Source organism: Lissotriton helveticus, chromosome 3_2 (assembly GCF_964261635.1).
Source record: "Lissotriton helveticus chromosome 3_2, aLisHel1.1, whole genome shotgun sequence".
Lineage (NCBI taxonomy): Eukaryota > Metazoa > Chordata > Amphibia > Caudata > Salamandridae > Lissotriton > Lissotriton helveticus.
Genome location: NC_136062.1, coordinates 128,172,339 through 128,579,512, shown reverse-complemented (window position 1 = coordinate 128,579,512; position 407,174 = coordinate 128,172,339). Strand labels below are relative to the sequence as shown.

General features: G+C 46.3%; 1 protein-coding gene across 1 annotated transcript; it reads left to right on the top strand.

Annotated features, from left to right (window-relative positions):
- Positions 1–105,146: 105,146 nt before the first annotated feature.
- On the top strand, positions 105,147–339,998 carry FAN1 (FANCD2 and FANCI associated nuclease 1). Its single transcript, XM_078684916.1, has 14 exons — positions 105,147–105,275; positions 153,328–154,787; positions 157,069–157,209; positions 171,771–171,972; positions 200,156–200,389; positions 220,255–220,386; positions 235,194–235,302; positions 246,618–246,737; positions 263,437–263,601; positions 276,160–276,328; positions 279,543–279,646; positions 304,528–304,722; positions 320,869–320,997; positions 339,406–339,998. Exons 2-14 carry the CDS (start codon positions 153,455–153,457, stop codon positions 339,541–339,543), a joined length of 3,171 nt encoding a protein of 1,056 aa, XP_078541042.1. The 5' UTR covers positions 105,147–105,275; positions 153,328–153,454; the 3' UTR covers positions 339,544–339,998.
- Positions 339,999–407,174: the final 67,176 nt, after the last annotated feature.

The following is a 407,174-nucleotide window of genomic DNA, read 5'->3' as shown; positions in this document are numbered from 1 at the left end:
TTGCTGAACCCCCTACTGAATTCTTCACTGTCAACGGGAGTGGTCCCGCAGGCATGGAAACATGCTCTGATCCTGCCATTGATCAAGAAGCCTACCTTGGACCCCCTCATCCATGCCAACTATAGGCCTATTTCCCTTCTCCCTGCTCTGGCGAAAGTGGCCGAGAGATTTGCACATCGGACGATTTCCAATTTCATCGAAGGAAACGACCTGTTGCATGACACGCAATCTGGGTTCCGTGCAAATTTTAGCACGGAGTCGGCTCTTCTCGAGGTCACGGATGCCATCAGTGAAGTACTTGACTCTGGGGGTAGGGCCATGTTGGTTATGTTAGATTTGTCGGCGGCTTTCGACACCGTTCCTCACGATCGCCTCCTTGTAAGACTCTGGGAGAGCGGCATCCGGGGAACGGTGTGGAAATGGCTTAAATCTTTTCTGGCCGACCGCCGGCAAATTATCTGGGCGCCCCCTTTCTCCGCTGATATGGCTCCGCTAGAGGTAGGGGTTCCGCAAGGTTCCATTCTTAGCCCCATGCTATTTAACATCTTTATGGCCCCTCTGGCGGTAGTCGCGGAGTCTTTTGGCGCCCAGATCGTATCTTACGCCGATGACACCCAGCTCCTATTCACTTGTGATAGGGGCGGGTCATTCGACGGCGTACAGATCAGGGATTGCCTTGGCGCGGTCTTTGAGTGGTTCAGGTGTAATGGATTAAAGTGCAATTCCGATAAGTCGGAGCTGCTCTTTTTTGGATGCACCAGTGAACCTGACTGGAAAGCTTGGTGGCCACAAGACTTGTTTCCTCCTGACAATGTGTCTCTCAAGGCTAAAAACTTGGGAGTGATTGTGGACAGTGAATTGTCCTTTGGGCCACATATTTCGTGCCTTTCAGGTAAATGCTTTGGCATTTTACGGATGCTGAGGAAGTTTCTTCCTCTAGTGTCTTTTCAGCATAGGAAGGTTATCGTCCAGGCCTTGATCGGATCTCGACTGGACTATGCAAACGCTCTTTTCTTGGGTCTACCAAAATATCTTTTGACCCGTTTGCAAGTAGTCCAGAACTCTGCAGCCCGTGCTATTTACGGGCTCCCGAGAAGAACAGGTGCCACGGTGTTACTGAATTCTTTACACTGGCTAACGATCGCCAAAAGAATTCTTTTCAAGTGCCTGACTTTTGCCTTTAAAGCTTTACAAGGATCAGGCCCTAAGTACATAAGGAAACGCCTTTCCCGATATGTACCCAGTAGGCTACTGAGATCATCCTGCTTATCCAAAATGACAGTCCCGGCTATCAGGCGTGCAAGGATGGGAGGTCGTTCGTTCCGCTACTTAGCCCCGAAGGAATGGAATGAACTACCACTTTCTCTCAGACAGGCTCCCAGTCTCCTTTCTTTTAGAAAAGAGCTTAAAACGTGGCTTTTTAATAAATAAATTTGATCCGTCTCTTCTGTCTGCTTTTTAGTTGTTATGTGGTTGTTTTACTTGCTGATTTTCTTCACCAAAGCGCCGGGATGCTCCCTGGAGTAGCCGAGCGCTAAAGAAGAAATAAATTAACATAACATAACATAACAATAGTACCATAATGGGCCTGAGAGAGGGATCTCCTAATATTGTTTTTCTATGTGAGGAGGTTACTCTTGCCATTAGAGAGAGCCCTTCTGGCAAGGCCCCCGGCCCAGACGCCATTCCAGTGGATGTCTTCAAGGCCGAAATAGACTTTTGGGCCCGTTATTAACTTCTGCCTTGAACTGCGCAAATGCTTATGGTCAAATTCCAACTTGGGCAGAGGCCATTGTGGTACCCATATATAAAAAAGGAGATAGGCATGTACCCTCTTGTTACCGTCCTATCTCCTTGCTTGATGCGCTAATGAAAGTCGCGGGTTGTATCATCTTAAAACGTATCCAAAGCTGGACAGAGGAGGCGGATGTACTTACTAGATTTCAATATGACTTTCGAACTGGTAGGGGCACAGTCGAACAGAGTTTGAATTTATACTTTCTAATGTCAAAATACGTGGAGGCTAAAAATGGTAACCTCTTTGTAACATTTATAGATTTGAGCTCTGCGTTCGACTGTGTCGACCATGACCAGTTATGGAGTGTTCTTAAGCAACTGGGGTTGAACTTATCCATCCTTAACTTTATCATGGACTTGTATAGAGATGCGGGGGCCAGGGTGCGGTATGGACAGAGAGGGGAATGCTCCCCTAGATTCACCATTGCTAGAGGTGTGAGGCAGGGGTGCATATTAGACCCCTGCTCTTCTCTCTTTACATAAACGCTGTTGGTGACCATATGCGGAGGGTTGAATGTGACTACCCTAAGGTGGAGGGTCATGCCGTCCCAATCTTGTTATATGCCGATGACGCGGCTATATTGTCTCAAACAAGGTTGGGGCTGCAAAGGGCTGTTACGAAATTCACTCACTTCATGCAAGAAAAGGGTCTGAAAGTAAATATCGGTAAGACCTTTTCCCTGGCTTGCAGTAAGGGTACCAAGAAAATCCGATGTCCGCAGAACAATTTCCTTATTTGGGTATCTATTTTCATAGAAAGGTGACCTGGCAGTCTGCTGTAAAAGCCAGGACGCTTGCCTTTACTAGAGCGACTGGGGCTTTGCGAGACTTTGCTAGCAAAATAGGGGGAGACCTGTCAAGCAGCTTATTACCATCTATAAAGCAAAATGTGTAGCAACGGCAATCTACGGGGCTGGCATCTGGGGAATTGACACTATAACATCTATTCAGAAAGTTGAAAACCAGTTCCTAAGGTACTTGCTAGGGATCCCGAAGTCAACATCTACTTATATAGATATATATATGGAGTAGTGTGGCTCACTGGTTAGAGGCAGCAGACCCGAGAGCAGAAGTTGGCCCGGGACCAGGGTTCCATTCCCGACGCGGCAGGGTTGTGGACCTGGGTCAGCGGACTCGATAATTCTCGCTTCGGTGCTTACTCTAATCAGGGGTTCCACTCGGCAACTCTGGGCATTAGCTTGCCTAATCTCCACAACGGCCCCATCAATTCCGGGGATGCCTGGCTCCACCTTGGGGACTCCCAGCAGGGACCATCCCACAGGGAAAGCCAGGACGGGTTCCCCAGAGTTATACAGCGCCAGGAAACCTATGGACGGGTAGCAGGGCGCTTTACAAGCTCAAATACATTTACATTTACATATGATCCATATAGAGCTGGGGCTACCGTTTATTTCTGACGTAATTAAGACTGAGCCCTTTCTCTTATGGCACAAGATTTGGACCACCACAGAGACAGCTTTTAACCGAGAAATAATTGTTGACAGCCAAAAACTAGATGGGGCTAAACATATAAAATGGTTGTCATACGTCAAAAGGTTTTGCTTTGAAATTGGTCGCCCAGAGTATTTCACTGACCCTCTGAGCTTGGAGCATATTACCCGGAAAGCTTTGAGAAAGCTCCTAATGGATCACCTAGAGGCTAAAAGATGGACTATTCAAAAATCTCATAAAACTGTCTTGGATTTTCAATGGATTACCTTGTCCCAGGGTCTACAATTATACCTTTTTTCTGACATCACTTGCTTCTCAAGAATGCTCCTCTCTAGACTCAGACTGGGCTCCTTTTTTCGGCTTATTACTTTCCCCTCCTGCAATGACTGGTCCCGAAATTTGCCCCCTTGCCCATGCGATGACATTTCACCCCAATCCAATATCCATTTTATATTGTTTTGTAAATATTACCTAGTCCCTAGAAAATCCTTATTGAGACCATTATTGAAGACCTGGGGTCTGCGGTCTTGTAAAGATGCTTTTGACCGATTACAACAACTGGAGAACAGGGACGTGATATTTACTATGGGAAAATTTTTGAAATTGCTGCTAAAATTCAGAAATTCGTTAATTTAGGAATCTGTTACGATGGGACATATGGATTTGCATAATTATTTACCGTTCTTTTATCGTTTTTATGGAAAATGTAACCCCTCTGTTCCTTGAAACTCATGTTTCTTTTATGGATTTACATTTGCTTTTTAAACTTTTAATTATAAATTGATTAATGTAATGTACGCTTTTATGATATCCTTGTGATAATCGAATAAAGCTTATTTTGATTTGATTTGATTTGAAAGCCTTCTATTGTGGCAAGATATGTTTCTCGTACTTTGGCCTGTATGGGGAGCAGCAACATCACCCTGTAGTTCGAAACCAGAACCAGGCAGAGTTATAAATGAGACGTCTTTAACAATGGCTTGGCAGTACCTTCCTTCCAGGTCTAAGGCCTCTTTCCTAAATTCTGAGTCTTAGTTAAAGCAAAATCACCACCTGCACTAATTTATGCCAGACTTTGGGGTGGAATAAGCCATTCAGAGATCCAGATTTTATTAACAAAAGTAGATTCATCTACAGCCAGTATATTCCCAAAAATAGGAGTACATAATTCCTGTGCCACTGAAGCAAATTGTGCATACTGTAGCATGCCTATTTACAGTCTCTCCCAACCACCTCGGGTATATTTACCAAGATTTTATGTGTGTTTGTGTCACAAAAGGGACGCAAATCGGTGCAAAATCTTTTTTTTACCTATTTACTTTCCAGCGCTAAACTTGTTAGTGCTGGAAAATCCCTTGAAAGTAAAGCTAAACAGCACATAGCGCTGCTTTGCATTACTTAGCGCAAAGGGGACGTACCAGAGGACCTTCCATACATGTATTCCAGCTATTGCCTGGTCCATGAATCACCAATGTTTTTTCGAAAAGACTCTTTCCCATTACACCATAAACTGAAGTTGTGCTGTACGGTATATAAATTAGCTGTTTCTGCTTGCTGAGTCTCTCCACTACCAGCCTGTACGTAAGCTGTTTCTTCATGCCTAGCCTCTTTCCATCCCTTATGTATTTGTTAATTTCAAGCTGTAGGGAGTTTTGGGGGTATTAACGGAAGGGATTGGAAATGGAACAAGATCTGAGGTAGGTTTGTCAGCTTTATTACCACAGACTCTGCCCAGCAAGGAGAGACCGTTGTGACGCCATTTTGTGAGTTCGGAACGCACTTGGGTGAGAAGAGAGTGGGAGTTGATCTCAGCGGTCTAAGATGCGAAGGGGGCTAGGTTCACCCACAGGTAGGGAATGTGCGTGTCTGTCCATGTGATAGGAAATTTGGCGTCAAGCTCTGTTTTGTGGTACTGAGTGAAGATCTGTGACATTTAGAGATTAACTTTAAACCCTGAGATTGTTCCAAAATGGTGAAGTTCTGTTACTAGCGAAGGTAATGAGGACATAGGCCACAATCACATCATCTGCTGATAGTATGCATTGTCGCCCAATATGGACCCCAACAATATTAGGGGAATGAAGAAGCGTGGCGATAGTGGGAACCACTGTTGCATTCCTCTCCGTATGGGGAATAGTTCTGAGGAGACCCTGTTCACTCTCACTCAGGCCTGGACAGGGTGGGGGGGTACAGTATATATTCTGAATCCAGCACGAAATTAAATACGGACTGTGGACTCTAAAGAATGCTTTTTCTGCATCTATTGCTAGTAAAAGTGCCTCCCTCTTGGATTGGTGAATTTTGTTGATAATGTGTAGTATACATTTGGGGTTGTCCTTGATTTGTCTATCTGGGATGAAGCGTGATTGGTCAGATAGGCCAGGCATGTGCACGTCGAGGATAGAATGCTTGTGAAAAGTTCTACATCAACGTTAACTAGGGAGATTGAGCTGCACATTAGTTTATCCTGGGCTTAGGAAGGACCGTAATGGATGCTTCAATCATGGGTGTGGTCAGTGTCCCAAATCTGCAAAGGTATTTTAACAGTCTAGTGATGACTGGGGCTAGGATGTGCAGATGATTTTCTAAAATAGTGGTGTGAAGCCGTCTGGACCTGGGGATTTGAACAGTTTCAACGTGGCTATGGCTGAAATCTCTTCTTCTATTCTAATTGGCTGTTCTAGAATTCCTGCCTGTGCTGCGGTGAGTCTGGTTACTTAAGCCCTCTCCAAGTATGTAAGGATGTTATCCTTGTTTAGTTTCTGGTCGGAGTACAGAGTTTGACAGAAGACCTGGAAGAGAGCTGCTACCTGTCTATCTCGTGTCCCCTCACAGCACGTGCATTATCCTGCTGTAGCTTGGAGTGGAGGTATTGTGCCAGTAACTCCCTTCATTGTTTACCCCCTATGTTTAATTTGTGCTTAAGGCGCAATCTGGGGTATTGTGCCCTATCCAAGTCATGACATTTGAGCGGTGTGCGTCTAATCTAACTTGTGTCACACCCCGGGGACGTCTGTATGTTAATGGATGGTCTCTAGTTCCTTTACTGTCTCTTCTAAGTGTTTCTGATTTTCTCTCCTCAAACTATTATATACGGCTAACCAGGCAATTAGCCCCACCACCTAATAGAATGGCCGCATAAAAGGGCTAGGCTTCCTTAATTAAATGTTCATGCTGTTAATTGGGAGCATAAATAGGACTATCATGACCATCTGTACACAATTTGTCAATAGGTGGCCTTTGATTTTGGCACTGTTGCTAATCACTTCTCCCTTGATGCCCCAGGATATCAGTATTGCAACCCCTCCCTTTCTTAACCACCCGAGAAGACCAGAACGGCTGGGGAAACCAAGGGGGTTCCATCCTGGTTACATCCTTTGCCACTAGAGGCATCTCCCAGAGCATGCAGATAGCACTCCAGTTGTGCTCCAGAAGGGGAAGAAAGCTGCCTGCTTAGTTGGATGCTTCATACCTCTGACATTGAGGATATAAGTATTTTAACTTCTATGGTGACTGATTAAAGGGAGGAGGTAGTTGAGATGAACTTTGGGAAAAGTGTTGCGCAGGGGCGTTCCTTGCTCATGTGTTAGGTGGGCTGTTGCAACCCCAACCTTTTTGCTGACTGGTACTAACTGACTCTGGCTGACCACTGGGCTCTGTCTAACTAGGCCCAGGGCTAGTGCTATGCTGAAAACACTTAGAATATAGTGAAAACACCTACATACACTATGCGTTAGGGTACCCCTATGATTGGCATGACCGCCCCTATAAGCCTTTAGTACATAACAGGGCAGGGGGATTGACACTTCCTTAAAGTCCCTAGTATATAATAAGGTATGACAGTTTGGAGGCCAGCAGCATCTTCTGCAATGGCTTGTGGGCACTGCTGAAACCTAAGGTCAATTTAAATGCAGTCCTGCATTGCAGGACTGCTTTTAAAATGCAAATTGTGTCCAAACTCGACTTTGGTGTTTGGGGCACTTACAAATTGTTAAACTACAATGTTTCAGTATTTTAGGTACCCACAGGGTCTCCCCATGGTGTTCCAGGGTTAGGGGTTTAGATATTTATGAGGAGGACCCTTATAAAATGAGTTTTATATACCCTGGGTTTAATGAAATTGTACTTTCACTCCCCACATTGTTATAAAGTGCTTGCCAAAATCTACTTTTGTACAAGGAGCACTATGAAATGAGAAACTGCAAATTTTTTATATATTCAGGACCCCTAAAGTCTCCCCTAGGTATCCCAAGTGTGTGGGGTCCTGTAGATATAGGCAGGGTCCTTACAAAAGATGTTTTATAAGCCCTGGTGTTGGAAAAATGTCCCAAGCTATTTTCCCCATTGCAAATTTACTGCCACATAGGTTAACATGGCAAGAAGTTATTAACTAATAATTCCCGCTAGGAGAATCATAGAAATGCCATTCAAAGACTCCCTAGAATGGTATTGATAATTCCAACAATTTGGTATTATTGAATTTCTCCAAAGTTGTACAGACCAGAAGTTATAAGACTTTGTCTGTATGCTAAAATTCAGCCTTCCAGTGGTCTGTCCTGATTGGTCAGAGTTACGTGGATTAGCCACACTCCTTTGATGTGATAAATAGCTCCTGGGGTTAGCCATCTCGTCTGGGAGGGCAGGGTTCGGCTACATAGGAATGCCAGAGCAGGCGGAGGAGACGTAAACCATATTCTTCAATGGAAGGAAGAGACAGGCAGGAGAAGTTTGTTTCTCTTTACACCGCTTTTCTTTGAACCCAGCTAAATGGTTGGATTAAGGAAGGAATGAGCGGAGGCAATGGGAAGAGACTATGGAGGCTAACCATCCTGGGGTGTGTTTAGCCAGCTCTTCTCTCCCTGCTGAAAAAAACAGTTGTTATTAATTTTGGAGAAATGGTTCTCTGTGGGACAAAATAGTGCCACACTTTGGAGGATGTGGTCATACCCTGAGGTGTAACCCTGCATCTCATTGGAGAGGAGTGCCTCCGGCTTGACCCAGAAAACTTGGAATAAGTATCTGAGAGGGGCAGAGGCTCTCAGGCTGATGCTTGAAACTTAAGAGAGAAGTAATCCTACGCATTCTACCCATGACCCCTGGAACTGAATCCCTCAGGACACCACGCTCTAAAACACTCCTTTGGGGACATGACCAGGCTGACCCTCGACAGCCGAGACCGGCACTCTGTGACATGCCCCAGGGCCACCGTCCTCCTTTTGCGTCATTTCTCGCCACAACACAGGGACATGCTCTGTTCCCTGGACCTGATCTCGAACATCCATTACGACGCGGTGTTTACACCGCACTACCATTACAACGCTGGTTTTACAACGCAAGTTGTTACCACGACTTGCGCTGGAGGGCGCTCTAGGCTAAGGAATAGTAGATTTACTATTCCAACACCTTCCCTACTGTACGTAGGCTGGTGTTGGAATAGTAAATCTTACTATTTATAAGTCCAGCACCCTACAGCGCAAGTCGTGGTAACGACTTGCGTTGTAAAACCAGCGTTGTAATGGTAGTTTGGTGTAAACACCGCGTTGTATTGACATACAACCGTTTAGATCTCTCCTACATATCTTCATTGTTATTAGGCTTACGCCCTACCCTTTTCTTGTCTTTCTCTATCCTTCTCTGCCATTAATCTCCCCCCCTTCTATCCAACCCTACTTACATGCACTTTAACTACATGTTCTGATCTCTCCCCCATGAAATCCTGCCCTTACTATCTCATTTTTACTTGTTCTTCCCCTATGTGCTCTCTTTTTCCTCAAACTTTTTCATTGTTACTTAAATTAAATCTGCATGAACCTTAAATTCAATGTATTGATTCTATGACCTATAAACTATTGTTTCTTTCCTTTCCCTCACTGTCATTCAACTCACCTTCACTGTCTAATCTGATCCATAGACATATGCACTATAATCTACCTGTAATGGTCCTATGCCCTACTCAATTCTATGGCTTTCTTATCTTTTTGTGTTTCTCACAAATCACACTCATCCCCTCTTTGCCATTTGGCCATTTCATCAGGCCATGTCTGTGTCATAAACTGCCTGTTTTGATCTTATGCTTTCTACAATTGTTGATGTTTGCATCACCTGCATTTCCACACACCTCCCTATTTATTCTATTACTCCTCTCTCCAATCTGCTAAACTGTGTAACCCCCATACTTCACTCACAGAGGAACAATACTGCCTATTCGAACTCTGAATCTGACCTCATGTTATGTTATGTTACTATAGTTTTGTATAGGGCAAATCACCACTGGCCTCTAAGCGCTTTTAAAGAGAAAAAAACCAAAACAAAAACCTCCTGAATACCTCCTCTTAACCCAGACCCTTACCCACTGCTCCCCCTATCTCATTACCATCTAGCCCCATATTGGGCACCTCTGCCTTTATCCGCTCTCTATTTGTAGCCGTCCCAATCTGAATATCCCCCCGCCCACCTCTATCTTGCCCAAAATTTCCAATCCCTCACCAACCCCGCCAATCCTCGCCGTTCTTACCCCCCAGATTTGCTGCTGTGATAACGAAAATTAACCCTACCCTCCTACCCCTACCCTCTCGCTCCTCGCTCCTCGCTCCTCGCTCTTACCCAAACCTCCTTTTTCAAAACTTCTCCCCCTTCTCTTTTCTTGCTCCTTCAATCTCCCCCAGCTAAACTTCACTGTCATGTCCCACCTCAATCCCATCCACATACCACGCCCTGTTCCTGCCCTAACCGACAAACACCCTGCCCTCACCAAACATGGACCCAACTCTTGGACCATTCTATACCCTCCCAATGTTTCAAAAAATGCCAAAAAGAATTTTAAACCTACATTACTAATCCGGCATCCTGAAACCCTAATTGAAGATAACTACCACAGCCTTATGTCCCCCCTTAAAACGAACTATATTTTCTACACCAAACGCCCCTCCAAATGAAAGACCACCATTTTGCGCCACCTCCCAGTATCTAGCGTAATCAAAATCCCCTACAGTTTCAAACTTTCCACTACTTCAACCTCATTTTTCCCTGGTGAAATAGTCATTTTCATCTACAAAACTGGAAACATCCTGATTCAAGCCTCAGAGCAGCACCTTACAATTTTCGAACTCCTTTTCAGCACTCTATCCGATCAGCTGTCCCTACCTACTTCTCCCTCAACACCTACACAATCCCAAAACCCCTCCTGGTTCCCCACAGCTGCCCCAATACCAAACCCTCTCCTTAACAACACTCTCCGTACAACAACCTCTACTCTGACACCCTCTCTTGAACTCTCCAATGTCTCAATCCTTTCCCCTTCCCCACACCCGCTCCCACGCCTGCCCAGCTCCCCCCCGCCTCCCAGAGACAAACTCCACACCCCCATGACATACCTACCCTTAAAAACACATCCCTCTCCTTGACATCTATTCTACCACCCTCTCTGGAACCCACCACCCCAACTCCTCTAATGCACTCCCCCAAATTCCCATGTCCTCTAATGACCGTCCCCCTCCAACACCCTATCGCCTCCCTAGCCTCCCTCCACCACCTCTTAACCGTTCCATAACGACCATAACCCCTCATGTACCTCTTCCTCCCTCCACAAACTACACTTCCACCCATTACATTGTTACCACTTCTCCTCTTACCCCTCACACTCTCCCCTCACCTCTCTCCCTTTCCCCCTCACTCACCACCAGGCCATCCTGCGTCACGTCCATCCCTCCCTCTCAACACCGGCCCACACCTCCCTCCCCTGTCCTTCCCCACTCCTGCAATCCCAGAACTACCCATGTCTGCCCCTCCTGGTGGCCTGCCCTCTATAAGCTATAAACCTTCTCACCCATGCCACTCTGTCCCTAACTCCTTCTCCACTCCAGCCCCAACCACTTCCCTCCTAACTAGCCTCAACCAGACACTTCGTAACTTAGACTACAATTTCTCCACCCTGGTTACTGAACTTACCCAACTCAGAGAAGATTTCAATCGGTTCAAATCCTACAAACCCAGAACCTGCCCCTCTTGGCCCGCTGCTCCATGTTCTAACCCTCGAAAATGCACGTATCCCAAGCTTTGGTTAACAAAGCCTCTCCTCACCTGTTCTCACAGACCCCATCGAACCTCGAGTCTCTACTCCGCCCCGACCTCTCTGACCTCTGCAACTCCTACTTTAACAGCCCCCCACTTAAAGATCTTTCCTCCCCTCACTCCAACATCCCTGTTATCATGGGGACTAGCAGAATCCACTGCTCTTCTAGCTCCCCCAGAAACCCCCTCAACTCACCGCCATTCAACTATGCCCTGCCCCTAACACCAACACTAAACCCCTTACCTGTATGCTTGTGAACTGCCGCTCGGCTGTCCGGCATGCGAACAAAATTTCAGAAACCATCCTTTACGAAGATACTGACATCGCCTTCCTCATGGAAATCTGGCTCAAAGACCACTCTACAGCCATCCTTGACCTTCTTGCCCCCCCCCCCCGGCTATTCTATTCTCAGAAAAGTCAGACCTGAAAAAATAGCGGGTGGTCTAGCAATCCATTTTAAAAAAGAACTACAACTTTCCCCAATCAGTAACACTGACTAAACAACCTTCGAATACTTAGGAGCCGAACTTAAAATGAAAAGCTCTCCCCAAATATGACTTCATAACATCTACCACCCTCCTGGTGAAGCCTTTTCCTTTGCTGAAGAACTATAGGACCTTTTAACTAAATCGTTACTTTCCAACTCCAAAAATCTCTTCCTAGGAGATCTTAACCTGCACAGGAATGAACCTGATGATCCTACAATCAACCTTCTCAATAATCTTTTTTAGATTAGCGACCTCAAGCAACTTTGCCACTCCCCTACTCACAGCAAAGGAGCTATTCTAGACGCCATCATCTCCAACCCTGATTTGGAATCCCTATCCAACATCATCCCTATCGACTGGTCTGACCACGATCTCCCCTCCAGCCCCATCCGCCCCTGTGAAAAACAATAAAACCACGATTGTGACCAGAAATCTTAGTCAAATCCCCAGGGTGCACTGGAACATAAACTCCAAACCCAACTCCGTCTCACCCCCCCCCCCTTAAAATGCGAATTAACTCACTGAGCACTTTAACAAAACTGTCTCTGAGGTTTTGGATCAACTTGCCCCTCCAAAAATTAAAACGCTAAAAAATGTCCCTCTAAATCATCGTTTACCTTTGACCTTAACAAGGAAAGACGCTCACTTAAGACTGGCTGAAAGAACATGGAGACAATACCCTTCCCCCTCCCATCTTGCTCTTCTTAGAATCGCAAGATCCTCATACAAAAAAAAATATATTTTCGGAAAAAGCTTTTTTCTTTCGTCTGCAACTCTCCTGTTCCAAAAACAGGCCTAGAGAACTGTTCAACATTTTTAGAAATCAAACCTCCCCTGTACCCCTCAAATCGGTGGCCTCCACTAAATGTGAAGAAGAAATTGCCAAAATTGATCGTGCTTTCCTTGGAACTCAACCCTCGCTCACCCCTCAATATCCCCTGGATACTACACCTTTACCACCCTACCCCTTGAAACCACCACTGACCCCCTCACCCCTCCTCCCATCGCATACTCTTCCTGAACCCTACCTCACTATCCCACCGCTTAAAAACAATGCCTCATGGCATAATTTCCACTCCCAAGGATCTATCCTCTCTCCCGCTCTTTTCAACCTCTTTATGGAGCCCCTTACCCTCATACTTAAACAAGCCAGAATCAACTATCACCTGTACGCTGACGACACCCACCTATACTATAAAATAGAATCCCATTCTGATATCCTGAGCCTTAACACTGCACTAACCAAGATACAATCCTGGTTCCACAAAAACCATCTCAAACGCAACCCTAACAAAACTGAGATCATCCTCTTCTCACCCAAAAACAACCCTCCCCCCATTCAAACTTGGGTCGCTGACCTTAATGCCCTAAACTGCCCTAAACTGCTCTCTCACCCTCACCGAATCTGTCAAATCACTCGGCATCACCATCAACAATAAACTCACGCTAAATTCCCATATAAAGAACTCAGCAAAATGTGCACTTTTCACACTCTGGCATCTAAAAAAAAAATCAAACCTTTTATCCCAGCTGAAGACTTCAAATTTGTTATCCAATCTCTTGTCCTATCAAAAATAGACTACAGAAATGCCCTTGTCTCTGGTACTCCCAAAATCCACCTTGTCCACATCAAATCCGTCCTCAACCTTGCAGCCAGACTAACAACAAACTGTAAACGTTTTGACCACATCTCACCTGCCCTCACGGACCTCAAATGGCTCCCCATCGAAGGCAGATCCTCCTATAAAATTGCCTGTATTACGCACAAAACCATCTATGAAAAGACTCCAATCTACCTCTCAACTAAACTCAATGAAGCTGGCTGTGCCCGAACGTTGAGAAGCACCAACTTTCTTCTTCTCATACCCCCAGTACTAAAAAATAAAATGCCTCCCAATGCCGCTCCTTCTCTGGCAAGGCCCCAAACATCTGGAACGCCCTCCTCAAAGACCTTCGATGTAACCCCTCCTATACCAGCTTCAAAAGAGACCTTAAAGTACACTTTCTCACTTAATATTGGGGAAATTAATTAATTCCTTGCTCTCCGTTCTGACTACTTTTCTTTCTCCTTCCTTAGGCAACTCCGCCTACCACGCTCTAAAACACTCCTTTGGGGACATGACCAGGCTGACCCTCGACAGCCGAGACCGGCACTCTGTGACATGCCCCAGGGCCACCGTCCTCCTTTTGCGTCATTTCTCGCCACAACACAGGGGCATGCTCTGTTCCCTGGACCTGATCTCGAACATCCATTACGACGCGGTGTTTACACCGCACTACCATTACAACGCTGGTTTTACAACGCAAGTTGTTACCACGACTTGCGCTGGAGGGCGCTCTAGGCTAAGGAATAGTAGATTTACTATTCCAACACCTTCCCTACTGTACGTAGGCTGGTGTTGGAATAGTAAATCTTACTATTTATAAGTCCAGCACCCTACAGAGCAAGTCGTGGTAACGACTTGCGTTGTAAAACCAGCGTTGTAATGGTAGTTTGGTGTAAACACCGCGTTGTATTGACATACAACCGTTTAGATCTCTCCTACATATCTTCATTGTTATTAGGCTTACGCCCTACCCTTTTCTTGTCTTTCTCTATCCTTCTCTGCCATTACTCTCCCCCCCTTCTATCCAACCCTACTTACATGCACTTTAACTACATGTTCTGATCTCTCCCCCATGAAATCCTGCCCTTACTATCTCATTTTTACTTGTTCTTCCCCTATGTGCTCTCTTTTTCCTCAAACTTTTTCATTGTTACTTAAATTAAATCTGCATGAACCTTAAATTCAATGTATTGATTCTATGACCTATAAACTATTGTTTCTTTCCTTTCCCTCACTGTCATTCAAATCACCTTCACTGTCTAATCTGATCCATAGACATATGCACTATAATCTACCTGTAATGGTCCTATGCCCTACTCAATTCTATGGCTTTCTTATCTTTTTGTGTTTCTCACAAATCACACTCATCCCCTCTTTGCCATTTGGCCATTTCATCAGGCCATGTCTGTGTCATAAACTGCCTGTTTTGATCTTATGCTTTCTACAATTGTTGATGTTTGCATCACCTGCATTTCCACACACCTCCCTATTCATTCTATTACTCCTCTCTCCAATCTGCTAAACTGTGTAACCCCCATACTTCACTCACAGAGGAACAATACTGCCTATTCGAACTCTGAATCTGACCTCATGTTATGTTATGTTACTATAGTTTTGTATAGGGCAAATCACCACTGGCCTCTAAGGGCTTTTAAAGAGAAAAAAACCAAAACAAAAACCTCCTGAATACCTCCTCTTAACCCAGACCCTTACCCACTGCTCCCCCTATCTCATTACCATCTAGCCCCATATTGGGCACCTCTGCCTTTATCCGCTCTCTATTTGTAGCCGTCCCAATCTGAATATCCCCCAGCCCACCTCTATCTTGCCCAAAATTTCCAATCCCTCACCAACCCCGCCAATCCTCGCCGTTCTTACCCCCCAGATTTGCTGCTGTGATAATGAAAATTAACCCTACCCTCCTACCCCTACCCTCTCGCTCCTCGCTCCTCGCTCCTCGCTCTTACCCAAACCTCCTTTTTCAAAACTTCTCCCCCTTCTCTTTTCTTGCTCCTTCAATCTCCCCCAGCTAAACTTCACTGTCATGTCCCACCTCAATCCCATCCACATACCACGCCCTGTTCCTGCCCTAACCGACAAACACCCTGCCCTCACCAAACATGGACCATTCTATACCCTCCCAATGTTTCAAAAAATGCCAAAAAGAATTTTAAACCTACATTACTAATCCGGCATCCTGAAACCCTAATTGAAGATAACTACCACAGCCTTATGTCCCCCATTAAAACGAACTATATTTTCTACACCAAACGCCCCTCCAAATGGAAGAGCACCATTTTGCGCCACCTCCCAGTATCTAGCGTAATCAAAATCCCCTACAGTTTCAAACTTTCCACTACTTCAACCTCATTTTTCCCTGGTGAAATAGTCATTTTCATCTACAAAACTGGAAACATCCTGATTTAAGCCTCAGAGCAGCACCTTACAATTTTCGAACTCCTTTTCAGCACTCTATCCGATCAGCTGTCCCTACCTACTTCTCCCTCAACACCTACACAATCCCAAAACCCCTCCTGGTTCCCCACAGCTGCCCCAATACCAAACCCTCTCCTTAACAACACTCTCCGTACAACAACCTCTACTCTGACACCCTCTCTTGAACTCTCCAATGTCTCAATCCTTTCCCCTTCCCCACACCCGCTCCCACGCCTGCCCAGCTCCCCCCCGCCTCCCAGAGACAAACTCCACACCCCCATGACATACCTACCCTTAAAAACACATCCCTCTCATTGACATCTATTCTACCACCCTCTCTGGAACCCACCACCCCAACTCCTCTAATGCACTCCCCCAAATTCCCATGTCCTCTAATGACCGTCCCCCTCCAACACCCTATCGCCTCCCTAGCCCCCCTCCACCACCTCTTAACCGTTCCATAACGACCATAACCCCTCATGTACCTCTTCCTCCCTCCACAAACTACACTTCCACCCATTACATTGTTACCACTTCTCCTCTTACCCCTCACACTCTCCCCTCACCTCTCTCCCTTTCCCCCTCACTCACCACCAGGCCATCCTGCGTCACGTCCATCCCTCCCTCTCAACACCGGCCCACACCTCCCTCCCCTGTCCTTCCCCACTCCTGCAATCCCAGAACTACCCATGTCTGCCCCTCCTGGTGGCCTGCCCTCTATAAGCTATAAACCTTCTCACCCATGCCACTCTGTCCCTAACTCCTTCTCCACTCCAGCCCCAACCACTTCCCTCCTAACTAGCCTCAACCAGACACTTCGTAACTTAGACTACAATTTCTCCACCCTGGTTACTGAACTTACCCAACTCAGAGAAGATTTCAATCGGTTCAAATCCTACAAACCCAGAACCTGCCCCTCTTGGCCCGCTGCTCCATGTTCTAACCCTCGAAAATGCACGTATCCCAAGCTTTGGTTAACAAAGCCTCTCCTCACCTGTTCTCACAGACCCCATCGAACCTCGAGTCTCTACTCCGCCCGACCTCTCTGACCTCTGCAACTCCTACTTTAACAGCCCCCCACTTAAAGATCTTTCCTCCCCTCACTCCAACATCCCTGTTATCATGGGGACTAGCAGAATCCACTGCTCTTCTAGCTCCCCCAGAAACCCCCTCAACTCACCGCCATTCAACTATGCCCTGCCCCTAACACCAACACTAAACCCCTTACCTGTATGCTTGTGAACTGCCGCTCGGCTGTCCGGCATGCGAACAAAATTTCAGAAACCATCCTTTACGAAGATACTGACATCGCCTTCCTCATGGAAATCTGGCTCAAAGACCACTCTACAGCCATCCTTGACCTTCTTGCCCCCCCCCCCCCCGGCTATTCTATTCTCAGAAAAGTCAGACCTGAAAAAATAGGGGGTGGTCTAGCAATCAATTTTAAAAAAGAACTACAACTTTCCCCAATCAGTAACACTGACTAAACAACCTTCGAATACTTATGAGCCGAACTTAAAATGAAAAGCTCTCCCCAAATATGACTTCATAACATCTACCACCCTCCTGGTGAACCCTTTTCCTTTGCTGAAGAACTATAGGACCTTTTAACTAAATCGTTACTTTCCAACTCCAAAAATCTCTTCCTAGGAGATCTTAACCTGCACAGGAATGAACCTGATGATCCTACAATCAACCTTCTCAATAATCTTTTTTAGATTAGCGACCTCAAGCAACTTTGCCACTCCCCTACTCACAGCAAAGGAGCTATTCTAGACGCCATCATCTCCAACCCTGATTTGGAATCCCTATCCAACATCATCCCTATCGACTGGTCTGACCACGATCTCCCCTCCAGCCCCATCCGCCCCTGTGAAAAACAATAAAACCACGATTGTGACCAGAAATCTTAGTCAAATCCCCAGGGTGCACTGGAACATAAACTCCAAACCCAACTCCGTCTCACCCCCCCCCCCTTAAAATGCGAATTAACTCACTGAGCACTTTAACAAAACTGTCTCTGAGGTTTTGGATCAACTTGCCCCTCCAAAAATTAAAACGCTAAAAAATGTCCCTCTAAATCATGGTTTACCTTTGACCTTAACAAGGAAAGACGCTCACTTAAGACTGGCTGAAAGAACATGGAGACAATACCCTTCCCCCTCCCATCTTGCTCTTCTTAGAATCGCAAGATCCTCATACAAAAAAAAATATATTTTCGGAAAAAGCTTTTTTCTTTCGTCTGCAACTCTCCTGTTCCAAAAACAGGCCTAGAGAACTGTTCAACATTTTTAGAAATCAAACCTCCCCTGTACCCCTCAAATCGGTGGCCTCCACTAAATGTGAAGAAGAAATTGCCAAAATTGATCGTGCTTTCCTTGGAACTCAACCCTCGCTCACCCCTCAATATCCCCTGGATACTACACCTTTACCACCCTACCCCTTGAAACCACCACTGACCCCCTCACCCCTCCTCCCATCGCATACTCTTCCTGAACCCTACCTCACTATCCCACCGCTTAAAAACAATGCCTCATGGCATAATTTCCACTCCCAAGGATCTATTCTCTCTCCCGCTCTTTTCAACCTCTTTATGGAGCCCCTTACCCTCATACTTACACAAGCCAGAATCAACTATCACCTGTACGCTGACGACACCCACCTATACTATAAAATAGAATCCCATTCTGATATCCTGCGCCTTAACACTGCACTAACCAAGATACAATCCTGGTTCCACAAAAACCATCTCAAACGCAACCCTAACAAAACTGAGATCATCCTCTTCTCTCCCAAAAACAACCCTCTCCCCATTCAAACTTGGGTCGCTGACCTTAATGCCCTAAACTGCCCTAAACTGCTCTCTCACCCTCGCCGAATCTGTCAAATCACTCGGCATCACCATCAACAATAAACTCACGCTAAATTCCCATATAAAGAACTCAGCAAAATGTGCACTTTTCACACTCTGGCATCTAAAAAAAAAATCAAACCTTTTATCCCAGCTGAAGACTTCAAATTTGTTATCCAATCTCTTGTCCTATCAAAAATAGACTACAGAAATGCCCTTGTCTCTGGTACTCCCAAAATCCACCTTGTCCACATCAAATCCGTCCTCAACCTTGCAGCCAGACTAACAACAAACTGTAAACGTTTTGACCACATCTCACCTGCCCTCACGGACCTCAAATGGCTCCCCATCGAAGGCAGATCCTCCTATAAAATTGCCTGTATTACGCACAAAACCATCTATGAAAAGACTCCAATCTACCTCTCAACTAAACTCAATGAAGCTGGCTGTGCCCGAACGTTGAGAAGCACCAACTTTCTTCTTCTCATACCCCCAGTACTAAAAAATAAAATGCCTCCCAATGCCGCTCCTTCTCTGGCAAGGCCCCAAACATCTGGAACGCCCTCCTCAAAGACCTTCGATGTAACCCCTCCTATACCAGCTTCAAAAGAGACCTTAAAGTACACTTTCTCACTTAATATTGGGGAAATTAATTAATTCCTTGCTCTCCGTTCTGACTACTTTTCTTTCTCCTTCCTTAGGCAACTCCGCCTACCTCTCGCACTCACACACACCCCTCCTGACACCCTCCAAAACCCTCTCTCCTCCCTTACCAGCCCATTCTTTTATCAATCTCTCCACTCTTCACCTTCCTATGTTCCCCCACAACCTACTGTGTATGCCGAGCCCTCCTTGATATACTGTAAAATTGTTATCAATAACAACATTCTTGTTCTTTTAATTAGTTTTTGTTTATCTTCTACTCCCTCATCTCACTACGTACTCTAAATTTTTCTTTTTACTCTGTCACAACACCTTGTATAATTTGTTTTGCTCATAACAATTGTTGCTTTCTTGTTTATAACCATGCAAATGTAAAGCGCTCTGATACCCTCGGGTGGAGCTGGCGTTATATAAAACATTAAAAATAAATAAAATAAAGAAGGGTCCATGCTGAGGAGTTTGATTGGCACCAACCGGGCCCGGCACCCTGAAGTCTGCGCCTGCTGAAAAATTTGTACTACAGTCCTGTGGGTCTACCTTGCTTCAAAAGGATTAAAGAGTGCACTCCCTGCACGCTACAGGTTAACAGATCTCACCTGGAACATCACCACCAAGAATCATCAGTTGGAGTACTACCAGTGGATTTGTAAGGGTTTTGTCCAAGTGGATTGTGGGAACTGAAGTCCCAAACTTTCTAGGACCATCTTGGAGCTACCAGACAATTGGAGTAAGTTTTGGACACTTTGGGGAACTTCAGAAAGAAGTTCCAGAAGTTTGGAGCAACTTTGGAAAAAGCTCCATAAGTGGACCGACTCAACTTGGCACGCTAATTTGGCGACCCTCAAATACGAGCCGGCCTCCCGTCCAGGTTTGTCCCGCTGAAAAGCTCCAGACATCAGACTTCCAGAGTTTGACTGGGAGTAGGCGGAAACTCAAGACTGCGAGCCCTCACCGAATCCGGCCGGGTGAAGAGTATTGAGGGACCCCGCAAGGAAAAGCTCAGTAAAACGTTCTAAGTCCGAACGTAGAAAAGGTGACGAAGACCAAAGGTGAGAGCCAAGCCGCCCACCTTCAACCACAACCCGGCCTGGATCCCTGGTTCGTCCCGCTGCAAAGCTCCAGAGGTTGGACTTCCATAAGTTTGATGGGGAGTTTGTCACAAGGCAAGCTGGCGATCCCTCCCCAAATCCGGACTGGCTGAGCGCTTCGAGGGACCTGGGGAAGAAAAGCTCCAGAAAAGTCAGAAGGTGAAAACTTTGACCGAGACCTACCACGAGGAGTAGCCGCGCAGGGCTCCACACGACCAGATGTCCAGATGGGCTCTATGGGTTTCTATGTGCTTTGTAGTGAAAAATCTTTAAAAATTCACATCTCTGGTTTCCTACATTGATGTTTCTTTCTGTTTTCGTATCATTTTAAAGATAAAAATATTTTCCTATTTTTATTGTGAGTTATGTCTTCTTTACTGAATTGGTGTTTTTAAATGCTTTACATACCGGTCTTTGAAGTTGAGCCTGCCTGCTCGCAGCCAAGCTACCAAGGGTTGAGCATGGGAATAATTTTCGAAGACCTATACTGAGCCCTATATTGAGTTAGGGACCTTATTACCAGTGGCACATATACATTACCACTACTAATAACCCACTGTCCAACATTTTGGTGTTCAGCTGTGTGGATGAGGACTTGTCCTTAAAAAGTACACTTTTCAGTAAAATGAATTAAGATTTTAAAAATCCTCTCAATTGTCTTCGAACAATACGTTTGAGTTTTATTCTTGGAATGTGGACTAAAACTGTTTTTAATCCATTGTTTTGATTTTTCCAATTTGTTCTAAGTCTATGTGCCTAGTTGTTGTGACCCAAAACTATGGATCCATGGAGCTGGACCTGGCTAAACTATCCCAGTCGAGGCTAGCTGATCTTAAGGTAAAGTGTAGGCTTAGGGGCTGCCTGCTTCCAACAAGATTTGTAGTGTAGTTCCTATATTCCCAATAGGCTCTGCGCATTGGAATAATATATACTGCAGCTTAGACGTAGGACTACGGTCAACTAGGTCTCTGCCGAATATATTAGACTTAATTATGTGTGTGTCAGCTAGCTCAGAGGTCACTAGAAACTTTCTCGAAAGTACAAGAAGGGATTAGTTTCTGACAATCCTATAACATGATGACTTTGTTTCCCAAGAATAAGAAATCAATCTTCAGAGTCGTGGAAACAATAGATAACTATTTTACTCAGTCAATCGTGCATACTTAGTTTCACCAGAGTTGCTGAGAAATTAGAGAGATGGGCGTTTTCAATAAAAGGTATTTATTGAACAGTCTTCTATCTCAAGCATGAGAAATGTAAAATAGTAATGCTTGTTATAAAGTACAAGGCATATAATACAAACAGTATTATAAAGTAGTACTGTAAAAGCATGATATGGTTTCTAAGCCATAAGTTGCTTTAAATAGATAAAATGCATAAAATACATACAATGATAAAAGAGATGGCTAAAAGTACTCAACTGGTGCTTTTAAAATACGCCTACCCCGATGTACCTGACCTAAGCCTAGCACAAGGGAAGAAATAAGTTTAGGAGTAGTAAGTTTAGTATTCTTTGCCTAGAATCTGCCAAGAGTCTAATCAAGAATTCTCTAAGGGTCTAATCAGCTCCGTACCTTGGTTTCGAATGAAGGAGGTCTTGTATCTCTCTCTCAGGACTTGATCTCCCAGATACCTGCAAGGGTAAGCTGGAAACACTGGAGCTGGATTTCTCGGCAAGAGAAGAAACAGCGTCTCTCAGAGCGTCTGCTGGAGGGACGGCTTCCATCGGCACTTGCTGCTGCAGGGCGTCGGGCAAGTAGTTAGTCGATCTGCTCCAAGAACCACTGTGTGTTAGTTTGGGCAAATGTAGGCATATTTATACCATGAAGGTGCCGAGTTTGACGCATGATTGGACTTAATAACGTCACTCAAAGGTTCAATTCCCAGAAAACTCCAGGATTTCTTGGATAATTTAATATTCAAGCAGGGGGAAGATCCTAGCTGCTGAAGGCAGGTTTTTCCAAGAAATCGTTGTGAATTCTCGGAACTTAGTGGAAGTAGCCTTGCTGTATTTGGGCTGTAAGGCTCAGGTCAAATATGGTAATGATTTCTATGCCTATATAAGGATAGGGTAAAGTATACCTATATTAGGGTATGAATCGGGAAAAGTTACACTAGGGTCCTAGATTCGTTTACAACACCCACTCCACGATCTTAAGTTCAATAAGATTAAACCTATAAGCACTGATCAAATCTAAAGTAAGTGTTCACAATCCCACCCAAAATTCAAATTTGCATTTGAAAAGGCTTGTTTACATGAAAAAACAAAAGTGAAAGTACACTGTATGAGCTAAGAAGAAAGCATACCTTCAAATATTTACAAAGTAAAACGAAAATATACATTCATGAAATGTCTGACGTCTGCACAGAAAAGAAAAATTAAATCGAGACCATTCCATAGCATAATATTTGAAACCATTGTGTTATGATGGCTAGGCCAAAATATTGTCAGTAGGAAGTTCTATAAAGAAATCTTGTACTCTATGAATAGTTCTACTTTAAGCAGAATACTCTATGCCAAAAAAAAAAAATCTTTCTAATTTTGGAGAAAGTTCAAAAGTTGCATTTGTAGAAAAGTTTGTAAGCCGGAGGGTTTGTTTTGAAAAATGAAGGACGAATTGCAGAGTTCAGGGAACGCCGTGTCAATATTATCAAAAGTTATTTTCAGAGTTAGGAGAAAACATCAGATCATCGAGCCTGGCAAAGAAGCCATCTACCGTAGTAGGCGAAAGTGGAACTACTTGATCAAGCAGATCAAATGCGCATAGGTGTGGATCATTGCCGTCAACATAGGAAGCATTAGCAACATCAGCAGTCGATGTTACCTGTGTGCCTGTAGTTTCTCGTATCTCACCCGCAGTTAAACTTGCCGGTGAGACCTCAATGAATGCCGTCATCAGAATTGGCAGCCGTTGGGGACAACACGATGCATGAGCCGTTACAGGACCTAGCAAAGCGTTAACATCCGATGGCAGTACTAATGGAAGTGTAAGACCGATGTCTAACACGCATTCTTCTCCGCAAAGCAGGCATCGCAGAACAGGTAAGATGCAATCTTGCCAGATTGGTCTGAACGAAAGAAACCATGTGGTGTTCAGGTCTCTTAAATGAGCCAAGCCGAGAATCTGTGTTATCCGCTCACGATACCTCATTGCACGAAGGCTTCTTCCATGGATATCTGGGTATCGTTGTTTGCCGGACTTGCCATATCGAAGCAGGAGAAATAAAAATATTATTCCAGCTACGAGTCCCAAGATGAGAGGTAGCCCGCCGAACACAGAGTGTACGAAATTTGGATAATTGCCGAGGACTGCTTCAAAAGGTGCTAACAGTACCGAAAAAATTGTTTTAAATACATGTGCGATTCCGCTGGTATCAGACATGTTTAAGATTTGGCTCAACATTTCTACAAAATGCATAGGACAATTTGTTGATAATAGGGCATGTATCTCTGCCGAAGTCATTGCGACTTGCAGATCATACATTTCTCTAGACGAGGTCAGTGACACAGTTTTTTTGCAAAAGAATGGCTTTCATTCTGCTTAAAGTATCAATCCGTATAGAAGAGATATTCAGTGAAGGCCATAACGCCGTCCCTCTGTCTGACTTGCTCCTCGGATACAATACTTGCATACAACAAGTAACCCTGGAGGACACACTAACGAGATAAAGTTTTCCTGGCAACATGTCACAGCAGCTGTGATCATTCAGTGAAATGTAGCTGCCATTGGATAGCTGTCTGAAAATTGGTTCTATTACTCTGGAGGGAGTTCTGTGCAGGTGGCATGAGAGGTTATTTGCAGAACCATCGCAGGCTCCATGTAAATTAATACCTTGGCACAAAAGTGTACCACTTAGTGAATTTTTACAATTATTACCACTAAGGAATACCTCTGTTCCCCTATTCCAACATTTGTGTGTGTAAGGGAAAGTCCAGGTTGACTTAATGTATTCTTTACCCAACCGTTCATACAGGCCCGCTGGTATATGCTGTAGACAATACTGAAATTGGAAAATCGTCACCGGTATTGTTATGGTGCCATGAATTATCCATTCAGTGACAGGTTTCTCAGAAACTGTCAATGGCAACCTTTCCAGTTTTTCAATGTTCAGCACCGTATAGTCTGCTCCTTTTTGTGCCAAAGAGATTCGTTTATCTGTAAGGTTAAATACCGAAAACTATGACGTTGTGTTGATTAGACGCTAAGGCACGTAGCCTGAACGCAGATTTTGCAACGTCCAGCCTAACTGCATGATAGAATGTAATTGGGACTGGCCATGTTGTAGCATTAGCAAGTCCTGCTCTATTATGTCAATGGCAGAAGATACAATGTTGTCCAAAGAATAAATTCTGTAGGACAGAGTCGTTAACCCATTGTCCACTACAGAGAGACTTTTCTCTAAATTAATACGATCAATTTCTCGTATCTTTTCTGTAGTTTCCATTTGCGATACTTTCCAAGCTTCGTTGTACCCAGCGTATATACCGGCGTATATGAAATGTTTTTGACGTGGTTTGCGAGGTCCCAGTAAGAAATCTCGCAAATCATTGCCTTCTTTAAGTAAAGATAAGTGTTGTTTAATCTCCGAGAGTGTAGATGTCTGTAGCCATTCAAGACATAGCTTCCTTACACTATAAGTAGTTACTGTCCCTGGATGTTGTCTCTGGGAGTATCTTGGATCTGGCCTGTTCATTTTGAAACCTTGTGTTTTGTTCAGGAATCTATCTCGACAGTTAATAGTGTCTGTGGGCCAGATTAACCATTTTTTCCAGTCAGGATCAGTTCTGTTTTGTTTTAAAATGTGGGATACGTCTTAAGTCCTTATCAGTGTTGTTATTACTGTCAGGTATGGGATTAGGTATAGACGGTTTGTTTAAATCTTTTATCTTAGCAATGCCAAGACAAGATGTTTGTTGAACAGTGTCATTCAAGAACATTATTTGTTCTGGTACTATGCAGGCTCTGAATAACGCTTCTAAACCTTGCACCTGCCAATCTTTTGTACCCCAGATGGTCTTCGTCTCAATGTTGTTGTTCCAAAAGTCAAAACCCAATGTAGACGTTTGAACATAAAAGTTTGCAGAATAAATGTGTTTAGTGTTGGTGAACATTGTTTTCATTCCTGTCTTATTTTCATTTCTAAAATAAAACGTTTCTGGATTGGTAACATTATACCCTGAGGGGGAAACATGGCGGCAGCCTGCTGAGCTGCCGCAGTGCTCCGTACCTGGGTTCCCGTCCGTGCTATCTTTCTTGATGATGCCGGATTGAAATTTAGCGATGCGACCTGAGAAGCTGCCGTCTGTTGTTGTCTGGCTGAGCCGAGAGCTGTTTGAGCCTTCCTTGAGCGATTTGGGATACTTTCTTTTTCCGCGGCATATCAGCGTTTACAAGCCGCAGCCGTCTTCATTACGCCCCAGGGGTTTGGAAGGGGCGTATTCTTCGACAGAAACTGCTGCGGCCGGCTCGGTGCTTTTTCCTGTGAGCCCGAGCCTGAGTTCACCTGAGTTAGTGCCGCTGCAGGCATTGAGCTTGCAGGTTTGGAGGCTTGCCGCCTTGGAGCTCCGGCGAGGGCGTAGGACCCGTAGTCTCCTCCCGGGTCGCCGTGGTGCCGCCGTCGTGAATCTCAGCATCAACGTGGACGAAACACCGAAGGAAGGAGAGCTAATTGCTGTCTGTTGCGGTCTTCGTACTGGTGAAGGTAGTGGCTTCAAAGGCAGTGGGGGTTCGACACTAGCTGGGGGGGCCAGCAACCCAGGTGAGACCTGTCCTTTAGTATCGGGCTGTGGCTCATTGGAGGCCGAAATAGGGGGGGGCGGCACACACAAGAAAAGATAAATGTAAGAGGCCAAAAAAGGGGTCAAAAAATAATAAAAGTTCACAAGCCCTCGTACAAGCCCCTGTATCCACTACATCTACTGACTTCAACTCAGACCCCAGGTTATATTTAGAGGGGGCCGAGTCAGTTGTGCCTATTATCGCTGGTAACGCGAAAAAGAAAGTTTCTTCCTTCCTGACAGGGCAGGTTAAGGCTAAGCGAGCCTACACATGTAAAACAGCTAGGGGCTCTAAAGATTCTAAGTCCAAACCTACTAGCTCTACCAGTTCTGGGTCTAAGATAACTCCATCGCTTAGATCTTACTTTAAAGCGGTTCCACAAGTGTTACTACTGTCGGATAAGCTTTCGTCTGATCTTTCCCCCAAGGGCTCTTCAGGAAAGTCATTAACTGAGGTTCTGGGCCCCGAGGAGGCGGTGAATATTGGGGTCTCGTCAAGCAGTATTTCGATCGGTATGGCAATGGATAGAGTGGTGGGGTTAGATAAGGCTTTGGATATGAGCGCTGTGAGGGCGACGACTAATATGGATGTTAACATGGATGCTACTACGGATGCTACTATGGATGCAGAAGTATCTCCTGCAATAGCTGTATCAACTATATCAACTAAAGACAGGGACAGAGAGGATGAGATTGCTGGCGCACTTCCTGAAGTAAGCGAGAGCCTGGTTCCTTTACTAGAAACCTCTAGGCCCTCTGGTCGTCCTCCGCCTCTCGCCCTGGTTTTGGCTCCGCCACTTGTGTTGGCTCCTCCATTCCTGACATCGGGTCCCCTTGATGGGGGTTTGTTGCAAGGAGATAGTATCCAAGATGGGGCATCTGGGGCCAGCAGCCGATGGCAGTGGACGCAGCCTAGCGAGGCTCCCGTCCCTCCGCCCGGTTATCTGCTGATTAATCCTGCCCAAGACTCGGGATCCCTGCTCCACCTGGGTGGATCCCGAGTACTGCGTCCACACCTGCTCCGCTGGGACGCCCGAGCCGGTGGGTCTGCTGCAGAGGCGGTGGCGAGCCTGGGGAGGACCGAGCTGACGGCGGCCAAGATGGCGGCTCCTGAGTGATCGGGCGCCTCGAGTCTCTGGAGGCACCCCCGCAGGCGACCACTGACGGAGCGAGTGGCCGGCGGGCCCTGACTAAGGGTTCTGGCGTTTCCCGTGGGTCGGCCGACCCCCGCCCGAGGGCCGAGGTGAGGCGAGGAACGGCCAGCGGAGGAGCCCGGAGAGGCCCCGCCCCCCGCCCGGGGCTGCTGTAACTCCAGGCCCCAGCTTTGGGGCCTGTGGAGCGGCCGCCGGCGGCCCATCCGGGCGAGAGAGAGAGGAGAACCGGTGAGGCCTGTGGCGGCGGGACCCGGGGAGAGGAGGGGGGCGAGCCGCCTTGGTGCCAGGCCCTGGAGAGAGACAACGGAGCTCCGCCCCCGCAGAGGACCGAACTAGAGGCCCCGGCTCCGAGGCCTGCCCCATGGATCTTGGCGGCGCCGCTGCGGACAAGACACTTGGACCGAGAGCAGGGGGTCTAGCATAGAGAGAGGACCCTGCCGGGAGCCCTATCGGCCCGCCGGGTCTGCTGTGGTGCCACGGGAGAGAGAAGCTCGGCAGCGTACTCGCCCTGCCTGATCCGGGGAGCACCTGGGTCCTTGGTCACCCTGTGTGGAGGTCGTCCTCCCCACCACCGGCCCTGAGCTGAGAGGCGCGACCCCCCCCAGATCCCGCACCGAACGCTGGGGGGTCGACCGACAACTCCCTCCTGCGCTGGAACCGGGAATTCCCCAGTAAAAGACGCAGAGACATTACCTTGGAGGGGACCTGCGACGCTCCTCCCGGTGGGGCCCCGGTGGGAGTGGGCTGCTCCCGGCTGCACCCCGTGTCCTGCCCGCCGAGGATCGGCCTTCTTTGGGGATCCTGAGCGTACCCTGCACTAGGGCACTGGCACCGCAACTGGGGACCCGAGGGGCTGCTTTCTCGGCCCGGAGCTGAGCCACGAGGACTGCCTCAACACAGGGGTTTTCCCCCCGCCGCGGATCCCCGGGGGTTCGGCCCGCCGACACGGGTGCGATATGGGTAAGCCGAAGGGCCCCAAAGGGGATGGGCCCCCCACTACGGACGCATCGGAGGACCCCGTGCAACCTGCGACGGATCTACAGCAAATGCAGGACAGGATCCTGGAAGCCATAGCAGCCACGAAAGACGCCCTGCACCACAATATAGCGCAGGTGTCGGAGGGGTTGGGGCTCCTGCGGGCTGACCACGCGAAACTATCGGACAGGGTCAAGGAGGCGGAGACCACCCTGAAGGACCTGGCGCCAGCACAGAAGGTGATAGATGGGAAACTAGCAGACGCGCTCGACCGGATTCAAGCGCTTGAGAGGAGAGCAGAGGACGCTGAAAATCGCAGTCGCCGGAACAACGTGCGCCTCGTGGGCCTTCCGGAAAAAACAGAAGGGACAGACATGGTGAGCTACCTACAGGAATGGCTGCAAACTGTGGTGGCCCCGGAGGGGCTATCCCCGTTCTTCACGCTAGAGAGGGCGCACCGGGTGCCGGCGAGACCTCCGAAGCCGGGACTCCCCCCGCGACCTGTGATCATAAAACTGCTCCACTACAAAGACAGAGACTTGCTACTGCAGCGGGCGAGAGAGAAGGGCCCATTCCAGGTCGACAACAGCAAGGTGACACTATTCCCGGACTACACATTCGAAACCCAAAGACAACGCGCCTCTTTCCTTTCTCTGAAACGGGAGCTCAGAACGGAAGGCATACAGTACTCACTACTATTCCCGGCCAGACTCCGGGTGCTGAATGACGAGAACACCCTGTTCTTCCCGACGCCTTCGGAGGCTTGGGCCTGGTGGGACACCTACAAGGCTGGCACAGATGGGGCCCGGTTCCGGGCGGAGGAGGAGCGCCAGGGACAATCGCTTCGGCGGTCGAGGCGCCACAGAGGGCGTGGAAGAGGCTTGAAGGGGCCGACGAACTCTCAAACGGTGGGTGAACGGAAGGCGGCGCTGCAAGCGGTGAAAGAAGTATCGGGGGCGGCGATGGCCCATTCGGAGAAAGGAACGGGCTCGGAGGACCAGGGCACGGGCTCGGACACTGATTTATCTGAACTGGGAGGAGCCAGGGGCCCGAAGATCACGCCACAGACATCGGGGGAAATCGTAGAGGGTTGAACTTCTGGACAAGGTACCGAATGGGACTGAGGGGGGCTTGTTGAGATCATTATTGCCCTTGGAGCAGAAGGTTATGTGACTTAATTGTTTTTGGGACTTACTATGTGTGAATGGGCGGGGGGTCAGGGAACAGCGCTTGATAGACCCAGCGGCTTGTTGGCGCACCCCGCGGCCCATAAGGCCAACACAGCGCTGACTGTGTATTAGTCACTACGCGAGCACGTTGCTCGATTGTTTGGATGGGAACGATTCCTCTGAGATTGGATCCCGTTCTGGGGGAGGGTGGGCCTGGAGAGGTTGGGGTTGCTCTGGGGTTGACTTGGGGTTGGGCAGTTAGGGGTTACTTGGGGAAGAGTGGGGGTGGGGTCGAGTCAGTGATCAGGATGCTGCAAACCAGTAATTCTCCTTTTCTCCATCGGGACAATGGCTAATGTGGGATTGTTGAAATGTGTATCATGGAATGTACGGGGCTTGCACACTATGGCGAAAAGACACAAGATCCATTCATACCTGGTTCGTAGAGGGGTGCATATAGCATTTCTGCAAGAGACCCACTTGACCAAAAAGGAGGGGGTGGCGCTCCAGCGCAGGTGGAGAGGCCATTTGTTTTACACTGTGTACTCTGCGTTTGCTAGGGGGGTGCTCATTTGGATTAAGGCGGGAATCCCACTTCAGGTGACTAGGCACACGGTGGATCCCAATGGGAGGTATGTGGCTGTTGAGGGACTGCTGAGAGGACGACACATAGTGCTCTGTAGCGTTTACGCACCGAATACGGAACAAGCGACTTTCTTTACAGGTCTTTCCGGGGGGCTTGCCAGCTATCTTACTGGACCAGTGCTGATGGGAGGGGACTACAATACCGTGGAAGATGTTACACTAGATAGATCACACCCACCACTCCGCACCTCCCCTGTACATCGGTTAGCGAGATGCAGGACTGACTGGCAGAAAACATGGGCCCTGACGGACTGTTGGCGCTCACAGCACCCCATTGAGCGCGATTATTCATTCTACTCCAGTATACATGACCTACACGTGCGACTAGATTCTTTCCTATGCTCCCCCCTGGTGCTTGCCGCAGTGACCCGCACGGAATACTTGACACACACATTGTCTGACCACAACCCACTTCTCCTGACACTGGACTGGGTCACTGAACCCCCCAAGGTTTCGACATGGCAGTTACGACCCGACACGCTAGATGATCCACCGTTCAGGGCTGAACTCGAGGAGCGGATTGCCCGGTATTTTGCGGAAAATGAGGGTACGGCTTCCTCCAGGGCGGTAGAGTGGGATGCCTTTAAGATAGTGGTGAGGGGACACTGCATCGGGAAATATGCGGGAGTACGCAAGACATTAATAGATGACTTAGACAAGGCTGAGCGTATTCTTCGAGAGGTTGAACTAGATCGACCGAATCGTCCTGAGCTACAGGAGACGATGAGTGGAGCACGGGAAGCGGTAGCGGTGGAGATGGAACGCCTCCGTAGTTTCGAACATAAGGTATACCTAACGAGGACACTAGCTGACGGGGACAAGACAGGGACACTCCTTGCTTGGTTGGCAAACCCCAATAGGCGCAGCCAACCTTACGGGACAGTGGGTACCACACCCTTACCACACAATCGGACATACTGGGCTGTTTTAGGGCGTACTATGAGAAATTATACGGAGCGGAGCCGAGTGATCGCGCTGCAGAGTTGGAGGTTTTCCTGAGCGACCTGCAGCTACCGCGCCTAGAGCGGGAACAAGCGGATGCTCTGGGGGGCCTAATCGCCCTGTCTGAAATACGGGGGGCGGTGAAACGAATGGCGCGCAATAAAACACCAGGGATCGACGGATTACCCGTAGAGTTCTACGGGAGATACTTAGATCAACTAGCTCCGAGACTCCAGACGGTGTATAATGAGGCCAAGGAAGCAGGCAGACTCCCCCGGTCGATGAGCGAAGCCATAATGATCCCCTTGCTGAAGCCTCGTAGGGAGAGCACAGACCCGGCGTCCTACAGACCGCTGTCAATGCTCACAACAGATTACAAAATACTGAGCACGGTGCTGGCCACCAGGCTCTTAACTCATATACAGGAGCTGGTCCATAAAGACCAATCTGGCTTTATTCCCACGAGGAACACAACACACAACATTCGCAGGTTACTGCGATTAGTGGACGCTCCGCCGCCTGCGGCGCGGTCCCCGGTGGTGTTGGCGGTCGACATTGAAAAGGCCTTTGATAGCCTTGAATGGCACTACCTATATACGGTGATGCACAACTTCGGCCTAGGGGAGGGATACATACAGTGGACAAGGGTACTCTACGCCTCGGCGAGAGCGAGAGTGAAAGTGGGATCGATGGTATCAGACCAATACGAGATACACCGAGGTACCAGACAAGGATGTGCGTTGTCCCCGCTGCTGTTTGCGCTCGCGATGGAACCGCTTGCGGCTCAGGCTCGGAAGGGGGCTTATTACGCTGGGCTGGCGCAGGGGGGGAACTCCATTATATCTCCCTATACGCGGACGACCTCCTCCTCTTTCTAGACAACACCGAAGAGGCAGTAGCGGGCGCTGAGAGTCTGCTGGAGCACTTTGGTAATATGTCAGGGCTGAGGGTGAACTGGCCGAAACCCTGCCTCTTCCCGCTGCGGAGGGAGGAGACGTGCCCCTCACTCCGCCAGACACTGCGATGGGAACCTCAATGTCTGGGCTACCTCGGAGTGCACATTTACCACGACCCGAAAGACCTTCTGGACGGTAACGTGGGCCGCTGTATCCGCTCACTGAAGGGTTGTATGTCCTTCTGGGCCACCTTGCCACTCTCAACGGCAGGCCGTGTTGCTCTTCTGAAGATGATCGCTCTGCCGCGTCTCCTATATTTTTTCCGATCCCTCCCGGTATGGATCCCCGGCATGATTTTCAAACAACTGAAATCTGCGGTGGTGTCCTTCTTATGGGGTGCTGGCAGACGTAGAGTGGCTCTGACGACGCTAACCCGCCCAAAGGACGAGGGGGGCCTCGAGGTCCCGGACTTTCGAGCTCTATTATTTAGCGGCTCAGTTACAATTCTTCACGCAGGAGGTCGCGAGGGTGTATCGCGGCCCGGAACAGGGGAGAGAGTTCGGCACACCCCGTCATGTCCTTGCATACATCACTCTTCAGCAGAAACTGCTTCTGCGAGAGCTCTCCCTGGAGGAGCGGACCCTTCGCCAATGCTGGAACAGATCGCAGAGGCGGACCGGTACTGGGCACCCGTATGCTCCGGAAATTCCTCTGGGCATGGTGACGGCGCTCCCGCATGGCGGCGCTTGGTCGAGACTTCGCTTGTGGGAAGAGGCGGGGCTGCAGATGATAGGTGACCTCTATGAGGATGGGGAACTATCCCCATACCAGTCGCTGCAAGAACGGTATGACCTCCCGAGGGGGGACTACCTACTGCATGCAGCAGTGGTGAGAGCCATACAGGCACATTGGGGTGAGGGACTGATAGAACCTACTACATCACTAGCGTGCCAGTATACCATGATGGCGGCGGGAACGGTTAACGCTGTTACGTGCCTTTATCGCCGAATGCATACGGACGTCCTACATCCACTCACGACACTTAAAACTAAGTGGGAAGCTGACCTCCAATTAGAGATCCCAGACACTACATGGACACAATTAGTATGGCGAGTCAAGAAAGGCACTAGAAATGCGCGCTTCCAATTGATTCACCTATTTATACTCCACCGTGCGTACCTCACACCATGCAAGATCGCAGAGTATTTTCATGTAACAGATGCAGCGTGTCCCAGATGTACTCTTGTAGGGGCTGACCTGGTCCACATGTTACGGGGCTGTCCGGGGTTGCAGGTATATTGAACGGGAATTGAGGAGACCCTGAACACAGTCACTGACAGACAGTTACAATATAATAGCGCAGTGTCCATCTTACATTGGTTCCCCCACACAAAGAAGAATAAGCTGACGAGTAAATTTATAGATATGGGACTATTGAAGCCAAAAGGGAGCTGACCAGAGGGTGGAAATCGAAAGTGGCACCGACACATAGAAGATGGGTGAATGAATTCCTGAAATGGGCGACTGCGGAGGGCACGATACTTTACCAGCTGGCCCGCCGTAGCTCAAATGACAAGGCGCAGGAAGTTGCAATGTTATGGGAAACGCTAGTGCAGGCGCTGAGAGATAGTCTGGCAGAGGAAGAGGAGGGGGAGGAGACTCTAGACGAGACGCCCCGACCGGATTAGACACGCCGATGGCTAATTCACCAGATGCACACAGCCAATAAGAAGCATTGACTCAGTTTTTCCTTTTCCCACAATATGGGTACTACGATTGCACCGATCACTGACGCAGACACAGGGTTGGGGGGGGGGGGGGGGGGGGGTTCTACGATCAGGGTTTCTAGAGTGGGTTACATACATCACGATCAACCCAATAGGGTGATGTCACACTATATAACTAAAAGCAGAGTAAGGAGTTCCTGTTGAGCTTACAATAAGATCGTTCTCGATCCACACGGTGTTCAGTTTGGAGAAATGACGCCGCCCTGCCTCCGGGATGTGGGCTGAATGGCTGTGTATCATGGAACTGGGAAACGAATATGACAGATTGCCACTGAACTGTATGGTGCTCACTGTATAATCCAATGTCTTGCCTATCCCTGCAATAAAAACAGTTTTACAAAAAAAAAAAAATCCAAGATGGGGCATCTGTTCACCTCTCCAGCGCCTTGCCTGACAATTGCGATAATACAACCCTGGCCACCTCTTTCCAAGCTTCCCTACAGTTAATGTTTACATCTCTGTCTGCAGATGTAAAAAAAGGGTTTGAAACCTCTGCAACTAATCAGGCCGACATTAGGTGTTTTTGCGAGTCTCTTGACAATAAGATCAGTGCTCTTACTCTAAGAACAGAAACATTAGAAGATACGGTAACTGGCATGTCTTTATACCTGGACGAAGCGAAGACGGATATCATTAAGCTCAGGAAAGAAGATCAAGCATTGGCAGAGAGGATGGAGACGCTCGAAAATAATGCCCGACGGAATAATCTCCGCATCTTGAACATCCCGGAGGATAAAGAGGGCTCAGATATTAAGCAATATGTCATCTTGCTATTGAAGGAAGCATTACGATTGGATCAATCTGTGGAAGAACTAGCTCTAGATATTCAACGTATTCATAGAGAGCCCTTCAAAAAGAACCCTCAAAGGACTAAGCCCTGAAATATCTTGGTCAACTTCCACACGTATTCTCTTAAGGAAGCTATTCTTAATCTGGCCCTTAAGCAGAAATCTATGAGTGGTAAGGGATTTAACTTTCAGGTCCGATCCGACCTGTCTAGGGCCACCCTTGACAAGTAGTGGGAGTTTGGGAGGAGGCTTGAGGCTTTTAGAAGCTATGGTGCGGTAGCTCAATTAGTTTCTCCTGCTACACTGCGAGTAATATATAAAAACAGCATGCATAATATCAGGTCGGTGCAAGCAGCGGATGAGCTATTGTTGACTATGGGGAAAGATAAAGGAGCGTCAGGTTAGGTAAGGTTTGGTAAGGTTTTTGTAGACCAACATATCTGCTATTTAGGAAGCCACCCAGGAAGGTACTCGAAGTATAGTGAAGAAACCTCTAGTAAATCTGAAGAAAAAAATGGAAAATAATGTTAGTTCAATATGAAAAAAAAATGAAAAAAAAGGGTGTATTAGATATAAGTACTGCTTTTTAGTACTGTAGTTTAGGTAGTATAGGGGCAAGGGTGTGTAGGTTTAATGTCTTGAGTTGGTTTCTTCTTTATTTTTTCTTACCGGTTATGGATGGGGCGGGAGCCCAGGAAGGGGTGCTATCTTCTGGTTTCACCAGATAGATAGAGCAAGGGTTTCCCAGGGGGGTGGAAGGGTAGATTAGCGCACGGGGGGGGGATTGGGGTTGCAAGGGAAAAACTCAAAAAATGTCCTCATTTTCGTCTCAGTTTGGCTTTGAGTTTGTTGCTGTTGCTCGAGGGACATGTGGCTACTTTTCCTTATTGGCTGTATGTATACGGGTGGTTTTGCCTCTACAACTTTTGCACTTTTGCACTTTGGTTACAGGTGTTATTGGGCGGAGGGCGATAGTAAGGGTCATGGTGGGTGGTGTCTATCGCAATGAGTAAGTTAGTGATCCTCTCCTGGAATATTAATGGCTTGCGCACTAGTCCTAGAAAGAATAATTAATGCAACATCTTCGAGACACAGATGCGCAGATTATAGTACTCCAGGAGACCCACCTTGCCGAATCTGAGATGCTCTCGGTGGTTAAAAAGAACAGGTGGATTGATCTATGCATAATGACATCGCAATTTACACACATTAGAGGTGTGGCAATAATTTTCAAAAAATCAATAAAGGCGGGATTGGTGTCTAAGTTGGTTGATCCTGGCGGCAGGTGTGCAATCGTATCAGTGATCATAGCTGGGTCTCCAATCACTACAATAGGATACTATGGTCCAAACCAGGATGACCCGTTAGCCTTGAAGACCCTTTTTTCCCACCTGTACTTATTTCCCGAGCCGGTTATTCTTGCAGGAGACTTTAATATGGTTCTGGATCCGCTTTTGGATAAGTCCCCTTCTAACAGATCTAAGATCTTATCTAAAACTAGGTCTTTTCTGCTCGAGAGTATGAAACAGCTAGGGTATATTGATATTTGGAGAGCAAAATATGGGCAACACAGAGGTGTTACATTTCGTAACTACAGGTACCATCATCAGTCAAGAATTGATTTTATTTTGATCAGTCAAAAATTAGTTCATCTGGTGAAATCTGTTTCCCACCTTCCGTTTCATTTATCTGATCATGCGGCCATTCATTTAGAACTGGAGGGGGTTTCCTAACCCGTTTGAGAAACTGGTCATTTGATCGTTCATTGCTCTCTTCATTGGATGTTACTAATGCTCTTAATGTGAAGGTTCAGCATTTTATGGAGAGTAATATTGGTACAGCTTCCCATGGGTGTGTATGGGACTCATTCAAGGCCTTTTTAAGGGGCCTCATAACAAATAAGGCCACATATAAGAACAAGATCTATAGGGAAGCTGTGGCTTCCTTGGAATTGGAGATGGCCAGAGTGCAAGTAGAAATAGCCACGCACCCGGATGTCCCTGTTATCTTGGTACAGGAGTGGCAAAATAAACTAGCTACTCTAAAAGGGGAACTGGGCTCAGTTTTGAATGCTCGGGTTCTAGAGAGGTGGGAAGCAAGCAAATTAGCTAATTTTGAGTATGGTGAGGGGGCTGGAAAGCTGTTAGCCTGGAAGACAAAGGTCGATCAGGTTAGAAACAATATCGATTCCATCATTTCCGGCGGTATAACATACTCGGCCGATGACGATATTAGGGGGGCCTTTCAGGAATTTGTTTCTGAAATATACCGCGAGGATAAAAATATTGAAATTAAACAAGTTGAAGACTGGTTGGCGGGAATTTCTCTTCCTGCATTGTCATTGGAACAATGTGTTGCCTTGGAATAACCTATCACCCAGGAAGAAGTCAGACTGGCGATTTCTAGCAGTAAAAAGGGCAGGGCAACCGGTCCAGATGGTTTGCCGTCTGAAATATATAAGATCTTGGACTCAACAATTCTTCCTTTCTTGACTCAGCTTTTTAATCAGATTCTCCAAGAGGGAATGCCCCCTCCTATCACTTGGAATAGTGCCTCGATAACGTTGATATTGAAACCAGGAAAACCGGCAACCTGTTGTGGGTCTTACAGACCAATTTCCATCTTAAATTCGGACTACAAGATCTTTACTTCAGTTTTAGCAAACAGGTTGGCGGCAGTTGCTACAAGTATCTTGCATGTAGACCAGAAGGGGTTCGTAAGGGGTCGCCAGCTTTATGAGTTGACTTATGACCTTATAGGTGCCATTGATATGGCATCTGTGGAGTCACTTCCCCTGGCTGTTCTCACATTGGATGCCACCAAGGCCTTCGATAGGGTCAATTGGACATACCTATCGGGGTCATGGAGAAATTCAATATCGGTGAGAAATTTAGGCGTGCCGTGAGGCTTCTGTGTCAGAATCCATCTGCCTCTTTACTTGTAAACGGGGAACTATCAAACCCATTTAACATCACGCGTGGTACTCGTCAGGGTTGCCCTCTTTCTCCCCTCCTTTTCGACCTATATTTTGAGCCCTTTGCTCAACGGTTAAGGGATGATTGCAACATCAAGCCCTTTATTTATGAAGGGTGGGAGAAGAAGGTAGCCATGTACGCGGAGGATGTCCTCGTCTTTTCCTCTGAACTTCAGTCGGCTTTCCCAGCAGTAATTGCTCTTGCTCATGATTTTGGCAATGTGTCTGGTTATGAAATGAATCCCACTAAGACGGATATCATGGTCTGGAATGATCCTGAGCCGGTGGCAGGGACTCAGTTGAATTCTATCCTACGGTATCTGGTCCTTAACATATATAAGGACATTAACGAAATAGTTCCATCTAATTTTTCACTTGTAGCCAAGGAATATCGTAGACTGATGAGATCTTGGTCTTCGCTTCCTTTATCTTTATTGGGTAGAGCAAATTTGATAAAAATGTCCATACTCCCAAAAGTTTCTTTTTTGTTTAACTCCATCCCTCTTTTTTTTAACCCTCTATGATAGCCAACCTTCAAAGTGATATAAGTTCCTTTATTTGGAATGACCACACTCCTAGAATAGCCTGGAAAAAACGTAGGCGCCGCAGAGAAAAGGGTGGTTTGGTGGCTCCTGATCTACAGCTATACGCGTGGGCTTTTCAATTCTCCCATGCCAGGATGTTACTAAAATCGCCCACAAACTCTGGATGCGGGTGTATGTTTGCAGCATTGCTTAAATGGAAAAAAATAGCTGAGCATGCGTTTTTGTTTAAATTTGGTGACCCCAAATTTAAAAAAAAAGTAAAATTGAAGGTGTTGCGGGATTTAGCTAAAACATGGGTGAAACTGAGGCGTTCTATAAAAATCGATTACTTCACAAGCAGGTCACCACTGTGGAATTCACCAGGGACCCCGAGTTGGCTTCTAGATAGTCTCGCAATACCACTGAGAGAGGCAGGTATGGAGGTTTGGGAAGACCTTTTTGTGGAGGGGCGCCTGCTTCCGTGGGAGGCTTTACTCTCTAAAATAGGGGCGTGACTTTCTAGGCTTAAATACCTCCAAATTAAAAGCTGGGCGCACTCACAGATTTCTGCTAAGCGTAGATTTCCGATAGGGGGTGATAGTAATATAGTGTCCCTCTTACTGGATAAACCATCAACCAGGAAGGAGGTTTCACTCTGGTATAATCTACTATTGGAAGAGGTCGAGGGTGAGTTTAATCTCCCAGAGCTGCTATGGGCATCGCATATTACCAATCACAATGTGGAGAACCTGTGGTTTGAGTCCTTTCATTTCCTGTGGAACATAGTGAAACCCTCTTGGTTGCGCAGGAACCATCTTTTCACCTTACATAGGGCCTACTATTCGCCACAGAGACTTTCAACATTCTCAAATAATTCATCAGTGGCATGCCCTAAATGTGGTTTGTTGGCTGCCTCAGACCTGCATATGTTCCTCGAGTGCCCACTGTTAGTGTCTTTTTGGAATGCGGTATGTTTAACACTCACGACCGCTTTGGGCTCCCAAGTCTCGATATGTCCTGCTCTTATAATTTTTGGGGTTTCACCAGAGTTTCAGGGTCCGGCTAAAAATCTACTTTTTTATAGTATCTTGCTTGCCAGACGAGAAATTTGTAGAAAATGGAAAGACCCGTTACCCCCTACCTTGTTGGACTGGCGCACTTCGGTGCTACAAACCTCTAAAGTGGATTTATTAAGATCTGGTAACCCGGTCAAGAGAAACTTCTGGTTTTTATTACATTGGTTTTAATTGAGTACATGACCATGTGTCACCGGGTCACGAATACGCCACTATCGTCCCCCGTGACTGACTTGCCCTCTCCCCTGCAGGACTGGTCCTGTCCCTTTAAGGGAAGCCTGGATTTCCCTGGTTCGGAGGACAACCCACTGACATCAGAGGACGCCAACCTATCCCCTGAGCCCGGCGTCGGAGAAAAGGAGGACCCGGAAGACGCTGAGTTGCTGTAGTGCCGTGGAGAGTTGGATACCTGGACGAGAAGCAGACGTGGAGCAGGAGCGACGGAGGACGCAGAAGCAGACTGGAGACTTCGCGGACTCGAGACCAAGCCACCCGAAAACGGAACACCGAAGCGAGAAGGGAATTCGGAAGCCCCGCCGAGGGAGAAGCCAGGAGGCCACCGAACCCATGATTCGCCCAGCCATGCGAAGGAAGACGCGTGGCTCACGCAGGTACGGGGTCGTCTACATAACCTGCTACGCTTTAATAAGGGGGGGACAGGGTAGCTGAAGGAGCGGGAGGGACCGGGGCACCTTTACTTTTGAGCACCTCATATTCACAGTGGTCTTCTTAATTGCTCGTGCAAGTGCTGGTGACGGAATCTCTGTGTTCTCCTCCTCACTATAAGTTACCCTCACTCCCTCCCCTGTAGATCGTTTAAAAACCCGGCAGTGAAGTAATTGCCACCTTTTCTTTTTTTTATTGTGGACCCGGGCTCGACGGAGAGAGCAGAACAAGGAAGACCTCCGACGTCCCCAAAACGGAAACCACCCGGAACGTCCTAGAACCATAATTGTTGTTGAAACCTTAAATAAAACTGAGTTAAGAAACATCACAAGTGGCTCCTTGACTCCTTGTACACCACAAAGGTTACAAGTGGCAAGCCAGATAGGAGCCTTCCGTCTGAACAGATGGAGACCATACTTACCCAGATGAGGGAAGGACAGGCCAAATTGGAATGGGCCGTGGGACAGTCTACAGAGCAAGCTGACCAGGACAGAGCCACGTTTACAACCGCTATACAACAGCAGGCCGATAACCTTACTAAATTAGCTGAGGGACAAAACCAACTCCTAGCAGCCCTAGGTCAAACAAGAGCCGCTGCTCCTCCAGGAGCTGTGGTACCTCTTCAAAAATACGTGCCGGGTGATGATCCCCTGTCATTCTTTTTAAATTTTGAAAGGGCCGCTAGGGCCAGCGCGTGGCCTGGAGAAAGATGGCCCTTCTATCTTGCCCCCCTTCTTACCGGCGAAGCTCAGGCCGCATACCAGTTGGCCAATAAGGACGGCACAGCGGCCTATGGACACGTAAAACAAATCATATTAGACAGGCTAGGAATTGACGATGAGAGTCATAGGTTACGGTTCCGGCAGGAAAAAGGACTACCAAATGATACACCCAAGGCGTTATTTTATAAACTCAAAGAGGCTGCCGACAGATGGTTACAACCCCAGAGCGCAACCATGGACGATGTGATGAGCAAGATATATTTAGAGCAGTTCCTTGAGGCCTTGCCATACGGGACTCAAAGATGGCTACGACAGCATGCCGGATTGACTTTGGAGCATGCTATAGAAATGGCTACTTCTTATGTCCTAGCTCAAAATCGACCTCCAATTCGTGAAGGAGATAGAAATCCCGTCAATAAAGCACCCATCAGGATAGAAAAGAAAACGGTCAAGGCTCCTGCAGAGCCTCTATTCAAGCCCCGACCCCAAAGACTTGAAACACCTGTCATGACCAGTCCCCAATGTTACGAATGCGGTGAATGGGGGCATATTGCAAGATACTGTCGAAAAAAGAAAGAGAAGGACGAAGAACCAATGGAAGTGGGATATCTACCCCGCGCTATCATGTATGCGCAAGAAACCGGCCCCACTTTTTATGTAAGTCTTTTTCTAAACGAACGAAGGACCAAAGCCTTATTAGACTCAGGGTGTCGCCATTCCGTAGCTAGAAAGAATTTGATTGACAAACCTTTCCTTTTGCCAGGTCGTACAGTCAGAATAAAATGTGTGCATGGGGACGTCCGTACCTATCCCTTAGCGAGAGTAAGTCTGACCACTGAAGAAGGGGCCCGAGTACAATGTGATGTAGGAGTTCTCCCTGAATTACCTGAGCCCCTTATCATAGGTACAGATAACGAAAGCTTCTCCACATTAATGACCGAAGCATTACAAAAGAGTAAGCACTTAAACACAAGCAAAACAGGGTATTAGTGTCAGAGCCCTGGGCAACCGATTCTAATTTTCGAACGGCCCAATTGAATGATGCCTCCTTATCTCAAGCATGGCAGAATGCCCAGGACAATAAGGCCAAAACCAAATTGATATACCCTGCTTTTATAGAACAAAAAGGGCTCCTATATAGACTGGGTTCTGCCCTAGCCTCTCCACAACTAATTGTGCCCATAGACTTCCGGGACCAGGTTATGTTTTATGCTCATGCCCATCTTTTAGCAGGGCATTCCGGAGCGGAAAAGACCACTGACTCGATAGTCCAACATTTCTTTTGGCCTGGTATTTACGCGCAAGTGAAGCGGTACTGCCAAGAGTGTCACATCTGCCAGAAGCGCAATGCTTACATACCGCCTAAAGTACCCCTAGTACCCCTCCCGATCATAGGGAAACCCTTTGATAGGATCGGAGTGGATATAGTGGGACCCCTTCCTAAGACCACCGGGGGTTACCAATACGTAATGGTTATTGTGGATTACGCCACCCGTTATCCAGAGGCCTTTCCGTTAAGAGCCGCCACCACGACAGCTATCTCCCAAAAACTGGTAGAGCTGTTTGCGAGAATGGGTTTCCCCAAGGAAATGGTCACCGACCAAGGAACCACTTTCGTTTCTCGCCTCATGAAACAAGTCTGCGCCCTTTTAAAAATCAAACACCTTCGCACATCGGTCTACCATCCGCAGACCGATGGGTTGGTTGAGCGCTACAATGGGCTCCTGAAAACCACTCTAAAGAAGATCCTAACAGGGGACGGGAAACGATGGGACCAATTGCTTCCACTGGCACTGTTTGTTCTAAGAAGCCAGACCCAGAGTAGTCTGGGGGCATCCCCCTTTGAATTACTTTTTGGGAGAAAACCCCGCACTCTGTTAGAGATCACACGAGACAGCTGGGAAAGAGCAGGAACCCAGGATGCCCAAGAACTCCTCGATTATTCAGAACAACTAAAAACACGCTTGCATAAACTAAGAACCTTCTCATATGACACCCTTGAGAAAGCACAAACCAAGCAGAAAACCTTTTACGATAAAGGAAAGAAATGGAGGGAACTAGCCATAGGTGACTGGGCACTTGTTCTCTTGCCCACCTCCACTCATAAAATACGAAAGGAGTGGCAAGGACCTTTCTCCGTGGTCCGGAAGATAGGGAAGACGACATATGTACTGAAATTGTCACCTTCAAAAACCCAGATCTACCACATTAACATCTTAAAAAAGTGGTTGGGTCCCCCTCCTCGAACGAGTCACTCAGTGTCCATCACTATGTCCCCCACACACACGGTAGATCAAACAGTTTTGAATCCTGATCTTAGCGAATGTATGGTCAAAGAACTACGGAATGTACTGATGAGACACCATTCCATTTTTTCAGATCAGCCTGGTAGAACCACCTTGGCGACGCACTCCATTCCCACCCTTGCTGGAGTGACAGTGAAACAAAAACCGTACCGTGTCCCTGAGGCCAGAAGATCGTTGATAAAAGCCGAAGTGCAGAAGATGCTAGAAGCAGGCATTATAGTCCCCTCCAAAAGTAACTGGTCGTCCCCAATAGTTTTGGTCCCGAAACCGGATGGGAGCACAAGATTTTGTATTGACTTCAGGGCTGTCAACAAAGTCTCTAAACAGGACGGTTATCCCCTCCCCCTTGGTGAGGCACAATACATAACAACTATTGACCTCACCAAAGGGCTATTGGCAGGTGCCCCTTCTCCCCGAAGATCAGGAGAAAACTGCTTTTTCTACACCTGATGGGCTATTCCAATTTACAGTACTACCTTTTGGCCTCCATGGGGCTCCAGCGACGTGCCAACGTCTGATGGATACCCTATTAGCCCCATCTACCCAGTTCGCGGCTGCCTACTTGGACGACATAGTCATTCATAGCCCCAGCTGGGATGCTCATCTACAACATCTGGCACAAATCCTAGGGGCCTTACAAAAAGCGGGGCTACACATTAATTTAAAGAAGTCTAGAATGGCATACACCCAAGTCAATTACCTAGGGTACGTGTTAGGGGAAGGTCACATATTCCCACAACAAGAAAAGGTGAGGGCCATCCAACAACAGGTCTTCCCTACCACCAGAAGGGACCTTAGGGCTTTTCTAGGCCTGGTCGGCTACTATCACCGTTTTATTCCCCATTTTGCTTCAGTCTCTGCCCCTTTAATGGATATGCTGAAAAAGACCGCTACGTCTCAGCACTTCACAACTCCCTCCTCTCAAGCTGTCACCGCCTTCCAGTGCCTCAAGGACATCCTATCATCTGCCCCGGTCTTAAGGACCCCAGACTTTCAAAAAGCCTTCACCTTACAGACAGATGCCTCTGGTGTAGGTCTCGGGGCAGTGTTGTCCCAAACCGACAACGAAGGCAGGGAAAAACCCATCCTGTATCTGAGTCGTAAATTGTTTCCTCGAGAGGCCGCATATTCGACTATTGAAAAAGAGTGCCTGGCGGTTAAGTGGAGCATAGACAAGCTCCGCTACTATTTGGAGGGTCGACATTTCGTTTTATTTACCGATCATGCCCCATTAACTTGGTTACAGCAAAACAAGGGTAGGAACCCTCACATTCTGCGTTGGTTTCTCTCCCTCCAGCCATATGACTTTGATGTTCGCCATAGAAAAGGAGTGCTCCAGACTAACGCTGACTTTCTGTCCCGTTATCCACTTTCCCCCCGAACGGGAAAAGCCAGGGGGGGCGATTTGTCACCGGGTCACGAATACGCCACTATCGTCCCCCGTGACTGACTTGCCGTCTCCCCTGCAGGACTGGTCCTGTCCCTTTAAGGGAAGCCTGGATTTCCCTGGTTCGGAGGACAACCCACTGACGTCAGAGGACGCCAACCTATCCCCTGAGCCCGGCGTCAGAGAAAAGGAGGACCCGGAAGACGCTGAGTTGCTGTTGTGCCGTGGAGAGTTGGATACCTGGATGAGAAGCAGACGTGGAGCAGGAGCGACGGAGGACGCCGAAGCAGACTGGAGACTTCGCGGACTCGAGACCAAGCCACCTGAAAACGGAACACCGAAGCGAGAAGGGAATTCGGAAGCCCCGCCGAGGGAGAAGCCAGGAGGCCACCGAACCCACGATTCGCCCAGCCACACGAAGGAAGACGCGTGGCTCACGCAGGTACGGGGTCGTCTACATAACCTGCTACGCTTTAATAAGGGGGGGACAGGGTAGCTGAAGGAGCGAGAGGGACCGGGGCACCTTTACTTTTGAGCACCTCACATTCACAGTGGTCTTCTTAATTGCTCGTGCAAGTGCTGGTGACGGAATCTCTGTGTTCTCCTCCTCACTATAAGTTACCCTCTCTCCCTCCTCTGTAGATCGTTTAAAAACCCGGCAGTGAAGTAATTGCCACCTTTTCTTTTTTTTATTGTGGACCCGGGCTCGACGGAGAGAGCAGAACAAGGAAGACCTCCGACGTCCCCAAAACGGAAACCACCCGGAACGTCCTGGAACCATAATTATTGTTGAAACCTTAAATAAAACTGAGTTAAGAAACATCACAAGTGGCTCCTTCCCTCCTTGTACACCTCCAAGGTTACACCATGGTTTTTTTTTTCCACCCAAGGTCCAATGATTAAGCTGCTTGGTATTTTTTCCATGCTTGGTATACCCAACAGGGCGTCATCGGTATAAGAATGGGTATTTGACTGCAGCAAACTACCCTCCTGGCTGTCCTAGTGTGGTGCTTTTGGAGACTGTACTGAGGGGTGATCTATTTCGTATCGGTCAGTCCCCCTACCAGGTTATCTGCGACAGTACGTCCCTCTCCATGCACTGTTACTTGGTCACCAAGGGCGAAAATGAGGACAGAAAAAAAAAATATTATACCCTGAGAAGTATTGAAATTTCACATAAAATGTTTTCCAGCTGCCTTTTGCTGGCGTTCCGATTGGGTACCCATTGATTGTAAGTGAAAACATTTCTAGGGTTAGCAGATGTATGCAAATAATGATGACCATAGTGATTAAAACAATACATTTGTTCATAATCTGATAACTCTTGTAAGTATTCATGTTCTGTGAATTTTGCTGGCATTTCTAAATCAGACATCATGTTATTAACAGCTTCAAAGTCCCAATCATCACTGAATGTGCTGGGTGATGCAAAGTCACTTAAAGAAACCTTAAATTGGTGTAGAATCTTCAGCAGTTCCACCGGGCCATAAATGTCATAGTCAGTAGTGTCCCATGCTATACCACCAGGTATAGGTACGGCTGTGATTTTCACTGATGATGAGTTTCTTTTTTCACGATGAGATGATTTGTGAGGTGTCGGGACCAGGTTGATTTTCTGACTTGCTGTGTCCATAGAACTATATTTTCCATCTATCATCCTTCCCAAGCTTAACACAAGTGTGAGCTTTGTTTGTTTTTATTTTTCCAGGTGTTTCTTCAATTTCACTGGGATCTTCTGAAAAGGTATCAAAGTTTATGAAATAGCCAGAAGCAGTTCTGTCAATTGTAGGGATAGCTTCAGGATTATTCAAAGTCACTGGAGCCTTTTCTCTTTTTACCATATCTATGTAGTCAGATGTCACATCATTGTAGATAGGTGTGTCTTGACGAACTGTTATTTGGGTATCCAGAGGCATAACTTTCATCGCTTTGTTGCATAGTCCTTCTTTTCTTACTAAAGGTTTATCAAATGTGATAAGTCTTTCAGTTTGAACCTCTTGGATTGTAGCAAGATTTGGACGCCTGCTACTTCTCGGGAGTCCACTGGGCCTACTACTTATTATTGGCCACATGATTGTGGTTTGACCAGGTCAATTGACACAACTCTGTTCTCCCTTTTACCAGCATGGGGCGGTAGTACTACTGATCTTGTTCCGTGGATTGCCAAGACAGGTACGGCTTTTCTAAAAGAAGGCCCAAATTCCTTCTTTATTGACTAGATCCCCAATCTTTGGAATCCAGACAGGTCTTGCTGGGACAGGTGTTTTGTCTTCAGCAGTCGTTTGTTTCTGTATTGTATTACTCAGACTTCTTCTTGTTTCATTTAAGCCCTTGTGGCGGTATGGATGAAGGGGCACGGAGACTACTGCGAGGTAAGTAAGGTTTTATTTTGACAAATGTCTTTTTCTTCCTCAGGGATTGTCTCTCTCGGGCAGGGGCAGCTGGATCTATGATGGCTTGAAGGGAGCGGGGTCTTCTGGGGCTGGTCAGTCTCGGTCCGGGCTCTGCAGGGACCCCTTCACTTCCTCTCGTTGTGTCCCAGCGCCACATGCGGAGGAGAAAAGAACTCTTTAGTTAAGTGTTCTGTTTTATGCTTTCCCAATGGGGAACCCGGGAAGTGAGGGCACCGGTGTAGGTGTATTTATACAACAGGTTCAGTGATATATACGTGAGGGGTTGACGTGAGGGACAGTAGGTAAGGGGAAGGGAAAATGGGGTTATGTGCACTATTTACACGGAGTTGCCTCGCCTCCCCAGCCAGCCCGATACGCGCTGACGTACCTGGCTGAGCCACACTCCTCCGTGAGTGTGGCTGGGCGCTTCGCGGTGTTGTTGGCCTCCAGGCACAGCTTCCTCTGTTCTCCTCTCCTCAGGTACCGTCCTCCTTTTCACTCCGTCCTCCGCGTCCTCGGCTCGCTCTTTCCTCTTCTCTCCACCCTCCTCGGTGTCAGGACACCCGCAGCCTTCCTCTTCCGGCTTTTTGACGAATCCACAGTACAGCGCGTCATAGGGGGGCGTGTCCCCGTCGTCGGCCCAGTTAAAGGAGCCTGCCTCGTTTTCTCTCGTATTCTGGTTCCACCATTCTTTGGACTCGGTGTCCCAGTGAGCCTGAGACGGTGGAAGAGAGGGGGTTGAACTCAGGTCAGCTGTCCACCAATCAATTGCCTCTTCATGACCCGTCCCACGGCTACAGCCCTGTAAAACAGCCAAACGATCTTTGATATCAAAGGGTTTTTGTTCTACCACTGAAGTCTGACCATCGAGGTCCCCGATAATCATTCTAGTACCAGACATTAGTTCATACGGAGTGACTCCACCCAGAGAATTTCTTGGCAGATTATTAAGACTACGTTGGACACTTATTAGATGTTTGACCCACCCGTCACCCGAACCTAATACCTTGGCTGTTATGGATTGCTTTATGTCACGGTTTTTTCTTTCCACTACCGCATTACCCTCGGGATGGAAGGGACTAGGATACCGCAATGCAACGCCCAAGCTGACCATGGACTCCCTGTAAGCCCTATAGCTAAATGCAGGACCCTGGTCAGAATGTAGCGTGCCAATTGTGTGTGTGCCGATAAAGACTCGCAAATCCTTTATAACAGTTCTGGCGTCAGCCGAGCGCTGGGCCACATCCAAATGAATCTTGTTCAGGAGTACACCGCGACCATAATATATTTATAGTTGCCATCCCTAGTTAAGGGACCACAGTGGTGCAGATAAACACATGCTAGTGGTTTGTCTGAAATCAGAAGGGGTGTCTGTGCAGCTACAAAGCCGTTTGAACAGCTACCTTCGCGGCTTCATAAGCCAATGAATTCCCTGCAACGTGAACGCCATCACGTTGATGACTCAGTGTATGAATCACGTGAGTCTTTTGTAGTTCTTTCTGTAAAAGAACTATTTGTTCCCACCTTTAGCGTCTTTGAAATCGTTCTGAACCCAGTTCTGCAGATACTCATTGCAAGATTGCACGCAGTAATACGAATCACACACTATTAGTGTGGGGAATTCGCGAGCGGTATTTTCAAGCGCCATCTTGAAAGCCTGTGGTTCAGCTCGATGAGCTTTACAGTCCCCGAGTGATTAAGTTTTAGTGACCATAGGTCTGAATTTGCCTTTACGCCAGCGACCTTTAACAATCGCGCACGCAGCACTATAGGCTTGTTTACCCCCAATAGCGGGCTGTGCTGATCCGTCTGTATAGATTATACATCCGTAATGTTCCAGAGGCAGAATCTCGGTCGGCAGAGGGCATTCATATTCATATTGGAGAAATTCTTGTGTCTTTAAATTAGTGTCAAAATGGTATTCAACGTCTGTTGCAGCAAGAGCGTTAACCCATTGAATCCATCTCGGATGTAAAGCTTTTGCAGTGGGAATTCTAGCTCTTGTCACTGCTTCTAAGGCAGGTACAGGTGTAACGATCATTATACGTTTACCCTGTGCGAGAGCTCTCTCTTTTGCTACTGCAGTTTGAACCGCTGTCAGAATTTTTTATGTTGATGAGAATTTCATTTCAGCTTGTGTGTACAAGTGTGATTTGTAAGCGATTGGTACCTTTTCACCTTCATTAAAGGTCAGGTATGTGAATCCACATTTTCCTGGGATGACACGGATCACTAGATTGCGAACGTTTTCGCGTGTCTGTAACTGTTTTTTAGCTAACATGTCTGTTTGGACTGAACGCAGAATTTCTGTGTGTGCTTGAGTCCAATTAGTTGGTTTGAAATCTGGTTTGATTAGTTCATAGAGAGGTTTAACCCTCTCAGCGTAATTCAAAACGTAAGTTCTACAGAATTTCGGGAAACCTAGAATTGACTGTAGGTTTTTCAGTGTTTTTGGAGGTTGAAGCAGCGCACACTTCTCAAGAAAGTTTGCTGCCAGGGTTTTGCCTTCACTTGATAACTCGTACCCTAAAAATAGGACATTGAGGTGGGCAATTCGTGATTTCTTAAAATTGAATTTATACCCTTCAGAAGCAAACCCAAGTATTATGGTGTTCACTCTTTTCAAGTGTACATCCAAATCGTCATCTGTAAGATAGATGTCATCGACATAAGATAATGCCTCATCGTCGTACATTTGTAGTAACTCTGTTACTCTGGCTGAAAATAACCCTGGACTATTCTTGAATCTCTGGGGGAGACGGCAAAATTGTCGCTGTGTCCCCAAGATTGAGAAAGCTGCTTTCTGGTGCAATGTTTTGACAGAATAACCCATTTGAAATGTCCAACGTGGTTGTATATTTTTTGCGCACGATGTTATTCATCAGTGCAGCACTATGTGCATTTTGTACTGCAAATGTTTTACAACAGGAGTTTAGGTGTCTGTAATCCAAAACTAGACGATATGAATTGTCTGGTTTGGAGACAGGAAACAAAGGATTGTTCATAGATGAGGTGCATGTTTCAATCACCCCTTGATATTCAAGTTGATTTAAAATCTCCCTGACTTGTTTTTTAGCTTCCTGTTTAACAGGGTACTGTCTCTGAGCAGTAGGTTGATTTTTAACTGTATTTTGTAGTGAGGAGAGTCCTCATCCCATCCTACGTGATTTTTATATAATGCTGGAGCTTGAGCTACAGCCCATTTCCTTGCATATGTATATTTTTATGAATTGGAATGTGATTTGAGAAGGCTCGCATAATCATTTCTTCGCCGTGCGGGCACTCCCTAACAACAACAGGTGGCCAGTCTTTTTCAGCTAGAAGTATGTCATAACCCTTGGAAAGCTTGTCCCAAAAGAGAACTTTTATTTTTCTAGTTATGTCCCTCTCCATCCGGAGTGTTATTTCATATAACTTGTGGGGTGTACTAATCCTGGTGTCGGCAGTTTCAACTTGAATGTATTCATTCAAGTCCACTGTCTCCAGATGATCCATCAGGATCTTGCGAGCTATGGTCACTTCTGCTGTGATGTCTAGCATTGTCTGAGCTTATTCCCCGTTCTTGAGTTGTGTCCTCAGAATCCTCGGCATGTTTAATTTTTATACTTGCTACCTTCTTCTTTGAAAATTGAGCTTTTTTACTTTGGTGAACGGGTTCTTTGTCTTTGGACTTGACGCGTTCTGCTTTGTGTTCTGACCGTCCTCTTCTTTCTGATTTCTGCGAAGAAGTCTGAAAAGATCTAGAGGGACGTGTGTCATTATCTTGATATCTATCAGGTTTTCTTAAAGTATCCCTATTTCTAAGGTTATATCTTTTTTCAGAGGGCTCCTGTTGGGGAGATCTTCCTCCCCATTCAGGAGATCTAACTCTCGTTGGGGAGACCTTCCTCTGGACTGAGAACGCTTCTCTCTAGGAAGTGTCTGTTTATTATTTTCCCACTTCTTTCTACGAGTAGTGAGATTGTTTTTAATAAAAACTTTTTCAGGATTTTCCGTTAATTGTGGTTTTAGTGGTTTCCCACCCAAACTATCTCTACCTAATTCTTCATAGGATTTTTCAATGATTCTGGAAAGCTCATATGATTGCTCAGTAATGTCTGTTTCTTTTAATTTCTGGCGGATTGCCACTGATGCTGCTTCACCTCTAATGTTGGCTAGTAGTATAGCCGATACCTGTTTGAAATCTTTCAGTAATTTCATACCTAGATTTAAAGCTGGTTCTGGACCGTATTCATTTTGAATCTGCCTTAAAACATCTGGTATTACCGCCTTGGACGGGACACCATGTGTTTTTGTGTAGATTGAAGCAAAGACTGTGCCCCAAGTGTCACAATCCTCTACGTGTGGTGCAATCCCCATAGGTAAACAGATTGTCAGAATCCTGTGTTTCTCATGAGGTATACTATCAGGAAATACTGCCTCTATTTGAGTAATGTTTTGTGCTAACCAAAACGGAATTTGTTCCCTTTTGGCAGGCAACTTTCCAATGACCGATTGTATAGTCTGTGGTGTTATTTTATTTGTGTTCCCCTGGTGAGGGGTGTACTGTGGAATTTTTACAGCTGGTTGGACTGTTAATGTCCGCATGACATATTGGACCAATTGTCTTTGTATTTTAATTAACTGTTTTAGCTGTGTTAACAATTCTACATCTGACATCCTTTCAATGTCTGGATGTGGTGTATAGCTGGCTAGTACCGGCCATGTAGCTCCAGGTCTACCTAGTGGACCGAGCCTGGTTATGTGATTTTCATGTTTTAGGGACCCTTTAAACCAGAGCTGATGCTCTTGGTAAGTTAATGGAATTTCAATGTCCTCGAAAGGAACGTATTCCGTTGGAGGTTCCTCTGCTTTGTAGTAGTGGAACTCTCTGAATCCATGAATAGAATACCTCTGTCTGCCGATATTCATGTGCCTCTATGACAAAGAATACTCTGCCTCCTCTTGCTGATACTCCATTATTTATCAGTTTGTAAGTTATACTTTTCCTTACATTTACAGAGAGCAGTATAGCATCTGAATCATTCTCTAGGACAGCAGCGTCATCTAAAGCCGCTTGGGCTGCCATAGTTAATTCTTCGTCACTAGTCACCATTATGTCGACTGAGTGTTTTGCAGAATAAGCTTCAAGGAAACAAAGATTAGGTGCACAATATTTTGGAACACTGTATCCTTCAACGTTGAACAAACCAAAAACTAATACATAGGATTTTTCGTCCTACTCAGTTTCGGCGGATATTATCCTTTCAACCACTCCAGATGACTTTTGGAGTTTTTACGGGAGAAAGGGGTCTGTGTGAAAAGCACGACTGAGTTACTCTAGTAGCGAGCGTTAAAATATTGCCTTACCAAGCGTTGGGCGCCATGTAGTGTAGTTCCTATATTCCCAATAGGCGCTGCGCAATGTAATAATATATACTGCAGCTTAGACATAGGACTAAGGTCAACTAGGTCTCTGCCGAATATATTAGACTTAATTATGTGTGTGCCAGCTAGCTCAGAGGTCACTAGAAACTTTCTCGAAAGTACAAGAAGGGATTAGTTTCTGGCAACCATATAACATGACAACTTTGTTTCCCAAGGATAAGAAATCAATCTTCAGAGTCGTGGAAACAATAGATAACTATTTTACTCAGTCAATCGTGTATACTTAGTTTCACCAGAGTTGCTGAGAAATTAGAGAGATGGGAGTTTTCAATAAAAGGTATTTATTGAACAGTCTTCTATCTCAAGCATGAGAAATGTACTGCTACAATAGTAATGCTGGTTATAAAGTACAAGGCATATAATACAAACAGTATTATAAAGTAGTACTGTAAAAGCATGATATGGTTTCTAAGCCATAAGTTGCTTTAAATAGATAAAATGCATAAAATACATACAATGATAAAAGAGATGGCTAAAAGTACTCAACTGGTGCTTCTAAAATACGCCTACCCTGATATACCTGACCTAAGCCTAGCACAAGGGGAGAAATAAGTTTAGGAGTTGTTTTAAGTTTAGTATTCTTTGCCTAGAATCTGCCAAGAGTCTAATCAAGAATTCTCTACGGGTCTAATCAGCTCCGTACCTTGGTTTAGAATGAAGGAGGTCTTGTATCTCTCTCTCAGGACTCGATCTCCCAGATACCCGCAAGGGTAAGCTGGAAACACTGGAGCTGGATTTCTCGGCAAGAGAAGAAACAGCATCTCTCAGTGCGTCTGCTGGAGGGTCGGCTTCCTTCGGCACTTGCTGCTGCAGGGCGTCGGACAAGTAGTTAGTCGATCTGCTTCAAGAACCACCGTGTGTTAGTTTGGGCAAATGTAGGCATATTTATACCATGAAGGTGCCGAGTTTGACGTATGATTGGACTTAATAACGTCACTCAAAGGTTCAATTCCCAGAAAACTCCAGGATTTCCTGGATAACTTAATATTCAAGCAGGGGGAAGATCCTAGCTGCTGAAGGTGGGTTTTTCCAAGAAATCGTTGTGAATTCTCGGAACTTAGTGGAAGTAGCCTTGCCGTATTTGGGCTTTAAGGCTCAGGCCAAATATGGTAATGATTTCTATGCCTATATAAAGATAGGGTACAGTATACCTATACAGGGGCATGAATCGGGAAAAGTTACACTAGGGTCCTAGATTCGTTTACAACAGATTAGGAAGGAAGAATTGCTTAAGTCCTTAAAGGCCTGAGCTGGGGTAGCTGAGGAGATCCAAGGGGGCATGAAGGGTGTTTCCCACAGCCTCACCCAGGAGGGGGTTGAGGAATGGGCCTCTTCCATTTTTTCAAGTGTTAGCCATGTGCTGCCAGACAGTGGGAAGGGGTACGGTCCCCTACTCAGGAACCACCATTGTCCTGGGCAGAGAGACAGCTTGAGGCCCAATTAGCTTTGATAGCTTTAGAGCAGAGGAAACTGGAATTGGCTAAAAAGAAATGGAAAGGGAGGAGTCTGCAAAAAGAGATGGTGGCAGTGAAAATGATGACTACTGATATATCTAGAGGTGATGGATTTGATCACAAACTTCCCAAGGGTATAGTACCCATGTATCTAGAGGGGGATGACACTGCCAAATGGTTGACTGCATTTTAAAAGGCCCATGAAATGTGGGGGGTCCACACCAAGCATTGGGGTTCACTCTTGTGGGAACTGATTCCAGTGGCTGGACAGGATAGGCTCCTGACCCTGCAGGTAGAGGAGGTGAAGTCCGATACTCATATGGGGCAATGCTTAGTTGAGGAATTTGGCTTAACCCTAGAGCAGTACAGGGTGGCGTTTAGAGACACCTAGAAAGTGAGTTCAAAGTCATTGGTAGACTTTTTGGACACCTCAAAGAAACCACTGGAAGGCTGGATTATTGGTAGGCTTTCCTGTTTTCAGTTTCTATTTTTGGTCAATTCTGGTGTTTTTTTTCCCAGTGATTTCAGTACCTTAAAAAACAGTTGTTATCAGTGGTTACACATTTGCGCGCCACTAAAAACAACAAAAAAAGTATTTTTCCGGTGTTTATGGACGTTTTGCTTTTATTGCTTGCTTTCTGCACTGATAGAACATGGTATATAGACAGTGTATGTATAGTGTTTATGAGGTCCAAATAGATTCTTGCAAATTAAACGTATCGTAGTACACCATACAACACTACTTCAGTGAGTCTTTGGGCATGTATGCTCGCTCTTTCCTTCCCATGTAAACTTCTGTGAAAAAGCCCTCTCAACATTGCCAATTGAGATGGGCAACGCCAAAACAGCCAGTACACAATTTGTTAACTCTGGCCACTGACATAGCTTTCCATGCCAATACTGGTGCACTTGAACATTGAGATTCTCATGGCAGGTTCTGCAACATTTGCATTGAGCTGGCGCTTATGCCATCAGAGTTATTGAATCAGTCAAAAATGAAGCAGCACTATTGAAACTACGGAGGAAATTCCCCTTTACTGATGGGATCTAGAACTTGTACAGAGTACCACAGTGAGATTTCATTGACTTCAAATGCCATTTGTGTGAAGGGACATTTCTATGCATCATTGCAAGCCATTTCTCATACATTGTAAAATAAACGTTCCTGAATTGCTCTTCAACATTGCTTTGCTTACCAAGTGGCAAGCACTTTAACATGGAACATGTTGCAGTGCCAAAGTCACTAAAGGTGTCGCCCAGCCTACTCTCCAGGAGATGTTTCACATCTAAACCAATTATACTGAACACTTGGCAGACAAGGGTTTTTTCAGACTCTAGCGTTTTATCATGTCCACTACAGCAGTTATGTTTTCCTGTAAAAATCTAATAATGCAGTAGAGTGTACTTTTTTCACATCACTATCAATATGCGACCAAAGATCCTCCCATTTCTTGCCTTTGGCATCATCACTCAGCAAACGTTTTGTAAACGGTTGCCACATGGATAATGTAGCATTCATAGCCCTTTGAACTGATAACAATCAGCTAAAGGACACAGTTGGGATGACTCTTTCTTTGATGTCCCACAAAGCAAGAAATGATAAATATTTGCATTTTAGTTCCTGTGCATAAGAAAACAGTGTTCCAGAATGGACTAAAAAGTAAACAGCATCCCTCATTAACTCAGAAGAATGTAAAGATGCTTTCATCATACCATCTAACAAGTGGCAAGGATCTCCTACAGGGAATTAGTTCAGCTCGGGTATCAATTTTGACATGTCATCACACAACCTTTCCATATACGTAGCTGAATCACTGCAAATACAAACAATATCACTCCAATCTTTGCTGAACTTGGAAAGAACCTTTTATTGCAGAGCATTCTAAGTGACACAGTGTTCCATGTTTTCCAAAAGTCTAGTGTCATGTTTTAACCACTATCCCAGATGCTTCGTGATAGCGCTCTTTATACATATACTTGTCACTATACCTTGCATTGAATGTTTAAAGCCTGAGGTGTTGGCAATTCACCTACTATCAATACTGACCCACTAGAAACTTTGAGCTGATGCATTATGGGTTTTTACCCATTCTCTGTGGGTAAATGTGATGACACATATTAGGAAAGATTCTTATGAAACCAGCCATTTTACTTATCAGTGAAAGAATCAAACGCAGCCAAAATATGAAATATGATTTTGATATTTCCAGATGCTCAACAGTTTATAAAATAATTAAACGAGACGTAAAACATGCTTCTAAACCCTTTATCTTTAGACCAAAGACAACAAAAACTGAAACAAGCAAAAGGAACTAGAAACAACATTTTAGTGGCCTCCTCTAAACATCAAAAATCAAGCAGAATAATGTTAGCCCAGTCTTTCTTACTGCTTATTTTATTTATTTATTTGAAAGTTTTATAAAGCGCGAACAAGATCCTAGCGGATATCAGAGCGCTATAGAAACTTTAAAGTTACAAATACAAGCAGTAATAGTAGATCCACACAGAAGTACAAAGAATATAGTAAAGAAGGACAATATAGTTATATTTAGCATTACTGAGTGTCTTGTGGTTAAGAGCTTAGCTGCCTTTCACCACCTTGATTCAACAGACCATACTCAACTGTATTTAGCCATGAGGATGGATTTAACATAATTTTTAAAAGCAGTAGTGGGAGGGTTAAGTCTGATTTCTGGGGGTAAGGCATTCCAAATTCTGGGTGCCATCCCAGAGAAGGATCTGTTATAGGTTTTTTTCTTATGGAACTTTTGTGTTTTCAGTAGTAATTTTTCAGCATTTCTTGAGGATCTGGTCCCACCAGAAATTGTCAGTTTCTCCGCCAGGTAGCTGGGGGTCTTTTGATGTAAGGCTCTGTGCTTCATGCACGCAATTTTCAGATGAATTCTCGCCTCTAAGGGTAGCCAGTTCAAGGATTGAAGGTCTGGGGTGATGTGGGAGCCATGTTTGGAACCAGTTATGAGTCTTGCTGCTGCGTTGATTGAAGCTCTAAGGGGTGCAGTTGATGCTTTTGGCAGACCACAAAGGGTAACACAACCATATTCCACTCTGGGTATAACCAAAGCTTGTACTGCCTGCTTAAAGTCATTGTGTGGTAGAAAGGGTTTTAGTTTCCTCAGTGTGTTTATCTGAAGGTTGACTCCCTTTGTCGCATTGCTAATATGTTTTTGCATGTTGAGGTTACTGTCTAAGGTTATTCCAAGTGACTTCGCTGAGTCCACAATGGTCGGTTGTACGTTGAACGCCGTGATATGTTTGATTCAATCTTGCATTTTCGGGATGTGAGCTGGCGGAGCAATTAGGAGAAATTCAGTCTTTAGGGCATTCAGTTTAAGATGATTTTCTGCCAGCCAAGTTTGGGTGTTCTTCAGAGCTGTGCTAAGTAGTTTGATGTCCTCTAGGGAATGTATCTTGAGGTATAGCTGTGTATCATCTGCATATATGTGGTATTGCACGTTAGAGGTTTGTAGAATTTCAGTTAGAGGTTCCAGGAAGAGATTGAACAGTGTTGGAGATAGTGCTGATCCTTGCGGTACCCCCAGGGTCACTGGGACGGGTTTGGACAGGGCGTTCTTAATTTTGAATTGTTGCGTCCGATTTTGGAGAAATGAAGTGAACCAGCTTAACACTGCCCCAGATAGGCCCATTCTGTGTTTCAGGAGATCTAAGAGGTTCTCGTGTTTAACCGTATCAAAGGCTGAAGATAGGTCAAGTAGGATGAGCAAACAGGATCCATTTTGGTCAAGTATTTGCAGCGCATCATCAATGATGTGTGTCATGGTTGATTCTGTGCTGTAACCAGCCCGGAACCCTGATTGGTGCTTGTTGAGTAGGTCAAAATGATCAATATGTTTTGTTAGCTGTAGATGTACACATTTTTCCAGCAGCTTGGCTAGGGATATTGGAGACTGGGCGATAGTTGTTAGGTACGAGGGGTCAGCTGTGGGCTTTTTTAGAATAGGTGAGACCTGCCCTACTTTGAGGATGTCTGGGATGCATCCTTGTTGGAGGGAACTATTTATGATCTTAGACCAGAGAGGTAGAAGCAGTGGTGTAAGGTCTTTGACTGCGATTGCCGGAAGCGGGTCAGCGGAGTGGTTGGATGGGTTCAATGTGCTAAGAATTTTGCCTAGGGCAGCTTCGGAGTAGGAGGAAAATGATGACCAGCTTGCGTTATTTTTAGGAATAGGCTTTGATGAGGGTTGGCCTGACGTGGTACTGGGAGCAGGAGAGGTAAGTGTATCCGGTCTCGCGTATAGGGTTAGGTCCTTTAGGAGGTCTTTTTTGATGGTGTCGGTCTTCAGGGAGAAGAAGGTGGAGAATTCTTCACAGTGGAGTAGTGTGGCTCACTGGTTAGAGGCGGCAGGTCTGAGAGCAGAAGTCAGCCCGGGACCAGGGTTCAATTCCCGACGCGGCAGGGTTGTGGACCGTGGTCAGCGGACTTGATAATTCTCGCTTCAGTGCTTACTCTAATCAGGGGTTCCACTCGGCAACTCTGGGCATTAGCTTGCCTAATCTCCACAACGGCCCCACCAATTCCGGGGATGCCTGGCTCCACCTTGGGGACTCCCAGCAGGGACCATCCCACAGGGAAAGCCAGGACGGGTTCCCCAGAGTTATACAGCGCCGGGACGCCCCGTTGCTGGGGCAGCTGTGCGCTTTACAAGTATACTACATTTACTACATTTACATTTAGCTGCGAACCTTCAACATCTTGTGGTCGGTGCGGTGCTTCCTTAGATTGGGTTTTGATCAACTCAAAGAGTTTTTTGGGACGGTTCCTTGCCTGGTCAAGTTGGAGGCAGAAATAATCGGCTTTGGTGCGCTTGATCTTGCGGAAGTATGCGTTTCTCTTTGACCTGAGAATCAGAAGGTGGTTGGTAGATGGTGTTGACCTCCAGGCCCTTTCTGCCGTTCTGAGAGAGTGCCTATCCTCGTTGAGTATACCGTTATACCAAGGTTGTATAGCTTGTATAACAAAGTTACATTGTATTGGCCCCTTCAGGAAGAAATAAAATGACTCACTCTCTTTTTCCTTTCTTTGAATGGCATTTAGTTTGTGGTTGTGCAGGTGTTTTTTCAGTGTTTATATGTTTTCACTGGTGAGGGCTATTTCTCTTTCAAGTGGGGATTTATCAGTTATTATAGGTTTAAACCTAAAACCCCACAGCCTAATTATTGGTAACAAAGTAGACACATATGAGGGATTGTATAATTTGTTTTTGAAAGAACATATTTTGACCCATTGTGCTGAAGAGAAGTTACGCCAGTAGCTAGTGGACTCAAAGATCTCTAGTCCTAGAGACTTCGTCAAGGAAGCGGATGAGTGGGAGAGAACCCGGGTTTCCACTCAGCACCAGGGGGGTGACCAGAAAAAAAGAAGGATAGGTCCATCCCCAGTGGAAATTACAGGGGAAAGAAGGTCAAAAACCTAAGGGGTGCTCCAAAGACCCACAAAAACCTAAGCCAACACAGCATGACCGACTCCATATGGATGAACAGACTGCCTTCCGCAGGCAGCTCTCTTTCATGGGTGTGATGGGGTCATAAATGTACTCTACAGCACTCTGTGTCCACATACTCTGCAGGAGTTGATGAGAACAGCGTTTCAGGCCTGGAGATCAACTTATTGCTGGATGCAATGGGAAGAGAGAATCACACTGTGGCAAGGACACAGGCTGGGAGGGGTGGCAAGTTTAGAGGGATTTGCAGGCTGGGACCTTAATTGCATTAAAACACAGGGAAATATGTGATGGGACTCTTCTATGAAAACATTTAAAGACCTGCCGGATAAATTCTGTCTCTGAAAGACGCAATTATTTCGATATTTGAGGTTATGCCATGATATAACTACTGATGGAACCTCCTTGAAAGAGATCCCTGATTTCAGCCCTATGGAAGCAAAACTCCTTCTGGGAATTCCTGGGGAAAAGAGGTATTCCCCAGATTTTTAGATCCTTGAGTCTTAATGAACCTGATCAATCCAAGCTCCTAAAACCAAAATAGGATAGATAGCTATGGTCCCTTGGAGGGGCCCCGAAGAATACTTACCATTTCATCCTGTTTACGTATCATACAAAAACCTTATTTACACATCGCCGACTTGTCACCTTTGAGGCTATGGAAGGTTGGGAAAATAGTAACTCCTGTGTGTTTCCGTTGCCTTGCTGCAATGGGAGAATTCTATCCCATGGTGTAGTCCTTCCCGATAATCATGGTCTACTGGACAGCTGAATTGAATACCCTATTCCAAATATTGGAGCTGAGTATTTAACCCACACCTCGTGTTGCACTACTGGGTCTCCTTGAAGATCTAGTGGGACAGCGGGAGATAGACCTCTGGAGGGTCTATGCACATTGATAGCTTAAAGGGATACAGCATGCCATTGGACCTCTCCTAGTCCTCCTTTGTTAGCAGCATGTTGTAAGTCCGCAGACTAGTGTGCAAAGATTGAGGAATCAGTATATAAAGCCTGGGGATGCCCTAAAAACATACCAAAGTATGGGCTGCTGCAATGATCATTCCTGCTGGGAATTTTGAGTGTGCTTCTGTTATTAAGGTCTGGTATCAGTATAGTGCCTAACTTCTACTGTACTGTCAGTTGTAAAAGTTGAAAACCCAATGGATTTGTTTTATGTAAAAAATACTAACAAATACTAGGTAGTAAAATGTTTTAACTCTAGTATAAATCAGTTGCCAACATTAAAATAACTAAGATAATACAGTTACATGATGACATACTGCCAATGCCCATATTGAGCATTTCTGTTTCATCATTGGTACCTCGTTTATACACCTATGCCGCTTTTAGCTTGTTTTAAACCTGGTTTATTTCTAGCTTTAAGTTGCTTCTGAAAAATGCAGGACATTGTATGTGACACACTAATATCAAAGACCAATTACAAAGAGTAATAACTAATAAGATAATTATACAACCTTAGTCCCCTAGGTCAACAAGGATCTGTAAAACAAGGAGAATAGTTAACCTTTCAATATCACAAACTGTTCGAAAGAATTGTTGCCATGAGGATTAAACATTATCAGTATTACAGTAAGAACATGAGACAGCGAAACATTGGATTAGGATCAGAGGGCACAAACAGACTGCAATTGTTGCTTGATACTCAAGTGTCCATGTCTGTTTCATGCACGGTAGTAAGAATGGTTTTCAGCTCTATTGATTTTTGTGAGATGTAAGACTTTCCTGATGGGTACAGTCTCCTAGGCATAATGCTGTGATATGCAAATTTTGACTCTTTTGCCTGATATCTATTTGACTTTCTGCATGTGTTGCAATATCCGCTCAGCATATAGCTATCTCAATGTTCTAAGTGTCTTAGGCTTTGTTAGTCCATGTTTTTGAGTTTTTGTAATCGTATCCAGTGTGGATGCTCTATTATGATTCCCCTGAAGATAGGCCTAATCTGTGTGATGCAGGCTTGTTGAAACTCCATTTATTGACACAAAGAGAGAGCGAGAGAGAACATACCTAGATGCATTCTCCCAAACAATACCCCATACACAAAAGGGCAACTAGGCGAAAAAGACCAAACAAAGGGAAACCAGTTGAAAGTTCTACTAAGCTATCCAAAGATTTTAGAATAGATACATCACTCATTGAATAGTGGCATGTTTCATTGGCGCCTAACCACACCCTGGCAGGGTTGTACCACCAGGATGGGAGTTCTTATATAAAGTATTTCTCTGGATAAAGTAGGGATCCAGATAGGTAAAATATGTTAAAATGCCTCATGGTATACCTAAAAATAATTCATTTTTCTTCATAGTGTATCATGGGCATAATGTAAAACAGATACAGGGTCTTAGTTGAGCGTTCGTTTCTCAATTGCCCCTGGTTTTTATCAACATGGTTTGGCCCTCGCTAAGCCCATTTGGGTCCGAGGCCTCTGTCGGGGCTGTGTGTATATCCCTGCATACCTATATATGCACTTTGTGCACATTTATGAGGCATAAGGCTCTCACCTTAAATGGAACCTTCTAAGTCAGAGATACCTACGCATAAAGAAAAGGAAAAGAGCTTTTTTTTTTTTAGAAAGAATTAAATACAGAGCTGAATTTAAGGATTTAAATTGGAAGTGTTTTTTGGGGGGTCCAAAACGTGTGGTTCAAGGAGGGACGTTTAAAAAACCCACTGATAGCCAGGTTTTGAGCTAAACCGATGGAAAAGCATATCCTCAACATAGCCAACCTAATTCTTACTTGTGCAAGCAGTCATTTTGTCCAATCATGAAGAATAATGTAGTTACACGGTCAATGAAACATTGAGGAATTTGAAGGATAACTCCAGTTATAGAAGTACAAAATAAATCTAATGTTTTTAACACTGTAAGAGGTGCTCATATGACGTGAAGTTTAACATGTTAATTTATCAAACACATGCGTGCGCATGCAGAGGTTCATCATGACTTGTGTTTCCAAACACTCACACATCTTACCCTATTTGTTAGATGTTCCATTGTTCATACGTGTTTTAGCGAAGGGAACCATCCTACCTTCAGGAAAGTTAATGTACATAATCCATATCGTACAGAGGAATTAAGGACAATGCCATATGTGATTCAATCAACATGTTTTTACATAATCCCTTCAGAAGTGCTGTAGACCACCTTTTTCCTATGTGGCGCTAGAGTTGATTAACTGGCACGCTCGTTGTCAACTTTCCGGTGCGTGGTACTGCAGTCATGTTCCTCCCTAGAAATAAGTGGGCTCAGTACTCAACAACCACGTCTCAGTTCATTTTAAATTGTTAAAGCTCCTGTCAGAAATCATGTTTTAAAGGATTGTCAGAGGGGATCAACTTGTGTACGCAAGACAAACAGGCCCCCTCAATTACACTCCCAACACAGTATTTACAGCCTCGTGGTGGTATCTGTGATCCCAGAGGTAAAGACTTATTTGTTTAAATGTTTAAATCTCCTACCAAGGGCCATGTATATATAAAAAAACATTTTGCAAGTGTTTGACTATAGGACGTCAAGGGTCTCTTACCATACATATACTGAGGTCAACTTATGCCCGGCTCTAGGTCAAGGACCCTCGACGAAAGTGAGACTACAGGGCCAACCTGCCTCCGCTCCCCGTGGGGCCTATAATAGAACGCCTCTGGATACCTCTAATTAGGCAAGTATTTACTGCCTACTACATGCCTGATAAACTCACAGTGCATGCCTGATTGATTATTTTAAGAAACACATCAGTGGGGGAGCATTAGAAAGGCAATCCTGCCTTGAAGAATGCCTCGGACCGTGTTCGGCCAGTAGACTAGGCAGAAACATGTTGGCACCATAAGGGTCATAGGATCATTAAATCCCAATTGTCACTTAACATAGTCTTTTTTGGGTTTCGCCTGCCGAAGGCTGCGCTCTGCGCAGCTCTTCAGCGCAGGTGAAATCCTATGTCGTCAATAAGGACTCCTGGAACGTCCCCCGGCTCTCATTGGCTAGCTCCATAAATGGAGGCTAGCCATTGAGTGCCGGATCTGTCCATCAAGGCTGGACCAGATTCGGGGGCGTTCCGGAGATTTTTTCCCAGGGCGGAGTTACGTTTTTTCCCGTTCCCTCCCCTTTCACTGAAAGTGAATTCAGAAGCGCTGTCCTCTCCCGCCCCCTCCCGCCGTCCGTCCCGCTCCCTCCCTGTGCCTTTCCGCCCCCCCTCGCTGTCCTGGCAATGTTTCCGGCCGTTTCCGGCCGTCCGTGTCCTCTCCCGCCCCCTCCCTGTGCCTTTCCGCCCCCCCTCGCTGTCCTGGCAATGTTTCCGGCCGTTTCCGGCCGTCCGTGTCCTCTCCCGCCTCCTCCCTGTGCCTTTCCGCCCCCCCTCGCTGTCCTGGCAATGTTTCCGGCCGTTTCCGGCCGTCCGTGTCCTCTCCCGCCCCCTCCCTGTGCCTTTCCGCCCCCCCTCGCTGTCCTGGCAATGTTTCCGGCCGTTTCCGGCCGTCCGTGTCCTCTCCCGCCCCCTCCCTGTGCCTTTCCGCCCCCCCTCGCTGTCCTGGCAATGTTTCCGGCCGTTTCCGGCCGTCCGTGTCCTCTCCCGCCCCCTCCCTGTGCCTTTCCGCCCCCCCAGTACAGCTCAGAGTCCTGGCTGGTTCCGGTGCACATTGGCTTGAAGCGCCAAGGCAGGGTGAGAGCAGCGAATTCGCACTGCAAGTGGGACTGAAGCAGTGTAGCCACCTGCCGTCACTGCCTGTGTTCACTTCATGACTCTTAACACAAGACTTTTTTGTGTGCGCGAGAGTGTGTGAGAGGCAAGGGGGCGGACGGTCTGGCAGCTCGTTTCAGTGGGGGATGATTTATCTGGAGGAACATTGAGGAGGAAGAAAGGACGGCGACGCCAAGGAACGGACACCCCCCTTGTCAAGCCCCCCGACACTCAGCCGCCGCCTGGGGGCCGCAGTAGGGAGCATGCTGATCTTGCTCTTCTGGATTTTGACTCTCTCGGACACTCTGTCTCAAGGTAGGACCCGAACTTCTGCCATCTTTTGTGCGGGGCTGTGCTTTGTGCTCGAGTCTGGGCGACGTCCCCGCTGCCCGGCTGGGGGTAGAAAAGGCAGTGGGTGCCCCCGGTAAAGGGGGGGGTATGGAGTGTGGGGAGAGAGCCTGTGGTCTCTGAGTTCCTGTGTTTCCACTAGAAGTGCCCCGCATCATGTGCTCGGTGTTAGATACGAGCTGAGACAGCCACAGAAGTTCACACCGATGTCTGGGCGCACATCGCTTGGGGCCGCCTTCAGTGCGCTGAGAGTGTGTTTAGAGCCTAGAGGAGGGGGTAGGAGCAGCAACGTGTCTGACACCCAAGTCACTTATTTACAGATCTGTTGTTGGGGGAATTGTATCCGGGCTTAGGGGGGTATATATGGATTGGGGAGGTCAGAATGTTCCTAAAATGCAGCCTTTCTGCTGTTAAGTTGTTTGATGGAGGGAGTGATGTTCCACTTCCAGGAGACTTCAGTGTGTGCCCAGAATGATCGTCTCTGTGCGTTAGATCCGTTTGGTGGCGGGGGGTCACTCGGACCAATGGAACTCGAGAAAGGGGCATGTTGTGCCAGTTTTCAAGATTTCGTGCTTCCCTTATTGTGCGGGTGCCAGGCTCGGGCGGGCTCCCTAGAAGAGGCCCCATGAGGGTCCAGCGGTCAGTCCTGGTTCTCCGAGGCAGTTCGGGTCTTTGATATTGTCTCCCCGCTTCCTGTGTCTTTTGGGTGGGAGGAGGCGAGGTGGCAGGCCACGACAGGGTCTGAAACAGAGCGGTGTTGCCTTTACACGTGAAACTTTGCATCTCTTTTGCACGGCGATCACTGATGGGATAGGAGATGGAGTCAACGTTTGCTTTTGTAATTTGTTCACTTGTAATTTTCTCCTCATGTATCACTACTGTTGCTATTGTGAAGCGCTCGGACACCTTCGGGTAAAGTCCGCGCTATATAAAAACGCATAAAAAAAGGAAATAAAAAAACCCAGAAAAAAACACTGCTGATATTCCCCCACCGGTGTCGCCGGCACAGGTGTGGCGTCCTGCATGCGGCCTGCAAGGAGGAACGCTAGAAGCCAGCTGCGCTGCATTAAAGGTACATGCAGATCGGAGACCTCAGTCCGGCCTACTCCCTGGGTGCAGGCCGCTCCAGGTCCGTGCCCAAGCTGCACCCAGTCAGGAAGTGGCAACTGCCCCAGAGCAGCAAGCGGCCCCTCCCCTACCTAAAGGAGTGAGCAATCCCAGGAGTCTGGAGCAACTGCGGGAACAAGGTGTGGGAGAGTATCCTTAGCGTCCAGGGAGAGGTAGTGAATTTACCCACCGGAGTGCGCACAGCCCCCGGATACAAGCAGTTGCATATAGCCTTCCGCGCCCGGTAGGGGCACCTGCATCCCCAGCCAGCGCAGCCAAGGCGTCCGAAGCAGCAGTGGCCATAAACCGCAGCTTCAGCAGGTCGCAGAACCTGCGCTTCCTGGAGAGTAACAGCACCGTGGAGGTGAAGAGTAAGGTGAGTGGGTTCAGCTCTCAATTGCACTGAGGTACTGGTACTCTCTTTCCGTGCAGCTCCTGCAGTCTGGAGACTGGAGGCTGCGGTGTAAATTATACCTGGGAATCCCTGGAATGTCAGGTGCCGGGGCATCTAGTACCAGCTCTCTTTCCCCACTTTGGACCTAACCCCTTCCATATGCGCCTCTGTGACAGGACACAGCAGAGCTGGAGACTAAGATCTCAACATTCTGTATGTTTCTACATTGTTATTTGCAAAGTATCAGTTTGCTTGATAAAGTTCATTGAATAGTGGGGTCTGGCCATATTTGTTACTTGCTTGTGTTCCTGGAGTACACGGTTTCTCAATTTCATTTTGCACAACATAGGCTGTTGCTCAAACATGGAACAGAAGATTGATTGGTGGATATACTTGCCTTTTGTCCACAACCCATTTCTTTGTTAGTAGCTCCGGCCGCTTTACTAAGTCACTTTTTTTGGGTATACTAAGTCTACAGATTTACAATTCACTGTTGTTGCTGTAGGAGGAGCGTGTGGGTGGCGGTGGTGTTACCAGTCTCAGTTCGCAAGTCACTGCTGTCTGTGCATCCTCTGCACTGTGAAACATTTGCATCGCTGTACTTGCATGTATGGGAATCTGCTGTTTGGTTCAGGTTTAAGTCTTATGTCCCTCACACAAAATTACCACAAACACAATCCATTTAAGATGGAATCGATCCTGTATTCTAACTTTTTTCACCGCCTCTCACGGCCCACATCAGTGTTAGTTTTCACACGCTGTATTCTTATGGCTCTGGCTATTACTTTCCCAAACAAATTTAATGCAATACTAGTGCATTGCCCGCCTTGTGTAACATGCTGGTGCATTGCAGGAAGGTGTCATATGTTCTCCATTCAGAGTAGGCACGTTTAATGTTTACTTTAGGGACGTCTGGTAGATGCACTTGTGTGTGTGTGTGTGTGACCCCGTGTGTGAGAAGGCTATGCACAAGGTATTGGATGGCATGGATACTTGTGGCATTGTCCCTTGTTTAGTGTGTGTATATGTGAGGGTGCGCACATGGCACCTGACTGTGTGAGTAGGACGTGCAAAGGGTTATGAGGGTTGCATCTGTTGTGTGCTATGTGAGAGGGTGTGCACATGGCACTAGACGGTGTGAGGAAGCGTGCAAAGTGTTGTTGGGGTTGTATCACTTATTTGATGTATTAGAGGATGTTTCACACAGCACTGGTTGGAGTGAGTAGGACATGCAGCTGGTTCTGGAGGCTCTATACCCAGTGCTTAATTTGATCCAGTGGTTTCCAGTGCTTGACATGGGCACTTAATTTATCAACACCGGCACATCTGACAGTCTGCAACATGGCAGCGCTCATTGTCTAATTTAGAGATGAGCACACGTTGTTTCTTATTTCAATAGAGCAGACCTTAGAAATAACTAATACCTGCCACCCAAGCCACTCTTACAGTTGTGGAGACCCGGAATAGTCCTAATTGTCTCACTTGTAAGAGCGTGGTGGTTAGTAATTGCGTTGGTACTGTCACTGAAAGAGCAGGCAGGGGCAATGGGAGGTGCAAGCTGCAGTGGCCTCCTGATGAAGGCCCTGGCACTTACTTATTTAACAAATTTAGCACCGTCTATCCCTCATCTGGCGCGTGAGAGGGTGTGCACAGGGTGCCCTATGGTGAGTTTTTGAGGCTTTGCCCCTCGTCTGGTGTGTGTGTGCGCAGGTCACTAGATGGAGTAGGTCAATGAAAGGGTTATGAGGGCTGTACCCCAGGTCTAGTGTGCGCGCAAAGTGCACTGGCTATTGTGAACTGGGCACGTATGGGGTTTTGAAGGCTGTATCCCTTGTTGGGTATGTAAGAGGGTGTGCACAGGGTACTGGAAGATGTGAGGGGCTGTACACAAGCTTCTGGGGGGCTGTACTCCTCCTCTGGTGATGGGGAGGGTGTGCACATGGCTTTAGATGGTGTGAGGAGGCTTTGCAGAGAGTTCTGGATGGCGTGTTGCTCACCTGTTGATTTGATTTGGGTATTAAGGTGGTACTGGGTGGTGTGAAGGCATGCATTGCAGACACATCTGGAGGATGTACGTAGAGCGTATCCATTGTGTAGGCTGCGAGAGTAAGCTATTGGCATTGTAAATGACAAAATGCCATTTATTTATCTGTTTTCAAAACCAACTCAAATAAAAATGTTGTCATTAACAATGCCAATAGCTCAGAAAGGGCAGAAAGGGGGCGGCAGGGCAGTGCAGGGGAGGGAAAGAAGGAAGGAGGAGGGCAGAAAGAAGGGGAGAGGAGGAGGCCACGAGAGGGAGACAGACAGGGGAGGTTGGAATGAATTGCTCGTCTTGCCAGCTGGAAGGCTCGGCTCCCTGAAAGTTTTCATGGTGTCCTTTCGCTTGTCTTCTATCGGAGCGGACCCTCAAGGTGACTTCTGGCCCGCCCCACCGGCTCCGCGGCAGTGCACACGCCCCTTAGCCCCGGCACCGACCTGCCAGTCGGGCTCCCCGGATGTGGCTCGAGCGCTGTGCCCGGCTTCCCACCTGCTCTCCCGGGTCCGAAGGCGCCTCAAAGCCTTGTTCATCTAGGCTGCATCACATTGTTGCCAGGCTTCAAACCTCCGATTGCCACAAGTCTTACTGTATTTAACCAGCTTGTCTTGCTTTTGCCCAGTTCTTCTCTTAGATACTTTATTCTCTGCGTGGGTTTATTTCGGGTGACGCGCGCTGCTGCGTATCTCCCCTCGTAGCTTGGACCAGCCCGTGGGTTGCAGGTTATATATTTTTTAATAGAATTTCTATTCTGACTGCCACCGACCCTCCGTTTTCTTTAAACTGGATTTATTTCAAAGATTTCCGGTGGAATGCACGTTCGCTAATCGCCACCCTCAGCCCCTGGCACGGAGCGTCCCAGGGAGTGCCCGGACCTCCTCGTCGCTTCAGTGGCTATCAGTCTGGGGCGGGAAGGCTGGCTGCAGTGCTATGGAGTGCTAGAGAGTGCCTAGGGAGTGCTAGAGAGTGCAGAGTGCCTAGGGAGTGCTAGAGAGTGCAGAGTGACTAGGGAGTGCTAGAGAGTGCAGAGTGACTAGTGAGTGCTAGGGAGTGCTAGAGAGTGCAGAGTGACTAGGGAGTGCTAGAGAGTGCAGAGTGACTAGGGAGTGCTAGGGAGTGCTAGAGAATGCAGAGTGACTAGTGAGTGCTAGGGAGTGCTAGGGACTGCAGAGAGACTGCTAGGGAGTGCTAGGGAGTGCAGAGTGACTGCAGAATGCTAGGGAGTGCAGAGTGGCTGCCGAGATTAACCTAATGGCAATGTAAATGACAATGCCATTTATTTATCTGTTTTCAAAACCAACACATAAATACAAATTTTGTCATTTACAATGCCAATAGATCTAACTTTTCCAAAGGCGAAACCATTGCATTGTAAATGCTTGTTTAACCATTCCCATCCACCCCCCTAATAAAGGGAAACCCCGGGTGTGGATGAAGAATTTTTGAAAGTTAGTTCTCCTGTGTAGTCGGCCATCCGGCCACTATACTACTTTGTTGCAAATTACACCTTCGAAGCTGGACTCGGTCCCGAAGGGATAAATAAAGGTGCCTATGTCGCTTGTGGGATAGTGCACATAACATCCTAACTGAGTCTGTGTCACAGAAAGCCCTAGCACCGAACCTTGGTTGTTGGTAAGCATGGACTTCTGCAGCTTTCAGGATGGTCCCCATACACTGGTGGTGGTAGACAGCAACACCAAGTTTCCAGCTGTGGAGCTTGTTCGAACCACTGCCTTTCAATATGTTAAACCTGCCTTGGGCAAGGTCTTTGCCATGCTATGGTTACCGGACCAAGTCAAGACTGACAATGTTCCTCATTTTCAGGGCCAAGAGTTTAGCGACTACCTCCATCACCTCAACATCAAGTACTGATGAATAACTCCCCAATGGACTCATGCCATCGGGGAAGCTGAAAGGTTCATGAGGACACAACACAGCACGTCAGATTAGGGTTGATCAAGGGGTGGAGCTTGAAGGATGCCTTCATCAATTTTTTAGGGAATACAGGCAAACGCCACATAGCACCACAGGATGTTCGCCAAGTGAACTTATTCTGAGATGACCAGTTAGAGATCTAGTGCCCGTGAGTCCAAAGTGAGAAACAGGGAGTGCTGGATGTAGTCGCTGCCCAAGTCAAGAGCAGAATGAACAATGACGAGGCCAGTCAATGGAGGAAAGCCCAGGAAGTGGAAATCTGCCAGGCAGATCATGTTGTAATCAAAAAACGACAAACTGGCTGGAACTTTAAAACTTCTTTTGAAAAAGAGATATGGGAAGTATTCAGAGTGCGAGGCACGATGGTCACCACGAAGAGGGGAGATATGGTAGTCTACCAAAATATTTCCTGGTTCAAGAAAACACCACAAGATCAGAGTCCGGATGATGGGGAAGGTTGACCAGATGCTACCAACAGATGGCGTGCCATGGACGAAGACCTGGAGGTGTCTAGCCCGGGAGTGAACAGTGGAAATGGTGGTTCTCAAGGGGTCTGGAGAGAGGACCATGACTCCATCAGCCAGCCCAACGGACCGGGGTGGAACGCCCACCACTCAGCGAGGGCATCCTTATCGGCTGCAGGAGAAACCCAGACTCAGCCAGATACTTAAGGACTTTGTGTGTTGAGGAACATGGAAGGTTATTAAAGACAGTAGTCCCGAAGCAAGGCATACTTAATTTATGTTGCACCAATGTATTATTTTCCTATTAAATGTTATGAGGAATGCAGTCAGTCATCCAGCCACTATAGTACATTACAACCAAGGGGCCCGGCTTAGCCCCTGATGGGATAAATAAAGGTGCCTACGCCGCTCATGGGGTAGTACACGCTACAGCCCAACCGATTCCTGTGTCTTACCTCTAGTGCTGGTAGCCTGGGCATCACTGCATTGAAATGCATTGTCACGCATTTATAGCACCACATCTGTGTCCTGGGAGCTTCTATTTATTCACGCTGGAGGGCTCATTGAAGGTAATGAAAACTTTAAAATCTGGTTCCCCTTCAGACCCCTGCCCCGCAAAAATACTGGCATCCATTGCAGAGGTGATTAATCCGGCGGTCAACAGGGTCTTGAACCTCTCTTTGTCAGAAGGGTTGATGCCGGACAGTTGGAAGCTTGGGGAAATCCTCCCACTTCTAAAAAAACCTTCAGCCAACACTTCTGTAGCCAGCAACTATAGACCAATTTCGCTGCTGCCTTTCTTCTCCAAGGTCTTGGAGAAATATGTAAACCAGGTTGTCACGGACTTTGTCGAGACTAATCGCGTATTACATCCCAGTCATTCAGGGTTCTGTACCAATTTCAGTACTGAAACAGCCCTGCTGGAAATCTCAGAATCTATTAGAACCACACTTGATAGTGGAGGCAGGGCCATTTTAATACTGTTGGACCTCTCCGCTGCTTTCGATACTGTGCCCCATGCCCTCCTGTTGGACAGACACCAAGGATGTGGTATTGGGGGCACTGTCCTCCAGTGGTTCACCTCTTACCTGGATAATCGCAGGCAAACCGTTTGGTCTCCTCCTTTTGTGGCCCCTATTTTGCCACTCAATGTAGGTGTACCACAGGAATCTATCTTGAGTCCTACTCTTTTCAATGTGTTCATGGCCCCCTTAGCACTATTAGCAGAACAATTTGGCGCTATTGTGATATCTTACGCCGATGATACACAGTTGTTGTTCACGTGCGGTAAGAACGAGGCCCTGTATGGAAATAGGATCAACTCCTGCCTGTCAGCAGTATTTGAGTGGTTAAAACAGAATCAACTACTGTGTAATTTTGAAAAATCAGAAATCATCTTTTTTTGGTCATACTCCGGGAGAAGAGTGGCGCGAATGGTGGCCACATAATATGTCTCCCCCTGCAAACCTAGCCACAACTGTCAAGAATCTCAGGTGAAAAAAATTGACACCAACATGTCCATGAAGTCCCAGGTCCAGGCGGTGGCAGGCACTTCCTTTGGCCTACTGAAAATGTTGAGACATTTTCTCCCATTACTCCCAGTTTTCCACAGGAAAACAGTGGTTCAGGCTCTGATTCTGTCCCGACTTGATTATGTGAATGTTCTCTATGTGGGCCTTCCTGATTATCTTCTTAACCGTCTACAAGTAGTGCAAAATGCCGCGGCTAGAACCATACTCATGGTGGACCTCAGGATACACTGACCCCCAATCTGAGGTCCTTGCACTGGCTTTCGGTACGGAAGAAGACACATTTTAAAACCATGGTTCTGGCTGATAAGGCCTTTCACAATATGAGGGCCTTATATTTGTGAAACAGATGCAAACACTATGTTCCATCCAGAAGCTTGAGATCCTCGAACCAGCTGCTTTTGCAGACTCCCAGGTTCACCCGCTCTCGCCAGGGCGGGCGCTCCTTTCAGGTGGTAGCTTCTCGGCTCTGGAAAAACCTGCCGCCAGCCCTTCGTCAAGCCCAGGACCTTATCAGCTTGAGACGGTGATTAAAAACTTGGCTTTTCTCTCAATAAGTCAATTGCCCTGGGTCGGACTGCTCTGCTCTGCTGGTGGTTCTCTTTTTTTTCCAGCGCCGGGACACTCCAGGGAGTAGCTGTGCGCTTATAAGTACTCAGTAACATAGTAACATAGTAACATTTAGCACCTTCACCGACTGCGTAAAGCTCTTAGCTGCACAGCAGGCTTGGGGCTGGCTTAGCTCACGGCTGGTAGTGGCTACAATGTTTACATTTTAGTTACGACGTCATGTCGCAAGAGTCGTCATGCTCATAATTAAATCTACGCAATGATCACAGCGTGGCATAATCATTATTTGGACAACGCCGGACAGTGGGGCCACTTGACTCAGCAGTCTGGCCACCCTGCACTAGTTGATGAAGCGATGCAGTGCGAGTCAGAGTGTGTCCTGGACTGTGGAGCTGCCGGCCCTAGACAGGCCAGGACTGTGCCGGGTGGAGTCGTCGTGGCTGGCCCGGGTGGAGTCGTCGTGGCTGGCCCCGCCCGGTACAATCATGGCAATCGCTGACACAGAGTAAATATCACTCACTGTGCTAATCTCCTTGTCTTTTCTAATTGAATTTACTTTTAGTAGCGCCTCACCCTATAGTCCTAGCTAGAGCTCTGCATTCATGGAAAAATAGTTCAGCCCTTTAAAGCGGAAGATCAATTTCTGCGACCCACCCGCCGCGGTGGCTGAGTCTTGCCATGCATATTAAAAGAGATAATCCCGCTGCTGCTGCAAGTGTCACAGGCCGAGGTCTGCTCTGGTGTTCAAAGGGCGTGCATCTGTTTGCCGTTGTAGCTTTAGGTCTGCAGTGAGAGTGACACTTGTGTTGCTTTGGGGATTACGCCTCTGAGTACACTGGAGTCTGGTCCACCTTTAGAGCTGACTTCTTGGCACAGTAAATAAATGTGTAAGAACTAGGGAGAATGGGAGCATGGCTACAGCATGGCCTGGTAGCTGTGTCGATCAGAAGCTCCTGCAGCCCAAAGGAAATCCTGAACAAAATCCTGCCTTTCGAAAGTCTTCCAAAGAATACAAAGGGCATTCTATGTCCCCAGATTCATAACGGCTGTAGTGGAAGTACTGAGTGGCGACCCCAGGCATGGGAGTGGCTCCGGACAAAGGTTGGGCGAAAACAAAACGAGACAGCCCAAGATGGCGGTGGCCTAAAGTGACGAGTGCTGACGATCGGAGTGAGCGCCAAAGGAGCCGAAAAGAGGAGGATCGCAGGCATTGGCTCCCTAGACCACAACACCACCTGAACTGACATAGCCAGTCCACCCGTAACTACCGCCGGGGCCGTGGAGGACTGGAAGGCTGGAGGACGAGAGCCCTATCAGCTGGGTGACCCTGTGAGTACTGGCGGGGAAGGCGTGGCAGCGGCGACCGGGAGAGGTGGTAGGACAGGCTGGGGCCTCTGGCTGCAGGAGGGAGGTCAATACATCATGGCTGCATCGGCAGGCCCTGACCGCAAACCTCCGCCTGAGTGAGGATTGCCCTGAAGAGAGTGATATAAACCCCCAGGCGGCACGCAGGTGAGAGGAACAGCACGGCCACGGGAACCCAGACGGAGAGAACGCAGTGAAGGGGCTGAGAGATTGCAAGGTGCCCACCTGCCCCTACTGCAAATGAAGTCCCTGCAGGAGTGAAGAGGGAAAACTGCGAGTAGCGGAGAGTACAGGCAGCAAAAAGTGCTGGGACGGGAGAGATTGGGAGGCGTTGGGGGCACCCTCTCCCCTTCACCTTTAAAAACTGGAAAGTTTGGAAGATGTGAATCCATGGGAAGCAGATGCACAGAGCGAGAAGGGAGAAAACTACTACGGCCCTTACGGCGATCCTACTAAGAAGCAATAGAGCGGTCCCTGCGGACATAGAGACGGACCCCTGCCCTACTACAATGATAAGAGAGGGCGGGCCAAGATGATACTAGTGGACCAAGATACACCACATGAGGCGGGACCCTCCCCGGCGGTGGTCGGAGGTGAACACATAGTGAAAGACGGGCCGAGACCTCTCCCGCGCCACAGACTCCCCCTGAGTAAAAACTGGGGAACAGAGAAACAGCGGTGAACGTGTCAGGGGGAGGTGTGTCAGTCACCATGAGCCACCTCAACAAAGAACAATACAAACAGACACAGTGCATTAGCCATACAGAGGTGGCCTTCTAGAGGGGTCCGAAAGGCAGGCCCAGCACCACTATCTAAAGACACAAGTTCCATTCCACAAGATGGCAAGGGATAAAGATCCCACACCGAAGAACCAGGGAAAGATGATCAGATATGCAAAAGTGGTACCCCCGATATCTGGAGAGGGAGGAGAGGCTGCTGCCCTGCCTGATAGCGCGGACATACTGCAAGCAATACATGCCTCCACAGAAGCTCTGGAGGGGAAATGGTGCGCATGGAGGTGTCCCTGGTGCAACAAGACCTACACCAGGTCTCGGAGACAATGACCCAAGCCGAAAACCGTATTTCTGAAGTAGAAGACATCTCTCACGCCATATATTAAGAAGTCACAGGACTAGCCGCCTCAATGAAAGAGGTAGCCTGGAAGGATGATGCTAAAAACAGGACCCGAAGGAACAACTTAAGCTTCATTGGATTTCCGGAGGGACCAGAAGGAACAGACCTAGGATATTTTTTGATGACTTAGCTCAGAGATTTCCTCCTGACTGTGCAGATTTCAACCTGCTTTATAATTGAAAGGGCCCACAAGATACCAAGTTTTCGGCCGCCGCCTGGGGCCTCCCCCGAGACCTTTGATTGCCTGCTTCCTTAACTTTCTGGATCATGACCTAATCCTCCTGGAACTGAGACAAAAGGGGGAAATCAAACATGCTAATGCCAGAATAATGGTGTTTCCTGATTACTCTCGCGAAGTGCAAAAACAACAGCGGAACTTTGACTCAGTCAAGACAAAACTGAGAACTCTTAAGATCCAATACATTCTATTATTTCCGGCGAAACATAAGGTAATCTTCCAGGGCACCTTGCAGTTCTTCTAGACACCAGAGGAGGCATGGGCCTGGATTGAGGAGCGTTCTCCCCTAAGACTTCGACTGGATTATGTCGACTTGACTCAACGGGGACCTCTCGCACAGGTCTGACAGAAGGCTCAGGCTCTAGGAGGCAAAAAGGGAAAAAGATTTGTTGTTCGGCCGAGGCACAAAGGGCTTTCTTGGGAACACCATTCCGCTCCAAACGGTCTACAGACTGGAGGACACAGATCTCAGAATCGAAAGAAGAAACTTCACGAGGGAAAAGAAGACTGAAACAACGCAGAACCCGAGATCAAACCACCTCCGACCCACTGGACAGGACCTACTCAGCTGATGCGGACAGCGACCACCCACTTCTCCAAAACAGTCATCAGATAGAAGATCCAGGCCCAGAGCCTGCCGTCTTAGAGACTCCACAGCAGCAGCTAGCCAAAAGTGGCATAGAAGGTTGAGATGCTGGGTCTGAACGGACACCAAGTGCCCCCTAGACACTATAACGTTAAGCCCAATAGGCTACAGGAATAATAGTGAACTTATAATAATTTGTTAGTAAAAGTTTGAGACTGGGGGAGACAGACCTTTCAAGCTCCACCTGCACTGCAATTGTCATGTTGATCATTTGGGGGGAGGAGGTGGTGTGGGTAGTGGGGGAGAGTGGGGAGGGGGGGACAGGTTGAGGGATGAGAGACACCAGGAAATAAGTTGGAAGATTGTTTTATTTTTAGAAAACTATAAAAGGGATACAGAGATCGGGGACAGTGAGAGATGCGGCCGGTGCTGAGGTGAGGCACACCAGAACAGTTATGAAAAAAGTAGATAGGCACACCGGGTGAGGGAAACTACTCAGTGATGATGTGGAACGTCAACTAGCTAAGAAATAAAATAAAAAGGGGGCTGGTAACCAGGTACTTTAAAAGGCTCAAGCCTGACATCGTCCTCCTATAGGAGTCGCACCTGATGGAAACACACTGTGCCTTTCTGGGGAGGGAAGCATAGAACACACTTGCGCACGCGGGATTTTCCTCTGGATCAAGGGGAGTTGCCGAACTAATAAAAAAAGTCACCCCGTTTCTGCGCCACCAAAACATGGGCAGATCCAAATGTCACATTTGTTGCGGTGCAGGGGACGTGGGGACGGAAAGCGCTCACGTTGATTAGCGTTTATGCACCCCCACAATTGCAATATCAGCCACTAAATAAAGTAGCAGGGATACTTCTAGAGTTGGGATCTTCCACACACATTATAGGTGGCGATTTAAACTATGTCATAAACCTACATGTGGATCGCATGGAAGCGAGCTTGGGACATTTGGTCCTTCCCCTATGGCCCAATTTCTGGAAACACTTGGTCTGACCGACCACTGGCGTCGACACCACACCACTGATTGCACTTACTCATATTTTTCAGGAACCATAGAGTCTTTTTGAGGTTGGACTACCTCTTTTCCCCGGCAGAACAAGTGGAGACAGTGGCAATATTTGGCAAGGGGCATATCTGATCATTGACTTCTCTGGCTGACAGTGGGAGGGGCAACACGTTGGGACAGACAGGAATGGAGGCTAATTGCTTGGGATTTAAAAGATAGGGAGATTGCTAACAAATTCCAAACTGACTCAGAGCTGTATTTTTATGAGAACGAGGGCTCAGTTTCCTCGGCGGTTACCTTATGGAAAGCGTACAAGACTGTGTTACGAGATGGGGCGCAAAACATAATAGAAGACAGGAGACTGGTGAGATTGAAACCTTGGTACACATGCTGTTAGAACTGGAAAGACACATGGGCCCCAGCGACGACCAGTATACACTCCGCCAGATAGAGGTAACATGTGGGGAATATAGGACACTGGTGAACCGGAAGTGAAGTCCCAACTACAGGCCACACAACACCGCCTATATAAGACGTGTGTTAGAGCGGGAAAATTATTGGCCTGGATGAGAAGAAAAGAGAGAGAGGCGGGATGGGTAACCTCTACACACGAAAAGGACGAGATCCACACTACCGATCAAAGCATAGCTGGTGCCTACGCCCGCTACTTCACAGAATGATACAGAGCTAGGCCGCTAGCAGATAGTACTTAAATTGACAGTTACCTGGGAGCAACTCTACCACTCTGCCCCAAGAAGATTGACAGATACTAGAGAAAGATCTGACCCTAGAGAAAGTAATGGATGCTATTAGTAGACAGAAATCTAGGAAGAGCACAGTCCCAAATGGACTACCCGCAGAATTCTTAAAGCGTTACGTTAGCCTACTAGGCCCACACCTCCTGAACATGTTCTTAATCGCCCAAAAAAAGAAGACACTTCCACCTGATCTTCGTAATGCCACAGTGGTAGTGATTCATAAACTAGGAAACCCCTCAACGCACTGTGGGTCCTATCGACTCAGCGGGGCAGTAACAGGCTGTGACCCTCCTGCTGCGAACACTTACTGCTACTTGGTCTTGGTCTAGGTTTTAAACTTTGCTGGTGATGCAGCCATTGCTCCTTTGCCCTGAGGCGGTGCGCCAAGTGGACGCCCTTGGGTAACACTGTGTTTAATATGGACGCTAAGGCTCCGTTAATTCACCAGAGGGTCTCTAGTTTTAATATCAAGGCATGTCTACTATACTGCAGATCCCTCCCCAAACACTGCGATAATATCTGGCTTTCTTTGAAGGCTAACTCTGGCACCTCATGTTTTTAACTGAAACTTGGTTAAAGGAAAGTTATAATCCTGATATAAGGTTGGCTGTTCCAGAGGGTTTTCGGATTTCTGTGGCCAACCGGACAGGCCACAAGAGTGGGGGTGGGCTGGCCATCATTATGAGGGAGGGCTGGGAGTTTTCTTGCAGGAGACTTGCAGGCCTGGGGTCGATAGAGGCACTTTTCTACTGCATAAGGACCTCCCCTGCACTTTCAGTGCCTGGCATTCTGGTTTATAGACCCCATGACACTCCTGCCGGCCACCTGCTTGCACTTTATGACGCTACTGCAGATCTCTTCTTGAAGCATGCCAATTTTCTTGCCCTTGGAGATTATAATGTTCACATGGACAATGCCAAATGTCCCAATGGCTGCACAATTAGCAGACACACTGAAGGGTCTAAATTTAATGCAAATGTTGTGTGCCCCAACTCATGTAGCGGGACATATGCTAGATCATATATTCACTAATATCCCTAGTTTGGAAGTAGAGATTCCACTACTGCTAACCTGGTCAGACCACTTGTTAGTCCCTTTCTGCATGATAAGCGGTCCTTCTGACTTTAGTGTTAGTTCGATAGTCATTGCAAGCAGAAGGTGGTTAAAAGTTTCCCCGGATTCTGTTCGCTCTGAGCTACTAAACAATACACCTCAACTGAGGCAGACCCCACCAATGATGTGGCTATCTTTAATCGCTGGGCCACCCTCGCCCTTGAGAGACTTGCCCACCTTTGACGGCTAAGTCATCCAGAAAAAAAAACTCTGGCCCCTGGTTTGCTATGGAACTTCAAGTGGAAAAAAGCCTGTGCAAGTAGCTCGAACGGGTTTGGCACAAATCATATAATCCCATGGCCAAGTGCGTTTACAGAGCGGCATTCAAAAAACCTCATAGGCTGAAGCGTAATGCCATTAGGGACTTCTTTGCAAATCAAATCAGTTCATCTGATACCTTAGCCAAAGAGGTCTTTAAGATCGTCCAAGGTTTTCTCAGGCCTAAAGCTCTGGACAGCACTATTGCCCCTTCAGCTACCATGTGTGAAGATCTATCAACCTTCTTCCAGGAGAAAATACAGCTTATTTACTCCTCTTTCACTCCGGTTGAGCTTCCTGCTCTACTAGACCCCCTTTCAGATCCGCGCAGCATATGGTCCGAATTTCACATGCTTTGGTAGCCTCTCGGATAGAGCTAGATAAGTATAAATCAGGTTCTCCAGGGGACCTATGCCCGGCGTAATTCTTTAAAGCACTGGCCCCTTGGTTGAACCCTCTCTAAATCTAATCTGAAACTCTTTCTAGACTACGGGTATCTATCCCGCTCCCTAGAAATCGGCTCAGGTACTGCCCATCCTGAGGAAACCTAATGCCGATCCAGCTGAACTAAGGAATTTTAGGCCGATCCCCCTACTATCTGTTCCTGCCAAAATTCTGGAGAAAGAAGTCCACAAACAACTCTCCAACTTCTTGGAATTCAACAATTGCCTGCATGACTCCCAATCTGGCTTTCGATCCGGATATAGCACGGAGACAGCACTGTTGGAAGTTGCGGACACTGTACGGGTAGCATTAGACCAGGGCAACTCGCAATGCTCATGCAGCGTGGAGAAGCAGCGTGGAGAAGCGTGGCTCAGTGGTTAGAGGCGGCAGACCCGGAAGCTGAGATCAGCCGTGGACCAGGGTTCGATTCCCCGCCTCGGCGGGTCTCGGGCTCAAAAATTCCACGGACTCGACAATTCTCGCTCCGGTGCCTACTCGACTCACGGGGTCACACTCTGCGACTCTGGGCAATAGCTTGCTTAATCTCCACTACGGCCCCTCGCGGCGGGATGCCTGGCTTTCACCTTGTGAATACCCTGCCGGGGTATCTCACAGGGGAATACCAGGACGGGTTCCCTAAGCAAGCGCCTTGAGACCCCTGGGTGATTAGTGCGCTATATAAATCGAAACACATTTACATTTACATTTACATGCTGTTAGACTTATTTGCAGCTTTCAACACAGTGTCTCATCGGATTCTGCTGGAGAGACTTATGCAATTGGGAGTTAGGGGTACCACACAGGCCTGGTTCCAGTAATTTTTGGAGGGCAGATCTCAGCAGATCCTTCTTCGGCCTTACCTCTCCTCAGCAAAACCCCTTGCCTGTGGGGTTCCCCAGGGGTCGGCTCTGAGTCCAATGTTATTCAATGTCTATCTGGGCCCCATGCGAAGGTAGTTGAGCAATGGGGTGATAAAGTGGTATCCTACGCTGATGGTACCCAACTGGTGTTTTCCTTTAGAGAACAGTCGGAGGCAGCCTTTGTCAAGTTTAAGCTCTGCCTGACTAATATTGCGACTTGGATGACAAATAGCTGCTTGAAATGAAATGCTGACAAGACGGAGGTATTGTTTTTCAATCAATCTGCTCCTCTATCTTCTGAGATATGCTGGCCGCAAGAGCTCACCCCTCCACCAATTCCTGTAGATTCTGTCAGGAACTTGGGTTTCAAATTTGATACGACCTTGTCATTTAAAGCCCAGATCGGTCAAGTCTCCTCAGCCTGTTTTTGGAGGCTGAGAGCCCTGTGGAGATTTCTCCATCTCCTACCTATGAATTGCTGTAAGACGGTGGTCCATGCGCTGGTTTAGTCTCAGCTCGACTACTCTAACAGTCTTTATATCGGTCGTCCGGCTCATTTGATCCATAGATTACAGATTATCCAGAACGCTGCTGCTAGACTTATTAGGAATGTTCCTTTCTGGCATCACATTTCCCCTCACCAGCGAAGCCTCCATTGGCTACTTGTTAGAAGGAGAATCGAGTTTAAGGCTCTGTCGATTGCCTTTAGAGCCGTTAGAAATCGAGGACTTGAAACACAGACTGCAGCACTATCACCTTGACAGGGCGCTTAGATCCAATCATCAGAATCTGCTCAAGATTCCCCGGTTCTCTAGGGCTAGGCTGGCTGGATGTGCTTTTTCAGTGCGAAACACCGGTCTCTGGAACTCCATGCCTCTTCATCTTTGCTTGCTGGAGTCATAGCCGACCTTCAGGAAGGCACTGAAAACTTGGCTGTTTAGCCTTCCGTATCCTTTCCCCTCCTCCCCCGCTGCCAGTCTGCCCAGCGCTGGGACACCTCCGTTGGAGGTAGCTGTGCGCTCTACAAGTTTCCTGTTATTATTGTTACTTTACGTAGAGACAAAGATCCTAGCCACTATTTGGGCTGCATGCCTCATGCTGGTGATCACATCCCTCATACATTGGGACCAATCTGGCTTTATGCCAAAACAAGCCATACGTCTTAACCTTCGCTGACTAGCTAAATGGCTAAATGGCTAAATAAGGTAAAAAAACTGGCCCAGCGCACGTGTATTCCTCTCCAGAGACGCCGAGAAGGCATTTGATACAGTCCACTGCCCATTCCTGCAACAAACCATGTTGAGGTTCGGATTTGGCCCAGTCTTTATAGCCTGTGTAGAGCTATTATACACCAACCCTGAAGCCAGACTTCGAGTTAATGGGGCGACCTCAATGAGATTTCTGGCACGAAGGGGTACCAGGCAGGGCTATCCCTTATCCCCCTTGCTATTTGCCCTAGTATTAGAGCCGCTTGCCTGCGTAGTCAGAACACACCTGGAAATGAGTGGCTCTAAGGATGACAGAGAGGTCTTCGACGACGAGCGAATATTGCTCTACGCAGACGACATCCTGCTATATGTCACTAACCCTGATAGGACACTTCTAGTGGTCTTACAAATCTTCCAAGAATATGGTTGGCATGCAGGATACAATATTAAGTGGGACAAATCTAGCCTCTATCCGTAGGGGGGACCCATGGACACTCGGGAACTCTCTGTTTGTTTCTAGGTGGCCAAAGAGGCTTCCGCTATTTAGGTCTTTTTTTCACCACCAATGACGCGGTAAATTTAAACCAGAATATTAGACGGGTTCTAACGGGCCTCCACGAGGATTTAGGAAGATGGAGGCAGCTCCCGTTAATGATAATGGGCAGAGCTACCATGTACAAAATGATTACACTTCCGAAATTGCCTTACATATTACAAAATACATATATCCAGATACCTGAGGCTATCTTCTCAACAATAAACAATGAATTATGTACACTGCTGTGGAATGGGGCTCACCCGAGAGTTGCACTACAGACACTCCCGCGTAATCCGTATAATGGGGTAATTGCACTACCCGACAAAGATCCTACTATAGGGCGGCCCACGAATGGGGGGGGCACCACAGGGGACCACCCCAAGAACGGCTCCAATTCAGACACCCCACACATCTTCATTACCTATATAGGGGAAAGGGGACCCGCCAATGTTGACAGCTACCATGAGGACGATAGAAGCCTGGAGAGGAGCTGAGAGGCAAATGAAATGGGTCAGAAGACTCACGAAAGAGACTCCTCTCAGGGAGGGTTCGAGACTGCCAGAGATCGGTAAACTCAAGGGCTTCAGTTAGTGGGACATAATTGGGATTTCCAAACTGGGGGACATGCTAGAAGGAGATATACTGGCCTCCTTTGCCACACTACAGAACACATATGAACTAAACAACACCCAAAGATACTCCTATCTCAGGCTGCAACATGCATGGAGGGCGGAGGGGATAGACACCACAGTTATCCACGAATTTGCGCCCGTAGAAGGCAGACTATTGCAGGAAGAAATCCCCACCAAAGCTATTTCATGGACATACAAAACCTTGATTAACAACATTCCTATAAGTTGGGACCCCTTAGGGCCAAATGGGAAAAAAACACTGGCCTGCTGGAAGATATTAATTGGGAAGCGGCCGTGAGGCTCCGGAGAGGTGGCAATTAAACTGAGCTACGCTTAATGTAATTAAGGATTCGCCACAGAGTGTATTTTGACAGAGAACGCCTGCACAATATGGGAAGAGCAAAAACACCTTATTGCTTATGTTGTAAGAGGTCACATGGAACATACATGCATACACTCTGGGAATGCAGCTGTATTAAATCATACTGAGCCTAGATAGTGGGGGAACTGAATGGAATACTTGGGGCACAATTCGAAAATACAGGCCAAATACATTTTGTTAGGTATCCCCACTGAAATAGATTTACCACGCAGTAAACATTTATTAAGTAACTTACGTCTGGTAGTGGCCAAGAGGGACATAGACAAATATTGGGGTGACCCAGACCCTCCCACACTCACCAAATGAAAGGCGAGCATGGACCGATATATGATAGCAGAAAGGGTAACGTATTAGGTTAGAGAGTGCCCGCAAAAAATTCAGAAAGATTTGGAACCCCTGGATGAAATATAATAGGCTGGAGGTGGGGGAGGAGAACACACCCAACCCAACTCGGCGAGACTGGGCGAAATAGAGATCCTAGATCAAGTTTCCCCCTTATTTCCTTTTTCTCCCCCACCATGAAAATGTGACCAACATTGAATGTGGCCCTATGATGGCCAAACTGGTTGTAACCTCAATATGTGCTGTTGCAGCTCTGTTCAGCTGTTCATGTATCTTCACAATGTCTTACATCTTTTCATGCAACTCGTGTATACAAAGTATTTGCTCAAGTGTTAATAAAACCAGTTTTTTTTAAAACTAGGGAGGATAATAGAAATCTGCATTCGGATCTTAGCCTTTTTTTTGTCAACTCTTTTTATTGGCATTTCTATGTCATTTTCAACAACTCGGTTCTTGCATCATGTACATCAAACACATTATCATCAGTGTTCTGCTATCAGTACTCTGACAACACCTTTTGCTATTAAGACGCTGATATAGTGTGACATACACGTCAGGCGACTGAGTCCCGGGCCTTCGTACATGGCCATATCCCGTGCGAGTCTTTGCGTCTCAGTTCCGCCTGGAGTGCCAGTTCATATATACAGAACTCAGTTACAACCACAACATTTGCAAGCAACAGTAATAACAAGATACAGCTTTATCACCAGTGTTCAATACAAACCATTCCCCCATTCCCCTCCCCGAGGTCCCCCTCCTTCGGTCAGTAAATGTGCGTTTATTCCCTCATCTTATCTAACAGGCCTCCCGCACCCCCCGCTCCCGTCTCCTCACTCTCGACCCATGTCTACTGCACCCTCACAGCATTCCGACCATGAGCCCCCGCCTGCGCGGTAGCGTCAGTATTACTGCTGTCATTGCTGTTATTATTGGTGTTCGCCATGCGCCCCTCCCCATGGCTATCTAGTCCGCCCTCCGTGTCCCCCGTCCCTTCCTCAGCCGTGTCAGTCCCTGCTGCCTGTAGTGTGTTGAGCATGCCCTCCCAGCATTCCGCCATGGGCTCTCTGCGGAGTCCCACTGTTTCCTCTCTCCTAATGGCGGTCCACTCCGCACCGCCCCACGACAGGAGAGACAGGGTCCACGCCTGCACACTGGGTGGGTCCCTCCCCTTCCATCTTTTTGTTAGGAGTCTCACTGCCGTGACCATTCCCAGGTCCAGGAATCGGGACGACGCCTTGGTAGGTGGCGACCGCTTGAAGTGGTGTAAGAGGAATTCAGGCCAGTCACAGGGGATTATGCGGCCAGTGCATTGCACAAGCCGGGCATGGATCTCCCTCCAATAAGTGCTAAGTCGTGTACAGCGCCACAAAAGGTGAAGGAGGTCCGCATCCAGCTCATCGCATCGGGGGAAGATGCATCTGCTCTATTAAAATACTTATTGATTAAAGCTGGGGTGAGGTAGGCCCTGTGGACTATATATACCTGGATCTGGCGAAAGCGCATGTTTCTGGGGATGCGCACCGGACTTTTGAGCATCCATTCCAGTTCTTTATCCGCCAGTGGTCTTCCCATATCCTGTTCCCACTTCCCGCGGAGGGGGGCCAAGTCCAGCTCTGTGTGCAACCGTAGGGACGCGGCAAACCATTTAATGAGATGCCTGCCCCTGCCCATGACATGGAGGTACTGTATTGTTAGATGCTGCGCCGGCTCCTCCGTTATGTCGCCCCACCCCATCGCCATCCGGGCTGTGAGTGACCTATGCATTAGGACTCATGCCATCGGGGAAGCTGAAAGGTTCATGAGGACACAACACAGCATGTCAGATTAGGGTTGATCAAGGGGTGGAGCTTGAAGGATGCCTTCATCAATTTTTTAGGGAATACAGGCAAACGCCACATAGCACCACAGGATGTTCGCCAAGTGAACTCATTCTGAGATGACCAGTTAGAGATCTAGTGCCCGTGAGTCCAAAGTGAGAAACAGGGAGTGCTGGATGTAGTCGCTGCCCAAGTCAAGAGCAGAATGAACAATGACGAGGCCAGTCAATGGAGGAAAGCCCAGGAAGTGGAAATCTGCCAGGCAGATCATGTTGTAATCAAAAAACGACAAACTGGCTGGAACTTTAAAACTTCTTTTGAAAAAGAGATATGGGAAGTATTCAGAGTGCGAGGCACGATGGTCACCACGAAGAGGGGAGATATGGTAGTCTACCAAAATATTTCCTGGTTCAAGAAAACACCACAAGATCAGAGTCCGGATGATGGGGAAGGTTGACCAGATGCTACCAACAGATGGCGTGCCATGGACGAAGACCTGGAGGTGTCTAGCCCGGGAGTGAACAGTGGAAATGGTGGTTCTCAAGGGGTCTGGAGAGAGGACCATGACTCCATCAGCCAGCCCAACGGACCGGGGTGGAACGCCCACCACTCAGCGAGGGCATCCTTATCGGCTGCAGGAGAAAGCCAGACTCAGCCAGATACTTAAGGACTTTGTGTGTTGAGGAACATGGAAGGTTATTAAAGACAGTAGTCCCGAAGCAAGGCATACTTAATTTATGTTGCACCAATGTATTATTTTCCTATTAAATGTTATGAGGAATGCAGTCAGTCATCCAGCCACTATAGTACATTACAACCAAGGGGCCCGGCTTAGCCCCTGATGGGATAAATAAAGGTGCCTACGCCGCTCATGGGGTAGTACACGCTACAGCCCAACCGATTCCTGTGTCTTACCTCTAGTGCTGGTAGCCTGGGCATCACTGCATTGAAATGCATTGTCACGCATTTATAGCACCACATCTGTGTCCTGGGAGCTTCTATTTATTCACGCTGGAGGGCTCATTGAAGGTAATGAAAACTTTAAAATCTGGTTCCCCTTCAGACCCCTGCCCCGCAAAAATACTGGCATCCATTGCAGAGGTGATTAATCCGGCGGTCAACAGGGTCTTGAACCTCTCTTTGTCAGAAGGGTTGATGCCGGACAGTTGGAAGCTTGGGGAAATCCTCCCACTTCTAAAAAAACCTTCAGCCAACACTTCTGTAGCCAGCAACTATAGACCAATTTCGCTGCTGCCTTTCTTCTCCAAGGTCTTGGAGAAATATGTAAACCAGGTTGTCACGGACTTTGTCGAGACTAATCGCGTATTACATCCCAGTCATTCAGGGTTCTGTACCAATTTCAGTACTGAAACAGCCCTGCTGGAAATCTCAGAATCTATTAGAACCACACTTGATAGTGGAGGCAGGGCCATTTTAATACTGTTGGACCTCTCCGCTGCTTTCGATACTGTGCCCCATGCCCTCCTGTTGGACAGACACCAAGGATGTGGTATTGGGGGCACTGTCCTCCAGTGGTTCACCTCTTACCTGGATAATCGCAGGCAAACCGTTTGGTCTCCTCCTTTTGTGGCCCCTATTTTGCCACTCACTGTAGGTGTACCACAGGAATCTATCTTGAGTCCTACTCTTTTCAATGTGTTCATGGCCCCCTTAGCACTATTAGCAGAACAATTTGGCGCTATTGTGATATCTTACGCCGATGATACACAGTTGTTGTTCACGTGCGGTAAGAACGAGGCCCTGTATGGAAATAGGATCAACTCCTGCCTGTCAGCAGTATTTGAGTGGTTAAAACAGAATCCACTACTGTGTAATTTTGAAAAATCAGAAATCATCTTTTTTTGGTCATACTCCGGGAGAAGAGTGGCGCGAATGGTGGCCACATAATATGTCTCCCCCTGCAAACCTAGCCACAACTGTCAAGAATCTCAGGTGAAAAAAATTGACACCAACATGTCCATGAAGTCCCAGGTCCAGGCGGTGGCAGGCACTTCCTTTGGCCTACTGAAAATGTTGAGACATTTTCTCCCATTACTCCCAGTTTTCCACAGGAAAACAGTGGTTCAGGCTCTGATTCTGTCCCGACTTGATTATGTGAATGTTCTCTATGTGGGCCTTCCTGATTATCTTCTTAACCGTCTACAAGTAGTGCAAAATGCCGCGGCTAGAGCCATACTCATGGTGGACCTCAGGATACACTGACCCCCAATCTGAGGTCCTTGCACTGGCTTTCGGTACGGAAGAAGACACATTTTAAAACCATGGTTCTGGCTGATAAGGCCTTTCACAATATGAGGGCCTTATATTTGTGAAACAGATGCAAACACTATGTTCCATCCAGAAGCTTGAGATCCTCGAACCAGCTGCTTTTGCAGACTCCCAGGTTCACCCGCTCTCGCCAGGGCGGGCGCTCCTTTCAGGTGGTAGCTTCTCGGCTCTGGAAAAACCTGCCGCCAGCCCTTCGTCAAGCCCAGGACCTTATCAGCTTGAGACGGTGATTAAAAACTTGGCTTTTCTCTCAATAAGTCAATTGCCCTGGGTCGGACTGCTCTGCTCTGCTGGTGGTTCTCTTTTTTTTCCAGCGCCGGGACACTCCAGGGAGTAGCTGTGCGCTTATAAGTACTCAGTAACATAGTAACATAGTAACATTTAGCACCTTCACCGACTGCGTAAAGCTCTTAGCTGCACAGCAGGCTTGGGGCTGGCTTAGCTCACGGCTGGTAGTGGCTACAATGTTTACATTTTAGTTACGACGTCATGTCGCAAGAGTCGTCATGCTCATAATTAAATCTACGCAATGATCACAGCGTGGCATAATCATTATTTGGACAACGCCGGACAGTGGGGCCACTTGACTCAGCAGTCTGGCCACCCTGCACTAGTTGATGAAGCGATGCAGTGCGAGTCAGAGTGTGTCCTGGACTGTGGAGCTGCCGGCCCTAGACAGGCCAGGACTGTGCCGGGTGGAGTCGTCGTGGCAGGCCCGGGTGGAGTCGTCGTGGCTGGCCCCGCCCGGTACAATCATGGCAATCGCTGACACAGAGTAAATATCACTCACTGTGCTAATCTCCTTGTCTTTTCTAATTGAATTTACTTTTAGTAGCGCCTCACCCTATAGTCCTAGCTAGAGCTCTGCATTCATGGAAAAATAGTTCAGCCCTTTAAAGCGGAAGATCAATTTCTGCGACCCACCCGCCGCGGTGGCTGAGTCTTGCCATGCATATTAAAAGAGATAATCCCGCTGCTGCTGCAAGTGTCACAGGCCGAGGTCTGCTCTGGTGTTCAAAGGGCGTGCATCTGTTTGCCGTTGTAGCTTTAGGTCTGCAGTGAGAGTAACACTTGTGTTGCTTTGGGGATTACGCCTCTGAGTACACTGGAGTCTGGTCCACCTTTAGAGCTGACTTCTTGGCACAGTAAATAAATGTGTAAGAACTAGGGAGAATGGGAGCATGGCTACAGCATGGCCTGGTAGCTGTGTCGATCAGAAGCTCCTGCAGCCCAAAGGAAATCCTGAACAAAATCCTGCCTTTCGAAAGTCTTCCAAAGAATACAAAGGGCATTCTATGTCCCCAGATTCATAACGGCTGTAGTGGAAGTACTGAGTGGCGACCCCAGGCATGGGAGTGGCTCCGGACAAAGGTTGGGCGAAAACAAAACGAGACAGCCCAAGATGGCGGTGGCCTAAAGTGACAAGTGCTGACGATCGGAGTGAGCGCCAAAGGAGCCGAAAAGAGGAGGATCGCAGGCATTGGCTCCCTAGACCACAACACCACCTGAACTGACATAGCCAGTCCACCCGTAACTACCGCCGGGGCCGTGGAGGACTGGAAGGCTGGAGGACGAGAGCCCTATCAGCTGGGTGACCCTGTGAGTACTGGCGGGGAAGGCGTGGCAGCGGCGACCGGGAGAGGTGGTAGGACAGGCTGGGGCCTCTGGCTGCAGGAGGGAGGTCAATACATCATGGCTGCATCGGCAGGCCCTGACCGCAAACCTCCGCCTGAGTGAGGATTGCCCTGAAGAGAGTGATATAAACCCCCAGGCGGCACGCAGGTGAGAGGAACAGCACGGCCACGGGAACCCAGACGGAGAGAACGCAGTGAAGGGGCTGAGAGATTGCATGGTGCCCACCTGCCCCTACTGCAAATGAAGTCCCTGCAGGAGTGAAGAGGGAAAACTGCGAGTAGCGGAGAGTACAGGCAGCAAAAAGTGCTGGGACGGGAGAGATTGGGAGGCGTTGGGGGCACCCTCTCCCCTTCACCTTTAAAAACTGGAAAGTTTGGAAGATGTGAATCCATGGGAAGCAGATGCACAGAGCGAGAAGGGAGAAAACTACTACGGCCCTTACGGCGATCCTACTAAGAAGCAATAGAGCGGTCCCTGCGGACATAGAGACGGACCCCTGCCCTACTACAATGATAAGAGAGGGCGGGCCAAGATGATACTAGTGGACCAAGATACACCACATGAGGCGGGACCCTCCCCGGCGGTGGTCGGAGGTGAACACATAGTGAAAGACGGGCCGAGACCTCTCCCGCGCCACAGACTCCCCCTGAGTAAAAACTGGGGAACAGAGAAACAGCGGTGAACGTGTCAGGGGGAGGTGTGTCAGTCACCATGAGCCACCTCAACAAAGAACAATACAAACAGACACAGTGCATTAGCCATACAGAGGTGGCCTTCTAGAGGGGTCCGAAAGGCAGGCCCAGCACCACTATCTAAAGACACAAGTTCCATTCCACAAGATGGCAAGGGATAAAGACCCCACACCGAAGAACCAGGGAAAGATGATCAGATATGCAAAAGTGGTACCCCCGATATCTGGAGAGGGAGGAGAGGCTGCTGCCCTGCCTGATAGCGCGGACATACTGCAAGCAATACATGCCTCCACAGAAGCTCTGGAAGGGAAATGGTGCGCATGGAGGTGTCCCTGGTGCAACAAGACCTACACCAGGTCTCGGAGACAATGACCCAAGCCGAAAACCGTATTTCTGAAGTAGAAGACATCTCTCACGCCATATATTAAGAAGTCACAGGACTAGCCGCCTCAATGAAAGAGGTAGCCTGGAAGGATGATGCTAAAAACAGGACCCGAAGGAACAACTTAAGCTTCATTGGATTTCCGGAGGGACCAGAAGGAACAGACCTAGGATATTTTTTGATGACTTAGCTCAGAGATTTCCTCCTGACTGTGCAGATTTCAACCTGCTTTATAATTGAAAGGGCCCACAAGATACCAGGTTTTCGGCCGCCGCCTGGGGCCTCCCCCGAGACCTTTGATTGCCTGCTTCCTTAACTTTCTGGATCATGACCTAATCCTCCTGGAACTGAGACAAAAGGGGGAAATCAAACATGCTAATGCCAGAATAATGGTGTTTCCTGATTACTCTCGCGAAGTGCAAAAACAACAGCGGAACTTTGACTCAGTCAAGACAAAACTGAGAACTCTTAAGATCCAATACATTCTATTATTTCCGGCGAAACATAAGGTAATCTTCCAGGGCACCTTGCAGTTCTTCTAGACACCAGAGGAGGCATGGGCCTGGATTGAGGAGCGTTCTCCCCTAAGACTTCGACTGGATTATGTCGACTTGACTCAACGGGGACCTCTCGCACAGGTCTGACAGAAGGCTCAGGCTCTAGGAGGCAAAAAGGGAAAAAGATTTGTTGTTCGGCCGAGGCACATAGGGCTTTCTTGGGAACACCATTCCGCTCCAAACGGTCTACAGACTGGAGGACACAGATCTCAGAATCGAAAGAAGAAACTTCACGAGGGAAAAGAAGACTGAAACAACGCAGAACCCGAGATCAAACCACCTCCGACCCACTGGACAGGACCTACTCAGCTGATGCGGACAGCGACCACCCACTTCTCCAAAACAGTCATCAGATAGAAGATCCAGGCCCAGAGCCCGCCGTCTTAGAGACTCCACAGCAGCAGCTAGCCAAAAGTGGCATAGAAGGTTGAGATGCTGGGTCTGAACGGACACCAAGTGCCCCCTAGACACTATAACGTTAAGCCCAATAGGCTACAGGAATAATAGTGAACTTATAATAATTTGTTAGTAAAAGTTTGAGGCTGGGGGAGACAGACCTTTCAAGCTCCACCTGCACTGCAATTGTCATGTTGATCATTTGGGGGGAGGAGGTGGTGTGGGTAGTGGGGGAGAGTGGGGAGGGGGGGACAGGTTGAGGGATGAGAGACACCAGGAAATAAGTTGGAAGATTGTTTTATTTTTAGAAAACTATAAAAGGGATACAGAGATCGGGGACAGTGAGAGATGCGGCCGGTGCTGAGGTGAGGCACACCAGAACAGTTATGAAAAAAGTAGATAGGCACACCGGGTGAGGGAAACTACTCAGTGATGATGTGGAACGTCAACTAGCTAAGAAATAAAATAAAAAGGGGGCTGGTAACCAGGTACTTTAAAAGGCTCAAGCCTGACATCGTCCTCCTATAGGAGTCGCACCTGATGGAAACACACTGTGCCTTTCTGGGGAGGGAAGCATAGAACACACTTGCGCACGCGGGATTTTCCTCTGGATCAAGGGGAGTTGCCGAACTAATAAAAAAAGTCACCCCGTTTCTGCGCCACCAAAACATGGGCAGATCCAAATGTCACATTTGTTGCGGTGCAGGGGACGTGGGGACGGAAAGCGCTCACGTTGATTAGCGTTTATGCACCCCCACAATTGCAATATCAGCCACTAAATAAAGTAGCAGGGATACTTCTAGAGTTGGGATCTTCCACACACATTATAGGTGGCGATTTAAACGATGTCATAAACCTACATGTGGATCGCATGGAAGCGAGCTTGGGACATTTGGTCCTTCCCCTATGGCCCAATTTCTGGAAACACTTGGTCTGACCGACCACTGGCGTCGACACCACACCACTGATTGCACTTACTCATATTTTTCAGGAACCATAGAGTCTTTTTGAGGTTGGACTACCTCTTTTCCCCGGCAGAACAAGTGGAGACAGTGGCAATATTTGGCAAGGGGCATATCTGATCATTGACTTCTCTGGCTGACAGTGGGAGGGGCAACACGTTGGGACAGACAGGAATGGAGGCTAATTGCTTGGGATTTAAAAGATAGGGAGATTGCTAACAAATTCCAAACTGACTCAGAGCTGTATTTTTATGAGAACGAGGGCTCAGTTTCCTCGGCGGTTACCTTATGGAAAGCGTACAAGACTGTGTTACGAGATGGGGCGCAAAACATAATAGAAGACAGGAGACTGGTGAGATTGAAACCTTGGTACACATGCTGTTAGAACTGGAAAGACACATGGGCCCCAGCGACGACCAGTATACACTCCGCCAGATAGAGGTAACATGTGGGGAATATAGGACACTGGTGAACCGGAAGTGAAGTCCCAACTACAGGCCACACAACACCGCCTATATAAGACGTGTGTTAGAGCGGGAAAATTATTGGCCTGGATGAGAAGAAAAGAGAGAGAGGCGGGATGGGTAACCTCTACACACGAAAAGGACGAGATCCACACTACCGATCAAAGCATAGCTGGTGCCTACGCCCGCTACTTCACAGAATGATACAGAGCTAGGCCGCTAGCAGATAGTACTTAAATTGACAGTTACCTGGGAGCAACTCTACCACTCTGCCCCAAGAAGATTGACAGATACTAGAGAAAGATCTGACCCTAGAGAAAGTAATGGATGCTATTAGTAGACAGAAATCTAGGAAGAGCACAGTCCCAAATGGACTACCCGCAGAATTCTTAAAGCGTTACGTTAGCCTACTAGGCCCACACCTCCTGAACATGTTCTTAATCGCCCAAAAAAAGAAGACACTTCCACCTGATCTTCGTAATGCCACAGTGGTAGTGATTCATAAACTAGGAAACCCCTCAACGCACTGTGGGTCCTATCGACTCAGCGGGGCAGTAACAGGCTGTGACCCTCCTGCTGCGAACACTTACTGCTACTTGGTCTTGGTCTAGGTTTTAAACTTTGCTGGTGATGCAGCCATTGCTCCTTTGCCCTGAGGCGGTGCGCCAAGTGGACGCCCTTGGGTAACACTGTGTTTAATATGGACGCTAAGGCTCCGTTAATTCACCAGAGGGTCTCTAGTTTTAATATCAAGGCATGTCTACTATACTGCAGATCCCTCCCCAAACACTGCGATAATATCTGGCTTTCTTTGAAGGCTAACTCTGGCACCTCATGTTTTTAACTGAAACTTGGTTAAAGGAAAGTTATAATCCTGATATAAGGTTGGCTGTTCCAGAGAGTTTTCGGATTTCTGTGGCCAACCGGACAGGCCACAAGAGTGGGGGTGGGCTGGCCATCATTATGAGGGAGGGCTGGGAGTTTTCTTGCAGGAGACTTGCAGGCCTGGGGTCGATAGAGGCACTTTTCTACTGCATAAGGACCTCCCCTGCACTTTCAGTGCCTGGCATTCTGGTTTATAGACCCCATGACACTCCTGCCGGCCACCTGCTTGCACTTTATGACGCTACTGCAGATCTCTTCTTGAAGCATGCCAATTTTCTTGCCCTTGGAGATTATAATGTTCACATGGACAATGCCAAATGTCCCAATGGCTGCACAATTAGCAGACACACTGAAGGGTCTAAATTTAATGCAAATGTTGTGTGCCCCAACTCATGTAGCGGGACATATGCTAGATCATATATTCACTAATATCCCTAGTTTGGAAGTAGAGATTCCACTACTGCTAACCTGGTCAGACCACTTGTTAGTCCCTTTCTGCATGATAAGCGGTCCTTCTGACTTTAGTGTTAGTTCGATAGTCATTGCAAGCAGAAGGTGGTTAAAAGTTTCCCCGGATTCTGTTCGCTCTGAGCTACTAAACAATACACCTCAACTGAGGCAGACCCCACCAATGATGTGGCTATCTTTAATCGCTGGGCCACCCTCGCCCTTGAGAGACTTGCCCACCTTTGACGGCTAAGTCATCCAGAAAAAAAAACTCTGGCCCCTGGTTTGCTATGGAACTTCAAGTGGAAAAAAGCCTGTGCAAGTAGCTCGAACGGGTTTGGCACAAATCATATAATCCCATGGCCAAGTGCGTTTACAGAGCGGCATTCAAAAAACCTCATAGGCTGAAGCGTAATGCCATTAGGGACTTCTTTGCAAATCAAATCAGTTCATCTGATACCTTAGCCAAAGAGGTCTTTAAGATCGTCCAAGGTTTTCTCAGGCCTAAAGCTCTGGACAGCACTATTGCCCCTTCAGCTACCATGTGTGAAGATCTATCAACCTTCTTCCAGGAGAAAATACAGCTTATTTACTCCTCTTTCACTCCGGTTGAGCTTCCTGCTCTACTAGACCCCCTTTCAGATCCGCGCAGCATATGGTCCGAATTTCACATGCTTTGGTAGCCTCTCGGATAGAGCTAGATAAGTATAAATCAGGTTCTCCAGGGGACCTATGCCCGGCGTAATTCTTTAAAGCACTGGCCCCTTGGTTGAACCCTCTCTAAATCTAATCTGAAACTCTTTCTAGACTACGGGTATCTATCCCGCTCCCTAGAAATCGGCTCAGGTACTGCCCATCCTGAGGAAACCTAATGCCGATCCAGCTGAACTAAGGAATTTTAGGCCGATCCCCCTACTATCTGTTCCTGCCAAAATTCTGGAGAAAGAAGTCCACAAACAACTCTCCAACTTCTTGGAATTCAACAATTGCCTGCATGACTCCCAATCTGGCTTTCGATCCGGATATAGCACGGAGACAGCACTGTTGGAAGTTGCGGACACTGTACGGGTAGCATTAGACCAGGGCAACTCGCAATGCTCATGCAGCGTGGAGAAGCAGCGTGGAGAAGCGTGGCTCAGTGGTTAGAGGCGGCAGACCCGGAAGCTGAGATCAGCCGTGGACCAGGGTTCGATTCCCCGCCTCGGCGGGTCTCGGGCTCAAAAATTCCACGGACTCGACAATTCTCGCTCCGGTGCCTACTCGACTCACGGGGTCACACTCTGCGACTCTGGGCAATAGCTTGCTTAATCTCCACTACGGCCCCTCGCGGCGGGATGCCTGGCTTTCACCTTGTGAATACCCTGCCGGGGTATCTCACAGGGGAATACCAGGACGGGTTCCCTAAGCAAGCGCCTTGAGACCCCTGGGTGATTAGTGCGCTATATAAATCGAAACACATTTACATTTACATTTACATGCTGTTAGACTTATTTGCAGCTTTCAACACAGTGTCTCATCGGATTCTGCTGGAGAGACTTATGCAATTGGGAGTTAGGGGTACCACACAGGCCTGGTTCCAGTAATTTTTGGAGGGCAGATCTCAGCAGATCCTTCTTCGGCCTTACCTCTCCTCAGCAAAACCCCTTGCCTGTGGGGTTCCCCAGGGGTCGGCTCTGAGTCCAATGTTATTCAATGTCTATCTGGGCCCCATGCGAAGGTAGTTGAGCAATGGGGTGATAAAGTGGTATCCTACGCTGATGGTACCCAACTGGTGTTTTCCTTTAGAGAACAGTCGGAGGCAGCCTTTGTCAAGTTTAAGCTCTGCCTGACTCATATTGCGACTTGGATGACAAATAGCTGCTTGAAATGAAATGCTGACAAGACGGAGGTATTGTTTTTCAATCAATCTGCTCCTCTATCTTCTGAGATATGCTGGCCGCAAGAGCTCACCCCTCCACCAATTCCTGTAGATTCTGTCAGGAACTTGGGTTTCAAATTTGATACGACCTTGTCATTTAAAGCCCAGATCGGTCAAGTCTCCTCAGCCTGTTTTTGGAGGCTGAGAGCCCTGTGGAGATTTCTCCATCTCCTACCTATGAATTGCTGTAAGACGGTGGTCCATGCGCTGGTTTAGTCTCAGCTCGACTACTCTAACAGTCTTTATATCGGTCGTCCGGCTCATTTGATCCATAGATTACAGATTATCCAGAACGCTGCTGCTAGACTTATTAGGAATGTTCCTTTCTGGCATCACATTTCCCCTCACCAGCGAAGCCTCCATTGGCTACTTGTTAGAAGGAGAATCGAGTTTAAGGCTCTGTCGATTGCCTTTAGAGCCGTTAGAAATCGAGGACTTGAAACACAGACTGCAGCACTATCACCTTGACAGGGCGCTTAGATCCAATCATCAGAATCTGCTCAAGATTCCCCGGTTCTCTAGGGCTAGGCTGGCTGGATGTGCTTTTTCAGTGCGAAACACCGGTCTCTGGAACTCCATGCCTCTTCATCTTTGCTTGCTGGAGTCATAGCCGACCTTCAGGAAGGCACTGAAAACTTGGCTGTTTAGCCTTCCGTATCCTTTCCCCTCCTCCCCCGCTGCCAGTCTGCCCAGCGCTGGGACACCTCCGTTGGAGGTAGCTGTGCGCTCTACAAGTTTCCTGTTATTATTGTTACTTTACGTAGAGACAAAGATCCTAGCCACTATTTGGGCTACATGCCTCATGCTGGTGATCACATCCCTCATACATTGGGACCAATCTGGCTTTATGCCAAAACAAGCCATACGTCTTAACCTTCGCTGACTAGCTAAATGGCTAAATGGCTAAATAAGGTAAAAAAACTGGCCCAGCGCACGTGTATTCCTCTCCAGAGACGCCGAGAAGGCATTTGATACAGTCCACTGCCCATTCCTGCAACAAACCATGTTGAGGTTCGGATTTGGCCCAGTCTTTATAGCCTGTGTAGAGCTATTATACACCAACCCTGAAGCCAGACTTCGAGTTAATGGGGCGACCTCAATGAGATTTCTGGCACGAAGGGGTACCAGGCAGGGCTATCCCTTATCCCCCTTGCTATTTGCCCTAGTATTAGAGCCGCTTGCCTGCGTAGTCAGAACACACCTGGAAATGAGTGGCTCTAAGGATGACAGAGAGGTCTTCGACGACGAGCGAATATTGCTCTACGCAGACGACATCCTGCTATATGTCACTAACCCTGATAGGACACTTCTAGTGGTCTTACAAATCTTCCAAGAATATGGTTGGCATGCAGGATACAATATTAAGTGGGACAAATCTAGCCTCTATCCGTAGGGGGGACCCATGGACACTCGGGAACTCTCTGTTTGTTTCTAGGTGGCCAAAGAGGCTTCCGCTATTTAGGTCTTTTTTTCACCACCAATGACGCGGTAAATTTAAACCAGAATATTAGACGGGTTCTAACGGGCCTCCACGAGGATTTAGGAAGATGGAGGCAGCTCCCGTTAATGATAATGGGCAGAGCTACCATGTACAAAATGATTACACTTCCGAAATTGCCTTACATATTACAAAATACATATATCCAGATACCTGAGGCTATCTTCTCAACAATAAACAATGAATTATGTACACTGCTGTGGAATGGGGCTCACCCGAGAGTTGCACTACAGACACTCCCGCGTAATCCGTATAATGGGGTAATTGCACTACCCGACAAAGATCCTACTATAGGGCGGCCCACGAATGGGGGGGGCACCACAGGGGACCACCCCAAGAACGGCTCCAATTCAGACACCCCACACATCTTCATTACCTATATAGGGGAAAGGGGACACGCCAATGTTGACAGCTACCATGAGGACGATAGAAGCCTGGAGAGGAGCTGAGAGGCAAATGAAATGGGTCAGAAGACTCACGAAAGAGACTCCTCTCAGGGAGGGTTCGAGACTGCCAGAGATCGGTAAACTCAAGGGCTTCAGTTAGTGGGACATAATTGGGATTTCCAAACTGGGGGACATGCTAGAAGGAGATATACTGGCCTCCTTTGCCACACTACAGAACACATATGAACTAAACAACACCCAAAGATACTCCTATCTCAGGCTGCAACATGCATGGAGGGCGGAGGGGATAGACACCACAGTTATCCACGAATTTGCGCCCGTAGAAGGCAGACTATTGCAGGAAGAAATCCCCACCAAAGCTATTTCATGGACATACAAAACCTTGATTAACAACATTCCTATAAGTTGGGACCCCTTAGGGCCAAATGGGAAAAAAACACTGGCCTGCTGGAAGATATTAATTGGGAAGCGGCCGTGAGGCTCCGGAGAGGTGGCAATTAAACTGAGCTACGCTTAATGTAATTAAGGATTCGCCACAGAGTGTATTTTGACAGAGAACGCCTGCACAATATGGGAAGAGCAAAAACACCTTATTGCTTATGTTGTAAGAGGTCACATGGAACATACATGCATACACTCTGGGAATGCAGCTGTATTAAATCATACTGAGCCTAGATAGTGGGGGAACTGAATGGAATACTTGGGGCACAATTCGAAAATACAGGCCAAATACATTTTGTTAGGTATCCCCACTGAAATAGATTTACCACGCAGTAAACATTTATTAAGTAACTTACGTCTGGTAGTGGCCAAGAGGGACATAGACAAATATTGGGGTGACCCAGACCCTCCCACACTCACCAAATGAAAGGCGAGCATGGACCGATATATGATAGCAGAAAGGGTAACGTATTAGGTTAGAGAGTGCCCGCAAAAAATTCAGAAAGATTTGGAACCCCTGGATGAAATATAATAGGCTGGAGGTGGGGGAGGAGAACACACCCAACCCAACTCGGCGAGACTGGGCGAAATAGAGATCCTAGATCAAGTTTCCCCCTTATTTCCTTTTTCTCCCCCACCATGAAAATGTGACCAACATTGAATGTGGCCCTATGATGGCCAAACTGGTTGTAACCTCAATATGTGCTGTTGCAGCTCTGTTCAGCTGTTCATGTATCTTCACAATGTCTTACATCTTTTCATGCAACTCGTGTATCCAAAGTATTTGCTCAAGTGTTAATAAAACCAGTTTTTTTTAAAACTAGGGAGGATAATAGAAATCTGCATTCGGATCTTAGCCTTTTTTTTGTCAACTCTTTTTATTGGCATTTCTATGTCATTTTCAACAACTCGGTTCTTGCATCATGTACATCAAACACATTATCATCAGTGTTCTGCTATCAGTACTCTGACAACACCTTTTGCTATTAAGACGCTGATATAGTGTGACATACACGTCAGGCGACTGAGTCCCGGGCCTTCGTACATGGCCATATCCCGTGCGAGTCTTTGCGTCTCAGTTCCGCCTGGAGTGCCAGTTCATATATACAGAACTCAGTTACAACCACAACATTTGCAAGCAACAGTAATAACAAGATACAGCTTTATCACCAGTGTTCAATACAAACCATTCCCCCATTCCCCTCCCCGAGGTCCCCCTCCTTCGGTCAGTAAATGTGCGTTTATTCCCTCATCTTATCTAACAGGCCTCCCGCACCCCCCGCTCCCGTCTCCTCACTCTCGACCCATGTCTACTGCACCCTCACAGCATTCCGACCATGAGCCCCCGCCTGCGCGGTAGCGTCAGTATTACTGCTGTCATTGCTGTTATTATTGGTGTTCGCCATGCGCCCCTCCCCATGGCTATCCAGTCCGCCCTCCGTGTCCCCCGTCCCTTCCTCAGCCGTGTCAGTCCCTGCTGCCTGTAGTGTGTTGAGCATGCCCTCCCAGCATTCCGCCATGGGCTCTCTGCGGAGTCCCACTGTTTCCTCTCTCCTAATGGCGGTCCACTCCGCACCGCCCCACGACAGGAGAGACAGGGTCCACGCCTGCACACTGGGTGGGTCCCTCCCCTTCCATCTTTTTGTTAGGAGTCTCACTGCCGTGACCATTCCCAGGTCCAGGAATCGGGACGACGCCTTGGTAGGTGGCGACCGCTTGAAGTGGTGTAAGAGGAATTCAGGCCAGTCACAGGGGATTATGCGGCCAGTGCATTGCACAAGCCGGGCATGGATCTCCCTCCAATAAGTGCTAAGTCGTGTACAGCGCCACAAAAGGTGAAGGAGGTCCGCATCCAGCTCATCGCATCGGGGGCAGATGCATCTGCTCTATTAAAATACTTATTGATTAAAGCTGGGGTGAGGTAGGCCCTGTGGACTATATATACCTGGATCTGGCGAAAGCGCATGTTTCTGGGGATGCGCACCGGACTTTTGAGCATCCATTCCAGTTCTTTATCCGCCAGTGGTCTTCCCATATCCTGTTCCCACTTCCCGCGGAGGGGGGCCAAGTCCAGCTCTGTGTGCAACCGTAGGGACGCGGCAAACCATTTAATGAGATGCCTGCCCCTGCCCATGACATGGAGGTACTGTATTGTTAGATGCTGCGCCGGCTCCTCCGTTATGTCGCCCCACCCCATCGCCATCCGGGCTGTGAGTGACCTATGCATTAGGAATCCCCCAGGGGGGAGCCCAACCTCTGCAACCAACGTCTCGAAGGGGATCAGGGCTCCATCCTGGTAGAGGTCGCCCAGCGTCTGCACCTCCGCCTCCTGCCACTGCTCGAGCATGCGGCGTGTGAGAACACCCTCGCCTCCCAGAGAGCCGTCCAACGGCACCGCGGGCGCGTATGGAAGCACTTTCCTCGTGCCTGCCTCGCAGGAGCGGGGCAGGTCTGGCCCTGGCTACCAAAAACACAGTTGATGGACAGAATGTAGAACAATGTCCTACATTCACTCCAGTGCAAGGATCTGGGCCTAAATGCATCGTTTTTTTGCACTCCACACCACCCTGGGTTAGGCACTGGCTATATGCAAATCAGCTCTGACCCTGTGCCTCATGGGAACAGTCCAGTCCGAACTACCAAGCCATGTCTTTCCCAGACCGGAATCAAACATCCAAAGACCGGTTTCTGGCTATCAGCCTTCTTCAGCCTGGATACCTTGACTCCAGTGGTGTGGAGAGCCTGGGACTCACGTCTGAGCATACCCAGCCCACTCGGGGTGAAAATTGCAAAAAACACAGTTGATGGACAGAATGTAGAACAATGTCATACATTCACCCCAGTACAAGGATCTGGGCCTAAATCCATCGTTTTTTTGCACTCCACACCACCCTGGGTTAGACACTGGCTATATGCAAATCAGCTCTGACCCTGTGCCTCATGGGAACAGTCCAGTCCGAACTACCAAGCCATGTCTTTCCCAGACCGGAATCAAGCATCGAAGGACCGATTTCTGGCTATCAGCCTTCATCAGCCTGGATAGCTTGACTCCAGTGGTGTGGAGAGCCTGGGATTTTTGTACCGCTTTTGACCGCCATAAGTGTGGCAGGGTATGCTCAGACGTGAGTCCCTTGCTCACTTTGCCACTGGATTCAAGCAAGCCGGGCTGAAGACGGCTGTAATGCCAGAAACCGGTCCTTTGAAGCTTGTTTCCGGTCCAGGGAAGGCATGGCTTGGCAGTTCGGGCTGGACTGTTCCCATGAGGCACAGGGTCAGACTGATTTGCATATAGCCATGTCTGAACTGGGTTGGCAGAGTGGGATAAAGAACGGTGATGGATTAAACCCAGATCTGTTGACTGGGTGTGAGTGTTTGATTGGTTCAGATGCTCCGTCCATCACCACCCCCTTTTGTACCGCTTTTGACCGCCATAAGTGTGGCAGGGTATGCTCAGATGTGACTCCCTTGCTCACTTTGCCACTGGATTCAAGCAAGCCGGGCTGAAGACGGCTGTAATGCCAGAAACCGGTCCTCGGAAGCTTTTTTCCGGTCCAGGGAAGGCATGGCTTGGCAGTTCGGGCTGGACTGTTCCCATGAGGCACAGGGTCAGACTGATTTGCATATAGCCATGTCTGAACTGGGGTGGCAGAGTGGGCTAAAGAACCGTGATGGATTAAATCCAGATCTGTTGACTGGGTGTGAGTGTTTGATTGGTTCAGATGCTCCGTCCATCACCACCCCCTTTTGTATCGCTTTTGACCGCCATAAGTGTGACAGGGTATGCTCAGACGTGAGTCCCTTGCTCACTTTGCCACTGGATTCAAGCAAGCCGGGCTGAAGACGGCTTTTGGCCCTGGCTGCCAGTGGATGAAACAGCGCAGTGATCCTTTCCATGGTATAGGGCGGCTCGCTTGTGGCGGTGTCCTCCCTACCCCTGTCCGCCATCCAGCGGGCAATCCATTGGAGCTGCGCTGCCAGATAGTAGTGCTCAAAGCAGGGGGCGGCCAGGCCACTTTTGTCTGTGGGGAGAAAGAGCTTCCCTAGGGCCAGTCGGTGTCGAGACGCGCCCCATACAAAATCACGTAGGATACCGTTGAGCTTGGAGAAGAAAGTTGCAGGCACGAACAGAGGCAGATTCGTAAAATAGTATAGAAGGCGAGGAAGCATCACCATTTTGGTCAAAGCGACCCTGCCCGTGGGCGTCAGGGGGAGCGTGGACCAAAAGCCTATCTGCGCCCTGAGCGCTGTAACCGCTCTACCAAAGTTCCCGTCCATCAGGTCCACTGGCTTCCGGTAGATCTGGATCCCCAGGTATTTAAACGTGTCCGCGCACCTCTGCACTCTCGTGCCCTGTATGGATCTTAGCCTTTTTTTGGGGACCAGAAAGCGAAGAGTGACAAGGCTGATACATGCATGAATGTGTCAGCATGTTTAATCCACAACCCTGAATGAAGAGTAGTGACAGAGTTTGAGGTTCTCTGCAGCGGGATGTAGTGGAATCCAGTTAGACTCCAGGCGTCGGACATGGTCGGCAAGATTGAAAGGATATTCTTCTGTGAGCAGGATGTGGAGTAGGGGAAAGGCGAAAGCTGATCAGAGTTTGAACTCTTTCATTGTGATTGGGCCCAGAACTATTCACAAATCTCTGCCCTCGGTGCATTCCACCACTGACTACTTTGGTTGCTATTAGAGCCGGCGATATGCAGGATCTACCGCCCTGCGGTCCAAGGTTGCACAAACATTTTTGCACACACTTTTCAAGCTCTGGCGTTTGCTACACTAATTTCATATACGTTATTATATTTTTCTGTCATTCCTTACTGCACTCATTCTTTCATTTCCTGCTGTCTCATTCCATTGTATTTCTTTTTCCTGTCTCTACTGTCTGCTCCTTTGGAACTTGGTCTGTCAGTGATTTGTCACTGCTGTTAGTGGTGTACGGTACAGCAGTTCTTGAATTAAAGAGAAAACAAACTTGACCAGGAGTGCCACAAAAGAAGCTTGGAAAGTCACAGCAGAATGATAGCTGGCTCAGTGCAAGTCACCCATAGTGACATCACTATCCACACTCTTGAGATTTCCGGGTTTGCTCTTCATACACAGTAGAGACGCCCAGGAGACCATAGTTGGGGTCCGACTTCTGCAGCTGCTCTTTTAGTTCAATATACCAGTAATTTGGCATTCTCTGACCCCTATGAAGCCCTCCTGCGAAGTTAATGCCCTTTTGTTTCTGGTGTTCTGCAGCAGTTGTTGGATGATCTTACAGTTTCTCATTGCTCAAATGGTTGTCCTTTCTGATATTTATATGTTTCCCTCCTCTTCATTGCTTGATTTTGCGTGCGAGAAAGTGACACACATAAATACACTGAAATTATGAAAATGTCACACAAGCAATCTGAAACATTGGCAGTTATGCACCAGGAAGACTGCTGGGGTCTTCCCAACAGCCCCTGCGACACCCCGACTATTTCTACACAAAGCGCGCCATGGAATCCGGCCCAGTAGACCATGACCTTTAGAAGTCAGGATTAACCCGATGATGAGGCATGTCACTGCTTGAGTGTGAGGCTTGTAAATTAAAAAGGATTATTTTTCCCACTTTCCTTTGAAGTGGCATAAAGTCGTGGCACACACTCCGCCGTATCTTCTCTCGTGTGGCAGCGGAATACTCTATGTTTTTAATCGAGACTGTACAATAACCTATACAAAAGAAAGAACAACAGCAAAACCTCGTTGGGATGTTCTTAACAGGATAATTTAAATTGTTCCCAATTTCTTGGTTTCTGTTATGGTTCTATTCTCTTCCGTATTAAAACAGCCTAATTCACTCTAAGGCCTTGGTTTTTTCCTCGCTTGCTGCGCACTTCTCTTCTACTTCCCGCTCTTTGGATATCCCTCTTTGGTATATAAAAAATTTTAAGATTAACAATCGCGCCTTATTTAGGAAGGAGTGGATTGATAAAGGCATCATCACCCCCCCGCATTTCCAGAAAGACGATACTTTCTTACCCTTTTCTGAACTTCAATCTCTATATGACATCTCCTCATATCATTCCTCTCACTATAGTTTTCTCAAAGATGCTCTCACTTCTTATTATTACCCTGTAAATCCTAGTTCCACTCCTCTTCCCATTCACCCATCTCCCTCCCCTACCCCCATTAACTTCTCCACTCAATTTAAAGCAGCTACCATTTATAAGTTGTTATCCCATACCCCATCTATTAGAATTAAGTCCTCTTTGGAACGTCTATGGGAAAAGGACTCAGGCCTTGATCTTCCTATAGATACCTGGGATCTCCTTTGGTCCAAGATTCACACCACTTCCCGCTCTGCCAGCACAACACAGACCCTATACTACTTCTATAATAGGTTATTTCTTACCCCCAGTGACCTTCATAGATTTAAGTTGCTTGACTCTCCCACGTGCTGGCCCTGCCCCCATGTTTTGGGAGATCCTCTTCACATGTTCTTTCAATGTCCCCTAATAGATAACCTATGGTCTAATATATGGTCCAAGTTAAATGATATTCTTTCGTCTGACATTCCTTTTCATATTAAACATGTCTTTCTTGGCAATCTCTCCCCTGTATTTGATAATCATGGAGATGCTGGCAATTTTATCAATTTATTTGTAGCTATTACTTTTCAGATTATTACCTCTAATTGGAAAGACACCTCAAAAATCTCTTTTCAAGCATGGTGGAACTTATTATGTCACCATCATTTAATGGACAGAGCCTACGCCACTTCTACTCCTTTGATGATTAAAAGAGACTTGTTATGGTTACCTTTAACTAAATTTCTAACTAGAAAGTCAACCTAACTCTCATTGTTACTATTTTTGCAATGTTATTTAATGTTCCTTAATTTTTGGTCCTTACTATGTTTATCGCTCCATATCATTTTCTTTCTTTAGACTCTTTTCTTTTTGTTCTCTTTCTTTTTTCTTTTTCTCCTTTTCTCTCTCTTTTTTTTCCTTTTTCTCTTCACGGAAATTTTTTCTAAAGATGCATGCATTTCACTTAGTATAGCTATATTTCATAAGGATATTGAATAATATTGTTATTTTGCTCATGATCCACGTTATTATGCTTCCTGCTTCTCTAGACCTTGTAATGATGTTTTACTTTTTTTCATTGCCTCAATAAAGTATTTTAAACAGAAAAAAACGCCTAATATCATAAAACACGTAACAACATTTGCAATTATGTATTAAAGTGAACTTTACGACTCAAATCACTAAGCACAAAAGATTCTTTCCCTCAGACGACTGGACAGCACGACACTCACATACTCCATTTCCATAGCATACCAATGGATGTACAACGTGCATTTCGTTTTGACTGGCTGTAGGGACAGACCGAGGACGCGACGTGTTTATCACGTGATGATGTGTTGTAGCGTCAGTGCCAAGGGTTTTTCCTCTAATAGGAAGGAGTTACCTCGATTCAGTCATCGAACTTGGTTACAGACAGCGGAAGGCAAAATCCAAAGTAAATTTTGTAAGAACTTCCTTTTGGGCGGTGGTGAGGTAAGGTTCGTGTTCAGAATCTCCCGCCAATTCAGTATCTCTATGGTTCCTCCGGCACGGAATCCTGGGCTTTTCCAGTGCTAGTGACATATTGCAATGGAATCGATTACAAAGGCCGACTACACTATTGCACAACCCCTGCCACTATGCAAGTGTGCGTGAAGTACATTGTAACCCAAGATCAATAACTAACGCAAAGGATGCCAGAGCGCCTCAACTACACCATACACGCCAAACCCCATCCAGGCTGCAGACTCCCTGTTGTTTTACCAAAATGGCATTAGTTTTGTTGTTACCCGTCTTATCTTGTCTCTGCTGCAATAGAAGACAATGGGAGAAATCCAATTTCCCCGATTTTTGTTTTTTAAATCTCTTTCTTTTTCTAAAATGCTGCCATGTATGCCTCAGGGAATTGAATATGGATGGTAGCATACATGCCGATAGTTGGACACAACAAGAGGGACATTAAGAGCCACATATTGGGGTGGAGGTGGATGTATTTGCCCTTTCAGCCTGCCTGACAGTTGTGGAATTGTTTGAGCGGAAGAACCTTACAAAAAAAATAGCCTGTTTCACATAAAAAGTGAGTCTCTTCTGTATGTGAGGTATTGCCATGTATGAGGGTATTCGTGTAGTGCTCCGGAGGTGTGGAAGGAAGTAATACGTAGTAATAATGGGGTAAAACGTGTTACGGTAACCAGGTGACCCCATGTCTAGCCAAACACCAGATTCCAGTAGTTATGTGCATTATTTGTATAACAAACAAAGCAACAGTTTTAGAACTGAAAAGTAGGAGATTTTGAAAAAAAATATCGAGGCAATATATTTTTTCCACTTCTATTAAATCAGAGGCAATTTCAGATGGGAGACATGTAAAATGAAGCCATTATGGCTTTACAAATCCAGTCTCCCACCTGAATATGGGAGGGTATCCTGGCGCAGGAGCTATATAGGCCGAGTCGCGGTCAGGCTCAGGGATAGGTGAAGAGACAGGTCTTCTTCAGTTTCTTGAGAAAATTCAAGACCTGAGGAGGAGGCTCTGATGTGCAAGGGCAGGTCGTTCCAGGTTTTAGCAGCGAAGTAGACAGTAGGAGAAGGCCCGACGGTAGGAGCTGTTTCTGTGTATGTGGGAGGGAGGTGAATGTAGGAGTCTGGCTGAGCTGAAGTGTCTGTTAGGTTTGTGAAAGTTTGAGGGTTTTGAGTAACCTGGGGCCAATGTTGTGTAAGGCTTTGTATATGTGTGTGAGGAGTTTGAGGAGTTCCCTTTTGTGGATTGTGTGCCAGTGGATTTCATTGAAGCGCTGGGTAATGTGAGGGTGCGGTGGGAGGTTTAGGGTGAGTATGGCCACAGTTCTGTATGTCTGAAGGCCTCCTGGTCAGTTGAGGGTTGATTCCAGCATAGAGTGCTGTTGTACAGTGCTTGTCTCTTCTTAGGCTAACAATCTAGATTACTGTGGGGCTCCTAGTTCTAGAGTTCTGACTTGCTTGTTTGGCAGTTGGAGCTCTGGTCAGATGGGGAATGGTCCTACTTGCTCTGTGCTGCAATAAAGCTTGTTATTATAAGTACATATCCTCTGGACTGCATTTGTACTTACATCATTTGGCGACTTGGACGTGTGATACGACTTCTGACCAAAGCTAAACTTTAGGAGTCTGCAGCTGGAGATAATAACAGAGAAGTAGCGCATCCATTGCCCCACGAACCCTGTGCAGCGTGCTCCGTGAGGCGGATCCATGTGCTGAAGCAACAATTTCAGCGGAAAGGTGATTTCCATAGACTCGACTTTCCGTCCTCATAAAAAAAAAAAAAAAAAAAAGTGACGTCGGATCTTCAACCTACCCAACAGCTTCGTGGCGGAGGTGACGTCAGCACAGAAACCCTGGTAACGTATCAACCAGAGAACTCTCCCAGTATCCTAGCGACGGTGAAACGCACTGTTGGAACGCATCCAGTGCGTGTCTCACCGCGTTGCAACCCTGGTGTCAAGCGTACGTGCGTTTTGACGTAGGACGCTGACAGCCATGTTGGATTTGCGGTCCGTTGACTGCTGAAGTTACCGGAGAGAGGTACCTCACTCGAGTTCTCGTTCTTAATATTGTTAAGGGTGTCAGAGGTCGGGCAGAAAACACACGGAGGTGACTTTTAAATTTAATTTATTTTTAGCGCATGCATTCTGAGTCACGTTCAATATATAAAGACTGTGCTCTTAACATTGTCGCATCAGACTCAAAATAAATCATACTCCGTAGCGCTGTGACTAACATTGGCGTGTGTTCTTCCTTGGTATTCACGTAACCTCAGTGAACGAGTCATACGACAAGGATGGCACAATCAATTAACGTTGCACTTCCTCCGCAATTCTTGACTGAACCAGGGAATCCGTCCATGGCATGGGAGGATTGGATAGTTATGTTCCACAACTACATAGAAGCCCTTGATGGAGAGGAATTTTCACCGAAAAGGAAAAAGGCTCTGTTAATGACCACATTAGGTAAAGAAGGTCAGCGCTTGTTTAAGTTTTTGCCGCCAGCTTTGCCTTCTGGGTCCACGTCTCAGGTTGACGAGTTCAAAGAGGCAATATAGAGACTAGGTTTGGAAAAGAAGAAAATTTGGTCTTACAGAGATATACATTTTATAAGAACAAACAATTAGAAAGTGAAAGCATTGACGATTTCGTTGCACGTTTACGTGAACTTTCGGTGAAATGCAGCTTTGGACAGATGGCCGACGAACTAATTAGGGATCAACTTATTGTACAAGCTAATAATAGGAAAGTTCAAGAACGTTTGTGGGCGGCAAAGAATCCAACCTTAAAAGTAGCCATAGAATTAGCCAAAGTTGTGGAAGAAAGCGAAAAGTGCATGAAAGAACTACAGAAGAGTGGGTTAGAACCTAGAATTGCAGAAATATCTAATAAGATAGTGAATAGTGACGAGGAAGCAGCAGCTATTGCTATTGTCAGAAAAAAAGGATATATTCTCCAGAAGAAGAATGTACAATCTAGCAATAAGAGTAGTTCTAAAATGTGCTCAAAGTGTGGGAGTTATTCACATACATCAGATGCTAAGTTCTGTTTTGCAAACAACAAAGAGTGTTTACGGTGTGGGAAGATAGGACACTTCGCCAAAATGTGCAAAAACAAAAATAGCTCAAGAGTGACTGTAGTCAGTGAGTATGGTGAATTGAAACGTGATGTGAACAAAATTTTAGTTTTATGTGACACAATATGCACGTGTGAAGAACAAAGAGGGAGAATTATAAAAGCGGACTTTACCATCGATGGAAGGTCTGTCAATTTAATGGTCGACACAGGTTCAAAGTGGACCATTATTCCTCTATGCTTAATGAAGAGTGTGTGGGGTAAAAGAATTTTGAAGGAGTGTGACATTTTTCCCTCTGGCTATCAGGGGGAGAAAATTGATCTTCTAGGCTACTTCGAGAGCAAGATTGAGTTTAAAAATAGGTCAGCAGTGGGTAAAGTGTACATATCAAGTGATGGGCCGGCCATCTTAGGACGTTATCAGCAATATGATTTGCATATTGTGGTCAATCCCAGAGCTGATGATCCGGTCTCATTGGTTGACACTTCTTCGTTGGATGAAATTCTAGAGGGGTTCAAAAATGTTTTTAGGAATCAATTGGGGGAACTCATAGGTTACTCTCATCATATCATTATCAAGGAGGGTAGTTGTCCTGTACAACATAAGGTGAGGAGAGTTCCTTTTGCTTTGAGGAAGGAAGTAAAAGCCACGTTGGAGGAAATGCTTCAAGGAGGCATCATCGAACCCATTGAGGCATCCCCGTGGGTTTCACCCGTTGTAATTTCGCAGAAACCTGACAATAAGATTAGGTTCTGTGTGGACCTACGTTCACTAAATAAATGTGTGGTAGCTGATGTGTTCCCGCTACCAAATATTGGGGAGCTAGTATCGACACTCAAAGGAGCCAGGTTTTTTAGTAAATTGGATTTAAAGCATGCCTACCATCAAATTTGTTTAGATGATGTTTCCAAGCCCTTGACCGCATTTATCACCAGTGAAGGAACCTTCCAGTTCACGAGGTTGCCATTTGGTCTTGTCTCTGCGGCGAGTGTGTTTCAGAGATTGGTCTCAGAAGTCTTTAAAGGTTTAGACAAAGTGTTGTATTTTCAAGACGATATCTTGATTTATGGAGACACATTAGAGGAACACAATGGTATTCTGCAAAGCGTGTTACGTAGGATAGACGATGCAGGTCTTACTTTAAGGAGGGAGAAGTGTGCGTTCCTTTTGAGAGAGATAGAGTACTTAGGCTTTTCTCTATCCGAGGAAGGCATAAAACCAAAGAAGAACTTGCTGGAGGCCATTGAGTTAGCTCCCTCACCCGTTGATAAGGAGCAACTTCGATCTTTCATGGGCTTAATCGAATTTTATTCTAAATTTGTGAAGGATTTTTCATCTAAAACTGCCCCTTTGAGATATTTACTGAAGAAGGGCGTTAGGTTTAATTGGGCTGTTGAACACGAGTCTTGCTTCAGTTCAATTAAAAAGGAACTTAAGTCTGCTGGTGTCCTTACCCCTTTCGATACGAGTCGTTCCTCTGTCTTGATGGTTGATACGAGTGGTGTGGGTCTTGGTGCGGTGCTATTGCAGAAGCATGGTGGGGTGGAAAAGACCATCGCCTTTGCCTCTAGGCCCTTATCTGTCTCTGAATCCAATTACTCAGTCATAGAGCGTGAAGCCCTTGCAGCTGCTTGGGGCACGAACTATTTTAGGACATATTTGTCGGGGTACAAGTTTGTTCTTCGTACCGATCACAAACCACTTGTTAATGTGTTAGCTCCAGGTGGAACGGGGAAGGGGTCTCCCAGACTGGCGAGACTGGCTTCTCGTCTACAAGACTACCAATACGTAGTGGAGTTTGTTCATGGCTGGAAGAACATTCAAGCAGATTGCTTGTCTCGCCTTCCTGTGCACTCTGGTGATTGTGCTGATTTTTCTGACAGAGTCTTAGATGACTTCGCAGTTGCAGTCGTAATGGGTGATGTTTTGTCTTTAGGAGGTGGGTCCTTTTCTCGTGATGACTGGTCTAAGGGTATGGAGGAGGATCAAGTCTTAAAGACAGTTATCGATCTCATTTCCAAAGGTGCGAGAAGAGAAAGCACGGTTGTGCCTGAAGTCAGACCCTTTTTGAGGATCTTAGATGAACTTTCTTTAGAAGGAAAGGATCTGCTGATGCGAGGTGATCGTTTCATTCCTCCTAGTTCTTTGAGAAGCAGAATCCTTAGTTTAGCTCATGAGGGTCACTTGGGCCAAACCCTCACCCAGCGTCGTGTTAAGGAGAACTTTTGGTGGCCTACGGTCGATAGCGATGCTGTGGATTGTGTTGTGAGATGTAGTCTTTGTAAAGAGGGAGAGAAGCGTTTAAAAATAGTGGGGTCACACTCACCACAGAAGATTGGCTTTGAGAATATTCCGTGGCACAGCATCTGCTTAGATTTCATAGGCCCTATGAGTGAACTACCCATGAATCAACGTTTTGCAATAGTTGTCATTGATTGTTACACGAAATGGCTTAGTGTGCAATTTGTGAAAGAGATTGACACTGACACTACTATTAACTTCTTGAAGGGTGTCTTCTTGAATGAGGGATATCCATCTGTCCTTATCTCCGATAATGGCACCCAATTGACGTCACTAAAGATGGCTTCGTTTATACGTGAGTGTGGCATCAGACATCAAAAGACCAGTCTTTACAATCCACAAGGGAATGGTCTCTGTGAGAGGGTGAATCGTCTGGTGAAGGGGGTGATTCAAATGTTTGTTGAGGGTGGCTGTTTTTCACATGAGCGTGTGCAAGAACTCGTATGGGCTTACCGGTCAACACCTCATAGGAATGGGGAGAAATCTCCTTTTGAACTTATGCGTGGTCGTGCACCTGTTTCGAGATTGACTCCTGCATGGTTGAGGTGTTTGGATGGAGAGGTGCTGCCCTCCAGTGTTGATTCTGTACCCATCTCGGTCGGTGATCTAGTTAAAGTGAAGCCGGGTAGGTTTTCTAAAGGTCTTAGCAAATTTAGGGGTCCCTTTAGGGTCAAGAAAGCTTTTCCACACTTTGTCATTTTGGAGAATGGAGAGACTTGGAATTATAGGAGGGTGGCTTTGTTTCAAAGAAGGAAGGATGGCCCTTCTGATGTGTTAGCGGGTGGTAGTCCTGGGGTGTGTAATGGATATTTGTTGGCTTCTGGGGATAGTTCCTCCCCTCAATCTGTTGGATGGGAGGAGGTGGGTGGTGGTGATGCTCCTGCCTGTTCGCATGGTAATGTCCCAGTTAATTCTGTTCCTACTTTCTCTGATTCTACCCCTACTTCTTCTTTTACGTCTTCCTCTGATGAGTTCAGGTCGAGGAGTTCTCGTCCCCGACGCCCACCCACTTATCTTAATGACTATGTACATTGATTCTGTTGTTTATCATCATATTTGTTTTTTCCTTAATAAGGGGGGGAGATATGTTGTACAGTGCTTGTCTCTTCTTAGGCTAACAATCTAGATTACTGTGGGGCTCCTGGTTCTAGAGTTCTGACTTGCTTGTTTGGCAGTTGGAGCTCTGGTCAGATGGGGAATGGTCCTACTTGATCTGTGCTGCAATAAAGCTTGTTATTATAAGTACATATCCTCTGGACTGCATTTGTACTTACATCAAGTGCATTTCCGCAGTCCAACTTGCTGGTGATGAGAGCTTGGTCGACGGTTCTGCAAGTTTTGGTGGAGAGCCATTTGAAGATCTTCAAGAAGATGTTTAATTAAACCTAAAGGAGAGCAAATGCAACATCTCATTCACCGGGCCTCTACCAGTACACATTGTGTGTTTGGCTGTATTTGTTTGAGGAGTAGTGGAGCAAAGCCTAAATGTGTGATATTTTGAAATTTTTGCTCTTACCTGCTGCCCATGTTCACCATGTGATGAATGATGACTAAGTCTGTGTCTGCTGATAAGGTTGTGGATTTTAAAGCAGTATCTAGTTATATTGAACTTTTGCAGCACAGGTACTTGGGTGATTGGTTGATTGTAGAGGGGTTTAGTTTTCTCTTTTTTCCGCATGTCAGTTGAATTTTAAAGTTGATATGGATGAATATGCATAGATGTGGGAGCTTCGAGGAGGCCTGATGCATTGACTGTAATTAGTCCTGTTAGTGGACTGCAGCTCGGTGGTTCCCATGTCAGTGTGCAGTAGTATTTTATGCTGATAATGCAGATAGAGGTCTGAAAGCAGTGAGGTCAAAACGGGTAGCTGGGGGGCAACACCAGATGGAGCTAAATTTTGGGTGGTAAATAGGCAGGATATGCAAGACCTGCTAGTATGACAGAAGTCTTTAGTTGACAATTGCTGTGACAGGGTCTGTGAGCAGCTGTATTCTGAGTCCTGTGTAACCACGCTCCAATAAAAAGCAGAATTCCGATCCATTGGAGCACTGAAGGTCAATATCATTAGGCATTACATTACAAACTATAATTCAGCATAGCAGCCAGCTCACTCTCAGAAATGTTTTAGGTTGCTGTGCAGGGCAAGTCAGAAAGTGCGACCACATGCCACGTTTGATGAAGCAGACCGGTCGGCCAGATGGATAATGTTCCCAAGAACCTGGAAAGATAATATTTGTCCTCCTCTTGTGTTTGGGTACTTCTAGGCCATGGGTACTCACAAACTTTCTCTTGGGGGGCCAAATTTACAGTGTGGTTTGTGGCCGAGGGCCGCACCGGTGGGGCGGGGCAGTGGGGGAGGGGGCGGTTCTAGAGCAAAAAAAACTGTGATTATGAGGTTGAACACAGGTCCCTGCAGCGGATGCCTTCGTCCACTGAGCCACCAGACCAGACCCGACCTGACACACACACACACCTCTCTCTGTCACCCTCACTCTGACTGTCTTCTTGTCTGTCTGTCTCCCTCCCTCTGTCTCCCTCCCTCTGTCTCCCTCCGTTTAACTCCCTCTCTCTGTCACCCTCTTTCAACCTCCCTCTGTCTCTCTCCCTCTCCCTCTGTCTCTCTCCCTCTCCCTCTGTCTCTCTCCCTCTCCCTCTGTCTCTCTCCCTCTCCCTCTGTCTCCCTCCCCCTTCCCCTTCCCCTACCTCCCCCAGTCTCCTTCCCTCTCCGTCTCCCTCACCCTCCCTCCTCCTCCCTCCCCCAGTCTCCCTCGCCTCCCCATTCTCCCCCCCCTCTGCCAGTCTCCCTTCCCTCCCTCTGTTTCCCTCTCCCTCTGTTTCCCTCTCCCTCTGTTTCCCTCTCCCTCTGTTTCCCTCTCCCTCTGTTTCTCTCTCCCTCTGTTTCCCTCTCCCTCTGTTTCCCTCTCCCTCTGTTTCCCTCTCCCTCTGTTTCCCTCTCCCTCTGTTTCCCTCTGTCTCCCTCTCCCTCTGTCTCCCTCTCCCTCTGTCTCCCTCTCCCTCTGTCTCCCTCCGCCTCCCTCCGCCAGTCTCCCTCCGCCAGTCTCCCTCCGCCAGTCTCCCTCTCCCTGTCTCCCTCCCTCTTTCTCCCTCCCTCTTTCTCCCTCCCTCTTTCTGCTTCCCTCTGTCTTTCTCCGTCTTTCTCCCTCCCTGTCACCTTCCCTCTGTCCTCCATCACCATCCTCCCTCTCTGTCTCCCTCCCTCTCTCTGTCTCCCTCCCTCTCTCTGCCTCCCTCCCTCTCTCTGTCTCCCTCCCTCTCTGTCTCCCTCCCTGTGTCTGCCTCTCTCTCCCTTCCCCCCCTCGGCCTCCCTCTCCCTCTGTCACCTCACCTGGCGTACGTGTGTGTCAGCTGGCTGAGACTGCTTCCTGGCAGCACCCGAGTACTTCACAGGTCTTTAATAGACCACACATGTTAATGAGGCTTTGTTCACCTCTTCTTAGCGCCCCTGCAGCTCCACTCTGTCCTTCGCTGGAATCGCCCGGCCCCCATAGAGCGCTGCAACCGGCAGTGTTTGCGGACACGGGACACTCTTTAAATAAAAAAAAAAAACACAGGTTGGATGTCTGCAAGGTCCGCGGGCCGCCAAGGAAGGCTTGCCGGGCCGCCGCCGGCCCGCGGGCTGTACTATGAGTACCGCTGTTCTAGGCTGTAGGGGAGGCACTGTGATTCTGTCCCACCATTTGGGGAGCCAGGTCCAGATTAATAATTGTTTTCAGCTTCTAATCAAGAAGGATAAATCTGTGCAGACCTAGTTTGAAGGAAGCTCTTGGCGGCCACCTGCTGTGCGGGGTATTTGTGAACTTAATCTGACCATGCTAGCACAGATTTTATAAGGGATGTAATGTTGAGGAAATCCGTTTGCTTAACACTCCAGATATGAAGCTGAGGGACAGGGGAATCCTGCATTCCTTCATTTGCTTAAAACTCAAGTGAATGGCTGGAGGTTAGCCTAAATTATAATGGAAGAACCAGTTTGTTGGCTGTGTCTTCACATACAGATTGAAATAGTGTAATTTGCAGATATGGAAGAGCTCCACCCCATCATCTATAACTGCACCTCATTAAAAAAAGAAATGGTTGAGAAGTCCTAAAACCCATTTACTCCCCAGTAAGTACTGCTGTGCTCAATTTCTCCCTAACCTGTGTTCTGTAGCCATTGAGATTTATTTGGTACACATATATTAATGCCCAGGCACCTCACAATAATGTACTCTAGAACGTAAGATGTTGACTAATTGAAACAACAGCAAATACATACAACATTTACACTGTAGTTGTATCCTATTTTTCAATCCTTGTGGGCTGAATGTGTTCCAGTAATTGAAATCATAATTAATTTTCGCTGACACACTGGGTCAGTCTTCTTTCTTGTTGACTTCTGCCAACTAAGCCATAGGATGTTGATGACCTCACTTACAATTTTCTGATACAGCTCTTAAAACACACAGGACGTGGATTCTAGTATTCCATGTCTGAAAGATTTTTTGGCAAATGTTTGGCAAGGGAAGAAATGTGGGATAAGTAGTTTTATTTTATTTTACTTAGTTCATCTTTTAGTGCAGTACAAATTTCCTTGCCGAGCAAGTTTCTTATACTGAATTAGCGATTTCTATATTTTGAATTGAAATTGCTGTTTTATTGCAAACTGTGGTTTCAGAACTGTTTTAATTGAAAAATTGGATTGAAACTCCATGCTTCTTTTGCAAAATTATAATGTTAATATTGTTTAGTAGTAATACCTTGATGTATAATCATACCTTTTACTGTACCATTTACATAAACCTTTTGGTTTAATCGCAACCCATAGCACAACCCAAGTGTTCTTCTGGAACCTAAACTTGACCCTAACAATTATTCTACTGTAAACCCACACTTGACCCTTATTTTTACTCTGACACTGATTTTAATCTTTACAGACAGCCTCTGTTAGTAAAGCGGTCAGACACATACATGGAGATTCTATTACGGGACCGGAGACTTTGTATTATGCTTTCTCTTTCATTTAGTGCTACAAACAGCAGCCAATGAAATCTTTGTATAACATATCAAAAACTACATTTCCCATGATGCAAAATCTACATCACTTCCTGTTATAGCCCATAAGAGCCAGTCAATACCGGATATCCTCCTCTTTTCTTTGCTGCTCACGCAGCCAGTTAAGTGATTTTACTTATTGCTCAGCTATTATATGCTAACTGTGATTGAGGTTTTGTTATTATATATGTGTCGCTTCAGCGCTTTGTTCTATGCGTTATCGCGTTTCTAATTCTGTGCCTGGTAGTGCTTTGACTCGTAGCGAGTCTTTAATTTAGCTGCGACACCCCTCTGTCACCGGGGCTGCGCGCTGCTCTTCAGTACGTTCCTACGGGGACGAAGGCATTCAGGTAGCGTGACCTTCGCGCGCAAGTGTATGTGCTTACAGCGCCTCTCCCAATAGCAGGGAGGTGCGCGCTGTCTTCTGGACCCGGCGGGGCATTCTGCATTTACCCGCGCGGCGGGTCCCGTCAATGCAGCGCTTGCTGCAAAGTAATCGAATGTGTCACCGGTAATGGCCCGCCGTCTGCTGGCTTCATTAGCATATATTGAAGCGAGGAGGCCCCCCTAATCGGCCGAAAGCGCTGGGGCATTTAGTTTGACTTAGTTTCAGTTTATTCCTACGTTTCGATGTGCATAGCCCAATTGGGCTACTTTTTGGTAGGATTGGGCTACGCACATCGCTACTGCCCGGTTTTTGGTAGTTTTTTCCCCATCCCAGCTAGGATTTTATTTAGAGCAGGACTCCTACGCCTGACTGGCTGCAAAAACGCTAAGGGCCTGGAGGGAGCACACCTCCTTTATATATTTTGACTGCTTTTGCCCCATCTACGCCCCTGAGGGCTGCAAGAACTTCTCTACAGCATTGCTGAGGAGCTAGGTACCGATGATTGGTTTGTGCTGTAGTTTGGCTCCCCCCTTTACTCCCCTCAATATATTTATGTTACCTCATGAACAGGTCCATTTATAAACTTGGCGCCACCATGGAGGATTGGGTTAAGTATGAGGAGGATGAAGCTGTTTATGAAGAGGACGTGCCTAATCCTTCCCTTGAGGATAATATTGTTGAGGCCCTGGACACCTCTCTCCAGGATTCCGTCAACAAGGCCCTGGAGAAGACAGTTCCGGGAACTGTACAGCTAACGCTGGCGACTGTGTTAAAGCCTATAACTAAGCAGTTAAAAAAGTTTGCTAAGCGCCATGGTTTATCTAAACCATGCAGTCCCTAAGGACGGGGCTTCTTCTGGTTCTCACACTGTATCTTGGCCTCACTCCTATACCTTGTCCTTTCTGCCTGCTCCTGTCCCCCACAAGTCCAAGGATCTGGACACTGATACCGACACTGATACTACGTCCACTGATGCCCCTGACGAGTCTCCTCCTAGGAAGAAGACTAAGAAGTCCAAGAATGTTGAGCCTGCTGCTCCTGTGTCCACTCCATATACCTTCAATTCGGCTGACATTGTTCATCCGAGATCGTCCGATTGGCTCCCAGCGCCGGAGGTTGACGCTTATTTACATGACAACCTCCGTAAAAGTGTTGATAAGGAGGTGAGAAATAGACTCCGGTCAGAGTGCCCTAGACCAGACATCTCCGACAAAGTCGCAGAAACTCCTGACATTGACTCTAGCATGCTGACCTTCTTAAAAAAGTTCACCAAAGACCCAAAGAAGGCATTGATCGGGCCTGGAGGGGGTGCCAGGACAAACTCCTGGACGTTGTGGGACCCCTAGCAAAGAGCTTAGAGATGGCCTTGGAGGCGCAGGAAACAGGTGCCACGATGGATCCGCATGTTCTGGCAGGTTGGACCCAGAGGGCGATATGCCTCTTGGGCAATGCTAATTGTGCAATTTCCACGGAGCGACTTAAGTCTCGCCTTATGAGGATGGACTCTAACCTCACCCAGTTAGCATTGGCAGAACCTGGCCCTCTGGCGGACGGCAATCTATTAGATGAGCGTTTTGTGAAGGACGTGGCTAAGTACGTGGGTACCTTCACAACTCTCAACAAAGCCCAGTCAGGAATAAAGAGAATCTTTCAGGCTGGTGTTTTTAACAGGGCCGGACGAGGCCGGGGACGCTCGTTTGGCCGCCAATCTTTCCAAGGCCCCCAGAGAGGCGACTTTGGCAGAGGCAGAGGTGACTGGGACTCCACCCGTGGGGGAACGTTCTACCCTACCAGGCAGCATTTCAACAAAAGACACTTCAACAAGGGAACCTACCGTGGTGGTTTCCAGGCCTCAGAATCTTCAGGTGAGCGCTCCGCATTCTTCCACGCTTCCTTTGGGGGTTCGTATTCGATATTTCTTTCACAATTGGGCTCAATTGTCTCGGTTTGATCAGCTTCATTTAAATCGTGTGCTGCTCGCTTTGTTGTGACTCATTTAAATCGCATTGCATTGTACTGCTGGCTTGCTCGGCTGCATTGAATTCGATCTGGTGCCTGCGTGCTCGCATTGCCTCTCTAGTTGCATCTGCCTTTGTACCACTCGCTTTGATCAGCTTCATTTAAATCGCATTGCCTGTGTAATAATTTTAGTCATTGTGGTATTAGCCCGCTTTGCCTTCAGAGTGTGTAGCCTGATTGTGCCAGTGCCCCTGCCCACAGCGTAACCCTGTCTGTGCCCCAACCTGTTCCGGTTTCGCTTTTCCAGCCATTTTGTTGTTGTTGTGCCTCGCAGCCAGTCCCCTCCACCACGATCCCGCCTCCCAGCTGCTCCTCCCTCGCCCCTCCCCCTCCCCTATCCACATATGACAGGAGCTTTTGCACGCAGCGTTCACGCGCAGCGGTCGCGCTCCATGCGCGCCGAAGGCGCGCCAAAGGTAAGCCCGTCTATGCCCGTCCTCACCTGGAACGCGCCCAGCGCCAGACCCCCTGGTCCTCGCAAAACCCACCCCACCCGCATAATGTATGACGCCGCTACCCTCTTTGCCCATAACCCCGCACGCACACCTCAATGCTGCGTAGCCGCCCCAGGACACACCCATGGACCCTTCACCTGCCACTCCTGCAAGTTCTCCTGCATCAGGACCCACACCAAATCCACTTCCTCCAAACACAGCTCCGACACTAACCACCTGAAGTGCATCCTGCTGAACACCCGCTCGGTCCACAGACACGCCACGGAACTCTGGGACCTACTCGACACTACATCACCGGACGTCGCCTTCCTTACAGAAACCTGGATGAACACCTCCTCAGTGCCCGACATCGTCATAGCCATCCCGGACGGCTACAAGATCATCCGAAAGGACCGCATCAAACAAACAGGAGGAGGCATCGCCATCGTCCATAAGAACATCATCCGAATCACGACCAGCTCCGACGATAACCTCACGACCGCCGAACACCTTCACTTCCAGATCCACACCGGCCCTAGGACCACACTTAGAGGCACCCTCATCTACAGACCACCAGAAACCCGCATACAATTCAACGAAGACATCACTGACTTCATCAGCCCACATGCCCTCACATCCGATAACTACATTCTACTGGGAGACCTCAACTTCCACATGGAAAAGAAAAACGACAGCAACACCAACACCCGCTTAGACAACCTGACCAACCTCGGACTCAAACAACTTGTTGACACCCCCACCCACCTAGCCGGACACACGCTCGACCCTATCTTCACCTCCAGCAAACACATCTCCTTCGACCACACCACAGCTCTCCATTGGACGGACCACAGCTGCGTCCACTTCAGCTACAAAAAGACCACGACCCACAACAACCCCCCAGAACCTATTCCTCGAAGAAACTGGAACAAAATTACCACCGACCAACTCTTCACATCGCTTAACCAAAACCCTCCTGCCATATCATCGGACCCTAAACCAAGCTGCCACCAAACTCACACAATGGATCACCCACAGCGCTGACGAATTAGCACCCTTGAAAAATCACCAGACCAAACAAGGCAAAAAAAAGGCCCCCTGGTTCAACGATGACCTTAAGAAATCCAAGAAGTTATGTCGTACCCTCGAGAAAACCTGGAGAAAAAATCCAACCACTGACAACCTGACCACTTTCAAAGACGCCACCCGCAAACACCATCAATTGATCCGATCCACCAAGAAATCAGCATTCAAGGATCGTCTCGACAACAACGCCCACAGCAGCAAGAACTATTCAACATCGTCAAAGAATTTACCAACCCCACCGCAGGCACCAACGACATCACTCCCTCCCAAGACCTCTGCGACTCTTTATCATCTTTCTTCCACAACAAAATCGCCGACATACATAACAGCTTTGAAAACCAGTCCGAAGAACAGACCACTCCACCCACCCCGTACCAAAACAGCACTCTCACAACCTTTGCGCCTGGAGCCCAATCACTACTGAAGACACCATCCGCCTGATGAACTCCATCCACTCAGGTTCACCAACCGACCCATGTCCCCACCACATCTTCAACAAAGCGGAATCCATCATCGCACCCCATCTCCGCAAAGTCATCAACTGTTCCTTCAACTCCGCTACCTTCCCGGAAAGCTGGAAACATGCCGAAGTCAGCGCCCTTCTGAAAAAACCCACAGCAGACCCCTCTGAACTTAAGAACTACCGCCCCATCTCACTCCTCCCTTTCCCTGCTAAAGTCATTGAGAAAGCCGTCAATAGTCAGCTCGCTGCCTTCCTTGAATCCAACAACTCCCTCGACCCCTCACAGTCCGGCTTCCGAGCCAAACACAGCACCGAAACCGCCCTCATCGCTGCTACGGACGACATCCGAACACTACTGGACAACGGAGAAACAGTCGCCCTAATCCTACTTGACCTCTCAGCCGCCTTCGACACAGTCTGTCATAGCACCCTCACACAACACCTCAGCAACGTCGGAATACAAGGAAAAGCTTTGGACTGGATCGTCTCGTTCCTCGCCGGAAGAACCCAGAGAGTCCGCATCCCCCCATTCAAATCAGAGGCCACCGAAGTCATCTGCGGCGTACCACAAGGATCATCACTCGTTCCCACCCTCTTCAACGTTTACATGAGTCCCCTCGCATCCATCGCACGACCACACAACCTTAACATCATCTCCTACGCAGACGACACCCAGCTGATCCTCTCCCTCACCAAAGACCCAAACACCGCCAAAAACAACCTACACGAAGGGATGAAAGAAGTAGCCGAGTGGATGAAGAACAGCCGTTTAAAACTAAACTCGGACAAAACAGAAGTCCTCATCTTAGGATCATCCCCCTCTGCCTGGGACGACTCTTGGTGGCCACCGGCCCTGGGCACAGCACCCATACCTACAGATCACGCACGTAACCTGGGCTTCATCCTAGACTCCTCCCTCTCGATGACCAGACAAGTCAACGCCGTTTCATCTTCATGCTTCAACATCCTACGCATGCTCAAAAAAAATCTTCCGTTGGATCCCCACCGAAACAAGAAAGACGGTCACCCATGCACTGGTCACTAGCAGACTGCACTACGGAAACACCTTTTACGCCGGAACCACAGCCAAACTACAGAAAAAACTCCAGCGCATCCAAAACGCCTCAGCCAGACTCATACTGGACATCCCCCGTCAAGCTCACATTTCTGGTCACCTGAAAGACTTCCACTGGCTCCCCGTCAACAAGAGAATAACGTTCCGCCTCCTCACCCACGCACACAAGGCCCTCCACGACCTAGGACCCGAATGCCTCAACACACGACTGTCCTTCTACACACCCACCCGCCAACTACGATCATCCAATCAAGCCCTCGCCGCAATTCCGCGCATCCACAGATCCACCATGGGAGGAAGATCCTTCTCCTACTTAGCAGCCAAAACCTGGAATTCTCTCCCCACTCACCTTCGCCTTACTCAGAACCACCTCTCCTTCAGAAAGCAGCTAAAAACCTGGCTTTTCGATAAGTAATGCACCCATCCTCCCTCAAGCGCCTTGAGACCCTCTCGGTGAGTAGTGCGCTATACAAATTCCCGAACTTGAACTTGAAGATGCTTGGATTTTAGAAACAGTTCAGGGTTTTCAAATCCATTTTTTTTTCAGGTCCCCTCTCAGTACAATCGGCCCAGGCAGCTGTCTTTTTCACAAACAGAATGCGTGTTTATAGATTCAGAAATCGAAGAATTGCTGCAGAAATATGCGATAGCACGTTGCGACGAGGGCCCTCACGGTTTCTGCAGCAATATTTTTCTGGTTCAGAAGAAAGGCGGAGGTTACAGGTTGGTACTCAATTTGAAAGATTTCAATCAATATATGGTCTACAAACATTTCAGGATGGAGGGTATCCATCTCTTAGCGGATCTTCTGAAACGGGGATTGGATGGTCCGTCTGGATCTGAAGGATGCCTACCTATCCGTCCCAATTTTTCCTCCTCATCGGATGTTTCTGCAATTCCAGTGGTACGAATATTTGGTCCTTCCTTTCGGTCATTCCTCAGCTCCATGGTGTTTCACCAAGGTGTTGAAGCCCGTGGTAGCCTACCTCAGAGATTTAGACGATATACTGTTCATGGCGCAGACGCAGGAGATGGCAGACAAACATCTGCGCATGACCAGTGCTACGCTGCAAAATCTCGGGTTTGTGGTCAACGATACCAAATCCGTACTGTGCCCATCGCAAAAAATAGATTTTCTGGGTTTTGTCATAGATTCTCGAGCGGCTCAGTTGAGCCTTCCCCGTTCCAAATTGCGCGACATACAGAAGGAACTCCGCTCTCTGTTGTTCAAACAGTCCGTCTCGCTGAGAGCCATAGCCAGGACAGTGGGCTCCTGGCGTCATCTATTCAGGCGATCTTCCCAGGACCCCTTCATTATCGGGCCCTTCAGAGATTGAAGATTCAGCACCTACAGAAAGGTCTCATATACACGTACCTGGTTCCTCTGTCATCTAGAGGTACGCCAGGAGCTTCAGTGGTGGCTCAGCCACGTGGAAGCATGGAACGGTCGGGCCATTTTCGGCTCCCTTCCAGAAGTTGTCATAGAGTCCGACGCCAGCCGTTGGGGCTGGGGTCGCGTTGCGGAAATATTTCCACAGGAGGACGTTGGTCCCCCCAAGAGTTAGACCTCCATATCAATTACCTAGAGCTGCTCGCCGACTCATTCGCGATCAAGACTCTGTCGCCCAAGAAAGTTTCATGTTGCATCCTTTTAAGGATGGACAACATTTCGGCAGTTGGCTACATCAACAAACTGGGAGGTACAAGATCCTCCATGTTAATAGAGATAGGGAAGGACTTCTGGCACTATTGCCTAAGTCACCAGATAGCAGTCATAGCCGAATATATTCCGCGACAGTCGAACGTGGTGGCAGACTGGCACTCATGCCACCTCAAGGACTACAGCGACTGGCAGCTCCAATCGCAGGTAGTTCATTGGTTGCAGGCGATCTGGGGTCCATGCCAGATCGACCTCTTTGCGTCCAGGTTGAATCGGCAGATGTCTCAGTTCTTCAGCTGGAGACCGGATCCGTTAGCTCTGGCAACGGATGCTTTCACTCAGGACTGGTCTCAGTCTCTGAATTATGCCTTTCCCCCGTTCATATTGATCCCTCGAGTGTATACACAGATAATGCGCCAGTGGGCGGAGGTGATCTTAGTGACTCCCCTCTGGAAGTCGCAGCCTTGTTCCCCGAGTTTTCTGGAGGTGAGTTGCGACTTCCCCAGGAAGATTCCGGAGTACCCGACGATGCTCCAGGGCCCTCATGGAGAGACGCATCCAATGGTAATGTCGGGAATCTGTCCCTGATGGCCTGGAGACTTTACGGCAACGTTGGCAAATGCCAGGGTATTCGGAGCAAGCTTCAGCCTTTATCAATCAAGCTTGGGCTCCTTCCACCAGAAAGAGATACTCTTCAGCCTGGAAATGCTGGGTTCGTTGGTGCGTGGAACAACACGTTGATCCGGTGGGGGCGGGATTATCCTGCATTGTGAACGTCCTTTCCCTGAAAGCTTCGGAGGGTTTAGCATATCGCTCCGTCAACAATTTCCGTTCCGCGACTTCGGCGGGTCATTCTCAAATTGAAGGTAAACCTGTAGGTATGCATCCGCTTGTTTGTAAGCTTCTGAAAGGTATTAGAGTAGCAAATCCACCTAAACCTAAATGTACTTCCTTATGGGACGTCTCTCTAGTTCTTTCCCTGGTCAATCTTTGACCCCCAAATGACATGTTAACAAGGAAACAACTCTCAGCCAAGTTGGCTATGCTGTTATATCTTGCGGCATGTAGACGGTCATCAGATGTCAAGGCCTTGGACATTACAGGTAGAGTATTTACTCCGGAAGGAGTCTCTTTTAATATTACTGCCAGAACCAAGACTATGTCTGGAAGTGTTGATTATCATGCTTTTCCAAGTAATGTCAAGCTTAGTGTGGTGCAATGCCTTAAGGCCTATGAGGAGTGTACGAGGTCTTTTCGGCCTACAGGTGTAACGCAATTATTGATTGCTCTGCAGAAGCCATTCAAACCTGTTACTGCGGCTACTATAGCCAGATGGCTCAAATATGTGATGCAGGAGGCAGGCATTGATACCCAGGTTTTTGGGGCGCACTCTGTTCGTGGCGCCATGGCCTCTAAGAGTTTTATGTTAGGATCTACTGTCCAGGACATTATGCATTCGACTGATTGGTCCTCAGAATCTACTTTCAATTAGTTTTATTACAAACCAGTGGGTGATATTTCCTCTGTAGTGTTTCAAGAGTGTTAAACAAGCATAATACGAAGCCTCCGGTCCTGTAATAGAATAAAAAATTAGCTAGCTATCGCCCCAAAATTTTTCAATTCTATTAAGGACACGGGGGCGAGGATTATCCCACCTGGTTATATTACATGCATTGTAATACTTGGCCCACCCATGATTTTATAATCTGTTTATGCAGAATTTAAGGGCGTTCTTTCTCATTCTTCCAGGTTCTGAGAAGAAGATGGACTAAATATGCTTCCTGTTGAAAAGGAGCGCTTTCCAGTTGGCTGTTCTTCCACGTTGGAGGATGTTTATGTTGGACTTAAGTTATTTTATGGACTTACTGTTCGAAGCAAAGCAAGAGGAGGATATCCAGTATTGGCTGGCTCTTATGGGCTATAACAGGAAGTGCTGTAGTGTTTGCATCATGGAAAATGTTGTTTTTGATATGTTATACAAAGATTTCATTGGCTGCTGTCTGTAGCATTAAATGAAAGAGAAAGCATAATCCTCGCCTCTGTGTCCTTAATAGAATTGAAAATTCTTGGCGCGATAGCAAGCTAATTTTGTATTCAGCTGTGTCTGTAACCACCAACAAGGGAGACTCGCCTGGAGGATTCCATTGTTGTTATGAAGCAATCTCTCTCAGGGATGCCTGCTCCCTTTGTGGGGCAATTGCTTACAAGGGCATACACTACTTACCGAATTCTGGGCGTCCTTCTGCAGGGAGGAACAGCTGGAAGCCTGACAGCATGTATGTTGAACACCAAAGCAGACTCTTTCCCCACACACTGAAATGATGCAAAGAAGGGCTGGAGTTTGCTCTTAAGTTGGAGTCAAAGTCGTGATGCTACCCCACTTCAGCCACATCCAATCGCATCACACAATACTGAAATGGGGGTTGTTACACAGAGGTGCCCAGTAGCTCTGAGGGGTACGGGGAGGAGTCTGGAGGGGCCTGAAAAGTGGAATCCCTATTTAAGTGACCTTTTTTCCTCGGTCAGGGCGTGGTACCAGTTCAGATGAGTCGCTCTGACACCACCTTCATATTTTTCCCCCCCAGGAAAGTGAAAGGTCTCTTTTATGGAAAAAGGTGGGTCTGTAGTTTGTGGAAAGAACTGGGACTGACAGGAGTGGTTCTGACACTTCCCTCCACTTTTTTTTGCAGTGCTACGAGGAGAACCGTGACTCTAAGGGAAATTGCATAGGAAACGCAGGCATTTTCTTGATTTCTGGGGTATACACAGCCTACTAAGGAGGAAATTAGGACAATCTTCCTGCCCATGCGCTGGGATGGCTGAGGGAGCAAGTCTGGCTTCCACGAGTGGCATGTGACAGCTCATGACAGAACGGCATTCACGCTTTCAAGCACAGTGCGAAGGCACAAGTAAATTAAAAAAGGCCAGCACTATGCTTTTAAGCCAGAACGCTCATCTCGAGAGATGAGAGGTTGGTTATTAGGAAGCAAATAAGCATTAGACTGCTACTTTAGGGCAGTCAGTTGCAGTCTGCAGAAACTAAAAGCAGGAAGAGCACTGAGTAACACTATTACACAGCTTCATATGCAGAGGTGTCAGAAGTTCTAACTATAACAAGGACTGAGTTGGAGCATTGATGACAGAAGTTGTGAGTTTTGCTGAAGTGTGCCTCAGTGTTTTTTTAAAAAACACAGTATTTGCACGATTATGAACTAGATCTATAGACCTGTCCCAAAGTAAAGTATGTGCAGGGAGCAAGGCCTCAAAAACTTTTAAAACATGTTAAATATGGGATTTCAGAGTAGGCCTGGAGATCAGGAAGATTATTTTAATACATAGTAGAGTGCCTCTACAGCTACCATTACATGCACAAAAAAAAGAACATTTTGAAAGAATGGAAGGATGTTGATACGTCTAGCCTTCCTAGATTTCTAGAAAAGACAACCTCTGGACAAAAATTGAAGGGTTATTTTCGAAGACTCCAAAGGTGATCTCACTCTGATCTGGTATGGTCTTATTCTCCTCACCGACCTCTGTAGAGTCACTTTTGCCAGATATGGCAGATAGATAGGTGCAAGCAGCTTTTAAAAGCAGCATATGCAACTAAAAGCCCTTTGCTCCTTGACTGCTTACAGGAAGGGGCTGATCTGACCCCAGTCCTGGGTAATATGGAACTCCTAGGTCACATTTTGTCAGATACCACCTTAACCTATTGTGGCCAGTGCCAGCAACGCTGGTGTATCTGTAGCAGGAACACAACTGCTGTAGTTGAACCTTTGGAAACTGGATGTAGCATAAATGCTCTTCCTTTTCTCGGACCTAAGCATTTGGTCAATTACTTAATAAACAAATACAGAAATTAGCAGCAGGAAAGAAAATTATTACTTTTCTTTAAGGGTCAGCTTAGAGAACATCTTTCATACAACAACAGCTTAGTGAGGGACCACAATAGGGAAACATCCCTTCCAAGTCCAAGCCCAGGATTGCTTTGCCCGACAAATCTAGGCTACAGCCAAACCAGTCTTATGTAAAACCACCAAAAGCATTACTATATGAGCCAGGAAGTTGGAGGATAGTTAATGAACTTTTATACACAATTGAGCCTTGCCGTTCAAGACAAGCAGGTTCTAGCTGTCATCCAAGATGCTTGTTCCACTGAGTTTCTTATGCTACACTCAGGAAGGCATAGGGGTGGTGCCTAAATATGATTGGAGATTTCTGCCAGTGCTATAGATGAAGACTAAACAAATATGTCCTCTACAAATCGTACAGGATAGTGGCTTTGCAGTAGATAATTCCTCCAATATCAGAGGGAGAGAAGATGGCGTTACCTTGGTTTGCAGTAGAAGACCAGCATTTAATGTTCGAAGTTGTACTGTTCGGTCGTTCATTGTCTCCACCAAAGTATAGGTTCCATGTTGGCAGCTCTTGAGTTAGAATGGGGCTCACATTTTCCCCTGTCTTGATGACTGTCTAGTTTCTGCTCCTGTAGTGTAGTTCCTATATTCCCAATAGGCTCTGATCATTGGAATAATATATCCTATAGATTTGACGTAGGACTTATGTCGACTAGGTCGCTATCGAATATATTAAACTTAATTGCGAGTGCCAGCTAGCTCAGAGGTCACTAGTAACTTTCTCGAATTCACAAGAAGGGATTTGTTTCTGACAACCGCATAAACATGACAACTTTGTTTCCCAAGAATAAACGTATCTTCAGAGTCGTGGAAACAATAGATAGATATTTTACTCAATCGTGCATGCTTCATTTCTACAGAGTTGCAGAGAAATAGAGAGACGGGCGTTTTCAATAAAAGGATTTATTGAACAGTCTTCTTTCTCATGCAAAAGAAATGAACTGCTACAATCGTAATACAGGCTGGAAAGTATAATGCGTACAGCGAGAAGAGTATTAAAAAATAATACTGTAAAAGCATGGTATGGTTTCCAAACCGTAAGAATACATACATAAATAACAATGGCTAAAAGTACTCCTTCCCCAATGTACCTAACCTAAGTCTAGTACGAGGGAAGAAGTAAGTGTGGTGTTGCATAGGTTTAGTTTCTTTGCCAAGATTCTATCCAAGATTTGTCTTAGGGTCTGATCCGCTCCATACCTTAGTTGGAATGAAGGAGGTCTGGTATCTCGGTCTCGGACTCGATTTCCCAACACCCCGCAAGGGGAGCTTGGAAACAAAGGAGCTGGATTCTCAGCGAGAGAAAGGCAGTCTCTTGACAGTGCATCAGCTGGAGGGTCGGCTCCCCTCGGCACTTGCTGTAGCGAACTGCTCGGGCAAGTAGATAGTGGAACTGCTCCAAACCATCGTGTGTTTGCTAGGGCAAGTGAAGGCATATTTATACCTTGAAGGCGCCTGGTTTGACGTAAAGTCGGGCATAATAATGTCAGTAAAGAACCCTAATGGAATGGTAGTTCTTTGAAAACTCCAGGAGTTCTTGGACAAATAAATATCCAAGCAAGAGGATGTCCCTGACTGCTTAAGCTGATTTTCCAAGAAATCGTTGTGACTTTTTAGTACGGGTGGAAGTAGCCATGCCTGTATTTGGACTGCATGGGCTATGTCTAAATATGGGTATGATTTCTATGCCTATATTAGGGCAATGTGAATTGTACCTATATAAGGGCATGAATCGGGAAAATTTCACTCGGGTCCTAAAACGCCATAGAACACTCCTTCTTTTTTGAATGCCAAAGCCAGTGTGGAAACCGTTTGCAGCTCTCTGGTGATGCTTGGTGTTATCCTAAACTATCAAAGTCGCAACTCCAGATCAGCATAGACATTTTTCAACACGGATACTGGTTCAGTCTGTCTTTCAGATTCAGGAAGGGTTGTTCTACAAGCCTAGCCTGCAAATATTTTGAGGCTTCCACCAGTATCAGTCATGACTTAGTTGAAAATTCAGGGGTTAATAGCAGTAACGACCAAAGTAATGCAATGGGCATGTCCTCATTTGAAACAGCTGTTACATCACTTGTTGGATCACTAGTCCCCAGTATCTCAAAATTATGAGGAAGCGATTCCATTATCAGCAGAAGTGGACAGGAGCTTCAGTGGTGACTAGTCCTAGAGAATCTATAAAGGGAATTCCCTTTCAATACCCACTTCACCTAGTATTACCACAAGAACTAATGAATGACATCCAGAGAGTTCACCGCGATCCTTATAGGCGAAATACAGTGAAAGAACGCCCAAGAAAAATCTTGGTCAATTTTCTTACTTATTGCATCAAGGAGAGGATTTTGTCGTTGGCACTTAAGGCTGGCTCTATAAAATCAGTGTCCCTTTCAAAGCCATTTTCCTTTACAATTCGATCTGATGTGTCACATATTACAGCATTAAGGCAGTGGGAAATGGGCAAGAGGCTGGCAATCTTTAACTCTCTAGGGGCACGCGCTCAGCTGAAATTTCCCGCTTCACTTCGGGTAATGTGTAATAACCAAATGCTTTTCATTCGACACGTGGAGGAAGCGGACAGCCTGATTGAGAAAATAAGAACAGATAATAAAGGGTCAAGCGGAAAGGAGGTTCAGGTAGCCGGGCAGCAGGAAAGGGGTGAGAGATACAGCTGCAGGAATATAGGGAGAATTTAGTCGGGCAACTAATAGTTAGATCCATATGTTATGTTATGTTATTTATTACTTGTAAAGCGCGCATACGCCCGAGGGCTTCTTGGCGCTGAGGAGAGAATCAAAACATAACAATGCACAAAAAAAATAAAATCACTATTTCAAATAGGCCTGAGTAAAAAGAAAAGTTTTAAATGCCTTTCTAAAGGCGAGAAGATCCCTGCTATGTCGCAGAGTCCATAGTGTGTTTCACATTTATTCCAGGTTAACTTGATTTCATATAATTCTTCTTCACATTTTTTTCTTAGAAACATGCACGGGGTGGGGGGAGGATTCGTCTAAGAGCGGAATGCTCAGGAAGAAAAGGACGGCTCCAAGGGGAGGTAGAGAGGGTTGCGAATGGGGGGGAGGGGGGGGAGGGAGCAGGGGGAAAAAGAAAAAAAATATGTCCTCATCTCATGGACACTCACATAGATCCTTAATTAAACAGGATTGTGTAGAGGCCTATATCATCATTAAGACAGTGGGGAGGAGATGTAGACTCCCTTATGACTTACAATAGTACTGATTTTATATCCTGGAATGTTAATGGTCTTCTTTGTACAAGAAGACGCAGGATGATTTTAAAGTATTTGGAACAATCTACCTCGAAATTAATCCTACTTCCAGAAACCCACTTGAGCTCTTGTGAGAGTAAAGAGGTATTTGGAAGACTTAAATGGATTGGAGCCTTCTGTTGTTCGGAGCAGTCGACAGTAAATAAGGGCGTAGCAATTTTAATTAAGGCTGGCTCTGGAGGCTCTATAAGGTCATCTATATCAGACCAGTCAGGAAGATGGGTCCAAGCGTTAATTGATTTCAGAGGAAACGCCATGACTGTCGTCTCTTATTATGGGCCAAATATAGATGACCCTGCCTGCTTGCAGAAGGTACAATTCAATTTGGCAGAAGTGCGCTCCCCGACGATCATCGGGGGTGATTTTAACATACTTCTTGTTCCTCTGCAAGATCGTTCAAATTACCATCGGGCGATTACCACTCCGAGATCTCGCCGTGCCATGACGAATATGATACACAAGCTTGGCTTAATTGACACCAGGAGAGCCAAGAAAGGCTCGGCGTCCGGCTTCACATATTTCAGCAAAAAACATGGGCATGCATCAAGACTGGACTATATCTTGACTGATAGAGTTTGCTTAGAGGCCCTGATAGACATTAAAATTCTGCCCAGTATTCTGTCTGATCATGCCCCTATATCCTTCTCAATTAATATGGGAAGGGCTAGGACTTCAATAGGATGTAGATGGACCCTAAAAAGAGCAGCTCTGAATGATCAAGCCATTGTTACAGCAGTCGGCGCTTCTTCCACCAACTTTTTTTTGGATAACATATGTTCCGCCGCGCTCGAATTTGTTTGGGACGCCTATAAGGCCCATTTCCGAGGTCAGTTTCTTAATTTCAGCCTTAGTAACAAAAAAGAGGCAGCTAAATTTAGGATAATAGAAAAGAAAATTTCATCCTTGGAGGCTCGGAGACTAGTTGCGCAAGAGGATGTCTTGGCACAGGTCCTCGCTGAAATAGAATCTCTATGCCTAGAATACCGAGGTTTATTGGACCAAAAAGTGAAAGCTCAGTGGGCTGTATATTCAATGGAAAATTATGAGTTTGGTGAGAAGGCCGGTGCTGTATTGGCAGGAAAGATAAGAGCAGACCGGGTTAGGAACAACGTTAACAGGTTAATAATTGATTGCCAGGGAACTATATCCTACCTTCAGGAAGATATGGAAAAAATTTTTTTTTCCCTCTTCTCAGAACTATATCAAGAAGAGACCTCTTCAGATTCCATTGAGACCTTACGGTGGTTGGAAAGTAAGGCCCTTCCAGGCCTATGCTTAATAGCCGTTTCACAGAAGAAGAAATAAAACTATGTATTAAAAAATCACATCAAAAATAATAAAGCAGCAGGGCCGGATGCTCTCCCCGGTGAAGTTTATAAAACATTCCAGGATCCTCTGGTACCGAAACTTTGTGAGCTGTTTAATTATATATATATATATATATATATATATATATATATATATATATATATATATATATATATATATATATATATATATATATATCTATATATATATATCTATATATATATATCTATATATATATATATATCTATATCTCCCAAGGTAGAATTCCGCCGTCTTGGAAAGAATCTACCATTGTGTTAATCTTAAAACCGGGAAAAGACCCCCTCAGGGCGGACTCTTACAAACCAATCTCCCTGCTGAGCGCAGATTATAAGATCTTTACTAGTGTTTTGGCAGGGAGATTGGCCAAGCCGGTCCCGCTCTTGATTAATCCGGAGCAGAAGGGTTTCATCCCGGGGAGACATATCCACGAACTAACCTTACAGTTGATCGGTAATATAGATCTTGCCGTGACACGGTCGGAGCCTTTAGCGGTGGCAGCTTATGATGCGGCGAAGGCGTTCGACCGTGTTAACTGGTGTTTTTTGTGGGATGTTCTTACCATTATGGGATTCGGAGAAACCTTTATTCAAACTATAAGGGGATGCTACGAGGGTGCCTCGGCGGCGATTTTATTGAATGGTTCTTTATCACCACGTTTTAATATCATGAGGGGCACAAGGCAGTGGTGTCCCATCTCACCCCTCTTGTTCGATCTCTATATCGAGCCTCTAGCACAAGCATTGAGGCTAGATGATCAAATTACACCCTTCAGAATAAAGGACTATTCTTGTCAGCTGGCCTTATATGCAGACGACCTATTGCTTTATACTAGTAATCCGACAGAGGTCTTTCCCAGAGCTGAGGAGATCATGGCAGAATATGGTCAATACTCTGGTTATCTAATTAATAACACAAAAACAGAAATAATGTGCTGGGGAGTCGACCAGTGGGAGAGAGCAACAACTAGCCAGTTTAGTTAGTTAGGTATATTTATTACATCTGACCTGGACAACATTGTGAAAGTAAATCTGAAAAAGGTGGCTAAAGTCATTGATCATCTATTTTCGAGGTGGCAGAACCTTCCGTTAACAATATATGGCCGCGTTAACCTAGTTGAAATGGTCATCTTGCCTAAGCTAACCTATCTTTTCAACACGATACCCTTAACATTCCATGATAAAATCTTGAGGAAGATACAGGGGAAGATAGGCAGTTTTATATGGGCAAATAAGAACGCCCGGATGTCTTGGAAAAAACTGAGAAGGAGACTGATAAAGGGGAGGCTGGCACTCCCTGATGTTGTGTGGTATGCTTTTGCTTTCCAGTTAAAAAATATCCGTACCCTGCTAGGCAGTCCAGACAATTCTCACTGGGGGCAAATTTTGAGTACAATGTTAGATCAGGAAGGGGGTGGTCCTGGTTTTTTGTATAAATTTGGTGCACCAAGATTTTACAAAAAGGTTCGCCTAAAGGTTTTAAAATCTGCCTTGATTCTTTAGAATAGAGCTAAGGGATGTTGGGGTATAAAATATTACTCTGATTTTGCCCCTATATGGGACTCCCCAGGTACTCCATTATGTCTCCAGGAAAGCCTGTCTCTATCAGTTAGAAGAGCCGGAATAACAATATGGTCAGATTTAGTATCTTCGGATGGGGTACTTCCTTGGGAGGTCTTACGGTCTAGGATTGGGGACTCCCTATCAAGATTTAAATACATCCAACTCTGTTCGTGGTATCGAACTGAGAAAAATAACATCGGTGGAAACTGGGACATAGAGTCGGCGCTTTTGGCCCCGACCTATAGGAAGAAGGAAGTGGGTTTTCTATATAGGGAAGTGATCGAGGCGAATGAAATTTTAGCTCCACCGTTATATTCTGTTTGGAGACTCTCTGTTTTGGAGGCATCTTCAGCTGATCTTTATAATCTATCCCTTTATTATCTATATAAATTTGTTAAATCTGCTTCACTTAAAAAGAATCATTACTACGTCAAAAACAGGCTTTATTACACCCCCAAAAACATCGCAAAATTTGTCAGCCCACCTCCTGCATGCCCTAGATCTGACATGCTAGAGGCCGATGACATCCATGTCTTCTATGACTGCCCTATGATCGCCCCCTTTTGGACCAATATTGAGAGGACATTGGAGAGTGTATTTAAGATGAAACTTAATCTTAATGTTGTGAGGGTTTTTTTTGGCCTACACACTGAGCTCATCTCTGGGCTAATGGGGACACAGGTGGCCTTATTTTTTACTTTAGTTCTTATTGCACGTAGGGAAATATGTAAAGTTTGGAAGGATGTTACCCCTCCCCTACATGAAATATGGCTTCAATCTGTGCTCAGAACTGTATGTTTTGAAATGGGTACACCACATAATAGGAATAGTATGGTTTGGCAACCTTTGTTGGAATGGGCTAAGGAAATGAGGCTGGTAACTAATCTAACAAATCCAGAAATAGTCCAATGATTACACCTGGCCCCGGAATAAAGGGGTAGCCAGGCCAGCTCTGGGTACAGCAGAACTTCAACCCGGGGCGCCCACGATGGATCAGGGTTGCGAGTGTTCAATTGCACGTGCCAAGGTGAGATGAGGACAAAAAAAAAAGAATTACCACAAGATGCGAGTCATAGGGGTTGAGGAGCAATATAAGAGTGTAAGGGACAAAATAACTTCTGGTCGCAGTTCGACAAGATGCAACCCTCCAATTGGAAAGAATAGACAGTAATCATTAATGTTCTTCAGTTTTCCTCAACATTAGGAAGGGAGGCCTGAAGTTGTCAGAACAGACAATCAGGTTGTGAGGAGTTATGTCAAGCACCATGTGGTCACAAAGAACATGGTAAAAAAGCTCACTCCATTCGCTGTTGGGCAGAGAGACATTTGTATTGTATTAATTTATCTCTCAGGGAAGCAAACGCTCATGCAGATAGCCTTAGTCGTAACATGCCATCTTCAGTTTCATTTCACCTAGCACAGTCAACATTTCAATTAACTTTTTCCTCTCCTATTGAGTCCTCCTTCTCTGAAACATCCAGTATTATTTCCGAAAAAACTTCAACGTTTGCTTTTCATTGCGTGGAAGGTGAAATACTTGGCCTCCAACAGTTAGGTTACTCCAGAGAGGTAACTGTAGATATCGAAACTTCTAGAGTAATTGGAAAAATATGGAACATTTGTGTTTAGAAAAGAAAGCTGTTTCCTGAGAACCTTTTCAGGGTTTCGAATTTTTAAGATGTAGATTTCGAAAAAGTCTGCACCTACATTATCAATGAAAAAGGCAGCCATTAGTGGTTTAATGAGTCTTGGGAAGATAGTTTAAAAAAACATTGGTGTATAATCTTCTACTTAAAATCTTTCAGTATTTTTAAGAGTGCTCCAGGAGAAGTCCTTGGAATCAGCCTATATTTTATGGCTGTTGGCTGATGTGACTTTTGTTTTTAGAGGCAGTTACTTCTGCTGAAATGCTAGAGCAATTAGAATCTTTGGCTATTTCCTATCCTATAGAGCCACTGGAATTATTCAATTGCGCGGCTGCTGCGTTTTTTATTTTTTTGTATAGGCGATTTATTATTGGGTTTATGAAATGGTAACAACAGTTACATAAACAATAGCCATCCCCAGTTAGTCACAGAGAGGTACGGTCTGTAGAGCTCATATCAAACAATACCACAGCAACAGTATGCCCAAATCCAAGTAGGCATATTCATAATCCTAATACAGTTCAGCCATCTTCTGAGTCAGTGGAGCTCCAGCCTCTATTGAGGGCTGTACCCCTGGCCAGAAGTTCTGCCCAAGTACTTTACAGCCTTCTCCTCATGTTTACCATGCTTCAGTTGCAGCTGTTCAACCGCCGCCCACTCAGCCATTCATCTTTACACACTAAAACCTATTGAACGCATCAAGGTAATTGCAATTCACTGCTTAGGCAGTAACGGTACTAGATGCACAAACCCCAACTCCATTTTCCATCTTTACAGTCGTCAAACATCGCCCAAGAGGCAAACCGTAGGGACAGGCGTGTTTGTACCAAAGCTTTTACACGCTCCACCACAGTCGGGAAGAATGCAGGTACCGCCAGGCAGCTCCATGCCAAATGTAGAAAAGTGGCCACTGAGACCTGGCATTTGGGGCAAATACACGATTTACTAGGATCCATTTTATGTAACAGCACTGGTGTTATATAAGTGTGATGCAGAAAACAAAAAATGTATACATTTAAAATGTGGCATTGCACGATACAGACTGCACCAATGCACGCATTCTTGTCCACTGTGCATCCTCGAGATGTTTCCCCAGATCACCATCCCAGGCCACCCGAGTAGGAAACTGAACCTGCTCAGTCCACCATTATGGCTCTGTACAGGTGATAGACCAAATGGCAGTCCCCTCCCAAATCTAACAATCCCTGAAAAGTAAGCGATGTGCATGGGGTCGCAGGGAAGGTGGGCCAAATATCCCTAACTATGGCTGTTATACTGGCATGGTATAAGAATTGACTAGGCCTTACCCTTATGCATTCCCATGATGCATCGAACGCTAGGAACTCTTCATTGAGATGTAGGTCTCCCCGCATCTCACAAAGCGCCTCTCGCCAGTCACGTCTACCGATTCAGCCAGGGTCCTGAATGCTGGTGAACCCCAGAAAACAAAGACCCTTTCAAAGGTTACCTTCCCCAATACCACCTTGACCATCGGTTCCCACAAAGACGCTGTGCATCAGAAGCTTCGAGAGAGAGTATTCCTCCCCACTCCTCATCCTGTAAAAGTGATTTCTCCAAGTTAACCCCCTCTGCAAGCCAGTGTGCAGCATGCTGGATCTAAGAGGCTAAGTAATATAGCTCCAGATTTGGTACTGCTGACCCCCAGCTCCCCTCCCTCATCCAACGGCCGAAATACGAAATCTTTTGCCAATCTGCACTTATTCCCAGCCCATATCAATGTAGTAATGGGGGACTAAAATTTCCAAAACACATTGCGAAAAAGAGTATCGGACGAGTGTCGCATAGAGTACAGGCAGCACAGGAGAATCACCATCTTGTAATCTGTGTGCCCCCTCCCACATTCCATGGCCCTGCTCATAACCTACCTACTCTCACCTTTACTTTGGGACCGGTATATAAGGATGCACCCTAGCACGGAAATGTACACCAAACCCCATCTTCTCCAGCACTCTCATAAGGTAGTGCTAGTTGACTGTGTCTATTGCTTTAACAATATCAATGGAGACAACTGCCAGCTCCTCGTCTGTACCTTCTACCTTTTGGAACACATGCATTAACCTCCGTAGGTGCATAGTGGTACTACACCAGGGTATGAAACAGCATTGGTCAACATGGATTAATTGTGTAATCACCAGGCATAACCTGAGGACGAGTGCTCTGCAAAGCTCCTTCGTACCAGTGTTGATTATTGTAAGTGGTCGATAGGTGGACTTTGTCCGAGGCATCGGAACACGGTATTAAAATTCTAGAGACTCAACGGTCCCGCATGGACTGAGTGGGCACCCCAGAATCTGTGGCCTCCAAGTATACCTCCAACAATCGTTACACAAGTATGTGGGCAAAGACCTGATAACATTCAGTGGGGAAACCATCACTGACCGGGCCTTCCCTTGGGTTAGGTGGACAAGGGGCATCAGGATTTCTTCCAAGGTGAGATCTGTATCCAAATTCTGATCAGCAGATTTCCCGGGTCGCGGAACGGGCAGGTCAGTCAAAAAGGGAGCAATGCACTCCGGTCGTGGGGGAGGGGCTGCAGACTATGGTACACCTGTTCCAGATGGGACTTAAGGATGTCTATGATGCCCCGTTGCATGTAAACTTGCCGCCCTTATGAGGTACTAGAGTGAAGAATGGGGTGGCGACTCACCCCTCGCCAAAGGATCCTGGCTAACTACCGACCAGAGCTATCCCCTTCTCTATGGAGAAGCTGAAGATAATATTTCCACGTGTACTTTCCAGCCTATCCCTGGCAGACACAATGTGCCGCTGAAAAGATACTACCCCTCGCTGCCCCTCCACTTCATCTGGAGGGAATCCTTAAATATGTGATAGCTCGTTCTTCCTCTGAATGAATTCAGCCTGCCAAGCTTGCCGCACCCCACAAGAGAAGCTTATACGCCGCCCCTGATTCACAGCCTTCAATGCCTCCCAAGCCCCACACATTCCAGGAGTAGAATTTACAAGATCCACGCTTGCTCATTATTATTTTAACATGTGTAGATAGAACAGTGCGCCCCACCTTGTGACATGACTGCAACCAACCCGTAAGGTAAGAATATAAGCACATGTTCTAAAAGAGCGTACAAATCCCCCCCACCACAGGCAAGTAGGACTAAACTACACCATTGTACATGCTCTAAGATATCGACGTATCAGGACATACACCATAGCCACCCACTTCCCAAGGAAAACTCAACACGGAGAAGATCATCCTCCCCCCCCCCCCCCCGCCACTCTTAATAGGCACAAAAACTCATGCACACACAAAAAAAAGGATCATCTCTATACAAACACTGGTGCCACAGACAGTCACACCCATAGAACACTCACGCTTCCCAGGAAGGGCGGTTCATGCCAATGCCTACAATCATCCTCTATGTTAGCATGTTTAATACTGCTTCCAGTCCCCATCAGTGGTACCGTCCGGAACAACTATCCGTCCCTCCATCAAGCATAGCCGGTCAAGTACCCCACACCCTCGGTACAAGTAGAAACAGCCAACATGGCTTTTCCCCGCAAAAAACTAACACAAAACCGTTCAAGGTGGCACATTATCAGAAGCAACCTCACTGTTTTGAGAAAGGTCATCTGAGTTTTCGCCCTCCTGCAAGGTCCCACTCATCATTGTCTCCGGCACCTGCAGAGCCTCAACCACCATGAGGTCCATGGTGCCATTGTACAGAATCACAATACGTCCAGAACCTCCTGTTGCTGGCATTTCGCCATCCCTGGGGATAGGCCATCTGCACCCACACAGTCCACTGCGTTTATGGAAGGACTCTGCCTTACTCAAATCTGCCATGTCCAACCAGGACTACACGTCCTCAGGGCACTGAAAGAAATAAGACTATCCAGCTGCAATGACATAGCTGAGTAGAGGTGACATAGCTGAGTAGAGGAGCATATATTTGAGTCCCATAACTCGCAACCTCTTCTTGACATCTAGGAATTTGTGCAGCTACTGCACCCTTCTAGTATAGTCAGGATAAATTACAATATTTCAGTTCTCAGATTGAGGAAAAGAGGCCTCCATTCTCAGAATCTCCTCTCTATCCCTGCAATTCAGTATTCTAGCTACGAGGGGCACCAGAGTGAGTGACCGGCACCAATGCCTTATATGCTCTATCCACCACTAAAAAGTCAGACAAGGCCATAGAATTCAGTGTGTGCCAGAGCCAATGTTTCAGGAAGTGGTCTGTAGATTGGCCCTTCACTTTCTCCGGAAAGCCCAGTAGGCGCACATCGTTCCTCTGTGAACGACCCTCACCATCCTCCACTTTCACCTCCAAGGTGCTGCAGATCTCCGTCAATCAGGACACCTGTTGTTTGAGCTGTCCCACCTCCATCTGCAGGGTAGCAATGTTGGATTCCGCATTCTCCACTTTATCTACTACCTTGCGGAGGTCCGCTTTCAGTAGATTCACTTCAATGGACCCCCCCAATTTGACCTCAAGAGTCACTCTGGAGCCCTGTATCACCTCCAGGAGGGCAGCCCGCATCTGCTCACCCTGGCGCTCCGGGATGCCCTGGCATTCCTGCGAGTGATACTGTGGGTGTTAAGGCGAGAGGTGGTATATTGGGTATTTGTATTCTGCTGCTGTCTCTGGGGCCAAGGACCACAATTTTGGGAGTGCAATCAGTAAGTTTCAATCACCCAACCCAGTCCAGGAGGGCAATGTCCCCTGTTGCCCACTCAGTCAGGCAGCAGCCACCATGCAGTGGGGTTCAGCTCGAGCCTATGTGGCCAAGTATACCAGATCTTCCCAAGTGAAATTGATCAAAGCAGCATGTGTGCAGGGACTAAGCCCAAGTCTATAGTAGGCTAGCGCAGCGACCACCCGGACATCACAATCCCACAGGGGTTGTAGAGCGGTCCAGGTGATGACTACTCAACAGACTCTGAGCAGAGCTGCAGACCAGGTGCACACCTTAATACTCAAAAGATATGGGCGTATCAGGAAGGCGGGCCTGTGGCCACAAGTTCGCTCTGGGCCCCATCGCCTCCTGCACCTGTCAAAAGTCCAGGGGTCCTAAGTGTTCAGTAGGGTTCTGGCAGGCAGGGGCCCAATGTCCCCTCATGCAGCACAGATATCCAGGCCAGTCCAGGGCACACTCACCACCAGGGCACCCCTGCTACTGTCACCCTGTAGTGAACAACTTATATAGCCTGTGCATCCCGCATGCATGCAATCTCCACCATGTTCTGGCTGGTTCAGGGTCAGTGCTTTATATGGGAAGGTACTGTCCGGTACTGAGTAATAGCACTTTTTATGTCTCGCCTGAGCCAGCGCATTCGCTGCTCTGGCAAGCCATTTAGTAAGTTGGCTTTAAATATCCGACCACATGCTTTTGCTTGTGGCCTAAAGCTTGCGGTTACGCACACAGGCGCCATCTGGCTTTCCTTCATGGTTCATTAAGCGCATTGCTCGTGGCACCCTTATAGCGCACGATCATTTTCACTTACACGGCCGCGCGGCTAATGCTTTTTTTCTCGCTTGCCTACCTCTTTCCTTTTGACGAACATTTTGGTGACTAAGCAGCTTTACCTGGCAAATCTATCCCCTCCAATTAACTCTTAATGTGCTTCCTCTCCATTAAAGTCTACAAATTAAAATAAACCTTAAGAAGGAGACCGAAACTCTTCTTTTTTTTTTATATAGCGCGAACTAGAACCAAATCGAATCCGTTATCAGAGCGCTTTACATAGCACCAGTTACGTTACATGGGGACACACTTAAAAATTTTGTGAAAGTTTTTTTTTTCATCTTCTGCCATGAAAATATTCCGTTCTCAGTATTGTGTGTTATATCAGCACGTGTGTGCCCCCTCCCTTCCCAGCACGGCTGATTCTTGTCAGACACACTGCCGATACAAAGAAGGTGAATCGTCCGATTAGTGCGTCATGATTCCTGCCTTCATGCCTGTGGCTATTAACCACCCACCTACCTGAAGTGCAGAGACCCGAGTTCAGCTCCCGCCTCCCCCGAAAATGCAGTTTCGAAGTCCATAATGAAAGCATTATGAGTCTAATTCTTTGATTGTATTTTCCATTCCCTGGCAGTCTGAATTGCTGCATTGAATAATTGCTGTGTTTTTTGTGAGTCGCTGTGTTTATAATCAGAAGTATGTGACAGCGTTCTCCGCCGCTTGGATTGCTTTTTCACCCTGGATTTATTGTGCTAATAGTCACAATAAAATGTATCTTGTGTTTGCCGCGTAGCTGTGGCTTGATTTCTTGTTTTCCTGCCATATGGTAGCACTGTATGTTCACTTAGAAGTAATAGCTGCATGTGCTAGCTATACTGCCTTGACCCACATACAGCCTATATACACTTGTTTTTAGAAATACAATTTAGATCCTTATTATTTTTACTTTGTTCCTTCGCCGTTTTAATGGATCCTTCGAGTTCACACCAGCCATGCCCTCTTCTGATGGCACTTCCTGTTTCAGAGATTGGAGATAGGGCATACGATGAAACGCAGCAGAAGTATGGTTAGTGCTTTTGATTGAGGGAATCCACCAGAAGTGAAATCCTAAATAGTATGGGACATATGGTATTATTAAGTGTATTATCACCTATAATGCTTTGTCTAGCTACCTCGAAGTGATGTGGTTGATTTCCCAACTTTTCTTGGGCCACTTTATAGAAATGATGAATAGTAGCATTAATGAGCACCTTACTGTTGACGGGCAGTTACATCTTCTAAACCCATCTCCAGTGCATCCATTGTCTTTTGGCCTGGTGCCTCTGAAACTGCGCCCCAGATAGAGCTGATTTTCTTAGGAGGTTCGTTCTTTGCCAATGGTCTGGAGCCCAGTGTTTTGATAGTGCGTAATTTCTGTTGTTAGGGTGCCCTGCCTCCTTGGCTATAAAAGCATGCTCAGGAACATTGAGAGTGTGGTTCTGCGAGAGCAGACATGCTATCTATTCACATGAAGAGTATCAATCTATGCACCCATGTACAATTCACTAAACCATTGAACTGTATAACATATTGGTATATTCAGTGCTTGAAATGGAAAAAAAGAAGTGCTGTGCCAGAGTACCTGCTTGTTTCTGAGAACATGGGACATTATAAGTCTTTAGCCATGCAACAGTTGACGTTGCACCAAGGATATTGTGCTACATAATCAAATACTTATAGGGTCCCAAAGACGAGACCTATTGGCTATGCCAATGCTTGTTTATTTTGTGAGGGAGAGTACAGACACTTTTCAAGAGTGACATAATACGTTTAATTGGAGAGTACCGGCACTTCTTAGAAACAAGCAGTACTCTGGTTCAGAGTACATGTACTTCTACTTTCCCATTTCAAGCACTGGTCAGGGTTCTCCCCGTCGTTCGCAGCAGGATCCACACTGGCCGAGTCCTTCTCCAGGTGGCATGGCACCCCCAGGATCAGGAGTGTTGGTCCTCTGAGGTGAGTGCAGCACGCTTCTGGCCTCTGCTAGAGCAGCAGCTCGCCACTGTTATGCCAGGTCCCAGGGCCCGATGCATGCGACCCAGGCTCTGGCCCCACACGACCCTGAGCCTAGGGCTTTGAGTGGGCCGGGTGTAGCTGGTGCTCAGCACTGGCAGTGCTGAAAAGCAGGTGCCGAAACTGGTCTCTATCAGGCTATCCATTTTTGCCCTCACCCTCGGGGTAAACAAAAAAATCTTAACTGCAGCAGGGCCACCCTTCACCTTTTATATGCAACAAGTCCATAGTTGTTGCTTATTTATCTTATGCAACTATCAACCATTGACAAGCCAATAGTCCTGGCTTGTTGTAGGTAATCTTCCTTATTGTATCATCTGGATTCAATCAAAGCAGCAAAATGCCTGTCAGGCGGCACACTATGCTAAGCACAGATTTTTAGCTTCCGTGTTTTAAGCCACGCCCTTAACTGTATCGGCCACGCCCTTTGAGAGACCCCCCCACCAGCTTTTTATTGCCACTTAAAGCCCTGCCTGAGCCACACAGTCTGCTGCATCCACTCTGCCTCCTGGCGAACTCCTCCAGTGCGGTCTTAAATTCACCGATTCTCTCCTCACACAAAGAGCAGATGTGGGGAAGAGGAATCATTTCATGGCTGGGCAGATTTTATGTGTAGTACGGCAGGATGGCAAATAATTCAGTGGCGGGGAGACAGCTCCCAAGAGGCACTTCCTGCCAGGCATCTTAGTTGGCCACACCCCGGCGGTTTTAGCATAATTCTAGATTTGCCACATAATCCATCATCTGCTGTATAATGTACAGGTTTTAACAAGAAAAAATGTTTCTAACTCAAACGGTTGAAAAGTTACTATAAACACAGAGAAGCATGTTGCTCCAGAGTGGAAGGCACTTACTTTGCAAACGTCTCCTGGTCACCTTTCTGTTGCTTATTGCTATATTTGGGTGTTAAACTGGTACTAATGGTACTGATGAGTTGCAACAAATGCCCAGACAGTGTAATTAAGTTAAAAAGTTACAGAAAATTAAGTAACGGTATCACAAAATGCATCGCATTACGCCTCATAATTAGTCATTTCTTGTCCTATAATTTATTCACCACTGCCGCATAATTGGCCTTACCTTGCCACATAATTCCAGTGGCCGTGTCAATAGGTCCGTTGTTTCAAACCAGGGTAGGTCCATGCCCAGATCCAAAGTTCAAACCTAAGGCATAATGACATTTCTACTTATTACAAGGCGTTTTATTGCCCGTTTTAAGTCAGTCTGTCAATCAAGTTCCTTTGTCTACGACTGTTAGATGAGTCCTTAAATGTAAAATGAGCCCTTAAGCTTATTGTACTATAAATTCACTGCCTGTATTATATTTCCTACCAGGAAAGGCAAAAAGATAACCGCTACTTTAAGAAGGCAGGTGCTTCAAGCTATCGCTTGGAAAACTTGAAAGGTTGTTCAGCTAGATCAGTTTCTGCTTCTTGGTTGGATGCATGTCGTGTGTCATTGCAATTAATTTGCATGACAGCCACATGGTCAACGCTGCATACTTTTGTTTCTCATTAAAGACTAGATTTTTATAACGAAGATTCTGTTAATTTTGGTTGTGGTGCGTTAAAATCAGCAATGAAGTACTTGCTTTTGTAATAATATCAGTTCCAGTTCAAAAACCTTTATTTCGGTCATTAAGACCATAAAAGTATGTATACAATAAATTCAAAATCTTGACAATATAAAATAAAAAAAAACAACACATCCATCGTTCATATAAAAGTCAATGTGCCTCATCTTTGCGTGACAAGGACATTAGCTTCACTGGCCTATAGGCAGGGCCAGTGGGTTCAAGAAAGTGCAAGTGCATTAATGACGAGAGAAGAAAATCACAACCTGGGTCCAATAAAGAACCGATCGATTGCATGGACCAAACAGTACACAACGGAGAACATGAAATCTATAGATCCAGTGAAATCAGTACAAATAAAAGTATACATACAAAGGATTACACATGTGGTGTCCAAGTTAAAAATAATCATCTTCATTAATAAAAATGTAAAACAATAAAAAGATTGGGACCAGTTTTTCTCTCTTTTTTTTTGTTCCTGCACAACTGTATGAGCCAGCGCTGTCTTGCAGATTTGTAGCCTGGACAAAAAAATAAAACATGGAGCTCTGACTCCTCCTGATGATTACAGGCTGGGCTCCCACATTGGGCAATTCCAGACCATTTGCAAGTGAAGGCTTGCAGTGGAAGGGTACTAAATCTAAAATGAAAATATAATTTTCTTGCTGGGAAAGGTAAAATGTCATCCAGGAAGGGTTCACATTTATACTCATCTTTTACAGTAAGGAAGTCAGCTGTCAGATGGCCTGGATCCGGATTTCCATGAATGACTGCCAATTTATATGTTCGATAAAGTGAGACTGAAGAACATGCTTCTTCAGGGTTACTCCAGAGGTTTGGTTTGCCTATCCTACTGCACTCTTCCCTTATGTGTACAAACCAAGTAATTGTTTCTACCCTGGGAGATCTAGTAACTCTTTTGTTTCTGTCCGATATTCTGCCAGTTCCGGGGTCACCCACAATCTACGCCAGAAAGTTAGGGGTCTTGGGCCAATCTCATCTCCAATCGGACCTATACCTAAATCTAGCCGCAGGGGGGTTAACTGGGTGCTGGAAGGGAGACCCAAAATCTGTCTTAAGAAGCTGTTCTCAACTTTGCTTACATGACTGCAAGAACAATGTCCCCAGAGTTCAGCCCCATACATTGTAGCACCCCTAGCTTGTGCTTTGTAAATTTCAATGATAGGCTCAGTAGGTTTATAGGAGGAATCCCTAAGTAATTTAGCAATTCCTCCAGTAGTCTGTGCTAACTTGAGCTTGGCTTTGGCAATTTGTGGCCCCCACTCCATATTTTCTGTGAGGGTGACACCCAAATAGTCAAATACAGAGACCCTTTCCAGGACAGTGTCATCTAACAGGCGATTATGGCGTGTTTTCTTAGCTGAGTTGAAGACCATAAACTTGGTCTTCAAGGTATTTATCTCCAGGCCCCTATTATTGCAAAAGATGACAAAACTGTCCAGTACCCTCTGTATTCCCATCGGCGACTTGGACATTAAAAGGGTGTCATCCGCAAACATCAACGCCGGTACCTTTGAGTTTACTAACTTTGGGGCATCATTACCCTTACCTCAGTGAGATGGGCAATCAATGCGTTGACAAAGAGGCAGAACAGGGTTGGTGCAAGCACACACCCCTGACTCACTCCTCTGTCAACTGGGAGTCGTGGGGCTAGTTCTTCCCCTTTCCCACATGTAACTTGGGCGTAGTTGTCATCATGCAGCTTGATAAGCATTCTTAGGAGGTAGGAAGGGATCCCCATATCTCTTAGTACCCCCCATAGTTTGCCTCTAGGCACCAGGTCCAAAGCTGTTTTCAGGTCCATGAAAATTAGATGGAGGCTGCCACCTTCCATTCTCACCGTTTTCCAAAATATAAGTTTGAGCTATATATTTGATCAACGGTGGAGGTGTTCTTCGTGAATCCGGCTTGGTATGGGCTTAAAATTTCATTATATTCCATCCACCCTGAATGCGGTCTAGAAGTACCCGTGGAAACAATTTTTGTGTGACATTGATCAAACTGATCGGTCTGTAGTTTGGAGGGAGTAGGGGAGAACCCTTTTTAAAAACGGGGCCAATTTCTGCAACAGCCCAACTGTCGTGGATCGGCATACCATTCATTATAGCATTGAATAGTACCCACAGATAAGGGCCCCATATTGTTGGTTCTTCTCTAAAAAGATCCCCTGGAAGCTTTTATAATCCCGGTGCTTTGCCTGCGGGAAGTTTCTTGATTGCATTTGAAACTTCGAGAAGGGTGATCCTAACAACTTCATTGGTGTACCTTGGTGAGGAAGTAGTTACCTCAGCTACCAGGCCGGTGTCTGCACACGAGACCCGTTGGGTAGCAGTGTGGCTATCATTGTGGGGGCCAGATGCTAGCTACATTGTGTATAGCGCCTGAAAATGGTCTGCCCACTATTCTGCTGTTATTTTTGGCTCTATGGCTGGATTACCTTCCCTGCTACCTATTCTGAATATGGCCCAGAATTCCTTCATATCTCTATTCAGTAGGGCGGTTTTATGTCCTCCCATTTATTTAATTCCCAGGACTGCTTTGCTTGGAAAATAGCCTCTTTGTATAGAGCCCGCTTTCATCTTGTTAATAGCTTGTTTTTTGCTTTGATGGCAGATATCAGGGCCCGTTTCGCCTCTCAACAGTTATCATTAAACCACGACTGAGTAGCCGATATTTTTTTTTTCTTAAGGTGCATTTTTGGATAAAATATATCGGCCAGTTTGGATGCCAAGCTTGTATGGAGTTCTGTGACTTTATTGTTAGGAGCTAGATTGCCCCCTTCAGCAGGAGCACCGCTAAGTTCTAAAAAGGACTGGGACTACAACTGCATATAGTGCACTCATCTTCTTAGGCGATTGCTTTATTGCCTCTATTTTATTCTTCTCCTATTATTGGTAAGTGTTAGCCTGTTCTCGGAGGGGGGACTACTAGCCGGGGCAATACCTGTGTCCGACACCTTCAGTACCAGTGCCAAAGCGTGATGGTCACTATCGTGCCGCGGTACAACGGCAAAATCAAGAACCCTGGGCCATGATCTAGTCTCCACTAAGATGTAGTCCAAGAGAGAAGCGTGGCTGATTCTATTAAATGTTGGTTTCCCTGGCATATCTAAGATTGTGTGGCCATTACACGCTCTCAGTGAGTGGGTTAGCAGAATGGCATTAATTTGGAGTGCCAAGGGGGACCAGACCTTGATTGGCTGAATTTGCGGGTCAGGAATTGACCATTGGGAGTCCTCTTCGTTGGAGATTGAATCGGAAATGCCAGGGAGGGGCTCAAATTGACAGTTAAAATCACCCCCAACAATCAACCTCATGTCGGGGGGCACGGGGGACGGTAGAAATAAAGGAGTTTAGTACATCAAGGTTTGACAATTCCTTATTCAAACTTACAGGTCGAGAATAGACATTAATAAGAGCAAGCTTCAGCTTAGTTGGAAAGGTAAGCATTACACATTGAATGTCACTGGACGAAGTGTTCAGGGGACTAGCTGTACAGCCCCCTTGTGAGCCAACCCAAATAGATAAACCCCCAGACGCTCTGCCCCTCTCTCTTGTCGTGGCTAGTATATTAAATGACGCAAATCCCACCCTTGTGCCGTTGTCCCTTGCCCATGTTTCTTGGAACATGCAGATGTCATAATGGTCCACAAAAAGCCCCCATTCAGGGCAAGACAGTTTACTTTTGAGGCCAGCAATGTTCCAATGTACTTCAGCTTACTTCCTGTATATAGCATTTCTCTGGAGGCATCAGGGCGGTGTGCGTCAGGGGTGGAAGTGCCATCTGGTTGAATCAAGATGGGTCCACCAGATGTTAAGATGGGTGGGTTTATCCTAAGAGTAATTATATTGGGAGAGGCAGAAGGATTGAAAAGTATGGGTCCGGGGAGATCTCGTGGACCTTCAGTCCCCTTGGTCACCTGCTAGGTAGCTACGGCCTGGGCCTTTGTTTCTGGCCCTGCCCCTGGGTAGGAAGGCTGGGTTAGGTACCCGTTGCCAGGCTCCACTCGTCCTCCTGGGGCATCAGTGTGTTCTTTCCTTGACCCAGTCCCACTATCCCTAGTTGTCAGTCCACTTCTTCCAGAACCCCATACAGGAAGATGATAGAATAGAGGTCTCGTGAAAGGGTACCTGTAGCCAGTGTTCTGATGTTCTATAGACTGCCTGTGATAATCTGAGATTGCATTTGCCCTACCGGAGTTGTGGCAGTGGGAATGGAAATGGTCAAGCAGAAGGGCTCTCATCTCTGTGGGGCTCTAGGGGGCTACATTTCTGGGGTAGTAGCCTGCGTACAGTCTGGGGATTTTTAAAATTGATGACCACACAATCCCCTTGGATTGTTTTTTTGCTGGATCTCAATCAAGAGACTCTCCGGACCATTAACATTTCCCCAGCCCTTTCATAGGGAAACTGCCAATGCCTTGCCAGCCAAAACAAACTTTTATTCCTCAAGTCTAATTGTGACTCCCTCTGGGTATTATTGAGTATTGGTACCCCTGCCAAGATGATCACGTAGGGAGATGAGGCTGGTGGAAGGTTTATAATTGACTTGGTGACTTCTTCCAACCTACCCACTGGGCTCTCGTCCCTCCCCGACTCTTCTCTACTTGTGCTGGGCCCTGATGCACTATTAGTACTTTGATGGATACTCCGCATGGTATGGGTTGAAGCATCATTCCCTGCCTCGCAATGAGGTTTCCTCAAATTTAAATGCACTGTCCTATCTGGCCCCTGTTGCACACCAGAGCACTGGGGGTTGTGACTGGTGTCTTGGCTAGTGATCATGTGGATAATGGGGTCTTGAGTCCTAGATGTCACTTGATTGTCTAGGGGAGCCCGACTGGCAAGATCTACCTGGCAACTGGAATCACCCCCCCAGTGCAGTTTGTATTGTGTTAGCACTGGAGTACCTTTGCCTTGGATCCCCCATGGTTGTCAGGTTATCTATTCGATCAACTAAAGAGGCAACTTCTTCCTTAACGATAACTCTGAATTGGGTCAGCATGTTTGCTAGTAGGGTCTGAGCCCAGGATGGATAATTTGAATCTGTACCGATGTTAACAGTGGATTCTGCTATTGCATTTGGCTTGGGCGTATGTTCTGCACTTGCCTCGGGCCCCCTTTCGCTTTCCTGCTTTTAGGTGCCCCCCGACTTGCTTGCTTACGTTTTCCATTCTTGCGAGTACCTACAACATTGTCCCCCTTTCGAGTTACAATTGTCAACGCATTTGCTTGTTGCGGTGGGGACGGGGGAACAGGGGTAATATTAAGAGTAGGTGATACTGTTATGGGGAGAGAGAGATCTGGAGTTATTGACAGACACCTTTCAGTGCGTTTTATTTCTGTTGTGACAGCGCCTATAGCCCTTTGTAGCATTCTGTCAATAGAAGTTGGGAGGAAGGGTTTACTTGGACCGGGACTCTTTAGTAACACAAGTACGTTTCACCATTGTTCAACTTAAAACCGCCCTTAATGCAAGTTGAACAGTCCAATAGACAATAGACAAGCACAAGAGCCTATAAGCAATATAATTGATAGATGACCCAAAAAGATTGGTTAGGCCCGTATGTGAAGGTGACCATTAATCCCCTCCCCTTGAGCACCCACAGTCATGCAACGATTAATGTTATGATGGTAAGGGGGGCACCAAGGAGAACCCAGTCTACTTGTAGTGGGAAAGTGCTTGTCGAACTGGTCCTGTGCTGTAAAATGAGGAACGGCACTGACATATACTCTGGAGCATATGTTCTTCCTCAAGCACAGTTCTTCAAACTCCACTATAGGATGACCAGTTAACAGCGACTACCGGATATTTGGTGGTAGGCAAGCTGGATAGCCTCAGTGCGACAAAGGAAGTCTTACCCTTGGTCTACGTCGAAGGTTGGAATCAGGGGGGGGTGGCCATACCTTGCTTCTTCCTGGCAATGACAGGCCCACCCCTGGCCCGGGCGCAGCCCGTGCGCATTCCGCTCCGCGGGTGTTCCCGGCGCGTGGTGTTTTGGCGCTCCTCCCTCCTGGGAGAGCACAAATCCCTGGGACTTGGAGTCCCCAAAACCGGCAAACACAGCAGTGTACCACGCCGCGGGTGGTCCCGGCGCTTATTGTAGCGCGTGGGTGCTTTGGCACTCCTCCTTCCTGGGAGAGCACAGATCCCTGGGACTTGGAGCCCTCAAAACCGGCAAACACAGCAGCGTTTATCTTGTTGTTGATCCCTTCAGTATTGAAGCTTGTGCATATCCTCTTATTATAAGGACAGGGGCAAGGAGGATGGGCGAAGGGGTAATTAAGCTATTACCATTAATCATTACCCTGAGTCAAAGTAGTCCCTGTCTCAGTCCTGGAGCCTTCCTCCTTCTGAGGCATTCCTTTAGCACCTCCAATAATTCTTTACGCCGGTAAATTGTAGGCTACTCCTGGGAGGAAGACAGCTTTTACACCTACGTCATGATTAATACAACAAATTAAATACCACATGTTAAGCATGCATGTCTCAGAGGTTCGGGCTACCTCATTCTAAGGAGTGGAACGAGGCGGACTATGATTCGGGGTAATGAAGGTAACTGGTAAGTAATAGGTTACCAATTATGAAAGAAGGCATTTCGGTATGTAGTAAGGTACTGTGCATGATGGAATGTATCCAGGCCTTTTCCTTTGCATCACAGAAGAGAGGCGATAAATTACCTAAAATATGTGAGTGAGCATGTTTCATTTATAGGCCAACAGTAATCTTTGTCACTCTATCTGCCATTAACCCTAATTTGTCCATAGCCACTATCCCCACTCTAAATCACACCCTATGCATGTCCCTAATCCCGAGCCTACAGCTTACCTTATTGTCCTTATTTCCATCTTATGTTTTAATGACATTGTTTTAATTGGCATGCCTTACTGTTTAAAACATGGGTTTAGATGACAAGATGCAATCATTGCTTTTTTGGGGCTAGGTACATCTTTTATTTAATTCTGTTAGCAAGTCCCTATTTGTCGATTTGGCTTGTAGATAAAAAACTTGCTGAGATCGTTTCTAATAAAGAGAAGCATTTGGCAGCGAAGGTTAGTGATCAACGCCTCTCTTTTGTTCCAAAAAATACTGCACACCAGATAACCATTTCCAGAAATAATGGACTCTTTTGTAGGTCAGTCTACATTTTTAACTGCAAGTTTTTCTCCCTTTCATCAAAACACAAATCATTAAGCTCTAATCTTATTTGTTGATATCTAGTGCTGCTGGGCAAATGCCATTGCCTAATGAAGCAAGAAGAGCTTTTAAAAGATATTGCTATAAGTAAACAGGATTGTCTAGAACATTTCTTTTGATTAGGGCCTTTTGAATGGTTGTGGCAAATACATCATTCTTTTGATTTCAGATTTAAACCTATGTCATTTGCAGAAAGACTCTGTAAAAGCAGAATTGTGGTCAACAATACCTGACTAATACGCCTGCCATACCCATTTGTGTAAATCTGATTTGTGCCATAGGCAAAATACCCACACATGGGAGTAGTATCTTCTATTTCTGAATTTAATCTTTTACGTTATGGGCTCGTGTGAGCACCTTTGAACATTCATTAGTATGAAATGAATACGTTTAGAGCGCAATGCAAAATTGAGATCTGAATCGGTCAATGTTTGGCTTTACTTCGCAAAACAAAAAAGAGCATGTAGTAACCTAGTTAACATATGATTTTGCACATGTATTCCAATACGATCACTGCTAGCCTTTTTTGGTGTGCAACCCCTTTTTTTCCCTTTCTGTGATGTAGTTTTTCCTCATATCAAAGATGTGAACCTATCAACCAGATCTGTCACTGCTGAGCGTTACTACTCGATTTTGAGTTGTGCTGAAAACTGGGGGAGTGTGTGACATTGATCCACATTCAGTCCATCACTTGTTGTTTTTGAAAAAACGAGGAGCATGTGGTAACCTAGTTAATACATGCTTTCGCACATGTATTCCAAAACAATCACTGCAACCACTTTTTTATTTTCTGTGCTTTGGTATTTCCCACACTAAAGAGGCGGTTAAACAGCATCTTTCAAAATGTACACAAACTGTATTATGTGTTATAAGAGTAACAGCACATGTTTACTTTTTGGTAAGATTCTACTATATAGTGGTCATTATTTAAGTTAGAAGTTTTATCTCTGCCTATGGACAAGGTTTTTTCTTTTTTTAAATAAGCAAAATGAGGGGCTTATTGTTATCAATGTATGTATTTCTCTAAGAAAGGTTTTTTCTTTTATGCCAGGCTGGCAATGCATTTACCTCTTGCATCTATCCACATTCTGTATTGCACTGTCTTATCATCTCAATAATTATGAAAACGCTGGGTGTTAAGTAAATACTAGTTGTAACGATTTGCTCTTCTAGATTTATAACCCTTTCAATGCAATGTAGACCCATTATTAAACCCCATCTTGAAAAAAGTGAGTGTGCCTAATGAGCTTTGCTAGGCGACATCCTCTATGTTAACATTTACCAGGCATCTCTACCTGGAACTCCCATCTATGTGTTTATACTGGTTAAGTTATTACACTTTGACTAGATCAGACACCCATTTTTGGGAAAGCTCTCTACAACAATCTCATAGAAATGTAATTATTTTTCTCAGCATCACACTTTCCTTAATTGTGCGTGCTGCCTTGTATATGGTAGTATGCACATTTTTCACATGAATTCTTATTGCTGAAATCTTTAGTGTTCAGCAACGTTCAGCTGCTTTGGACCCTCAACGAGTAACTTTCTCATGGAATAATACGTTATTGATGATTTTTAATGTTTGTATGGTATTGTTCTGTTCACTAGATTCACATAGTTTACACGTGTTTCCCTGAGTAAGAATGCAGAGTGTTACCACCTCTATTAGTCTCCAGAGAGATTGTTTCTATATAAAAATATTGTTTGAAGACTGGAAGTTTCATAGACCACTTTGGCTTCCTCAGGTTGATTTATTGCTCTAGGATGCTTCGACTGGTGAACTAGCCAAGCAAGTACTTGACTGTGTCATGTACATGTGGAGCACCAGTAATATAGAAGAAATATTAGTAAAGTACGCTGTGCCTATTTTTTATTTATTTTTATAAATGTGTTTATATTTTAGGATATTCATAACTTACAGTACGCCAAAGGAATACCTAAAAAGCATCCTTTTTAAATGGAGAAACGTTGGATGGTACAATCATATTCTTTTTCTAAGATTAATTTCTATGTAATTTGAAATGATATCTCATTTTAAAACACTGAATTCATACCTACTGGCAGTAACGTGCTGTCTACATTGTAAACAGTGTAATTCATCTTTCTAATTGTTTAGGTAGTCTTGTAATTTGTCATTTATGTAATAAGCAAGAGTGTTCATAAACACAGTGCTCATAACATTGCTAGATTTCCATCTTCTTCATGAAAGTGTTCCGCACCATATCTAATCAATATTTTTTATTGTATTTTGTATTAGTAAGAAAGTAAAGCATACTGCAGGCGTACCAGGCATAGAAAAGATGAAACTGCAGTTATTAAAAACAATACAGAGAAAGATTACTGTAGAATAATGTTGACTTTTTCATGTTGCCGTTCATGATAAGTGGATTTTCAATCTTACATATTTTGTCTTTCTTTATAGGAAATGAAAAGATATTTTTGAAGATATGATGAACATAATGAAAGTTCAACAGCCAATATATTAAATAGAAGAAGCTGTTATTCATTCTGACACTGCAAAGACGTTCTCTTACTGCCATGCTTCAGTGATGTCAGAAAGTAAGTCTCCAGAAAAGAAAAGAAAATACAAACGCCTTTCAATTAGTAAAACAAAACAAAATGCCTCCGAGAAAGCTAAACCGTCTAATCCTTCCTCTATTCTTGCATTTTTTAATAATGCACCACCTACAAAATTTGCCTGCCCTATCTGTGGTGAACTGGTGCCGCGATACGGGCTGAACAAGCACCTTGATGAATTATGCCAAAAAGACCAAAATCTACATGGAAATGATGTCATTTTGGTGGAGCCTTCGAATGTCCCAACATTGAAATCAGGACTTTCCCCTACGACTACAAAACACCACACTGGACCTCCCCCCGCAAAGAAAGCAAGAGATCCAGGGATGATTATGAGTCCCAGCAGGATCACTTGTGAGGTCACTAAGGCAAATGTGGTAGAGCAGTCAAGCCCTTACTTCAAACAAGATGTTTTGAATTGTAGTCAGAACGGAGGTATGGATGCCCAAGATGTAAATACAGTAGTAAGCCTGTCATCCAAACTGTCCAGGAGTCACCAGAGTCTAAAAAAGTGTGGAGATGCAAATAATTCAGCTTTATCACAGATTGAATCGGTTTATTGTGAAACTGATAACTCTATAAATTGTGGAGTAGTTAATGTTTCTCAAAAGGAAAACCTGTTGAAAGAGAAGACAAAGCAGGATATAGGTGCTACGACAGAAACAACTGCCAAAGAAAAAACTACAGCTATGTTTCTGGCTAATGATTCTGATAATGCCAAAGGTGGACATGGATGTGATACACCTACATCTGCATCCTGCTCCGATAAAACGTTTGAAATGGCGTCACCATCTAGGAAAAAAGGCATTTCTAAAGTATCAAAGTCTCTTGGGAAACAATCGAGGGCTCAAAGGAAGTCTGCAGCAAAAATTCCTAAACCAGGAGGCAAAGCAATATCAAGTCCTGAAAAGGATATGAATGCAGAATTGAGTGATAGTTCTTCAGCGTATGTTCCATTGTTGACAACGGATGGTATGGTAGCAGTTTCAGACAGCAAGTATATGTACCAAAAAGGTTCTTGCATTCCTGAAAGTGGAGTGGAAGAACTTTCTGTAGATGATCCTAATAACTTGGGAGCTGACATACTTTGTGGAGTTTTCGAACCATTTGAAGAGAAGGACCCTTTGCGTGAAACCTCTGAAAAAGAAGGTAGTGCTGAAACTCCTCTGCTACATCAATCCGGGCAGCCATATTACCTTCGAAACTTTCTGATGGTTGTGCAGACTATCATGGATAATGAAGATGATATGAGCCTTTTTAATGACCAAGATACAATCATTCTTTCCAGATTCCTTCAACTTTCAGGTATGTTTTTTTAATGGTGGAGACAGAAATCTGAGCTAATGATACTTGTTAAAAATGGATGGCTTGTGCTGGTTTATCACGTTTCATTTTTAAATCTATGACAATGGTAAAATATGTAGTTGTCTTGCACATTACAAAACTGTCATTTTGTTCCCGTTTGAACATTCTGTTCTGCAATTATAATATAATTGTTTGTTTTTAAGCATCTGGATATAAAGAATCTGAAATGTGGCGAAGTGAGAGGTCTGAGGACTTTAGTGCAGTGTAAACTGTAAAATCAATTTGTTTTTATACATTGACATAAGTGTTTCTCTCTTTATGAAACTTAATCTGTTGCTCTTGTTTCTTCAAACCTCTGCTACAAGGTAGTAGTGCAGCCACCCACTGTCTTACATGATGTCTTTACTAAACCAGGGGGCTGAAAGCATACATTGTGCTTCTACGGATCCTTCTACTTATCTTTCTCTGTTGCCTTTAATGTGTGTTCTCATGTAGGCTTGGGTAGTCCTATCCATGCAACACCATAGGCTGCCTTCTGATTTTTAGAACTATATTATAATAGAAAATGTGTTATATTTTCTAGTTGATGACCACTCTGATTTTTATAAGTATTGCTAGACCAAAGCTCGTCAGTCCTAGTGAGCCGAATGGTATATCCATGTTAAAACATAAACTTTATGCATAAGTGAAATTGCGCTCTGGCCCAAACTATTGTCTGTTGTCCCAATAGAAATATGACTCGTACCCTACCAGGAAAGCTCTGTAAACGTTGTAATTGGGGTCACCTTACTCCACATTTGTTCTTTTTGTTTTCATAGAGGTGCCCTTGAAGTCACTCTTTATATTTTTGGGTTCTCAGATCCATCCAAATATATATATGTAAAATATATTTAGTATGTTTTCATGCAAATTCATTGTACATATCATGAAACCTGGCCTGGATGTTCCAGTGGTCAGTAAGCACAGCATTAATGTATTCACAGCATTTATAAAATCCACGTTTTCTGTAACCGTGGGCGTAGTTCGCGTAGTATCGCCAGATGTAGCTACGCGAAGTGCACTTTGCACTACGCGAGCTACGCAGTGCACTATGCAAAATGCTGTACACACTGATTGCACAGTGCCAGATGCTTGTCCGCACTGTGCAATCAGTACAAACCGCATCTTGCACAGTGCAACCGGTCGTTTTCTTCCGCTCGAGATTTCTACCCTGGCGGCAACTTTCTCAACACAGACTGGTAGTTTCTCATTGCGAGCATATGCGACCACTCGCAATGAGAAACCTGACCTCCCCACGTTGAGAATCTCACAGGGATGTTTATTTTCCACACTCACGATCTGCAACTTGATGTTGCTGATCGCGAACGAGGAAAAAGTCTCGCCGGGATGTCATTTTGCTCGCTCGCGGTTGCCAACTTGATGTTGAATACCGCGAGCAAGCAAAAAATTACCGATATGCGTGTTTGCACTGTGCTACGTGCAATTCGAGTAGTGCTAAGTAGCGCAAATTATGCGAGCGTAGCGTAGTCCTTCGCCCAGGGTTAGTTTTCTGTAACTCTCTGTAAAACTCCATCACAAATGACATAAATATTAATTGTATGTTTAGATTTTGGACTGGTTATAATTAAAATAGAATATGTTTGTATATTTTTAATCTACGAAATATCCCCAAAACAACTGGTGTAGTTAGTTTAATTTAATGCACTTGGGTTGAATTGTAACTCTGTTTCTTCCCATTGCTTATTTTAACTTGTTCCAGCCATATTTTCTTTGTAATGTTCACTTGCCCTCATGTACCATACTCCCCTCCCCCCTCCCCACCCGCTCTCTCCCACCAGTGGGTTTCAAACATTTAAGTGACCTTATCCTATTTTCACACTTACTATCTACTCGAAATGTGCACCTACACGTCACAAAGGTAACTATAGAAAGCTTTCTGATGGCCCTGCCCAACCCTCACCTGTCCACAGTGCCATTGATGGTCTAACCCACCGCTTTTTTTAAACCTTTATGTTTCGCCATCATGTGGATGCTATGTTGGTGTGTAATTAAATTGTAACCTTGTATTTCATGTCCCCGAAACATCAGCCAAGCTTCACAGATAAATTATTCATGTGTGCCTGTAGTTATCTGGCAAGCTAAAATTGTGTTAGTTCTGTTTGTATTGCGCATCATACAATGTTTGTGTCTATATTGCAACATTGTAAAATATTTGTGCCCCAAGTAAGTAATATATTCTATGGTTGATTTCTTTTGTTTTAATAAAATCTAACAACTGAAGCTGGTAGCCAGAAGCTTTATGTGAGACTCTTTCAACGCAAGCTGAATTGGATAAAAGTGAACAAGATTGAGTATGCAGAGATTGGGGCTGATTTATCACCTGTAATTGAAGAATTAGTACACCGTGGCTTCCTTCAGACAGGTATGGCTTGTAATTGGCACTGTGATGTTACAATATCGGTGCGTTCCTCCATGCAGATAACACTCGTATGTGTAGCAAGGACACTCACGGTGAACATAAAATGGTGATAGACCACAAGAATATTTATTCCTTTATCTATATTTTGAAACAGGCCACATCACTGAACCTCTGTCAAATACTGCGTTCCTCCAAATTTGGATTGTTCACTTAAATGGAGAATGACAACAGTGTAATGTTGGAGTGATCGAAATATGAAAAAAAACCATTGTATTACTATTTTGAAGATTACATGTATAGAAAAATATTAAATGCCAATGTTGCTTTGTTAAGAAATAGAATTATGTAGTTATATTTGCCATCTGCATCGCTGCAGATTATATGCTGGTTTTAAAATGGAGCCCGTTCAATATATAAGGATATTTATTATAGTCTGAAGGGTTTGACTTGTTACACGAACAGTCACTTTTGTGGCAGGGTATGCTCAGACGTGAGTCCCTTGCTCACTTTGCCACTGGATTCAAGCAAGCCGGGCTGAAGACGCCTGTAATGCCAGAAACCGGTCCTCGGAAGCTTGTTTCCGGTCCAGGGAAGGCATGGCTTGGCAGTTCGGGCTGGACTGTTCCCATGAGGCACAGGGTCAGACTGATTTGCATATAGCCATGTCTGAACTGGGGTGGCAGAGAGGGCTAAAGAACGGTGATGGATCAAACCCAGATCTTTTGACTTGGTGTGAGTGTTTGATTGGTTCAGATGCTCCGTCCATCACCACCCCCTTTTGTACCGCAGTCACTAAACCTAGCATTGGCCCAGAGGCTGCTGGACCTTAGGAGTGAGGGGAACATGACCTGGCAGTTTGAAACATCAATGCCACTACTCCCAAGTAGTTGTTCTGCAGCAGTGGGTAACTGGGATCCAAAATCAGACCTATTCGTATAGTATATAGAGAAGGGATTTTGAGCATACCAAACGCATCTCATCAAATAAACCTTCCAATTGACCAGAAAGGCCTGCTTATCGCTGTTGGTGTGGATCTGGAAATGCAGATTTCTTGAACATGTTATGGGTTTCACTGGTATTTCATTGCCATTGCAATGCATTGTGAGTTTACAGGAGAACCTAGTATGTGTGATGTATTCATTGTGTCTCATACCATATAGAAAATATAGTAGAATGCAATAGAAGTGTACCTCCTGTCTTTATTGCTGTATAACTATCTATACATATCTATTGGCTTATAAAAAGTATTCCTAATCGGATTTATTGTAAAGAGAGCTCATTAAATAGATCAGTGTGAGAAAAATTAATTTGTAAATGAGAAACTTGAGTGGAACAACCATGAACCAGCGGTGTGAAAATTATTGTAAAAAAACCTACTTGTCCACGGGACTACAAAGATAACCACATGTCCCACCTACTCCCTAATCACTTAGACCGTTCTGCAAAGAATGTACCCATGGTTTTAAATAGTGTATACATTTTTCAGACATCGGAGAAACTTCCAACTGGGAGATGGGTGTCTATTCCGAATTTACATGATGTGCATTGCACAGACAGAGCAATTTTACATATTTACCTGATATATGTTTTGGCATAAGTTATTCTCTAAGAAAATAAAACACATTTACGAACCCCAACCTGAACCATGCTGGTATCTACAAATACTTGGACCCAAGGTGGGAATCAAAGATGGATATGAAAGTTATGTGTGCATACAGACTAATAGGGATGGATTTGTATGCTGAAAATAGGAAGTTTAAAAGCAAGTCATTGTCTTTTTCTCCCAATGAGTAACTTGATCCCAGCACACCCTTACACGCAAACATGGAACACCTCTTCATAATATGAGCGACAACCCCGAAGACACTTGGAGACATTCACAGCAGACCTAGGAAGAAGAGCTGTGTTAAATAAGAACTAGCGATGTAAGGGGTCTTGCACAAGAAGCCTGTAATGTCTGAGAAGTTGCACAGAGCTTACGATTGTTTGGGGGTAGTGGGCATTACACAAAGAGCCATGGCTCGAGAAGAATAATTTAGAGGTTAGATGAGGAGTTAGTGAGGGAAATAATTAAACGAGACGTATGACAGAGGATTTGCATAGAGAGGAAAAAAAGGTAGGGGTACGTATGAGGGTTCTGGTGGAATAGTGAAGAAGTTACACTTGGAGCTGGAGACAAGCATGAGTTGAGGGTTAGGCTGAGCTAAACAAAATGTACGTTTTAGACCTAAATGGGGTGTGTTAGGCAGAGTCGGTACCTTTGTTATTTCTGAACCAAGATAACAGTCGTAGCAGCCCTTAACATAAATGCACCCTTGCTTTGTTATTTGTCTGCTATTCTACTCAATGATTCTCCAGAGATGTTTGCTGTGTTGGCTCTTCCTTATTTTAGTAGCTTTTAAAACTACCTTTGCAAGTAATATCTTTCGAATGGAAGAAAAGTTTGTTTTGCAGGCCTCGGGTGAAAACCTGCACTCTGTGGTCCATATAAAAAGGTGTTGCAAATACAAGGATGTAGTGTTTATAGTGTATTTGAAACACTGGGTAGTGAGAAGGCAAATCCAATGCAAAGGACGGGCTCTGCGACCAAGAGAGTGGTTTGGCGCCTGAAACCAATGCACATCCAAACATGACTGATGTGAGGGAACACCAGGGCTGTAACACTCTAACCTCTCAAAGCAACAAGGAAAGCAGGGTTTTTTCAGACCTTTGAAACTCCATATGCAACTCTGGCTAGTTTCCCATTTTCATTTTTGAGTAACACCTTTCTTAATGCTGTATTAATACGCATGCAACCAGCAAAGTGTACACTTGTAACTATTCACCTTTACCAGTGGTCACCTTTCTAGATTTTTGCCTAGTGCTGGTGCACAATGCACCAGGCTCTTGTGGAGATCTGGCCCGGTGTGTAAATTAGGGCTTGTCAAAGAGTGATGCAAAACTACTAATCCCCAATTTATTTAACCACAATGTTGTAATCTTGGACAATTGTTCATTAGATAAAACCTAACCCATTGTATTTTGCACTATGTAAAATGAATGGATATTTACATAATGAGATTCTATTGTTGATTAACAGCGCAACATTATTGGGTTAATCAGGATGTAAACGGTGTTCCCTCGGAGTCCGTCAGAAACGCTCTATTCCTTATTAGAACTAGCAGGTATTATCCCAACTGATTTCTCATGCCCTCCAACTCTTCAAGAAATCACACTGTCTAAACTTCCACAAAGGCAGGCTTAGCACTACACAGCATTTTACCTACCTCCTTGTGTTTTCCTACTCGTTCACAGGTTTTGGTGTAGTCACAGTTAAAGTAGAATCCATCATTTTGTTTTCTCGTAGTTATGAGTATGGTAAACATTTGGTAAAAAATGCATGCAAGCACCAAGCCCGCAAGGGCCTGGAGAAGGTGTGAGGGGCAAAGAGCTTAATCTAGAATCCTGGTCACGTATGAAAGGCCCACATAAAGAAAGCACCATGGAGAAGGGGCTAATGGGCAGAATTAAGATGAGTCTGCAAGGTCCAGTAGAAGGGCCCGCAATGCAGCAGTGAGATGACCAAGAGAGAAGCAAAGAGTTTAAAATGAGGCGCACTGATAAACATGGCTCTGACAGGCTGCTAAGGGGCCCATTACCACCCTACAGCCTTTAACATGGCAGTGCTGGAAGATTGCTGAATGGCGCCCCGTTGTCATGCTCCATTGTGTGCGACTCCAGATATTTGGAAAAGTCAAGACAGGCTGGGTTGCCTTTTCTGCAGTCACCGTCTTGCAACAAACAGCAGTCCAATATGTGCAACTAAACTATACTCGCCTCTGGGTTTGCATCATCAATTGTAAGCATAGTTTTACCTGGGTGTTGATATCAGGATCCCCGCGGCCAATTACAGTATTGAGTGCAGGTATGATCTTTTAACGAATCACAGACCATCACACACATCAAAAACTATCTGATTGGCTCTGAACCCAGAATGAAAGTGGGCACACAGCCCATAATAGTAATTTCATGTCAAGTTCGGACAACAAAACAGACATTAAAACTTCTTGCCTCTAAATAAAAGCTAGAGGTCTCGGGCGTCAGGCGATGCAAATTCAACATCCCTGAATGAACATTTGTCTAATTGCCTGAAAATGCTGCAGAGTCTGTAGTCGTCACTTGATGGATACTGGACTGATCCACTATAGTATGTATTGGATGTTGATCATCCTGAAGTGTAAATGTACAGTCGTAGGCTGTGTTAAGTTCCTTGACCAATGGATCTAGACCTGTAGCATGCCCTCCAAATAAAGTTTTGGGATGCCGTTAAGTTAAATGTATAATTGCAGAATATGGCTATTTGAAATATATTGTCGCCACAGTTCTGTGCTGTGATGATCGAATGCTCAGATATCTGGTAATTTGATGATTTTTCTGGAACTTTTCACTAATTCATGCTTGTTTCTGCAGTTTGATGGTGCTTGAGTCAAATTGACTCCATTAATTTCTTAAGGCTACAGTCACTGCACCTTTCTTTTAATGCTACTATGAGAAAGTGGATTAATATTTCGGTGAATGGTAGTCTACCACAAGTACCAATGCCACTATTTTTGTTAAGCCCAGTAAAAGTTTCAGTAATTTAAACCTGAGCTCTACCCCTGGCAGCAATGCCACAGGTTAGAAAGGCTTAATTTAAGGTAGTGTGTTAAACATTTAGATGTACCAAAACAGTTAAAAAGTCTAAAACACAACACAATGAAAATTCCACTCCAATTTGTTTTTAAAATAGAGAGTAATTTAAAGAACGAATTGACACCAAATGACAAAAATCCAATAAGGAGAACTGGAGATATGATTTTTTTAAATGTCAAATAAAAATAGTGTCGAAAAGCTTTAACGCTCGCAACGCGGGAAACTGGTGGTGCTAGACTGGGTAAGCGTACAGTTTTATGCCAAATACAGTGGGTTGAATACAGAGGCAGGATTTGTCCAAGACGGAAAATACTTTCATACTTGGAATATTTAAGAGAAGGGAGAGTCTTTATTGGGCAAGGCTGCCAGCTGGATCCTAGATGGGCTCATTGATAACAGATTAATTAAGGAGGCGATCTTGATGAGACCGCTGACGAAGGTGGGGAAAGTTCACAGCGGGAAAAGTCCATTGTTTGCACCCAGTTAATCGCAATGTCGATGGGATGCTGCTCAATTCAAAAAGAACAATTGATGGATAGAATGTTGAACAATGCCAAACATTTTCAATCCACCAGATGCAAACTAGCCTGGCTGATGAGGGGTAAACCCCGAAACCGGTCCCAGGATGCTTGTTTCTGGTCCAGGGAGGGCCTGGCAGTTCGGGGTGGACTGTTCCCATGGGGAGTAGGGTGAAGACTGGTTTGCATATGGCTGGATCTAAATTGGAAGGGCGTGGCGTGCACAAAAACGATGGGTGTATCTCAGCTCTGTGACTGGGGGTGAATGTTTGATTAGTTCACCATTCCGTCCATTATCTGTTATTTTTGTATTTGTCACCCTAAGTGGGAAGGATATGCCCAAACGTGGGTCCTGTGCTCGCTATGCCACCAGATTCAAGCTAGCCTGGCTGATGAGGGGTAAAACCCTGACAACCGTTCCCAGGATGCTTCTTTCTTGTCAAGGGAAGACCTGACCTGGCAGTTCAGGCTGGACTTGTGCCCATGGGAGCAGGGTCAAGACTGATTTGCAAATGGCTAGGTCTAAACTGGGAAGGTGTGGCATGTAATTGTAATTGTTTTTGAGCTTGTAAAGAGCACTGCTACCCGTCCATAGGTCTCCTGGCGCTGTATAACTCTGGGGAACCCGTCCTGGCTTTCCCTGTGGGATGGTCCCTTGCTGGGAGTCCCCAAGGTGGAGCCAGGCATCCCCGGAATTGGTGGGGCCGTTGTGGAGATTAGGCAAGCTAATGCCCAGAGTTGCTGAGTGGAACCCCTGATTAGAGTAAGCACCAAAGCGAGAATTATCAAGTCCGCTGACCAAGGTCCACGACCCTGCCGCGTCGGGAATTGAACCCTGGTCCCGGGTCGACTTCTGCTCTCGTGCCTGCCGCCTCTAACCAGGGAGCCACACTACTCCACTCCACATGCAAAAAAGTGATGGATTTAACCCAGATCTGTGACTGGGGTTGAATGTTTGATTAGTTCAGCATTCCGTCCATAATCTGTTCTTTTTGCAGATGGGATGCTACTTTGCATCGTGATAGGTGGACCTTTCTATCTTTGGACTTAGACTCTTTCCTGTAGTTGAGATTTTCTCAGCGGGGCAAGGCTGTAAGCCAAGGCAGGTTCAACGTTGTCGGATGCCGGTCAGCGTCTGGCCCACTGAAACAGATTTGCTGCTACTGAGAAGAACTTAGCAGAATTTTCAGCAAAGTCAAGCCCACTGGTGATACACCCTCAGCATATTGTCTGGCAGGTTGGACCTGGTCCATGGGACAGTTCTCCAGGTAAAAAGTTAGCAAACAGTTTGTAAATACCAGGCTTTTACGTGTAGGCAAGAGGAGCACACAATGGCACCAGGCAAGGGGTTCAGAGCCACAGGAACAGAAGTTTGGGGGTCAGGACTCACTCCAACAGACACTACCAGCAGTATCCAGGGCAGGTGCAGTTGAAACTGGCCAGCTAGGCTCTTGTTGGAAAGTGGGCATCTTGCAGCCCATCAAGTTCTCTGAATAGATCTCAAGAACAGGGTCAGTCGTCCTTCGGTCTTTCACTGGTTCAGTAGTGTTCTGTAGAGGGTGCCCAGTGGTGCCACATTAATGCTTGGAGCTAGCCTTCTGGGTGAGGCTGACTCCTGGTCCGTCCCTAACAAATAGGCAAAATATTTCCCAGGGATAACCCTACCAACTTTTGCAACAGTTCCTGTGAGCCCTACTACAAACCACCACACAATGCTCCTCTCTATCTAAATCCAGCATGGCAAAATCTTTCTTCATTTGTGTAGAGCTCCTGTGCTCACCCTAGAAGTGTGACCATGGAAATGAGCAATCCCTCCTCTGTTGTCACCTAAAACTGTTCTGGGGCAGTTCCTCTCCCACTTGGATTAGTGCTTGGCTGGCTCGAGGGACAAAAGATGGGACCGGTCCAGGTGTAAGCTACATCTGCCTGTGACAGATACGGCCTCTTTGAAGTTAATTTGGTTCCTGGGCACTGCCCAGATCGTCATCTTCTCAGAGGAACAGAGCACCTCTCCACGCCCTCTCAGAGGAATAGAACACCTCTCCACACCCAAGGCCTTTCTCAGCTCTCTGAGCAAGTTTACACCTTACCAATGAGCTATTCAGCTCCTATGTGACAGTTGGAAGCTCATGCAAATGGCCTTCTAGAGGCTTTAGGCAGATAAAAGGTGACTTTTTAGAAGCAGTTTTTGTAAAATATTTAATACAAATCCAACTTTATGATTGAATTGAGTTTGTAATAAATATTAAAAAAATTCCAAGGACACCTTTTTTAGTTGGGTCCTAGGCAGAGATAACATTATTTAATTTGAATATTATTCCCCTATGGAACATCTAACCCTGCTACAGTTGAACATAGCTTTTATGGCCTTGTCAATGTAAGGGTATGTTTTACATTACACATTTACTTGTCCTACCAACTACCCTTCCTTATTTGGGCATTAAGACCAGATTAGGGATGATTTATTAATATTTAAAAGGAGGCTTTAAGCCTGTCAACAGTGTTTATTTAGACAGGTTGAATGTGTAGTTTATGCCTGCAAATTCAGGCCTGCAGTCATCATGTTTTGCACTGTCTCTATAGTGGTAGCACAATGTGTGCTTCAGTTTACTAGTGTAATTTTATGTACAGGCCCTGGATACGATTCTTATCTTATTCTAGGGACTTACAGGTAAGTTAAATACACCAATTAGAAGCATAGCCAATTTCGATATGTTATCCAGTATTTGGGTGTCTTTCATAGATTCACATGCCTGAATCATTCCCCGTCGTCGAGACGGGAGCCTCCGGTAAATAAAAAAGTAATGTCCTATAGACATACATAGAGAAAATAGGCCCAAGGGTCTCCCCTTAGTGGCCTTTCCTTGTCCTTATGTAAAAAGGACCAAACTCTTACAGTCAGCCAATCAGCTCCGACCTCCCTCTAGGACCTCCCTGGGAGGAGCCCCAGTCCCTCAGATTTTCTACCGCACGGTGTGCTAGGGAGTCTCCAGCTTGAGCTCTGCTCAAGATTCCTTTATAACCATCTAACTTTCTTCAAAAGTGATTCTTCACTCTCAACCCTTCAAGGATTCTTCACTACACTGGTTTGCAGTAAGTGGTTTCTTTCCACAAACTTCTTCCATGTCTGAGTCACAGAAGAAAGCCCTGTTCAGGGCCTGCTCTTCCTGTGGGAAGAAGAGGATCCACGTGGATGATAAGCATGAGCTATGCTTGTACTGCCTTTACCCGGATCATGTCTTGGACAAGTGCAGGATTTGTAGGTCTTTCCCTAAAAAGACTGTGAGAGACAGAGAAGGTCGCCTTCTCATCTGGCTGGACAGGCTGAAGGACAGAGACAATCTAGAATCTTCTGAGGGCAGTGTTTCCAAAAGCTCAGAAGTCTCTCAAAAGAGGCCTAGGGTAACTTCCCCGGGCCCCTCAGACACTCCTCCTAAGAAGGCAAAAAAGTCTTCAGAGGCAAGATCTACGTCATCTTTAGTGTCTGTTCAGGCTGATCAAACCTTCAAAAGGCCTGCTCCATCGTCTACCAGACAGACCCACAGGACAACCTCTGTCACAACCACTGTGTCGACGACATCAGCGTCATCGCCTTCAGCGTTCACGACGACGACTACTTCCTCGACATCATCAGGTAGACCTGTTTCCTCTATTATATTACTGCAATCGTCGTCGACGACGAAGACCCTGTCGACGACGAGAACCACACCATCGACGACGGCATCGTCATTAACGAGCCCACCGTCATCGAAGAACTCACAGGCGTCATCGAAGACGTCGACGACGACGACGAAGACACCGTCGACGGCGGGCTCGCCGTCGACGAAGGTACCGACGACGACAACATCGTCATCAAAGTCGTCGACGACCAAGGTACAGTCGTCCACACAGTCGACGACGACACCGTCGACGACGACACCGTCGACGAAGGCACCGTCGACGAAGGCACCGTCGACGAAGGCACCGTCGACGAAGGTGCCGTCGACGACGCCGACGACGACGGAAGACTCGTCGTCGGAGATGGCATCGGAACCATGGAAAAAATCCAAACTGGTGGAGATGCCGACCCTCATGCTGCCGCCGTCGACGACGCCCTCGACGTCGACAGGAACAAATGCTGCGTCTAGCAAGTCTAGCAAAACGCAAATTACCCCGGAAACCACGTCTCCAAGCAAAGTGGAGATGCAACCACCTCACGACATCTTCCAAAGTGAAGAATCCGAAGAGGATGACCGCATGGGTCAAGCTACCTCTATCTCGGACCTCAACGTCAAGTGCCAAAGCACTGATGAGGAGCAGGAGGAGCAAACTTATCAGGAACACTCCATCCACACTAGTGTCCGCACGGATGTCACCCCCATGATCTGCCTACCGGCGACTCTGGTCAATGACCTGCGGTTCCTTGTACAGGACTACAAACAAAGATTCCCGGATGCGGACAGTGGTCATCAGACACCGGTGGACCATACACCAGCGCCTGCCCCAAAACGATCTCAAACTCTCCCTCAAACCCACCGTGACCAGACCCAGCCTCAGGTGATGGACTCCTCGGACGACGACGAGGAGGAGGAAGAATTGGAGGAAGGAGAGGTCCAGGAAGTCCACTCGGACCACTCGGACCAGGATGGAGATAACGAGTATGTAGCGTCATCCCCGGCTTCACCTGAACCGCGACATGCGGATTCGCCGCCTGTGGACATAGCAGGCTTCCACAAACTTGTGGAACGGGCAGCGAAGAGATTCCATATGGTAGTGGAATCAACGGAAACTGACTGCTTCCTGCACGACTTCAAAGAGCAGACACAAAAGGCAACCAAATCTATTCCAATCATAGAGTTCTTGTGGGAACAGGGCAAGAAATTAATGCTGACACCCGCTTCTGTACCTGCGGTTGTTCCGCGCCTGGACAAGAAATATAAAGCCCCACTTGCAGCGGCGGCTTGCCTCAACGGGCACCCCAAACCTGACTCGGTGGTCACGCAGGCGGCCCAAAAACACTCCCGCAACCCTTCCTCCCCACTGTCCGCTCCTCCGGACAAGGAAGGCAGGAAGCTGGACACGATAGGAAAGAGATTCACGTCCACGTCGGCCATGACCATCAAGGTGGCCAACTCCATTGCCTTGTTGGGGCGCTACAATCGCCAACTCTGGGAGGACATAGCCCCATACCTGAAGGAACTGCCTGATGCCGTAAGGGGGGAGTTCAAGGCTCTCCTGTCGGAAGGTCAATCTTCAGCGGCGGAAATAATTGACTGCGCTATAGATGCAGCCATGACTGGCTTCCGTCAGCTAGCCGGAGCCGCGGTGCTACGCCGTCAAGGATGGCTGAAGGCGACGTCGTTCCGCCAGGAGGTACAATTGAAGGTGCTGGACATGCCCTTCGACGGCCAGCATCTCTTTGGGGACAAGATCGACGAGGCACTGCAAACTATCAAGAAGGACACCGACACTGCAAGGGCACTAGGCACGTTACAGTCACGGAACCAGTCCTTTCGAGGAAACAGATCAAGAGGTCAGTCCTCTTATCGCGGTTCCTACCAGAACCGGTCCTCGTATTCCTCTACCAACAAAAATCAATACCAGCACAAACAACAACAAGCCCGTCAATCTTCATACGGACGATCTACCTTCAGGGGCAGGAATTCCAAAAGGGGCGCCGGCGGACGCCAGTGACCGATTACTCCAGCCAGTCCCACCACCCTCTACATCCTTTCAAATTGGAGGAAAACTGACCCATTTCCTCAACAATTGGCAACATATCACCACGGACCGATGGGTCCTCCAAATTATAAGATCCGGACACTCTCTCGAGTTCACATCCCTCCCTCCCAACACGCCTCCCACAAGACGGACGCACAAACATCTACGGCTACTTACCCTAGAACTCGCTATAATGCTACAAAAAAGAGCAATCGAACGAGTTCCAGCATCCCAGAAGGGAAAGGGGTTTTATTCCCACTTCTTTCTTGTGAGACAGAAAGAGAACAAGTGGAGGCCCATTCTAGACCTTCGGGCACTCAATGCCTTCCTACGGAGCCAATCGTTCAGGATGGTGACGATTCAAGAAATCCTGGGCACTCTCGAACAAGGGGATTTCATGACATCCTTAGATCTCCAGGATGCCTACTACCACATCCCCATCCTCAAGCGTCACAGAAAGTTCCTGCGGTTCGAGGTGGCGGGCCGACATTATCAGTTCAGAGTCCTACCATTCGGCCTCAAGTCCGCGCCGCGGATTTTCACGAAGTGCCTAGCACCGGTGGCGGCTTTTCTGCGTCAGTTGGGTCACCAAGTCTTCCCTTACCTAGACGACTGGCTGGTGAAAGCACCCTCAGCCGAGGGCGCGGCAGCATCCTCCTGCGCCTGCACAAATCTTTTTCAGAGGCTAGGATTAACCATCAATCTCAAAAAATCCTGCATCACCCCTACAACAAGGATCACCTTCCTAGGGGCTATCCTGGACACGGACTGCATGAAGGCCTTTCCCTCGAAGGAGAGGGCGGACAAGATACTGTCTCTGGCCAGGGCTGTGGCGACAAAAACACACGTCAAAGTGCGCACTTACACATCCCTCATGGGAATGATGTCTTCGTGCATACTCCTCATCCCTCACTGCAGACTCAGGATGCGCCCATTGCAGGAAGCTCTCGCGGCCCAATGGACCCAAAGCACTGGCTCTTTCGAGGACATTGTGCAAATCACACCAAAAATGTCCAGAAGCCTAGCTTGGTGGAGGAATCGAAAAAATCTGAATATAGGATTACCGTTTCTCCTTCCGGCGACGCCTCTGGTGATCACCACGGACGCCTCCTTGGAAGGATGGGGCGCTGTTCTACAAGATCTTCGAATCAGCGGCAAGTGGGACTCTCAGGAAAAACTGCTCCATATAAACCTCTTGGAGCTGAGGGCGGTATATCTTGCTCTACAGGCATTCCTGCCACGCATCCAGAACTCCCCAGTGCTCGTCAAAACAGACAACACCACGACGATGCACTACCTCAACAAACAGGGGGGAACGCGTTCGCTCTCTCTATCACGAGAATCGCAGAAAATCTGGAACTGGCTAGTGTTACACGGGATCCCACTCAAGGCGGACTATGTCCCCGGAAAAGACAATACTATCGCGGATGCCCTGAGCAGGCAACGATCCCTCTCCCACGAGTGGGAGCTGAGCGACAACGCCCTGGAACACGTCTTCTCTCAATGGGGAGTCCCAAACATCGACCTGTTTGCCACCAAAGAAAACACCAAATGCCCACACTACGCAAGCTGGCATCCCCAACAAGGGTCTCTGGGAAATGCATTCTCCATCGGATGGTCCAGCGCATTTGCGTACGCCTTTCCTCCGTTTCCAATGATCCCGAGGCTCCTCAGGAAGATGAAGGCGGAGCCATGTACCCTAATCCTGATTGCCCCGTTCTGGCCGAGACAACACTGGTTCTCGGATCTACTTCGACTTTCCATCAGGTCACCGATCCGTCTGAGGCAACACCCGAACCTCTTAACAATGTCCAACGGACAGGTGCAACACCCGAACCTCCAATCGCTCAAGTTGTCGGCCTGGCTCCTGAGCACAGGGAGTTCAGTGGCCTAAATATCCCGCAGGACTGCAGGGATATCCTGTCGAAAGCGAGAGCGGATAGTACAAACAAAACCTACACTCTCAAGTGGAAACGCTTCTGCATGTGGTGTGTGGATCGGGGTCTACGACCACTCTCAGTCACCCCTGAACAAATACTGCCATACCTGCTGCATTTAGCACAGTCAGGCCTGGCACATGCATCCATAAAGGTTCACCTAGCAGCTATCTCCAGATTCACCAGGACTTTCACAGGACCTTCTCTGTGGTCCAGTAGACTTGTCAAACAATTCCTGAAGGGGCTCTACAGATCCTTTCCGAGGCCTCGGAAAGTCCCTCCAACGTGGCAACTGAATCTGGTGCTCAACCAACTCATGAAAAGTCCGTTTGAACCCATCCATCGAGCATCCATCAAACACATCTCCTGGAAAACAGCACTCTTGCTCGCTCTAACATCAGCCAGGAGAGTTAGCGAGCTGCAAGCTTTGTCCATTCAGGAACCATATATGCAATTCAGACAAGACAGGGTAGTACTGAGACCAAACCCTAAATTCATACCTAAAGTCCCTTCGGACTTTCATCTCAACGAGCCAATTGTCCTCAGGTCCTTCTTTGCAAATCCGTCCACAACAGCGGAAAGAGCGCTGCATTCTCTGGACCTTCAGAGGTGCCTAAAATTCTACCTGGACAAAACTAAGGCTCTCAGGAAATCTTCACAGCTGTTTGTGGCATACAGCAGACCAAGAGTGGGCCTGCCTCTCACGAAGCAAAGCATCTCCAGGTGGATCTCCTCAGCGATTGCATTCTGCCACGACAAGGCCGGACGGCCTTTAACTGAGCATGTTACTGCTCACTCCACCAGGGCGATGTCCACGTCCGCAGCACTATTCGCTGGGGTACCAATCTTGGACATTTGCAGAGCGGCGACTTGGAAGTCACCGCACACTTTCTCCAGACATTACTGCCTGGATATCGAACTTCAGAAGGATGCGGCAGTGGGCCAGGCAGTGCTTCGCCATCTCTTTCAGTGATGTGAGCCTTCCTACAACCCGCCATCCAGGTATGCACGTTCCTTGCTATTGTGATGTTACTGTTATGCTGTCCACATGTTGTATGACGACACATGCATTGTCTACTGTGACTACAGAGCATTTCCATCACGCAGGTGCATATCTGATTGCTAGCTATTCTGATTCAGGCATGTGAATCTATGAAAGACACCCAAATACTGGATAAGAAATGCGTTACTTACCTGTAACAGCAGTTATCCAGTATTGGTGTCTTTCATAGATTCACATGCAACCCTCCCGCCTCCCCTGGAAGGTCTCACATCCCTCTCTAACAATATTACGCCAACCTAGTTGGGTGCGTACGAAAATCTGAGGGACTGGGGCTCCTCCCAGGGAGGTCCTAGAGGGAGGTCGGAGCTGATTGGCTGACTGTAAGAGTTTGGTCCTTTTTACATAAGGACAAGGAAAGGCCACTAAGGGGAGACCCTTGGGCCTATTTTCTCTATGTATGTCTATAGGACATTACTTTTTTATTTACCGGAGGCTCCCGTCTCGACGACGGGGAATGATTCAGGCATGTGAATCTATGAAAGACACCAATACTGGATAACTGCTGTTACAGGTAAGTAACGCATTTCTTGTAGGGATCAGAGCACCTGCACTGGTCAGCAATTACACAGTGTGCAAAAAACAGTAATAACATTTAGCATAAAGTAGGGGTGACCACACAAAAAGTGGCATTTTCCTGCAGGCACATTAACCTATATTTTCAATATAATCTTGCAGAATCTGAATTAATAGAAGTTTCTGAAGTGCTGGATTTGCTCCCAGCTCCTGAGCTTAAAACCTTGGCTAAGACCTTTCATCTGGATAACATAAATGGTCAAAAGCAGCAGCTAATTGAAAGTTTTCTACGACTTGCAAAGCAACGATCGATCTTCAGCTTTGGCCAGCACCAGTCTGGCATTGGAGGAGTTATCCTAAAAAGGTACATTTTCATTGTGAACGGTTTGGAAGAACAATATTAAAGTTGGCATGATGGTATTAATATTTTGCTATTGATCTACATCTGTTGTTCTCCCCTTGAGAAGTTGTATTTATTTGTTATCAGTGTTTAAAGCATCACAGTCAAATGATGGCAAAGCGCTTTATGTCGTAGCAGTTTCCTTCATTGGAAAATATAATATTTTACAGGAAGACATCTATTAAAATAATATCAAATGTGTGTAAGCGTTTACAAATACAGTTGCCCTTTCAACTGTAGCAAAGAGAAGGTGGTCATCTTATAGTTTTTTTATAATCATTATACATTACAGTTTTATCAATATACTCCTCGCACAGCTGCTCCAAATATCAGCAGTGGAATAAAATGGAATCATATATTCGTTTTTTTTGCTTTGTGGCACACAGTAACAAATAAAAAAGGGGACTTCAATACATTTCAATGCCTTTATTCTCCTATTGCATGCACAATTTACTTTCATTAACATACATTGCCTCATAACTATGACATCATCATGTTGCCTTCACCCCTGTCTACCACTATTATTATTTTATATCTACACATCTCATATTCTGATTGTTCTTGCTTTAATCCGACCTCAAGGGGAGTCTGCTGCTATTTTTTCTTTTACAGTGGCCTACAATCTGGTTCCTCTAACACATTTTCCTATTGCTCTTTCATTTGTCCTTACAGCCGCCATCCTTAGTTCCTCAGTCAAGGTCCATTTTAAATGCATTTGTAGAATACTTTTCCAAAGCTTCCTCTGCTGGGCACCTGGGGAGGAACCAGCGAATAGCTATGCATCATTTTGGTATCAGCAATTTCAGTGCTGTGCACTTATGTTGAATTCCTAACTCTTTAGGTTTTGGTGTATTACCTAATGAACAGCGTTCAGTCGTTACCCTTATTGTTAACTATTTCCAATATGTACTCGGGGCTCTACAGGTCTGTCATCTATATCTATATCTATATATATATATATATTCACTGAAAAAACCATAGGTTATAGACCATATATAGTTAGGAATTAGCATTTACAAAACCTTGAAAATTCACTGAAAAAACCATAGGTTATAGACCATATATAGTTAGGAATTAGCATTTAAAAAACCTTATTTTACTCACACAAAACCATTGAAATTCCATATATAGTTAGTTGCACTAACTATATATCGCGCACCTGCAATCCACTGCTGATGATGTCACATATTACATCATTCATGACATGGTCAGTGACATCACTGATGACATCACTGATGACATCTCAAATGACATCACTGATGACATCACTGATGACATCTCATTTGACATCAATGACCACATCACTGATGATATCATTCATGTGACAATACAATGCATCTCCTCACATTTTAATATAACCTCTGTTTCACCCAGTGTTAAATACAGAATATAATTTTTGAAACCATTGACACACCAATACTAGTTACTACATACGCACTCACTGATTCCTACGTCTACACACACCTTCACTCATTCACCCATACTATCATTCATACATACAATCACTCATCTTTACAACACTATCATATGCACTCATACACCTATACAGACACTCACAGTCTGCCACTCATCCATGGAGTTACTCACACACCTAGTCAGTCCTGTAAAGAATCAATGACACTTCCATTTTCTTGTCTATACAGTTAAACATAGAGCACCTTACATTTTCAAACATATACTAACACATACTTACCTTGTTATACAATCATTGATACAAGTACACATTGATCTGCACAGAGTCACACACCTCCCAGCCAGCCACACACACACTCAGTCTCCCATACAAATACTTGGACAATCAATCAGTAACCCATATAGTTAATCATATAGCTACTGATCAAAACATGCAGCAGTTTACAGAACAACAGACATAATGATGCACAAATTAAGACACTTTAGTCACTAACCCATGCACTCAGTGAGACACATTTAATCACTCACTCATGCATTCAGTCATGCACCTACTAAATCCTTTGTCCAGACACTTATACTTCCACTCATTCTTCAATATGTAAGACACATTTTAACTTTACAGAAACATACAGTCACTGGATGTTGTCATCAGTGATGTCATCAGTGATGTCATTTGAGATGTCATCAGTGATGTCATCAGTGATGTCACTGACCATGTCATGAATGATGTAATATGTGACATCATCAGCAGTGGATTGCAGGTGCGCGATATATAGTTAGTGCAACTAACTATATATGGAATTTCAATGGTTTTGTGTGAGTAAAATAAGGTTTTTTAAATGCTAATTCCTAACTATATATGGTCTATAACCTATGGTTTTTTCAGTGAATTTTCAAGGTTTTGTAAATGCTAATTCCTAACTATATATGGTCTATAACCTATGGTTTTTTCAGTGAATTTCAATGGTTTTTTAATAGCAAATATCATAAGCTGTCGAATGTCAAGTACGTGGTAAGTGAAAACATTTTCGTGTTTATGCACACTGATCTGCTTTGAATGGTGCCCCCCCCCCCTCATTTCTATTAGGAGTACTCTCTCTTTGCAGATAGTGAAAGGTAGTTAACGCAGGTCTTTGCCCCCATTGTAATCCGTCGTGCCTGCTTCTCTCTCCATTTGATTCATTGTTATCCAAGTATTTACTGTTTTAGAATTAGTTCTCTTTGGTTCATTCTCTATTTACAAACAAACACAGAGTCGCAATACTCTGTTTAGTCTTTGCAGATAACGAAAAATCGTGTAAAAAAAAAAGAAAAGGAATCGAGCAAAATCAGTAGGCCACTAATGGGATCTCTTTTTGACCTCGCTAAAATAGAAACATTAGGAACAACCCCTCATGACAAATACAAAACTAGTGAGATGAACTGAACTCCACACAATGATGGCTGCAAAACAGCTCTGCTCCGCCACCCACCCCGCCCAAAATAACGATAAAGAACGGCTGCCATGATTGGTTGCGGAATGACCACGACGGAGCTACGAAATGGTGCTGCTCTCATGCTAACCCCAGCTTCAGTCTGAAACATCCAGAAACACTGTAGACTACCAATTCGATCAGTTCCGGTAGCGCCCCAATGTAACCCGGTAGAGAAGAACTAGCCCTCCCCTCTTTGACTGATGGTTCTTGTTGCCTGTCCCTTCTGTTGTCATTTAACAGAACTATTTAGCCTGCTGAAAGGGGTTGTGTTCCGACCGCTGGTTGGTGGAGACATTTTGACTATATTCTGTACCTGCGTTGTCGCGTAATGCGTCATATGACGCGCCGCGTTAGCGCATCCGGAAGTCATCCGGGGCCCGCAGCGCGTAACGTAAGCATAACAAGTCATGTGACTTGTTAATAAAACTTTTCATTGGTTCATTTTACTTTTCTTATTGTAATGATGAAAGGCTTGATCATATGACCTAAAAATTACGCTTTTCATTACTTCCGAACATTATTTTTTCTTAAATATATGTTATAATGTTCCAGGCTAATGTACTTTCCCGGAAATTTTACAACTGTCCTGCAAGTAAAATATATTCTTTTTTCGAGAAAAAGAGCGTTTCTTCGTCCCATGACGGAGCCGTTGAGCAAAAGAGGGTCGACCTGCTGTCTTAGTCGCCGATACGCCTGAATATGAGATTCTTATCGATCACTTTATGTTGCAGGAATAGAAAACACAACAGCCCTTGACCATTTATCTTTACTGCGTTCCTTCGTATTATACCTTTTACCCTTCATGTAATTGGTCTGCTTTATTTCACTTGCCTTTTAATGATTCTAAAACAGTGACTATTATTAAAAACTTTACCAATGTATATACTACTACCATGTTTTCTTTTAAAAACCTTTATTGTGAAAATTTCATTATACAAATACGAGCCTATAACCACGTGGGCCGGCCACGGAGCAAACTGTAATCGTATATGATAAATAGACATTTACACTGTAGAGGAACGTAACGGGCGGGCCATTAGGTTGCAAGAACTAAGGTGTCTAACAGTTACGGAATCGGTGGACGTACATTTTATAATTAAAATACGACAGGGCCAGTTACAATAAAATTATCTAGATATACATTTGCGGGCAAGTACCATGGGTGACGTTAATTCGAACTTTCAACAGTACAGTAATCAATAACACATCAGAACTTAATATCAATAGGGATGTCGAAATATTCAATCAATTCTCGTCCCCGCCCGCCATGTGCTTCAAAACTGCATACGTATCTCGTGATTTCAAGGTTCTGCAACCAGTACACAACAAGGAGTTACGAGTCCCATTTATTCTGGCGCCATTTTGGGCGAGGACGGGCAGGTCCAGGATATAGTCAAAATGTCTCTACCAACCATCGACTATGATGATGTTCATATGCTGTATTTATTAGAGTAACACTCAGATGTCCACATGAAATAAATTTGCCACAATCTAAACATGTCATTTTAATCTTTCCAAATTTCTTCTAAATATTTGGGACCGTTTCCCTTGCCTCTGAAGCTCTCAGTGCCACTTCTTTGATGAATGTACTAGCAGGTCAGGGGTTCTCCTCCAAATCTCTCTTTTATGCAGCACTATAATTAATTGTTGCCACCTCTCCATATGACGATGCATGGTATAGTTACCACAACTATATTTTTTTTCGGTTCCTCTAGAGAGTTCATCGTGGCAGATGAAGCGTGTAACGTACCGGGCATTTACCTTTTTTTGCATGTACAGGAAAGGAAAAAAAAATCGAGCGTCCGAGTTCTAAGGTGTCCCAGGGCCATTTTAGTGGACCAGGCCCAAATCCAAAGAACAGGCCGCCATTTTGAGAGTCCTGTTGCAGCCGCCTGTCGCTGTAGCATCAAGAGCAGCCGAAACTCAGCTGAATGGCAACTGAAACGGTAAAGGGGCGCCCCACTACAGCAGACGAGCCAGGCCCAAATCCAAAGAACTGCTGTCTCACAAGCTAATGGGGCGACCCACGCCGAGTTTCAGCATTGTAGGATGACCACACAAGTACAGCAACTTGCTAGACATCACCTCGGTGCCATCCGGATCTCGGCGCCCCACTGCAGATGAAGTGCCTCTCAACTATGAAACCACCACGGTGACATCCGGATCTTGGCGCGTTGTGCTGCCTTCGGCCTATTCGCACATCGGTCCGCTACTGACGCCATCTCACAGGCTAATGGGGCGACCCACGCCGAGTTTCAGCATTGTAGGATGACCACACCAGTACAGCAACTTGCTAGACATCACCTCGGTGCCATCCGGATCTCGGCGCCCCACTGCAGATGAAGTGCCTCTCAACTATGAAACCACCACGGTGACATCCGGATCTTGGCGCGTTGTGCTGCCTTCGGCCTATTCGCACATCGGTCCGCTACTGACGCCATCTCACAGGCTAATGGGGCGACCCACGCCGAGTTTCAGCATTGTAGGATGACCACACCAGTACAGCAACTTGCTAGACATCACCTCGGTGCCATCCGGATCTCGGCGCCCCACTGCAGATGAAGTGCCTCTCAACTATGAAACCACCACGGTGACATCCGGATCTTGGCGCGTTGTGCTGCCTTCGGCCTATTCGCACATCGGTCCGCTACTGACGCCATCTCACAGGCTAATGGGGTGACCCACGCCGAGTTTCAGCATTGTAGGATGACCACACCAACTTGCTAGACATCACCTCAGTGCCATCCGAATCTTGGCATCTCAACGCCTAGTGGTATCTTCCATACAAAAAATATTGTTACGCTGCCTTTGGCCCCATTCGCACATCAGTCCGCAACTTAGACATCACCTCGGTGCCATCCGGATCTTGGCATCTCAGCGCCTTGTGGTGTCAGTCAGAAAATATTGTTGTGCTGCCTTCGGCCTATTCGCACATCGGTCCGCTACTGACGCCATCTCACAGGCCAACGGGGCGCCCCACGCCGACTTTCAGCATTGTAGGATGGCCACACCAGTACCACAACTTGCAAGACACCACCTCGGTGCCATCCGGATCTTGGCATCTCAGCGCCTTGTGGTCTCTTCTACACCGGAAATATAGTAGAAAATATTGTTGCGCTGCCTTTGGCCCCATTCACACATCAGTCCGCTACTGACACCATCTCACAGGCCAACGGGGCGCCCCACGCCGACTTTCAACATTGTAGGATGGCCACAGAAGTGCGACAACTTACTAGACACCACCTCGGTGCCATCCGGATCTTGGCGCGTTGTGCTGCCTTCGGCCTATTCGCACATCGGTCCGCTACTGACGCAAACTCACAGGCCAACGGGGCGCCCCACGCCGACTTTCAGCATTGTAGGATGGCCACACCAGTGCGGCAACTTCCTACACACCACCTCGGTGCCATCCGGATCTTGGCGCGTAGTGAAGCTGCAGCAGCTGCAAATAAGCTTCAGACAGTGTTACAACCGCTGCTCAGAACTCTCAACTATGACACCACCTCGATGCCATCCGGATCTTGGCGCGTTGTATTGCCTTCGGCCTATTCGCACATCGGTCCGCTACTGACGCCGCCTCACGTGCCAACGTATTTTCTCCGCATTTTATACCCTATGCCGCATAACAGGTCATGTGACTTGTTTATAAAACTTTTCATTGGTTCATTTTACTTTTGGTTTCCTAATGATGGAAGGCTTGATCATATGACCTAAAAACAACACTTTTCATTGGATGAAAACTTTTTTTTTCCCCCAAACGATGAAAGCCCCACCTTGTTTCTGGATGTTTCAGACTGAAGCTGGCGTCACCATGAGAGCACCACCATCTCGTAGCTCCGTCGTGGTCATTCCGCGAGCAATCATGGCAGCCGCTCCCCACCAGAAGCCTGCAGGAGTCGGGGCCCCCAAAACTTTTGATGAATTCTCAAGGCGGAGGGGACGCTTTCGAGAATGGGGTCCAAGACCTAGCAGACAAGCGTCCGATTTCCAAGGTGTCCCAGGGCCATTTCAGTGGACCAGGCCCAAAAAGGAAACAGCCTGCCGCCATTTTGAGAGTCCTGTGACAGCCGCCTATCGCTGCACCGCAAGAGTGGGCGCAACTCAGCTGAATGGCGGATTTTGACACAGTGGACCAAAAGCGGACGGAATGGCAACTGAAACGGTAAAGGGGCGCCCCACTACAACAGACGAGACTCCACCTGGAGAGGCCCGTTCACGCCGCCTCCCCCGGGGCGCTCCACGCCGTTATTCGGAGCAGCATTGTAGGATACCAAAACCAGTGCGGCAACTTACTGGACATCACCTTGGTGCCATCGTTCTGCTGCCTTGGAACTATTCGCACAACAGTTTGCTACTGATGACCCACCCCCCGCGACGCCCCACGCCGTTATTTGCTGGGTGGCAACTTACTAGACATCACTTTTGTGTCATCTAGATTTCGGCGCGTTCTGCTGCCTTGGAACTATTCGCACAACAGTTTGCTACTGATCACCCACCCCCCGCGACGCCCCACGCCGGAAATCTGGACGTTGTGCTGCGTTGGGACTATTCGCACAGCCGACCGCTACTTCGTTGTTTTTCTCTAAAAATGTTTATATGTTATTACTATTTTTGTTTTCTTGTATATATTTATAAATTATTAAAGTTTTATAATCTTACTACTTTGTCGGAGTGCTATATATTTTTAATGTGACACATAATTGTAAAAACTTTGATGTACAAAGAGTCATCCCTGGAATCTTCCGCTTCACGCTCGGTCCCCTCCCCAATCACAATACAGAATGGTTTTCAGATAATAGCAACGCTTCTGCTGTGACGGATCTCATCGAGTGTGGGCCTTGATCTACTATAACTCCTTTGAAGACGGGTGATTCTTTACAGCTGTGGCCATAAACTACATCTGCAGGGCTAGCTGATAGCCTAGGACCGGCCTGGACAATCGGACACAGAGGAAAAGGAGTGTCAGAGGGTGCGGTAGTGAATAGGGCGAAAGGGAGGTGTCGGGCGGGCACAGGGTGTGATTCTCAGGGAAGAACAGCGCAGATGGGGGGAGGTTTATTACCCATGCATAAAACAGAGAGCGGGGGTGACCACTGCCTGGGGGAGATGCTTGCGAGGGTGGGGAGCCATGCTAAGGATCGACAGCGTTCACAGAGTGGATCTGGTCAAGGCATCTAAAATGGCTGCCGTGCACGACAAAAGTGTGGCATTTGAAAAAAGACAAGATGGCGCACACAATGTTTTTCAACAATTCCTGATTTCCTTCGAATCGAACGTTAACAGACGTTGGGGCATATTACCAAAGTTAAGCGATATTTATCCCTAACGATGCATTGCAAAGATTTTTTTACCGTCAGAAATTATCGCAGATAAACCTTGCTATTATCAAGGTTTATCGCAAATACGATAAAAAACGAGCGCAATGCATTAATGTCGCTGAAAACTCCGCGATATTCATGCATTACCGAGCTAATGCTCTTAGCCATGTTATCCACCTCCCATTGGATAACATGGCTAAGAACTGCTCAGGGCAGCTGTTACTTTTTGGAGATATTCGCGCTTATCTCGAATATTTCCAAAAGTTGATAATAGGAGATAGCGATGTTAGCGACTGTTTCCAGTCGCTAACATCTTGGCATGCCCACTTTGCATGTCATTAGTGATAAATATCACTCACATGCAAAGTGGGACCCAAGATGGTCGCTATCTCCTACTAGCCGTCGCTAACTGGTGTTAGCAACAGCTAGGTAATACACATATAATTTTATCTCCGCGAAGCGGAGCGCTGTTACAGATATATATCTTGTTTTTGAACGTTAATTTCTCAAAATGCACTGAAGCACATATATTGAGACATAGCAAAGGCACATCGGGCTACCAGTCCCTAATATTTTACCAAGTTTCGTGCAAATCCATTCAGCCGTTCGATTATTATTATTATTATTTTTTTTTGCCCCGCGGGGCCCTTTTAAAACCTCCACATCAAACCTAGGGGGTCAGCGAGGATCTACTATGCCCCCTTATGGTCATCAGCCGTTCGATTATTATTATTATTTTTTTTTTTGCCCCGCGGGGCCCTTTTAAAACCTCCACATCAAACCTAGGGGGTCAGCGAGGATCTACTATGCCCCCTTATGGTCATTTGCCCCTTCGCTTTGGCCTCCTCTTGTCTCTCGATCCTACCGAGAGACAAGATGGCGGCCGCTACGTACTGTTTGGAATGTTTACAGACACCGGAGAGCCAATCAGCTTCGCTTCGCAAAGCTCCGTAACGCGAAAAGTACGCGAAGCGGTGCGCTGTTACAGATATATATCTTTTTTTGAACGTTAATTTCTCAAAATCCACTGAAGCACATATATTGAGACCTAGCAAAGGCACATCGGGCTACCAGTCCCTACAATTTTGCCAAGTTTCGTGCAAATCCATTCAGCCGTTCGATTATTATTATTATTATTTTTTTTTGCCCCGCGGGGCCCTTTTAAAACCTCCACATCAAACCTAGGGGGTCAGCGAGGATCTACTATGCCCCCTTATAGTTATTTCCCCCTTTGTTTTGACCTCCTCTTGTCTCTCGATCCTACCGAGAGACAAGATGGCGGCCGCTACGGACTGTTTGGAATGTTGACAGACGCCGGAGAACCAATCAGCTTCGCTTCACAAAGCTCCGTTGCGCGAAAAGTCCGCGAACCAGAGCGCTAACCGGTCCGCTGTTACAGATATATATCTTTTTTTAAACGTTAATTTCTCAAAATCCACTGGAGCACATATATTGAGACCTACAAAAGGCACATCGGGCTACCAGTCCCTACAATTTTGCCAAGTTTCGTGCAAATCCATTCAGCCGTTCGGGCTAAAAGTGAGGCCAACCGCCCTATGGAAAACTCAATGTTAAAAACACGTTTTGGGACCCCCCTTTTTTCTCGGCCCCCACTGGACGAACCCCCCCCAAATTTTCAAGGGCTGCTCAGAAACAAAATGTGCCATTTTCCTGAAAATTTCAGCCGATTCCGTCCACAAACGCCAAAGTTATTAGACATAGAATTTTCAAAAAACCCATAGAGAAAAAATCCTAACTATATATACCTACTGGCGACCGCCAGTAGGTAATATATATATATATATATCTACATATATATATATATATATATGTAGATATATATATATATATCTTTGTCATGCAGAGTATCTATTAGGGTAAATACTCCTTTGAATCTTGATTGCTACATATCTCCTATACTTAGAGACATACTTTCCCCCCCATTCTTCGGCTGTTAATTGTGTCTGTAGGTCTTCATCCCACATCTGCTGTGCTTTTAGTGGCATTTATCTTCTTTCTTTTTTATTGGCCATAAAAAATATGTGACACCAGTCTTTAGCCCTAACCCATCTCTAACATTTCTTCTAGTGTTGAATAGATGGTCAGGGTGTTGAGGAATTCTACCCATTTTTCTCTTGCTCTCCTAGCATATTAGAGGAACTGCAATCTCAGTGGCTGAGATTAATTCAAGCTACTGTAGAGGAAATAAACTCTTCACCTGGATACAGGTGTTGCATCTGCCCCTCTGCCACAGACGTTTTAACATATCTTCATTTATGTGCCTAAATGGTTGTAGCTACCAATTCTTCAAACACCAGGAGAAAGGGTAATGGGTGGGATGAGGGGTGTGATTTCAAGACCCTTTTAATGGTTGACTCCCGGGAAGAAGCAGCCTGCTGTACTAAATACGGATATTGTGTGGTTATGCTTGCACCCTCTCATAGGGAGTACGGGTAGAGAATCTTCACCCAAGGCCTCACTGACCAATCTTTTCCCCAGTTATCTTCCTCCAATCACTTTGCAGCGTGTAGCAGCTGTACAGCCATATAATACAGCCCCAAGTCAGGCAAGCAATTGTCTCCATTCTCTCTGTCCATCTTAAAATGTCCACCAGGTTCCTACTTATTTTGCCTGCCCATACTGATGAGATCAACTGACTATCTAGCTCTCTGAAGGTTGCCTAAGAAATTGGGCACAAGATACTTTGAAGGATATATAGGCACCATCTTTGCAATTGCTGTTCTTTTCATAATAGTTGGGGCAGTGTATTCCAGAACCCCAGTGATACGCGATCCCCCCTTATATTATAAGAGTATTGCTTTTGGTCAGAATGTGCTATCTGCATTCCTCAATATCTTAAAACGTGTTCATTTCCCATTGTAGATCATTTCCTGGGAGATCATCATGAGTGCTCCCTGTTAGTCTCACCAAGGGAAATAGTAAGATCTTGTCACTGTTGATGCGCAAGCCTGTGACTTTGACAAACCTTTCCAATTCCTGGAACAGTATAGGGACCAATCTCTGGGGATGGCTAAGGTGCACCAGTGTATCATTGGCAGTCATCGATATTGTGCACATCATTATCAACCATCCTTATTTTCCATTTGCCCAGAGCATCCTCCGGCCTGAATGCCAATGTTTTGACTGCTAGGGCAAAAAGTAATGACGATACGGAACATCCCTCCCTGGTGTTCCTCTCTGTAGTCCAGTTATCCAATACCATGCCTCTGGACCTTTAGTAAGCAACAGTGTCAGAATATAACAGCCAAAATAATTTGTTCCAAACCTTACCTTCTCCTGTACAGACAGCATATAGTTCCAGTCATTGGTATTGAACTTCAGTTTCTAGCACTGCCAGTGCGCCACCAATCTCCAATTGTTTTTGGTGTGTAGCACATGGTATAATATTCTGAGATGTAGGAGCATGCTATGCTTCGGGATGATGCTGCATTTGTGATTGTGTACCAGGAACCCTATAAATGGAAGTAGCCAATTTGCTCAGATTTTGGCCCATAATTATGTGTCTGCATTCATCATTAAAAGGGGCCTGCATGACCCTGATAGTTTTGGGCATTTGTTTATCATCATTATGATTATTAGGGCTTCCATCATGGTGTTTGACTAGTTGCTTAGTCAAATTGTAGACCTCTAGAGGTTTTTCAGGGTGTCACGCAGTAAAATAGTAATAGAATTCTGGGGCAAGACCATCGTCCCTCAACACTGTAACTCTGGGCATACCATGTATAAACTTTATTGATTTTTTCTTTTGTAGGTCTATTTACAGATTGGCCATGGGTTCATCCGTGAGCCTCAGGAATTGTAAATCCTCCCAGAAATTTCCAACTGAGACCTCCCAGTATGACCTGGCTGTGTTTACAGATGTGTTACTTGCTGGTGTAGGGTTTCATTGCTGCTAATCTGGGTCACCGTTCTGGTTGATTCAGAGTCAGTATCAGGAGGGGATGGCCCCTCCCTTTTGAAGAGCAATACCAGAAATCTCTCAAATGTATTCCTCTCCCTTTGCAATCTTCATCTATAATCTCTTAGGTTGAATCCATCTAGAGTGTCCCAGGTTTTGCCAACATTGCTTCTGGCTTCGAATCGTTCCTTTTTGTCAGATAATCCAAGACATTCTGCAGTTAGGTCACCCTCACATCTAGGTCCTATTATAGTTGAAACTGGGGGTAAAATAGCAGCCTTTTAAGTTCTAATTGAAAAGAAAAAAAACCCTTCTAGGATAGACATGGCAGGTTGGATGAAGTTCTTAACCTGATTGTGGGTGAAAGGCTGTGATTGCCACCTTTCCAATAAGTGTTCTAATTGAAAATCTGGCATCTACATACTTCTTTCACAAGTACCACATGTCGCTGTATGAATTTTTCCAGTGTCTGCTGAAAGACTAAACGTGCTGCTCACTACTGTTTCCTGTAAAGAAGTATGCCTGAGAAGTATGTGCATTATGTCTTTTGTTGTGAAAAGTCTGTAGTGCTGTTGCTCCTCTATTGATAGCTTACACATTTGACTGAACTCTTTTGGTGACATTTCTTGCCTTCTTAATTGGAGCATAAATTGCAACATAACTTATTTTATTGAATGTTTGATTAGATAACTCAGGCTGGAATGCAACAACCACACAATTATAATTCCGCACCGGACTGTCGCATACCACAGACAATACCATACAAAGTGAATTTTCTTCACTAAATGGGCTTGTAATTCACTGTTCTGTAGCTAAGCCTGCTTCTCCTCACACACATGAATATCACTAATTGTAGACGTAGTTTAGTGTCACAGTCTCCCAATTGTACACTTTGCTCTCATAATAGTCTGACCCATTCTTATAGAAGGGATGGACACTCAGATCTCATCATTATGTCAACCAATGTTTTATTTATTTTGTTTATCTTTTCCATATTGAGCTTTACTTTGAAATCATTTAAACTTTACCCCACAATACATTGTCCTTTTTCCTCTAAATGCACCTGCCGCATTCCTTTGTAACATAAATTGATATTTGAGTGCCACTTGAAATTGGTGCGACACACTGAAAAATATCAAATAAATTGGATGGATTGCTTGAATTAATCTCAGCCACTGGTAATTACTCAGGCTGCTTTCCAGTACATTGTTATTGTTGTCCATTATGCCAACTTAGATTAGATCCAGCCAGTTGCAGATCAGCCTTGATAGAGCAGTCCAGTCTGAGCTGCCAAGCCAGGTTATCTCTGAACTGGAACACAAGCAACCAAAGACCAATTTGGTTTCTTTAGGCCCCTTCAGTTGGCTGCAACTTGATTCTAGTGGAAACAGAAGATAATTTCCAGTGTCCTCTTCCTCTCAAAACACATTTGAAAACATGGTTGCATTCTGCAGTGGTGCGAGAATCTGTGCGGAAAGGAGATGGTGATAAACAAGAGACTGACTCTGATGTGGTTAGGTTTTTACTCCTTGAAGTTAAGCGTATCGCCCTTACTAATTCTCAATCGGTTAGATGGTCACAGGAATTTGGCAGCTCTTTGCCAGAACCTGTAGTCTTCAATATAGAGAATACAATATACTGGGTTCCCATGAAGTTATATCTTCTAATATTTCAGTCTACAATTGTCAGTGACACTTTTTGTCAATCTTTTTATTGGGTTTTTATAACAATGCAATATAACTGAGTCATAACCCAGTGAATTATGAAACAAGCAAAAGTCACAATAACACAGCTGCTGTCAGTCGTCATCAGTCATGCTCACTTTCTGCATTTACAAACAACAAGACCTAAAAGGAGTAGTAAGCTCAACCCCCAACCCAAACACTCTATGAAGTGAAAAGAAAAAGATTAAGAAGGAGAAAAACCAAGAGACGACTACAGTAGAGAGGGTCCGAATGCTGTGAGATTCATTGAAAGCAAGTGTCTGAGGCCTATCAGTTGTCCATGTTGTCCTTAAAAAGGGGGTATGTGGGCATCACTTTAACATTATCTCGGAAGGCAAGTTTCTGCGGCTAGAGACTTGTAAGTCCCATTTGGTCGTGTTAAGAGGATGTCCTTATTAGTAAAGGGGAAGGATGCATAAATATATAAAATGGCCCCACATGGGAGGAGGCACAAGGAAAAGGGTGGGAGAGGTCTGGGTGTATTCCATGGGGCTCAGTCAAAAAGTTATAGTGCCCTGACCCTTCGTGGTGTGAAGCATTCATGTACCAGTTAGGATATGTAATCTATGAGAAGCTGCTATTTGTAGGTAAAGTTCTTATCAGTGTAAGCAATCATGGGTTATTTGCTCCATGGCTAATACATACCTCATCCTATGGAACCATATAGTGCTAGTTCTGTTTCTTCTAGTAGAGAGCTATCATCTGTTTAACTGCCCCTCACATATGTTGGATGGGCATCCAATCAGAGCCTGACAAGCCTTCCAGGTCTCAGTCCCAGGATTAGAATGCTAGGGTCTGATAGAAGTGGGTAACAGTATCTCCTTCCAGAACATTTGGATAAGTGCGCTGGACCACCAGACACGGAGCACCAACATAAAGCTTGCAAAGAATGGTACGTTTGGCGTAATCTTAATAGGGGTTAAATATCATTAGTACATCACTGATGTATGCTGATTCCCTCTCAGGGATGCTTCTGAGCAATTTAAGTATGTCTTTCCACAATTGTTCCCAGGTCTTACTTGATAGTTCCCTTCTCAAATACACCACACATGGCATTTGATAAAGGTGAGTAACAACAGGTTATTGGAGAGAAGTTGGCCTAATGGCTACGGCGGTTGACCTCAAATCTGGGGAACTGGGTTCGAGTCTCGGCAAGGATGCCAACATCGTATGATTCTGGGCAAATCACTTAATCTTCACATGCCTTACAAAAAAGAATGTGTTCTCATGTAAACGCAACTGGTGCTCGTGTAAAGCGCTCTTAAACCCAATACCTTCTGGTCAAGTTTGCACAATATAAAACTCTGTAAAAAGAAAAATAGATCATGAATATCCCAATAGATCCTAGAGATCAAGCCCTTAGTTCCTGGAACGTGCAAATAAATTGCACATGTGTGTATGGCCTCGTGGCTGCTACATGATTTGATGGGTGTAAAATCCAGTGCCTGAACTAGCAGTATTGGAGACATGCCTTTTCTGAAATGTGGAATTCTTCCTTACACTTTTGAAAAGACTTGATTGTCATCCCCTTTGAAAAGATCTAGCAGGGTTCTGCAGTCTCCTTTCACCCATTCAAGCTGATGATCTATGATCTTTTTCGACCAAGTGAGTGAGGCAGATAATGTAATGTGCTCCCCGTCTTGGTCAGGATCAATTTGTCGGGGTAGTAGGGGTCCAGGCGCATTGCTAGCATTTTTGTATAGAGTTTTGCATCTGTATTTAGGAGGGCAATAGGGAGAAACAACGCCAATTGGATACATTTTTGCCCAGTTTTGGGATGAGCGCTAAATCTGCTTTGCACATGGTGGAAGTTCGACTAGAGCTCTGCAAAAAGGAGTTGACTAAAGGTAGCAACTGTTTCCGTAGAGGACTGGAAAAGATTTTATAGAACTTCAGTGGAAGGCTGTCTGGGTCAGAAGATTAACTTGTACAGCTTGGCCGCATCTATAATCAGGAGGAGTAGACGGCCATCGCGGTGGCTGAAATATTTCTAAATATTCTTGGGGGTTCTCATTGACTTGTTTATAAAGAGTTTGATCAAATTTACGGACCACATCACATTTTTTTCCTCTCCCCACCTGCTCAGTCTCCCTTTTTGACATGCAAAACTAATGATTTGGTCCTTTGTACTATAAGCTTGCGGGCCAGTAAAGTGCCCATCTTACCCTCTATGCCAGTAAATTGTTGGCCTAGTGTGAGCACGGTTAGTTTTGTGTCTTTCATTGTCTCCACCTTATGGACAATTTGCCCCGAGTATGTCTAGAAGCATCTTTTGTCTATGGTTGCTAATGCCTTAATCTCAGAGGTGAGGGATTGCTCTAGGATACACGCTTCTCTATCCCTGTCTATCTCGATTTGAATGTGTGTGGAAAGTTCAGGGGAGGTACTGAAAGTAAAGTATTTGTGTATCTATCAATGATGCTCTGTTCACCGGGTCACTCAATCGCTATCATAGCTTCCTTCTCCTCAAAGCAGTGTACATGTGAGAACATCTGGGGCAGTTCCTGTGTTGGCTGAGCTGGGAAAGACCCAGCATGCTCAATTGAGTCTAGGTGGAGGCACTGCTGGATAGTCTCTAATCACCTGTAGGTGCTCCTTGGCGAAGTTCATGATATCGTCTCTGTTGGTGCCCCCCACAGATATCTCGATTGCATATGTTGTTACTTCGGCTTTAGTTTTGGAGTTCTCCCTGTTTTATGTGTAGATCATCATCTTGTTCCTTGAACACAGCACAATTGTCCCCTGTTCAATTGTGTGTTCCAGGTCATTTACTCTGTTCCACAGTTCTCTGACCTTTGCTCACTTCCGGCAAGCACATTTTGAAATCCGTCTTCAGCGAGCCTATTTCAGATCAAATTTTGTTCAGGAACAGATCCACATATTCTTTGGTGATGGGCGTTATCAATGTCCCACTGTTCCTCGATGGGGGGTAATTTTGCCTGCAGGTCCCTTTACCTGCTGTACTGTATGTCCACATACCGCCCACAAAAGCTCTCCTTCATTTGTTTGCCCTTGACTATGGCGTCATCCGGCATGCGGACATGCAGGGATAGTGCGAAAGTCGTAGAGAGAGTCTAGGTGGTGCTATGCCAGGTGAGATTAAGTTGAAGGGAAATAATCCTTGTGGCCCCTAGCAGTAGCAGTACTTGGGATCTTTCTAAAAGCATGAGTGTCTCTAGCAATGTTGACGGTGGGAAAGAATACTGTTGTCTCAGGAGTTACCTCTGCAGTAAGGTCATCAGAGTTGTAATACAAGGAGCTCAGCCCACTAGGGAGCACTTTTACCTGATCCTCCTTCAGTAGCACTCTCCCTGGGAGGAACTTTATTATTGCGCCAGAACCGCAGGCAGCAGTGTTGGTACTCCATGTTAGATTGCCAGCCAAGGACGCCCGGCCAGCACAGCGGAAGTTTCCAGTCGTGCAGTGGCCTCTACAACAGGAGCAGCGCTCAACTCTATTCCAAGTTGGGCACCTTCAGGAAGAATTGATGCAGGTGTGGCGGCGGAATGTTAATCACCAAGTTTGTGTACTATGGGTTCTACGTGAATTATCTACACAGAAATAATTTGACTACATTAAGGCGTGGATGTCAGCTCACTATGAGTGCAGTTAAGCCACTTTGCTTGTTTCAGGTACCTGTAGGTAAGCCCATATTTCCTTTTTTCAAGAGTTCTTTTTAAGTGGGGTATTATTAATTTATGTATCACACACATCTGTAGTAAAGTTCAGAATGTTTATTTAGATCAGGGGTTTTACCTGAGATGTTAGGTTCATGGTCAGCTTAATTGTGAGTGTGTGGGCAACAGCTGCACAGACGAGCAGATATGCTGGAGGGTGCTACGAATCAGCCAGGCAGGCCGCTTCCTTCTCTTTGCACAGAGGCTAGTGCTGGGGCAAGGGGAGCTTAGAATGTTAGCTCTGAGTGGGCAGGCCCCAGAGATTGGTTTCTGTCCTCTTGTCCATGGTACAGGTTTCCCGTCTCAGTGCACAGAAAGTAGAGGTCCATTACCCTCATCGGGTGGCAGTCCCGGGAGTGGGCATGCTGTGGGGATCATGGAGCTGGTTTCTGTCACGTTGCTTACATGTAGAAACACTTGAGGCTGAGAGACCTTCCTCGAGCAGTAAGCTCCTTGGGGGCCATACACACTCCCCCCCCCCCCCTTCAGAAGCAGAGCTACAGCTCTTCCAGCAGGATGCACTTACTTTAGGTCATAATCCCACAATTCTGGGAGACTGGTGGTTTGGCAGGCACTAGCTCTGGATCTCAGCAGTTCTTTGAGTACTCTGTGGACAACTCCCTTTTCAAGATCTTGAATAAGATGGAACTGGGACCAAATGGGTTAGATGGATCCCCTTTTATACACACTTGCCACTGCCAGTGCCCAGAAACCGATTTTGGAAGGTTCCCTTTCAAATACATCATGAGCCACATGTATCAAAGTTAAATTTTGTATTCCCTAAATAGAGAATTTTAGGTAATCGCTATTTAGGGAATGCAAAATGGTATTTGAGAAAATAGCGATTCACTAATAGCTATTCCTACAGAGTCGCAATTGCAATTAGAGAACCTCTATTAGGAAATGCTACTCCATTTGTTGAAAATTAGTACAGTTTGGTGAACATTATCTGCGCCATCTTGCCTCTTCCCCTGATGCCACACTTTTGTCGTGCGCGCCCGCCATTTTAAGATGCCCCGATCAGAACAAACCCTTTTGCATGCCGCTGGCCCCTGACATGGCCCTTTGCCTTCGCTAAGCCTGCACGCTGACCACCCCCTGCTTGCACCTGCCTTGAGTCATAAACCCCTCTTCGGCGCTGCTCTGCCCCAGGCCCTCATCCTGTTCCCAGCGCGACACCTCCCTGCTTTCCTTTCATGATCTCCGGCCCTTAGATGCAAACCCCCTTTTTTCCCGTGTGCCCGTTTTGTCCTCCCCGTTCCCAAGCCGACACCCAGCTCTGCCGATACCATCCTTGCCCCTCCCCGTACAATAGAAAGCTTCCCCCATCAAAGAATCCCCGGGTTGATCAAAGCCCCCACCCCATGAGACCCGATCAAACCCCCCACATTCCGTGAATCGGCGGATTATCCAGCTGCGCGATGCTCATCACCTGTTGTGACTAGGGTGGGGACTTCAACTGTAAATGTGTATGGGAACGGGCCCAAAGGGGAGTTCCGAGAATGTCTTTTCCGTACATCAAAGCTTTAACATGTATGTGTAATCTACAATAAAGTCATAAATGTGTGTATAAGAGGCCAGGCCTCAGGAATACAGTTAGAGCACCTCAGAACGATACCTTCTGTCCGTTTCGTTGTGTTCTCCTCCGGAGAGAATAAAAACCTTGTTTCCTGCTTTCCAGTCTCCAGCGCCTGCCTCTTCATTGATTTAAATAACTAGAGGGTCACAGAGGCAATACCGCCGGGCAACTATCGATTGTCCCCGACCCGATTGAACTTTTTACAATTGGCGTCCCAAGCGTGGGGCCCATCAGCGACTCGTGGATCCAGTGGGAGAGGTCCCGACGACAGAGTGAACGACTGCAACGATCGGGAGAGCTCTTGCCCAATAGACCCTCGTCTGGCAGCCGATCATCCGAACTTCACTAGTTCCGAACAGACCTCTCTCGAGTGATCTACGGTCCTGACTGGGAACCATCAGGAGTGCCGTGAGAAATACGAGAAAAAGAGGACGATCGGGCGCTGGATTCGGAAGACAAGAAACTGTCCACATGGTCCGGGTAAGGTCGTGTTGCCACGACAAGTTGCGAAAAAATTTGTTTGATTGCTTGATTGTTCAAAAATACTAGTATTGCTCGTTTTATTTTTATTTTTTTTATTTTGGAGATTCACTGTCTGCAAACGGAGAAACAACAGGCTCTCTCTCTTTGCAAGCAGTGGAGGATAGGTAGGGTAGCAGCCGTGCTTGTTTTCTTTCTCCCCCACTTAATAATTGCTTGAAACTGAACTGTTGTTCGCAAAAATATTGTTTCCTGGAGATTCCCTGTCTGCAAACAGGGAAGTGACCACCCTTTTTGCAGATAGTGAAAAGGGTAGGTAACACAGATCTTTGCGGACCTACTCATTCTCCCCATTGTTATTTATTGGTCTTTTGGTTTTTGATCCATGAGGTATTCACTACCTGCAAACAACGTAGAATAGAAATATTCTGTCTAGTCTTTGCACCTAGTGATAAGATAGGCAGTGCTGACTTTTTTTAGTCCCTCGTTACGAGCCGTCATGTCTGTCTTCTCCCCACTGATAAATAGCCTGTTTAGCCCGGACCGGGTGTTAGAGGTGGACCATATAGCTCCACTAGAAGGCACCCCTAATAAGGACATGTTCATAAACTATGGGTTAGTCACCATAGCTTATAATAAATTATGGCACAGGTATACCGAAGATAGCCAAGACAAACAGTGGCCACTGGCAGGATCCTTTGACCTTGATAAAATAGAAACGTTAGAAATAGCCCTTCGAAATAATAAGACAACGCCAATTATGCTCGACAGTCTCGGTATGTGGCGCAGAGAGGCTATGCAACGACTGAGAAAAGACGAGGACAAACAAAGTAGAGAAATATACCGACAGGACAACCCCAGGACACCGCTACCCACGACTTATCCCCCGACACTATGCAAAGGACGACCAGACTTAGGGTCAAACCAATGCGCTTTTTGTAGGTATGTCGGACACTGGAAAGCCCAATGCCCGACTCTACTGAGCGTGAGTAAAGGCAAAGGGCCGACAAGAACGACAGACCGACAGTACGAGAAAAAGCGCGAGACAAAGAAGAACCCGACTTACATAGACAGACCAGACAGAACTACCACGTTTGATTATGCCCGATGGCACAGATTTCGCCAGGAAAATCTCAGCGGCATGCTCAAGTTCTCCTAGGTCGGGCAATGTCAAGACGGGAACCCAGCCTCGTTTAAAATTCACAGACGGAAAGAGATAATTATGACCAATAACTGTTTTTATATTTGTCTTGGGTCTTTGTATGTCGTACTTGTACTGTCCCCCGTCTGAGTTTGTGTGTATGTAATGTACAAATCTGCGTCATCCCTCTACACGTGTTTCCGTGTTACTCGACCTCTGTTAGCAGAAACTTAGCATAAAAGCAACCTGGAAAGAAAGAAATGGTAAAACAAAATCCGTAGACCATTAATGAACTTGAACTTTTAATTTAACACAACAAACAAGGAATAATAACGATAAACTGTAGAAAATGAAAGTCAAACAGAACATTCGCCCCCCCCCATTCTGGAACCTTCCAAAGTAGGGCAGGGTTACGGCTACGCCCAACCAACGGCAACCCATATAAGGCGAGCCCGGCCGCCAACTCTTGGTCAGGAAATCTTAACGTATGGGGGAGCCGGAGGAGAGGCAGGAGCCCGCAGCCTGGGCATTTGCAGGTAGTCCCGCCACATGTCTCCTTGGCCGGCCGCAACGGGCCTGGAAAGACTAAGGTAGTCCCGCCACATGTCCAGAGGAGAACGAGGCACCTCTTCCTTTTCTCTTCCGTCACAGCCGCAGCAGTCCTGGACGGCGGGATGTCCTGCACGTACCTCCACAACAATTTGTCCAAGTTGGGCTGGGAGGGAGAGGCGACGCGGACGAGCCTCTCCCACCTCCACCGATAGGAGGTTTCCCAGCCCCCGGCCCGACGCCGAATACCCCCAGTCAGGCGATGGTGCCAATACTTCCACAGCACCGAACGTACAATGGTGGCACCCCAGTACTTGCGCAGCACCGAACGTACAATGGTGGCACCCCAGTACTTGCGCAGCACCGAACGTACAATGGTGGCACTTGGGGAACACCGGATGTGGAGAGACCTTCATGCGGGGCGATGAAAAGGAGCGGCATGGAGTGCACCGGGAGAAGGAGACGATGTGAACGAGTCTCCCTCGCCCCCCCAGGTGGGGGCATCACAGCTGCACCCCAGCTGAACGTCCCGCTTACACAAAACAGGGACCTCTTCCTTTCACTCCGAAGGATCTCTTCCATTCTTGCAAACTCGACGAGAGTGGCCCCTGTAGGGCCTCAAAATGGCGTCTGGATCCGCTGGAAGGCGGGCCCCGGCCACTAGAGTAACTTTGGCCAGCCATATAACTCGAACATTTGTCCCATGGAGCACGAGCCCCCATCTCCGACAGCATCTCCGCAGCCTTGAAGATCATACAAAGGTCCCCGGCGGAACCTTCGGCCTTTACAGGTTTCCGGTAAGGGACGGCTGCCTTGATCGCCAACGAAACAAACATGACATTGCCACACCTTCTGTTAGCGTGAATTCTAGAACTGCCGAAAAGGACTCTGGTCCAAACTGCCAGTAATGGAAACATTTCCCCCTGGTGCTGCTTCCGGACTGTGCCGGCCCCGCCCAAAATGGCGCTGGTATCAATCGGAACTTACGAACACCTCGTGGTGTTCCTTCGCACTAATATAAACTTGATGTTCTGAGATTTTATATGATCCTTTGTACACTTGGCTAGAAAAGACAAGGAGAACTCACACGACGAACAGTATGAAAGGATCCCCGTTACAAATGTTGATTACAAATGTACAATGTATTATATTTTTATAACTGATGTAAACCTCATTTACGACGCTCGCGTACGGTATGCATATAGGAAAATAAATACCCCCGAACCCCCAACCAATTAATAGACGTTTTAGTTACTTACAAATGAACGAGTAAAACTTTCCGATGTTTTTATTGCTGCAAGCGAAACCCCCCACTGTATGCACTTTAGCCATTGCCACGACCGGCCAAATACGACCGCACCCTCATAATCCATATGCTGAAATGATTTTGCAAAATAAAGTCTTTGAAACTATGGACGGGTATTGCATGCTTTATTTTAAAAAAATGTGGGATCGGTGGGAAAGTTTTTTTTCTGTGCACCCTACTCTGCTCTCTCTTTAAGGTTAAAGGAAGATGGTTACCCAGCCCTGAAGGACGGATCGGATCAACAACACGACACTCCGCCTTCAAAGTACGCAACTGACCCATGAACTCTCGCGTAGAGGAAGACCTTGACTTCCAAGGATGGGTAAAACGAACGGTGTAAATGAGGGAATGTAAAAGGAGGGAGAAATAAAATAATGTAAATATTATAAAGTACCACGTTCCAAAGTATCAGGGGCCCAAGAACCGAAGAACCTTAGAACGCCACAGCGTTGAAAGAGGTTTAAGGACCCCGATAGTGAGATACATCCTTTTGACTAGATACCTCGCACTAGGCACCTCTGGTTTCCTTTTTACGTTTCCCCGCACACGACCTATATGAACACACTACCCCCCCCTCGACTCCAGAAACCATATCCCCAGGGACCCTGCCCCGAGGAGGAAAGACGAGTAAGAGGTAAGTAAAGGACTTATGAATCCATGTATTTGAATGTGTGCGAATGCTGTCTCCCACCCCCCCCCCTTTTTTTCCTCCCTCTGCAGGTTACATCAGAGATTACAGCCGAGGTGTGGCGAAGATCCGAAACCTTGCCATGTCTAATGCACGAAACGGACTAGCGCCGCAAGGTGGCGTCTAAGCATGCCTGCAGACTACTCACGTACCGAACAAACCCGAAAAATTAGCACAACCCTGATACAAAGTGATCACCCTTAAACCAGACCGGACGAATGAACCCATGTCACGTATGATGCGAAACTATGAGGGAATGTGTGTGTGTGACTGAGGCGTCGACCCAACTGGTCGAAGGACCGAGAATGCGAGAAGTGCGACAAAATGGTACCTCCTTTCTTCTTTCCTTCTTCTCAAGGCGCGTCCCCTCTACCCTGTCTAATGCTCAAACTGCATGATTACAAGATCCTAACGCAGACCCGCGAATGCCCTTTACTGTGTAATGCACTAAATAGCCTTTCTTGAATACACTGCCACCCTCTCTGTTGCACGTGTACTATTTAGCCTGCCGTTGCACTCTCTCTCTCTCTCTCTCTCTCACTCTCTCTCTCTCTCTCTCTCTCTCTCTCTCTCTATTTCTGCACTCCCACTCTTCCGAGTGGTTAGCCCCGAAATTGGCAGACTGCCACCCCTAGCACCCCACCTAATTGGCTTCAAATACCGTCAGTATTTGCACAAAAACTTGTCTTTAATACAATCACCCTGAGACCGCGTCGTTACCTCTCCTTTTCCGCTAGAAGTCAATGAACCCAGGTGGGGCCGTAAGGGAAAGGACAGGTAAGACGACAGAGGTTCCCTAATCTGACCCGAAATAAGGGAACTACATGTCAACGGCTCCTATAGTATAAAACAAGGACCTCAGAATACGCGACCCTCCCCTCCCCGAATTGTCGCAATACCCAAGCCGAAAAAAAAATGATCACCCCCGTTACCTCCCCTGTATATGTCCCTGGTTGTTTCCCATAAAACTCCTGTCCTTCCTGATTAAGTAATCGGGCTGTAAAAGGTTACGTAGGATCCAGAATGATGTTTTACAAGGTTAACAGATTAGCCCAAGGTAAAGAAATAACCGAAATGAACCCCGTAGTAGTTTAAAAGCAGGATGCATCTATAGAAAGGAGATGTTTTAGTCATGTTCGCCTCTCAGCAAAATACCTGTGTAGTACCATGTTGATGACTCACAGTACCCTTTGTAAATGTAAAACTCTAGAGAACAGCATATCTTCGCCAGGTTCGTCTCACGAAGGTGGGTCACCATCAGATGAACTGTCGTGAACTAATTGTGAAGGAAAGTCATAAGTAAATCTAACAGGCCCGTCACCGGTCATTTCATATGCCAGTTGTGAGAACGAGCATTTTCATTCTTTGCCTGGAGCTGGGAGAGAAATAGACTTTTTGATTATCTCCATCTGCAAATTTTCTAAAGACTGTCTTTTCAAACTTGTTTAAGGGTACTGCTGTTGGAGGAGAGAAGGACCGGATGTGGGAGCACGAGGCCTGACTGCAGACTAAGGAACACCTGCGACATTAGCCAAGGCGAGACCACGACAGAAAAGAGCTGCAGGACGAGGCACTGTTTTCGACAACATGAGAAGAAAGGGTCGACCTGATGCCCCTGCTTGGTGTCCAGTGCCTGTCGACAAGTCCCCGCTCTCTGAATTCGGTCACATGCTCGCCTATTTGAAGTCTCTCGTTCCCCTAGTTTGTTCCTAATTTGGCCTTGCTCCATCCCCCTTTCCCTCTGACCTACCCTATGGACTGTTTTGTACGCTCTTCTTCCATCTGAACTTTCTGACTATCACCTCAAAGGACACAGGGCGAAAAGGACCTCCCCGGCCAGAAAACGCGAGGAAAGGGTCGTGCCCTGCAACACAGAACTTAGAACAGAGCTGGACTCGTAGCTCCACCGCCGGTGCTCAACAGCGCCAACGAAAGACCACAAAGAACAATGAGAACTCGTAAAACTTCGAACATTTGACATCCACAATCACCGTTTTTGCTATGCCTCATTTCTCTCCCAGCCGCCATTGTATTGATCCTGCTCCAATCCGAATCTGAAATATGTAATAACCTGCCAGTTCACGTTATGATATGTACTTGCTGCTCGCTACAGAACCGTTTTTTGTATTACATTCCTATGACTTTCCTGCTGAACAAATTTATCAAAGTTTATCAAATAGGTGCACCTCCTAAAAACTAGAAATCTCAAAATGTATTGTTTACAACTCTTTCATCTAGGGTTCCTACCGTTTCCTTTCTCATGCCCACCCCAGTAGAACCGAATAGAAAACACCCAGCAAGATGTCTTGAATATGTTAAAGGGAGGACTGTTGAAAATTAGTACAGTTTGGTGAACATTATCTGCGCCATCTTGCCTCTTCCCCTGATGCCACACTTTTGTCGTGCGCGCCCGCCATTTTAAGATGCCCCGATCAGAACAAACCCTTTTGCATGCCGCTGGCCCCTGACATGGCCCTTTGCCTTCGCTAAGCCTGCACGCTGACCACCCCCTGCTTGCACCTGCCTTGAGTCATAAACCCCTCTTCGGCGCTGCTCTGCCCCAGGCCCTCATCCTGTTCCCAGCGCGACACCTCCCTGCTTTCCTTTCATGATCTCCGGCCCTTAGATGCAAACCCCCTTTTTTCCCGTGTGCCCGTTTTGTCCTCCCCGTTCCCAAGCCGACACCCAGCTCTGCCGATACCATCCTTGCCCCTCCCCGTACAATAGAAAGCTTCCCCCATCAAAGAATCCCCGGGTTGATCAAAGCCCCCACCCCATGAGACCCGATCAAACCCCCCACATTCCGTGAATCGGCGGATTATCCAGCTGCGCGATGCTCATCACCTGTTGTGACTAGGGTGGGGACTTCAACTGTAAATGTGTATGGGAACGGGCCCAAAGGGGAGTTCCGAGAATGTCTTTTCCGTACATCAAAGCTTTAACATGTATGTGTAATCTACAATAAAGTCATAAATGTGTGTATAAGAGGCCAGGCCTCAGGAATACAGTTAGAGCACCTCAGAACGATACCTTCTGTCCGTTTCGTTGTGTTCTCCTCCGGAGAGAATAAAAACCTTGTTTCCTGCTTTCCAGTCTCCAGCGCCTGCCTCTTCATTGATTTAAATAACTAGAGGGTCACAGAGGCAATACCGCCGGGCAACTATCGATTGTCCCCGACCCGATTGAACTTTTTACACATTCGCTTCTACAGGCGCGAATGGTTTTGCCTTACCTGATTTGTAATTACCTAATTGGTTATCGCAAATTAGGAAATCCAAAACCAAGGTTGCCTGGGGCTCTTAGGGCCACCTGAAGCACCCCTCCCCCCCCCCCCCCATAAAACGTGCATATGTAGAGTGCATGTGCGCAACATGGCACTTTGATAAATGCATTGTTGTGAATTTTAAAAAAATTGCCCATGGTTACCATGGACTTGGAGTCGATGGTAATGGCATTTCCTACATGCCCAGTTTGCATTTAAGAAATGCTTGATAAATGTGCTTAGGGAATTTGTGATTCCCCATTTGGAGTCGCAATTTAAGGTAATTGAAAAAATGTGATTATCTAAAATGCCCTCCCAAAGCCTTTCATACATCTTGAAAGGCTATTTTGCATAAGGGTCAAATTTAGCAATTCGCACCATTTGCGAATGCAAAATAGGTTGACACATTTGGCCACATCTTCTTTCTGCAGTACATAAACATGGTGACAATGCTGGCTGCAGACAGGAGTACCCAAAGCATGAGCACAATGACTTGTGCAACCACTGCACCTGGCTGTCATTAGCTTTTCTGAAGTAGTACTCGGGGAGATACAAAGGGAGCAGTAGCTGCCTATATACTTCCCTCCCTCTAATAATAGAATCTGCTGAGTCACTCTCATTGCTCAACCCTTAACCTGTATGACAGTTCCCCCATAGGACTAATCGGCAATCCCTTGCTAAAACATCACTATCAAATTTCTGAAGTCAGCCCTGTCTCCATCATCTCACACATCAGTGTTTAGGGTGACGCCCTTCAGCCCAGGAATTGGGCAATACATTTCTACTCTGGAAAGGCTGTGCTACAACCTATATCTTTTGCCTTATAAATCTAAAATTGATTCTGCTGATTTCAGCAATCTTAATGCTCATATCCTCATGGAGAAATCCTGTGCAGACGCAGACTTTGTAAAAGGTGCTGGCTGTCACAGCAGTTAGCGACGATGTTGGCTCCTGGCAGAGTACTTGAAACATGAGCACAGTGACCTTTGTAACCTCTGCATCTACCTGTCACTGACCTTCCTGAAGTAGTTCTCAGGGAGGTACAAAAGGAACAGCCATTGCCTGCAAGCTTTCCTCTCTATAATAACAGAGTCTGCAAAGTCGGTCTCATTCACTCATCATTAACCTAAATGACAGTGCTCAGGAAGGAATTATCAGCAATCTTCTGCTAAAATGATCACCATCCACTTTCTGAAGCCAGCCTGGCTACATTCTGCCACACCTCAGTCTTCAGTGTTCACTCTTCAGTTCAGGAATTCAGTCAATACAAGTCCACTCTTTAGCAGACTGTACCACAACCACCAGCTTGTGCCTTGTAAATCCACAGTTGATTCTGCTGATCTCAGTCGTCTTACACTCCTATCCGCACAGAAATTTTCCACCATGCACATGTTACACGTTACTTGAAAGTGCTTATTAAACCATTGCTATGCATTGTAAAAATTGTTTTTAGCTGTAAGTAAACTAGTTTGGAAATTATCAAGGGTGCTACTGGTGACCCCTTGACTTACACAATTCTCCATTTTACACTTACCTACATGAAAGTTGTATCGTTTTCATAAAAGTGGAGTTTCATGGTGTTGTAACATCTACTGGATACCTGTTTTCTCCCCTAGGGCTAAGGAACTTGCCGGCAAATGTGTCCGTGTCTGCCGCGCCCCACGTGCTGTATTCTCTCGTGTCCTGCTGCTGTTTTCTTTGACCGATTCCATGGAGGTGGAGGAGGCTGCAAGTGGTGGTCAAACACAGCTTTCAACGGTTCTCATGGTCAACATGGGGCGTACGATATTCCCAAACTACACTGTGAATAGGAAAACAAAAATATTTCAGGACAGAGAGGACCTCCTACGGTAAATACTTCGAAATGGTGCATCTGTGGTTGACTTAGCTGCTTCTTTGTAACTAGCAGTGACTGAATGACTGCCTGGAATGTAACATTTGTACAATACATTTCTCCAAACTTGGTGTCGTTCTTGTCTGTTCAATTTCTGCTTTCCATTTGCAAGTTAAAAGTAAGGATTTCTGTTGTAATAACTCGTTGAAATATGTGAGTATTACGCAGTAGGGCATAGGTGATTGTCTCAGTAGTAGTTCTCACTGCTGGCTGGTGTTGTAGGAGGTGAAGCAATGTCCTGAATTGCACTGTGCCACTAAGCATAAATGAGTCTGACCACTGAAAGAGGGTTTTGAGGTAAGGGCAGGAGTGAGGCTGCTCCCTCTTAAGACAATGTGCAAAAAGGCAAATAACATGTACCGCTCTGGCCATACAAATCTGTTAGTATACTTCTTGAAGCATTACTCATACAATAGGTGACACATTTACAGAAAAGAGCCCCCTACCAAGCAAATTTTTGTATAGGCAGCAAGAGTCCTTCCCAATTCAGAATGAGCTATACTGAACAATTAATGTGACCTATTTTTTAAAAAGGGTTCATAGTTTCTTCTTTCGATAAATGAAATTATGTTGTCAACAGGTAACAGGTTTGCATTTCTCATAGAAGCAGAACAATTGTTTCCAAGTAATTATCAAATGTAATCCTGAAATATTTAGAAAATGTTCAAATTCTGCCTCAACTGTATTTTTTCTGGAAGCAATAGGGGAAGTTTTACCTGAAAACACTGGAGAGAACCAGTAAGTGAAGCAACAGTGATGGCTTTAAGAAGGAAAGCAGGAATATAGAATGAAATCTGAAAAAAAATATCCAAAGACGGAGTGAGACACAGAAGGAACTTTCAGGCACATGCATCATTGTTGGCTTTTGCAAATTCTTAATTGCGATTTTTAAGGAATCGCAATTAAGGAATCGCAAAACCCTATGCATATAGAAATCGCTTAAAAAATAGAGATTTCTAAACATTCCTTAATTGCGACTCGCAATTTGCGAATCGCAATTAAGGAATACCTCCCCATTCATTCCTATGAGACCATAACTAACATTAAAGGAACAGGTTGATGTTTGCAGCACGGAGGGCGAGGGAAGGGGTGATGGTGTCTCAGGCGAGGCATGGGGTAGAGCACTCTCTTCTGCCTGGACTCAGACAGCGCAGCGGGTTGAGGTCTGAGTGGTAATCTTAAGCAAAACCGGAGCTTCCGGGGTCTAAAGCAAGTGAACTCTATGCACATAAGGTATTGAATTAAAGGTTTCCATAAGCGTTGGAACTTTTTCTCAGTTTTTGCCAAGTTGTGTGATATCCGTTCCTGGCAGTATGAGCCATAGTCCACAAATCTGAGGTTCTAATGCTCAAAATAAACTGAGGTATGAGGACGGGAGCAGGTAACCTATGACATCCTGAATGTGGCCCAGTATCTCTTTCCAGTACGTCGTTAATACTTTATATGGCCACCAAATATGTCGAAATTCTCCCTCTCCACAGCGCCAGCAAAGAGAGGTTGGTCCCGAGTAGATTACGGAGAGTTCCGTAAGCGAGAGACTGTGGTATGTTTTGGGTATATATCACCACAGTTTCTCACAGTGCTTGGGTGATATATCTACCTGCGCGGTGGCTTGCCATGTTCACAGGTAGGTATGGGTGCTTGTTGGTGTAGAGTGTTGGAGCACCTGATAAGTGTTGGATATGAGGCCCTTAGAGCCAGTATAAGTGCGAACATACATCTTGAAGAGGGTGAATGGCCGCAAGATATACCGATGGGTGTGGGGCACAATGCTGGAAGCGGCAATACTGTAGCAGTTAGGTGTCCGTGAGCTGGTAATCCACTTTACTCTGATCGAAGATCTTCATGCTGTCCCCCGCAAATACATCACGGAATATCCGACATTCCCCATGACTCCAGTAGCGAAATGAAAGAGGAGAGAGCACTGGGGGGGGGGGGTGGAGTCGGAGATGCGTGCTATCAGTGTGTGGTGGGAAGGGAAGGTAGTCAGGCCCTTTTTAATAGCCACTTTATCCCAGATACTAAGTACCATTCGGGTCGGGTGGCGATGTATGCACTATGCGGCCATGCGTGTTCAGGCAGCCATGCCAAGTCCCACAGTGGTCTGTATGCGATTGCTCGATCCATATGGAACCAGTGCTTCTCACTCTCTCGACCACCCGCACAGAGATAAAACACAAGTGGGCGGCCTAGTAATACTCCGTTAGGGCCAGCCAGACCGCCTCTATCCCTTGGGAGAATCAACAAGCATCCTGGGACCGGTTTCGGATTCACAATCCTCATCAGCCAGGCTATCTTGAATCCAGTGGCCAAGTGAGCAAGGGACTCACGTCTGAGCATACCCTGCCAACTTAGGGCGAACAAAGCGATACAAAAGGGAAAGATGGACGGAGCGTTTTTTGACTGGGTGTGAGTGTTTGGTTGGTTCAGATGCTCCGTCCATCACCACACCCTTTTATACCACTTTGTTCACCATAAGTTGGCAGGGTATGCTCAGACGTGAGTTCCTTGCTTACTTTGCCACTGGATTCAAGCAAGCCGGGCTGAAGACGGCTGAAATGCCAGCAACCGGTCCTCGGAAGCTCGTTTCCGGTCCAGGGAAGGCATGGCTTGGCAGTTTGGGCTGGCCTTTTCCCATGACTGATTTGCATATGGCCATGTCTGAACTGGGGTGGCAGAGTGGGCTAAAGAACGGTGATAGATCAAACCCAGATCTGCTGACTGGGTGTGAGTGTTTGATTGGTTCAGATGCTCCGTCCATCACCACCCCCTTTTGTACCATGCTGATCCAAAACCCGATACTATCTTGCAGACCTGGAGGCAATTCACAATCCGTGGGAAGGAGAAGACTGAGAAAGTGTAAGGAGTAGGTTGGGCTGGCCCCCAAAATAAATACCTCTCACCGCATCCCTGTTGAAAATCGTAATAGCTAGGGGCTCGACCACCAATGCAAACAGTAAGGGCGATAGCGGGCACCCCTATTGTGTGCCATGCAAGATAGTAACGGGTTTTATGAGCTGCCCATAGACCCTGGCTACCAGTGCTGGATACAAGCCCAATCATTTGGAGAGCCCCAACCCAATCCTTTCCAGACTAGCACGGAGGAAGGACCAATTTATCCTATCAAAGGCCTTTTCCGTGTCCAGTGAGAGGAGGCATGCGGGCATGTTACTGTGGTATGCCTTCTCCACTAAGTGAGATATGCCAGTGGGGTATAAAGCCGACTTGATGGGGGTCGATAAGGCCGGGAAGGTAGGGTTCCAGCCGCTGGGCCAATATTTTGTTAAACCACTTTGCGTCAGTTTTGAGCAGGGCTGTAGGACGGTAAGAGGAGCACAGCGCGGGGTCTTTTCGGCCAAAGCCAACATAGGTGTGAGTGCCGACCTATATGAGGAGGAGTTACCACTAGGTGGTCTTGTAGATCCGGTAGGAAGTGCCAGTAAAATGAGATTGGGATGCCATTAGGCCCCGGAGTTTTACTCAGGGGAAGGGCTCTGACTGCTACCTGGAGCTCCTCTAGAGTAATTGGGTCATCAAGTAGATCTGCATGATGTAGGTGCAAAGGCTCCCATATACAGGCATCATGGTAGGATTTAATCAACTCCGGGGTTGGCTCTTCAGAGAGTATAACATTGTATAGTAATTGTGGATAATCTGGAGTTTGTCTCATTTTTACGTTGCCCAACTTCCGTCATCTGACCGCAGTTTGGCAATATGAGTCTTAGCACGCGCCTTGGGGAGCCTACGGGCTAGGAGTCTACCCACCTTGTCATTCCCCTCATAGTGGCGTTGCTTCAATGCTAGGAGTGCCCACACAGCACTTCCCGTTCTATGGGGGCGTAGTTTACCCTGCAGTACTGCAAGCTGTCGTTTAGTGCGGCGTGAGGATCTTGCTTTGTTCTGTTGTTCCAATTGTTTCATTTCCTTTGTGAGATTGGATTCCACTACCTTCGACTCCAAAAATCCACTCTAAATTCCCTTTTATTGTCTTTTGAATTAGAAGACAGGTATTTTTGATCAGAGGCACTAAAGACAATTTGTTATTTCCTGTTACTGTTTCACCTCTTGGTAGTTCAAGGTTAGTTTCTATGTTGTTCTGTGTTTCACTTTCTGTTATATCTCCCCCAAAAATGATCACAGAATGCACTTGTAGAATTCCAACATTTCACGTTGGAATCTGAACGTCGTAAACTGATATAAGGCAACCTATTGCTAATATACACTCGGAATTTCACTAATATCAGAATTGCAAGGTGAAATAGGTATGTTCTTCCTTTAAGCTGTGAGCTGAGTTCGTTCTTGTTATAATTGCCTTTTCGAAACTTGTCAAGGAGGCAAAAGCCAAGAGAATAAAATTAGCCTCTGCAAGGGAGCAAAGAATGTTGCGAGGAGAAAGACTAGAGGCAATTAAGTGATATGTAGAGCTTTATTGTGATTACGAATATTTCATAATCGGAAGGAGTTGCTCATACATGCTGTATGAGCCACTTCAAAAAGGTAAAGGTGTCTCAAAATCCCAAACTTTTTATTTTGTGAGCAGCTGTGGAGAGTTAACTTAAGGCATAAAGTGAAGATGAAATGTGATGGTACATTACCTCGTGAAATATATAGTTAAGATGAATACATTTTGTGTGTTGTATGCTTTTGAGATCGTGGTTAAATCCTGATTAGTATTTAAAAAAATATAAAATACCCTAGGCTATCAACAGCGTAGAATAAACGTGATTGTGATAAGACCTAGTTGATATTGATAGAAACTGCAGAATCAGAATTCTCTGTCGCACTACTCATTTCTGCATTCTTATTAGAAAGCAGCAAAGCCAGTTCTCTAATGGCTGGATGTTCTGTTGCTATTTATTTAGGGGTGCTCAGTGTTAAACCTTTAACTTTTTGCTATAGACCGTTTTTCTTAATCTATAAGGAATATGTGCTTAGCATTTAACCTTTTGCTCTAGACTGTTGTTCTTAATCAGTAATTTATTACAGGAACTATTTCAGTTGTTTGCCATTCATGCCTATTTTAACTGGATTTTTCATCAAGGTAAGGTGCAAACCTCAAAATTCATGTTGACATTTTGCGAAGGTTAAAGTCTGAGGAGAAAAGAACAGTTTCCTCAGATGAGGAGGCGCAACAACAGCTGCCATACTGTTTCATTAATCCTCTTCATCACTGGTCTAACTTAGTGATTCATTCATCTCTGTCTTCGCATACAATAACAACTTTGGTATCTGATAGAGACATCAAGCCGCAGATTCCTTACCTTCGATCTTCCGGGCGTCAGGCTGTATTCAGAAGGTTTTTCGGTCATCTCTGTGTGATCTTGTTGTCGTGACGTCTACGTCGTCCATATAATCGCCACGTCTCTTCTTTTATTCCGCCTTTTTGTGTGCTAGGGATGTCTAGCAAGAACACCTCAGGGTTTAAGCCATGCAGCACCTGTCACTGCGCCATGTTGGTCACAGACCCCCACTTAGTTTTTCTCTGGAGAGCGACCACGACACAAAGTCATGCTCCAGGGCGCCAAAAGCTTCGAGGGAGCGGTCCCTAAAGCTAATCGCCGCAAGGCGTTCGCAGCCTTGGAGGTCTTCCTGTCAGTCTCGGTCGAGAGGAAGTCTCGAGCACCGCTCCGGGGAATCAAAGTCCTCTTCTTTAAAATCGTCAGATAAGCTGCGTCACAAGAAGTCGAAGCGTGCTTTGACTTCACCACGTTCGTTCTATGACGAGATGGAGGAACTTCGGCGCTTGAGGCCTCGCTCCGTGGAGCCGGTGCCTGGGTCAACTCCACGTTTTCCTCCCTTTCTGGGGCCGGAAGTGACCCCCGCCCAACTGAAGGAGTTCTATGACCCCTTGTGCAACATATCTGGGTGGCCTGACCCTGCCGGCGTGCCTTCAGGCCCTGCAGGATCGGATGATGGAGGCCCCATGGGTTCTGCGCCTTCAGCTCCCGCCCTAGCGCCACGACCTCTTGGGCTGGTCCCTGGGTCGGACCAGCGCCATTCACATCTCCATCGCGACCTTCCTCTGCGCCGCGTCCGCAGCTCAGGTCCTCGGTGTCCCCTCCCCAATCCTCGTTCCCGACGATATGGAACTGGTCGGGCGTTCACCGACGCCAAGACTGGCACCAACGGAGTCATACGGCTCCATGCCGTTTAACTTGCCCGGTTCTGAAGGGTTGAGAATGGATGAGGAGGATTTGGAGGGGAATAGGACCCCTTAGAAATCCCGCATCCCCAGGGCATGGACTGGTATGAGGAACTGGGTGATGCTAGTGGCCTGGACACCTCTCCAGATTCTGGCATGGTGTCTCCCCATAACCTGGATACGGAGGAGATGGCATCATTCGCCTCTGGTGGTGAAAGGGCTGTGGAGATCTTGGACATCCAGCTCCCTTCAGTGGCAGTTAAGACTAATGTCTTGACGGAGGTCCTGCAGCCTAGTTTTTCCAGCTCATAACCCTTGCTGCCTTTCAATGATACACTAACGGGCGTTCTTCCGGGCACCTGGTCCTGGCCCAGCACAGGGTTCCTGTGAATAGAACGTTTGCCCGCCGCCATCACTCTGCACTGGGCGACCCAGTTTTCCTCACCACCCGCCCCACCCCACCCCACCCCACCCCACAAAGCTTAGTAGTTCAAGCTTCCACTTCCCTTGGCTCGTTTCCTTCCGCACCGCCAGACAGGGAATCCAAGACACTGGAAAGCTTTGGGAAGAAAAGGTTTTCTTCCGCCATTCTAGCATTGCTGTTGGTTAACACTGCATGCCTTTTGGGCTGTTGTTCCCATTCGATATGGGACACAGTTGTGCAGGTGCTGCCCAGAGTCTCAGAGGAGGACCTGATTCTACTCTCCCTAGCCATTTCAGACAGGAGGGATGCAGCGAAGTTCACCATCCGATGTATCTTGGACACGACGGACTCACTGGGCGTGGCGATTTCCACATCGCCACGCCTGGCTGAGGACGTCTCGTTTTTCGGGGAATGTCCTAGCTAATCTTATGTATATACCATTTGATGGCTCCCATCTCTTCGGAGACAAAGCAGTTACTGCCCTAGAGTGTTTCAAGGACTCGTGGGCTACTGGCAACTCCTTGGGCCTCACCACAATATCCCGGGCTGTGTCGGCTTTTTGCTGCTTTTGTGGCTATGGAAGAGGCTACCAACCGCAACAACCCTATTCCAGTCACACGGCCCTGCTAGTTCAGCAACCTCTGCTGGGCCATGGCGCAGTTTACCCCGACCACATGAGTCAGAAAGCCAGAAGTCCAGCCAAGCCACGATCCCCTCCCCATCGCAAAACCCTCCTAGTTAGATACCCACGGATCATTCACGCCAGTTGTTCACAGAATACGCCATCATCTCCACCACTGGCAAAACATCGCCTCAGACTGGTGGGTGTTGCAAATAGTCAGAAGGGGCTACTCACTTCCCTTTGAGACTACCCATCCATCCAGTGTAGGAGCGGCTGACAGAGGATCACCTTACCCTACTCTGCGAGAAAGTCAAAACTCTCTTAGCCAAGGGAGCTATAGAGTGGGTTCCTGGACTAGAAATAGGCTGTGGCTGTTATTCCCGCTATTTTCTGGTACCAAAGAAGGTCGAAGGCCTTTGTCCTATCTTCCTCAAAAAGGAAAAGTTCAGTATTCTCACCATAGCTCAGGTCTTGCCTGCCCTTGACCCGGGAGACTGGATGGTAGCGGTGGACTTGCAGGATGCCTATTTTTCTATGAAATGAAATGAAATGAAATGAAAAATTACATTTGTATAGCGCATAACTGCCCTGAGGCCTCGCTATCCCCGTCCTGCCTGCCCATCGTCGCTACCTGTGGGGTACGGTGGGCCACAAAAACTTTCATTCCCGTGCTCCCCTTTGGCCTCACCTGTGCCCCTCGGGTGTGCACAAAAGTGATGGCGGTGGTCGTAGCCCATCTGTGGAGATCAGGGGTTCCAGTCTTCGCCTATCTCGCCGACTGGTTGTTGAAGGCGGGCTTGTCCCAAGCAGTCGTCTCCCACCTCTAGACTACAGCGAACCTTTCATTCACTGGGGTTCAATATCAACATGCCGAAGTCACACCTGACTCCCTCTCAGACAGCCCTTTTCATTGGAGCGGTTCTGGACACAGTGCAGTATCAGGCCTATCCTCACACCGATGTTTCAGCCTCTATCCTGGATTTCGGTGAGCATGATTATGAGGCTGTCCGGCCTCATGGCCTCCTGCATCCTGCTGGTGGACGATGCACAGTGGCGCACGTGGGCTCTGCAGTGGGACCTAAAGTTCCAGTGGGCACAGCATTGAGGAAGTCTCACTGATCTGGTTCAGATATCGGAGGGCACTGCAAAAGTCCTGCAGTGAATGCTGACAAACCGCAATTGTATCAGAGGCAGACCCCTCTGCCTTCCTCACCCAGATCTCACAGTGGTGACAGATGCTTCTCTTCTGGGATGGGGTGGCCATCTGGCGGAGGTTGAGATCAGAGGACTCTGGTCTCCGGCAGAAGCCAAGCTCCATATCAACCTGTTGTAGCTTCTTGAGATCCGACGGGGCACTGACAGCCTTTTTACCATCCATCAAGAGAAGGCTAGTTCAGGTGTTCACAGACAACACTACAGCCATTGGGTACTGCAACAAACAGGGCGGAGTGGGGTCATGGGCTCTCTGTCAAGAGGTCCTGCAACTCTGGACTTGGCGGGAATAACAAGACATTTCCCTGGTGATTCACCATCAGGCCCGTTCTCTGAACTCCAGGGCAGACAAACTCAGCCGAATTTGCCTTGCAGATTACGAGTGGCATCTCCATTCGGAGGTGGTACAAAGCCTCTTTCAGTGGTAGGGAGAGCCTTGGTTAGATCTGTTCACCTCCAAAGAGAACGCACGTCAGCATTTTTGCGCATTATAATTTCCAAGGCGCATCTCGCTCTACAACGCTTTTCATCACGAGTGGAGCTCAGGCCTCCTATACGCCTTTCCGCCCATACCACGCCTGCCCAGAGTGCTCAAGAAGATCCGGAACGACCGAGATTAGGTCATTCTTGTGACTCTGGATTGGGCACAAGGAGTTTGGTATCCCGAGCTTCTGGATATGAGCATCAATCCTCCGATCAGGCCATCTCTTCACGAAGATCTTCTGTCGCAGCAGCAGGGGAGGGACTCCACCTCCTTGCATGGAGATTGAGCGGTGACAGTTGATCGCTTTTGACCTTCCTACCGAAATCTGCAAAGTTATTCTGGCAACCAGGCACCCCTCCATGAAATTGGTATACGCCTGCTGATGGAACTCATTTTGTAGATATTGTACAGAACGGTCTATCGACCTCCTTATCACTTCTTTAGCAGATATTCTCTTGTTTATCCTTTCCTTGGTCCAGCAGGGCTCTGCTTTGGACACTTTGAAGGGCTACCTTTCGGCCCTCTCTGCTTTTCTTTGGCTGCCAGGTCAGCCTTCGCTTTTCAGAGGTTTTTTAATGGGTTAACTAACTTGTTTCCCCCTTCTCCTTTTCTTATGCCACTATGGGACTTTAATTTGGTCCTAACTTCCTTGATGTGTGCACCGTTTGAGCCGCTGCACAGCTCACTATCAAAACAGCCTTTTTGATGGCAATTACCCCTGCCAGGAGGGAGAGCGAACAGGAGGCACTGTCATCACAGCCTCATTACCTGACCGTCTTTCCGGAAAAAGTGATGCTAAGAACTAGGGCATCTTTTTTTAGACAAGGTTGTAACTCCATTCCATCTGGGACAGTCTGTTATTCTGCCCCCTTTCTATGCACCTCCGCACACTTCCAAAGAAGAGGAGCGTCTCCATCGTCTGGACCCAAAAAGAGCGTTATCGTTCTACCTTGACCATATCACGCTAGGTTATCCTCTGTATCAAAATCTGTTACACCTTAGCAAAGAAACAGCCTCATGAAGGCCCCAGGGCCCATTCCACCAGGGCGAAGGCTGCCACCACGACCTTCCAGTGTGGTGTTCCAGTTGCTAACATCTGCCAAGTGGCCACGTGGGCATCTCTGCAAACGTTCTACAGACACAATTGCCTTGATTCTCAGGTTCGCAAAGAGGGTCTTTTTGGCCGCTCTGTCTTGCAGGATTTCCTGGGTATCTGTTCAAAGTTAAGGAATCTGCGGCTAGATGTCTCTATCAGATGGACTAGTTACTTACTTTTGATAACGTCTTATCTGGTAGAGACATGATCTAGCTGCAGATTCCTTGCTGACCCACCCATACTCCCTGTACTGCCAAATTGTTGTTAGTGTTAGGGCTGTTCCCCTTCAGGGCCCTAGCTTCTTTTTTAACACACCGTGGTCAGTCACTTTATGGGTCTGCGCTTCTGATGTGGAAAGTTGTAAAATGTACTGACGTCAGCGTGCTGGAGTGGCGGTTAGTTTGATGACTCTGAAGTCACGATGAAGACAACACCATGCAGAATCAACTGACACCACCTACCGCCACGCAGGGGTACTGCTAAGAAAAATCATCCAGATCCAGCCCGATGCCTGGAAGTTCAAAGGTAATTTATCTGCGGCTAGATTATGTCTCTACCAGATAAGGCATTACCAAAGATAAGTAACTTGGGGTGTCTAAAAAAACAAGAGAGGATAAGTTACATCAAGAATGAAGATATTTGAAAAAAGCTCAATGACAGACCACACTTGAACATAAATGCATTAACGCTGGAAATTGAATTGATCTCAAGAAAATTGTTTATCTAGACCAACACTTTTAGTTTTGATATTAAGTTTTCCTTTGAAGTGCGCGCACACCTCATCCCCTGTGCAGTTTTGTAGTATGTAACACCCAAAGTATAAATTAACAAAGTAACATGTCTCAATTTTGAATCCAGCTTTGACTTCTACTCCTTGAATTTCTCCATTGTCAGTTTGTTGAAAGATTTGTATTTTGGATATTCAGATTACAAAGAGTTTCATAAGCTTACAATGTCTCCTAGAATCACACTGAGGATCACAATGTCCATTCTTTTTTATGAGAGGAAGAGCAAGGGGTCAGAAGACATAGCTTAGAATGTATAATGTATAGGAAGATGGATGGACACAATATAAAATGATAACAAGGGGCTGTGGTGTTCCATGTCCAGATAGCATTTTCAATGTATTCTGAATTAAGCAAAGATCTTCTTGGCATCACATTTCTTTAGCAAGAAAACTGTAGAGTGAGAGGATTGATCTAGAGATAAAGATCAAATGTGTTATTTTAATTCCGGACTAATAGATCTTTGGTCTGTAACTGTAATGTTTCCTCAGTTGTCTGAAACAGATGACTTTGTAAATTAAATAGGCCAGTTTATATTTGAATTTGACTTCAATGGGAAGCCAATACTGTTCTTTCAGGATCGGGGTGATGTGGTCAAATTTTGTAGTGCCTGATACTGAACTTGCTGCTATATTTATATGATCACAGTGAGTGTTGACAACGTGGATTTAGGAGCTGCTTTAAAGTGACGTGTCCATAATCAGCATGGGAGATTATAAGAGCTGGGACCACCAAGTGAAAGTTAAAATGTAAAAAGGGCCTCTTGCCGTTGTACATTGATAGTGATGGGGAAGGGGACAATTTAATTAAATTAATTTGAAAGGGAAGGATTGAAACCTCTAATTGTAACTGATCAGCCGTGCCAAGAACAATATCAGTTTTTTGTGGTCAAGTCTGAGAAAATTTAATGATATCCACTCTGAATTTTTGAAGTCCATCCTAAAAGAGATGAATATCTTGGGAGGAAAAGTTGATTCTTCACGTATTGGTGAACGTTTGACCCCTATAATCATATTTTTCAGCAGGTCCATTTACAATTTGAACAAAATAAGAACAAGTATTGCACACTGAAGTTCTTTAGGTGATGGGTAAGAGAATAAAATTTAACATTTTTGGGTTTGGTAAGGAATGAGGTAAACCACTTCAGTACATTTCTTGTGAATCACAACAGGTCCTCATGGGGTCCTCAAAGGATGAGGAGGCATGTGTCACTTCTGTCCAACATGCCATGAAAGTTCTCAAGCATTTTTAAGTTCGCATTCTGTCCTCTAGCTCTGAAAAAAATCATATTGGAGTGGGGCTAGAAGTTCCTTTTTGGTGATGTAGGATGACCATTGTTCTTCCATTTGCTTCTCTAGACCTTTATCCAGCGGAACAGTTCTGATGCTTGCTAGATGACAGAAGATATTTTTGTGACATATTTTATTGAGTTTTAGAAGAAGTTGCAAACCCATATCACGACATCTCATCAGGCTCAATTAAAGGGTGTTACACTCCAATGAAGCTTTATAGAAATCTCAATGAGCAGTAGCCTAATGCACCAGGTGTTCATATACCGTTTTAGGTTTCTTCCCGTTCTGAAGCAATACTTTCTTAACTGGGCTAAGGCTTGGTCATAAGGGTGGTAGGCAGTGCTTAATTTGAGTTGGTGGTTACTTGTGCTCGGCACCTGCACTTAATTGTAAACACCGGCGCTTGAAACAGTCTGCCACAGGTAATTACGAATTAAAAATGACAATTACCGGGGGCGTGGTTTGGACGCCGGAGAATATGGCAGCTTGAATTCTTCTCTCCTCCGTGGCGCCGAACTAATATACGATTCCGGTGTTTTCCTGCAACCGCCCGCTGACATCGGAGGAACGGTGATACAGCGGAACATATATGGCACCTGACGATAATATTTAGATGCCTCAGACACGCTCCTGAAAGCTGTTCGAATCGGTTGTTGGCTGCGGCTGCATGTAACCTTGCGCATGTGACCCTATGCGAGGCCCCGAGTCCCCGTACTGGACTCGCCCGATCCACCCGACCAGCCAACCAAGCCTCACCTGTGCGCAATGTCCAGAGCCCGTTTCACCTAACCTGCTCGCCAGAACCAGCACACGCCATGCTCGCGGGATGGTCCTCTCCATGCTTCAGGTACCGCGTGCTCTAACCTGTAAGATGGCGGCCACCCGCATCTAAGCCAGCCCGATCCTCATGCGCGACCGCTCCTACATGTTTCCGCCTGCCGATTACTCCAGCACAACGGAGCAGTGACTGGTTCTTTGTAATTATATGTGCAATTTTGAATTGAGAGCCGGATTTAATGTGCTGAAAATGTGAGCCAGACCTAATGAGCCTACATGGTGGAATGAAAAAGGAACCTAAATGCACCTGAGATAGCGCGTTTAATAGATAACTCCTTGGTCACTCTTCTTACCTAATACGCGCTCCACAATCTGCCTGTTTTATGCTGGATACACCCATGAGGTGGTTGCTGATGCCTGACTTTAACAGGGATGTCGAATGTAGATCCTTCACCATCACCATCCTTGCCTGACCTCAAGATGGCCGACGCCATGGACATTTCTTGCAGCCATTAACATGCAGTAGCACTGAGGCTGGTGCTTGCTGAATGACTGTTTGATTGAATAACTGAATAAATGACCCGACCTGGATAACTGTATAAATCAATAGCTGCTTGCAGCCATTAACATGAAGTAGCACTGGGGCTGGTGCTAACTGAATATCTGAACTTTACTCGTCACCTGAAGAACGAAGAGCGAACTCCAGCCTTCCTACGCTATCTATGCCCTACAATCTACGAATACCTGGCTGAATACAGCGCCCAGCAATAGTGTTGGTCCAAAGCTTACTATTGTGCTGCTGCTGTACTGCACCTTATCAAGTGTGAACTGACGTCACAGCGACTGTCCATTCCTTCACCATGGGAGAGAAAGAGGCCAAGAATCTTAAGAGGCTGAAAGCTGACCCGCCTAAACCAGAATCGCCGACCAAAGGGAAGCGTGATATCAACGCGACTTTGGACACAATATTGCTCAAACTCGCCGAGGTCCATGACATAGCCAAGTCAACCAAAGATGAGATATCTGATCTCAGGCAGGACATCAAGGACATAAACGTCAGGCTTTCTGAGACGGAATGTAGAATTAGCCAACTGGAAGACTCCGAGGTGAAGGGGGGCAAATCTCTCAAGGAGCTCTCAATTTCAACAGTCTCCATCACTAGACGTCTGGCTGAGTTGGAAGACAGGCACCGCAGAGGGAACCTGCGTATCTTCGGCATTCCAGAAGGCGCGCAGGATAAGGACGGCTCATGCATATCTTTCCTGGAGTCCTGGTTTACGCAGGCCACCAACCTCTCCTTCAGCAATCCGTTGGAATTCGCCGGGCCCATAGGGTTCCAGGTCGCATCACATCAGGTTAAAGGGGTTCCAGGCCGATTGTTTGTAAACCAGGCCGATTGTTTGTAAACCTCTCAGGTACCAGCATGTGGAGCAAATCCTGTCTTTCATGCGCCAACATAATCACATACTATGGAAGTCCAACAAAATATTCATCTCCCAAGACTATTGCAAAGAGACGGTGGACGTAAGCAAAAACTTCCTAGCTCTCCGGCAGTATGGCTTTGTGGGCCCGGCGAGATTCAGAGTCCTGATACAAGGTGTACTGCAAATATTTACAGACCCGACGCATCTGAAGAAATTTCTCGATGGCCCGGAAGAGTCTTCAGTAGACGCCGCTACTTCGAGTGCCTCTGGTGCTAGCACTTAGTACTTGTTGTCAATATAATGGCTCACTAGCAAGTCTGTTAACAATCCTTCTTGTGCAGTTAAATACTTCATGGTCGTTCTTATGACGATTATAAGTCGCAGTTACACTATGTTCCAGGATATGTTCCGTGGTGTGGTAAGACGCTCTTTTAGAAGTGGTATGGCTGAACCAGACGTTATGACCATTCTCTAGAGTAGTATATGTATACTGCTTCTGATTAATGCTTGTTAACCTTCATGTGATGTCCCCATGATATGCTTATGGTCCTCATTGCATCTGTAGTTCCGAACTTAACAGCGATTAAGCAGGATGATCCCTGTAGTTGTCATCGACCCACTCACAGTTCTTTTGGCGTTTTTAAGTCGCAGTTGCACTATGTTCCATAATGTGTTTTGCACTGTGGTAAGATGCACTTTTAGAGGTAGCATGATTGAATCAGATGTTTCTACATTCTTTAATGTGAAAAAGGTATACTACTTCCAATTACTGTTCGTTAACCTACATGTGATATTCCCAGGATATGCACAGGGTACTTATTAGCTTTAGTAGTTCTAAATTATATAGTGATCGTTGTTGCTTTTTTCTCCCTGGTCGCCATGTCCTTGGAATACTTTTGGGGTGGGGAGGGTGGGAACGGGGAGGTTTGGGAAGGGTGGTTTGGGAAGGGGTCTTGTTTTTATGGTTATTTGTCCCTCTTTTGTTCTTATTTTTCATTTGACTTTGTGCTTAAGTAGCTACTCTTTATAAATCAGTTACAGTGCCCGACTTGTATTTGTATTTGTATGGCGTTTTTGTAAAGCGCATGGTTACCAGAGGGCATCCGAGCGCTAAGATAGAGTGAGACTCAGGGGGGGGGGGGAGCGTGAGAGGGAGGGGGAATCATTTGGGAAAGAGGAGAGTTTTCAAAGATTTCCGAAAACGGAGGAGGCCGGGTTCCGCACGAAGTTGCAATGGGAGGGAATTCCAATGGGAAGCCACGTTGACCAAGAAGCGGCGGCCTCCGGTACGAGTTTTCTTGATTCTAGGCACCGTAGCCAGGAACCCATTGTCAGAACGCAGGGGTCTGTTGGGTTTATAGGGGGTGACCAGGCTTCTCATAATCGGGGGTCCTTTACCTTGGAGGATTTTGTGGGCAGTGCATAGTGATTTGAAAATAATCCTCTCTCGAACGGGGAGCCAGTGAAGCGCTTTGAGAGCAGGCTTAGCTGATGACCTAAGGGGGATACCCATTAAAAGCCTGGCAGCTGCATTTTGGGTTTGTTGTAGTTTGTTGATAGTAGCTTCCGGGGCTCCCAGGAAGATTGCATTGCTGAAGTCTAGTCTAGAAAGAACTAGACCTTGTATCAAAAGCCTCCTAGAGTGCTGCGGGAGGAGGTGGAGGATTTTGCGAGCGGAACGAAGTAGGCCGAAGCAGGTACCTGCTGTCTTTTTTGCCTGAGTCTTAAGCGAAAGGTCCTGTTCCAGCCAAACGCCCAGACTTTTGATTTCCTTTCTCGGGGTGGGTGGGACCCCTAGACAGGTCGGCCATATGGAAGGGGGCAAAAGGGCCGACTTGTGACCTAACATCATGATTTCCGTTTTTTCTCCATTAAGCTTGAGTGAGGAGTCACACATCCAGGCATGGATCTTAGTCAAGCAGTGATGGAGATTGTCAAAGCATTGACTAGGCTGTGAAAGTGAAACGACCAGTTGGGTATCATCGGCATAGCTTATTATTTTAATCCCGAAAGGGGCGACCACCTCCTCCAGGGGGGCCATGTACACATTAAACAATGTGGGGCTCAAAGATGAGCCCTGCGGCACACCACACTGGAGGGGAATTAAGGCAGATTGTGAGTTGCCTTCCCAAACTTGGAAGGTGCGATTCGAAAGAAAGGATGCTAGCCAGGTCAGAGCAGACCCTCGTATTCCGACTTCAGCCAGACGGTGGATCAAGATACGGTAATTCACCGTATCGAAGGCCGCACTCGGGTCCAGGAGGATCACTGCCACTGACCCTCCTGAATCCAGAATACGCCTGGCCTCCTCGATGACAGTGAGGAGAGCGGTGTCAGTGCCTTGGCCTGGGCGGAAACCGGTTTGGGAATCGCGTAACCGATCATTGGTCTCCAAAAAGTGGGAAAGTTGGTGGTTCACCACTTTTTCGGTGATCTTACTAATCCCTGGGAGAAGGGAGATCGGTCTGAAATTGGCAAGCTCTAGAGGGGCGAGACTTGTGACTTGCAACAAAGCAGAGATGGGTATTCTCCACAATTAACGCAGTTGGCGTTCAAAAGAATTTTTTTTCAATCGTGTTTTTTTCTGGTATCAATCGTTTTTTGAAACGAAAAACAATTCAGTCCGATGTCCGAATTATCGCGATAATTCAGACATCGGACTTTGTTGCAAGCATGATTTCACAAAGTGATAGAAACGAGATTCACAAATTATTGGATTTTCCTTTGAGAAATAGATCATCAGAAAAGTACAAATACAGGATTACCAACAAAGCCCTGAAGAAGTCTCATGGAGACGAAACGCGCCGCGTCGGCAATGATCATGTATTTTGTTCTAATGATTGAATGAAAATCTCATCTATCAAATAAAGAAAGACGACAAAAATAATTTTGGATTAAACAAAGTCTCCAGCAAAGTTATTGGGTTCTGGGAGTTTACTTAGTATGATTGAATTTTGATAATTGAGTATTCTTTTTACATTTGATTACTATATTCATTAATTCTCTTAAACACCTTGGTATGTGCTGAACAATTCATTGTCTACAGTATTGATTTTGGTTTTCCAAAATATAAAGGGAGCTAGGGAGGTCAGGTTCCCAGTTCGCGCACTACCGTCTTTTTGCTTACATCTTCTAGAACATTAGTCAAACCAGTGCAGGTTTAGAGTGCCTTGAACTTTTTTCTTGTGTTTAGTAAAAATGACAATTACCAGCAACCCAAGCCATTCTTATGGCTACGAAGGCTTGAAATAGTCCGAATTGGGACACTTGTAGGAGTGTGGTGGTTAGTAGTTGTGTTTTTACTATAATTTGCAACATGGCGGGGCAATATGTGGTGCAAGCTCCAGAGGCCTCCTGACGGCAGCCATGGCACTTATTTCTTTTACAAATTAAGTACTGGTGGTAGGAAACTGTAGTGTTCAATGAGTTGTTCATATACTCCATATAATCTCATCATATTAATGGTATTCAGTTAGTTGGCATATTCAATACATCTTTGCAGCCATACATGCTGTTCTTGTATGCATAGTTAATCTACGAAAAATCAGTACTTGAACAGCAAGCCATACCAAGTAGCAACAAAGGGCATCCAGTTAACAAGGGGTTGTTCTAGACTTGTGTATACTCTGGACACAGTTGTTATCCGACATCTAAGTTGGTGGAGCACTGTGGGTTATAAGTACCACTAAGAGCAAAGTAGTCAGAGTCTGCTACAATAGGGAGAGGGCAGGGGTGCAAGCTCATGCACTAGAGAGGATGGGTCCTCCTGGGTCTCCACTTGTTCTCGAACGACGTATAGAATTTCTTCTCATGCTTTTACCATTTTGATTTGATTTTAAATTTTATATAGCGCTCGAATGCCCTGAGGCCTCTTGGCGCTGCTTCTAATATTGGTATGATAAAGGATGCTAACTCTACATATTGAAAAGCCAGGTTTTTAGAGATTTAGAGATTGAAGAGCCTTAGTTTGGGGCTAGTTGTTAGTGTTAAAGGGAGCGAATTCCACAGTTTAGTATTGCTGCGATGAAGCTTCTCCCACCCCAGAAAGCTCTTTTGGTTTTGGGGATCACTAAAAACTCGGCAGCAGATGATCTTACATTTCTTGATAGAGTATACCATGTAAAGCGGCCTCTCAGATTGTCTGGGCACACATTATGGAGCGCCTTGTAGGCTATGCATTATGATTTAAATGTGATTCTATTTTCAGCAGTTTGGCGAATCCCTGCAACACTGCTTGCTATTTCGAGATGCCCAAGAGCGGTCTTGCTGATGCATTTCGCAGCATCTGTAATTTCCGCATAAGGCTTTTTTGAATATTTAGAAATTGAGCATTTCCATGATCCAATCTGGATACAGCTAGTGCTTTCATGACAGTCTTCCGAAAACTGGATGGGATGAATGGGCAAATCCTTCTAATCTTTAAGATGAAAAAGCCTGACAAGATTATGGCGTTGATCTGATCTTCAAAGATCATTTTACCATCAAAGATGATGCCCAAATTACTCACCTTTCTCACGGGCGATGGTAATGATCCTCTATCCTTTGGCCACCAGTTGGTTGACCAAATGGAAGTATTCTTGCCCAGGAGGAGAACCTCTGTTTTCGCAAAGTTAAGTTTTGGTAGCACTATTTGGCTTCCTGATAAAGTGCCAGGCTTTCGTATTCCGCCCATTTTACTACATCACTTTTACATTGTGAAATCTTGGGACCCCTTGGTGACTTCCATCTGGTTGCTATCCATCATTTGCCTAATAGCAACATCAAATCAAATAATGGGCATATTTTCTTTTTTTATATAAAATATTTTTTATTGAGTTTCTTGAACAGAAAATAAAATAAAACCAACAAGTAGTGTCATATCACCACAGGCACATAGCAGAAAAACATACTTTAGTCCTAAACACACAGCATATATGGCAGCATCTGGAAACAATAAATATCAATGTTTTTTAACCTGGTTGGAGGTCATTCATCACCAGAGATGTCTCCGCCTCGATCACTCCCTCCCCCTTCCTGTGTCCCCCAAGCATTGGCTTGTTATCTTTTGCTCCTTGGGGGTCGGGTACATAACCCCTAGGAGACCAAAGAAGATAAATATATGTTGTGGACGAAACCAGAAAACTGCCACCAGTTATCTCTAGACTATGGAGCAACTGGCTAATGTTGTTGCATACTTTAGAATCATTCATCTAGCTGTAATGTGCAGAGTAGTGTTATGGTGCATGGTGCCGCCTGCTTTTCATGGTCCCCTTTTGTGGAATTTGATGCTCACAAAGCTAGCCAAGCAAGACCTGTCTTGCTGTGTAGTCAGTTTATCTACAATACCTTCAGCTCTGTTGTACTTGCTCTACAGGATTCTGCTTGTTACTCAATGCAAAACTTGAAGATTGTAGGAGGCTGGAACAGTATATGGTGCACACTTATTTAAGTGAAGCACCCTGCACTAATCTAGACAACCCTTATGGTGAATCTATGAAACTGATACACATATCAAATCTGTATCATAGATGTGTAACATATATAACAGTTTAATCTCCTTGCATTTATGCTTTGGTTTTCCTAGGTATGAAACAGCTATGCACAGTTTGATTGATATCGCAGCTGCCACTTCTAATGGAAAGTGGGAAGAAGCTAATCAGTTATATCAGTGTGCAAAGGAATCCTGGAAGGAATTGAAAGATCACCCAAATCTAAGGTAATCTTGTAGAAATATCATGCATATGACGTTCCATGACCTATATGTTGTTTAAGGTGGCAATTCTAGTGTCTGATCCTAATCGACAGGTAGTCAAACCCATTCAAAAATAGTGGGATCTGTGAAAAAGTACAGTGAAATAAAAGTACCTCATACCCCAGACGGGTGCTATGTTATTAAATCTGGGATAGGGTTAAGGTTAAAAAGGGTGAGATGTGTTGAGGATGGGTTATATATCCTTATCATCGACAAAAGTAGTCAGCATGTTTCAGCCTACTTGCGCCTGAAAAGGTTGTCTGCTTTCTTCAGGAGAAAGAAGAAGAAAGCTGACAACCGTTTCAGGTGCAAGTAGGCTGAAGCATGTCAACCACTTTTGTAAATGTTAAGGATATACAACTCATCCTTCACATTGTTGTGACTTTTCCTAATACCCAAATAAGCACAACTCAGATCGGTTTCTACTAGGAGAATAGTGATAATATGACTGTATATCTTTTCACTCTGTAACTATGAGGGTAACTCTGGACACTATACTCTTAGAACTAGACGAACAACCATAATATTTAATTGACATATTTATTCACTACCCATGTCTCATAGGAGGTCTACATATTGTTTGTAATACCATTCGATACTCCACTCAAATGAGTAAAAAGATGCTTTAGCTCTCCATCTTCTTTGACATAATTCCAGGCAGCAATCCATTCAGACTCTTATTTCTCCCACATCTCGCTCTCCAGTTTAAAACACACAGGGGTTTATAAATAAATTCCAGTCTACACCTCTGTTTTAAATTAACATCTACAGAAACATGATTTGCTCAGGTGTTATTAAATTTGGATGTCATGAAATCTGATATAAGGTGGGTGCCAGAGAGCCGGCAACGAAGATGACTGCATAATAAGTGGGCTCTAGTGATCTGAGCATACAACAGGTGCATCCTTGCCGAATTAGAGTAACTTGACATATCACACGGCCAACATTTTACTGTGTGATGCAGTTGCTATCAGAATTTTGTTCCAGAGCGATGGCTAGCATTTGGAGACTGCCAGATGCAGCCCTGATACTCGCGTCTCTGATTCTGCCTCCTGTATGGCCTGTTGGGTTTTGAGCGGTGTGCCTGGCTCTCTTGACTTTCTAGCTTTGCTGCTCCGGCCCCCAGTCCATCCTGGAATTGTGTCACAGGAAATGAAGGCTAGTCTTCAGGCTAACAATTATAAAATTAACTCTCTCACCGTGCACCTTGACAAATTCCAGGAGCGGGCGGACAGCCAGGACTTCAGACTCACTTAGGTGGAGACTCGCATATCTGACATGGAGGATATGCAAAGTTGGACTGGTGATTTTGTGATTGCATTGCAGCACGAGTATAAAATGACTTGGAGGGACGATCACGGCACAATAATATTGGTATCCTGGATGTTCCAGAATCAGCTATGCTCAACAATATGGAGATTTTTGTGAAGGAACTTTTAGACTCACTGTTTGGCCCCCCCATGAGTTTTCTAATGTATTCATAGTGGAGAGAGCATACCGATCTCTGACCCCAGTTCCAAAACACTGACAACGCCCCAGACCTATAATAGCACGACTTCTGAATTGTAGCGATAGGGATCTTGTACTGAAACTGAATCATTCCTCCCCTGACCTCCTCTGTCGCAGATCTCATTCTATCCTGGCTTCACCCTTGCTTTTCAGGAGGCCTGGTGGTCATTTGTGAAAGTCAAGAAAATTCTCTGTAATAAAGGCTTTAAATACACACTTTTTCCAGCAACTGGGAGCTGCCACGGACTTCATTGAATATGTCCCAGCGAAAGGTAGTGCAGCGGGATTTGCAGGTGGCAGTTGGAGGAACACTTGATAAGAATGAGGGTTAACCTTGCTCCATACGCTGTTCTGTACCAATGGCAGCTCTGTAGTCTCATATTTCCTTGTTCTGATCCTACTCACTGGTTTCTTGTGTTGAGCCGTTTGTAAGTTTGCTTTAGATCGCTCTGTGGGGCAACTACCTGACCACAGTGTAACATAGATCATCTTATAACCACAAAGTCACATGCTGTTTGTTATGCCATTGTCTGTTTTTATCCCTTTACAGTCTGGCGATGACAAAATGATTTAAAGAACTGTAATGCTCTCCGATAACTTGATATGAAGCCTCTGGGGCACGAGGTGTGTTTGCGATATTACTAACGGATTTTGGCGAAGAGGCAGTAAGATAGATTCATTATTTCATCTGTCGGGCTTGGGTGCGATGCTTTCGTGAAGATGTTTGCCCCAGTTGGATGCTGGTGTGGATCACTCGGAGTTTGACGCCCTCTGAACTCATTGTTGCTACATACACGGACAGTGTTACTACTGACCAAGTTGAAATCATTGCAGTTTTCCGCCAGTATTATGAAACTATATATACAGGCTCCCCTACCCATAGTGTATCTGATGCTTCCCACTATCTTGATCTTGTTGCTTTGTCTTGGTTGGAATCCAATATCGGGGGACGGTTTAACACTCCGATCTTCCTGGCGGACATCAAGGTGGCTATTATGAGCCTTCCCAGTGAAAAGGCACCGGGTGGATCTGGTCTCCCGGTGGATTTCTACAAAGCTTACATTGACCTATTGGCACCCTGCCTTCTTGACATATATATGGCGGCCATTCGCGTGGGAAGGCTCCCTCCCTCCACTATGGAGGTGGTCATTACAGTTCTGTTGGAGCCTAATAGAAACTCTGTATCCTGCTCTTCTTATAGATCTCTGTCCCTCTTGAATACCAGCATTAAGATTCTTGCAAAGACCTTGACACAGCGTCTAAGTCCTTCATGCAGTTTCTGGTGTTGCTGGATCAATCTGGCTTCATTCTTCAGAGGTCCACGGCTTATAACCAAGGCTCCCTGTTTTCCATTTTTACAGATAAATAAAGACCGAAAATCATTTATTTTCCTGTCTTTATTTATTTGTAATCATGGATAAAAACGGAGATTGGATTCTTTGTCTGTTTCTAAATGCCGTCAGTCATGACTGCTTGGTCAATAACTGTGCGGATTGACAGGCGAAGGGTTAACAAAAAGAAAGACGTTTTTAGTAAAGAGGCTTAAACAATAGTAGATCAGCACAACCTTGATACTAAAATGTTCATATTTTCATGTAGGTGCTTTTATTTAGCATCTCTGGGTATTCATATTATCGAAACCTATCGGGCGTTTAAGCATGAAAGCATATTTATCGGTTACATAAATGTGGAAATATACTAGTTTCAACTTCATTTTTTCACAAAACCCAAAATAAATATGGATAAGTACAGATAAAATTAGCAAAAAATAAATATGGATAAATACAGATGGAAATAAAAAAAAAAAAATACCATAACATCGGGAGCCCTACTTATAACCTACACACTTTGATGGTCATCCTGCAATGTATGCACCCTATGCTCCCTTTGGTTGTGGTCCTGCTCGATGCCGAAAAATGCTTTGATACATAGGACTAGCCATACATGATGGAGGTACTTCGACGCCTTGAGCTGGGGTTCTATTTCCTGTCGCTTGTCTCTCTGCTGTACACCGCTCCCTTGTCAGGCGTTAGGGTGCAGGGGCTATATTCGGAGGCATTTGCCATACTTGTGGCACCCTGCAGGGATATCCATTGTCCCCTCTGATATTTCCTTGGCAATAGAATCGTTTGCATGCTATGCAAGGAAATTCCATGCTCTGCGAGGCTTGAAGTTTGGGTCTGGCTGTCTTGTCATTTCTCTGTAGGCTGATGATGTAATCCTTTATGGCCAGACACCAGAGGAGCATCTATCACCGGTCATCTGTGAAATAGTTCAATTTGGAGGCCTCTCCGGGCTCCACATTAATTGGGCTAAGTCTGAACTGTTCCCTCTTACTGAATTCTCATTGATTCATTTTACAGAATACCGGCTACAGTGGAGTCCACAGGGGGTCATATATTTGGGTCACACGATTTCATGCTGACCTCACTAGAGAGAGCTTTGTGTTAGACAAATTACAAGCGCAGGTGGACAGATGGCTTTGATTACCCCTCTGACAGGCTGCATTCCAGCGGTGACAATGGTTGTATTGCCAAGGTTTCTCTACTAATTTGCTAACATCCCTGTGGAACTCCCGCAGGTTTTCTTCAAAACAGCTGCGTCAGATGTTCCTCCTTTTCATGTGGGGTGCGCAACCGCCCAGATTTTGTTGGGAGGTACTAGTGCGGCCCCTACAACGGGGAGCTCTTGTGGTTCCGGACTATTATGCATATTACCTAGTTGTGCAGACCCATTATGTGCGCTGTTAGGCGCAGTATCCCTGCTCTGAGGCGCACCTCGGGGTGGAAAGGACACCCTAGCTACACTTTCTGTTATGCCGCGCGTTGCTAGGGAGGATGTGGATGTTACAGCCTCTACGTGTCAGTCATGGCGGTGCTTGGCGATCCTGGGGGTCCTTGAGATTCCTTACTCACCGCTCAGTCCCCTAATGGAAGACAACCCGCTGCTCCCCCCAACGTGCGAACGTCCTATAAAATCCTTATTGAAGAAATCTAATTTGTATGTATTGGGCGATCTTTTCGTCGATGGTGCTTTTGTGACACTTTCTAGCTTTCTGAAGAGATGTGGCCAGTCCCCCCTTACAGTTCTAGCCCATCATAGATGTCGCTGTATGGCCATAGCTGGCTTCCCAGCCTTCCCGCAGAGCCTTATTTCTTTTCTGTATCCCCTGTTCTCGAGGTTTGAACTGACCCACTTGTTGAGGCCACCAGAGATGGGAGATGGCATTGGGATTCACGCTTGCTCATAAAACATGGGAGTACTGCTGTGCACAGGCAAAAGACACGCCGGTCAGCTACAGGCATAAGTTGATACCTTTTGAAGTTTCTTCATCAGTATTATTATACTCCTGCTCGGGTAGCCAGATTTGGAGAGACGGACCAAGTGAGTTGTAAAAGATGTGGTTTGGAGCGTGCTGATTTCTTGCATTTTGCTTGGGGTTGTTTGAAGATTTAACAGTACAGGCATGAGGTCTGCCGTGTGGTATGTGACGTGATCGCGATTGCGGTTGAACCTTCTCCCCCGCTGGCGCTGCTGGGTGACAGAGTCCCTCCTCCTTACAGGCGCCGGTCTTGGCTGAAAGGCGGGTTGCCGTGGTCTGGGTGCATACTGCATACTGGATGGCCCACTGCTGCGCGGAGGCTCCGAGATGTTGCGGGAGGCCCGCGGTCCCTGCAGGGGACCCCATAGGAGGGCAAACCCCGTAGTAGGGCGTAGGAAACCGCAGGCCAGCCAGGGGGAGGGAGGGGGGGGCGGGGCCGGACAAGGGTAGGCCACCCCCCCCCTTTTTTCTGGGATGTTATGGGGAGCCCTGCCTTCCGGGCGCTCTCTTTGCTGCTGCCCCCTCTCACTGTCGGTCGCTCCAGGCTGTTCCCGCCAGCCTCAGACGTTAGGCCCCTAGCCCCCACGACGCCGGACGCGAGGCCCGCAATTTCGCTCTCTCTCGTCGAGCACCGTCGACCATCGGGATCGAGGTAAGCGGTGTCACTCCTCACCTCCCCCTGGGCCCCGTCCTTGGGCAAATCCCAAGTTAAACAGGGCTTTGTGGTCGGAGACCACGGGTGGGGGGGGTGGGGGTGTCCGTGGAGAGGTCATGTGGCATTGAGATCGGGCAGGGGGCGGCATTAGAGAAGCTCCAAACCTCAAGGCAGAGGGTTGGCTAGGTAGGGCCTCTAGCCGACGGGCTACGGGGCACTGCTCAAGTGAGGAGGAAGTCGAGCCCCGAGGGCCCTGTCGTGTGTCTGTGGGGAAGTGCTGTGAAAGCTTTCAGCGAGCGGCACAGTGCGCATCCTTAATTTTGATCAGATTGGAGATGCAGCTCTGAGGTAGAGTGCTGGCTTCGCATATATGAAGCCTCGTGTTCTATTCCCGGTAACTACGGTTAGCAGAGCAGTGATTGCACCGGCCTGCCGCCCTGGGGCATCTTGGCGCGCCGAATTTCAAGGTGGGGAGCCGGTTTCGAGCAGGGCGGGAGGCTGAAGCAAATTGTCATTCTGGGCAAATCACCTCGTCACTCACTGCAAAAAAAACCAAAAAAAAAACTAGGGCCCACAACAAACCGGGTATTGCGTTAGTTTATTCTTCGCCCTCTCCGGGACTAATGCAAAATTCTAGGCGCGCCGGGCGGCTAGGAATGTGTGGAGCTGCTCCAGCATTGAAGTCGCTTTAACGCGAGATTAGGTTGAGGCCCGGCTTCGCGCACCCCCCCTCACAAAAGCGACAATGATCCCGCTGGCGGAAGGGCCACTCAGGGCAGCGGGTATGCTTGGGCTGCGTGGGAGCCATTTCGGGACTGAAAGGCAAAGCCACTTTGGTTAAAAAACAAAGAGAGAGGGATTGTAGGGGCGCGCAGCTCATTTAGCATGGGCAGGGTACAGTAACCGTCACAGACAAGTGTTCGATTCCCCTCTGGGAACACCAAATACTTATTGTTAATGCAAGCTCATGCTTACGTTCTGTCGCATGTTGGTCATAGACTACTATTTCCACTGCACGAATTTGTGCGCGACCTCGTGGTCACCGCTTTGAATCTCGGCAAGTCTAATACACCTTTCATCCTTCTGAGGTCGATAAACCGACCACAATTCCTTGGTTAACAATACACAGTCAGCTATTCAGCGTCAAGACGCCTCAAGCAGTGGACGTGCGCTTTTGCCTGGCACAAGCTAGACTACTGGAGGTCGTGTGTGTTGGAGGTAGGGGAGCAGAACAAGGGTGGGGGAGGTCAAGGTTTAGGACCGCAGGCAGTACAGCTGCTTCTCGTCCTGACAGGCATTGAGCCTGCAATCCTAGGCATCCACGCCGCAGCTCTTCCTCGTTGGTTCGGCGTCCACCACCCTCCCACCTTCCCGGCGGGCTCAGGATCCATGCTTCCTTGAAGGCCCCTGCCTCGCATTTTAAGATGGGGCCTCTTTTGTGCCTACCCCGCGCTGTCCTTGCTGCGACTGTCTCGGGGGGGGGGGCTAGGCCTCCTCCACCGTCTTAGCCTCGGAATAGTTCAGGCCGTGGCACCCTTCGGGGGCAAAACACATGTAAACTTAGCCTCGGAATAGTTCAGGCCGTTGCACCCTTCGGGGGCAAAACACATGTAAACTTTACGTGGTGGTCACCACACACCACGGTATGGGGATATATACACATATTGTGCTTTCTTTGCTGATGGTATTTGCTCATAGGTTCCACACAATGTTTTCTGTTCCTATGGCCTGCCCCTTTGTGTTGGCAATTTTGTGAGCAATAACTTAGCAAAAACGACCTCCCTGTATGATGGTCTCTTCTTGCTTTCTTTGATAATTCTCCAGTATTTCTCATGCCAGACAGTCAGGTGGGAGCACGTGCTTCATAACACACTTCACCACTCCCCCCCACAAATATATATGTCCTTATACCTCTGTTCATTACTTTCGAGTTTCACTCATACTGATGGAAGGACATTCTAACTAGACCTCTGCTGCTCCAAAATGGTTGGAAAATTCAACACCACATTAAGGGCTACTGAAATTACGGTATTTAGGAGCTATGGCTTTTATTCGCTTTTCATATGAATACTGATTTGCCACTATTGCCACAAAATCCATCATCTGCTGCATACTTTACAGATTTTAGGAAATGACAAAATAATGAAGTAATGCTGCCACAAAATGTATTGCATAAGCATTGCAAAAGTTCACTTTCTTTGCGGCAATTTTAGTCAGGCTGCCACATATTTCGGTCCTCTCCTGTTGCCTAATTCCAGCGGCCCTGAGTATATTACAATTAAGAAATGATTGGACCTGTTGGGCTCAATTGGCTTTGAGGTTTTTCCTGCTATCAATGTCCACGTTTCCAAGAGCCTATTGAAAGCAGTCAATTGAAATGGATATGAAACAGATGTTGTGCAAGATCACCGGATAAAGTGATGTAAAAAGCAAAATGCTCTTGATGTTCATGGCAAACATGCGATCAAAAACGCCGATTTTCTCTTGCAGAGGCATCAATTGCAGGCCCCAGTAACTTCACACGAGAATTTAAGGGGAATAATTTTCAGTCGGCTTAATTATCAGCCTCGGTGGCGCGATCTGCAACGCGTCAGCTACTAACCGATGGGTTGGTGGTTCGAGCCCAGCCAACTCCAGTTGGTAAATTCATGCTCAAATGTTGGTGCACTACTAATTAATCCACTACGCCTTATCTTGTATCACACGTGGCCTGATGGGTAGGCGTCTGATTTCGAAACAGAAGATTGAGGGTTACGGTCCATTCGTGGTCGGATATCTGTAAGGAAATTACTTTTAATGATTTTAAACTTTTTAGGTCGTTTTGTATCTTCCATTAGCAGTGCAATGGCATAACTTTTCCACGTCAGTAGCCAGAGAATGCCGAGGGAGACGGTTGTAACGAGCTCCTCAAATCAAATACTTTTATTTTGAGGCCCGTCAGAGTAAGAATCTACACTGGAGTTTCCTAACTATAAAGATGGTATTTAATTATACTCGCACATCCCGCCCACACACAAGATTGAATATCATTACAGATTAAATGAACTCAAATTTATCTACAGTAGATTAGACGTGTCCTCAGATGACCACATGGTGATGAGAACTTTGATTTGAATCGTGAGTTATGATAAACTGAATACAAATGGATGTTGAAAGGATACGGAAGTTACATTAGTTTTACTAAGGAATTATACATTAGATCTAAACACAATAGGCGCTCCCTCCCTGGCCAGGCGCGTTACGCGCACACGATACAGCCGTACAACTGTTGCAATGGCCTTTCTGAGGTGCGTCCATTTGTATCGGAATTTCTCTGACTTATTGCGTGTCTTGCTCACAACAGCGGAAACACTGAGCGGTGTTTGATTCTCACTGTGCACGAGGCCTACTGCTTGAATCACAGGCATCAATTCAGAGAACCCCCGAGTTAGATGTACGTACTTTAGGAAGTGCACTCGCCCAAAAAACAGTGGTACAGAACCGCCCAGGCAGATTATATATCCGTGTTTCGACACAAGGTCGTCATCAAGAGGGCTACGGTAAACAGATAAAATGCGGTAATCTAATGACCACATATTTATTCCAATCTTCAAATATCATAAATTAAAACAGGCTGGAAAGGAACCGGTTAGTTCGGGGTGCCTTATGTGTTTCAATGCACATTTGCTGTTTAAAGTAATATTGGCACGTCACAATTGCCATTGCCACCTCACATTTCCATAAACTGAAAATGTGTCCAATTTATCCCCCATACTGCAGTGATGCGGATGCACCTATGATGATCCCTAGTTGCAACGTCACGTGCAATTGCCATTGCCACATTTCCATACACGGAAAATGTGTCCAATTTATCCCCCAAACTGCAGTGATGCGGATGCACTTATTTCGATCCCTAGTGCAACGTCACATGCTTTGTTGACACAAGTAATGTGTGGACTGTAGATGGGTGTGGGGGCTGGCTCAGGGGGCATTGAAAGAGTTGAGCATAGCTCCATCAGAGTTCACAATATATTGATTCTTACGTGGAATACTGCATGGTCGGAATACTTATGTACTATGCCATCCATTGATGACCAATATAAAGCATCATAACTTACAACTGATAGTGGAAGCACCATTTTATATAACTTAGCCAAAGCAAGTGTAGTATTAAACACAGCATAAAAGAAATGATTACTATTCTAAAATAGACTGTTATAAAGCACGCCCTGTGTCACATTGTACCACTGCACAGCACTACAACTAACAGATATCACTAATGGACAGCTCAATGGAACTCTGGCTATCAGCCTCGCAAGGATAAAGGTACACGCGGGTGCTGCAGGGGTTTCAAATTGTGACTGCAATGCAGCATACATGGTAGCAGAAGACGCTTATTATGTGATCTATCTTACTGACTGCAATCGAGACAAACTAACGTGCCGCAGGAAAGAAAGTTCTGTAGTGTGTCAATTACTTAATTCATTAGAAAGAAAACAAAAGGCAATGTGCACGTGCAAATGACACGGCAGCTCTAAGTACACTAATAGGACCAGGGAGGTAAGCTCACACTGCGTGTCCGAGCACCGAAACACGGTGCTCAGCCCAAGCGAAACGGTGGACTGTAGCATTGCGGGTTGGTTATGGGGAGCCTGGTGCTTCCTGTTAGGGCTAGGTCAGACGACAGAAGCAGACGCGGGGAAGACGCGGCAATCAGGCTAGTTTTGTGTTCACAACAGGGTAAGGAGTGCATGGGCAAGCCCCTTTGGAGCGAGAGTAGAGGGCCATCGGAAAGTATCAACATTAGTAGGTAGTTTCTACCGAGTAATCAGCACTTGAAATCGTCACCTCAAATGACAGGGCCTTGGAAATGGGCATTTCCGCTTAAGGTGTGGGCTGCTGAGGCCGCAGGTTAACCTGACATGAAACTGGTAGTATAGCTCCATTTTAAGAATGTATGAATGACTGCCTCACAAGTAGGCAGACCCAAGATTTGCTCCAACACAGCCCTGCTGAGGTGCAGGGAGCTGCTGTGTTGAGCTGCTGGATCCTAGAAGAAATTAAGGCAATTTCAACAATGATGTCTGGAAACGAAAAGATAGGAAATGTATCTTTTGGTTCATTGTGTCCTGGTATTGCTTCTGTTAACAAAGAGCAATGCAGTCTATCAGCCTACCATCTTCCCAGCAGGCATGATAGATTTTACAGGCACACCTTATGGTGCCCTGATTGCAAATAATACAGACCAGAAGACATCTACATGAATTTGGGGGGTAAACCTCCGTGAAAGCTAAAGCAACACAATAGCAAGAACAGATTTAGTTTTCTTTACTAATGTCGCCCAGAAAGGACCTATCAATTAGCTTACTGACCGTATAAATAGATTTATTATCAGATTTTATTCAGAATTTTGGAGGCAGGAAAGGTACTGTGTCACACCTTAACTAATTGATCATGGCGAAACAAGACAGAAGCAGAATAGTCACACCACACCAGAGCAAATAAACTAGTAAAAGTAACGCAACACACATGTGTGGCTAGGAACTACAGAGCAAGGACCTCTAGGTCAGCACATTGGCTCCACCAAACAGACTTCCATGAATACAATAGAAATTATATCCACCAGTCCACATTGAGCCATTCCAGCATCCCCAGACAGCTCCCGTACAATAAGAAAGTACTATTTTGGCAATGCAGTGCTGTATATTAGGTTGTGTTGAATTACCTCCAGCTCAAGTCATTCATGGGTTTCATAGCTACGCTCCCCACACAATAGTTTGCCTGCGGGCTAATTGGTGAATTTACCGACAATTTACATTAGCTCTTTCTGAAAGCTTAGGTAACCATTAAACAAGTTAAAAACTATAGGATGTTGGAAGCCCAACAGACAAGTGCCTTATAAGCAAGCCCTGAATATAGTAGTCAATGCTCCCGGTCCCCGGCGTATGGTTCATATCATACATAGGCCTAGGGTGTCCACAGCCGCTGGCCAGTTTAAGGAAATAAAACGGTTTGCATTGATCTTGGAGCTCGCCATTGATGTAGGCGGTTGAGCCTCTTTTCATAGAAAACCTGCAACCAAGGGGAACTAGAGGATGATTTTGATATCTAATTTCATTAGGGCTCTTTTCACAGATGGTTATCCTTAGCAGATGTGAGATGATCAGAAGGGCCCCATGCAACTTGGAGAGTTGTTTTCCTGATATGGGGCATCAGCATTTCAGTAGGCCGTCTGGTCATCCCTTAAGGGCTTTGGGTTAGGAAGCATAACAAAAGGCTAGTTATAACTTGGCATGTGGGGCGTCCCCCCCCCAATGCCCTTGCTGTTATTTCAGCCCCATTCATATTTGAAGTTGAGTTTCACTGGGATTCATAATGCCCGTAGCTACCCGTGGGGTCCTAGTGCAGTGACTTGCCAGACTAGAATCAGACGGGGTACATCTGTCCAAAGTTGGCATGGCGATTTTCCTATTAGACTTGGGGGAGGCGCTAGAAACAGCCGGGTGTAGATAAGAGCGAACTAAAGCCTAGGTAGTGGGGGCTCTGGGCGCAGCGGGTGCCACGCCCAGGGCTGTGGAAAAAGTACAAGGCGACCCGCATGCAGGACAGGCGCAGGAACAGGACCTGAAGCCACAGTGCGAGATGCACAGTACTGAGTCATACATAAGCCGAGGGGCCCTTCTTGGGGACTTGGTTCAACGGCACCCCGTTAGTCCTTAGGGCGGTTGTAAGCCTGAGCAACCGGGGGTTTGCTAATAACGCCCCTCCTGGCTGGGCAAGGTGTGAGTTGACTCTCCCTGGTCCAGAAGGGGGGGCAGGTGGACGGTAGGTCCACCGGTGGGAGGTTTTGCCTCCCAGGTTCGACACCTGGCCAGGGCCACTGGTGTCTGCTTCCTTGGCTCAACTTCAGGCGCCCTGCAACAAGGGGTTGCGGGGTATAGGGGGTCGCCTGTCAGTTAACCCACTCTGTTATTTGTATCACAAATAAACCTGCAACTTCTTATTCCCAACATACTTGTCTGTGTATCATTTGGGTGGTGAGGGTCGTGGGACAAGGGTACCGATGCCACTACTATGCGGGAGGCCCGCGGTCCCTGCAGGGGACCCCATAGGAGGGCAAACCCCGTAGTAGGGCGTAGGAAACCGCAGGCCAGCCAGGGGGAGGGAGGGGGGGCGGGGCCGGACAAGGGTAGGCCACCCCCCCCTTTTTTCTGGGATGTTATGGGGAGCCCTGCCTTCCGGGCGCTCTCTTTGCTGCTGCCCCCTCTCACTGTCGGTCGCTCCAGGCTGTTCCCGCCAGCCTCAGACGTTAGGCCCCTAGCCCCCACGACGCCGGACGCGAGGCCCGCAATTTCGCTCCCCTCCCTACCGCTCACCCGCTGAAAGGGGAGAAGTGGGGAGGGGGGAATATTAATGATGTTTTTGTTTTCCAGGTTGCAGGAGGAGTTACAAGGCGACCCCCATGCAGGACAGGCGCAGGAACAGGACCTGAAGCCACAGTGCGAGATGCACAGTACTGAGTCATACATAAGCCGAGGGGCCCTTCTTGGGGACTTGGTTCAACGGCACCCCGTTAGTCCTTAGGGCGGTTGTAAGCCTGAGCAACCGGGGGTTTGCTAATAACGCCCCTCCTGGCTGGGCAAGGTGTGAGTTGACTCTCCCTGGTCCAGAAGGGGGGGCAGGTGGACGGTAGGTCCACCGGTGGGAGGTTTTGCCTCCCAGGTTCGACACCTGGCCAGGGCCACTGGTGTCTGCTTCCTTGGCTCAACTTCAGGCGCCCTGCAACAAGGGGTTGCGGGGTATAGGGGGTCGCCTGTCAGTTAACCCACTCTGTTATTTGTATCACAAATAAACCTGCAACTTCTTATTCCCAACATACTTGTCTGTGTATCATTTGGGTGGTGAGGGTCGTGGGACAAGGGTACCGATGCCACTACTATGCGCATGTGACGGAGCAATATGCTGAGGAGCGGAACCTTACATCACACCCTAGAGATATTTGGGAGCCCTGCAGAAAACCCCTTTTCTGCTTTAACTCGCCCCCAGTCAGTTCCCCACCGCGGTTGCTAACTGGTGCTCTCCCCTGCCCCTCTTTGTGCAGTTGTCGTCTTCTATGCGCTCTATGTCTGTTGCTTGCCTGCTGGTCTCTAGTGGTACCTCAGTACCTGTCATTTATATTGCTTCATTCAATATATACTGTCTGTCTGTGGAAATTAATAGACTTCTGTTTGTATCGATTAAAACTAATACATTCAAATATCCCCCAAAAATCTGATCCAAGCACTACATTTGTGTGCATCTAAAAGTGCATGTTTTCCTCTCGGACTGACCGCGACCTCATGCGCTCATCCATCAGTCCTAGGCTAATCCAAACTAGAAAGAATGAACGAACATTACCTCTCCTGTGCCGGTCAACTCTACAGTAATAACCCTTCACACCGGAATAACGTAATAAATTGAAACGCATCCAGATCCTTGTAATGCTCTTGTTGCGCGCATCTTGAGAACGTTAAAATGTTCGTATAATTTCCACGCTCTCGCAATTCAATTAACCTTGGGTGGCAGCCAATGCAATTCGCTAATATTAACACACTTGTCTGAATTAACTTTCTTTCTAATATTGAACAACATTAACATCATGTTAACATGGTTGGGTAATGCATTCATAACACACCAGTGTTGCATTTTAAAATTGTATGCATCAATGAAACATAAAATTATATGTTAACGCTGTGTTAGCTTCCTCATGATAATTAAAATTAAAAAAAACTTGCAGCATATGTCTTTTAGTGCGTAGCCTCTATCAGTAAATGTAGAACATTTTTTTTCCATGCTAGCCACATATCCAGTCATGCAAATTAATAATTGTCCAGAACTGGAATTTCCAGAACAGTACAGTTAAACATACATTTTCAAAATGTCACTTTTGCTAAACTGATTCAGTGGAGGGATGCAGACCTATCAAAGGGCTGTGGAGCAGCCGCAGCTCATATTCCCATTTTATTGCGTGCAACCTGTGGAAGGTTTTACATTAGCGTTTGCTACTTGCAGTAGCTGTTTGTGCTTGTAATCGGTAACTGCTTATTTACATGCTTCAATAAAGTACAATAGCCTGTCATCAGAATGAAAGGGTTGTGTGATGTGATGTGATGTAATGAGATGTAATTTTATTAAACGGTCAGGTTGATGGACTGACACCTGGGTAATCCCTTTGATTGAATTGAAATGAGGCCACTGGTATGTTACATTATTTGAAAGTCATGATTAGCATTGTGAAAGTGACTTTTATTTACTCATTATCTTTAGCCACCATGAAAAGTTACCTGTTTACTTGCGCTGTTTTTCTGTTGGTTGGGTTTACACCCGAATTCGTTCTCGAGGGGTTGAGATTTTACAGAGACTTCATTTGTATGCGGTAAGTGAACGGAAGGTAAAGTTACATTGTGTTATTTACAAACTTTGCATTTCTCATGGGAAAGATACATTTCTTTCTGGCGCAACCAATTTTTCTTGTGTTATACATTTCCTAATTGTATATTTTATTGTTGATAGTTACAAGTTCCCTTTCTTTTGTTTTTCTGTTTAAGTTTTTTGCTTAAGTGATCAAGTGCAAATATCTGGGATGTACACTCGCACAATTCTAATTAAAAGGGCTTGCTACACTGTGCTTAACACTTCCGTTTTGTACAGGGTAGTTACTATCTTTGATGTTGGCATTTATATTATTCTATGGACTTCGTTTTTGGGTGTTTCTCAACTTTTGTTTAAGCTGTTGCTCAGGTTTGGATGAACTCTTGCATAATGTGGATACCAAATCTTACTGTGTTGACAATTGGATTCACTGTCTACTTTCAGGCTAATCATCCAGTATAGTTCCGGATTTGTCCTATCACAATTATAGGGGATATGTAATGCTTTCCGCAATATAACAATTCTTTTCTAAAGTGCATTAATGTCCAGTCGTTCTATTGCACATATCACTTAATTTTGTCTAAAAGATACCTTAGGGCCAAAAGGTGTCTTGGGTATCAATACCAGCACATTTTATTTTTTGATGTATTGATTTCAGGAATGGAAGATAATAATTATTACATATAATCATAATATTGTTTCTCTGCTCTTTTGCCAATGTTTTGTGACCTGTTTTCGAGAATCTTCTTCATCAGGACTATCCAATCATTCAAATTGGCCATTCTGATTATAGGAAATTCCATCTCAATCTATAATAAATGAGTAGTCACAGTTTAGACATACATGTGGCACCTAGAAGAATCCAACAATTGTATGTGCAAAGAATGCAAATAGTGCTAACAGACCTTTCCCCCATGCTAACCATGATACAGATTACATTTATTCAGGATTATTTGCCAATAAGCTGTGTGTTTACCACTGTATAATTGTATATAGCACGTTTTTGTCTGTTTTTCTTTGTTATAACACATGAATCAAGGTGCCATACTATATTGAGATTGAAGGACATATCGGGGTTAACTTTATCTTTGAAAAATATGACTAACCATATTAAACAATTTTATACAAAGAGAATTGTTTTCATAAAAAATGGCAAGTATTTCCACTTTCTTCAATACAGTTAATATTATATATTTATTTTGACAAAATTAGATCATCTTTAATATTTCCTCACAAATGTATTTCAGTTTTCAATTCCCATGCTAAATTAACCATTTTATGAAACATGTCGGAGATTTCAATACACTCCTTCATTCTTTCTAGATTCTTACAGATACACATATGCATTCTCAAAATATGTTCTTGTTCCATAAGCACATTTGGAAAAATTCAGTGCCTGATGTTTAGTTTATGATTACAAGGACATCATACTCATGTGTGTGTGCAGTTACCCCAGTCATGTTCTTCATTAAATACCTTCTCATTGTTGATTTTAAAAATCCAACATACCTCCTGGTTAGTCATTCTACCATTTGTATCAGCAGTTCTTGAAGTTGTTATTATTCTTTGAATAAAAAAAACATTGTAGATCCTCTTCTCTATGATCGCTGTCTAAATAGTGGAACACCATAGGGGCGGATAGTTATTTTCTTCCTAATACACAACCTCTGTTAATCCTGCATCTAGCAAACCTTCTGGGCTGTCCTATATGTGGGCGGCCACTCTCGCAGATTACAAGATATATAATGTTCTGTGTGGAGTTAATGTGGCCCATCAGTTTTATGCTGATATTGTTCACATTAAGTTCTTGTTTATTTGCAGTGAATTTATAAACCCTACAATTTCCACTATGGAAATGTCCCTGTATTTCTTTTCATACCCATAATATCGGAGTTCCAGTATTGTGCTATACTGGGAGAGCAGTGTATACCTAGGAGTCTCTGAAACTCCACCTTCTATCTTAAACAATCAATGATGCTTTTAGGGCTTGTTTGTTAGTCACACTGAATATTGGCAAGTTACATTTGATAACATTTACTACTGCTAGGCAAGTTCGATTTGATGCGATACACAGACATTCCTTTGGTCTCCCCGGGCTTGTCACCCGGCTCCTACCATCTGCCGCCAAACCTTTGGCCTTGTCACTTGAGCCTCAAAGGAACACCCCTCCCAGGGTGCACTGAACACCCCTCCCAGGGTGCACTGTCCTCCTCAAGTTGCAGAGATGTCACTCTGAATACCACCCTTTGACCGAAGGCAATGCTGAATGTGACGTATCATCCCTTCCACCGAGTACTTCTCCTCCTCCGCACAAGCACTTTGTACGGCCCATACAGTCCGAATTACCCATAATAAAGTTTCTTCTGTGGAGCAGCACCAAGAGGTCCCTTGGGGTGGTGGTAAGTGCTTTATAGAAACTGCCACTCACTCCGTCACTTAGATGTTCGGTGCAGTGCCCCTCATATTGTGAGACCCAAAGAAACTTATAACACGATTAGCAAAGTGTTTCCCATGCGTGACTTATATCCGGAAAATAATGCAATCCACGCGCATTAGGGACATCCAATAAGTAACATCCCACATGCAGGTGTGCATTCACCATGTTTATTAGTTAACCACCCAGAGGTGTGTGCACTAGCGCGTGAACTGTGCCTCTCGCCCCCATCTCTGTCATTGTGTCTGTCTGTGTCTCACTCTGTGTGTGTGTGTGTCTGTGTGTGTGTCTGTCTGTGTGTCTGTGTGTCTCTGCCTGTGTGTCTCTATGTCTCTGTCTGTGTGTCTCTATGTCTCTGTCTGTGTGTCTCTGTCAGTCTGTGTGTCTCTGTCTGTGTGTCTCCTTCTGTGTCTGTGTGTCTCCTTCTGTGTGTCCATCTGTCTTTGTGTCTGTGTGTCTCTATCTGTGTGTCTCTGTGTTTCTCTCACTATGTGTCTCTGTCTGTGGGTCTCTGTCTGTGGGTCTCTGTCTGTGGGTCTCTGTCTGTGGGTCTCTGTCTGTGGGTCTCTGTCTGTGGGTCTCTGTGTGTCTGTCAATGTGTCTCTGCCTGTGTGTCTCTGTCTGTGTGCCTCTGTCTTTGTCTGTCTGTCTGTTTGTCTCTGCCTGTTTCTCTCTGTCTGTTTGTCTCTGCCTGTTTGTCTCACTGTGTGTGTCTGTGTTTCTCACTCTGTGTGTGCCTCTGACTGTGTGTCTCTGTCTTTGTGTCAAACTTTAATAATGTGAGACCTATTGCATTGCAAAATGCTTGTTTGGAATCGTTATAGGCTACCATTATTTTTTTTTTTTTAATTTTATTGAAATTAAAACATAACAAGCAACACAATACACTTCACAAGGCAGAAAGTCATTTTCGGGAAGCATGTAGGGACGGGGAGCAAGTCCAGTACTTATGCATACAGGATTTCAGTTATCAATTCCATTGTGAGGTGGGGGGCAGCAAGGAAACCATGCAATACATACATTTAAAGTGCGAGAACCAGGAATGTCATTTAGGGAGACAATGGGATATTAAGGGCAAAATCCTGAGGGGGAGTACATATATTCCCACGATAGGCATTCCATTGAGACCAAATTCTGCTCCACTTCTTAGGTCTGCCCCGGGACAAGTACACCGACTTTTCTCTGAACATGCACCAGTCCATATTTTCCTTCCATTCAGATATAGTGGGCAGTCTGTGGTAACCCCATAATTGCGCAATGTCCCTTTTTGCAATCATATTACCGAGGGTTGCCCAACAGATCTGTGCAGTATTATAATCATTCGGTTCCCATACATTAAGGAGACAGCGTCTGGCTTCAGGCAGGAGTGTAACCCCCGTAACCCTTTCCATGGTGGTATGTACTCGGGACCAAAACCTAGCCACCTCAGGGCATTCCCACAGTATATGAAGGAAGGTGCCACTCATACCACATCCACGTTTACACAGACCATCCACCGAGTGCCCCATACGAACCAGACTCGGACCAGTGACATACACTCGATGTAGGATCTTGAGCTGGACGAACCGAAGGCGAGCAGGGATGGCCACCTCCTTAGGGGAGGACACGGCCATTTGCCAGTCCTCATCGTCCAGCTCCAACCCATCAGCAGTCCACAAGGCCCTAAGGCGCACAAGCAAGTCGACTCTGTTGTTAATGAGCTTTTTTATAAATCAGCGAAATTGTGCTGTCAGGTACGTAGCCATCAAGGATACGGTCCTCCAGAGGCGAGGACTCGGGGATCTCCGTCCCCTTGGGGAAGGCAGACAACAAGGCATGCCGTACCTGGACATACCGAAAGAACTCCTTATCGTCAAGCTCATATTCAATCTTTAGTGCCTCAAAAGTCTTAACATTCCCTTTGGACCAAAGATCATCAATCTTGCTTATACCTATCATGTCCCATTTAACAAAACCTTTCGACCTCCACAAATTGCCCAAACCATCCGAGTCATACAGCGGAGTTGCACGGGACAACCTATCCCTCCAACCCAGAGCAGCATTTGCATCAGGCCACACTCGCACAGCAATTTTAGTGGGCCCGGCCAAAGTCTTATAGGGTTCTTTAGAGTACAGCGCCCTGTTGAAATTTCCACCAGGCAAAAGACACTTATCCATTGCAAAGGCTGGCGTCAAGCCGGGGTCATAGGTGGCATGGTTAATAGCACTCAGTTGAGAGGCCCAGTAATAACGTCTGATGTCCGGGAGGGCAATACCGCCATCGTACCATGGAAGAGTGAGTTTGGAGAGGGCAATGCACGCACGCCCATCCCAAATCAGCCGCCTCTGAAGGCCCTCCACTTCTCGAAAATAGCCTGGGGGAATAGGATCGTAAGAGTTCTGGAGGGCATATAAAAATCTGGGTAGCGACATCATCTTGAAGAGAGCCGCACATCCCAAGAGTGACAGAGGGAGCCAGCGCCATCGAACAACATCAAGCTGGAGCCACTGAAGGGGGGCTCGAAGGTTACGGTCGTACCAAAAGGCGGGATCCAAGGAAATGTAAATCCCCAAATACTTGAAGCCGGACATAGCTAACTGGATCGGGAATCTACTGGGCAACGGAGGAAGCTCTCCGGCCAAAACATAAACACAGGATTTGTTCCAATTGATGACAAGGCCCGAGTTCTTCCCGAAAGAGGTAAGGACATCAAAACGCACATTAAGGGACTTCCGAGGGGACGTGAGGTAAAGGAGGATATCATCCGCATAGAGTGAAATGGGGTCCTCAAAGTCAGGAGTCCACCGAATGCCCTTCAGCGAGGGCTCCCAGCGAAGCCACTCAGCTAACGGTTCCAAAGCAAGGGCAAAAAGCAGTGGGGACCATGGACAGCCCTGCCTGGTACCTCGGCCAAGCGTGAAAGGGCCAGAGACCCTCCCGTTAACAACCACCTGGGCCAGCGGCCTCTCGTACAGAAGCTTGACCCAGGCGATGAATGTCGGACCGAACCCAAACTTAGCGAGAGTAGCCCAAAGATACGGCCATTCGATGGTGTCAAAAGCCATAGTGGCATCAAGGGAGGCCAAAATGGCCGGCTCAGTCAGAGTCCCAGCTCTCGCGAGGACTCCATGGAGCCTCCGGAGGTTAAGGGCGGTGTTCCGGTGCGGAATAAAACCGGATTGGTCCGGATGAATCAAATCACCAATCACCCTAATCAAACGAGTGGCCAACAATTTAGCAAGTATTTTGGGTTCGGCATTAAGCAACGAAATAGACCTATACGAAGCAGAACGATCACGTGGTTTACCCTCCTTGTGAATCACAACTATAGTGGCCAGACGCTGATCGACGGGGAGGACACCAGAATCAAGGGCCTCAAGGAACATGCTCCTTAAGTGAGGCGCCATTTTGTCTGGCCGCAGCTTATAGAGCTCAATGGGCAAGCCGTTGGGGCCCATGGCCTTACCCGACCGGAGGGGACGGATGTAGATTGCGACCTCGTCCACCGTGATAGGAGCATCCATTAAGACCCTATCCTCATCAGAGAGGCAGGGCAAGGCAATATCGCGCAGCAAGAGCTGAGAGTCACGTTCATCCCTGTCACTGACCGAGACATACACCGTCTGGAAGTGGGCCACAAAACACCCAACAATACCCACCGGGTCAGAAACGCACTCACCAGTCAACTTCTCAATCACAGGCACGACCCGATTCATTCTCTCTTTCTTATCCAACCATGCAATCAATTTACCCGCTTTGTCACCCACATCATAAATTCTACCTTGTTGCTCTCTATTCATGACTTTCGCAGCGTCAGTCACAAGGGCTCTATAGTCTGCCTGCTTCAAACTAAGGGAGTGCAATATAGCAGGGGAGACATCACCATCGAGATCGCTCTCAAGCACAGTAATTTCAGATTCGATGCGTGCAAGTTCTTCACATTTAGCCTTTTTAACAGCAGCAATCAATGACAATGAATGCCCATGAACCACAGTCTTGAAAGCCTCCCACAATGAGATAGAGGAAGAAACAGACCCCACATTTTCAGTAAACAGTCAATAGCTTTCACCAGGGCGGAGCGGGTCGCAGGATTCCGAAGATACCACGGATTAATAGGATCAACTCTACCTGCAGTACCCACCCCAGCCTCAACACTGCACCAAAGGGGGGAATGATCAGAGATGCCCCTGGGAAGATGGCGGATCTCCCTAATGGGGAACGATTGCGATGCAGGCATGAGGAAATAATCAAGTCTGGAAAGGCTACCATGAGCCCCGGAATGGAACGTATATTGTAACTGTGCAGGATGCATGAGTCTCCAACCATCCGTTAACCCAAAGGTCTCAAGCAGTTCACTGAGCCACATTTGGGACCTAGGCAAGTCCCGGGGGCGGGGGTAACGATCAGAAGTGCCGGAAACCACAGAGTTAAAGTCCCCGCCGAGAATCAGAAAACCTTCAGGCAGCCCCAGGAGAAGCCGCCCCAGGTCTGCAAAAGTAGTGGCCTGTAGGCCTGGAGGGACATATTCGGTGACTACAGAAAGCGTCTTACCCTCCCATCTCCCAGAAAGCGCAGCATAGCGACCTCTATCATCAAGCATTATGTAGTCGATTTCGAGGGGAAGAGAGGACCTAATCAGAACCCCCACCCCTCTGGAGCCAGAGGTGAATCCGGCATGTGCGACTAACCGATACCCACGTCTATTCAACGCTTGGCAAGCATTCCCAATTAAGTGCATTTCTTGCAGTAGGACAATATCAGGGGAGTGGCGTCGAAGGAACTGCAGCACCACCCCTCGTTTTATTCTGTCTCCCAAACCATTGACATTCCAGGATAGCAGTCTCAACTCACTACCCCCCATCCCAAGAAAGAACCAGCGCCCCACCCCCACGAAGTCCCGCAGAAGAAGGAGCTAAGCAAACAATACGGTGCCTTGTGAAGGAAACAAAGGAACAAACATACCCAACCCCCACCCCCCTACAAAAACCCGTTACAACACCCCCCACCCTGCACCCCTGCATACGAACTAGAAACCACCCCAACTTGCAGTGTGCCTGTCGCCCAATCATTAAACTAGTCTACACAAAGAACCCCAGGAGGAGGAAAAGTCCACTACACCCACGTTACCCCTGGACCCATCAAAAACAATAATAAAAGAACAAATAGCAAAACTCAGGTGAAAAACGATAAGGAACAGACGTCGGGAATCGATAAAAGTTCACGGTGTTATTGTCGAACTTCAAGGGGCCATGCTCCCCGAGATGCTTGGAGAATAGCGTCTCTATCCCGAAAATGGAAAAGCCTAGCAACAATTGGTCTCGGGGGGGGCACCAGGCTTCACCTCCCGCCCGGGAAACGGTATGCACGCTCAACCGCAAAGAACTTGCTGAGTCCGGCGGGAGCTAGATGATTCAGGACCAGGTCCTCCACAAGGAGATCGACAGCAGAGTTATCGGGATTTTCCGGCACGCCAATGATGCGCACGTTATTGCGCCTGGCCCTGTTGTCATGTTCCTCGAGTCGACGGGCCATCAAGTCGTGTGACGATCTCAGGTTGCCGATCTCAGTCTGTACGTCCGTGACATCAGCGATCAGGCTGGAGGTCTTTAAATCCAACTCTTTCACCCTCTCATTAGTTTTAGCCATGTCCGCTCTAATCAGCGTGACATCCACCGCCACAGTGTCGATTTTAGAAGCAAGAGCCTCATATTGCTGTCCCATAGAGGCCTGCATGCTTGTAATGGCAGTCATGACTTCACGAAGAGAGACATCTGCAGGCGCGGTCGGGTCAGCCCTGGGGTCGTCAAGCATACGACCGGTGCCACCGGGGGTTCCCATCGGTTGGGTGTATCTATCCATGACGTTGGTCTGGGTATGTCCCCCGCGGACCGGCGTCTTTGTCTTGCGCTTCTCCAGCTCTGGTTTGGTGGCCATATTGGAAGCTGTGCCCCGAAGGGGCCCCCTAGACCTGGTGAAAATGGCCGAACCTGGTGGGGCCAGTAAAGACAAGAAATGAGCCAAAAGATGATTAAACGGCAGCAGGGCAGGGGGGCCAAAACCCTCAGGAGAGGCAGAGGCCGACAGCAAGGCAAAGCCACGCCAAGTCCGGAAAAGGTCTTCGAGAGTGTCAGTAACTCGGAGATCGTCGTGAAAAACGAAACCAAAAGTGGGGATGGGGCCGACCGGGGAGGATCCCTCCAGCCGTTGTTGTTCAACTACTCCCCGGCCAGTAAAACAGAGCACCCCGGCCACGTCCGGGGCAGGCCGGAAAAATGGAAGTCGATGTAAAAACAGCTCCCGACGTCCAAATTCAATTTTGAAAAGGATGTTGAGGTCCACAAGAGTTCGTCTTCAAAGGCCCATGTTCAAAATAAGGATATGATAAGGATGTTTGCAGAAGGGCGGCACGGGTCTCGGGAGCCCTCTGCTCACGCGACCATCTTGGATGCCCGCGTAGCTCCTCCCCCTAGGCTACCATTATTGCCTCCACACATTCAGGTCAGCTCTAAAGTAGCTGACATTTTAAAAGTCAACTTTATTATATAGAACCCATACTTGATTCAATTTACACATGTTTTTTCACCTGCTTTGGTAAGCAACAGCCCTGAGCTGTCATGGTTTGTTCAAACCAAGAGAAACCTCTTTGCATTCAATGAAGTAATTTGGTCTCTAGTTCACCCATTTAAATGCATGCATTATTTATGCAAATTAAAATAAATATAGTTTGTGGTGGAATGCCTCCTGACAGAGTATGTGTTGGGGCAAAGTAGTGCTCCCAGTTGATACTGATTATAGGCTACCTAGACGTCTGTAATTTGCATCCCTATCTCTCATCTGGTGCCTTTGTAAGGGTCTAAACTAAGAGGACCTTTGTCAAAGATAGATTCTGGCAGGAATCAGCACAGACCCAGAGAGGCATGGTTGGTGCTTTTTTACTGGATCTTCGGTGGCATGCCCAAATCTGGGCTTTGATTGGGGTGGGGGGATTCAGATGGCACTAAATATGGTTATTTCAAAGATTATTCATACCATCTAGAATCCTAGTCCTAATCAATTAAAATGGCAGTTCTCATGGATCTTCTTTCAAAAAGGCAGCACCATGCCATGTCTTACACTTTTAAGGAGCATATTTGAGCCACAAGCGTGCATTTGTTTATTCCCTCCGTGAGTTCGAGAATTCTGTTACCCCACTTCAACTCCTGGATAGTTGCATTTCCCACTTACTCCCCGTCACCCCTAAACACTCTTTTGTTGCTTCCAGTCTCCTGCAGGTCTTGGTTACGGTCTTTGTCCTAAAGCCTAGGTCCCATTAGACCTGCCCAGATATCAGATTACTATGGTGCTCAATAACAATAGCTGCTCAAGTATTAGCTGTAATATTTAAGTACAAGTACGGTGTACCCAGTTTCGGATCCACAAAGCTGCACAACCAGGTACTGGATTAAATCCAATGAATCAAATTTGTTTAATTCTTCTTTACTGTAAAACTTGCATTTTCACCATACTTTTTTTTTTTATTCGAATCATTTTATTCAATCTGTTATTTCCGTATTCCAAAAAGCACTCAGAAGCATGGGGTTCATTCCATGTCACGATTTATTGCCTATAGTCCAATGCATTTCGGGATGAACCCTCCCTTCGTCAGGGACATCTACAAGTATAAACAAATACATATCTTTGAGCGCTATATGCCAGTGTAATTTACCGTCATGGTAATACAATCAAAATCAAAAAGTTGCATAAAAACACATCCACGTGAACATCTAATTCAATGACATTTATTGCACTTTCGTGGTTAGACACGTTAAAACAGCGTGCAGGGTTCACTATTTAAAAAAAGAAAAAAAATGCTATTCCGGTACACCTTAAGAAAATCCACTAGATACCTTGATAGAAATCCCAATTTTAATTCAATTCACAGAGTATGAAATGCACACCAATGTAATGCATGTTTCCATTTTTTTCATTTTATTTGTTTATACTTGTAGATGTCCCTGACGAAGGGAGGGTGCCTCCCAAAATGCATTGGACTATTGGCAATAAATCGAGACTTGGAATGAACCCCATGCTTCTGAGTGCTTTTTGGAATATGGAAATAACACATTGAATAAAATTAATCGAATCAAAAGAAAAAAGTATGGTGAAAATGCAAGGAGTACAGTTTTACAGTAAAGAAGAATGAAACAAATTTGATTCATTGGATTTAATCCAATACCTGGCTGTGCAGCTTTGTGGATCCGAAACTGGGTCCACCGTACTTGTAGTTATTGTTGCAGCGCAACGAGACAAGCGCGGAGAGAGTTTTGCACGCCAAAAACGTTGAAAGTGCTTGAAAAAACCAATGAGAAAAATGGATTACATTGGTGTGCATCTCATACTCTGTGAATTCACTGTAATATTTAAGGCCATTCCATCAATTTCAAGTATCTCCAGCAATGGACCTTTGGTGTTACCTACTTGTATCCACAAGCTGTGTCAGGTTATTGTTGCTGCTGTGAAGAAAGCCTGAATATTGCACGTGGTAGACAATTAGCATGTACCTTCCAACGTAAATGTATTGTTAACCTGTAAATACAACGTATTTTTCCTTCGTAGAGTCAGTAACCATTTTTAATTTCCTCAGTCACCGAGTTGAGAATTTACTGTTCGGTTCCAGTTTTTTAAGTCAACCAAGACATTGGTTTAAAAAAATCTATTTTATTTCTATACTTTTCGATGCAAAGAGTGCTTCTGTACCTGGGCAGCTCATTGCATTAATTCCAAGAGTATGTGTAATGAAATCTTGGAATGCTTCTCTGCTGTAATGTAAATTGTCATTTGTTACCTGGAAATCCAATCATACATTTAAATCTCTGAAAAGCAGGAGCGTTTCACAGTGTTGATTTAATCTTTGTATTTTCTCTAGGAGGCTGTGGATGAACTGGAAAGTCTTTTATCTCAGACAGTTTACTGTCCAGATAGTAGAGGACGATGGTGGGACCGTCTGGCTCTCAATTTGCATCAACATTTGAAACGCACAGAGAAGGTAATTTTTTGTTTGTATTGGACGAATGGACTAATCTACGTGGATACATACTTATGCAAACCTGCCTTTGATATGTGTATTCAGTAAGATAAAAGCTTAAGCTGCTTTGATGGTTGATATTTAAAGCGTCATTGATGATCTCTCTGTGGGTAGCTATCCTGAGCAAAGTGGTGTCTTTGTTTTGCACTTGTTACGTCCTACATGATGATGCTCTTTTGTAATGTCATGTGGTGAGGGTTACACAGCTGTAACATATTGTTTGAAGAAAGTCTTGAGTCTTTAGCTAATGTGGAGAGAGTTAAAATTTGGTAGATTTTGACTGGAACAGTATTGCGTACACTTTGTGCATAGCTTTAGAATACATAGCTTCATGTTTTCTCTTTCATGCATATGTTGGCTTCGTGTCTAATGATACTTCTGATAACATGCCTTATGTAGTCCTCTTGAGGTCTTGTGGATGCTGGGTAGTGGGAATTAGAACATTTCTTAAGACAATACTAAAATTCTATTAAAGCCAGACATTGTGAAAGGAAAATTCTTTGGTGATGGTATATTAATGCCTGTAAAAGAAACTCCATACATTACAACAGTATTGTTTTTTATGTGTAAATGTATTTTATTGATTTCATTGAAATTCACAGGCATGACAAAGCAACATAGAATCCACCATAATGATTGATAAGCAGTCTGGGCGACCATGTCTGATATGCTAAACACATACCCTGTGGAGTGCCTATGCCCCTGGGTGGTAGCGAGAAGTGGAAAGCTATCCCATAGCCTGCTTAATAAAACAACCTTAAAAAGAAAACCCAAACATGCCCCCCATCCCCAAACCTCCCCCCTCCCAAACCAGTGTGTCGATTTCTCGGAGTGCAAATTGGTATATGCTCATTTCTCTCATCGTGTGTCGTCAGCGGGCCTATGAGGGTCAGGTTTGGCATCTGTCAGGCGCAGCAGGCGGAGGTATGTAGGGCAGGTGATTTTTTTTAATTCTTTGGAAAGAAGTGTAACCAGAGGCTGCCAGACTGTTCGGAATGATGCCACTGATTGTGTAAAGTGGCTTGAATGCATTCCATTCTCAATGTGAACCATAGTCTGTGCAGCCACCCTGTGTGAGTGGTTCGGGTGGTCGTTCCCCAAAGGGACAAGATGTGTTGAGAGGCGACGTGTATCGCAGTGCCCATCTGGCGTCCTCGCAGTGATTTCAGAGGGAAGGTGAGTGTGTTTGGAAGACCAAGAAGGGTGTATGCCGGGAATCTTGGGATCTCAGTGTCAAATGAGCTATCTATGTCATTGAGTACCACTGTCCAGTATTCCCTAACTTCTACGCAGTCCCATAATAAGTGAGTCAGGGTGCCCTTTTCCCCGCAACCCCTCCAGCAGGATGCGCTGCGTGTCGGGTTGCCTCTGTGAAGCCTCACAGGGGTAAGGTATCAATATGTAGCCAGTTTCACCGCCATTTCCCTGCCCACAGCATTCCTTGCAGTGTGGTTGGCCCTGTAGTAAATTGAACTCCATTCCCGATGTGACAATGACCTCCCTAACTCCTCCTCCCAGCGCCTCTGTCCCGCCGTGTGGTGTGTCTCAGGAGGGGGAGTAAGCATCTTATATAATTCTGTGATGAGACCCTTATCCGATTCTTTCGTTATCAGCCATTTTTCAAAGCCAGTCATGTACCTACTAACCAATGGGGCCTGTTCGGGTTGTGTGAGCCAGTGTCGGAGCTGGAAGTACTGGAAGAGCTGTAGTGAGAGACAATATCATATCCCCGGGTCAGCTCCGAAAGGGGAAGAAAGCCTTGGAGATCGAAAAGGTGTCCAGCTGATCTACAGCTAGATCCCCGCCACTGTGAAAATGCATGAGGGTCAGTGCCAGGTGGGAACTCAGGTTTATCCAGTAGAGTGGTGAGCGGGGAAGGGAAGGTAGTAAGGGCCCGTTTAGCAGCAACTGTGTCCCATACTCTCAGGATTGTGCGGGTAATAGGAGATTTCTGAAGATATCGCGGCCTGTGAGAGCGGTGGAGGAACGGTATTTTCCAGAGAGACGTCTGGGCCATGGCCCTGTCTTGAAATAGCCACCTCTTCTCCGATTCTGGCCTATACCACTCTACTAGATAGCGCAATTGTGCCGCTTGATAGTATTGTTGGAGATTGGGGATCCCCAGACCACCCTCATCCATCTCTCTGTATGCCAGTTGCTTATGTAAGCGTGGTCTCTTTCCCCCCCATATGAAATGTTGGAGGGCTGTTTGTAGGCTCGCTATAGTCCCAGCCGGTGGGGATATTGGAATAGTTTGAAAGATGTATAGAATCTTGGGATGGGCCGACATTTTCACCGCCGCAATCCTTCCCAATAAGAAAAGCGGCTGCTTGGTCCAGCGCGCCAGATCGGCATGAATTTGCAACGCAAGGCTGGTGTAGTTGAGGGCAACCGTTTTCTCTGTGGACGGAGTAAGGGTGATACCTAGATATGGAAGTTTTGACTGCACCAGTAAGCCCCCCTTGTATCCTAGTGTGTCAGGGGCAGCACGTGCATTCTTGCCCAGGGGCAGAATCAGTGATTTCCCTTTATTCATCCGGAAACCAGACACTTTTCCGAATGTTTCCACCTCGTCCAGGAATGCGGGCACAGAACTCTCTGGATGATCGAGAGCTGCTAAGATGTCGTTGGCGTAGTGGCCTATAGAGTGCGGCTCCCTGCCAAACGTAATCCCCTTTATGCGCGGGTTATCCCTCACCTTCTGTGCCAATGGTTCGACATAAAGTGCGAACAAGAGAGGGGAGAGGGGGCACCTCTGCTGTGTACCGCGCTGGATTATAAGGGACTGGAACAGAGGCCACCCAGGCGAACCCGCGCCTGGGGGTGATGATAACAACTCGCAATCCATGCCTGGAAGCGTTCACCCACTCCGAAATGCGTCGGGACCCTCTGCAAGAAACCCCAATTCACACGGTCAAATGCTTTTTTAGCTTGATAGCTAGCAGGACCGAGTCTGATTGCTGGAAGTGGGTTTTGTCAATCAGGTGCAGAAATCTTTTAGTATTGTCGCTGCATTGCCACCCCGGGACAAAGCCGATTGATCCGGGTCAATAATCCCGGGAAAACAAGAACCATGGCGTGCGGCCAGCACCCCCGTAAACAATTTAAGGTCTAAGTTTAAGCAGGGAAAAGGGTCGAAATGCCGAGTATTGTGTAGTGTCCTTACCCGTTTTGGGCAGCACCACGATCTCTGCCTCCAGCATGCCCGGCGGGATTGAACCCGGGCCGTGGAATGAGTTAAAAAGCTTAGTGAGTGTTGTGGGCAGCAGTGGGCAGAAGGTTTTATAAAAACCGGAGGAGAAGCCGTCCGGACTGGGCGATTTTAGAGGTCAAAGGCGGGATATGGCCGCCACAACCTCGTCAATTCTGATGGGAGCGGCTAATACGTTTGCGGTCGCTGGGGTCAGCGCCGTGGTGGCGGCGTCTCACAGATAAGCGTCAATATCCGCTCCCGTGCTAGTGTCAGCGCATCCCCATTCCCGTCTCGCAAGGTCTGGATTTTTGAGCGATGGATCTTTGCCTTCGATGCACTGGCAAGGAGGCGACCAGTCTTGTTCCCCCCACATAATAAGTATGGGGCAGGCGGAGGGCCACATACTCGGCCCTATCGATGTCTAAGCCTGCCAGTTGGGCCCTGGCCGCTTTCAGTTGCTTCCAGATTCTGGGAGCTCCAGTTCGGTTATGGACCCGCTCCATTTCTGCAACCTGGGCCGTTAAGGCCTCGCGTTTTCTTTTACGGTCCTTAGATTCCGCTGCTGCCAATGCAATAAGTTCACCGTGCACCACCGACTTCAGGGCCCCCCACAGTGCTGACGCTGGCGTTTCGGGATTATCATTGATCGCTAAATACTCGGTAATGCACTTGTGGAGTTGCTGGGCCACAACGGCGCATTGCAGGAGGGGTTCTCGGAGCCTCCACCCACCCGGGGGCCGCCGTGCCATGGGGATTTTGAGTGTAAGCTCCACCGCGTCATGATCAGAGATAGCTGCTGGGGTAATCCACACGTCTACCACCCGAGCCTCCAGCTCCGAAGAACCTATGAAGTGGTCCAATCTGGCATAGGTGCGGTGTACATGAGAGTAAAAGGTGTACTGTGACAGGTTTGGGTGCTTAGCTCTCCACAAGTCCACCAGCCCTCTTTGCTGAAGCCAGTATTTGCCTGCTCTGGAAATAGCGCCTGCGCTGCAATACCTGTGCACGGACCTATCTTTGTCAGTATCCATTACTAGATAAAGGTCCCCTCCTATTCAGAAGGGGGTCTGAGGAGCGTAGAACCTCCGAGAGGGCGTTTCGTAGGAATGGCTCTTTCCCCGTATTCGGTGTCTATAGAGATCCTATTGTCATCTGCTGGCCACCTACCAGTATACTGTGAGCTAACAATCTGCCTTTGATCTCACCCACCTTTTCCTTGACCTGCCCTCAAAAGTGTCTAGACACCAGAATTGCAACACCTGCCTTCTTCTACGGCGTAGAAGAAAAGAATTGGTGGGGAAATGCCCGGGATCTTAATCTATGCCAGTCCTTCGAAAGCAGGTGAGTTTCTTGGATCAAACAAATTTCGGCACCTGAATTTTCCAGATATGAAAGCACCGCCCTCCGCTTAATGGGGTTGTTTAGTCCCTTCACATTTAGAGTCAAAAGCCTTAAGGTAGTGTCTGACAAGATGAAGTCAATGGATTGTGCGCGCTAAGTTAGTCTAGTGACCAACCATCCTGCCGCAGGTTGAAGCCCTGCCTTTCCCGACACACTGGTTCCACCCCGACACACTGGTTCCCCCCCTACCCCGTCCCATCCCCGGAAACCCCCTTGTCCGAGCCCCAACCCTCCCACCCCAAGCAACAGTTCACTCACAAGGTTCCAAAATCCCAACGACTTGTCCTACCCCCCCTCCTCCCCTAACCCCCAACATGGCTGACCCCACAACCCTGCACAACCCCCCAGCCCCCCACCTTCCTCCCTTACCCCAACAAGGAACTTCCCATTGCAAATAATAGTCCCAGGCCTATCGACACACAGTTCAGGCCTGTGGTAACCTTACGTTGAGGTGCGTGTGGCTGAGGCGACCCTGACGGCCCCCCGCCCGAACCCCCATCGGACCCACGCGGTACCAATGCAAAGTCATAACCCCCTACAGTGCTGCATCAGTTCAGTAACGCTGTGTCTTTGGACTCCTCCTGGACAGACCAAGCTTGTTCCTGCACCATTGTTGCTGGGTCCGGTTTGAGATGGGTCTTGGTTGAAGGTCTGCGACCCACTCGCTGCCAACCGTCGCGGGAGGGTCGCGGTGTTTTCTCCTGTGAAGATCTTAGAGGTGCCTCCTGCGTCAGTGCGTCCTCGCCGAGGTCGATGCCCAGCAGGGCACATGTGTCCTGCAGTGACCGGAGTTGGTGTAAGGCTCCATTCCATTTAAAAATCAGCCGAAAGGGATGACCCCAGGAATAAGGGATCCCTTTGTTGCGCAGTAACGAGGTAACTACCCTGAAGGTTTTCCTCTTGTGCAGGGTGACAGCTGAGAGGTCCTGGTATAATGCCACGCGGTAACCACGATGTTGGGGAGGTTGTTTCTGGCAAGCCTCTCTCAGGATCTGCTCTTTCAGGGGAAAGTCAGGTAGGAAGGCCAGGATGTCAGGCAGGGGGCAGGTGCGCGGCGCGCCAAGCCTACCCTGTGCGCCCTGTATATGCGAATTTCAAAGTCATCTGCTTCCCCCCAAAATTCCCGGAACATTCCGTGTAGGAAGCTGGTGATATTGTCTCCCTCTGCTTTGGGTGGCACACCTCGGACCCGTATGTTGTTCCTCCGAGAGCGATTTTGAGGTCCTCCGCGTGTGCCTGAAGGTCCACCTGCTGTTCACGAAGACGGATGACCTCTTGCTGCAATTGTTCTACTTCCTCGTTCCGATTGTGTTCCGTGTCTTCTATCGCCGCTAATCGTTCCCCCAGGCTATCCACGTCTCGGCGCAATTCACGGTACTCCCCGGCCATATCTTGTTTAAGCATCAGGAAGTCCTTGCGCAGGGAGTTAAATAGGGTTTCCAAAAAGGCTTTAGTGATAGGGGCCCCTCCGTCGTCTTACCTTGTGGTTTCCCTCGCCGCTACCGGAGAATGAGGACCCTTCTCCCCCTTAGGGGTGCCCTTGACCAACATGTCCGTGATAGTGCGTCCGCCCCTGCGCCCCACATTGGCCATGGTGCGCTGTCAGTTCTGACACAGGGGGCCCCGAAGGGGGGGGGGGATTGCTTTCTGATGGTTGCGGGTCCACTGAGAATTCAGAGGCCACAACAGTATTGTTTTTTAAATGATTAATGGTGACATACCGTGGTGGCTTTGGAATCTTGATTAACTCCTTTACAGGAGAGATCCATTTGATTGGGCAGTAATTTTAGGATGTTGCCCATGGACAGAGGGATGTTTAGGACGACCTAGCCACGGCTTTAACTGCCTCCAAGACCTCATGTGAACAAAAACAGGACTACTGATAGGAGCTTTACCTCTGCTCCCTCACCACAGCTTCTACATCATAAGGAACCACAGCTGCCACCAGGTCATGGAGCAGAGAAGGGACCACTTCTGCAACCAGGGCAAAGTACAGTAGGGACAACATCAGCATGTGCTGGAGAACACGTTTTTTGTGAAAGAAGTACAGTCTGGAGGAGAGGGCACAAAGGGATTAGAAGCAGTCTGTTGTAATCATCTCTCTATTGAAGTAGAAATGAGAGACCCTCCCAAGCCCTGAACATTGGTGAAATGGAGGGGAGGAGTCAGAGGTTTTGAGGCAGGAGACCAGCATTGGAAGATGTCTTGACCTGTAGATTCTGCTGTTGTGGGGTTGGTATCCCTTAGATCAATCCCTCCACCAAAAACAGTGGCATGCCAGGGTGTTTGGATCATCTGTGAAGGCTGGTGCTGCCAGGACTGTTGTGGCATGGTGTAGCTATCAAGCATCAGCTGTACCGCTGGGGGAGATTTTGTTTTTGCGCTAGGGAGGCTAGGCCCAGTGAGTGCACCATGGCTTTGCTGCTTGCTGGGACATTGTGGATGCTGTTGAAGTGCCCTAGAGGTGGGTAAGCCTTCTCTGCAAAAAGCTGCTCACCATGAAAGCGCATGTCTATGAGAGTCTTCAGGAAATCTCCTGAGATGTCCGAGAAATGTACCTAAGCATGGCAACATAGAGGAGAGCCTTGCCCATGGATTAAGCAACTCCTGTAACAGGATCTGTTTGGAAGCATTCGGAAAAAAGTTTTTTTCAAGTGGTCAGGCAGACTAATAGCTATCAACTTAGCTAACTTGAAAAAGCGGCTCAGCAGGAACAGTATGTTCACTGTGCAGAAATTGAAACTACCAGAGGCAGACACTTTTCCGCCCATATAGTTAATCTTTGGACTCTTGGCCTTCGAGGCACTGTAGTAAAGGCATTTGGATTCATCTTGGCGTAGGAGGCTTGAACCACTAAACATTCTAATTATAGATGTAATGACAATAATTTTGATTTGCACGGAGCAGGTCTGTGTCATCAAGCAATTTGCATGTGGGCTCCCCCTGTTTGTCACTGGTATCAGTAAAGGCTCAGCCTTTCTTGGTCACTCAGCCTTTCTTGTCAAAATGGATGGTGGAATCAAAGATCGCTTGTTCATCTTTCTGATTCTCAAGCTGATTTTTTTATTAAGCTTTCCAGACAAGAATGAGATGATTCTGATTGGATTCATTTTATTCATGATTCAGTTGCTAATTTTGGAAGTCAATCTTCCACTTTGGTTTCCATTTCTCAATCCAGTCCAGAATTTATGTCTGATACCAGTTCAGTTGCAACAAATCTTGATGCAGGTTCTTCATCGCCAGAATTGAAGGCTCATTGTAGAAAGTTGCCTTCAAAATTTAATGACTGTTATGTCTTCAAATATGGTTCATTTATTTTCTGAGATTCGTTTGTTTACTTTGATTGTTTTGTTTTCAAGTGTTGTTTATCATTTGTTATTGTTTTTTTACATTTACTTTCCTGTGAGGAGGGAGAAGTTGTAGTATTAATTATTATTGGCATCCTCGTGCTGCCTCGAGGATGCCTACTGTTCTTGTGTATCTTTTAAAGAGTGTTCCATGATCTGCTGCTGAACGCGGCATGACAGAGCGTGTGTTTAGCATGGAAAAGCCCTTACTAAAAACCTCCCAAAGCAGCGCTCAGGCGAGACCTAAAAAGGAGTCGAGGTCAGGAGGATTGCACAATTGCGTCATATTATAAAGCTAGGTGTAAAAAGAGAGCATTTCCTCCTGCCCTGGCTCATTCTCAACAGTGCTGAGTTCGGAAATGTAATCATTAACCCAGCCTTGAGACACTTTGAACAGTTGATCTTATTGTGTTGCTTGGTAACAGCTGCACTTTTCCTGTGCCAGGTCACAGGGCTTAGCTCTTCGAGACTTTCTTAATTACCTATGTTCTTTTTCTTAGCCACTTTGTTTCAGTGCATAATTTCTCTTTCTTCGATGAGATTTGTTCTTGAACAGTACAGTATATGCGCCTGTGGCTGATACTTCCAAATCCTCTAGGTCCAGCTTGAAGGGCCCTTGTTAGGAGATCCCATCTGCTAGGTGGCTGGGATTTGTTTTTCCAGATATCTCTAATCTTGGAGGCTGGATGATGCATTGTCTACTGCTGCACTTCGGCTCTTTTTTTTACGAATTCTATTGAGTTTGTGGAGGTCAAAACAGGATATTCCATAAGATGATGAACTTGTAGATGATTACATTTGTATATTGGAGAAAATTGCAGCCCACATCTTATCCAACATCGTAGGATTACACACATTAAACAAAAAATAACTGCATTACACTAAACCCAATTCTCCATCTAGTCACTTCAATGCATCTAATGTTTACTTGTGTGACTGTCACAGGTGTATGGTGACAGTGTAAACCCTCAGCCTTTTTTGGCATATTACAACTTCATTCATTAATTGATGATCTTCTGTAGAGTGCATCTCCGTTGGTATGTTCCTATATGTGGCCCACTGCTTCCATATTTTAGTGTGCTTGTGTGGACATCCACGAGCAATGAATACTGGTCGTTCTAACTCCATAGCATAATCCATGCTTCCCTTCCATGTCGATACACAAGGGGGGATGTCAGCCTTCTAATGTTTGACAATATCTTGTTTTGCAAGTGTCCGGCCCAAGAATAATAAATGTCTTTTATAATGTGATTGCCCCCAATTTAATTTGTGCAATGCAGGAGTGTGAGTTTTGGAGCTCGAGGAATACACATTTTAATACTGCGGATCAGCTTTGTAGGACCCCCCACCAAAAGCAATTGAGAGTTGTGCATGCCAAACTGTATGTAGGAATTTGTCGTCTTCGGAGTGCAGCGAAGACACCGGGGAGAGGGGATCAATTCAGCCCGTCATAATCTTTTTCGAGTGTAGTCTGCACTTTGGGGTTTGACTTTATTTTGTTCTGTAATTTCATTCACACCTTTTTTTAGAGTCTGCCTTGATCTTAGCTTAGCACTTTTTGACTCCATTCTCTTATTAGTATGCAGTGAGCATTTGTTCCCTTTTTTCCTGGTTATGGAATTGTTGGTTCTTGCTTATCTGTATATTGGAACTGGTAATCCAACATGTCCTGTTGTTTGTATATGTTAAGTGGCCAGATACCAAATTGGTTGGTCTACAACTTTGTAGTGGCTTGGCATAATCTCTTTAACTAAGGATTGTGAAAAGAAAGAGGACTAAAAGGTTTATACTTTGATTTCTTAGCAGCAATATATGTTCTACTCCTTTTTAGGTTTTGCCTACGCAATGCGTACGAAGTACGCATGCGCTAGCAAAATCTAATGATATCTCTATGTGGGGTCGGGTATCCGCCCCCTCCTCCCATTGGCTAGCTCCATAAATGGAGGCTAGCCATTGGGAGAAGGCTCTGTCCGTCAATCTCGGACCAGATTCGGGGGCGTTCCCGAGAATTTTTCCACTTTGGCTACGTCACGCTACGTCAGCCAAAAGCCGGGAACGCCCCCGAATGTGGTCCGCCATTGAAGGCACCCGGAAGAAGTCCAGGTGAGTGCTTGCTTTATTTTGTTGCTTTTTACCGCTGCCTCGGCTCCCGTTCCCGCCCCCCTACCACTGCCTCGCTCTCCGTGTCTCCCCGGCCCCGTTCCCGCCCCCCTACCGCTGCCTCGGCTCCCGTTCCCGCCCCCCTACCGCTGCCTCGCTCTCCGTGTCTCCTCGGCCCCGTTCCCGCCCCCCTACCGCTGCCTCGCCTCCCGTTCCCGCCCCCCTACCGCTGCCTTTATATATTGTTTCAAGCTTCCAACAGCAGTGATTGCTTAGACCGAATCCCGGTTTCTAATAGTAATTCAATGCAGTCCAGAGAAGTCAGTCTCCGTTGTTGTAAAGTTCCGTTGCCATCTAAACCACATAAAATGTTTTATGGCGAAGTAAGCTTGCTTCTCTATTTTTGATTGGTGAAAGATCCAGGCACGTCACAATCCCTTCGCAGACGTATAAGCAGCTGTTGCTGCCCAATTTTTCGGAGAGTGTCGACGTCTGAAGTAGAGAGTGGAGCCGGAGACATGGAGCTGGTTCCCCGACGCGTAGGCCCCTTGTTACCCCTTCAGTACGCCGAGTGCGGCAGTACGCCCAGTCTGCTATTCAGAGAGTCTGGGGGAGACCAGTATTTCAGGGCTAGGGAGCAGGTAAGGTCCCGAAGGGGTTTTGCTTATATGAGTTAAACTGACGTGTGTGGGGAGGGGGGGGGGGGGAGAGAGGGGGTGTGGCTTTGACAAGTTTAACTGAGGATCAGCACCGTCCCACGCCCGAGCTGCGCCCAAAAGTAAATCCGCGGGGAGAGTCCTGGACTATAAGCATAGAGCGACCATCCCCCCCTACCCCGTCAATTTAACTGGAACAGCACCCAGGCAAAGTCCCTCAAGGTCTGGACTGCACCCCTTTACCGCCACCATCCGGGTTAACAATTTCCGCATCTTGAAAAGCGTGAATGGCTAGTAACACCCCTCCCCCTATAGAGTAAGGCCCAGGGCTAATTATCTTCCTTCGGTGGGGGAACAAGACTACCCCTCCCCCCGCTTGATTTGGACACAAAACCTCGAAGCCTTTCTGAGCCACATACTGTACTCCGGTTAGCCCAATCCTACATTTGAGCAGCCCTGCTCTGCATAATCTTAGAAGCAACACATTTGACTCCCTTTCTTTGCTCCCGTTTACAATTGCTCCCCCGCAACCCTCATCGATCTCCAGTGATCCGGACCCTTAGGGCAACTATCACCTGCATATCAATAAGTGGCCTTAACATTAGCCCCAGGTTTATAGGTGAGACCCCATGTTACCCTTGAAATAAAACGAATCGGGTGTACCCCAAAACTGGCGGTGATGTATAGAGGTGTTTTGAGCAGAGACGGATTGGGAACATTATTGTTACGCTCTCAGTAACTTTGAGCATTTGGGTTTGCCTTTGGACATTCTGTTCTTGGGGCTGCCCTGTGAACGGGGGCCATAAAATGGGCGTGGTAGATTTGCGGACCACGGTGCATTGGCTAATCTGTGAAGTGTTAATTAAGCCGGTCCACTGGAAGCATGCAGTGAGTGCATCATCGTATATAGGTATAACTGAGGGAACAGTATTTATGTACAGATATACCTAGCATATCTTCACCCTTTCGGTTATGTCTGCAGCAGATCAGAGACATAATTTCTCTGCTGAATATATGCCTTTACTTTGGTGCGTCCAAGTCTTCCTAGGTCGTGTTTTTTTTTTTTTTGCTAGTGGGTATTCCAGAAACTTCTTCAGCGTCACTGACCCGCAAGGACATGCCCAGGCAGCCCCTAGGCACCAAGGGAGCCTGGCTTGTGGGGGCGCAGACACTGGTATGACCCCGCCCATTCGTGGCTGGAAAGGTGACTACAGGACAGAAGGCAGCAGCCGAAGAGCAGTACTGGTCTCTTTGTGTGTCATGGGAGCGGCGTTTGTGTTGGACGAACACAACCAGTGAATGCCCTCTTTGCTGGTGATAGTCTGGGGAATAAGGAAGTGACCGCCAGGAACATGAAACGTCTATCAATAAACCGTTATGATTTATATCGGCCTGGTGATTGGCAGACTTTAAGTTTCACTATAAAACCTTGGCAACAGACGTCAACACGCATAGTAGTATTTAATATTCGGGGTTCCTAAATGTGTGCGTCTGTCTTTGGGATCTTCACATTTAAGTGCTTCCCCTTCCTTTGTTTAAATCAGCCTACTTTTCATTTACGATATTTTTCTTTTGGAACATTTCAAGCTACGTGGTGTGTTAATTCTGAGTTGCCGGTCAACGGATAAGCTGGGGATAGTCACAAGATGTCCATTTCATGCTTGTACATTAGTGTCGTTATTATGTTGCTTGGGAGGGCCAACCCGTGTGGCAGTTGAGTAAATTCTGCTTCTAGAAAAGACCACCTATGTGACGCAATGCAGCACATTTTGTGATAGTATTACTTCATTATTTTGTCATTTTTACACTTCTTAACACTGTCTAGGCATTGGTTGCACTTAACTGGTACCAGTTTAACATTTAACCATTGACAGCCAATGTGGGCTGCAACCCTGTAACGACAAAGCCTTGATGACTATTTTATAAAAAAACAACAATAAAAACTATATTGTGATTAAAAATAGCAATAAGCAACGGGTTCCCAGTTAAGCTTTGCAAAGGGCCTTCCACTGCACATAAATGTGCATCACTGCTTTTATTAACTTCTGAACGGTTTGAACCAAAATCAAATTAATTACAATCTTCAAATTATACAGCAGATGACGGATTATGTGGTAAATCTACAAGTCAGTACCCTAGTTAAGGGATGGACTAACCTGCAAGCTCCGCTTTGTATCGGGCTTCGTCCCCAGTCAGCATAAAAGAAAGGAACAGTAACTGGCGTCTGCATGGTGCTGCTTACCCTTTTCAAACAGACCAGTCATCGTTATTTAGAGCAACTATACTGTTGCCTGCTTGTGCCTCCGTGTGCCCCTGTTGCCTGCTTGTGCCTCTGTGTGCCCCTGTTGCCTGCTTGTGCCTCCGTGTGCCCCTGTTGTCTGCTTGTGCCTCCGTGTGCCCCTGTTGCCTGCTTGTGCCTCCGTGTGCCCCTGTTGCCTGCTTGTGCCTCCGTGTGCCCCTGTTGCCTGCTTGTGCCTCCGTGTGCCCCTGTTGCCTGCTTGTGCCTCCGTGTGCCCCTGTTGCCTGCTTGTGCCTCCGTGTGCCCCTGTTGCCTGCTTGTGCCTCCGTGTGCCCCTGTTGCCTGCTTGTGCTGTGTGGGTGTGTGTGGAGGGCTGTGTGGCTGTGTGTGTGGGAAGCTTTGTGTGGCTGTGTGTGTGGGAAGCTTTGTGTGGCTGTGTGTGTAGGAAGCTTTGTGTGGCTGTGTGTGGGGGGGGCTTTGTGTGGCTGTGTGTGTGGGGGGCTCTGTGTGGCTGTGTGTGTGGGGGGCTCTGTGTGTGTGTGGGGGGGGCTCTGTGTGTTTGTGTGTCATTTGCGAGAGATAAAGCTAGTGGCATTGTAAATGACAATGCCATTTATTTATGTTAAAAAAAACTGTGTGTGGGGGGCTCTGTGTGGGGGGGGCTCTGTGTGTTTGTGTGTGTCATTTGCGAGAGATAAAGCTAGTGGCATTGTAAATGACAATGCCATTTATTTATGTTTAAAAAAACATAAATAAAAATAATGTCAAGCGCAATGCCAATAGCTCTAACTTTAACAAAGGCAAAACCATTGCATTGTAAATGCTTGTTCTTTCTTGGCACAATACTGCATTCCCAACTTTCCTGCCTGACCTTTGTCTTTGATTGGTAAGTACTTGCTTGGGTATCTGCAACAAGAATTGCCAGCCGAGAGTACAGGTATACCTATCATCAGGTTAAACAGGGGGGAGGCACTTGAAATTTCCTAAAACATCAAGAATGATGGTATGCCTAACATTCTGTTGTGAGGAAAGGCAGGACTCAGTATAATAAAGATACATGGTAGCTAATTAAAGATTCCTTTACTGCACTGGCCACGAGTAATGTGAGGTAGTGGGGGGGCGGTCACTCACACATACACTCACACCCATCCAAAAACAACTGCACACAGATAGACCTGCCATTCAACAAGCACATACATACATGCATATCCATTCACTGCACACACTTGCACATACACTTACACAGCGGCGGTTTCTGCATGAGGGCGGGTAAGAGTCGCCCCACCCTCTGCGGCCGTGCTAAACATGAAAAATAAAATGGCAATTTAATTATCTCATTGTCATTTTATTTTTCACGGGCCAAGCCACAGCCCCCAGCCGGGAGAGATGGGTGCGTGTCCTCCTCTCCTGCTGATTGGCAGCAAAGAGGACTGAAGGAGCTAGCTGGACGCTCCAAAGTATGCATGTCAGTTTGGCCATCTCTCTTGCACCCACCAAATGACATGCGCACTCTGCAGCTCTCCACCCAGCTGTCTTAGACAACTGGGTGGAGACTAAGTACAGGCCTACAGGGCCTGGAGGAGCGCGCAGCTAGATTGCTCCATCCAATCCTGACGCTTCTCTCATGCTGGTTATCAGTACGAGAGTAGCACCAGGATTGATTAATGGAATTGGTTGGAGCAGGAGCACTCTGAGCTGAGGGACCAGATTGATGAGGACATCAGACGTGCAACAAGCAAGGTAAGTGACTTAATTTTATTTTTTATTCATAGCCACTCGCCTTGCCTGCATTCATGCACCCACCCACCACCCATTTGCCCTCCCTTCTTATATAGCTACTTGTCAAACGCCCCTGCACATACATTCATACAAGCATGAATGTACCCAAACAATTTTTAAAAAGCACTTGTGTAAAGAAAGCAAAAGGTACCGGAAGGAACTGAATGCTTCTGGTAGGGAAGGGAAAACCCAATGATCCTGCCTTCTCATCTCATTGGCTGACCTTGTTTTGGGTTAACCAATGAGAGGAGGACCTGCACAACCTTTTCACAGAGTGGGATAGGAAGAGTGAGAATTACTAACCCCACCACACTCTGTGATGTGGCGTCCATGATAGACACTCAGCCCTAGGCACTTCAGGGCTTAAAACTGAAATACCCATATCTGAGGATATCAGTGATGATCCCCTCGTCACGAGGGGAAGGACCTTGCAGTGCTTTGCTAGCCTGAGCAGGGCTGTGGAATCGTTAGCCGGGCACAGCTTGGCTCAGGCTGCCAGATACCTGGGCATTTAGCACATGTACAGCGCCTGTCTGCCTGACCCGACCATGACGACTGTCTGTCAGGCTGACCTTCTGCTCAGCCTGACAGACACTCATTGTACATGAGTGGGGGGAGCGTCGCCCTTAATGATGGGCCACCTCTGTTTAAACAGCATCTTGATAGCGATTAAGCAAATTAATATTAGAGCCCTCAGTTTGTCTATGGTGGTAATCCATTCTGTGGGAAATTACTCCATGATTTTACTACATTAATGTATAATGACAACTGAAAAAGGAAATGCGCGCATAAGTATATTTGGAGGCTGGATGCTGATGTTGACATTCACTTGTATTTGTGTGTATTTGCTCAGTGAAGCTGTTCTAGCCATTGGCTGGCTTACTTCCTCCCTGTGCTCCTGTGCAGTCCTACCCTCTAGGCTGGGTTAACGGTGGACTATTCTTGAGCATCCTTAGGTTGCAGAAATAGATGTGCTCTGCCAACTTCTGTCGCAGGGCATTCCTTTGTAAGCAGGCGGGGATGAGGGGGATTGAGCATCATCAGCACTGGCGTTTTATAGAGTTTGGGTGTCTTTCCACAGAAACACCCATACGAGTTTGTCATATTACTTCTTGACTTCATCGGAGAGCATATTCAGCTCTGCAGCTATGCACTTGTGATGATTTTTTTTGCGCTTGTTTTTCGAGGGTGGGTGTAAAAAGGATCCTGTTGCCTGCAGTTTTGTGACCCGGGGACCGTCCTGCTTTCCAGGGAAGCAGAGCAGTATCCTAGTCCTTGGATGTAGTTGGGCAGTAGGCTTGTGTTGATTTTGTTGATGCTGCTTGAAGGGATAGGAGGATTGTGACTGTGCTGCTCACAAATGAAGATTTTCCCTGTGCAATAAATTTGCCTCATTTCGGTACTACCCTTACTTTACCACATGTAACAAAGGTGGTAACAGTCTTTCAGTTTTTCTTTTTTGACAGCAATTTTAGTATTAGATTATAAATAAGACCCTGTCCACAGTACTGCATTGAAAAACTAGTCGTATGCAAGTGTGAATATGTGCATTCTTCAGTGGACACCTGTCCCAGCTCTTCTTCCTTTCTAAAGTCATCAACTATCACTCCTATTCATATTCTCCGTTTCACACTCTTGGATGAATTTGTAATAATAAATATTATTGTTGCCGTTTTTGTTATCATTACGGTTATTATTGTTGTTATTACTATTAATGTCTACTATGTGATTGATGTGCTACACTACCAATAAAGAATGGTGTGGATACATATATGTGCAGTATTCTGCATATCTTGACATGTTAGTTTTCTTTTGCGAAATCATAAAAAATTCTTTACCAATCTTGATATTGACCATACAGAAGTTGCTGCACCAGAGAAAGCAAATCTTTATTGACATAGGCCTAGTTAGCAGACTCCTCATCATTTCTGCATCTTTTTTCCAGGCCGTTGGTTATGTGTTGGAGGGGTTAACAGACCCATTTGTCCGAACAGGCCATCGCCTTGCTCTGTACCAGCGTGCATTGCGTATTCGAGAATCAGCCAGCTGTAAGAAGTTGCGACACCTGTTCCAAAATATGCCTGTGATTGAAGTAGAAGATGTCACCCATGTGAGTAAAATCAGTAATTGTTTAAACACTAAGTTTGAGTTGGAGAACCCCACTTGTCCTTCCAGGCCACCGCCTTATTATTTATAATGGCACAATGCATATATGAGAATCCCTCCGCTGCACAAAATTATGAAACCTGTTCGAAAATAGACCTTTGCTCGCAGTGGAAGGTGTCACCCCTGTGAGTAAAGTAAGTAATTGGTCTTCACACTTAAGATTATTTGGCAAATCGTACACTGTAGCATTACTTTCCACTTTTTGTACTGGATAGCCTGCTCCTTTCATAAGGAATTGGTTAAGCAGACAGTAGTGTTATAAACATATATATTTTGTTTAGTGCTAGCAGTGTTCAGGAATTGACAATTGGAGTAGTCATTATAGAATTATTTCTAACACATCCAGAATACCATACAGTAAAACAACATTGTAGGAAAAAGATTTAGCAGTTTCACTTGCAGCAGTACCATGTTGACCTACCTTGTTTGTTTTTCTTAATTGTACATATTTTATAAGCTGATACCTCCTGATAACATGCAGTTCTGGCCTGAATCAGAGATCATAATTTATACCTGCTCTTATATTCACCGGATGGTGGTCCTTCAGACATCCAGATGGAGTGATAAAGAGCAAATGCAGAGCCACGAACTTGGAAGATGAAGGTATCCCTGGCCCAAAGACCCGTGCAACATACGTGATAACCTAAGGTGCCTGGTCACCCGTTTTCTCCTGTGACAATCAAGTTAGTCCTCTCGACCTGCACTATGAGTTGAGCAGAGCACAGGTTGAGGAATCTGTTGTGGGGGTAAGGATCGCGCTGTCCGGTGTGAAGACATTGCCTGGCCTGATCAAATGGATGATTTTGGGTGTACACATCCTACACACTATGTCCACTGTAAAGGAAATGTATGTTTGTGGAATGTGTAGGTGTAGATGTATCTGCTTTGCATACTCCTGCCATCTCGTGCTTTGCTCGCACGTGCCCAACTTCTTTTTCGTCCAAGTCTCAAGATATTGTGGCTCCTCTTATGACTGGTAATGCTCATGGGCATCAACTCCATTGTTAGCCGCGGGATGATCCACAAGATGATTATGATGCGGTTACACTGACTTGTATTTATATTAAGTCAAGCCCTTCTCTCCAGAGGTCATTCACAGGGAGGCCACCTTCCACAAGGTAGATCTCCACACAGTCCCTAAGGAGAAAGACTTCCTAATTGAGATGCTTTCAGACACCCAGCGTTCAGTTCAATACCTCTGCATGGTCAAGTGCATGTTAAAAAGCGCCACAGACCCTTTAAGGACCCGGTGAAGGCTAGGGTGGTAACTCTCAGGCTGAAAAAGATATACAAGCCCTCTACTTCAGTCCCTCGCTGTATCGGAGGTCAGCTCCCACCAGGCTCATTTGTGGTGCATACTGCATGCAAACGGGCTAATGCACAGGGGACCGGGGATGTGCCACTTCCAGAAAAGGAGATTAAGAAGATTGATGCATCATGTTGACATGTGACTATACTGACTAATGTCTTCTGGTTTATTGTTTGATGTATAAAATCAATAAAATATGTTATAAAAAAAAGAAGATTGATGCAGCAGGTAAGAGGGTGGCCACTTCCTCTGCCACTCACTGGGGTATCACCAACCGAGTTGGCTTACTCTCCAGGGATGATAGGGCCCAGTGGGATGAGATGGGAGACTTGTTACAAGTTCTCCTGGATCTGTATAAGCAGCGGGCCCAGGAATTAGTTGCAGAAGGGTAGACTATTTCCAAGACTAGGATTTGGTGTGCTATAGACACTACTGACAACGCTGTCAGGGGCATTAATTCCAGCGCTATGCCTGGCTCTGTGTCTCTTGCTTCAAACTGAGGTCCAGCAAAGTACTCCGGAACCCAGTAGGTGGGTTGTACAACATTCACACATATTTCCCTTTGCAATGGTTATCATACATTATTATAGTAAAATCATGGAGTGCAAAGTCTCTTGCAGTGGTAGCCGCTCAACTTTGGAGGAGTGACTTCCATGTCTACCCTTACCTCGAAGACTGGCTGATCAAGAGCGCAACACAGCTCCAGTGCTTGGCTAAAACCCAACTCACCATAGACCTACTACACAGTCTAGAGTTGACAATCAATACTACAAAGTCTCTTTTCAAGCCCCTACAAATCCAACCCTTTTTAGGGGCAAGTGCCGTGGTTGGGAAAGCATTCCCCAGCCCCGCACAAGTTCAGGCCTTTCAGAGATTGCTCCCTCTCTTTCAGGCAGATCTCCAGTAACCGGACATTCATGCTTCTCCTCTGTATGATGGCCTCTTAGATTGCCATTGTCCCCAACACACAGTTTCTCATGCACCTGCCGCAGGAATGCCTTGCAGCACAATCATCACAAGCGGACAGTCACTAGAAAGGTCTAGAGTTGATATTGGGTCCATACTAATTGCTCTCTGCAGTGGTGGAGCGCCAGCAACCTGTTGCAGGGTTGGGCTTTTCTAGAACTAGTTCCACAACTGACCATCACCATGGCTGCATCCCTCACAAGGTGCGGGGTACACTTGCAAGGTATCACTGTCCGAGGCTTGGGGGCACCCCATCAGCAGGGTCTCCGCATCAACAGCCTTGAGCTGTTGTCCACCTAGCTAGATCTCAAAGCCTTCCTTTGTCACGTTCACAACCATACTGTCATAATGCATACTGTCTCTTATTGTTAGTTCTACTGTAGAGTCTCCAAGATGTAAAGCTCTGTGCCATGATAGGGGTTTATACAACTGCCAAATACATACTGTAGAACTATCACACTTAAAGATATCTTCTAGTGATTGGGCAAGGAACATTTACATCCGTAAACTTTGCTTAGTGTGTTCTGTGATTGTTACTACTTCTTGCACTGGACCTTTAACTAAATTTTGAGCACAGAGTAATGACATCTAGCTAACCTTTGGGTTGTTTCTGTGGCCAACAGCTAGAGCCTACAGTCTTTTGAACTTCACCTTTAAAATTTGTTTTGCAACATGTGGCCCACAGTGGTGGTTGGCAGAGTGAATCCTGTTTGTGTGGGGGTATTTGATATATAAGTCAGTTGGAGCTGAAAGGGTAGAGGCGCTGTGAGATTGTGAGCCTCTACATACAGTGGGTAACGGGCAGATCTTCCTTTGCCAGGGTTCGGTGCATGCAACCATGCAATCATAATCACTGCCTTTTGTGGTAGTTTCCGAACTGTCCATGCTGTTGTCTATATCTTCATAGAGAAAAATATACTTATTATTTTATACTTTAGACAGCGGTGTGGCCAAAGAGAGGCAGACAAAAAGATGTACTAGGTACTTGGTGTATGGTTCTTTAATCTATTTTCTGGCACCACCTTAGACTTTTGCTCCCAATACATTGAAGCTAATAAGGCCACTCTGCTTACAGGCATGTTTGCTTGAGAGTGAACTCAGTACAGCATTCTTGAATGAACATACCCAAGCATATGGTGTCCCTTTGTATAGCTTAAAACAGTTTTTATAAACACCAGGCACTAGAGATCATTGATTTGATCATATTTTGATTTGAAGTGAAAGAAACACCCCAAGTTTTGACAGATAAGGGACTGAAAAGAAGAGAAGAGATAACATGACCCTTTCATCAACCACATATTTATTTCCAATGTTTAATAAAGCACCAAACCAGGTTGGATTCTGGCATGAATCTGGAGAGGTGATGTACTTGTTCAATACCGTACATGTAGATTCTGATACCACCACAATTTCTAATGCAGTTGGAGTCTTCAAAGAACTAGCCGGCTTTTTATGATTATGTATTGCTGCCTTGATGATTTTAGAGTTTTATAATGCTCCTCAAAAATGTTGATACTTGTTCTAATGAGTCTCTTCTAGTTTTGCTCAGTCTGTTGGAAGGCATCTTTAACACCGCCTGCATAGATGGTTTTTTTCATTAATTTACCTTTATTGTATAAAACCTTGTAGAAGTGTGGTTGAGAAGTACCAGGAAAAAGAATGAAGTGTACAAGCTAAACGTTTTGCTATTGACAAAACATGTAAAGTTCTGCAAAATAGGATTTCGGTAGCCCAGCTCATTCAGCTGCCTACATGTTTAGGTCAGGCCTAGTGCTAGTAGCTTTAACTTACTGCAAGCCTCTTGTAGTCACAAACATATAACACACAATATAATAATAATACATTATAGTAGGAAGGTGAGAGTAGTCCTCACTGTGTATACTAGCTGGTGTACCGCAAGTGCATTGCCTGACGCTCTTTGTTAATTTTGGGACCAAATCCGGCATTTTCAGCCAGTAGCCTGTTTTTAAAACTCGATATTGTTTTTAAAAAGTAGCTGTGTATTATTTTTAACGTGCTAATCCCCGCACCTGTGTTTTAACTTTTTTTGCACAAGTCTTTGTTTACTTACATTTGCATTGTTACCCAGCCTGCCTCCGCTTCCCCGGTCCAACGCCAGCCTCCTACCGGTTTGATTGGAGGGAAGCGGACACACCTCCCACCCGTCCTGACTCAATCTCAACTTGGGTAACTTCCGGTAGGGAGACCGGAACCTAGGACCCTCCCGTGCCCGGCCAGCTATTTAGTTCCATGCTGGGCCAGACGCGTGCAGCGGACGCGCCGCTGGCGCGCCAAAGGCAAGCCCGCCTGCGCCCGTCCACGCCAAGAAGGCGACAAGGGCAGGGAATGCTGTTCGACCTCAACCAGAGTTGGTATATAGTGCTGAGGCCCTGAAGCTACTTAATCCCAAGGGACATTGCAAATGCCAAGTTGCACCTGAAAGAATATGGGGCGCATGCTCCTGCCATAAGTGCAGATCGGTCTTTTCCTCAGGCCCTTCCACATTAATAGATAGGATAAGCCTACCCACTACAACACACAAAGCCGAAATCAAAGGAGGCTTAATCAATACGAGATCACTTAGCAAACACTGCCAGGATGTTAGGGATTGAATCCTAGATCAGCAACTTGATTTTTTATTTATCACTGAATCTTGGCTGAAGGATTGGTGTAACCCGGATGTAGCAATAGCACTTCCACCCAGTTATAAAATTTGCAGGAAGGATAGATCAGGTGGCAGAGGTGGTGGGCTGGCCATTATCTTTCGCGATTCATTGCATTGCTCTAGCTTCGACCTTGATGCTATCAGGTGCCCTGATTTATCGGCCTCCAGGGCAAAGCTCCACCTTCATAGATTCACTTGGAGACTCCCTAAGTCATCTACTTCTTAGATATGCTAATTAAACGCTGCTTGGTGACTTTAATCTTCACTTGGAATCGAGACTTGCACCAGGAACGGATAATTTCCTCCAAAGTATAGAGCTCCTTACACTAAATCAACTAGTGGAGCATCCAACTCATCAGGCGGGGCATATCCTTGATGGGGTCTGTTCCAACTTCACAGCCCTATCAGTGGACATTCCTGTTCCGCTGATTTGGTCAGACCATTTTTTGGTACTATTGACAATTGGGATGCCACAGAAAAGGGGCTCTGATTTACCAGCCTCTGACCCCCAACCTAGACGTAAATGAGCACAACTAGCTGACAACCCAAAGCTGATCACACATGACAGGAAACCCAGGGGGGGACGCTTGCCGTCTCCACTCCTGGCTTACGACAGTTTGTAATGAGCTATTGCCACTAGAGAAACACGACAAGATCAAGAAATCAAAAACTCAAAAGGCCCCCTGGTTCATGCCCGATTTAGCATCAAATCATTCCAACTGTAAGCAACATGAACGTAAATGGAGAAGGTTGTACAATAGTGCAGACAGAATAGCTTACAAAAAGAGCAGGAAACTCTATCACAACCACATTAAAATTGCGAAAAAAGAGTATTATTCAAAGAAAATAATGGAGGCCAATTTAGATCAAAAAGCGATCTTCACGATCGTAAAATCTTTCACTAACCCCAATGTATTGCAGAAGGAATTACCTCCTTCACAAACTCTGTGTAATGAGATTGCGAAGAAAAGATTCTTAATATTCAAAAGAATTTCCCAATTGGCCCCAGTAAAAATAGGGATGGTCCTACTGAACCAGCTCCCAGCCCCAGTGAACATTGCATTAAAACCTTTAAACTGGTAGCACTAGAATCGACTTACGAGGCCATCAGGGCATGCAAATCAGGTTCTCCCTTAGATGCATGTCCTCCCCTGATCACAACCATTTGAAATATAATACCGATAAAACAGAAATTTTGCCCATTGGGAGGGATGTAACTTTCCTTCCGGATGTGTAGTGGTGAGAGGGAACTACGCCCCCACCAGACATGGTTAAAGTTGCAAAAAATCTAGGGGTACAGTTTGATACCGGGTTGTCCATTCTGGCGCATGCGTCAGCCACAGCAGGGACCTGCTTTAGCCTAATAAGATCATTAAAGAAATTCTTTGATCTGATTCCGCTTCCTACAAGGAAATCAGTAGCAGTGGCCCTAATTCGCTCGCGCTTGGACTACTGCAACAGCCTCCTTGCAGGAGCAAATAAAACCACGATAAAAAAAGACAAGTGGTCCCAAATGCTGCAGCATGCCTTGTTCTGAGGCTTCCACGCAGAGCGTCCGCATCAGCGGCGCTTAAAGTTCTGCTTTGGCTTCCGATTCATAAAATAATTCTTTTTTTAATTCTTTTAATCACTTATAGTGCCATGCTTACACTGGGACCTAAGTATCTCTCAGCACAGTTCTCCCCATATGCCACTACCAGGACTCTTAGGTCATCCACAGCCAACCTCCTGAAACCTCCCTCTTTCAGACGGATCACTAAAGGAGGAAAAACTGTCGCCGTCCTAGAGTCTAAAGCATGGAATGCCCTTCCAACCAACTTAAGACTACAGAAAACTGAATCTCAATTTAGGAAGGCATTGAAGGCATGGATATACAACATTTCTGATGTCCGCTGCCTTGCACTAATCTTGTCGGAACATAAGCTGGTATGTTATAGGACCCGCGCTCATCGTCTATTCCTCAGCGCCAGGATACTCCTTGCAGAGTGACAGCTTGCAGTTAAGAAATGCTAACTTACATTATATTACATGGAAATAAAAGGGCTTTGAGTCTGCCTCCTTCAACCATTGCTCACTCGGATGAAGTGTGAAACAGTGTTGCATCCCTTATTGCTATCTTTCTCCTACTCCTCATTAATGTAGTTGCATGTCCATCCTCACATAAGATCCACAGCACATAAACAAGCTAGAGAGCACTTTATTTCCCATGGTGGCAGCAGAGACTGCAGAGCTCCATCAGTGATTACTGCCTTTTCTGCTTGCTGTTGGTAATTTTCACATTTGTAGTAGGTTCTGGCTAGCATTTCCGGTTTTTAGTTAATACCAATTATAACCAACAGAACACCACCAAAAGGAATATTTACTTTTCAGTAGAAACCGGACAGAAACTGGAATTTACTGTATATTTAGTGCTTCGGTGTATGGTGGTGTCAAAGAGTATAAATGCAGCCTCTGTCTTTAAGCTTTTTTCTGTGAAGGATGCTCCTACTATGACCCTTTTGGCCCGTGGTGAGCCACTTAATGTGGCCTTTGGTCATCCACAAGTTTCCTGGACCAACTTTCTGTTCCTTTTTGGTAGCATGGCGGATGTTCTATGCTTCATCTTTCTGCTCCCTGCACATTGCTGTGTACTGGATAGCACGTTGCAGCTGAATTACGAGCAGGATCTCTGTCCAGCAAAAGAGACCTCACCATGATGTCATCCTTCTTCACTGAATGTGGGACAGAGCTTTACTCTCTTAAAGCTTGTTAGAACTGGGGGTCTCTAGTTGGCAGAGGTAGGTACCACTGTCCAAATAGGGACCCTTGCTTCTAGTCAGGGTAAGGAGGAAACCCTCTGAGATAACCCCTGCTCACCCCCCTGGTAGCTTGGCACGAGAAGTCAAGGCTTATCAAAGGCAATGTGTAAAGTATTTGTAGCAACACTCACAGTAACACAGTGAAAACACCACAAACTGACTCCACAACAGTTTAGAAAAATAAAGTTATTTAATTTAAACTACACAAGACCAAAACGACAAAAATCCAACATACACAGTTCAAGGATATGGTTTCACAAGTGTTCTTAAGGTTGTGATAAAATAATCCACAGTTGCGTGAAAAGTTCACAGTTGCGTCACGTTTAGCCAACAGTACTTTTACATGCGACAAAGTTCCAAAACTGGTGCGGTGGAAAACAAGCGATGCATCACTCCTGAGACCCTGGGGAGGCGATGCAACAGCCCCGCTGGATGTAGCGGGCGTGATGCGGTGACTCCGATCTGAATGGGGAGGGATGCGATACCTTGTATGGATTCTGGTGCGGAGGTTCCGTAGTGAAAGAAGCTTGCAAAGGCACGATGCAATGATCTTTGGAGTTGCAACGATCTCTGGGGCGACAATGCGCGGAGCAGCGGTGATCTTCCTCTCGCAGCTCCTCGATGCGCTGGCTCTGCGACGACACTTGCAGCGACGTGATGCAATCCGCAAGCAAGCGGTGCGACGATCTCACCCAGCGACGACACTCGCAGTGATGGTAATCTTCCCGCACCGTTCTGGTGCGTCCCGCAAACGAAGGATGCGAAGACTCTGGCAGCGGCAACAGGCACTGCGTCGATCTCGGCCATCGTAGTGGCAGGAATTTCCTCGCACTGTCGGGTATGCACTCCGCAAGCGAGCGATGCGACAAAACTTGTAGAAAGGCTTTAAAAGCTTGGTTTCCAGCTTCCCAAGACAGGTACAACTTCCAGAGGCACCACAACTGGCCCAAGCACTCTAGGAAGGACAGAACTCTCTCAGCAGAGTTCAGGGAAGCTGGGGGTGAAGTCCTTTTGTCCCTGAGACTTCTTAAAAGGGAGCCAGCTCTTCTCGGGCCCTTGGAGATTTCTTCAAGCAGGAGGACACAGCACCAAAAGCAAAGTCCTTCCCCTCTCCTTGGCAGCACAGCAACAGCCGGTCAGTCCAGCAGAGCAACAGCAGGACAGTCTTCCTTCTTCAGTTTCAGCTTTCTCCTTGGCAGAGGTTCCTTCTTGATTCCAGGATGATCTAATCTTCTGTAGTCAGGGGTCCTGTACTTATACCCCTAAAAGTCTTTGATCCCTTTGTGCAGGAAGGCTCTGAGCCCGGTCTGAACCAGTTCTGGGTGTTCCTTGAGCACTTTGGTCTCCTGGCCTCTCCTTTCCTTTCAGGTAGAGGGGCAGGGTCGTCAGCCGCCCAGCAGGAAGTGGAGCCAGCATTGTGGAAGGCAGGCACAGCCCTATTCAGGCCCAGGTGCTATCCCCTCCCACCACTCAAGATGCAGTCATTCAGCCTAGGGCTGACTCAGCCAGTCTCCTGGGGGCTCCCAGCCTCTGTCACTCTCAAACCAGACAGCCAATTCAAAACAGGCCTAGGCGCACAGGAAGGTCAGACAAGAGAACAGCAACTTTCTAAAAGTGCTGTTCTCAAATACAGGATTTAAAAACAACCTTTCCTAAAGGATGTGTTATTAAATTCTGAGTTCAGGGATACCATACTTTTATGTCCTATCTTGCTGCTATGGGAATATATGCTGGTGGCCACTGTAGCCAGCATTCCCCATGATAGCCTATGGGGCAAGATAGCCTTACAATAGTGAAAAACGAAAATGGCTGTAATTCACTACCTGAGCATGTCACCTGCACAAGTACATGCTCTACCTTTCACATACACTGCACTCTGCCCAAGGGGGTACCTTGGGCCTTCCATAGGGGTGACCAATGTGTACAGAAAGGGAAGGGTTAGGACTGGCTAGTGGGGACACTGACCAAGAGGACATGGCAGTTCACAGACTGCACACAGGCACTGCGGTGGCAGGCCTGAGACACCATTTTAGGGCTACTCATGTGGGTGGCACAATCAGTGCTGCATGCCCACTAGTAGCATTTGTTATCACCAGCCCTGGCACACTCAGTGCACTTTACTAGGGACTTCTTGGTGACACAAATATGCCAATCATGGATAATCAATCATAATAACAATTTACACATGGAGCACTTGCACTTTGACACTGAACAGCAGTGGCAAAGTGCCCAAAGCATCTAAAACAGCAAAAACGAAATCCAGCACAGCATCAAAAATACAGGAGGTAGAGGCAAAAAGATAGGGGGAAACCACGCCAAAGATGCCAGGTTTAACAAAGCTATATTGTCAAGTTGTGAAAACAAGGTTGATAATGCACAAGGACGCCTCCAAAATAAATAGCCTCCTGTGAAGCACTGTTTCCAACGCTTCTGTCATTAATTTCATGTTGTGAAAGTCTCAAAAGCACCCCTAAGGAGCCACATTCAGAAGGACCAGGGCCATATTATAAAAATCTTCCCCAGTCATGACCAGGCCCGTAAGGGGTCCTTGCTGAAAGAGGGGTGCCTGCAGCGCATACATTAACTCAGAAAATCTACCAGTTACTGCATGAGATGCTGACCGTGCTGCTCGGTAACATAAATAAGCAGGCAATGCTCTTTTACCTAGTATGTGCTGCAGACACAACAGTTTGAGCAAAATCAGGTGCATCGACCCGTTCTGAGTCTGCACACCAAAGTGGAACATATCCATGATACAGCCCCAGGGTTACCAAGATCAACTTTCATCCCTACTGTCTCCTTGTGAGAATGAAGCTTGGAATTTAATGTGCTGAAACTAGGCTTGACATTCTTCAAAATCACCTGTACAAACCATGGTGGCCGTGTTTAATCAAGAACGATTGAGCTGTGTTTGTTCTTTCTTCACCTCTGATGGACATCTTTTTATAAAGGTACACGCTGCACAGAAGACCAACATAAAGTTAATTGTACAACTCACACAAGCGCCCGCCTGCCAAAAAATTGGCTAGAATAGTGAACACTGCAGAGAACACAAAGGTGAAGTGCCTTGCGCAGTCATGCATTGTTTCAAATAAACACATGCCCACATGCATGACACAATCCATGCTTAGCTGTCATCGCACAAGCTTTCAAATAAACGCATAATCAAATATGCATAGCCCAAGAAAAATAAACATCAGTCGCAGTGTGACCAGCAACTGCAAATAACTCAAAGCATCTTGCGGGTCATGAACTTTCTTTAGTAACTCAGCTGCTTCTTTATGTAGGAGCACAGATGACTGTCACCAAAGACCCTGTAGCTAGCAGTGCTCATGTTCATTTCTTAGCAGACTTCCCCACTATAAAAGGAACAGCAGGAATATGTCTGGTCCCATTTATTATCTCAGCCCTTTCTAGGTACCTCAACACAAAGAGCAGGGCTGTGTGACACTGTCTTGTTACAGACACAGAGCACCCCTCATGTCTTAAATTGAAAGACTTCAGTCGATCTGTGTCATTTGTCTGGCGTATAGAGCAGCAGGAAGATATGTTAAGTGCAAATAACGTTCTGTCGACTGCAGTCACATCTTAATGGGGAGTAAGCATACCACCATCCATGCACCTCCTGGCATGGGGTGTTAATAATGGTTTGCTTGAAAGAGGGGTTGGAGTGGTGGAAACTAAGGCAGGTACGGTGGTGAGGAAAAGTTACATGAAAAAGACAAAACAAGTGAAAGAGACAGAAGAAAAAACATGAAAGGGAGAATTGACAATAAAAATGAAGGAAGGAAGGAAATAAGACAAATTGTACTGGAAAGACACCATCTCCTTGATTTTTTTATGGAGCAAAAAAGAGTTAACACGAATAACTACTGATTTTATTGTTTCAGTTTTTCTTGTGTTTGAGTGTATGGTGCTCCCTTTGTGTATGTTTTCTTTGAATGCACACCTTCCTTATTAAAAGACCAGCGGCCACATGCATCATTGTTGCCGTTTGCGATTTCTTAATTGCGAAAATTAAGGAATCACAATTAAGAAACCGCAAAAGGCTATGCATTAAGAAATCGCAATTTTTTGGCGATTTCTTAAAATTCCTTAATTGCGATTCACAATTTGCGAATCGCAATTAAGGAATCCCTTCCCATTGATTCCTATGAGCATAGAGGCCCATAGGAATGAATGGGAAGTCATTTTCAATTTGCGATTCGCGATTTGCGAATCGCAAATTGAAAATGCAATTTCAAGGGTGCAGGGGGGTCCAAAGGACCCCTCCCTGCACCCCAAGGGCATGTGTATGTGTAAAATGAAACTTTCATAAATGCACTTTTGTGCATTTTTGAAAGTTTTCGCAAATTACCATGAAAGTCAACTTCATGGTAATTTACCTCTCCCTATTTGCCAATTCGCAAATTTTAAATGTTCATGCATTGCATTTAAGAAATCTTAAATTGCGATTTCTTAAATGCAATGGCAATTTTAGAAATCCCAATATGATTGCGATTTCTAAGTTTGCAAAAAACATGATGCATCCCAATTTTGTCAATTGCATTCGCAAACGGCCGAAAATTGTGATTCGCACCGTTTGCGAATGCAATTAACAATGATGCATGTGCCCGCAGATCTTTTGGGCCTCTATACGAAATACATCATGGTACCACCAACTCAGAAGAGTTGCCTGTTTCCAGGAAGGAGCTGATGCATTTCATTTGACATCTATAACCATCTGATAGTCTGAAAAAATAATTCCGTTATATTTTTTTGCAGGTTACCATCAAAGGGAAGATGTTTCCTCACACCGGGATGGGGAAGTCTATTTTTCTACATGAGGAGGTGTGTGATGAGGAGAGTGGCGAAGGATCAATGCGTTCTACGGTCATGTGTTCCGTTGAAGAGCTGGCATTGGCCCACTACAGGCAGCAGGGCTATGATCAGGGTAAAGTCCGCTCTGTATCATGCTTTTGTGTCACAAGCAATGGCAAAATGGCACCAGAAAATATATTTTGGGAAAGGAGAGGTTGCTAAGGGGAGACTTCATTCATGTTGATCACATTTCTCTACTGGAACATCACCCCTCTACAAATATAATTGCATCAAATTTGATTTATGAGCTCCTCAGACATGTTTGTTAGCTTCATTAGTGTTTGCTTCGGTTTATTTTGCAGTAGTTGTTCTATTCTAGGAGCATTCTTGATCATTTTGTGGCATAAGCTACTGTGAGGATTCAAGAGATCCTTTAATTTTAAAATTGCATTTTAAAAGCATTTGTATCTCTTTCTGGGCAACATACCCCAAGGCATAGAAAAATGATTCTGCCCGATTGGTGACATTATGCCTTAGTAGCATATGGAGGCTGCTGGGGTAAATGTAAGTTTAAAGGAGGAAGTACCACATGCGATTTATGAATCACTTTTCACATGTCATTGGAAAGTTTAATTTGTACTCTGTCCCTCTTTTGAAAGAAGGTATGTGCTCATTAGCATGCTGACTGAAGTATCACCCTGTCTTGCAAGATCAGAAGAGGCCCCACGTTTCACCTTTTATATAATGACAGAGGGGTTTTTAAGTTTCGCTATTGCCCATAGTACTGGTATTGTATGGATAGCAGCAGTGTAAACTTTAAACACACACACGGCAGCCCGTATAACTGGTGCACAAGCCTCACTACCACACAAACAGGCATAGTACTGACAGCCGTTGTACAGTTTCACCCTCTCTCAAGCTTCGGTACATGCTCAGAACATGTGCAGATCAAACAGCAGCACAGCAGCCTTCATTGAGAGACACTGAATAAATAGAGCATAGGCTGCAGTAGTGCAGTAGTTCAAGTATTCTTATGTGCATAAAAGAAGTTCTATTTGTCAACGGAAGGGCACGCTTGCGAACACACAGACACTGCAGCAAAAGCAGTAACCGTTCGAGCTAACCACGCACTCAGAATAGAAAGAGCTCGGATAACATTGGTGCTGCACAGTCAACAGCACTGAAAGGTTCCATCAGACTCAAAGGAAAGTGCAGCACAGACAATACCAGTGCAGTCTACCCTCACATGAGGGTACTTCATGCATAGCCCTAGTCTCTCCAACACACAATGCAACCAAAGCACAAACACCAACAAGGCATGCCCCCTACACACTTGGGAAGGTGACACAGAAGGAAGGGCTCGGACAGCATACCTGTAGTCACTATTAAGTCAGCAAATGTATATACAATCAATGGGTATAAATATCACCCACTATAACCCAGTAGAGGTAGCACTAATAACAATAATGATCAACAAAATATAAGGATCCAAAGCATGTAGTAGTCTTGATATTCTTTATTCCAAAATTTCTTTAAAAACTTCCCAGCACACGACCTGCCGACACGTGTTTCATCTCAAAGAGACTTTTTCAAGGCACTAGTAGCAGTCAGAAACACTAAGCGTATAAATTGATCCAAATATGGACTCTCATTCATATATGGCCACCCTGCGTACAGTCGATATTATCAAGCGATCAACACTTAAAACACTGCAGGAGCCCCCAGATATGATTACTGTCCTAGCAGAGGGTATTCCATGTATTCATTTAACTGGTCGGATCAATAGGTGATAAGAGTCCCTTCTTTTAATATTGTCCGATCAACCACAGTTACTATCAAAGAGTCATATGTCCAAATAATCCTGTCCTGTAAAGTGTATAGGGTCTTATCCAATTGACTGCAGCATAAAGGGGAAGTCAGGAACCTTAATAAGTTCCGACCACAGTGACGCTCGCTCCCGCAAACACGGTATGTCCAAACGGTTAATATAGTGAGGTCAATGAATGTGCAGACGTTTCTCTATTTAGAGAACACTACTACCCGTTCTTTTTTAAAACACTTGGGAAGGTGATTTGTCTGACCAGTGCCCTAGCTCTGTCCAAGCAATTTCGATATGGCTTCCTGGCCTGTTCTTAAATTACTGGAACTTCTGTGCTGTTTATGACCAAGCTTGCTGATGTGGGCCTAAGTGATGGAAACATCTATTCTGCCCGCGTCCATTGTGTCTCTGAGGACATGACAATAGGAGGAATATTATAAACAAACACACACATCACCATTGTCTACACTCCTGAAACATAAACAGCTTCTTTCCCTTGGTTATATCTCTACAGAGGGAGTGAGTGGTAGAAAATGAAGAATACACCCACATACCGCTAGCAGACCCCATTCTCTTTCCAGAAAAATCTGCTAAGAAGGGCAGACAGAATCACGGAGGCCAATGGTAGCTCTGTTTCTCATGTATTCCCTTTCAGCCTGTGTCACTGTGAGACTTGTTATTATCCCCAATGCCCACCTTAAGGGTGCTTAAAATAAGCTCATATCTTCCAATACGGTTAACTCCATGCCAGTAAATAATACCACTGTAGTGTTTTTCTCAACAGCAAATCAAAAATGAACAGATTCTCTCACGCTTTATTTTCAAGAACTTTGCAATTTCCTGATACGACAGTGCCGTCTTTTGCAGTCTGTATGTAAGTTAACACGTCACAAATTATATTTAAGTAGAAAACCAGCCACTTACAACGAGTCAACAATACTTTGCATGCAAGAGGGTCACAGTGCCACATGTGCACCTTTATCCATTTCAGCATGAGGGACCCTTTGAACTAATAATGGTAAAATAATTTCTTTCTAACAGACACAATAAAACCTGGCAGTAGCAAATGAGACCAAAAGTAGATGTGAGGTACTGATCCTGCTGTCCTCCTTATTAAATGTTTGCCTCTCTTGCTGCTATAGCAGGCACAGGTCTGTTTCCTTCAAGTCCCCTTTCAATTTAGAGTCTCCGAAAAATAAGGAAGACTTGTGGAACACAGCTCGATACTGGAAAAGGAAGCATCAGCTCGCGACTTTGGTGTCAACAAAATATGGTGTACTATGTTCAGTGGCATAAACAAAGAAACTATAAGTACAGGTCAATTGGAGAGAGAGAATCAAACAAGGATAGAGGTACACATGAACTTGAGATTCACCCAGCAAAGAAAAGGGTATCAAAACTATTTGAAAAAATTGAATAGTTGTGAAAATATAATCAAGGGGATCCTTAATATCCTGTACATCTCTGTTAAATATTTATCTTTTGGAGGCTTCATGTTTTCAGAACTTGTTTATCTGATTTACTCTAGGTATTCATGGTGAAGGATCCACATTTAGCACACTGTTTAGCTTGCTTATGTGGGACATAATCTTTATGGAAGGTGTGCCAGATGTCTTCAGAAATTTATATCAGGTATTTTCAAATATTTGTTTTGATGAGTTAAAATGATGCTAATACATTAAGAAAGTCTAAGAACGAGTTCTCTTTAGAAAAATTAATAAGGTTTTTGAGGCACACTTTGAAATGCAGAAACTTAAACGTGTGAAAATGTTCCAGGCGTTAGACTGAATCCAGCCACTTTAAAGTAGTACTCCTGCGCTCTAGAAGGTGGCGTCATGAGGCTCTGTGTCAATGTCATTCCACTATGGATGTGATGAGCAGAGCCATATACAAGTTATGTTATGTTGTTATGTTACAGATTGTTTATATAGTGCCTATCACCGCCGGTCTCTAAGCGCTTAACAGAAGTACATAACACACTGTTACCCCAAACGCTCAGCTATCCCTCAATTAAGCTCATTGCCTTTCTGAATAGGTGAACAAGTCCCACCCATGCTCACTGATATCAGTTTCTTTCTTTCCTCACTTTCAGATGTGAATGCAGAGGTTCTCCTTGGTCTCTTCTAGACCAAACTATTGTAAACATTTTACCAGTGTGCAAGGGAAATTGTGACCCCAAAACAGTGCTTGAAACTGTTTAGTGACTGTCGCAAGCAGATGCCTATGATAAACGCTCACAAAGTGCATCATTGGTTCCTTGGGTTGGAGCATAACTCAACGCCATATGAGGACACTACCCAGATGAACCTAATTGCCATACGAGACTGCAAGGCCAATCTTTTTTAATAAACACAAGAAGATTGCATGACGTGACCAGTCGAAGTCAAACTGAAGGTATTGTTCCCGTGACATATCATCATCACAGATTGAAGGATTTGAGTTAGTCCAAGAAGAAGCATAAGAAGTCAAAGCAGGAATTGGCCTTTTCTATCCACTCTCAAACTCCATAGTAAGTGTGTCCACCTATCTTCTGGTCTCCTCGCAATCTTCATCGAAGCCAATTCCAAGTCTTGTCTCAGAGCACCATGAATTTCTGCGTCTTTTCGGTGACGTTGCAGCAAGCTAAGGCCTTCAGAGCGAAAATTTCTGGCTCTTTATCAACTCACTCAGGCACATCTTTGGACCCCAAGATCTCCAGTCAGACGTCTGCTGGCCGTTCATGCCTTGGCATCATGTGTGCCCCTTTGAACCTGCATCAGATTCAGCACTGACTCCGGGCCTGGGTTCAGTTCCTGTGCCACACCCTCACCAGTTTCCTTCACATCGATGCTGCCGGGGGACTATTAAGGTATTTCATCCAGGTCAGGCTTCTGCAGAGTGAGTACTGCCATTTAATAAGGCCCTCACGGATACTGTTTTGGGCACTTGGGCGAAACCATGTTCAGGTCCACCTCTTAATAGGCAGGTTGCCTGTCACCATCATCCTGCACCAGGCGACCCAGCCTGTCTTATGGAACATCCTGTGCCAGAGAGTTTGGTGCTACAGGCATCCACCAGCAAAATCAATCCCCACACTTTCTCTACCTCTCCGCCTGATTGTGAGTAGAATAGAGACATTTGACTTGTGGATTTTATCCTCTATGTACCTTGCTCTAAATTCAGGGAAGGCCAGCTGTCTACTCTGCTGCTACTCACAAGCCCTTTGGGACACAGTGACACAGTTTTTACCGACTGTTCAGATGGCCTTCGGGATTTCCTTACTCAAGTTATTCGGGATGTTCTCAATGCAGTTAAATTTGTAATATGTTCTGTTTGGTAACCGGTGAATGCGTGGATCAAGCATGGGACACCATCATGAAACTTTGACATTACGCCTGGATGAAGTTCTCTGGGGGAGGTCCACGCATCCCTGAAAGTACATGCCGTTTGATGGCTCCTCGCTTTTTGACCAAAAAGTGGATTCAGCCTTGGAACGGTTTAAGGAGAGTAGGGAACAGCATGTTTTCACCAGATATTTCCACTAACAATTTGCCTTCGCTGTAGCTACAGTCAGGTGACTCATTTTCGCCAATGCTAAGTGCCTCCACCAGCCCTTTTCTGGCTGAGGCCACTGTTCTCAAAGAGAATTAGGACAGCAGGGACAAAGTGCAGGTTCTTTCCCCTGCCTCAATAGCATCCGCAGCTGCAAAACTGATTTAGTGTGTCCTTGCTGGCACATAACCAACCTGCCGGAGGCACAATCCAAAATATCATCCAGGGGTTTCACGAGTATTTCAGGCAGTTGCCTCCTCCATACTGTACATCCAGGCTACACCCTCCCCTTTCTTTCTACCTTTCTGCAGTATCAATCACGATCAGGGCAGCTGAAGGAGGACCCTCTGTCTGTCTTGCAGCAGGAAGTGCAGGTTCTTTTGGCCAAAGGGGCCATAAAGTGGGCCCCCGGCCTTGGAAAAATTCAGGATGCTTACGCTAGCCGAGGTCCTGTCTGGCTTAGACACTGGAGAGTGAATAGGGTAATTTGACCAGCTGGACGTTTATTTCCAGATCCCTGACCTACGAGCCCACATGTTTTACTTGTGGTTCACAGTGGACAGGAACATTTTTAGTTAACATTGCTCCCCTTTGGCCTCACCAGTGCCCCTCGTTTGTTTACGAAAGTGATGGTGGAGAGTGCATCACATCTTCTGAGGTCCAGGGTTACCAGTCTTTCCCTACCTCGACGGCTGGGTGCTGAAGACAAGATTGCCAACTACTGTCTCGACCGTAGGGTCTGCCGAGAGGGAAATTTTACTTGCTTGGTCTGAGTCAGTTCACAGACCATCACCTGGGGAGGTACTGTTGTGGTATCTATTCACAAGGTGAGGAATCTGTGGCTAGAAGTATCCATCAGAAGAAGAAATTACTTTCCTTCGGTAATGATCTTCTGGTGGAGGCTCTACCTGCAGATTTCTCACCAACTCGCCCACCTCCCCATTCCGTGAACTGGACTTTTTCCAAATAAAAAGATCGCAATTTAGGGATCTGCTCATGGGTCATACCAATCTGATGATAGGCTCTGCGTTTGAGAACACGGACAGCCTAGGAAAGCAACTGATGTCAGCTCGCATGGGTGGCGTTACATGTGCCTCTGCTCGTCACCTCCGGAACCGAACGATGTTGGTTGTAGCCGTACGCCACCTACTCGCACCCAGGAGTTTCCAGATCCATTTTCACACCTGCGAAATAATTGTGAGGTGAGGAATCTCCCTTTATTTGTCCTTTCCTTTACAATTTATAATTTGTCAGATTACTCCGCCACTGCTAAAGAGTCTTTTACCGTATTTTTAAATGAGTTTTTAGGTATTCACTTTTCATTTTATTTGCCATTGTTATTATCTTCTATTGAAGAGTTCGAGGTTTCATTATTGCACTTCAGAGATATGATGTGTAATGATGGCAGATAACTAGCAAAATAAATATAAAATTTGTCTGGGCATGGCCCATGACCTACGCGTATTCCCTCCTGCTTCCCCCCCCCCCTAAAAAAAAAAACTATTTGCTACACCATATCATACAGAGAAGGCTGTTGGTGTCAAGTGCCAAAAGAGCCGAAGGACTTCGAGGAAGATTCTGTGCTGATGCTGGAACATCAGTTTACTCTGTTAGCTCCAATCTTAGAATGTTCGGGGAAATGTAACCTTTATTAAAACGTTCAAAGAGGGTGACATACTGTTGCAATACCGGTCTAAGTAAATCTATGTGTAAAGTTTAACTTTGCATTTAAACATTGTAATTTATCTTCTCTGCTCTAACACTGCATCTGCTGCTCTAAACTGACTGTTAAAAGCTAGGAATACTGTTACGTGTTGAACAATCATGTTGACAGAGTTTTTCTAATTAAAGTGAGTTACAAAGAGAAAATGCCACCATTGTGGTAACTTATTCATCTGTGGTGAGCTTTCAGAAGTACGAAGCCACAAGAGATATTTATAGGAACACAGGGTAAATGAGACAGCTTACATATGGAATTTGCATGAGGAGTTGAGAGTGCATAGCCCATGGTGGAACATTAATACTTGGAATTTTTAGTTTTATTGCCAATGAAGGGCGAAATTGAGACCATATGCATTAGCCTTCTGCACTCTAAAGTTATGTAATCAAACAAAAGAAGAACGCGCTTTAGAACCATTTACACAATATAAACGTTTTTAGAGCCTGGCACTTTCCAGATAGGAGAGGCAAGCCATGCACCAATATTACCACAAAGTGGCTCTATTGCATTACTTTACTGCGCCCTGGGTTATGTTACAGACTGCCAATTAACCTCAACTCTTTCGGAATCAATTTCAGTCTCTTTTTGATATTTGAACTCTCACATGCTGCTATTGTACAATCCTAATGCTTAATACCGTTTACCTTCTGATCACTTTTAGCATTCACATTATTTAAAGTCACTCGTTTGACCCAGCCATTGACCAGATGACTAAACAGCCTATCTTTACAGGCAGTTCAGACAGTTGGCTTTCTGTGCACATGTGGCCCACGTCTCCCTAGAGAGTCTTATGTAGGCAATGCTATTGACTGGCAAACAAGAGAGTACCCCATAATATAATGTTCCAATGCCACATCCAAGGCTTAAGGCCCCTGGCCCTAGATGTACACTGTCATCAGTGCCCACATTAAAACATGCTCTGTGCAAACTAGTAAAAACCAGCAGCATAGTGTAGCATGAAGAGCATAAATTGTTTTATGTAAGTGGTGGGCATACAATAATACAAGGTTCCAACTCCCAATTCAGGGCTCAACGCCCCCAGTCTCAGACGAACACTCGTTCCTCCGTGCCCGCTACAGGAGTGCTTATTCCAAACTAATTAAGCATCATACAAAATTAACCAGGTGGAGCAGTCTAAAGCAGCGTAGAGCGTCTTATATAGGCAGTGAGGATGGGCTTAGAAATAATGGAGTACAAGATAAAATTGTGTTCGAGTGTCATGTCCATGGCTCAAGGCTTCCCAGTCTGAAACATAGAGTAGTTCCTCTGTGACCACTCCTAAAGTGCTTTATGCAAACACATTAAAACAAGCAGTGTAGCTCCCTCTAAAGTTCATTAGGTAGAGACAACCGAAAGGAAGAAGATGGGCATAAGTGAAGATTGTTATAGCAGTCTGTTTCGGAGACTTTTTCCGTGTTAATTATGCCTTCTATGTGTGGAGCTGCTAAGAAAGCGAGAGTTATCTACATAAACAGTAGGTGGAAGTAGCTGCTCTTTACCTGTCTCCTGATTGGGGTTCTAGTTATTCTGGATGCCTAGATTAGTCACTAATGAGGGAGAGCATCAGCACCCCATGACAGCTGTCTGCCTTGCCAACGATTATCAGAATGTTAAAAATAAAGAGCTCAGTTTTGGTGCAATCTGCAGCAATGTATATGACAAGCAGCTGTGTGACGGGTCTATTTGCTCTCTGCCTTTTTTCGTCCTTCCAGAGTAACTAAAACTTGATGAAAGTGTGTGAATGCCAAACGGCGGCGTGGCGCTAGCATCCTAGAAAAAAACATAGGAAAGAAGCCTATTTAGAAAAAAATTAAAAGAGACTGGTTTTTAACATTTTCCTGAAATATGTCAGGTTAGATTGAGATCTTAAGCAGAGGGGCATGGTGTTACAGAGCTTTCAGGCAAAAAAGAAAATATTCTGCCTCTTCATCCTGCTTTGTTGAGTCTCAGGATAGCCAATAGTTTACCTGAGCTTGACCTAAGATCATGGCTGGGGATATGCCAGATGAAATGTTTTAGAAAAACTATAAAGGGCCAGTCTTATGAAGTGCCTTAGGAACCAGGCAAAGAGACTTTGACCCTCTTGCAGACAGCCAGCCAAAGAAGGCTAAAGATGTTCTGAGAGACAGAGCTGAATTTTTGGATTTTCAAAAACAGCCAAGCTGCAGCATTTTGCATAGAATGGAGCATCACCATTTTGCAGAGAATGAAGCTTCACCAGCAAGTGCCTCTGTATGCCCAGAAACAGTGCAATGCAATAATCGATTTTTGGAAAGGACAAGAACCACAATGACCATGACCTGAGTAGATAGAAATATGAGGAGGTGACATTACTTACTTTCTCAGAAAAGCAAAGCTTACGATCAAACAATACTGCTAAGTACTTAACTTTCTGAACTAGTATTGAACAGGGCCATGGTTAGAGGGCCACCAGAAAATATTCCAGAATGCAGCGGTGTTTATGAAAAGGAGCACCTCAGCCTTGTCGGAGTTCAATTCGAGACAGTTTTCCTGCATCCAAGTTACAATATGTGGCAGACACTTATTAAACTTATTGGCAACCTCTTTGCGACTAGATGAAAATGACACAACTACTTGACTGTCATAGGCGTAGGAGACAACCGCAAAGCCATGGTACTAAATGAGTTTAGCCGGAGGGGTGACATAGATGTTGAAAAGCGTGGGGCTTAAGGATGATCCCTGTGCTACCCACACAGGAGGGAGAAAGCTGTAGAAGTGAAATCACCAAAAGCAACCACCTGTTCTTTTAGACTGAAAGAAGCTCAAGTTCGGGAGGGCTGCACCTCTAATGCTGATTCTTTCTAGCCGGATATTAAACAAAGAATGGTTAACTGTATCAAACTCGGCCAAGAGATCGCAGAGAATCGGCACAGCCCTTCCTCAGGGCCGGACTGGCCATAGCGGGCACCGGGCATTACCCTGGTGGGCCGCCAGGTTGGGTGCCGGTTTGGGGCCCCTTGGCTGCCTTTCTTTTTACCAGGGTTGTCAATATCGGCCCCCTGTAACAAAATATGCTGAAACCGGTCCTAGAAACAGCTCTGCCACACACTCCCCTGACCCCATTAGGGCTGGCCGAGCAGTTTGTCGGCCGATTTCGGTTCCTAGTCAGGCCCTGCCCTCCCTCCCCTATCTACCAACATTCTGATCTCCTCTGTAGAAGCAACTAAGGCTGACTCTATGCAATGGTGTGGTCTAAATCTATATTGCGATGGATCCAGGTGATTATTGTCCTCAAGAAAGGAAATAATATCCTCATTGATAGCCTTTTCCAGTATCATAGCAGGCAAAGGTTGGCAGAAAATGGGACTTTAGTCTTTGTCTCACCTGGGTTAAGGGAATGTTTTCATAAAGAGGAAGCACTGACGCCTTGTTCCAGGCTACCAGAAAGTGGCCAGAGGTAATGATGTTGTTCAATAACTCAGTAAGATGAACTGAGACCGTGCAAGAGACCAGCTGTAACTGCTGAGCCTATCTAATTAATAAGATTGGTGGTTGCAGCTTTTATGGTATTACCTAGTTCAGGACTGTTGTTTTTAAGTTCTTTATCGAGCACTGATTTGTAAGTTTTATGCAAAGGGTGGAACTTAAACGAGTTGGAAGAATTAAGTTGGCATTACTTGTTGGCAGGAAATGTACGTTTATAAAAGACAGCTCTATGGCAAAGCTTAGGTCAGGATTTTTTGTAAATACCCCATTCAGCGTAGAACTATGTTATAAGCTAAGGGAAGGAGTACTTCATTTGGAGTTAGTCTATTGGGGATCCATTGGAGTGGGGTTACCCCATGTCCCCGTTGGGGCGGTATAAGGCCCATACTCCCCATAGGAGAGAGGTGTGGCACCACAGCCAGGGCGACTGATGCTGAGTATCACAGTGGGGTTGGAGGGGGAAGGAATGAGATTGATTAGTTTTGTTGATTGTGCTGTGTCATACTTTTTTATACATATGGTCTTCATGCCTTGCGACACGCCATGCCCTACAGTCATCGTATATATTTCGCTCTATGACAGACCCCCTTGGTAGGCTCTGGGTAGTTAGTTGGAACATACGAGGAGTACTGGATAAGATTAAAAGAGGGACTGTTCCGCGGCAGGCCAAATGCGCCTCGGCGGATGTTCTATTACTGCAGGAAATGCACCTAATGGGTTCCCAGACGCTGTGTCATTCCCTCTTTGGATATATACAGATTTATCATGTAGGGTTCACCAGAGGTTCACGTGGGTTGGCAGTGCTAACTCATCGCAGAGTTCCCCTTGTTCATGCTAAAACATGATCAGATCCGCAGGGTAGGTATATTATTGTGACTGGCTCTCTATACAGGGAGCCGTTACACTGGGCTCTATCTATGCACCCCTTCCGCTATCTGAGTCATTTGTCGAAAGCCTGACGAGGACGATACTGGAGATGCCAACAGACTGGAATGACCTAGTGAATGTGGCCCAGGATAGATGGAGACCGCATGGCGGGCAGTTAACACTCAGGGACTCATGTCTACAGACACTGATGCGGGACATAGTATAGTAGTATAGTATAAACCATTTTGTAGCGCGCTCCGTTACTGGAGAGTATCCTGGCGCGGGAGAAAGAAAGAAGCAGACAGCAGAACACAGGAAAGAATCTTAGATTACACTTTTAAACAAATGTGTTTTCAAATGTTTTTTAAAAGCAGCTACTGTAGGTGTGGAGCGCAGATGGAGAGGGAGAGCGTTCCACGCGCGAGCCACAACCACCGAGATCGACTGGCCGCCAAGTCTGGCACGTTTAAAACGGGGAAGAAACAGTTTAAACAAAGTGGAGGATCTCAGGGAACGTGCAGGGGCATAGCTGGTAAATCTTTTTCTCAAATACTGGGGACCCTGATTATGGGTAGCACGAAACGCCAGTACCAAAGATTTAAACAGGATGCGCTGTGCAACGGGAAGCCAGTGGAGTGTGCGCATCTCAGCACGAACGCTCTTCCATCTGGGAATATTAAATAGTAGACGGACAGCCGCGTTCTGGATAATTTGCAGGCGTTTTACTAGATAAGAAGGGATACCACTGAACAATGCATTTGCATAGTCCAGCCTGGCCAGTATGAGCGCCCGAGCAACAGACTCCCTGGCATCTCTTGGGAGCAGGGGAAAGAATTTGCGGAGCATTTTTAAAGTGGCAAAACAGGAGGCAGTAAGTTTTTTAATATGGTGTTCGAATCTTAAGTCCTCTGCGAACCAGATGCCAAGGTTTTTCGCAGGTCTCCCCATCTCTTTCGGGCTGGGAATGTCAGGAGGCCATAGAGTACTCATGAACGAGGGGGGAAAGGAACCATAAAAAAGCACTTCAGATTTGTCCTCGTTGCACTTCAACTGGGCCTTCGCTAGCCAGCGAAATACAGAGGACAAACACAGATGGACTATAGAAGTGTCCAGGTTATCATCTGGCCAAGTGAACAGCAGTTGGGTATCATCTGCATACCCTATAGTCTTAGCCCTGAACTGTTCCGCTAGATAAACCAGGGGGGTGATATAAACATTGAACAGTAAGGGGCTGAGAGTAGATCCCTGCGGGACACCTGTAAGCAGAGGTTTAGGCTCGGAGGCATGGGGAGGCAGCCAGACCTGCTGAGTCCTGTCAGAAAGAAAGGAAGACAGCCAGTCTAGCACAACCCCCCCAATGCCTATGTCAACCAGCCGGCCAAGGAGAAGCTCATGTGGGACGGTATCGAACGCGGCAGAGAGGTCCAATAAAATTAAGACCGCTCTGCCACCTCCGTCCAAGCAGTCCCGAATGGCCTCACTCATCTCCACCAGGGCCGTCTCGGTGCTGTAAGCAGCCCTAAAGCCCGATTGAGCAGGGTGGAGGGCGTTGGAGGTTTCAACAAAGCTCTCTAATTGTTGAAATGCCACCTTCTCACAGATTTTCGTGAGTGCCGGTAGGAGGGAAATTGGTCGATAATTCCCAGGAGCCGTCGGGTCCAGTCCTGGCTTCTTCAGAAGCGGCAGAAGCTTGGCCTGCTTCCAAACAGGAGGAACCTCGCCCGTAGCCAGGGAGAGGTTCACTATCTCCGTGATCTCCGTGCAGACCAATTCTGCTACCTCCGAAAGCACCCGGGCTGGACACGGATCGGCAGGAGAACCAGATTTCAAGGACTGGAGAAGAGGGAGAATAGCATCCTCCGCAATTTCCTCAAAATTCGTAAACTGTTGTCCGGAACTAGGACATAGGGGGGGACACGGACCAACTGCTGAACTGTCGGCGGGAAGAGCTGCCAAAAGGTCTTGCTGGATCCGCGTTATTTTGGTAATAAAAAAGGAGGACAGCTCCTCACACCATTGCATCGAGGGTGAGTGGGGGACGTTCTCAGCGACGGGTGCCACAAAGCTTTTAACAATAGCAAAGATCTCTTTGCTGTTGTTGTCTGCCTTGGCAATGCGCCCAGCATAGTAGTTCCCTTTAGCAGCCTTGATAGCTGTATAATAATCTTTTTGAGCAAGCCGTAAAGTGGATTTAGCCTCAGGGCTATAAACCCGTCTCCACGCTCGTTCAAGCTTTTTACACCCCAATTTCATTTCCCTTAATTCTGGGGAGAACCAAGGTTGGGAAGGGGAGCGTCTGGATCTTGTCAGCATGGTCTGCTTAGTGGAGGCGGTAGCCGCCTGCTGTACCCACTCATTAAATTTGCAGACTGCATCTACCAGAGGCGTCTTAGTTTTTGGGCGAGTTGTAGCCAAAGCCTGTCTAAACGCAGGCAAATTAATCTTTTGGGAGTGACAGATGGAAGGCGGGAGACAAAGCTCCGCAATCTCCCACTTGAATCTGACCAAATAATGGTCGGACCAGGTAGTTTTTTCAACAGCCACGGACTGGATGGGGAAATTAGAGCATACCAGGTCCAACAGATGGCCACCCGTATGCGTCGGAGCGGTCACCCATTGCTTGAGCTGAGCCAGCTCCAGAATTTCACCAAGCCTATGGGCTTCGGGGGAGTCAGGAACATCCATATGAATATTTAGGTCGCCGACCAGTAAAAACTTAGGAAAACCTAGGGCCCGCGGAACCAAATATTCTTCAAGGGAGTCCAAAAAGTGGGTAGCCAGACCCGGGGGTCTATAAATCAAGGAACCTCCTAAGGTAAAATGGGGAGAAGTTTTAATGGAGAAATGGAGAACCTCACCCCCAACATCCGCTATCGGAGGCTCAGAAGTAAAGCTCCATTCTTCTTTAAAAACAACAGCTAGTCCACCCCCTCTACCCAGGGGTCGATCCACCCTGACGATCTTGAACCCCCTGGGGACAGCAAGTTCTACGCTAGGTGCGGAGGTGCTGGTCATCCATGTCTCCGTAAGGAGCAGCACCTCCAGCTGACCATCCACCAGTAGTTCAAAAATCTCAGCGGCATGCTTAACCACAGATCTAGCGTTAATCAAACCCGCTCGAATGTTAGTAACAGAGGCGTTGACAACTGACCGGGGGGGGGATGGTTGGGGCAGAAAACCACAGGTGGGGCATTTGGACATATCACAGCTCAAATCCGCCCGCGTGCAAGGCACACTATTAGCGGGGGGAGCGAGTCTCCGGAGGTCATGGCATGAGTACCTGCGTGTCTCCGATTTGGCCATTCCCATAGAACTCCGAGCAGAAAGGCTGGCCCTGGGCCCGTCCGAGGCACGGACGGGCACAGACGGGCCCTCCTTTGGCGCTCCTTCGGCGCGCAGACGGCGCGCCCGCTGCGCGCGACCGCTGCGCGCTCTATGGTGTATCATTATTTATCGCCCAAGCCCCTCCCCGAGCTGGACCGCTAACTTCCGACCAGCCGGGTACCGGGACTCACCAAAGATGGCGCCGCCCGACCTGGCCCTCCACAACAAACGGCACAGGTAAGCCGCGGTGGACCGGGGCCCAGGGGAACCGGGAAACAGCACAGAAGGTTATTAGACACAATGCAGTTTAAAAAACATACAACACAATTCGTTTTCAATTGAGTGTAGATTAAAATTAATTGTTTAAAAAATGCGCTAGTAAATCAGTGCTGCGGGGAGTAAGTAGGCAGAAGAGGAACCCTCGCAGTCTGCCCGTCTTTCCCCAGCGAGGTCTCAGAGTGCTGCCACCACCTAGATCAGTCGCGAGGAATCAGAGCATTCAGGATCTATTTATCGCCCAAGCCCCTCCCCGAGCTGGACCGCTAACTTCCGACCAGCCGGGTACCGGGACTCACCAAAGATGGCGCCGCCCGACCTGGCCCTCCACAACAAACGGCACAGGTAAGCCGCGGTGGACCGGGGCCCAGGGGAACCGGGAAACAGCACAGAAGGTTATTAGACACAATGCAGTTTAAAAAACATACAACACAATTCGTTTTCAATTGAGTGTAGATTAAAATTAATTGTTTAAAAAATGCGCTAGTAAATCAGTGCTGCGGAGAGTAAGTAGGCAGAAGAGGAACCCTCGCAGTCTGCCCGTCTTTCCCCAGCGAGGTCTCAGAGTGCTGCCACCACCTAGATCAGTCGCGAGGAATCAGAGCATTCAGGATCTATTTATCGCCCAAGCCCCTCCCCGAGCTGGACCGCTAACTTCCGACCAGCCGGGTACCGGGACTCACCAAAGATGGCGCCGCCCGACCTGGCCCTCCACAACAAACGGCACAGGTAAGCCGCGGTGGACCGGGGCCCAGGGGAACCGGGAAACAGCACAGAAGGTTATTAGACACAATGCAGTTTAAAAAACATACAACACAATTCGTTTTCAATTGAGTGTAGATTAAAATTGTTTAAAAAATGCGCTAGTAAATCAGTGCTGCGGAGAGTAAGTAGGTAGAAGAGGAACCCTCGCAGTCTGCCCGTCTTTCCCCAGCGAGGTCTCAGAGTGCTGCCACCACCTAGATCAGTCGCCCATGGGACATGGGGTGGACGGATACATGGAGGCATTTGCATCCGACCATACATGTTATACCTAGTACTCTGTGGTACACGACTCCTTCTCCCGATTGTATTATATATTTATACCAGCCACTTATTACTATCGAATCGCAGTGACGGAAATACTGCCCAGGGGCCTCTCTGATCATTCCCCAGTGGTGTTGACTTTGCGTTTAGGGGTAGGTGGTCCTCCTTTCTGGTGGCATTTTTCAACGTGAGACCTTCAGGACCCGAAATATAAAACACACATGCATCAGGTAATTAAGGACTATTTCGCACATAACCTAGGCACGGTAGATTCCGCAGAGATTATTTGTGAGGCTATGAAACCAACCATTAAGGTTTACGGATATATCATATTGCGCCCCTCAGCGGAAACAACGCCAGGAGGCATTTCTCTGGACCGAGTCTCAGCTGATAGAATAGGAGTGGGGGGGTAGATGATGGTCCAATTCGCCTCCAATTTCTTCTTCTGCAATAAACATATGCTGATACATTGCGTGAGGAGGCCAGACAGGCCTGTTTGGCCTCGTATGGCAGAATATACCAGTGGGGGGATAAATCGAGTTCTCTTCTACATCGGTTATGTCAACAAGCACTCCACCCGCTAGCAATACCCAGTATTCTTGGCGACAATGGCTAAACGCTCACTGACCCTTCTTAAATTGCATCCAGCTTCGGGACCTACTACGCGTATTTACATGTCCCCAATGGCGCTCTGCCAGAATCTTTGATCCATCAATATCTTGAGGATCTACCCCCAAGGCCGTTTTGGACGAGGCAAGACCTGAACTAGATGCCCCCTTGACAGTCAAAGAACTGAGCGCTACCCTTGCCGACTTGCACACAGGCAAGTCTCCGGGCCCAAACGGCTTCCCGTGTGAGTTCTATAAGCTGTGACCTTACACATTATCTAGCAGCGGTACATGTGGCCCTTGAGGAGGGGAAGCTCCTGCCAGATTAGCAACATGCTGGAATAGCGGTATTTCCCAAGCCCGGCCGACACCCAGAGTAACATTCATCATATCGCCCCATATCATTGCTGAATGTGGAGGCCAAAGTATTAACCAAAGCTCTGGCTAATCACATCCTTCCCTATATGTCGGACTTGGTTCACTCGGACCAGACAGGCTTTATGCCTCATCGAGTGACTCGCCACAATATCCGACGGGCTCACTATGCTGTAGCGGCGATTGACCATTTAGAAGGCCCAGCAGCGCTGCTACTAGCTGACCTAGATACTTGTTTTCTCTCCTACAACACCTAAATCTAGGACCGCGATTCATGTCCTATATTCGACTGCTATGTACCAACCTCACAGCATCGGTTAGAGTGGCTGGTTCAGTTTCTGATCCCTTCTCCATAGGACGTGGTACCCGACGGGTGCCCTCTATCACCCTATTTATTGGCGTTAGCAATGGAACCACTGGCCTCATGGGTCCGAATCGATGCCCAGGTAGAGGGCTTTGAATGGCCAGGAAGGTTTTCAAATCGGATCGCCCTATATGCAGACTATGTTCTTTTCTTTCTAACTGAACCACATCGGATGTGACCTCGGATACTCCGCATTATGCAGATATTTGGTCAACACTCGGGCCTATTTATGAATGCTATAAAGTCAATATTGTGTCCTCTTCGCTAAAAGGCTTGGAAATGGGTACATGGGTGGGAGAGGTAACGCTAGCCACAGCCGGGTTCAAGTACCTCGGAGTCTACATCTCGCCCTCTCAATCGGTGTCGTGGAATAGAAACCTCACCCCCATTTGGACGCGTACACAGGCTGAGATGGAGCCCAGGGCGCGTATGCCCTTATCCATATTAGGAAGGTTGGTGATATTTAAGATGGTATTCCTCCTGCGTCTTCTCTATCAGCTTCAGAATCATCCCTTTCAGATATCAGTCTCCTGGTTCCGTCAGCTCAATTCACGACTATGCCGCTTCCTATGGAATGCTCAAACTGCTAGAGTTGCGCTTAAAACTTTCTTCCAGTCAGCATACTGCGGAGATATAGCGACCCCTGATATTCAATTATATCAAATATTAAAGAAAAGAGAGAGGAACCCCAAGACACCAAAGGGGTAGGGTACCAATAGCCAAAGTTAGACAGCAATCCCCTTGGGAGCAAATATATAGCCAACAACACTATTCGTCACACATACCCTCAAGAATTCTCATTCATCAAGATGGACCAACCCAAGGAAGCACATACTATGAATTAAAGAGTCAGTTCAGTGCAAAAATAACAGTAATTATTAATAATTCTTACAGTTTATTACGTACATCAATACATATAGTACTTAATCACAGAGTTAAAAATCATACATTTCAAAGACAAATTTGAAATTCAAATATGTCATTCAGATTTAAAAACAAATGATCACAGTAATCAATACAGATTAAAAACACAACGACCAAGTGGGGCAAAAAAAGCAGCAAGAAAAATTATTTCAAATCAAGAAAATATCACGATGGTCAGACAGATAAATAAAATATAGATGCACACAACTTGAACAGAATAATTACTGTTAAATATCAATAATCAAGTGTTGCATTCTTCATTAATCCGTGGTGTATTCTAATACAAAGCATCGACGCGTTTCGGTGGGTTCAACATATTTCCCCCACCTTCTTCAGGAAAGAAAACTTCTACCCACCTCGTATCAATAGTTCTAAATAAAAATAAAATATTATAAACAAATATACACACATATAAACAACTTATGTTTGAACTGACTTGATTCGAAAGTCCACAGTAGCCTTCTACACCAATACACACCTAATACAAACCCAGCATTCCATCTCCTGGTACTGACCGACTGGTGTATGGGAATAGCAGCGACTTGGCTACCAAGTGGAGAAATGACTCATGGGTGATATACTAGCCCATAAGCTTTTATACACCCCAAAAGATTTCCGCCTGCCACATGTGTGGTTTCGGAGTTTGGAATGAATCGTTGTGCAGGATGGTTTGGTGGAAAAAACTGACGAGAGGGATGCCCCTTTGGCAGAGCGGCCTTATGCTGTAGGTGTCCACCTTGGTGGGGTTTAGACAATGGGATGCCATAGGCATTTCCACGTTGGGGGATGTAATGCAGGGTACCACCATGAGATCCTTCCAGGAGCTCAGGAACGAATTTGCTGTGCCACATACCCAATTTCACAAATATTTACAACTGCAACATGCATATGTCACAAATTTGGAATCTCTCCCGGAGTTTAATCCGATTGAGGCAAAGGTTTTTATGGGGACTTGGAGGACCACAAGACTGCAAAGATATATCAAACTATAGTGACAAATCTATCCACAACCATGGATAAATGGCAGACAGACCGTTGCCCCCTGGACAGTGACGACTGGACAGAGGCCTTGGAATCCCTGAGGGGCGCCCCAATAGCTTCTCGCCTCAGACTTATTCAGTTTAAGTATTTACACCGTGCTTATTTTACCAGATATAGGCTATGGAGGGCGGGGTTGATAGCTTCTCCTACATGTTTACAATGTGGTAGCGCAGAGAGCACACTTATCCACACCATTTGGGAATGTACTGCGCATGGTAGGTTTTGGAGGAGGGTTACAAATTGCTTATCAGAAGTGTTGGGATTGGAAATACCGTTGTCTCCTAAGCTTGCCCTCTTACAAATCATGAAAGAAAAAGGGGGAAACATCTATAAAAGACACCTGTTATTCTAGGGCCGTACACTGGCAAAAAGAGACATAGCTAGGGCATGGAAAGATCCGGTGCCATCTAAACTCGAAGCCTGGAAGGCAGGCCTTGATTGGTGCATGGGTTAGAAGCAGCCTATTTTCAAAGAGCATGGATGCCCGCAAAAGCATCCCAAAATATGGAAACGTTGGGCAGATTTTAGGGTCTCATTTTGGAACCGCCTTCACCACAAACTACAGATGCGGGAATCCTCTGAGGACATATCACAGGCGAGAGGGAAGATGCAAAGGACTATAATGTATGAAGTATGGCGTGATGGGCATGACATATGGACTTCTACGCAGCAAGAGACACAGTTGTTTCTAAAGTTAGGGTCTGATGTTTACAGACCCGAAAAGTTAATTTCTTTGTATTACAATTGTCGTATAAAAGTCACCAATTTGAAAGCTATTATATTGATCAATATATATTCTTTTCCCTTTATAAAAAATGTGTTTATCTTATCTAATAACTTAATAAAAAAGAGTTTTGAAAAAAAAAATCAGAGTCATTATCACAGGCCTGGCCTTACTTTTGTCCTCGCATGACATCCAGAAGGCCTCGGTAGAAGTTCCATTTTTTATCTCACTTGCGTCATCCCTTACTTTCATACACTGGGCATCCTGTACCAGTCCATGTCCGATCTCCACTCTTTAACACTTTGTGGTTTAGCCGCTCCCCATCGGCAAACCATATTCTGTTTTGCCACTGCAAATCCCAGAGTGGGTGGTAATCTAGTGTACTTCTAGTGTGGTAATCTAGTGTACTTTCAAGGACATTCCTCACCCTAGATATTCAGAAGAATCGTTCTGTGTGAGACCTCAGTCATGAGGCCCTCGCCCTCACAAAGGCTACCACAGACTCCATCCCCGAAGCCCTCCAACATTGGGCATTCCCAGAGTGTGGTCAGGACACCCCTCCCCCCTCGATCCCAGCTCCTCACTGCACTCCACACCCCGTCTCACTCATCTGTACTAACCCTGTCCATCTTTTGAAAGAGTATTCATGTGTAGATGGACCTAGGATGCACACGGAGTTAGATCAGCCTGCAGGACTCTAACTGATACCTCCCTGGGTGATGGGAGTGCCTTTTTCCATTCCTCCTCTTCTTGCTCTCCATCATCTGACTCCCATGCCTCTTTGAGCTGCAGCAAGGGATCTTGGGCATTATTTATTATTTACAGTAGACATGTGAGACTGCTTTTGCGAGGAGCGGTTCCTTCAGCAGTCTGTCCTCTGGTGATGAGGTTTCCTCCAGTGGGAGAAAAATTACAGGCAGATATAGAATTGCTTGAGAAAGAAATTAATAGTATGCCACAAAAAGACCTTATTGTAAAAAACCATGCAATTTTGAGGCTGATTCCAATTTTTAACTACAACTACAATAAAGGATACTTTTTGGATACGCTTGGAGCTCATTGACTCTGGGAATGTAATCTAGAAGGGGCATCAATGCCCATGATGCAAATCCTACTGAGGCCCGCTGCTGAAAAGTGAGAAAAATAACAGGCGGAAATAGAAATGCTTGCGAAAGAAATTAATAGCATGCCACAAAAAGACCTTATTGAAAAAAAACTATGCAATTTTGAAGCTGGTGTCCAATTTTAACTACCATAAAGGATCATTTTTAGATACACTTGGACCTGAGACCTTTGTCGAAACATCTGGGCCGCCCCACCCAGCCCAGTCTGGTTTCAGAACATCTTTCAGCACGGAGACTGCTTTGGTTGAGGTAGCTGAACCGATCAGGGAGTGCCTGGATGGGGGCGGCAGAGCGACTCTGATTTTACTGGACCTCTCTGCCGCCTTCGATACGGTACCTCACTAGCTTCTCCTCGCTCGGCTCTCATCCATCGGCGTCTCTGGTGCGGTGTGGGCTTGGTTGAAATCCTTTTTGGATGAGCGCTCCCAACAGGTCTGGATGCCCCCCATTTCATCCTCTGCCAGGAATCTTTCAACTGGAGTCCCGCAGGGCTCCACTCTGAGCCCGCTACTCTTTAATATCTACTTGACTCCTTTGAGTGCCCTGGCGGTTGGGCTGGATGCCAAAATTATGGCATATGCCGATGACACACAGCTCCTGTTTACATGGAAAGGATCTGAATTGTGCACCAGGGATGCGCAGTGGTGCTTATCAGCTGTGTTTTCCTGGCTGGCCAAGGCGCATCTCAAGTACAATGAAGAAAAATCGGAGATATTGCTGTATGGCAAATTTCCCCCGCTGTTTAGAGAAGCCTTGTGGCCACCGGACTTCCCTTGCCCACAGTCAGAGGGCAGCCCGGCCAAGAACCTAGGGGTATGGTTCGGGGAAGATCTTCGGTTCTCCGAGCATATTAAAAAGCTTACTGGTATCTGTTTCGGCACACTTAAGACCTTTAGGAAGTTTTTCCCTTTGCTACCGCAGCCAGCAAAGGAAATGGTGGCCCGGGCACTTATCCTTTCCAGGCTTGACAATGCTAATGCCTTATTCGCTGGCATTCCTGGCTATCTAATGAACAAACTTCAACTGATTCAAAATGCGGGTGGCAAGACTTTTATTTAACACCTCCAAACGTTCCAGTGCAAGGCTACTTTTACTTGACATTCACTGGCTACCTATGGTCCAGCGTGTTCAATTTAAAATCCTGACCATGGCCCATAAAGCCCTGCATGACTCTGGACCTTTGTATATTAGGAAGCGCGTGGCCTTTTACAAACCTGGCCGCCCGCTTCGCTCCACCTCTCTTCGCCTGCTGGCCATTCCCCGGTTTCGTCGCTCTGGGATGGGTGGCCAGTCGTGGTCAGTAAAGGTGGCCACTCTATGGAACAGCCTTCCCGGCCTTTTGCAACATACTCAGGACCTTCGCATTTTCAAGAAACTTCTGAAAACTCATCTTTTTAATCCCGCCATCTAATTTATTTGAGCTCCCTCGGCTTAAGTCCATCCGCGCCAAGATACTCCTGAGTAATTGTGCGCGCTATAATTCATATATACCATAACATAACTTGGAGCTCATTGACTCTGTTCTGGTGCACCTTCCTCCTCTTTACGAATAGTTAATCTGGTTTCCAGTGGAGTTGAAGTGCGGCGAACTCCGGAAGTTGATGCACAGGCTTTCTAATTTTTTCTCAGTTTAGGAGCTGAGGTGCTGAACCGTGGTCAGCCACAGTTGTTTGTTTATTTTACCCATTTCGTTATTCTTCCTGAAACTAGCTCAATGCCTTTCTTAGTGAAAATCTCAGAGTGGTTTGAGGTCTGGTTTGACCACAAACTTCTTCCCTCCACAAATATTTCTTTAGCTTCCTTATCGCCCAAAACACAGAGCAAGGGCCTCACGTTTAATTACAGAATAACGAGACTCCGCACCTTTCAGTCCTCGTTATACAAACATAATGGTTTTCATGCCCGCTGTTCCTTTCTGTGGTCTCCTAGACCTTCAAGACTCGCATCTGTAGTGATTATAGACACCTTGCAGGGATCAAAACTCTTATGTTTTGGAGCACTATTAAGTTTTTCTTTACAGACCGGAAAAACTCTCACCGACATCATCCCAGAAAAATTCAACCACGTTTTTGAGAAGCATCCTCATGTTCACACTTAGTTCTGCAAAATTCTCCTCAAATTTATTGTAGTACTTTATCATTCCTAAAATTTCATCAACTCTTCCTTGCAAGTAGGAGCACACATGTGCAAAATGGTATTCACCAACTCAGCCTTTGGCATGACCCCATCCCCAGTGATTCTGTGACCCAAATAGTTGATGGTAGTAGTGGAAATTGACAATTTTCTGCCTTAATGGTTACATTTGAGTTTTCCAGCTTTTCCAGCGCCCCTCTAAGATGAGTACCATGTTCCTGCTTATCTTTGCCAAACACAAGCATGTCGCCTTGATAAACACAGACCCCCTCACAAGCCTTTAGAACTTTCTCCATGGCACGTTGAAAGACCGACGTTGCTGACACTAAGCCAAACGGCATCCTCACAAATCTGTATATGCCAAACAGTGTGACAAACGCCGTGTAAACTCTTGAAGACTCCTTCAACTCTACCTGGTGGTAAGCGGATGCCAGATCAATGGTGCTAAACACCCTTGCTCTACCAAGCAGCACCAATAACGCTGATATATTGGGAAGGGGATACCGATCCACTAGGACATTCTTATTACGATATCTTAAGTCTACATAAAAACAGAGACCTCCATTGGACCTGCGAGCAGCCAGAACAGGGGCCAACCATTCATTGCCCTCAACCTCATCAATTATTCCCCCATTCTTAAGTTTTTCGATTTCCTTTTGCATTTCATCCCTAAAGGCCAAGGGTACATTCCTCACTGTACCGCATGTTGGTTGGGCCCCAGCACACAAGCATATCTCAAACTGAAATCCCTTAAGACACCCAAGCTTATCTCTAAAGACATTGGGAAATTTCTCTTTGATTTCACACCCAACACCACTCTTGAGAGATGTGTTCTCTTGAATCATGTTCACTTTTTCCATCAACAGAATGGGAACGTTGCTACTTTGGTCAAGCATAACACACAAATCTCCCTGGTGAAACCAACTTATTATACTATCCCCTTTTTCAGAGACTTATATCTTCCCTGAAACATAACGTTGTTTGTACTCTATCAATCCTACAAAGTACACTTTCAAACGTATAGGTTCCCCCCTAAGCTTAAAGGATTTTTATCTGGTTTTAGCAAGGAAATTTTGTTTGCACGATTATTATGAAAGAACACGCTTGACACATTCTTGATTTTGGCCCCTGAATCAAAACCCTCGTGGACTTTCCTTCCACTAAAATGGTATCCACGGACAGGTGTTGCTTTTACCATCAGCATTACCAACTTGCACAACAATCTGCCCACACACGAAATCTTCTTCTGTATCCTCCGTTTCAAAAGACTTCACGTTAGAAGAAGATTGTCTTGCCTTACACACAGTGGCAAGATGTCCCTTATTTAAACATTTTGAACAAGTTACTTTGAACACAGGGCAACTCTTGTCATTAGCCAAGTGACCTGTTTTGTCACACATGTAACACATGTGCATTGTAACGTTGTTCGTTATTCCACTTCCTTCCAATTTAACAGTAGTTCTCTTACAACCCTCTTTCACCACCTGTACAGTCAGCTCCTTATCTTTCGCTGACCTGTGGAAGGAAATGCTTATCTAATTGTTTTATGCAAATGTCATATTCATTCAAGTCTTGAGATTCAGAACTAGTCGATTCCGGCAGATGATCAAAAATCTCTTGACCCTCTGACCCCAAACATTGCAAAATAATTAAAGCCCTGCGCTCTGCACTCAATGATGCCCCGCAAACATTTGCATAATGTTCAAAAACTTTCTTCCCCGTTTGCCGTTTGATAGGCGGCTAATCTGGGGTCATTAGAAAGACGGGTGGAGCAGTAAAGGTTTGCATTTTCACAGAGAGTTTAAGAGAACTAATGAATAAAACAATGTGCAGAAATCTTAACAACCATCAACTAAGACACAATGCAGATGCCAGAATCCTGAGACAGGAGTCCACAATCCAAGTGCGCCTATTTCTTAGTAGGCAAACGTGGAATATGCATCAAGTGCGCCTATCGCTGAAAAGGCAACATGGAATATTCATCGAGTGTGCCTATCACTGAGTAGGCAGCATGGACCATGAAGCAGGCAAAAAGGTTCAGTAGTCACCCCAGATTAAGACTCTGTGTATTTAAGTGTGCCTATCACTGTGTAGGCAATCCAAATCTGATAATCCCAGCGCTAGTAGAAAGAGACTGGGATAAATCAAAGGTTCACGCTCCAGCTTCCTTTGGAATTGAGCGTATTAAAATGACGTTTGCGGGCCCATCTTTTTAAAGAGGAAGGTGAGAGGTCTAGTTTCTAACCACCAAGATGTGCGCAGACTCAAGTAGCAGTGTCCTCCAAGGGAACACGGAAGAAAGCGTTGAGCCGGAAAAGCGCATCAAACCGGAGTGGGCCCCCGCAGTGAAATGCAGCTCCGTCAAGCCAAAAAAGTGCACCAAGCATGAAAAGGCCCCACCACAGTGAAAGGCTACTCTGGGGAATTAAAACATAGTCTCAGGACAACAGAAGGGCGAAGAAAAACTTCCAACGCACACTGAGGGCCCCACAGAGAGGAAGTGAAAAGGAGCCTCGATGTAGTAATGGCATCCCCAGTAATGCAAGATAGAGCAAACGTGCAGACGGACACTGCAACAGCAATGATAAGTGAGTACTCATGACCTCTCTCTGGGTGAAATATTTGTCCAATAGAGTTGTCCACAGGAGAGTGTCCTTCAACAAGAAAGTAGATGAAGTGGTTTGTTAGGATCTTCTCTCAACTTAGTTTTGAACTGCTGACTAGGCCAGTGTAAGATCCTGATATCCAGTTGGCAGAAAGGATCAGTCAAGACAGGTTTTAATTTAACAAATCGGTTTAATCCTTAATGAGAAGATCCCATCCATATCCCAGCAGCTGGGTCCAGCAACAGTCTCCCCAGTTTTCAAATACAAACATTCCAACCCTCCAGTGACAGGGATGCCACTCCAGTGATTACATTCTATGGTCACCGTGGAGAGCTCCAGCAATCCAAGACACAGATGCCACACCAGTCCATCACTCTGGCTACATTTTACGCTCCCCCTCACCCCTGTGAAGAAGAGGATAGACTCCACCGACTGGACCCAAAATGATTGTTGTCATTCTACCTTGATTGTACTTGTGAGTTCCGGCCTGGTTGATCAACTCTTCATGGGGTATGTCAAGACAAGAAAGGTAAGTCGGTGCAGAAGCGGATCATCTTGCGATGTACAGTGTTCTGCATCTGCTACACAAAGCCAAAAAGAAACCTGCTGCGGGTTTGCGCGCTTACTCTACCAGAGTCAAGGCTGTGACCACTGTGTTAGCCCCCCTGGTTCCTTTTCTGTATAGCTGTCAAGCAGCAACTTGGGCTTCGTTGCACACGTTTACAATGCACTACTGCTTGGACAGGTACATCATTCGGTCATTTCAAATCTAAAATGGAATGTTTGACCTGATATCAGGGGCAGCCCCTCCAGCATGAAGGTCACTTTGTCCTGTCAGTCCTACAGGACTTTTTAGTCTTAATCCGTATTGTAGTCCCACCTACCGGGAGGTATTGCTTTGGGCATCTTTCCTAATGTAAGGAATCTGCTGCTAGAAGCAAGTTACTTACTTTTGGTAATTATCTAGTTGCAGATTCCTTACCGAACCTCCCTTCCACCTCGCTTGGTGAATGGATTATAGTGTAAATTCCCCTATTAGGGTCCTAGCTTCGCACACTAGTGGCCAGTGTACCTCATGGCTCCGTTCTTATGATATGGAAAGTCGTGAAAAGAAACTGTTGTCAGCGTACTGGGATGGTACACGTTTAGGTAGCTCACATGTTACCTCCAGCGCAGACGACCCCACATGGAGCCAAACCATACCACCTACCGGCGCACAGGGATACTGCTCACCAAAAGTTACTGGATCCAGTCTGATGCCTGGGGACTCTACTAAGGTAAGGAATCTGCGGCGAGATATAGTCTCTACTAGATAAGGTGTTACCGAAGGTAAGTAACTTGTACTATAATACGTTTTTGCCAGCCAACAAGGCTGATTTGTCAGTATCTTTACTACCTGTATTTATTCCATTAGGCTGCAGCAGCTACCTGCAGTAGAGTAGAAGTTTCCAAAGTTGATGCCTAAGGTTAAATAAAAACATAACATTCAATGTTTGTCTGTCTGATATTTCCTGGCTGGTGTAATATGAGTCGTTAATTCTATTGCTTCCAGTAATCTGAATGCAATCTTCTGAAATTAGGCCACACCAGAATAGTTTTTTTTATTACACATCACAAGTACAACGTGGACACATTTTTATCCACAATGAACTTTTTCCGGTTATGTTTGAGAAAATTGAGTACGTTCTGTTTAGTATTTTGTCGACAAATTTTCTTTAGCTGGTCAGCAATACTGCATCTTATTTTTTTTTCGCTACTCGAGGCTCACCTTGCAGTGCAGGTGGCTATGACACATACTTCAAACATTCAGTAGTTACTTCAAATGTTATCAATAGAACTAGCCGGTAAAACAGTTAAGTGCTTTTTTTCTTAGAGTTTTTTCAGCCTGCAGGTAATAGATGCAAAAAATTACCAGCGCTACCTCAACCTTTCATTAGGTGGCGCTGTGAAACAAAACTATGCTAGATACTATACAGGATTTCTTTGTCTTGTCATTATTATATGCATGTTTGTTGTCATGGTTGCATCACACACAACCCCCCTGCTTTGATGTCAGTAGAACAGCACTTTGCTGTAATTCAACAATCATTCTGCATTCAGCAAGCTGTTTCGGTCACTGTTCCTATGACTCCTACATCAAACAATGTGAATCCTGCTGCAAATGAAAATTTTACATGGACCGATTTTTGGTCTCCAAATAAGATAATGTTTGTAACTATTAGGGTTTTATCACGTACTACTTAACTTAAAAAAAAGTAAATGTATTAAAGTTAGTAATTTCCAGTTAACCGCAGACTTTATTGTCGATAAACTGTAATATTGAACTTCTATTTCTATAACATATCAAACAGTGCTAGTTACTAAACCATTTGCAGGAATAGTTAAAGTGTGTACCCCTAACACTTGTGTCTCTGTCCTGTCAGGCGTTCCCTCTAGATCTGTACACTGACAGCTTCTTTGAGAACAGGAGGAATGCTGTTGAGACTCGGATAAAGCTCATTGAGGAAGCGTGCACAGAAACCTTAAAACTAATGATTGCGGACGTCTGGAAGACTCAGGAGGGCAAAGCTGCAGCACTAGTCAGCTGGGAACGGTTTACTTCCCTAGAGCAAGCTCAGGTACATAATTCGGGCATTTCAAATCTAAAATGGAATGTTTGGCCTGATATCAGGGGCAGCCCCTCCGCTAAAGTGGAGGAGGGTTGTCCCACTGTCAAAATAATATGGTAATAACAATGTTATCCTTTAATTTTTCATTACTGGCTATGTAAAGGTGTGGGCGGGGCAGGACTGTGCTTCCCGCAGAGCAGGGGGAGGAGTGGTGGCACTCTCTTGGGTGTGCATGATGGTTTGGCCGGCCGTCTTGGGCCTGCCAAGCCATCATATGCACTTGGCATATTCTCCACTGGGCTGAGTGGTACAGCCTGGGTGGAGAACATGCCCAGCCTCCCAGTCCCTCTCCGAGTGCTAAACTACAGCGTTGTGATTGGCTAGGGGAGTCAGGAGCCTGGGTGCTTCCTACTTCGTTGACTGAGAGGACGGAGGAAAGGCGGCCACCGGGAAGGTAATTAAAATAAAAAATCCTTTTTCTTTTCCCCTTTTTTTTAATATATATTTTTAATAACTTCCTTTCCTCCCCGCCTCACCACTGCTGCCCGGTAGCAGCCACTACGGCAAGCTATAGGCTATAAACTGTGTCTGTTTGACAGCAAAATAGGTATTGTGAAAGAATATTGAGTTTTATGTAGACCTTAAATGTAAAGCAATGAATTTCATATAGTATAGTAAAACAGTGTAGCTACTAGTTCGTTGTAAGTGGCAGCTGAACGGCTGTATCTAATATATGCCATGGTGTACACTTTTTAAAGCAATCATATCTTTCTCTGCCTCTTCACTCAGTAAGCAACCCACTCACTTTGGTTTCTGTATGATGTAATATATTGCACATATAAGAAAATACTGTTAATCTATCATTATTCACTGGGTTGAAAGTTGCAGACATATCACCATCACACTGACTCTTGCCAAACAACACAAAAAATGCATGTAACAAATACTTTTCCTACGTGGCCTCCTTTTTAGGTTTTGCCTAGCAAATGCGCACGAAGTGCGCATGCGCTAGAAAAACCTTATGTCTTACAGTGTGGAACAGGGACTCGCCCCCTGCTCCCATTGGCTAGCTCCATAAATGGAGGCTAGCCATTGGGAGCCGGATCTGTCCGTCAAGGCCGGACCAGATTCGGGGGCGTTCCCGCGATTTTTTCGCTCTCCACCCACTTCGGATCGTCATCGCGGCGGTGGGTGTGTGTTATTTATTTATTTTTTAGTCGCCCCGTTTTCGTCTTTTTACAAGTGTTTGTTGTTGGAGTTGGCTGCAAGATTCGAGTTCCCACGAGGCGATCAGGTAAGGAGCATTTTTTTTTATATAATTTCTTTTTTTTGTTTCATTTGTCGGTTCCGCCGTGTTGTGTGCTCGTTGGCTCGTGAGCTCTGTTTCCCGCCCCCCCCCCGCTGTTCGTGTCTGTTCCGCCCCCCTCCCCATGTGTCCGTTCTGCCCCCTCCCAATGTGCCCGTTCCCGCCCCCCCTCCACTTTCACTCTCCGTTGAGTGTTTTCAGGTGCCCAGCTGATAACAGTGCGGAAGGAAATTTGTATTTGCAAAGGGTTTAGAGGAGTCTGGTAGAGGCCCGACTCGGCGTGAAGTGATGCCACGGCACGGCTTTCGAGCCTGCGAGGGCCTTCCAGACCACCTACCCCCGCTAACCCCCTGCTCTGGGCCGGCCTCGGCATGCACGGATGCCACTGCAGGGGGTTCCAGGCAGCGAGGAGTCTTCTAGACCCTGCCGTGTGCACCGGGACCCTCACAGCCAGAAGTCAGGGGACCTCACCAGTCTCACGGTAGTCACGTCCCTTTTTACTCATAAATGCATGGGGTATTATGTAGACACCTGATCAGGCCGCTTTCTTACGCAAAGATCCGTGGGAAGGGGCCTCCAAATGTAGGTGTCTGACGGCCTCCCCTCGAAGGCTGCTTTCCCCCGACGTGCGCACAGACCTCGGGATCTTTGGCAGGCCCCTCTCCACTCTCCATCACCCCGCCCTCCGGGCCCGGGTCTGGATAAGCACTCCAATGCCCGAGTGAGACTGATCGGTTTCCAGTGAGCCTCCCCCGCCCAGACAGCAGCAGGCCGGGAGCGCTTATCGGCTTTTATAAATACACACACTCGGCTGTTTAGGCTGGAATTAACTGGGTCTTTCTCTAGTCGCAGCGCCTGTGTGGAGAGCCGGGGCTGCAAGGTGGCAGAGGTGGGAAGGAACGGGAGGGAGGGAGCGGTAAAGGTAAGAGAGGGGAGGGGACCGCGGGACGAGGGTAGGAGGATGACTCCGGCATTCTGAACTGTCACTGGTTACACACTCAATATGTCTGATACTGTACTGTACACCCGGAAGTGCGTAAGTATTGAAAGTCCACCATCGCCTGGAACATATCAAGTTTAAAGTCGAGTTCATCATCTTCTGCCCCTGCTCACAGCAAGGGCTATGCTTGTAAACCTAATGATGGAAGAACCTTGTTCTCTCTAGGTACAGCCAGCCAGAATAAAGTTTTAATTGCTATACAAGTTAATTTGAAGATGAACCACGTGTGGTTGAATAGAAACACTGTCTCTTACAGGGATGACCTGCATCAGAGTGGAAGACACTGATCATTCACCATCGTGGGTTAGGATATTTCACAAGGAGGCATTTTCTATTGAATTCCTCTTCTCGAGGCGTTCTCATCCAGAAAAGTCTCCATCATGCTGCTCCATGTCTTTCCATTCAATACAACTTTGCAATATTGTAATCTCCATGGACACCTCATAAAGGACAAATAGAAATCAAACAGCAAACTTTTGGAACACCTTTAGCAATGTAACAGTGAGCAGCAGTCCACCCCTCACTTGTATTGGCTAGTCAGGGGAAAGGTAAAAAATGGAAGTTCCCATAACGTTTGGAAAATTTCCTAAACTATTACCTTTTTCTTTAGCCTTTCTCATGCAGCGGCCTGTTAATAGTAAAGGCCAGCCCATATATGTGTTCAGGTATTTCTAGGTTTGCTGTGGGTTTGGGGTTACCGCCAGTGCTTAGTAGAACCGGTCTGTTTCAGAAATATGTGTAGCATTGGCTGTAGAGGAACATTGCAAATTCATATTGTTTAAAAAAAATCGGCACCCTTTTACAAACTATGGGTGTGTTATATACCTTTATCATCCTTGTCCAGATTGGCCTAAAAAGCTTTCTCTTTTGCTTCTGTTTTACTGGTACGTCTATGGGATTTAAGATGCTACTAATTTTAACCTATTCTCTCTATCCATGGGAATTCCTGACCGGTACAGGTGTGCAGGATGGTGCTGGCTTCATATGGGTGTAATCATTGCGTCCGGCTTTTATTTAAATCAGCGTATTGTTCCCCAAAACTGTGTAGTGTTAGGGGTACAGTCCCAGGGCTGTTGGAAAACAAGGCAATACTACATATTTCTTATACTATTTATCCAAATAAATCAACTGAGTAAAGGTACACCTCACTCCCCTTTTAGATAGCCAGGAGAAATTCTTGAAAATGGCTGATTTTAAAATTACTGTAAAACTGAGCCACATTCTCTCAATTTACCTATGTCTTTAGCCTCCTTGTGCAAATTCATAAATGCATTATTGTTTGAAAAAGAGAGAAAACATTTCTGAAAAAACACCACAGCAGTGGAAACAACCAGTAAGAATGCACTCTTTGTGGGCCTCTATTTTGTAGCATTTACCTGTATTTTTTGTATTTGTATTTTAAGAATTTCGGGAAAATTATGGATATTCTTGGATAACTGTCTTCTTAATTCTTGAAGGAGATTTCTAGACTGTTGGAGTGGCAGTAGGCTGACACCCCTTACATTACTCAGGTAATCAGAAAGTGGAGGTAGGAACGATTGTGAACGGTTGAGTGAAAATATACTAAGAGTACTATCTGGGTGACTCCTTAGACTATTGCTGTGCACGAGCTAGGAGTAAGAATCAAGAAACCCTCAGCACTCATCATACAGGATGTGCAGTCTATCTTTGACCAGTATTTACCTCTCACTGGCAGCATATATATTCAGAAGAGCTGCACGTCTGCACAGTGGGTGCACCAAAAGCAAACCAGTCCACACCTGCCCCACCCAGGCGGCAGATACACTGCTCATGTGCAGTATACTAGAGAGGACTTGTTGACTTTAAGGATTAATTTACAGGAGAAAAGAAAGGTAGCAATACACTTCCAATCACAGATCCCTCACTTTGTAAATATTCCCCCTAGCACCAAACTGGATGCGAAAACTCAAAAGCAATACCACTGCATGCTCCTGAAGTGCTGAGAGGGTCCTCATACAAGAGCCAATCAGGCACACCATCGTCCGTTCCTTTCTCTCTGCGCTTTCAGACATGGATCCTAAGCTCTGTTTTTCCCCCAAAACTCTCTTTTGTACCAGTGTACAAGGGAAATATGTCACCTCCCAAAACAATGGAGTTTGTGACGGACCCCCACGAAGTAAGCCTATGGGCCCTGGAGTTGGAACAAAACTACAGGGCCTATGACTACTGCACATAGATAAACCCTAAGGCTGTACAGGACATGGAGACGAAACTGCCAAATCAAATCAAAATACTATGTGCTGCGACTGGTTGAAGTGAAAAGGAAGGTTCCATTCCCGATCCCGAAGTCGTTCCTGTGGCTGATCCTTGTTGCATTAGAAGTCTTTGGGTAAGTCAAAGAAAAAGCCAAAAAAGTACAAGCCGAAATTGGCCCCTTCACATCACTTCGAACTTCAGAGAGAGCACAAGGGCATCAGAGTGCCATCGGATCTCGCTTTTGAACTCTTGAAGAACCAACTTCAAATTTCGCCCGATGCAGCCCAAATTTCTGGGTCCATTAGCAATGTTGCAACAAATAAGAGGCCATTAGGGAAGCTATGCTAGGCATATTTGTCATGCTTCCAGGTCCCTCTTTGGCCCCACGGATTCTTAGAGACCTCCATTCGGGGTCTCATCGGGAGGTTCACTTTCAGTGCTATTTGTGCCTTTCAACCTGCCTTCACAAAGGTTTCAGCACTGACTTTGTTTCCGGTTACACTCCCTGTGCTAGATCCCTTAACATCGATGTCAGTACCAACACCAGAAAATGATCAGCTACGTATAGTGTTTCCGACTTAGATCTGGCCTCATCTCAAACTTGACTGTGACCACGTTCTGACCCCACCTGAATGTGACAGTAACATCTGTGATAAAGGAGACAAATTTGTCCCATAGTTTGATGAGAACAATTGGTTCACCGATTGCTGGAGGCCAGTGGCCTAGACACCTACTCAAATACTGGACTTGTCTCTTCTCTTGGTCCTGAAACCGAGGACAGTGCTTCTTTTGCCATGCTGATGCGACAGGATTCGGCGGTCCTTGACCTGCAACTCCCTACCATTGCAGTGAATGACTAACCTCCTGACAGAGATTCTCCAATCTGCTGATTCAACAAGACCCTTACAAATACCCTGTTGGGCATATGTTCTGGGCCTCCAGTCCTTAGGCAGGTAGCTTGTCGCCACAGGCTAACTCCGGGTGATCCTGACTCAACACCTTACGCTGGAGAGTCTTTTAGTACAGGAGTTCACAAGCAGACTGAACCCTAAATGCTTTTCTACGGCCTCTCCGGACTCTGAGCCCAAACGCTTGACAAATTTTGGCAAGTGCATGTTCTTTTCTTCCAGTTGTGCTTTACATTCGGTCAACACCAGCTGCCTCTTGGGTCGCAACAGCCTTGCTTTGTGGGATACAGTAAGTCAAATGCTGCCAGCAGTTCCAGAGAACCAATGGGTGTAATTGACCAATAAAACACAACAGAATACCTGAGTTAGGACAAAAAAACTGAGAAAAAAGTTTAGAACAGAATAACCTAGCTGAGATGGAGTAGTCCTTTTAAAGGACAATTTCCATCACCCTTCATAGATGGTATGCTTCATCATCAGGAATCTCCTCGCACCATCATACCTAGTTAGGGTGCATGCTACAACCCCCTCAATGAGAGGGAGGAGCACACCGGATGTTTTAGGAGATATGATAAATACCCTTTAATGAGCTTGGTGAGATAAGTAGAGCATAAAAGAAACAGTGTGATAGTTAAAACTGACTCCAAGGTACACAGATACCTTTATTCATGTGTCACTGGATCAGGATTAAAAAGCAAGACACTGCAGGAAGGATTAAACCTGCTGGATTGTGTCACCAGGATAGGTCAACATGTTTCAGCCTGTAACCCTTGGATGAGGTGTTGCAGCTTTCATCAGGACCTGTAGTGCTAGTGCTTCTCCTTTTGGCTAAGCCACAGAAGATGGCCGGGATGTGGCAACATTTGTTATTCAGTCTGGCCTGGACACAACTGATTGCTTTGGTTGGAAAATAGGCATGAGTGTGGTGCTTAAGTGCCATGCCTGGATTAGGTCTGTGTGTTTCTCAGGGGATTTTCAAGCATTAATGGATATGCATTAGATAGCTCTTGCCTCTTTGGTAAAAAAGTGAACTAGTGGAACACTTTAAGGAAAGTCGTACCACAATTCGTTCCCTGAGGCTGTCCACCCTTACTAGGCAATTTCTCAAACAGTTTCATCCCTTTAGTGGATATGGTAGGGGTTTCAATTTCACCAGCTCCAGACCCTGCTGCCAGCAGAACAACCTTCACAGCTGAACCAGCTCTTAGGAACTGATACATTTTATAAAGACAAGGCCCAATTTACATTACCCAACAATCCCATTCACGCTGGGTTAGTTGTATTCCATGTATCTATACCAACTTACCAATATTCATTATTATGTATACCTATTTTACCAAATATGGCGATCCAATCTTTGTAAAGTTGGTCAGGGTAGACAAATGAATATTCATGAAACAAATACACTAATAAAGACAAACTAATTGGTATATTTAGAATATTTAAATAATGTGAATGAATGCTCAAAAACATCAAACCCAGCACCAATCATAGACAGTCACAAAGCAAACAACACCAGAAGAGAAAAATGACAAATTCACAGTCGATGACAATGATTTGAGGAGTGGATAGGAGAAGAGACACATGTTTCAGATAGAAAATAAATTTGCAAATATTTATGCAAATTAGATATCAGGCTAATACTAACCCAAATAAGGAAACACTAACTCCTGGCCGGGAAGTCAGCATGGACACTTTAAGTAGATTTGAAAGGGCAAAGACTAAGATTCAGGAAACACAGAAAAAACAGCAAACTGCTGACATGCGACGATCTCACCCCAACTTGCATCAAAGATGTCTGTCCTGACCCCTCCCTCCAGGCACCTCAATTATACCCTAAAACCCAAACAACCATCCCACAGAAGTATCTAACTCTGGCTTTTCTCTACTTTTGATGGGCTAGGAAAGGGGGTGTATGGTCACTCTACTCTCTACACACACAGAAGCTACTAAGAATTTATTGTTCTTGTAACAGCAGTGACCGCAGTTTTGTGACCCAGGAAATATTCTCAATTCCACTATCACTTGTTTCCTCCACTCCGGCAGCATGTAATACTTTGTATAACAATCTTCCGCTGAGCGCCTCCCTGCAGAGAAAAGTTCTCTCCTCATTTATAGTAATGTCTTTTTGTTCAGAATTTGGCAGCTTTGCAGCTCTCCGAAGGGCAAATTCGGACTCCTTCTGTTCTGCTCACACCTCATATTTTTAAATATTTTTCTTCTGTTTTAGTGTTTAACCCTCAAACTGACATGCAGAACAGAAACCCATGCTTACTTTCTACAGAGAATGAAACACAAACATTTATTACTTTCAAAAAGATGTTTTCTCTACGCACCAACACAAATGCTGCATCCTTCCCTGCCCAATCCATGTTAATATTTAATTTCATTTCAGCCAACATTAGTAATGTGCACTTGAAGCAGCATTGGTCCTTTTATTTTTCATTAGCTAAAAAAAAAAAAAGCAAGATTACGGCCTACTTTTGTAGTTTATCTTCACACTTGCGCAGAAGCTTTTTTCCTCATGTTAGGCCTTTCCATTAGATTTTCACTGGACGTTTGGTAAATATTACTGAGGGTTCAATCCAAGCAGGTTTATTTTTACCCTGCTCCATTACAGCCATTTCATGACTGAGGCTGCTGGTCCCAGAGACAATGTTTAAGGCATCAGGGTAAGCATGCAGCTGAGTACCCCACACTTCTAGCGACCACACCACAAAACCGCTCTAGTGTGTCCTTTATGACACACCCTCACTCTTTAGGGGCAGTACAGGAGGAGAGACTCCATTGTTCGGTTGTCAAAAGAACTCTCGTGCACTACATTAATTTTACAAGGGACCATCGGATCGTTGACGATCACTTTTTTTTTTTTGGGCTTCTCTGGATTAAAGAGGATCATGGCAGTGCAGAAAAGAACCATGTGTACGTGGATAATCCTCTGATAAAAATTGGCTACTTGTGAGCTAAGAAGCCAACACCTAAAGGGTTGAGGGCTCATTCCACTAGAGCCACAGCTGCTACTACTGTTCTAGTACACTGAATGCCTATCCTGGATATCTGCCAGGCTGCTATATGGGTATCAGTGCACACGTTCACAAAACACTATTGCCTTGAGTGATAGGTCTGTCTGAATGGGAGTAAAAAATTGGATTATTTGGGGTGGGTGACTACACAGGTCAAGGAATAATCACAACCTTTGTTTAGGGGAACCTACAAAGTCACTGAACTAACTTGAGCTCATCCCCCTGGTTGCTACGGCACAGGGCATTTATGCAATATCAAAACTGTAATAAAGCCAAAAAGCAAAACAACAAATATCCTAAACTGAATTAGAAAAATAATGTAAAGGATTATAAGCAAAAAAGACCCCCAAATTACAAAAATTCAATATGGGGAACTGGAGATATACATTTTTAAAGTTTTAAGTAGAAATAGTGCCCAAAAGCACATAGTTCCTTTTTCTCAATGGTCAGAGACCATGACCTATGGGCAATTTGAAGATGGCCACAATGGGACAAGAGTCATATACACCAGACAGGTTTGCTCTGATGAAAGATTTTGCCTTCAACATAGTCTTTTAAATCCCAATCCACCACAGTAGTACACTTCTAAAGTCCCCCAGGACCTCAGCCAAGGGACTTGAGAAACTCACAGGGTGTCAAACAGAGGCCAACAGCAGGGGCCAGCCCATGTCCAGTTGCCAATGGTCAGATGTACTTCCAGGAATAGGCCTCTGACAGCTTGTATTCCTGTACCCACACAAGAGGTAAGCCACCTGACCTTTAGTGTTCACTTCTTTGTCCTAACTACAAGAGGAACCAGGTTCAGTCCTCCAGGACTCATCTCAGGTCATAGACAGCAGGGCCAACCCCCTACTGATCTTCCGCAAGTTTTGAAAGTGTTCTGAAGTGGGTCCATGGATGTGCCACGTTTAACCCTGGCACTAGCTAGTAGGTGGGAATGACTCCTGGGCACACTCTAACCAATGGGGTAAATGTTTGTAGGACCATACCTACCTACTTTGGGCATTTTCAAGATGGCTAACACCATTTGCCTCACTAATCTTGGGTTCTGAGGACTGGGGGAGTGTACTATGGTAATCCTAGTGTCCTCCTAAATCTAACTCAAAAATCCAGTTTGAGCTAGCAGTGGATCTATGATAATTGTCTTATCATCCTGTTCTTTCCCCTTTCAAGTGCTCCTGAAGGGTTATATGTAAATCCAGTCTGGTAAGGCAAAAGCAGAGACCTTCAGAAACCAGACAGTGCATCGACAATAATTCCCAGGGCATCCTATTCTCATTTCTTTCAAGTGTGCCTCAAGTGTTATATGTCACTCCAGTAGAACTGTCAAGCAGGATTTGACTCTTGAGCAGGGTTTGCCCTCAGTCCCCACACTGCTTATTCTGTGCAGTTCAGAGTAGTCACCTTTTCCCAATCAGGTCAGTCAGTTGTTTGCTCATGGTAGGCGTTTCACACCTATTCAAAGCTAATTACTGGCTGAGATAAGCTGTGGAGCTAATGCAAATAGCCTCCAGGAACTTTTTATTTAATATTTATTAGAAATCCAACCACACCGTTAATACAGATTTTTAATTACTATTAAAATTAGTTGTTGATTTTTCTAGCTGGTCCTATTCCCAAGATACATTATTAGTATTTTAATCTGAATTCTGTTTTTTTACCTAGGATAGTTAGTAAACCTGCCGTAGTAAAAATAGCTTTGGGTTCTATTCACTCTAAAGACATGTTCGCATTGAATTTCAGCTTGTTTCAAATCCTACTTTTAAATACCATGCACCCTGCATTTTGGACTACAAGCCCTAAATAGGGGAGCTTAATAATATTTAAAAGGAAGGTTTTTACTTCTCAAGAGATTATTTTGTTTCAAAATCTTTTTATTGATTTTAAACAATAGCTAGCAGTGCATAGTTGGTAAGCCAACCGTTACAGAGGTCACAAAGAAAACACAGCATGTTCACAAGGTCTCGGCATGACTTAGTGTCCATCTTTTGACATCCCTACGATATTAATCCTGTCACAGCAGGGCTAAACATGCAAAACTTACATAGTTTCGGTAAGTAAATATGATTAGTGCTCGCGCACCCGTACACAACTCATCACTTCAACCAAAATAAAACATGAACATAAAACTCACATCATGGTGTCTTTGTATTGAAGATCTAGCTGGGGCTGGTGGGGCGGAGCGGTCGGGGGCGGCCTAGTCACTCCCGCCTAATACCTCTCGGTTTCACCAATGCACCCCCAGGTGCAGCAGAGCAGCAATCACGTCAGAAGCGGCATGGGGTCCAGGAGGGCCTCCCCGCCCGGTGAACCACAGGAGTCCCTTGGTCTATTATATCTGAAAGAGGTGGAGGACTCTCAGTCTGGGGCCACAAGCAAACGGGGGCAACCCCTCTGATAAATATCTCACCAGTGGGGTCCAGATATAGTCAAACTCCTTCCTTGTGTCCTTTACGATATCCCTCATTCTTTCAAGGGCTAGTGCCCGCCATAGCCTAGCATGCCATTGCGTAAGGCAGGGGAGCTCTGCTTTTTTCCAGGCTGCGGCTATTGCCATTTTGGCCGCTCCCAGGCATAGCCACATAATGGAGCGATCCCCTTGTGTTTGGTATTCAAGACTGGGATCCCGCATCCCCAGTCGAGTGTGTTCAATGATGGCTGGGATTGGGTAGCCTAGAATCTGTTTGATTTTCGAGAGTATTTCTTTCCAAAACGGTTGTATAGAGGGGCTGTGCCATCAATTGTGGAGGAAGTCACCCAACAACCCTCAGCCCCTCCAGCATTTATTTGAAGTGTTAGGGAATATTTTGTGCCTTTTCTGGGGCTAAAGATACCAGACGTACATAATTTTTTAGTGGGCTTCTCTCAGAAACATAGTTCGGTTACATTTGGTGATGTCCTTGTACAGTGTCCCGACTGCTTGTCCCCCATGGGGGTGGTAATGATAGTGTCCCAGAATTTCTGATGTTGTGGAGCCGACTGGGGGCTCATCGCTAGGATGAGGGAGTACAGGAATGAAACGCAGCCCTTAGTTGTAGTGCCTGATTGTACACATTTCTTAATAGGTAATAGGTCTCTGGTCGTGGTCAGCCACACCTGAGGTTGTTGCACCCAATGCTTAAGTTGTAAATTGTGGTATTCTTCTATGGGAGATAGCTTAAATAGTCTTGTACACTCTTGAAAGGTAAGCAATTTTCCCCTCTTTTAGAGGTCCGATATCATGAAGCAGCCTCCTATCCGCCACCCATCAAAGGGACCCTCCTGAAGTGCCAGGGGGAATTCCGGATTGAAATGAAGGGGTGTAGTCGGACGGAAAGGTTGTCAAAGGCAGGGCCCTACTGAGGCTGTCCCATGTTTGTACACTGGTGGCCGTGGGGGTACTGAGGTATGCACTGAGCAGCCTATCCTGCTTCCGTTTCCACAAAAGTTCCCATATGGTTCTGCCTGTGATCTGCCGCTCCATATAGAATTAATGTTTCTCAGGGGTTTTGAGGGACCATTCGCTGTAGTTGGGCGGCACTGTAGTACCTGAGAAAATCAGGAAGGGCCACCCCCTCCCAACACAGTTTCGTTAGGAGTTTTTGAGATAAGTGAGCTCTTTGTCCCTGCCAAATGAACTTCGTTGTCAGCTTTTTCAATTCTATATACAGCTCTCTTTCGACTGGAATCAGCAGACCCTGGAAACTATATAATAAACAAGGGAGGACATTCATCTTGATAGCGTTTATTCTGCCTAACAATGAGATGTATGGGGGCGCTAGAGGGCGCACACACGGAATGGCCGCCTAGTTACGTGGCTCCCGTTCCCTGGCACATTAATCCTACAATTATCCTAAGCTACTGAAGTGTACTGTCCCACTAAAACTGCCCAATTGAAGCGGACGCTGCCCTCTACAATCGACCCGAACCTCGGGCCGCTAGTGGTGACTGGGACCGAGAAATCAGGCTCGCAGATTAGGCCGGCGGCGCCCTCGGAGCTCACGAGGTGAGGAGATCGGCCGCGGGCCAGCACGCGAGGCCGGTGCTTGCCACGAGGCGGTGGGCCCCTCCTGCTTGCTCCGTCTGCGGCGCCTGGGGTGAGCCTGTCCCCTGGCCCGGACATCGGCTCTTGGACCGGACTCCCTGACTGCACTGCTTGCCTCCTGCCCGCTGGATCCTAGCCGCAACTGACCGACTGGCGCAGCCTCTGTGAGCGTGCGAGGGGGGCCTCTGCTGAACCCTGCACGAGACACGCTTGGTGACGGCCATCGGGTGAGGGGCTGACGCTGCTGACCGGATCCCTGGCGCCCTCGTGGAAAGGCGGACACGCATCGGGATCCCTGACGATATCGCTGCGGACGGCGGGGGAGTGACAGTGAGCACTTGTTACTGCTTGCGGCTGCGACTCGGCGCCCTGCCGAGGGACGGGTGGGGTGGCTAGAACTGTGCCCATCGCCCTGCTGCTCACCGCACCATCATAGGGGCGCGTGTGTCCATCCTACGCTCCTAGCGTCTTCACTGGCCTCAACAGCTGCTGGCGGGCAGGGGAGCAGAGGGAACGACGTGGAGCGCCGCTTTGCCCTGGTGTACTGAAGCTGCTTGGCTGCCGGTGCCTACGTTCTGCGCACTGATCCACCACCCCCCTGCACTTGAGAAGAGACGGAGCTTATCCTTGACTATCCTACATGTCACCGCCGATATTCACAGTCCTATACCATATATCCTGAGGTGTTGCCTATGTGCGGTGCTACTTGTGGCGAGCAGTCTGAGAGGTGCCCTCGCCAGGCGCCATCGAGTACTATATTCTTTTGACATTATCTTGCGGATAGCCCTTGCTCACTACTGCTGACCTGGTGCTTGCTGCCGAGCTTTTGATTTGTGGGCTTGCTTAGAATAGCGGAGTTCTTCCCAACGATAGGGGGTGCCTGGTGTGGCACATAAAGGGTGCCTGACGTGCAGTGGCCCTGAAACCAACGTGACGCCCTAACTGACACTGAGGCGCTCACGCTAGACTTGGCAGGCCTGGCGACGGAGGGAGATAAGGGGTGCGAAAACAAGATGGTGCGCCCTGAGAACCGCCAGACGAAAATCAACTTCGACAGCGCAAAAAGAGGGACGAGGACAAATCCTTCCGAACCGGGGCCCAGTGCAATGTCCCCAACCACTACTGCATCCCCCTCTAAGGACCTAGACCTCCATCACCTGTTTCGAGAAATGAGGCAGGGTTTTGCCACAGTAGTGGAGAAAGTGGACAAGATTTCCTCCAGGATGGACGCCCTAGTACATAAAGTTGATCAACATGAGGAGCGGATCACAACAACGGAGCAGCGGATTTCCGACAATGATGATCTCACCGCATCTCATACCTCACAACTTGCCCGTATGGATAACCTCCTCCAAGTCATAGCAGCCAAGAACGAGGACTTGGAAGCCCGTAGTCGACGCAACAACATACGCGTCACGGGAATTCCGGAGTCCACAGACACGGGCAAGATGGAATTATATGTGGAAAAACTCCTCAAGGGATCGGTGGGAGAAGATGCATTCTCACCTCAATTCATCGTCGAGAGGGCAATTAGGTCACTGGCCCCCATCCCCAAGCCCGGCCTTCCGCCTTGGCCAATTATCGCTCGATTATTGAATTATCGCGACCGTGATGTAGCCTTACGAGCAGCCCGGACTCAACAGAACCTGCACTATAATGGGGTTGCATTTTCCATCTATCCTGACTTCACTCCTATGGTGCAGGAGGAAAGGCGCAAATTCATCGCGGTCAAAAAGAAGTTACGGGAAGCCCAGCTGGACTACGCCCTGCTCTATCCGGCGAAACTACGGGTGACACACCAGGGGAAACATCGGTTTTTCACAAATCCACAAAAGGCAGAGGACTTCTTAAAGACAATCCGCAAAGCACGAAAGAATGGTCGGGATGCCGAGGCAGACCCCGAAGATGACCCAACCTCGGCAGCCGACGAACATTGATCAGATGCTGCCTATATGACCTGATGTTCTCCTGAACTGGCAGACACTGCACTTACTGCGCACTCCCAGAGGGCATGGACGCTATGATACAGAACGGGGCTTCATGATCTCTTCAGTGGTAACGTATTCCAGGGACCACAACTCCTGTCCTGGCCTCCACCGAGGGTGGTACAGTACTGGAGGTCACCGGAGGGAGAAGTGGCTGTGTGCCCTTGATGTTGTTTCCCCCACGGGTATACCCCATTCATGTAACTAAGATGTGGGAGTTGTGGGGGGACGGTGGGAGGGGTAGGGGAGGGTTGGGCGGCTGCTGTCATGATTGGGATGCAGTAGTGGGAGGGGGGACGAGTTCTGTTGGGGGGGGGGAGTTTAATGCATGAAATGGACGGAAGAGCGACGGAAAGTCATGTCAATTTATATCACTGGCTCCGGAAAGGTATTACTGCATTGCAGGGGTGGGCCTCAAGCATATGTTGCATCGCAGACTATTGCTGATACGAGAACCAATGCCCAATTGAACTGTATGTCGTGGAACATAAGAGGGCTTAATAATGCAAAAAAATGTCGGAATGTACTGGCCTATTTAAATCGTCATCAAGTCCACATTGTCATGTTGCAGGAAACCCATTTGTCTCCGCAAACGCGGGCTACCTTTGCCCGTAAATGGGCTAGTACCCGAGTATTTTCCTCCTATTCCACCTATGCTAGAGGGGTTGCTAGCCTCATTTGACGCACTGTGCCATTCCAAATATGTGGTGAATTACTAGATAAGGAGGGACGCTTTGCCCTACTGTGGGGGCGGTTGGGCCGTGACACTGTTACTTTAGCTATTTGTTATGCACCTAACACTGATATGCCCTCCTTTTTCGCTATACTTTGGGGTAAAATTGTGGATGTAGGGTCCCGACACATTATTTGGGGGGGGACTTCAACTTGGCACTGCGGCCGCAGCTAGACAGAGCACATGGAGTAATGCATTACAAGCCCAGATCCAGGGAGACACTGGGAGGTGTGATCCTAGAAGGCGGATTGATAGACATATGGAGATGTTTGCATCTCTCCCGGAGGGAGGGTACACATTTCACCTCACAGACAGGCACATGGGCGCGGCTGGATTACTTCCGTACCAATGTTAGATTAGCTCCTAAAGTAGATCTATCAATATAGTCAAAGGCTATATAAGCGGAGTGTAGTGAATTGTCTCTAATCCCCAACAAATATTTAGCCAGTAGAAATAAGATAAATCACCTTCTACTTAAGAAAGATCCTTTACAAAACCAAGTTGAGTAATGGGCAAAATGTTTTTTTCTTCTATCAATATTTTTAACTTTGACAGAACTATTTCCGAAAACATGATTGGACATAACATAAGAAGCAACCGCTAAACCACAGCATTGTGCGGTTTGCCTTTTTAAAATACTGTAGCAGAAATGTTGCCATTCCAAAGATCTTGTAAAGGACATCCATTGACAAAGATGCAGTGGAATTAACCGTTAGCCCCTCCACTTTATTAGGCATATTAATAGATATAACTGGATTTCTCACTTTCAGGACTCATAATAGAATTAGTATTACAATGTTATACAAAGCAACATCTTTAATATGTACATACTATATCCCTAACTAAAATGAGTGCCAGTTCACTTTAAAGTTCCATTTTCTTAAGCATGTTCCATTTTTACATCTGCAATATTTACATTGTCATCTTCACGTTTACTGTTTTGTGTGTGTTTTTTAAAGAGCCTTGTGACTTGTTTTGGTGGGCAATTTCTAAGCGGTGTTTGTATGCGACTGTCCAAAGATCTCAGACACTGCAAAGGAGGACTTCCGGATTTGGTGGTATGGAATACAAAAAACTGCAACTTTAAGGCAAGATAATCCATTATTACTTTTATTTAATGGTCTGATTTATCTTTCATTTTATGCACTGTTCATTGCCTCACTTCTTACTTTATAAGATTGTACAAAACGCATATGCAATTCAATAGTTCTTCAGAAAAATTAAAGGGAAGATCAACAGGATTCAAACTTCTGTCTTACTATATGCATAAAGATCTTTGCAGCTGCCATGTTATCTCACTTAGTCCCTCTTTCAGAGAGAGCTGTAATTCTTGATTTGTCTGCTAATGAGTCAGCTGTTGGAATGCAAGCATAGGATGTGTGCCATCTGTATATGAAAGGATGTTCAGGCCCCACCTTTGAGCTATCAGTGCTAGTGGCACTGTAGATGTTAAAGAGAGTTGGGCTTAATGCTGAGCCTTGCAGGACACCACAACTTATCCCTCTGTACTGGGAGGTGAAAGGTAATAAAATACCTGCTAACTTCCAGTCAGAAAAATAGGAACAAAGTCAGTCTAAGGCCCACTATTCTTGCCTTCTCCCTCTCTGCATTAGGATATTGTGGGACAACGAGTCAAATGCAGTGAATAGATCTAATAGAATGACCACTGCTTTTATTCCCAAGTCAAGATTACTTCTGTTATACTCTGTGACCTCTAAGAGCTCTGACCCAGTGCTAAAGCTCGCACGGAAACCAGACCGAGAATAATGGAGATTATTATTCTGTTCGAAGTGTCTAGTAATCTGACAGTTTACCAGAGATTCCAGCATGTTCCCCAGAACAGGGACGAGAGGGATACGCCTGTAGTTACTCATAAGAAGCTGTTCGAAATTCTTTTTTTCTCAAAAGTAGCACCACAAGTGCCTTACTTCAAATTGCTGGTACCTCATCCAGTTCCAAAAAGCGTTTTTTAAAGGGCATAAATCTGCAGATTGCCTGAAGTGACTGCCTTAGACAGACTATAGAGAGGACAGACTTCTAGAGGAGAACCCAATTTTACTTTTTTGATGATATTTTAAAATGTAGCTATAATCAAAATATCCTTACAGTGTGTTTGCATGCTGTTGGACTTGGCTCTCTCTGCAGGGTCACCCCCAAACATTTTGCCTTCTTCCCCTGTTTTGCTCAATATGTTTTTGTTGACCATAGGACTCTGTGCACCTTACCATCGCTAACCAGTGCTAAAGTGCTTGCACACACTCCCTAAAACATGGTCAAATTGACTTACACCCGATTGGCATATTTAATTTACTTCTAAATTCCTAGTAAAGTGGTATACCATATTCCCAGGGCTGGTAAATTAAACAGTACTAGTGGGCCTTATTGTCCCACCTTAAAAACATGTGTCGGGTCTGCCTTTATTCAGTTTTTAACTGCAAAATAAACCTTTTAGCAATCCTAAAGCTCCTTTTTTTAACATATCTAAGCCTCCCCTGCATGGTATTTAAAAATATGGACATATACTTTGTTTACATGCTCTGGTAGTGAAGAACTCTCAAACTCTTTTTTCACTGCTGAGAGGCCTACCTCTCACACAGGTGGGGAGGGGGTACCTTATTACATTTAATAAGCAATACCTTTTGTTTCGGAGCAGGTAGCAATCTCATATTTGGTTTCTAGGGAATTGTAATTTTAAAATCCTCTTTAATAGAAAAGTTAGATTTGAAGTCACAATTGTGCAAATGCTACTTTTACAAAGTTGCAGCAACAACAAAATGATTGATGGAATGCTTGAATTAATCTCAACCACTGACATTCGCTTGGGACGCATCCAAATCCATAGTTCTTTGCCTACAATGCCACCTCAATTTGGACCCAACCATATGCAAATCAGTATTGACCCTGCGCCAGTGAAAACAGTCAAACCCGAACTACCAAGCCAGGTTCTCCTTAAACCAGAATACTAGCAACCTAGGACCAGTTTTGCCCTAATTATGGACTCTTCAGCCTAGATTCCAGGGGCACAGTGATCACATGACCTACGTCTAGGCATACCCATCGCACTTGGCGTATCAACTAAACAACAACAAGGTTACGGATGGAATGATTGAATTAATCTCAGTCACTCTTATTCGCTCGGGCTGTATCCCAATCCATCGTTTTCACCCACCATGCCACCTAAGTTTGGACCCAGACATATGCAAATCGGTCATGACCCTGCTCCAGTGGGAACAGTCCAGCCCAAACTGTCAAGCCAGGTCCTCCCTGAACTGAAATAAAAGCAACCTAGGACCAGTTTCACCCTTATGGCTGGGTCCAAACTGAGATGCCATGGTGAGTGATGAACTACAAGAGTCAGTTGGCTGACTTCCCGTTACAGCCTCAGGTTCCAAAAGCTGAAGAAGCCACTATGGCGAGTTTGTAGCCACAGTTGTTTAGTCATGCTGACCACTGAAGTGCAGCTCCAGAGATCAAACCCCAACACTAAAAAGTTACAACTGACTCTGTTGGACCCAGGATAGTCATCAGAGTCCTGTTTGGTCACCCAAGACCGACACTAGCTTATTTTAAAGAGAATGCTTGTTTCGGTGTGACTCGAGACCAGTAGACCAAAGGCATCTGTTTTTTGGCTGAACTTCACCTAGACTTTGAGGCTCATCCTCCGTGACCAAAGTCATCATTCTATGTTTGTGGACTGAGGGGTGGTCCGAAGAAGACTTACATCTACCGGATGAGCATCCTTAGCATCTTCAGCATCCTGTATTCCTTGCATTAGAACCAGTCCATTGATGGGTATGGGAGTTTGCCCATGGAGCCTGGAAATGGACTGAAAACTGATTTGACTGGAAGGTAACTGTCCTGCAAAGCCTTATTGGCATTCTGACTTGTTCCCTGTCGGATTTGGTCACCCAAAGTGGGCTGGAGTCCCCGAACATAACTTTATAAAAGGTTTTCAAAATAACCCCTAACCTTGATAGTTGCCAATGCTTGTTAAAAGCAGTGATTTATGATTTGCTTAATAATTTATATCTTAGGAACCCTATGGTGAATGTTCATTTTGGTGTCTAAAAATTCTTAAAAATAAGATCCATTTTGTATAAATGTGTGTTGTATTTCCTGTCAATTGCGTTCCTTTCTTATTCAATTGTTTTGGTATTTCTGAATACTTTGCACTTGTTCTGTTGTTAAAGCCTGACTTCTCTAAGCCACCGCTACCGAGGGTTGAGCTAAGGTTTTACAAACAAGCCTGACTGGACCTAAGACGGGTTTGTGAGTTTATTACACACATATAGTTGTACAACCATACCATATAGTAAACCATATTTCCTCACAAAATGGTGTATTCTAAGTGGCCCTAACTGTATAAAAACAACTACCGCACAAAACCTTCCTTAAACTGTTATATGTCACGAATGAACAATCTATTACAAAACCTTTTGATTGAAGCACAAGCAATTATTTGACTAGAAACCACACATTATATATGTTTATTTATTTAGGTGTATATTTTAAATTCAAATGCACAAATGTCAACATTGTTGAAGTATTTGTTTCATTGCAACATGATAATTCATCTTGCTCTAAATATATTCCTGTTTTATTTTAGCGTAGCTTGAATTGCTTTTCTAGTTATTGTTTTAAAATAGTGAACAAGTATTCTAAGAAATTAGTATCTTGATTTCTCAGTTACTGTTTTTAAATAAGCAAGGTTTCACAGAATATAATTAGGCGAAAGGCTAAATGGCCCTTATTATTAATTATTATGAAGATGTTTAACAGTGTTCAGACCAAACTGTATAAATTGAAATTAAGAATTATTAGACCGAGATGAACTTTAATGGTCGTACCGTAGCTGTTAACACCTTTTTCTGCTGATGCTACAGAGAAGTATTACATAACAAGGGAACCCCCAATCTTTGAACCTGGGGTGTTAGATAGTTTTGTGAAAAAACAATTGTTTATACAAGGCCAATAGGTCCTAGAAGAGAGAAATTATATTAAGAAAACAAAAATTAAGCAAATAGCCTATGGCATAAGGCACTTTTCTATAAAAATTTAGGAAGGGGACCACATGAACACTGTGAGGCGATTCATTTATTTAACAATATTCACTTTATCAATACTAGCTGATAATATATCCAGTTCTCACAAAATTGTAAAAAGGAACGTGATGTGGTGAGTGAAGGAAGGTTTTTTTTAAAACATACATCGCATTGACAACAAGAGCAAAACTCCTTACAACTTTTTTTTTAAGAATAAAGGAGTTTAGTTGTAAAAGGGTTGACAGCGTTTCGATCTCGATAATTAAGAGATCCTAATCAGGACAGAGTTGTGAGCATATAGTATTAACTAGACCCTAATGTGGCGAGAAAAAACCTGGTAGGGTGTGGCATTGGAGGTTGATGCCTAATGGGCACAAATCTGATGGTATCATCAGCAATAGCTTGCTTAATCTTCCCGACGACCCCTAGCGCCTAGAGACCCTTACGAGTGATTGTGCGCTTTACAAATGTGGATTATTATTATTATTATTATCAGAGGGACCGTGAGAGATTATTTCTTCTTGTATGACTGTGTCAAACCCTTGCTTAGATGAGTGTGAAAAACCTTTACTATTGTCTCCTTTGAAATGTTTCAAGTATTGACAGCCAAAATGATATAGAATCACACAGCATATGCCAGAAATGGAGAATGAGATATTGATTACTTTGGTACCTCAACCATAGTAGAGAATCAAAGGCTAAGCTACAGACAACCATACAGAATCCCAGCGAAGCTCTGTAGTCGTTGCTTATCTGAGTTGTGTAAAAAGAAGGGGAAGTTAAGATACGTTTTGGCACAAGAAGATAGTAGATCCTTGCGTTTGCGGGAGAGGATGACAAGAAATAGACTAATCTTCAATAACTAGATGTAAATGTTGAGCCAGTACTCTTTACCGTAGCCGTAGTTATAAAGGTTTGAAGTGATATGAGTCCTAATATAGATGAGGTCCCTAGTGAAATCTGTAACTTTGTTTTTAAGTTTCTGCTACCCTCTCCGCATCAGACATAATGAATTTCTATGATTCTAGCAAACCTAGTACTTAATGCTATGGAAAGCTGAAGTTGTTGTGCCTTTTTAAAATAATAGGAATAAATCAAACATCCACTTCACCGATTAATACAACCACCAAACCTTTAGGCAAACACACCTACAGGACTAAGTACAAATCTGAGCAATTCTGTTGATAGAGTTGGAACTGTGGCACACTTTCTAAAATGTTCAATGTAAGCAACACCAAGAAGGGCTGTAGAATATCAAGTTTTTGGACCGCACATCAGGAGTTTGAGACGGCAAGTCAAGACAGATGAGGGAGGGGTTTCGTGGGATATTATTATTGGTAGAGCATTGTTAAGCTTACTGTTTAGATATCACACAGGTCCGTGTTCAATAGTCCAGTATGTCTGAAACATTTAAATCAACCAGATGAGTATATCAAAGATGAATTGTATCCCCTCTGTTTATTGCTGTAATTGTTTTCATGTACTCCTTTAGAATTGGTCCATTAATACCCTTAGAAAAGATAAGAAACCTTTCCCATAGGTATGTGTTTGGGGGATTTTATGGTATTGACCAAATGACCAACAGTTGCATAATAGCTTTGTTCATATGTTGCTGAAAGGAACGCAATCACAAATAGTCCAACTTTTAAATGATTATTTTTGGTGCAAAAACCTAAGTCAAATAAATATACGTAGTCAATATATAGAGAGAGAGATGCTTTCTATGTTTAGGTGGTAAATTCTCAAATATGTTGACCTCCAAATAACTTTTAATGGAGGTATCCCTAACATTTTAATCAGAAAGCTGGTTATCATGTTATCGAACTTGGGTGACAATTGATCGAGCCAGTGATTTATCTGGCAAGATCTGTAGCATTGATGTTAAGTGTAAATAGTATATGGGGCGTGGCCAAGCCAGCTATGCGAGCAGACGTGCTCTGCTGAGGCTCCACGATCGGGCCAGCACACTGCCCATTTTCCAGCGCCGTCCTGAGCAGCCGAAATGCCAAACAAGCACCGGACAACAAGCTGCATCTGCTGCGGTACATGAGCTACACAGGATAATGTCCGAGAAAACGTGGGGAAGATTGGGCTGAAGACTGGCTGGGACAAAATGGCACCTGCCCGCCACTGACTACAGACCCGGAGAGGGGCAGCCCACAGCGGACATCCCACGCACCACCGGCTCTTACCGTCGGTCCGGCGCAACACCGACTGCAGTACAGTCACCCAGGACGGAGTCAGAGCTCCGATGGAGGCCAGGCGATCCCTTTCTACCGCTGGGACCTAAGATGGCGTCCCGATCCTGCATTACCCCGCAACACCGGGGTTGAGAGCTGGTGACCCCCCCCCGCGGAGACCCTCCTTCAGCGGATTGCTAGCGGGGGCCTGCACTCCCGATACCAGGCAGAGGAGTCCGCCACTACATGCCGCGAGGCACACGGGCAGGACTTCTGCTTTCCTGAGGCTGACTGGCCCTTAAATGGCGCCCAAGACCCACGGCGCCTAGAACAGCCGGAGTCACGGTCCGGGAGCCGGTCTCCCACATCCCAGGTGAGCCATCAGACTCCTGGCCAAAAGTGGGACTGTCCAGCGAACCCCCACCACTCAAAAGCAGCTAGATTCTGGCGAGATGCACCAGACGATACCTGACCCAAGCATGGCGGCTTAGACACCCCGATTGCTCCTTGCTGCAGCCTCCACACCTCACCGACGAGGCATCATAGGAACAGCCCCTGTATAGACTCTGAGGTGTCCTACTTACCGGCAGCCCCACCTGCTCTCCTAAGCCCTGTAAAACAGTGACTCCGGGCCAAGGGCGGAACCACACCGAGATACTCTCACCATCCTGAGGCAGAGGGTCTATGATGCCCAACCCGAGCATGGCGGTACTGTAATCTAGCTCATCGCCCATCTTAACCCCTCACACCTCGCAGAGGGTGCGCCGCGAGAACTGCTGCACCAAAGACCCCCGTGGTGCCCTTATTACCAGCGTCAGCATAAACAGCCACACCCAGCGAAGAGGCGAATAAGTGCACAGGGGCAACCAGAGCGGGAGCTCCTATCCACTTCAAGAGCCACCGACCTGCAGCACTTACTGGCCGGGCACTAATAGCCTGTTGGACTCCCCACGGCATAACACTGCGGCGCGGCGCATCGCAAGCCATGCGTCCCCGTCTGTGACGCCTACACTACAAAGGACCCCCCCCCTCCATTGACCAATATGGGGAAACCGAGGGCATCCCAGCAGACCGCAGTGCCGGAGACCGTCCCTGAGCATATGCAAAACACTAGGATGACCGCCGCCTCCACTGTGCCCCAGACTGACCCGTCAATATCGGACAAGCTCGATCAAGTATTGACGGCCATCGAACACTCCAGGATCTCTGTAGAGAAACGACTGGGCACCCTCGCGACCAACATCACTCTCCTACGCGATGATCATTGCAAACTCTCTGACAAAGTGAAGGAGGGTGAGAAGGAAATCGCGGGGCTGCAACCTACCGTCAAGAAACACCAAACGACACAGCAAGAGGTCCTACACCGCCTATCTACTATTGAGGAGTGCACAGACGACTTGGAAGGGCGGTCGCGGCGCTGCAACATCCGGGTACTGGGCCACCCGGAGGGAATCGAAGGCACGGACCCGTTGGGGTAGATGGAGACCTGGGTGAAATCATTCACCCCCGCAGCGGACAGAACGGCATTTTTCTCCGTCGAACGTGCCCACCGAGTGCCAGCTCGCAAGCCACAACCAGGAGCACCTCCCGACCGATGCTGGCGAAATTCCTACATTCTCGGGACCGAGATGCAGTACTCCGAGCAGCCAGACAAGCAGGCCCCATACATGTGGAAAACAAGCAGATAATGATATTCCCAGATTACGCGCGGGCTGTGCAACAGCAACGATCTACGTTTCTGGAAGTAAAACACCGACTAGGGGCGAACCACATACAGTGCTCTCTCCTCTTTCCAGCCCGTCTTAAAATACTCCACAATGGTACAGCTACTTTCTACACAAGTGCGGAAGAGGCACAGGACTGGGCGGACCGCCACTGCACGCAACAATCCAGAACAGACTACACAGGTACCCAACCACCAAACCGCCACGCACGAGGAGACGCATTCCATAGCAACAGAACAGCGGGGCCAAGACCTTGCCCCGGTCCGGCGCCCATGACTCCCCGGATCTCGAACAAATAATGAAAGACAGGCGAAGGGCCCTACAAGCGGTGATTGACCTACAAACCCCCTCGCAGTCGGGGGACATTGATCAAGCTCCACATCTCTTCACCTCAGAAGGGGAGGACGACAGAGACGGAATGATCTCTGGAGTGGACATGGGTACACCTCCCATAGTCACCCCTCAGACAGCTGATACCATGATGGATGGGCAAGGAGCCTCGTTCCCGGCTTGAACTGATCCCACAACCACTTCATGCCGACTTATATAACCCACACTCCTGTCTTGAATACTTGCGCCATCGTGTTCCTCCAGGAGACACATCTCCCCAGCACTGAAATAGGCAGATTACAGTCCAAATGGCGCGGTACTATATGTGCAACGGCATACTCCTCCTACGCACGAGGAGCATTGATTTGGATTCGCCCGGGGACCCCCTTCCAGGAACTTAGACGGGTGGTGGATAAGGAAGCCAGGTACTCCCTAATAGAGGGCCTTCTAGATGGGGAGTATATACACCCCGAACAGAGACCAGGACAAGTTCTGGGAACTTCTCACTGGGGCCCTCGCACAATTTACCTCCATACCATGGATATTGGGGGGTGACTACAATTGTACTTTGGACTTCACGCTCGATCGCTCCCAACCCCCCTCCCACACATTCAGCCGCGCAAAAACAAACAGAGAGCTTCAAAGCTTGGGTCACACAATGAGCACTCACTGACTCATGGAGAATGCAACATCCGCAGACCAAACTATACTCATTTCACTCCGTCCCCCATAACCTTCGGGTCCGTCTGGATAGGTTCTTATGCTCAGCTGCTATCCTACCCAAAGTACATCACACAGGCTACCTAGGGAGGATCAATTCCGACCATGATGCACACATATTGCAATTAAACTGGAGACCCCCGCATCCCCCAGTCCCCACGTGGCGTCTCCCACGGGATTGCCTAGCAGACCCGGTTTTCACACATGAACAGGGCCGGAGCATAGAGGACTATTTCACGAACAATGCAGGAACGGCATCCTCCACATTAATAGAATGGGCTACATTTAAGGTGGTAGCCCGAGGAGAATGTATCACACAAATCGCAAGAGTGAGACGCATGCTAGAGAAAGCACTTACTAAAGCCGAGAAGCACCTCGCTTCTGTTTCTAAACGGGATGAGCACTCGGAAGAGGCGGTGGCACAGATAGCCAAAGCCAGGACTGAATACATGGCAGCCTGCGTCGATCTCCAACGCTACAACTTTAGGACATATGCAACCTGCATGCATAAGGAACAAGACAAAACAGGTACCCTTTTGGCATAATTAGCAAAACAGGATAGCGAGGTGAAACCTATCACTGAGGTGATAGACCCCCGTGGTAACCTAGTGAGGTCCCAGGATCAGATCCTTTCGGCATTTCACCAACTCTACTTGGAGGTATACAGTCACCTAACCCCCATTGAGCAGGACAGAATAGACCACTTCCTTGCTCCCCGGGTGATTCCCGAGATCACCAGAGAATATCAGATGTCACTAGAGGCGAGGATACAACTCGCAGACACCTCCCAGGCCCTGCGCGCATTAGCCCGCAACAAAGCAACGGGATTGGACGGACTCCCCCTGGAATACTATAAGACCTTCTCCCCCTTATTGGTCCCCAGACTGGCAGCAATGTACACCGCTGAACTAGATGCTGGGGAATTGCCGAAATCCATTCGGGAATCGGTCATCGTGACCTTCCTGAAACCCAACCGTGACCCACAATTGATGGCCTTGTATCGCCCCATCACACTCCTCTCAACCGACTGCAAGATCCTCGGAAAGATATTGGCGGATAGATACACGAAAATTATACGGCCCCTGGTACATCCCGACCAATGTGGTTTCGTCCCGGGCAGGAACACATCCCAGAACATACGCCGGCTGTTCCATGTCCAAGATCAAATAGGTGACACCTACCCCAGAGCAGCTTGCCTTATCCTAGACCTTGAAAAGTCTTTCCACACCCTTACATGGCACTACCTTTTCTCGGTTCTACAATGACTAGGCCTTGGCCCTACTCTTTAGGCGTACACACGGCTCTTATACACCAAACTCACCTCACGGGTACGTATAGGGAGCTGTATATCACCAGAATTTGCGGTGCAACGGGGCAGGAGACAGGGCTGCCCGCTCTCGCCTCTGCTCTTTGTCCTCGCGGTGGAACCACTAGCCATACGACTGCGACGGGAGGGGGAACAGTGGGGCATTCCCATAGCGAACACCACGCATAGTGTTTCTATGTACGCCGACGATCTCCTAATATATGTCAAAGACATCACTGCCGATTTAACACCCATCTTGACCACATTAACAGAGTTCGCAGGAGTCTCCGGGTTGCAAGTCAACTGGGAGAAATCCACAGTATACCCGCTGCACCCACACTCTCCCCCACGGGTCGTCAGACTAGGTGATCAAACCATCGCCTGGAGCGCAGAGGCCCCTCGATACCTAGGGATTCGTCTCTATCACACCCGGTCGATATTTATGAAGGTAATCACCGTAGAGCACTAGCCGGTATCAGAGCCTCGGTAGGATTCTGGAAGAACCTCCCCCTAGCCCTGATTGGTCGAGTGGCTATCGCCAAAATGATCATGGTTCCGAGGCTGCTATACTACTTCCCGAACCTACCGATCATCCCGCCCAGAGCTTTCTTCCGAGACTTAGATGTACTACTTAGCTTACTGATCTGGGGGACAAGAGGCATAGGGTAGCATTGGCAAAGCTGCAACTACCAACCACACAGGGAGGGCTCGCCGCCCCTTCTTTCGAATCATATTTCTTAGCTGCTCAATTCCAGTGGCTTTCCTACTGGACGGCAGGCAGACACTTGGGAGAGACGCATACCGTGAACGGTCCAGTGCCCATCCCAGAACTCTGCCGGCTGCTCTTACCGGGCACCAAACCTAGACATACATATCCCCTACACATCACGGTTGCACGCATATGCATGCAAAGGGTACACCGTATGTCCCCCTCCCTCTGGCCAGATGGCCCATACAGGAACGCTACTATACATCTCACATGTTACAAGCATGGACAGACTGTGGCATCACTAAGGCAGAGACGCTATTTGAGGATGTCCAGCTCAGACCAATCCAATGGCTGACAGAGGAGTATAATCTCCCCGTGGGCCAATTCCTACTCCACTGCCAGCTCCTTGCAAATTATCGTCCATACTGCGACCTCTCGACAGGGGAACCACCTACACACCCAGTCATACACACAATTTTACTTATGGGAGTGGGGCGACACCTGGTCACATGGCTCTATAAAGCTATTAGGGAACTCAGAAACGTACCACTAGAGGCTCTCAGGGCTACCTGGGAAGAGGAACTAGGCCGCTCTTTACACGAGAAGGAATGAGAAAGGGCTCTCGAATACCCCAAGAAGGTGTCCCGAAACGCGCGCTTTAAAAATATACAATTCTATGTCCTACACAGGGCCTATTTGACACTGGCACGTCTCCAACGCTTTTATCCTGAAACCCAGTTCTTGTGCCCCAGATGTCAATTGCATGCAGCGGATTTCCAACACATGTTCTGGAGCTGCCCCACATTACATTCATACCGGCAACACATACATGATTCCCTCAGAAATCTTACTGGGCTCACGTTCTTAGATACACGGGACGCCTGTGCACTGGGTATCTACCAGAGAAAGAAACAACTCAAAGTACTACTCAGGTTTGCCTCCTTAGCTATCTTTTTAGCTAAACGAAACATAGCCATACACTGGCGGTCCCCCACAGGCCCCCCGTTCGAGGCATGGGTAGGTGCAGTGAAGAAATGGGCATTAGCGGAGGAAGAAACGTTGAGGGAAGAAGAGGTGAAAGGGATACGTAAACACCCCATATCAATGGATTCGGCCATCCTACTGCATCAATTTACGCAACCACCGGCCCAAGACGACCCGGTGGGAGTTCCTCACACATCGCAAATCACACTGCCACAGGGACAAGCCGCGGACACGAATACCGGATCCCCACCACAGGGCACACCCGCAAATAACTGACGGCAGCACCAAACTAAGCGCCTTCGGGATAAGCCGTCTTTTTGTCCCTAGACAGAGTATGGGTCCCCCCCCTACACCTTTGATACCCTGCTATACTACATTATCATAGGAGTACACGCCACCCTTCGGTCACATCCGCTCTTTGTACCCTGCATTCCATGAACACCCCCCGCCCCCAGTTTACCCCCCAGTTATATTCAGCATGTCCTTATCGGAAGACTTCCATGGCGACTGGACATTTGACTACTAATGGCATGATTACTAATGCGCTCTGAGATAAATACGAGTAGCTGTATTATATGAGAATGTTATTTGATACAACATGCCACTGTCAAAGTAAAATGTCAATAAAAACAAGTTACAAAAAAAAAGTGTAAATAGTATATTTGGATATTCCAAACACCAGACTTTGCTTGGAAAAAAATACATTTTGAAAATAATATTTCGGATACCCCAAACCAAACCATCCCATACACCAGACAAACTAATAATGCACAGACTTTGTAACTGACTGCTTTTCCATGACCACTGTCTAGTTTTTACCAGTTCTTGTTAAACAAACTATTGCCTACATGATTGATAAATTAACAAATTCAAAATAAAGTACACTCCTTGTTTGTTCAAGTCCTGCCAGTCTTCTAATTTGAAACAATTTAAGGCCCACATCTTGGAAACTTTCAGAACTTTACTTAATTTCTCAATTGAATTTGGCAAGGTCCTTTATCAACTCAGAAAGGGTGTAATAAATCTGATCCTCAAAAACACAGACTCCATTATCTTAAGTTATGCCATTTCCATTCCTCCCCAACCAGCTAAAATAGTACAACCATATCATTGTCCAGCCTAGTGAGTACATGGATCACTTTGTGGCTTCGAATCCTTTTTTTTTTTTCCCACACATTTTTATTGAGTACTGCTGATGGTAAATATATTTACATAATCAAGATTAATCATTTTGTTTACATTTTCTATAACAAGATAATATTAGCCATATATGTATTCTGAGTTACATCATGTAGAAATCTAATCAACTCGATTCCAGGTGCGATAGCATTATAAAATATTCATGTGCATACTTTATAAGTGCATACAGTGTAGAAACACGAATATGATGGAAAATTGCAGTACCCTTTAACTCCCACCCAATGAATCCCACCCCTAACAATACCCAAACTAAACAATAACAAGTGTTGCCGCTACAAAGAAAATACACCCAACAGATGTTTTTGTATCCTGTGACTGCCAGGCTTTGAATCCTTTTCAAACCGGTTTTTGTCTTGCCCACAGCCAAAAAAAGGTGTTCCTCTTAGCTGCTCTGTGTGATCTTAGATGCTCCTGCCACTGGCCATTGTCCTGAATGCTACTACTTCTTGATCAGTGTTGCATTTATCACTATCTACCCATACATCCTCCTTGGTCAGCTTAGTATGGTTGGGATATCGGACTGTGCTTTATCATATTTTTCTCACAGGCAGAACTCGATCAGTACGATTGCCACCATTCTCCACAATTGACCTCCAGCTGGGCTCTGAACTACCACCAAGTCCAGCGCTTTCTACACACCTTTTTAACAGCTATGTGGATCTGCTAGCCAGGATTATCCAGTCGAGGGAGACCACCTTCTTCATGTTTACCATTGAAGCTCAATTGACAGTACAATGAGAGGTGACCTCTCATAAAGTACTAAACTCCAACAAGGTATGTGAGACATCTGGACGTGGATGGAATGTAACTGTCTTAACTAACTACAGACAAGACGGAGGTAGGGGTGGTGAACAATCAAACTGGTCTCCTGAATTAGGTCACTTCCGCAGTGAGCCTTGGTGTGTTAATCGATTCTACGCTGTTGCTTATGAATCAGATCTTTATTTACATTTCTGTATGTTCATACCATATAAAAATCATCAGGAGAACTGCAACTCACCTACCTTTGGAGGGCAAAAGATTGTTTGTCTCATCCATCATTGAGTGGTGACTTCACCATACCAATTTGCTGTACTTTGTATTCTCACTGCAGTAGCTAAAATATTAGAGACATATCATTGTCTAACTACATGCAGCAGGCAATGGTTCTGGTTCAAATAAGGTTTTGTCTTGCCCACAGCACCAAGTTCTTCCTCAAAGCAGTTCTAGGTGATCTTATGGCAGTGGCCAAAGACGGAAGTGTATGAGAGCTAATACACTTAGATCTATCCGTAGCATTGACACCGTTGATCATTCTATCCTGCTTGGTCAGCTCTAATACGTCATCTGCAGGTAATCAAAAACCAGACAGGCCCCTTGTGACGGGGGCTCCTAGGCTTGGTTGCACCACCCTCTTTAAAAACGGACTTTCAATAAAGGAATGAGTTTCTTTTAGACTGTGTATCAACTACAGAGCATTGTTTAGGAAAGCCCCCAAGTTCTTCCAGAAATGGTTAACCCCTACCACCCTATCAGAGCAGTGTGCTTTTCTTCTTCAAATGTGTTTATAATTCGTAAATGTCATTAAAGCAACGCCCTTGTAGCAGACAAGCAAGAGGGCACTGAATGAATAAAAGAGATGTCTACAGAGACCCATGAGGGAGATCTCACTTCATCTGTCCAAAGTTGGATCTGAAAGATCCTTATTGTAGTGCTTCCATACTGTCAGAAATTAGTTAATCCATTGTACGACTTGATCCATAGCTCTCCAGTCATCCAATGACAGTGGGACAGTTGACTGTTAAAAGCAGCTGACCGACCCAAAAGAACCAATTTGCCAACACCTCCGCTAGCACATATCCTCCTTTAGTCAACTGTGTTGAAGCAAACCCCCTTGGACCTCACCTAAGACTCTCACCTCCTCAGATTGAGTTGAAGTTGATGAGGCACCACTTTTTTCCAGTCGTTTGGTAGTTTACGGTATGACGGAGATGGGCCTAAAGTTTACTGGACCATTGGGATTGAAAGCTGCCTTCTGCAAGAGCAGGCATACTATCACTGTCTTGAATATCAAGGAAAGCATACCCGAAGTAAGAGAGACATTCATAACATCTGTTAGAATGGGTGTTAAAGTGTATTTTATAGAGAATAATATTTAAAGTTGGGCAGGAGCTCGACATATTCTGTTCTCTGTGGCTGATCATCTTTAGGATCGAAAATGCCTTTAAACTTTTCCTTGTGTGTAATCTCCTACAGATGTAGAGGCAAAGTTTTTTAATTAGTTAGCATGAAAGAATTGAGCGAGATTTTCAACCAGTTTCCCTAAAGGGGCTCCTCAATTGCCATAGCCACTGTGGTGGGAGGGGTGCCCCTGTCTACTCCTCTCTGGGTGTTTATTTGTGGCACATAGTTTCTCAGGATTATGATTTTTTGTGTAGCTGTGATGGGATAATTGTATTTTTCCATCCGATAAGATATCCTTTCATCTAGGTTGTAATTATTTAGCCATATTAATTCCAGTTTCCTTTGACCTAATCTGCCTTCTTTTAGCTCACCTTAAAACCATTCACACTTTAGAAACTTTGGTTTTACTAAATGTGTTCGTGCATACTCAGCGATCGTGCTCATACTTACTCTATTTCTCTCCTGGTACATTTCACCATTCAGTAATAATAACGAAAGTTACTGTCATTTTAACGTTCAAAATATTAGATGTGAGTTGATTATTTTTCTGCCGAATTCTGTCCCAAAACGTGTACATGCTTGCCATCTCTGCAGCCTACCTTTCGTGAGCTAAATTTTGCTGGAGCCGACTTAACTCTCGCATTTATACAACAAGTGATTTCTTCACCCTTAAATTAGCACTAACCTTAATCCCTGCCTTGAGCAATTAAATAATCGTCTCAGATAGATTAGCATTGCTCGGAATCATCCGCTGGCAGGTAGTAAACGCTTCAAATCCAGGACTCTCCATTGTCTCGCCTTTGTCCCTAGTGCATGGACTGCAGAGAGGCCGCTACTGGGCCCTCGGGAGAGCCCCGTTTGCTTAGTAAGCTTGCCATGGGCCCTAAAGTAAGCAAGGAAATGGCCCCAGCGATCCTTGTGTGTGATGCTTTTCGAGGCAGGCATGGTACAAGGCCCTGCTGCACTAGAAGACGGTGCAGCATTGCAAGGCGCACCCAGAACACTCTAGACTTCCTTCGACCCGCGCTCCTGACGTCTTACACTCGTTAATCGCTCTGATCGCATACGGGTACTCTCTCTCCCTATGCCTGCCTCCCCCATCCTACAGCCCCCTACTTATTTCATTGTGTGTACCCGAGAAAGAGGCATATGTGAATCACAAATTGTTTATACTGTGGATTTCCCATGCACATGGACCCTATGTAAATATCTGGATAAAAGCACACGAGCATACACTAAACAAGTTATGAAGAAATCGAAATTCGCTTCCGACCACCGTATGAATATTTTACCGATTCTTTGGCAAGACAGACTTACTCGCGGCGACCAAATAACACTGATTCCGAAAAAGCGCCCGCCTATCGGGAATAGATCACGTGCACATCTGTATGTCATGCAAACACTCGAGAGTAGGTACCATCTGCGATGACAGAGTAAGAGAAGATCTTGCTGTTTGGAAGGACCTGTGTGCTGTGCTCCTAGATCCGGAGGCGACCGTGACCTCTTCTGACGGCGAGGATACAGAAAATGGGGAAACCAATGGGGGAGGAAACAGTAGGGGTGAATGTCCTATAACCAAGGTATCCTGGTCTATAGCAGGTGCTTATGTCCGTGCAAGGGATCAAGTGTCTGGAGACTCAGAGAAAATTACATGGGGCCAGTTAGGAGTTCTTTATATTCCCCATAACTATTGGCGTATAATTATATGCATACATTGTCATACTATGCTGCTGTACTGTGTATGATAACATTGAAAATTAAAGGTTAATAAAAAAAAAGAATATGTACCACGCATACAGTCCACTGTTCAACACACAGACCAGCTTGTGGAATTCGTATATGCAATCTTTGTGAGCACCATCACACATAAAATGTAGATACAGTGCAGTGTTCCACACAGATCGACTGAACATCCATATCACATTGGACACATCAATGCTTACCCCTGCTGAATACAGGGCACAATAAACTAATACACATCCGTATTGCATTGACACACTCGAGGATGCTTATCACACAAAACAATCCAGCAGAGCTCCTATGCTCTACAGAGAGGGACTTAAAATCCATATCATATCCAGATAATTCCTGATATGTAACCCTTACTGAATTTGACATTCATTAAACAAATTTACAGTCTTGCAACAGTCAGACACTCAGGCATGTGTACCACACGTACAAGCTACCACGCAATCTGGTATTCCAAACAGACCAATACACATCTGTAGGACATCTTGATACTTTCCCATGCATCTCCATCACCAAATCTGACATACACCACTAGAATATACATACACATGACAGTCTAACAATTAGAATGCACACCACAATCATATAAGTCAAGACTCAATTCACTGACAAATCATCTATACTTACAACTGACCTTTACACTTCTTGCTTGTATGCACACCTCACCAAATCTAATACGTTTAACGATTACATTCGTATGATACCCAAGCATGTGCACCATCCACAGAAGGTAGTACGCTGTTTTACACATACCAGCATTTGCACTCTGGTGCATGAGTAACGCTTACCAGACATAACTTATGTCACTTTAGAATTCGTGTCCATCTGACTTTCAGACGCTGCACAGCATGTGTTGCTAAATGAATGTTTCTAGGGTTTTAGGTTTCAAAATAGGATGGTCTCCCCTGAGGATTACATTTAGTGATTTCGGTAAAGTAATGTGTAGGTTAGTATTTTAATTTTTCTCAAGTTTTTTTTATTTTCCATTAAATCAATCAATCAGTAGATTTGTGAAGCGCTACTTATCACCCGTAAATGTTTGTATTTCCTCAATAAAGTTTTTTTTTCCTACTTTTAGCTTATATTTGTTGTAATCTACAATGTGTACTATTTAGGCCTAGCATAGAATCAAATATTACGGAAGCAATACAACGGAATTTTTTCCGCCTCAAAGAATATTTTTTTTCATTTGTTCTGGCACTGTCAGAGCTGAAAGAACCTATCAGATGTGTATATTTATTTGGGCATTGTCATTTATGAAGATTTGTACAAGTGATATATATTTCTGGGGATTGTAAAATCGTTGAAGGGCATCATTAGAAAATTTCTAGTTTTGTACCTTTCTCATTCCAAATAGTCTAAACATCTTCCTACATTTTCAATTTTTAGGTTGTGGAAGTGAAAGGTCCTAATGATCGCCTCTCACAAAAACAGATGATCTGGCTGGATGAACTACGGAAGCTTGGTGCAGATGTTGAAGTCTGTCATGTTGTCGCAATTGGAGCCAAAAGTCAGCGTATTAGCTAAATGCATCGTTTGTGCACATTATATGTAGAGGGTCAACACATCTCTGCCATTTGAACAATCACATCGACTAGGCTGTCTTACCTCCACCCATCTCAATATGTCTTGTGGCATCTCAGTGCATCTTGTGCCTTCCTTTGGCTTGGCAGTGACTCATCCATGTTTCTTCTTAAACGTGATCACTGCCAACAATGATACATTTATTTTGTAAGAATGGGAACTGTGAGAGGGAGGGCATGAGGCAGACTACAGACAATAATGACATGAGAGACCAGGAAGAGGATTTCGAGGCATGATTAAAGCGAGCACAGAGGTGAGGAACTCAATGCATCATGAAAGTGTATAAAGACTAGCAATTTGGTATACGTACACATCTGTACCTCTGAAATAGTGCTGGGAGTAGGTACCATAGTCTTGATTTTAATTTTTCACTAGAACAATAAAGATATATATGTATAGATCAATGTTCAGCATACTGTTTACCTAATGTGCTATTCTTAATCCACAGACCAATGTTTACTTTGAGATGACAATTTCGTAAGTGCCAAAGTTGATTCAAACAAAACCTTAAAAGCAGAATCTCTTACTCCAACTTCTTACCAAGAAAATTGCCAGGAAAGGGGTTGTTTCTAAATTCTCTAATCACTCTTTGAAATAGCAAACTGATAGTTTCTTGCTTAAATACTCACAATCTCTTTCTACAGTTAATTGTCTCATTTCTGTTCAGAAATACGTTTTTAGGTCGGATGGAGGCATAAGATCTTGTAGGTGAACCGGGATCAGTTAATTCTACAACGCTTGGCTTGGCAGTTCGGGCTGGACTGTTCCCATGAGGCACAGGGTCAGACTGATTTGCATATGGCCATGTTTGAACTGGGGTGGCAGAGTGGGCTAAAGAACGGTGATGGATTAAACCCAGATCTGTTGACTTGGTGTGAGTGTTTGATTGGTTCAGATGCTCCGTCCATCACCACCCCCTTTTGTACCACTATTGCCAATAAGTCAGCCACAAATAAACTCTGTTTTGGAACATGCTTGTGTTTTGGAACATGCTACGATAGCAAGCATCAAAACATAAAATGTTATTTTTGACCATTGCAACATGATTGTTCCATTTTAAATTTGAGGAGAAAATCACATCTAGATACTTACAGGAATGGGCCGGTTTCATATTCAGCCTCTCGGACCACCAGGAAAACTTTAACTTCTAAGGGGCAACAAACATCATGGTCTTTGATTTGTTTTTATTTGCTAGGCAGGTTTATCATTCCTGCCGTTCAGTTGTACATGATTTCATAAAAAAACTATTTCACGCAATACCTTTACTGAGATACTATTTCACCTAAACTGTTTAATTGAAATTTGCTGGGTGAGTGCTATTTACCATTTCGAAGAAAACCAACTCATTGAATATCCTTTACTTCGAAGTAGGATTGTGCATGCTTATTTTTTAAGGTGTAAATATTTTTTTAATCTCAATTTCAATACGCTTAGCAGACAGATTTTTTTTTATCCTTGAAGACCTAATGCCAAAATGCAGTAAAACTTGTTCTCCATTAATTAAAAAAAGATGGGGCAGGCTTTTAGGCGGCAGGCTTTTAATGGGAACGCACAACTTCTGTTTTGCATTACTTGTTCCCTGCCTTCCTCATATTTTGCTTTTTTTCTGAGACCCAGTAACTGATTTGTACCCATTTTTGCTCTATTTGTGTGATGAATCGTCCTTAAGGTTTTCTCAGATTTGTTGGCACAGTGAGGGCACACCTGGATGAGATCAACTGGGTATTCAGGAGCTGTCCTAGCACTCTTCATAGACATGCCCTTGATGTCTCTAGATTGTTTGGAGAGAAAGTGGATTCAGCACTCAAATGATTTCAGGACATTTCTACCATAGCACGATTCTTGAGACACCTGTCTATAGTAAAATGTAAGGGTTTTTCCCGGGAGATCGCTTACAAACAACGCAAGCCCGCTCAACATGAGCCGTAACAGCAGACCCAGTTCTTTCGGCAGAGGTCATGGTGGCGGCCAAGGCAGTTCACAGCATTTTGGACAGCTCTTCTCTAACTCTTCCCCTCCGACTGCAGAGGCTGCCAAGCCACTTTAAGGTACTTAAAAAAGACTACACCCAGCCGGTAGGAGGCATGAAAGGACATTTCTACCCTGGCTGGAGATCTATCAGGTCATACTCCTGCATCTTGGAAATCTTCCAAAAGGGCTGTTCACTGCCTTCATTTCCTCCCTGCCCTGTTTTCCCACCAACATCAGAGCAACTTGCAGCAGAGCATTCTGCGATCTTGGTGCAAGAAGACAATTTTTTGCTGGTCAGAGGTGCCAACGAGCGGGTGCTGGATTCAGAGAGAGGAAAGGGGTGTTGGTAGCATTACTTCCTTACTCCAAAGAATGTCAGCGTACTTAGGCCTATACCGGGCCTCTGCCAAATAATTCCTTTTGAGAAAATTCCAAATGAAAATGCTTAGCTAGTCTACGTGTCTATCTGCTCTGGATCCAGGAGGCTGGATGGTATCCCTAGACTTTCAGGACATGTATTTTCATATACCCATCCTGCAGTCCCACAGGCATCATCTGCAGTTCATGTCGGAGTTGGAAAACTTAAAATTTGCCATGCTCTCCTCCGGCATTACCTCTGCCACTTGCTTGTTAACAAAAGTGACGGTGGTGCTCGCTGCCCACCTTGATAGGTGTGGGATGCATGTATTCCTGTATCTCAACGAATGTCTGCTCAATGTGGGCAAACCAGTTGTTTGTGGGCCACCCCGGAATGATAGCCAGGCTCCCTTAACTTTGAGGTTTTCCATCAACAAACCAAAGTCCCATCTGAGGATTTTGGTAATTGGGACTATCCTAGTGTTTAAGGCCTCCCACTACCACAGTGAGTCAGGGGACATTCAGGATATGATCCAGATATTCAGGCCCAGTCCTAGGTCTCAGTGAGGATGGATCTGAGGGTTCTTGGACTCCTACCCTTGTGCATCCTCAACACAAACGTCCGGTTTCAGTAGGGCTGCCTCTCTCACTCCCTCCCAATCTTGCAGATACAATTCAAGATCTAATGTGGTGGCAGATAAGTTCTAATCTAACCTGTGGCTTACCACTCTCCCTGCCCTCCCAGATACCAATTGTGACAGTGGCACCACTGCTGGGTTGAGGGGCAGAAGGTCACCTGTGAGAGGTAGAAATTAAAGACCTGGTCTCCAATGGAGATCCAGCTCCATACCGGTCTTCTGGAGCTTCAGGTTATCAATCTGGCCTTCAAAGCCTTCCTACCATCTATCAAGGGAAAGCTAGTTCAGCCCCTTATGGACAACATAGCTGCTATGTATTACTGCAACAAACATGGTGGAGTGGGGTCCTGGGTCCTGTGCCAGCAGGACCTACATTGCTGGAAACAGCTCTGTCAGCCACCATCGTTTTGGGACCCAGCCATCAAGCAGGATCTCTAAATGCTAGGACAGATATCAGGTGGCACATTATGAGTGACATCTCCATCCCTAGGTAGCAAAAAAAATCTTCGATCAGCGGTGCATGCCCTAGAGTATGTATGTTTGCAGACTACTGTTCACTGGAGTTTCCTCCACGAACATTGCTTGGAGATACATACCGACTAAGATTGGGCTTAAGTCCCCACCACTACCCCTCCTGCCTCGAGTTCTGAGGAAAGAACTCTTAAGTATGAGCATATGCTCTCTGATCCAGCTGCCCGTTTGGCCAGACCTCCACAAGCGGAGATTGCACCGTTTCAGTTAAATGCATGTGCTCTACTGCAGTAGTCGATTTAATCCTTGCAACCTGGTGCTCTTTGACAAATGATGAGCACTAGGAGAAATGTGTTGCGTTACGTTTCACACAAAGTATGTCATGCCTCAATGGGGCTTAAACTTAGGGGCATATTTATGAAAGCATTGTGTCGCACAGTGGGGCACAAGATGACACAACTCTTAAGTTAGAGTAATCAAGCCACTCAAGGCCACCTTGTGTGCCCCTGCATGGCTTGATAAATCTAGAGTAGCACAATCTAGTCAGATCGCTGTGTTGCGTTAATCTGCCCTAGGGAGGTATTCCATGAGTGGAGCGTGGGTTTTGCCATGCACCACCCATGGATTTTGGTGCTTTTCCAAATTTATCATTACTGGTAGTCTAGGAAATACGTTTAAATGCTACACATCCCTAGGGGATGCGTAACAAGGAGAAATGTCTTTATTTCACCTAGTTTTTGCTCTTTCTGTGTATGCTGCATTCTGCACATTGCGCGCAGCACTGAAAAATTACAGGAGTGTGTCTTAAAATGTTAAATACGGAGCATTTCGGCCAAATCCAAATCCAGCTGCTCAGCATTGTAGGCGGCTGTCTGCGCTGTGATTTTGCCATTAATTACATACATCCGAAGCACAGCTGCTCTATGCAACTACTGTTCTCTTCCAGAAGATACTCATCAATAGGCATAAGCACTGAATAGTCCCGCCCTTGTGCGGGGACCCAGGAGCAATAACAAATAATATGCATATATCTATATATATATGTACACCGAGGGCCTTGGCGCCGGTAAGGTACAGTTGCTCTCGGACGACGCGTAAGCATAGGCATTCGCCGTCGAGAAGCATGACGTCGACGCAGCCATCACCGAGGAGGTCGACGGCGAGGTGGTTGCCATTGAGGAGATCGCCGTTGAGACCTCACATTTCACCCTCTGGATCTAGGAGGTCAGTTCACTCCTCTGAGGAACATGAGCGACGTGCTACTCAGCAAAGGTCTCCGTCTTTGCGAAGGCGCACATCACGTTCTCCTTTGAGTCAGGCATCCAGATCTCGCCACTGCTCTCCTAGGAGACGAAGCCACAGATTTTCGTGGTCCTCAGACTCCAGACCATCAAAGGCAGACTACTCTCCTACTCTTGCTTCCTCTCCTCTGAGTAGAATATCTCCCATTGATGATATTGTAACCTTCAATGAGGTCTTGTGTAGAGGGCTGCAAAGCTTCATATTGAGATGCCTGTATCTACTCCTGCAACGTCAGTCATCTTCGAAACACTCCATCACAGGTCTTCATCTAGACCTTTGCTTACCTTGGTGCCTGGCCTGCTAGAGCCTGCTCGACAAAAATTTCTGACTCCAGCGTCGGTGGGGGCGGCCCCGTCGCCGATCACTAAGAAATGCAAGGCTCCTGAGCAGGACCCACTTTTTCTGTGAGCTGACCCTCCTCCGGACTCGGTTATTGTGTCTGCGGCATGGAAGAACCAAACAGGGGCAGCTTCATCTGCAGTACCCCCGGATAAAGACAGCAAGGCCATGGATTCCGTCGGCAAGAGGATGTGCAACACCTCAGCATCCTATATGAAGGTAACCAGTGCCTCGGCCTTACTGGATTGGTACGACCGTTCGCTTTTGGACTCTCTCACGCTTCACAGAGAAGCTGCCAAAGGAAGACAGACAGTACTTCCTGGAGATAAGCTGCCCATGGATACTCACATGGGATTTGTGCCCACTGCTCTGCCTGGCTGAGATTGATGGGTTTGAAGCCAGAGGCTCAACATCGAATCCTCAATCTTCCTTTCAATGGGACATCGCTCTTCGGCTCTCATGCTGATGACGAAATGTCCAGGATGAAGACCGAACTGGACACGGTGACGGCGGTTGGGCTCGAGAAGAGGAAGGATTTCAGGCGACGCTACCGCCCTTATGATCAACGCCAATAGCAACAGAGGGTTCAAACTCCTCAGTGGTCCTCCCAGCAACATTAAGGAATTTTTATTTATTTATTTATTTATTATAAAGTTTTGTATAGCGCGAACAAGACCCGTGGGTATCAGAGCGCTTAACATGAAATAAGAAAGGAAACAAGGTTGACATATGTATAAGCAGTTAACAAGCAACCGCAGTGAGGTAGATGACATATATATTCGTAACACATATGACGTTATCGTAAGTAAATATGCTATGATTAAATAATAACAAAACAAGTATATATAACAAATATGAGGTAGTACGGTATAGGTTCATGTATGAGGTAGTACGGTATAGGTTCATGAAAGATGCTGTTCTCTTGTTCAATCAAATCTCCATTCCTATAGGCCTTTGGGTTGTTCTCATATCATAGGATACGTGTTCCATTATGGTATTGTCTGTGCCTCCCATTTTAATGGCGTACATGATCTGTACTCCGGCAGTATTATAGCGGATCCATGATCAGTGATCTTCGCTAAGTAATGTATCTATTCATCAGCAGGCTCTTCACTTCCCGTTTGAATGTTACCAGATTCTGGATCTTCCTGATGTTTGGAGGGAGTGAGTTCCATATTCTGGGGGCCGCTCCTGAGAACGCTCTGTCATAGGTTTTTTTCTTTCGGAAGAAGGCCGGTCGTAGTAGCAGCTCCCCAGCACTCCTAGATGGTCGGTTGCCACCAGACACCTGAATTTTCTTTGCTAGATATCTTGGGGTGTTGTCGTGTAATGCTTTATGTGTGATACATGCTAACTTCATTTGGATTCTTGCTTCATATGGTAGCCAGTTTAATGCTTTCAGGTGCGGGGATATATGGTCATATTTCCTAGTTCCGGTGATAAGTCTTGCTGCAGCGTTAAGACAGGCTTTCAATGGTGCTGTGGACATTTTTGGTAATCCAGCCAAGGTGGTGCACCCATATTCAATCCTCGAGATAACTAAGGATTGGATTGCCAATTTGAGGTCTGACTCTGTGATGAATGGTTTCAATTTTCTTAGGTAGTTCAAGTGAAAGCGGGCACTTTTCGCCATTGAGTTAATGTGGGCTTTCATGTCTAGATTCTCATCTAAGATGATTCCTAGAGATTTGGCTGAGTTGACAAGGGTTGGGGTGCAGTTTAGCGCAGTCACGACTTTCATCCATTCCTTTATTTCTGTATTCCTCTTTGGTGGAGAAATTAGTAGGAACTCTGTTTTATGTGCATTCAGCTTCAGGTGGTTTGCCGTTAACCATTGAAGTGCCATTTTTAGTGTCTCATTCATTAATTCCAATTCTTTTATGGATCCGATCTTTACGTAAATTTGCGTGTCGTCAGCATACATGTGATAGGATATTTGAGATTTTTGGAGAATTTCTGTGAGTGGCTCGACGTATAGGTTAAACAGATCTGTGGATAGTGTCGATCCTTGAGGGACTCCAATTGTGATGGGGCAAGGAAGTGAGATTGATTGGTTAACCAGGAAGCGCTGTGTTCTGTTCTGTAAAAAGGACTCGAACCATTTCAGCACTGTTCCTGCTATTCCCATCCTGTCCCGTAGCCTAGTCAGTAATGCTTCATGATTTACCGTATCAAATGCCGATGACAAGTCTAGGAGGATCAGTAAGCATGCTTGATTTTGGTCAAGGGCCTGTAATGCGTCATCAGTGATGTGGAGAATCGCTGTTTCAGTGCTGTGCCCTGCTCTGAATCCTGATTGGCATTCATCTAGCAAGGAGAATTTAGTGATGTGTTGGCTCAGTTGGTTCTGCACACATTTCTCGGTCAACTTGGCCAGTAAAGGGATGTTGGTCACTGGGCGAAAGTTATTTGGATCTGATGTATCTGCTGTGGGTTTTTTGATTATGGGAACGACTTGACCTGTTTTTAGGCAGTCGGGAAGGATCCCTTGTGACAGTGACGCATTTATTATTTCGGTCCATATTGGAATCAGGATGTGATTGATTTCTTTTACGCATTTTGCAGGCAGAGGGTCTTGGTAGTGGTTGTTAGGTTTGATTCCTGAGAGCGTCTTGGCAATCGTGTGTTGGTCGTACAGTTCGAATGTTTCCCAGCTCGCCTTGTTTTTTGCCATAGTGCAGTCCGTTGTAGAATTGGCATCGTTAGTGGAGCGAGGTTCGTTGGGAAGGTTCAACGCCGAGTTTTTAAGCTCTATTTCGAGAGCTTTGGCCTTTTCCGTGAAAAATGTGGAGAAATCCTCACAGCTTAGAGGTGTTTTTGAATTTTCTTGCACTGTTTTGGCTAGTTTGTTTGATTGCTCCTTTAGGATTTCAAATAGTTTTCGTGGTCTGTTTTTGGCATTATCTAGTTCTGCTCTTATAAATTCCTTTTTTGAGTTGGTGATCTTTTTATTATATTGTTTCCTTGTTTTTCTGAGGGCTTCCAGTTCAGGAGATGATGGGTGTTGCCTCCACTTTCTTTCGGCCATTCTCAATTTGCGTCTATCTTCATTTAGTGCTTCGTTGAACCACGGGTTTTTAGTCTTTTCTGAGATTCGTTTAGATTTTAATGGCATGGTGTTATTAACGATATTTTCGACAGTTGCTATGTAGTGTTCCGTCAACTCGTTAACTTTTTCCAGGTTGTTGGGTGGCTTTAAGTCTCTCTCACAACTTTCGACCAGTAGTTCCATATTTGCTTCTTTTGTGTCTCGAGTCCATTTTTTGGTCTTGAAAGGTTGCCTGGTCCTACCTTTTCTCATTGTGGGTATCATGAATGTTATGGCGTGATGATCAGACCAGTCACATGGTGTTATGGAGTGGATTGTTGCAGCTTTGTTTCTTGAGATTATCCAGTCTAACGTCCCTCCTTTAGAATGTGTGGGCAGTGTGCACGCTTGAGTGAGGTTTAGTTCAGTGAGGAAACCTTTAAGCATGTTGACCAGTTTGTCATTGCAGTCCTCCCAGTGCAGGTTGAAGTCGCCTAGGAATATGTTATTAGCAGCGTCGTTAGAGTTGGCTGTTATGATCTCCATTAACTCTGCTATAAACTTTGTGTTATCTCCTGGTGGGTGGTAGAAAGTATGCAGGTTGCACCGTTGAGTGTTAGTTGATCTTATGTTAAGACCAAGATACTCACAGGATTCAAGTGGGTCGGCCTGAATTTGTTTAACCTCTATGTCGGATCGATGAATACAGGCTATCCCTCCCCCTAGCTTTCCGTGTCTATCCAGTCTCAGAACGTTGAATTGCGGTGGTATCAATAGATCCATGGTTGGGGATGAGGATATTTATATTCTAATTGTACAGCAGTTGGGTGGTTCGCCACTGTGCTGTTCGGCTCAACAGGCGGGCAGGTGGCGAGAATGCAGCCGGCCCGGGATCGCCCGTAATGTTTACCCACCTTCATTACATATGTTGTATGTAATAAACCTGCAGCAAATTTTTCCCAAACTAATACGTTGTCTGTGTATTATTTTGCACGTTTGGGGAATGTGGGGGCGGGGGATTTCCTGTGGCCCTGATGTGACTATGCGCCTGCCCGAGGCCACGCAGTGGCCATAGAGAGGGCGGGCCACTAGTCTCGGAGGGCTGTCCCGCCCCCAGCAGGATGTTCAGCTTCTCCTCCTCACTGGTTGGAGGAGGCGGCTGGCGGTGATTCTCGTCCGGGGCGGCGGGGAGGGGCCTCCATGGGTACTTAAGTTCCAGTACCCCGTTGGAGTGCCTCTTTGCCGCTCCGGACGCCGTCGCGAGCTCATCGGGACACTCTTTTCCCTCCCTTTCCTCGTACCCAGAGTGTCTGTATGAGGGAATTGTGGAGGTTTGTTAATGTGTAGGAATATCACAGTCCAACTAGCGTCGTCCTGGCAGGGGAAGCGGAGGGAACTCCAGACAGTCTACACCTGCTGCCCAGCAACAACAGAAGCAGTGAGTGCTTGCTTCTCCTAACTATGTTACCCACTCCGGTGGGGGGAAGATACCGTTTCTATCTGGAAGAGTGGACCAAAATCACACTAGACAAGTGGGTGCTCAATATTGTGAAAAATGGGTACTCCATCAGGTTCAAGTCCCCTCCACCTTCTATTCCTCCCCGAAAAACTGTCATCCATCGCATAAATCTTCTGAGAGAAGAGGTATCCGCTCTACTCCTAAAGGAGGCCATCGAGGAGGTTCCATGGCACCAACGTCGACAGGGAATCTACTCACGATATTTTTTGGTCCCAAAGAAAGGTCCAAATAAGGAGTTCAGGCCTATACTAGATCTCAGGCTTCTCAACAAATTAATTCTGAGAGAGAGGTTCAGAATGCTGCCATTACATCAAATAATCCCGCACTTACTTCAAGGGGACTGGATGTGCTCTATAGATCTTCAAGATGCATATTTCCACACCCCAATCGCTCAAAAGCATTGAAAATTCTAGGATTTCACATTCAGTCAGACCACTTCCAGTTCACGGTCCTGCCTTTCAGACTGAAATCAGCTCCTTGCACTTTCTCATTGTGCATGGCAGTAGTAACGTCATTCTTGAGAAGAAAACAAATCTTCATCTACCCTTACCTAGACGACTGGCTTCTCAAAAGTGCGTCTCCAACTCTTCTGCAGCAACACCTTGCTTACTGCATTCAGCAACTGCACCAGCTGGGTCTGCCTGTCAATTAAAAAAAATCCATCCTCAATCCATCACAGAGGATACATTACCTGGGCGCGACTCTGGACACGGTAACGCAAGAGCGTATCCTTCGGAGGAGAGACTATCATCCATTCTCTGCAAGTGTCACACCCTCTTGAAGAGACCTCATCCCACGGCCCGACAGGTTTCATCTCTACTGGGGTCGATGGCTCCGTGCATTTCTCTGGTCCCAAACGCCAGACTTCACATGAGACCTCTGCAGCAAACTCTGGAGTATCAATGGTCTCAGATCTTCAATTGCTGTGTAGACACTGTAACCATACCTCTGTCTGTCTCGCTCTCCATCAGTTGGTCGATGCGAAGGTCTCATCTCCTGATAGGAACTCCTTTTCACAAGGAGCTTCCCAAACAGACTCTGGTGATGGACGCGTCCCTTCAGGGATGAGGCGCTCACAAGGGGTCTCGGCAGATACAAGGACGGTGGTCAGAAAGTGAACAACTATACCACATAAACATGCTGGAGCTCAGGGAGGTTCATCTGGTACTCGAGGCGTTTTTTCCTGTCATCAAATCGACTGCTCTGCTTGTTCAGACGGACAATACAACAATGATGTTACCTGAACAAGCGGGGGGCACCAGGTCCAGACCCCTGTCTCAGAAAGCGCAAGCGATTTGGAAGTGGCTTCTAGCACCAGACATGAAGATCTCTGCAGTTCACCTACCAGGCGTCCTCAACGTCCAAGCAGACGGCCTAAGCAGGCATTACGCAGAAGCGCACGACTGGGTGCTAAAACAAGAAGTAGCGCAAGACATCTTTCGCAGCTGGGGAACACCAGACATAGATCTCTTTGTGGATGCAGAAAACGCAAAATGGCACGTCTTCGCCTCCAGATACCCACAACCAGGCCCCAAGGGGAATGCTCTGTTGATAGATTGGTCAGAGACATTACTCTACGCCTTTCCACCAGTTCCCCTCATTCCCTTAGTGATCAGGAAACTGTACGAATCCAAGGCGAAGAGGATCCTGGTTGCGCCAGACTGGCCTCGCCAATGGTGGTACCCGGACCTTCTTCATCTGTCCAAAGTACCACACAGGAGGTTACCATGTCATCCAGATCTATTGACCAGGGCGGGTGGCAAGGTGTTCCATCCAAACCTTCAGTCCCTGAGGTTAGTAGCATGGCTCCTGAGTTCATCCAATATGGACATTTAGGTCTCTCTCAAGACTGCATGCAGATCTTGAAGGAGGCTCGGAGACCTTCTACGAGAAAGTCTTAAGCTTTTAAGTGGAAGCGTTTTTATATGTGGTGTACTGCTGAGGGTCATGACCCTATTCAGGGTTAGGAAAAGGTACTGTTACCATACTTACAGTATTTGGCCAAAGCAGGTTTGCAATGTTCCTCTATAAAGGTTCACCTGGCAGCGATAACAGCATATAGAAAGTCCCCCACTCAGGCTTCTTTCTTTCAGATGCCAGTTGTTAAGGTCTTCCTGGAGAGTTTAACAAAAAGGTCTCCCCACCAGTTAGGTCTCCATCTCCTTCCTGGGAGCTTAATGTAGTTCTCTCCTAAGTTAATGGGTCCCCCATTCAAGCCTATCCACTAAGCCTCCCTGCAGCATCTTTCATGGAAGACTGCTTTTCTCGTGGCAAGCACATCTGCTCCCAGAGTGAGCGAGATACAAGCCTTGTGCTCTTTGGAGCCTTATCTCGTTTTTCATGCTTTTGGTGCTTAGAACTCACCTGAGGTTCCTTCCTAAGGTGGTCTCGGAGTTTCAAATCAACCAGTCAATCACTCTTCCTATTTTCTTTGCGAACCCTGTCACTCCTGCTGAGAGAGCTGTTATAATGTTATCTAGATAAAACTAAGAGTGTACGAAAGGCGGACAGATTGTTTGTTAATTATGGTCCATTGAACACTGGTTTTCCTGCCTCTAAAAGGTCCATTGCAAGGATAACCTGTATCATGTTATCCTATCAGCTGGCACACAAACAGCTCCCGGACAAGCAGAGAGCTCATTCTACAAGGGGAAAAGCTGCTACGGTAGCGATGCTTAGAAATGTACATATTCAGGAAATAGGACACTCAAGCAGATGCTCAATTTGGTCAAGCATCGTTGAGAAATTTATTTGGGTAATATATGTTTTGTAAACAGGTTATGATATGCTGGTATTCGTCCGCAGGATATGGGGATCAGCTTGCTATTCTATTCAGTGCTTATGACTATTGATGAGTATCCCCTGGAAGAGAAGGATAATTTACTTACCTGTAATCTTAGTTTTCTTCCAGGGGTATACTCGGCAAAGTCATAAGCAACTCTCTCTCCTCCCCGGATGAGTACCATGGACATATATATGTATCTGTTACCCATGCTATGTTTACACTGTTATACGCCGTCCAAAAGAACTGACCTAACTGTCACCTGTGGTGCATGATGGGAGCCTGGGGGTGCCTGGAGGTCTTAAAGGCACAGTGTCAGTTTTTCCAATTGTTCTATATGCAGATCCTCTAGGCTAATCTGCCTCTATGATCTTGCCTTTTTACCTTTGAAAATAAAGGTTGTGTTTTTCATAGCAAACTGAATGCAGTTTTCTCTATCTATCATGATGTATGTTTCTTTATTATTTCAAATGTAAAAGATTTACAATGCAAATGTGGCAGTTTGAGCCTAGTAATGTTTTCAGGCTCCATATGTATATATATGCATATTATATATATTACCTACTGGCGGTCGCCAGTAGGTAGTTATAGTTAGGATTGATTTCCATAGGGAAATCGCAACATTCTATTGGGAATAACTTTGGTGCCGGTTGAGGAATCTGCCTGAAATTTTCCTCAACTTTGCCTCGCGGCGCTCCGGTCCTTCCCTGAAAGTTTGGAGGGCATTCGTCAAGCGGGGGCCGAGATAAAAGGGGGGTCCCAAAACGTGTTTTCCCCATGTTAATTTCCATAGGGCGGTCGAACTCACTTTCAGCTCGAACGGCTGAATGGATTTTCACCAAACTTGGCAAAATTATAGGGACTGGTAGCCCGATGTGCTTTGCTATGTCTCAAGATATGTGCTCCAGAGGATTTTGAGTAATTTAGGTTCAAAAAAATATATATATCTATAAGCCCACCGGGGAGCGCTCCGGGCGCGCCACGCGACTTGCGCACGGAAAGCTGATTGGCTCTCGGGTGTCTGTAAACATTCCAAACAGTCCGGAGCGGCCGCCATCTTGTGTCTCGGTAGGATCGAGACACAAGAGGTGGCAAAAACAAAGAGGGAAATAACCAAAAGGGGGCAGGGTAGACCCCCCCTGACCCCCTAGGTTTGATGTGGGGGCCATAAAAGGGCCCCGCGGGGCAAAAAAAAAAGTATTTTTTTTTGTGATTTACGCGGGGGAGCGCCTGGTACGCGCACCGGGGAGCGTACCGGGGAGCGTACTATGGAGAAAAAAGAATGACAGAGTTTCCAAAAAATGTAGCATTTTTTTATAAATTGGAGGTAGTTCTATAAATAACTGTTTTTTTTATTCTTTTTGTTGTTTTATATTTTTTGGGTTTTTTTGAATTTTTTTTACTTTTTTTTACTTTTCTGAACCGTTTTATATTTTTTTGTATTTTTTAAGGGGAGAAACAAAAAACAGGGAATTCTAAAGGGCTCAACAGGAGCACAAAAAAAAGGCGGAAAAAATTTATGTTTTCTTGGGCACTTGTGGTTATCCCAAGCACGGTTAATAAGTGTAATGCTTTGCTCTCCATAGCATATCGTTTGTCCACAAAAAATACAAACCATTTTAAAATTGGAAAATTTTGGTTGTATGGTGGAGCATATCTCCCTAACTTCCGGTCCCGATGGGGTGGGAACATTAGTTTGGGAGGTGCTGGCAGAAGATTGGACAGGGTTTCTGGCCAGTTCCCTGAGCTCTGCCCTTGCATAGTTATTTGGATGCCTGCGTTGCATATGCCTGATCATCGTGTGGTTGCCAAAGGAGTATTTTTTGTTGGGATTCCCCCTTGACAGCTCCTAATGACATATTAAGCAGGTTGCCTTAGGCGCATTTACTTTTTTCTTGTCCTTGGGGATTGAAAAAAACTGCCAGATGATGTGCTCTTTAGGTTTGTATATAATATTGTCCTCTCGGACGAATCTCCTCTCCTCCTCATCCTCATCTTCCTCCTCTTCTTCATCTCCACCACTGTGAAGTTGTGGTGGTCCTTGTGGTGGTGGTGGTGGTCCAGAAGCTCCAGCAGCTGCAGCTAATGTAGCCATTTTCTACTGAAATAACTGTAGGTCTACCTCTCTCAAAGCACAAAAGTAGAATGAGGAAAAAATGTGGGGTCTTTCATCATTTAGAAAAGAAAACTGTTCTGAACCAATGAAAAGTGTTATTTTTAGGTCACATGACCTGGCCTCACATCATTAGGAAACCGAAAGTAAAATGAACCAATAAAAAGTTTTATTTTCAGGTCACATGACCCTACGCGCTTACGCTACGCGCCCCGGGACGCGCTCAGGGGCGCACCCGGAGGCGCGTAGCGTAAGCGAGTCAGGACGTTGCGCGATCGTATGTGCTCGCATGCTTCCAGGTGCGCTTACACAGTGCGTCATATGACGCATCACGCGTTTACGCGAAACGTCACGATGTTGTTTTCATTCGCGAGAATAGCGCTAACGGGATGCTCCCCGGGGCGTGCCGTAACATTGCGCTTACCCGTGCGTTCACCGGTACGCGCCCCGTGAGCGCTCCAGTGATAAAAAAAAAAAAAAAAAAAATTTAAATTACATAATTATACAATATAAAATTCATTATACATTTTTTTTACTTTTTATACCTATATAGATTTGCTATTAAAAAACCTATGAAATTCACTGAACAAACCATAGGTTTCACACCAGTTATAGTTAGAAATTAGCATTTAAAAAACCTATGAAATTCACTGAAAAAACCATAGGTTTCACACCAGTTATAGTTAGGAATTAGCATTTAAAAAACCTATTAAAATCACTGAAAAAACCATAGGTTTCACACCAGTTATAGTTAGCTGGAAGTTTTACTCGCATAAAACCATTGAAATTCCCACGTTATAGTTAGTTGGACTCACTATAATTTGCGCGTGCAATGCACTGCTGATGACGTCACATATTACATCACCCATGACATGGTCAGTGACATCACTCATGACATCACTGATGACACCATCCTTGTGACAAAGTAACAGACCTCCTTTCACTGTAATGTAAACTTTGAAACACATATTCAAAAATAGAAACTAATTTTTTTTTTAAATGGAGATACCCATACTAGTTACAACAACCAATTCAGTAATTCCACCATCTATATACACATCCACTCATTCACCAACAGTTCTATGTAGTCACTCATACATATATAGTGATACACCTATATATCCTGTTACACAACGACAGTCATCCAAAAGATACTCTCACACATATTCACACATGCAAATAAACTATTAAACATCCATTTATTTACATATACAGCTATACACACGCTACCACTTTACTTCTAAGGAAACTTACACATACTTACTCTCTTAAACAATCACTTATAGAAACACATACTTATTTAAACAGGAACTCTTACAATCCCTCACTCTCACATATACTTACTTATATACATCAATATTCACATATACTAGATTAAAACATATGTAGTTACTGATAAAGACACTAGTGAGACATTCATTCACTCTCTAACATACACATATACACACTCATGCACCCGTACAGTCCTGCACATATGCTGTATTCAAAACACATACAAACAGAGAGTCAGTCGTTCATGCATCTATGTGCTAAGTAACATCCCCACCAAACATATAGACACTCATATTGATATTAAAAAAACATCTAATAACCCATATACCTACACATGTAGCTACTCACCAACCCATGCAGTCACTTATACACAAAGTGAAACATTAATACATATATTTAAATATTTAAACATTACTCACTATTATTTATTTTTCAGAAAGACACACATTCACTGGATGGTGTCATCAGTGATGTCATGAGTGATGTCACTGACCATGTCATGAGTGATGTAATATGTGACGTCATCAGCAGTGCATTGCACGCGCAAGTTATAGTGAGTCCAACTAACTATAACGTGGGAATTTCAATGGTTTTATGCGAGTAAAACGTCCAGCTAACTATAACTGGTGTGAAACCTATGGTTTTTTCAGTGAATTTAATAGGTTTTTTGAATGCTAATTCCTAACTATAACTGGTGTGAAACCTATGGTTTTTTCAGTGAATATATATATATATCAAACACAAGTTTGCCTGCAAACAGAAGGAGCCCACGAGCAAGGTAAGATTACGGCTTTTTATTCCTGTTGAGAGCAGCAACGAATGGATGCAAATTCCAGCAACAGCATCACAGTCCAGCCTGACGCGTTTCATAACCTTACTTCCTCAGAGGCTTGGGCTTGTACTCGAAGGCAAACATGTAGCCCACTCGTGTAGCCCACCACGGAGACGCTGATAACGCCACCGATATGGGAGCAAGGGGCACTTGTTGGCAGATTATGGACAGCTACGGCCTGAGAAGCAAAACGGCACACCCCACTGTGGTTTAATTGACAATATTCAGGTGCTCGGGGGCAGGCTACTCACTTGAGAAAGACAGGCGACTACAAAGACCAAGAGGCCATCTGTTTGGCAACGCCCACTGAGGCGGGAGTTATAATGCTGCCTGAAAAACTGTTTGCCTTTGAGTACAAGCCCAAGCCTCTGATGAAGTAAGGTTATGAAACGCGTCAGGCTGGACTGTGATGCTGTTGCTGGAATTTGCCTCCATTTCGTTGCTGCTCTCAACAGGAATAAAAAGCCGTAATCTTACCTTGCTTGTGGGCTCCTTCTGTTTGGCAAACTTTTGTTTGTTTGAGATATATATATATATATATATATTTATATATATATATATATATATATATATATATATATATATATATCCTGCTCACAATTCGCGCTTTTCCAAAACACAAATCACAGCACTCAGGAGGGCTTTGTCAGGTACAACAGAATCTTCTTTGTTCAGCGGCCACACAACAAATGCGTTTCGGCGTACTGCCTTCGTCAGTGTCAATGACACTAAGCTCCTGCCATGTAAATAAAGCTACCTACCCTCATGGACATAAACAAGGGACTTCACCATCTTGTATAAATATCTCCACCAGCTTGGAGTATATCATTCCTTAATACATTTCTAAGGATATTATATAACCGTATATCGGTTTTTGTTGTTACAACAGACGGTATAACATATTTATCAAATGGAATATATATATATATATTTGGGTATTAATATATCCATACGAAAGAACCCAGCAGGTGAGGCACCACACACGGTCATGTAATGTCCTTTTAATTGGCAGGTTACAGGGAATTTACAGCATCACTTCTGCAGTGCGTAGAGCCAAACATGTTTCGGGCTTCCTAGCCCTTGCTCACTGGCATGGAGAGACACAGCTGCCAAGCCTTCCGCCGCACTCACAGCGTTGATTTATAGTCATGCCTGAGGGGTGTACTGACACAGCATTGTGGTCGATGTCGTTTTTAGAGCAGCATAGCCCAGTGGCGGCTGTTGACATTTGAAAGTGGTGGGGCGTAAATACTGCACTGTGGTGAGCGAGCGCAGCGAGTGAGGCCGAACCAACTATGGGGAGCTCGGGGGGTTCTCCCACGAGAACATTTTGAAAAAAGTGGGCAAATGGTGCATTCTCAAGCACATTTGAGAAAGAGGTGGCTTGGCGAATACATCTCTGGGAGTAGCCAGACAAGTCTCTTTGCACTTGCACAGATACATCTCTCTCCCTGCATTCAAATAGGCACAGTCACCCTGCACTCATAGGCCCATTACTCACCCTTCCCTGACACATCACTAAGCCAGCATTCACCCATCCACATCACTCACACAGGCACACTACTCAACCTGCACTCACACAGACATCACTCACCTTGGGCTCACAAAGGCACACTTCTCGCCCTGCACTCACACAGACATCACTCACCCTGAACTCACACAGGCACACTGCTCACCCTGCAATCTCACAGACATCACTCACCCTGGACTCACACAGACATCACATACCCTGGACTCACACAGGCACACTGTTCAACCTGCACTCACACAGACCATCACTCACCCTGCACTGTCACAGACATCACTCACCCAGGACTCACACAGGCACACTGCTCAACCTGCACTCACACAGACCTCACTCACCCAGGACTCACACAGGCACACTGCTCACCCTGCACTCACACAGACATCACTCACCCTGGACTCTCACAGGCACACTGCTCAACCGACACTCACCCAGACATCACTCACCCAGGCTAATTCTAAAATGTGGGAACTCATTTTAGAGATGTTTATATATAGTCACAAATTAGCATTTCCGTTTTCCCCTATGGACTTTGCACAATTTCTGTGGAAAAATATGCCATGTGGCGGAGACTCAAAGCACTGGAATGTCGAATTTGCTGCCTTGTACTGTCAAGCCACCTGCTAGTCGAGTGGTGTTTCATTAAACTCATGTGTAAGTAAGAATACATTCGTATGCTTGAGATTAGGCTGCATTTCAATAAACTGATGCGATAATGCGGTGTCCCACAAAGCAAATATAAGATTCGTAATTGAGTGCTATGCTGCGACATGGATGGATGGTGACACTTCACAAAATTATAAAAAACAAAAGCTTAATCTATAAAACTTCGACACAGCAGTAATATAATTAAAACATATAATAATCATGTTGTACTTCCCTCTGGGGTTAAGGGCTGCTGTTCTATTGTAAACCTCCCACTAAAGAGAATCGGAGGGAGGGGACAAAACGAATGAAAGAGTAATTTCCCCCCATTTCATATAGGATGCTACTACCTCTTCTCTCTCTGTATAAATAATCATTGCGTGCTCACGCACCTTGAACACGTCCTTTCCCCACTCCAGTCACAACATTTATATATATTGAGATGTTCCTAAGTGAAAGTAAGGGTGAGGGAGGGATGTAATTAGTAAATGCTCACAGTGTCCTATGATGTCCCCAGTTTCTTCAGCCCGTCCAAAGGCAGCAGGTCTGCTGAGTCATTGTGCATGAACTGTACCAACTTTTTTATCCTCCTCTGTTGCTCCCTGATCTCGGCCTCCTTCCTCCCGAGTCCGACAGCATGCCCGAGTAGAACATCTCTGTGGTGGACCCCAGGGGGCATACAGCGCTCTCTCGTCCAGTCTCAGCTTTCCTTAACAGCTCCCGTCCTCATTATAAAGCAGGAGACTAGGATCTCATCACCCAGCTCTACCGGTTCTCAGAGAGTTTAGGCGGGGAGTAAAGTTTGGCTTTGTTTTTTGTTGTTGTTAACTTCTAAGTGCCACATCGGGGCTTGCCGTGCCCCGTCACTCATCCTGGTGGCATCCTCAGACTGTTCTGGTCTTGCAGGGCAGCTTTCATGAGCTGCTCACTCTTGCAGCAATCTTCTGGGCCTCGCTGACCCTGTGGGACACCCAGCGCTGGAGATGTGGGTTTCTGTGCAGCGCTCCTCGTGCCCGTGGTGGGCCTAGTTTAAATTCTAGGGCACGCGTGGCGGCACCAGTGCCATCCTCGTGCGCTGTAACTCAGCCAATCCTGGCGCAGCATTAACATCGCCACTACGCCAGGATTGGTTAAAGAGCAGGGCTAATACTGCCCATAATGAGACCTGGCTCCCCTGGGTCTCTGCCTGTGTGAGTGCTAGGGGAGGAGGAGGAAGGAAGGGGCTACTGCGTGTGTGCGCATGCGTGGGCAAGTCATAAAAATGACTTGTCCTAAATGCGCACACACTGCTGCTGCCACGCTGCTATCTGCCAGCCTGCCACTCACTGCCGCAGGCCCGCCCCCAACACTCTTCCGCGATGACGTCACTATAGTTAATGATTCCGACCGACCTCAAATCATTATGACTGTCGGCAGTGTCGGTATTGTGCGCTGCGCTTGTAATTTTACTTTTTGGTATGCGCAGTGTCAGTGACAGTGACGGTCGTCCATGGCTAGTGGTGCAATGCCCCAACGCCTCCAATGGACGAACCACCCTCCACTGTTTTACACAATCCTCTTGTGGGTTGCTTACAGATGTGACGCTGGGTCCCTGCAAGTGAACTCAGCCAACCTCGAGTATTTATGTATATATGTCGATATGTGCATATTATTTGTGATTGCTCTGGGGTCCCCGTACGTGGGCTAGACTATTCAGTAATTCTGTAATTTCGGCCTTTACCGACCAGTATTAGGGTTCTTACATCTGGCCCCTAATCTTTAGGAGGCATTGTTGTGGTAACTTGTCTGTAGGTGAGAAGTATCCATCGGAAGGACAAGTTTGATAATACTGTCTGAGAAATATTCTAACCAGTTGCCTTACTGCCCTCTAACCTCACTGGTTTGTTGAGTGGACTACTGACTATCTTAATAAGGTTCTATTTTAGATTTTGACACACTTGCCTATAATATGCATATGTGCTTCCCCTCTGAGTAAGCAGTAGGAGAACATTAAAGAAACAGATGCCAGCATGCGAGGTGACGCGTATATGTGACTCCGCTCTATCCCAACACGGCGCCTTCTATTGGCACACAGGAACATTCCCATACATTCTCAGATACATTCTGGCACCTGCTGGTATTCTAAAGGTAAGGAATCTGTGCTCAGAAAGAGTATCACTGAAGGTATCTTCACCCTTGCGATGTGTAGTAGATTTATGGTTGGTTGTGAACAGCAATACTCATTACAACAGTGCCTTCACTAGTGCAGTGGTTTCCAGAGATGAGGAATGGGAGTCTAATGTTTCCTCGTCTGTGACCGCAAATGAGACTGCGACACAGATGTATTGTTGCACGCCAAGCTGATTTGTGGGGGCTGATTTTTTTTTTTATTCTGGAATGTAAATTTGGAAGAATATAAAGTGGATGCCTTTTTCTAAAACTAGCTGCGATTTTTTTTCTTCATATTTGTTTATACAATCAGACATAAATGGTTTATTTTTCAATTTGTTGCAATTATTCAGTTTGCTGACCAATTCAAACCTCGGTGTCATTGTGCACTGAAGTTATTACCTTTTTCTTTACATACTTATATGACTTAACACTACCCAATGGTAGGATTCTGGTGGCTACTTTCAACGGCAGACTCCTCGCCTCTTCAATTCTGGCCGGTGCCACACTCCATATGTAACTGTAACAGGTCATCTGTACTGCAAGGAGGTGCCACAGGACCGTACTGGCTCTCCCCTGGATGTACACCATAAAGCAGTATAACACACATATCAGAACATTGTTCATCAGTTTCTGGACCAGGAAAACTTTCATCCTTCCTGTGTGGGTCCTGCCCGCCTCACCCACTTGCCATTCGCAGATGACATACTACTTTTCAGCTCTACTAAAGTGGGTCTACAAAGATTAATCAACGTTCTGTCATTCTATGCCAGATCTAATAATCTTGTAGTAGATTTAACAAGTATAAAAACCATGTCTGTCAGGAACTCTCCAGAACGGGCCGTCACAATTCCCATATATGACACATATTTGGAAGTAGTAGGCCACGACAAACACTTGGACTCAAGATTAAATTTTCTCCATCAAAAACAATATATTGGGACGAAAGCAAATGCTTTAATCCACACCTTTAATACCCTTGCCATAAAATTGAATGGTCCTTCTTTTCAGCCGTTGTTAACAGGTATCTCGACCAAGCTATTTCCATACATACGCAAGTGTGGCTATGATAGGGCAGGTTGCGGCCTTACTGGACAAAATAAAGACTAACGCCTTCGGATGTGTAGTTTCTCTTCCTCTGTGTTCTTCACCAGCTCAAATCTGGTCCATAGTGCAAGGGTTCCTGCATTGCAGTCATGATTGTTTGTGTGCGGGATGGGACTCCTTCCCGCACATAAACAATCATTAAAGGTGATTTGATCCTTCTATGTGTGCTGAAGAATTCAGCACATATAAAAAGAGCAAAAACAGGGATAAATAAATGTATTTCTCCTCGGTGCGCCACTCCTATGCCTCCCCTAGGGAGGCGTAGGATTCTGACGCATTCCTAGGTTTACAACACATTGTAAGTCTGGGAATGTGTCCGGTTCCATGGATGTTGCAGGGGAACACCCACAGCAACACCCATGGAGTGCCCCTTTCACACATACTAATGCCTGAAAGAGACCCATACTTACAAGGCCATGAAGCCATGATGCCGGTGCATCTAAAAAAAAAAGTTTGCTGCACCGATGTGAGGCCCCTGGTTACTCAGGTTCATTTGATGTAGCTTGTCCAGCTGGCATGTCTGCTCCCTGGCTTCCACTTCAATCTTAATGTCTGAGCTCGTATGTATTGCACTAGCATCAGCTCTGCAGTTGGCGCCAGGAGATGTGCTCTCTGCCTCCTGGAGCTGACCATGTTCAAATAGCAGCCATCACCCAAGCGATGCTAGCCTTTTTTCTGAAAAATTCTGGATTTTTGTCCTGATTTAATGAATTTGTGGAAGACTGAGGGGCATATTTACAACCCCCATGCGACACCGGAGCATCACGTTTTTTGACGCTCTGGTGGCAGAGTGTGTTGGCCCATATTTACAAGGTCCAGCAAAGCCATCCTGCTTGGCTTTTCATGGGATTGTAAATATGGCCCCCTTTCACCCATTACTCTGTGTGAAAGAGGCGTTCCATGGGTGTAGCTGTGGGTGTTCCCAAGCAAAAACCATAGATTCTGACTCATTCCCAGATTTACGAGATTTCATTAACCTGGGAATGCTTCCAATTCTAGTGCCTCCCCAGGGGAAGCATAAAAGTGGCGCAACGAGGAGAAATACCTTTATTTCTCCTTGCGATTTCCTCTTTCTATGTGTGCCGCATTCTGCAGCACACATAGAAGGAGGAAAACGCCATCAATGATTGTTTTTGGGCAGGGACACCCTTGCTTCATAGTGCAAGAGTGCCTGCATTGGCGCTAGGTAGCCTATTGTGCATTAGTGCAGAGGAAAGCAAAGGGATGTGTTGTATTGTGAATTCTACGCACCACTGCACTTTCCTAATAACGCAGCTAGTTGTGGTAAGATGGATTGCTGCGCTTCGTCATTATCTTGTAAATATGCCCCTAAGTCTATCCTTAACACAGCTAGACGAAAGGCACAGCAATTTGTGGAAGACACGGTGTATAGGCTACTGCCTCGTGATGACTACAATAATAGGATGTTTACTCTTCAAAAATTTATTTTCACACCATCAACAGTGGTGACTCATTCGTATGATTGATATTTAAGGCAGAGCAGTTCTTTCACTTTTTTTTTCCAAAAATTCTTTTAATTTATATTTAGACTTGTTTATACATCTTCCATTTATTGTTCCACTTTTTAGATAATCATTTGCAATTTGTACCAAGTAGTAACACGATACAATTTTAATTACTGTTGCTAGCCGACACACGTTGACACTCCTCGATTGAATACATGCCTTTGGGTAAATACATTATGAGCACCAATTGAGCTTTATTAACTGTACCACAAATCACTCCTGTAGATGAAAGGATCCACACTAAAATAGGTGGAAGAACTTTTCAAATCCAGTTTTAGCTCTTCAAAATGCTGTGATTTGGACAAGTCCATGATGTTGATCTAGACTGGCATTTGGGGCCTGCTAGTGAAGAAGTGGCGAGGTTTACTACAGTACTGGATAAAGCTGCAGAGGTCCTTGAACTGCCTGCTCTTGTTGGTAGAAGATACAAAGTCAGATCACCTTACCAAGATTCTGCAGCCTACACATCTAACCACTGAACCTTTGCTGCCATATATGGAACTCTGATGGACCCCACGTTAGTGACTTGGAAGGAGCTTACTTCTGCACTGGCTATTAACGTCCTGCTCTTGGTGATCCAAATTAGTTTTTATAGCTCACCTGAAAGCCTTTAGTTAAAAAACTAAATCTTGGTTCTTTCCCTGCGTCTGCTCCAGATAAGGAGACTGAGCAATTCAAATCATGGGAAAGGTGATCTTCTCTTCGTGGAGCCTTCCTCTTTGTTTAATTAATGCAACTATTTTTTTGCCCAACGCACCCATGCTTTAAGGGACATTCCTTAGCTGGTTGTTGCTACTCTTCCAGACCATCTTTATTTTCCAGAGGTTTTGCATTACCGGGTGCAGCAAAGCAAATACTCTGCTTTGGTCCGGACACAGCCAACTCTTTCACTATACACTATCCTCAGTAGCCATCTGCCATGACACCTGGATATGTTCCACTGACTTTTCATTAGATGTCACAAGTGTCTTTAATGGTTAGTCCCTTTGATTGCTTCTCCTCTTTGGCAATGAGGCTGTTTTGGTTCCGTAGTGTTTTAAACAAGGATAGGCCATGGCTTCGTCATTGAGCCTGGCATAGCCAGCAAGACAGATTATTCAACAGTACTGCAAATTATGGGACTATTTCCGGGGCATGCCCTTTCAGAGAGAAAAGCCTGTTCAGTCATCCAACATGTTTTTTCAGCAGTACAGAGTCAATGGTGCTTCCAAGGGTCGTGAAGGTCAGCAACAACAGTTTTTCTCTTCCTGCTCCCTGGCATCCACAGCTAATGGGCTTTAATCCATGCTGCAGGAAGACATGCGGCCTACGGGGGGAGGGAGTGTCCCTCTGAATAACGGCAACCCATTTCTACAGACCACTGGGTGAGTCTAGTAGTTTGCAAAGGCTGCATTCTCCCATTTCAAGATTCCCCTCCCTCCACACCTCCTCAGCCATCTCTAAGAATGATGTTCACAGCTGCATCAGAACGTTATTTCACAGTTACTCAAATGTGCAGTGGAATTGGTGCCATCAGCTGAGCTAAGGAATGTCTCACTCAGTATTTTCTTGGTCCCAAGAAGGTCAAGAGCTTACGACTCATTATGGGCCTGTGCATTCTGAATCCCTTCTTCCACATGGAAAGGTTGAGAATGCTGCTATTAGCTCAGGCGTTGCTGGCTCTAGACGAGAGCGACTGAATGGCATCCTTCGACTTACAGGACCAGTACTTTACATACTGGTTCTCCAATCATACAGCAATTACCTGCGTTTTGTGAGTGAGCACCACCCATTTGTATGTTAACAAAAAAGATGTCAGTGGAGGCAGCACTTCTTCACTTGTTGGGGTTCCCCATAGTTCCCTTCCTCAACAACTGGCTGCTTAAGGCATTTTCGCTGTAGTTTGTATGGGAGCACCTCAAATCGCACCTCCAGGCCTCTCAAAGACTGTCTTTGTTGTGCAGAACTGGACACAGTCTGTCAAGGACATTCAACCTCTCTGCTTAATTCAAGCTATGATTCCAATGTTTGGGCGGGGAGGGAGTCTTCTTATTGTCCTTTGAGCCTGTTCACCTCCTGTATCGTTCTAGTGACTCATGCCAGGTGGTGTATGCAGGTGCTGCAGTGGTGCCTCCACCTACAGTAGATTCAATAACGTGAACTCCTCCCAGACACAGTTTGGATTTCTCTGGCAGTAGTGCATGACCTGCAGTGGTGGCTAGTGCCAGAACACTAATCAGGCTTTTCGTAAGGGCTTAAAAACCTGGCTCTTTCCGAATTAAGCTCCTCTCCTCCGCCCCCTCTCATACTTGGTTGTCGTTTGTTGCTAAGCGTCTGAGACTTTTGTGATTTGTGCGCTATACAAGAGACTATGACTATGACTTGTGTTGCCTGAATCCCTACTTTCCTTCCCGGTAATGGCACACTAATGATCAATGCATCTTCTGTCAAGATATTACATCAGCGTGCTCAAACTGTGCACCATGTGTGTGACTCTCAAAGCTTTTTGATGGATACTCTACCTAACCGCATATTCCTCGTTCGTTGAATAAACACCAAAGCAGTGCCTCCTCAAATGAGGAGAGTCTAAGGAATGGAAGTCCTGCAGGGCAAGGTGGGTGAAATGAAACTTGCAGCAGACTTGGTTGTTGAGACAGTATGCCTGGTGTCCATATTCTAGTCAGTAGATTTCCAACGCTGAAACACTTCTCAACAGCAGTCATTGCAGCATTGGTTGTTGCGGAATGTGCCTGAAGGCCCTACAGAGGCTTTTTTTTCTTCAAGGATTGGCATGTTTTTATGCCCCGGGTGATCTTTCTAGACAAGTTCATGTTTTTTGGATGATTTGTCCTTTTTAGTACCTGTAAAGCCGATAATCCAGCTGGTATTCTTTTGTGCGTTTGATGTAAGAGCTCTTTTTTAATCAAGCCAGTGTAGCTTCTCTTTTTAAGAGGGTAGGGTAAAGAATTCAGGGAGAGTGATGGACTCTCCCAAGTGGAAGGGCGGCACCACCTACGGCAGAAAGGAAGTACAAGTTTGCAGCAACAATTTCCAAACAAGGAGGCATATGGAGTTTGCACTGACAGTAGCTACAGTGAAATTCATTACCAGGAATATTGCTTTAATCATGGTTAGGAACTGTTCATATGCTAGAAAGACATACACGTCAAGAAGGTGAGTATCAATGGGGCATGGCCAGCGCGCCTTCATGACAGGCGTGAGTCGTTGGAGCTCCACCGATAATCCCTGTGTTCTCCTGATTTCCATCCTGCCCCGGAGCCATCCTAGCTCGCAAAGTGCAGGGGTTGTACAGTATTTGGTCGCGGTGGCTGTAGGAGACCCGCTGAGGCCGCAGGGCCGGGAGAAACGCTCGAAACTGGGCGGTCCCAATCCCAGCGGGAAGCGGCTGCATAGCTGAGACGGCGCTCGTCCCCGGGCCCTAAGCACCAGACTCTGGTGTCAGCGCTGTGGGGAGTGGAAGGGCATGTTTGCCCTGCACCAACGTAACTCCTGCACCGGGAAGGCCTGGAGGCCGGTGGGGCCCTGCGCTCCCAAAAGAGGGCCTAACACTCGGAGCCCGGACCACCTGAGGTGGCGTCCCCGCGATGGAAGGTAGGCAGGGGCCGTATGCGCGGGTGGCTGGAGCAATCCTGCTGCCTGGGAGGTCCCGAGACACTGCAGAATACAGACCGTGGCCACTATTCCAGTTCTCAGGCCGCTGTGACTGCTGGGGAGAAGACGCAGAGGGTGCGCCAGCACCCGGAGCCCACGTGGGCGCCATTGGTATTGGCAGCATTGAGAGGAGACGCTGGGGAGCACGCCTCGGCCACTGGGGGCCCCAGCACCTACGCAGTTCCGGAACCCGGTGGGAGATCACACACCTGCGGAGAACCAGATCAGCAAGGCCGCGATCGGGGTGTGATATCGTCCCTGATTGCCTGAGCTCCGGTGAGCAAACAGGGACAGAGTTACATGGCCGGACTGCCTCCTGGTGCTACTTGTGCATTTAACCAAAGAATGGGAGCACAGGACAGTTTTGGTGCCTAGCAGTAGGGGATAGTTAATGCATTATACCCACATACGTCAGCAAGAAGAAGGCATCCAAAATGGGCGCGTAGCGCCCCAGTGGTACCTGACCACGATGGACTATGTTGTGGCAGTGCACTAGGTGAAGCTGGGTGGCTACATGTGGCACAGAGTCCCGCCCAGGGCCTAGCACTGATCAGTGGAAAATTGACGAAGCAGTGAGGCCTGCGGTCTGGCGCGAGAATAGGGTGTGGGGAGACTGGATCGAAGGTACAACTGCCTGACCAAGCCATCCAACAACGACGCGGTGAGTTGGGCACGAGAGTCGGATTGGGCTCTGGCTCAAGTGGCACCAAATCGAGGGGCTCCCAGCATACAGGCTAGGAGTCGCCAAAAGAACACTTAGGTCATCTGGGGCTGCCCTGCTGCAGCAACCAAGCGATGCACATTAAAATAAGGGCGCAGAAGGAGTGCCCATAGAGATCAAGGCAGCCACCTGGCTCTGGGGAGATAACATACACTAAGACAGGGGGACAGAGCCATAGTGAGATATTGAGGAGTCCCTGCACTAGCCCTATCATTTAATACATTGAAACTTGGCCTGAAACATAACCAGTCCAGTGCAGGCTGCATGCACACATACAGAAATAGCCCACTTGAGATGAATGCCTTAGGCGCAGCAGCTTGCAATGGGCCGATTCCACGCGAACACCCATCAAAATGCCACGTGCGCTTTCAGCTTGCAGCCAGTGGTCGCGGGAGGGGATGAGACTGGTGGTGCACTACAGACAACACTGGCAGCTAAATTCGACACAGTGCTGATGGCGGTGGAAAAGGACCAAGCAAGATCCTCCCTCCAATCCAAAACAGAAAAGGTCACCTCAGACTTTACCCTTCTGCGCGCCGATCATCCTAAGCAAGATGAGAAGGTCTAATTGCAAGAACAGTCTCTGACTGAATTGAAGCCAGTCACACAAAGCCACACTTCTGCCTGCTAGACATCTTAGAACACATGCATGCCCTAGAGGACAGGGTCGAAGATGCGGAAGGGCGTTCCCGCCACAACAATGTTCTCGTGGTGTGCCTCCCAGAGGGGGAGGCAGGACGGAACTCAGAACAGTATGTAGAGCACTGGCTCAAGGACATATTGCCGCCAGGGACACTTCACTTGAAAAACTTGAAAAGGCGCATCATGTGGTGGCCCAAAGGCCCCTCCCCAGGGGCTGGCCCAAGACCGTTCCTTTTTAAGCTCCTCAATTACAGAGACAGGGACGCAGTGTCGCGTGAAATCCGCAAGATCACAGACCTCATGGTCAGCGGAACTCAAATAATGGTATTCCCAGACAACACGAAGCAAGTGCAAAGACGTAGAAGCACCTATGCGGCTCCCCTACTTTCTGCTGTTCCCTGCCAGGATGAGGGTGGTAGCGAAAGGAACAATCCATTTCTTCGATTCACCTGCTGAGGTTTGGGACTGGCTAGAGGAGTCAGGGCTGTGGACGAGGCCTAAACCCACAGTGACAGAACCAGCTAAAAAGGCAAGCAGGAGGAATCGTCATCGTGGGCAGCGCATGAAACCAGTCAACATGTCCCCAGCAATAAAGGCCCCGAACCCAGATCAGAGGAGAATAGAAAGACAATACGCCTCGGAGGTAGCCGCGGCACTCGCAAATGCGCTGCATCGTGAAAGCCAGGCAACAAGGTCTTCTGGGTCAGTGACAGCTAACGGCTCATCAACCCCTGGTCCTGGAGACCACGAGGAACTGCAGGTGCCCAATGTCACACTCCAGACTGCAGATGACATTATATGACTGTGCACAAAACGTATGGAGTGCCAAGTCAAGTCAAGATACGCTTTATTCGATTAAAATATATATAATCATAAAAGCACAAAACACATAAAAAAGAAAACAACATACATACATCAATATAAAACTTTAAAATGCAATAACAGCAGATTAAACATTAGGAACTGATCGATTGGAGTAGCATAGATTAAAATGTTACAATCAATACCATAGCCTCACATCGATGTGCTACCCTAGCATAAGTAAATAAGTAAGCTAATAATCAGTTAAAATTAAGTCGGGCTTGCATTGTTTTCCTGGTTCTGACCATCCCTTTCAGATATTTAGTGATGTGGTCAGTAACAACTTCATCATCCAGAAACAACAACTTAATGAAAGCAGGTCGACAGAGCCTCAAGCCTTGCAGTTTCAAATGAGGAAAAGCCACCCTTTTCTGAGTAAGGTATAACATTTGCAGAAAAATATGATGTGGATTGTTGACTGTGCTGCAGTCATCACAGGAGCACGGGCAAAGAGAGTGTGACCAATCATTTGGCTGGGGAAAGGTAACTAGATTATGAAAATTGCCTAGGCGTAAAGTGTCAATAATAATCTATCAAAATTACCATGGGTAAATAATAAATAGGGTTGTATCCCCGCCTTAATCAAAAGCAATTGATTGGCCCGGACCGATGGTTTCATAATATAAGAGGATAGCCTGATCGACTCTAGATGATTTAGACATAATGCCTTCAAGTCCCTTCTCGTGAGACAGGACAGGGTCTCAGGATTATCAAAAAACGAAGATTGATCTAGTTCCTGCATAAAAAAGTTTTGATATAGGCCAGCCAGGGAATGCCTGATGAAGATTCAGGCAGTCCTTTATAATGTCCCGGTTGAGACCTGTACTCGCTCCTGTCCAGACCATATGCCACAACAAGATCAGCTGGATTTAAATAAGTTCAGACAGGTACTGCAGCCCCAGCGTGGCAGGTATATGGAGCCGTGCTATTTGGCACCGCTAAGAGATATCTCAGGAATTCATTCTTGACTTGCTGGATTGAGTCCATGTTAACATATCCCCAGATACCAGCTCCATACAGAGCGCCTGAGACACATTTAGTTTTATAAATTACCAACATGTCATCAATAGGGCGCTTACCCAGTTTCCTAGCAAAGTTTATTAAGGCACCTATTGCTTTTGCAATAGCAGTTTTCTACAATTAAGAGCTTTAGACCAGGAACACTTTTTATCTAATCCAATTCCAAGGTATGAGAAGTGATCAGTGAAGGTACGTTTTTCACTATTTATAGAGATTTCAAGTCACTTAACGCTGGGCTTGCTGCATTTAATAATGAATGTTGTAGAGATGTTGACTTTTAGATCAAGATGTGACATGTAGCAAACAAATGTGTCAATATTCTTTGGAGGCCAATTGGAGTGCGGGCTAACAAGACCAGCATATAGTAGCGTACAAATTGACCTTTTGTCAAATCTGGGTAAGTCCTGGCAGTCCTTGGATAGGGTGTCTCCAAGACTGTTGATGTAGAGGGTAAAGAGAAGGGAGGCCAAGACACACCCCTGTCTTACCCCCTTGCCAACAGGAAAGCTGCCACTAAGCTCACCAGTCCTGCCATAGAGAACGCTGGCCCGTGCCTCTAAGTAAGACTGTTTAAAAAAATGATTTTGTTGGGTTTCCACCCCCATGTCCTCTAATATGTGCCAGAGTTTCTGATGATTGTCACAGTTAAAAGCCAAGTTCAAGTCGGCAAAGCACATAAAGAGCCTCCCTTTTTTTTGCCCGGGTGTATTTTCCCAATAATAGACTCAGGTACAGGCCCTGTTCCACGGTGCCTAGGCCTTTGCGAAATCCGTACTGGACCTCGAATATGATGCTTGAGCCACAACCCATACCAACAGTCTATTTAAAACAAGACTCCCAGCCCTCTTTCACTAGGGAGTCCAGCAAAGAAATCGGTCTATAACAGGCCGGGTCATTTCTGTCACTTTTCTCGAAGATAAGGACAAGTTTGGACTCTATCAAGGTTGGGGGGAAGCCATGTATACAGTATCAAAAAGACTGCACGCGCAAGTAAAGAACTTATTGTGCTGGTCCTTTATGATGCTGGCTCCTCGTGCAGGTAATGTTAGTAGACGACACATAGGTCGGCTAGGCGCCCATTAAACGTGCCAACTTGCGACCAGGGACATATGCACCCTGAGAACATGCACCCCTACACGCCAGCTGGAAGGGTAGGTGGTCATACCCCGACACAGGGATTGCTAACACCACAGTCAGGCACACGCAGCACACACCCCCACCAGATATCACACTGGAATAGTTTCTGCCACGGTTGGGCATAAAGTTTTATTGACGTATTCATATAGTTCGCTCCCAATAGTTGTGAATGTTGTGGTTTAAGCTTATGCTTTTGGTTCAGCAAGGCCAGCCAGGGATCCCCACATGCCTCAAAAATGTAACACTGCACTGCTCGTCACAGGCCCCCCTACAAGACTTAATCCAGAAATGACGCAAGTTGACATACTCATGTGGAATATATGTCGCATGCACACACCTACGCGCTGATACTCGATATTCTCAGCGCAGAACGCTATTGCTTTACTGCAGGTAACACATCACACACTGAGTTGGAAAGGGTGTGTAGGCGGTTGAGGGGCCAGGTATTTGGCACCACCTATTAAGCGCAAGCGCATGCGCGTGGCACACTGGTATGGATAAGAGCAGGAGTGCCATTCATACACGAGGGAGACATTGTGGATGCAGAGGGCAGATAGTTACACCTTTGTGAGTGGGAGGTTAAACGGCCAAACAATAGATCCACCCTCCTTTCTTGCCCTCCTGTCAGGAGTATTAGCTCAACGGAATGGAGTTCTGTGGCTGGTGGGAGGAGATTTCAACTCCGTGCTCAATGTGGACCTTGATAGGTTATTCCCTCCCCTCAACAGAACTACCACATCCAACGCACAGGCCCTCATGGATTGGCTCACACATTGGACGTTACTAGATATATGTATGGCGTAACCTCAACCCTGGGGCAAGCGTCTATTAACACTATTATTCCGCAGTACACAGGCTTCATGTGCACCTGGACAGATTGGTGGGCTCAGTCACTCCTTCCGTTAGTTAGCAAGATAGAATACCTAGGCCAAACACATTCCGATCATAATCCCCTGTGTTTACAGCTGAGTTGGGAATGGATCACCCTGCTGCCCATATGGCGACTCCAAACGGCTGCTCTAGAGGATCCTGCATTCGGCTCGTATTTGGGGACGGCAACTCTTGCATACTTCGAATTGAATGAGGGCACAGCCAGTAGCACACTAGTAGAGTGGGAAGCATTTAAATAACAATTAGAGGGCACTGCATGGGTGCCACATGGAACATTCCAAACAGGTATCCACCTCCCTTACAAATATAGGGCCTCATTTATGAGCCCTTGCGTCACTTTTACGCCGCTAGTGCGTCACTTTTAGTGACGCACCAGTGGAGTAAAAAATGTGCCTTGTTGCACCACATTTACAAAGTGACGCATTTAAGCAGATGTGTCACTTTGTAAACCCCTGCGCTACATTATACCTGCGTCAGGTATGTATGCAGAGGGGGCGTTCCCCCGCAAAAAGCCTCGTAATAGTGACGCAGTGAAATCTATGAGATTTCACTGCGTCACTTTTAAGACGCTGTTGCGTCAAAATCTTGCGCCTGCCTCACAGCAGGCGTAAGAATGACGCAAGCCCTTTCACATGGGGCTTTCCCCATGTGAAAGGACGCATTGCTGGAGTTGCGTCACTTTTGTGACACATTCCAGCAATGCGTGACTTTTGCGCTTACAGATACGTCAGAAATACTGACGTATCTGTAACTCCTTGCGACATGATGCGTCATACTGTAAATATGATGCATCATTGGTGTCGCATTGAAGTAATCAGGGTTCCCACGGCCTACATGCACCGAAGATAACCCACTTACACTCAAGAACTGTTGGCACGGAAACTGTAGAAGGCAAAGAACAAGTTTATTAAGACCCCATGGGGTGGTGGTACACTCGAACAGCACCCTTCGGTAATGCAAGAGGTATCACACCGAACACCGGTGTGACCCTGATTTATATACAGTTTGGGGCAATAAAAGGTAGGCGGCACAAGTTAGGACACATTTATATACATATATGGTCATGTTTTGGAACACTGCCAGCTCATTGGAGGGGGCACAACTCCGCTGGTCAGTGTGGCGCACATTCCTGAAGGCTTACTGGTCAGTTGGGACTGCGCATGTGTAAGCTTGACCAGTACTAAAAATAGCCTGTTGCTAGGCAGACTGAAGTGGTCAGTGGAACGGACAACGGACTAAAGGGCATGCCGGCCACGAGGCCGCTTATGGTCTAAGATGGCCGCCGCGACATTCAAAATGGCGTTTTCATACATAGCCAAGCTAAGGAGGACAGCGTGTAGTTTCAGCTAATCGCTAACGCGGCCATGCCAATTACGACAGACGACCCTTTTAGCGTTTAGCTGAATCTACCTCATAGTGAACATAATCAGGATGTTCATCCTCGATGTCTATTAACATTATTTGTGTTACTTCCTTATGAAGCATCATTTTGTCATGAGCAAGAGCTCGTCTTGATGGTATACAAGCTGATAGACACATAGAGCATAAGGCTGGGCCACATTGAATACATAGGCATATGAAAAACATTGCTCCCACGATTATACATAGAATCGTCAACAGTTTCCAGCCCCAGGTAGCAAGCATAGACCAGAACCATCCTGAAAGTGTCCAAGTTCCATTGTCCGGATTTATCTCAGCTGCGATCTTGTGGAGCTTGAATATGGCATCATAAACAGATGGAGAATTGTCCGGAATGTATACACAGCAGCTGCTTCCGATGATTCTACATGCCCCCCCACGATCAGCCAGGACTACATCCAACACCATCCTGTTTTGGAGCGTAACAATTCTAGAAATCTGTAGTTCCTCAGTGATGTTTCCCAAGGCAATGGCAGTGTCATTCGCTACAGCCTCAACAACACGTGTCAATCGTCTTATTTTCCGGCTGTTCAGTGCAGCCCCCACGAAGGAAAATAGTCCCAAATTGAAGTCCACATACTGTTGCAAAGCAGTATCAGTTTGGTCTATGTCATCCAAAACAACAGTCCGTTTAACCCTATTCAGGACGAAATCATGATACAAAGTATAATCATTGTGATACATTGGTGGGGCAATGAATACAGGAGGTAGCACAAACGATACATAGCAAGTGCCCAACCATCCCAATGGAAGCTGATGGTAACCCTTCGTTCCACAAATGAAGTACGTGTTTCGTGATGCTACAAATGAGATGCCATTCGGACTATCAAAAGTAAGGGTAGTATTACATTCGCTTTTCCCCACTGCAATCGAACCCTTATTCCTAATACACAAATCGGCTTTAGTGGCAATAACATTAATAACATGTGCGCTGGATACATTTACATTTCTCTGGTTGCTGTACACACGTGGGGCAGACATATTATCAGGCCTATACTCCTCCCATTCAAATCGAGTACCCTCAGCCCGCGGAAACCCATCCTTGTCATGGGTGCATACTTTGTTCAAACGGAGAAGCACCCCCCCTTTGGTTGGCCATCTCAAGGTAAAGAGGAGGGTGTACCAGGCGTTACATGATCCATTGTGCGAAAACGGGAGTGGAATGAGTGGGGTGCCCCCTCTTTTCTGGTGCCCTGGCAACATCCCACACACCCAGCAATTTGAGGTATTGGTCATATTATGTGTGTGATGAAGAATCTGAATAAAACTGTTATTCAGATAGGTTTGCCGATGTCGTTCTTCGTGATAGGGTAATGTAAAGTGAAAATGTTCAGATGGAGCCGGGGTAGTCGGCAGCAAATGTTCACGTACAGGCACCACAAGTTCAACTACCCAGGCTATTACAGCTATCACCACAATAGTCAGAACAAAGAGAAAGGCACCCAATATTCGTTTATCTCGTGATGCCGTTGATTCCATAGTTCAGGAATATTCGTGCAAAAGTCTCAAACAGCACAAATTGTTCACAGAGTCTCAGATACACGTACGTGTATACCTAAAAAAAAAAAGAAAAATGCGGTGCTGAACTCCGAGGTAGCCGTTGTTTTTTTCTCCGGGCCAAGACGGGTGTCGCTACACTGGCAGAACTGATCCCCCCCCCTTGGAATTCCCGGTTTCTGTTTCACAAACCTGGAGCGGTAACAAACCAGTCATTAAAAATACAAAAAAGAATCTTCTTATCGAGGACGCAAGTTGTAGCGCTCTCGTCCGGCAACAGCGTGGTCCGGGAAGGCTCCCTCAACTTCGGTCGACGTCACAGCTGGGCTCTTTTCTTTCTCCAAAATCTCCTTGTAGTCGGTCAGCACAGCAGGGGTCACCAGATCCGGAGAGACACGGCGGCAATGTGTCGAATGCACCCACCGCTTCCTGTTGGTCACTCGTATAGCTGTTCGGGTTGCAAGGAGGACCTGTTCGGGGCCTTTCCACCTGGGCTCCAAACTGCTTGCTCTCTCAAACGACCGAATCATGACGTGATCCCCAGGACGGAGATCATGGCCCTCTCCAGTAGAGTTGTCAGGGAGCGCTTCTCGAACCTGTTGATGAATAGAGAGTAAATCATTTGTTAATCGTGCCAAATAGTCGTTCATCATAACACAAGGCACATCATGTATTAATCGCGGCTTAGGTACCCCCCAGATATTCATGGGGCGCCCAAACACCACCTCATAGGGGGTAAGGCCAGTTCGTGAATGGGGTACTGATCTAAGAGAGAGCAGTGCTAGCGGCAAAGCGTCTGGCCACTTCAACGATGTAGACGCCACAATTTTGGCCAGCTTAGGTTTCAACGTAGCATTGTACCGCTCAACCAGACCTGCCGACTGCGGGTGGAATACAGCGTGGAACTTCTGTTGAATCCCTAACCCCTTCAGTACATACTCCACAATCTTTCCGACAAAATGAGGCCCATTATCGCTCCACAGAAATTTGCAAACTCCAAAGCGAGGAAAGAATTCCTTAAGCAACACCTTGGCTGTTGTCAAAGCCGTATTGTCTTTCGTGGGGAAGGCTTCAACCCATTTACTAAAGGCACATACCACCACTAGGACATACTTCAGGTTGTTGCAGCGCTCGAGTTGGATGTAATCCATTTGGAGTACCTCAAATGGTGCAGAAGGTGGAACGAACCCTCCTTTCGGAGTATGGGTCCCCTTTCCGGGATTGTGTTGTAAACAAACCAAGCAGGTCTGCACTACTCTCTTCGCAGTATTAGCGATCTCAGGATGTTCCCAAGCTCGTGTTAACAGCCGAGTAATTGCAAGAGCTCTGACATGCGCCAGTCCATGTGTCATCTGGACCATCGCCTGCAAGTAAGCCGCAGGCAATTTCCATTTCTCCATGTCTTTGCTTCTCCAACAACCCTCGTCATCTAGTATCCCATCTGCTGCCCATGCCGCAAGTTCAGATTCAGTAGCTGATTTTTGAATGTCCAATATTTCTGCTCTAGCATCACTCCATCTCTCAGCCTGTGATTGTATCACATACATGGGGGAGCTAGTTCGGGACATAGCCGTTTGTCTAGCTATGCTGTCTGCAAAAGCATTTCCTTGGCCCACTTTATCCGTGATCTTTTTATGAGCACTGCATTTTACTATCGCTACTTTCTTTGGGCCAAGCAACGCATTTAGGAGATCACGCACTAGCTCTCCGTGCATAATGTGTTCTCCATGAGATGTCAGAAACCCACGCTCCCTCCAGAGTAGCCCGAAGTCATGTGCTACTCCGAAGGCGTACCGGCTGTCTGTGTATATGTTCACACATAGGCCAGCACTCAATTCGCAGGCTCTTGTCAAAGCTATCAGCTCTGCTGCCTGAGCCGATTTCTGTGGTATCCTAGCTGTTTCTACCACTGTCTTAAGTGTCGTGATCGCATAAGCTGCGGAAGTCGTGCCATCTGGCAGCCTTAAACACGATCCATCAACCCACAGTTCCCCATCCACATCTGGAAGTGGCGCATCCTGTAAGTCAACACGACCCTTTGTCTGTTCCTCAGTCAGGAAAACACAATCATGATGTTTTTCTTCCTGACCCTCCTCGGCCGGATAGGGCAATAAAGTGGCAGGGTTCAGGGTAGCGCATCTTTTTAGTGTAATATGTGGCGCCAAAAGTGTCAGCTCGTATCCCGTTAGCCGTGCACTCGTGAGGTATTGGGTCTTTCTTTGGTTTAGCAGAGCATCTACTGCGTGAGGAACTAACACCAGCAGTTTATGCGATAACACTATTCCCTCACTCTGTCGTATGGCCACTGCCGTTGCTGCTACCGCTCGAAAACACCCAGGCAACCCTCGTGCTACAGGATCCAAAATGGCAGAGAAGTATGCACATGGTCTCTGCTTATCCCCGTGTAATTGCACTAACACTGACAACGCGCACCCATCATTCTCGTGCACGTACAATGTGAAAAGTTTCGTGTAGTCTGGTGTGCCTAACACGGGTGCAGAACAAAGGGCCTGTCTCAACTGTTCAAAAGCCTTCTGACAATCATCTGTCCATTCTAGAGGCATTGGTGTAGCTTTGGACAATAATGCTAGCAAGGGTTTTATGATGTGTGAAAAACCCATAATCCACTGTCTACAAAACGACGTCAATCCTATGAAGGCACGTACATCTCTCTGCGTGCGGGGGACTGGTGTATCTAAAATTGCTTGAATTCGATCAGATGTTAATGCACGCCCCTCCTTAGACAACAGATGACCGAGGTAGGTCACCTGAGGTCTACAGTATTGGAGTTTCTTTTTCGAAACCTTATGATTGGTTTGCGCCAAAAAGGAAAGCAACGCAAGTGTACTTTCCTCACATTGTGCATAAGTGCCAGCAGCAAGCAGAAGGTCATCCACGTACTGGATGAGAGCAACGCCAGACTGCAATTTAAACGAATCTAGCTGCCTTTTCAAAGCCTGGCTGTAGATGCTAGGGCTTTCAGTATAACCTTGGGGAACACGACAAAATCTATACGATTTATTATTTAACGTGAAGCCAAACAAGTATCTGCTATCAGAATGAACAGGAATGGAAAAGAACGCATTCTTTAAATCAATTACGCTAAACGTGGTGGCCGTGGGTGGGACCAGCGTAAGCAGAGTCGTAATATCGGACACCACCGGGTATTGGGGAATGACAATTTTATTGATCTCTCGCAAGTCAATAATAAAGCGATAGACTTTGTCGTCAGTATCTCGTTTAAGGATCGGAAGAATAGGACTGTTGCAAACATTATAAGGGACCTCCTCCACAACCCCTGCAGAAATCAAATCCTGAACAATATGTGTCAATGCAAGTTCACCTTCTCTCGAGATCTTATACTGTGGTACTCGTGGTAGAGGGGCCCCCTCCTTAACAGTAATGTGTATTGGTGGAATACGCATCTCTCCCACATCCGTATCTGAGGTCGCCCATAACGTATGCGGCAGAGAGGCCAAGGCTGGAATATCTGAGATGGCGTAAAACCTGTCGGGGTCAGGATAATTGTCATTCAGGATAACCCTCACTCCCTCAGGAGCGCAAAGTATCGTTGCTCGAAAATATTTAAGCAAATCAATACCCAGGATATTATCTGGTGTATGGGGTGATAACAAAAATTGACCAAAACTAAAGTATTTGTCAAGACATAGTGCAAGGGGCTTGGACAATGGGCTGGGGGAGGGTGTGCCATCAAACCCTACACATGTAATCATTTCGCCAGACAGGGGAGCCCTCGGAACCAAGTTTTTCGACAAAGCGCTACGTGTAGCTCCTGTGTCAACTAGAAATTGATCAGTAGAACCCAGAATACCCGCTGTTACATATGGACCCTGCTGATCTACCGGCACTTCAACTGATTCCTTACCCCATCCTACGCAGTCCTATGCATGCACATAATCCTGATGCTCCACATTCTCACCCTCCGAAATCTGATATTGATTCCGCCTATCAAACGTATTTCGTTCATCCTGGCCACGGCCCCTCTCCTCAACCCTTCCACGATCACTTCCGCCACCTCTCGCTCCCGCATAACCTCCTCTCGACCTTCCGCCTCCTCGACCACGCTGACTACGCTGTTCACGAAGTACCGGACAATCTTCGGCCCAATGCCCAAACTCCTTACAATAAGCGCACTGATCCTCCGCTATGTCCGTACGACCATACGACGTATTTCCTCCACCTCGTCTACCTCTATCATTCCCTCTACCCTGTGTTCCCCGAACCTGCGCCAACATCACCTTCGTTTTCAATTCCTTCGCCTTTTTCTCTACACTTTCTTTAGCCTCCAATTCCTGCCGCTCATAGTACTGAGCCATAGTTAACAAAGACGCTGGGGTCGCCGTGGCCCAGGAACTTTCACTCGACTTCAATCGTTTTGCAATCTCCGGTAGGAGATTAGCCACATACTTATCTACAAACAGATGCCGACCCGTATCGTCTGTTAAAGATTGACCACTGTAATCATGAAATGCCTCCTCAAAACGTGTAAAGAAATCTGAAACCGTTTCATCGGGTTTCTGTTTACACGACGTTAGCATAGTCCAATCGATCTTTTTAGAGGGAACAAGCGTCTTTAATTTAATCAAAATAGCTGCCGGAAGATCTAGAATTAACTGACAAGGCTTACATGCCGGTTCCCTATCTAAATCGGCAGCATTTATTTCTTTCCATGTGCCCCCCAATATTGTTTCATCATTATTTTTACGAATCTGCCTCCACATATCAGGTGGTAAAATTAACCCAAAGAACAAATCTATATCCACAAGAGTCATCACACAAGACGAAATAGCCCCTTCCAACCCTTCATAAAATGCCGCCGGATTTTTTCGAAGATCAGGTAGAGAATTTTTCAATGCCATAACATCTGCTCTATTCCAAGGCGTGTATACCCAGTTATACACAAAATACCCTTTCGCATCCTTTGACGATTTATCATCATCTGTACCTTCCCCTTTTGGTGGAACATACAAGGGCGCGGCTTCACGCATAGGCATAACATGCAACGCAGAACTCTTATCTGAACCCCGGAGAGAACACTCCTTAATCTGCTCATCAGGCGCCGATTCGGCCTCCTTTTGCCTCCTTTTCCGCTCCTCCCGCAATCTGGTCGTTTCATCTCGCAATTGGATCAGTTGCTTGAATAGGTCATCAACATCTGCAAGATCAAATAAACCTTTATCCAAATTCTCACGATGCACTGACAAAGCTTTAGGTTCTAACGTATCTGAAAGATCACGATACGCGGCAACAACTTCATCCGCCAAACTAGACAAAAAGTACATTAATTCAAGTTCCGACCATTTACCCCTCTCTGCAATCACCTCAGACTGAGAAACACAGTTCTTATTCACTTTACGAGCCCAACTACGTAAATGTGCGGACCTCTCCGCAGTAAACCTGAGAGCGGATACACCTTTCTTTTCCGACTTATCCTGCCCATCATCTCCCGGATCCTCAGCTGGAGCCGTCGGCGAAACGTACGGAGGCGGTGACCGATCTAGCAATGAAAAATCATCAAATTCATTATTAAGGACAGGATAAAACGGTCGGCGAATAGGAAATTGACCAGTCGTTTGCAATTTACGTTCCTCCCTCTCTTTCTTCTCTTGAGCCTCCTTTTCCTCAAGCTGTAAAGCCTTATCCCGAGCAACCTTGCGCTGCTCTTTGTCCGCCAAGGCAACTTCACGCTTCATACGCTCACGCACCGCTTTCTCCCACATTCGCACACAATCAAACATGTTTTGTCTAGACCTGCGTTGAAACAAACATTGCTCTACAAACTGTACTTTACGTAAATCGAATGACCCATGTAGAGGCCATTGCAATTCAGGATCGGCCTTTGTGTACTTATGCCATAATTTACTGTACATAATAGGGGGAAGGCCAAGTTTGATGTACATCTCGCGATTTGGTGTTCCCTCTGGGGGAGCCGGCTGTGCTTCCGCTAACCTAATTATGGTACCCTCTCCAAGACAGCACATCCCTCGGAGTGTGCTAAAAACAGGCATGTTCAAAAAGTATCACGAAAGCGTGACACCGTACAAAATGGCACTTACAGTACTTCACACAACTGTCCCGCTCAGAGGGAAAAAAGAACAAAATTAGAGAAACATCTCTACATGCCTGCCTATGTGAAGTGCACTACACATATAAGTTCAAAGATCACAAATTCACAAACGTTAGCTAACTCAAGTCAAATCACAGATCGTAGGACTTCGGCAAGCGCCCGAGGACTACCTTACCGAACACAAATCATAGAACTTCAGTAAGCGTCCGAAGACTACCTTACCGAACACAACTCTTACCCAAATTCTCAAATGTCCAGATTCCAACTGCCAAGGTCTTGTGATCAAATCAGCCAAAACGGCACTTTCCCGGCAACACAGACGATCGAAAACTCAGTCGGGGACCGGCGCCACCTGGAAGGTCAGATCGGAAGGAAAGGAAGAAACACTGTGGGAGCCAAGACTCGGGTCACTCGTGGCAGCGCGCGTCCATGGCGAGTTTCCAAGCCTTCGTCACGACCTCTCCTTCGGGCATCCGAGTCACCGATGAGTCCCTTCGTGGTCGCCAATTTGAAGTAATCAGGGTTCCCAAGGCCTACATGCACCGAAGATAACCCACTTACACTCAAGAACTGTTGGCACGGAAACTGTAGAAGGCAAAGAACAAGTTTATTAAGACCCCATGGGGTGGTGGTACACTCGAACAGCACCCTTCGGTAATGCAAGAGGTATCACACCGAACACCGGTGTGACCCTGATTTATATACAGTTTGGGGCAATAAAAGGTAGGCGGCACAAGTTAGGACACATTTATATACATATATGGTCATGTTTTGGAACACTGCCAGCTCATTGGAGGGGGCACAACTCCGCTGGTCAGTGTGGCGCACATTCCTGAAGGCTTACTGGTCAGTTGGGACTGCGCATGTGTAAGCTTGACCAGTACTAAAAATAGCCTGTTGCTAGGCAGACTGAAGTGGTCAGTGGAACGGACAACGGACTAAAGGGCATGCCGGCCACGAGGCCGCTTATGGTCTAAGATGGCCGCCGCGACATTCAAAATGGCGTTTTCATACATAGCCAAGCTAAGGAGGACAGCGTGTAGTTTCAGCTAATCGCTAACGCGGCCATGCCAATTACGACAGCATGGAGGACGCAATGAAAAGTGACGCATTGCTGTTTTCACGCAGCGATGCGTCACTTTTCATAAATGACGCCCAAAGAGTATCAGGTACTGCGGTATGAGCGGGAGGGTGAGGGAACGGGCAGGGGTTCACAAGGCTTAGCGGCGTTGCATGCGGAACATGCTGAACTACTAGAGCGTCTCAGATGCCATAATGACACTGCACACGCAGCTCGCACACATGCCACGGCTGACTGGGCAGGCCGGCTACATGCATGGCTGATAAGACAAGACCACGCTCAAGCCCGATCGGAGCTATCCGGACAGCCACAGATGTCCCGCTATACACACAGTGCGAAATACACAGGGCCATGACGATGCATTACGCTCAGCTATATCAATACCAGGGGCGCTGCAGCGGGCAGAGGCTGGAAAGGCTTCTAGGTTCAATACAGCTGCCTAAAGTAGCGGACAAACACAAGGAAATGCTTAATGAGCAGATCTCATTAGAAGAGATTGGGGAAGCCATAAAATTCTTAGCCCCTGGAAAATTGCCAGGACCAGATGGCTTGCTGGCAGAATATTATAGGGCGTACCAAGAGTCACGTACACAACGGCTCCACACACTGTATACCACTGCTGTATAAGAGCGTCAACTGCCACCCCCCATGTGTGAAGCACACCTGGTATCTTTATTAAAGACAGACAAAGATCCCAAGGAGCCGGGCTCATACAGACCTCTTGCCCTGCTCAATACGGACTACAAAATATTTGCAAAAGCTCTGGTGGTCCCCGCACTGGTTCATGCGGACCAGAAGGGCTTTGTGCCAGCTTGCAGCCCCTCCCTTAATTTGAGGTTATTTTTTTTAGAGTTGCAGTGGATGCTGCACTACACTGGCCGAGGGCGGATGTCATATACTGGACCTGGAGAAGGCATTCAACTCCTTAGAATGGGACTACCTCTTTGCGACACTTGAGGAATACGACTTGGGCGAAGGGGCTTGTACATCTCTGAGATTGTCCCGGTGCGATGGGGAACGAGATAGGGGTGCCCATTGTACCCCCCCTCCTCTTCACGCTTGCAGTAGTGCCACTGGCCCTAGGGAGGGCACTGACAGCAGTTAGGTCACAGATGCAGTTCTGGGGCACACTCCCACTTGCCGTAACGGGTAGAGTAGCGCTAACTGAAACGGTAATACTCCCAAGACTCCTCATCTATTTCACAAATCTACCTATATATATCCCAGCCTCCTTTACCGCATTGGAGAAGCAGGTACGAGACTTCATCTGGGGCAGCGCTAGGCACAGGATGTCGATTAAGAAACTATACCTACCAACGTACCAGGGAGGTCTGGCGGCTATCTAGCTGCTCAACTGCAGTGGGTGGCACGGTGGTTGTTGGATCTACATTGTGCGGGCACAGCAACCGCAAAGCTCCCCTACTCGCTGGAACAAATTACCAGACTCTTTAACCCAGGTGCGAAAACGAGGCCCCCGGAGCCCCTGTGGCTTGCCGTAGTATATAAGTGCTTTCGCATGAGCCTTTGTATAACCCCGGACACGATCCCTTATGTGCCGGCTATACCCTTAGAGGGATCTCCCAGTGATCAGGCAGTCAGTGGATGGCAAGAGAGGGGCATCCAAACACTTGGAGACTTATACCGAGAAGGGGCGCTCATCCCATATGCATCTCTGGTAGCAGAAGAAGGGCTCTCACCAGGGCAATGTTTAGCACACTGATCACCAACGGCCACACTCGCGGCTAGATGGGCCGACATTACTACAGAACCGTGCACACACCTTACCGAACAATATCTACATGTAATGGGTCAGAGCAGGCACCTCACACGCTGGTTTGCTGCCTCGCTTAGAACGAATGCAGCGGTAAGTCTGGATCAGGGCCGTTTCTAGGTGTTTTGCCGCCCTTGGCGAGAATTTAAAAATGCCGCCCCCTCCCTTTTTCTACCATCACTCTCTCCCCCGCCATCCAGGAGAGAGTGGATATCTGGAGCTATCTCCAGCAACGCCACTGCGAATCACCCACCTTAACATCTCTTCCCCTCAACATGCCTGGGGCAGTGCAGACTTATGCTTTCCCTGCCTGCTTGGGGAAGGGAAGGGCCCAGGGGGCGGGGGCCTCTTCTTCTCAAGGTACATGGGCCTGCTGGCTGTGGTGAAATGCTGTGGCGCTCTTGACACCAGGCCCAGTTCCACCGTCCACGCACTGCTGTACTGCACCACGCAGCTCAAGGTAAGGGGTCCTCTTCTTCAAGGCACACTCTCTTCGCGCTTCCTTGACCCCCTGTTCCGTGTCCTACTACTCCTCCAGCCTTGTTCACATACAGGGAGATTCCATCACCTCACCTGACCCCAGTCACAGGCCGGAGGCCTGGACATGGGGCCGCCACAGCCCACCATTTTATGATCTTTAGCCTGCCTGCCTGCTGCAACAAACAGACCCGCCCCGCGCCACCATCCAAACCTCACTCACCCGACACCCGTCACCCCTCACAGTGCTGCTACCAGGCCTGGCTGCTACCCAGCTTTCACTCAGTTAGTGTTGTGGTTGTGCGCCAGTCCGGCTGTGAGGACGAGTTCGGAGATAACGATTCACTCACAAGCCTCATTTTACAACATTAGCAGGCCTGAGTGAACATCATTACATTTAGATTGCATCCGAAATATATATTTAGATTTATTTTACATCCACGTTCGCAGCCAGCGGCCTTCGCTAACTGTGCTGACTGACTCACCGGTGCACTGCTCTGCTCTGAAAGTCACGTACGTTCACGACCACCATGGGCCACGACTGTGCTGTTTGCCGGCTCGTGGTGCTGCGTGCTGGAGTCGGAGACAGTAAAAAATGAGGGCCGGGAGTCGGGACAACAAGACTGTGTGGCACTGGCAGGTGGCAGCCAGCTGCAGTATTTAGTAATTAATTCACGGCCAGCAGCATGCCAGCCGACACACACACAGTCCGTCCCCCGCGCGCCGAGAGAGATGGTGACACTGGTGCGCTGTTCCCGGTCACCGTCACTGGGCTGCCCTCCCTGGCAGAAGCACTGCTCACGGATTGGCCAAAAATGTTGCCCAGGGCCGTCATTGGTAGCGCTATCCAGTGCTACAAGATTGACGGCCCTGGGGACCCACACTTACACTAGTGTGAGTGTCCCGCTCCACACACGCCACTTATCTAGGGTGCGTGCCGCCCACCCACCCTCGCCACTATTCTAGGGTGTGCGCTCGGCTCTAAACTGCGCAACATGTCACAAGCAGCAGGTGCGCTTGCACAGTGCACTCCACTGCATGATTTTTGCCACAACACAATGCCGCCCTCGCCATTTTGCCGTCCTAGGCGGCGCCTAGTCCTGCCTAATGGCAGAAACGGCACTTCTCTGGATTCGCTCTGTCACAAATGGGAGCAAGACCTAGGTCGCCAGTTTGCAGATAAAGAGTGAGACAGGGTACTGGAGAGTCCAAGGCGCATCCCCAGAATGCGATTCCATCAGAATCAGTTATACATAATTCACAGGGCATACCTCACACCTGCCAAAATCAACAGATATTTCAACTGTGCAGATGCGGCGTGCCCGAGAGGCACCGAACAGGTGGCTGATCTGATCCACGTGCTCTGGAGCTGCATTCGAATAGGTACATACTGGAGGGAGGTGACCACTGCGTTGAACACCTGCACCGGTTGCGAGGTACCCTTTGAATGGCCAACATACCTACTACATACATTTCGTATAACATCCAACACGGCAACACCAAAGTAGCATCCAGGTTCCCAGACTTGGGGATAGTAGTCGTCAAGAGGATGGTAACTAAAAGGTGGCATGCGCCAGACCACCCTCATAAGCGGGTGTGACGTAACTCCATGCTAGCGTGGGCCAAAGCAGAAAGCCTCACCATCAGGCGTGAGGAAACACTGGGGCTACGCCAGGTCTCCATCGCAGCATACTGGGACGCACTTTTAATGAATTGCAGATAAATGCGAACGCGGATGAAAGGGACCCTACTGTTGAGTGACCTGTGGGTGGGTACAATAAACTAGTGCAATAGACGCGTAGACGCCACAACACATCAGTAGTTGCACACTGGCAGAGGCAATGAATGAACGAGCGAATACACACGCCAAGACAGGGATGAAGTGAGCAGTGATTTGGCTATGCTGTTATACGTAGGAAAGTGGGGAAAAGGGGTAACACTGGCTAAGCTAATGTTTTTAACTGTTCTAAATGTTTTATCAGTTCTATGTCTTTTGTCGATATCTCTGCAACGACTGCTCGGTCACTCGCACTTAACCTGTACCTTACCTGTCATACATGTAAGTATAAACTAACTACCTGCAGTGTATAGTTCGCGCAAGAAATCATTGTCCACACCTCTTTAGGAGCAAGAAAGGCCACTTTATTTTAGGACAGGTGCATCATAAATTTCATAACACATTCATTATTTATTTATTTACATAACGCAACTCTACAGTGAGCCTACGAAACCTAAATCCCAAAACCCCGAACAAACTCCTGCCTACTACCCCTAGACCTACCCAACTAGCTACCCTTCAGGATGGCCAACCCGCTCCAGGCTGCCCACCCCCACTAGCAAAAACCCGCCACCCAGGAAAACCTTTAGCGTTTTCCTGCCCCACCTAAAATTGGAAAGGAAGGAGCACACCACAACTGCACCTGAAGAACTTTGCTAATCAACTCCCTGAGTTCCAGAAGGTAAAAAGAGATGCCCAACGCAGAGAGATGCACACCGTCCTCACAAAATAGATGCTGTTCAGAGACTTTTAAATGGTAATGATCCAAACTGTATATACCCAAATGTTGACAAAACAGTCGCATTGTTCGATTAACTTTCCGTCTAGCCTTGTCCAGGGCGGAATGGTTCCTCGCCCCACGCCATTGCAGACGAGGCACAAACTCAGTCCATATCAGCATGGTGCTCACCCATGTGGATTTGATGATTTCCAGGTCTTGCTTCATCAATTTTAACAAAGTCAAACCAGAGAGAGAGACTAAATCATTCTCGCCCAAATGCAGTACCAGGAGATCCGGAGGGCCCCCCAAACACTGCGAAACCAAAGCAGCCAAGGCGGGAAAAAGCCCACCCCAACGCATGCCCCCCGTTCCATGCCAGGAGACTTCGTGTGTCATGCTGTTTAGACCAAGTGATCTCCCACAAAGCTGACTGGCAGCGGCCAAAGCCGCCCGTTTAACCAAAGAGTGCCCCAGTATCCACACCCTCCGTTTGGATCCGACGACTGATGGCCAAGGACGTAGGAGAAAAAGAAATGTTAGACAGGCAAAAAATGTACTATTTTCTTACATACTTTTCACAGCACTTGGAACGCCAACGTCCAATGCGACGAATTTGTGACCAGTCCCACCCCAACCTAGCGGCCTCAGTCGCCGCACCAATTCTGAAGGAGTGTGTACCAAACTGAACAGGATCCCTCCCCAGGCGCAACAACACCTTGCGTAATACAGCCAACAATTGAGATGCCACTATGGGACTACCATCAGCATGACAGAAAATGGGCCCCTGTAGAAAATGTTTGGAGGCCACAAACCCTTCCCATTCTCTAACCGGGCAACATGCAACGATGCCACTCCTACCAAGAAATACCCACTTACCCCTCCCCATCTGGTCGGTTTTGGACGCCCGCAGCCACAGCCGCACTCTGTCACTTTCCAACACCACCTCACCGCTGGTCATACCAACCCTACCCCTCAACCCCAGCAACTCAGATGCCCGAAATGCCCCAAAGAACAACCAAACAAAACACAAACGAAATTTGGCACACTCAAAATCATCATGGCAACACACCTCCAATGCCGGCAATAGCAACTGGAGCAACTCAAATGTCACCGGCTGCCGGAGCTGTGGACCCCCAGCCCGAAGCCTGGCCAAACCTTTCAACACTTTCCGAACCAACACCCCCCCAACCGGGTCCCTCCCCCACCAAAGCTGCCCGTAAAAAGAAACACCAGCCAACTTGCCAGAAATGGTTGTGGGCGATAGCCCCTTGTCCGCCAAATGTAAAACAAATTGTAAGATGCGCTGTTCATCTGACAACCCGGCCCGGAATAGCCCCGCCAAATCCTTACCAAACTGCAGAAACTCATGCCAGGCCTTCACATAACCCCGCCTTGTGGAGTCAGCCACTGATTGTTCAACCAATTGGTGTACCCTCAATCCCCCAGGTCCCATACGTACTGTGGGATCGCCGTGGGTTCCAGGTCCGCCCCGGGAGCCAATTTGCGGAATTCGGACCACTGAAAGCGAGACAAAGAGTCAGCGATGCAATTAGAAGTACCAGGGACATGCCGTGCTTTAAAGACAATATTTAATTGCAGACACCGCAGCATGAATGCGCGCAGGAGCCGCAAAACCCTCAAGTCACGAGCCTTCTGGTGATTGACAAGGTGAACAACTGCCAAATTGTCCACATGGAACAAAACGGAGCGATTCTGAAACTCCTCCCCCCAGAGATACAAGGCAACCAGCAGCGGGAAGAGCTCCAGAAACGCTATGCTGCGACCCTGTTCCTTCCAGTGCGCCGGCCAGCCGGCCGCGCACCATCGACCTTCCCAAAATACGCCGAAGCCGTGAGCTCCCGACGCATCCGTGAACAACTGGACTTGCCACACCATGTCCTCATCCGCAAAAAACAAGGACACGCCATTGAACTCCTGCAGAAATCTAAGCCAGACAGTCAAATCGGCACGCACAGCGGTGTTGATGCGCACCCGATGATGGGGAAGGCTGGCGCCGGACATGGAAAGACCCAGACGTCTACAGAACGTCCTGCCCGCCCGAACAACCCGGCAAGCAAAATTGAGGTACCCCAAAAGCTTCTGGACGGTCCTCAAAAACACTTTCCGCTCCCCCAACACCAGATGTATGAAAGCTGACATTTCCTTCACTTTTGCCTCAGGTAATCTCGCCACCATAGACACGGTGTCAATTTCAATCCCCAAGAAAGTCAGGGAAGTACAGGGACCTTCTGTCTTATCCGGCGCCAATGGAACACCCAACTCCTCCGCCAGAGCCTGAAAGATGGTCAGAGCCGATTGACACTGCCCAGAGTGACCCTCCCCAATGAAAAGAAAATCATCCAGGTAATGACAGACCAAGACATGGCCGCTAACAAAAGTGAAGCGCCACTGCAGAAACGTGCTGAATGCCTCAAATAGGGAGCATGACACTGAACAGCCCATGAGCAACACCCTATCCACGTAGAAACTACCATCAAACTGCATTCTTAACAAACTGAAATCCCAAGGATGGATGGGCAGTAGCCGGAAAGCCGACTGAATGTCGCTCTTCGCCAGCAAAGCCCCGACCCCAGCCATGCGCACGAGCCGTAAGGCATCGTCCACTGAAGCATAGTTGACAGTTGAGTCAGCTGGATCAATAAAGTCGTTAATGGATGCACCCTCGGGCCATGACAGGTGATGGATAAGGCGAAACTCCCCTGCCGCCTTCTTGGGTACCACACCCAGAGGCGACACAATCAAGTCAGGCAAAGGACAAGTCAAAAAAGGACCAGCAATCCGACCCGCTGCAAGCTCGGCATCCAGCTTTTTCCGCACAACATGGGGACTCTCCTTCACAGATTTCAAATTGTCCGACCACCTGCCCACCCTGGGTCCCTGATACCCAATCCGAAACCCAATTTTGAAACCCCAAGACAAAATCTTAGCAGCCTCAAAATCAGGATAGTCCACCAGCCAGAGATCAAGAACATCTTGCCTAATAGGAGTAGGAGCCCTTGTAAACAGCTTGTTGCGGCTGTCCTCTACCCCCCGAACCCCGTCCTTGATCACCAAATCGCTGGCCGGGAAAACACTGGGTGAGCGCATGCTTCCCTCCACACTGCGAACACTCATGCTTATACCTGCAAGCTGGTCTGTTACAGGAACCCCTGTTAAAATGCCAGCAGGTGCCAGATGCGAATGATTGACCTCTGCCCCAAACCCCCGCCCCAGACTGAGCGGGGCGAGCTGAAAAGGGGCGATAGTACACCGGCTGCCCGCTAGCCGTGTGGGTCGTAGCAGGCGGATTCGCCGACGCCATCCATTGCAGCCATAATTCAGAATCAACCGCACCCCATGAACGCTCAGGAAAAGCGCTCATGCGCGCCCTGAATTCGTCATCATATGACAACCAGGCAAAGCCTCCAAAGGAACTGTGAGCCTTGCGAATGACATCTACATATTTAAACATGTCTATTGCCTTCTCTGGATGACGTTGGCAATAAACGCTGGCATAAATAAGAAAGGCCGAAGTCCAATTTTCTATCGACTTCGGAACACGAGGCCTCCGAGCCAATTCCAGTTCCTCCTCCTTCGACCCTTCTTTAGCTTGGACATCCCTATGTAAAAGCCGAAAAACATCCACAAAAGCACCAGACAATATGAGATTCTTTGTTTTTTCAGACAAATGGGACCCCAACGGCATCCCCACCCCAGAGTACGGCAATTTCTTCGGTAGGATACTATCCTCCGTGACCCGTGTGGCATTCGCCCCACCAGACCCCACTGTAGAAACATCCGGTGCAACTTGCACAGTAGAAACATGTGAAATCACCGGCCGCTCAAGCCTCGGTGCCAGAGCGACTCGCTCAACCACAACCCCATCGCCTGTACCAATAGATCTTGTACTCTTAACAGGGAGACTCTCCCTAGGTTGCCACACAGACCACCACCCATCCTTACCTCTGGGCAACTGCTCCGACTGTGGCTGAACAGCCCCACGATCCTTTTGAGAAGATCCAGACCGCACTGCCCCTCGTACAGCTGCATGGTCCGCTCGAGACTCCTGCAAAACACGAGAAACAGTGGGTTGCCCCAACCCACCCCCTTGGGCCCGTGCTGCCAAAAGCCCAACATCCTTGTCTCTCAATTCCCCTTCTTCCAAATCATCATCATGAAAACTCCCACAGAAAGCTTCATCAGAAAATGCAACTTGATCACTGCCACTGGGCATAGCCCCATCACCAATACCCCCATCATAAAACTGCCAGTCAATATTCTGAAAGCTGTGTGCACCGAAAGCTGTAGAAGAGCCATCCGCTCCAGACAGCCCCCCTGTAAGCCCACCACTGGAAACAGCCGTGTGGACAGTTCCCGGGGCCGTAGAAACAGCCAACAGCCGCCCAGCCGAAGGCGCAGATTGAAAACTGCGGCCGCTCGAGCCAGACGAAGTGTTCGCAACCACATGCTCCCTGACAGCTGAACCGCAAGCACCCCCCAAAGGACGACCCACCGACGCCAGACCAAGAGCACCACCCGACCCAGGCGGAGGACCACCCTGGAGGCCACCTGGCCGACCCCTCGGTACCGGGAACAGGGCCTGCCCGGGATACGTGGGCGCCCCCGCGTGTGACCAACCCCTCTCACCAGGATCCAAGGGCATGGGGGTGGCAGACCGGAGGCCAAGTACTCCGGTGGCCGCAGACGTAGTGACCGGGGGGGGCAGCAAGCTGTGTGCAGTGCCCACTGAAACCACGACAGGGGCAGGGGAGGGAGTCTCAGGGGGGGGGTGAGCCGGCAGCGCGGCAGTGTGTGACCCAGCGGCAGCGCCACCGACAGGTGGGTGGCCAAAAGCGAGGGGGGGGGCAGGACCAGGCCCCGGCGTGGCAGGGGAGAGCAGGAAACATTGGCCATTCAGCCACAGATATGGAGAAACCCTTTCCGGCAAAGAGGGCGCTGCAGGTAAAGAATCCATAGGCAGCACAGCAGTAGGGGGGACAGCGAGTGCCCGTGGTAATCCAGGCTCCGCCCCCGCTTGGGTTTAGGGCCCGCCTGCGGCTTCCCCGACTTCCCCGGGACCAGTCCGCCTGAACGCGGAGCCTGCCGGCCCACAGAACGCCCCCGCCTCCCCCCGGGCGCCCCACGTGAACCAGCGCTAAAAAATGGTAAAGCACATACCTGCTGGAGGGCGCCCGGGTCACCCGGCGGGGGCTCCACAGCTGCGGCGGGCAAAACGAGCATGGGCCCGTCCGCCGGCATGGCCGCCTCGCCGTCTTCCTCCTCCTCCGGACCCAGTGCTAAACACGCCTCCACAGCCCTGGAAACGCCCTCCGAAGCCTTGCGAGGGGGGCGGGCCATTCCTACCCACGCCTCCGCCGGGACACCCGGCCGCAGCAGGTCTTCGTGCCCGGCCTCGCAGAGTATCTGCACGGCCCTCCTGACCTCCGCCGCTTCCTCCATGTGACCCGTGGAAACAAGGTACACCAAAACGCGCGCCGCAAAACAAACCTCCCTTCTAGCCTCCCGCCACGCAGTTCCCAACCGCCAGCCTGTCTCCCTTATATCCCCTCCGCTAATCAGTCCCACCTGATTCCTGATCCTTGCGCGAACCTACCCAGGAAGAGACCGGCTCGCGCCTGGCTCTCCCTGGGTCCCCCCCATGTGATGACAAATGTTAACTAAATGTAAGCGCTACTCAAGGGCTCGAAATCGAAGTCAAGATATACCAGATGTATGCAATGTAGTTCTGAGCTAACAACATTGACCTTGCTGTAATATGTACGCTATTGACGCTCTGCTCATACTATATGTACCATATCTCGAATAAATGTACATGGAAGTGTAACTTGTATAACTACGAATCCAATGAAATCATATAAAATTAATAAAAGAGATTTTTTTTAAAAGGTGAGAATCAAGTTAAATCTCATTAAAGCATAGTAAAAGCCCCAGAAGGAACACAGTTATGAGCCCTTTTAACAAAAATACATTATACCTTGTGCCTTGAATTACGAAGGGTGGTCAAGCATAGGAAGGCTGAGAGAGGCAATAAGTAACGTTTAACAGTGGCCCCCTGAAAACGTTTGTTGAGCTACAGATAAAATGACTTCAGCTAGTTTTACCTGGAGAGGGCCAAAATAATGGACCCGGTGCCAGGCCAGAAAATGTCACCCAGTGACTAGAAAAGATTGGGTACATGGGTGTCTAAGAAAAAACCCACTACAACTCACTCAGTTGGTGCCTTTTATTCTCAAAAATAGTGGGGTGGGTTGTGGGGATTCAGGTGGCGGGTCTTGCCTTGTTGCTTAGACAGGTAATTAGATCCACAGGAGATCAGAGTACCACACTCTCCGGGCCCAACCAACGGCTATCGGCTTGATTTGAGCGCAGTCTATGCTGACGTTTTTCAGAAATCAGGACAGAAAGGTGTACAGGAGACATGAGTCCCACTTCAGACAGAGTAAGGGACATATTTACCAGAAAAGCTTTTACAGCAACCCAATGCATCCATGTGCTTTCCTCTGCACTGGTGCACAATTTTGCTGTCCTGCACCAAGGCAGGCACCCTTGCACCAGAGTGCAATGGTGCCTGCGCTCCAGGGATGTGTCCTTTCCTGCACAAAAGCAAACGTTGATGGCGTTTTCTTCCTCCTATGTGTGCTGCAGAAGTAGCACACATAGAAAGTGTAGAAAACGAGGATAAATTAAGGTATTTCTCCTCGTTCCTCAACTTTAACATCTCCCCTGGTAAGGTGTTAGAGTCTGACACATTCCCAGGTTTATGAAACCTTGTAAATCTGGGCACGAGTAAGAATCCTTTGGTGTTGCATAAGAACACCCACAGCAACGCCCAAATGCCCCTTTCATGCAGAGTAATACATGAAATGGGGCCATATTTACAAGGCCTTGAAGCAATGCATTTTTTACTACTGTGAACTTTGGGTGGGGAGAACAGTCTGCCACAAGACATGTTTGTGTCTCACAGCCACCACTGGTAGTTCTATGCGACCTCCTCCGAAATGTCAATGTTGTCTAAGAGGCAGCCCCAGTGTTGAGCTGACTGCAGCTATAGGGTCCTCTCTAGTGCCAGGATATGCCACCAGGATGAATGAAACCAAACACTTTCAGAATAAATAGTGCTAGAACCAGTAGTGACCTCGAAACATCAGGATCAAAGCCTGAGTGTTCAAGATGTATTGAGAGGGTGGAAAACTTTTCACAGAGTCCAGGACCGCCCCTTTAAAGGGACACTGCATAGAGTGAAGTTAGGGCTTTGGCTCACTGAAGGAATACCAAGGCTATGACAGTCACGGACAACCTGCAGACAACCATCACCCTTCTGACTGCGGTGAGTCAGTCTTCAGCAGCCAGTGATTGTGGTTACAGCCCATCTACACAGGTCGAGAATACACATTTTCCTTTATCTCAATCACCTTCATTAACACCTGAGAAGTTGACGTGAGGACAAAAGGCTGGACGCTGAATTGAGAGTATTGTGACCACACCACAAACTGAAGGAGGCTTCTAAAGGCTTCTAAAGCACTGCAGGACACTGGACATTGGCACTGCAGAGAAGTGGAAAATGTAACGTGTGCGTTCAAACCACCCACACAAAGGAACTTCAGCTAGATGACATAAAATGGAGCAACGCAGAGATACAAACTGTAATATTAAGAACTGTGTGTACCTAATCAGATGCCCTTGCAACCTCATTTACATGGGCATGACCACGCGACAGGTTAGGATCAGGATAAATGAGCATATAGAAGCAACATACGCTGCGGCCGCAGACCCACAAAATGAGTACACATTTCATTGACAAACAACACACAACAGAACAACTCCAATGGATAATTTTAGAAACCAATTGCTAGATTCATCAAAGACCCGTTTTGCGAGTCTTTAATAGCGATTCATAAGGAATCGCTATTAAGGACTTGCAAAACGGGATTCATGTAGGAATTGCAATAAATATTGCGATTCCTACATCTTCCTTATTTGCGATTAGCAAATTGCTAATCGCAAATAAGGAATAACTCCCCATTCATTCCTATGGGCCCACAGGCCCACCGGCCCATAGGAATGAATGGGGAGTTATTCCTTATTTGCGATTAGCAATTTGCTAATCGCAAATAAGGAAGATGTAGGAATCGCAATATTTATTGCAATTCCTACATGAATCCCGTTTTGCAAATCCTTGAAATCGCATCCTTATTTGCGATTAGCAAATTGCTAATCGCAAATAAGGAATAACTCCCCATTCATTCCTATGGGCCCACAGGCCCATAGGAATGAATGGGGAGTTATTCCTTATTTGCGATTAGCAATTTGCTAATCGCAAATAAGGATGCGATTTCAAGGGTGCCAGGGGTGTCCAAAGGACACCCTGTAGCACCCCTGAAATGCAACATTACACAGGTGTTGCGCACACACATGTCCAAAGGACATGTGTGTGTGTAACATGCAACAGAGAATAATGCACTAAAGTGCTTTTTACTAATTTTTCCCTATTTACCACGAAGTCTGACTTCGTGGTAAATAGCGGCCAAATATTGCGAATTCGCAATTTAAAATTGGTTAATGAATTGCATTTAAGGAATCTCAAATAGAGATTCCTTAAATGCAATTCCTCGCTAAAATGCGAATTCTGTAATAGCGATTTTTGCATTTGGGATGATGAATCCCAAATGCAAAAATTGCGCTCGCAAAGGGCCAGATTCTAAGAATCTGGCCCTTTGCGAGCCGATTTTCGTTTCATGAATCTGGCCGCAACTCTTTATGGAACACCACAACAGTGTTTAGGAGAGAACAGAGATGGGTCCACAGGTTACGGACAAATGTACGGGGTCTCAATGATGAGATCCCCTGGATTGAACTCCAATGATGCCCATCGGGCAGATGTGCCGAACTCCAGACCCTACCATTGCCTTGTGCTTGGTTTACCTGGCAGACTGTAATGCCAATAATATAACAGCATGACTATTTCTGGTTGACACCACCTCTACATGCTGATTGCCAACCCTGTGCTGGTTTTTTATACATATCACACTGTATATAAACAATTGCACCACCCCATGATGACGTATACGACTCAGACTATCTGCACACCTTACTTTGGTAAACATGTGACACACCATACTCAACTCAGCGGTCACTGCCACCTATAAATTAGAATTCTTTAATGCAATAGAACTTTTTATCCATGAATGATGGACTATTGACCAGTCCAATGTGTCGCCGGCGCAGACGACTTTGCAATAGAACTTTTTATCCATTAAGGATGGACCATTGACCATTCCAATATGGCATGCGCCGATGACTATTCTGACACAATTGCTAAGTCACTACCTGTCAGAGCGCAACCCGGAAGCAAGTGGGAGTCAGACACTCCCATACGCCTGTCGCCTCACTGCTACAAAAAATACAGTGGCGGCCGCATAGCAGCCTCTACAGAGCGAGGTTGGGTAGGTGAACAGGCCTCTGAAACCTACGAGAAACTGTGTGTATGAAACTGCTCTACGACAATGAATGTTCGGCAGCCACTCAGTATGGCCGTGCTTGTATGTTACCTTTACCTAATGATACGACTCCCTATAACAGGTCTCGAGGACACCCACAGCATCTCATGGGCTTCATTTCCCTTACAATTTAAGTAAGCGTAACACGATGACAATTGCGCAAATATTTACACAGTGACCTGAGGTTTGCCATCAATGGTGATACCTAGAATAGTTGATGTGTGTTCGCACAATACCGAACCTACCAACCATAGCAGCCCTCCAGTGATACTTGATCACTATCTGCTAGATTCATCAAAGACCCGTTTTGCGAGTCTTTAATAGCAATTCATAAGGAATCGCTATTAAGGACTTGCAAAACGGGATTCATGTAGGAATTGCAATAAATATTGCGATTCCTACATCTTCCTTATTTGCGATTAGCAAATTGCTAATCGCAAATAAGGAATAACTCCCCATTCATTCCTATGGGCCTACAGGCCCATAGGAATGAATGGGGAGTTATTCCTTATTTGCGATTAGCAATTTGCTAATCGCAAATAAGGATGCGATTTCATGGGTGCCAGGGGTGTCCGAAGGACACCCTGTAGCACCCCTGAAATGCAACATTACACAGGTGTTGCGCACACACATGTCCAAAGGACATGTGTGTGTGTAACATGCAACAGAGAATAATGCACTAAAGTGCTTTTTTCTAATTTTTTCGCTATTTACCACGAAGTCTGACTTCGTGGTAAATAGCGGCCAAATATTGCGAATTCGCAATTTAAAATTGGTTAATGAATTGCATTTAAGGAATCTCAAATAGAGATTCCTTAAATGCAATTCCTCGCTAAAATGGGAATTCTGTAATAGCGATTTTTGCATTTGGGATGATGAATCCCAAATGCAAAAATTGCGCTCGCAAAGGGCCAGATTCTGAGAATCTGGCCCTTTGCGAGCCGATTTTCGTTTCATGAATCTGGCCGTATGTGTTTTGTGTGTCTCTTTAACAATTGATAGTACGGTCCTGAAGAAGCGCTTGGGATCTCCTCCTGAGACCAAGAAGTAGTGAGTAACATGTTGACCTCTAAACATGTCCATTAGGGGAATGCTGTATGTTTAGCTACTGAGGGCCATTATCTCCCTCTAAGCAGCACAACCTTCTGTTTTTTTATTGATGGCTGAGGGAACCCTTTCTTTAAAAAATGGATTAGCCACCCCTCCAATCATATTTTAGACTTCACGTTAGGACATCATTGCCACCCACACCTCAAGCACCCAAACGGCTTTATTCTGACAAGATCTCGGATAAAGAGACCCTTTGGGGGACTGGTAGGGCATTGCAGCGCTGGCCCGATGAGGCGGATCGCCCAATGATGAAGCATGACATCCTTTGGGGTGTGTGAAGGCACCAAGATATCCCCAGCAATCATAGTATTAGAACAACCATAACTTCTATCTTTATTTCTTTTACATAGGAACAGTGACTCCTGTGAGATATAACTGCAGAAAAATAGACATCCTGCAAGTCCAAGGACAACTGGATCTAGGGTGAAAAGACCCTGGCCCATGGAAAACACCTTTAACTAGTCAATCCTGTGAGATAGCACACACGGAGCTCCTCCACCCACAGCGCATCACCTGCTGATGCCAAGCAACAACAAGAGTGTGAATGAGCTACAGTCGGAGCTCTCGCTATTGAGGCAGAGGCTGCTGAGGGACTGCAACTGCAGCACACCACCTCTCCCACACTTTCACACTGGGCGAGTAGGGCATTAATAGTTGATAGCGGTTCAAAACGCAGCTGGACACAGATCACTGGAAAACTCCAGCTCTTCCACAGCAACCTTTAGGCATCAACACTGGAAACCATGTACCACCAGTAAGTTCAGGGAGCGGAGCGAGCAAGCAAGCAGGTGGTATATGGGGCTGGGTAAGGTGAAGGGAGCTGGGACTAGAAGCACACCATAGCACACTGCGGCATCGCAAAGGCTAGAGGCGGTGGGAGGTGTGGCTTGGTCGCAGCTAGTGACTACGGCATAATCCGTGCACATGCGCTGAGCTGAAGTACTATTGAAGGATTTTTGAGAGGATCACTGAACTCTGTACCTGAGAGCATTTGATCTGACAAGTGAACAACAGAAACTTATTTTCCACCTAACACTTTTAAGAGAAAGGACTACAGCAGTAGAAGTAAACTATTACAAGCATATTGCAATTGGAAATAAGCAGAGCAAATAACTAATAATCATTAGTGACAGTTACCTGATCTACTGTTACAATCAGATTATAGGTATACCTGCAAAATTACACACGTATAATTTAGTACAACAGGACGTAATAGAATTTTGCATTTCCTTACAACTGATGAAGCAAAGCTTCGCATTTGCGACTTGCTGTAGTCATGAACCTCGCTCATGTGTAACCAAGTAATAATTTGTACGTCTTACTAACCTTTATTTCATGTTTGAACGAGGTAAATGAAGCTTGCACATGTGTATTTCTAATACGATTAATTCGAGTCAATAAAATGGCCGCTGCTTTGAAATAGCTTCTGCGCATGCGTCAGTCACACTCACGTGTCCTGACGTGTTTGCAGGTTTGGAGGGAAATAGTTGCGCATGCGTAATACATAGCTTTGGCAATAACGTGGTACTGCTCGTGCCATTGCTCTTGTGCCTGTGTATATGTAGCTAACATTTAGACTGCATAAGTATATTTTTTGTGATAAGTTGAAAGTACAAAACCAATGATGTGTTTTCATAACGTTATTTCTATGTATTAATTTGTTCTCGCTTACTTTTCATGTACCGTGGGAAATGGGGGTCTGACTGAGCCGAAAGCCATCTTGGAGGTCCTTTCTGCGCAGGACCGTCCGCCTGGGGAGAAGTCAACCTTGGCTGGTGGAACTCAGCCAGCTGGCAGGGATGGGCAAGATGCTCCTGAGAAACTGACCTGCGAACTCAGCAGGACGGAGTCATGTGTCCCTATTCTGAAACAATGTTAATTTGTCATTGTATTTCCCTGGACTTTCTCATGAGAACCCCAATCTCGCTAGGCGGTACCCTGAGATGCAAAGTAGGCATCGAAATAGTGTGTTCTGATTGGTGTGTTACCCAAATCCTATCTTAGGACCAATCCAAATTGAGGGATTCTGACACTTTGCAACATTGGAGGGTGGTACACCGTCCCCAAACTGTATATCTACCCTGGGTTCACCTAGGGAAGTCGTCCGACTTGTCTGGTTTAGCTGACCTGTCACTGACCCAACGCACTCAATAGGTGACTGAAGATACAGAGCACTGCGGAGTACTCTGTCCGAAATTGACCATAGACTAAGGTTCTACTGAACCTTAAAGTGCTGGCGAAGCACTTTGCTGGGAGTTCGCTGACCCAATCGGGGTCTTGATCGATAGCTGCAGAGAGGGTGGAGCGCAGGCGTTGCTTCCGAACTGAGGGTGCTGGTCCTGTCCTGAGGGTTTCCTGTCCTGTCCTGAGGTCCTGTCCTGATTCCTAATCGGAGGGTTTCCTGTCCTGTCCTGGGTGTCCATTCTGCACATGCTGTCCATTGAGGGGTATCCTTCCTTGAGGGTTTCCTGTCCTTAACTGACCCGTGGCCAGGGTTTGGTTTCCACACCAGTCTAGGTAAATATTGCTCTGAAATCTTGTAAACTTGCACCTTTCTATATTTCTGTCTTTTGCTTCAATAAAGACACACCTTTGCATATGTTGATTTTTCCATGCTTTTGCCGCAAATTATTGAAACGTAAAGTCATTGCATATTTTCATAACGTTTCTCATGTTACCCTACCTGTTAGAAATCATATTTTGCATTGCAGTTTGTCATTTCCTGATATGGTCTAGAACGGCCTTTCTTAAACTGTCCAAAGAACTTTTGCCCTAAATGCATAACGTTTCCTGTTGCATCCCATATTAGCAATTCCATGATTACCCTGACTTTATTTCTCTATAGTTATGTACTTTTCATTATCTTGATTATCGATTGTCTTATCCTTGTAAATCTAATGCTTACTGAGAACGAACTTTAGATAAAGACTTTAAAACTTCCAGTTGTCCGTGGTCATTTTACAAAGGTATTGAATGTCATTTTGGGTTGTATTTTGCTGCCTTTCCTTTTACAGCTAGCTCCCTGATCCATTGTGGTCATAGGTACCCGTGTCGGTCGATGGTAAGTCGGGTACGCTGAGGAATAACAGTAGGGAATTCACACAAATTGGTAGCAGCCCGTGAAGTCACCCGGTCAATGTATATGGTGAATTGAAATATATGGGTCCGAAGCCGGAAGCGGCGAAATTATTGGTTGGGTGACCTCGCGCGCTCTATCAGTTTTTCTGGTAGCAGAGGTATGGTTAGGGACTAGTTAAAATTTAGGTAGAACTAGTTAGTCTAGTCAAGTCGGTAGCTGCTAGTATATTAATGCTGCTACAAGAGCGGCCGTTCCGAGGGACCTGATCATTCTCTTGAGAATACGCTGCTTTGAAATTTATGAATTGTTTTATCATTGTTATTCTTGTTCTTATATTGTTATATGTATTAATCCATGCATTTGTAAACCGTCTCGTTCAATGTTGTCCGAACTCCCCGGGGAATTGAATGGCAAAGTGGTGAATAGAATCCATTTGCCTTGAGGTCACAGGCTCAAGGAAAGTTAGGTGCAGGTTAGGTACAACCGGGAAGCACTAACTAGGGTTTTTTCTGAATACGTGTGTGAATAAATGTCAGTAACGAGGTTCATTGGCAAAATTCCAATAGTGGCGTAACCTAGTAAGGGTCACATCGGAAGAGTAGCAGGTTCATCGGAGCTTGGGTGAAAGCAGAGGGGTCCGCTGGGAAACCTTAGACTCGGATATATCCCAGAGAAGTGGATGAGTTTAGGGAAGTAACAGGTTCACTGATGCTAGAGTGAAGGGTAGGCGGAAGAGATCTACCCGCAGCGTATGAAAAGTAAATGGAAGTAGTTTACTTGCAGTAAAATAACTCTTTCTCTGTCTAGACACTTGAGCACTGTGGCGAATGTGTATTCGTTGTAAAATAACAAAGCACTGAGCACTTTAGAAAGAAAGAAAGTTTCCGTTACCTTGTGAAGGGAGGGAGTCAGTCGCGAAGCGTCTCTGACGTCACTCCGTGCCGCGCTGGGATTGGTAGAAACAGCGGGCGGGTAGCGGGGCTCGAATTGTGAAGGAGGGGTGAGCGCCGAAGCGTGAGAACTGTCTCACGAAGGGGCCGCGCACCCATTGGTCGAAACTATTTGAACGCGTGCACCCCATTGGTCGCACGGAATTGCACGACGCGTTCTGATTGGAGGTAACTTTGTAAACAAAGTTAAGCGTAGAAATCGTATGTGGCACTCGTATTGTCCAGAGACTAGACCCGATCCAAGAAGCCAAGGGTTTGAAAGGGATCAGTGGAAAGCCAATAGATACGATATTATGTACGGAACTAAGAGAAAAATGTCTCTTGTAAATAAGGTAAAGAATTTCTTCAAAACGGACAAACCGATTAAATCAAGAGAGGGCGTTATTGTCCCACCACCCAATACTCCCGCCTCTTTCATGATGTTTGATCGAGGGTACAATACCTGTGTGTGGTTGGAAAATTGGGTAAAGTACACAAAAGATGACGGAATATTGGCTTTTCCGTTAGACGGTACCTTCAATGGTAGGATTTTATTTAATTTGAGAACTCGAATGAATGAATTGCATCCCAGACCGAGACTAACGCAGTATGAGGCATTAGAGGAATGGGAGATTGAGGCTTTCGAAAGAGAGAAACCCCGAATGGACAAAGGTCTGACCAAGTGGTACCCAAGGCTGAAACAAGAGACCAGGGATAAAAAGATGAAACAGTGGAGACAGAGCATGATTGTTGAGGGTCTGTTTCCCATGATGCCAGCATGTACCCCTTCGGGGGAAGAGAAAAAGACAGAAAAGTGTAAGCATTGGGGAGCTCTTGGGGAGTCAGACGATGAATTATTAGATGACATCTTTACGAGAAGTCCGCCCCCTTATAATGAGGGAGCCCGACCTTCCAGTGCAGGAGAAAATCCCCAGCGTCCATCTATTAAGGAGGAGGACAGATCCCTAAGTAGGGGGGGAGGTTGTCAGATACCGCCCTATTTTGAGAATCCCGGACCCGCGGAGGTAAGAGATATATATCCTAGAGTGCCCGTGAGCCCGGAGGAAAAATATTCCAGAAAGAGAGTCTTTTTCCCCAGACCTCTTTATGAAAACGAAGAAAAACCATTAAGTTCAGGAATGCCCTTTTTACAGCCTCCATATGAGGAAGAGCGCAGGTCATTTGGCACGGGAACTTTGTTCCCAAAACCAAATTATGGTGGAGGACCAAGTGAAACGCATCCTACTGCCCCGAGCTTTACCCCTCACCTGACCCCACAGATAATACCTGACCGAACATTAGGAAGAGTACTAGATGAAAGGGAGCAAGAGGTCCTAGCTAGACAGAGAACAGAAATAATTCAGAAAATCTCCCAGTTAAATAACAGTCCTGAGGCTTTGACTATTCCGGTAACAATTGGACCAGTGGTTCCGTTATATGGGAATAGTCAGGGAAGTCCAAACCCTCCAGTTATTAACCCAATCATGGCCCCACCAAGGCAGGAGCCCCTACTGATAGACGATCAGTCCAGTGAGTGCGAGTCCGAAGTTGTGTTCTTGGACCTGCCAAACAAACAGACCGGGAAGGGAATGCAGAAGAGGCATAATCCTTTTAATGCGAAAGAAATTAAATTAGAATCAACGTCAGGTACTAGGAGTGTCTCTCTGGTAACTCCGGAGGAAATTGAAAATTGGAGTCGTGAATTAGAAAAACAGACTCCGCAAACGAAACCTTTAGACCTCTACAAACTGAGGGTAGAAATAGAGGAATTAATGGCAGGAAATGTTGGATTAGACAGATTAAATACCTACTCTGAAGAAGAGTTGCTGTTTATGTGTAAAAGCCTTACCAGAAGTACCAGAGTGCTCCACAAAAAGCTGACAGACACTGCAGCTAGTATGGGGGTAGATATTTCAAGGTCCAAGCCCTTGCAAAAACCTTACAGAGCTGAATTCTCAGACAAAGATATAGAGAACTTGAATGTGTCAGGGAAAAAGTTGCAGATTAAAGAGTTGCTAGCAATTTTGCAAAAATGGGGAGACGTGGAAAAATGGAAAACCAGGTGGGCACGAAAGAAAGATGAGGCTCGATCCAGACAAGCGACCCCTGAGTTCGCTTTGAGAGAAGTAGACAAGCCCGAACAGTTATGCCCCATGCGTGAAGTACCAGGTGGGAGGTATGTGCACGTTCCATGGTCCAGACAGGATATTGTGTCCTTTACTAACGATTTCCCGAAATTGCGCGAAAAGCCAGTTGACTGGTACCGGCAGGTGGAAAGGTTCGTAAAGGTGCAAAAATGCCTGTGGAAAGACCTGGATGGATTTTTCGATATTGTGGTCCCGGTAGATCTATGGACCAGGTGTAAAATAGCCATAGCCTGGCCTAGTGAGGAGTACCCGAGGGACTCTAACACAGGGGAGCCGTCGATTGAAGTGATGAAAAAATATGAACAAGTAATTCAGCATTTGAAAAATAAGGTGCCCGCAAAGGAAACTGATTGGACCAGGATAGATAGAACGACGCAGGAAAGAGACGAGACAGTACACTCCTATTATGAAAGGCTGTTGCAGGTGTTTAAAACCTACAGTGGTATAGATAACATCGAGATGAAGGATATGACGCATTTCATTTACAGGTTTGTAAACGGTTTAAGACCCAAAATTTGTCAGTGGATAAAGGATAATAAAATCTGTTGGCATACCAAAAAGGTAGACAAGGTCCTACGGTATGCAAAATACTGTGAGGACGAGATGGCAGAAAAGAAAAAGGCTCTCAAGGAGAAGGTTATGTGGGCTCAAGTGAACCTCGCAGAACAGCAGGAAAAACAATTGAGTAACATGGCCAAAAACACTCAGAACCAAGGTCCTGGGGGTGGGGGAGGAGGTAAGCCCCGGCCCAAAATGAGCAGAGAAGAGGCTATGAAGAAATTTCCCTGTCACCAGTGCGGAGAAATTGGACACTGGCGAAACGAGTGTCCTTATTTGCCTGACGATAACCCCAAAACACCTGATTTAACTCCACAGACGCAGAAAGAAAGACCAAGAAAGACTCAACCACAGGTAAAAACGATTCAGGTGACCCGAGCTCCAAAGCAAGTATATAAGGGACAATCCACAGAAGGTGATGAGGTAGAAGTCTGGGAAAGCAATGAGAACAGAAATGCAGCAACTTCGCAGTATTTGTTAAATGATACCTTCCTTTGTGATGACCAGTACTGACGGGGCCTGAGAGGGGAGGACGAGGAGTGCGTACTTGGCGCCTCCTTGCCGGTAGACCAGTCCGGACCATACATTGAAGGAAAGGTTGACGGAAATGATGTCACTTTTCTGTTGGACACTGGTGCTACCCGTTCTACTGTGAGAACAGTGGACGTTCCAAACCTACCCCTCTCTGGAGAAGCCATCCAAGTAGTGGGTGTATCTAATCAATTGATTAGTACTCCTGTTACCAAACCAATGGAGATATCAATTGGAAACTTTAAGGAAATGCATAGATTTGTCGTTTGTGACACCAGTCCAGTGAACTTACTGGGACGTGATTTGCTGTGCAAAATGAACTGTACCATCTTTTGCACACCAAAGGGAGTTGAAATTCAGACCCCAGATGAAGATGGCATCTATAAATTAATGTTAATCAGACCTGACTCAGAGATTAAACGAATGACTATGCAGGATTTGCCCAAAGAACTCCAAGAAGCAGTGAAGCCAGAAGTATGGGACTTTACTGGGAAGGATGTAGGGTTAATGAAAAACGTGGACCCCATACAGATAGCAATCAAGGACAATGCAGTATACCCCAATACTAAACCCTACAGAATGAATGCAGAAGTGAGAGCAGGTGTTACCCTGGAAATACAGAAATTGCTAGAAGGAAACATCCTACAGGAAGTATTGAGTAGCCCATGTAACTCACCGATTATGGGCATCAAGAAGCCTAGTGGCAAGTACAGAGTAGTGCAGGACCTACGAAAAGTAAACAAGATAGTGGTCCCCTGCTGCCCTATTGTCCCGAACCCAGCAGTGATTCTGTATCAGATTCCCTGGGATGCTGAGTGGTTCACTGTGATAGACCTGTGTCATGCATTCTTTTCCATTCCCTTGCATCCAGATAGCAAATTTCTTTTCTCATTTGCCTTCAATGGTCACATGTATGTCTGGAACAGGGTCCCCCAAGGGTACACAGAGAGCCCCTCTATCTTTAATCAGATCTTGAAAAAATGTTTGGAAACTTTGGTCTTACCTGGAAACTCTGTCCTAGTGCATTACATTGACGACCTCTTGGTGGCGTCTAAAAGTCATAGGGATTGTGTGATTGACACCATTGCCCTACTGAATCACCTGAGTGAGAAGGGACATAAAGTGGCCCCTGAGAAATTACAGTTCTGTACAAATTCAGTGAAATATCTGGGGCACCAGATAGAGAAAGGCGTCAGAAAGGTAACGTCAGAAAGAGTGAGAATAATTCAAAAGATGCAGTTACCCCGTACTCAGAAAGAGATCAGAATGTTCCTGGGAGTGATAGGATACTGCAGGCAATGGATTCTGGGATTTGCAGTCCTAGCTAGGCCCTTGATAAAAATGACCAAGAGAGGAACACCGGATGTGGTACAATGGGATGATGAAAGCTTAACAGCCTTCACAAAATTACGGGATTGTCTGTGTACAGCCCCTGCGTTGGGAATGCCAGACTATTCTAAGGAATTTGCCCTATTCTGTGACACTCGCGATAATTGCGCGTTGTCAGTCCTAACACAAGAACATGGCACAACCAGAAGGTCTGTGGCATATTTCTCTGCCACCCTGGATCCAGTGGCTGCTGGATTACCAGGATGTCTGAAAGCAGTAGCTGCTACCTGCGCAAGTTTAGAACAGAGTGAGTCCATTGTCATGGGACATCCTGTAACTGTGTATGTTCCACATGGAGTGGTAATTTTACTGACCAGAACGAAAACTCAGTACCTCACCCCTAGTCGGCTGACTAAATACGAGAGGATTCTTGTGGGTGCTGCAAATGTAAACATTGTCAGGTGCAGTATTCTGAACCCCGCCACTTTGCTCCCCGATCCAATGGATATGAAAGATGGGGTGGATGATGAACATAATTGTATTGATTTAACAGAATTCAGCACCAAACCACGCCCAGACATTAAAGAAACACCATTGCCTGAGCATGACAAGGAATTATTTGTGGATGGTTCATGTCTAAGACATGAGCAAGGAGGCCTGAGTGCCGCCTATGCGGTAGTCTCCTTAACCAAAATTGAAGAAGCAGGTTATCTATTTGACGTAAGTCTGCACAAGTAGCCGAATTGATTGCTATGATAAAAGCTTGCAAAATTGGAAAAAACTTACGCATAACAGTGTATACTGACAGTCAGTACTGTTATGGAGTTGTGCATGACTTTGGCCAGTTGTGGCTACAGAGGGAGTTCCTGACTTCATCAGGTACCCCTATTCGAAATGGAAAAGTTGTTCAAGACCTTTTAGAGGCAATCCAGTTACCGAAGGAACTGGCAGTGGTAAAATGTGTTGCTCATAAGAAGGGCATGGACACTGTATCACTGGGAAATGATTTTGCTGATCGAGTGGCCCAATGGTGCGCCAGAGATC

What these genes read in the sequence shown, in the direction of transcription:
- FAN1 (XM_078684916.1), top strand. Translation starts at nt 153,455, where the DNA reads ATGTCAGAAAGTAAGTCTCCAGAAAAGAAAAGAAAATACAAACGCCTT. An exon ending in AGAGACTTCATTTGTATGCG is followed by an intron (nt 235,303 to 246,617) that starts GTAAGTGAACGG and finishes TATTTTCTCTAG; the next exon opens with GAGGCTGTGGATGAACTGGA. An exon ending in ATTTGAAACGCACAGAGAAG is followed by an intron (nt 246,738 to 263,436) that starts GTAATTTTTTGT and finishes TCTTTTTTCCAG; the next exon opens with GCCGTTGGTTATGTGTTGGA.